The 487587-nt window shown below is 40.8% G+C and overlaps 1 protein-coding gene and 3 non-coding genes across 5 annotated transcripts; 2 read left to right on the top strand and 2 right to left on the bottom strand.

The window, feature by feature from the left end:
- The first annotated feature begins 805 nt into the window (after positions 1-805).
- On the top strand, positions 806-264500 carry AMPH (amphiphysin). 2 transcript variants are annotated; one of them, XM_059170540.1, is made up of 21 exons: positions 808-1154; positions 106938-107018; positions 135000-135054; positions 143007-143101; positions 145198-145293; positions 163790-163897; positions 166442-166527; positions 176888-176963; positions 177649-177731; positions 180234-180372; positions 181454-181582; positions 206492-206608; positions 210227-210250; positions 212256-212279; positions 214991-215023; positions 226603-226659; positions 233990-234115; positions 248439-248648; positions 250593-250835; positions 252859-252960; positions 263298-264500. In XM_059170540.1, the coding sequence occupies exons 1-21, from the start codon at positions 1086-1088 to the stop codon at positions 263403-263405; spliced, it is 2061 nt and encodes a 686-aa protein (XP_059026523.1). In that variant the 5' UTR covers positions 808-1085; the 3' UTR covers positions 263406-264500. The 2 variants fall into 2 exon arrangements, with proteins under 2 accessions (XP_059026524.1, XP_059026523.1); XM_059170541.1 differs by lacking the exon at positions 233990-234115 and having other exon boundaries at positions 806-1154.
- Positions 264501-413622: 149122 nt separating this feature from the next.
- Positions 413623-413728, top strand: LOC131830980 (U6 spliceosomal RNA). The gene has a single exon (XR_009353505.1). It is a non-coding gene; the product is annotated as a U6 spliceosomal RNA (small nuclear RNA).
- Positions 413729-437395: 23667 nt separating this feature from the next.
- On the bottom strand, positions 437396-437501 carry LOC131830964 (U6 spliceosomal RNA). Its single transcript, XR_009353492.1, has one exon. It is a non-coding gene; the product is annotated as a U6 spliceosomal RNA (small nuclear RNA).
- Positions 437502-459756: 22255 nt separating this feature from the next.
- LOC131830932 (U6 spliceosomal RNA) lies at positions 459757-459863 on the bottom strand. The gene has a single exon (XR_009353464.1). It is a non-coding gene; the product is annotated as a U6 spliceosomal RNA (small nuclear RNA).
- Between the last annotated feature and the right edge of the window lie 27724 nt (positions 459864-487587).

Here is a 487587-nt window from a genome sequence, read left to right as displayed (position 1 = left end):
GGATTCAGGTGCCTGATTTGACCTCTGACCTGCTTGCTGGGCCACCTGCCTTACAGGTTCATACTCTCAGAGAGAACTGAATAAGGGTAGTTTCGCTGTTGGTCAGGGTCTTCAAGAGCTCTGGGTGACGTATACGGCAAAGGTATCCCTATTATTCTTATTTATGATCAATGAGCCGGGGAGGGTGAATCTTTGATTGCAAGAAGCAACAGGTTAAGAGACCTGGGTCTTGCAATGTTCAAGTGAGGCGGTAAAGGACCTAATTCTGCCAGGAAACACTTCTGGGGAAGTCTCCGTGCCAAGGTACAGGCTCCAGGCAGCAATTACACAGATCACCAAAGCACAACCTTTTGCTTAAAGGGACTGACCCTTCTCAACATGCAACCTCCCTGCCTCCGACCCCAAATCTTGTCTTAACGTTTGAACAAGTGTGCGCACTGGTTTCCCTCTCTACCGTTGCTCTAACCCCTGAGCTGACTTGGTTTCCCAGCCCGCTTTCCTCCCTTGGTCTGTGAGCCTTCTGAGGGGAGGGGCGAGGCCCACCGTTCTGGAACACGCATATCGGGAAGGCTGCACTCTCTGGACGGCCCATCCACCCTCCAGCCAGAGCACCTCCAACCCTGGCTTTCCCCTTCCCACTCCCCTCCCCCACGCCTCCCCCACCCGGAAAGAAAGGGGCCCCTCAGTCTCCCCCAGCACAAACTCCGCCTTTATAGAGCTCCGGAGCTGCCTCAGGGCCCTGGAACTGCTGCTTGGCGTCGTCCTCTTCCTCCTCCCCACCTCCTCCTCCACTGCAGTGGGCATTTTGACTTCGGGCTCCTTCCCTCTCCTCTTCTCGCTGCTCGGCCGGGTCCCGCCTCCAGGCCCCGCGCGCCCCGCCTCCGCTCTGTCGCTTTAAGCCGGTCCCGGCGCTGAGCCCCTCCCTCACTCCTCCTGGCGCTCCTCCGCCGCTCCTAGCCGTACCTCCCGCTCCTCCTTCTCCTCCTCTCCCTCTCCTCCCCCTCCTCCTCCTCTTCTCCCGCTGGTCCTCGCCGCCGCCGGCCCGCCGCCCGCTCCGCTCCCCGCAGCCTCCTGGACCCGCAGCCATGGCCGACATCAAGACGGGCATCTTCGCCAAGAACGTGCAGAAGCGACTCAACCGCGCGCAGGAAAAGGTCAGAGCGGGCGGCTGGGCAGGTGGCGGGGGCGCGGCGGCGAGGGCCGAGCGGGCTGGGGCCGCGCTGGAGGCCCAGCCGGGGGCCGGGGCCGGGGGCGCGGGGACGCCCTGCGCGGCGCCTTTGCTGCTGCGGCGAGGCGGCCAAGGGCGGGGAGGCGGGAGCGTCGGGGCGCGCGGTCCGTCCGAGTCTCCCCGCACGCTCGCCCCCCTCACGGCCCGCGGCTCTCCCGGGCGGCCGCGGGCGCGAGCGGTGGCAGGTGCGGCGGCTCCCCGGCTGCCTGCCCCGGAGCCCAGCGCATCTCCCTGCCCGCGGCCGCCTCGCCCCCGGCTGGCCCGCGGGTCGGGGAGATTGCGGCAGCGGTCCTCCCCGCGGGGCTTCCTGGGGACCCGGGCGCAGCAGAAATTGCTGGGGTAGCGCAGAAGCTACTCTCAGAAGCTGTATGGATCGAAACGGATCATCACGGAAAACCAGTGGCTTTAGTACGGTGCTGTCGAGTGAATCCAGGAGTTCCAAATAGACATCTAGATACACACTTCTTTCCATTTTCTGTTGTCCTTCTTTGGGTCTCTCTCAGTGGGTGCCCCTTTTGACGCCAGTGTCCTCTGGAAGGTCAAAAATAAATATGACCCCAACCTTACAGTTCTTTTCTGCACATTTGTGCACAGAGGAAGGCGTTTTATTGCATTAAAAAAGAAAAGATCCGTATTGCATGTACAGGTTGGGTTTCCTAGTGTGTTACAGGCTCCTCGGCAGATTGATCCCTCAGTAATTTATTTTTTTCTCCCAGAGTTAGGCACAAATGAATCCCAGGTTTACACCAGGCACAGCGCTGAGCAGTTGAGGTCTTGTACCAGACATTGGGCGCTTGTCATCAAGACCTTGCCAGCACTGGGTCTTCATTTGTGTCTCCAGTGAAAGGACATTCACACGGTAGCTTAAGCATTGTACTTGAAAATGAGCACTGCTCTTTGAGCCCCTGGTTTGTATCAGCCGAACAGTGTTCTCTTTCATGTGGCAGTATTTTCTGTTTCTGGGATTCTGGGTGTCTAGTGTTTTCCTGTTTTACTGGAAGTCATATTTGCCGCCGTGCTCAAAATGACAGTGAATTTCCCTTTTCAGACCCTGATTCAGGCTGCTCCCCAGTTGCCACAGATGTCGAGGAACTAAGCAGAAGGGGGCACTGATCCTTTGCCAATCCCCAGGCCCAGAGGTTCTGTGTCTGCCTCAAGTCCCTCCCTCCACACATGCACACTCAGTGCAGTAAGAGGATTGTATTTCTTTTAATATCTACCCAAGCTCATCCTGAACTAACGTGAGCCTCCTCTGCGCTCCTTCAGTAGCTGAATTAGCAAGGTTTCTTGCCCTCTTCCAGTTCCTGCTTACTTGTTCAGGAAGTAGCCAGGGTCCTTCCGCACCCCAGCCAGGTTTTGTCATCATTTTTCCTTATATTGTTTTGCCCATTTGTAGGTATTCCTCCCCACTCTTCCCTTCCAGGTAATTACTTGAATCTTTGGTCGGAAGCTTTTCATTGTATCTACTTTCCTTCCACCTGTGAAGGAATTTAGTGATAATAGTCTGCCTTTTCACATATTAAATTATTTCTTAATCTAGGTCACCAGTTGTTAATATGCCCAAAATGAATGCAAATGTAACCTGTCTTACAGAGCATTCAATTTCTTATGAACTGTTGAAAACTCACTTTGTCATTATTAAGGTCAGGTGTGTATTATGATTACAGTTGAGGATGGTGGTTGCTTTTCCATGGGAGTGGCGGTCTAAGGGAGGTTTATCTGCATCCAGCTTCAAGAATCCTATTTTCTTCCCTGGGGAAAGTCGCTGATGAAGAGGGCCAGCTGCACCAAGTTTAGGGGTAAAGACACCGAAAGGCTAATATGGGTTCTACCGGTGGTTACCTTCTGCCCCTTTTCTGAGCCCGTGCAGCACAAGGAAAAGGGCATGTGGGAATTCAGGTGAGGTCGCACAGCCAAGCCCAAACAGAAGCCACTGGAGGGTAGAAATCACAGTAAGTTGCTGTCGCATTCAATAGACATCTCCTGCAGTGATTCCTTCCTTTTACATCTTTGGACGGTTCCTCTTCTCCAATGCACAGATATTCCATTGCAATATCTGTATGCCTCCTGTGTTCTGGAGACCTTGGCTCATTTTTACAACCAAATTTGCTCAAAAGCGAGTTACGCCCATGACTTTCTCATCGTCTGTGCTACACCTAACAGCTGCGTGCATTTTGAGCTCCAAATGCATGACTGAAGCTACTCTCAGGAGGCGGTCTTACTTTTTTTTTTTTTTATGAATTTAAAATACATTTTGTTCTTACTGAAGGTCTGTGACAGTTCAGTGCAGAAGAGTAACAATATATAAGCAAGGAAAAAACTAGTAACAAATCAGGCTATCATAATTCTACTACCCAGAAATTTCACTATCATTTGATGGGTATTCTAGTGGATCTTTTCCCATATGTACATAGATGTATTTATACAACAAAAACAGGCTCATATCTTTAGTTTTTTAACCTGTTAATTTCATAATAATCTTGAACATTCTTGAGTATGTACATATTTTCCGTCGACATTTTAAATGACTGAACAGTATTGCGATGCATGGATTTTAATGAATCTCCCATTTTTTGGACATTCAGTTTCCCATGTTTCTGTATATATAAATACAAATCCATGGGAAAACTTGTAAGGAAAATGGTTGCACATAGTAGGGAAAATGTTTGCATCTACTCTGAAGTATTTCCTTAGATAAATTCCTAGAAGTATAATGTCAAAGGTATGCTTGTTTTTATTATAGCTGGATTGCTTTTCAGAATGGTTGTATCCATTAACATTCTCAACAGGGGTTCATGAGACACTGGATAATAAATTTATCCTGGATAAATTTGCCAACACTGGATAATAAAATTCATAGTGGTCTTTAGCTATGTCATTGGAAAAAAATGAGTTCCCATTTATTTCATTTGTTTGATTATTAAAAACCAAACATTTTTATATTCCTTTTTTTCCCACTTGTGAATTATGTGTTTATATTTTTGCCCATTTAATGTAGCATTTCCACCCTATTCTGTGTAAGGGTGAAAACTATACTAAAGGTTACAAATATGGTTTCTTTTTTGTTTACTTTTTAATTTTTTGATTTTTTTCTGCCATAGTTTATGTTTATATTATGTTTATGTTTCATGTATATCTGCTTAAACCTATCAATTTCTTTTTTTTAAGATTTTAATCACTTGAGAGAGAGAGAGAGAGCATGAGCAGGAGAGAGTGGCAGAGGCAGAGGGAGAAGCAGTCTCCCTGCTGAGCTGGGAGCCCGACCTGGGGCTCCATGCCAGGGTCCTGGGATCATGACCTGAGCTGAAGGCAGACGTTGAATCATCTGAGCCACCTGGGTGCCCCTATCAATTGGTTTTGTATGGCTTCTTTCTTGGGTGTTGAGTTAATCAGGGCCCTGCCACTTGTAAATATCAGAAAACTCAATTCAAGCTGATTTAAGTAAAAAGGGGACTATAATTACTAAATTACTAAAATTTAAACTAAATACTAAAATTAAAAATAAGGCTCTTGCACGTATAATTTTAAATGAGATTTTTAACATATAAATAGATAATTGTATTAAACTACAAATGCTTGGGCGCCTGGGTGGCTCAGTGGGTTAGGCCGCTGCCTTGGGCTCGGGCCATGATCTCAGGGTCCTGGGATCGAGTCCCGCGTCAGGAGCCTGCTTCCCTCTCTCTCTCTCTCTCTCTCTGCCTGCCTCTCCGTCTACTTGTGATCTCTCTCTGTCAAATAAACAAATAAAATCTTAAAAAAAAAAAATACAAATGCTCTTACACCTGTGTGTGTATATATATAAATGTATGCGTATGAGAATATGGGTTCTTACACCCATATTGAGGTAGGTACTATTACTACCCCATTTTAAAGATGAGGAAGGGGTTAGGTAACATGCCCAGGATCACACAGTAAGTAGCAAGGGTGATGTTTGAACCCATTATGTGATACTTCCTCTTATAATTAATGAAGACGGCTGGGGTAGACAAACCTCAGACCTGTTGGAACCTGGGGTTTAACCACAGACATTGGGGCTCACATGCCTTCATCTCTGCTCTTCATTCTGTCAGCTTCATTCTTGGGGCCAGTTTTTCTCTCTTGGGGGTAAGATGATTGTCAGCAGCTCTAGAGGAGAGCGTGTTTTTCCTTCAGCATTTACGGAGAACTCAGTATGGTTCTCATTGGCCTAAATGGGGCCTTGTGCTTCTCTCTGGGAGGAAAAAAATCCCTCTGGCCAAGGACCAGGACCATGGGTTGGATTGAGTCGCCTGAGTCGCAAACCGCTGCTGAAGCCGGGATGGAGAACTTCCCCCTGGACCAAATGGACTGCTGGTGAAGGACAGGAAGTCAAAACCCAGAGGGGGAGTGCATGCTGCCCTGACAAAACAGGATCCGTTGAGGGGTGCCTGGGTAGCTCAGTCAAGCCTCTGACTGGCTCAGGTCATGTTCTCAGGGCGGTGAGATTGAGCCCCACTGCAGCACCACACTCAGCGGGGAGTCTGTCCCCCTCTGCTCTCCCTGTGCGGCTTCCCCCAACCCTGCTCTCTCTCTCAAATAAATAAAATCTTAAAACCACGTATCTACTGAAGCATATTTAAAAGGCCTTGTCTGTCCCATGTTTATATAAATAATCATACAATTTATATTTTAACATTTGTGGAAAAATTTCCTACCAAATTAATGTATGCAATTTAAAAATAAAATATAATAAAACAATGTAATGTAAAGGGCTTATTATGAAAAATAGCAGGCCCCCTTCCCCTGCCCTCAACCTCCAGTCTTGTTTCCTCAGAGGAAGCTATTACTAACCACAACATCTCTATAAGATATGCTTATATAACTATTTCTTGATTTACTTTTTCATATTTGGTGAAGATAGGTAAAGATTTAGTTGTCTTACATTCATCTCTTTACTTCTGCATTCTCTTGTCATATATTATGGCAAAAACCATTGATTGCTTAGGATTATGTTTAAAAAAATTGAAGTATAATTTTTATTGAATAAGTTATACAAATCTTAAGTGTTCCACTTTGTGAATTTTTATGTGTCTATATATCTGCATGGTTATCACCCAGCACAACTTATAGAATATTTCTGTCACACCAGATCTCTTGGGTTTTTTTGTTTTGTTTTGTTTTGTTTTTTTTTTTTTTCGGTCTTTAAAATTTCTTTAATTAAATTCCTTTACTGTCATTTCCCTAATAAGCATCTTCCCATGTACTTATTGGTAACTTTGGTATCTTCTTTTGTGAACTCTGTTAAAGCCTTTGGCCCATGTTTTTTATTTGGGTTTCTTGTCATTTTATTATTGATTTGAGGAACTTAATAAATATTCAGGATATGAATCTTGTCAAAAAGACATTTTGCAGGTATTTTCTTTCAGAAAGTGGTTTGCCTTTTTCCTTTCCTTTTTTTTTTTTTTTTTTTTAAAGATTTTATTGATTCTATTTGACAGACAGAGTTTCCAAGTAGGCAGAGAGGCAGGCAGAGAGAGAGAGAGAGAGAGAGAGGAGGAGGCAGGCTCCCGGCTGAGCAGAGAGCCCGATGCAGGGCTGGATCCCAGGACCCTGTGATCATGACCTGAGCCAAAGGCAGAGGCTTTAACCCACTGAGCCACCCAGGCACCCCACCTTTTTCCTTTCTTAATGGTGCCATTGGATAAACTGAAGTTTCCAATTTTTATGAAGTCTTACCTGAGGAGTAAGTTTTTCATTCAGCTTTTTGTTTTCCCTGGAGTTAATAATTGCTTTTCTTTATTTGCTTACTTTTCTATGAATTATTTAGAATTATTTGTTCTTATCTCATCAGATCTTTCAACGTCCATCACTATTATTATCAAATTGTCAATATATAAAATAATGTAATTGTTCTGTTTTCTTCAAGTGAAGGATCCCTCTGTATATTCCCTTTTGGGCTTCTGCCCTTTTGCTGTAATCTGGGATGAGATTCTTTCAAGGCTTCTATAGAGCTGTTATCCTGTGTCTTTCCTTGACAGTGCTGGGGTCGAGGAAGGAAGGGGCTTGATGGCTCATCTATTCTGTATTTCCAGGCTTTCAGACAGTCCTTTTTCCTCAGTGTTGCTCTTCATCCTCACCTGTGTAGTACTTAGCTGCATTAGGGCCTAAGCCAGAGTGTATGTGTGTGTGACTGTGTGGTGAGAATTGGCTGCTTTTTTATTGGTTGCTCTGTACAGGCACTTTTTTATTTTATTATTTTTTTAACCTTTTGCTGTTTTCCTGTTTCCATTTTTCCATCCTTGGTTCTGCTTCCTTAAAATGTATTAAACGCTCTGATCCACTAAAGATGCCTCCCCTGTGTTTGTCATTGTATGCTCATTCCTTCTTTATTCCTTTACTATCATTTTAGTTGGGTTTTGGGAGGAGATGGAGATAAACACTGTTTATTTATCTCTAAACCTTTTTACTAAATATTTAATCCCTCTGAGATTTATATTTCTGTCCATCTTTTTCCTTCTGTAAGATCTAGTGCCATTTATTTGGTCTTAGCCATCCTTGACTTCTGTGCAATATTTAAATTGGTGGAGAACTTGAAACATTTTTAAACATTTAAATGTTTTTTTGACATGACTCTTGTGCGCGAAGAAACTGTAGGTATATTATAATATGAATCTCTTTAGACATTGCTTTTGTTTCTTTCCTCATGTTTTGTTTAATAAGAGAGTTACGCTTTTTAAATTTTTTAAAAAGAGTTTTTATTTATTTTAGAGAGAGTATTGTGTGTGGGGGGGTTGGTGGGTAGAGGGAGAATGAGAGAGAATCTTAAGCAGACTCCATGCTGAGTGCAGGGCTGGACTTGGGGCTCGTTCTCCTGACCATGAGATCATGAACTGAGGTGAAACCAAGAGTCAACTGTTTAATCCACTGTGCTACCCAGGCACCCTACACCATTTAAATTCTAAAGTGTCCAGTTTGGTATTCTTTGTGTTGGTTTATCTGTTCCAAGTGAAAATTACCTAAATCTTAGATGTAATTTTTTTTCATGTATTGTATTTTCCTAACTAAATTGAATATGCTTGAGGACAAGCGCCAGATGTGTTGTGAGTTGTATGTATTCGGTGATGATGTGTTGATTTGACTTTCTATGTTCTTGCTTGTTTATATTGCACCCCTGCAAAATATCCTTCCACATTATTCTTTCTCTGTCTTTCGTGAAATTATCATGAGGGTTTCACTGTATAGCACTGTCGTTTTGTGTGTCACTTTGTAAAGGTCGTACATCAAATAAATTGTTCTTACAGGTTCTGTACATGGTAAGAACTGCAACAATATTAGGTTGAACTGAGCTAACTTGTCATTCTTGTAAGTCAAACAGTCAAATATTGGTAGAATCATGTGGTTCAACCCAATATTGGTTGTGTGATATAGCAAGAAAAACAATGTCATTTCCTCCTATATACCTAATTATGTGATAATTGTGGGTCTTTAAATAAAAGTATTGCCTTGTTGATGCCTGCAGTTAGGTTTGTGTTCAAAGAGAAACATGTGGATGATTTTTCTGTGTGCATGTGCTTGTGTGTATGTGTGTATTTATGTTTTGTAGGTTTTATGTAAATTGAATAGGAGAAGGAAGACCTTGCTCTGTCCAGGAGAGTTTTGCCATGGGACCCAGAACACTGTCCATAGAAAAGTAGGTTTTATGACTGCATTTACATCTGAAGACACTTTGGAGACACAGTCTCTGCGGCAGTCTAGGGTTTTCTCTTTCAAGGTCATCTAAAGACTTTTTTTTTGTTTTTTAATTTATTTGAGAGAGAGAGAGCACGCACGAGCAGGGGGAGGGGCAGAGGCAGAGAGAGAAGGAGACTCTCTGCTGAGCAGGGAGAATGATGCCAGACTTGATCCCAAGACCCTGGTAACAGGACCTGAGCTGAAGGTAGACGCTTAACCGACAGAACCACCCAGGGTCCATGAATACTTTATTGTTGCCTGCTTCTACATTGTACAAGCTTATACCTTCCCTTCTACTAAGATCATTTTCTCTGGATGTATTAAAAAACTGCTAAATTAAAAGTGACATGGGGGTATTCTTGACAGAGGAAAGCTTCCTTTCATTTTTTCTTTTTAAAAGCATACTCAAATGCCCAGAAATCGTACGGTATGAAATCAAAACTACAGGAACTCAGATTTTTAACACTAGTGAAATTATCATTCTCCTTTACAGGATAGCATATGTGTGGTGTATATATGTATGAGATTCATAAGTCATACTTAGAGAAGTCAATTTTGTTTGTGGACCAGTACAACTTAAAATACCTGGAAATACTTACATAAATAATATGTCCCACTTTCCTTGGGGTATAAAATGAGGTACCATTTCTTTGAATATTCAAATTAAATGATTTCAACATTCCATCCTATGTATGGTAAGAATCTCTTACTCCCCCTTGGGATTCCTGTCTTATGAGAAGTTCAGCAACCCTATGGGGAGTTCCCTCTTCTCTGAAGGAGTCAGTGGTTTTTACTCTGGCCTTATGGCGAATGATCCCAAAAGGGTGTCTAGCATTCAGATGTCATTCCTGTTCCTTGGGTGGCCACTGTAGTGATCAGGGAACACAGTGCTCTCACTATTGGTTCCCATCATAAGGGCAGGGACAGGAAGCCTTTTTCTCTAGGTTATCCTCAGCTATGGTTAGTCTGCACTGCAACAGGCCTGAGCTCCAAATGTATAAGGTCTTTATCCATGGGTTTATCATTTCCAAATACATCTGCATATATACACACATAGCTCCCATTCTAAGATTTCCCATGGTGCCAGAATTCCTAAGTTAGGAAAGATTTGCTATCCTCCAACATTGAATAACCATTCTGTCCCACTGCATTTCCATTTCTAAGAAAATGCCTGTGGGAGCATACCAAATTGATTTCAAGACTACAGTTTGAAAATACTACGCCGTAGGATCTACCGCGCCTTTTCCTAGATGTTGACTTGCTTTTGGGTCACTTCAGTCCATTCAGGAATGGGTGGGTGTGAGGGATATAAGTGTGTACTTACGTGTGTGTGTGTGTTTGTGTGTATCTATGATTAAGTTTCAAACTGCTTTGACTTTTTTTTTTTTTTTAAGATTTTATTTCTCAGTAATCTCTATAGCCAACATAGGACTTGAAGTCACAGTCCCAAGTTCAAGAGTTGCATGCTTCACTGACTGGGTCATTCAGGTACTATTGTTCTAGCTTTTTAAAGTCTGAGAATCTTCACCTTACTGTTCAAACACAATTTTAATTTTTCTTAGGCATTTCTAAGGGCCATCTGAATAAAACTTCTGAGGAAATAGGGGCCTGTGGGCTTCTGTGAAGGGAATAACACATGTAAAGATTTCTTGGGAAAAAAAAAACAACAAAAAAAAGCTTTCTTGGTTGTGGATATAATTTTCCAGATTATTTCAGTAATGGCTAACATTTACATAACGAACTATAATAACACTATCTACATAGCATTATGCAAAATTAAAGTGACAATAATCACAATTTCTTGAACATATCCATGGGCCAACTTTTAATATAGAAATGCTGAAACTTCATTCTTATTGATTCAAAATCTAAATTTAGGTGTAGTACTTAAGTAGATACATTTCTTGAATACATATTGATCAAATCTCTTCTTCGGAATGATGTTGGATAAATCCATGGGTAAGATCTTAGTTTTGAAATATTTGCTATGCTATAGGCATTTATCAATTTTGATTACCCTGAAGCAACTTAAGATGGATGTACTAAAAAAGAAATCAGAGAACAACCATTTTGATCATTTCACCTGATTCTCATAGTTATTTAGTTAAAAGTTTAGTTCATATATACGAAGAACCTGAATGTATCTATGCCATATATTTTTTGTACTTAAAAGTGCCTACAATAATTAAAAAACTACACATAGGCCCATGTATAAATGTATATTTATATAAATATACAAATGTATATTTGTTATAGCACCTAATACTAAGTAAAGGCTTACCTTACTTACTCTAAAAGTTATGTATTCTGTTGTGAAGTCCATCTGGTAGAATTTATTCATTCATTGTGAATGCATTAGATTCTTAATAAATGATTTATTAATAAATAATAATGATAAATAAATAATAATGATTATCAATAAATCATTTATTAAGAATCTAATGCATGACAGACACTTGCTAGATACTTGTCATGTAGCAATCCATGAAGCCATCCTGGTTGAGCATATTGACCAGCAGGAGTTGGTAGAGAAATCTTTGAGCATAATGATAACTACATGGTTAGTAATAAAAAAAATCATAATTAAAAATTCTGTGGGGAGAAAGAAAGTACTCACCTAGAGTGAGGGGATTGGACACACCTCTCTGAAGAAAGTAGATGTTAAGCCAAGATCGGAAGGCTGTTGCAATATTCAGGCAAGAGGAACGGGGTAAGGGTTTAGTGATTATGGGAGTCAGGAAACATTGCATAGAAATATGGAGTAAGAGCTGTGGAGACAGAAATAAGAGCTGTGGAATGTAGAAATCAGAATCCATTCTTCACATTGGCCTTATGAATGATCCTCTTCTATATTTGCGTACTCAGCGAGGAAAAGTGGACCTAAATGGGATGTTCCTATTGCAGTAGCAATCCCAATTTTGTGTGATCAGATTTTTAGTCATCTGAAGTCATCTGAAGAACTCTAACTCAATCTACTTTCATGGATTTGTATGGTCTTTTATATCAAACCATCAAAAATTCAAAATAAAAATGAAAGCCCTTAAATGGCACACATTTACAAAGATGAATTTCTCTTTTCAACACAGGGTTTGATCAAGAGGTTTGATTGCATTCGGATGGCCAACATTTATTTAATGAGAAGAGTGCGAGGGAGAAACAGAGGGAGAAAGGACAAAGAGAACACACGTGGTTGAGGCTGGTACCAAGTTGACTTAACTATGTTGTGGGCATTGACTTGATTCTTTTGCAGACATGGTCTTGAATTAAGAATAATCTGTTTGAAGTGATGTGCACCTTGGAAGGAATTAAACTTGGTAGAGAATCTTCTGTAGCAGACTTTCTCTTCCTCTACATAGTAATGGTTGCTAACCGTTGAGTAGTATAGATAGTCTGAGCCTTGGAAGGATCTCCCATTTTGTGATAGCACAGCCTAGAACTGTATGGTACCTTTCACACACCATATAATTCCTCAATATTTGAGACATCTGCTACAGGAAATCTTGCTTTCCTGCCTGCTCTCTGTTCACTGGGTTCTTCTCTGTCTCTAGGAAACAATGTCCAAATTTTTTTCTCCTACCCTCCAGGAAGTACATGTGGCTGTGGGGACCACTAGCATTCTAAAGCAGTGGGTTAGGACAGAAGAGGGCTTTTCTGGGGATCTGTATTGGTCCCTAATTGCTCCTATTAACTGTAGATAATCTAGAAATCAAGTACCTCTAGCTCAATGTTTTCTCCTAGTGTAGTCAGGAATATTTGGGGAAGGGGTGAGTTAAAATGCAGATTTCTGGGCCTAGTTACAAATTTACCAGAATCTTTTAAGAAAGACTTGGAAATATGCGTTTTTAATAAGTTCCTCTGGTAAGTCAAATGTTCTGTGAGGTTGGCAAAGCACATTGCTTTAGAGAAAGGAGTTTGGTTGAGATTTTATGGTGATTTATGATTTCCTAATCCACTTCAGGGTTATATTATTGCGAGTAAGACTTCTACCACTCACTGACTATAATTTTCTCTCCAGTGTAGTGAAAAGAGAAAGGGGAAAAGCAGTACCCTTATGGGACACTTAAAAACTAACTTTAATCCATTGTATATGTGGACCGTATTGTTGAAGGGCATCTTGGCTCTTTCCACAATTTAGCGATTGTGGCCATTGCTGCTATGAACTTTGGGGTACAGATGGTCCTTCTCTTTATTATCTCTGTATCATTGGGGTAAATACCCAGTAGTGCAATTGCAGGGTCATAGGGTAGCTCTATTTTTAATTTCTTAAGGAATCTCCACACTGTTTTCCAAAGTGGCTGCACCAACTTGCATTGCCACCAACAGTGTAAGAGGGTTCCCCTTTCTCCACATCCTCTCCAACACGCATTGTTTCCTGTCCTGATAATTTTGGCCATTCTAACAGGTATAAGGTAGTATCTCAATGTGGTTTTGATTTGAATCTCCCTGATTTGATTTGAATCTCCCTGATGAGAAAAAATGTTCATTTTTTCATGTGTCTGTTAGCCATTTGTATGTCTTTGGAGAAGAGTCTGTTCATGTCTTCTGCCCATTTGCTGACATGATTATCTGTTTTTTGGGGTGTTGAGTTTAAGGAGTTCTTTGTAGATCTTGGATATCAGCCCTTTGTCTGTAGTGTCATTTGCGAATATCTTATCCCATTTTGTGGGTTGCCTTTTTGTTTTGTTATGTGTTCCTTTGCTGTGCTTTTGATTTTGATGAAGTCCCAATAGTTCATTTTTGCTTTTGTTTCCTTTGCCTTTGGAAACGTGTCTTGAAAGAAGTTGCTCTGTCTTATGTCAGAGGTTACTGCCTATGTTCTCCTCTAGGGTTTTGATAGATTCCTGCTTCACATTGAGGTCTTTTATCCCTTATGCCTCCATCAGAAAGGATGAATACCAACTTTTGTATCAACACGGATGGGACTGGAGGAGGTTATGCTGAATGAAATAAGTCAAGCAGAGAAAGCCAATTATCATATGGTTTTCACTTACTTGTGGAGCATAAGGAATAACATGGAGGACATTAGAAGGAAAGGAAAAGTGAATTGGGTAAATCAGAGGGGAGATGAAGCATGAGAGACTGGACTATGAGAGACAAACTGAGGATTTTAGAAGGGAGGAGGGTGGAGGAATGGGCAGGCCTGGTGGTGGGCATTAAGGAGGGCACGGATTGCGTGGAGCACTGCGTGTGGTGCATAAACAGTGAATCTCAGAACACTGAAAAAATTTAAAAAAATTAAAAAAAAGCCCAATCCCTGCAAAAAAGAAAAACTAAAAATAAAGAAAAAAACTTACCTTATACTTAAAATAGCTTACTTAAATTTCAAAGAGATCAGTCTGTTTGAAATACTGGAAATGTTACATCAAAGGACAAATGTCTTCTTGTTAGGAATGTTGGATAGCATGGAAGGTTGGATTCTGTGTAATCTGATTCTGTAAAAAACCAGTATAATTTTAGAGTGATGGTAGTTAACACATCAGTTAAAAAAGTGGAAATGCCTCGACAACCTGCAGTGTATTTTTGGTTGGTGACAGAGAAGATGGAGTGAGTTTGAGAGATTTATTTATAATTACATTGATTTCATCTGTTTTATCATGGCGTTTGAGATAATAAGATTGCTTAAGTGCCTAATAGAGAGTGTGGTTAAAACTCAGAGAATGGTTTCAGTCTCCTGTGGAAGAAGTGCTGTTTGCTAGGGACTAGACTGTTTGATTCCAAATTTAATATTTAAAAAATATTCTGTTAAGGATTTACATGTCTGTATTCTTTTTTTTTTTAATTTTATTTATTTATTTGACAGAGAAAGATCACAAGTAGGCAGAGAGGCAGGCAGAGAGAGAGGGTGAAGCAGACTCCCTGTTGAGCAGAGAGCCCGATGCGGGGCTCGATCCCAGGACCCTGGGATCATGACCTAAGCCGAAGGCAGAGGCTTTAACCCACTTAGCCACCCAGGCGCCCCCACATGTCTGTATTCTTAATGGATATTATTTTAGAGCTTTCCAAATGATGTCTTTGTCTGATTTCTATCTGAGTAATAAGTTTCTAATGATGTCTTTGTCTGGTTTTTGTATCTGAATAATAATGGCTTCGAAGAAAGAATTGGGAAGTGGCCCCTCTCCTGTTTTTTTGGAAGAGTTTGTGAAGGATTGGTATTAATTCTTTAATATTTGTAGAATTCACCAGTGAAGCAATCTAAGCTTCATTATTTTTAAATTGTTGTAAGTTTTTTGACTGCTAATGAAATCTCTTTATTTGCTTTACATCTGTGCAGATTTTCTAGTTCTTTTTGAGTCAGTTATGGTAGTTTGTGTCTTTCTAGGAGTTTTCCATTTCATCTAGTTTATCTAGTTTGTTGGCGTACAGTTTTTCATAGTATTCTTTTATGTGGTAGTATTCCTTTTTTTGTTTGTAAGGTTGGTTGAAATGTTACCTGTTTCATTCCTGGTTTTAGTAATTTCAGCCTTCTCCCTTTATTTCTTCTAGCGAAAGCATTGTCAATTTTGTTAATCTCGCTAAAGAACCAACGTTTGGTTTCATTGATTTTTCTCTATTTTTTATTCTCTATTTCATTTATTTCCACTCTAATCTTTATTTTTTCCCTTCCTTTTTTTTTCTTTTCTTTCTTTCCTTTTTTTTTTTTTTTTTTTTTTTTTTTTGCTTTGTGTTTAGTTTGACATGGTCATTGATTTGACATCTTTTTAATATAGGTGCTTATAGTTCTAAATTTCTCATTAAGAAATTTAGCTGCATCCCATGTGTTAGTAGATTGTTTTCATTTTCATTTATCTCAAAGTATATCCAATTTCCCTTATGATTTTCTTTGATATATGGGTTATTTAGGAATGTGTTGTTTTATTTTCACATGTTTAATTTTCTAAATTTCCCTTGTTATTAGTTACTAATTTCATTCAGTTGTAGTTGGATAATGCACTGTATGTGATTTCAATTCTTTTAAATTTACCGAGGGTGGGATTTGGGTGAAGATAGTCAAAAGGTACAAACTTCCAGTTATAAGGTAACAAAGTTATGAGATGTAATGTACTATTTGGTGATGATAGTTACAATATTGTATTGTATATTTGAAAGTTGCTAAGAAGGTAGATCTTAAAAATCTCCTCACAAGAAAAAAATTTTTTACTCTGAGATGATGGATGTTAACTTGTGGTAATTATTTTGCACAATATACATCTACCAGATTATTAGGTTGTACACCTTAGGCTTATGCAATGTTACATACCCTAATTGTATCTCAATAAAACTAAAATAAATCCATTGAGGCTTGTTTTATCGTCTAACTTACCGTCTATCCTGGAGGATGTTTCATGTCCACTTGAAGAATTGTAGTCTACTCTTGTTGAATGAAGTATTCTATAGATGTGTGTTAGAACTTGTCAGTTTATAGTGGTGCTCAAATCTTTTATTTTCTTACTGGTTTTCTGTCTAGTTGTTCTATCCAGTATTGAAAATAAAGTATTGGAGTCTTCAACTATTATTTTTGAGTACTTTGTTCTCTTCAAGTCTATCAGTTTTGCTTCATTTATTTTCGTGTACTTTCATTAGGTGCATAAATTTTTCTATTTGTTATATCTTCTTCATTAATTGACCTTTTTGTCTCTATAAATTGTTCTTCTTTGTATTTAATAATAACTTTTCCTAAAGTCTGTTTGATATTATAGACACTCCAGTTCTCTTTTAGTTACTGTTTGCATGGTATATCTTTTCATTTTTGTACATTCAACTTATTTATTTCTTTGAATCTAAATTGTGTCTCTTGCAGACAGTATATAGTTTGTTATTTTTTATCAATTCTGCCGATTTCTGCCTTTTAATTGTGGTATTTAATTCATTTACATTTAATGTATTTACTGAAAAAGTAGGAGTTAGGTCAACTATGTTTTAATAATAATAATAATATTAATAGTATAGGTATGCTCAAAAGAAAAAAAGCTAGCCCATTTACTGTGATGGTTTCAACATGAAAGTGTGGCTCCTGCCCCTCACAACTCCAGGTTCCTTATTACACACGTTTAAAATAATTGTTTTGCTCTAGTACTTAACAGATAATAAAATTTTTAAGTCACTGTAGCCTTCCTTTTTCCAGTTGTCCATCACACAGCTGCAGGAGGTCCACATATAGAGGTGGTCTCAGGTTAATGAATAGGAAACCTTTATTGGAGGTGACCAGGAAGAAGTCTGCATTGATGGTGTCTGTGTAGTTAGGGTGTGGGGCCAGAGACTGGTGCAGATAGCGTGCAGGGGTTCTGTGGTGTGCTCTGCTCTGCCTCCTGTCCTCCAGGAGCAGTGTCTTTTGGCCACAATGGCTTTCTCTGCAGGTATACGTGGTTCAGTAACTTATGATCTGCATCTCTGGGCTCAAGCAAGGCCCAGTGGCATACTCCAGCTGACTCAGCCTCATCTTGGTTTCTCTTGGCGGTGTACATTCCTCTGCCATCTGGCTGCACCGGCTTTGGGCTCCTATCCCCAGCCATGTGGTCACTGCTACAGTAACTGGCCTCTCTTCCAATCTGGCGAGTTTTCTGGCCGCACTTCCAAGGATCTGTGTGTTCACCACATGAGTGTCAAGGGCATCTTGGGGAATTTAAACTTCAGGGTTTCTTTCACCTGGTTGAATAGTGTCACTGCAGGTGATGTTGCTGTGCCCATGGTTGGTGAGAAGGGCAGGCTGAGAAGTGATTTTTATAAAGTTCTCCGGATGTAAGGGCCACAGCTCTAACTTGCTCTTCACATTATCCTCACTCCAGAGGGAGAAGCGGGGGACAGGGGTGGGGGTGGGGTGGGGAGGAGAATTGGGATGCACTTCTTTCCCCATCCCTTATTCTCCTCTCTCTGGAGGGGAAGGGGTTTCTCTTCCTTCTCATCTATCTTCCTGCTGAAGAGCTTGATGGGCTGTCATGGTAAAGGAGGCATTTTATTCCACTGTGGGGGCCCGGGACTCTTAGAGCCAGGCTTTGTTTCCCTATTTAGCATTCGATCTACTAAACAAAGAAATGGATTATGGAAAACTTGGATTCAAGGCATCCTATTCTTGTGCTCAACTGATTTGCATTAAGAATTGGGGGCTTTCTGTTGATAGAAGGAAATTACAGTAGAGGCATCCAGGGGCTGAGAAGAGAGGGGAGCAGGGGCTTACTGTTTAATGGGTGTAGAGTTTCTGTTTGAGATGGTGAGAAGTCCTGGAAATGGATCCTGGTGATGGTTGCACAACACTGTAAATGCAATTGATGTCACTGACTTGTACACTTAAGAAATGGTTAATATGGTAAATTTTATGCTACTGATTTATATATGCTACTTATTACAGTCAAAGACATTAAACAAGCAGAAAAAAAAAGAATTGGGTGCTTTCTGTTAGGAAGGATTATGACTAATTTGCATATATTAATTTAAGCATTATAGTGAGCCTGTGCAGAGCCTGGCACCCAGAAAGGAAAAGGTGAGGTGGTTTGCTTGAGATTACTTAGCCGATTCGGTATGGGTTTGGGACTTGGCCTTGGATGTTTGGTTCCAGAGGGCTCACATTTTCTGAAATGACCAAACACTTTGCAGAGCAGTATTCTTTTCTTCAGTTCGGGAAAGTTTTTCTGCAGTATGGAGTTGAGAAAATGTCAGGTCTCATGTAGTGGCCAAGGGTGGGAGAGGAGTTGTTGTGGTCTGGTACCCAAAGGGGTTTCATTCCCTTATGAGCCATTCATTGCTTTATGCATCATCATATTTAACCCCTGGGACCTCTTAGTTACCTTCTTTTATTTATTTATTTTTTTAAAGATTTTATTTTTTTATTTGAGAGAGAGAGAGAGAGAGAGAGCATGAGCCGGGGTGGGGGGGGCAGAGGGCAGGGGGGGTGGCGGGGAACATGCTCCCCACTGAGCAAGGGAGCCTGACCTTGTGAGGCTCCATCCAAGGGCCCTGGGATCCTGACCTGAGCCGAAAGCAGGCACTTACCAGCTTAACCGACTGAGCCACCCAGGGCCCCCTCAGTTACCTTCTGGATTTTATGTACTATATATATTTTTAATGTACTATATATTTTTAGACAGTCAACTGGGTTTGATTAGATGGTAGTTTTATCTGAGTAGCTCAGAGTACTCAGAATGCGATGTTCAGAATCTTGTGGAACCTTGAAGGAGGCCCTGGTAACTTGGGATCATTTTTCCTTGAAAGACAGGTTTAGAAAAATCATAAAGAATTTTTGAATATCTGAATTCATTTCATTTCTTACAAGATGGATGCCCTTCAGAATCTTTGCAGGTCACCTTAGAGTTGAGCTTTGGGAGTAAGAGAAAGAAATGTCACCAAGCCTGGCCTCACAGATAGGAGTGGAGAGAACAGAGCAAGGATGCCTGTGCTCCTTTAGATGGACCAAGGGCAGATTTTCCTGAGCTGTCCATTAGCTTGTGGATGTGTCTGTACCTGCTTCTTAGAAACTTGTGTATGCTGGGAATGTGAGTTCCTCTTAATTCCAGTTTGCTTGAAAATCTCCGTTTATATCTTCCCAGATGCTTTTCCAGAATCTCAGTAAGTATTCTTAAACAATTATTTATTTATTTATTTATTTGAGAGTGAGAGCAAGAGAGTGAAAGAGAAAAAACCAAGATGGCAGGGGAGGGAAAGAGGCAGAGGGAGAAACAGGCTCCCCAATGAGCAGGGAGCCCGACATGGGGCTCAATGTCAGGACCCTGAGATCATGACCTGAGCCGAAGGCAGATGCCACTCAAGTGCCCCCGAACTCCGTAGGGTTTATCTGATCCATCCTAGCAACTCTGTAGCACTGTGGACCCCCAGCTCCCATTCTTTCTGTGTGAGACAGAGAAGGCAGGTGGTACCTAGTATCACTTTGATGAGGGAGCAGGAGGCTGGCTGAAGACAAAGCAAAAGCTGGCACCTTGCACCCCCTCTCTACCCGCTCCCCTCGGTAATATGTGTGACATTCCTCAGGCACCCCTGAAACAAATAGTTAACTTGCAGAGATCACATCCTGCAAGACAGAGTCTTCCTTGCTTTACAAATGTCCTAGAGATCTACAAACAAAGAAGTTACCTTATCAATAGCACAATTTCCAGAGGCACATAACTCAGTTCCTCAAGCCCTAAATAAAGTTAAATTTCTTCTACACCCAAATCTCGCTAACAAAGACGCTTGATAGCAGAAATGTGATTGGCTTGCTGAAAAGACGACATTGATCAAGCCGCAAGGCCTCAGGTATCCCTGCACCTTGTAGGCCCTCTTTAGCATATGAAAATTCTATTGAAACCTCCCTTCCCCTCACCTTCCCCCAAAACCTGCCATCTCTCAACCCGGGGCAGCAGCTCTTTCTGCCCACGGGTCCTGTCCCTGTGCTTTAATAAACCACCATTTTGCACCAAAGATGTCTCAAGAATTCTTTCCTGGTCATTGGCTCCGGACCTCAGCCCACCGAACCTCACCGAGGTTCTCGAACTTCATCAACTTCTTCCCTTCTCCTTTGGTAATAGAGCCCTAATTTTTGTTGCCCGTGGGGCTATCCAGGTAGAGGTAGCATTTCCTGTGGGGCGCCTGGGTGGCTCAGTCAGTTATGTGTTTGCCTTTGGCTCAGGTCGTGATCCCTGGGTCCTAGGATCGAGCCCCACATCTGGCTCCCTGCTCAGCGGGGAGCCTGCTTCTCCCTCTGCTTCTGCCTGCAGCTCCCACTGCTTGTGCGCTTTCTCTCTCTCTCTGTCAAAGAAATGAGTAAAAGTCTTTAAAAAAAGAAAGAAAGAGTTTCCCCACCTCATTTGCAGCTAACTGTGGCCCTGTGAATCTCCTCTGCCCAGTGGGAGATGGGCAGAAGGCAAGATGTACAACTTATAGATCTTGATTTGTGTTCCCCACCCCCTTCCCTCCCCCCCTTGTCCAAGTTGAGGGTGGAATGGTGGGAGGAGGAGCTAAGACCCGAGACTAGTCCATGATCACCCCACCATCTCCGGGGCTGAGCATGGCAGGAAAATGAGAGCAGAGGAGCCAGGGTCTGCCCCACTGAGGGACCGCCACAACAGCCTGGGTTACCTACTCGTAGGTCAGGTGCATGACAGAGCAAGGGAAAATCGGTCTCTACAGAAGCGACTATGCTTTTTGGCTTTTATTCCTGCAGCTAAACCTCTGTCTTAAGGTTTCATTTGAACCCTTTGAAATTGCCTTTTGTGTGTGTGTGTGTGTGTGTGTGTGTGAGAATCAGAAAGTGTCAAGTATTATCAATTTCCTGCAGTTCTACTTAAGAATACACATTCATTTAATCGTTTAATCATTTTTTTTTCCCATTGGGTTTCACGCCTATTGTCTGAGGAAGCATACTGTGAAAGGGGAGATTGTTTTATGGAAGGTGCAAGGATGACTCAGACAAGGTGGGGAAATACTTTCAACAAGGGGTAATGAGCAGGCGCTTGATTACTTAGAAATTATCCAGATTCTATCTGTTGAGAAGATTGATCTCTTTTGTTAAGACCTCCCTGGAGTCATCACAAAGTATTTTTATTCTAATAAGTTGGAAGGCAGCCACCTGAGTGGCCAAGTATATCAATGGATGGCTTTGAGGTTAGACCTCTGGGTGGTGTTTTTGTATGAACTGTGATGCTAAAAGTTCATCTGTATTGGGTTCCGATGCCAGTGGTAGTCATTGAAGATGACATCAAGAGTCTGTTTGGAGGCGGCCATGATACCTTAGGAGAGGTGTCTTTGGTAAAAGAGAAGCTATATTGCTAGAACTACAGAAAGATTTGCTAAGATCTGGAAGTAGTTCAGGATGGTAGGAAGAGCTTTTAGAATTAGTCAGGTGTGGGTTCAAATCCCCACCTTCTCAGTTCCCAGCTGTGTGGTCTTGGGGCATATCTCTCTGAATCTCTGTTTCCACTTCTGTAAAATGCAAATAATGATGCACATTTTTTAGACTGCTATTAGAATCTGACTTAATATTTTAAATATTGGCACAGTATGCGGCATTTCCACAGAATATAAATGGTAGCTATTTTTAACTTCTTAAGATTTTAGTGTCTTTCTCAAGGTAGCAAATTAGTGCTATATTTACGTGTTTTTAATCTTCCTTTAGAAAAGATGACAAAAAGAGTATCTAAATGTATACTCCACACATCTATTTGGGCCAACTGGGGAAGCGCCCTGCTTCAACAGAGAGAACCTGGTACATAACACATATTTCCTTGGGTCACATGCAAGTGTGATAAAGAGGTGCCACAGAACCATGGGCAAGGATAGACCACTTGACATCTTTCTTCTTTTGAGTACCTCACAGGCGGTGTGTGGCCCTCATCCTTACCTATAGGGAAACAGACCCGTGGGATCTTTTGAAAACCCTGATTCCTGTTCATGCAGGGACCCACCTTTAGGTAAGACCAAGAGAGAAATGCATTTTCTCTCTTTCTTTTCTCTTAAAATCTCTTAAATATTGATGCCATGAGACCCTTTGAGAAAACTGTTCAGATTATAAGGAAGAAACTTGATCCTGTGGGTAAGATTGAGAAGAAATCCGCCTCGTCTTCTCTTTAAGCTCTGAACACTCCTTGAAATGCTAGTGGAATTTCCATGGTGGTGATGGTGGAAAACCAAACAAGTCTTACTAGCATCTAGACTTTGGAGTTTTAGAGCCAGAATGTGAGTGATCAGATCTGTGTCCTCAGACCTGGGTCGTTTGCTGGCCAACTGCTGGACCCCATTTGGGATCTGTTACATTTGTAGTACCCAGGCTCATCTCTTTTCCTGTAACTTGACTGCTTCCCCAGTAGAATCAAGGGTTTAATACTTAATTCTTATTGCTGACATTTATGAAGCAAGGAATTAATTAAATCCTCTGTCCCAGTACAGTGTATAATACATTTGATACACCTATAGACCAGACGACCTCATCTAAGTTGACACACTTAGGTGAGGCTACCTGTGGCCAGTGGCTAGAATTCACCTGTGGAGTTGCTTTTGTCTTGGGCTACTTTCTGCAAATGACAGAGTTAGTGCACAGGCAGGCTATAGAAGTTGAAAGAATATTTCCTACGTTGGCTGTGCCTTCTATAGTATCGTCTGGGGGATTAGAAATCAGAGCAATACACAAGAATTCATCAACCAACCATCACTTTGTAGAACAAAAATGATCCCGGGGCTTAGATAAGAGACATTTACCTCCTTTCAAAAAACTTTTTTGTTGTGAGAAGAACACAATATGAGATCTGCCCTCTTAACATATTTGAGTACATAAGGAAGTACTGTTAACATAGGTACAGAGTGAGTGCTGTGAAGTGTGTAAACCAGGCGATTCACAGACTTGTACCCCTGGGGATAAAAATATATTATATGTTTATAAAAAAAAATTAAAAAAAAACATAGGTACAGAGTTGTACAGTGGCTTTCTAGAGCCTTTTTGTTGTGCTTAACGGAAAATTCATGCCCCTTGATTGGCAACTCCTTATTCCCTCACTCCCTTCAGCCCTTGGCAACCACCATTCTACTCTTTGATTCTATGGATCTATTTTAGATACCTCTCAGGAATAGAATCATGAAGTAGTTGTCCTTTTGTGACTGGGTTGTTTCACTCTGTGTAATGTCCTCAGGTCTATCCATGTTGTAGTGTATGTCAGATTTCCCTTATTTATTTGTTTATTTGTTTGTTTATTATTTTAGAGAGCCAGGGAGAGAGAGAGAGAGAGAGCAAGCAGGAGAGGGGCAGAGGGAGAGGGAGAGAGAATCAAGCAGACTCTTCACTGAGTGCCAGAGCCCTGCACGGGGCTCAGTCTCGTGACCCTGAGATCACGCACCACCTGAGCTGAAACCAAGAGTCGGCACTTAACCGACTGTGTCACGCAGACACCTTGAATTCCCTTCTTTCCTAAGGCTGCCCCATATACCACGTATGTATCTGTCCATCCATCCATCCATCCAGAGCACATTTTCTTTATCCCATTCATCTATCGATGGACACTGAGGTTGCTTCCACCTCTTGGCTGTTGTGAGTTAGTGCTACAGGGAACGAGGGAGGGTAGATAATCTCTTCAAGATCCTGATTTCAGTTCTTTTGGAGACATACCTGGACGTGGGATTGCTGGATCACTGAATCTGATGTGTCTGGGTACTGCTCACCTGGCTTCTGTTTTTCTTCTTTCTCTTCTCTCATTTGGCTACTCTTGTTATACACCTTGGCTCTTTTCTATATGAGCTTATAAGATGAAAATAAATATTTTTGTTTGCTATATTACTGAATGTTTTACATTCCTTTTAAAAAAATGTATAAAGCTGGTAAAGATGGACACTACTGTGTTAAAATGTGGCTGTCCCCAGGGCCTAAGTGGCTCAGTTGGTTAAGCATCTGACTCTTGATTTCTTCTCAGGTCATGATCTTGGGGTCCTGAGATTGAGCCCCACATAGGGCTCCCTGCTCAGTGGGGAGTTTGTTTCTCCCTTGCTCTTCTGCTCCTCCCCCTGAACTCATCTCTCTCAGGTAAATGAAATCTTAAATAAAAATAAAATGTGACTCTTTTAACTACTTGTTTGGCTAGAGAAACCATAAATTTCACTTCCATCATTTGTAAAATTTGCAAAAGCACTTAAAGGACTATTGAACGGATTAGTAGATAAGGCAAGTAAAACCTTTAGCACAGTGCCTGGGACAGAGTAAATTCTCTGTACATGGTGGTACTATTTTTAAAATCATTTAAGTCGAGCATTTTACATTCCTCATAGAATAGAATCTCAGCTAAGTTGTCCTTTGACTTGCATGAGCCCTTCTATGGATTTTAACTTTCTGTAAGTCACGAGATTTCTTTTATATTTTCTTTTACATTTTGTGTTTTATACTAGCTCCCTTTCACTCTGGTTTTTAACAGTAAATTTTTGATTATCTTTTGAGTGTTTTCAATCTGATATGTAACTAAATTTCCTTATTAAGAAAGAGCGACTCTACAGTCATGGATGTATTATATGTTAGTTGCTGAATATTCATTAATTAACCTACAAACCATTAACTAGGAATAACCACTCTTGTAAATGCATCTATAACACCTGACCCCAATTTTGTTTAAGAGGAGAGAGAAAGCTTTTAAATGGAGATTATAGAGACCACAGTTTAACTCCAGTTTTTTTTTGCTTAATACCATATTCTTGGTTCAATTCACTTGAAGAATGCAGCGTTCGAGGTTGTAATAAGGACGGCCGTGTTTGAGCCAGATTTCTTACTGATTGCCCTCGTGGAATCCTAGGGATGGCCCCAGGCACTAGTATGCCTGATGCTTCTGGTGAAATGTCTAGAAGTGTTTTGAGCCAGTGGCCGCTGCAGCCGAGGTAGGCAGGAGGATTTCAGGGCCTCATTAAGCATCAGGAAAAAGTCTAGCAGATGTCTCTCAAGCTGGCTGTGAGGGGCTTTATCGGCACCAAGTCAAGCAGAAGTAAAAGAAAACCTCTACTGAAGAGGAGAACCTTTGTTCTTCCAAAGATGGCTGTCCCCTTGCCCTTGTGGCTGCTGCCTCCGTGTTACTGTTTGCACTAATGCTGCTAACCAGCCCTGAAAAGAGCTCTATTGAAGGGTCCAACCTGAGAGCAGAGACTAGTTTTGGCAGCCTGCCTCTCTTAGCCCACTCAGCTTATCTTCTGAGGGACTGGGGTTGGTGCCAAGAACCCATAAATCTTTTACTAAAACTTTACTTTTGCTGAAAATAATGCTCTTTGATTCATGAAGACTTATTGTTGACTACATAGAACACAGTTAATCTGGTAACAGAAAGAGAATGGCTCATCTAAGCTGCCCATTGTGTTGCTCAGAAAACCTGTATCTTTGTCACCTGTTCTGTAGGAGCGTGCCTAATGGATGCTTACCCAGGGGCAAATGGCCCTTGCATGATTTCGATTCCCAATGCAGGCTGGTCATGTGGCTTAAAATAATCAGCTGCTGAGGCGTTTGTATCCTGCATAAGAGAGAGGCAAGCAGAAGGCTTTAATATACTGGGGACAGCCTCTAGCGACCAGACTCTTCCACCCTGATTTATTTCTATATGAGACCTCAGCTCTGTTTCTCTGGTTTGATGGTGGTATTGATACTTGGTGTCAGTAGGGACAGTTAGTGGCATCCCATATTGGGGGATTGGGGAGATCTGTGACAGAGATAAAATGATCAGTTTTCTTCCTTTGAAGTCTTGAGGCTTTTTGGTGCACTGGTCAGGGTCATAGCTGTTGCTCCAGGTCTGAAAGTCCCCATCAGGGATCCCAGTGATCCGTTACAAGGGTAGGGAGCTACTCAGGGAAGGGAAGGTGCGAGGAGGGGGGCAAGAGAGGCAATTTATCTAACTTAATATTCACAGCAGTACTGGGAGATGGAAATCTTTAGCCTTATTTTTCAGGTGAGGACCCTGGGGTGCAGAGAAATAAAGTGAGGATAATCAGAACAGCGATGAGTGGCCATGGGGCCACATCTAGGAAAGCCGGCCCACGATTCACACTCACACGCCTGCAGCTCTCCACACCTGCAAAGCTCGCATCTTATACAAGCAGATACCTATAGGAACGCTGACCACAAGGATTTTATGACGGCCACCGAAAATGGCTGGTTTATATGAGCCTTTTCACGAAAGAGGAAAAATCAAAGAAAGTCCCATCCTTTTAGTAATTTTCATCATGCTTTATAAATGGAGTTTTTAATAGACTTAATGTTTGTAACCTGAGGAATTTAGTCCCCCAAAGGCTTGATATTATTTTCTATTTTCAGTATCTTCAGTGGTATAGGCAGTTAAAATCAAATCCACAACAGGAAAATGGTGCGAAGTTGCTGGTGTTCCTCCTTATGGCATCAAGACCACCTACAGTTTCATTTCATCATGTAGTCACAGGACTAGATGACTTACCAGACATTAGACCATTCTCCAGTGATAGAAATAGATCCTGCCAGGTTCTGTCACCTCCCTTCCTCACCTATCTAAATCTTCTGCTTCACAGGAGGCTCCGTGGCTTCTGGAAGGGCCTTCTCAAGTTCTTGCTTTTGACCATAGGCTCTTCAGTGTTAGCTTGAAACATTGCCACAAACACTCAAAAATTGGAGATGCATTATTTATATATAACCCAATGCACATTTCAGTATTTCAGCATTTTGGGTGACCTGCTTTGGACATTTAGTTACAGGAGAGTTTGTAATTTAAAAAATGAGATGACTTCATGTGTTGGTTAGATTCTTTGGTATTGGGGATAGCTTCTATACTTATTTGGGACTTCAGAAATTAGTAGTGAAATCGAGAAAGGTTCGGTTGGACATTTCTCTGAGTGTGTCATTTCTGTCACTGTCCCTTCAGCAAATACTTGCTGAGCCTCTTTGGACACCTTGTAGCAGAGTAGTTGTCGTGAAGATCCATCTCATTTTGAAGGGTCAGAACAGTGCAGTGATTAAAAGTATGGGGTTTCCCAAATGAATCGAAAACAGTTGTCCAAACAAAAACGTGTTGGACATGAATATTCATAGCAGCATTATCCGTATTAGCTAAAGGTGGAAATAGTCCAAATATCCATCCCATAATGAATGGAAGAGCAAAATGTGGTATGTCTATCCAATGGAATATTATTGTCTTAAAAGGGTTATTGTTCTGACATGGCTACAGCTTGAATAAACTTAGAAAACATTATGCAAAGTAAAAGAAGCCAGACAAAAGAGATGATTCCATTTATATGAAATATCCAATATAGGCAAATGCATATAGACAAAGCAGATTAGTGGCTGCCAGGGGCTAGGAGAAGAGGAAATGTGGTCTCCTTCCTCATAGGGGACAGGATTTCCTTTTGGTGCTGAAAATGTTCTGAAACCAGGTATGGTGATGGTTGCACACAGTGCGAGTATACTAAATGTCAACAAACTGTTCATCTCAACATGGTTAAAATGGTGAATTTTATGTTATGTGAATTTCACAATTAAAAAAAAAAAGCAACAAACCAAACCCCAAATTGTTGGGGGTACTAACCTGTGTTTGAGTCCTGCCTCTTGAGTTAGGTTATCTCTGTGAGCCTCTGTTTCTTCCTTCATTTGTAACAGCAGTGATTTCTCCCTTACCCAGCTGTGGGGGTTGCATGTGATAGTGTGTATTCCAACTGTTAGAAGCCCAAGGGGACAGCGTTCCTCTTCTAGTGAGTTTAGCCTTCAAACAGTCCACAAAGCACTGTAAGTCCTAAAGTAATACTGGGTCAAATATCTAAAACAAAAACACTAAGCACCTTCTTCCTTTATATTTCCCTGGAGAACCCAGTGTGACCTCTAAAGATGCCTTAGAAGGTACTAGAAGTCTTCGCTAAAGTCTCTCCAGAAGTGCCAGAGGTGGTATATATTGAGCGTTACACTCAATGTGGAACATTCTGGAGAAGCTTTTCACCTCATCCGTCTTCCACCTGACCATTTATCAGGGTGGTGTGGCCCCCTGGACATGCTCTTCTCTTCCTCTTGCTTTAGTTCCCGACACCTGAAGGAAAGTCTGTGCTCCTCCATGGTCTCTTCACCTTTCCTCTCTTGCTTCCTTTTCTTACCTTCTTTGCTTAATGGAGCTCGGGAGCTTCCTACCATGTATCAGCTTGTCCTCCGTCCAGGGCTTTTCAGTTTTGCAGAAATACCTACTGCCCTGGTCAGCACCCCAAGGCTCTCCAGCCTCAAAGAAGAAAGGCTAATGGTTTTATCTTGTTGCAGGAAATTTGTATTTATGTAATAAATGGCCTTCATTAACTGCCGCTAGGCTTAGAATGAATCACCTGCGAATCCTTTATCATTTCTGTGAAGGATATAGAGGTGTTACTTAATAAAAATGATAATCTATTTTGATTAATGACCTTGTACCTCCATATAGGAAAGAAGCATTAGAAAAGAGTGAAAGAAAATGCTATTCTTAGAATGGGAAGAATGAGAAGAAAAGAGGGAGGAAAAAGAAAAACTTTGAATTGGGCTGTCATTTGCTTTGGCTGATAGTCATTCCTCACAAGGTCACCAGATGGGTGAAGAGTGAGTGTAGTTGATATTTGACGATCCTTGATCAGTATCCTTGGTCATCATAATTTATGCCGGGTTTCTGGATGAGACCCTCGTTCAGATCTCATGAATGTTAAAGGGCAGTGTCGAGGAAACTGAGGCTGTCAGAGGCTGCACTCATGAGTGCAGTGTGGCTACGCCTGGATTCCAGCCCAGGCTGTGGGACCCAGATTGCGCGCTCCCACCCTCTCTGTGCTGGGCCTCAGGCAGACAAGTGCCTCCTCAATCCCGTGTCTCCTTTCTTCATCCCAAACCCCCGGGTGCTTCCCAGCACAGACATAATAACCCCATTCACAGACATGGTGGGTATGCAGAAGGAGCAGAGTTTTGGGTCTGGGGAGTTAGAAGGTTTATTACTTTCTTCTCTTTTGTAGTTTGCATTTGTCTTAGATTCGCTATCATCTGAGCTCTGCTTGGACCCTCTAGGAGGACGGCTGAGGGGATGGGGGCATTTGCGGCAGACCACCTGACATGGTGTCCAGCAGGGGTCTTATGATGATCTCAGGGAACCTTAGGCTTCTGGGTGTGGTCCTCCCACTTGTCCCCCACTTTTGTCTAGCCTTTGGTGGATAAAATTTGGCTGCCTGCCTGGTGTGTGATTATTCTTTGTTTTCTAGATCTGTTTACTATAGGTTTTTTTCTGTGTGTTCTTTGTTGGCGACAGTGCACATATCTCTTATTTAGAAAGATTTTAATGCACAAGCCGAATCAGAACCAACACTTGAAGCTTCATAAATGACCACGTTGGCCTGTTCCAGACAGGTGCACTTGCCCTTATTTGCCTCCTTTCGAAGGTTTCTGGAAATTCCCTCAACATCTTAGTCAACACAGAACATAATTCTCACATTAAGCTCCTTCTTTCTGTCCTATTCCCTAAACGGTTGTGGTCTGTCCTGTGTCCACTGAAGAGAAAAGACATTGCCTGTTGTGCATCATATACTCACCTATTTTGTGATATTTTATTAAAACCTGTATCTCTTTTCTTGTCTTTGTTTCCAGGACGAGAGCAGGGCTTAAATACAAGTCAACTGGTAGTTAGGAATAGTCGCGGGCCTCAGGGATGTGTCCGTAAATGACTGGGTTGTACGAGCAGGAAAAGCTGGAGCTGTGTGAGGCTGGGTACTAGCAGTGAGTTGGCCTAGCGGATCTGGGGAGCCCCTTACCGTGTTGGTTTTCAGAGCCTACTTGGTGGATAGATCTGGAAGCCTGGCTTTTCTCCTGGTGGCTTTAATCATTCCATGGTGCCCAGTCAAGGGGCTTTAGAAACCAAACACTATCCTTGTTTTAGGCTACTACACAAGCATGTCCTCTCATAGCTGTAATTGATCTTAACTCATTACCAAAGAAGTTTAGGCACTAGAAAGAATCTGCTTCCATAGGGTCCAAAGAAAGATGAAGAAATAGAAAAGAATTTCAAAACTGGTTAGAATAGCTTTCTTTTTTGCTTTGGAATTTTGAGAAATAAGAATTGTTTATTAGTATGACTTTTTTTTTTTTAAGATTTTACTTATTTATTTGTCAGAGAAAGAGAGAGAGAGAGCGCACAAGCAGGGGGAGCTGCACAGGGAGAAGCAGGCTTCCCTCTGAGCAGGGAGCCCAATGTGGGGCTCAATCCCAGGACTCTGGGATCATGACCTGAGCCAAAGTCAGACACTTAATTGACTGAACCACCCAGCGTCCCTTTAGTATGACTTTAATGTGATATTCTTTTGCCTTATTTTATTTCAACTTTTTTTTTTGACACCACTTCAGGTTTCTAGAACAGTTGTAAATGTGCTATTCAATTAGAAAATTAGTACACTGCTAATATCCAAGCTTGAGACCCAATTTTTGTCTCCCCCCAATTGTATCCATTATAGCACTGCATCTTTTTAGTCTCCTTTGATCTAAAGCAACCCTCAGCCCTCCTTGGTCTCAGGATCTTGACAGTTTGACAGTTTTGAAGACACTATGACAGTTTTATAGAATGCCCTCAGTTTGAGAATGCTTGTCTCCTTGTGATTCGATGACTGTGGCAGAAATCCTGGAGAAGTGAAGCTGTGTTCTCTACGTGTCATTGCAGTGTGTCTTGCCAAGGTCTTGGAGATCATAATAAGGAGAATGATGCACCTTCGTGATACTGACATCCTAATTTCCCTACCCTATGAATATCTTACCTTACTGGGCAAACAGGACTTCACAGGTATGACTCAGTGAAGGATGTTGCGATGGGGAGATTATTTTGGAAAAGCACAAATCACCCCAGGGGTCCTTATAAAGGAAAGAGGGAGACAGGAGAGAGAGAAGGAGCTGGACGAAGGAAGCAGAGTTTGTAATGATGTAGGACCTGGAGCCCAGGCATGCTGGCATCCTGTAAGGAGCTGGAAAAGGCAGTGGAACAGAGATTTTCTTAGAGCCCCCAGAAGAAACACAGCCCCGATGGCACCATCATGTTAGACTAGCAAACCCATTGTCAACGGACCTCCAGAACAAAGAATAGATTTGTGTTATTTTAAGCCACTGAGTTTGCGGTCATTTGTTAGGGTAGCAGCAGGCAACTGATACAGAGGTCCCCCTAGAAAGCGAGGCCAGAAGATGATGTGAAGAAGGGCTCCAGGGGAGGGCTGCCTGGTGATCATGATGGGCATTTACAACCCTCAGGACCCCGGCTGTCCCATCCTCAGTGGGCTTTGCTGTGCAGCCCACTGTTGGCCAGTACAATGGTCCTAGCCACTGTCAGATGGCTGTCCTTAACATTTCCCAGTAGGGACTGCAGAGGCAGCGTTAAGATGACTGCTGGGCTCCCGGGGCTTTTGTTTATTGTCTTTATTTGGGTTTTCCTTCAGATCCTTTTTCCTTTAGATGTGGAAAATTTGCTGATAGATTTATACTGATTGGTGGTAATTCTAGGTTTGCTTTTGGGATCTAAGTTACCCAGAGTGTCCTCTGTAGCTTTCTAGCATTCTTTGTTGGCTGTTACCTCTGTTTTCTTCTTCAGAGTTGTCAGCAGTGTGAAGAGGTAGCTGTGATGAGCCCCTATTACACAAGTGGGAGCAGACACTCACTTGCACAAAATCACACGGGAGAGTTGGGGTTTTAAGGCACGTCTGTGGGACTCTGAGCTTCTGGTCTCTTCATTTCACTATCTGACCTCCGAGGAAGGGGACCATGTTAATGTTTTTATATATTTTTAGATTTTTTTATTTTTTAAGTAGGCTCCATGCCCAGTGTGGAGCCCAGTGTGGGGCTTGAATTCACAATCCTGAGATCAGGAGTCGAATGCTTAATGGACTGAGCCACCAAGGCGCCCCACCACGTTCATGTTCTCAATCCAGCAAACATATAATGAGTAGTTCTGTGCTTACGACATGGTGAGGGCTTCAAAGAATGAGAAGATGAATAAGAACACAGCTTGTCTTCTCAAATATCTTAGAAGTTTGATTATTTGAACATATCTTTGAGTACCCTAGGCTATGGGGAAAAAAAAACAACGCTGATTTTATTTTATTTTATTTATTTTTTTTTTTTTTAAGATTTATTTATTTATTTATTTGACAGAGAGAAATCACAAGTAGATAGAGAAGCAGGCAGAGAGAGAGAGAGGGGGAAGCAGGCTCCCTGCTGAGCAGAGAGCCCGACGCGGGACTCGATCCCAGGACCCTGAGATCATGACCTGAGCCGAAGGCAGCGGCCTAACCCACTGAGCCACCCAGGCGCCCAACAACGCTGATTTTAAAGAACCTCTAACAAAACGAAAACTTAGTTATATTGTACAAAGAAAAGCAAACAAATTTTCAGTGTGACGTGAAATAGAGGTGTTCCACCTTGTCTTCCAGGGGAGGCTGCTTTTAATGGGGTGTGATTTTAGTAGATCTAAAGAGATCTAAAGAGGAATGCAAGTCAGCCCCTTCCTTCTGGGGGAAAGTGCTTCCAGTTAGCGTCAGGGTGAGTTGTGGGGACAGCTCTGGCAAGCGTGAACCGGAAGGGCCAGCAGTGGTACCTGTGAACTCCACTTTGGGTTTGGATGTCTGGACATTCTCTTTTGATTTCCATCCCAGCAGGATAGTCTTATCTGGGCATGGCCAATCAGGTGCACCCCACACTGACAGTTGGAAAGGCTGCTTTGGAGCTAGAATGGAGAGCCAGTGGATGACAAGGAGCCTTGAGAGAGATCAGAGTCTTGGTGCTAATAAGAATAGACATAATGAACAATACTGTTTGAATACCTTTCCCGTCTAGCAGAAGAATATGCTGTACCTTTGGCTCAGTGCTGGCATGGGAAATGTTTGTTTGTGATGGTACCTGTCATTTTATAATAGTGTCTTAATGTTTTATTTGAGTTGCCTTGTAAAAGGATTGAACTAAGAATGCATAGCCCAAGCTTGCCAATGAAAGAGGATTCAAAAGCCCCCTAGAAAAATGTTGACGAACCGAAGTTAGAAGAGCATTAGAGGAATTGTCCTCTGACCAAGTGGGATTTGTCTTTTAAGTACAGGGATGGTGTAATATTTAACATATCTTTTAACATGTTACATTGAACAACAGGAAATCACCATATAAAAAGTTAGTCAAAGACTGGCTACATTTTTACACTGAACAATAAGAAAATGACAATCAATAGGTTACAGTATCAATTAGTGTGTAAAAATGTATGATAAAGTTCACCACCCACTCCTGATTGAAACCTTCTTCTTTCCCATGATATTAATATTCCCAAAATATTAATATTCATCTTAGGGTGAACATCCTAGCCATTCTATTTAAAATCAGGAATAAAGGGCACCTGGGTGTCTCAGTGGGTAAAGCCTCTGCCTTCAGCTCAGGTCATGATCTCAGGGTTCTGGGATTGAGCTCCACATCGGGCTCTCTGTTCAGCAGGAAGCCTGCCTCCACTCTCTCTCTGCCTGTCTCTTGGCCTACTTGTGATCTCTGTCAAATAAATAAATAAAATCAGGAATGTGAAAAGAATTCTCCAATCAACAACATTATGTTTATCTGGAGTTCTAGGCTAATTCAAAGAGGCATGAAATAGAAGTAGGCTTAAAACATGAAAGTGACGTGATAACAAGAAAAATTTAAATATTTAAAACTCATGAAATTAAATCATTTAGTAATGAAGTTATAGTATTAGTACAAAGGAAACAATATTACTATTTTCTTACATGTCATCGATATTTAGAAATAAGATATATAAGAAGAAACTATTTCATGTAGCTTAACAACAACAAAATATGACCTCTGGGCACCCTACAAAACAATGTGTGGGAATTAAATAAAGTAAATTATATATTGAGAGCCATAGCTATAAGCTTAGTGATGGTTTAAAAATATCTGAACACAAGGAAGATGAGCTATGTTCTTTTAGAAAGACTGAGTGTTTTAAAGATAGTGGTATTTCCCAACCTAATTTCAAATAAAAAACAAAAACAAACAAAGAACATAATCAGGTGAAAATACATAATGATATTTTGGATTATTTCATGCTATCAGAGCACTCATCCTCTTCAAGTTTACACTTGATCTTAGCCAAAAGGCCGAGAAGCGATTCCTCTTCAAGTTTAATGTATTGTGAAATAAGTAAAACAATAGGGTATTTGCTCAAGCATGTGTACACAGATTGTGCACAGATTTAAGAATGTACCCCAGTAAAAAGCAGACTCCTCAGAAGTATTGCTGCTATAAAGGGGAGCACTCCAAAAACATATGGAAGGAATAATCATCAATAGTTGGTCACAGGAAAAGCTGCTAATTGGGGAAACCATGAATTATATAAGTCTGCATCTTACACCATAAACAAAAATAGTTTTCAGATGGCTGAAATATAGAAATGAAGTCCGACAATCCTATAAAAATTAATGGTGAATATATAACTTAATCTGTGAAGAGAATGAACTTCTAAGCATAAAGGCAGCAAAAACAATTGCATAATTTTGATGCATAAGATTTAAAATGTAGATTTGTTTGAAACGTATTAAGCAATATTAAGAAGCAAATAACTGGGGTGCCTGGGTGGCTCAGTGGGTTAAGCCGCTGCCTTCGGCTCAGGTCATGATCTCAGGGTCCTGGGATCGAGCCCCACATTGGGCTCTCTGCTCGGCAGGGAGCCTGCTTCCTCCTCTCTCTGCCTGCCTCTCTGCCTGCTTGTCATCTCTCTCTGTCAAATAAATAAATAAAATCTTTAAAAAAAAAAAAAAAAAAAAAAAAAGAAGCAAATAACTTGCAGCACATGGGTGGCCCAATAGGTTAGGTATCTGACTCGTGGTTTCTGCTTAGGTTGTGATCTCATGGATCACGCAGTGAGCCCCACTTCCTGTTCCACGTTCCATGGGGAGTCTGCTGGAAATTCTCTCTCCCCCTCTGCTCCCCCTGCTTGCATACTCTCATTTGCTCTCTTACTCTCTCTCTCTTAAATAAGTTTTAAAAAGCAAATAACTTAAAATACGTTATTTGCAACCTATATGAGTTATTTTTATACTATATCAAATCCTCGTAAAATCCAATCCAAGTGAATTCTTTAAAATCAAAGTGCTTTAAAATTAAAAGGCAAAATTTAATGTAGTCTAACAGGGAAATGGACCAATGACTGGTTTAGATGGTTCTTTTTTTTAGATGGTTCTTAAAAGAAGCAATAAAAACAATTTAGAAAGATATGAAAAGATCAGTAATTGGTAATGAAAGAATACATTGAAATTGTGATTTTTATATCTTACTTGGTTATACCCTCAAAGAAAAATACAAAACAAAAAAACCCAGAACAACAGCTCAGTACCTCTTGGTAAGGGCTTAGTCTAGAGGTCTCTCTCCCAAATTGCTAATGGGTAGCACAGTCCTGAATGTTTTCAACTTTTGGTTCAGTAATCCCACTTTTAGGATTATAAGAATATTAAAAGCTATAAGGATATTTAGTGTAACAATGCTTTGGATAGGGAAATGTGTAATAGTGAATGTTAGAATAAATAATGTTGGGAAATCAGAACTTTGTTAATTTATGATGACCCACAGATTATTAAGTTACTATTAAAATAATGTGTACTGGGCTGGGTTAAACAGGTGATGGGTTAAGGATTGCACTTGTGATAAACACTGGGTAGGAATGTCAAATCACAATATCGTACACCTGAAACTAATAAAACACTGTATGTTAATTAACTGGAATTGAAATGAAAACTGAAAAGAAGTTTAAAAAAAGTACAAAATTTATCTAAAGAAATATTTAAAATATTTGAAATCTATTTAATGTTAATGATAAAATATTAAGTAAAAGTGCATGCTTCAGACTACATGTAATTTTCTATGTGTGAACATATCAATTTATACAGGTATATGTTCATGTATAAATAGGATGGGTGATTTCATGTGCCTATAAATCAAGAATATATGTCTTAGTGCTTCAAGAGTATTTAGACAGATAATAATATAAACTATTTTAAACTATCTATAAACTGAACTATTAAACTATAAACTAACATTTTACTATGTTGCTAAAAGCAGCAGTCATAGAGACCACATTCTTGCCACAACTCAGAGAGTTAGGAAGTAACTCAAAAGTTTTATCCACAATTCAATGTTAAGTAACTTAAGTTGAGGAAATCAAAACTACATTTAGACACTATGTAGAAATTAGTAATTTAGTACATTATATGCTGAAAGTCATGAGATACATGCAGAACTATGCTGAGAAAAAGCAATTGCTTTAAAAGCTTTTGTGTTAAACAGGAAAAGAGAAAATTAAATAAAAAGCCTCTAACCAAGAAGTTAGGAAAATGTAATTTAAGGACAGGAGGAAAAAGGACTAGAAAGATTAAAAGTGAACAAGGAGCAAGTCAATAACATGATACAATAAAATGATGCCTTAAAGTAAGGCTTAGCTTTTCTTAGAGTTTATAAGTTCTCTCTACACCCAACACGGAATTCAGACTGACTCTTCGCAGATAAAAAGTTGCACACACGCTCTTCCAACTGAGCCAGCCAGGGGCCCTCCAGGGTTAGTAGTTTTTTGAAAAAAACTGGTAACATAAATGTAACTCTGCGGTGACCAACCAAGCACAAAGGCTGGAATAAGGAAATAAGGAGAAAGGAAAATAGGAGAAAGAAGATGGAACCTACATCCTACATCAGGTGTAGGACTGATAAAAATGTAAAACACTCAAGCTAAGTTGGAAAATTTTAGTAAAAGGAAGTAGATCTTATCAGATATTAAAACATCGCTAACACAAATAATGACTTAAATGCTGGCAAATTTTTAGTGAAAGGAAGTGAACTTTATCAGACATTAAAATATTACAAACATAAATAGACAAATCAGTGGAAGATGATAGGAAATTGAAGATATAAACCCAAAGATATGTAAGGATCATTCGACAAGTCAGTTTGGGTCAATGAGTCATCATTTTAGGGAAAAAAATGCCATTATATTTATTCTATTCACTGTATCTAGAAATAAGCTCATAGCTCACATGAGGTTTAATGTGTAAAGGATAGGTGTTCTAAGAGCCCGAGAATACATCTGGAGGGAAGTGTCCCTGAGCCAGTACCAAGGCAGACACTGCACCACAGAAGGCTGACAGATTTCACTCTTAAAAACAAAACAAGTAAATTTACCATAAATAAGATTAAGATACAGATAAAAATATTTTCACATTATGAGGTCACTCATGGCGTGTGGTAGCATTATGTTCAAATGAATTTTGGTGGTTAGGTGTTACGAAGACTAGTTTGGTTAGTCTTAATAGAAAGGCTTCATGTTGCCTTCTGGGCATACTCTCAGTGTTCGGTAGGAGTGGTTTCTGCCTCTGCTTGTGAGAGATTACAAAAATCTGTTTTAACTGTGGAAAGAAATTTTAAAAGATAATTCACCTCAACACAGAAAATATGTTTAATTTTGTTTAAGAAATCCCAGAATAGACACATGAAAAAATGCTTCACATCACTAGCCATCATCATCACCACAATGAGATACCACCTTATACCAGTCAGAATGGCTAAAATTAACAAGACATGGAACAACAAATGTTGGAGAGGTTGTGGAGAACGGGGAACCCTCTTACACTGTTGGTGGGAATGCAAGCTGGTACAGCCACTTTCGAAAATGATACAGAGTTTCCTTAAGACATTAAAAATAGAGCTACCATAAGACCCAGCAATTGCACTACTAGGTATTTACCCCAAAGATATAGATGTATTGAAAGGAAGGGGCATTTGTACCCCATTGTTCATAGCAGCAATGTCCACAATAGCCAAACTCTGGAAGGAGATGAGATGTCCTTCAACAGATAGAGAATATGTGGCTCATACGTACAATGGAATATTACTCAACCATCACAAAGGACTAATACCCATCATTTGCATCGACATGAATGGAACTGGAGGGTATTATGGCAAGTGAAATAAGTCAGTCACAGAAAGACAATTATCCTATGGTTTCACTCATATGTAGAACACAAGGAGTAGTGTGGAGGACCATAGGGGAGGGGAGGGAAAACCGAATGGGAAGAAATCAGAGAGGGGGATAAACACCAGAGACTCTGGATTCTGGGAAACAGACTGAGGGCTACAGAGGCGAGGGGATGATCAGGTGATGGGAACTGAGGAGAGCACATGATGTGATGAGCACTGGGTGTTGTGTGTAACCGATTAATCACTGAACACATAATATACTGTATGTTAGCTAATTCAACATTAAAAAAAAAAAAAAAAGAAATCCCAGGCAGTATATTACTTCAAAGCATAGTTCCTGAATTAAAATATTCACAATTGACTGTATTAAAAAAGTACTTTTTTTTTTTTTTTAACCTCAAACACCTATTTACAGAGCTGATTCAAACCCATGTAGGTCAAGTGCGGGATCTGCTAAACTTAGTGAATCATCAGAGCTCTTCTTCTGTTACTCTCATGTGGCAAATATTCAGTACAGAGCAGTAATTTGACATCATATGACTTCCATGATGAAGTCTTATTAAAAGGAAGTAAAATAACACACATAAATATGCATGAATTCCTGTGACTGTGTATGCCATGCAGCTTCACAGATGACAGTTTCAAGAGGGATGACTATGAATCCGGAGCTTTTATTTAAGTTTATTTATTGTATCAGAACCATAGGAGGAAATGGATGTTGTTTTTTTGGTTTTTTAGTTTACCATACTGACAAAGAACTATGTATGCAAATGTAGAAATGATCCGAAATAGATTTTTCATTTATTCAGTGATGGTTGTGTTCTTGCTGTGGGCCGTGCAGCATTGGACTTTATCCTAAAGTCAGTGGGAAGCTGTTAAAGGTAGAGTGGGATGTGAGTGGAGTTGAGTGTTGAAGGGCCATGTGCACTGTGGTCTGGAGTTGAGTGTTGAAGGGCCATGTGCACTGCGGTCTGGAGGACGGATCAGGGTGATAAGTTGGACAGGAAGCAGGGGGATGAGTGTTTTGGTGAAGGGACAGGTGGCAGATGCCATCTGCAAGGAGGAATGGCAGTGGACTGGAGAGGGGTGGACAGGACCGAGGGGGCTCTGGGAGGTACAGTTGACAGAATTTGGTATGCAGGAGTGGACAAGAGGGATGGTCAGGACAATCTGAGACTTTCAATTTGAGAAAGTAAGTGTGGAAGGCGAGGATTGGACTCCTCTCCTCTCTCATCCCATTGTCCCCATCGGCAATCCCCGTGTCATTTGATCATGCTCCTGGGCTATGGAAAATTCTACAGCCATGACACGAAAGCACCCTCCTGAGCTTGTTTATACAGTAGTGTCCCACTTTAAGATTTGGGTGGAGATAATGCACTCTTTCCATCTTGTATTTCTCCCATCTCTCGGGAGTGTCTCACCAAATACTACTCTCACTTCCTGTTGCCACGCTTCTTGTCTGGGACCTTTTTCTCTGCTGGGTCTGAGAGCTCACTGAGCTTTTTCCTTTGGGCTTCTTTCCAAAGGGCTAGTTCTGCATATTCCCACCTGGAGCTGGGACTGAGAGGGGAGGCTGAAGACCCCCTACTTCTCCTAGAAGGCAGTGGCTTGTGCACAAAACAGTAGACTCCTCTCTTCCCTCCCCCATGCAAGCATTCCTACCTCCTTCCTGGGGTCCTCAAACACTGTACCCCAGTAGCTCCTTGTACCCCAGTAGCTCCTTTCCTGCACTTATTCATGTCCAAGTTCAAGTTAGGCTTTCCTGGACAACCCGATTGAGGTCTGCCCTAAATTCCTTTTGGAGGATTCTTGCTCTTCTCTCTGGCCTCTGCTCTGTATTTGGGCTTACTCATCACTGCCTGCTGTGGAGGAGAGAGCTGGAGGAGGGAAAGGAGACACAGAGGCACGGAGCCAGGGTAGCAAGCAGCTTCCATCAGAGGGGATCAGAGTTCATATATTGAAGGTGTAATTGGAGGGCTGTTACCCTCTGTCCCTGCCCCAGGTCTTGGCAGATTTCTGTCCTGGAGGGAAAGGCATTTGAACTCTTTCTCTTGTACACTTGGGTTTAATACATATCACGACAGTGGCCCAGAAGCCACTTTTCAAATTGTGACTCTTGTTGGGACTCCTCTCATCCCTGCCTTCTGTTTCTGGGAAGGGTTTCTTAGATTCTTTGATTATTGCTGCATCGTGGAGGATAATCATTTGAAAAAATTAGTCCTAATTTAAAAAATCTAGAAATAATTTAGAAGTTGCATTGACATCCCCATCTCACTAGGCTGGACCACCCTTAGGTGAAATTTGGCACACAGGTGTGTTTGTTTAGCACACTTCATGTGAGTTTTTTTCAAAACTGTGCATTTAAATATCAGGAGATTTCACAATCATCTGTAGTTTTCGGATTTCTCTAGAGGAATATGAAGATGTGGCTTTACTGATGGCTTTCTCTCCTGGCAGCAAACTGCTGGAGTGCAATAGATACTTTATTTTTATTTTTTAAAGAGTTTATTTGTCATAGAGAGGGGGAGAAAGAAAGAGCACAAGCAGGGGGAGTGGCAGACAGAGTGAGAAGCAAACTCCCTGACGAACAGGGAGCCTGCCCCCGGACTCGATCCCAGAACACTGATCAGATGCAATCATGACCTGATTCGAAGGCAGATGCTTAACTGATTGAGCCACCCAGGCGTCCCCAGAATAGACCCTTTAGATGAACCCTATCCTCCCTCTGTACAGCTTTGGGCAGACCAGGGTTCTTTGCTGAACTGACCCACTGGTCTGAACCATAGAATGTGCTCATAATCCCTCCCTCACAGGTTTTTAGTGTGGATTATGTATGCAATGTCTGCTATGAAGTAGACAAATGGGAAATGTGGGTTCCTTTCTCCCAGAGAGTGAGTTTATGGGCTTCAGAAGAGATGGTGTGTTTTGGGAATGTGTTTTGGGATATTGGAGGAGGTATATGGAATTTATTGGGATCATACATGTATCTTGTGTGTACGCCAGGCAGAAACCTGGCAGAGAGGAGTCATTCTAGACTCCTCTCTCTCTCACCCCACATCCAGTCCATCAATAAATCATGTCAGCTCTACTTTCAGAACGTACCTGGAATTCGACCTCCCCCATCACCCTCCTTGACCAAGGCTGCTGCTGTCATATCTCCCTGAGTTACAGCAGTTGTCTCCCAACTTGGTTTCCTGCTCCTGCCCTTGAGCCCTGCAACCTGTGTTCCGCACGACCACCAGCTTGCCACGGGCAGAGCCTCTTCTAGAACCTTCCAGTGGGTCCCCATGTCATTGGGGGAAAAGCTACCACTTTCGCCAAGTCCCCCAGCTGTCCTCGTGGTTTGGGTTCCCTTGACCTTTTGGGCCTCATTTCCTGCCACCTTCCCCGGAGCTGTCCTCTCTGTCTCTTCTCTCTGGGTTCCTTATCACATCGTGAGCATTTCTACTAATACACTGTATGTTTTACCTATTTTTCTTAGGATTATCACTGCCCCCATTTGCATGGAAGCTTTGGACAGGCGTTCTGACGGTGTGATCACTGCCCCCCATGTCACCAACAGCACCTGGCACATATGGGGTGCCCCATACGTTTGTTGATGACAGAATCAAAGTTAATGAAAGCCTATCACCAAGTTGGACCTAATGTGGCATTCTCTTTTCCAAAGTGAAGCTATGAGGTCATGCAGCAAATGAACGTTTGCTATTTTTAGAGGGGCATTTAACTCCTGGGATAGAACTAAAAGCAATAAAGGGAAAATTGCAGGTCCTTTCATATTTTTATTTGATTAAGTATAAGAGCCACGTAGGAGCACTGCTAGTTATCCCCTGGTGCTGTGGAGGGGATAATTTGGCAGTGTTTGCTCACTTAGAACACGCATTCATTAGAGTGCCCTGGGAGCTCCTGCAACTTTTTTTTTTTTTTTTTTTTTTAAAGTACGTCAAAGCAAATTAGTGGATACATTTCAACATTGGAAGTACAGGTTGGATTTCAGGAGAGTGAAATAGATCCTTTTAGAAATGCTAAAATAATTAAATGTTTCACCCATTATTAAGATGCTTTATGATTTTTTTTCCCTCTAGAGAACCTTTTCTTTATATATCTAGTGAATGTATTTATTATATCCGTACTGTGTGCCAAGTGTTTTCCAAGCTATAAAGTGAAGTATTAAGACACAGTTTGCACTTGAATGAGTTGCATTTTAGTGAGATACTGTAGGTTCATAAGCAGGTGCAGGAGAACAGTGAAAGAGATCCAGCTTTAAGTCATCGGGGTCTTAGAAGATGCCAGATGCTGTTCTCAGAGTAGGGTCAGAGCACCTGCCTTTAGTTAATCAGCTGGGAGGTAGGGTCTGCGTTCCTGCTTAGTGAGTAAGGTGAGATGCAGAGAGCTTCAGTAACTGGTCAGGACCTCACAGGTAGGATCCTGCAGGGGGCGAAACCAAATATGAACAAGGTCCTTTGACTGGAAGGTCATTTCTCTTTCCACTCAAACATGGCTGAGGCGGCGGCATGGTTCATGAGGAGGGAAGGGTCGTATCTGTGTGAGAGACCTCAGAGAAAGCTGAATGGAGGGAAGGGCTTTCGAAGGAGCTCCACGGTCAGGCAATGAACAGAACAGAGGTGGTGAGGGACTGAGGGCGGCTGTGGAGTTGCCAGCATATTCTGCAGGATAGGGGAAAGACCTGAGAACTTGGGGAACTGTACAGTATTTCCCCATTTTGGAGACCCTTTCAAACTTATGAGAGCAGAATTTACAGAGAATGTAGGCATCGTGTGTCCGAGATGTATATATTGTATATATTACTCTGTCCCTTGTTTAGGATACTTTTTACTTGGAAATTGCTTTAGCTTTAGAAATGAGTGAGCTTGGGTTGGGAGTCATCTGATAGCTTAGCTGTGGGCAGAGGAAAGAAAAAACAATGGGTCTTCACTTTAGAAGAGCTCCTATGGTATAGTGGAAAGACCACTCTGGGCTTTGGACACAGCTCAGCCTGAGCACTGATTCCCTCTCTCAGTCAGTCTCTGTGGTATGTTTCATCCTCCCTAGAGTGACAGTGATGATACTATGTTCTCCAGAATATAAGGCAGCCAACGAGAAGATTCATTCTCAATTTTTTTCCTTATATATATATTTTTTATTTTTGAGAGAGAGAGAGAGAGAGAGAAAGCACATGAGTGGGGGAGGGAGGTGGTAGAGAGAGAGGGAGAGAGAGAATTTTAAGTCCATGAGAATGATGACACTGAGATTACCACCTGAGTCGAAATCAAGAGTCAGACACTTAACTGACTGAGCCACGCAGGCACTCCTCCCTATATATTTATGAACTTAAAAGGTTGTAGTTAAATGAGTTGAATATCAACTTATAATATTAATGTACTAATTTAGTAACCAGCTTTTTTTATTCTTACATTCAATGGAATAATTTTTTAGCCTATCATGTGCATGTTTGACCTCAGTGTGTGTGTTCCTAGTGGAGCCACTTTTTGACTGACTGGGTTTCCTAGAGCATTTCAACATTCTGTTAAGGTTGTTTGAGATAAAGCACCCTGAAAATTTTATTCCAAGCAGCAAGAATCCATTAGGATAGTTTTTTTTTCATTCATCCTGTTTGAGATGGTTTGTAATTTCCACCCACAGAATTATTTTTTCTTAAAGATTTTCTTTATTTATTTGAGAGAGAGAGAAAGAGAGAGAGAGAGAACATGAGTGGTATGGGAGGGGCAGAGGCAGAGGGAGAGGGAGAGGGAGAAGCAGACTCCCTACCAAGCAGGGAGCCCAGCTTGGAGCTCGATCCCAGGACCCTGGGATCATGACTGAGCCAGAGGCAGATGCTCAACTGTCTGAGCCACCCAGTTGCTCCCACCCACAGAATTATTTTAAGTGAACATTATCCCAGGGTCCAACATTTGCAACCATGTGTTCACAGGTGCTCTCTCTGGCCTACAAAACTTATATTGGTTGGTATTGGGTAGGGTTGGGATATTTACCCCAAATTGTACTCTTTTGTCTTCATTTAATAACTGAGAGCTCTGTAATATGAAATCCTGTGTAAGCAACCAATTACAAGGCCTTTATTCTTGGAAGAATAATTTTGTTGAACAAAATCTCCTTTTCAGGTCAGGCAGAAAGAGCATTCTATAAGAACTCAGATGCTGGTGAGAATACATGGTGTTTGACAGGACCGTGACAACAAAGTGTCCCCGGAGGGCACATGGATTGTTCTCCGTGAAGCGTTTGCTCACTTACAGTCTGGATTTCAGATTTCAGATTATGTGATTTCTATCTTCACGTTTAATAGTAATACTTTGGTATCAGTTAAAAGTCATTGAATTTGGAATTTGATTAGCAACCGAGATGATACTGCTTTCCACTGTAAAATGTAGAGAATGGGCACACCTAGTTTTCATGGGCTTATTATGCTAATTTCATTTGATTAAATATGTTAGGTATAACATATTTATGTTATGCATAGAAAGGTGGTGGAGGAGGGTATTGAACTCTAGGAGCCCACAGAATCCTCAGTGAAATCGGAACAGTTATGGTCACAATCTCAGTAAAGTATGTACTAGATTTAGTATCATGAGCATTCTTCATGCTGATGGTTTGGTGTTGAAGAATTTGTAGTCTTTAGGGTCAGAGTCAGTTTTAAGAGTCTTTCTGAAAATACATTTTTTTCCTGATAATAAAAGTGATAAATACCCATAACAATTAGTCCAGTATAGCTTCCAATTATAATTGGAGAGTCAGTTTGGCATAGAATAAGATCAAATATGCCAGTAAGAGAGATTAACAGGCAAAAAAGCCCGAGAGTTTTACATTTTGAAGGTCCATTTTGATGTGGTTGCAGTAATGGATCTGGCACATATGGTAGACATTGAAAAAATCATAAATCATGGTGCCCTTTGCTTATGTAGATCAATTCACCAAGGGATGGGAAGAAGGATAATGATTATACATATACCTGAAGTTCCTTTGTTTGTTTGTTTGTTTTTACTATCTAGGAAACCCTAATCCAGTGGAAAAGCTTGAAGATAGTAAGAAGTCCATTATGTGTTGGTGTTGAGAGAATGGTGCTGAAATAAAGTTGGGGAAAAAGACTGAGATATGATTAAAGGTATTACAGGAAATGCTAATCATGATTAATAAGCTGTTCTGAAGTTGAGAATTTTGAAATTGAGAAGCCCAGTTGATTGCTTGGGACTGTGTGGGGGCTCAGTATTAGATGGAAGATGATAACGTAGGGCCTGTCGGCAGTCACCATAATTGCAAGGGACCCAAGGTATTGGCATCTGAGACCTGATGTTTTAGTGTGTCATAGCAGGGTCACCTCTTTGTTGTGCCCCTGGAAGGTTATTGTCATTGCTTGAGAATATTGTTAATTATTTTATGCAGAGAAGAAGCTGGCTTTGCATTTCCCAGTCCCAGGTAAGTATCTTGAATTAGATCTAGCAGAGTGCTTTTTCTTTGGTGGACCTTCATTCATTAATAGAAATCCCTTTTTGGTACAAAATGTTACTTAAGTGTCTGAGGGTTTTTATTACCTGGACTTAACACTGCTGAAAACTCATGACGTTTAAGCTGTTCATTTCCCTAGGAAGCACCTCCTCCAGAGTACTTCCTGGATGATGTCAAGATGCTTCTTTGATGGCAGTAAGCAGTCACAACAGGTCATGCTTGTGTCCCACCTGCTGTAGGAAGCACAGGCACCCAGAGCTGTTTCCTAGTATACGCAGTGGTCCGAAGCTCAGGGAGGGGTGTGGAGCCCAGCAGAGAGGCTGGTGTGCCTTCAGCTCCTTGATTTATTTACTCTCTCTTAAGGGAGCCATCAACTGTACAGTTGGTAGAGGATCCCAGATTTTAACCAGTTACTATGTCGATTATGCCCTTCATTCACACCCTGCAGATTCGGAATAGTTGCGGATTTTGTGTGTGGTACACAGTGGCATTTGTGTGTGTTTATGTAACTAATGGTATTTGGGTCACTATTACTTGGGCCCAGAGTGCATTGTTATAGGGAAAAGAATGCATACTTTGATGTCAGGAGGACCCGGTTTATCGTCTAGATTCTGCTGAATAAGTCATCTAATTTTGCTAAGCGTCCATTTCCCCATCTGCAAATTGATGACAAAGGCACATATTTTGGCCGAGATTAAAGAGCTATGGTAGAGAGGTTAGCACAGGAGTAGGAGAGGGTAAGTGGGAAGTACATAATAACTGAGGGTTGTGATCATAAGAAGCAAAGTCGTGGTCTCGACTCTGACGCATTAGCAGGTAGACTGTGTACAGATTGATCTTCCTGGTTGGGGTCACGTGCTTTCATCTTATATGCTGCTTTGGTTTTAGTTCACCCCTGTCAGCGTGGACCTTGCCTTTACACAAATGCCATAAATGTAAGAGAAAGATCAGTCTATGTTGCTTAGAGCTGACTCACAAGCAATTAGCACCTTCATATCTTGATTTGATGTGAGTTACTATCTAGAGTGGTTTCAAAATTCAGCAGATGCTGTTGGTTTGAGATACTCTATGATTGGTACCTCAAGATAGAAGTCTGAAGGAATCAACTGTCACTTCACATTGTGCTGTTACAAGATGCCACATTTCAGATACCATGGGGTTTTATTGTAAAGTATGTTTTGCCCAGAGAACACCCTTTCAGAAACTTCTGGTGACTGGAGGGGTGGGCACATGACACAAGAACGCAGATGCTGGGTGATGGGTAGATGAAGATCGCTTACACAGCTATCTCTAATTCTATGTGTGCTGGAGAAAGTCCACAATAAGAGATTTCCACATTTATAACATTCTTGGATGTTTGCCTTCCTGTGGAAATATTCCAAAGTCATAGACCTGTTTTGGTGCCATGTCTGATTTCCTGGAGCCGTCTTTGAGGTGTCATTTAATGTGTCACCTCATTATTTGTAGGAGGGGATATAAACTCATTTCCAGAGAAATGTGAGATGGTTGTCTAAATGCAAAGAGCCTCAGAGAACAGTCTCTCAGGAGAGCTGCAGTGTCTCTGTCCTTTGCTTTAAGGATTATGTAAGCGAGTTCCTCGGTGTAGTCGGAGTCCATGGTTAAGCTTGCATTTATATTTCATTTTCCCATTAGAAGCAATCAGTGTTGAAGCCTTATTGAGATTTAGAAATTCTGCCATGTGTGGCACTCAAATGATGAAGGATGTTCAAAACTAGTCCCGGCTGCATTTAAACAGCCTGTGAGAGTAGACAGGAAAATTCCACCAGCGTAGCGGACTCCAGGGCTCTTTAGTAGATCCATGTATTAGAAGCTTACACTGAATTCGAGCCTGGGGTATGTCAAATAACAATGAATCTGGTATAAAGTGCTTTCGACTCATTTTCTTCAAGGATCCTAATGTGAAAAGAATGTTTTTTTTTTTCAGCCAGATGTGTGTCTGTAGGACCTGGTACTACAGATGACCTCAGGGCTTGCTGAAGTGTGTCTTCTTACTTTGTAGGAGCCCCATGAGTGCCCTGCCATAGTTAACAGGGTTTATGCTTCTCTCCTCCCTTCCAGCTGAAAGCTCATTACCTCCTTACAGAGCCTATCCGTTGTCTTGCTTGCTGGAAAATGGTTAGTTTACTCTTTCCCAAAGAGTCGTGGAGTAGAGCCTGGAACTTGGCATCAGACAGACTTGAGTTTAAGTGTCTGGTGCTGCCTCCGGATGTGACACACGACCTCACAAATTCTCAGAGTCCCCATCATCAAATGGGAATAATAGCAGCATCTACCCATAGCACTGAGGTAGCTCCTCATTTAAATGACACCCAATAAATAATTGTGTGAATTATCGTTACTAATATAATTTTGAATCATTGACTCAGTCCAGGTGTTTGAACATGCAGCTTGCTGCTTCCCAAAGTCAGAAACTACCATCCCTTTTGGTTGTCATGGAGAATTCAAAGGTAAGTATTTTGTAATTCTTACCTAGAAGGGAGAGGAAATTTCAGTTTGAAACCTGAAACACGTGGGGGAAATGTGGACCCCGAGGCTATTTAGCCAGAATACACACATGCCCTTGCATGCTGGATTCAAGCCCAGATCTTACATAACATCCGTTTTATTTAGGTAGAAGACATGAGGACATGGCTCCATCTGCTCATGTCTCTGCTGAGACAGCAAGGGGATCAGGCCATGTGCCCAAGAGAGGACAGAGGGAAAATTTCCAGGAAGCCTACTCCCTGTGAGCACCGATCTCTCCGGTCTCTCATCATAAACCCGGCTTTTCAAATTCCTAGGAGGTCCTTTCTCTTTTTCACCACTTGGCGTGATTCCTGGTTAAATGCCAAGAATTACGCACCAGAGAAGGAATAGCATCTTCCTAAGGGGTGCTCTAAATTTTGGCAGAATAACGGCCTCGGGAGGAGGGTCTTTCATGGAAGGCAGTGTCTGAAAGGAAGGTGCTAGGCATTAGTAAATGACTCATTTGGCTGCATCGACACTTCATGAGGATAGCTCTGTCTAATGAGGAGGTGTAGAAGCAATGACATTCATGGAAGAGTGGCCCAATTTCTACTATAGTATTTTACTGCGAGAGCTCCTTGGAGATACAGCTGTTCTTTTGTAGGCAGGAAATGTAAAAGATGAGTCTGGAATATCTTATTATCCCTTAAACAAGGAAACTATCAAAGACCAACTGGGGTCACTTACAAAGGATAGAGATGCCAACTGGAAAGTGTTCCCAGTGGCCTAAGACATCACAATAAGAGCATTGAAAGGATAAGGACTACAGTGGGTTGAAATCCATCAAATACATAAAAATGAATGGGTTCTTAATGATGCTAAAAGTGTTGAAAAAGATGTGCACATATGTAGATAAACTGTTTGTAACCAAGTCATTTTTCATGGATCCAGGCAGATGAAGATCAAATCCTAAACTCAAAACAGTGGCTGTTCCATTCATTGCTCTCTGTGTCATTACAGAGCAGGATTCAGTGAGCTAAGGGTGTTACTATGGTGATGGTGGAGGGCAAGTTCTTTGGGGACAACGTTCAAGGGTCTTGAACTCAAAGAAGACCTCATAACTTAGTGGCTCCTGGGCTCTCCTTACTGGGGTTTCCATGATCCTGGAACATGGCCTTCAAAGCATTGTCCCTTTGTATTGAGGTTTTGTTCAGTGTTGTTTCTCTGAGACTGCAATCTTCCCAGAAATCAGGGTCTTTGGTTTATTCTCTTTATTCTCTTTATTTCTATTGTCTACCACAGTGGTTGGCACACCATAACACTTAAATGTGAGTTGAATGAGTAAGTACTTCTTAGAATATGTCTATCCTATTCATCCTCAAACTGAATGCAAGAAGCTTCATATGACTATCTATGTATGTATTTTCCCTGAAAGTTCTTTACTGATTTTTTTTTTTTTTTGCTTATTAGGAGTATGTCCTGATATTATTTTACTATTTAAAGGTGTATAACTTGTGCTCAATTACTGAGCATAAAAAAAGATTTACTTGTTTATTTGAGAAAGAGAGAGAGAGCAAGAGGGAGCAAGAGGGAGCATGTGCATAAGCAGGAAGGGCAGAGGAAGAGGGAGAGAAAAATCTCAAGCAGACTCCACACTGACTGTGGAATCCGAAGTGGGACTCCGTCTCATGACCCTGAGATCATGACCTGAGCTGAAACCAAGGATTGGATGCTTCACTGACTATATCACTCAGGCCACCCCTGTTACTGAAACTTTTTAAGAAATCCACCATTTATTTAATACCTACCTTTGCTAGGCTCTTCACTGGGTACTTTGTAAAGCTCATTTTATTTGACCCTCACAAGATTCTTGAAATCTAGATTTCATAGATGGGAAATTAAATCTCAAGCAAGCTAAGTAAATTGTAAAAGACATTCAGCTGGGAGGTGGTGGAGCTCCAGTCTGTGGCACTCCAAAGTCTATATTCCTTTTTTACTACAAGAGATACAGAAATGTAATCTTGCGCTGATGGATGTTTTGAGTGAGGGGAACTCTGAGGAATGTAATCCTGGAGAATAAATAAAGAGGACAGCAGTGAGACTTTAGACTTGACATTTTATTAGAAGAATTCTCTATTCCCTTTAGTAATAAACTAGGAGATTGCCCGTGCATTGTCTACTATTATGTATGAAGAACCATTCGAAGCTAGATTTCCCCTTAGAGTTCTAATGAAGATAAAGAGAATTTGAATCTGTGGCCCAAACTGCGCTTGCATGTGCGATGGTCCTATGCATTTTAAAATCAGACTGTGAATAGAGCCTTTCAGACTGACTGCGTTAAATCTTTACTTGACTCTGGCCCTGTGTGTCTTTCACCATGCCCCTTTCAGCTAAAGCTTTGCCATATGTCAATTCCTGGGGTCACTCTCAAACTGATGCCTGATTAACAGTTTAAGAAATACATGTGAGTGTGAGTGACTTAGAGCCTGAAGCAGTGGAACTAGAAGGAAATGCAGCATAGGAAACTGTATGGAGGAGCAAGGCACTCATTCACACGGTCTGTGCCTGTCTCTGTATCATCAGCTCTCTAGCTCTCTTTGTATCTATCTGATCATCTGTCTCTAGCTATCATTTTTCTGTGTCATTGGTTCTCAAACTTTTTGATCTCAGGTCCATTTTAAACTCTTTTTTTTATGTGTTACTTTTTAAATTTAAATATAATTTTTATGTGAGTGTAGTTGACACACAAAATTACATTAAAGTATACAACATAGTAATCCGCGTCTCTCTACACTGTGCTATGCTCAACACAAGTGCAGCTACCAATTGTCACCCTACAACACTGTTACAATACTGTTGACTATATTCTCCATGCTGCACCTTTTATTATGATTTATTCATTTCAAAACCAGAAGCCTATCTCCCACTATGCTTCACGCATTTTGCTTATCTCCTCATCTCCCTTCCCTCTGGAAGTTTGTTCTTTGTATTTATAAGTCTGATTCTGCTTTGTATATACATATGTACATATGTATATATGTATATACATATGTATATGTATGCTTTGTATGTATGTATGTGTATATGTGTATATGTATATGTATATACAAAGCAGAATCAGACTTGATTCTTTTTATATACAGACTTGTATAGATATATATACATCATATTTTTCTTATCCATTGTCTTATCTGTGGACATTTATGTCACTTATCTATCTTGGCTATTGTAAATAATGCTGCAATAAATACAGGGATACACATATCTTTTTGAATTATTGTTTTCATTTTCTTTGGATAAATATCCAGTAGTGGAATTTCTTGATCATATGGTAATTCTATTATTATTATTATTATTTTTTTTTTGAGGAACCTCCATATTATTTTCCACAGTGGCTGCACCAATTTATATTCCCACCAACAGTGCACAAGGGTTCTTTTTTTTCCATGTCCTTGCCAACCCTTGTCATTTCTTTTCTTTCTGATTTTAGCCATCCTAACAGGTATAATGTGATATCTCCTTGTGATTTTGATTTGCATTTCTCTGATGATTCGTGAGTTGAACATCTTTTCATGTGTCTGTTGGCCGTTTGTATGTCTTCTTTGGACATATGTCTATTCAGGTCCTCTGCCCATTTTTTCATCAGATTTTTTTTGGTGTTGAGTTGTATAAGTTCTTCATATATTTTGGATATGTATTTTGGATAACCCATTATTGGATATATCGTTTGAAAATATCTTCTTCCATTCAATAGGTTGTCTTTTTGTTTTGTTGATAGTTTCCTTCACTGTGTAGAAGCATTTTAATTTGATGTAGTCCCAGAAGTTTATTTTTGCTTTTGTTTCCCTTGCCTGAGGAGACATATCGAGAAAAATGTTACTGCAGCTGATGTCAGAGAAATTACTGCTGTGCTTTTTTCCAGGATTTTTACGGCTTTGGGTCTCAAATTTAGGTCTTTAACCCATTTGGAGTTTATTTTTGTGTATGACATTTAAACTCTTAAAAAAACAATGGATAACCCCAAAGACTTATGGTTTACTTGGATTATATTCATTGATATTTCCCATGTTAGAAATTAAGACAGAAAAATTTAAAACATAAAAATATATAGGCACATGTTCCATTAGCTGTCAGAATAAAGGTGTCCTCATATCCTGGAGTTTCTGGAAAACTCCACTATACCCACATGAGAGAATAGGAGTGAAAATATTTTTGACACCATGGACCCATTGAAAGGTTTTGGCGATTCATTAGGGGGGCTGGGCCATATTTTGATATTGGCTTTTATTTCTCTCTTTCTCTCTTGAATCCATTCTAGTCAGGCTTTCTACCTGGTCATGCCATTTAAATTGCTTTTGTCAAGGCCATTATTTGGTTCAGTAGTCAGGTCTCAGGCCATCACTTTACTTGACCTCTCAGAACCACTAACACTTGATTATTTACTTATCCTTGAAATATTTTCCTCATCTGGCTATCAGACTCACTTTCTCTTTTCTTGATTCCCCCTTACCTCCTTGGCCACTTAATGTTAGAGCTCCCCATAGGTCATTCTTTCAATTTCTTGGTCATTTTTTGTGTTTTGTTTTTTTAACCTATGTTATTCACTTGGTGTGAACATCACGCAGTCTCCTGTTTTTAAATACCATTCTGTGCAGATACTCCCATCGCACCTTTCTAGGCTTGACTGCTCTCCTGAACTCCAGAGCTGTATTTCCAGCTGTTTGCATCTCTCCTGGGGTGTCTAATAGTATCTTATATTCCGTATGTGTGAAACTGAGCCTCCCGAGCTCTCTCTTCTGCAAAACTTCTTCTATACTCTTCCTCTTCATAGCAAATACCCTTCTTTCAAGTTGCTCAGTCCAAAAACCTGTCGTCATTATGGACTAATTTTTCATACTTCTTATCCAGTCCAGTAAGTGGTCTAATGTGGCACAAATTTTAAAATAGATCCAGAATCCTACTGCTTTTCACCAGCTCATCTGCTACCATCACTGTAATATCTTGCCCGGGTTACTGTGAGCCTTCCTTCAGACTGTCCCTGGTCCCCCCACTTGCTCCACGATATCCTTCTCTTCACACGGTGAACTAGTTATTATTGTTGTTAAAAGGTGAGTCAGATCATGATCCTCCTCTGTTCCAAGCATTCCGGTGACTTTTAATCTCTGAAGGAAAGACAGTCCTTTAAAAAGGCTCTCAAAGCCCCCATATGACTTGTTAGAAGACCCATTCTCTGACTCACTTTGATCTACCTGCACGTTCATCCTTGTGGTACCTCTGGGTTCTTACCCTTATGGCCTCCTCTTAGAGTGTCCCTCTCCCTTTATCTCCAGGATTCACTCTGTTATCCAAAAACAAAGACAAAAATAAAGGGACGCAAATGAAAACTTTGGGATGTGTTGAATATGTCTATTACCTTTGTTGTAGTGATGGTATTAAGGGTGACTACATATGTCCCAACTCATCAAATTGTACACATTAAATATATGCAATTGTTAGGATCAGTTATACCTCAAGAAAGCTTTTAGAATAACATCTGTAGACCATTATTCAGATACCACCTTCTCAAGTGAAGCCTTTCTTTATCACCCCTTCCTGCTTTATTTTCTCCCTCGTACTTTTCATTATTTGATATACTCTGTATTTCACTTATCATTTACAGAAGTGATCTCTCTTGACTTCTGGGGAAGATGGCAGAGTAGGAGGATCCTAAGCTCATCTTGTCTCATGGATATAACTAGACAATTCTCACAACATGGTAAAAAAAAAAAAAAAAAAAACAGAAAATGACAACGGGCAGAAATGACTCTCCACAACTAAAAGTGGAGAAGAGGCCATGTTGAAGAAGGTAGGAAGGGCAGAGACAGGAGTGGGAGCTAAATAGACCTGTGGTCCTGTGCACAAGAGGCAAGAACACAGTGGGCATGGAGAAGGGAGAGCAGCTGGTCCCCAGGGCAGGCACCCCAGGCACAGGGGACCCACACTGGGGGGGATGAATCTCCATACATTTGACTTTGAAAACCTGAGGGGCATAATTTGTGAGTTTTTATAATCAGCAAGACTTAACACCTGAAATTTTAAAAATCAGTGGGCTTGGCTCTGGGGGAGCCCAAAAGGCAAGAGGAAGCTGAGTCCCCACCCTTAAAGAGAGAGCACAAAAAAGAGCCACTTGGAGGTACAGCATAGAAAAGGCATTTTGAGGGGCGCCTGGGTGGCTCAGTGGGTTAAGCCGCTGCCTTCGGCTCAGGTCAGGATCTCAGGGTCCTGGGATCGAGTCCCGCATCGGGCTCTCTGCTCGGCGGGGAGCCTGCTTCCCTCTCTCTCTCTCTGTCTGCCTCTCCGACTACTTGTGATTTCACTCTGTCAAATAAATAAAGAAAAATCTTAAAAAAAAAAAAAAAAAAAGAAAAGGCATTTTGAAAAATGCCTGGTGCATACTCTCAAATCGTGTGCTGCGGGGGGCGGGGATCCTTGGAAGAATTCTCCAAGAGCAAAAGAGCTGGTTGTGCCATTTCCATCCCCCACCACCCAGCCTAGATACATAGACACCTGTGGGAACCAGAGCAGTGATAACACTTTCCATCTGACTTACTAGCAACATGCCCTCCAGACATGCCCCCGCCAGCCAGGCCTCAGATCCAGGTCTCCTCCCATAGCAGACCTGTCCAAACCTTGCTAACATTGCCACCCCATCCCCTTTCTCCTTTTGACCTCCCCCCTCCCATATACCTTTGGTTGGAGCCCATCCGAAGTGGTGGCACAAGCCAGGCAGTGTTCAAGCAGCCCCACGAGGGGACACCAGCACTCTAAAGTGACTCCTGGCCCTGAAACAGGAAGATCATCACATACATCCATCTAACTGTGGCCCCAGAACTGGGGTGTGGGCAGACATTGGGTCTGACTGCAGGACTTGTCCACGAGTACAACATAGGGAAGGTGCCTGGCAGTTCAGTACTACTGTGTCTCTGACAAATGTCTAGTCTGATTTAACTCAAACCCAAGATAGCCCTATACTGACCCACAAACAATGCAGGGGCCAAACTCTGCCCGCTACGGGCAAAGAAGGCTGTTGCAGATGATTGTACTGAAGGCAAAAGTGGCTCAGTCAAACAATAGGGTGCATACAACACACATAGAAGACAACCCTAAAGCACCAGATCCTGGGGAACAGGGGATATTTCACTGCCAGGCACTACAGGACCTCTTCTTCATAAGGCCACTACTTTTAAGAACAGGACATGTACAAACTTTGCACATCGACACAGACACACAAAATGAGACAAAATGAAGAGATAAAGGAATATGTCCCACATGAAAGAATGGGACAGAATCCCAGCAAGAGAGCTAGATGGTACAGAGACCAGTAGTATGTCTCCTGATGGAAAATCTAAAGTTATGGTTATAAAGATACTCACTGGAAGAGAGTGGAGGACCTCAGTAAGACCCTCAATAAAGAGCTATAAAACAAAAGTACCAATCAAAGATGAAGAACTCAGTAACAGAAATTAAAAATACAGTAGGTGACATAAATAGTAGTTAGAGGAAGCAGAGGAATGGATCAGCAGCCTGGAGGACAGAGTAATAGAAAGCAATCAAGCTGAACAGGAGAGAGAAAAAACAATAATAAAAAAAGAAAATAGATTAAGGGACCTCAGTAACACTATTAAATAGGGGAAAAATGCATTCTGAAGGTTCCAAGAAGAAGAGAAAAGGGGGCCAATTATCTGAATTTATCTGAATAACTGAAAACTTTCCAAATCTGGGGAAAGGTACAGAAATCCAGATCCAGGAGGCACAGAGAACACGGAATAAAATCAACCCAAGGAGGTTCACACCAAAGCACATGGTCATTTAAATGACAAAAGATAGTACCAGAGAATTTTAAGAGTACAAGAGAAAAAGACTATTAAACGTATATTGGAAATCCTATAGGGCTGTCAGGTGGTTTTTCAGAAAATTTTGTAGGCCAGAAGGGAGTGGCATGATGTACTTGAAGTCCTGAAAGGTCAAAACAAAACCCCAAGCCCTGCAGCTAAGAATACTCTATCCAGCTGGGCTAGCATTCAGAATGGAAGGAGAGATAAAAAATTTCCCAGACAAACAAAAGTTAAAGGAATTCATGACTACTAAACCAACCCTACAAGAATATTAATGAGAACTCTTTGAATGGAAAGAAAAGACCATAGGTAGGATTAAGAAAAGTAGGAAACTCAAAAGCAGTAAAATTGCGTATACCTTTAAAAATCAGTCAGTGAATTCACAGAATGAAAGGATGTATGACACCATATATTTAAAATATGTGTCAAGAATCGGAGTAAGGAATAACCTATAAGACCTAAAGACCCATGCAAATTGAAAGTGAAGACAGACATTTATTATGCAAATTGAAGTGAAAGTAAAGCTACAGTAGCAATACTAACATTGGAAAATAGATTTTAAGGGGCGCCTGGGTGGCTTAGTGGGTTAAAACCTCTGCCTTCGGCTCAGGTCATGATCCCAGAGTCCTGGGACTGAGCCCCTCATCAGGCTCTCTGCTCCGCTTTCTCCTCCTCTCTGCCTACTTGTGATCTCTGTCAAATAAATAACATCTTAAAAAAAATAGACTTTAAGATAGAAACTGTAAAAAACCCCCAAAACCCAGAGACTGTAACAAGAGACAAAGAAGGACACGATATAATCGTAAAGGGAACAATCCAACAAGAAGATACAACAATTGCAAATATTTATACACCCAACTTGTGAGCACTAAATATAAAGTAGCCAATAACAAACATAAAGGAAGTGACTGATGGTAATACAATAATAGTAGGGGACTTTAATACCCACTTAGATTAATGGATAAGTCATACAGCGGAAAATCACCAAGGAAACAGTGACTTTGAATAACACATTGGATCAGGTGGATCTAACAGTTGTATTCTGAACATTCCCTCTCCAAACAGAAGAATACCACACTCTTTGCAAGTGCACACAGAACATTCTTCAGAATAGATTACATACTAAACTATAAAACAAATCTCAAAAAATGAAAAAGATCAAAGTAAGACCATCTTTTTTGACTAGGAAACTGTGAAACTAGTAATCAACCACAAAAACTAAATCTGGAAAGAGCACAAATACACAGAGGTTAAGTAACATGTTACTAAACAATGAATGGGTCAACCAAGAAATCAAAGAGGAAAAAAAAATTTATGGGAAAAATGAAAATGGAAACACAAAGGTTCAAAATCTGTGGGATGTAGCAAAAGCTGTTCTAACAGGAAAGTTTATAGCAATACAAGCTTACCACAAGAAGATAGAAAATTTTCAAAGAAACAACCTAACCTTCCACCTAAAAGAGCTAGAAAAATAACAACACAAAAAATAACCCCTAAACCAGTAGGAGGAAGGAATAATAAAGAGGAGGGAAGAAATAAAACAGAAACTAAACAAACAAACAAAAAAAACAAACAAAAATCCCAGTAGAACAGATCAATGAAACTGAAGCTAGTTCTTTGAAAAGATCAACAAAATTGATAAACCTCTAACCAGATTCATCAAAAAGAGAAACAGAGAGACTGAGACAGAGATGGACAGAGAGAAAGGGAGGACTAAAATAAAATCAGAAATGAAAGAAGAAATCACAACACCACAGAAATACAAAGGATTATAAGAGAATTATGAAAAATTGTATGCCAACAAATTGGACAACTTAGAAGAAATGGCTAAATTCCTAGAAACATAGACCCTCCTACAACTGAATCAGAAATAAATAAATTTTAACAGACCAATTACCAGCAATAAAATTAAATTGGTAATCAAAAAACTCCCAAAGAACAAAAGTCTAGGACCAGATGGCTTCACAGGTGAATTCTACCAAATATTTAAAGAAGAGTTAATATCTATGCTTCTCAAAATATTCCAAAGAATAGACAAGGAAGGAAAACTCCCAAATTGATTCTTTGAGGCCAGCATTACCTTTAACCAAACCAGATAAAAAGACTACAAAAAAAAAAAAAAAAAGAGAGAGAGAGAGAGAGAAAGAATGAGAACTATAGGCCAATATTTTTTTAAATTTTTATTTATTCTTTTATTTCTTTTCAGTGTTCCAGAATTCGTTGTTTATGCACCAAACCCAGTGCTCCATGCAGTACTAGAATTTCTTTTAGAATGGGATGTGACTTTGATTTTAGGAAGGCCCAAATTACACATTGGGGTTAAACTATAATCTCATAGGTACATGGTTAGATGCTTAGGTATAAATTGATTTTATAGTGAAGGAAATTCAGTGTTGGGACTCTGCTTTGAGACTGAGAATTATACCAGGATTGTCATCATCATCCCATTTATTTTAGACCTTCTCATATTCAGATGATAGCAGTGATAAGGAGGGTGACTATTCTAGGCTTCGTAGAGTAATAACCGAAGGAGGAAAAAAATACCTAGCCACAGGTCTAGTCCATCCATCTGGGGCGTAATGCCAACACTCCTGGGATTTTACACCCCAGGTTTGATATTTCAGAAGATACCGTCCAGACAGCTGTGAGGGTTTGGCAGTGTGGGTCGATATTATGCAAAAATGGGAGAGGGTTAAGATAATTTGGGAAGTAGCCAGTTCAAGTTTCTGATTTTCCTGGTGCCTTTATTTTGCTTTTGTGCCTTGTAAATCTCTAAGAAGGAGTTGTAGGTTGTTGTGTTTCCTCCTATAGTGTATACTTACTGGGACTCAGAGCCTTTTATGTTCTTATGGAAGTTCATTGGGGGAATTCATGAGTATAGTAATGAGTCTTTACTGTTTATATACATTCCTCTTTTTTTTTTTTTTTTCATCTTTCTTCCAGCCTTCAACTAGGAAGAGAAAGACCTACAAGTTAAGTAGAGAGCTCTTATAATTAGTTTTTTTTTTTCCAAAATGGGAACAAAGTCTAGGAGGATATTTCACATACATAACTGAAGTGGTGCTTTCATGAGAATCTGTACATGTGTATCAGCATCAAGGGTTGACTGGTGTTTTGGGGATTCTCCATTACATAAATGTTTCCCTGCAATGTTAAGGGACTGCTCTTACATTGTGTGCATTTTCTTGGTCCCTTGAGCTTCTTTTTCCTTGCGCATAATTTATTTAAAAGGTTTGGTGAGAGACAAGCTCATTGTTAAATTTAGGTGTAGGGATGAAATTGTTACTTCAGATCTGTCTATAAGTATTAAAAGTAGCTATTATCCTTTGATTTTGATTTATTGATAAATCAAAGATAAATCTTTTATCTTTTCAAGATTCAGTCCAGGAGAACAACCATTGACATCAGTGTTATTGCATTCACGGTTCAGTTATTGCTCTTTTTGCAGGTGATGAAGTTCTAGAACTTAGGTGAGGTTCGGTGGGCTGAGGTCCGGAGCCGATGACCAAGAAAGAATTCTTGAGACATCTTTGGTGCAAAATGGTGGTTTATTAAAGCATGGGGACAGGACCCGTGGGCAGGAAGAGCTGCTGTCCCGGGTTTTGAGGGATGGCAGGTTATATACCTTGCGGTTGGGGGTGTGGTGAAGGGATGGGAGGTTTCAACCGAGTTTTCATATGTTAAAGAGGGCCTACAAGGTGCCGGGAGGAGGCCTTGCCCTTGTGGCTTGATCAATGTAGTCTTTAGGTCATCCATTAACATCAAGATAGTTGGGAGATTGTTGGTGGGGTGTTATGATCCTGCTATCATTTACTTTCCCTTCTACCTCAGCCTCCTCCAGTTTGGTTTATGATGGGAAGGGAGACATTAGGGCTTGAGGAACTAAGAGTTATTTGCCTCTGGAAATTTGTGCTATTGTTAAGGTAACCTCCCTGTTTGTAGATCTCTAGGACATCTGTAGAGCAAGGGAGATTCCTGTCCTACAGGATTGTGATCTCTGCAAGTTAACTATTTATTGTTTTATGGCAGTAGGGGTGCCTGAGGAATGCTACACATATTACGGAGGGAAGCATGTGGAGAGGCGGGTGCAAGGTGCCAGCTTTTGCTCTGTCCTCAGCCAGCCTCCTGCTCCCTCATCACAAGGAGCGTTCTGGTATTTGGTAAATCTTAGGCTATCACATTATCTCTTAAGATCTCAGCACATAGTATCTGATCACTGAACATTAGTCAAGACAGTATGCCCCAACAACTGTAGCCACCACCCAGGAGAAGACAGCCTATGCTTGATGTCTGTTAGACTAAGAAACAACTAAGGAATTGCGGTTTTGGAAGTGCAGTTGTCACTATTCCTACTTTGAGGCTTGAGAGACTGTTTTCTGAAAAATGGTGCTGGGAGGGGCAAGCAGAGCCAACAGCTGGTGAAGATGGCGTGACCATGTTTCCGTTGGAACCAGTGTTTGGGGGAGAGAGCCCTGGAGACAGGACACAAATGGGAATTCTGTCTCTCCCACTGTCCTACACCGTGACACATGGGTCACTGCACACTGTACACCAGCTAGAAACCAGTAGTAGACACCAGCACGACCTCACAGTCTTTGCCTTTTTCTCTGGTTGTCGTGCAGTTGTGGTTTTCAGATTGTGGTCCAGGGACTCCAGCAGAGCCCAAGACGTTTTGGGGGGCTTTGTGAGGCCAAAATTATTTTCATAATTGCACCAAGATACGATTTGCTTTTATTACTCTCATTCTTTTACAAATGTGCTGTGGAGTTTTCCATCTAGTATCTCAATAGATTGAATGTGGAAGTAGATGTGAGAGTACAGCTGTCTTCTTTTAAGTCAGACAGTAAAGGAATTGGTAAAACTGTAAAAAAAAAAAAAACCCAAAAGCCATAAAACATCATATTATGTTATTTATATTGATATGTGATGAGTTTATTGTTATTTAAGTGGCTTCATAAATATTTAAAATATTTAGCGGTTAAAATTCTAATATAAATATTGGTACATGTAACTTCTATAAAGTAAGGATCTTTATAAATATTTTTATTGTAAATATATTCCAAATACTGCATGTAGTTTTGTTTGCTAAATCTGGCAATGCTACCTGCTCAGGGAGGGCTTTTATTTGCACCTATACTTTGTCTGGGGGGAGCGTAGAGAAGCCAAAGGCTCTTCTTGCTTACTTATTGACGGCCATCTCAGTGGGCAGTGGAACGAGCTCGAAGGAGTAAGGACATACCGGGTTATTCCTGATGTCTTTATGACTTGCAATAGTGGGTGTGATTTTCTTTTGGAAAGAATTAAAGGTTACTTTAAGGGCATCACCTATATGAAGATAGGGCCTCCCTGGTTGCATCACAGCCTCAGCAAGTGATCTCAGCCCAATCTCTGTCATCTATTACTAGACACAGAGTATTGTGTCTTTTGTCATTCCTAGCAGATCTGCATAAGGGGCTCAGTGATTGTGCCTCTTTCCAATGTTAAGCCCTTGGAATTTGCCAGGAGAGGGCTATAGGGCTAGGCCTCACTGGCATTGATTGACTGATTCATTCATTAACTTCATTAACTCGTACATTTTCTGCTTTCTCCCTTCTTCCGTCCCTTCATCCTTCCCTTTCTCCTTAACCTCTTTGTTTTTTTCCTGCTGTTTCCCTCATTCTCCCTCTCATTTGTTCAGCATTCTGCAGTATATTAGACACTGGGGTGGTTGTTGATTTTCAGGAAAAAACAAGAAGAAAGTGATGTTTCTGCCTTCGGGGAACTTGATCTCTATCTCAGAATTCTTTGCAGTCGACTTGTGCTAATCAAGCTCCCAGGGAATGAAACATAAGTGGGAATGTAAATGCATTAATTTGCAATGGAGGACTGTCCTTTCAGTAGATTCTATTTCTTAGCATCTGCCTGTGGAGAAAGGAGGGCTGATGTGCAGACCTATAGCTGACAGGTCCAGGGAGGAGGAGAAAGCCCCAGGAGTGGGGTGATTTGTCTCTGCTTCCTGCATCCTGAATGCTTGCTGTGCCAGGAGGGTGTGGTGCACCCATCCACTGTGGGGCTCGTTCTGTTTGCTCCTTTAGGTTTTCAGAAATGAGTTTTTGGAGATCATGTGTTTAGTGACTTTTTTTTTTTAAGCTATAATGAAGTTTTATGTTGGAAGTAGTATATCTTTTGCCTGTTCCTGCCCATAAAAAAGGTATTTCCAAATTCCTTACACTCTAGGAAAGATAATCTGTGTGTAATCTAGAAGAGACTAAAATGGAAGAACCCCATCATATCTTCCTTAGGAAAGAATAATACTAATAGCTTTTCAGATTGAGAGTAGATTGTGGCTATATATATATATATATATATATATATATATATATATAATATTTCATTTGGTTTCTCAAAATAACCTTCTCAAGTAGATTTTATCATTCCCCCCCCCCTTTTTTTTGAGAGTGTGTGAGTGGAGGGGGAGAAAGAGAGGGAGGGAGAGAATCATAAGCAAACTCCATGTGGGGAGTCTGACACAGGGCTCGATCTCAAAACCCTGAGATCATGACCTGAACCAAAACCAAGATTTAGACATTTACCTGACTGAACCAGCCAGGTGCCACCCTCATTTCCATTTTATAGATGAGGAAACTAATTCCAGAGAGGTTAGGTGACTTGCTCCAGGTCACGCCCCTATTACATGACAGAGCGCAGAACCCGTCTCTGAGTCCATTTCGTAACTGTGTACGGGGCTGTACCCCATGATTTCCTTCTGCTGGACGCAGGTGAGATTTAAGTGGAGATCACTCAGGGATGAGGTTGGGGCTTCTGTCCCATTCTTTAACATTTTCTCAGAAATACAAATGGGGAAGAACAATGAGCGACTCTCCATGCCCCATCCTTTTGCCTTTTGTCTCTGAGTTGATAAATATGATGATGATTGTCTGGCCATTAATCCTCACTCGGGATGATTTCCTGGAAAACCCTGGATTGTTCATTCCAGGTATTCTCAAGTGAGTAAGTATGAAAACAAGAAAAAGTAATGAAGACAGAAAAGTAATACATTATATGGAAAATTGTCACAATTTAATATCTTGAGGATATTAAATCAAACATTTGAAGGGCTGTCACGTGTAAGGGTTAGTTCTGCTCTGAAGTGATGAACTAGGGGAGCTAATAAAGAAATGATAAGCATGAGATGTGGAGCTCAATATTCAGGAGTTTTTATTTTGTTTCCTCCCTCCTTCCCTCCCTTCCTTCATCCCTAGCTTCCATTAGATTTTTCAAAAGAGATATACTCATGGCTATATTTTTTTTTAAAAAAATCAAATTATTACAGAGAGGATGAGACATTTTTTGGTCCTATATTCCCAGTGTCCTTTGGAGGGCCGACACAGAATAGGGCCAAAGCACATTTGTTCACAGATGAAAGATGTGACAGGAAGCCTGGGATCTGAGTTTACTGACACTATTCAGTCATCGTCAAATGTTTTAGTGATGATTTTTTGTTTAAGTAGTAGTATATGAGTGCTAATTATAGAGATTTGGAAAGCCTAGAAGAAAAACAGAATACAAAACTCACGAATAGCCCTGTCTCCTAAAGATAATGTTGGTAACCACTTACCAATTTTTATTTGTTCCATTAGAACATCAGCTGCTGAGAGTATGTCTCTCTACTGTTACATAAATCTTGTAATTAGTGGAAATCCTAAGGAGAGAGAGAGCTGCAGTTCTGATCTTTGGTGATGTTACGAGTGTTCACTTGTGTCCTGAGGATCTACCATTTGAGAGAGATCTAGTTATTGCCAGCCTTCAGCTGTGGGGTTCTAGAAATCATTTTCTCTGTTGTCTTCCTCACCACATCCGTGAGTGTGTGATGAGAGAGCACAGCATGGTTTCTTCTCCATTGTCTCACACATTTGTGATGTCAGCAAGGAAAATAAGAATATACATGATCTGGGACGCCTGGGTGGCTCAGTTGGTTGGACGACTGCCTTCGGCTCAGGTCATGATCCTGGAGTCCCGGGATCGAGTCCCGCATCGGGCTCCCAGCTCCATGGGGAGTCTGCTTCTCTCTCTGACCTTCTCCTCGTTCATGCTCTCTCTCACTGTCTCTCTCTCAAGTAAATAAATAAAATCTTTTTTTTAAAAAAAAAAGAATATACATGATCAAGTTGGCATGACTAATTTTGGGAAAGAAGGATGACTCACTAATGTTGCTAGGATTGTTAGCGGGCTACTGAGGAAGGAAAAAAAGAACTTTAGATCCCTGTGGTCCACTGTCCATCCAGATCCATCCAGAGACCCTGTAAGACCGTGTTTGAGCAAGTCTAGGGTTGTTCTTCTTGGGTTCAAATCCTGGTGCTACCACTTACTGGTTGTGTGACTTAGGTCAAGTTACTTCACTTCTGTATGCATCCATTTTTCTCATCTGTAATATGGGGTTGATAATAGTAGCTGCCTTGGAGGTATTTGTGAGAATTAAATGTGTTACTTTATTAGTTGCTATTTATAACTATAAATTCGAACAGTATCTGGCACAAAGCAGGGTCCATACAATTGTTTCCTATTTTTATTATGTCTGCTATTATGTTTGTGACTCTTAGGGTAATTGTTCACTACTGTTACCACTATTATGACCTATATATATTTGTATTTAAAGAAATTGTAAGATAACCAGGAAGAAATAGAAATTAATATTTATCTGATCTTAAAATTAGAAAAGCCTCCCTTAAGCATGCAATCAGTGCAAGGAGCTACAAAAGATGAATAAATTTACATCAACGTTAATGTCTGTATTGGATAGGTCAACAAAGCAAAGAATATTTACAATTATAAAAAGTAAATAAAACCCACAATATATGGTTGGAACATAGTTGACAAATGATGAAGTAAGAGTTAGGTTTCAAATTTGATTAGGCACAATACCAAAGCGCATGCCTTGATTTATGTTCTGTTATATTATCGTTGCCATTAGCTCGTGTTCAAAATTATGCACGTACACTTATGAGTGTTATATGTACATATTTCCTTCCTACTTGTTCCATAAATGATTTAAGCCTTCCTACAGTAATGTGAAAAGTGCAAAACAGCAAATTTTAAAAATCGGAGGAAAGAAGAGTTAGGGTTGGGAGGTTGAGGTCCAGCCACAGTGCAGCTGTGATTGATAAGAAGTGAGAGCAGTTTCCCCATCCATTGTCTCTAAGCCCAAATCTACCTGATTACCTAAGGGATGTACAGTTTTGATACTGAGAACAGCAGAAAAAATTTTCCTCACAGTGTTTAAAAGGTAACAGAACAAGCAGCTATCTTGACAGCGTTATGTATCTAGTACTGGTACTGATGATGCAGCATTTTACTCTCTCTGTGTGGGCCTCTGGCACCACAGCGAAAGAGATGACAGGGAAGTGATTTTTCAGAGTTGAGGATGGGGATATTGACCATCTGCGTCCTGGGCTGGCTCGTCCTCAGATGACTTCCTCTGGGGTAGAGGGAAAGCCCCTTCCTTGGCTGCCGGAGTTGGAGGGGCTGGACCCTGCGGGCTACATTTCCCAGGATCTCCCAGTTGGCTTCCCGCTGGTATTGGCCGGTGGAAGGCACTGGTAGGAAGTCAGAGAGTGGGGGAAGGGAGCCACCTGGGTTTTCCCCTTGCATTCCCTGGGATGGCTTCTTCAGCTGTAGCTGTGTGTCCTTCCTGGGTCCAGTGTCACTGTGGACTGGCTTACTATGTGGTGAAGCTTCTGTCTGGTGACCTTGGCCCTGGGGCTTGTTCAGGACATCATTTCCTCTCTTTGTCTCTCCCACCCAGGTGTGAGAGCCACTTCCCTTGCTAGTCTTTGTAGTACCTCGCTGTGTCCCTTTGATGGCTCCGCTCCTCCATCTTCTCTCTAGTAAATATGTGAAACCGTTTCTGTTTCTCTGACTCATACAGACATCAGCTCTCAGTTGATCTGGCTGGATTCTGGGTGATAATCTAGATCTCACTGATCAGCATAATAAAACCAGCCTCACCAGCTCGTTTTTGTTGCATTACTTAATAGAAAAGTTGTCCTCCGTTCCTTCCCTGAGAAGGCTTTCTTCTTGAAAGGGCTGTTTGGGTTGAAATGGAGCCTCACCAACTGGCTGGGAGTCCAGGACCTCTGATTAACAGGACTCATCAGGGCAGTTTCCAGGCAGGCTGCAGTGTCAGAGTCTACTTGAGCATCCACTTGCACTGCTCACAGCGTTATGTAAAATTTGTTCTGTCACAGAGAATTACCATTTAGATTGGAGAAGTGTAACTCATTTGTTTCAGTCATCTATTCCCAAGAAACTTACAGCCTTACAAATGTAATATAATTGGGACATTTTGTTTTTCTCTTTTATGAAAATTGCTTCCCTCTCTGTATTAATAAAAACAGAACAAAGAATGCCTCAGAAGACACATATATGCAACTTTTCTATCCCCTTGTCCACTCAGAGGCATGGGTAACCAGCCTCTCACAGGGATTCCTCTACTCATATCTCTTCTCCTGGCAGACCCCTGAGCCCAAATTTGCTTTTCGTCCCAAGCCTTTCTGAATTCTGACTGCCCTGCTAATTCCTTTAAAAAAAAAAAAAAAAAAGCTATTCTGTATTCTTATCTGACCAATAGAAAATGGAAGACCCTCTCCCCACCATTATTATTATGTTACTTGGCCCACCCTCCACTCTCCGTTCAACTGTACTTTGTTCTAATGGTAGGTACTTCCCTCAAGTAGTTCTGTTTTTCATATCATGTGAGTTGGTATTTACTACTAGCTCACGAATACAGTATTTGTATCATAAAAAGATAAAAATACATGTATAAACTTAAGCCACTTATATTCAGATGTTAGCAAGCAGGCACCTTGGTGGCTCGATTGGTTAAGGGTCTGTCTTCAGCTGTGGTCAAGATCTCAAGGTCCCCGGATGGAGTCCCGCATTGGGCTCCCTGCTCAGTGTGGAGTCTGCCTTTCCCTCTGTTCCCTCCCCCATTGATGCTCTCTTGCTGTCTTTCTCTCTCTCTCTCTCTCTCAAATGAATAAATAAAAACCTTCAAAAAATAAAATGTGAGCTAGCATTGGAAGTTTTTTAGTGTATGATAATTTAAAAATTTTTAAGTATATAGTGTTTCATTGTACAATTATTTGGTGGTTCACCAATCTGGGGGCCTTTCTTTTTATTTTCACCAATAATGTTATAATGAGAGTATTGATACATAAAATCATTGCTGGGTTTTAGACTGTTGTTTTAGGTAACATAAAGTATTTCTCAATGATCATATTATACAGATTTTATCAGCCAAAATAGGTGAGGATTATCATTTTGTAGTATAATTTAAAACATGTATCTCCTCGTGGCAGTATAGATTCTCGTTAAGAACATGGGCTTTGTTTTTGGACAGAACTGGATTTGAGTCTCATTCTCCACCCTGGTGTGTGACCTTGGGTGTTTCTGTATAACTTAATAGTAAGGGCATTGATATCACTCATTGTTTAGATCTGTCCTGCCCAGTATGGTAGCCATTAGCTGCATGTAGCTATTAAATATTTAAAATACAGCTGGTAGAACTGAAGTACACTGTAAGTTAGAAAATTTGGTATAAAAAACACAAAATTGGGTATAAAAATATGGTATAAAATAGGGCAGAAAAATACAAATACCTCATTAGTAATTTTTATATGGATTACATATTAAAATGTCAATACTTCAGAAATATTGGGTTAAAAATATTATTTAAATAATTTTAACCATTTCTTTTTTAAAAAGATTTTATTTATTTGACAGAGAGAGCACACAAACAGGCAGAGTGGCAGGTAGAGGGAGAGGGAGAAACATTGTCATCATCATCCCTGATGAGCAGAGAGCCCAACACGGGGCTCGATCCCAGGACCTTGGGATCTCGACCTGAGCCAAAGACAGATTCCTACTGACTGAGCCATCAGGTGGATTAATTTCTTTAATGTGGCTGGTAACAAATATTAAAGTAGATGTATAATCTTCACATTGTATTTCTATTGGGCAGTGCTAGTGTAGGGGATTACATGAGATAATGTGTAAATCACTTAGCACTGTACCTGACATGTGGTTGGGGTTACTTAAAACTGCTGTTTGTGTTATAGTAGCAGCAGGAGTAATAGTCAATGACAGTGTCGTGATGTCAGGCGCAGAGGCTGAGCACTAAGTGGCTGTTTGCACATGGGGGTGAGAGGGGAGAAGGAGACAGAGTAAGTGTGTAAGGAAACAAGGGAGCAGAAGTGAGAAACAGAGATGGGAGGCAGCAGATAAGAGACCAAGGAGTATTTGTTGTACAGTAGTGAGTGTAGCCAGTCTCTGGCTTTGTTCCATAGATGTCTGAGATGCTTTTAGGTATAGAAACAACCAATATTGGTTTAGGTGAATTCTTTCCAGTGAGCCAGGAGGGAACTAGCAGACTTTTTAGTAGCAGTTGAGTCTGGTCAGGAGACAGAATCCTGCAGCTGAGGGGACTTCTGGAGCAGCATCCTGAGAAGCTAGCCCACCTCAGACTCTTGCTGGTATAAAGGGTCTGTACCCCAGCAGAAGCACTCGTGAGAGTGCTGGCACTCTGACAGCCCCCTCTCCCCCTGCCTGCCCAGACTCCTCACTCCTGCCTCACTGCACCTGGGGTGGGGGTGGGGGGGCTTTCCATACATGACAGAGTTGCTGGTGTTCTTGGCAGTTATGCACATGTTGATGGTCCCTCCAGTGCTAGGGCTCCAATCACTGACTTCCTTCTCTTCCATCAGTCTCTGCCACACACACATACCCTAATGCAAACACAATGCCTGGCATTGAACCCCCTGGGCACTGGGTGCTATCGGGCATGGTCGTGGTCCTGGACCTGGGTGCTGCGCTGGCGCTGTGTGTGACTGTGCTTGTGGCAGGCAGGAGCAGTTAAACACAGCAGCTCTTCCTATTAAGTCATGATGCAGCTTCATCATCATCATTTGTTTCTCAACCAGCTTTTCAGGCAACCATGCGTGATAAAACGTACTTGCTCCAGAATTTGAGGGGCTGTTAACTCCTCCATTATGGAGCAGCCAGACTTCCAAAGGCAAGATTTTTTACATGTTAGCCATTACACGTTATATAAATGTGCTACCTAAATTGACTTACTTTGCTGAGCACAGGGAGCCCGACACAATGCAGGGCATGACTTCATGACCTTGAGATCATGACCTGAGTCAGAATCAAGAGTTGGAGGTTTAGCCAACTGAGACACCCAGGCCCCCCTAAAGTCAGTATCTCTTAAAATCTCAGGAAATACAAAGATACTTGGGAAGGTTAATTTGGAACCATGTTTAATGTATCTGTAAGATTTTAGAGGCAATTCCAATCTTAGATCAAAATATTGTATAGTAGAAATATATGTAAATGTATAAGTAATAGAATACATAGGGATTCCCCTTTATACCTGTTATAGTATCCCCAGTAATTTTAGATGCTATCAAAATTAGAATGCAGGTTTAATTATTGATTGTTCCCGAAATGGTTCCTGAAATGGCACAAAAATTATGTATAAATATTGTAAAGTTTCGCAGGTGAGGTAAACACAACACCAGGCAAGGTGGGCACAAGGCAAGATTTATTAAAAGCATCTCCAGCGAAGTTTCAGGGCTCAGGAGAAGAGGAGCCAGGAAGGTCGTGCCAGGAGGGGGTGGGCACACTCAGGCGAGGTTCCTTTTGGCGGGAGAGTCTAGGGTTGAGGAAGGTGGGGGAGGGGACTGGAAGATGGCGGCCCAGCGGTCATTTCTATTGTTCCTCCTGCATTCCCGGATCCGCTGACCCAATAAATATTTTCAGCACAGGTTGGAAAGGAGACTCATAATAGTCTCATTTCTTCCTCTTTCTCCCTCTTCCTACCCCCTTCCTCCTCCTCCTTCTTTTTCTTTTTCTTCCTCTTCTTCCCCTTCTTCTCTTTCCTTCTTCTTTTCTTCTGCCTCCTCACCCTCCATCCCCTCTCCCACCCCCTCTTTCTTCCTCTGATGGGTTTTGGGCGGCATGGAAACTCCATTTCCTGGTTTACAAATTAACCTAAGATCTTTCTTTCTGAATACTGCAAAAAACCTAATATGTAGAGTTCTCCTGCCTGGAAGGCTGAGGGCTAGTAACATCCAGCCGATGATGGCATGATTCTGCATGGGCAGATGTTCTCACAGAATATGATCTGAAGGATTTGCAGGTAGCAGTGCTCTATCATAATAACTCTGCCCTTTGTGTATCTTAAAACCGAGGAGCTTCAAGACAGCTTGGACTCCTCTATAGCCTGACAGCATGAGGATGAGGTGCTTTTTCCCAAAGGTGCATTTTCCCAAATCGTTAGGTTTTCTTTGTTTTGTTGTAGTGAAGAAGAAGCTTTATCTCATTGCTGTCGTCATCGTGGTTGAGGTGTAATTGACTCGTAACATTTATATTAGTTTCACTCTGATTATATAATAGAGGCTGGGACTAAACTGCCGCTTGGCAGAAATGATAGCATGTCTCCTTTCTAATACTTGGTTTATATTGTCTCTAGTGAAAGCCACCCCCTTTGAATTAAGAATGCTATTTGGAGGTTAATGGTAGTAAAGAAGCCTTTACTAAATACAAGTCTCATCTATAACTGCTATACGTGAAAAAAATCTTACCTTCCCTGGGATGAATCTCCCTTTTTCTAGTGATCTGAGGATCTGAGGGATTCTTTCATGCCAGCACCTCCCAATAGATTTTGTGCAATCCTTGGTTCTTGGCCGTGGCATTGGCACAGAGCTTGTCCTTCATCATCCTTGGGCGTTAGCCCTTTAGTCTCAAAGTCCTTGTTCTTCTTGCCTCTGCAGGACTCTGTTCTAGACTGCAGCCCTCTTATCAAAGCCACGTGGCCACCACTTCAGAAACTTGGAAGCTTGGGACGCCTGGGTGGCTCAGTTGGTTAAGCAGCTGCCTTCAGCTCAGGTCATCATCCCAGCATCACGGGATCGAGTCCCACATCGGGCTCCTTGCTCCGCAGGGGGCCTGCTTCTCCCTCTGACTCTGCCTGCCACTCTGTCTGCCTGTGCTCGCTCTCGCTCGCTCTCTCTCTGACAAATAAATAAATAAATAAAATCTTTAAAAAAAAAAAAAAAGAAAGAAACTCAGAGGCTTTGTCCTGCAGCTCCAGAATGTTCATAGGCCTGCACTGCCTCCATTACCTGAGAAGCGAGCCCCAGTCCATAGAGTTCCTAATCCCTGATCACTCTGTGATGTATGTCGGGGTTCTGTCTTTCATACCCACCCGAAGTCCTGGGTAATGGAGATGGTGGGAGCTTAGACCAATCCTTTGGAACCAGACAACATTTAAACCTTAGCGATGTCACTGATAGTGCATTTGACTGACATTTGGGGAGATAATTTACCTCAGTTTCAGGTAGGGATTGATCCCAGTCAATCTACAAACTACATGAAACCTGTTGATATGCATATTCTAAAAATATTATTATTCTAAAGTATTGGAGGTAACCATGATCAAAATGAGAACAATCACACCAGTCTGTTTGGTGATAAAATACCATGTAGTGATTAAAACATAGATGCTTGAAAACTGTGTGGTGAGGTGATAAAATCCTCAAGATGTAATTTTAAGAAAAATGTGATTCCAGTAATATAAAAAATAAACAAGTGATTGCAGTGTGGGGAGGAGGAAAGGACATATGCTAGATGCTAATAGTTTTTTTGCTCGTTGCTGAGATGTGAGAGATTTTTATTTTCTTAAGACTAGACCATGGTTTCTGTAACAGAGCATTCAGACTTATTCTGTAAGAGCATATCAGACTTATTTCTAATGATTTGGGGTCTGTTTTTACTGTTTTCAAATAATAATTCATAAAGAAATGCATGTATTGTATGTTGCTTTCATCAAGGTATTCCAGAGTTGCAGATCACTTATTTACATACATTTTTCATTCAACAAGTATTTACTGTAGAGCTCATTGCCTGAGAAGTTCAGGCTCTGGGAGTCAGATCTCTGGATTCAAAGCTTAGCTGTTTGATCTGTTGGGTGCTTGCTACTTGGAAAGTTCCTCCCTCAGGCCATTTTCCCCTGTGGAGTACACATAGCCTCCTGGGAAAAGCGTGGCCTGGAGACTTACCAAATGCCATGAAATGAAATAATTTGATCATGATGTGTTTATTTGAATTCTCAAACAGCATTTGAAATAAATGGGTGAAAGAAGAGAGATTTAGAAAACCTCTTCCCCTGGGGGAGAGAGATTGGTTGGTACTTTGGGGCATTTATGTATGTAATTTACAAGCTGGCCACTGGTGAACCATTCCTACAGTCATTCATTTGCTCATTAATTCATCCATCATTCCAGATTTCATGAGCGTCTACTATGTATAATGATAGGCCTTCTGAGGCCTTTTCTTCAGGAAATACATTTTAGTTCAAGTAGGAAAACATAAAGTGCTTAATAGTTGGTTGGATGCAGAGGTAGTTGACCTGAAGGGACTGCTGTTGAATTCAGATCTTGGTGGCTGTGCTTAGTAAGGAGAAAATACAGAAGTGCTCAAAGAAGCTGCTCCAAGAGACTAATGATGGCTTTCCATTCTGTTTCAAGTGAAGTTTGCTCCCTTGAAAGAGGGGGAAGAGGTGTGGAGACATACCCCTTTGCATTGTTGGTTTGATTCTTTCTGCTGCTGTGTTCTTTTAAAAGCAGATCACAAATAAAAGATCCTCCTGGTTCCTCTCCGCATTCCCCTAGATCCCTGCGCCCCTTGCTGCACACCCCTCTCCCATCCTCCTCTCTCCTCTTCTGCTTCTTTCTGAACTGCATCATGGATCCTCTATTTGCGACAAGCCCACTGTTGCCTCCCAGGTCAAGGCTGTGAACCTTAATGACCCCGTCACGGGTGTGACTTTTGCGTGTCTCCTGTCACATCAGCAGTGTGGGAGGCCCATACGTGTCTTCCATTTTCCTTTCCTCTCCTTTCTCTACCAACAAGTGATAATAAATGTTATTTACAAACTACTGATTCCATCCTGATGCTGTCTTAAGTCTGTAAATGACATCACTTCAATTTAAGATGTGTTTTAAAATTCATTGACTTAATGAGAAAAGGAAACCACAGAGTGGTGAACACGGCCTCGACCCTCACCATGTCGGACAACTACCTGGGTCTGCTGCAGTGATGGCTTTTCCTTTTCTTTCTTTCTTTCTTTTTTTTTTTCTTTCTTTTTTTTTTTTTTTGTATCTCAGGGTTTGCTGGGAAGAGTTGGAAGTGTCCGTGTGTTTTGCTTAGGGTAAAACAGGATCGTTTTTTGCTTCTATATTGCCCAGCTGCTCCTTACGTGCCCTGCTGATCTTTTTCATCTTTTCCAGTCTTTCCATCCATAGAATGACTCTCTTCTTCTTCTGTCCCTCTCTGTTTCCATTTATCCAAGTTCCTTGTGCTCTTGCCCATGTGGCCCCTCACCTGACATTTGTCCCTCTGGAAAGCCTCCTGCATTCGTTGGCTCGGGCCGCTCTAACGGAATACCATAGTCTGAGTGGCTCAGACAACAGACACAATTATTTCTCCTGGTTCTGGAGGCTGGAAAGTGTAAGATCAAGGTGCTGGCAGATTGGCTGTCTAGGGAGGGCCCTCTTCCTGGCTTCAAGGAACCTGCCTCCTTTTGTAAGAGAGAGGGCTCCGGTCTGTCCTCTTTTTATAAGGGCACTAATCCCATCATGGGGCTCCACCCTCCTAACCTCCTCTAACCCAAGGCACCACCCACAACCTATATTTTGGGGGCACGTTTGGTCTATAACACCTTCTTCCTCTACCTGCACCAGAGTTGTTCTGCCTTCCTCCTTCCTTCAGGTTCACACGGGTGCCACTCCCTCGGCACTGCGGATTTACGTGCTCTCCTCTGCTTGATGAGCGGCTCAAGAGCCCCCACATTTGCTTAATTTCTGTTGTGCAGTGTCTGGCACAGCACTCGGTGCGTGACTGACATCACTGTTTCCTGACTGAATTGATGACTGATCACGATCCCTGTGCTGGCTCCTCTTGGGCTGTGTGCGTGCCTCTTCCCACAGGGCGAGATGGTCTAGCCCCCCAAGAGGGACCAGGCAGCGGTCGTTTAGGTGGAGTGCTGATGACTACGGTCATGCTATCAGAGATGGAAGGAGACATAGTGGCTCATTATTAAACACTTATGTCCATGTAGGAAAGGTGACACCGGTGTGTTTGAATGACTTGGATTGATCTCTAGCAGAGGTAGTCACGCACCTGCCCTATGAGCTTAACCACTTGCCTGTGGATTGTCTTGACCGTTGGGCCTCTCAGTAGCGCAAATCAAAATGGGCTACAAAAAGGACAGAGTGATTCTTCGTTGAAGACAGCTTTTCTTAATGAATGGGTTGACTTTCTTTAACAAATGGATGAGCTTTTAAGGTGTTCCTTTTGCCTAAATTTGAGAGAATTAGCAGTAAAAAGAGTATGTATGCTAGTCAGTGGCAGAGCTGGAATTCAAACCCTCATGGTGTGGTTCTGGAGGATGAAATAGCCCCTCTGCTGTCTTACCCCAGACCAATGACATCAGAATCTCTGTGTTTTAGAAGCATCTCAGGTGATTCTGTTGTACGACCAGGCCACCAGTGGATGAGGAACCACTAGTGGACTGAGGTGGGCCATGAATAGTACAAGACAAAACTAACCCACAAGTTCTCTTCTTGACTACATGTAACCTATTGAGCAGTGTGGCTTGGCTGACGGGATGCCACACAGCCAAGCCACACTGCTCTCATGATCACAGAGCAGAGCTGCCAGAGCCTCACTGTCTCAACACTTGAGCCAGCTAGCTGGTGCGGTGTCACAAACCACCCCCAAACTTAGTAGCTTAAAACAGTAAACGTGTGTCATTTCTCTCAATTCTGTTGGTCAGGTGGGCAGTTCGTGTGGTCTGGGTTATCTTGGCTGATGTCAGCCTTGGTTGCTGGCATCTGGGCAGGGGCAAAATGATCTAGGATGGTCTCACTTGGCTGAGTAGAGGTTGATTCGTGATTGGCTGGGATGGGGGGAATGACTTGGCTGCCTGTACCACCTCATTCAACAAACTAGCCTGGATTTGTTCACAGAGGCTGTGGGCCCAGAGTTCCCAAGTAGAAGATGCTCTTCAGTAGAGACTTTCAAGTCTTCATCTACCTGAAGTTTGAACTAACTTTTTGGCCAAAGCAAATCACATGGCCAAGTTAAATTTGGGGGTTGGAAGAACAGCCTCCACCTCCTTTTTCTAAATATGTATTTGTTTATTTGAAAGAGGGGGGCAGAGGAAGAGGGGGGGCAATACAGGCACACGCTCTGCTGAGCCCGACACGAGGCCAGATCCCAAGAGACTGTGATCATGACCTGAGCTGAAACCGGGGGTCAGAGGCTCGACTTACTGAGCCACGCGGGCGCCTCACAGCCTCCAACCCCTGCTGGGAAGGAATAGTTGGAAGGTAACATTGCAAAGTAGTGTGCATGCAGGAAAAGGAGAGATTTTTGTGGGCCCTCTGTCATAATTCCAATTAGCAGCATTCCGTATGAAACAAGAATTGTCTGTGGACATACACTTTATTATAATAATTACTTTTGTGTTTCAAGTGGATTTACAATAGCATCACCAAGGCCTTGTTAGGAGAGCCTGGCTGTCAGCTCCCGTGCACAGATGCCTTGCCGGTCAGCTGGCACGAGAGCACGTGGTCTTTGACTAGAGATAATGCGCAACTCGGCATTGTGGAACAGGAGGTTGATGAGAGGACAGAGTTCTGGGATTTTAGTACTGGATCTAGCACTTTCCAGCTGTGTGACACTGGGCCATTCATTCAATACCTGTAAGCCTCAGTTTGCTCAACTTTGAAATGGGGCTAATAACAGTACCTGCCTTAGAGGGTGTTTGTGAAGGTGAGTCACATGGAGCACGCAGCACGGTTGTTGGCACAGCATTATCATCTGGCCCACATCTGAGACAGGATGGAAATCCCATTAGCTGCTTCTTGGTGGGACTCCTGAATCCTTCTGAGCCCTGAGCCAGCTGTCAGTGAAGGCCGCCTGGCATGCTGCTGGGATGCCTGGCTCCCCAGTGCATCAGGTGAAACCACAGCTCTGGCTTTGTTCCAGGACATTCTGGAGATGCCACTGTCTCTTGCTGCAAGCCTCAAAATTAGGTTGGGCCGTCTTAGTCTGTCATCTATATTCACCTTCTGCAGGTGAGCCGGAAATTCAGCAGGACGTTGACTGCTTTGCCATTTGCTGTTGTCATAGTCGAGAGAGGAGCTGGAGGAATGTGGCTGGGACCTGATGTGAGTTCAGGGGTACGGCTGCTGGGTTTGCCCGAGGGTTGGGTGACCGGGCGCGGGCAGCTGGCGAGTCATGTCTCTGGTATCCACCAGAAACCCGAGGAGGCTGGAAAGTGCATGAATTATACATCTTGACAACAGAACAGGCGAAGGGCATGTCTTCTGTGATTCTAGTTTTTCGTGTAACAAACTGTTCTTGGATTCGGCATCTATATACTTTCATTACATCTTCCTGTTTGCTCATTGGTGTGTTGCTGCCTGAATAAAGTGAGGGGAGTGACTTCCGGTGGAAGAAAGCAGAAGCTCTTAATGCAGAAGGCCTGTTTTCCACCTAGGTACCGATTACAAAAACAGTGAACATTGTTACCTCTTCTATCTTTTACCCCCATCCCCGGGGAGGGGGGTAATATTCGGGTCACTGGAGCCCAGAGTGGCTGTGGAGTGTCACAGGACTAACACCCATCACTCACCAATGCCTTTTTAAGGGAACTTTTTTTAAGATGTGAAAATTGTTATATAACATGTTTCCTATCTCTTAACCTACAAACATTGCTTTGAAATGAAATTCTTTCTTTCTCAGCCCAGTATGGGCTCACCAGCCTCTTCCCTCCTTCACAGCAAATTTATTTTTTTTCTACCTCCCCAAGGACTAAAAATAGCATTAATCAACGTGTTTGAAATGATTCCTCAGATTTAATCAGAGGGAGGTTGGATGAGGGAGACCACTTTTTAGGTCCAGAAGCAATTTTCTGTTCTCTCAGCAGGCCAAGATGCAAATTTAATTTTTTTTTTTTTATTTTTTATTTATTTATCAGAGAGAGAGAGGGGGAGAGAGTGAGCACAGGCAGACAGAATGGCAGGCAGAGGCAGAGGGAGAAGCAGGCTCCCTGCTGAGCAAGGAGCCCGATGTGGGACTCGATCCCAGGACGCCGGGATCATGACCTGAGCCGAAGGCAGCTGCCTAACCAACTGAGCCACCCAGGCGTCCCCCAAGATGCAAATTTAAAACAAGGTCCCTACTTGCAGGACTGAACTGTCTAAGGTGGGGATCTCTCTCTGGAGGATCAGTCAACAGTTTCGGCCAGATGGTACCCCACCTGCATTTATCGTGTTTGTCAGGTGCACAGCCCTTCGTGTCATATCCCCGCCCCAAACCATCAGCGACCACACCTGGCTGCTTGTGGTCCTTGCGTTTCTTGCTGTGGAATCCTTTCTCTTGTTCTTGTTCAGATGGCCTTCTCTAGAATCTACACTTAGAAAGGTTCCAAAAAGGTCCATGATTAGGTCCATGATTTGCCTCAGCAATTAAGTCAGTGTGGAGTCTTCTGAGGGTTTCCCAGGCAGCTGGCTAGTCCCCTTGTCTTGTGGTTTTTACCTCTTCATTGTTTCATGAATCTTTCTCTTTTCTCCTTTCCTTTGTTTTTCTTCGTAGCACTGAATGCCATCCGAAACTAATTTTGTTTTGTGTTTTCTTTTGTACTGACACACAGTAGAATAAATTCCACAAAGGAAGGGTGTGTGTCCATCTTGTCCCTGGCTGTGTAACCAGAGGAGTGTCCCCATGCACACTCACAGCAGGGCCAAATGCTGAGACCAGGTTTGCAGCAGAGAAGGAAGTTTCATTTGCAGGACAGCTGCATGAGGAAATAAGGAAAAAAACAAAAACTGAAAAACAAGAAAACCTCAAAAATACTTCTCTGAAAATAAGGTCTTGAATCTTGATGGGCTTTTGGGGAAAGGCGGAGGGAGTGTGACTTGAAGCTAGAAAGGGTGAGGTAAGTGTTGGTCTACCCAGGAGCGGTGGCTCACTGTGCTCCTTCAGAGGTCGCATGCTCAAACATGGCAGTGTTGATAGGACCAGGCTGTGGAGATTGCAGGCTCCTTGTCCTCAGAAGTTCACCTATTTGACATTTGTGCAGACCCAGTAACTAGGTCGAGGCTCTCAACTGGTCTGAATTGGATGGAAGTGAGCCTCTTAGCTTCTGGAAGACAAGCTAAGCAAGTATCTTGTGACTTGTATGTCAGAGAGATTTCATCCATAGAAGCAGGTACAGAGCCTTATGGAACATTACCTAAGCTGGGGCTGTTTAGAAGGAGGCAGTTGGAACACCTGTTGTGGAAAGAAATAGGCCTCCTAAACAAGCAGCAGTAATCTAGTCTTGCTTTAAGTTAATTAAGAGTAAAACTTTAAAGATTTTAAAAAAAATTTGTTTATACGTACACGGGGGTGGGGGGGGGGCAGAGGGAGAGGGAGAGAGAGTATCTTAAGCAGGCTTGCCCAGTGTGAGCCCAACTTGGGGTTCGATCTCACGATCTTGAGATCATGACCTGAGCCAAAATCAGGAGTAGGACACTTAACTGACTGAGCCACCCAGGCGCCCCAGTTGAAAGTAAAACTTAAACTGCAAAGCACCGGTTTCATTCGTATCCCCGGAGACTGGAGCAGTGCCTTGTGCAGGTTCTGCCACTCTGAAAGCTGCAGGAAGAGTACCAGGACTGGGAGTGCCGTATGCAATAGCAGGGACGTTCACTAATGGGACAAGGAGTGAATTGACATGTCTATTACCACATCTTGGTTCCATCCACATTTTTCTTCCTTGCCGTCTCAGTTGTCTCATGCTTTCTTATCATCCAGCCCTCAAGCTGGGCACTGTGGTCCTCCCATGTGGTTACCTTGCTCCACCACAGGCCAGCATCATTCTAAGGATAGAGGTGCACAGACCCTCTGTCATCTGGCCCATGCCTCCTTCAGCCTCATCCTGGGTCAAGGTGTGCCTCACACTCCAGCAGCCATGAACCAAAGAGTGTCATTATTCACTCTCACACTTTTGCTTCTTGCTTCTGTGTCTTTGATTTATTTTTTCAAGAAGTGTTTGCATGCTTATTATGTGCTAGACCCTGTTCTAGATGCTGAAGATACAGCAGTCCAGAAGATAAAAGATTTTTCTTATGGAATGTGAATGGAATGGGGGAAGCAGATAACAAGCACTGCATAAAAAAATAAGAAAATTTGCTATAAAGAGAGGCGGGGCAGAGCAGGGAGCAGAGAGGGAAGGGGTAAAAGAAGGGAGGTGATATGGGTTCTTTGCTGAGATTAGCTTCTGTGTGTCTTTCGAGATGACTCTCCAGGCTCATTTCTCCCCTGAAGGTCTTCCCAGACTGCCGGCTCACACAGAGGGAGGGGCCCTCTCAGGTCTTCCTCAATCTTGGTGTGAGGGGTGGGGCTTGTGTTTGGCATAAGGCTGTTCTCTAATGATAGTAAAAGTCAAAGTTCATGATGCTTCCATGGTGCTTCTGATGGTATTTTACTTCAGGATAATCGAAGGAGGGCAAGACTTAGATCCAACATTTTCTTAAAAGTTGGAATGCTCTTTTCTAGGTTGTTTGGCTCAGTGACTTTGGCCTAACTTCCAAAGTATATGTGCATTTTAGAAAATTACGGAAAACTGTGAAAATTATGAAGACGGAAATAAAAAATAACCCCATAAATATCTCTCCGCTAACCTTTAGCTACTGCTAATATATGCCACAGAGCCTTTATGTGTGAATATGTACGTGTGTGTGTGTGTGCACGTGTATGTGCACATACACATACTGGATCATAATCTTGCTGTCTTATAACTTTTTTTTACACAATAAAATACTGGGATATTTCCCCCTGTTTTTGAAGATTCTGAACATGTATTTAGTATTAAGTATATGTGATATTGTGATTATAATAAGAAATTATATTTGGTCTTATCCAGTTCCCAGCACAGAGTGCCGAAGACCCTCAGGAATTTCTTCATTAGGGCAACAAAGTCTTTTGTTATGTTAATGAGGCGACTCTTGGTTGGCATCTAAGGGTTGGGGCTGGTGGTCAGGAGAGCCAACCACCCAGTTAGAGTGAACTTTCAGTCCCACCCCTGCAATGGCCAGTTATTTAATCGGTTATGAGTATGTGATGAAGCCTCTATGAGAACCCAAAAAAAACAAGGTTCAAAGAGCTTCTGAGGTGGTGAACACATCGGGGCTCGGGATGAGTGGTGTGCCTGGAGAGGGTACGGAAGAAGCTCAGACATCTTGCCCTGTGCATCGCTTCCATCGGGTTGTTCCTGAGGCAACGAACCAATAATCTAGAAAGGGAAATATTTCTCTGAGTTCTGAACCCAAGAAGGGGGTTGTTGGAACCTCCCACCTACAGCCAGTGGGTCAGAAGTGCAGTTGGCAATCTGGACTTGTGATTTGTGTGTGTGGGGGGGCATTCTTATGGGACTGAACCCTTAACATGTGGGATCTGACACTACCTCCAGGTAGACAGTGTCAGAATTGAGTTGAATTGTAGAATACCCAGCTGGAGCTGGAGAATTGCTTGCCCTCCCACACTAGCACATACATATACACATTGGAATTGGTACTAGAGTCATTAGCATAATATTCTTTACTGTAATAGTCCTTAGAACTTAACCTGCAGGAATTCTTTGAGGACAGGGTTGAAGTTCATTTCCTCCAGGAAGACTTTTTTCTGCCACAGCCAGGCCCCTGCCAGCACCATCAAGCCCAGGAACCATGGCTCCAGCAAACAAAGATTGCTTTATTTATTTTTTAAAAAAGATTTTATTTATTTATTTGAAAGAGAGAGCACAGTGAGAAAGAAAGAGCAGGAAGTGGGGGGACAGGGGTAGAAGGAGAGGGGGAAACAAATATCCTGCTGAGCAAGAAGCCTGAGATCATGACCTGAGCTAAAGGCAGATGTTTAACTGATGGGCCACCCAGGCGCTCCAGAAGGATCGCTTTAGATAAAATTCTTGGCTTGAGGTTTTGTCCCCTTGACTCCGCAGATAATAGAGCTGTGAGTTTTGAATGCAGTGAGACCAGATAGGGCTCACCATTTCAAGGACTGCGTTTCTTCCCACTTCCTTTTAATAGCAAGGTCAAACATGTTCTTCTGGGAATGGGTAGAGTTCTAATTCACTGTGACACTGCAAACTTGGTCCTTTGGGGTCCCAGCCTTAGGCAGGGCTGGGGAGGGGAGTCCTGGGGTATCCTGGTAGACTCTCCACCCTGGGTTAGAACCAGCTAAGGATTATCTTTAGTTGGTCCAGCCAGAGCAGCTGTCTGCTTCTGGAGCTAAGGCCTCCCAGATCATTCCTACTGGCCTCTTTGATTTAACTTAATTCTCCTACGGTCAGCAACACTTTGAAAACAGAGTTTATTATATTTTGTCTGGAAATTTGGGGTGGGAGGGTTGTTCTAGATATCTAGCCCACCACAGTGTAAGAAATAGAAATGCCAGTAACATATTTAACATAATTCTCTATTTTGGGGTGTTTAAGTTGTCTCTACTGTTTTGCTATGGTGAGTAAAATTATAATGAGCATTCTCATAGAGAAATCTTTGGAAATATCTCTGATTTATTCCTCTGTGTATTCATAGAAGCAGAATTGCTGGGTCAATGAATATAGATATTTTAGGGATTTTGATAGATGGTGCCAAACTGTATTCCAGAAGGACCCTCACGATAGTGCTCATTAATTTTAGCCCTCTAGAGGACGTGACTGTATTCTTCTGAGGCCAGTATATGGCACAGACGGGAAGCCCAGGATGTCCTGGGTGGTACTTAAATCTCAGATTTACTTTGTTTTCTACTAAACACAGGAGACCAATGGAAATCTTCACTGACAGGAATCGAACTTCCCCCTTGGGCTTCGAAAGTAAAAAAGGGTAAAATCAGGCTTCATGAAAATGTCTGGAATGTAGCTCTTGGCATCTTCCTGGTTTCAGGAAGCCACTTCCGGCCAGGTGGGTGAAATGGAGGAGTATGGTCATAGGGGTGATGCTGTAGAAAGGTCCAGCACCTCTGGCATGTTAGGAGAAATGCTGCTTTTGGAGGGAGAATCCAGAGTCTTTGAAGGCTGTAACTTCACTAAGCTCCGTATCCTTGACAGCTGGTTAACGACCGGCTGCCTCTTCTGTAGCAAAAGCAGAAACCTGCTTTCTGTCCACAGAGCTGGTGGATGAGACCCCAAGCATGTGGTTCTAATTCAAAGGGCCTTGCTTTTGAAAACCATCAGGTTCCATTTTCTATCAGTTTGAGTTTGGGAATTTTATTTTGTAGAAATCAGATTCTGGCAGCACTCAAGACCCCATCGGAAAGCTCATGACAACGATTTTTAAGGGCCTTACTCTGAGTCAATATTTAGGACACAGGCTTGCTTTACAACTGGGGTTTTAGAACTTTGACTTAATCTAATATATATTTAAATACACACTTCCTCGTGTGTATTACAAAGGCTTCATTTGGACCCTCAGTAGCCTGTTCTGAGAGCCCGGTTTTGTTGTCTGACTATGTATATATGTGCGTGTGTGTTTTGCAACTGCAAATACTACACCCTCTCCATGGGTTCAGGATGGGCATAGCAGAATAGTTGGATCACTGGGGCCGCAGATGGGCTCATGCCACCAACCAGGGCCTGGCAGGAAGCAGAGTTCAGCTCTCGATGGTTCCAGAGGCGTTCATGAATGCACTGATTGCAGAAGTGTGGGAAGTGTTAAAGGTATCAACAGAGGCTGATACTATGGGAAGTAGCTTTAACCGCTGCTCGTTTGAACGGGCAAGGGAAGAAAATGGGGCAACGAGACCCAGTGAGAGCTGGAATTATAAAGGAGAGTTCTGCAGATAGGAGTTACCGGGATGAGGGGACATGAGTCCTGCCACAAGCAAAACTGAGTTGGGACAGAGTGGAGCCTGACCTTTCTTTCCTCAGCTGCAGCTGCTTTCCATTGGCTTCAAGAGTTAGATGCACGGGAGCTTGGGTGATTTAGTCCACTGGGTCAGTTGCAGCAGGTGCAGAGAACTCTAGAGCATGGCTTTGAGGCCAGCGGATGGTTAGGTCTCTGGAGGGTCTTGTGAATGTGTTACACAGATGGTTTTATTTCATTAGTAGTCCTTTAAATGGTGAGAAACCAGTGGAGTCTAACTTGGCCAAGTTGAGGTGTGAACCAAGTACTTCCCTGAACCCCATTATTTGAACCTGCTTTGTACTGAATTATTCACACAGGTCAGTTAATGATACTGATATATGTATCCCAGTAACCCAAGTTACACACGATGGGTTACAATATAGGGATGCTTCTGGGGAACAAATGATCTTCAGGACCCTGTCTGTAGGCAGTAGACAGTTGGGGAAAGGAGTCCTACAGAATCTGTGTGACCTATCCAGGGTGATAGAGCTTAAACCCAGCTGAACCAGGACATATAATGTCCTGGATTGGTTCACTTTTGGGTGCTGTGTAAATTTGGTATTAATTTAAGATAGCCTGCCAGAGGGGTGCCTGGGTGGCTCAGTGGGTTAAAGCCTCTACCTTCGGCTCAGGTCATGATCCCAGGGTCCTGGGATCGAGCCCCGCATCGGGCTCTCTGCTCAGCGGGGAGCCTGCTTCCTCCTCTCTCTCTGCCTGCTTGTGATCTCTGCCTGTCAAATAAATAAATAAAATCTTTAAAAAAAAAAAAAAAGCCTGCCAGATGACTCTGATATCATCCAGGTTGAGAAGCTATTTGAGAGGTTCCAGAGATGCCCAGGTCTAGAACTCTACAGTGTGGTTCAGAGTTTGTCCAGGTGTAGAGCGTCAGTCTTGTGAGCTACTCTTTTGACAAAAAGTTTCTCTGCTCAGAAGAATTCTGGACAGCACTACATTCTGCATCTCCCTCTTGGAGATTCCAAATGCACTTGGCATATAGGCCGTATGAAGTCATCTGGTTTCCTGGACCATTTCAAGAGTGAGCTATTATTAAATGTATGTTGAAGGGTATCATTTGTCTTTCCAACTGGTTATGTAACCCTTCTATTTGGCCCTCAATGCCCAGAAGAGTGCATCTGTACAGTCCATAATCACAAATAAAGCTCATTTAAGTTGCTTACAACCATACCTCAAGACCTGAGTATGGTACAGACATTTCTTTATACTTTTCTCATTTCCTAAGTTTGTAGCATAACATTTCATAAGCAGCCTAAGTAGCATGTGTAGCTCTGCATCTTTCTCTGTCCCTGCCCTCCCCACCCCATTTCTTTTCTTCCCTATCACTTTGGCTCTTCCCCAGGGTCCTAGGTTCATTGGGAGGAGGGGGATTTTGTGTTTTTGAGTTCTCAGCATCCTTTGAAGAAAATCAGGTCCTTCATATTTTTTGGAAAATTTTAGAAAAATGAAACTTCCTCTTGCTGGCTACTTTTCACAGTGTAATTCAAGTGTGTGCTTCATGCTGACAAAGTCTGTTACAAACTCTCAGTGAGAGGTGAGGAATGAGAAGGAAAAGGAAAGAAGCAATGAAGGGGAGAGAAGACACCCCTTTGCCACAATTATGAGCAAAGGAGGCAGCGAGTACTTTCAGTGTTGGTAGGGGATCTTCTGAGGCTGGCCTAGCCCTGTTGTCGGGTTCACAGTCGGGTACTGAGCAGGCATGGGCCTCTGGTTACTCATTAGGTTTTGGAGGAGGAAGCAAAGATCCGTTCAGTGTTAAGGGTGCTGTGGCATGCAAACTACTGAGTTAAAGCCTCTTTCTTATTTTATGTAGAAAATCATCATAGGACATTTATATGGAAATGGATTTGTTCTTCACAGCTGTGATTTTCTGATGTTAAAACCCCCTGCCTACAGTCCCCAGGAGCTTGAAGCCTTGGTTCTGAAATCCAAAACCAGATGCTGCTCATCTGGTTTCGGTTGTTGTTTCTGCTTGAAAGGGCAAGAGAATCCATCAGGGGTTTTGAGCAAGCCAGTGATTGCTTATCATTTTGGCGGATGGCCAGGAAAAACTTGAGGGATGTTCCCCTTTCCTTTATATGAAGCTGTTGAACGTAACTGAGCCAGAAACTCAAGTTTAATTCACGTATTGTGGACAAAAATGTGACTAATCAGGATGACTATTTTCTCTGGAGTGGTTTGCAGAATCATTTTATAAAAATCTAATTCTGATGAGTTCATGAAAATGCAGATTGAATTGCAGCCAGAACCTAGTCAACTGTCCAGAACATTTCACCATTTGGAAATTTTTTAGTCATCTCTTTTAAAAGAGTGTGTTCGCTTTAATAACCAGATGTCAGTATGTATCCTGTGACCATAATATCTCCAGTCTGCTGATCTTGAATTCTTTTTCTGCATCTACAACAAATGCTCAGAATAATGACTTAGATTCTTTTATTTACCTGTGGGATTTGACACTGAGTTTGTAATTTTTAGAGCAGACCTCCTTGAATGTGCAGATGGATTGCCTGGGAATGTTGTGAAAGTGCAGATTCCAATTCATTGGATCTGGGATAAGCCCAGATTCTGATTTTTAGCAAATTGCTGGGTGAGGTTGATGCTGCAGTGTGAAGATCCACTTTGAGTGGCAAGTTTTGAGAGAAGGAAATGTAAGTAGGATGAAAGGACTCCAAATAAGGAATCCGTTTACCTATTGCTTGATACATTCATTATGATGACTAATTCTTGGAAGCAATGCAATAAGATTTGAAAGTGTTTTTGGGTTCCTCCTTTCAGTTAACCTGACATTGATATTGGTCAGACTACAGTATTCTTTCTGTTTTCTGACTAATCAGACGTCAAGTATTATATATTATGGCTCTAACTGGTACACCCAGGAGCAGAAGGAAAAGAACCAACGTTTTAGAAAGCAAACTCATCTCTGAATCTTTTAAAAAAGAAGGCAGAGAAGTACTTCTAAAATACTGCATATAATAAAGTATGGAACCAAACCAGTGTCTTCCGTGAATCTAAAGGATTATCTCATGAATGTACATTCTGTGGGGAGTGGTTTTATCCTAGAAACATGGCCAGTTATGTTTCCAAAAACACAGTCCTCCCTTCTTTCTGTGTTGGATTCTATCTTGTAGCTTCTGGGCTCTACACACGAGACCCTCCCTTAAGACTTGATTGCTTGATGCATGTGGGATAAGGCTTATGAACTAGTTGTTTGTAGTCATTGTTTTCTGACACTGTGGATAAGATTTACTAGGCACTAAGGTACTAAGGTCGAGGATTTTGAATGAAACAACCATTTCTGTAGGACAGAAATCAGCCATCCCATTTTTAGTTTTTCTATTCTGGAAGTTTGTCTTAATATCTCTCAAGAGCTTTGGTGTGGGATGTAGCATCCTTTTTAAAAAAATTCTCCTTTTCTCAAAATTGTTTTGGTTATTCTGTGTCTTTTACATTTCCAGATTAATTTTAGAATTAGTTTCTTCAAAAAAGCCTGCTAGGATTTGGTTGTGAATATCTGAAATTCTCAATGGAGGAAATATGGACATCTTAAAACAACACTGATGAAACAGTATTGTGACAACTCCTGGTTTAAAAGTCCTACAACCTCTTAAAAGGAAAAAACAACTTCTGCCTTTTGAGATGCATTCAGTTGAAGGCTGAAAACATCCTACTAAACACTTTTTAATGATAATTATCCTTTGGCAACTATAGAGCTTATGTTCCTGGAAAGTTTGTCGTTGGCAAAACCCCATTGTTGTGGGCTTAGTATACTTAGACTTGCTTATTGTGCACATTATTTCTGGTAGGATGAATTGTACTGGTTTGTTTTTAGATCATTCCTATGGGGTGACACACAGTGCTACTTTTTTAGAAGAGTGTTGGATTGTTGAATTCATTATTTTTCCCCGTTGAGAGGTTTCAGGATACTGGGAGATTTTAAGCTAGAAATTTTGAGATGCAAATTCTATTCCAGGATGCTCTGTGGAGAGAGTTAAGGGAAATGGGCAGGGGACGAGGGGATGGAAAGTCCTTGGTCCCAACGGCAATGGGGTGTTGGTGACGTCTTACTTCCTGGCCTGAAGTAGAAGAGGAGGGAGCCACTATGAAAACTCAGAGAGAGGAGATGTAATTGTTGGAGAGACCACCATTGAAGCCACTGCACCAGTGGGTGGTTGACAAAGAGTCAGGGAACTTGTGCCCCAGCCTGTCCCTTCTCCCACCCATCTCCTGCTGGAGCTTCCCCTTGGTTGGCCCCAGATAGAAGCCAGAGGGCCAGGGCAGGAGGCAGCCCCTGCAGATCCAGTTTCTAGAGCGCTGAGCAGGGTGACAAGGGCAGAGTGTGCACCAGGATGGGCAAAGTATGCATCACAGAAGAAGTGTCTGCAAGTACAGTCATTCCCCTGACTCCCCGTCACTGTCCCCAATGCCAGGGGATGCCTGAAACCATGGGTATATTATATATATAGAAAATATATAGAAAATATATTATTTTTTTCCTTATTCATACATACCTTTGATAAAGTTTTATTTATAAATTAGTCACAGCAGAAGACTTACTGCAATAACATAATAAAATAGAACAATTATAATAGTAAACTATAAGAAAAGTTATATGAATGCAGTCTTTCTTTCACAAAGTATCGTGCTGTTCTCCCCCTTCTTGTGGTGATGTGGGTGATAGAATGCCTATGGGACAAGATGAAGGGAAGGGAACGACGTAGGCGTTGTGACGCGTAGCATTAGGCTACAACTGACCTTCCAACAGCATGTCCAAGAAAGATCGTCGTCTAGACTGTGGCTGGCCTCTGGTAACTGAAATTGCGAAAGATTAAACTGTGGATGGTGGTGGGGTGGGTGCTATCTTTACTGATGGTGTGAACAGCTAGTGAAAGGCTATTCCAGAAGCATATTTCACCGATGCAAGTCTTCTATGAATATCAGGGTCTCCAAAAGACTGTGGTGTTCTCCCCACCCATCCTGTCATATAATAATTCTCACTCACCATACTGTTTCTAAAAACATTGCCCTAAGATAGCCTAAATGGCATGTAAGAGTCTGGTGATACAAGCCAAAGCATAGTCTCAGTGTGATTTTAAAAAACTTCTACAAAGTTTATATTCCACATCATAAAATACCCACGTTAACCATAAGAACAAGGTAATTCTGGCTCAGGAAATGCCAAATTAAATCTGAAGAGCAGGCTTTCTACAAAACTGTGCTTCGTACTTTCTCTTCCTTGGTACATTTCCTTCAGGCTGATCAGCCATTAAAAATGGCTACAGAAAACTGAGAATCAATGCATAAAATGAAAATAAAGAAATACATGCAAAAATTATTAGTGCTACATGATTCACTTTTCTTCTTTGTTTGTTTGTTCATAATTTCCTTGCTTATGGTGATTGTATTTTCTCTGTTGAGAAGTATTTTCAGCTCTGAGAGGCCGGGAGCAGGAGGCTGTGCTCTGACACAGGCAGGTTGTAGGCAGGCCGAGGGAGCAGCCTCTTTCTCACCCGAGGGCCCTCCGTACCTTACGTTGTCCCTCTGTTCCAGTGCTCTTTAGAGAAAGGTTATGAAGGCACTCAGAGTTCCTTCTTGAGCACAGATCTTTAGAAAACAACCACAGGAACAAACTGAACTGAAAACACCGTGTCCAGTCCTATGTTAGGACTCATTTCTGGAGAAAGGATGTTTGGCTTTAAGTCTATTAGCAATCGCCTTTTTTTTTTTTTTTTAAATTCCACTCAAACCTATAATCTATATGAAATCTAGGTTTTAAGCATCAAATTATTGATACTTTTGGAGCAATAGACATTAAAGGCAGAACCACCAGTGAAATCCTCTACTGGCTGCATATCCTGTTGGATGCATCCCAAATACTTGGTGATGGTGAGCCTGGCGTTTGGGGTGTACTACATGGCTTTGGGGGACCTTTAAAAACCTGCAGTATTTTGGTGGCACTCCAATCTGTGATCATGAAGAACATGTTTTGAGACATTCTCTAAGTACCCAACAGCCTCTCTCTTTTTCTTCTTTCACAGTGTATTTGCAAGTAAGGAAAAGGCAAGTTACCAAAAGTCATCATTTAATTAAAAAGGAAGTGAGTTTGCTTGAGAGAATGAATAGCCTTTTTGATGTCACTCAGTGACCCCAGGTAGGACTGCAATGAAAATTCCAGTACAAGGATTCTGGTCATACTATTGTTTCTAACAACAACAACAAAATGCTACAATTTTAAATAATATTTAGTCTTGAAAATAAAACCTAAAAAGAGCTAGCTGCTCTTGGTATTAGCCCAGTTCCACCCTCAGTCCCTAGACACAGATTTTCTTGATTTTGGAGATCCATTAGCAGATCTGATGATGGCATTTGGTCTTCCGGTTTGAACGAGAGTCACATGGAAGAAGTGCATTTCTTGCCACTCTCAAACTCCTCAGATGCTTCAGTAATATGGGGAAGTTGCTAATAAAGACGGTTTCTAGGAACTTAGACATCTACTCTAGGCTACTCTTGGTTGCCTTGGCAATGTTGCTGACATATGTGTGTTTCTTAGAGTTGGAGAATTGCCCAAAAAGCATTTACTGAGCTGAAGAAAGAGAATTTCCAGCAAACCATGCTCTCAGTGAAGATGGTTTCATAGTCTTCACAGGGTCCCATTAGCCGTGAAAGATTCCTCTATATTGTAGAAGACTGAATTTGTGACCTTGGCAGTATACTTCTCTCAGACTCTCATTTGTTGGATGGGCAAGTTAGATTGCATGAAATCCACGCTCCCTGTCAGCCTCTAACCATTGCGATTTAAGATGAAGATGTTAAATGAAAAAGAAGAAAAAGAATGAACCCTTACTAAAAAGCATCTTTTGGAGTCAGGCATCAAATTAGGCTCTTTACTCATGTTCTCATTTAATCTTCCCCAGATCTGGTCTGCTCCCTATTCTAACGATGGGGAAACAGAAGCTTAATGACGTTTAGAATTTTGCAGAGGTCACCCAGATTTCATAGGTGATCAAGTGAGGTCCTGTTTGATTTGATTTGTGTCCTTATTTTCTTTCCACTGTGCCCATCTTGGAATTGCTTCATCTGATGGAAGCCATGAACCACTTTGAATAAAAGACACATTCAAACTATATCAGACATATAATTTCCTGTCATCCGTGGACACCATGGAATCTATCTATGGACCTAGATAGAGGGCCCCTTGCCTCAGAAGAGGCCAGGGTTATCTTTGCTTTCCTCAAGGGAAACCCACAGTCCATCTACATGTTACTCACTTTTCAAGTCTTATTTGAAGAGACTCTGTGTTGCTGTAATTGTTCCTTTATGTGTATCTTCATCAGACAAAGGGAAGGTTATCTCTAGGGAACAGCTGTACAATCCTCAGATCTCAAGATCGATGTGTGCCTCAGGAGTCATCCATAGGCCCCTACTCTCGGTCCTTCAAGATTGTCCAGTATCATGTGTTAGGAGGTCAGTGATTCTCATAGGTAACATTCTTAAGCCCTTATTGCTAGAAATAAAAGTTTTACGTTTATCTTACCATTTAATTTGCAAACCATCTGAGTTAGGTGTGAGTAGTATCCTTAATTTACAGATGTGAAGGTGACCACAGAAAGATGAAGAGCCTTGCCCAGGACAGACTCCAAGGGAAGGGGCTGGGGGTGAACCTGCCCCATTCCTACCCACCATATTAGCTCTCTTTTATTCTACAACTTTTCCAAAAGTTTGCTTATATCTGAGCAAATCAATCAAGAATTACTTCCCTTCCACCAACTGAATTCCTTCCTCTTTTACATTTGATTATTTTCTCTTAGGAGCAGGCTGGTACAGTTAAGGAGAACCTCCCTACAAATAATCAAGGGATTTTATATTCATACGTAATTCCTCACCTGTTTTGTAGTAAAGATCAGAGACGCCCATATGATGAAGAGAGAAGAAACTGTTCCCCAAATTGTGCTCCAGTAAATAGTAACCTAAGAGGTTAACAAGTATATGTGGGAAACACAGGGTTGAATAATGTTAAATGCAGAGTTTTTAAAATTGCATTACTTCTTGGAGACTTAAATATGCTTATACTGGAAAATTATGAAAGGTTTAGGATTGTGTTAGGTGCAGTTGACTGTTGTCCAGTGTATTTAATATTCATTCAGCATTCCTTATTGCCTCTATATGTCATTTCTTTGAATTTTTTCCTGGAACTGGTAACATCTTAGCAGTTTTCTCATTAAATACTGAGTTAAAAATTAATCTTTGACAGGTGTTCATGTTGTGTTTTTATGGGCACTATGATTTTCCCTTTTTTAACCTTTAACTATATATTGTTTGATATTCTATAGAGGGATATATAATACTTGGTATTTTTCTGATGGATTTAACCTTGAATTTTTTTTTTTTAATTTTTTAAAATGGAGATTTCTGAGATTATGTCCCATGGAATACTCTTTGGGAAATACCACCTTAGAAAGAATAGGGTGAGTCAGAAGGGTAGCTGAAAACCAAACCCCAGCCTATGTAGATTTAGAACACATAAATTTAGAACATCCCTATTGGATACAAAGGGAGCAGGCATTCTTATTCTGAGAGTAGGCCTCATTCACATGGTATACAAAGCAGAGAAGCAATTGTTTCAAATGCCCACAAAGAGACAGGGCTCTCATTCCCATCCGTTACCAACGGTGTCAGTCCAGGGCCTCCACACACTGCCTTAGTGAGGCTTTTCTCAGCTGTCCCTGAATTTGCCCATCTCAGCCCTTGAAGTTACCTCTTGAAATTTAGGAGGAAGATTGTTGATAAGGTAGAACAAAACTTCCAAAAATCTTTCCTATGATTTTTAATCAGTTACCACTCCACCAGGGCATGTAAGCTTTGTTGACAGCACGAGAAAGAAGTTGGCAGCACTTGGGGGTAACTATGTTTTGTGATGCCAGGATTATGAACTCATTAAGGAACTCATGAAGGAGAGTGGTGTCAGGAGCGAGACCTTTAGTGCTGAAGTGTCGGAAGAGGTGTCGGAGAGGACCTGGGTTATCTGGATTGTCTCTTTCTCGGAGCTTGTCCCTTGTCCTAATGGAAGGATCTTGTCTTGGCATCTGTGGAATCCAGCGAGGTGGTTTCATCTTGTTTTTCTCTACCACCTCCGCTTCAGTAAGTGACTCTGTGCCCTGATCTTACAAGGAGGTAATGTCGTCCCAGGCCTTTTGCTAGTCAGAAGCAAATTGGATGGTTTCTGCCTACGTGAGGATAGAATGGGGGAAGGCATTTTATACAACCTGTGGATGTCGCTCACAGTCTATGAGTAAATGTAATAACCTATTTTGGATTGAGATTGTTTCAGATGGCTTTTGTTTAGCAAAAGTATGTATCTAGCTGTTATTGTATGAGCATTCCTGACAATGTGATACAGTCAGTGGGAGTGGAGGAGAATGTCTTAGCTCTCCAGGGAAGAATGTGGCCACCAGGCCATGTTTCTTTCCCCTGTTGCTGTCTTTAGGGCATTATCGCCTAGTGGTGAGAAGTAGACTTGAATCAGCATGTCTGCCTGGAATCCTGACTCAGTTATATGCCAGCTTTGTCACTGGCCAGTTACTCCAAATTTCACTGTTCTCGTTGGTAACGTGAAGATAAACATCGTAACCTAACTCATAAGATTGTTGGAAAGATTAGATTCATTTTTAGATATAATGCGTATAGAAATTTGGTATATTTTAAATATCCATAGATAATAGCTTATATATTAGGGAATTACAGAGCTATTAGGGTGGGGCATTTTCACAAAAGGAGGAGAAACCAGCACATTTCCTTTCTTTCTTCTCTGTACTCTTTTCATTGGTTTCATACCCTTCGTCACCAAAAGCCAGCCCCTCTTGGGCAGTTTATTTCAGCCCTAACTGAAATCCTGAACTCCTGGGTAGAGCTTTGTAAACTCTTTGTTCTACCTAAGCTAACGTCTTCCGTGTTTGTAGTGTAGGTCTGTGTTTTCACGTTGCTGATTCATCTTCTGCTGGTCCAGTGGATAACTGGGGTCACCAAGACGGTCTGAGGAGTGTGTATAAAGGGATCAGGAAGAGAATTGCTCCCTGGAGTACTGCCTGGGTGTAGAGCCCTCCCTGGCCTCCCCTAACCACATGCATTTTAGCAGCTTTTCTGTGGGTGGTTCGCCACCATTTCAGTAGACATGGGTCTACTGACCCATGGACAGGGGTCAATGGAGGAATATCTTCCTCTGGATAAGGAGCAAGAGGATTAATTTAAATGATGTAATGTGGTTGGAGAGTTTTGTATTACCCCGTGCACTATTGGCATATCCTTGATGGGGTTGGGGTTGCCGCTGAAGAGGAAAAATCTAATCTCTCTCAGAGGGTCAAGGTGACTTGAGGGCTTTAGTACAATTCTGTGTTGCTGAATTTTGGTGTAAATGCTGTGTTCTCTTTTGGGTACTAGAAGTATCTGGATTCCTAGAAATGTACCTTAAGAGACATGGAGGCTAACCCAGAGGGAGAGAACAGGCACCTTGAGAAGAGAAGGGCCTTGGATGCCAGTGGCCAGAATCCATTCATCTTTCCTTGATCAGTAGTCCTCAAGCTTTTTTTTTCCACCAAGAATTATTTTTTTAATTTGGAGAACTAAGATGTCCCCAGCTTTCAATGTTGGGAAATAGAGAGGAGAACAGACATCAGGAGCATGATACCTGACCAGGTCAATGCATGACTGAAAAGAGCTTGGCTGCTGCTTACTGTATCTGCATTCTGGGGGCCCTTCTCACTTACCTCTTTTTCCCTCCTAGGCTCCAGAACTTTTTTCCCTCCACTGCATTCTAATTCTCAGTTGGTTCTGTCACACCTAGCATAAACCTGCTCCTGTGTGAGATTTGTACTTTCTCTCTACCATATGTTATCCTCAAACTTTTTAAGTCTGACATTCACTCAAATGGACAGAAGGCTGGGAACATCCCCTCTCTCACCTATTTTTGCTTACCTCCCCAACAATGTTTCCCAGAATTAGAGGAAGGCCCCTGCCAGCCTCTGAAAGGCTTAGAGGCCACGATGGCTAATGTATTACTGAAAACTGCCAGAGCAAGGGGTAGATGCCATGATGACACAGACATAAATCTGGAAAGGGCCAGATAGAGGGTAAAGTGCAGGATCTTGACTGGTACATGAACCACACCAAAGGATGATTCATCTTCTTCCTTTCAAGTTAGGCCACCTTAAAGCTACTTCTTGAAGTCTTTGAAACACAGTCAGAAGGAGGTGAAAGGTCTAGGATCCAGAAGTTTGGCACACAGTGCAGTGCCTGGCCATAGAACCCTAAAGCACAGGTGGTTATCCTGCATTTTCATGGCTTCCTTCCAGTTCCAGGTGGTGGAACTTCCAGAGGCAGAACTTGCACATGGACATGTAAGTGTCTGGACAGATAAGTGAATTAATCATGTGCACATGGGCTGGGGTGGGGGGTGGGGTAGACGAACTCTTCATGTCTTATTCAGATAAGAGGAGACCCTGCTCATCCCATGCAGTTGACTGGTGGAGTGAATGGATAATGTATACATAATTTTATCTCCTCCTCCTCCCCCTCCCCCTGGCCTGCCTCCCCCTCCCCTGCCTCCCCCTCCCCTGCCCTCCACTCCCACTCCCCTGCCTCCCGCCCCCCCCCCCCCGCCTCCCCTCCCCCCTCCAATACAGAGCATGTGAAGAGAGGGGTGTCTCCTTGTTTGGAGAGGACTATGTTGTGCAGTTCTCTCATTGACTTTTAGAGTCTGACATAAGGAAGCATGAATCCCTCAGATTTAGAAGTTTGTCCAGTCTGATCCCTCATCCAAAGCCTGAATCTTTCTCAGGAATCCCAGTGGCCCATCCTGCAGAGTTCTTTAAACCATTCTTGTTGAAGTACCTGTGGTCTTCATCCTTTCCTTGTACCAGCTCCTTTGCATCCCATCATTTCCATGTGCAATGGAAGGTAGTGAAGTTTTTCTTTGCCTTAAAATGCCAGCTACCTTTTTTTGAAAGCCACCAACATAGCATTCCACTCCTAATTTAAAAATATGCAAAGAGGGCAATTCTTCTGTTCCTATTATAGCAGTCAGTTAGTACTTATTTGCTCTGAACTATGAGGATTTAAACCTTGATCGAAATAGTACATTTACAGTATGGGGAAACTGCGCAAATCAAAGAGTTCTGAATTTTTAGGGACCTTACTTGACCACTTCATGAACAATTAACATTTCATGAATAAATAACAATTAATTGAACAATTCTAGAAAATCACTCTAAAAAAAGAACGTGAGATTCCCATGTTTGGAGGAGCCTGTGCAAACTGTGCTGGGGAACAGACTGCTTTAGGAGACACTTGCAAGAAGATTTATTAGTGGAAATATTCTGAACTACCATATTCCTGCTTTTCCTTCCTATTTAATTTTTCATTCATCTGGTCCATGCTGCCTTTTGTGATCAGATCAGAATTTCTTCTTTTTTTCCTTTTGCTTTTTTATTATGTTTAGTTAGTCACTGTAGTCACATTAGTTTTGATGATAGTGTTCAATGATTCATTAGTTATGTATAACATCCAGTGCTCATCACAACACGTGCCCTCCTCAATACCCGTCACCCGGTCACCCACTCTTTTCTGAGACCCTCGGTTTGTTTCCCGGGGTCCAGATCAGAACTTCTGAACCTCAGGCCTGAGGTGGGAGCATGAAGCAGCCAGACTTATGGGGATGATTCAGAATCTCACCTTCAGAAAGGCAGTTTGAAAGAGCTTATTCAACTTAGAATGGAATTTTACAATAGCCAAACTATGGACAAACCATAAGTGACTCTTAATCTCACAAAACAAACTGAGTTTTGCTGGGGGGAGGGGGGTTGGGAGAAGGGGGGTGGGGTTATGGACATTGGGAGGGGGGTGTGCTTTGGTGAGTGCTGTGGGGTGTGTGGACCTGGCAATTCACGGACCTGTACCCTGGGGATAAAAATATACGTTTATAAAAAATAAAAAAATTTAAAAAAAATTGAGGTTTACTGTACCACTGGGGATAAAAATATATTATATGTTTATAAAAAATAAAAAATTAAAAAAAAAAGAATGGAATTTTACATTTGAAAACAGCGGCAATGAAAGTGACAACAAAATCTTATTATTTCAAAATAGTAAAGTGTCAGTGCAAATGAAATTGACTTAAAGCAAAATGCATGAGCACAGAATTGTCTGCCCTTTGCCTGTAGGTGGAAGATGTTATTGCATTGTCAGAACGTAAATATCAGATACATGAATGTATAGTAATTGTCCTGTAACATCAGTGGTACCAAACCGGTCAGGCTTAATTGATATTTTTGAGGTGGCCAGTGGATAGGAAATGCGAGAGGCCACTTAAGCTGGAAACTCACTGTCAAATATGGTGACAGAAAACAAGGTAGAAGATATTCTTAATCCTCTCAGTTCCAGGATTTGGTATTTTTTGTTGCCTTAAGGTACTTCTACTGTAGCAGATCAATTTTACCCCCAGTTTTGAGGCTGCTGGAGAAAAATGACAAAACCACTGAAATGAGTTTTCTAGCTGGGCCTTCAATTTCATCCAAAGTCCTGATGCATGTTTCTGGTTCTTAACTTTCCTAATCCCACATCGGAACCATTTCCCTCCCTGGCGTCTTAACCACAACTTACGTCCCAACAGCTGGCAGTGAGGTCATCCTTGCATGGTCTCTGTCCCTACCTTGTTCATCTCATAAGCCAGTAAGTACTTCTTAAGGGTCTGTCCTATCTGTCTCCTAGTTCAGGCTCAGTCACATTGCATTTGTAGTCTCTTAACTGGTCCCACCATCTCTTAATCTGTCCTGATCACTGCCACCCAGGTGCACAGGTTTATTCGGGTGTCCCCCTCTAGAAAAACACCTCACTGGCTCACTGTCATCTATAGGAGAAAATTACAGTCTTTAGTTTTGCAGACTAATCCCCTCTGTAATCTGCCATCTTCCTCCCACACCAGCCTTATCCCCACCAGCTCCCCGTCTTGCACCTCGTGCCTCGGCACCACCAGGCTCCTGTCCCTAGATTCGCCCCCCTCCTTGTGGCACCATGCATGGAGGTTGGCATGCAGTCTCCAGTACGTCCTCTTCTGCTGGAGGTCGAAGTGAATAGACTTTCTTCTCTGCCTTCGTGGTGATTTGGGTTCTTTTGTAGGGTAAACTTGATACACATGATAAAGTTGATACACTCAAACCTGATATATTTATTATGGCTTTGAGAATTAGAAGATATCTGAAATGAGAATTCAAATTTGAAGATATTTATTTTGTTCACCTGTTTGATGAATACATCTTCTCTGGTCCCTGTAACTATTGCTTCAAGCGCTTAGATAATGGCTAGGACAGTGAACTTATTACCTCTACCAACAAACAATTTAGTTTCGAGAAAACTTTGATAGATTTGTGCAAAATGTTTTATATATAGCTTTTAACTACTGATGCTAGTCCTCAATCTTGGTTTCTAATGGAACAGTTTGATCCTTTTTTACTACCTTCTTTACCCTTCAGTCTTTGAAGACAACTGCACTCTCTTCCTCTTCTTTTCTCCCTGGCAGTATCTCTAGTTACATCAAAATTTCCTCTTACCTCAGGGAATCAGTTCTGTGTGCTTTCAGGATTCCCTTTAGCTGGGTCCAGGCTGGCTGTGACTCTCTGTGCTCACCACCTTGTCCATAGCAGGGAAGCCTGCAGCCCTGCTCTCCCACTTGCTCTCATGTGGCCCAAGGAGCTTTCCAGCAACATCACTTTGTTGACTTATATTGAGTATCTGCGAAAGTCATCCCTTATTTCTCCCAAAGGGTGGAAAGTGACATATTCCTAGGATCCGTTCTATTCATGTTGGTTAAATGTTGATATCATAAATTCAAAAATTTACATTTTTGACCCAAATTTTATCTCCGTTGAATACCATCTTGCAGAAGAAAGGTCTTTTTGTGAATCCTGATTCTCATTGTGGGATACATCCAATATCCACCCCCCCACCAGCTTTTTGTCCGTGTAAGTTTATGCTGTTGATGCAATTAAAATAGGATTGAGGAGACTCCATGAGAATCAGCTGAAGCAATAGAATCCCCTGTCACAGTGACTAGCATGAGAAAGTCCTTAGCAAAGTCCATGTCTTTTGCTGCCCCTGACTCATGCCTTTCCCATCTCTCTTCTGGCTGCTGCCATCAAGATGTGGGTGTGCTGTAACTCACAGAGGTCTGGGTCCTTTACTGCAGTCTTTTTTTTTTTTTTTTTTTTAATACTTTTTTTATTTTTTATAAACATATATTTTTATCCCCAGGGGTACAGGTCTGTGAATCACCAGGTTTACACACTTCACAGCACTCACCAAATCACATGCCCTCCCCAATGTCCATAATCCCAACCCCTTCTCCCAAACCCCCTCCCCTCGGCAACCCTCAGTTTGTTTTGTGAGATTAAGAGTCACTTATGGTTTGTCTCCCTCCCAATCCCATCTTGTTTCATTTCTTCTTCTTCTACCCACTTAAGCCTCCATGTTGCATCACCACTTCCTCATATCAGGGAGATCATATGATAGTTGTCTTTCTCTGCTTGACTTATTTCGCTAAGCATGATACGCTCTAGTTCCATCCATGTTGTTGCAAATGGCAAGATTTCATTTCTTTTGATGGCTGCATAGTATTCCATTGTGTATATATACCACATCTTCTTGATCCATTCATCTGTTGATGGACATCTAGGTTCTTTCCATAGTTTGGCTATTGTGGACATTGCTGCTATAAACATTCGGGTGCATGTGCTCCTTTGGATCACTACATTTGTATCTTTAGGGTAAATACCCAATAGTGCAATTGCTGGGTCATAGGGCAGTTCTATTTTCAACATTTTGAGGAACCTCCATGCTGTTTTCCAGAGTGGCTGCACCAGCTTGCATTCCCACCAACAGTGTAGGAGGGTTCCCCTTTCTCCGCATCCTCGCCAGCATCTGTCATTTCCTGACTTGTTGATTTTAGCCATTCTGACTGGTGTGAGGTGATATCTCATTGTGGTTTTGATTTGTATTTCCCTGATGCCGAGTGATATGGAGCACTTTTTCATGTGTCTGTTCGCCATCTGGATGTCTTCTTTGCAGAAATGTCTGTTCATGTCCTCTGCCCATTTCTTGATTGGATTATTTGTTCTTTGGGTGTTGAGTTTGCTAAGTTCTTTATAGATTCTGGACACTAGTCCTTTATCTGATATGTCGTTTGCAAATATCTTCTCCCATTCTGTCAGTTGTCTTTTGATTTTGTTAACTGTTTCCTTTGCTGTGCAAAAGCTTTTGATCTTGATGAAATCCCAGTAGTTCATTTTTTCCCTTGCTTCCCTTGCCTTTTGCGTTGTTCCTAGGAAGATGTTGCTGCGGCAGAGGTCGAAGAGGTTGCTGCCCGTGTTCTCCTCAAGGATTTTGATGGATTCCTTTCGTACATTGAGGTCCTTCATCCATTTTGAGTCTATTTTTGTGTGTGGTGTAAGGAAATGGTCCAATTTCATTTTTCTGCATGTGGCTGTCCAATTTTCCCAGCACCATTTATTGAAAAGGCTGTCTTTTTTCCATTGGACATTCTTTCCTGCTTTGTCGAAGATTAGTTGACCATAGATTTGAGGGTCTATTTCTGGGCTCTCTATTCTGTTCCATTGATCTATGTGTCTGTTTTTGTGCCAGTACCATGCTGTCTTGATGATGACAGCTTTGTAATAGAGCCTGAAGTCCGGAATTGTGATGCCACCAACGTTGGCTTTCTTTTTCAATATCCCTTTGGCTATTCGAGGTCTTTTCTGGTTCCATATAAATTTTAGCATTATTTGTTCCATTTCTTTGAAAAAGATGGATGGTACTTTGATAGGAATTGCATTAAATGTGTAAATTGCTTTAGGTAGCATAGACATTTTCACAATATTTATTCTTCCAATCCAGGAGCATGGCACATTTTTCCATTTCTTTGTGTCTTCCTCAATTTCTTTCATGAGTACTTTATAGTTTTCTGAGTATAGATTCTGTGTCTCTTTGGTTAGGTTTATTCCTAGGTATCTTATGGTTTTGGATGCAATTGTAAATGGGATTGACTCCTTAATATCTCTTTCTTCTGTCTTGCTGTTGGTGTAGAGAAATGCAACTGATTTCTGTGCATTGATTTTATATCCTGACACTTTACTGAATTCCTGTATAAGTTCTAGCAGTTTTGGAGTGGAGTCTTTTGGGTTTTCCACATATAGTATCATATCATCTGCAAAGAGTGATAATTTTACTTCTTCTTTGCCGATTTGGATGCCTTTAATTTCCTTTTGTTGTCTGATTGCTGAGGCTAGGACCTCTAGTACGATGTTGAATAGCAGTGGTGATAATGGACATCCCTGCCGTGTTCCTGACCTTAGCGGAAAAGCTTTCAGTTTTTCTCCATTGAGAATGATATTTGCGGTGGGTTTTTCATAGATGGCTTTGATGATATTGAGGTATGCGCCCTCTATCCCTACACTTTGAAGAGTTTTGATCAGGAAGGGATGTTGTACTTTGTCAAATGCTTTTTCAGCATCTATTGAGAGTATCATATGGTTCTTGTTCTTTCTTTTATTGATGTGTTGTATCACATTGACTGATTTGCGGATGTTGAACCAACCTTGCAGCCCTGGAATAAATCCCACTTGGTCGTGGTGAATAATCTTTTTAATGTACTGTTGAATCCGATTGGCTAGTATTTTGTTGAGTATTTTCGCATCTGTGTTCATCAAGGATATCGGTCTATAGCTCTCTTTTTTGGTGGGATCCTTGTCTGGTTTTGGGATCAAGGTGATGCTGGCCTCATAAAATGAGTTTGGAAGTTTTCCTTCCATTTCTATTTTTTGGAACAGTTTCAGGAGAATAGGAATTAGTTCTTCTTTAAATGTTTGGTAGAATTCCCCCGGGAAGCCGTCTGGCCCTGGGCTTTTGTTTGTTTGGAGATTTTTAATGACTGTTTCAATCTCCTTACTGGTTATGGGTCTGTTCAGGCTTTCTATTTCTTCATGGTTCAGTTGTGGTAGTTTATATGTTTCTAGGAATGCATCCATTTCTTCCAGATTGTCAAATTTATTGCCGTAGAGTTGCTCATAGTATGTTCTTATAATAGATTGTATTTCCTTGGTGTTAGTTGTGATCTCTCCTCTTTCATTCATGATTTTATTTATTTGGGTCCTTTCTCTTTTCTTTTTGATAAGTCGGGCCAGGGGTTTATCAATTTTATTAATTCTTTCAAAGAACCAGCTCCTAGTTTCGTTGATTTGTTCTATTGTTTTTTTGGTTTCTATTTCATTGATTTCTGCTCTGATCTTTATGATTTCTCTTCTCCTGCTGGGCTTAGGGTTTCTTTCTTGTTCTTTCTCCAGCTCCTTTAGGTGTAGGGTTAGGTTGTGTACCTGAGACCTTTCTTGTTTCTTGAGAAAGGCTTGTACCGCTATATATTTTCCTCTCAGGACTGCCTTTGTTGTGTCCCACAGATTTTGAACCATTGTATTTTCATTATCATTTGTTTCCATGATTTTTTTCAATTCTTCTTTAATTTCCCGGTTGACCCATTCATTCTTTAGAAGGATACTGTTTAGTCTCCATGTATTTGGGTTCTTTCCAAACTTCCTTTTGTGGTTGAGTTCTAGCTTTAGAGCATTGTGGTCTGAAAATATGCAGGGAATGATCCCAATCTTTTGATACCGGTTGAGTCCTGATTTAGGACCGAGGATGTGATCTATTCTGGAGAATGTTCCATGTGCACTAGAGAAGAATGTGTATTCTGTTGCTTTGGGATGAAATGTTCTGAATATATCTGTGATGTCCATCTGGTCCAGTGTGTCGTTTAAGGCCTTTATTTCCTTGCTGATCTTTTGCTTGGATGACCTGTCCATTTCAGTGAGGGGAGTGTTAAAGTCCCCTACTATTATTGTATTATTGTTGATGTGTTTCTTTGATTTTGTTATTAATTGGTTTATATAGTTGGCTGCTCCCACATTGGGGGCATAGATATTTAAAATTGTTAAATCTTCTTGTTGGACAGACCCTTTGAGTATGATATCGTGTCCTTCCTCATCTCTTATTATAGTCTTTGGCTTAAAATCTAATTGATCTGATATAAGGATTGCCACTCCTGCTTTCTTCTGATGTCCATTAGCATGGTAAATTCTTTTCCACCCCCTCACTTTAAATCTGGAGGTGTCTTCGGGCTTAAAATGTGTTTCTTGGAGGCAACATATAGATGGGCTTTGTTTTTTTATCCATTCTGATACCCTGTGTCTTTTGACAGGGGCTTTTAGCCCATTCACATTCAGGGTAACTATTGAGAGATATGAATTTAGTGCCATTGTATTGCCTGTAAGGTGACTGTTACTGTATATGGTCTCTGTTCCTTTCTGATCTACCACTTGTAGGCTCTCTCTTTGCTTAGAGGACCCCTTTCAAGATTTCCTGTAGAGCTGGTTTGGTATTTGCAAATTCTTTCAGTTGTTGTTTGTCCTGGAAGCTTTTAATCTCTCCTATTTTCAATGATAGCCTAGCTGGATATAGTATTCTTGGCTGCATGTTTTTCTCATTTAGTGCTCTGAAAATATCATGCCAGCTCTTTCTGGCCTGCCAAGTCTCTGTGGATAAGTCAGCTCCCAATCTAATATTTTTTCCATTGTATGTTACAGACTTCTTTTCCCGGGCTGCTTTCAGGATTTTCTCTTTGTCATTGAGACTTGTAAATTTTACTATTAGGTGACGGGGTGTGGGCCTATTCTTATAGATTTTGAGGGGCGTTCTCTGAACCTCCTGAATTTTGATGCTCGTTCCCTTTGCCATATTGGGGAAATTCTCCCCAATAATTCTCTCCAGTATACCTTCTGCTCCCCTCTCACTTTCTTCTTCTTCTGGAATCCCAATTATTCTAATGTTGTTTCGTCTTATGGTGTCACTTATCTCTCGAATTCTCCCCTCGTGGTCCAGTAGCTGTTTGTCCCTCTTTTGCTCAGCTTCTTTATTCTCTGTCATTTGGTCTTCTATATCACTAATTCTTTCTTCTGCCTCATTTATCCTAGCAGTTAGAGCCTCCATTTTTTATTGCACCTCATTAATAGCTTTTTTGATTTCACCTTGGTTAGATTTTAGTTCTTTTATTTCTCCAGAAAGGGCTTTTATATCTCTCGAGAGGGTTTCTCTAATATCTTCCATGCCTTTTTCGAGCCCGGCTAGAACCTTGAGAATTGTCATTCTGAACTCTAGATCTGACATATTACCGATGTCTGTATTGATTAGGTCCCTAGCCTTCGGTACTGCCTCTTGTTCTTTTTTTTGTGTTGAATTTTTATGTCTTGTCATTTTGTCCAGATAAGAGTAAATGAAGGGGCAAGTAAAATATTAAAAGGGTGGCAACAACCCCAGGAAAATATGCTTTAACCAAATTAGAAGAGATCCAAAATCGTGAGTGGGGAGAAAGGGGATAAAAAGAGGTTCAAAAAGGAAGAAAGAAAAAAAAAAAACAAAAAGAAAAGAAGAAAAAAAAAAGAAAAGAAAAGAAAAGAATTTTTAAAAAAAGAAAACTCCTAAGAAAAATGTAAAAAAGAAAAATATATATATTAGATAAACTAGTAAAAAATCGTTAAAAAAGAAAAAGGTAACAGTTAAAAAAAAAATTTTACCCGAAGGCGAGAAAAAAAAAAATGAAAAAGAAAAAATCAAATTAACTGCAAGACTAAAAAAAATCCCAGGAAAAAAGCCATGAGTTCCGTGTTTGGCTTTCTCCTCCTATGGAATTCTGCTGCTCTCCTTGGTATTGAAACCACACTCCTTGGTAGGTGAACTTGGTCTCGGCTGGATTTCTTGTTGATCTTCTGGGGGAGGGGCCTGGTGTAGTGATTCTCAAGTGTCTTTGCCCCAGGCGGAATTACACCGCCCTTACCTGGGGCCGGGGTGAGTAATCCGCTCGGTTTTGCTTTCCGGAGCTTTTGTTACCTGAGCGCTGTCCATAGAGTTCCGGAGGACGGGAATACAAATGGCGGCCTCCTGGTCTCCGGCCGGAGGAGCCGAGAGCCCAGGGCCCCACTCCTCAGTGCGCCCTCAGAGAACAGCGCCCAGTTACTCCCGTTTGCCTGACCTCCGGCCACGCTCCGAGCTCACCGAGCCTGCGACCGGTTCAAGGTAACACCGAGCTGCGAGCTTACTGTCGGCTCTGTCTCTGTAGCCGGCATTCCCGTTCCAATACCCGCAAGCTCTGTGACACTCAGACACCCCCGATCCTTCTGTGACCCTGCGGGACCTGAGGCCACGCTGACCCCGCGTGGGTTTCGCCCCGGTTTAGCCTCTGGAGCGATGTCCCTCAGCGGAACAGACTTTTAAAAGTCCTGATTTTGTGCACGGCTGCTCCGCTGCTTGCCGGGAGCCGGCCCCTCCCCCCGGGGTCTATCTTCCCGTCGCTTTGGATTCACTTCTCTGCCGGTCCTACCTTTCAGAAAGTGGTTGTTTTTCTGTTTCCAGAATTGCTGTTCTTCTTCTCTTCGATCTGCCGATGGATTTTCAGGTGTTTGCAATCTTTAGATAAGCTATCTAGCTGATCTCTGGCTAGCTGAAGCAGTCTCAGCTTGCTACTTCTACTGCAGTCTTTAGAAGAGAGAATGTAGGCTTGTAGGCTTATGGAGTCATCCAAGTATAATTCTCTCTTGACACCTAGGAGCAGTTTTTGGGGTCTTTTTTTCTACTTTAATTTTATGAACAATTTCTAGAAATATGAAATGCAAGGTGTCATGACTTAAAATTTAAATAACAGACTTTCAGCAAAGGGTCTGTGAAGAATCCCCTTCCCAGTGGTAGATATGCACCCTTGAAGATGGGTCTTTCTCAGAGTATTGTGAGGAATCTCAGATGAGAATGACAGGATGTGTAAATCCCACTTGTTTCCCACGAGAAGGACAGGCTATTTGTGGGTGGGGACAGGGGTACCAGGCCTCAAAAAGGGAATTTTCCAGAGGGTCTCTGGTAAGCTGCTTACTCTGTCTTATTTCCTCATTTGCTATATGGATAGAATAAGAAGCAACTATGAGTGTTGTGAGAATGAAAGACAGACATGACATGTAAATCACTCTCTGAGATTTCAGGTGCATAGTGGAGGCTCTGTAAACATCTTTCTCTTTTCTGCCACTCCTGAGATCGCCGTGCCTTTGCAGTGTGTGGTAAGTGGTGGGGTTGAGGTTGCTTGCTCAGGAGAAATTGACAGCTTTTCTTGGCTTTTTGGAACTGCTACCAACAGATGCGGTGTTGCCACTACTCAAAGATTTATCTGCTCTAGAGTAGCCAAACATTGACGAAATAGTAAATGTTAAGAATCAGGAGGGAAGGTCACATAGTTAATGCTAGGTACCTCCCCCACTACTCTTAGTGTTTATGTGTGTGGCAAGAGGTCCTTTGGGAGACCTGGCTTCAAAATGAAAATTTTTTTAAAAGGTAGAATAAAGAAGCTATTGAATGACTTCTTAAAGTTATTTTTACTTTGGAACAAAAAATACAGGAGTGGATCGGGGGAGATCGTAGAACAAGGTCAAACATCCCTATGTCATTGAATTTCTTTCTCTAGCAGGTGTGGCCTGTGCGATTTTGATTTGCCCTCTCTCTCTTACCACAGTGGTAACAACAAAAATAGCAGTAATAGTGTCTTGCATTTACAACACACTTCTAAGATGATCTTGTTGTTACAGTTTTTCAAAAGTTAAGGACAACATTTTCATATAAATAATTTTCAATTCATTAAGGCTGTGTTTATGGAGTTTTTAAAAATTCTCAAACGACCTGGTGTTTTAGAACCTAGATGTGGGACTATTGAATAGAGAACCCAGTTATGGCTCTCAGGATCCTTCTACTCTGTCCCCAAGTAACTTTCTGCTCTCTTTTGAAGAACTCCTTCTCCTAGAACCCCATCCTGTGCTTTAGGAAGGCAGAACACCTCCTGCCCAGTACCATAATATATAATGATTTTTCCAGTGATATCTGCTGAGGCTGCTTTTTTGGCTAGAATGTAATTGGTCACATTCCTGTCTGCTAGGGTTTCCATCATAGTTTGAATAAGCTCCACATAGCATTCCCTAATGCTCTGGATTGCTAATTTCCAGTCTCTATTCAGGGCCTCTTTGAGCTTTTAGGGAGTTGAAAGGCATATTGGAGGGTGGTGGAGGAGAGTTGGCCATGGACCTGTCTCCATTAATTCTAATACCATCCCTATAAAGTAGGTAATTCTTCAGGGACATGACCTTGGTTTACTGTTTTTTTTTTTTTTTTTTTTTTTGTTTGTTTGTTTTTAAAGATTTTATTTACTTATTTGACAGAGATTACAAGTAGGCAGAGAGGCAGTCAGAGAGAGGAGGAAGCAGGGTCCCTGCTGAGCAGAGAGCCCGATGCGGGGCTCTATCCCAGGACCCTGGGATCATGACCTGGGCCAAAGGCAGAGGCTTTAACCCACTGAGCCACCCAGGCGCCCTGCTTGGTTTACTGTTTAACAAACAACTGTGTACCTGTTATGCATTGAACATTGTACCAGATGCTTTGGACAAGAAGACAAGACAGAGCTTTGCCTCTGCCTCCTGGAGGAAGCAGATATGTAAGTCTATGAAGGCAATGTAGCATTACATTGCTTAGCCTGTGGGTTGCTGAACTTGGTTAAAATCCAAGACTGATCAACCCCAAGCCATCAAGCCTAGATGTTTCCAGGGCAGAAAAACTGGCTATGCTGACTGATGTCTCCTCAAAAGAGCAAAACAGCAGCTTTGCTCTGCCTGTTACTTGAAGACATTGAATCAAACTCTTCTGTTTTATTTGCCATCTAGGTCCTTCAGAAGCTTGGGAAAGCCGATGAGACAAAAGATGAGCAGTTTGAAGAATACGTCCAGAACTTCAAACGGCAAGAGGTAAGTACAGTTATCTAGTTTCTGGAAGGGGAAATGGGTTGACTGTGTTTGTGTTTTAGTATTTAACTAAAATGTGTTAAGGTGGAAGGAAGAAACTTTCTTTGGGGTTGGCATTAACCCAAGGGTGACCCTCGCTAATTGTGTAGGCTTTCTTATGACAGGTGAAGGAAGAGGCAGTAGGTGCCACAGGAAGATGATTTGTGTTTTAGACTCTCAGGAGATTAAGACTTGGCTTGACTGGAGCTCTTTAGTACAGATTATTGATCTAAAGGAAAGATGTGGTTTTGGGTGATTTATAGTCTTAGTATAGTACAGTATTAGGGAAACAGGAATTAGATACTTCTGGCACAGTATTTTTAATTGCTTCATGCTTCAAGATCATGCATTCTTACCAGGGGTTATATCTCCCCTAAGGGGGTGAAAATTGGTTCTTTGTAGATAAAAGAAATTATACTCTTTTTAGGTGTATACATCACATAAATAGACATATAGTATATCCATGGTATTAAAATTTCATGGGGTGTGTGATGAGGAAGAAAATGTCTACAGAGCTTCTTGAGGGAGGTGATCATGAAGAAGAAGGTTGAGACACATGGTTTGTGATGTTTGGTCGTTTGATGGGCTGCTGTGTGTTCAACAGACACATGCATGAGGAAGCAAATTCTTTTCTGAATTATCAATTTATATCTCTAAGGCTTGGATAACTGGCCAGAGTTGTGCATGAAGGTCAAAGTGGGGGGAGGTGTAAGTGGGGCTCTCTATGGTTAGAAGCCTCTGATCTGAAGGTCATAATTGAGTTTGGGTGGGAAGAAGGCTGGGATGGCAAGCTCTGGCAAAGAAGGTTTGGACAGGGCGATTATGTGAGGGCACAGATTTATTTTTCCTGGTGTCATTGGAGCTACCAGTGTCCATAGGATATTGTGGCCTTGGGGATTACAATCGGTAATGCAGATCCTCATGGGTTTCATTTTGTCCCCTTCGTTTCTGTTTGCAGGAAATAAATCACCTCAAATCCTGAAATAAATCACCTCAAATCCTGAAGATTACTTTCTTCCATATTGAGCCAGAGTCCCTACTATTTGTCTCACTGCAGAGATGCTATTGCTTTCCTTCACTGACACGGGGTGATGAAATCCAACACGTATGGAGTCAAGTAGCCCAGGCTCTGCCAGAGCACAATCCTGAATACCTCCCACTTCATCCCAAGAGTAGGAGTGCACATGCACAGATAGGTACTCGGTTTATACTGTGAATCGTAGTCATCATGTTGTGCCTGACAATGAGGAAGGAGAGAAGGGAGCTGGAGAAGAGAACAGTGACATTGAAATAGATCATGTCCAGGAAACAGTACTGTGGGGAGATTTGGCTTAATGAGGTAGAAGAGAGAATTCTAGAGAAATATCAGCTCCAGGCCTGTAGACTATGCTGTTGCCCAGTCTCCTCCAGGACAGATTCTCCATGTCTCCTTACATTCTCATTCTGTGAGTTTTTGTACGTTATCTCATGCCTTTGGATAACTTTCGTATATATCACTGTCTGTAGTCAAATGCTCTACCACTGAGCTATACCCCCTATATCACTGTCTGGATTGCAACAACTTCACACAGGGAAACTTGTCAGTCTCTGCAGGGTGATTCCAAATATCTGCTTTAAGGGATTTGAGTTAGATAGAAAGGATTCATGTCTGTAGTTTTGCCTGCTTCTTGAGGATTTACATTCTTCTCTTCCTGTCTGGTGTGTCTCTGTGGAGCTAATTAGGTCTTTGCTCTTGGTCCCCGCCCCGCCCCCGTATCACTCTTATGGTGTGTGTTTTGATGTTGTTAGCACCCCAGAAGGCTAACCTTGGGAAACATCAAGTTCAGAAAAGACTTCGTGACTAGGAAGCATTTTGCATTTTCCAATTTCAGTGAATTCTCATTGGCCTTTTTTTTTTTTTTTTTTTAAACTTGTTGACTGAACCAGGTGAGAATTGTTTTTAGTCTCAGCACTAAAGAAAAGTATGATTGGTTAAATCACCAGCTTCCACCAGTTAAATGACCTGTGCCACCAGCAGCAGCAGCCTGGGGTGACCTTGTAATGTTGCTGTGCCATCCATTCCCATCACTAGATGTATTTTCAAATGTTATAGAGCAAATGGTATACTATCATTCTTTTTTTTTTTTTTTTAATTTTTTTATTTTTTATAAACATATATTTTTATCCCCAGGGGTACAGGTCTGTGAATCACCAGGTTTACACACTTCACAGCACTCACCAAATCACATGCCCTCCCCAATGTCCATAATCCCAACCCCTTCTCCCAAACCCCCTCCCCCCGGCAACCCTCAGTTTGTTTTGTGAGATTAAGAGTCACTTATGGTTTGTCTCCCTCCCAATCCCATCTTGTTTCATTTATTCTTCTTCTACCCACTTAAGCCTCCATGTTGCATCACCACTTCCTCATATCAGGGAGATCATATGATAGTTCTCTTTCTCTGCTTGTATACTATCATTCTTGAAGACCCAACACTTTGGTCCTTACCAAGAATATTAGCAGATTTCAAGAACTGGGTAAAACTTCAAAATCTGGGGAAGTTGGAACAAACAAGTCTACTTTAGAAGAGTGGAACAAGCAGAATGGAATGTAGGAATAGTATTTCTTAAAGAGTATCTTGAACCCCCCTCTTTGACTCCCTTTGAAACATTTTTGCATCAAAACATCTTGGATTTGCACATACTCATTCTGATGTTTATCTGTTTGTTTCTTTTAATCAGAAAACCTAAATGTATAGTTCTTTTAGTGCAGAAAGGAGGAATGATGGTACCTTAACTCTGTCTGTATAGTAGAGGGAGAGAAGGAGAAAGGAATGGACAGGAGGGAGGGAAGAGAGGGATTTGTCAATTTTCTGTAAAAACGTACTCATGCTTGAGAAGACTGGTGGGAGGATGACTGTATTAATACTCTGCAGAAGGGAAAAGGTGTCCTTTTAAGCCTCGATATGTATTGGTAACCAATTCACATCTGTTGGTTATGTTGAGAAAGGTGTTTCTCCCTTTGCTTGTGCAGAAACATTAACCTAGAAAGGAGGATCTATTTAGATTGTAGTAACCTCTACAAGGCCCATTATTTTAAGTGTTCATGTAAAGGTGAATCGTTACTCTAAAGGCAGAAGGCATCATCTAAAAGCAACAGACTCTTAAGATATTTTCTGACCCAGGAAATCTAGATTTCCTCTCTTTTTCTGTGACAATGTATTTTTCAAATCCAAAAAGATACTATATAGAGTATCCTATGAACTCTATTTGGATTTGTGCATTATATTATAGTCACCTGATCATGCTTAATTCATACTTAAGCCAAAGTGGATTTTTCTAGAATGTTCTAGGAAGTAATTAAACATCTTGGGCCCAGGTGATTTTGCTTTTAAATTCCCTTTAGTAAAATCATGAAAGCCTCATAGTGATTGATGGAAATGAAGGTTGCAGCTGCGTCTGTGTTGGAACTCTGGCTTGAAGCTTAACTTTTATCTTATTCCAACCCCAGGTTTTCTTTTTGACCCCAAACCTCTTTTCCTGAAAGCTGGTTTTTGTTAGACTGAGAGCGTAGATGGAAGGTCTGTGCACACTCCCTTGGTTGTCCTTTGGGTTCTCCATTGCTGTGGTTTTTGTGGTCAAGATTTCACAAACTGCTTAACTGGGACAAGGATGAAGGGGAGTATAGGGCAGAGCAAAAATAAATAGAGTGAACTCTTCTGCCGAAAACTTGGGATTTTCCGTGATGAGGAGTGCCAAAGAGAGTAAGGATTATAGAAATCCTTCAGGAGAAAGAACACACTGACTTCAAGATGTCCTCCCCCAAAGTGTTGTATTTTTACCCCTCTTTTTTATTTTGCCTGTCTTACCAAAGCCGCTAACAAGTAGCAGAATTGATGGTGTGAACATTGCCTACTTTTACCTGGTAACCTGCTGATGAATTTGTTCGTGAGCAAAGAGGTCCCAGATGGGAAAGAATGTCCCTGGCCCTTCTCTTCTTCCTCCTTGCTAATAAGTCTGCCCATGTAAGATGCCATGCTTACAGCAACTGTGCTAATTACAGTGATTGAACAGCTCAGGGACTGTTTGGGCCCAGATAACCCGCTATTTGGTCACATTTCAATGAGTACAGCTGGGAGCACCCAACTGGACTTACAGTCCAAAAGCCAAACTTGTAATAAAGGGGAGAGGTCTCTTACCTCTCAGGACTTTAAATACCATAGCGATGTTGTTCTGCTCCCTCTCCCCATGCCCACCAGCAAGGAATAGCGTCACGTTGCTGTAATACAAAGAAGGAAGGAAATGCTCAGGCCTTGAACTCATCTCCAGTGGTGAGAATTTGGAGCCAGTTATTCCAATTATTAGGATTATCCAGTGACTGAAAGCTGGAGTCGTGTCTTCTTACAGCTCTCTCCTCAGCACAAGCATCCTGTGTAGCTGTTTTCATCTTTATATATTCACAGGATCTAGTGCTTTGCACCTAAGCTTTAAAAATATTTCTCAAACCTGAGAAATATTCTAACCCTGTGGCAGAAATGATAATTTAAAAGAATTTTAATAAAGATTTTATTTATTTGAGAGTGAGAATGAGTAAGAGAGAGAGCAGGAGCCAGGGGAGGGGATGGAGGGTCAGAAGAGGTGGGAGAAGTAGACTCCTCTCCTGTTGAGCAGGAAGCCCAATGTGGGGCTCCGTCCTAGGACTCCTATATCATGACCTGAGCCCAAGGCAGACACTTGACCAACTGAGCCATCCAGGCACCCCCAGGAATGATGATTTAAAGCACATTCTTAGATCGCGTGTTTATTTCTGGGATGGAAAAGATGTTGAATATGTGAATTTTTGTAAGTCAACTTCATGACATTTTTAAATACATATGCATGAAGTAATTAAAAATAAAACTTATAGAAGTTTTAAAAATGTAAATATAAATATACTCCCACACTGTGTTAATGTGTGGATAAAATTTTTATTTATGGCAAATTTCATTTGCATTCTGAAAATCTTTGCAATTTTCTTGAGCATATACTTGAGCATATAGGCTCAGCAGGGCCTTAGAACTATTTCGTTTTACCACAAATAACTGTGATCTGAATATGTTAGTATCTACCTTTTATTATATTAATAGTGATCTTCCTCTGAAGTAACCACTGCCTGGATTAGACGTGATCCCATCTGTCTGTCTGGGGTAGTGATCCAGTTCTAAACGACAGCATCCTAACCCAGAGTATGGAGAACCTCAGCCAGCCTCTGGAGCCTGCTGTCAGGTCATCATACCAGATTCTGATTAAGAATGTCAGGGGGCAAGTGTGGTGTCCAGCAGAGCAGTGTTTTTCAACTTGAGCTGCATCAGATGCAGCACAGATGGCTGGGCCCCACCCCTGGACTGCCAGGTCAGTAGGTCTGGGGTGAGGCCTGGACACGAGCATTTCTGACAGGGTCCCAGAAGATGCCAGTGCGGCTAGTCTGGGGGCAACAAATTGAGGGCTCATGCTTTATTTCTGTTTGTACACTCGTCTTTATGCACTTCCTCTAATTCTTGAAACTTCTTACCCTCCATTTGATAGCCATTTTAGTGTCTTTATGATAAAATTTGGAGAGAGATTAGGTGGCCATGCCTTGAAGTATCTGTGATCTGCATACCTTCAGTTTTTGGAGAGGATCTTAACCTCAGCAGGTGTGACTTTGGGGGCAGTGAGTTCCCTTCCCGTGTTGTTGATTCTGGAAGCTTTACGGCCTGTGAAAATCCACATGCCCCTGTAAGAGAACATACATGCTACTCAGACCTTCATGAGAATGAGTTTAATAAGTCTCTTTCTAGGTAATCAGGCTTAATTAGGGGACAGTATAGACAGTATTAGACTCCCAGTATAGGATCCTGAGAAGAAATGAAGAGTATTTACCCGAACCCCAGATATAAGGCCTTGAAAATAAAATTTTTCAAAGCAGCTAAAGGGAAATTTATAGTGGAAACGAAGAGAGGAAAGAAATCAATAGTCTAAGTTTCTACCTCAAGAAAGTCGAAAAAAGATGAACAAAATAAGCCCAAAGCAAGCAGAAGGAAGGAAATATAAAAGGGCAGAGATCTATGAAACTGAAAATAGGACAAGAATAGAGAAAATGAATAAAAAGCAGATTCTCTGAAAAAATTAATAAATTTGATAAATCTTTAGCAAGGCTGACTCCCCAAACAGATATAAATTATCAATATCAGGAGTGAAACAAAGGATATCACTATAAATCCTCTAGCTACTATAGATTCTGTAGCTAGGAAAAGGACAATCAGCAGATACTGTGAACAGCTCTGCTCTGTTTGCTTCTTTATTTATTTATAATAAGGACAGGAGTGAAGAGCTACCCAGGAAAGACAGTGGCATATGTAAAACCCAAAACTTTAGAAAGAGAATGCCCCCTTTGAAAAACTACATATGATTTAATAATATTAATGCTAAGAGCTGAGTCAGGAGAGTGAGGGTGGAGGTGAGCTGGGTAGGTAAATGGGCCAGGTAGGGCTGGTATGCCTTCCTTCCTCCCTTCCTCTCTTCCTCCCCTACCCCCTCCCCTCCCCTCCCCTCCCCTTCCCTTCCCTGCATTCTTTCTTCTCTTCTTCCTTTCCTCCTCCTCTTTTCTCACTAGCTTTATTTAGATACAATTGGCATGTAACATTGTGCAAGTTTAAAGTGTACAAAGTGTTGATTTAATACATTTAATGTCTTACAAAATCATTACCACCAGTTACACCACCTAATTACTATTTTTATTTTGTGTGGTAAAAACACTTAAGATATAGTCTCTTAGCCATCTCAAGTATATACCACGGTATAAGTAACTGTAATCACTGTGCTGCACATTAGAGTCCCCAGAACTTCTTCATCTTTTAACTGGAAGTTTTTACACTTTGATCCATATCCGTCTTTTACCCCAACCCCTAGACCCTGGTGACCGTCATTCCGGTCTCTGTTTCTATGAGTTTGGCTCTTTTAGATTCTACATATAAGTTATATTATACAGTATTTGCCTTTGTCTCACTTATTCTGCTTAGCATAATGTGCTCAAGGTCTGTGTATGTTGTTGTAAACAGCAGAATGTCCTTTCTCATGGAATAACATTTCATTATATATTTCATGACCATTGCAATAATATTTCATTATATATATACATATTTAAATATATAAACATTATATATATAAGTATTCCATAATATATTCCATTACACACACACACCCCACATCTTTTTTATCCAGTCATCCTTCGATGGACACAGGTTATTTTCATATCTGACTACTGTAGATAGTGATGCAGTAGACACAGGAGTGCAGATATTTCTTTGAGATCTTGTTTTAATTTCCTTTGGATATATACCCAGAAGTGGAATTGCTCGATAAGGTAGTTCAGTGTTTTTTGTTTGTTTGTTTGTTTGTTTGTTTTTTGTTTTTTCTAGAACCTCCATACCATTTTCCACAGTGACTGCTCCAATTTACATTCCTGCCAGCAGTGCCAAAGGGTTCCTTCACTTTTTTCTGCATCTTTGCCAGCTCTTGGGTTTTTGATGATTGCTACTCTAACATGTGTGAGGTGAAATCTCATTGTGGTTTTGATTTGTATTTACCTTGTGATTAGTGAGGTTGAGCACATTTCCATGATCCTGTTGGCTGTATGTCTTCTTTGGAAAAAGGTCTATTTAGTTCCTCTGCCCATTTTAAAAATTGGATTGTTTGTTTTGTTGCTGTTGAGTTGTAAGAGTTCCTTATAAGCTTTGAATATTAACCCTTTTTCAGATAAATGGTTTGCAAATATTTTCTTCCATTCTATAGGTTGCCTTCTTATTTTGTTGGTGGTTTCCTTTGTTATGGAGAGTTTTTTTTTTAATTTGATGTAGTCTCTTTTAATTTGTTGTATAAGTTCATACTTTTAAATTTGACAACCACAATGGACCAATTCCTCAATGACCATAAGCTGCTAAAAGGTAATAAAGCTTAAATAGACTATCCGAATAGTCTTATAACCATTAAAGAGATTGAATTTGAAATTTAAAACCTACAGAAATATCTTCTGGACCAGGAGGTTTTATTGAGGAATTGTGATATTTAAAGAAAAATTAGCACCAATTTTATGCAGTCTTTTATAGAAAGTAGATGTAGCCAGCGACCTTAATAGCCAAACCAGGAAATGACAGTGTGAAAAGAGAAAACTGAAGATCAATATGTTTCATGAACTTAGACATATACATCCTTAACAAAGTATCAGCGAATCAAACCAATGATGTATAAAAGGAATTATAATCATGACCAAGTAAGATTTATTCTAGGTATTTGAGTCTGGTTTAACAGTCCAAAATCAATCAGTGTAATCCACCATTTAAACAGGGTAAGGAGAAAAAAACCATGCAGTCATACTAATTGATGTAGAAAAAGTATGTGACAAAAATCTAACACACATTCATAATGAAAGTGATCAGCAAATTAGAAATAGAGAGCAATTACCTCAACTTGATAGAGTATATACAAAATAACTAAGGCTAATACTGTACTTAATGGTAGAAGAATGAATGCTTATCCTAAAATTGGGAACAAGTCAAGGATGTCCATACCCACCAATGTTGTCCAATGTAGAACTAGAGGTTGCAGCTGGCACAAAAAAAAAAAAAAAAAGGAAATGAAAGGCACACAGATCAGAAAGGAAGGTATAAAATATTTATTTTCAGGCATGTTGTGTACATAGGAAATCCCAGCACCTCAACACAAAACTCCTAGAACAAATAAGTGAGTTCAGCTAGGTCACAGGATACAGGGTCAACATCCCCAAATCAATCACATTTCTATATATTAACAATAAACATGTGGAAACCAAAGTTAAAAACATAATAACATTCCAAATAAATGAATTGTTTACTTCCCAAAATATGTGTCTATATGCTGAAAATCATAATAAGCTAAAGAAAAAAATCAACTAAATAAATGAAGAAACATACCATGTTCATGGATTGGAAGACTTAACATAGTAAAGATGTCAGTTCTTACTGAATTAGTCTATAGGTTTAATGAAATTTAATGGAATTATTATAACAGTTTTTTAAAAGACATACACAAGCTTATTCTAAAATTTATATGGAAGCATGCAGACCCTGGAATTCTAGATTAAAAGAGAGATAACAAGAATAAAGTGTGAAGAATTACTCTATTTCAGTAATAAGTCCTATTATACTGCTGACGTAATCATGACAGTATGGTATCAACAGGGTAGATACATAAATAATGGAGCAGAATAGATAACTCAGAAATAGAGTCATACATCTATATTCAGCTGATTTTTGACAAAGGTACAAAGATAATTCAATAGAAGAAAGAAAGTGTTTCAATAATTGTGCTGTAATACCTGGACATCTATAGACCTCCTCCCCCCCCAAAAATGAACCTTGACCAAAACCTAACTCTTATAGGTTAAAATATTAAACTCAGAGTGGATCAAGGACTTAAATGTAAACATAAAGTCTTAAAGCTTTTGGAAAAAGAAGAGAAAGTTTTCAAAATCTAGGAATAAGTAGAATTTTTAGACTGGAGTCCAAAATCACAATCCAAAAAAGGAAGATCTGATAAATTGGATCTCATCAAAATTAAAAATTTTTGCTCTGCAAAAGAACTCTTAAGAGGATAAAAAGACAGGTATTTAGAACATATAAAGAACTCTCAAAACTCAACATCATAAAACAAATCAATCTAGTTAGAAAATATTCAAAAGCTATCAACAGACATTTCACTGAAGAGGATATCTGGATGGCAGAGAAGCCATTCATAAAAAGATGTTTAACATATATTTAGCCATCAGAGAAATACAAATTAAAAATATAATGTCACTATATACCTCAGAATGGCTAAAATAAAAGTCAGTGATAACACTAAAGAACAGTAATGCTGGCAAGGATGTTGGAGAAACTGAATTACTCATACATTGGGTACCACTGATACAGCTTCACTGGAAAACACTTTGTTTCTTGAAGAATTTCTGTAAAAGTCATGCACTGTCATGTCACCCAACAACTGTACTCTTCAGCATTTATCTCATTTTCATAGACATGAAAAATTATGTTCATACAGTATCCTATAGATACACAAATGCTTATAGCAGCTTATTTGTAATGGCTCCAAATTGGAAACATCCCAGATATCCTTCAACAGGTGAATACTTAGACTGTGGTATGTCCACAGCATGCAGTATTACTCAGCAATTAAAGATGAAATTACTGGTAGATATGGTAACCTGGATAAATCTCTAGAGAATTTGACTGAGTGAAAAAAAGCCAGCCCTAAAAGTTTACATACCATATGATTCCATTTGTAACAAACATTATTGACATGACAAAATGGCAGAATGGGAGGGAAGAATCACTTTTCTTCCAGGTGTTAAGGAAGGGAGAAGGGAGGCGGGTGTGTTTACAAAAGTTAGCACAAATGATCCTTGTCCTGGTAGAATCGGTTCTGTGTCTTAATTGTGGGGATGGATACATGAAATTATACATGTGATAAAATTGTATAGAACTAAATACACATACATGTATGAATACAGGTAAAAACGGGGAGATTAAGATTGTGGATTGCATCTATGTTGTGATATAGTTCTCACTATAGTTGTTGCAACAGTGGGGGAAACTAGGTACAGGATAAAGGACTCTGTATTACTTTCTCTAACTGGATGGGGTTCTGCAGTTACCTCAATAAAAATTTCTGTTGAAAAACATCCCCTTTTACACTTCTACTTAGAAAAAGCTGACCTCCTACTGCTTACATCAGATAAAATTGCTTTAAGGTAAGAGCCAAAGGCTCACATTTTTACAGAGATGGAGAGGAAACATAGACGAGGAAGTAAGCAAGGAGAGAAACAAGGAGTGGTGAGGTTTGGGCTGAATTACAGAATGCGTAGGGTGTAAAAAAAAAAAAAAGCAGCTATCAGTGTTGGCTCACATTGGTCACATGAGAATGGGGCCCAGAGTTGCCACATCTGATTCCCCAGAAAAGGTGAAATCTGCATTTTACATGAAATCTCAATTGATTTGATATATTTTATATTTTTAAATAATTTTGAATTTATAGAGCGTTATAAAAGGTACACAGAACTGTTGTATACACTTTACCTAGGTTTTCCGATTACTTTATCATTCTCCCTGTCCATCCATCCATGCATCCACCCAACCATCCATCCATCCATCTGTCCATCCCATGCACTTATTACCTCTCTAGTGCACAAAAAGGACACTTTCCTACAGAGCCACAGTTCATCCATCAAAATCAGTGAATGATCGTCAATCCTCTATTATCACCTAATTTATTACAAACCCTGAATTTGCCTGTGATAAAGCTTTTGGTCTGAGAAAGACCCTGTTAAGGGAAGGAAAAGACAAACTACAGACTGGGAGAAATTATTTTCAACATATTGTTCGCTTATGTTCTTCAAGGTCCGGGGCCATTCCACAGTCAGATTTGCATTTAGTTGTCAAGTCCCATTAGTCTCTTTAAAATTGAAGATGTTCTTCAGTTTTTTCTTGTCTTTCATGATCTTCAGATCTTTGAGTACAGAGCAGTGTTTAATTGTAGAATGTCCCTTGACTTGGGTTTGCCTGATCATCTCTTGTGTTAGCTTCATGTGACCCTCTGTGGCAGGATCTTCCTGGTGTTTGATATCAGGGCACACATGATTCTGATTTATGCCTTTACTGTGGATGTCAACTTTTATCACTTGGTTAGAAAGAGGCTGTCTGCTTGATTGCTCTAGTCCTTAGTTTTAAATTCATAAGTAATCTTAGAAGTATTTTGTGGAGATAGATTTTAAGACGATGATTGCAAAATAGTGATTTTTTCCCAATTCCTTCTACATTTACTACTTAACATTCTGCTCCATGGTAAAAAATGTTCCCTTCTCTTCCAATTAATTAATTGTCTTTGTATGGACTTAGAGATTCTTATTTCATTCAGTAGGTTATAAAACATTATTACTAGTCCTGGGGCGTCTGGGTGGCTCAGCGCCTGGTTGGCTAAGCCTCTGTCTTCTGCTTGGGTAGTGATCTCAGGGTCCTGGGATTGAGTCCCGCATCAGGCTCTCTGCTTAGTGAGGAGCCTGCTTTCCCCTCTCTCTTGGCTTGACTCTCTGCCTACCTGTGATCTCTGTCAAATAAAAAAATAAAATCTTAAAAAAAAAAACCCAAACAATAAGTTTGGTATTTTTAAAGATTTTATTATTTGACAGTTTATTTATTTATTTATTGACAAGTAATAAACTAGTACTTTTGAAGCACAATTGCACTTCCCCAATGGGGGAACTGCTGGTAGTGACTTCTGTGTCCCCATTATTCTTTGAAAATTTCTTTTTTTAACGTTTTGCCACAGAATGTTCTAAGTTCATGTTGTGCTTGCCCTACCCAGCCTTCAAATGAGTTGTTTCTTTAAAGAGTCCTGGGTTTGTTGTCTTCTTAAGTGGAGAATGGCATTTAGAAACTAGGAGCTGAGTGCTGGCTATATTCTTTGGTTCTAGGGTATCATGCTTGTAAGTCCTCTAACTGAACAGAATTGCACACATGTATTCATAACATACTCTGTGTTTTTTTTCATCTATTTATCCGAAACCATGGCATCTCTAATTACAGTTCAGTATCTCCTGCTTTGGGTCTTCCCTTTGTTCATATTTATATTTCCTTTATTGAGAGTGATAAATCTGGCTTCCATTATTCCTAGTATGTATTTATTTGTGCAATACCTTTACGGTAACTGGTCTCCTGATAATGTGTACCATCTCCTCATCTCCTGTGTTGTACCAGTCAAAAGTGTTCTCTGCTCCTTCACTCTTGGCTGATTCACATTGGCCTGCCCTTTTCTCCTCCCCTCTTCTCTACGCATGTTGGCCAAGACTCATCAACCACTTGGCATACCCCTTGTGTAGAGGTATGCCTGCTTAGAGTTCTCTGTCCTGGCTTTTGGCACCGGACTTCAAGAGTTCTTCCCTTATCCTCACTGACTTTGACTGTGCACCAGTGGAAATAACTAAGTTATTAAATGTTGGCATCTAATTCAGTTTCATAATGGAGCCCACAAAAATATTCATGTCTACGGAATGATTCCTGGGCTACATCATACTAAATGTATAAGCAGTACTATACATACAAGTATACTATATGATTAACATTATTAATATCCCGAAGGAAAGGTAGCAGTTAATATAGTCTGTTAACTTATTGGAGTGTCTTCTTTTTAGACTTTAATAGAATGACAGTTATTAATTAAGAAGATGTGGTTTGTTTGTATTGTCCCTAAAGAATTAAAATGTGGTTCCTGCCACCTTCTCAGGAATTCCTAGTAAAAAATGTAGTAATACATTTCACTGGGTGGTAGAATTGGCCCTAATGATCTTGGCTCCATTGTGGCTGCTGAAGGAAGTCACAGAAGAATTCTCCACCCTGGGATGAAGGCTCACTCATCTCAGAGGAGCCCTGTGCTAATTACAGGTTTGTTACTCATTGAGCATTTCTCTCCTATTGTCTGGTTTTAATACTTCCACTTAAACTGAGCATTATTTCATGTTCTGTATTTGAGAAAAGAAGTCATTTGTTCAGGGCCAGGAAGAGGTAGAAAAGTAAAATGTTTAAGTTGTATTAAGGCAGAAATAGCAGAACTATTTAAGATCAAAGAGGTCAAACTATTTGAAATGCAGTTATGATGTTCATGACATTTGTTAATGGTGTGATATTAAGGATGAGCTATGAGGCTGATTGCCTTCACATCCAGTTTATTGCCCACTGTTTGATATCTTGTAGCAGAATACAAGGTTTAAATTAGTCAGACTTCTCTTTGGGTCCATTATATAACAGACAAGTCTGCCAAGTGGAGAGAAAGCAAGTCTTTTGATTCTTGGTGAAGGCCTGTCATAAGTGGACATGGCAGACCAGCAGGACAGAATTCTGGTGACATTTCAGCAAAGAGTGTATAAGAAAAGTCCTACTGAAAGTTGTGGCTCATGAAACTTCTCCAACAGAGAATGAATAGTCTGTAGATCATGAAGACAACATAGATATGAGGTGGTGATAAGTTTCCATTTCTTTTAATGAAATCAAATAAAGCAAGAATGATATGTGGAGCAGTAAGTTCTACTCAATCTGCACCCGAGAACATCTCTACCAATAGCTCTATCTGTTATTCAAAAATATGTCTGACTCCATACCTACATTCTAACTCATTAAAATCCATGATCTTCTGTCTGGAGTAATTTCCTTAAGTTAGCCTTTTAAGAATATGTATTTTCATGACTTAGAGAAAATTCTGCTTGCTTATTCTTGGTCTTTATTCAGTCCTCTGTTTTGTAGGACATAAATTATTTGTAGCTACAAATTGCCTTGGGCTTCTTCTCACATTCAGAGCATTAAACCTTTCTTTAGTCATACCCTGATTTGATCCCAGTGTCCCATGTAGTATTTGGCCCATACATCCTATCTGTGATGCAAGTGGCTTTTCTCTGTAGCACCCTATTGGGGAGATAAATAGGAATCCAGGTGCTCTGGTGCAGTGAAAGGCAGAAAGGAAGCTGGTGGAGTGAATAGTTGGTGGTCCATATCTAACAATATCATTTAGGGACTGAACTTCTTACTTCCAAGTTCTTCTTCTACTTCCATTTCCCCCACTTGCAAGTGCTTCCCTGCAATTAAATCACCCTTGCCTGACCTGTCATGTCCATGTGTTCCAATCCCACCTTCTCTTATAGTCAACTGACAAGTATTTCCTGCATGAGGTCTTTCCATTCTCCTCAGTCAGCATCTTCCTCTATAGACTCCTGTAGTACATCTTTTATAGTTCATCTGGTAACTCTTGTTCGATTTCTCTTATATGACAGTATATCCATGTCCTCATTAGATCATGAAATATTTAAAGGAAGACACCCTGTCTTAGTCATTTAAAAAACTTCCGTGCCCTCTAGCACCTATTAAGTAGGTACTTAGTAAGTACATGGCTCTTTTTTTTTTTTAAGATTATATTTATTTATATGACAGAGAGAGAGAGATCACAAGTAGGCAGAGAGGCAGACAGAGAGAGAGAGGAGGAAGCAGGCTCCCTACTGAGCAGAAAGCCCGATGTGGGGCTCGATCCCAGGACCCAGGTCAGGCCATGGCCTGAGTCAAAGGCAGAGGCTTAACCCACTGACCCACCCAGGCACCCCAGTACATGCCTCCTTGTCATGCATATTCTCTGTCTTTACTTTTTGTCTTAGATATTCCATGCCTCCTCATTCATTCAGTATCAGAGCCCTTCTTCATTGTCATTTACTTTTCCTATTTTATCTTAATTTTTGGCAGCAAAATAGTCCCTGGAGAATGTCTGATATGGCCTTGAATTGATTCCAATCTGGATTATCAAGACTAGAGCAAAGCTTTGGCCCCTCTCTGGAGGAGAGTTCTATGCTAATTCCATGCTACTTCATAAATATCAGCTGGCACATACATTATTTTCAGTGTTCCAAGAGCCTTGTGTATATTTACTAACTTAATATAATAAATTATGCAGAAGGATGTTTTTCAGTCCTTGAATCCCAGTTATGTTTTCCAATTTTAGGTTGTTTTTTTTTTTTCCATGTATTGTATCTTGGAGCAAGTTCATTCTTCACTGATAGGACAGTGTTTTCACCACAGAGCATTAATACATTGAAGTGATACCAGTTAATTGCTTCTGAGAAGCTTAATTGTTGAGTCTTTTTGAATTTATGGGTTTCCATTAAAGTTTAAACTCAGTGACCGCACAATATTCTATAAAAGAATTTGTGTGTGTCTACATCTCTTGAAATAAAGTTTCCCTAGAGATACTCCTAGTTCTAGCTAACTTTAAGTTCCTGTGAGAATTCTGTAATACCCAAAACCATCTAATTGAACATAATAATAATTAAAAAAAGAAAAGCAAGGGAATGACAACCTTCAGGAATAGTGAAGAGAAGGTGGTAAGTACGGAGCACAATGGTTTAAAAACTTACTTTTATAATTCTGTATCTTAAGCTGTTTGGGTATACAAATATGTATTTTACTGTTAATCTTTTAAGTGTGCATATACCAAAAAAAAAAAAAAAAAAAAACCAACCCAAAACAAAGAACAAAATCATCTTAGTGTGCAAATATTTTCCAAAACTTAAAATGTTTCCTGTTAATATCAACATTCAAGATATTTTGGGGCGCCTGGGTGGCTCAGTGGGTTAAGCCGCTGCCTTTGGCTCAGGTCATGATCTCAGGGTCCTGGGATCGAGTCCCGTGTCAGGCTCTCTGCTCGGTGGGGAGCCTGCTTCCCTCTCTCTCTCTGCCTGCCTCTCCATCTACTTGTGATTTCTCTCTGTCAAATAAATAAATTAAAAAAAAAAAAAGAAATTTTGTAGGTTGATAGATGCATGTTTGGAACAATAATATGTAATTGTTTAGACATCCATCTGCCTTACATTTATTAAGTGTCTTCTTCTTCTTCTCTCTCTCTCTTTTTTTTTTTTTTTTTAAGTGTCTTCTTGCCAGGAATGTATCTAGGTCTTTGGGAAACTTCAGTGAAGACAAAGATCACTTCGGTTGTGGATCTCATATTCCAAAACACAGAATCAGACAATAAGCCAAACATCATAAATAAGATTACAGGGCAACTGGGTGGCTCAGTGAGTGGAGTGGCTGACTTTTGGTTTCAGCTCAGGTGGTGATCTCATGGCCGTGGGATGGAGCCCTGCATCAGTCTCTGTGCTCCGCACAGACTCTCTGTACTCAGCTTGAGATTCTGTCCCTCCCTTACCTTTGCCCCTCTCCCATTTCCCCATTCACTCTCTCTCTCAAGTAAATAAATTAAATCTTTAAAAAATAAATAAACACATAACATTGTCGTCTAGAAAATGATGAGAATTATAAAGAGAAAAACAAGTTTTTTTGTGTAGGTAGAGAATACCTAGAGCAAGGTGAAGGGTATCAGAAAGCTTGGAAAACAAAAACAAGTTTCAAGTTTTGCTTTAAAGAAGGGCAAGTAAATAAAACTGTAGTTTGGGGGAGGACGTTGGGTCAAGCGAACATTTTTCTTAAGATTGCAAAAATACGTGTATATTAGTGGGACTCATTTAGTATAGCAGGAAAATGCGATGAATCACAGAAAAAGGGAAGAACAGCTGACTCATGTCCTTGAGTATGCAGGAGGACATAGGATCTTGTACACAGATGGAGGGACGGCCATGGGTACCTCATCGAAGGTAATAGGCAATAGGCAAGACAGAGCTTCCCTGTGGATAAGTGTATATTTGAAGCTCTTCTTGGCTGACCGAATACATAATTATTGAGTGTCTGCTATGCCCAAAGTAATGGAAGCAGAATGATAACCATGTCGGTCGTCATTCTTGTCTTTGTCAAGCTGGTGGTCTAGGGTGCAAAAGTCCTTTTTCTTTTTAAGCAGTTAAAGTAGTAATTTGCACAGGAATGTGCAAAAATACAGATACCCATAATGCATTTGGCTATCCTGGTTTCACCGCTTAACATTACACACTAGTTTACTCTCACTCCAGTTGGTATTCTGAGAAAAAATGATTTCTGCACCTTCCCATACTCTCATTTCCAACTAGACTCTAGCTTGATGGGTGTCTATCAGTTGTTGCTGCAAAGGTTCTCACTCTAGTGCAAATCACAGTGTGCTAAATATCCATGAAAGTGTTAGTGCTCAGCTATGAGACTCTTAGTTTACCTGATTTAGATGTAGTACATTCAGTGTATGGCGAAGAGCAAGGGAATACAATCCTGGCCACTAAGTCCCTAGTTAAGACTGGCAGCTTCCTTGGTAATATTGTTTTAATGGAAAATATGTGCGTATAGTCTCGATTTAGAGTCCTTTCTTGATAAGTATATCCCACTATGATTGCCAATTTAGTTGACTTCTGTGGAAGGGAACAGAGAGTTGAAACATGTAGGTGTCAAAAGAACAGATTGGCCCTTGCTCTACAAATTCTCCTATATTTCTCTAGAGTCTCTCTTTTATTTTCTGATACATCCATTCATCCTCCACTATTTTGCTCATTGACTTTTAAAGAGCAAGACATATTTATCTGCTTCCTGTGACTGTTCAGGTGTTGCTGTCCATAGTGCTAGACGGGAGAAAGAAAACAAAAACACGCATTGGAAAACCTGCCTGTCTTTTATCCTCTTTACTCTTATTTGTCTTATTACATCTATAAGAATATCTCTTTAGGGGGTGCCTGGGTGGCTCAGTGGGTTAAGTCTCTGCCTTTGGCTGAGGTCATGATCTCAGGGTCCTGGGATCGAGCCCCGCATTGGACTCTCTGCTCGGCAGGGAGCCTGCTTCCCCCTCTCCCTCTGCCTGCCTCTCTGCCTACTTGTGATCTCTTGTGTGTCAAATAAATAAAATTTATAAAAAAGAATATCTCTTTAGGTATGGCATAGTATATAAATGAGAAGGTTTAGTTGAAACCTCACCAAAATTTGCCTTAACTACAGACCCTCCAGGTTTCAGTTCGTGCTACTCCCTGTGGTGCCTGGTGCCCAGTTAAGAAATCTCTTCCAGAGGAAGCTCTTTGTGTTATCACTCTGATGGTTTCCTTTCAGGTATCCTGTGTTATTAGCTTTAACTGTATTTTCCCTCACTACATTAATTAACCCTGCGAACGGGGGAGGATTTCGTATCCCATTCCTCAGCCTTCAGTTAGAGACCAATTCCGTATGTCTTCTACTTCCCCTTGTGAAATAAGCTTATTATCTAGTTTGGTTGCTCCTTGCTGAATGATGCCCAGATTGATTGCATTGTTGTATAATGGGATGCAGAGAATAAGGCACATCTCTCATCCGAGCCCAGGAAGGCTGTCTGAAGTGGTCGTGAAAATCTGCCTGGATGTGGGGCAGTTGATTTTCAGGTTTGCACCAGTATCATTTGCTCCCATTGTCTGTGATTCTCTCTCATAAATCATCCTGTACCCTCATGCAGACTGTGCATTGGGGTTGCAGCCTAATTGACAGAAGTATTGGAAGGGATGTCTGATGCTGATGGACTGAAACCCAGAGCTGCTGTTTTTTGTTTTTTTATTTTTTTAACTGTCTTTTTGGCCATCTTACAATAGATACATCAACACACTGAATGTCAAATACACTATTGACACAGTGACAGACTACATTAGATGTTTCTGAATAACTGTCAGGATCACCTGGAGGCCTTATACCAATACTGACTCCTGGCTCCCCATCTGAACTTCCACACCAGCTCTAAAGAGCCATCAGATGGTGTAGCAACCTGTATGCATGCCTGAGATCATACCAGTATAGTAAAGGCAGTGACTTCCTTAATTGCACATCTATTTGAATATGTCCTTAACCTAGACAACTATAAGAATCTTCTAAGGAGCTTGAAGAATTGACATATTTCCAAGTCACCTCTGGGTGGCTTAGGTAAAAGCAGTGATGAAGTGTTTCTATTATGAAGCCTTCCCACAAGCAGGCTTAGACATCCACAAAGTGTTTTGCACAAAACCCCGTCTCTCTTGATTCTCCTGGAAGTCCACAGTTATAATTCTGCTTTGTGTATTAGAAAACTGAATATGTGTCACAAAGCTTCCATTTTGAGCATGAACCTGATGATTCTTTTGGCATTGCTGTTCATGCTGTCTCATTTCCTTACAGTTATTTATCATAGTGACTTGATTTTTCTCATATCTGATGTTAAGTCACTCTTACATATCTATGTAAATTATTCTCATGCATTTTAAGTTCCTCTATTATTGCAACATTTAAAGCTATCACAAAAATCTTTCTGAAAAATAAAATTATGTATTTGAATCTTAGGAGTACAAATAAAGGCAGCATTCTAAATTCCCAAGCAGCTTGTTTTGGGGAGGTTTTGCATATTCCTCATGAAGATACTCCTTTGTAATACAATATGTAACAAAACTTAGGTCAGTCAAACATCTATGAAATACCTACTCTTTGTAATTTCTCTTTCTCTCTCTTTTTAAATATTTTATTTATTTATTTGACAGAGAGACCGTGAGAGCAGGAACATACGTAGGGGGAGTGGGAGAAGCAGGCTTCCCAACGAGCAGGGATCCCAATGTGGGACTCGATCCCAGGACCTGGGGTCATGACCTAAGCAAAGGCAGATGCTTAATGACTGAGCCACCCAGGAGCCCCAGGTTAGATTTCACCCAGAAATCTAACCCATTTAGATTTCCTCTCTCTTTTAAATCTTTTGCATTAATATCTGCCAAAAGAAAAAAAAAATTGAAACAGAGAAATTTTTCTATCAAGTCAATGTTAGGGTCTTAATGATGGCTCCTGTTAACTACAAAGAGCTTAAAGCAAGGAAACAAAAATGTAAATTTTAGAGACCCTCCTGCATTTACCTTTGAAAATCTGTTCCTCTTGAAAATATTTTGTAGAATAATCATAGTAATATAATAACGTCCAGTTTTTATGGAATGCGTACTGTGTGCCTGGCTCTCTTCTGGTATTTTCCATAGATTATCTCCCTTGGCCTTCATGATAGCTCTTGAAAGTAAGTACTGTTATTTTACTGATGTGATGAGGAATCCTAGGCCTAGAGAAGTAAGGTGGTTTGCTCAAGGTTGCAGTTAAAAGTAGTAGAACTCAGATTTTAAAACAGGTCCCAGAAACCACCCGTCTAACCACTGTGCTACATGAAACCATAGAATATACTCTGGGAATTGTGAGCTTTTGAGCAAAACAAGTGAACAGTTGGTATTTTAATTTCAAGATTAGGACTATATCATGAGAACACAGAAAACAGTGTCTTGCATTAAATTATTGTCACTGATCAACAGCTGATTCTTCATGGACAGCCTCAGCTGTTATCCATGCATTTGTAGACTGGGGACACAGAGGTGGAGGAGGCCAGTGAGGCACGTGGGCTCTGGAGGCAGATTATGGAGTCTGAATCATGCAGACTCCCCAGGCTCTGGTACACATGTTCCTTTCTACCAGCAGTAGGATCTTTGGGCAAGTTGCTCAGCCTCTGCGTCTCAGTCTTCTCTTTGGTGAAAGTGTGCTGACTTCAGGGAGTTAATTTGAGGATCATGATTTAATTGGACTGTGGACCTTGGGACAGCATCTGGAACAAAGGGACCACTGAGTGTTAGACTTTGGGATTGTGTTGCTGAACTATGAACTTGCTTTGAGAATATCATCATGGGCTGAATTGTGTACCCCTAAATTTATATATTGAAGTCCAGGACACTTCAGAGTTGTGACTATATTTGTAGACTGGGACATTAGAGAGGTAGTTAAGATTAAATGAGATCATCTGGGTGGGTCCTAATCCATTATGACGGATGTCTTTACAAGGCACAGGACAGACACCAAGGATACATGCAAACAAAGGCCACCAGCCTGTAAGCCATGGAGTGAGGCCTCAGGAGAAGCCAAACCTACCAATCCCTGAAAATCCCTTGGACTTTCAGCTACCAGAACTGTGAAGAAATAAACTTCTATTGTTAATACACGCAGTTTGTGGTATTTTGTTATGGTAGCTCTAAAAAACTAATATATCAAAAATGGAGTTTTAGGAACATTCTGCATATTATACTGTGACTAGCATAATGATTGACAGGGCACCCCCTTCCCTCTCATTAATACATCTCATTAGTAACTTGACAGAGGAATTGCTTTTCTCATACTTTTACAGCCTGTCCTGTTTGGTCACAATGCAACGTTGTAGACATCCACACCCACAGAAAGGGACATTGAACAATAAGCCATTGTTGGGGTGGGAGTCTCGTGGAGTTTCCCTGAATTTCTGTGTTGATTTCCTCTCCACTATATTAAATACTGTGCTCCAGGTATTAAGGCCAAGGTTGAAAAAATGTTTATATAATAGTCCTAAAGCACCTTACGAGTCACATGTACACACTCACACATGTGCATACATGTACAGGAAAAAAAATGGGACGGCTTTTCAGGGATCACAAACTCAATTGCCTAACAGCAATAAAGCATATCTTCACGTTGTATCCAGCCTGAATGTGGTGACTTTAATAGTTCTAACTAGGCACTTAGGTCCCGTTACACACATGGGTTAGCTTACCGTAAGACCAGAATAGAGTTCTACTTGAACTCAAGTTAGTGGGCTTGAGGGAATTCTATGGAAAATTTGTATAAGGAATTACTAGTAGCTAGATTATTGGTTTTGTTGAAAGGTAAAGAATATATTTGATTTGTTTTTTAGATTGTAAATATTCTTGGAATTGCTGACAAGGGGAGTTGGAAATTGGGCCAGGAATCTGGGATGAAATTGTGGAAGCTGAGATGTTCTCTGCTGTCTGTCACATGTCCCTGTACCCTCTTACCCTCCACTGCCATCAATGCAGATTTCAAAACCCATTTAGATTTCCTCTCTCTTTTAAATCTTTTGCATTAGTATCTGCCAAAAGAAAAAAAATTGAAATGGAGAAATTTTTCTATCAAGTCAATGTTAGGGTCTTAATGATGGCTCCTGTTAACTACAAAGAGCTTAAAGCAAGGAAACAAAAATGTAAATTTTAGAGACCCTCCTGCATTTACATTTGAAAATCTGTCATCTTCCAGTATAAGTACATCTCACTTGTCATAGGGAAAGAGCTCTGTTTCTTCACAGACCAAGAGTGCCTTTAGTGTTCAGTGGCCTAACGTTATCTTTAATCATAAGTGGATTCAGATTAGTCATCTGTTAATCAAGATGACGATTGTGGCCTTATTAAACTTCATCTCCTTGATAATCTAATTTTCTTCTAAGCTTCAAAAATGATAAGAAATCTTATTAGCATTGCTTTTTAGATTGAGTTAACCTGTCTGAACTCTGAGAAATTGGGCCAGTTTTAACTCGATAATGTTACTTAGCCTTTTCATCAGAAAAATGTCAGGAAAGGCCAAAAATAATAATGTGACTATGGGAACTTCTATAGGCTCATGATCACAGATGAGATGACAGGACTTAACTTTGTGAAATCATAACTTTGTGACATTATATCTCTTCAGATCTAACTCTTATATGTCAGTACTGTTGGCTTTCTATCTGAGCGTCAAATCACAATTTCTGAAAGGCAAGTTAATGAAAATATTTCTGTAATGTATGTGGTGTCTTCTTTCTCCCGTCCATCCTTTCTTTTTATGACAAAAGTTACCTATAAATGTAAATTAGTACTACACTCACAACATTTTAACAAGTCAGCTCAGAAAGCCCTTGGCTGTTTAATAGGTAATGAATGCCTATTGTTTAAGGTATTTGGCTAGATTTGCATAACCCTATGAGTAATATCCACTAGATTTGGTTTTGCAAGCACAGTAAGGGCCATAATGATTCACACCCTTGCGCAGGGGTATCATATACATGGTGGTATGTGGGCATGCCCTTGAATTTTCAGTAATTGCTGCCCTAAGTGTAGTTCCTTAGAAATTATTCATTCATTCTATGCATTGTATCTACAATTCAATCAAATTAATGCCTCAACTGAGGCTTCTTTGGGCAGAAGTAACAGGATTAAAGGTAAGCTAAGAAAATTATACCTCTTTATGGCTTCTGAAGTTCTAAGTGTAAGTATTAACAAATATTGATATATTTTTAATGCTTCAGAATTTAGCATATCTAAACAACAAACAGCTTAACTCATTAATCATCAAACGTCATTCACCACAGCTAAATGCAGCCTTGTTTTAAACCCCAATGCCTTATAGGATTTTGAGACACTACTGAGTTTTGGAGTCTGTGGTAGTTCTTCTTACTAGGGACTTGGCTCAGTTTGAAGGAAATACGTTTAAAAGTCATCTGTTCACTTAGCAGAGTGCAGTAGGAAACTTTGATGCAGTAATGGCCCTTTGATACTATCTAGGTTAAATCTTTGTTTGAAGAATGGGGCTGTCCCAGGTGCTGAAGAGAGACTTCAGATGAAATCTATCCAGGAGCAGCATGTCTGGGACCCCCCTCGTCCAACACCCCTCCCCCCTCGCCTCCCCCATCTACCCCAAGACATATATACAAATAATTAAGAAATTGGTTCTACTGAGGACCAATCTGATGTCAAACAATTTGAAAACAGATTTAATTAATATAGAATGTAATTTCTTTTTATTGAGTAAGACAGATATCTGAAACCTTCCGTGTTTGTGTGCCAATGTTCTTTCTCTAACTATTTCTCTAACTATTTAATTAGATTTTAAGTTTCACTCTAATCCTCGGGGGAGGATGTGGCTCTCCTGAGTAGTGCTTACAGAAGGAATGGAAGAAAGGAACAGCTTTAAGATATCACTTAGCAAAGGAATAAACAGATTTTTTTTTTTTTTTGACTAAAGGCAGTGATTCTCAGACCTTTGTAAGATTTTAAAACCATGTGTACTTTTTGCATGCCTGTTGATTTTTTTATTATCTCCATGATGAAACCCAAAATGACCCTGTCTTGTTTTCCAGGACAGCTGGGAAGCAGGGAACTAGGGAGACTCTTTCGTTCTCCTTAGCCTTACAAGAGTGTGACACCCAAGGGAGTGTGTGGGTAGAAGTAGCTTTAATGAGAAAGGAAAAGCAGGCCGACTCCCTTGGGCTGTGTGGGAAGAAAGTGAGGCCCGGCATTGTCTGGGCTGGAGAAGCAGCAGCTTCTGACACTGATAAATGATTCAACTGAAAAAATAAATGAAGAACCTTCAGCATCAGAGCCACATTATTATCCTATGTGCCAGGGAAAGGAATGTTGTAGGCGAGAATCCTTAGATCTTGTCCGAGGAGGAGTATTAGTTGGCAATCAGACAACTTAATTATAATAGAATCACTTGGATTCATCTTGCCTTGAGCCCTAGGGAGAATGTGCCCACAAGTTAGAGTAATAATTTCATTTTACCTTATAGAGTACAACTTGAAGGATTCAAAGGGAGAACATACTCATATAGTTGTAGATGGTATAATTTTGGATCTGTTTTCTGTGCAATACATAATTCAAGGCTGAATTACTGAAATGGTAATTTCCAGAGGAATATGAAACAAATTTTAGATGCATTGAAATCTGAGCTTTGGTATAAGAATTTATTTCTAATTTAAAGCCTCTTTGTGATTCACATAGAATAATGATGTTAAGAAAATTTTATTAGGCAGTTGGTTCTGTAGAACTACTACTTTGTGGCATATTATAGGTGAGAAATTTCTCTCCAGAGCCTTTTACCTTTTTGATTCAGGCAGAATTTTAGATGATCTTCAAGGTGGTTATTACCAAATGATTTATGAACCTTAAATAATCATGAAGAAAAATTAAGAATTTCAATAATTGGAAAAGAAGAAAGTTATTTAAATCCGACTTTGAGTTTATCTGCTTAAATTGAACTCATCTGTTTAAGCCATTATTGTCTAATTTGAACCATCTGCCCCTCTTAGATACCTAAAAAATTTCTTCTGGGATTCTTATTTCATTTTTTAAAAAAATGTTCATTGCTTCCCTTGGGCTAGGGGAATGCAGTGTCTGGAGTGAAGCCTGAATTTATTTTATGCTCTCTCTTTTTCAGAAAGAAAAGGCAATTGTGGGATTAGATTGACATGCTGTATTTCTTAAACATTTGGGAAAAGAGTATCCTTCCCCACTATTTTTTTGAGATTTCCAGAAACCCTGAATGATCATGGTGACTCATAACCAACTGGCTTTGTATGGCTTTCTGAGGGGAAAGCAGACTCCTAAGTTAAAGACAAGCTCTTCCTAGCTCGCTTGCACACTTACTGGGAAGTACCATGATGGGTGGGACTGTAGAGCCCTGAAGTGGACAGGTGAAAACAGTGGATGTTTGTGCAGTTCTGCATTTAATCTCTGTGTAGGTCTTCTTTGTACATCATAACAGGTGGCTTAGTGGTTTAAAAGAATGGTTTCTTCTCCCTTTGCTCAACTCCGCCCTCAGTAAACTGATGTTCCAGAGAGATTCTTTAGGTGTATTTTGTCTCTGTCTGTGCTGTAGATAGACCATTAAGAATATTTTTGTTCGTTTGTTTGTTTTTTGTTTTCTTTTAAATCTAGCTTGTGATAGTTAGCCTTAACATATTTCTGGATAGTGCAGCAAAACAAGAGAAATGTAGAGTTTTGATTTTAAACCATGTGGAGACATTCTGTATACTAGATCATGTAGAAAAATAGTCTCATCCAGAAGTCCTTTTGGGGTCTAGTCATAATCTTAAACACTCCTTTTCAGAGTTTCTTTGTATTAATCACTGTCTATCTTTAAATGTGGTGAGCATTTTCTTTACTTTGTATCCCCGAATACTTGGAATGGTTATTGCAGAGCTAAATGTAACCTGCTTTGCAATGCACTTTTTATTTCGATACTTCAGTTCCTCTACTAGATTGCAATTTACTGAAGGCAGTAGGGTTTTTTTTTTTCCCCCTTCATACCTACCCCCTTTTTTTGCTCAATGCTAACACATGCTTGTTGAATTGAATAGGACTATTATTGTTGCTATTTCATTAATTACCAAGGTGGAGTCCTTCTGTGTGCTAGCTATCTGCAAGTTTATTAAATGATTGTGCAGTTAAAATGTCTATTTAAAAAATGTTTCCAATTGCCCTAGTACCTACCCTTTCTGAGCCCACTGGATTTAGTATCTACTTTCCACAAGGAGGATTCTTTGCCTGAGGCCTTTCTCTGGTATCCCCCAGGAGCAGCCCTCAACCTGGTGGCTAATCTGGCTAATCGGAGTTGATGAGTGAATGTCCCACTTCAGTTATCTGAAGGGGGTCTGACACTGTCTTCCAGAGCTCGCCAGTGTGGACAGACTGAGGCTGGGCTGCCCACCCTGGTAACTTGCTTATCATGTACCATGTGTGTACCGCTGCCTGCCTCATTTCTCCACTGCTGGCAATCTCATTTTAGTCTCAGAGTTTCTAATTCTAATCCAAACCAAAACAAAGATTTTATGTCAAAATTTATGATTTTCGATGGTCTCTATTTTGGTGATGCCAAATAATAATATAACACACAACACAAATGAGGTTTAAAGATTTCTAGTGGCCACATTTTATAAACTAGAAAGAGTGAAATTCATTTTAATAATGAATGGTGAGGGAGCAGAAGTTAGTGGAAGGCAAAGCATAAGCTAACACCCTGCAGCTTCCCCTCCCCCCTACTCCTGGCTGGGATATATGGGATGTTCTTCTAGGAAGCTCCCCACTGTTTTCCTGTTATTGCTTTGCTAGAGGGAAATACAACCTTAACTTGACAAGGCAAGGTCTCTGGTACCTTGTAGGTCCTCTTTTTAGCATGTGGAAGTTCTTTTGAAAACTTCCTTTTTATTTTATTTTTTTTTTTTAATCTCCTCCAACCCCTTCTATATAATCACTTGATCCTCACAACCCCAGTGCAGTTTTTTCTGCCCTTGGGTCCTGTCCCCGTGCTTTAATAAACCACCATTTTCCACTAGAGATGTCTTAAGAATTCTTTCTTGGTCATTGACTGCAGACCTCACCCCACTGAACCTCATCTATATTCCAAAACCACATCATTAGTATATTCCAAGTATTATCATTTTACCATGTAATCGATATAAAACTTATTAATTAGAGTTTTTGCAACCAAGTCTCTGAAATCTGGTATTTTACACTTCCAGTACATCTCCATTTGGACAAGCTGCGCTGCGAGCACTCAGCTAGTAGCTAGTAGCTACCATATTGAACAGTGGGGATCAATTTCCGACTGTTGTATTCCATGCATCAACATTTAGGGACTTGCTGGCTCTTGAATATATAGGAGGCTCTCTGGTGGGTCAGTTCCCATTCTCAGCAAAATCTGACTTACCTTTACTTTTAAGCTGAATAAAATCTCTATAAATGTTTACATGGATGGGTGCCTTATTTAGTCTGTGTGTACATATTTATGGTCTTTTAAGAATGAGCTTCTGGTAATAATATCTCTGAGACTTACTGCCTTTCACGTGTTTCCATGCAAAATGTAGACAAGATTCTTAGCATCTCTGTGTTTGTGTGTCTTTCAGGCAGAAGGTACCAGGCTTCAGCGAGAACTCCGGGGCTATTTAGCAGCTATCAAAGGTAATGTGTGTGAGTTGTCTGCTGCGCGTTAAGTTACCAGGCACAGATTGTTCTTGAAATTCATGAGTGGCGGGATTAAGTGTTAATTACAAATCTGTTTGGTTTTCTGGCAAGATGCACTTGAGCACAGGTGTTCATTCCACCCACTCCCAAATTCCCATTGAAATGATAATTAGAATATACAAGGAAAAAATGTCTACTGTTATGCTGGTAACGAGGAATAAGTGCCTCCCACACCAGAGATTTCTAGGAAAGGTGTGAGATAGAGCGTGCTTGATACCTTGTTTCAGAAAAGCTGCAGTTGGTTTATATCCTAAGGGAGAGCATGTCCCAAGTGTAGAGCACTCACAGACTCACACTTCAGCCATCTAGCTGAAGGGGCAAGATACTGCAGCAGAGGGTTGTCAGAAATCATGGCCCTGGACACCTGTGACTTACAGGGATCAGCTGCACTTGCAGCCCTGTCACTGGATGGAGGCAGAGAGGCTGTGACATTGGTTCCCGGCCTCAGCCATGCAAGGCAAAGAAATGAGGTGGGTGGTAGAGGGTAGGAGAGGGCAGTCAGGTGTGCTCTGTTCTTGCCTGCTGTTCCTTATAGAGCTGCCTGCACTGAGGTAGACCCAGGTGCAATCATGGGTGTGATGGATTACAAGGCAGACTGAGATTAGTTGGGGGGAGAATGGATCTGCAAGGGGTCTTTTTTTTTTTTTTTTTTCATTCTGCCTATTTTATTTATTTACAAGTTTTATTTTCTGCAAGGGGTCTTGTCAACTAGCGAAATATCCAGGAAGAAGTAAGATCTCAAGCTCATTGTCTACTCCCTCCTTCTCAATTACAGATCTAGTAAAGAGTTAAATATGTATACAAAGACATGCCCTAAAGCACTAGAATAAAATACAGTAGACTTAGTCTCTAATTTTGGGTAATGAGGTCTTTTCAAGGCCAACCCAAAAGACAGATACCATAAAGGGAAAGATTGAAAGATTTGACCTCATAAATATATCAAACTCATATATACATTTAAAAAATTATTTTGACAACATATTTAATTTAAGTGAGCTCAGTTAGACGCTAAATGAATATCAGTTGATGAAAAGAAAAAAAAAAAAGGTAGAGCATATGAAGAAAAAGTTAGCCAGAGAAGAACCAGGAGATGGGTATTAAGTGTGAAAAAATAGTTTCAGGTTTTAAAAACGGTTTCACTTGTCCTCATGGATGGATAATCAAAGAATATTAAATCAAAAGGGAGATACTGTCATTTTTCTTCCAAATGTTTAAAGACATTAAAATGAAAAAGACCATACTGCATAGCACTGAAAAAGCTGTGAGGAGCAGACCCCTTTCATATACTGCTGCTAAGACAGCTTCCCTGAGAGCAATTTGGCAAAAGCCTCTAAATGTCATTATCTGGGGAGGACGGAGCATCCCATTAGACACAGCAGTTCCAGTTCCAAGAACTTACTCTAGTCATCTCATTGTGGGTGTGTGAAATTGTTTCAAAAATAGTGATAAGTAATGAAATCATAATCTTAAGAATAAAAGAATTTTAGTCCTAATAATAAAGCTTTAGTGAAATTGATTGATAAACTAAACTATATTTAAGCTCATATAGAACAAGCATATAATTTTAACTCTCATGATGACTCTGAGGTAGGTACTTGAATCGTCTTCATGTTATAGGTGAAAAAGTTGAGGTTAAATAGCTTTAAATAGTTAAATAGTTAAGGAAAAAGCAGAGAGGTTAAATAGCTTGTTCAGGGTCATGAACTAATAAACAGTATGGCAAAGATACATACCCTGGTCCATATGTCTCCTAAGGCAATGCTCTTTTATATATTGAAGTATAATTAACATATAGTGTTTTATTAGTTTCAAGTGTATAATAGAGTGATTCAACGATTCTATCTATTACTCAGTGCTCACCGCGATAAGTGAACTCTTAATCCCATTCATCTCTTTCCCCCATCCCCCACCCAAATCCTCTCTGGCAACCGCAGCTTGTTCTCCATGTTTAAGAGTCTGGTTTTGTCTCTTTTTTCCCCTTTGTTCATTTGTTTTATTTCTTACGCTCCATATATGAGTGAAATCGTATTTGTCTTTCTCTGTCTGACTTATTTCACTTAACACACTCCAGGTCCATCCTTGTGGCCTTTGTTTTTATATATATATATATATATATTTTTAATTTTTAATTTTTTATAAACATATATTTATATATATATATATTTAAGATTTAATTTATTTGTTAGAGAGCACAAGTAGGGGGAGCAGCAGGCAGACGGAGAAGCAAGCTCTTCACCAAGCAAGGAGCCTGAAACTGGGATCATGATCCAAGCTAAAGGCAGATGCTAACTTGGCGCCCCAAGTACAGGATTTTTTTTAAAAGATTTATTTATTGAGGTACCTGGGTGGCTCAGTTGGTTAAGCATCTGCCTTTGACTCAGATGATGATCCCATAGTCCTGGGACTGAGCCCTGCAAGGGGTTCCCTGCTCAGCGGGGAGTCTACTTCACTTCTTCCTCTGCCTCTACCTGACACTCTGCCTACTTGTGTTCTCTCTGTCAAATAAATCTGTCAAATAAATAAAATCTTTAAAAAGAGATTTATTTCTCTGACAGAGCGTGCACATGAGTGGAGGGAGGGGCAGAGGGAGAAGAAGAGGCTCTCAAGCAAGACTCCCCATTGAGTGTGGAGCCTAACGTGGGGCTCGATCCTAGGACTCTCAGATCATGAGCTGAGCTGAAATCAAGAGCCAGCTGCCTCACCGACTGAGCCATCCAGATGCCCCCACAGGATTTTCTTTATGTTGGCTGCTTTTTTTTTTCCCCAATGTTGGCTGCTTTTTTTTTTTTTTTTAATGTGGATTAATTTGTTGAATGAATGAGTGAATTCAGTCCCCTTCTCAAGTCTCTGGTCAATTTTACATCCTTAGTAGGAAGATTGCTGTTTTAAACCTTTAAGACTGGAATAATTCTTTTCCTTACTAGGGTCTAGGAGAATCCACCAAGTGAAGAGTTAGTTCCAGAGGGACACTTGGGCACCATCAAAGCAGCCTTTCAATGTTGCAGATTGTGTCCTGCTTCCACTTCTAATGTACACATTCCCATATGAAGGAGAAGGACCTTCCAGGAACTCTTCCCCAACACTTTCTGTTAACAAATCATGCTCCATAAAAGGGACCTATGTCTAAATTACTCTGGTCGCAGCTAGTTGGAATGAATTTTCTAACAGAGCATAATTACTACAGGGCCCTTAATATGTTAATATAATCTCCAGAAGCTCTATGGGTGGCCTGCATTTACCAGGTATTTGATGATGCAATGCTTTTCTCTTCTCAAAGTCATACCAAGAATTAGAGTTCCTTGGAGCACATTTTTGGGTTTTGAGGAATACAAGGAAAGACAGGGGTAGGCATTAAATAAATCATAATTTGGATTTTCAAAGGACTTTTATGGTCAGCTTTTCTAGCTTTCACAAAAAAAAGAACACTAGCTAACTAATTGTGCTGTAATGCAGATGACATTATGTAAGAAGGATATCTGGCCCTAGAGTGATGGCCCCTGGGTCTGGCCCCAGGGGCAGTGGTAGGAAGATCACCATGCTCTCAGCTACCTTAGCTTCCTCATCCATAAAGTGCTCCAGGTGCTCTCAGAAGACCTCAGATCTCTACCACTAGGACTCTGCGAAATGAAGTTACTCTTCACCTTATTATCACTGATATCTGGGTGCCATTCACGTCTGTAGCTCATTATTATTTCTACAGATGTTTAGGTAGGTCTTATGTTCTCCTTTTAACTTAGCAGCAAATGTATTGAGTCCTGTTTATGGGCACAGCGCTGTTCTTGGAGTGGAGATGCAGAGGTGAACAAAGCAGAGTGCCTGTTGTTGTGGAGCTGGCTGCAGGGAAGGGAGAAAATTAAATGAGCAGAAAGGTCACGTATACATAGTAGTACATGCTTTAACAGACGTGTGCACTATGTGCCTCACAACAGAGGACAAGAGACTTCCCCACCCTACCCCCTGAGAGACAGGAGACCAGGTTGGTCCTTCCAAGGAACTTACACTTAAATGGACCCAGGAAGGGATTATAACTAGTTATCAGGTGATGAGATATGCCGGAGACTGAGGTTGATGTTGGAAGGACTTTCTAGATAAAAGAAGTTACAGCTATAAAGGTTCAGGAAGCATGAAGAAGTTTGTGCTCTTTGGGGAATAAGTAGATCATTGAGGGTAAGCGAGAAACTGAAATGGATGAGATGTGGAAAGGTAGGAATGCTTAGGTATCCTGTCGTGTTGGGGTTTCAGTCTGTCAGCACAGAAGGGAGTCATTGCATTACTGTAGGCAAGGGAATGAGTCACATGATCTGATTAGCATTTTAGAAAAATAGTTATTGTGGTTTTGTGGGATTCAGGCTAGAGGAGATGGAGCTGCAAGTCTTCTTAAAAGTCTAGTATTTAATAATGATAGCGATAAAAGCTAACATTTATTGAGCACTTCTGTGCGAGGCACTGAATTCAGTTTTACTGTCTCATTTCTTAAAATTTCAACTGTGACCATGGCATGTAGTATCATTTAAAAATAGTGTATACTTTGGAAGACTGAGGTCTAGGATGGTTAGGTAATTTGCAGAACGTTACAGAGATGATCTGTATTAGAACCCAGATTTTAACAAAAGCTGATGGATTGCAAATAATAGTTTTAATTGTTATGACACCGTGCCTTCAGAAATGTTTTCCATAATGGTGGCTGACATTTGAGTGTTAGTTTTGCAGAACCACTTTGCTCAATGGTTTGCATGGATTATGTCATCTAATCCAAATGATAGATGATAGATGACGGATGTCCAGTTCAGGGCTGTGGCAGTGGGCATGGAAGCAAGAGACTTCATTTGAGAATCAGTCAGGACTGGTGTGCCTTGGTGACATCCTCACATTGGGAGGGTGAATCTGGGATGACTTCAGGTTTTCTAACTGGGACAACTGGGTGACGTTCATGAGGATTAGGAAGGGAAATAGGATGAGGTTTTGTCAGGAAGTTCTGAGTTTGTTTTGGGCACGTGAAGTCTGAGGAACCAGTAGCACCTCCAAGTGGAGATGTCTAGTAGAGAGCTGGAATCAGGAATCACTGATGCAGGGGTGGTGGTGGAGCCCAGACCCAGGGATAATGAACACACGAGAACTTCCTGTCCACGGAGCATGGCCCAGATGGTGACATCAGCACTTGTTAATTGTATGTGACTTGTGCGTGAGCATGACCCAGCGGGAGGGTTGACTGTCCTCAAGCCTCTCACACTCTACCTCCCCTCCCACACCGCTCTTGCTTATATATTTGGTCTCCTTAAATCTCTAGGAGAAAGATGCCCCATCCTGCTTTTCTCTGAGCCAACAGTATACTGGCTTCTGAAACAGCTTTCTTCTAAACAATGGGCTGAGCTGCCAGATACTTAACAATATTTTAGGTACTCTTGTAATGGTTTATAGATGCTGCTGGTTATTGCCATAATGTATTTTTAGCTGATGTTATTTTTAACTAAAACATCACCCTCAGGCTGTACAAAGAGCACTCTTGTAGCAGTGTAATCTCTGCAACATATCTTAGAGGGTGAAAATAGAAACTCGCAAATTTGGTTGCAGAGGGAAAGAGGATGTTGCAGTAAATGCCTTGGAGATGATCCAAAATTTAAAGCAACGGAAGTGGTTCCTATCCAGTAGTAAAATAATAATTCTATGTGTGTGATATTAGGTGCCTGTCTTGCAGTTTTGGAAATCACTAATCTTTTAATAAAATACTGGATATAGATATTATTAAAAGCCAGAGGTAGCATTTAGTATCTACTCTTTGCTTTGACACTGCCAGGCTACGTTGAAGGGAACTGGGTTTAGCCTTTTTTTTTTTTTTTTTTTTTTCTCTTTCTCTCTTATGCTCTGTCAGCAGAGTAAGTTCTAAATCCCTAAAATCTTAGCTATTCTTTAGGCCCCTTAAAAGCAAAGCCTTGTGTCTTATTCACCTATGTGTCTATCCAAGTACTTCCTATGGAGTGTTCTAGAAATAATTTCTGTATCAAAATGGATTCTTTCCAAATTTTCCATCACTACTTATCCACAGAGCAATTAGTAGTTATTTTTGGCTGCTAGGAGGCATATTTACTGCAACATTTTGCTTTTAGCCCCAGTGAGTAAGGTCTTATATAATTTTATTTTAAGCTTACATTCACAGTTTTATTTTTCACCACAAAGGTTATTTGTCCTACAATACCATCATTTCTTCCTCCTAAGACCTTAAGTACCTGTCTACACAGCTATTTATAATTTCCATCAGACTTAAGACAGAGATTTAAGGGAAAACTTCAGAAGGCTTTTGGCATCTGAGTTATGGAAGGATGTCAATCAGTGACTGACTTCTGAGGGGTACATTTCTTAATAGAGGTTTACTTGTCCTTGGAGGGGGCGAATGTGGATGCTGGTTCACCTCAGCAGTGACCACACATAGAAGAGGGGACGTGCTCATTGGCTTGCATTCAAAGTACTAGGGGACACTTGCAGGTTTTGCATTAATTTTTCGCTGTCTACACTCGCATGCCTTCTTGTCATCACTGCTTGGGGCTGCTTCTTTTGGTCACCAAGTTGTTTCAGCTGGTGTGAGCCATACAGTATGTTGTTGGAAAATTCTTTAGTATGCTTAGTGATTTGCTTCATGGAGAGAGGGTTACAAGCTTTCCTACTTTATGCGACCTGGAAACCTTCAAACTTCTCAAGTGCACAGACCAAGTCTATATCTGCATCTTATCAGAAGGAGAGCAGGGGCATTCCCTGCCTAGAGAGAAAACGTACCATGAAATACCATGCTGACTTGTACCTATTCCTCAAGGACATACTTCTATCAATTCACACATCTTTTATTTTGTCCTTTTCTCATAACTGAACCCAGAATAGACTCCCTTACGTCCAACAGCTTTCAGTTTCATAAAAACTTTCCATTGTGGAGTCTGTGGCATTAAGTTTTATGAGATGCTTTTCATTTCTAAGGAAATTTTCATATTCCCTAGTGACAAAAGCCAAGACACCAGCTGAGTCAGGTCTCAGCTTCTAACTGGTAGGGAGGGTTTGGTGCCAGAGGAGAGCTCCTCCAAGGCACCAGCCAAAGAACTCACTATGGACTGTTCTCAGCCCTGTGATGTTTCCATCCAACCCACACTGTTGTCTCCATGGTTTGAAGGAGGGGCAGAGCAGAGACTGTAAAAGACTTGGTGATACTTTTTGTCACTGTGTTGCACAAGAACACTTTATATCTTTCCTGTTATTTAACAACCATGGTTTTGCAACACACACCAAATGTATGTCTAATGGAAGTTCTGACACAGACTTAACTCTGAACTTTATGAGCATTCTGATTTAAAACTGTAGATGTAACTTTTAATCATGTTATAAAAAGAAAATTTTTTCTTTCGAAAATGGTTAGGTCACTTAAACTACTTCCAACTGTTTTGCCCTAGAATCCTGTTAATTTTGCTTCAACCTGCTTCTGTCAAAGCTTTATTTCTTAGATTTAAATTCATTTAGGGTTAATTTTATTTTTAGAGCTCCATAGTCTATGGACAAATTATTTTAAGAGTCCTGTGTATTTATGGTTGTGTCCTGTCGTAAGTGACGGCATATGTAATAGAACACATTACTATTGTTTTCAGAATAGGACACCTTGTTGATTTTTTATCAAGACTCAGTATCTGCCATTATCATGAAAATAAGAGAAAATGCACAATGTGATCAGATACATTAGAGACCCTCACGGGGTAGTTGTGACTACAGATGCAAGCAACAGTCGTGCCTTAATGATTTTTCCTTCAATGATTAGTGGGTAACTCAAGGTTTTTCTGTCTTAGAAAAGGAGGGGACAGAGGAAGGGGTGCCTCACCCATGTCTATCCAACTAGAGTTGTTTTTCTCCAACACTAGGCATGCAAGAAGCCTCAATGAAGCTCACAGAGTCGCTGCATGAAGTCTACGAGCCTGACTGGTATGGGCGGGAAGACGTGAAGATGGTTGGTGAGGTATGAGCCAGGATTACAGACCACAGGAGGCCGGGGCACTTCTGCCAGTGTTCCAGCACGATCCACTGAATCATGACAGGGCACTGTGCACCCAAAAGACACCATATGGTTCTGCCATCCAGTTCAGCCCAAACTCATAGTGATTAGAGAGCCACTGTAAAACTACTAGGGTAGACAGCTGTGTGTTAAAGATGATTTTTCTTCAAAACAGGAATAGTGTTTTCCTGTCCCTTTCTACACATTTTAGCTCATCTCAGCAGCAGAACTGGCTCAGGGCATGATTTTGTATATGAACTTCATCCCTGCACCCCTTCTCTCCCCATCCCTTCTTGAAAACAGGGTCAGGAAGCGCAAAAAGCATCTATTTCACTTAAATGCCACTGGTCCATTCACGGGTCTGCAGAACCTAAGGACAGATGTGGTCAGCCTGCTAATAGGAATGTAACTTCCAGAAGCCTTTGTCTCTAGACATGTCTTAACACCAGAAATCCAGTTTGCAGCCGAGGGCCATCTAGCTGGGAGGAAGTGAGAAAGTGGGTATTTCATGCTTTGCCAAAGGTCTAATGGGGTGGAGACCAGGAGTGGTCTCTCTATGATGTTGCATGAGTTCTTCAACTTCTCAGACTTGAGCTTTCTCATATGCAGAGTAAGAATAAGAATTATACCTACTAATAACACATTTAAAGCCTGTGTATTCCCATGATTGGGATGATGCTTGGAGCATGTCGTTATTACTGATGGTAGCAAAGTGCCTGTCAGGGCTTCTCTCATGTCCAGATTCTTTGTTAAAGAGCAGTGTTTGTCATGCCCACTTGGCATGAGCTCACTGATGAGTGTTGAGGCGTGGAAGGCCTAAAGGTATGGCCACCCGAGCTGGAGAGAAAGGCTGATTTGTGATGCACTGGCCATCTATGTGGGCTTTGGAAAGCTGGGTTAACAGTGCAGCCCTAGGCTGCTCCATGAAAATTCTGACACCCCATATTGACCTTCATAATTTTGTTAGGATAAAAAAGAAAAAGCCCAGAGATTTATTTATAAGGAAAGTTCTTGGCATTCTTACCCATTTAGAAAACTTTCAAAATCCGAATCTGGCAAAACCAGCCTCCACACACCACTTTCCCATGCAGTTACTAAATAATTGCTTTTTCTCACCTTTCTTCAACAGGAAGACAACATTTCAACATCATGTTGTTAAATGCTTACCTTATACATTTCTGATGACTGGTGTATAATTAACAGTTCATTGTGAAAAGAAACTTTAATGGATACTAGAAACCTTTGTTACTAGCTTTCAGAACACCACATTACATTCTGTGTGTGACAGGTGCCACTGTTGACATTTATTCCTTCAGAAAATGGCTGCCGTGCCACCTGGGTCCTTGGAGGTCCTGCCAGGATTTTTGAAACCTTTAGTTGCAGATCTAAATATGGGCTCTTCCGATGGTGAAGAAGCCAGACATTACATGTGGAAAGCATCTATTCATATCAGAAGATGAGCCTTTTCATATGGAGGGTTTACATTTTTTTGTTGGCATAAATTTCATAAATTGGCATCTGTAACAATGAGGATCCGTATTTGAAGTGTGAAACAGAAACACAGGCAACTAAGCCCCCCCAAAAATGGTTTTCCAAAGGTAGAAATTTATCTCTCTTTCATAAGAGTTGGGAGTGAGCAGCCCGGGTCTGGTGACGTCAGGGTCCATCTTTGCCATCCCTGCTGCCTCCTGGCCATCGGCTTTCATTTTTGCCCCCAGTCAGCAAATGGAGGAATTGGGGAAGACCAGCATCTTTTTAGGGACACTTCCTAAAAGTTCATCCTTTTGGCCAGACCTTAGTCTCGTGGCTACACTTAGCTGTGACACAGGCTGGAAAATGTAGTCTGTATCCTTGGTAGCCTACATTGTCGATTAGAAGTGGTAACCAAATTGCCTTGAAATTTTATTGTATTATTAAATAATCACGTTTTTTTCTAACATGTGTTATCTGAGGAAGTACTATTTATCTAATTTGATCATACCTGATTTGTTTTTTAGAAGCTTGGTGAAAAGTATCCTTAAAACACTTCAGCAGTTTTTTCTTTATTTCTCTTCTTTCAGAAATGTGATGTCCTGTGGGAAGACTTCCATCAAAAACTAGTGGATGGGTCCTTGCTGACACTGGATACCTATCTGGGCCAATTTCCTGACATAAAGGTATTTTACTTTGTGTCTGTAAAGGGAAGAATTGAATGGTTCTGTGTACTTACTGAAATGTGGGCAAGAGAAAAGTGAAATTCAGAGTCCTCCAACTGACATCAAAGACAGTAACTTTTCATTTATTTAAGCATGGAAGCTTTATCCTGTTCCTGTTGGTTTGAAATGAAATGTAGCCACAGAAATCACATTTTCCCCTTTAGCGAACTGCTTCAGCTTTCATTTCTCATGTCTTTTTAGTATCCCAGATATAAAATTGCAAACCAGATACCAAAAATTCTGATCTTTATATTCCAACCTTTTTATTGTATAGCATGATAAGAATTTCCATTAGAATAAACAGCAGTCTCCAGGAAAGGAGAAACTTCATTGCAAAGCTGAGAGCAAGATCTAATCTTTCCTTGTTTATTGTTCAGAGCATACCTGCATGTGTTTTCTCTCCTTAAAATTTTCTGGATCATATTGAACTGTTAAGATAGAAGTGTATCAAATACATTAGCAACTGGATCTAACAATATCTGGTCTAAAACATCTGTCTTATTTGATGCTTGGATTCATTGATGGGAAATACATAAGCAGAGGATCAAACATTGTAGATATAGAATTGACTCTGGAGATAGAGATGGTTTTTAAACCATCAGGGCTGTACCTGGTAGATGGTAGTGGGAATAGATCTGCACCCCAGTTGTTTTTCCTGCACAAGAAGGAATACCAGGTAAGTACCAGGGTGCTGGGCTTCTTCTAGGTTGAAGGTAGACGTGAACCAGCATTCATCCATCTGAAGAACCTTAATTAGCTGACTTCTGATGTGAATCTCCACTTTCCCCTGGTTTGCTCTGTAGCCATGGCCGAACACCGGGACACTAGCTGCAGGAACATGCACTGGTCTTGGCCATAAAGCATGAGCAGCGCTCCTGTCAATGAAATCAGTTTCCTTGGTTCCATACATAACACCTAACAACTAGATGGCCAGCATCCAAAGTGTGTTTTGGGATGCAAGGGCACCAAACAAAACCTCAGTGGACCAGACTGGGTACATCAATTAGCCTTGGTGGCAGAATGTCACAGAGAACAAGTCCAAATGATAGATTCTCAATGATGTTATCATAATAGGCAGGAGAACAATTCAGAGGGCTGTTGTATGATTTTATCCTCTTTTAAAGATGTAAGTTGGCTTTTTAAAATTTTCTGAGAGATTTAAAAAATAAATTAAAAAATTTTAGGATCCAGTGAGGCTAGATGCACTAGCCTATAGGGAATATGTCTTGGGATATCTTCAGATTATTTTTTGGCGGACAGTCAGTCACATTTTGACTTAGAGTTTGTAACATTTGTGGAGCAAAGAGTCTCAGAATCATTATTATTACACTTCAGAATATCATTTATTGTGTGGTAATTTAATCTGCATAAATATCAGTTCCTAACAAATCAGAAGAAGATAAGGGAAAACTTCGACCTTGTACTTGAAAATTTCAAAGCAGTTTACAAACTAGCCTAAATTATTTATGTAATACACCATCATAGTATGATTTAAGTAAGCAAATGAAAGCTGTGATTGACTAGAGAAAAACACATTTGAAAAGCTGTTCAGCTTCATGAACAAAAACTTAGTATCCTCAAAAAAATGTGGAGGATCTTAGTTGCTGTGGTCCTACTCAGCTATCATTATTTGGAAATTGGCCATACTCTCTAGGAGTGTATAATTTGGGAAGACAGATACACACAGAAGTACCTGCCTTGAAACACAGATTAAAATAAAATCATAATGGGAGTACTTGGGTGGCTCAGTTGATGAGGCACCTGGCTCTTGGTTTTGGCTCAGTCATGAAATCAAGCCGCATGTCAGGCTCCATGCACGTGGGGAATCTGCTTATGGATCCTGTCTTTCTTCCTCTGCCCTTCTGCCTACCCATGGTCTCCCACTTCCCTCTCTATCTTTCTCTAAAAGTAAATAAATAAATCTTAAAGTAGATTAATTAAATAAAATCATGATGGATGAGATTAGCTCGGGTTTTCAGTTTGTTTTACATCAGAAAGATGAAGAACTCAGAACTTTTGCTTAAGCAGTTCTTTTCCTGAGGTCCACAGTTGAGGTCATGCACAAAGATGATCCTCCAGTGATTGAACCATCTACACGAGATACGTGGGGAAAATGTCATCTAGCTGGGTGTCTTGAAAATAAATAAAATACATTTCATGGTGTTGTCTGCATCATGGAAAGAGGCTGAAATAATCTCTGTTTCTCTTTCTCTGAAGTCACATTTAGGATATCCTACCATACACATAGGGCTTCAACCAAAGTAGAGAATTGCAAGACTGTTTCATATGGCAAGGAGTTGTTCCTAATATTTGAGAGGTGGTTTTTCTGTGAAGATAAACCTAAGGTATCCTCTGTGTCTTTGCTCACTTGAACGGAAGGTAGAAGGGGATGAAGACCCTATCACGCCATCAAGTTAGTGCTGAAGGTTTCTGTAATGAACGGGCTATTGATGGAAAGGAAGGTAATGACTAAAAACACTGTATGGAGAATTTTCGAAGCATGGAACACAACTGACTTCTCTGACTTCCATTAAAATCAAACAGTTCATGTATAGTTAAAACGTCAGGCAAATTTCCAAATATTTACTGCCGCTCACCAGCAAGGGCTATGAAGTACCATTCATGAGGGAATGATGTTTGACTTTTCCAACTGTGATTGGCAGGGCACCCAGTGTTACAGTTCTTATTACACAGCACTGACATCTAAAATCAATATTCTAATAAGAGCCAGCTTGTCATCAACCCAGGCAGCCTTACAGCTGTGAGCAGTTATTGTAAAATGTGGTAGATTGCATCTTGGCTGCCCCACATAAGCACCTAAAACATATATTTACAGCAGTGTGACAAAGTGAATTCTGGATTGGGGTTCTTATTGACATTTTAAAAAACACAATAAATTAAAAGTTTTTACTGTATAAGTTCAGTGTGCTGTGGGAAATTTGAAGAAATTTCAATTGAGCCATTTCATTAAACTCTTTACTGTTAAATAAATAGAAATTGTATTATTTCCCATATAAAAGGTAAGGTGAATTAACTCTACCCTTAGAAGATTTTATTCTTTTTTCAAGTTTTTCAAGTGTCAGATAAGGAAGGAAATAAGATTGATATGTATTTCCAACACAAAAATGTGTGAATCAAAATGAGTGATGGACTTCGAAACAGGCCATCTATGGTAAGCCCTACTCTGTAATGGACTTGTCGGTTACCCAAGAAAATGAGTCACATAATTTATTTCACTTCTTGTTTTTGAACAAAAAAGATGACCTAGTATAATATACTCTTCCACCTTATTCCCAGGCTTGGAAGACTTTGAATTTTGGCTCTTTTCAAAAAATCACATTCATCATCAAAGAATCAAGATTTTCTTCTTGGAAGATACTAAAGAAGAGTTCCACACCCTACTCCCTCCCCTACAAGTTCATGAAGCAGAGCTTTACCAGAGATACCTGGAGTTACACAAGGTCACTGCTTCAAGGGACAGTGTTCCTTTGAAGGTAGTAGTAAGATGTTTGCTAAAAAGAATGAGCGTTGTCACTTTATAGGCACACTGTCCCCACTAGGGAACACTGAAGGGCCTCCCTGCATCCTGCCTAGACTAATTCATCCCATATCTTTAAGCAAATGTGAGTTGGCCATGCTTTCCAGTACTAATACCAGTTAGAAGCAGTAGGTGTAGAGGGTGAAGAGATTGGAAGTAGCTGAATGAGAGTAACTGCCCCAACCCACTTCTCACCCATCCTGAAGGGAGTATAGAGGAATAGCATAGAGTGACAGGTGGTAACTGAATTCTGGGTAGGTCAGAGAAATATGGGCGTAGTTAGAAGGACTAACCGAGAGTCAGGAGGAGGGCTGGGACTGGGTGAGGCAGGTGAGGGCATTAGAGTTCAAGATCTAAGGAGGCACCCACTCTTGGTTGCTGAGCCCACACCTATGTGACCCTGAAAGTAAGGGCCTTCTTAGATGTTGGGCCTGGGTGTCTCGTGTGCCACAGCCTACTCCTGGTACTGGTTGGCTGACATCTAATTCATCTTTGCTACAGACTTTCTGAGCAATTTTAGACAAGGAATCAGTTAATCTCATGCAACTCGAAATTCTCTACATGTAAAGTGGGAATAATCTCTGAAACACCTATACTGTAGGTTGCTGAGGGTCTGTGACTTGTGACTGTGTTTCTATGCCATAAACATATTGTTGGTTTCTTCTTCTTACTATATTAAATTTGAAAGTTTTTTAAGGATCTCCTCTTGTAGTAGTTCTCCGATTGGACTGGCTTGGTGTAACTGGACCACAAGGGTCTTTTCTAAAAGGCCAAATTCTTGGGCCTCATAACAGACTAATTAAATTGGCTTATTATTTACTTATTAGTTATCCCTCTTTTCTTAAGGTTTATTTATTTGAGGGAGAATGCATGTGTGTACGAGCCAGGGGGGAGGCAGAGTCAGGGGGAGAGATAATCTCAAGCACACTCCGCACTGAGCATGGAGACAAACACAGGGCTAGATTTCACCACCCCGAGATCATGACTGAGTCCAAATCAAAAGTTGGATGCTTGACCACCTGAGCCACCCAGGTGCCCCTTACTTTTGTTTTAGATATTTATTTATTTGAGAGATAGAGTACATCTCTTTCACTTAAGCTTTTAGTGGTTGCTTTATAATTTATAATGTACATCTTTAATTTTACCAGTCTAACTTCAAATACTATCATAGTACTTTTATATAAATAATATACCTCCAGTTCTTTCTTCATTTCTTCTGTTATTATTACAAAATTTTCCTTTACATATGTTATAAAACCCACAGTACATTTTTCTGTTTCTTTTTTGTTCTAGATAATCAGTTACCTTTTAAAGCACTTAGAAGTAAAAAACCAAAATCATGTATATTGACCTTGAATTTTATAATTTCTGGTACTTACTTTTTTTGTGTGTAGCTTTCCTTCATATTAAAATTCCTATGATAGCAGTGGATTCTTTCAGTTTTGTTTATCTGCGAAAGACTTTTTAAAAAGATTTTATTTACTTAGAACACACACAAGCTTGGGAGGGGCAGAGAGAGAGGAAGAATGAATCGCAAGAAGATTCTGTGTTCAACACAGAGTTTGATGTGGGGCTTGATCCCATGATCCCAAGATCATAACCTGAACTGAAATCAAGAATCAGATGTTTAACCAACTGAGTCATACAGGCTCCCCAGTCTGATTAATATTTTATTTCACTTTTACTTTTAGAAGGTATTTCATTGGGAATAGAATTCTGAGTTGGCAGATTTCTTTTTCTTTTTCTTTTAAATTTTCAGCACATTAAAAATGTTATATCATTGTATTCCGGCTTGTATAGCTTCTCAAGATTAGCTTTCTATAATCCTTGCCTTTGTCTTTATATTTTTCTTCTTGATTTTACGCAGTTTGGCTATGAAGTGTCTGGATGGATATTGTTCGGTGTTTGTTATTCTTGGGGTTTTATGAGTTTCTTAGGTCTGCACTTTTGTAGATTTTATTATTATATAAATTTCTCAGCCAATATCTCCTTAAATATTTCTTTTGACTTAACCTCTCATCTCTTTTGGAAACTCCAAAGACCATGCTGGACTATTTAATACTGTATTACAGGTCTTGTATGCTTGATTCCGTTATTTTTTAACCTCATTTCTTTTTATGTGTGTGTTTTTTAAAATTTAATTTTATTTTGTTTTTGATGTTCCAAAGCTCATTTTTTGTGCATCACACCCAGTGCTCCATGCAATACGTGCCCTCCACAATACCCACCACCAGGTTCACCCCACCCCCCAGACCCTCTCCAAAACCCTCAGTTTGTATCTCAGAGTCCATAGTCTCTCGTGGTTTGTCTCCCCTTCCGATTTCCCCCAGCTCACTTCTCCTCTCCATCTCCCAATGTACTCCATGTTATTCCTTCTGCTCCACAACTAAGTGAAACCACATGATAACTGACTCTCTCTGCTTGACTTTTTTCACTCAGCATAATCTCCTCCAGTCCTGTCCATGTTGATAGAAAAGTTGGGTATTCATCCTTTCTAATGGAGGCATAATACTCCATTGTATATATGGACCATATCTTCTTTATCCATTTGTCTGTTGTAGGGCATCTTGGTTCTTTCCACAGTTTGGTGACTGTGACCATTGCTGCTATGAACATTGGGGCACACATGGCCCTTCTTTTCACTACATCTGTATCTTTGGGGTAAATACTCAATAGTGCAATAGCAGGGTCATAGGGTAGCTCTATTTTTAATTCCTTTTTTAAAATTTTTTATTTATTTTTTCATTTGTTTTCAGTGTTACAGAATTCATTGTTTATGCACCACACCCAGTGCTCCATGCAATACGTGCCCTCCATAAAACCTACCACCAGAATCACTGAACCTCCCAGCCCCCTCCCTTCCAAAACCCTCAGTTTATTTCTCAGAGTCCATAGTCTCTCATGGTTCATCTCCCCTCTGATTTCCCCAACTCACTTCTCCTTTCCTTCTCTTAATGCTCTTTGTGTTATTCCTTATCCTCCACAAGTAAGTGAAATCATTCGATAATTGACTCTCTCTGCTGACTTAATTCGCTCAGCATATATTCTCCAGTCCTGTTCATGTTAGTACAAAAGTTGGGTATTCACCCTTTCTGATGGAGGCATAATATTCCATTGTACATATGGACCATATCTTCCTTATCCATTTGTACATGGAAGGGCATCTTGGTTCTTTCCACAGTTTGGTGACTGTGGCCATTATTGCAATAAACATTGGGATACAGATGGCCCTTCTTTTCACTACTTCTGGATCTTTGGTGTAAATATCCAGTAGTGCAATTGCAGGGTCATTGGGAAGCTCTATTTTTAATTTCTTAAGGAATCTCCACATTGTTTTCCAAATTGGCTGCACCAACTTGTGTTCCCACCAACAGTGTAAGAGGGTTCCCCTTTCTCTACATCCTCTCCAATACATGTTGTTTACTGTCTTGTTAATTTTGAACATTTTTTAACTGTTGTTAGATACCACATTGAGGTGGTATCTCAATGTGGATTTGATTTGAATCTCTGGATGGCTAATGATAATGAACATTTTTTTTCATGCGTCTGTTAGTCCTTTGTATGTCTTCATTGGAGAACTGTCTGTTATGTCTTCTGCCCATTTTTTGATGTGATTATTCATTTTGTGTGTGTTTAGTTTGAGGAGTTCTTTATAGATCTTGGATATCAGCCCTTTGTCTCTACTGTAATTTGCGAGTATCTTCTCCCATTCCATAGGTTGCCTCTTTGTTTTGTTGACTGTTTTCCTTTGCTGTGCAAAAGCTTTTTATCTTGATGAAGTCCCAAAAGTTCATTCTCAACTACCACCAAGGAAATAGAAACAATCATCAGAAATTGTCAACAGTTATATGCCAGTAACTTAAGCAACCTAGATGAAATGGATGCATTCCTGGAAACCTATAAACCTCCAAAACTGAATCAGGAAGAAATTGACAACCTCAGTAGTCCAATATCTAGTAACAAAATTAAAGCAGTGATCAAAAACCTCCCCAAAAAACAAGGGCCCAGGACCTGATGGATTCCCTGGAGAATTCTTCCAAACATTCAAAGAAGAAATAATACCTGTTGTCCTGAAGCTGTTTCAAAAGATAGAAACAGAAAGAAAACTACAGACTCTTTTTATGAAGCCAACATTACCCTAATCCCCAAACCAGGCAAAAACCGCATCAAAAAGGAAAATCTCAGACCAATATCCCTGAGGAATACAAATGCCAAGATTCTCAACAAGATCCTAACTAATAGGATCCAACAGTACATTAAAAAGACTATCCACCATGACCAGGTGGAATTTATCCATGACATGCAGGAGGAGTTCAACATTCACAAATCAATCAATGTGATAAAACAAATCACTAAGAGAAGAGAGAAGAACCATGTGGTCCTCTCAATTGATGCAGAAAAAGCATTTGACAAGATACAGCATCCGTTCCTGATTAAAATGATTCAAAGTATAGGGATAGAGGGAACAGAACTCAACTTCTTAAAATCTATCTATGAAAAACCCACAGTGAATATCATCCTCAATGGGGAAAAGCTAACAGCATTCCTTATGAGAAAATCAGGAACACGACAAAAATGTCCAATCTCACCATTGTTGTTCAACATAGTACTAGAAGTCCTAGCAGCAGCAATAAGACAACAAAAAGAAATAAAATGTATTCAAATTGGAAGTTGTCAAACTCTCTGTCTTCGCAGATGACATGTGACATGATAGTTTATATGGAAAACCCAGAGGACTCCACCCCCAAACTACTAGAATTCATACAGCAATTCAGTAATGTGGCAGGATACAAAATTAATCTACAGAAATCACTTGCTTTCTTATACACTAATAATGAAAAAATAGAAAGGGAAATTAGAGAATCGATTCCATTTGCTGTAGCACCAAGAACCATGGGAATAAACCTAACCAAAGAGGTAAAGGATATGTACTCAACGAACTACAGAACACTCATGAAAGAAATTGAAGAAGACACAAAAAGATGGAAGAGCATTCCATTCTCATGGATTAGAAGAATAAACATTGTCAAAATGTCTATACTGCCAAGAGCCTTCTATACTTTCAGTGCCATTCCGAGCAAAATTCCACCGGCATTTTCTGAAGAGCTGGAACAAACAATCCTAAAATTTGTGTAGAATCAGATAAGACCCCGAATTGCTAAGGAAATGTTGAAAAAGAAAAACAAAAGTGGGGGCATCACGTTGCCCGATTTTAAGGTTTACTACAAATCTGTGATCACCAAGATAACATGGTACTGGCACAAAAACAGACACAGTGGAACAAAGTGGAGGGCCCAGATATGGACCCTCAACTCTATGGTCAACTAATCTCAGACCAAGCAGGACAAAATATACAGTGGAAAAAAGATAGTCTCTTGAATAAGTGGTTCTGGGAAAATTGGACAGCTGTGTGTAGAAGAATGAAACACAACCATTCTCTTACACCATACACAGAGATAAACTTGAAATGGATAAAAGACCTCAACGTGAAGCAGGAATCTACCAAAACCCTAGAGAAGAACATAGGCAGTAACCTCTTTGACATGGGCCACAGCAACTTCTTTCAAGATATGAAAGGAAACAAAAGAGAAAATGAACTTTTAGACTTCATCAAGATCTCTTTGTATTTTAATGCAAATAATTTTCTTGATGCATTTTCAAGTACACTGTTCTTTCTTGGCTGTTTCAAGTGTAGCAATTAGTGTATCAAAGAAATTTTTCCTCTCTGACATCCTTTTTAAAAAATTTTTTACCTTTTCCACTTGATTTTTACTTGATCATTAAAGTTTCCATATTTCTACAGAAATGACCCATCAGTTTATGTCTGTTATTCTCCTTTTCAACTGGATACTTCCACATATTAGTCATAGTCATTTTCAAATTTCTGTTTGGTATTTCCAGCATCTGGGTTATGTCTCTGGTTCTTTTGATTGCTTTATCTTTTCTCATGGGTTTTCTTTTTGTGTGTGTTTCATTAGTTTAGATTGATTCCCAAGACATCATTTAGCGTGAAGCCTGAAGTAAATGCCTTGAAATGGGCATGAGTTTTTGTCAGACCAGTAGTGGAGGGGGGTGCAAATCAATCTGATCATGAATTGAGCTGGATTTAGGTTTGTTGGTTATTATGATTATTACTATTATTACTTTCATTGCACTATGGCTTTGACATTCCTTTTTTTTTTTTTTTTAAGATTTTGTTTATTTGACAGAGCGAGAAATCACAAGTAGGCAGAGAGGCAGTCAGAGAGAGAGAGAGAGAGAGAGAGAGAGGAGGAAGCAGTCTCCCTGCAGAGCAGAGAGCCCGACGCGGGGCTCGATTCCAGGACCCTGGGATCATGACCTGAGCCGAAGGCAGGGGCTTTAACCCACTGAGCCACCCGGGTGCCTCAGCTTTGACATTTCTTTAGAATTGGGCTGCTAATGCCTTGTGCTTATCTGCTAACATCTATGTTTCCAGACTGTTGTGTTGAAGTCTGGTTTTTGCCTCTCCTTTGCTCCATGTAGTATAGGTCATTGGATGCCAGAGAATTTTTCTCCGTGTCCTTGTTCCCTATCAGATCTTACTTCCTTGTGTGCCTGTATTGCAGAAGGAGCCTCTCTCTATACACTTGCCCTACTTCCAGTGGTAGGCAGGTACCACTTAAAAAAAAAAAATTTATTAACATATAATGTATTATTAGCCTCAAGGGTACAGGTCTGCGAATCGCCAGGTTTACACACTAAACAGCACTCACCATAGCACATACCTTCCCCAATGTCCTTAACCCAACTACCCTCTACCTACCGCCCACCCCCTGCCCCCAGCAACCCTCAGTTTGTTTTGTGAGATTAAGAGTCCCTTACGGCTTGTCTCCCTCGCGATCTCCTCTTGTTTCATTTTTTTCCTTCCCTACCCCTCAGACCTCCCACTTTGCCTCTCAACTTCCTCATATCAGGGAGATCATATAATTCTCTTTCTCTGATTGACTTATTTGCTAAGCATAATACCCTCTATTTCCATCCACGCCATTGCAAATGGCAAGATTTCATTTCTTTTGATGGCTGCATAGTATTTCATTGCATGTACACACCACATCTTCTTTATTCGTTCATCTGTTGATGGACATCTAGGTTCTTGCCATGGTTTGGCTAATGTGGAAATTGCTGCTATAAACATTGAGGTGCACATGCCCCTTCAGATCACTACATTCGTATCTCTAGGGTAAATACCCAGTAGTGCGATTCCTGGGTCATAAGGTAGCTCTATTCTTAACTTTTTGAGGATCTTCCATGCTGTCCAGAGTGGCTGCACCAGCTTGCATTCCCACCAGCAGTGTAAGAGGGTTCCCCTTTCTCAGCATTCTCGCCAGCATCTATCGTTTTCGGACTTAATAATTTTAGCCATTCTGACTGGCATGAGGTGGTATCTCATTGTGGTTTTGATTTGTATTTCTCTGATGCCGAGTGATATGGAACACTTTTTCATGTGTCTGTTGGCCATCTGGATATCTTCTTTGGAGAAATGTCTGTTCATGTCCTCTGCCCATTTCTTTCTTTCTTTTTTTTTAATTTTTAAAATTTATTTTCAGCATAACAGTATTCATTGTTATTGCACCACACCCAGTGCTGCATGCAATCCGTGCTCTCTCCAATACCCACCACCTGGTTCCCCCAACCTCCCACCCCCCGCTCCTTCAAAACCCTCAGATTGTTTTTCAGAGTCCATAGTCTCTCATGGTTCACCTCCCGTTCCAATTTCCCTCAACTCCCTTCTCCTCTCTAACTCACCTTGTCCTCCATCCTAGTTGTTATGCTCCACAAATAAGTGAGACCATATGATAATTGACTTTCTCTGCTTGACTTATTTCACTCAGCATAATCTCTTCCAGTCCTGTCCATGTTGCTACAAAAGTTGGGTATTCATCCTTTCTGATGGAGGCATAATACTCCCATTTCTTGATTGGATTCTTTGTTCTTTGGTTGTTGAGTTTGATTAGTTCTTTATCGATTTTATATACTAGCCCTTTATCTTATATGTCGTTTGCAAATATCTTCTCCCATTCTGTCAGTTGTCTTTTGGTTTTGTTGAATGTTTCCTTTGCTGTGTAAAAGCTTTTGATTTTGATGAAATCCCAATAGTTCATTTTTGCCCTTGCTTCCCTTGCCTTTGACAATGTTTCTAGGAAGAAGTTGCTGTGACTGAGGTAGAAGAAGTTGCTGCCTGTGTTCTCCTCAAGGATATTGATGGATTCCTTTCTCACACTGGGGTCTTTCACCCATCATGCGTCTATTTTTGTGTGTGGTATAAGGAAGTGGTCCAGTTTGATTTTTCTGCATGTGGCCATCCAGTTGTCCCAACCCCATTTGTTGAAGAGACTTTTTTCCATTGGACATTCTTTCCTGCTTTGTTGAAGGTTAGTCGACCATAGAGTTGAGGGTCTATTTCTGGGCTCTCTAGTTTGTTCCACTGATCTATGTGTCTGTTTTAGTGCCAGTACCATACTGTCTTGAGGATGACAGAATTTAGTAGAGCTTGAAGTCTGGAATTGTGATGCTGCCAACTTTGTCTTTCTTTTTCAACATTCCTCTGGCTATTCAAGGTTTTTCTGGTTCCATACAAATTTTAGGATTCTTTGTTCCATTTCATTGAAAAAATGATTGATATCTTGTTAGGGATTGCATTAAACATATAGATTGCTTTAGGTAGCATAGACATTTTCACAATATTTGTTCTTCCAGTCATGAGCATGGAACATTTTTCCATTTCTTTGTGTCTTCCTCAGTTTCTTTCATGAGTACTTCATAGTTTTCTGAGTACAGATTCTTTCCCTCTTTGGTTAGATTTATTCCTAGGTATATTATGGTTTTGGGTGCAATTGTAAATGGGATTGACCCCTTAATTTCTCTTTCTTTTGTCTTGTTGTTGGTGTATATAATAATGCAAAAAATTTCTGTGCATTGATTTTATATCCTGACACTTTACTGAATTCCTATAAAAGTTCTAGCAGATTTGGAGTGGAGTCTTTTGGGTTTTCTACATAAAATATCATATCATCTGCGAGGAGTGATACTTTGACTTCTTTTCCAATTTGGATGCTTTTAATTTCTTTTTGTTGTCTGATTGCTGAGGCTAGGACTTCTCATACTATGTTGAAAAGCCTTGGTGATAATGGACATCCCTCGTGTTCCTGACCTTAGCAGAAAAGGTCTCAGTTTTTCTCCATTGAGAATGATACTTGGTGTGGGTTTGTCATGGATGGGTTTGATGATATTGAGTAAGTACCCTCTATCCCTACACTTTGAAGAGTTTTGATGAAGAAAGGATGCTGTGCTTTGTCAAATGCTTTTGCAGCATCTATTGAAAGTATCATATGGTTCTTGTTCTTTATTTTATTAATGTATTGTATCACACTGATTGATTTGTGGATGTTGAACCAACCTTGCAGCCCTGGAATAAATCTACATGGTCGTGGTGAATAATCTTTTTAATGTACTGTTGGATCCTATTGGCTAGTATTTTGGTGAGAATTTTCACCTCTGTGTTCATCAAGGATATTGTTCTCTATTTCTCCTTTTTGATGGGGTCTTTGTCTGGTTTTGGGATCAAGGTAATGCTTTCCTCATAAAATGAGTTTGGCAATTTTCCTTCCATTTCTATTTTTTGGAACAGTCTCAAGGGAATCGGATTTAATTCTTCTTTTATTTATTTATTTTTTAAAGATTTTATTTATTAACAGATCACAATTAGAGAGGCAGTTAGAGAGAGAGAGAGAGAGGAGGAAACAGGCTCCCTGCTGAGCAGAAACTCCGATGGGGGGCTTGATCCCAGGACCCTGAGATCATGACCTGAGCTGAAGCAGAGGCTTAACCCACTGAGCCACCCAGGTGCCCCTCATTGCTTATACCCCTTAATGGTAGAATTCCCCTGGGAAGCCATGTGGCCCTGGGTCCTTGTTTGTTTGGAGATTTTTTTTTTTTAATTTTATTTATTTATTTGACAAAGAGAGATCAGAAGTAGGCAGAGAGGCAGGCAGAGAGAGAGAGAGAGACAGGGAAGCAGGCTCCCTGCTGAGCAGAGAGCCTGATGCAGGACTCGATCCCAGGACCCTGAGATCATGACCCGAGCCGAAGGCAACGGCTTAACCCACTGAGCCACCCAGGCGCCCCTGTTTGGAGATTTTTGATGACTTCTTCAATCTCCTTACTGGTTATGGGTCTGTTCAGGTTTTCTATTTAATCCTGGTTCAGTTGTTGTAGTTTATACGTCTCTAGGATGCATCCATTTCTTCCAGATTGTTCAATTTGCTGGCATATAGTTGCTTATATTATGTTCTTATAATTGTATGTCTTTGGTGTTGTTTGTGATCTCTCCTCTTTCATTCATGATTTTAATTATTTGGGTCCTTTCTCTTTTCTTTTTGATAGGTCTGGGCACGGGTTTATCAATCTCATTAATTCATTCAAAGAACCAGCTCCTAGTTTCATTGATTTGTTCTACTGGGTTTTTTTTGTTTGTTTGTTTCTGTTTTTGTTTTTTGTTTTTTGTTTTTTTTTGGTTTCTAGTTCATTAATTTCTGCTCTGATCTTTATTATTTTTCTTCTCCTGCTGGATTTAGGCTTTCTTTGTTGTTCTTTCTCCATCCCCTTTAGGTGTAGGGTTAGGTTGTGTATTTGAGACCTTTCTTGTTTCTTGAGAAAGGATATAGTAATTGTATTACTATATATTTTCCTCTCAGGACTGCCTTTGCTGTGTCCCACAGATTTTGAACCATTGTGTTTTCATTATCATTTGTTTCCATGAATTTTTTTCAATTCTTCTTTAATTTCCTGGTTGGCCTATCCATTCTTTAGTAGGATGCTCTTTAGCCTCCATGAATTTAGTTTCATTCCAAATGCTCTGAGTTCTAGCTTCAGAGCATTGTGTCTGAAAATATGCAGGGAATGATCCCAATCTTCTGGTACCAGTTCAGACATGATTTGTGACCCAGGATGTGATCTATTCTGGAGAATGTTCCATGTGCACTAGAGAAGAATGTGTATTCTGTTGCTTCTGAATAGATTGGTGATGTCCCCTCTGGTTCAGTGTGTCATTTGGGGCCTTTATTTCCTTGTTGACTTTTGCTTGTATGATCTGTCCATTTCAGTGAGGGGAGTGTTAAAGTTCCCTCCTATTATTGTATTATTGTCCATGTGTTTCTTTGATTTTGTTATTAATTGCTTTATGTAGTTGGCTGCTTCCATGTTAGCAGCATAGATATTTATAATTGTTAGATCTTCTTGTTGGACAGACCCTTTGAGTATGATATAGTGTCCTTCCTCATCTTTTATTATAGTCTTTGGCTTAAGTTTTAATTTATTTGATATAAGGATTGCCACCCCAGCATTCTTTTGATGTCCATTAGCATGGTAAATTGTTTCCCACCCCCTCACTTTAAATATGGAGTTGTCTTTGGGTCTAAAATGAGTTTCTGGTAGACAGCATATTGATGGGTTTTTGTCTTTTTATCCATTCTGATACCCTGTGTCTTTTGATTGGGGCATTTAGCACATTTATATTCAGGGTAACTATTGAGAGATACGAATTTTGTGTCATTGTATTGCCTGTAGATGACTGTTACTGTATATTGTCTCTGTTCCTTTCTGGTCTACTACTCTTAGGCTCTCTCTTTGTTTAGAAGACCCCTTTCAATGTTTTCTGTAGTGCTGGTTTGGTGTTTACAAACTCTTTTAGTTTTTGTTTGTCCTATACGGTTTTTATCTCTCCCTCTATTTTCAATGATAACCTAGCTGAATATATAGTATTCTTGGCTGCATGTTTTTCTCATTTAGTGCTCTGAATATATCATGCCAGTTCTCTCTGGCCTACAAGGTCTCTGTGGATAAATCTGCTGCCAGTCTAATATTTTTACTATTGTATGATACAGACTTCTTGTGCCGGGTAGATTTCAGAATTTTCTCTTTGTCACTAAGACTTGTAAGTTTTACTCTGAGATGATGAGGTGTGGACCTATTCTTACTGATTTTGAGGGGGTTTCTCTGTGCACCCTGGATTTTGATGCTTGTTCCCTTTGCCATATTAGGAAATTCTCTATAATAATTTGCTCCAGTGTACCTTCTGCCTCCCTCTGTCTTTCTTTTTCTGGAATCTCAGTTATTCTGATATTGTTTTGTCTTATGGTATTATTTATCTCTCCAATTCTCCCCTCGTGGTCCATAGTTGTTTGTCTCTCTTTTGCTCAGCTTCTTTATTCTCTGTCATTTGTTCTTCTGTATCACTAATTCTCTCTTTGGCCTCATTTATCGTAGCTGTAAGATTCTCCATTTTTTATTGTACCTCATTAATAGCTTTTTTTGATTTAAGATTGCTTAGATTTTATTTCTTTTATTTCTCCAGACAGGGTTTCTCTAATATCTTCCATCCCTTTTTCTAGCCCAACTAGCACCTTGGAATCATCATTCTGAACTCCAGTTCTGACATATTATCACCGTTCGTATTGATTAGGTCCCAGCCTTCAGTACTGCCTCTTGTTCTTTTTTTTTTGTGGTGAGTTTTTCTGCCTTGTCATTTTATCCAAGTAAGAATATATGAAGGAGAGAATAAAATACTAAAAGGGTGGCAATTACCGCAGAAAAATATGCGTTAACCAAATTAGAAGAGACCCAAATCATGGGGAGAAGAAGAAAGGGCATAGAAAGAAGTTAAAAAAAAATTGGAGAAAAAGAAAAAGAAAATATATGTATTAGACTGGTGAATAGGACAGAGCCACCCACTTGATTTTGGGAGTATTTTGGTCTCTTAGTAGAAACTACCTTCCATAATTTTAAAGAACAAAAAAGAAAATGTATACACACACACACACACACACACAAATATAAGGGTTAACATGATGAAGGGATGGAGTATGACTGTAAAGATGAAAATTTTAAAAAATTCTAGTATATGTGCTGCCGAAGCGAGCACTTAAAAAATTCTAAAAAAGGAGTTGATAAGATAAGGTGGTTGGGAAAAGAAAGAAAAAGAAAATGGAGAGAATTTGCTCAGTCTGGAGACTAGAGCAAACCATGTGTCAGATTTAGAGTATATTTGATTTATTAGAAGAAGTTGTATCACAAAATTTTTTGAAAAAACCCTATGTGTATACAAAAGATAAAGTTAGATATAATGAAGGATAAAATATGACTATAATAATAAAGGTTCAAAAAGATTTTTTTTTTAAGATTTTATTTATTTATTTGTCAGAGAGAGAGCGAGCGAGAGCGAGCACAGGCAGACAGAGTGGAAGGCAAGAGTCAGAGGGAGAAGCAGGCTCCCTGCGGAGCAAGGATCCCGATGTGGGACTCGATCCCAGGACGCTGGGATCATGACCTGAGCCGAAGGCAGCTGCTTAACCAACTGAGCCACCCAGGTGTCCCAAAAAGATTTTTTTAAGAAAGGTGTTGTTAAGATAAACTAGTTAAAAAATGTTAAAAAAGAATGAGTAAAAGTTAAAAAAATTAGAATAAGAAAAAAGTTGAAGAATTTAATTAACTTTGCAAGACTAAAGAATCATGCGAAGAAAACCATGAATTCCATGCTTTGCTTTCCCTTCTGGAATTCCGCTGTTGTCCTTGATAGGTGAGCTTGTTCCTGGCTGGATTTCTTGCTGATCTTCTAGGGGAGGGGCTTGTTGTAGTGATTCTCAAGTGTCTTTGCCCAAGGTGGAATTGGACCACCCTTGTCAGGGGCTGGCCTAAGTAATCTGCTGGTATTAGCTCTTGGGAACTTTTATTCTACCCTTCCTTGTGTAAAATTGATCTTTACATATATCATAGGGGCCGGAAGGGTTTCCTAAGGCTTTTGCAGGGCCAGATTGGTTTTGCTTCTATTCCTCTCCATCAAGCAGTATATCTTTGCCTGTTGTCTGTGGGCTCCCTCCTTAAGCAACTTACAGCTTTTGCCTTGTAAGAGAAAAAGATGTATGAAATGGGCACACCCTAGTGCCCACCCTGTAACACCTATAGCTCACTTCATTCTCACCTGTACTGCTAAAGTATATCTTCTTCCCAAGAATTCTTACAGCATCCATTGGAGGCTGAAGGGAAGAGCTTACCCTTAAGTGCAATTTGCCCTTGTATCTTGGCTACCCAGCTTCCCACAGGGATACATTAACCACCCTCTACCATTTTGTTAAAATGTTGGCTGACGTCTTCATGTCCACAACTTCTACCTGTATTTTGATTTGTTGGTACAAATGATTTGTTGTCTTGTCTCTCTTTGGGGGACTTGGTTCTTCTTCCCAAATAGAAGACTTAAGATTATTTTGCTGCCTTGTGACCCTTAGGTCTCTGATGGAATCAAAAGGAGTTATCCTTTTATAGATTATCCAAACTTTTTCTTGTCTGTGTGAGAGTCACATTTGTTGTAGCCGTCTATATCCTAAACGGAAGTGGAGTCTCTAAGGATGCATGTGTTTTTATGGCTCCTCAGGTGATTCTAATGAACAGAAGGATTGAGGACCATGACTAAGAAAAAGGATTTTTTTAGGAAGTAAATTTACGTTATAGAACTTCTGTTGGTATGAATGTTATTAGAGTTCTAAAACCAAATCCTACTAGAGTCTTCCATGATATTCAGAATGGAACATCGAAAGACTTAGAATTGAGGGTAAAATATTGTATTGCTTCCCTTAACCAGTTCTGGAATATTTCTGATCTTGACTGCAAATTCTGCCTTTCACTGTTCATAATCAGCCTAATTATTTTCAGAAGGAAAGCTATTTACCTGATGGTTTTTAAGGAGAGAATTGGAGGTGGTAGTGTGATTTCCAGGTATCACTCGCTGACTGAAATTCTGGTTCACTTTCAGGGTCCAGTCAAGATCCTCTGTTGCTCTGCACAATGGAACCATTTTAGTAATCAAAAAAAGAATCTATAATCATGCATGCATTTCCTTGTCAACAGAATCGCATTGCAAAACGCAGCAGGAAGCTGGTGGACTATGATAGTGCCCGCCACCACCTGGAAGCTTTGCAGAGCTCCAAGAGGAAGGATGAAAGTCGAATCTCGAAGGTAAGAATTGATCCAACTGCTGACACCACTCTCCATATTATATAATGTATAACGACTTTGCTTTTTAAAATTAAGGAAAACTCAGAGATATTTTGGGTTCAGTTCCCAAGCATGACAATAAAACAAATATTGTAATAAAGCCATCAAATGAATTTTTTAGTTACCCAGTATATCCGAAAGTTATGTTGACGCTATACCATAGTCTATCAAGTGTGTAATAGCATTGGATTTAAAAATACAACATTTTTATTAGAAACACTTTATTGCTAAAAATTTTATAACGTGAGCTTTCAGCAAGTCATAATCACTGATCATAGATTATAGCAAATATAATAATAATGAAAATGCTTAAATACTGCAAGAATTACGTGAATGTGAGACAGAGACATGAGATAAGCAAATGCTGCTAGAAAAATGTTACCTATAGGTTTGCTTGGTGCAGGGTTGCCGCAAACCGTCAGTCTGTAAAAATATTCAGTGTCAATAAAGCACAGTGAAAAAAAGCATAGCAAAACAAGGTATACCTGTTATTTCCTTTTTAAAGGAGAGTGGAATTAGGACAGAATTTAAGCTGATACATGGTAGTTGTGGGCTGCTTTCCCTAATTTTTTATGAGGTTTTTCATGTGATTTTAGAGTTCACATGGCTGACACTGACTCACACATTTTGGTCAGAGTCAACCTTGGCCCCAGCAATACTGCAGGCTCAGCGAAAGTAATGTGTTCCTCCACTTCTTTCTGTGTTTAAGGTCCATATTTGAAGTTAAAAGGCAGATTCAGGGGGCGCCTGGGTGGCTCAGTGGGTTTGGCCTCTGTTTTCGGCTCAGGTCATGATCTCAGGGTCCTGGGATCGAGTCCTGCATTGGGCTCTCTGCTTGGTGGGGAGCCTGCTTCCTCTTCTCTCTCTGTGCCTGCCTCTCTGCCTGCTTGTGATTTCCCCCCTGTCAAATAAATAAATAAATAAAGTCTTAATTAAAAAAAAAAAAAGGCAGATTCAGATAGAAAACCAAATTTAAAATTCTAAGACATAATCTATGGTTGCCAGAGAGTGCAGATATGTGCTGGGCTTATAGAACATTCGTTTTCTTTTAGAAAACTCATTTCAGTAGCTTTTACTATGTAAACCAGTCACTTACAGATGCCAACCAACACCTGCTAACTATTCCCTTTGCTTCCAGTCTTGCCTCCTTCTATCTGCCTACACACAGCTGTCTGAATAGTATTTCTATATCACATATCTAGATATGTTTCTCCACTGCTTGTCTTTTAATGGCTCAGATAGCCTGTAAAAAACAAATCTAAATTTCTTAGTGTGCATATGAGACCCGCACAACTTGGTCATGACTCACCTGTTCATCCTAATCAGCTTTTGAATTTTCCTTCCCCTCTGCTCCTCCTTTCATACCCACACCCTGAACGAAAGCTCTCCTGACCCACACATCCGTTCCTGAGCAGCCACGATGAGATCTGCCCTTTGCATAAGACACCTTAGGTGGCAGGCACCCTCTCATCTGTGCCATTGCTTCTTAATACTCATGACACCTGTGAAGTGGGCATTACCATCTCCATTTTATCAGTGAGGCCTCAGAGATGAAGAACGTTAAAACCATTTCACAAATTGACACCATTAGTAAGCTAGGATTCTAACCCAGGAAATGCCACCTTTATGCATTGTAGCACCCCCCCACCCCCGCTTCTTCAAAGGGAACATTTGATGATTCTTCAAGATTCTTTTAGAATATTACTTTTCCTATGGAACCCTCTGTTTCTGTACCGTCTTCCCCAGTAGCATGCTCTGCAATAGTTTGTAAGTGCTATTTTGTGATGTAATTATTTAGATTTCTCACTAGATGGGGAAGTCCTTTGGGAAGTATCCATGTCCGGTATCCAGAACAGAGTGGTGTGTGGGACAGGCAGTTATATTTTTGCAGTCAAACTGCCAGGCTACAATAGCAACCCCTGTAATCAAGTCAGTTTTTATGTCTTAATAAGACTTACTCTTTTGAGGTGCCTGGGTGGCTCAGTGGGTTAAAGCCTCTGCCTTCAGCTCAGGTCATGATCTCAGGGTCCTGGGACCAAGCCCCGCATTGGGCTCTCTGCTCAGCAGAAGCCTGCTTTCCTTCCTCTCTTTCTGTCTGCCTTCCTGCCTTCTTGTGATCTTTGTCTGTCAAATAAATAAATAAATCTTTAAAAAAAAAATGACTTACTATTTCACTGTTACTGAGAAAAATTATGCAAATTTTTGGTTTGTTTTTGAGAGGAATATGCATGTGCTTGTGAGTGGGGGGCATGGGTAGAGGGAAAGGGAGAGAAAGAATCTTAAGTAGGTTTCATACCCAGCCTGGAGCCTGATGGGGGGCTCAGATTTACCCTGAAATCATGACCAAAGCCTAAATCAAGAGTCAGATGCCTGACCAACTGAGTCATCCAGGCCCCCCCAAAATTATGCTGTTCCCATGTTATGTTAAATGCTGTTGTTGTATATAGAAATGGCTTGCGTTTCTATGACATTTTTTAGCATAAACACTTGTTATGTGTCTTCTAGGCAGAAGAGGAATTTCAGAAAGCACAGAAAGTATTTGAGGAGTTTAACGTTGACTTACAAGAAGAGTTACCATCATTATGGTCAAGGTAACGTTGCATCTATCCAGGGGGTTCACATCCCTTTTAAAAAATCAAGAACAGGGAAATCCCTTCTCTTGTCTTTATTGCTTGGGATGCTAAAGGTCATCCAATAGAAGTGTTCAATTTTTGTAATTTTAGGCAATAGCTACTTGCCACATATGGTAGGCTGTTGAACACTTGGACTATGGCTAGTATGGTGGAGGAACTGCATTTTAGATTTATTTTGTTTTGATTCATTTAAATTTAAATAACAACGTGAGGCTAGCAGCTATTCTATTGACCGCAAAGTTTTAGACCTTGATCTATTTCTCAAATGGGGCCCCAGATCTCAATTCGAGGCATGTGGAGAACAGCCCTTAACTTTCAAATTTACAAGGATACATTTTAGCTCTTGGCAGGATTCCATTTATTCCGAGAGGTCATCTGGTCTTTCAATGTTGATATCAAACCTCTGCTTTCAGTTCTGACCTTTTAACCTGAACTTCATTCCTGTTTGAAGGGCTAAATATTCTTTTTATTATGGGTACTCTTCATTTCCTGTGGCATTAAGTGCATTGTCCACCCTTTGTCTTCTTTTTCCCACTCAGTGGTAGAACCAAGAAGTTGTTGGATAAAGTGGGTCCAACCCACGTTACTCTCTCTATGGGTAATGATAGTGGTCTTGTCCTCACATTTGTGTCTTTGACCTCATCCTGTCCACCTTGTCATTCAGAAGCTCTACCTTGACCAATCTCAATTTACATCAGTGACTCATACTCCCCTGCCAAATAAACAGAATCGTGTTCTCTGTGCAACCCTGCTGTAAGGCAAACCATCTAGCCCAGCTTCCAACCAGATTGGTATCCCTTAAAGCCTTCCTCCATAGATAATCTGGAGTTCCTACTTAGCCTCTAAATTGTCAGCATTTTGAGGGTCTACAGTGGAGTTTATCCAAAAAATTGAGTTTGCCTCAATTTTTTGCCTGGAGTAGGTATTCCATGTTTATTTTTGAACTACTGAAATATCTGGAGGAAATTCTGGTCAATTCCTGATAAAGTCAGCCTGTAGGGCATGACCACTTCAATGTTCAGCCATAACCCGAATTTTAACATGTGTGAAATTAGCTCATCGCTCATCAGAATTTACTCATCCTTTCAAAATCTGTATTTGTCTCTGTGGTACTATCGTTCCTGGGCTCCCAGACTACAAACTGTGGAGTCAGAAACTATAGAAAACCAGAGGACCATCAAAGGAGTCAATCCATCCCTTTTTCTCTGTGGTCTTCTGGATTGGTCTCTCTCTCCCTGTTCTCACTGCCACTGTCCTTACTCTCTCTGTGGGTAATGATGGTGGTCTTTTTTTTTTTTTTTAAAGATTTTATTTATTAATTTGACAGAGAGAAATCACAAGTAGACAGAGAGGCAGCCAGAGAGAGAGAGAGAGGGAAGCAGGCTCTCTGCTGAGCAGAGAGCCCGATGCGGGACTCGATCCCAGAACTCTGAGATCATGACCTGAGCCGAAGGCAGCGGCTTAACCCACTGAGCCACCCAGGTGCCCAATGATGGTGGTCTTGTCCTCACATTTGTGTCTTTGACCTCATCCTGTCCACCTTGTCATTCAGAAGCTCTACCTTGACCAATCTTTGTGGTCTGCTGAGGATCCTACTGTGTGTGCCCAAAGAGGATTTTGAGGAGCCTGAACATATAAAACCTCTAGGGATACAGATGAAGCAAATACCTATTCATAATTTTAATTGAAGTAGTCATGCCTTTTTAAAATCACAAATTATATAAAATTATATTTTTTTAAGAAATCTATTTTACGGGTGCCTGGGTGGCTCACTCTCTAAGCATCTGCCTTCTGCCTTCAGCTCAGGTCATGACCCCAGAGTCCTGGGATCGAGGTCCACATCAGGTTCCCTGCTCAGTAGGAAGCCTGCTTCTCTCTCTCCCTCTCTCTGTTAAATAGAATCGTTTAAGAAAAGAAATGTATTTGACACTCATATTTTAAGCAATACTAAGATCTTTATATCTGTCTTTGGCATCCATGTCTTCGTCCTCATTAAGGACACTCATCAAGTCAGCTGGTAGTTCCCCAGAGCTTATTATCTTCCCCCACAGATATCCCATCCCAAACACAAGTTGTTGTCATTTGCATACAATTTAAATAGTTACTCTGTTCATTCCCCCTCTAAAGGAATTTTTGTGGTCTCAAATGTAATTACTTACTCAGTTGCTTTTTAAACTGATTTTGCAAGAGCTAAGGTACCACAATACTCAACACTTCCAATTATGAAATAATACTTCTGGGTAAATGGCAAAAATTGCCAGAACACAGTTGTTATTTGCCTTAATATGTATTGGGTGTGTAAAGAATTTCTTTTCCTAATGTTCTCTGTAAGAATTCAAAACCAGCAATGATTGATGCCATTGGGGTTTATGTATCTTCCCCAGATAGTATTTGGTAATTCAGTGTAAGAATCTGTCAGAGTATCTTGTAATATGAAAGACTTTGTAAGAACTTAAACACAATGGGAATATTTGAAGGATAAATTTGGAGTGAAATCTTTCCCCTCATCTAGCCAAATGCAATCTCAATGTTTCGGTGCTTTATAATCCACTGACTTATTCCCACATTCAAGGCTCACTCCTTTGTATGTCGATCAGGTCCTGCCTTTTGATGAAAGCCTAGTTTAGGCCGTTTCAAAATTTTGGGGGGTTTTATTTAAATTCAGTTAATTAACATATAGTATATTATTAGTTTCAGAGGTAGAGTTCAGTGATTTCATCAGTTACATATAACACCCAGTGCTCATCACATCTCATGCCCGCTTTCATACTGATCACCCAGTAACCCCATTCCCCCACCTCTTCCCCTCCAGCAACCCGCAGTTTTCTAGAGTTGAGAGTCTCTTATGGTTTGTTTCCCTCTCATATTTTGTCTTATTTTATTTTTCCCTCCCTTACCCTTTGATCCTGTTTTGCTTCTTAAATTCTGCATATGTGGGAAATCGTTCTCTGATTTATTTCATTTAGCATAATACCCTCTAACTCTATCCACATCATTGCAAATGGTAAAATTTCAGGGTATTTTGATGACTGAGTAATATTCCATCGTGTGTGTGTGTGTGTGTGTTACATCTTTATTCTTTCATCTGTTGATGGACCTCTGGGTTCTTTCCATTGTTTGGCTATCGTGGACATTGCTGCTAGAAACATTGGGGTACCGGTGTCCCTTTGGATCACTATATTTGCATCTTTTGGATAAATACCATCTTTTACTGGGTTGTAGGGTAGCTCTATTTTTATCTTTTTGAGGACCCTCCATATCCTCACCAACACTTTTGTTTCCTGATTTGTTAATTTTATTTAGGCCTTTATATATATATTGTATTTTTTGACTGTATTGTGTGTATTGTGTGTGTTTATGCGTAGACAAAGAGCTCATTTATTATTGAATACTGTCTATTTTCAGGTATCATTTTATGCACTTTGCATGCATAATCTCTAGTGATCACAATTACCTGTATACCCTCATCTTACAAATGAGGAGGCCAGGGATGATACTGGTTAAACACTTTGCCTGATACTGTAAGGTTTATAAATCCTAAAGCTGGCCCTTAAATAGACTTCTATGTTACCTCCTGTTAGTCCTGATGTCTGATGTAGGCCTTCTCCTTACAGTGAGACTGTATGCAGACTTTCAATAAATAACATTTATTTCATGTAATCATTTTATAAATACATATGTTTTATTCCCAGCCATATTACTCACCTTGAGATTGAAGTAGCACTTTATGTCTTCTATGCTTCCCTCCTGTGGTGAAATGAGTACTGACAGCAGCAGTATTTAAGGAATGTGCTGGAAGAGGGGCCTGCAGATGAGCCTGAGGGGAAATAATCACAGATGTAGGAGAAGACCCAGAAGAGTAGTACCTTAGAAAGCCAAGAATGGAGAGATTTTTACCAGTGAAGGAGTGCCAGGAGAATCACTTATAAAACAGAGGTCAGGAGCACCTGGGTGGCTCAGTGGGTTAAGCCTCTGCCTTTGGCTCAGGTCATGATCCCAGGGTCCTGAGATCAAGCCCTGCATCCCGCATCGGGCTCTCTGCTTAGCAGGGAGCCTGCTTCCTCTCTTTCTCTCTCTGTCTGCCTCTCTGCCTACTTGTGATCTCTGTCTGTCAAATAAATAAATAAAATCTTAAAAACAAAAACAAAACAAAAAAAATGGAGGTCAGGCAGCGGAGAGGAAGAGTGTATTGCTTCCATGGAAGCAAAGGGAATTTTCCAGATAGGTTCCAGCTGAGGCCGGGGTCACAAGCCTGACTGCAGGCGCTGGAGAGACCGTGGTTGGTGAAGTAGGATCTTGACTAAAATGGACCTGAGGAGTCGTGGCAGCAGATAGAGGGGAGTTGAGAGGGCAAGGGAAGCCTTTTAAAATAGCCGTTACTGTTTTGAGAGTTGACGGTGGCAGCGGCACATAGGGGATGATGGAGGACTGAGGATTTCTGGAGCAAGTGGAGGGTGAGGGATAAAGACCAGGTGTTGGTGGAGCTCAGCCACCCAGTGGCCCCCCAGCATTGAGAGGCCTACACTTGATAAAGCCAGATGCTGAGCCTGAGGGGGTAGCAGCCTGGAAGAAAAGGCTAAAGATTAAAGATTAAAAATAAATTAGCAAGTAGAACAAAAGTGAATGAATCAAGGATCTTGTGGTCCAGGAAGTGAGAGTAGGGAGTGTTCTCATTTCGGTTTGAGGGATGGCAATATCCAGAGCTCACAAGGTCAGTGAGCCAGGGGTTTCTTATTTGCATGGAGAGTCCTATTGTGGGGATCTGCTGTGTTTGTGTTAGGACCCAGGGGAGGGGAGAGAGGGAGGTCCTGAGACACATGCTGTGGGCGCTGTGAACAGGGTGGGGCCTGGGAGGTTGGGAGATTTCTTCCTTATTCCAGGCCACCCCTCTAGTAAGTGTGGGACGGCAGAGGATGCTTCCTCCATTGCAGGGGGCTCAACGGGAAATAGTGACCCACCCTGACCTATGCAGACTTCCTTTAGGGCATTGCCAGGGGAGTAACCTGGCTTGCACCCCTTGGTGGTGATAGCTCAGCTCTTAATCCTTTCCACTGTTTCCAAGGACAAAGCACTGTCTTAATAAAGGATTGGAGGTCGTCTTGACGGCTAACCAGGTGGGGTCTGAGGATGCCTCAGAGGAGTCCTTCAGGGAAATAGGAAAGTCTCAGAGCCCCGTGTTTATGAAGACCTTGTGAAGTGAAACCTCACTGTACTCACAGCCTGCTGCTGTTGGTGGATATACGCCTCCTGCTGGTGACATCAGTTTTCTACAAGCTAAGGTAGCCATGTACAGTCAGGATATGCCCTTGCAGTGGGACGAATGCACACTAGTTCTTTCATTTATTTGTGGAATATTTATTGCATGCCTGCTCTGACCAGGTGCCTTATTAGTGCCTCTGGTAGTGAATGAATCAAAGGCATTCCCTACTTTAAAAGAGTCTCTGATTTCTTAAATTGAAGAAAACCATTATCTGGTGAATTGCATCAAAGATATTCAACACTTTTTTTCTAAGTTAAATACATGCTAGTTGAGTTAAGTTCTAAAATCATAAAAATATTAGAAAATTGATTGATATTTGTTTAGTCATTCTCAACAAGGTATTCCTGGCACCACACCAATTATTTCCCTAAATAATACTTTCTTTTCTAGAGAGAGAGAATGAGAGTAGGGGTGACAGGGAGGGACAGAGGGAGAGGGAGAATCTCAAGCAGACTCCCCAGTGAGCATGGAGCCAGACGCAGGGCTCGATCTCACCGCCCTGAGATCATGACCTGAGCTGAAATCAAGAGTTGAACGCTTACCCCACTGAACCACCCAGGTGCCATGATAATAATTGATACAAACTACATATCAGATACTGATATAAACTATATATCAGAAAATAAAATTTAAAGACAGAAGAATGGGAACTCTTGTTTTTGCTAAATGTGTCCAAGGATCAATATGTTTAATAGTAATTCCCTTACAAATAAACAAGAAAAAAACAAGCACGAAGAAATAAACACAATATATGAATAGATGACTCGCAAAAGAAGCAAAACAAATGGCTAATAAATAAATGAAAAATGTATCAACTTTAATTAAGGGAATATAAATGTAAAAGTCAGCAAGGTATTAACTCTCACCTATCAAATTTACAACTGTTTTGTATAACCTCATGCTGAGAGCTGAGGGAGTCAAAGAATCCAGCCTGGGTGGGAACAGCTTGGCACTAGTCATCAAAGCTTCTATGGTGTCTGCCTGTCACACAGCACTTATATCCAAGAAACTTACACTAAGGAAAGAGTAGAGCTGTGCACCAAGTCTTAATTCATAGATCTTCATTAGGGTTTTATTTTGAAAATAAAAACAGTCCTCACCAGTGAAGGTCAACTACACCCTACACAACCCCTCCATCTGCACTCCCCTTCTGCACCCCTGGTCTATAACCCCTGTCCATCTGTACTTCCCTGGCCATCTACACTCACCATGCATCTACACCTGCATCCATCTCTGCCCCCCAATCCTACCCTGTCTATCTACACCCCATCCACCTACACCCCCCATCAGTCTATACCCTCCCATTCACACATCTTCTCTTGCCTTCTATTTAAATCTGACCCTTTTTCAGGGCAGCCCAAGTTTATCCTCTCAAGCAGATATTCGCAGCTGACACAAGGCTGTTAATTCCCCTGTCTTCTCAGTGCCCTTAGCTGTTTCTGTGCAAATCTACTCGTTTTTGATATTTCATTGTAGGTGACCTTTTGTGGTAACGTTAACATTCACAAGCTGTCTTGGAGTCTGCTTCTTTGACTCACCAGAATGACAGAGCGCGTGTTCAGTAATCTGCGCTCAGGTCCTCCTTTACCTGGACTGTCATTCTCAGAGCCCCTGGAGCCCACCACTAGGCATGAACCTAGAGTGAATCAGCCCTTTGTTGAGTAATCGAATGAGGGGGAATGTTTGAGGAATGACTGTTGATGGGAGTCCCAGAGAAGTGGTGCACTAGGAAGACTTGCCTGCCAACAGAAGAGTGAGCCAGTCCCTCTGCGGTGTTGTCCCAGGACTTGCCATCTCGCCTCCCATCCAGCTGCTGCTGTAGTCAGTTTCCTCCACTGCAGGTCCTTTCCGTGCCCCTGCCTTAGACACGGCTAGAGGCTGCAAGCAAGCATGGCCGGCAAGCGATCTGGAAGATCCTTGGCCTGAGCATAGGTCTGCCTGCTTCGTTGGGCTCTTATCTCCTAGGCTGCTGGTCTGACTCTCCCAGGTAGTTACTAGTTCCCTGAACATCCTGTGCCAGGATTTTCTTTATTAATATATGTATGTGTACCTATCTGTCTGTCTATACGTCCCATCTATCTATCTACAGATACATACATAGAGACACATACACATACACACAATGGATATTACTCAGTCATAAGAAAGGAGGTTATGCCATTTGGGAGTAACTACTAGGGTATCCCTTCAGGGTATCATGCTGAGTGAAATAAACCAGACAGAGAAGGACATCTGTCCTGCTTAATCATAATGTTCAATACCTACAGTGACCATGCATCCCTGAATTCACCTCTTTTTTCATTTTGTTGTGAAATAATACATAAAATGACCTACGTGTTTGTGTGTGTATATGTAGCCTACCTCTAAGCATTGCCGGGTGATGGACACTGGGATTGCTTTCCTATCTTGGCTGCTGTGAAGAACGCTGCCATGAAGAAGGCAGTGCCTGCATCTCGGCAAGATCCTGTTTTCATTTCCTTCAGAAATGGACCCAGCACTGGGATTGCTGGATCCAGGGGTAGTTCTGTTCTTAACTTTTTGAGGACTTTTCCACACTGGCTACACCCACTTACAATCCCACCAGCAGGGCACGTGGAGTCCCTTTTCTCCACATCCTCACCAATACTTGTTCCCTCTTTTTGATGACAGCCCTTCTGACAGGTGTCATAAACTGCATTGTATCACTTATATGTGGAATCTGAATCAAAAAGGCAAACTCACAGAAACAGAAAGTGGAAAAATGGAGGTGGGGGAAATACGGAGAGCTTGGTTAAAAGGTTACCCAGAGCTATAGAACACTATATTATATAATTGAAATTTGCCGAGAGTAGAAATGTTCACACACAAGATAAATGCATAAGGTGTTATCTGTGTTAATTAACTAGATGTGTGGAACCCCTCACAATTATATATCAGGTCATCACAATGCACACTTTAGATGTCTTACCATTTTATTTATCAGTTAAACCTCAGTAAATGAAAAAAATGAAAGAAACCCAAACAAACTAGTCTTATAAGGTTAAAAAGAAAAATAAATAAATAAGTGAAACATGGTAGGAATTTAAGGTATAGGTTAACCCAAAGAATAAGTAATTTTACTAATGGGATGCATATAGTGCTTACCTAGTATTTCATCTCTGAATCTGGATTTTTATCTTTTATTTTGTTAAAATTCTAAACCACCTGATTTCATCAGAAACCACAGAAATAATGATATTCATGCTTAAGCAGAATTTCTTGACTAACAGTGCATGCTTTTCTATTGGTTTTCCTCCTTTTGGGTCCAAATACAGGTTCTCCACTGATTAATTGCAAGAGCCTAGACAGTGAATCTGTCGGTGCCTCAGTAAACCAGACAGTATACTGAGGCTCACTGTCTTGGGGGTGGTTACAGGAATGAAGTGAGGGAATATGTAAAATGTTTCAATGGCTGCTCTTTCTGTCGCCTTTAATGATGATGGAACATTCGTCCATCCAGCTTATTGGAATCCTGCTTACCAAAAGGCACAGAGAAATGGGAAGCACCCTTTTCTCTATCCGTTCATGTCATTACTTAAAGATTTTATTCATTTATTTGAGAGAAAGGAAGACAGACACCATGAGCCAGGGAGGGGCAGAAAGATAGATAGGGAGAGAATCTCAAGCTGACTCCATGTTGAGAGCAAAGCCCCATGTGGGGCTTGATCCCATGACCCTGAGATCATAACCTGAGCAAAAATTAAGGGTTGGATGCTTAACTGTCATTGTCAGTGTCCTCCAGGTACCCCTCATGTCATTGTTTAAATAAGAGGGTTCCTAAAGAAGAGGGGTCCTCAGGGCACCCTAAGTTTATCCTCTCAAGTAGATGTTCAGGCATCTGATATTACAGGAACATTCTTACTCCCCCAAAATAAATATTCCTTTTTTTAAAAAAATGATTTTATTTATTTATGTGAGAAAGAGCGCATGAGAGAGAGATAGAGCATGAGCATGGGGGGAGAGGTAGAGGGGAAGGAAGAAGCAGGCTCTGTACTAGGCAGGGAGCCCAATGTGGGACTCCATCACAGGACCTTGGGATCGTGACCTGGGCTGAAGGCAGACGCTTAACCACCTGAACCACCCAGGCACCCCCCAAATAAGTATTCTAATTACAGTCCCCTTCCCCCGCCCTGAGTATATGTTTATTCCATATATCTGCCTTATCTAATGTTTCTGGCATCTAAGTCCTTACTTGGGATTTGGAATCTAGTAAACCAGTCAGGATTCTGGAGTTATTTTTGAGAAGGTTACTGAAACGAGAACATGAGTTAAAAGTAGTAATTTACTAGATGGATTCAGAAGAGTTGAATTAATAGAGTCAAAAGGGTCCTCACTGAGAGCAAAGGGAGCCCATACAGGAGGTGCCAGGCTGAATCCGCAAGTGCTGCTAGGTATGCTAACTATTAGAGACCTAAGACTGTCCCGTCCCGGAACACCTCCACTCCATGGATTTGCTTCACAAATGTGTGAGATATTGGTATTGGACATCTTGTGTTTCTTTTTGCTCAGTGAAAGCACACTCTTACTTTGAGGAATTACAATGAACTGGTAGGTTTTCTGTTTTCTCCACTAAACATATTTCAGAATCCAAATACATGGTACCAAAACGAGACCACGCATAGGGTATAAAAATGAAAGGTAAACTTCTCTATCTCCAGCCCTTTACACAACACACATCTAAAATACAAACAGATTCTTAGGGCTGCGCTTCCCAAAAGCATTCTCCCTGCACTAGCAGCCTCAGTGTCCATGAGAACTTGGTAGAAATGCAAATCCTCCGTCCCCGCCTGGGACCTGCTGAATCAGAAACACACCTCCAGCTGCGCTGCACAGGTGAGAGCCACGGTCCCCAGGCGTCAGCCGCTTTAGGAGAGGTTCTGCTCCAAGCCAGAAGATTTGGTCTGGTATTAGTCAACATCATAGGAAGAAAACATCAGAGGAAGGAATGCATTTATTTAAGATTTTATCACCTTTAAAATTACAGTTCTGCTGACTGATCTTTCCCTGCCCCTTTCTCCCCTCTGTGTCTCCACATGGTAGACGGGTTGGGTTTTACGTCAACACTTTCAAAAATGTTTCCAGCCTCGAGGCCAAGTTTCATAAGGAAATTGCAGTGGTGAGTAGTGATGATTATTTTTACTTGTGGAATAGAAAATGAATTTTTTTTCTCTGAAAGTGCATGAAATGGGGCAGCAGCATCATCTGCGTGTGTGTTTTCATGGTGTGTTAAATGGTGTTGCTCTGATGTTGTGTAGTGACCACATAGATCTCTTTTGTCCAGATTTTATCTCTGGGTGTGCAGACAGGCTCCCAGGAATCACAGCCTGTGTCCGTTTTTCTTCTGAGATGCTTTTTCTCTGTGTCCCAGACTCACGGTCTTGTTTTGCTTTGTTCTCAGTCAGCTTTGAAAGTTGGTGTTCAAGCAGTACTTCTTAGGCTGAGGAGGAATCGGTATCTGAATGTTCAGACAATCAGCCCTTCTGTCATCTGCTGAAGTCTGAGTTCAGCAGGGTAGTTGTATGACTTTATCTCCAGTAGAGTCAGTGGGAGCAATAAGTTTTCGTTTTCTGTTCTGTCCTCTGATTAATGGATATATTTTGTTTTTTTAAAGGTTTATTTGTGTTTGTGGCCTTTCACTTTTGACATGAATTTTAAATTGCCCATTTGCAGAATTTAAGTTGTTCGGAGACCATCCATAGTACGTAAGATTCTCAGTAGACAGTTCCTTTCTTGGAGCAGTAGCCTGAATTGACCTCAGAATGACTAAATGGCTAATAGACAAATGGTCTCTGTCCCTCTAGCTTTGCCACAAATTGTATGAAGTGATGACGAAGCTGGGTGACCAGCACGCTGATAAGGCCTTCACCATTCAAGGAGCTCCCAGGTAGGCTGTCTTCATCCGAGCCAAGTTGTGTCTGTTCATTAAAACAATGCTTGTTGCAATTTCTGTAGTCTACACAAGCCTATGCTATTTTACTCATTCTAGAAAAATCTAAACCTAAGGAGACTTTCCACATTGAGGCTGACAGCAGCCTCGTTCTGGGCTTGTATGTTGACTTTTAGTTTTCAGATTTACTCAGGGTGGGTGTTTGTCGTGGTCACAATAGATTTGTCCATCTTCCAGGAGTCCCATCAACAGTTGTGTAAATTTTTAATATATAATTTCTAGTCATGCACTTGTTAACTTTCTTTGGAGAAGAAAGGAATTCCCCAAACACACGACACTGAGATCTTATACTTATCATTGGTGCTGGCATCTTTAATGGCCCATTTTGGGAGAGGAGAGGGCGTAGGTGAGACCGCACCACCATCCTGCCTCGTAACTTTACCTTTCCAACACTGCATTGTTTTGATTCTTTTGCACATTGTTTTGTGGTATCAAAGGCCCAGCTATTCGCAACCAGATCATCTACCTTTCTAGGATCTGGCTTCTCACCAGCTTTCTCCTGTGATTTTGGAATTCCTTTAACCCATCCTTCTCAGGCATTATGTACTCAAGGAATGTGGGTTAATGGTCCTTGGGCTGGAAGTAAGAAGATCCCAGCTTTCCAGTTTCTGACTATACAGTTAACTTACTTTGCCTTCCTTAAGTGCGTCCAATTAATTCTCTGGTTAAAGATGTCTCTTTCTATCTCTTTTTTTTTTAAACCAGCAGAAAAAAAAAGATGTTATTGAACTAAATGGTTTGTAAGGTAATATTTGCATTTTTAATGTCAATCAACATAAATACTCATACACACATTTATAAAAACACACACTCCTGCACAGGTGGCTCCATCACCATATGTTCAGACCTCTCTGGAGAGAGCGGATTTTCTTCTTTGATGTTTGTTGTATTATCCATCCTCATCATAGTCTCTGTTACAGAGCTATATGATACAAGCATTTAGTATCTCTTATTTTTCTAAGGGAAAGGACATTCCCTAAAAGAATATATGAAAGGCCCACTGCTTCCTCTATAGTATTTCAATATGAACTTGGAACAAAGACAAAGTTGTAATAAGAATGTCAAAATGACATCGGGTATTTTAACAATGATGTACATGAAAAAATGAAGGGTTACTCCCTCCTAAAGACATGAGAAGGACAACTGTGTCTGAAAATCTCAATATTGCTGAATTAGATAAAATGAAGAGAAAATGGGGTCATGACCACTTAACAAATGTTCCTTTCATTTTTTTACATCATTCCTCTGCAGAATGAGGTGGTGAGTGAGCTCAGTGGTTACCCTCTTGAGCATAGACTGGGGCCGTGCTTCCCGGCAGAGGCCATGGTTGCTGGTGCAGAGCCTCAATCATGTGGCTTATCCGTGTCCTCCGCAGGACCCACTCCCTTGAATATGTAGACCATGCTGTAGTGTGTGAGCTTATTTATTTTGGGGGTATAGACCCTCCTCCCTCAATCTGTAGACATTAGAAAGACTTAGAGAGTAGGATGTGTCCCCAGTGCCCTCCTGGTTATTGCATTTGAGCTGGTCCCAGGCATCTGGCCTGGTGCCAGGAACATGGTGGGTTCCCAGGAGACATTATTGACTCTCTGCCTTCACATAATTTGTTAGCACATGTCAGGTGTCTGAGCCAAGCCTTTGTTTTATAAGGTGTAGAAAGAGGAACAGCTAATGAATTTATTTCCAAATGTCATCAGAAAAGACTCCTATAAAATCTTATTTTTAAAGATATTATTTATTTGTTTGAGAGAGAGAGCACACACAAGTCTGGGCAGGGGCAGAGGGAGAAGTGGACCCCCCACTGATCATGGAGCCCAATGTAAGACTTGATCCCAGGGCCCTGAGATCATGACCTGAGCCGAAGGCAGACGGTTAACCGACTGAGCCACCTGGGCGCCCCTGACTCCTATAAAATCTTAGCACTACCGTGAGAACACCTTTAACATCAGATTTATAATTTTCAGGGTAGATTTTTTATAGATTATGACGTAGCAAGATTTTCTTATAAACCAAAGGTGAGAGTAATTCAGCTAAGTCAGCTCACACTTAGAAAATTCTTGCAGAGGCTGTTTGGCACAATGGAAAGAACAGAGGGTTTGCCTTCCCAAGGCCTGAACTCAGACCCGTGAAATTGCTGAGTGACTTTAGGGGTTTTTAACCTTTCTGTGCCCCACTCTGCTACCTATAAAGTGGGGACATTGATGCATGGGTATTGCAGCGGTTAGAGATCATATGAATGAATGAGGTCTGGCACACAGACCATAGACAATAATGGTACCAGTTTCACCAACACTGTTAGTAACCACCACAACTAATTTAGAAGGGGGTTCCATGACAGGCAGAACCAGATATTCTCAGGATTCCTCTGAGATGGAGAACCCTGGAAAGTCAGTGCCGTTCTGTAGGTTGCTCATTGCTGACTCTCGTGTGTTCATCTAGTGATTCTGGTCCTCTCCGCATCGCAAAGACACCATCACCGCCCGAGGAGGCCTCACCCATCCCGAGCCCGACAGCCAGTCCCAATCACACGCTGGCACCTGCGTCTCCCGCACCAGCCAGGCCTAGGTCACCTTCACAGGTAGGAAGAGGTGGAATATACTGGGGAGAATGCAAGAACTGGTGGTGAGGTGATCCTATCTGGGATAATCCCATAGTGCTGGGGCATTAAAAGGAGTTTCCTGTTGGGGAGACTTGGAGGCTGTGGGCATTGTGATGGTTGCTAAGGAATCAACCTCTCCAACGTGGATTCCTGTTTTCTCACATGCCCTGTGTTGGGGTGTGTTGAGACTTCTCTCCACAACCTCAGCTTCCCTAGGCTCACGTGCACTCCTCTTTTCCCACCTCTCACTCTCAGAAGGGCCCAATCAATATCACCTTCTCCCTGGACGTTCCCTCCTTCTAGCACTTTCGGTCACACTTGTAGAAACTCTGGCCAAGAAAGCTTCACAGCCTGGCTTATACGCCATTTTACATCTTCTGGTCTCACCCACAGTATGTGGCACATGAGTGGACATTCATCAAAGTTATCTGGAACAAACAATCGAGAAAAACAGCGAGGGCTGGAAAAGGTTAACACAGAAAAACATTGCCACCCTTGTCTTCCCCACTTGGGGTGAAGGCAAAATTCCTACAGCAAGAGTTGAAGTTCAAGTCTTTGAAACTAAGGGAAGTGGTGAGAAGGTCCATGGAATAGATCTGTGAAGTCCTGACTTCTCAAAACACTCTAGTGGAACATGAAATGCATGTTCTCTGTGGGTGATCTCACGGCGTCCAGTGAAAAGCTTTCCGGCTTATAGTGTCAAAATTCTAATTTCTTGCTGAAATGAGGAATCCGTTTTGGTTGACTTCATAAAGGGGGCAGTCCTAGTTTAACTTGAGAGGCGTAGGCACCTGGCCCTGGCCCTGCATGCAGCGCTGGCATCGAAGGGCAGGGGGTTGCACTCCCTGAGTGATTCTTGGGGGGCCCTTGCTTGTGGGTGCTCCCAGAGTCACGTAGGCAGACTGCATTCTCTACTCCCTCAGGTCCCTTTTTCCTCTGTGCATATCTAAATGTCAGTCAGTGCAGTATGTCTGCCCAGCACTGTTCAGGTGGCATTTCTACACAACTCAGATGCCGTCTTTGGCCGAATTAATTTGCTTGTGTCTCTCATGTTTTGTAGACAAGGAAGGGGCCTCCCGTCCCACCGCTGCCTAAAGTCACCCCAACAAAGGAACTCCAACAGGAGAACATCATCAGTTTCTTTGAGGACAACTTTGTCCCAGAAATCAGTGTGACGACACCTTCACAGGTAAGTGCCTGCTGCAGAGCTGGGATGAGCACACAGGTACCAGGGCAGCAGGATCCTCGGGGACCATCTCTCAAGGTGCCAGATGTCAGAGCCAGCAGCATCACACCAGGTTGGCCTTAATCACTTGGTATGTCTCAAGCATTCTCAAATGGGAGGCATACACACAGTTTTTAGAAATACTGAAAAGTGTAAAATGAAGAATTTTAACGATTACTTACATTATACTGCCCTCACCTAGACACTAATGCACTGTGGCGTGTTTTCCTTCATGCTTTGATTTCTAGGTGTGTACCGATTCCATACCACAACATCAAGATTATATTGTTAGGGATTCCTGACTTTTCTGCTTCAGCTTTTTGAACACTTTTTTCATGTCATAATATCGTCTCTTCCAAAGAAAATGTGGAAGCAGAGTATTCTCTCTGATGGATGGACCAGCCCGTGATTGTGATCACAGGTCATTTCTGATTTCCTGTTTTTTCACCAGCACTTCTATGAATGTCAGTATATGTTAATTCATGTTTACAACCTCAGTTATTTCTTTTACATTGCTTCCTGGTAGAGAATAGGAAAATGAAGTTAAAAGAGGTGAATATTTTCAAGCTGTTTGGCCTTCATAACAAGTAACTGTATCCATTTCCATGATTTGGCAAAGACACCTGGCTGCACCTGCTCCTGCTCCAGCTCCCTTGGTAGGCTGCAGACCCCTCTCTGCTAGCCACTTGGTTGTCCTGTTGCCTAGAATGACGATTCTTCACTTCCAGAGCTGTTCCTCATGCCATTGAAACTATTTTTTTAAATTATTTTTTAATTTTTTTATAAACATATAATGTATTATTAGCCCCAGGGGTACAGGTCTGTGAATCACCAGGTTTACACACTTGACAGCACTCACCATAGCACATACCCTCCCCAATGTCCATAACCTGAAGCTATTTTTTTAAGACTGAGAGTCCCCAGAAACATCCTGCCAATATTACTTACCTCCGGTGGTCTCAGAATCAGAAATAATCCCTACATTTTGCAAGAGTTGTGAGTGCAGTGCTGTAATTACTGAGTACATCCATAATAACACTGTGTATCACGTGCTAATTACAGTCACATCCTGTTGATAATAACAGGAATAATGTGCTAATCACAGAGAGCTCAGGAAATAGAAACTCAGAAGAAATGCAAATCAAAATGTGTCATTGTTTTTAAGGGCATTTATGAATAACGTGCAATAACTTTTAGCTATTGTTTTCCTTCAGTGTTTTGTAGGAGATGGTGAATTGGGTAAGGTAATGGGGCCTTGACTGTGATTTAGCAGCTCTCTGAAGGGGGAGACTTGCACGTTGATGATCACATGGACAGATGATGTCTGTGGCTCCACAGATGCCTCCAGAGATAGCAGTCTCGGAGTCAGGTGATCTTATCTGGCACCAGCCATTGTGTGGACCCCAAACTCCAGTTTTCATTTCCAGCTTGTCCTCTCCCTTTGATTTGCTAGCAGCTCAGCTTCTTTCTCTTTCTTGCTACATCAGTTTCAGACTGAGATGTTTAAGGTGATCATATCCTTATCCTTGCTCAAGTTGCTTGCCCCTGCACCCTTAAATAGCATGCTCTCAATCCTAACCACTAACAGAACTTGCTCACCTAGAAGCCAGTGCCCTTGGCTGAAGACACCCCCACTTAGCACTGGAGGCAACATGGCATGTAGATGAGTTCTAAAGCAAAGCTGGGGGCTCAAGACAGTTCTTTCCTTTAAAATGTTTTGTTATTTGCAGTTGGCTGGCTCACATAAGGGTCTTTGGTAAAAAAAAAAAAAAAAGAAAGCACTTTTTAAAATCACAAATCCTAGAAGAGTCTCTGAAGTACTTCTAAGAGTGTGAACGTTCGCAATACTGAGCAGCAGTCATGGGTAAAGTCAAGAGTCCTGGACAGAGGGAGAAGAGGCACCTGTCAAAGCAGAAAGGGCTTGGGCTGGGGCTGCCACAGGGACGCAGCTGGCTGGAGGGCAGCCTGCCCCAGCCTGGCTGGTTTTGGTGCACTACTCCAAAGCCCTGGGGAGGGAAGGAAGATATCGCTTCCCACGCTCTGGACCTTTATAACATGTTTGCTGGTGTCCCCTCCAATGTGCTAGGTGATTTGGAAAGCACTAACCACCAGAGACCTTGCGGAGGTGCATTTTGGGGATTCAGATTCATTTATGTTGTTTTCATTAGGAGGAAGGAGAAGGGGGTTTCTGTGGGGTTTTTTTCCACATTTGAAGCGGCGTGGCTCCCGTGTGAACCACGTGAACCATAGTGTGTGACCAGAAGCAACTCCATTGACTAAGCGGCTGTTCATCTAGTCACCATCTCAAGAGAGGGCGTGAGGCAGGGATTTATGTTTCAGTCCACTTTCTCCCCTAATGAGTGATACCATGTAGCTTTATTCAAAATTGCACAGATGTTGCCTTTCCCTGAAGCTTCTTGACTATTTCCTCAGTTCCTTATTCCTCTGTAGATATGCTCAGATATGTGTTTTCACCTCTTTTGGGTCACATGCAGCAGTTTCTGAGTCGGCAGACCCCGGGTGGGGGCCGAGAATCTGTATTCCTCACAAGAGATGCTGACGCTGCTGGTCGTGGGATTAAACTGTGAGAACCACTGTTACAGGCCAGGATTTTCAAATGTGTGGCCATGAACAAAGTACCACAGTGAATGAAGAGATCTCTTCCAGGGAAATATCAAGCTGAGTCAAGGGTATATCATGACTGACCACTTACAGCTGCTCCACTTAAAAATAGTGTGACCTGGGGATAAAAATATATGTTTATAAAAAATAAAAAATTAATAAAAAAAAGAAAAATTAAAAAAATAGTGTGACTTGAAATACTCCGTATTTTGCTTGTTGGACGCACTCATACACGTGCATGCTTGTAACATCAGATACGTTGATCAGACTGTATGTCAAGCTACACATTCTAAGTGAATGGTCAGTCTCATCAAGACTTTAATGTTTTTATTTTATTTTATTTTAATTTATTCATTTGGTGGGCAGCAAAGCAAGGTTTATTGAGTGACAGCAAAGTGATAGTACAAAGCTCCTGAACAGGGAGGAGGCCCTAGAGGGTTGCCCTTGGGACTATGCTGTTTCTAAACATGCACAGGTAAATGATGAAAAAGAATAAATAGGAATGCCAGGAGAAAATGAGATGCCAGTTGCATGGAAGCAGAGTATTGGAATTTAGCAAGCTGAGATGTATCCGAAAAGCTTTCCTCCCAGATACATGTATTTATAGTAATAGGGAGTCGACCCTTTCAGTTTTATGTTGATATTATTACCAAGTTTATACGACATTCTACATTGAACAGATAGGTCTGCGTTCCCAGTTTGCTGTTTTTATCCTGAGCCCAGTGGGGAACTACATTTGCATTAATCCCGCCCACAAGTTCCAGATGTGGTGACTGAGATATTCCTCAACATCTGACAGATTCGTATGTCCCATCCACCAAGCTTCATGGCAGTGACAGTCTCTCTTGAGTTTGTCTTGGGATTTGAAAGGAATGCATCAGACCTACAGAGCCCTCTATTGGCCTCAGACTTTAACTCTATCATAGAATCTTCTCTGGGAGATTTCCTTGCTTGGTAGTAGGGAGAGATCTGTGTGTCAACACAAAAGCGCTGACTTTGCTTCCCTGGTTCTGTTTACAAAAATGAAACTGCCAGGGGACAAACCCAGCCCTTTCTATTTTTCCCTCCCAAGAAACTAAATAGGAAGAGAGGTGTGTGTGTGTGTGTGTGTGTGTGTGTGTGTGTTTCTTACGCTATTCTTTTAAAACAGCATTTTCTATCAAGTCCCATAGGATGCTGTGAAAAGGGGTCCTGGTCATAGGGGGCTGGGAGGGGCTGCATCGCCTTTTGCTTTACATACTTTATGTTAGTGTGTCCAAGGCTCTGAGAAGTTCTGCAACAAAAGCCATGCTTGTTTAAATCAGAGTTTCTCTAACAGTCTTCCTTTCTTCCCAAAGTACTACTTGTTCCAGGGAAATGGGCGTTTGCTGAAACACATTTAAGAAGTAAGATTTAGAAGGTATTATGTCCCTAGAAACCAAATTTATGGCATATAAGTAGGATTTTAACAGATCAAGACAGAAAAGGCAATCATATATTTGTGCACAGAGGTATACACACATGCAAGGTTGTTTCTTTTTTCCTTCCAAAGTCCAAAGTTTTGGACTGCTTTCTCTTCTGACTTTTTAATTCCATTCATGTTCACTCTCCTTTCCCACCAGGGCTTTCCATAGGGACTGTGGCTCTGAGCAAATGTTGGGTAGGGGGAGGCGCTCTGTCCATATAACCAGTTTGAGTCACTTGAACATATCAGCAGTAATCTGGCGGTCAGTCTCATGGGATTCCACACATGAAATGCCATGTTGGCCAGCGGGCGCAGTCTGCTCACCAGGCACCCTCTTGGAAACAAACCAGGTTACCACATTCCAGGACAACTGGGTGTGCATGACCCCTCAGCGTTCCTCCATATAGAGCAGGGTCCCAGAGTGCTCCAAAGAGGAAAGGTGGGGGCCAGGCCCATGTGGGTCCTGGTGCAGATTTGGGGTGTCCTGACTGGATAGCCTTGCTAGCCACAGCTGCCACTAGCAGAAGAGGACTTAGGTATCAGGAAAGGTGCTCAAAAGGGTGAGGCCCCCCCTGAGAGGCACAGGGCTTGGGGCAGGGTCCCTGCTTGCCTATCTACCTCTCACTGGCCAAGAGGAAGAAGACATTACGCATTTTTGAACTTTTTTTTTTTTCACAGCAGGTAACCACCAGCTATTTGCCTAAATCTTTTCCAACAACGATGTTGCGTCTTTTTTGCTCTTTCATACAGCGTTCTCTTTTACAAACCCAGATGGGTTATTTTTGGCCCATCTAAGCTCATTGCTCCAGGCCCATCTTGCTATTCTTGCTGGGAGAGCCTACTGTGCGGGAAGGCAGGACAACAGCACAGCCGTGCAGTCCCACGGCTGTGGGTGTCATGTCAGCACCATTCATTTTGATACCCTTACATCTCTGCTTTCCAGCCAAATGCTGCATCTCACATCTTAAGTTCATGAAATCATCCTATTTTTCCTAGCCGATCACATGGAAGTAGATATTCAACTTGCTTGATAAGTTTACAAAAGCGTCTTTTTTGTCTGGTCAGTCCAGACAGAGGCAGTCCTGCATGCGCGCACCGCCTCACTCCTGGTAGCTGTCACTGGTTGTGAATACCGCCCTGGCTTTGCTTTTCAAACATTGCTATATTTCTGGGCCAGCTGCCTCTTCTTTCAGTTGATGTTTTTTCAAAGTAAACACGTTAGCATTCTTGTAACACAGAAAGAATTAGTAATATGGAAACTGGAATGAGGAAAACAGTGCATTTCAGGCCCCGGTTAGGTCGGTCTATTGCCTCATTGGGTCACCCTCGGCACCATGGTTCCTGCAGCAGACACAGCCAAGTAGTGCTATGCACCAAGGAGTGAATTTATCCTCTGGGGCCCTGACAATATTCTTAAACCATTGCGTAAGTTGGCCTCGCAAGCTTCCAAGGTTCTTAGACTCCTGAACCTCTAATGTTGCCTTGACTTTTTGCACTTCCCCCGTTTTGCATTTTATATTCTACCTCTTTACAAAGCATCCCATGGTATAAAGCTCTTTTGAGATTCTGTGTTATTGAACATGGTTTCATGGTATGGGTCGAGAGTGGGGGTTAGATGGTGCAGAAGGCCAGCAAAGGAAGGGTAGAAGGGCCCTACTGTAAAGTTGAGCAGACCTGTTCTCTTTCTACAACACTGTGGTGCTTCTAGGGCAGACATGGAAAGCAGAAGCCTATAGACCACACCTGCCAGCATCTTAAGCACCTGGAAGATAGTGGATACTAGATGCCCAGTAAATTGAACAAATCCATTTTAACTCTTTCTCTCCTTAATGTTCAGGATCCATGTTCTGTAGAAACTTCTTTGGGTTTTCAATATTAGCAAAGTCCTTCAGGTTGTTATATATCAGCGATTATACTAAATTCCAGATGTGGTGGTAGGAGGGTCTTTCATCCAGTGGTCATCACAGAATGTCACTTCAAGCACAGGCCCCATCCCTCTGTCCTCGGTCCCTCTTCTCAGTACTGTCAGTTGTTACCCTCTTACTCAGAGTGTGTGCAAGGCCAACAAGCAAACTCATGAGGTACTACACTAAGGATGGCTGTACCATCTACCACCTTGTTTCCAAACCAACCCCCCTAGGGGAACAGCTCCTTAGAAAGTTTAGTTTGCTGTGTGTCAGCTCATGGAAACATTTGCAAGATTATATAAACAGGCACATAGACCAAATGTGGTAACATTTGTGACAAGCCTAGGTGACGGGTAAATGGATCTTCATTGTATTGTTTTAGCGTTTTTATATAATAAAAGCTATAGAACAAATACTTGACCATGTCCGATGAAATGGTTGAATGAGGTCTCATTCTGTGATTTCAAATCTAAATCTCTCGAGCCTCGGCAGTATAGCTATTGCCATCACTCACATTAACAGTGATGTACCCATCTGTAGTGGTCTTGTCACAGGCTTCCGGTCATAAGGTTAAGTTCCCTTAGGCCACTGCATGCATTACAAATGAAATGTTAAAACTTTACTCACTGTTATAAATTATGAGCTATTTTGTGACCTTTCCATAAAAGACATGTCTGTGACATGAAAAATAACTCCCAGTGGGCCTTTTTCCAAAAAAGTTTATTTAAGCTTTCTGTCTTAAGCTTCCTAGTCTGACCTCCCTGCCTTACTGGGAAGATAATAAGTGTCCTGCAAAATATTTAGAATAGAGTAAATGTCCTCAAAATACGTTTAATAAAAGAGGGGCGCCTGGGTGGCTCAGTTGGTTAAGCAGTTGCCTTCAGCTCAGGTCTTGATCCTGGAGTCCCGGGATTGAGCCCCGCATCGGGCTCCCAGCTCCACGGGGAGTTGGCTTCTCCTTCTGACTTTTTCCTCTCTCATGCTCTCTCTCACTGTCTCTCTCTCAAATAAATAAATAAAATCTTTTAAAAAATATGTTTAATAAAAGAATAAAAACTGAACGCTTGGGACGAAATAGTACCTTTGGCTTTACTGTCATCTGGATCACTGAAATATTGTGTTCCCATTAAGAAATCAATGTGTGTGTGTGTGTGTGTGTGTGTGTGTGTGTTTGTCTGCATGCAACCCTGGGGATGTTTTGGAGACTCTAAATGTTGTGTGACTCTTATTGTTTTTGATGTGAGAACACTTAGTATCTTTTTTATTGGGCAAATTTCAAGTGTGTAATACACTGTTTTTACTTACAGTCAAGTTTTTACTTACAACTTAACCAACATCTCCCTATTTCCCCTCTTAAACCCTGGCAGCCACCATTCTACTGTAAATTGAAATCTCTGTTACCTGATATGCTTATAAGAATAATGCCATAAAAGGACATTATTAAATAAAGGGGTGCCAGTGTGGCTCAGTGGGTTAGGCCTCTGCCTTCGGCTTGGGTCATGGTCTCAGGGTCTCGTGATCGAGCCCTGCATCCGGCTCTCTGTTCAGCAGGGAGCCTGCTTCCCTCTCTCTCTCTCTGCCCACTTGCGATCTCTATCAAATAAATAAATAAAATCTTAAAAATAAAAAGAATAATGCCATAAAGGATGCCTTGTAAACACAAAAAAATAGTCAATTACAGAGAAGCAAAAAGTTTAAACGTGTAGTGATATTTTCCAGCAAAACCCACTCTTAAAATGTACTTTTCATCACAAAGGCAGAGGGAGAGGAGAAAGAGACTCTTAAGCAGGCGCCGCATCCAGCCTAGAGCTGGATGCAGGGCTTGATCTCAGACCCTGAGATCATGACCTGAGCCCAAATCGAGTCATGCTTAACCGGCTGAGCCACACAGGTGCCCCTAAAGTATATATTTTGATAATTTTGAAATATGTGTACACCCATGAGACCATCACCGGGATCAAGATAATGACCCCTAAAGCTCCTTTGTGTCTGTAATCGCCACCATTCCTCTCCACATATTGCACTCTCTAGGCAGACACTCATCTTTCTGTCCCCGTATGTTCATTTGCATTTCCTAGAATTTTGTGTAGATGGAATCGTACAGAATGTACCCTTTTGGGTCTGGCTTCTTTTCCTCCGCATCTTTATCATGAGGTTCATCCATTTTGTAGCATGTATCAGCAGTTCATTTCTTCTCTTTGCTGAGTAGTATCTCATTCTATGGACACATCAGGGTTTGAGGGATTTTTCATCTATTGACAGATATTTGGGTTGTTTCCAGATTTTGGCTGTTATATATAAAGGTACTGTGAACATCTGTATCCAAATGTTTGTGTGTATACATGTTTTTATTTCTTTGGGTACCAGGTCATACTGGAGGAATAAGTTTAACTTTTCAACTGCCAAACTTCTAAGTGATTATACTATTTGAGTTTCCATCCACATTGCATAAGCATTTCAGATTCTCCACATCCTTGCCAACACTTGGTATGGCTAGTTTTTTAAAATTTTAGCTGTTCTGGTAAGTGTATAGTGTTATTTCATTGCAATTTAGTTTAGATTTCCCTAATGGTTAATGATGTTAGGCATCTTTTCATGTACTCATTTGACATCTGCTTACCTTCTTTATTTCCCAGCTCAACTGAGGTATAGTTGACAAATAAAAATTGTATATGTTTAAGGTATACAACTTTATTTTTTGATATATGTACACATTGTGAAATAATCCTCCCAACCCAGCTAATTAACATATCCATCTCTTCAAATAGATACCTTTTTAAAAAATTATTGTTTTTGATGTGAGAAAACTCAGTATCTATATTTTGGCAAATTTCAAATCTGTAATACACTATTTTTACTTACAGTCACCATGCTGAATATTAATAGATCTCTAGGACTTGGTTAACTGAAACTTTATACCCCTTAACCAACATCTCCCTATTTCCCCTCCCCTTAAGCCCTGGCAACCACGATTCTACTCTCTACTGCCATGATTTTTACTATTTTAGATTTCACATATAAGTGAGATCATTTGTTTTTTGTGTCTGGCTTAATTTACTTAGCATAAAAACTTCTGCACAACCAAGGAAACAATCAAGAGTATAAAGGCAACCTAAGGAATGGGAGAAAATATTTGCAAACATCTATCTGAAATATATAAGGAACTCACACAATGCAATAGCAAAAAAATAAAAATAAAAATAAAAATAAAAATAAAATATTTGGATTTAAAAACAGATAAGGGACCCACCTAGACAGTTCTCCAGAGAAGCCATACAGGTTGCTAACAGGCAAAGGAAAAAGTGCTCAGCACCACTAACCATTGAGGGATGTAAATCAGAATCACAGTGAACTCTCACCTCACACCTGTTAGAAGGGCTGTCATCAGAAAGACAAGAAATTGCAAGTGTTCATTACAATTTCTTTTGATACACTGTTGATGGGAATGGAAATTGATAGAACTACTATGGAAAACAGTATGGGGTTTCCTCAAAAAATTAAAAATAGAACTACTTGATGATCCAACAATTCCACTTCTGGGTACTTATTTCAAGGAAATGAAATCACAAATGGTCACTGCAGCATTATTCATGAGGGACATTACATGGAAATGACCTAAGTGTCCGTCCGTGGATGAATGAGTGGCTCAGTTGGTTAGGCAGTTCATTCTATTAGGAGAGAAGTGCTCTGGTACTAAAATCAGAAAATGACATTTAAAAAAAACACCCTATGGACTGATGTTCTTCATCAACACAAATGTAAAAATGCTAGAGAAAGATTTAACAAACTGAATGAAAATATATATAAAAATGAATTGTATCATGACAACTGGTGTTTATCTCAGGAATGCATGATTAACTTAACACATGAAAACTAATGAATGTAATTCATCATATTAACCACAACAAAAAAAACCTCACATGATCATCTTGATAGATGCAGAAAAAGTATTTGAAAAAATCCACATTCATTCCTGTTCAAACTCTCAACAAAGTAGGGAAAAAAGGCAAATTCCTCAACCTGATAAGAGTATCTATGAAAACCTACAGCTACCACCATGTTTAATAATGAAAGACTGGATGCTTTTCCCCTAATATCAAGACAAGGATGGCCACCTCACCATTTCTATTCAGTAATACACTGGCAGCGCTAGACAGTAAAATTAAAATAAGCAGAAAAAAGAAATAAAAGGCATCCAGAATAAAAAGAAAAAGTAAAACCATCTTTATTCACAGAAGATATGATCACTTATACAAGAAAATCCATGAAAATCTATTTAAAAAGCTACACAGGAACTAATATAGAGGTTAAACAAGGTTGCAGGATATAGCATTAATACACAAAAATCAGTTGTATTTATATGTAATGGTATGAACAATCAGAAACTGAAATTTTAAAAATATGACTTACAATAGCACTAAAAATATGAAATACTTAGAGATATACCCAGATGAGAAATACCTGTATACAGAATACTATAAAGCACAGCAAAGATAAATCAGAGAAGCCCTTAGTAAAGGGAGAGCTATACTGTATACACGTAATACAGTATAATTAAGATGTCAATGCTCCCAAAACTGATCTTCAGATTCAACGAAAGACCAACCAATATTTGTACTGGGTTGAATACTGTGCCCCATGCCCCCAAAATTCATGATCATAAGGAACCTGTGAATGTGATGTTATTTGACAAAAGAACCTTTGCAGATGCAATGAAATTAAGACACAGTCATACTGAATTAGGATGGGCCTTAATGCAATGACCAGTGAGCTTATGAGAACAGAGAAATTAGGACACACAGACAAAAGGAGAATGCCATGTGAAGATACAGAGCACAGAGCACACAGACACACAGGGAAAATGCAGTGTGATGACCGAGGCAGAGACTGGAATAATGTTCTAGGTGCCATGGAACACCAAAGACTGCCAGCAACCATTAGGAGAGAGAGGCAAGAAAAGATCCACCCAGACCTTCAGAAGAAGCATGGTCATGCTAATATCAGACTTGATCATGACCTTGACTGCGGATGTCTAGCCTCCAGAACTGTGAGACAATAAATGTCTGTTGGTATAGGCCACCCAGTTCATGGTTCTTTGTTAAAACAGTCTTAGGAATCTAATAAATTATCCCAGAAGGTGTTTTTGTAGAAACTTACATATTGATTCTAAAATTCATATGGAAATTCAAAGGATCTAGAATAGCCAAAACAACTCTGAAAAAGAATAACAAAGTTGAAGGACTAATCTTATCTAATTTCAAGACAGCTTTACAGAAAGTGGCAGTAATCAAGATAATATGGTACTGACATAAAAGATAGGCAAATGGATCATTGGAAAAACCATAAAGTTTAGAAACAGAACCACACACATCTGGATAACTAATATTCCACGAAAGTATAAAGGCAATTTAGTAGAATAAGGACAGACTTTCCAACAATCACACATCATTAGTGAAGAAATAAACTTCAGCCCATACTTTAAACCACATTAAAAAATTAACTCAAAAATCGGTCACAGACCCTAATGTAACACCTTATGCCATAAAACTTCTAGAAGAGAACACGGGAGACAATCTTTGTGTCCCTGGTTAGACAAGATTTTTTTAGACGAGACATGAAATGTCTAATTCTGGAAAAAGAAATACATGGACTCCACCAAAATAAAAACATTCTACTCTTCAAAAACTCTCTTCAAAATCCTGATAGATGTAGAAAAAGTATATAAAAATGACAAGACAATTTGAATGACAAGGTAAGTCACCTACTGGGAATAAATATTTGTAAATCATATATCTGATAAAAGACTTGCATCCAGAATATATAGGGATTCTTAAAACTCAATCAAAGAAATAAATACAACAGCAAAAGTTTTTCACAGACACCAGTGATGATACACTGGTTTCATAATGTCCTCCAGACTTATCCATGTCACAAATGGCAGGACTTACTCTTTTAAGGCTGAATATTCCACTGTGTATATACATATATTTTTTAAAGATTTTATTTATTTATCAGAGAGAGAGAGGGGGAGAGAGCGAGCACAGGCAGACAGAATGGCAGGCAGAGGCAGAGGGAGAAGCAGGCTGCCTGCTGAGCAAGGAGCCCGATGTGGGACTCGATCCCAGGACGCTGGGATCATGACCTGAGCTGAAGGCAGCTGCTTAACCAACTGAGCCACCCAGGCGTCCCAAAAAGATTTGGGAAATATTCACTCCTCTCCAGTTGTGTAGAATTGGTATTTTTGTCCCTTCCCTAATTCTTTGGTAGAATTCACCAGAGGAGCCATCTATGCCTGAGGAGTTTTTGTTTTGTTTTGTTTCTCTCTTAAAATTTTTTTTTTATTTGAGTATAGTTGGCACACAATGTTACATAAGTTTCAGATGTACAACATAGTGATATGGCTTCTCTATATGTGTAAGTTTGTATTTCTCAAGAAATTTGCCTCTCTCATCTAAATTGTTAAATGTATTAGAATGAAGTGATTTATAATAAATACTTCCTTATTTTTCTTTTTTAATATGTGTGGTGATGTTCCCTCTTTCATTCCTGATATAGCTAATTTGTGTCCTCTCCTCCTCCCCCCCCCTTGATCAGTCTGGCTAGAGGTTTATCAATTTTATCAGTCCTCTCAGGGAAACTTCCTTTTGGTTTTATTGATATTCTCTCTCTCACTCTCACTTTCTATTTTATTCATTTCCACTCTGATTTGCATAATTGTCCCCATTTCTATTTAGAATTTTATTTGCTGTGTGTATTTCCCCCGCTAGTTTGCAAGGTAGAAGCTGAAGTTACTGATTTGAGACCTTCCTTCTTTTCTTATATAGGGATTTAGTGCTATAAATTTCCCCTAAATACTGTTTTAGCAGCATCTCACAAATTTTGGTGTGTTGTCTTCATTCTTAATTCAATTCAAGATAATTTCTAATTTCCACTTTGATTTCTTCTTTTGGTTTCTTTTATCAGGTTATTTTTGTAATTTTGCCAATTCCAGAGATAATTCTCTCACTGATTGCAAACTTAATTCCACTGTTGTCAGAGAGCATACTTTGTGTGACTTGAATGTTTTTAAATTCATTGAGACCTGTTCATTGTTCCAGAATAGTGTCTATTATGTTCCATGTTCTGGATGCACTTGAGAAGAATATGTATTCTGCTATTATAATGGAATGTTTTGTAAATGAGGTCAAACTGGGTCTTGGTGTTTTCTGTATCTTCTATAACATTGAAGGTCTAGTGAAATCTCCCCTACAATATTGTGCATTCTTTTTTAAAAGATTTTATTTATTTATTTGACAGACATCACAAGTAGGCAGAGAGAGAGGGAAGCAGGCTCCCTGCCGAGCAATGTGGGGCTCGATCCCAGAACCCTGGGATCATGACCTGAGCCAAAGGCAGAGGCTTTAACCCACCGAGCCACTCAGGTGCCCCATATTGTGCATTTTGGAAATTCCCTTTTGCTGTTTTCTTGGTTCCTCATGTATCTTCATACTCTATGATTGAATGCATAAATATTAAGAATTAATGTCTTTTTGTATTATTTTGTATTAGGAAATGAACTTCTTTATCCCTAATAATGTTCTCTGATTTGAAATCTACTTTTCTTGACATTAGTATAACTATTTGAGCTGTCTTTTGGTTAGACTGGTATATTATATCTTTCTTCATCCTCTTACTTTTAACCTATTTGTGTCTCTATATTTGAAATCAGTTCTTAGAGGCAATTATCTATTGAGTCTTGCTTTCTTAGTCCAATCTAATAACCTCGGCTTTTCATTATATTATTAGACCAGTTTCATTCAAGGTAGTTATTCACATGGTGAAGATTAAACCTAGCACTTCAATATTTGTTTTCTATCATGCCATCTATTTTAGCCCCCTTCCTGCTTTCACTGCTCTCTTTTAAATTAATTGATTTTTTTATTACTCTTTTATTTTATTAGCTATAACTTGTTTTCTTATTTTAGTAGTTGCTTTACAGCTTGAAGTACATGTTTTAATTTATTACAGTCTACCTTCAAATAGTAGTACACCATTTCAGGTATAGTATTTCAGGTGTAATATAAGAAAATTCACAGTAATATATGTACATTTCCTCATTTCTGATTTTTCTACTATTTTTGTTATAGATTTTACTTTTTTCCCCCTGGATTTTACTTTTTAATGTAAAAATAACTTAATCTTTCTTATTTTTAAATTACTTTATGCTAGTCACCATACAGTACATCATTTGTTTTTGATGTAGTATTTCATGATTTATTGTTTGTGTATAACACCCAGTGCTCCATGCAATCTGTGCTCTCCTTAATACCCATCACAGGCTCACCCATCCCCCACCCCCTTCCATTTAAAAGCCTCAGTTTTGTTTCTTGGAGGCCATAGTCTTTCATGGTTCATCTCCCACTCTGATTTCTCTCCCTTCATTTATTTGTTCCTACTTCTAATGCCCCCCATGTTATTCTTTATGTTTCATAAATAAGTGAAACTATATGATAATCGACTTTGTTTGACTTATTCCACTTAACATAATCTCCTCAAGTCCCATCCATGTCGATGCAGATGTTAGGTATTTATCCTTTCTGATGGCTGAGTAATATAAGATTGTGTGTATGGACCACATCTTCTTTATCCATTCATCTGTTGAAGGGCATCTTGGCTCTTTCCACAGTTTGGCTATTGTGGACATTGCTGCAATGAACATTGGGGTACAGATGGCCCTTCTTTTCACTACATCTGTATCTCTGGGGTCAATACCCTTTAGTGTAATTGCAGGGTCATAGGGTATTTCTGTTTTTCATTTTTTGAGGAACCTCTTTCCAAAGTGCTGTACCAGTTTGCATTCCCACCAACAGTGTAAGAGGGTTCCCCATTCTCCACATCCTCTCCAACACTTGTTGTTTCCTGTCCTGTTGATTCTGGCCATTCTAGCTGTTGTAAGGTAGTATCTCAATGTGGTTTTGATTTGACTTTCCCTGATGGCTAATGATGATGAACATTTTTTTCATGTGTCTGTTAGCCATTTGTATGTCTTCTTTAGAATGTCTACTGGTATGTCTGCTCAGGTCTTTGGCCCATTTTCTGACATAATTATCTGTTTTTTGGGTATTGAGTTTAAGAAGTTCTTTATAGATCTTGAGTATCAGCTCTTTGACTATAGTCTCATTCGCAAATATCTCCTCCCATTCTATGGGTTCCCTCTTTGTTTTTTTTTTTTTTTTTATTTTCCTTTGCTGTGCTGAAGCTTTTTATCTTGATGAAGTCCCAAAAGTTCATTTTCACTTTCGTTTCCTTTGCCTTTGGAGATGTGTCTTGAAAGAAGTTGCTGTGGCTGATGTCAAAGAGGTTATTGCCTATGTTCTCCTCTAGGATTTTGATGGTTTCCTATCTCACATTAATGTCTTTCATCCATTTAGACTTTATCTTTGTGAATGGTGTAAGAGAATGGTGGAGTTTCATTCTTCTGTATATAGCTGTCCAATATTCCCAACACCATTACTGAAGAGACTTTTTTCCACCGGATATTTTTTCCTGCTTTGTCAAAGATTAGTTGACCGCAGAGTTGAGAATTCATATCTGGGCTCTATATTCTGTTGCATTAGTCTATGTATCTGTTTTTGTGCCAGTACCATGATGTCTTGGTGGTCCCCATCTTTGTTTTCTTTTTCAGCATTTCCTTGGTGATTTGGGGTCTTTTATACCCCTATAAAATTTAGAATTGTTTGTTCTGGCACTTTGAAAAATGCCCCTTGTATTTTGATGGGATGGCATTGAAATTATAGATTGCTCTAGGCAGCACAGACATTTTAACAATGTTTATTCTTCTGATCCATGAACGTGGGATGTTTTTTCATCTTTTTGTGTCTTCTTCAATTTCTTTCATGAGCGTTTTGTAGCTCTTAGAGTATAGATCCTTTACCTCTTTGGTTAGGTTTATTCCAAGGTATCCTATGATTCTTCATGCTAATGTAAATGGAATAGATTCTCCAATGTCTCTTTCTACAATTTCATTGTTAGTGTATAAGAAAGCAACTGATTTCTGTGCATTGACTTTGTATCCTGCCAAATTATTTGAATTGCTGGATGAGTTCTAATAATTTGGGAATGGAGACTTTTGGGTTTTCCACATATAATATGACATCATCTGCGAAGAGAGTTTGACCTCTTTGCCAACTTGAATACTTTTTATTTCTTTTTGTTGTCTGATTGCTGTTGCTAGGACTTCTAGTACTATGTTGAACAATAGTGGCAAGAGTGGGCATTCTTGTTGTGTTCCTGATCTCAATGAGAAAGCTCTTGGTTTTCCCCATGGAGAATGTTATTTGGAGTGGGGTTTTCATAGATGGAATTCATGGAATTGAAGAATATTCCCTCTATCCCTATATTCTTTTTTTTTTTTATATACCTTTTTTTTTATTTTAATTTTTTATTTTTTATAAACATATATTTTTATCCCCAGGGGTACAGGTCTGTGAATCACCAGGTTTACACACTTCACAGCACTCACCAAATCACATACCCTCCCCAATGTCCATAATCCCACCCCCTTCTCCCAAACCCCCCCCCCCCGGCAACCCTCAGTTTGTTTTGTGAGATTAAGAGTCACTTATGGTTTGTCTCCCTCCCAATCCCATCTTGTTTCATTTATTCTTCTTCTACCCACTTAAGCCTCCATGTTGCATCACCACTTCCTCATATCAGGGAGATCATATGATAGTTGTCTTTCTCTGCTTGACTTATTTCGCTAAGCATGATACGCTCTAGTTCCATCCATGTTGTCGCAAATGGCAAGATTTCATTTCTTTTGATGGCTACATAGTATTCCATTGTGTATATATACCACATCTTCTTGATCCATTCATCTGTTGATGGACATCTAGGTTCTTTCCATAGTTTGGCTATTGTGGACATTGCTGCTATAAACATTCGGGTGCATGTGCCCCTTTGGATCACTACATTTGTATCTTTAGGGTAAATACCCAATAGTGCAATTGCTGGGTCATAGGGCAGTTCTATTTTCAACATTTTGAGGAACCTCCATGCTGTTTTCCAGAGTGGCTGCACCAGCTTGCATTCCCACCAACAGTGTAGGAGGGTTCCCCTTTCTCCGCATCCTCGCCAGCATCTGTCATTTCCTGACTTGTTGATTTTAGCCATTCTGACTGGTGTGAGGTGATATCTCATTGTGGTTTTGATTTGTATTTCCCTGATGCCGAGTGATATGGAGCACTTTTTCATGTGTCTGTTCGCCATCTGGATGTCTTCTTTGCAGAAATGTCTGTTCATGTCCTCTGCCCATTTCTTGATTGGATTATTTGTTCTTTGGGTGTTGAGTTTGCTAAGTTCTTTATAGATTCTGGACACTAGTCCTTTATCTGATATGTCGTTTGCAAATATCTTCTCCCATTCTGTCAGTTGTCTTTTGATTTTGTTAACTGTTTCCTTTGCTGTGCAAAAGCTTTTGATCTTGATGAAATCCCAGTAGTTCATTTTTTCCCTTGCTTCCCTTGCCTTTTGCGTTGTTCCTAGGAAGATGTTACTGCGGCAGAGGTCGAAGAGGTTGCTGCCCGTGTTCTCCTCAAGGATTTTGATGGATTCCTTTCGTACATTGAGGTCCTTCATCCATTTTGAGTCTATTTTTGTGTGTGGTGTAAGGAAATGGTCCAATTTCATTTTTCCGCATGTGGCTGTCCAATTTTCCCAGCACCATTTATTGAAGAGGCTGTCTTTTTTTCCATTGGACATTCTTTCCTGCTTTGTCGAAGATTAGTTGACCATAGATTTGAGGGTCTATTTCTGGGCTCTCTATTCTGTTCCATTGATCTATGTGTCTGTTTTTGTGCCAGTACCATGCTGTCTTGATGATGACAGCTTTGTAATAGAGCTTGAAGTCCGGAATTGTGATGCCACCAACGTTGGCTTTCTTTTTCAATATCCCTTTGGCTATTCGAGGTCTTTTCTGGTTCCATATAAATTTTAGCATTATTTGTTCCATTCCTTTGAAAAAGATGGATGGTACTTTGATAGGAATTGCATTAAATGTGTAGATTGCTTTAGGTAGCATAGACATTTTCACAATATTTATTCTTCCAATCCAGGAGCATGGAACATTTTTCCATTTCTTTGTGTCTTCCTCAATTTCTTTCATGAGTACTTTATAGTTTTCTGAGTATAGATTCTGTGTCTCTTTGGTTAGGTTTATTCCTAGGTATCTTATGGTTTTGGATGCAATTGTAAATGGGATTGACTCCTTAATATCTCTTTCTTCTGTCTTGCTGTTGGTGTAGAGAAATGCAACTGATTTCTGTGCATTGATTTTATATCCTGACACTTTACTGAATTCCTGTATAAGTTCTAGCAGTTTTGGAGTGGAGTTTTTTTGGTTTTCCACATATAGTATCATATCATCTGCGAAGAGTGATAATTTGACTTCTTCTTTGCCGATTTGGATGCCTTTAATTTCCTTTTGTTGTCTGATTGCTGAGGCTAGGACCTCTAGTACGATGTTGAATAGCAGTGGTGATAATGGACATCCCTGCCGTGTTCCTGACCTTAGCGGAAAAGCTTTCAGTTTTTCTCCATTGAGAATGATATTTGTGGTGGGTTTTTCATAGATGGCTTTGATGATATTGCAGTCAATGTGATACAACACATCAATAAAAGAAAGAACAAGAACCATATGATACTCTCAATAGATGCTGAAAAAGCATTTGACAAAGTACAACATCCCTTCCTGATCAAAACTCTTCAAAGTGTAGGGATAGAGGGCACATACCTCAATATCATCAAAGCCATCTATCCCTATATTCTTGAAGAGTTTTAATCAGGAATAGATGCTGTTTTTGTCAAATGCTTTTTCTGCATCAGTTGAGAGGTTAATGTGGTTCTTCTCTCTTCTCTTATTTATGTGTCCTATCACATTGACTGGTTTGTGAATGTTGAGCCACACTTGTATTCCAGGGATAAATCCAACCTGGTCATAGTGGATAATCCTTTTCAGGTACTGTTGGATCCTATTAGCTAAGATCTTGTTGAGAATTTTGGCATCATATTCATCAGGGATGTTGTTCTGAAATTCTCCTTTTTGTTGACTGGTTTTGAGATCAAGGTAATGCTGGCGTTATGAAAAGAGTCTGGAGGTTTTCCTTCTGTTTCTATTTTTTTGAAACAGCTTTAGGAGAACTCAAATTATTTCTTTTTTGAATGTCTGGTAGAATTCCCCAGGGAATCCATCAGGCCCTGGACTCTTGTTTTTTGGGAGGTTTTTGATCACTGCTCTAATCTCATTACTAGTTATTGGTCTATTCAGGTTGTCATTTTCTTTCTGTTTCAGTCTTGGAATTTTATGGGTTACCAGGAATGTATCCATTTCATCTAGATTGCTTAACTTACTGGCATATAGCTGTTGATAATAATTTCTGATGAGTGTTTCTATTTCCTTGATGTTAGTCATGATCTCACCCCTTTCATTCATAATTTTATTAATTTTGGTCCCTTCTCTTTTTTTTTGGATTACTCTGGCCAGTGGTTTATTGATCTTATTGATTCTTTCAAAGAACCAGCTTCTAGTTTTGTTGATGTGTTCTACTGTATCTCTGGTTTCTAATTCATTGATTTCTGCTCTAATCTTAATTATTTCCCTTCTTGTTCCCTTCTTGTTCATAATTTATTTTTGATTCTCCAGCTCTTTAAATAGTGTGAAGAGAGTTTGTATATTCAGGTTTTTTTCTTCTTTTTCTTTCTTTCTTTCTTTTTTTTTTTTTTAGTGAGTCGTGTTTGGCTATGTATTTCCCCCTTAGGACCGTATTTGCCATATCCCATAGGTTTTGCAATGATGTGTCTTTGTTTCTTTGTTTTCATTGGTTTCCATGAATTGATTATGTTCTTCTTTTATTTTCTGGTTTACCAAAACATTCTTGAGCAGGATGGTCTTTAGCTTCCAAGAGCTATCTTCTAGTCCTTTCTCTCTCCCTTCACCCCCACTCAGGGATCCCAGTAATTCTGACATTGTAATGTTTCATGGTGTTCATTTATTTCTCTAATTCTGTTTTCATGGTTTTTAAGCTGTTTGTTTCAGGCCTCCTCCTGCTCCTTCTTTTCTATTTATCTTCTAGATTGCTAATACGTTCTTCTGCTTCATTTATCCTACCTGTTAGAGTATCTAGATTAGATTGTATCTCATTGATAGCATTTTTAATTTCTGTCAGATATGCTCTCACTTCTTCCCTTCATCTATGTTGCCATTAATAGTGTCTCCAGCCTGACTGTGGTCTACCCTGAAGTCTATCTCTGACATATTGCATGGATCCATATCCACTAGATCTACTGGAGAGGCCATTGTCTCTGGTTCTTTGTTGGGGTTTCCTCTTCCTCATCATTCTGTTGAGTTGTGGTTGAGAGGATGTACAGCTGAAAATATCAACTACTATCAGGGCAAGGTGCACCCCCTTGACTGATGATCCTCTGCCCCCATAGAGATCCAAATATGTGTAATTTACATATCTGACTGGTTTCATGGGTGTTGCCATGTTACTTTGTTATCTTTGTTTAAGCAGTCAATTATCTTTTAAGGAAATTTAAATAATAACTAAAGTCATATATTCTTACCTACATAGTTACTATTTCTCATTCCTTTGGCGCTTGTCATTTCCTTGTATAGATCCATATTTCCATCTAGTATCACTTATTGTGGCTGAATAATGTCCTTCATATTAGTTGTAGTATGGATCTGATGGCAGTGAATTCTTTTTTTTTGTCTGTGTATGAAAAAATAGTCATCTCATTGTTGTTTTCAAAAATATTTGCAAGGGGCACAGAATTCTAAGTTTCTTTCTCTCAGTACTTTAAGGATAGTGCCTCACCATCTTTTTGTTTGCATTATTCCTGGTGATAAATCTGCTATTAATCTCAGTCTTTTCCTCTGTGAAGTAATACATTCTTTTCCTCTGGCCATTTTTTTTGTTTTTTTAAAGGTTTATTTATTTATTTGACAGACAGAGATCACAAATAGGCAGAGAGGCAGGCAGGGAGAGAGGAAGGGAAGCAGGCTTCCTGCTGAGCAGAGAGCCCGATGTGGGGCTTGATCCCAGGACCCTGAGATCATGACCTGAGCTGAAGGCAGAGTCTTTAACCCACTGAGCCACCCAGGTGCCCCTTCTCTGGCCAATTTTAAGAATTTCTCTTTAACATGGGTTTTGAGAAAGGTAGTCATGTTGTGCCCAGGTGCACTCCCTGTGTCTCCCGCCTTCCTTCACCAGTGGTTGCCCTAAAGCTTTTGCTTTTCATGGTGAGTGGCAGGATTACAAAAAAGCAAGTCAACCATGCAAGCCTATTTCAAGCCTTTGCTTGCATGACACTTACTAACAACCATTGGCCAAAGAATGACAGATGGTCATCCCCAAGGCAAGGGATAAGGAAGTAAACGCCATCCTTTAGGAGGCCATGGCAAGTAGGCATAAAGATTATGGTCAAATGATATACCTGTACTGGAAGAAGTTCAGTATTTCAGACGTAAGCTTAGATGTTCCTAGTGGAAGACACTTCATGAAATATAGTATAGAAGATTATTATAATTGGTAGGATTTTCCCATTGGATATTTTCCCCCTTTGGTTTATACATCTAGTCTTTTTCTTAAGAGCACATTCTAGATCACCTCTTCTAGAATTTTTTTAAATATTTTATTTATTTATTTGACACAAAGAGATACAGAGTACAAGCAGGGTGAGCAAGAGGCAGGGGGAGAGCAAGAAGCAGATGCCCCACTGTGCAAGGAGCCGGAATGGGGCTCGATCCTAGGATCCTGGGTTCATGACCCAAGACAAAGGCAGACTCCCAACAGCCTGAGTCACCCAGGTGCCCTCACCTCTTCTAGACTTTTAATGGTAAAACAGTACTTAAGCTCTAGCTTACAAAAGCTTAAGAATGCTGGGACCATATCAGATCTATTCTGATGGCAACACAGGTAGAAGGAATGAGAGATTAGTTTTCTTTTATAATGTTAAGTGAAATTACATGTCACTGTGATTCAACATGTAATGACAGATTTGTCATTTTATAAGGGAATATTACATCACCAGGCAACTCCTTTTTTGTTCTTTTTGTAGTTCTACCCAACTACTCTTTGATATGAATGCCTTAAGGGTAACACTCAACAATTCAGGGTGCAAAACCAAATAGAATTTGAGTTTGAAGATGCCAACAGCACATTTTGAAGGCAGTCACACTGGTATTTTGGATATTTGAAGACGGTGGTTTTACACAGATATACTTAATTACCAATATAATTAATAACCATGTAGCTTCCATTTCCATTTAGAATATCTCCTATATAGTATATACAATGGATTCATTGTCTTTACTACTCACGGTATTCTTACTAGGTTGTATCACTCACATTTTATGCATGAAGAAATGGAGGCCCAAAGAAGGTGAACTAGAGGTACCTGGGTGGCTCAGTCAATTAAGCGTCTGCCTTCAGCTCAGGTCATGATCCCGGAGTCTTGGGATCGAGTCCTGCATCAGGCTTCCTGCTTAACCAGGAGCCTGCTTCTCTCTCTGTCCCTCTCCCCTACTTGCTCTCTCTCTCTCTGAAATAAATAAACAAAATATTAAAAAGAAAAAAAGAAAGAAAAGAAACTGAACTAATTGCCCAGAGAGACACAGCTAGCAAGTGGCAAAACTGGGTGTAAACCCAGATCCATCGCAAAGTCTAAGCATAGCTCCGTATAGTCTTTTCATCCCTGATGTCTAAATTCCCATCTGAAGTTCCTAAGGGGGATCCATTATGCTCATGGAGGATTAATGGACATATTTGGAGGGGTTAACATTTTATGAAGCATTTCCAGACTGTCAGGAGTTCCTCTGCAGATCCTCAGGGTTGCCTGTTTGAGAGATGGGGAACCAGGTCCTAGTAGCAGTCTGGAATAGCATCGGAGTCCAGGGCATCCAGCTGTTTCAGTCCTGCCTCAACTGCACTGCAGCCGAGGGAACCAGGACAGTAGCTAAGCTCATTTAGCCCGTTGTCCTCATCCCCAGATGGAGAAATGATGCCGCTACCGCAGAATTTTCTAAGGATTAGATGATGAAAGTGAAATGAATACATTTGAGCACTCTAGGAAGGTAATTCTTTGAAGGCAATAACAGTGTTCTGGGGTTGTTATCATTAGACGGCAGCAAAGTGTCCTAACCTGAGTTAATATTTATATGTATTAAGTTCTCAGAACAGTGTCTAGCACATTCAGAATGAATATTGGTGTTAACAGAATTTCACAAAAAATATGATTTGCATCAATATAAATGTTAGTGAAAAACAGAACTGATGCAGATTTGAATAGGGGCCAAAGGAATCTGTTGATAGTTTTGTGATTGTAATTATTAAAGAAACAGGGATATCAGAATAGCATTATCCTTGTGAAATTTTAAAAGTGTTTAAGAATAATTATGCTGCAAAATAGATAGCTCAAAACCTGTAGCATGATATCGAAACAGAATTTCTACTCCAGTGAGTATGGATACTAAAAAAAGTATTATCTTTTATATTTCAAAGTTTTACATACAGTTTTAAATTTTATGTCTGTGATTGATATTAATTACGCTTAATTTAGGCTGAGATTATGATAGAAGCATCATGAGACTGAGGCCCGTATGGGGCTTCTCACTCAGTGTGTAGTCTTCTTCTCTCCCTTCTCCTTCTGCCTCTCAACGTGTTCATGTGTGTGTACTTGCTCTCTCTCAAAGAAAACAAACAAACAAACAAACAAATAAGATCTTTCTCTGAACATCCTTATTCTTTTTTTTTTTTTAAAGATTTTATTTATTTATTTGAGAGAGAAAGGGAGAAGGAGAAGCAGGCCCCCCACTGAGCAGGGAGCCTGATGTGGGACTCCATCTCAGGACTTGAGATCATGACCTTAGCCAAAGGCAGACATTTAACTGACTGAGCCACCAGGTGCCTCTGAACATCCCTATTCTTACATGTGCTTTATTCATGATTGTGACCTTTCAATTACTAGGTAAAAGATGGTCAAAATTGAAGCTTATATCAAATATTAAACACATGTAACTTGATTCTGTGAAAACTGACCCAGTTCTATTCACCTTGGTAGTTTATGGAGACTTTATTTCAGCTCTACCCTTACTATGTAACTTGAGCCAGGGTTAGGCTAACTTCAAAGCCCATGTATTTTTTAATATCATGATAAGTGAACAAATATTAATGTTCACTATTGTAAATGTTTTGCTATTATCATAGCAGGACTCTTATCCTAGGTCTTATTTGTTTTACCTCTTTCTAAACCATGAATGTTATTTTCCAGCGACTGTTGGGAGACATGGTTCTTTCCCCATGTCTTCCCTTTCACCCTCCCTCCCTCATATACACAGTGGAGACCAACAGCATTATGGATGAAGAATGATCATACAATAATTAGATCAAGGGACAGGTCCCTCCAAGGGCATGAGGCAGGTGGATGTAGTCACAATAGACGGTGTCCCTTCCTTTTTACATACTGACTTCATAGGGGATATTATGGCGGTGGGCTACAGAATGGATCCAAGCCATCTGATCATCTGTAATTCTTGATCAGAGATTTCTGAACTAGCAAAGGGGAATCCTTGGATATTGGTGGCATCAGGATATACCTCTCAGACATTCTCTTCATTGGCTGGATTCAGACAGAAAGAGATCACAAGCAGGCAGAGAGGCAGGCAGAGAGAGAGAGGTGGAAGCAGGCTCCCTGCTGAGCCCAATGCAGGGCTTGATCCCAGAACCCTGCGTCATTGTGCTCATGAAGGGAAGTTAACTCTGGAAACTACCAGAGCCTGCTTTGGGGGTATTCAGTGGTGTTGAGGATCATACATGGATTATATCACAAAGTCTCACACTATTTTTTGTTTCATTTTAACAGAATGAAGTCCCTGAGGTAAAGAAAGAGGAGACATTGTTGGATCTGGACTTCGACCCTTTCAAGCCTGAGGTGGCCCCTCCAGGTTCTGCTGGAGTGACTCATTCCCCCATGTCGCAGGTATCTAGTGGCGGTTCTTGTGTTGGGGGTGCCATATCAGAACTTGAATAAGCTCTGTAAGGCAGCTGATGCCTGTCCAGGAGCCTCGCCTATTGCAAGTGACTATTTACTTTTCTTTGGAGTTGACAAACATAACCCAATGGGAAGGAAGGGTAGAAAAAGGACCTTATGCATAGTTCATTCCAAAGCTCCCCCCACAATTAGCATTCTCTGTACATAGAGCTGGGATAGCCATGCATTCCAGTTTGCCCAGGAATCCTCCATCTCCGAGTAATTGTCAGTATTATTGTCAGTATTAGTTTGCCCTCAGAGTGGTCAGCTTTGAATAGTACATTTTCTGGCTTCTCTAAATGAAGCTCTTTGGGCTCTGGGCTTAATCTTACTGTTTTCTCCACTTTCCTTCCTTATGTTTTGTAGACTAAAGCATGTTAGAAATAACATTGAAATTATGCCCCAACAGAAATGCTTTCCAGTCTTGGTAGTTTTGAACTCGATGATGTTGTCCCCCTCCACATTCCAGAAGCTTCCCTCATATGATCTTGACTATGACCAGAGTTGGCCTTGCTTATCCAGCTTGTCCTTGCTCAGCATTTCCTCACCCTCAACATTTCCCTACTTCCATAGTGATCGCCACAGTGTTCTCCAGCAGAGGGATCTTGGAGGTGGGCTTGGTAATGACTTCTGGATGATTCTTCAGCAGTAGACATCCTTTACAATTGCCTATGCTCATGAAAGGAGGTTAACTCAAAATTTGGCTAAACAGAAATTTTTTATATCCGTATTTTTGATGTGCTTAGAGGCTCACACTTAAATTTGGGCAAATCCAAAGATGCTAGAGTATATTTCAAATTAATTAATGAAGGTATATTAACAAACTAAATTTGAGAATTGAGACCTCACTCAATTTTTCAATCTTGAAGTCTTCTGATACCTTACAGTTAAACCATAATAACCTTAGTATAAACCTTGATAAATAAGCTTCTCCTAATCCATGCTTTATTCCATAATGTGACTGGGTTTTTAAAGGCCTCCCTGTTTTAATATAGGAACACTAAAAATCTGAGATGTTAATAAAGCAAATAATTAGTATGCAGATCAGATACTAGCCTTAAAGATATTTTGCAAAAATGGGTCTCTTAGATAAATGTTTGGGAAAATTCTATTAACTCCCTTTTAAAAGGAGAGTCATAATATGCATTGGAATAGTAAAGCTTCCAAGATGTTCTACAATTAAAAGAAAAAACTGTGTGGACATGTTTAACTTAGAGTTTCCCAAATTTGACCACAGAAATCTGTTTTTTTTTTTAAGATTTTATTTATTTATTTGACAGACAGGGATCACAAGTAGGCAGAGACACAGGCAGAGAGGAGGAAGCAGGCCCCCTGCCGAGCAGAGAGCCTGATGTGGGGCTCGATCCCAGGACCCTGAGATCATGACCTGAGCCGAAGGCAGAGGATTAACCCACTGAGCCACCCAGGCACCCCCAGAAATCTGTTTTAATGAAAGTTTATTAACAGTCATTGGAATGTACTCTAAGATATACTTTGGGAAATGCTAACATAATAATTGTCAGCAAGTTTTGAGGTTCTATGTTGGTGGCCAAGGAAAGCAGAAAATGAATGCACATCTCATTCAGAATACTTCCCTGTCAGAGCTTCTTTGTTGTGCAGAATTCATGGGCCTTCCTCTGCCATGCTCTCCAGCATTCACTGCTCTAGTGGCAGAAGGCAGGTTTCTGCAGTTAATGCTGTTGGGGTCAGTGGATGAGATGCCACAGCATTTCTGTCTTTGAGTTTGAATCGAGAGAGAAGTCTCTTTTGTATCAACTTATGATTAAATAAATCCACAGATCATAGAACCCTGTGTAGATTTAGAACAAAGATTCTTTCAGAATTAAAAAAAAAAAAAAAGACCCCAGTTAAACCTTCAAAAGTCTTTGGAAGAAAATGCATCATTGCAGTTAGGAAAAGCACTGCCCCTGGTCCCGGTGGCTCTAATTGAGTCAACTCATAGCAGCGTCATTCTGGGAGCGTCTCTAATCATATCTTCTTTTCACCAGGGACAGTCTTAGGCTGCAATAGCAAAAAGAACAGAGCCATTAGATTCTGCTGGCCTTTCTTCTCCTTCACTCAGAATAATCTCCCTTACCCATCACCTGACCCAGAGTTTTAAATGAATGTTCTCACTGCTAGCACAACACCTCACCTGTGATCTCCAGAGTGTCCACAGGAGTTAACACACCCTTTCATGATCCTGAGGACTGATAAACATGCTGTTCCACATTGCTGCCTTCCTTTGGAGAAAATACCAGTGCTGTCTGCGTTATGCAAGAATATAGAGTAGCTTCTAGGGGCTATGATTCTTAAGGGCCCTGGAAGCAAGAAGAACCAAATCATCTGTATAATCAGGGAGTACATATTAATTTCAGGAGTCCACATGCAAATAACTATGGCTTTCCCTGCAGCTGTTCCAATCTCCTTTCTTAGTCATTGACAGGTGGTAGCTAACCCAGAGACCTGCCATGCTGCACAGAGAAGCTGGGTGGCTGGGGCCGAACGGTCTGAGCAGACCCAGACTGGAGGATTGGTGGGTAGGGGGGTGGGCTCACTCAGAACCGCAGAGCCCACATTCTGTAGTGCAGAATCCTAATGAGACCTCTGTGACCCCATCTGGAAACTCCCAGATTCTTAGCGTACCAGGCTTTCTAATTTGCCACTCATTTAGTGATTCAAAACTAGTGCATAAACAAGATCTGTTCCAGTCACAAAAACAAAGGCAGAAAAGGATGTGGCTTTGGCAGCAGTTCTCAGTCACAAAGGAAATGAGAAAGAGAGGTCTCCTTCACTTTCCCAAACACGCGGCAGAAATCACTTGAGCCATTTGGATCCATTCCCCAGGATCAATGAGCTTGATAATTAAAATGCCAGCAGTAAGTCTAATTCATCCATATGTCTTAGGGAGCACCTGCTAATCTGCATGATTATCTCTTAGTTGAGCTGTGTTATCATCTAACTCAACGTATTGAAGAACTCTTTTTGTGGGGTTCATTTACCATCAAACTGATCATAATGCAACATTTTGAATATGGTGGTGGTAGGGGAAGGGGTAGTATTGGCAATGACTCAGATCTGCATGTCCCCAAAGATGTGAGAAACTCTAATATCTGGATACCTTGTACTTCATTTAACTGTGTGTGTGTGTATGGGGTTGTGTGTGTGCATGTGCGGGTATGCACACAAGTGCTAAAGTAAACCCATTCATCATGTTCCAGATACGGCTTTCAACTTGTAGAGCAAAAAGCAGATCGACTGGTTCTCTGGTGTCTAGTATGGTAGCCACAAGCCACTTTTCACTATCCAAATTCAAATTAAATAAAATTATGTAAAATTAAGATTCAGTTCTGTTACGCTGGTACATCTCAAGGGCCCGTAGCTACATGTGACTAGAGGCTGCCATGTTGGACAGCACAGACAGGGAGCATCAGCATCACCAGAGTTCTGTTGAACAGTGCTGTGCTCAGTGTTTCAGATGCTTTCCTTCAAGACATTTGGTCACTTAGTATTTTTTACATGTGTGGGATTTGCAGGCTAACCATATTTTTGTTTATCTCTTTTCAGACATTGCCCTGGGACCTATGGACGGTAAGAGTAATAAAAGCTTGTATTTTGATGTATCTGGATCCCCAGACATTTGGAAACCCTGTTATATATGTTATATTTATATAACCCTGTTATATTCACCTGTGGTGGGAAGAAGACCTAGACATTTCTAATGACAGTGTAGTGCCCTAGAGCAATCATCAGCTCCCTGATGGTTCCAAGCATTGCCAGCACCTGGAAACAATGGTGAGGAAAAGAGTGTCAGTGTGCCAGAGCCCTGGATAAGCAACAGTTTGGTGTTAGGCCCCTTTGTGCTTCTTCCTGTGGTTATCGGTGGCTACTGGAGGTGTTGTAGCAAAGACAGGGCACATTTTTTTGTTGATTTTAAATAGAACAGAAGAAATCATGGATGAGAAAATGTAAGGGGCAGGCTATCTGCACCGGGAACTTCTTTTTGTATTATTATGATAATGAAGCTTCCTCAATAAGAATTAGAGCTTTAGAGCCAGACAGACCTGGATTTGAGCCCAGACTCAACCTTTTATAACAATATGATTTTAAGCATTTATGGACTTGTCTTTCATCAGTCTCTGTATTTCTCATCTGTAAAATAAGGTTAAGGATGCCTATATAGAGGGTTGTGTGAGGATGAAGTAGATAGTATCTATAGAGTGCTTAGCCCCACATCCAGTAAAGATCAATAAAAGGTAGCCGTTACTAGTAATGGTGTGTATTCAGCTAATCTGATGGGTAAGGATGAGCACTTCCAGAAGTTAGAATTTGGGGAAAAGACGCGGAACAGAGCTTTGTGGTGGCAGCACCCATGTGGACTCAGAGGCTGACCACACCCATATGGAGACTCACATCACTCACGGGCGGGGCATTTGCCCTGTTTTGGAAAAGCTCTGGTCACATGGTCTTCAGAACTCAACTATTGAGTTTCATGATAACTTCTTTTTTAGTGAGACAGCAACAGGAAAGTTTTCTAGATCTAGCTATTCATGGGCCTAATCTTCTAAAGTGACATTGCTACTCTTGTAGCAGGGAGCAGAACACAAAGATGACTGCTCCCTTCCCTTCCATAGGAGTGTGTTTATACTGCACTACTTAGGATCCTTGAAGCATCATGGAAGGCTCTTGAGAGAACACCTAAAAAATGTTGATTGAAAACATCTTTTATAGTGAGATGGCTTTGCTTGTGTAATCATAAAAAGGGATACATAGATATTTAAATTCTAGCCACATTTGAATTCTGTGTTAATGGTCTTCATGATCAAGAGGACATTGCTAATGTTTTGTTATTCCATTATTTCATATCTTTAGCTGAGGTTATAATACACTTGTTCCTAGCTAGGAATGGTATGGTGAGAAAGGAGGTATCATCTAGAAGGATCATGGGTCCTTTCAGAGGACAAAACTGCTAAGAATAGTAGCAGGGAGCAAAGCTCTAGCTCCCTATACATAAATGCTGTTTCTTGATCCTCTCAGTCTCTCCATGTTGCTCGTTTGTGTGCAGATAATGCTTCTAGTCTGGGGGCGGGGTGGGGGAGAACATGGGGGAGTGGGGAGTACCAGATCATCCTCCATATAAACACTACCTCAGAGGCAGAAGCAAGAATGGGGTGAGTTTGGTAAAGATTTATTCTGATATTGTGTCAGAGCACATGATGTTGTGTACTTTTGTGGCTGCTGGGGCTTGGTCTTATTCTGGTGTTCTCGGGTTTGCTTATTTATTTGAAACTTTGCATTTCAAAGTCTGCTAAATCAGGAGTCTTATAATAGCCCTAAAACATTTTTGTTAACTAGAAAATGAGAGAGGCTTTCTTCATGTTTCAACTGTGTGGTCTTAAGCAGTATTGGCACAAAACTCATTCCAATCACAAAACAAGTTGTGAAATTTAATCTCAAACCAGTAGAAGCTGCAACTTTCAGGAGAGTATTGACTCTGGACAGCATGGGATTTTAATGTGCCAGAGAATTTGCTTCTTTTGACCCATTATTATTATTATTATTATTGATTATCTTTTTTTTTTTTTAACTCATACAGACAAGCACTGATTTGGTACAGCCGGTAGGTAAATATCCAGAACATTCTGGATTTTTAAAAATATTTAATGTGTATTATATAATGAATATTACCTACAATGAACTTTTTTTTTTTTTCCTCATGGCATTGCTAATCGCAGACTTAACCTTAAGACAGTTAATTTAAATACTCTAGCTTTGTTTAACTGATACTACTCTACTGAAGAGCTTTGCGTTTCTCATCAATTCTTACCATGATCTGTTTCATCTTTTGTTTTTTTTTTTTTCCTTTGCTATTCTGCATACTCTAAAGACTGACTCTTCAAAAAGTCTCTCCCTGTGTAACCTGATCATGGAGGAAACTCCAGACAGTGGGTTGGCCGAAGAAATTCAAAGATCTCAAATTGACCTAGGTGCATTTATTTGGGGCCCTAATGGTAGCACAGAGAGTGTCAGCCAGGCAATTACCCAAGGTGGGTCTCAAGAAGGCTCTTTATGTCTCTCTGAAGCAGAGCAAGACATGGGATTATCCACTGGAATTGCTTCTTCTGCTGACTGGCACACTGTAGCTGAACAGGGTGAGCATATCATGGGGCCAGCCCCTCTGTGTGGAAATGAGCACCTGTACCCAAAGCCTGTGCCTGAGGCTGAATTTGTCACAGTGGCCTCTACGGAGATGGAGCAGCCTCATGACTTACCAGCTTCAGAGATGGCAGCCACAGAAACTGGTGGCCTGGTTAAAGAAAATCAAGAAGATGTTAAACAGTCAGAAGAAAAAGAAGAGAAAAAGAAGATAGAAGATTCTATGTGGGCAGGTGTGGAGACATGTGAAAAGGTAGACACTAGAGTTATTGATACCAAGGCACTAGAAGGTACAGAGGAGTTTGAGGAGAAAGCGTGTGAAAGTACAAGAGACAGGCTAGTAGGTCTTCTTAAGACACTGGGAAAGCAAAACCAGGAGGCCACAGCAGTTAGTGAAGAGGAAATGAAGAAAGATCTAAGAATTGGTTGTAAGGAAATTGAAAAGGCCAATGAAAAATATTTTGATAAGACTGATGTATTAGAAGAAGACCTAGAAAGAGTAGATACAGCAGCTAAATTTAGGGACAGAAGCCAAGGGCTAGATGAGGGGAATCAAGTAGTAATTCATAATTGTGAAATTATAGAGGGATCTGGAGCTAATCCCACCCATCACACAGATATTTTTAATCTGCATTTCCAGACTGATTCTGTATCTAATAGTGAAAATGAAAGCCCTGAGGGATGTGGTTTAGTTAGAAAAGACATAAGGAAAAATTTAATAGACTCTTCTAACCAGGATATTCAACATAAGGCTATGTTACATACTCCTAGGGTTGACAGGAATGAAAATCAGGCTGTTGTTTCATCATTAAAACATCAAGTGGCAGCTCATTCTAGGACAGAGTTTAATTATTCTCTGGAAAATAATGCAAACAGGAGAGATTGGTGTTTGCATAAGGCAGAAGACTCAATAATAGAGGGTTCTGAAAGTACAGCAACTGGGAACTGCAGCCATACCCTTAACTTGCCAACGATTGTAAAAACAGACTCTTGGGCAACATATCCAGGTCAAATCTGGCAGCTGAGCTTGGATCCAGCAGTGAATAATATGGATATATTAGAATTCTCTGGTATACCAGATGGCCAAGCCAGTTGGCTTGATCCTATTAACCACTGGCCTATCAGAGATACAGAAGTTTTAGATAATTGCTGGGAGCATTTTGATACAGTTGAAGGCAAGTTGGACTTAGCAGTGGATTTATGTGGGGAGCAAGCCATTGCTAACTGCTGGGAACAAAGTCGAGAGATAGCTAGACCCTTCATTCTGGGAACCTCCCACAATGTTAGCACCGAGAATTCTGCTAGTCCCCAAGACAGTGACATCAGCAACTCAGATTTATCTGAAGATGAAATTGCTAACCAGAGATATGGATTGTTGTACCAAGAAATAGAGCCTGATAAAGAAGAGGTACTTACCCCACTATGTAGTATAGACTAGCCAAAGACTTCTGTAGGTTCTGTTTTCCTAATGTTTCCCACCTACTTCATTATCCATCCATCACTGTCTTCTCTGAGGCTTGCCTCATCTCCTTGAAATCTGTGCAGACCAAACACAAATAGGTTGACAAAAAACAAAAGAACAAAAAACCAATTACAAAAGCAGGATCTTTGTGTTGGGAACTAATGAGTCTATTTTACCATCCCATTTATTGTTTATTCTATTTTCACTTTTACTGTTCAAACACTAAAAACAACTAAAAATATGTAGAACAGACTAATCTTCCTAGAGTGATTCTACAACAGTAAGAGCACATGATATGTTTCTACCCAGGTCCCCTGAAACTATAGACTCTCATAATAGCTTTCGATCCAAATGATGTATTAGAGAAATACTGAAGATACTTCTGGATTCTATCAGTGGCCTAAAAAAGGATCTACTTAACCCTTCGTGGCTTTTCTCTGGAATCATCTTCATCTCCATTGTGAAAGTGGACTTTGGTTAACACTGAGCCACACGCCAGTAAATATTATTATTTGTAAAAATAATCTTTTGTCAGCCTATTTAAAATAATACTGTATGGCCTTTTACATTTCCTAAACACTTTCATGCACAGCAACCTTTTGTATTATTTTAAAACATGTAGTAGTCTTCACTTTCCAACTTGTCTGGTGGACATTTACTGATCCCACAAAAACGATAAAACATAACATACTTTGATTTTCTTTCCTGTTTAGGCTTCTGGTAGTACATTTAATGGATTCACCCAGGTAAGAGATCGATTCGCTGGCACATTCTGTCTGCTGAAAATGATACAAATTGTTAAAATATGGACCTCAGTGTCACTAGAAGAGCGTGATGTTGAAGCATGTCAGTGCAAAACTTGACCCTATGACTTCCAATTTCAGTAATGGAAACAGTAATAGTGGCAACGTTGTAGGATTGTTGTGAAGAGTCAGTGAGTCATGCTTGCGGAGCACTTTGCCTAGTAGCACCTACTAAGTGCTTCCCAGCTGTAGTAGCTATTAAAATTGTTAGCTCTGTCGTGGAATAAGGCTGATTCCTCTACTAGAAATGAGAAGTTCTCCTGACTTGAGAGAGCCACTAGATTCAGCTGTTGGAAGAAAGGAGGTGGGATTGTTTTGAACCAATGAGATGGGTCCTTAGAAAGTAGAAATGGTTTTTAGGATCCTCCTTATTCAGATTAATATAAGAGCCCTACTACTTTGAACCTTACCTCTTCAGTCATTCTTCAAGCAGGAGCTCTTTGAGGTTCAGAAGCCACAGATTGGCTCTGATCAAGAAGGCAGAATTTCCCTTGGGTGTCTGTGGAAGAGGAGCCACAAGATGGACTGTCCCATCATTCTGTATGACCCAACAGATAGACAGTTGTAACCCACGCAAGTGTAGACCACACAGCTCTTGGAGTAAGTTCTGAAAACCTCTTCAAGGGAGACTTAAGACAGGCTTGTCTGTGATGAATGTTTTATCGTAAAATTAGAGATGAACAATTTCTAATTTTAATGTTAAGAATTTCTCTATTTAAAAGTTTGACTGCTTTCGCCCCATGTTACCTGTAAAATGATAAAGACCGCCCATACCCGAATCCAAATACAGGTACACACAACCATGGAGGGAGAAGATAATGCATCTCTTTAGTCTGCATAAAACTCATTGGAAAAGTCAGGTTATAAGAATTGTTACTTACTTCCCATTTTTTTTAAAATGGTATGTTTATCCATTATAAATGTACCTTCTGTAAAGAGTAACAAAATTATATAAGAGCATTTTATAGAAAAAGTTCAGGGGGAGGAGTCAAGATGGCGGAGAAGTAGCAAGCTGAGACTGCTTCAGCTAGCCGGAGATCAGCTAGATAGCTTATCTAAAGATTGCAAACACCTGAAAATCCATCGGCAGATCGAAGAGAAGAAGAACAGCAATTCTGGAAACAGAAAAACAACCACTTTCTGAAAGGTAGGACCGGCAGAGAAGTGAATCCAAAGCGACGGGAAGATAGACCCCGGGGGGAGGGGCCGGCTCCCGGCCAGCGGCGGAGCAACCGCGCACAAAATCAGGACTTTTAAAAGTCTGTTCCGCTGAGGGACATCGCTCCAGAGGCTAAACCGGGGCGAAGCCCACGCGGGGTCAGCGTGGCCTCAGGTCCCGCAGGGTCACAGAAGGATCAGGGGTGTCTGAGTGTCGCAGAGCTTGCGGGTATTGGAACGGGAAAGCCGGCTACAGAGACAGAGCTGACAGTAAGCTCGCAGCTCGGTGTTACCTTGAACCGGTCGCAGGCTCGGTGAGCTCGGAGCGCGGCCGGAGGTCAGGCAGACAGTAGTAACTGGGCGCTGTTCTCTGAGGGCGCACTGAGGAGTGGGGCCCTGGGCTCTCGGCTCCTCCGGGCCGGAGACCAGGAGGCCGCCATTTGTATTCCCGTCCTCTGGAACTCTACGGAAAGCGCTCAGGGAACAAAAGCTCCTGAAAGCAAACCCGAGCGGATTACTCACCCCGGCCCCGGGTAAGGGCGGTGTAATTCCGCCTGGGGCAAAGACACTTGAGAATCACTACACCAGGCCCCTCCCCCAGAAGATCAACAAGAAATCCAGCCGAGACCAAGTTCACCTACCAAGGAGTGCGGTTTCAATACCAAGGAGAGCAGCAGAATTCCAGAGGAGGAGAAAGCCAAGCACGGAACTCATGGCTTTTTTCCTGTGATTTTTTTTTTAGTCTTGCAGTTAATTTAATTTTTTCTTTTTCATTTTTTTTTTTTTCTCGCCTTCGGGTAAAAATTTTTTTTTTTAACTGTTACCTTTTTCTTTTTTAACGATTTTTTACTAGTTTATCTAATATATATATATATATATTTTACTTTTTTCTTAGGTGTTTTCTTTTTTTAAAAATTCTTTTCTTTTCTTTTTTTTTTCTTTTTCTTTTCTTTTTGTTTCTTTCTTTCTTTCTTCCTTTTTGAACCTCTTTTTATCCCCTTTCTCCCCACTCACGATTTTGGATCTCTTCTAATTTGGTTAAAGCATATTTTCCTGGGGTTGTTGCCACCCTTTTAGTATTTTCCTTGCCCCTTCATTTACTCTTATCTGGACAAAATGAAAAGACGTAAAAATTCAACACAAAAAAAAGAACAAGAGGCAGTACCGAAGGCTAGGGACCTAATCAATACAGACATCGGTAATATGTCAGATCTAGAGTTCAGAATGACAATTCTCAAGGTTCTAGCCGGGCTCGAAAAAGGCATGGAAGATATTAGAGAAACCCTCTCGAGAGATATAAAAGCCCTTTCTGGAGAAATAAAAGAACTAAAATCTAACCAAGGTGAAATCAAAAAAGCTATTAATGAGGTGCAATAAAAAATGGAGGCTCTAACTGCTAGGATAAATGAGGCAGAAGAAAGAATTAGTGATATAGAAGACCAAATGACAGAGAATAAAGAAGCTGAGCAAAAGAGGGACAAACAGCTACTGGACCACGAGGGGAGAATTCGAGAGATAAGTGACACCATAAGACGAAACAACATTAGAATAATTGGGATTCCAGAAGAAGAAGAAAGTGAGAGGGGAGCAGAAGGTATACTGGAGAGAATTATTGGGGAGAATTTCCCCAATATGGCAAAGGGAACGAGCATCAAAATTCAGGAGGTTCAGAGAACGCCCCTCAAAATCTATAAGAATAGGCCCACACCCCGTCACCTAATAGTAAAATTTACAAGTCTCAATGACAAAGAGAAAATCCTGAAAGCAGCCCGGGAAAAGAAGTCTGTAACATACAATGGTAAAAATATTAGATTGGCAGCTGACTTATCCACAGAGACCTGGCAGGCCAGAAAGAGCTGGCATGATATTTTCAGAGCACTAAATGAGAAAAACATGCAGCCAAGAATACTATATCCAGCTAGGCTATCATTGAAAATAGAAGGAGAGATTAAAAGCTTCCAGGACAAACAACAACTGAAAGAATTTGCAAATACCAAACCAGCTCTACAGGAAATATTGAAAGGGGTCCTCTAAGCAAAGAGAGAGCCTACAAGTGGTAGATCAGAAAGAAACAGAGACCATATACAGTAACAGTCACCTTACAGGCAATACAATGGCACTAAATTCATATCTCTCAATAGTTACCCTGAATGTGAATGGGCTAAATGCCCCTGTCAAAAGACACAGGGTATCAGAATGGATAAAAAAACAAAACCCATCTATATGTTGCCTCCAAGAAACACATTTTAAGCCCGAAGACACCTCCAGATTTAAAGTGAGGGGGTGGAAAAGAATTTACCATGCTAATGGACATCAGAAGAAAGCAGGAGTGGCAATCCTTATATCAGATCAATTAGATTTTAAGCCAAAGACTATAATAAGAGATGAGGAAGGACACTATATCATACTCAAAGGGTCTGTCCAACAAGAAGATTTAACAATTTTAAATATCTATGCCCCCAATGTGGGAGCAGCCAACTATATAAACCAATTAATAACAAAATCAAAGAAACACATCAACAATAATACAATGATAGTAGGGGACTTTAACACTCCCCTCACTGAAATGGACAGGTCATCCAAGCAAAAGATCAGCAAGGAAATAAAGGCCTTAAATGACACACTGGACCAGATGGACATCACAGATATATTCAGAACATTTCATCCCAAAGCAACAGAATACACATTCTTCTCTAGTGCACATGGAACATTCTCCAGAATAGATCACATCCTCGGTCCTAAATCAGGACTCAACCGGTATCAAAAGATTGGGATCATTCCCTGCATATTTTCAGACCACAATGCTCTAAAGCTAGAACTCAACCACAAAAGGAAGTTTGGAAAGAACCCAAATACATGGAGACTAAACAGTATCCTTCTAAAGAATGAATGGGTCAACCGGGAAATTAAAGAAGAATTGAAAAAAATCATGGAAACAAATGATAATGAAAATACAACGGTTCAAAATCTGTGGGACACAACAAAGGCAGTCGTGAGAGGAAAATATATAGCGGTACAAGCCTTTCTCAAGAAACAAGAAAGGTCTCAGGTACACAACCTAACCCTACACCTAAAGGAGCTGGAGAAAGAACAAGAAAGAAACCCTAAGCCCAGCAGGAGAAGAGAAATCATAAAGATCAGAGCAGAAATCAATGAAATAGAAACCAAAAAAACAATAGAACAAATCAACGAAACTAGGAGCTGGTTCTTTGAAAGAATTAATAAAATTGATAAACCCCTGGCCCGACTTATCAAAAAGAAAAGAGAAAGGACCCAAATAAATAAAATCATGAATGAAAGAGGAGAGATCACAACTAACACCAAAGAAATACAAACTATTATAAGAACATACTATGAGCAACTCTACGGCAATAAATTTGACAATCTGGAAGAAATGGATGCATTCCTAGAAACATATAAACTACCACAACTGAACCAGGAAGAAATAGAAAGCCTGAACAGACCCATAACCAGTAAGGAGATTGAAACAGTCATTAAAAATCTCCAAACAAACAAAAGCCCAGGGCCAGACGGCTTCCCGGGGGAATTCTACCAAACATTTAAAGAAGAACTAATTCCTATTCTCCTGAAACTGTTCCAAAAAATAGAAATGGAAGGAAAACTTCCAAACTCATTTTATGAGGCCAGCATCACCTTGATCCCAAAACCAGACAAGGATCCCACCAAAAAAGAGAGCTATAGACCGATATCCTTGATGAACACAGATGCGAAAATACTCAACAAAATACTAGCCAATAGGATTCAACAGTACATTAAAAAGATTATTCACCACGACCAAGTGGGATTTATTCCAGGGCTGCAAGGTTGGTTCAACATCCGCAAATCAGTCAATGTGATACAACACATCAATAAAAGAAAGAACAAGAACCATATGATACTCTCAATAGATGCTGAAAAAGCATTTGACAAAGTACAACATCCCTTCCTGATCAAAACTCTTCAAAGTGTAGGGATAGAGGGCACATACCTCAATATCATCAAAGCCATCTATGAAAAACCCACCGCAAATATCATTCTCAATGGAGAAAAACTGAAAGCTTTTCCGCTAAGGTCAGGAACACGGCAGGGATGTCCATTATCACCACTGCTATTCAACATCGTACTAGACGTCCTAGCCTCAGCAATCAGACAACAAAAGGAAATTAAAGGCATCCAAATCGGCAAAGAAGAAGTCAAATTATCACTCTTCGCAGATGATATGATACTATATGTGGAAAACCCAAAAGACTCCACTCCAAAACTGCTAGAACTTATACAGGAATTCAGTAAAGTGTCAGGATATAAAATCAATGCACAGAAATCAGTTGCATTTCTCTACACCAACAGCAAGACAGAAGAAAGAGATATTAAGGAGTCAATCCCATTTACAATTGCATCCAAAACCATAAGATACCTAGGAATAAACCTAACCAAAGAGACACAGAATCTATACTCAGAAAACTATAAAGTACTCATGAAAGAAATTGAGGAAGACACAAAGAAATGGAAAAATGTGCCATGCTCCTGGATTGGAAGAATAAATATTGTGAAAATGTCTATGCTACCTAAAGCAATCTACACATTTAATGCAATTCCTATCAAAGTACCATCCATCTTTTTCAAAGGAATGGAACAAATAATGCTAAAATTTATATGGAACCAGAAAAGACCTCGAATAGCCAAAGGGATATTGAAAAAGAAAGCCAACGTTGGTGGCATCACAATTCCGGACTTCAAGCTCTATTACAAAGCTGTCATCATCAAGACAACATGGTACTGGCACAAAAACAGACACATAGATCAATGGAACAGAATAGAGAGCCCAGAAATAGACCCTCAAATCTATGGTCAACTAATCTTCGACAAAGCAGGAAAGAATGTCCAATGGAAAAAAGACAGCCTTTTCAATAAATGGTGCTGGGAAAATTGGACAGCCACATGCAGAAAAATGAAATTGGACCATTTCCTTACACCACACACAAAAATAGACTCAAAATGGATGAAGGACCTCAATGTACGAAAGGAATCCATCAAAATCCTTGAGGAGAACACGGGCAGCAACCTCTTCGACCTCAGCCGCAGCAATATCTTCCTAGGAACAACGCAAAAGGCAAGGGAAGCAAGGGAAAAAATGAACTACTGGGATTTCATCAAGATCAAAAGCTTTTGCACAGCAAAGGAAACAGTTAACAAAATCAAAAGACAACTGACAGAATGGGAGAAGATATTTGCAAACGACATATCAGATAAAGGACTAGTGTCCAGAATCTATAAAGAACTTAGCAAACTCAACACCCAAAGAACAAATAATCCAATCAAGAAATGGGCAGAAGACATGAACAGACATTTCTGCAAAGAAGACATCCAGATGGCGAACAGACACATGAAAAAGTGCTCCATATCACTCGGCATCAGGGAAATACAAATCAAAACCACAATGAGATATCACCTCACACCAGTCAGAATGGCTAAAATCAACAAGTCAGGAAATGACAGATGCTGGCGAGGATGCGGAGAAAGGGGAACCCTCCTACACTGTTGGTGGGAATGCAAGCTGGTGCAGCCACTCTGGAAAACAGCATGGAGGTTCCTCAAAATGTTGAAAATAGAACTGCCCTATGACCCAGCAATTGCACTATTGGGTATTTACCCTAAAGATACAAATGTAGTGATCCAAAGGGACACATGCACCCGAATGTTTATAGCAGCAATGTCCACAATAGCCAAACTATGGAAAGAACCTAGATGTCCATCAACAGATGAATGGATCAAGAAGATGTGGTATATATACACAATGGAATACTATGCAGCCATCAAAAGAAATGAAATCTTGCCATTTGCGACAACATGGATGGAACTAGAGCGTATCATGCTTAGCGAAATAAGTCAAGCAGAGAAAGACAACTATCATATGATCTCCCTGATATGAGGAAGTGGTGATGCAACATGGAGGCTTAAGTGGGTAGAAGAAGAATAAATGAAACAAGATGGGATTGGGAGGGAGACAAACCATAAGTGACTCTTAATCTCACAAAACAAACTGAGGGTTGCCGAGGGGAGGGGGTTTGGGAGAAGGGGGTGGGATTATGGACATTGGGGAGGGTATGTGCTTTGGTGAGTGCTGTGAAGTGTGTAAACCTGGTGATTCACAGACCTGTACCCCTGGGGATAAAAATATATGTTTATAAAAAATTAAAAAAAAAAAAAGTTCAGACTATCATATACCCCCTCCACTTCCTGTTTCTTAGAGGTAAGTACTTTTACTCCTTTTCACTATTGTTTGATTTCAGCCACATGTGTGTGCATGACTTGCTTATAATGCTACTTCTTGGTCTCTAAAGCATTATCTATTGACTCCTCTCTCCAGAAGGTGCAGACTTAATGTTCCTTCAGACGCCCCTCTCTCAGTTTGCCCTCCCTCCCCTTCCTGCCCTTCCTCTGCTATAGTTCCACCATAGCCATCCAGTCAATCTGTGGTGATAATATAATAATATCAATACTATTGGCGCCCCCACCATGAAGTTTACCTTTAGTTTTATGCCAACTTTCTGTTCTCCTTTGAGGAAATAATCACAGGGTCTTTTTTGTTTGCTTGTTGGTTCATTTGCTCTTAGTGTCTTAGGGACTTATCACTAATTTAGTCCCATACTCTGTAATAAGTGTCTCCTCGTTTGTTTGGAAAACATTAAACATTTGGTCAGCTTCATCTTCCTGAAGAATTTCCTTGTTTCAATTTCTGGAGTGTTCTGTCTGAACTGGGTTCTCTCTGGTGATGCCTGCTGCCATAGCTATTCCCACAGGCTCTCCTATTAAGTCTATCCCAGGCATTGCCTTCACCATTCCCTTGTGTCAATCCATTCTTTTTCAGACAAAAATCGTATTCATTTGGTTTAATTCCACGTACTAAAACCCATCTTCATCCATAAATTAAAGCACATCCTTTTGTAGCTCCCTAAGAAAAATGCACAAGAGGAATATATTTGTGACCTTGTACATAGGAAAATGTCTTTATCTAAATACATAATACAAAATTAGAGTATAATTTTTCCCTTAGAATTTTGAAGATGTTGCTCCATCCATTTCTACTTCCTAATGTTGTCACTGAGAAACTATTGTTTTGATTCTTTTTAAAAATTAATCTTAGGTTTAATAAAATTAAGATCATCATGAAAACTCCATGCTAATTTTAAGAATAATTTTCCAACAGAAATATTCCACAAACAATACCTTTACATCATGTTTGAATTTTATAGTAGGATCATAGAGTCTTTTTTTTGAATTAGTATTTGAGGATTTTGTCAGTTTTACCAAAGGCCTTTTTAAGTCTTGAATATAATTATTTAAATAGTATTCTTGGGGTGACTGGGTGGCCTAGTCGGTTCCAGCTCAGGTCATGATCTCTGGGTCATGAGATCCAGCCCCTCATCAGGCTGCATGCTCGGTGCTGAGTCTATTTAGAGTTTCTCCTTCTCCATCTGTCACTCCCTCCCCAACCTCTGCACTTACACTTTCTTTCTCTCTCAAGTAAATAAATAAACCTTAAATAAATATAAATAAAATAAATAGTATTCTCATTCTGAGTATCTGCTGTGTCATTATCCTTGTTGGTTCTTTTTTCATTTGTTAGCTGGTCTTTAATTGGGCATAACCATTAATTGTCAGTGGTTTTGTGTAATACTGTACTGGCACTTCAACATCACTTTGGTCTTCTACTAGAAGTTCTGTATCTTATATCAAAATTTTAATTTCAATTTTCAGGCAATTTGTATTTGTGTAGAGATTAAAGTATTAAAAATTATTGGGAAATTATAGATATTAGTCTTTTTTTTTAGGTTTTTATTTTAGTTCCAATATAGTAAACATACAGTCATATGTTAGTTTCAGGTGAATGGAAAAGGAAGAGATGGTATATATACAATGGAATATTACTCAGCCATAAAAAGCAATGAAATCTTGCCATTTGCTACAGTGTGGATGGAGCTCCAGAGTATAATGTTGAGTGAAATAAGTCAGTCAGAGAAAGACAAATAACATAAGATTTCACTCATATGTGGAATTTAAGAAATAAAACAAATGAGCAAAAGAATGACAAAAGAGAAAGAGAGATAAAAAGAGAAAGATAAAAAAGAAAGAGAGAAAGAGAGATAAAAAAAAAAAAAAACCAAAACTCTTAATTGTAGAGAACAAACTGATGGTTACCAGAGAGGAGATGGGGTGGGGGATGGGGCAAACAGGTGATGGGGATTAAGGAGCACGCGCCTGTCAATGAGCGCAGGGTGATACATGGAAGTGCTGAATCACTATATTGTTTTGATTCTCAATATTTTAAAGAAAACTCCTCTTTCTTTATCTCTCTTTCTGTCTCTGCCCTCAGCAATACTACTTTCTCTTTGTCTCTGGAAGTTTGTAGAATCTCTTTTTTACCTTGTGTTTCTGAAATTTTACAGTGATTTACTGTTGTCTGAGTCTATTCCATGTATTGCACTGAGGCTCTTTTAATCAAAATCTATGTCGTCTAGAGGGGGAATATTTTTTAATCTCACTGGGGGTTTCTCTTCTGTTTTCTAAGTCTTCTAGTTGTTTACTTTGCTTTTTCCTTTTCTTGGTCATCTTTCTCTGCTTTCCAGCTCTTTCAACAGATACTTTTTTTTTTTTTTTAATTTCCAAGAGCTCTTTTTGTTGACTATTTGTTTTTTAATTGCATCCTCTTATTATGTCATGAATATAACACTTCCATTATATCTCTGGAAGTATTAATAATCATGACCATTTTTGAAGGTCTTTTTCTATCTAGAAAGTCTTTGTTTCTTCCACTTCTTATTCTTCTCCTTTTTTTTTTTTTTAAACTATTCAGCTTTTCCCTTTATTATTTGAGACTCTTCCTAAATGTCTGGTGATCTTGGTCTACTCATATTTAAGAATGGGACAAGAAAAAAGCTGACAAGAAAATTTTACAGGTAGATAGAACTCATTGACTATAGATATTGTTCTGGAATTTTTTGGTTCATTTTTCCTGTTGAGAAGCCCTTGATATGAAATTCTGTTGGCATTTTTCTTGGGCTGGTTAAATTTCTAGCTCTTCTGGTCTTCTGTCTGGTGGGTATAATGGGAGGTGGATAGTAAAGAAGTTAGGGGTTAGAGGGGAGGTGACCAGGGCTCTCAGTTTGTTATGTAAATTCTCCCTTAAGTCTGCTATTTTCCTAATATGTCTCTGCATTCCCCAGTCCAGAGGCCCTTTGTTTCAGCCTCTGTGGAAATAATGTCAAGTCTTGTGCTGCAATGAAGAGATATTGCTTGGTTTTCGGATACATGAAAAGATTTTAAGGTCCAGTTGCTTTTTTATAGACTTCCAGCCAATTCCCTGTCTTTAGCACCAGACAGGTTCCATTTCCCTTGGTCCCTGTGTTTCTAATTCTTGATCCTTTGGGAGATCTGAGTAATACACTGGGTTGTGTTTTTGGCATTTCCTACATCACCATAGGATACAGAATTTTGGGGGCATCCACTAAATTACTTCTTTTGTCTGCTTCTCAGTTTCAGAATGTTGTTGCTCTTATCTTTCTTCTCATTCTTTTTATGCTCATGGATTTATGCCTTTTTAAATTTACTTTATGAAATTCCCTTTATTGTTTACTTTGGATTCTGGAAGTAACAGAGGTAATTGCCTCAATACAACATCTTTAACCAACAGTCACTGTCTCATTTTTTCTGTCGGGGAGCCCTGATATCAAATTCTATGGGTACTTTTTTTTTTTTTTCTTGAACTGGTCAGAATAACCAGGAAACACTCTTCTGGTCTTCTTTCTGGTGAATATAAGTCTGGCTACCAGCACAATGAGAGATGAGTATTGTCCTTGAGGTCCCTGTTCCCTTAGATTTATTCCAGCTTGATTTTTTTTTTTTTAGGTCAATGAATACATGGTGTAAAATTTTTTCAGTTATGACTCATTATTAACCCATAGAAGTGACACCTAGGTGATAGAGTAAGATTGAATTTCTAATATTTTAAAAGTGTGAATTTGTAGCTTAGAGCTACAAAATTCTAATTTAGTGTAGATGTCTAGAAGAGAAGCTACAGAACAAAAACGACCCTGAGGTCACTACCCCTTTTCTCAAATGACTCTTACTGTACTATTGTGTGGTATCACGCTAGCTCAGTTATGTTTAAAACATTTGCTGTTAAAATTACTTTGGTATTATCTGCATTTCTGATTGAAAATAAAAGACTTTTTAAAACTTTATATTGTACTTATTGATACAATTGATAGAAGCTAATTGAAATGGTATCTTTCTCTTTTTTTTTTTAGCAAATTAAGCTGGAATCTTCATAATTTTTCATTTTCTATTTTCTTCCCAATTTTTAGCCCCAGGACACTTCATTATTCACAATGCAGACAGACCAGAGCATGATCTGTAACTTGGTAAGTTGACATTGGTGTGTATTTTGAGGGCATTGTCAGTTACTACTGAACATTATTGATCATTCTAGATTATCTAGAGCTTGAATATCCAGAATGTGGTTTCTGCAGCCCTTTCTTTCTAGGAAGGAGGAAGGAAAGCTTCTGAGAAATCTCACTGTGACTTTGATTTTGGTTGCTTCTATTTATAAAGGCACAGTTATCCCAGCAGAAAGCAGAAGTCTCCTAGTTCTGGGCTTCATTGGAGCCCGGTAAATCCATGGATGTTTCCGCCTGAGTGTAACTTATTCCACAGGATTGGAAATGAAATTGCCTCAAGAATTCATGCTTCGGGGGGCACCTGGGTGGCTCAGTGGGTTAAGCCGCTGCCTTCGGCTCAGGTCATGATCTCAGGGTCCTGGGATCAAGCTCCGCATCAGGCTCTCTGCTCAGCAGGGAGCCTGCTTCCTCCTCTCTCTCTGCTGCCTCTCTGCCTGCTTATGATCTCTGTCTGTCAAATAAATAAATAAAATCTTTAAAAAAAAAAAAAAGAATTCATGCTTCGGGATAGATCCTTGCTTCCTGAGCCTGAAGCTACCTCATTTCTCATCTCCTCCCTCCACTGTGTTAGTTGTAGAAAGAAGTCACATGTACTAGAGATGTGATTCCCCTGTTGCTGCCAAAGGACACGAGGACAAAGCTTAGCTAGGGCGTGAGTAGGAGCGGACAGAATTACACTTGGTATCAGAGGAGATTCCAACAAGATTGTTGTTGCACTTGTCATGGGAAACCTTTTCTCCAGCAGCTTGCTGAGAAAGTTGAAGGAAGAGGCCTTGAGTGATGTCACTTGTGAGCTTTATGGCCGTAGGCTACACAGGACAGGGTGTTCATGAGCGTTATTTGTAGCTCACTCGCTTTCCTGTGGGAATGCGATATAATTATCCCAGCTCCTGGCTTTCACATTAGAAGCTTAGAATCAGATTTAAGTAGAATAAATTTTTCTTTTTTAGACGATTTCACTTCTAAGTAAGGAATTCAGTTCTGGGAACTTTGTCTTAAAGCTTACTTCGATAATTTCTCAAAGGCCAGTACATCTGTAATACCTTGTCTATCGATACTTTTTGCCTTTTGGGTAACCAGGTGAGAGGTGGAGTCTATGTGACCTGCAAGTAAAGATTTAAATGTTTAGAGTACAAATTATGTTGGTGTTGATAATGTAGCCGGAGAGACTTACGTGTCATGTTAATTGCTGAATTTCAGCTTGGGTGAATTTCAGCAAGGGGTTATACCAACACTGGAGGATGAGATTTTTAGTTATCAGTTGTGAAGCGGTCAAGAGAAAATTGGAGAAATATTGGTATTAAAAAACAGGCAGTGGATCATATTTAAACTCCCACCTATTACTCTCATGCAAAAATCCAGGCATAGAATCCAGTGGTTTTTGAGTTTCTTAAAACATCTTCCTATTCCCCTCAGCTTGCTGTGGGAGCTTCCATTGCCTGCTCTTCCCTTCTGTAGATATGTGTTCTTTATTTTGTACCTTCTTTCCTTTGGGGAACTTAGCTTTGTCATGCCCAGCATTGCAGATGCTGCTAACATTGGCTAAGCCATGTGAGGAACTAGGAAATCATAGTGAAACCATGTCTCACCGAGTTGCAATGGCCTGCTTCCCATCTTATGACAGAGGATACTGAAAAATGTGCAGGGAGGCTATGCTCCTCATTTTGTTCTAAAGGAAGAATTCCGTTTCTGTGTCTCAGAGTTAAGCCATTGTGACATCCCACTGCCACCAGTAAATTTAGAGTATATTTCTCCTTTGAATGTGTGACAGTCGCCACCCCAGCAAACAATAGAAAGTGATCACAAGCGCTCCTGAACAGGGATGGCCAGCTGTCAACCCATCTGCAAGGTCGTTCAGGGAGGAAACTTGTAGAAAAAAATATGGTACATGTAGGGTATAATTCTGATAGGACTACTTTAGATTTTTCCCTGAAATGTAGTTCACAATTTACCTTTGCTTTTCTTTTATCTTGAGAAAATATTTACAATTTTACACTTCCTTAGAAGGAATCAAAGAGTGACTTCCATTTCTAAGTTGGAGTAGTTGATTTTACGTACAATCATGTTATCATGTTTATTCTTACTCATCACTGAGTTATATTTGCCCCCCTAAAATTAAAGTTGTAAAACTGCATAGGCATATGGTACTATCTCATGTGATGCGATAGTATAGGGGAAATGTGACTTGTGATGACATACCGATCCTACGTTTTCTTCAAACTGTGCTTCTGTTACATTTGATTTCATCAAGCAAATGCAATTCAGCTCCTATGCAAAATCACTTACTTATTCTTGCCTTATATGAAACTTCAAAATTTCTCTGGACTTCCAAGAAACCCAGGCTTTGATACAATTTTTTTTTTCATTTTACGTTATCTTTGTATTTTCTTATGTACAACGATATATTTATTTGATTCCTATTTTGAAACTTCCCTTGGCTCCTTATCTGGCTTTAAACATTCTCCTTAGATACTCAGCCCACAGGGGGACAACCCTCTGTATGTGGATTTCTTGGTGCTTTATCAGATTGCCCTTCCTATCCTTGTTGTGTAGGTCATTTGATACCATCCTCTCATAGCAAATCACCTTGACTTCCAAATTGTAAGGTCATATCCTAAGAGCTTATGGTATCTCTTTGCTGCTCTGTAACCATGTTCCATTACGAAGATAATTCTTTCTGAGCAATAAAAGTGAAATCTTTTCCCATAAAAACTCCTTAAAGTACATTAGAGTGAATTTTATCTCATTCTTTCTTAAAAATTGTGTCAGGTTACCCTGTAAATGTTATAAAAGCCCATAAAAGTATCAAATCTCTACACACTTATTTACCAAAGTGTCCTTTCTTTTTTTTATTATGCTCTTTAAAGGGAAGGGTGGTGTGGAATCAAGGCCCGAGTCACAGTGGAGGGTTTGGTGGGGGGCACAAGAGAAACATTTTGTGTATTTATCCAACACTAAGCTAGTCATTACTCACTTACTGTAATCTCAGTCGAACCACCCCACTGCTTCTGTATGGAACTTGCCATGCTCACCAAGCTCTGTGGGCAGGTATGAGAGGGAAAGAGCTAGAGGAGGACCTTCATTGCTTCGGGTGAGTAAGAATCTGACAGAAGTGAACCAGTTTCTCCAATCCCAGTATTAAAGAATTCTTCCTTCTCTAGAAAAACACTTTTCAACTTTCTTACAGTTTGAATGTCCTGATGGGAAAGAACCTTAGTGTGCCTTCTAGTGGCCATCCATTTGGTAAAGTAGTGCTGCTAAATAAACACGCTCACGTTAGTCAAAATTGAAAAAGAGGAAGCATTGTCAGTAACTGTGGTGACTGCATTCGCTGTGGTGGTTTTTTTATTTTTTTATTTTTTTATTTTTTATTTTTTATAAACATATATTTTTATCCCCAGGGGTACAGGTCTGTGAATCACCAGGTTTACACACTTCACAGCACTCACCAAATCACATACCCTCCCCAATGTCCATAATCCCACCCCCTTCTCCCAAACCCCCTCCCCCCGGCAACCCTCAGTTTGTTTTGTGAGATTAAGAGTCACTTATGGTTTGTCTCCCTCCCAATCCCATCTTGTTTCATTTATTCTTCTTCTACCCACTTAAGCCTCCATATTGCATCACCACTTCCTCATATCAGGGAGATCATATGATAGTTGTCTTTCTCTGCTTGACTTATTTCGCTAAGCATGATACGCTCTAGTTCCATCCATGTTGTCGCAAATGGCAAGATTTCATTTCTTTTGATGGCTGCATAGTATTCCATTGTGTATATATACCACATCTTCTTGATCCATTCATCTGTTGATGGACATCTAGGTTCTTTCCATAGTTTGGCTATTGTGGACATTGCTGCTATAAACATTCGGGTGCATGTGTCCCTTTGGATCACTACATTTGTATCTTTAGGGTAAATACCCAATAGTGCAATTGCTGGGTCATAGGGCAGTTCTATTTTCAACATTTTGAGGAACCTCCATGCTGTTTTCCAGAGTGGCTGCACCAGCTTGCATTCCCACCAACAGTGTAGGAGGGTTCCCCTTTCTCCGCATCCTCGCCAGCATCTGTCATTTCCTGACTTGTTGATTTTAGCCATTCTGACTGGTGTGAGGTGATATCTCATTGTGGTTTTGATTTGTATTTCCCTGATGCCGAGTGATATGGAGCACTTTTTCATGTGTCTGTTCGCCATCTGGATGTCTTCTTTGCAGAAATGTCTGTTCATGTCCTCTGCCCATTTCTTGATTGGATTATTTGTTCTTTGGGTGTTGAGTTTGCTAAGTTCTTTATAGATTCTGGACACTAGTCCTTTATCTGATATGTCGTTTGCAAATATCTTCTCCCATTCTGTCAGTTGTCTTTTGATTTTGTTAACTGTTTCCTTTGCTGTGCAAAAGCTTTTGATCTTGATGAAATCCCAGTAGTTCATTTTTTCCCTTGCTTCCCTTGCCTTTTGCGTTGTTCCTAGGAAGATGTTGCTGCAGCAGAGGTCGAAGAGGTTGCTGCCCGTGTTCTCCTCAAGGATTTTGATGGATTCCTTTCGTACATTGAGGTCCTTCATCCATTTTGAGTCTATTTTTGTGTGTGGTGTAAGGAAATGGTCCAATTTCATTTTTCTGCATGTGGCTGTCCAATTTTCCCAGCACCATTTATTGAAAAGGCTGTCTTTTTTCCATTGGACATTCTTTCCTGCTTTGTCGAAGATTAGTTGACCATAGAGTTGAGGGTCTATTTCTGGGCTCTCTATTCTGTTCCATTGATCTATGTGTCTGTTTTTGTGCCAGTACCATGCTGTCTTGATGATGACAGCTTTGTAATAGAGCTTGAAGTCCGGAATTGTGATGCCACCAACGTTGGCTTTCTTTTTCAATATCCCTTTGGCTATTCGAGGTCTTTTCTGGTTCCATATAAATTTTAGAATTATTTGTTCCATTTCTTTGAAAAAGATGGATGGTACTTTGATAGGAATTGCATTAAATGTGTAGATTGCTTTAGGTAGCATAGACATTTTCACAATATTTATTCTTCCAATCCAGGAGCATGGCACATTTTTCCATTTCTTTGTGTCTTCCTCAATTTCTTTCATGAGTACTTTATAGTTTTCTGAGTATAGATTCTGTGTCTCTTTGGTTAGGTTTATTCCTAGGTATCTTATGGTTTTGGATGCAATTGTAAATGGGATTGACTCCTTAATATCTCTTTCTTCTGTCTTGCTGTTGGTGTAGAGAAATGCAACTGATTTCTGTGCATTGATTTTATATCCTGACACTTTACTGAATTCCTGTATAAGTTCTAGCAGTTTTGGCGTGGAGTCTTTTGGGTTTTCCACATATAGTATCATATCATCTGCGAAGAGTGATAATTTGACTTCTTCTTTGCCGATTTGGATGCCTTTAATTTCCTTTTGTTGTCTGATTGCTGAGGCTAGGACCTCTAGTACGATGTTGAATAGCAGTGGTGATAATGGACATCCCTGCCGTGTTCCTGACCTTAGCGGAAAAGCTTTCAGTTTTTCTCCATTGAGAATGATATTTGCGGTGGGTTTTTCATAGATGGCTTTGATGATATTGAGGTATGTGCCCTCTATCCCTACACTTTGAAGAGTTTTGATCAGGAAGGGATGTTGTACTTTGTCAAATGCTTTTTCAGCATCTATTGAGAGTATCATATGGTTCTTGTTCTTTCTTTTATTGATGTGTTGTATCACATTGACTGATTTGCGGATGTTGAACCAACCTTGCAGCCCTGGAATAAATCCCACTTGGTCGTGGTGAATAATCTTTTTAATGTACTGTTGAATCCTATTGGCTAGTATTTTGTTGAGTATTTTCGCATCTGTGTTCATCAAGGATATCGGTCTATAGCTCTCTTTTTTGGTGGGATCCTTGTCTGGTTTTGGGATCAAGGTGATGCTGGCCTCATAAAATGAGTTTGGAAGTTTTCCTTCCATTTCTATTTTTTGGAACAGTTTCAGGAGAATAGGAATTAGTTCTTCTTTAAATGTTTGGTAGAATTCCCCCGGGAAGCCGTCTGGCCCTGGGCTTTTGTTTGTTTGGAGATTTTTAATGACTGTTTCAATCTCCTTACTGGTTATGGGTCTGTTCAGGCTTTCTATTTCTTCCTGGTTCAGTTGTGGTAGTTTATATGTTTCTAGGAATGCATCCATTTCTTCCAGATTGTCAAATTTATTGCCGTAGAGTTGCTCATAGTATGTTCTTATAATAGTTTGTATTTCTTTGGTGTTAGTTGTGATCTCTCCTCTTTCATTCATGATTTTATTTATTTGGGTCCTTTCTCTTTTCTTTTTGATAAGTCGGGCCAGGGGTTTATCAATTTTATTAATTCTTTCAAAGAACCAGCTCCTAGTTTCGTTGATTTGTTCTATTGTTTTTTTGGTTTCTATTTCATTGATTGCTGTGGTGGTTTTAATGGCCCGTTGTGACTTAATAGTGCTAATTTTAAAACTAACAAAGTCCGCAGCTTAAGAGAGTCCAGAGGCTTGATTCAGCATATATTTGGAGGATGTCTATGAGTTAAGGTCACATGGAAAGACGTCAGTCTTGTCCACAGAGTTAGGAGTGTCTAATTGGTAATAGCAAGGATATCGCCCTTTAGTTCTTTACGTAATTAGTTTATTATAGGAAAAGAAATGGATAGCTAAGAATTTGTTGGGAGCAGGAGAGAAACAGAACAAGAAACTAAACAGGAAAGTTATCTGTGATTGTGGTGGCTACCAAGTAGCTGGGTCTGCCTCCCAGCCGGAGCAGTGACAACAATGGCTCCTCAATGACCTATTCATGCAGATAAATGTGTTTTGATCTGAATATTGGGATAAGCCCTCAATTTTGGGTGCAGCGCATGTCAACAGAGCTGGGAGATCCCAGAACCATGTGCCTCTGAGCTCTTCCTGCTTCCTTTCAACTGGCAAAGGTGGGGAGCTCCTTGGGTCGCCTCTCTCTGTCAGATAGCAGAGAGTAACACTCTAGGACCCCTTGTAGATGTCTTCGAGTTGCAAGTAAGTACAATGAGTAATCAAATGGTAAGTCTTTGTCAGACTTGAAGGGAAACAACAGCGGTTGGTGATGCTACAGGGAAGCTTAGTAAGAGTCCATTTGTAGACTTTTCAGTGAAGCGCTCATCATTATGCCAGGCGTGGGGCTTTTTTTCAGCACAGGTTTAATGAAGCTAGTTGCCTATAGGATGACGAAGAAAGTCTTAATTGCCCAGTATTTTGTGATGTTACCTGTTCACATGTTGAATCTTTCTTCTCTAACGTTCAAAACAATGAAAGGCTGAATCTGAACAGGCTCCACCCACAGAGCCGAAAGCAGAGGAGCCCCCTGTCGTTGCTGCACCTGCTGTTGGGCTGGACTCTGGACTGGACACCCAGGCTGAGGAGCCAGTGGAGGGGGCAGTGGTGAGCACCGCCCCCCTCCCACCCTCCACCTGCCTCCCCTGCCACAGCCCTGCACATCTCATGATCTCATTTCTCCCTCCTCATCCATGCTTCACTTGTGCTAAATCACCTCCTTGTCTGCCATGGCTCCCCAGGTTCAAATAGGCTTTGTGCCTTTGACAGTGAAACTTCATTCTCTTTTATGTTTTTAAGAGGAAGATATCCAGAGATCTGATCTTAAGAATTAGAGAGAAATGTCACATAGCCATGGCTTGGTTCTCAAAAAAGGATGCTTCCATTCTTTTCTGAGATGCTCCCTTCATGGTAGGTAGGTTGTAGAACTCACAAATAACCAGCCTTGTTATAGTTGTACGCTACCTCTGATGGCTAGAGATGCACCTCCAGCGAGGGACCAAGCTGCAGGTGATAAACAGAAAGATCATAACTTTGTGGGTTGTGTTTACATATTTATTTCTCATAATATTAGTTGGTAGGTTGGTTAAGCTCTGACAAGGGATTGAAATCCCATACTAAAATCATTGAATCTATAAAGATTCCTGTGTTGTACAACCATTTCCTCAAAATCATGTCTGATGTTGGCTCTTACATTAAGAGGGACCTTGAGGATGTAGAGGGTGGGGGCCCTTTGTCTGCTTGGAAACCTGCTCTTATCCCATTCCATACAGCCATACACCTCAAGCTGCATCACAAACTAGGATAAGCTCTATGTGGAACATGCATGTTGAATTGGATAGTGTAACATTCATGAAAGTGTAGGATAATACTAAGGGAACTTTAATTCAAAATACTCATGGAGAGGGGCACCTGGGTGGCTCAGTCAGTTGGGTGTGTGACTCTTGATCTCAGCTTATGTCTTGATCTCAGCGTTGTGAGTTCAAGCCCCACACTGGGCTCCATGCTGTGCATGGAACCTACTTAAAAAACAAACAAACAAACAAACAAAAACAGCTCGTGGAGAATGAAAAATAGTTTGTTGATGAAATACAGTTAAAGTGTCTCCCAAGAATCTCAATCAGGTTACCATTTCCTATAGCCTTTATAGAAGCTGTACAAAGACAAGAAACAGTATCCCTCTCCCCCAAAATAACATTGACTAGATTAGGTAACAAGAGAAATTGAAGTTATAGTTCTTGCTATTATTTGTTGTTATTTTACCAGGAAGAGGGTCATCTGTCAAATCTAGAGTTTATTAATAGAGTAGAAAAATAAATATAGGGCAAGATAGTGATGGGAAATATAGATTAAGAATAACTCAAAAAAAAAAAAAAAAAGATCATGTTTTCCATTTAGAGATGCAGAGCTGGACCAAGTCCTGTAGGGAAAATAAGAAGTGTGTTCTGCTAGGTTAAGTCCCTCTTGGAAGTGCTGCTTGCATGGAGCGTAGATTGGGGAATGCTGAGGCTCTAGGCTCCAGCATCTCCTTTTTCTCCCAGACTCACTAGTGATCTCCTCTATGTAGAGGGGCCCTTTCATGTGGGGTCAGATTGTGATGTGTTCTCCCAACTTAGCTTTAAGAATATTTAAATAACAAAGGAAGGGAAAGGTAGATTTTATTTTACTGCTGTTAAAATTTAGGAAAGAGATGTGATTTTTCAAAAAATGCAGATGATACAAGGGAGTTAGAAAGATATTGATGAGTTCCAGATGTTGATTTAGAAATCACTTCATTTCCAAAAAGTTCTTACCAGTTTCTATTTTGTATAGTAGCACAGACTTCATCTTCACCAGAGTGGTTTTTTTGTTTTGCTTTGTTTTGTTTTGTTTGTTTGTTTGTTTTTTAAGATTTTGTTTATTTGCCACAGAGAGAGAAATCACAAGTAGGCAGAGAGGCAGGCAGAGAGAGGGTGGAGGGTGTGTGTGAAGCAGGCTCCCTGCTGAGCTGAGAGCCCGATGCAGGACTCAATCCCAGGACCCTGAGATCATGACCTGAGCCGAAGGCAGAGGCCACCCAGGCACTCCCTTCACCAGTATTTTTAAACCACATTGGTTCCATGGCCCAGACTACTCCGTGTAAGGCTTCATGCCAAAACACCCATGATTTTGAGCAAAGCTCTTTGATGTTGTGCAGTAGCTAGGAGGTGTGAAATAGACAAGCTCACATGTTACACATGGGCTGGAATGTTGGTCTCCCATGATTACCTCTCTGAGGGCCTTGGCCTCGTACCTTGCACACCTATCCTTATTTTAACAGACTTATATAAGTAGGTTTTGTTTTTTCAGACCCCAAATTTACTGGTTTTCCAGTGAACAATATAAATAGCTACTGGAGCACATGGGTGGCTCAGTGGGTTAAGCCTCTGCTTTCAGCTCATATCATGATCCCAGGATCCTGAAATCGAGTCCCACATTGGGCTCTCTGCTCCACGGAGAGCCTGCTTCCTCCTGTCTCTGCCTGCCTCTCTGCCTACTTGTAATCTCTGTCTGTCAAATAAATAAATAAAATCTTTAAATAGTTATTGATCATTATGTATCTACTATACCATACCTACTATAAAGATTTATAATCTTTTTAACCGAGAGTGAACTTAAACATATATTTTTTAAAATGTACAATTATTGGGCACCTGGATGGCTCAGAGGGTTAAGCCTCTGCCTTCAGCTCGGGTCATGATCTCAGGGTCCTAGGATTGAGCCCTGCATCGGGCTCTCCGCTCATTGGGGAGTCTGCTACCCCCCACCCTCTCTCTGCCTGCCTCTCTGCCTACTCGTGATCTCTGTCTGTCAAATAAATAAGTAAATAATTTTTTAAAAAATGTATGGTTACGGAGGCACCTGGATGGCTCAGTTAAGTGTCTGCCTTGGGTTCAGGTCATGAACCCTGCATCAGCTCCCTGCTCAGCATGGAGTCTGCATCTCCCTTTCGCTCTGCCTGCCACTCCCCTTGCTTATGCACGCTCTCGCTCTCTCTCTCTCTCTCTCTCTCTGCTAAATAAATAAATAAATAAAATCTTTAGAACAAAAACAAAACAAAGTGTATAGTACAGCCATCAAGCATCACTAAAACCAGCTTCCCTAGTGTTGGTTAAGGCGCCCCATATAGAATGTATTTTTTTTCTCCAGCATAGATTTATAGCTTCTTTCTTCTGGTCATAATAATCTAAGATAATATTAAGGTTATTTTTTCTAAAGAAAGGTCTCCTTTGCTAGATGAGTGATATTTTGTTGTAAAGACACAAAAAATCCACATTGTGTTCTGAGCATTAATTAATAGGTTGGCTGTGGCTGTCAACAGTTAGGATTGGGTTGATGTGACCTTTTGAAGTCATCCTTTTTGCTGCCAAAATATCACCACACAGTTATTATTTCGAGTCTTGAGAATCCATTTTATATGAGGTAAAATTTGTGGTGGTTTTGTTAAAAAAAGAAAAAAAGAAGAAGAGGCAAATGTAATTTCAAAAACAGGGAATTTTAACAAAGAAACCTGGGGCTTTCAAGCAAAATAACTATTAAATTTTTGTTTTTTTAGTTTTTCCCTATAGTACTAAATTGTACTTGTATATCTATAGGATGCATGAAGAAAGAAATGAGCACGTGCCTCCTATTCAAGCGGACAGAAATCTTCCTGGCAACATGAAGTTCATCTATGAACTGTGGTTTGGCATATATACATATATACTAACCCTAAAATAAATTTTAAAGAGCCAAAACTTGTTTCTTGTCCAGATGTTTCCATCTTATATAAATAATGGCAATCATCTTTAGGAAGATAATTGATTAGAATTTGTCTCAGATATCAGTATCAGAGAATTAGGTTAAGAATCAGATAAAGATTTTAATCCATATTGATTCCATTTTCTTGTAGAGTCATATTCTAATTTTTTCTAAATTTCTGTCAGCTCCTGTATTTTGCTTTAATTACGTGAACTGGACCAATAACTTTTTTTTTTTTTTCCTGTTGTTTTTAAAGAAATACACTGCAATTCATTTTAGGGTTAGTATCATTTCTAGAACATAAATGGGAAAAAGATCAAGATAAAGATGTTTTTAGAATTGATGGAGATTCCTGGAAGAGGAAACACTGGCCTATTATTTTGGGGACTACTTTTGGTTTTGCTGCATTTTATTTTTTGAAACGTCACCAGACATCAGTTGACTTGTCAAGACCAATCTAAACCACTGGGTATATACGTATATATGCAAACCAGTTCATAGATGAACTGCATGTTGCCGGGAAGATTTCTGTCCGCTTGAATAGAAGGCATGTGTTCATTTCTTTCTTCATGCAGTTGGCAAGTATGATCTGAGTCCTCTCTAGATATTGGGCTTTGTTCTGATCTGGGGGAGACAGTGGTGCATGCAGTAGACCTAGCTCCTGCCATCCTTGTTCACACAAACTGGTGGTGGGAGAGACAGAGACTGCAAGGCGTTGGGGTTTCCTTGGGGATGGTCACATGCTTGGGTCTGAGCATTTGACCTTTTCTCCTTGTGTGGAGGAAACATGAGAGCTGGGACTCCCACTGCCTCCAGGTCTGAGTTCCCAGTACGCAGAGAAAGATACAAGATCGCAGGAAGCCACAGGAGCTTGATTTCCTGTCTGCCCTTGGTGATCATAGAATTGTTTCCAAACTCAAAGTGCTCACTCCGAAGCATGCTGTAAATTAAATTAAATATACATACACCCTGGGGATGGATATACCCTTTACCTTCCTCACTAAAAGCAAATCCCCTTCTTGAACAGGTCTGTGTGAGGGTTATGCACTATTATTGTCTATGCTAAGTGTTATAGTTGGAGGTGATAGCAGGTTTCATGTTGTTCTTCCACTGTTGAGGAGCTTTTTGTAGATGATGGGTGCCTAGTGTTTTTTTAAGTCTTATTCTTGGTGTGTGCTTTTTTTTTTTTTTTAAATTGAGGTGAAATTCACATAACATAAAATTAATCCTTTTAATGCGAACAGTTTGGCTTTAGTTCATTCATAATGTTGTACAAATGTTAACTTCTGTCTGGTTCCAGAACATTGTTGTTACCATAAAACTTCTGCCCATTAAGCAGTTACTCCATCCCCTCCCTCAGCCTCTGGTAACTGCTGTTGAGCTTTCTGGCTCTGTGCATGTATCTGCTCCTGGATAGATCGTATGGCTAGAATCATACAATGAGTGACATTTTGTGTATCTGTGGTGTAAACTTTTTGTTACATAGGAAGTCTTGTGTTTTGGCTTGACATTTTTAACGGGCTTTGGTTGTAATTAACTGAAATTTAAAAAAAAAAAAAACATTCTCCTATTCTCCCTTAGTATATGTTGGCTCAGTTCACAAGCCCATGCAGAAACCTTTCCTGGCCATCAGCGCAATTGGAAAGCCTGTGTAAGACCAGACCCATTGAAATGTGAAAAAGACAACCTCGTTTAGACAATACTGTCCACCTTCACTTCCCCTGCAAACATCAGTTCCTGTCCCTCCCCGTATATCAGACTTAGGTGTGACAGAGCCTTAGAGATGTCTTCTACCGGCTCAGCCCTCTCACTCCATGGGTGACAGTGTTGAGATTTATCTAGCCCTGGATACTGTTGAGCTGAACATCCAGACCAGCATGTGTTCCCGTTCTGCAACTGCTTCTTGCCCTTTCTCGCCTGCTGGAACCCAAGCCTGGGTCCACTCTGAGGAACGCAGCCTGAGCAGTGGCAACAAATGCTTCACAGATCATTCAGAGATGCCATGGCCAGGGGCAAGGTCAGCTGTTAATTGTGCCGTGAAGACATTTTCCTTAATGAGGCTGTCCTTTGTGACTGGCTGCTTTGGACACTAGATCTGGCTCATGGTGCCATCTCTGAGAGTGCACAACACACCACATTCACCTTTGCTTCGGAAGAGATTCCATCTTTCCTAGCCACTTCTCTTATGGACTTTGCAAACAAACCTCTAATTAAACCTTCCATGTTCTTCCATGTATCATTATTGGATATTTGGCCATGACCTGAAAGGCCAGATTCACCAAAAATTCATTAACTTGGAGATCTGAAGTTTTGCAGAAAGTGTGGCGCTCATTCAGACAGGTGTTGCCATGGCGACAGTGCTGTCTGCAGTGGAGCTGCACTGGGACCTGGCTTCTGAAGGTTGATGATGGCACCGCAGGCAATACTCAGGGACTAGATTAAAAAGAAGATGATTGAGGCAAAGGTCAAGGGGAAGAAAACCACTAACTTCCTTTATTAGGAAGGGATACCCGTGGATATATCAAATGAAGTTTGTAATACCAGGCGCCACCTTAAACAGGAGCACCATTGGAGGCCCAGTGTTCTTGGAAGGGCTCACCTCAGTCATCCTGCTGAAGCAAAATGAGGACCTGAGTTGTTCTAAGTAGAGTCAGCATGATGAGGAAAACTGGTCACCAGCCCGTGGCTCGGGGCTGGTGGGTTGGGGGTTTTAATAATGCTCCCTGCCTCTTAGGCTTGTCTTTAAAATGCACCAGGGGAACAATCCTGTATTTCCATAGAAATGCTTGGATCTTCAGACTGGTCAAGGGCTCAGGTTGGATCCAGATTAAAGGATGGACAGGAAAAGGCAAGAGTGACCTATGACCAGGATTTCCTCTGTGTTATTTATCTCTCTTTGTGGCTTCCCAGAGGGGCTCAGGGGTCACTCCAGCTTTCTTGCTGATGAGTGCAAGAATCAGAACTAAAACTCAGATCCCTAGTTGTCTCTGTAGTGGTACTCCATTCTGTCCTGTTTCCTTCACTGTAAGATGGGTTAGATGAGCCCTGTGTTCCTTCCAGCTTTGGGATCCTACCCATTTCTAACCTGTGAACACAATTATGAATGTCCAAGTGCTGACTTTCTAACTCTGCAGTGCAGTGGATAAAGCCAGGAGATGGTTGGTCTTCTAACTTTCCCAATCCATACATATCTTTCTAAACAATGAATCTGTGAGCTGAAGGAAAATAGTAATGTTAAGGGAAATTCTCTCCAACCAACCACTTTTCCTTACCTTTCTATTACATAATTAGATCTTAATTAAGACGGATTTTATGACATATTTCTTTAGTACCCAATAGTGCACATAAATGAGTATTTTATTTATAAACTGCAAATCTCATTTTAAAGAGTAGCATTCCAAGACTATAAGTGAATGTATTCTGGTTTATGAAATTCCACTCACATTCCTTATCAAGCAGCCTTTGCTTGGGGTTGTCTGGAGGAAGCTGTGGGTCCGTGGAGATGCTCCATATCTAAGAATTAGTACAGAACTCTGATTTGAGAGGAGGGTTGTCCTCTTGGATACAGGATGTTCTGATAAAACACGGAATTTAGAGTTAGACTGGATCAGCCCTTGTTTACTGACAGCCTGAGTTACTTTATCTCTAAGTGTTAGCTGACTTGTGTAGAAAATGGGAATGATGTCTAATAGGGATGTTGGGCACATAATTTGCGGTAAATGGGACACACCCGAGATAACGCCTAGGGAGCCCTAGAGTCACAGGAAAGGTTAGCTCTCCTCCCCCCCCCCTCCCCTGCCACGCTGGGCTGCAGAATGTACATACATTGAAACTGTCCAGCAGAAGCCTGCCTCTGCATCAGAATGATGACTCCATGCCTGGGGTCAGTTGGTAAACCTGGAGTTCAGTGAGTTTTCAGCCAAGTGCCTCTTCCAAGAACAAGTGTCCAGAAGATGGTCACTCTGACTCCACTATAAAACATCCTTTAACCAAATTAACACTCTGCAGTCTGTTTCTTACCTCCTTTACTATTATTTGTGTCACTTACCCCAGGAATATTTAAGCGAAAATGAAATGCATCCAAGAACACATAATGGAAAATTAAATGAGAAACCTGAAAACATTAAAAAAAAAATCACAAAAATTATAGCAGATTCACTATTATTAGGGTTCTTTTTTTTTTTAATTTTAAAGCTCCTTATCCTCAAATATACAAAGAAAGTCAAAGTTTCAGTAGTACTGTATTCTAGAAATATATTAGCCAAGCTCAGGAGGATTTTGCACAAACCAGGGCCAGAACAGATCCTTAAAGCATAGCCACTGAGCCTGGCATGGATAAGTATGTGACCATTCCATCCATCCAGCCCCCCATGAGTGTGGGAGCATCAGTCTGAAACACCCAGGTCATCTTGTGCCTGCTGTTTCCCCTGACGGCAGCTCCCCTTTGACCCATACATTGGGGCATTCAAGACAGTTGCTTGTAGGTAGATTTTTGATGAATCCCTTTCCAGCGGCTGTTCTGAAAGGACATCTAAAATGCCTACATGGAGAGGAAAAGTAACAAATTGTTCCTGTGTCTACTGATCAGGCCTGGAGGGATCTTACCTCATTTTAAATCATGAAACAAACATGTTTTTAAAATGGCAGAGCCTGTAGAATGAGCAACACAAAAGAAGGAAGAAACTGCACTGTAGATGGTGTTCAGATTTTCTTTAGAGAACAACAACAACAAAAGTTACCAGATTTTTTTGTTGTTTTTGGTAAAATTTCTAGATAACCTTCATCACAGGAAACAAAAAAAAATGAAAGGGGGGTGGTAAGGTAACCACATTGAGATAAAAAGGGAGTTGCTTTTGAGGCATATGAAAAGGGAGGTCCATGACCTAAGAAACAACTTTAATGGGAGATGTAATACTAGAATTAAAACTTGCAGGTAAGTAGTAAAGACCGGACATCACAGTGTAGAGAATTGATGTGATAGGAGGTAAACTGAGGGAGCTCTTTCAACACAAAGAGGAAAATAATAAGGAAAGATGGTAGATGGGGGAACCAAAGACTGAGAAAAGGATTCACAGATCATCAGTTTGCCAAGAAGGGACCATAAAGGAGTAGCTGCCCCATCAGTCAGCCCTATGGAGAAGTAGTTTTTTTTATTGCAGGAGTTCCTGCCTGCAGACCATAAAAACCACCTACAAAAGGCAGAATTTATGAGGGACTAACATCTGGATGTATTCTTTTAAAATTTTAAATTCAGAATTGATAAAGTCCTGTAAGCATTTTGTCTGGAGCAGGGTGCTAGCAGAGAGCAATCAGGCGGACCTCAGACTCGCCCTTCCCAGGGTGAACGCTCAAGAGCTGTTGGAACACCTGGTAGAAGTTGAACACAAAAAAGTCACACTGTTGCAGTTTTACCCCCAAGACAGTGTAGTTGGTCATATGTGAAAGCGCAGAGAGATGTTATCAAATGTAGAAAGGCTATAGAAACACCAGAGAATTTCCAAAAAACATTTTATGAACATGTATTCCAATAGACTGAAAAAAGATGACTCAAAGTCAACATGAACAGAAAGAATAAAGCAAATGTAACACGTCAGTTGAAGGTCTCAGGTAGTAGGTATTTGGACGTTCACTGTCTGATTCTTTTTATTTTCTCTGTATTGACTTACCATAATAAAGTACTGGGCAAAAATTCAGAAACAGTCATTAGTAGAAACATCGTAAATGAATAAAAGTATTAGGGCCTAGTATTTATTTAAATGTACGTCTGACCAATTGCTGTTAATATGGTTACAAACCAAGATCTCCCATCAGAGTATTATTACAACATTTAGAAACTAGAAACCAACTAGTGTTCAATGACAAAAATGTTAAATTGTCAAATAGAAAAAACAAAGTACAGGGCGCCTGGGTGACTCAGTTGGTTAAGCGACTGCTTTCAGCTCAGGTCATGATCCTAGAGTCCCGGGATCGAGTTCCGCATCAGGCTCCCAGCTCCACGGGGAGTCTGCTTCTCTCTCTGAACTTCTCCTCACTCATACTCTCCCTCACTGTCTCTCTCTCAAATAAATACATAAAATATTAAAAAACAACAAAGTACAAATTATAAAGTCCATTTATATAATTTTTCTAAGAAACATGATCACTGTATTATAAACAGATAATAAAGTGCCACTAGGCACAGAAAAATGATTGAAAAAATAGGTGAAAATGTTATTTCTTCTATTATCTTTAAACCTATGGTCTCCATTATTTTTTAATCAGAGGACTGCCAATTTCCAGTTAAAATAGGCTAGCCAGTAGATGCATATGGAATATTATACCAGGGTTGTCCTCACCCAGACCAGTTACTGGTAGGCGGCTTCTCAGGCATTGCTCAGGCTCACATTGCCAAGGAAACACCGAGTAAATAAAATGAATCCATAAATTACATAAAGCCCAAAGATCACCAACTCTCATGCAGCCCATCACTACGGCTCCTCTGGAATCTGGGTCCCCTTTGACCTCCCCTCACAGCGCATCTCATGGAGGGCGTGACTCTTTTCTGTCATCCTATTGTGTCTCCCTACTTTGCAGGATACACGGGCCATTGTTGTACTGCATCCATTTTGTCCCACTTACAGAAATTTTGCTAACAGGTGTTTGGGGGGACATGAATACCATGACCACATCCCTTTCTGTCAAAGAGATTGTTGAGGCAGAAGTTGAAGAAAACAGATCCGTGTGTTGTGATAAAGAGGGAGTCATTCACCTTCCCAAAGACATGCTTGTCCCTGTGGTTTCTGAACAGTACAGTTTGAGCAGAGGATAAGATATTGGTGTTTCCTTTAACATTTGGAGGGACATGACAAATTGAACCACATTAAACATCAAAGGTTTGAATTACTTTCAATGGTTTCATTCCTCTGGTTTCCCTGGATTATATTTAAAAAAACAAACAAACCAAAGAGCAGTCATGAATCATTGTAGTTTTTCCTAGAAGGTGTAACCTCTCTGGTATCAAGCAGAGTCCAGAAAATGTTTCCCATTTCTCAGTCTACTAAGAGCTAATAAATTGGACTCCATAAAAATGGTAACAAAAAGAGCAGTAACAGGGGCACTTGGGTGCCTCAGTGGTTTGGGCCTCTGCTTTAGGCTTAGGTCATGATCTGATTCCTTCAGCATCAGGTCCTGGGGTTGAGCCTTGCATCAGGCTCTCTGCTCAGTAGGGAGCCTGCTTTCCCCTCTCTCTCTGCCTGCCTCTCTGCCTACTTCTGATCTCTCTATCTCTGTCAAATAAATATATAAAATCTTAAAAAGAAAAAAAAAAGTGATAACAGTGTCACTGAAACCCTTTTTGTGACCTGTCTTTATCTGGAGATAACACCTAATCCAAGCAAATGGGATCCTATTTTCCATTGCATTTTTATGCTGTTCTGTGTTTGCAGTTGGTAAATATACATTAGAAATATTTCAGTAAGAGTGGAAAATGTACAAAAGATTCCAGGCTTATGCTTTACAGGGAGGGTGACCTCTGATTTTCAAAGCTATTCTGGAGGCAAAAAGAGAGGAGGGAATATAGATAGTAGACAGGCCTTCTCTGTTTCTGTAACATTTTTAAGGTCTGTAAAATCAAAGTTTGTACTTGATTAGAGAAATAGGACTTCGTTACTAATGGACTCAGAGAAGAAGGAAAGGATGTTAATTTCTTCCCTTTTCCAAGTAGGTCATTCAAAATGCTTGGTTTTTCCACGCTGTAGTCAAAGTGCCAGTTTCCTTAGCTCCTTGCCTTCACTAGAATTGTTAATTTCAACCTTGGTGATTTTTATTGGCCCTTATCCTTCTGTCCCTTTTTTGTGTATATGAGAGAGGTCAGGTAAATTGCTGCCAGGTGAAAGCTGGGGTATTTGCTCTGAGTTCAGCAAGCATCACAGTGTGAACAGACAGGGCCCTTGGCCTCCCCCTGTTGGTGGTCAGCATCACAGCAGCCGCAGTGTCCAGCCTAAATCACATCCAGCCAATGATGGCTGTTTGAATTACTTAGGTGATGACATATTGCAATAGTAAAGGAGATACAATCAAATTGATGGCTATTTAGAGTACCAGAGATAAATCGGACTCATCATTAACATTCTATATGTATAGAGAGATTTAAATTATTTTTGGCAACACCATTAATACTTAACAGAAATATATTCTCTTCTGGACATACTCCCATTCAGTTGGGAGTAAAGTCCAATCACTAATAGTATGTGATTGGTACATTTATGTATGGGAGGATTTATGCATAATCATTTGGGGGAGTAGCCTATTAAACATCATAGTGGTTGCTTTTTTACCTGTAACTATGTGTATATGTGCTGTGCTCTGTGTGCGTGTGTGTATGTGTTTGGTGGTGTGCACTGTTCTGTTTGCCCATACCATCTGCATGATATATAGTCTATCTGGTTTTCAGCTGTTGAAACCAGGGAAATGTTCACTCCATAGGTGCAAAATTTCCAAGCAGATGGAAAGCATAGATAACTCGGAATTATGATGGCACCACTTTCTACATTTGAGCCTGAAAGTCCACTGTATGCACTTTATTTATAGTTTGATGTGCAAGAATTTTGCTAAGTAATTCTTGGGATCCTGGAGCAAGCCTGTTGATTTCTTCAACAATAAAGCTATGAACAGTTATTCATCTTCTTGGAATGAAGAGGATGATCTTCTTCATTATCTGGTTCTTACTCTTTTTTAATTATTTTTAACTTTATTTTTTCAGCATTCCAAGATTCATTGTTTATGCATCACACCCAGTGCCCCATGTAATCCATGTCCTCCTTAATACCCACCACTAGGCTCGCCCAACCCCTCTCCCCTCCAAACTCCCCTCCAAAACCCTCAGTTTGTTTTTCTGAGTCACATCCATACAAAGACCCGTGTTTATTTAAAACAAGAGATGCAATTATCTTAAACTTTTAACTTTCTATTAGGGGGATTGTCAGTCATTCACAAAAATATGAATCCCTACTTCAATAGTTGTTAGCATTTAAATTTGCTTTAAATGAATGTATTATAACTCATATAATTGATTACTTTTTTGAACCCAGTACCTTAAAGACAGGATGAAAAAAAAAAAAAGAAAGAAATGGTATATCATGGGCATGACTACATTTTGGATCATTGTATACTTTGCATGAGCCAAATTTCAATGAGAGACAAGTACATTTCAAAGAATATGGCCATATAACAAAGAGTACAGCTGTGAGCAGTATTTTTCATCCCTGAAGTAAAATATGTTGTAGAAAAATGTATTCTGTGGCAGGTAATTTTTCTTTATTACCTATAAATTTGAGTCAGAAGAAAGGTGTTTTATAAAGACGTCTTGCTTTGAGAGTAGGTATGTGGCTCACGTTCTCTATCTCCCACTTATGATGCCCATTCTGCGGGCACTGCCCACTGCTCTCGGTCTGACAGTCAGTATCCGTGATACTGGAACTTTCCTAGCCCAACAGAACAACTGGGGAGAATTTATTCCACAGAGAAGAGGAAGGGCTAATGTTAATCACATCAGATAACAAGATGAATTTTTGAAATACATATCCTGGGTATATTATATAAGCTCAACTGATTACTCTTTTTTCCTCAGCCTTTTCTGATTTGAGCTTCTCAAATCAGGCCTGCCACACCGATGTTAGAGTCTTAGATGTGTGTTTGGCAACCAGTCTGCCTAAAGCTAACACTTCTGATTGCACTTTCTTTAATTATTGCAAGTTTTAAACACTACTTACAGCTCTTCTTTGGACTGTGTGCAGCCTTAGAAAATTCTCATTTTTTAAATTTCACTCCTATTAAAAAGACCCCAAATTTTAATCAGCTTTTATTATAATGTGCATTTCATAACAAAAAATGACTTGCCCTTCCTTCTCAAGAAGTCTAATTGAGAAAATTCCCCAATATATTGCTTTTCATGAATGTGATTTAGCTTTGGGGACCTTTCCCATGAAGATTTTAGAGTGTAGACTGAAATGCGGTTTTTCTAAACTCTGATTTTGCACGATGAGGGTGCCTTTCTTACATAGCTTTTTTCCATGATCCAGGTTTTGGGGAAAGACGCCTTCCATTTCGTGACTTCAGTGTCTTCAAGGTCTTTGTGACCATCAGCTTTCAGGCAACAAAAGTAGAAAGAGCTGGTAAAATCCAAGTCTCTCAAATGACATAGGTCACTTCCACTCAAATTCCATTTGCTGAACGTAACTGCAAGGAGAGCAGAGGGCTGTCATGTCATTGGGGGCCCAGAATGAAGGGTAGGGGTTTTTTTTGTTGTTTCATTTTTTCATTTTATTTTTTAAGTGAAGTAGAACGGACACACAATGTTCCATTAGTTTCAGGTGTACAGCACAGTGATTGCACAGGTCTGTATGTTATGCTCCACTCAACTCAAGGGAGCCACCATCTGGCAACAGACAGCTCTCTTACAGTAGCGTTGGCTAGGTTCCCTATGCGGTGCCCTGCATTCCTGGGGAAGAGCAGTCAGTTCTGATAGATGGAGGGCAGACTCTGCCCTGCCAGAATCCTGAGCTTCTGTACCTTCCACAGAGCTTCCACATCTGATGAGCCTCCCCAGAATGGCCCGAGGTGAAAGGGCTGGGGCTGGCTCTTCTTGAGGCCCCATACAGATACAGACACAGCCTGTCTGGTATCCGGGCTGCAGGTCATACCTGGAACGGACGCCACTGTGACACCTGGAGCCGTGGTGTTGGCTGCCGAGGAGGCTCCAGTGGAGGAAACAGAGATGGAGAAGGCAGCTCTTCCTGCTGGGGAAGGAGCAGGTGTAGAGGAGACCAGGACTGATGCTGACACTATGGAGGCCATAGATCGTGACATATCTCAACCAGAAGAACCAGAAGCAGCAGCCCCTCAGGTGAGTGAACAGGGAAAAGGGAGGCTCTGGGAGGAGGTGCCCTGGTTGGAATGCTATGTAATGGAGAGTGCTGGTAACAGCTCTGGGGGCAGAACAGGTTTGTGGCCATTGTGTGGTAACGTGGTTCACCAAATATATATGTATATATATAAAAATATATGTATTTATGTATATTATGTATAATTTAATATTCATATTTTTATTTAATATTTTTATTTTTATTATATTCCTTATATAATAAAAATATAAATAATATAAACAAAATAAACTTAAGGTATATAAAATTACACATATATAATGTAGTATATTTAGTATATTTATATGTAGTATATTTAGTATATTTATATTTTTGTTATTATTTAAGTATTTGTATATAAGATTGTCAGCAAGAGACTGAGCTTGGCTTTCTCTCAGTGTCAGCGTTGCAAGGTTCACACACGCCTTGAGTGATGGAGAAAAAGAAGAATGCACAGATGATGTAAGCATGAGATGGAGCGAGCAGGAAGAGAATGTGGTCAGATGGTGGGATATTATATGGATTATGTGAGAAAATGACCATACAGAACTTAGCCCAGTGCCAGGCACGTGGGGAGAACCCAATATTAGTAGTTACATCCTATCATTATTAGTAGTATTTAGGAATTATTGTTATAGTTATAGCCCTTCACATCCACCATTAGGGAGGCTCCTTTCAGCAAAAGCTCATCCCTGTTAGCATATTTGAGAGGCCAACAGGTCATTAAATACATACATGAAGTTGTTGGACTAGGGCCAGTGCCTCACTTCTTCAGAGAACTGTTTGTTCAAAGTTCACAAATCCATATAGTCCATGATGTGGGGGGCACACAGCAAGGGCAGCTCTAAACCACACCGTTGGTCTAGACTCCAGAAAGTAACAATGAAAATTAGGCTCTCAATGTGATACTCTCCTTTGTCCTGATTTTACCCATAAGAAATTACCACCAAATCTCTCCAGGGTTACTCAAAAAATGATCCCGTTCATCCCACTAGAAAAACAGCAGTATTGGTATTTTGGAAATAACTCAAAAATATGTGCCATTTCTTCCTGAGATTTTTATCACAATGCCAGAACTGTTTTGTATTATATTGTTAGATTTGTTGGAAAAGTGTATTATTTTCTCCAAATTGAAGAATGGAAGTGCTTAAGCTCACTGATATCCAAGGGAATAAACATCTCCAGACTTCCATTATGCTAGTGAAATTCTTCTCGTCACTCATCTTTGTTTGTTACCAAATAGGAAGGAGATCTTGATCCTTTGTTCTGTCACACCCCCTTCCCGTGTAGAGTCCTCGGAGGAGTGATTGCTGGGAATTGTCATCCCTCCAGCTCTAACTGCAGCTTGAGCTCTAAAGACAACAAGCCAAACAGATGCAGATTTAAACACTAGCCAGATCTGTACAAACAATCTGGTTGGAGGCTAGTCAGGAGTCCCATGGCCTCTGGAAGAAAAGCAGTCATAAGAGGTTCAATGTCAGCTTCAAGCATTGTTAGGACTCAGTGGGACAAGAGTAGACCACGGCAAAACTGAGGCCATTCTTGGGACCCTACTGGATTCCCCTTCCGGAGGGCCCCTCCCTCCGCTCTCCCTGTAGTCTCGGATCTTTTTCCCAATTTCCATAGAAACCCCACTTTTCACAAAGGGCCTGACTGCTCAAGGATCCAGAAATTAATCCCATTAAAGGTTTCTGTCTCAGGAGAGAGAGAAAGTTGACCATGTCAGGAGGAACGTCCTGCAAGGCTTGAGGCCCAAAGGTTTTGGCTAGGTTTGAGGAACAGTGGGTATTTTATGGAAGGGAGCATGTGGGGAACGTGGGAGCCAAGGAGAGTACGTCAGGGATAGAAGCAAAGCACAGTGCACCCGAGGACGCAGAAGTCTTTCTTCCCAGCCCCTGCTCAGCACCACCACATTTTTCTTCCTCCAGGAGAAGGTCATCCCTTCAGTCGTCATAGAGCCCGCCTCCAACAACGAAGGAGAGGGAGACCATGAAGTCCCCACAGGTGCAGAGTCCATGGAAACACCTGGTGCCCCGGCTCTTCCCGGGCCCGCTAGTGAGCCCCCAGAGTTGGCTGCAGAGCCCAGAGCCAGTGAGGACTCCCAGCCACTGCCCTCCACTCCAGCAGCAAGTGAGGCATCTCAAGATGTGCCTCCCGGCTTCCTCTACAAGGTCTTGTCATTTTGTCTTGTTTTAATTGGGTGGCCATTCATCCTTCCTTTTCTTTGAGGCCCCTTTGCTGGAACCTTTGGTTTTCGGATGTTTGCATTTGTATTTTTTGCAATAGGTATTCCTTCTCTGTACTGCTTTCCCCACATCACAGTGTAAAATGGCAGGATTTCTGGGCTTCTGGACAAGCAAAAACACAGGAATGACTTTCCATCTCTTTCAGCAATCCATAGTTAAAAGAATGTTCGCCACAGGATAAATGGTATGCCCCTTGGTAGTGAGTGGGTGAATTCTCTGCACACCCTCTACCCCCAAAGTGCCCTCTCCTGCTCCTCTCCCAGCCCTGTGAGTCCCTCCAGCCCTGGACTCAGACCAGGGCTTTGAAATCCTCCTTGCATGCATCCACCGGGGGCTGGATTATACACCAGCTGGCCGGGGCGCACCCCGGCTTTTCTCCTTATCTGCAGTGTGGCCTGAGGAACATCACTTCTCTGTCTGTGCTCCAGTTTCTCAGTTGGAAAGTGAATTGGGGAATAAGCTAGTCATTTCCAGCTCTGACATTTTATGATTCTATATAAAAAATATACATTTTAATAGCCAATCACGTGATCTCTGGGAGTAGGGCTGAGGGGAGGGACATGGGAGAAATAAACGGCTCATAGCTCCAGCGGGGTGAGTATGTGGGTCATTATGGTGCTCTTTCTGCTTTTGTTTCTCAGAATTTTTTATGATTAAATTTTAAGGAAATCTTTCAAAAAGGGGGGAAAGGGTAGGGGAGAGGACAGGGATTTTTTAACAGTATATGCTTGCAATGAGTGGTAGATAAGCCCTAGAGATTTAATGCACAACGTGGTGAATATAGACAATAATATTGTATCATAATCATCAAATTTGATCAGAGACTAGACCTTAATTATTCTAGCCACTAAAAAGAAATGATAAATACATACCGTAATAGAGGAGCTCAGTATTGCTACAATGGCATCCTCTTACAGTATACAAATGTATCAAATTAGCATCTGTACCCCTTAAATTTGCACAATTCTATATCTCAAATATATTTCTATTTTAAATTTTAATTTATTTACAAAATAAATATAAATAAATAAAATGAAATTTATGTATTTATTGATAAAATTATTAATTAATTGATTGATTGATTAAATCTCTACACCCAACTTGGGGCTCAGACTCACAACCCCAAATCAGGAGTTGCATGCCTTTCCAACTGAGCCATCCAGGCACCCCAAATATATTTCAATTTTAAAAAAAGAAGAAAAGAAACAGATGGATATGGTTTAAAGGTTAAGATAGGAAATTTTTAAAGAAATTGATTGCAGGCTTTTATTAAGTAGTAATTCCCATATAATGTGGAAAGTGATGACTTTTCCCATTATTTTTAAAAATGTTATATGTGCCATTTTATTTATTTTTATTTTATTTTATTTGTGGGGAGGGTCAGGAGAGTGGCAGAGAGAGTGGGAGAGAGGATCTTAAGCAGACTTCATGCTCAGAATGGAACCCAACCTGGGACTTGATCTCATGACCCTGAGATCATGACCTGAGAGCCAAAGCCAAGAGTCTGATACTTAACCAACTGTGCTACCAGGTGCCCCTGATTTTTCCAGTTATTAAGTACTTGACAGAAGTGAGGTTAGAGGAACTTTCTGCTAGACACTCTCAGTTCGAGTTTAAAAATGAACAATAATAAAACATCAACGATAATAAAATGTAAATATGTAACAAAAATATGACAAAATTTAATTAACACATGACGTTTCAACTCTTGCAGAAGGCATTGCATTACTAAACGTACACGCAAATTGTCACAATATCAGTCTTCAAGGATTGGACGTTTTAAGTAATCAAGACCTCCTTTCTATGTTTAGAGGTCTTCTCCCTTGGGGTATGCTGGGATCATTGTCTTCCTCATCCAGCAGTACCTGCTGACAGTCTGGCTGGGAGACTTCAGTGTTACATTTCCTTTTGCTTTTAAAATAGTAAATTCTTTTAAAATCTTTTGCAGGTGGAAACACTGCATGATTTTGAAGCAGCTAATTCTGATGAACTTACCTTACAAAGGGGTGACGTGGTGTTGGTGGTCCCCTCAGACTCAGAAGCTGACCAGGTAAGGAGAGATTGAAAGGTTCTACGGGCCATGTTGTTGTTGTTGTTTTCCCTGAGGGTCACTGGGACACAGTGAATAACTGAAGACATTTTCTATTTTCTGAGATGTTGCATGGCAGCTCTGAAAAGGGGTTAAGGTTTATGAGCACATGACAAGGCTAACTGTAACTCTTTAGAACACCTCTTTTAGGATATTGTTATGTATTTCTCTTGAAGATTTTATTTAGGAGGGGCAGGAAAAGATGGCAGAGAATTAGGAGACCCTATTTCAACCGGTCCCCTAAAGTGAGCTAAATATCTACCAAACACTCTGAACACCCATGAAATCAGCCTGAGATGTAAGATTATACACTGCTGGATCTCTACAGGGACAGAAGACATCAGTGGTGAGGTAAAGCAGAGTGGGAATGCTCAGACTGATATAGGAGGATAAACAGAAGGGGGAGGGAGCCACCAGAAGCAACCCTTTGGAAAGTATATCCCAATACGAAAGTGCCCTGTGGTTGGGGACAAGCATTAACTTGGAGTCTGGTTAAAAGCACTCAAAAAGAACAAAAGATCTTAAGGGACAACTGGTGGACAGGTGGTCACGGTCATGGGCCTAAGCCCACGTACCCAGGTCAGCCACTGCTGGTGACCACCCATGCCAGAGAGAGTCCGGCGGAACCTCCGGTCTTTGGGCTTGCGGCTTTTGGCTGCTTGCACCACGGCTTGGCTGGGTGCACTCCTGTCCACACCTGAGAGAGCCTGGTGTGGGTGCCAGCCGGCGGTCTCTGGGACCAAAGCCTTCCACGACCAGCCAAGGGTCTGGACAGTCCCATTCCGTGCCTGAAAGAACCCAGCATGATCTCTGGTTAGGATCCCTCTGCAGCAGCCTTCGCGAACTGCATGACCACTGGTCGGAGTGCACCTGGCAGTGGGCCTAGACTCAAGACAGCAGTCCCAGCAAAGGCAGCCACCCGCAGTGGGCCCTGTAGACCAATATAGCTTGTGGTATTAGTGGCTCAGGGGTGCAGAGACAAGCCAGGGCTTTGGGTGATCACTGGGATGGTGGTGACTTGGGGGTGTGCACTGCCTGAGGGAGGTTGTGCTGTTCAGTAGAGTTTGCATAGGGGGAGTCTGTGTGTTCTGGACCACCCAGAGGGGAGCAGACTGAGGCTTCTCTCTGAGGCGGAGGTCTGGATGCAGACATATTCTTTCTTTGCTCTGACCCCCTGAAAGGCCACAAAAACCTCCAGAGAACCAAAGCCTGAAAAACCAGTTTCCACAGGGCCCAGCCCCTTAATAACCTGAAGGGCGACTCAACCCAAGCAAGACTGATAGAAGAACAGCGCAGCAGGCCCCTCCCCCAGAAAGCAAGCCAAAAGAAACCTCCAAGACAGAAAGGGCTGGCAGGGCACTAAATGAGAAGAACATGCAGCCAAGAACACTTTATTCAGCAGGGTTGACATTTAAAATGGTTGGAGAGATTAAGAACTTCCATGACCAGCAACATTTAAAAGAGTATATGACCACCAAGCCAGCACTACAAGAAATATTAAGGCGGGTGTGTGGGGGGGGTTCTATAAAAGAAGGAAAAACCCATGGGTGACAGAACAGAAGTTTACAGAGAGAATCTGTACAAACAAGGACTTCACAGGCAACATGATGTCAGTAAAAACATATCATTCAAAAATCACTCATAATGTGAATGGCCTAAATGCTCCCATAAAATGGCACAAGGTTACAGATTGGATAAAATGACAGGACCTGTCCATATTCTGTCTACAAGAGACATATTGGGAACTTAAAGATATACCCAGACTGAATGTGAAGGGATGGAGAAGCATCTTTCATGCCAGTGGGTCTCTAAAGAAAGCTGGGGTAGCAATTCTCATATAAAATCAATTATAGTTTAAGCTGAAGACTATAGTCAGATACAGAAGGCCACTACATCATTCTTAAAGGATCTAGCCACCAAGAAGACGTAACAGTAGTAAATATATTTGCCCCCAACATGGGAGCAACTACATAAGCCAACTGTTAATCAAAATAAAGAGTCCTATTGATATGAATACATTAATTGTAGGGGATCGTAACATATCACTCTCAGTAATAGATCATCCAAACAGAAAATCAATAAAGAAACAAAAGCTTTGAATGACTTTGGACCAGATGGACCTCATAGATATATACTGAACATTCCACCCTAAAACAACAATACTCATTCTTCTTCAGTGCACATGGAAGTTTCTCCAGAATAGACCACATACTGGGTCACAAATCAGGGCTCAAAGGATACCAAAAGACTGAGATTATTCCCTGCATATTCTCAGATCACAATGCACTGAAACTGGAACTCAACCACAAGAAAAAATTTGGAAAGAACTCAAACACTTGGAAGCTAAAGACACCCTGCTTAAGAATGTTTGGATCAACCAGGAAATCAAAGAAGAAATTAAACAATTCATGGAAACCAATGAGAATGAAGACACATTGGTCCAAAACCTATGGGATATGGCAAAGGTGGTCCTAAGAAGGAAATACATAGCCATCCAAGCCTCGCTCAAAAAAGTCTGAAAAACGTAATATACACCAGCTCTCTTTACATCTTAAAGAACTGGAAAATCAACAACAAATTAAGTCAGCCCCATGCACAACAAGGGAAATAATCGAGATTAGAGCAGAGATCAATGAGATAGAAACTAGAGTTACAGTAGAACACATCAATGAAACTAGAAGCGGTTCTTCAAAAGAATCGATCAGATCGATATACCACTGGCCAAACATATATAAAAGAAAAGAGAGAGGACCTGAACTAATAATATGAATGAAAGTGGAGAGATCACGATTAACACCAAGGAAATAGAAACAGTCATCAGAAATTATTATCAACAGTTATATGCCAGTAAGTTAAGCAACCTAGAAGAAATGGAAGCATCCCTGGAAACCTATAAACTTCCAAGACTGAAAAAAGAAGAAATTTACAGCTTGAATAGACCAATATCTAGTAACAAGATTGAAGCAGTGATCAAAACCTCTCCAAAAACAGGAGCCTGATGGATTCTCTGAGGAATTCTACCAAAAATTCAAAGAAGAAATAATAACTATTCTGAAGATGTTTCCAGAAATAGAGACAGACGAAAAACTTCCAGGCTCTTTCTATTAAGCCAGCATTACCCTGACCTCCAAACCAGGCAAAGACCCCATCAAAAAGGAAAATTTTAGAACAATATCCCTGATGAATATGGATGCTAAGATTCTCAAGATCCTAGCTAATCAGATCCAACAGTACATTAAAAAATTATCCACCCTGACCAGGTAGGATTTATCCCTGGGTTCAACATTTGCAGATCAATCAATGTGATAGAACAAATCAATAAGAGAAGAGAACCACATGTTCCTCTCAGTTGATCAGAAAAAGCATTTGACAAAAAACACACCCATTCCTGATTAAAACACTTCAAAGTATAAGAATAGAGGGAGCATAACTCAACTTCATAAAATCCATGAAAAACCCACAGCAAATATCATTCTCAATGGGGAAGAGCTGACAGCCTTCCCTTTGAGATCAGGAACACAACAAGGATGCTCACTCTCACCGCTCTTGTTCAACATGGTACTAGAAGTCCTAGCAAAGGCAATCAGACAACAAAAAGAAATAAAATGTATTCCAATTGGCAAAAAAGAAGTCAAGCTCTCTGTCTTTGCAGTTGACATGATACTTTATATGGAAGACCCAAAAGACTCAATCTCTAAACTACTAGAACTCATATAACAATTCAGTAATGTAGCAGGATACAAAATCAGTGCACAGAAAACAGTTGCTTCCTTCTACACTAACAGTGAAAATATAGAAAGGGAAAGTAAAGAATCGATTCCATTTACTATTGCACCAAGAACGATAAGATACCTGGGAATAAACCTAACCAAAGAGATAAAGGATCTGTACTTGAGAAACTACAGAACACTCATGAAAGAAATTGGAGAATACAGAAAAAGATGGAAAAGCATTTCATGCTCATGGATCAGAAGAATAAACATCATTAAAATGTTTATACTGCATAGAGCAATCTACACTTTAAATGCCATCCCAATCAAAATTCCACTGACATTTTTCAAAGTGCTGGAACAAACAATCCTAAAATTTTTATGGAACCAGAAGAGATCCCGAATTGCAAAGGAAATGTTGAAATAGAAAAACAAAAGTGGGGGCATCACGTTGCCTGATTTCAAGCTTTACTACAAAGCTGTGATCACCAAGAAAGCATAGTTCTGGCACAAAAACAGACATATAGACCAGTGGAACAGACTAGAGTGCCCAGATATGAATCCCCAACTCTGTGGTCAAATAATCTTCAACAAAGCAGGAAAAAATATCCAGTGGAAAAAAGACATTCTCTTCAATAAATGGTGCTGGGAAAATTGGACAGCTATGTATACAAGAATGAAACTCAATCATTCTCTTACACCATACAGAAAGGTAAATTCAAAATGGATAAAAGACCTCAATGTGAGGCAGGAATTGAACAAAATCAGAGGGGAAAACATAGGCAGTACCTCTTTGACATTGGCCACAGCACCTTCTTTCAAGACAGGTCTCCAAAGGCAAAGGAAACAAAAGTGAAAATGAACTCTTGGGACTTCAACAAGATCAAACACTTCTTCACAGCAAAGGAAACAGTCAACAAGTCAAAGAGGCAACCCACGGAATGGGAGAAGATATCCGCAAATGACACTACAGACAAAGAGCTGATATCCAAGATCTATAAAGAACTTCTCAAACTCATCACTCATAAAACAGATAATCATGTCAAAAAATGGGCAGAAGACATGAACAGACACTTCTCCAAAGAAGACATACAAGTGACTAACAGACATATGAAAAAATGTTCATCATCATTAGCCATCAGGGAGATTCAAATCAAAACCACATTGAGATACCACCTTACAACAGTTAGAAAGGCCAAAATAACAAGACAAGAAACAACGCGTGTTGGAGAGGATGTGGAGAAAGGGGAACCCTCTTACACTGTTGGTGGGAATGCAAGTTTGTGCAGTCACTTTGGAAAACAGTGTGGAGATTCCCTAAGAAATTAAAAATAGAGCTACCTTATGACCCTGCAATTGCACTACTAGATATTTACTGCAAAGATACAGATGTAATGAAAAGAAGGGCCATATGTACCCTAATGTTCATAGCAGCAATGGCCACAGTCACCAACCTGTGGAAAGAGCCAAGATGCCCTTCAACAGATGAATGGATGAAGAAGATATGGTCCATATATTTAATGGAATATTATGCCTCCATCAGAAAGGGTGAATACCCAACTTTTGTATCAACATGGATGGGACTGGAAGAGATTATGCTGAGTGAAATAATTCAAGCAGAGAGTCAATTATCATATGATTTCACTTACTTGGGGAGCATAAGGAACAACATGAAGAACATTAGAAGGAAAGGAGAAGTGGGTTGGAGGAAATCAGAGGGGGAGATGAACCATGAGACACTTTTGTTTCCCTTGCCTTTGGAGACCTATCTTGAAAGAAGGTGCTGTGGCCAATGTCAAAGAGGTACTACCTATGTTCTCCCCTCTGATTTTGATCAATTCCTGCCTCACATTGAGGTCTTTAATCCATTTTGAGTTTACCTTTCTGTATGGTGTAAGAGAATGGTCGAGTTTCATTCTTGTATACATAGCTGTCCAATTTTCCCAGCACCATTTATTGAAAAGACTGTCTTTTTTCCACTGGTTATTTTTTCCTGCTTTGTCAAAGACTGTTTGACCATAGAGTTGTGGGTTCATATCTGGGCACTCTAGTCTGTTCCACTGGTCTATGTGACTGTGTATTTTTGTAGGAAGAAGAATTCTGAATTGACTTTTATTTCTTTCACCTCTTTAAAGATGTTGTCCTGGGGCACCTGGGTGGCTGAGTGGTTAAGTGGCTCCCTTTGGCTCAGGTCATGATTCCAGGGTCCTGGGATTGAGTCCCACATCAGGCTCCCTGCTCCGTGGGGAGCCTGCTTCTCCTTCTCCCTCTGCCTGCCACTCTGCCTCCTTGTGCTCTCTATCTTTCTATCAGATAAATAAATATGATCTTTTAAAAAATAAAAAAAAAACGATGTTGTCCCATGGTTTTCTGTTTTCTGCTTTTTCTGACTAAAATTCAGCTGCCATTTGTTCACCATTGTTTCTGGTAAATGTGCCTTTTTCCCAGACCACTTTTAAGAATTTCTCTGTACCTTTGATTTCCATTGGTTCAATATAATATGCTTAGGCCTTGTATTTTTTGTAGTTTTCATGCTTGGGGTTCACTGAGCTGCTTAGATTTGTAACCTGATGTTTTTCATTATATTTTGAAGACTTTCAGCTAATTTTTCTTATATTTTTTTGGTGTCTCATTCTCTTTTTCCTCTTTTGTGATTCCTTAATTATTCATCTGTTGAACTTCTCAGTGTCTAAGACTGTCCTTTTTATGCACTGTTTCTTTCTGGTACTCTGGTTGGATTATTTTTATTGGTTTGTCTTCAAGTATAGTGACCTTTTCTTCTGCTAAGTTAAAATTGATTGTGAAGCTTATCCAGTAAGGTTTTCATTTCAGATGCTATACATACAGAGTTCTATAATGTTCATGTAGTTGTTTGTTTGTTTGTTTGTTATTTTAGTTGACATTTCTTTCCCAAAATTTCCTATCTATTCTTTCATGATAGCCACTTCCAGTGTTAGGTACTTGTAAATATTTGTAGTAGCTGCATTACTTTCCTACTGTTAACTCCAAAAACTAGCCCGTCTCCGCACACATTTGTATCAGTTGCCTTTTATCATTGGGATATATGTTCCTCTTTTTTCTCATATCCAGTAATTTTTTATTGATACTGGACACATTGCAGGGTCTGGATTCTATTTTTTTCTCTGAAGCTAGTTTCTTTCCCCCCTAGCAGACATGTAAGTTACTAGATAATTAGCTTTAATTCATGGAAGCTTTGTTTTATACTTTGTTAGGGTGATTCTGTTTCAATTTTGCCTTTACTTTTAGGGTGACTTCTTATTCCTGAGATACCCTTTACTTCCAAGGATGGCCCTTCTGGAATTTCAGTAGAAATCCTGAAGGTTTGACCAAGCTTCCTAACTTGGTGGGATTCAAACTTCAAACTGCCTCCTCTTCATTGGCAGGGCTTAAATTTCCTCTCAGCTGTATATTTATAAATTTGGGGGGCAGCTCAGGATTTTAGGGAAGTTTCTCTGCATATTTTGTAACATGCCTCTACAGATATCTTTTAAAATATCCCCCATAAAAATATAGCTGCTTGTATGTCTGGGTGACACAGCCTCTTAAGTTTCCAACTCCTGATTTCAGCTCAGGTCATGCTCTCATGATTATGAGCTTGAGCCCCATGTTGGGTTCTGTGCTGGGTGTGGAGCCTGCATTTCATATTCTCTCCCTCCACCCCTCTGCCCCTCCCCTTGCTCATGCCCTCACTCTCTCTCTAAAATAAGTAAAAAAAATTGTTAAAAAGTACAGCTGCTCTGGAAGCCCTTCACTCTTCCTTTTAATGTCCTGCATCAAACAGACTTGAGAATAATCCTCAGGGGGAAAGCTGTATTACCACAGATCTCATTCATCACAATTTTTTACTTTCCACGGTTAAATATTCTCCAGTTTTTGCCTGCTTTTGGTCACTGCTAGTGCCTTCAAATAATTGTTATATATGTCAACCCCATTGTTTGTAACAATCCCATTATATAACTTTTTATGCTGTTTTATGTCATTTCTATATATAAATAGTTGAATATATGTACATATGGATATATAAAGATATGTAGTTATTCTAGTGTTTATAAGTGTTTCATGCAGAAACACTTACCTGATACAAACTATTTGCCATTGCCAGAACTGTAAATCTTTCATCTATCACATACTTTAAGAAGTTAAAATTTAATTTTTCCTATTTGCCTTAGCTAGAGATTGATACTGATACTGGCTAATTGATACTGGCTAATGTTTTTCACTTTACTATATAAATTGTATTTCAGAATACACATGTTAGACTATATCTTGATTATGAGTTTGTGCCAGTTCTTAACTTTTTTCTTTATTGAAACAATTTTAAAATGCATGACTCTGCTTGGCTCCATTAGAATTTTCACTCATTGTAAATAAAGTCAACTATAGACACTTGTGGGGGAAAATATGGCCTTTTGATGCTGCCAGAGATTCAGAAAAAAATGAGTTATCATCTTTTATTTTAAGTGTAACTTTGCCTTTCACATATATAATAACATCATAATTTTAAAGAGGGCACTCTTCCTCCTAGTCAGTCATTATTATTGAGTCATCTTTTTCTCCGTTTTTCTTTTTTTTCCTGCCTTCAAAAATTGGCCTGTCTAAATGCTTATCTTACTAGTCTGTATAGCAGCATCAGTTTATAGTCTCAGATTACATCAAGAGGGAATGTATTCAGCTTCTTTGTTTAATTTTGGAGACCTCATTTTATCTGATGTACTTGAACTCTGTTGGGAATTGCTTCAGATTAAATCTGGCCATCCCTCATCCTAAGTGGGATCTGTTTCGTGGACTGGTTAACATAATCAAGACAAGTACTATAGGAATACATTAAGTGATTCAATGGAAACATACCCCGTTGCTAGTATTTGAATAGTATAGATTGGATAATGAATTCTTTTAGAAGCATTATACATTGTGTACTCTTACTTATGTCTGTTTTAATTGAACATTAAGGGAATGCAGTATTTTAATGGTAACCCTGCCAGTATCTTTATCTAGAGGCCTGTTGCCATTTTTGTCTTCTCTGAAATCTTTGTTGCCGAGAAAGGCAGGATTACACTTTTTCTTTCAGATGGAGTTGGTGTAATGTATTCTTGGTTATCAAAATACTCATAGTTTGGGGACTTTGAAATGCTAAATATTCATGGTGTGTAAAGAAGCATGATACATAACTACGGTCTTAATTACATTAAAATGCTTACTTTTGTAGATACACACATGGGACCTAGAAGTCAAACTGTAAACTGCTTGTGATTATGGATGACTTTGTTCTTTGTTTCTTGTGTTTTTCAATTTCCTTTTATGCACATGTTAACTTTTAAAAAATAAATTTTTGGGGGCGCCTGGGTGGCTCAGTGGATTGAGCCGCTGCCTTCGGCTCAGGTCATGATCTCAGTGTCCTGGGATCAAGCCCCGCATTGGGCTCTTTGCTCAGCGGGGAGCCTGCTTCTCTCTCTCTCTCTCTCTCTCTCTCTCTGTCTGACTCTCTGCCTACTTGTGATCTCTCTCTCTCTGTCAAATAAATAAATAAAATCTTAAAAAAAATAAATAAATTTTTTAAAACCTAAAATATATATATATATATATATATATATATATATATATATATATATATATATATTTCCTGCTAGTTTTTGCATTATACAGTCTGTATGTTTCATGCTGTTACTTACACTTAGCCTTTTCCAGCCAGGCTCTGCTTATCTGCAAGAGGCCAAGGGCAAGTAACAGCCTCCATTCCTCATTTTACCGTATTATCTCTCAAGCTGAATGGCCACACATGGTGGTTTCAGTTTTCTTTCTGTGACTAAATGTCTTCATTCTTATTATGTTACTCCTGTAAGATGGACCAGTGTTTTGGAGGAATAATTGATAAAGTATACATAAAGACTATGTGAATGTTTCCAGCAAGAATATCATGACAACAAACTGCTTTATAGTTCATATAAACTTGAAAAATGAGAGATTATAACGGCAACAGCAGAGAGGATAGTACCCAGATCTAGTGGCTATTATTTGATAAGCCCTGGGTATGCTGGTTTATTTGGGTCACATGACGTGAGCTGGGGGCACAGAGTTCTCTCCTATAAGCCAGTCCTTCGGGATAGAATACAAAACCTCTCATGGCCTGGTCCACACTGTATTCTGACCTTGGTCCTCATGTCACTTTTTACTCTAACCTATGGGATAGGGAGCCTTCATATGCATTACATATTTTCACGTGGTGTCCTCTCTTTGCCTGGCTAGCAATCTAATCCTTTTCCTTAAGAACTCATGTCATAATCCAGTTAACATCAATGAGCTCTACTTTAGACAAAATTATACTATTTGTATTAACAGTTAGCTTTCACAGATCCAGAAAATAAATCATCTCAAATGTTTGTTGTTATTTATTTTTATTTTTATTTTTTTACCTAGCAACTTCCCATTGAACTATCTCAGCACACGGGCTTATATATAATGTAACATCCTGGTACAGGATCATCACACTAAATTACTTTGTTAACTGTTGGCAGTGCAGACTTTTCCAGTAGTTTCTTGGACCTTGAACGCCCTGTCTTTGTCTTGCAGGATGCAGGCTGGCTGGTAGGAGTGAAGGAATCAGACTGGCTTCAGTACAGAGACCTTGCCACCTACAAAGGCCTCTTTCCAGAGAACTTCACCCGGCGCCTGGATTAGGGCCAAGAATATTATAGAAAGAGCCCGGTTTTGGGGTTTTTAAACTTCTATGAAAACCCAAAGAGTTCACTTTTGCTGTTGCACTCTTAATGATGTACAGGTTAGTGCCAGACAAAGCTTGGAAAGATACCAGTGGAGCATGTGTGTAAGAAAAAAAAGGAAAGAAAAACAAGTAAATTACAGAAAAAGTCCTCACTGTCTCCCACATTATCCATAACAGGTTTCTTTGTGCTTTGTCCAAGCTGTGGAGACTCTTGTCCTTGATCCCTTCCCACCATTTCTAAAGTAGCTTTCTCCAGACCAGAACCTTCATTTCTCTGCACCAAGTGTATGGTCCTGAGTGGCTGCCCTGCAGAAGATGTGGCGAATTTTCCTGTAGTACAAGATTATCTTCCCCTGCACAGGTGTGAGCACGTGCTCTCTCTCCCTTTCAAGTTGACTGTGTTTCAAACTCAACTGCTGCACAAAACATTCTTTTCCAACACCTCCCTCTCTATATACATCTGGCCACACAGTTCCACATGCTAGTTGCCATCACTCTCAGATCTATGTGTATGCACGAAGCTACATATACATAGTTGCTTCCTTTCGTTCCATCATAGCTCTTTGCCTCCCAAGTGTCATTGATACATGCATTGCTCTTGCTCTATCTGGCATTAGAGGTGCAGTTTTGCTTCAGGGCAAAACCAGTCATCCTATTGCCAAAACAGTCGACAGTATCTGTGTTTTGTAATGTGGTTGTCAGGACACAGTGACAGATAGCATGTCATGGCTGCCATCCCTTTGGAGAAAGCAGAGGTTTGTTATTTAAGCTTCTAGCTGCTGTGGTTGGAGTTAAGCTAGTCGGGATGAGCAGCTCTGTAGTGTTCCCTTTTAAAGGTTGGCTGGCTGATGGGGCATCAAAGTCAACCCCCAAAGAACACTATTAAAAATAAAAGCTCCTATATATTTCCAACTCTTTATATTTATGCAACTCATCTTCTCAGATTGTCCTAAAACAAGATAGGTGATGTATGCTGTATCCACAGGTCATCTGTAACAGTTATGTTTTCAGTGCTGTGTCATTCCAAATAAACCTTTGGTAACCTCCAGCAATTACCTGCTTCCTTCTGCGGAGTCCTTTGTTTCACAAAGTTTGGTTCAGTTGGAGGCACTACTTGGAACAGGGTATGGATACTACGAATACTATGACACTGAAACAGGTTGGAGTTGTTATTTGTGCGGAAATCTGCTTATTCCTCTGGATTATGCTCCGGAACCTGCCTCCCTTCCCCAAAGCCCTTCCCCCCGGTCATTGTTGATCACCCAGCGATGACTACAGCACAAATAACAGCTGTGGACTGAGGCCCCTGGCAGGTGCCAGCTGTGACCCAACCATGTATCACCGAAAACCGGATGACCTTCATAATCAGCACTTTCCTCTACCACCAGCTCATTTTTTCAGTCACTTTTCTTTCTGCCATGTTGATGCTTGTAAATACTTTAAAACCTATAGATCACCTGGAATGGAAAAGTCAATTCACTGGGCCACTGTTCAGAGAAGAGAATTCTTAAAACAAACATCTTTTATTTGATTTACTCTCTTTCGTGCTGGTATAAACCTGTACACAATGTAAGCTGTTCAAGAGTGGGCATTATTAGACTCATGAATTTACTACGTGTTTCTGATTTGTGACACCAGTCTGGTGGATTACCAACTGGTGGATAACAGGGAAATAGCTGTTACTGATCCAGGATTTTTTCTAGGGGCTAATTGAGAGGAAAGCTGGATCATCATGAATGCTTCTTTAGCGCAAGAAAACAAGGAGCACTTCCCAGTAGCATAGCTGGTTATTAAACAAATAAATTGCAGCAATATGAGATTGATAATAAGAGGCTGCTTCTGATATTGGAGTACATGGAGAAGTTACCAATGAGACTGAAATTTCAATTCTTGTAATAAAACGCACCTGATGTTCTTGAAATAACAATTGCTGCCTCTCCTGGAGCAGTTATTCTGCAATCCCTCCCACACTCACCCTAACACCATAGTGGCTTCCCAGGTGTGCAGCCTGGCAGCACATGGTTTCTTAGGTAGGTTTTGCACACACCTATAACATTCCTAGATGAATTTAACAAGTCCTTCCAAAATGGAAGGTGCTTACTTAGTCATTTTGTCCTGGTTTAATTTCAACACCAAAGAAGAGTAGTCAAAATATTTCCTTCAAAAATATTCATGATTGTTGATTGTCTAAGGCACTGAAAATGAGGCTGAGGGGGAAGAGGGTGGGAAATGGGTCTTCTCCAGAAATGTACAAAGAAATGGTGTGAATTTTCTTTTCCACTCAGTAGATTTTCTAGGGAACATGGGTTACTAGTGTGGAAGCTCTTTGCCCGTCTCTTTCTCCAGTTAGTCTGGCTCAAGTTCTGAGGTCACCAAGCCATCATAGGCACATACTGGGGTCATATGTTAGCAAATCTGTAGCAATGCTTTACTCCAAATGGCCCTGACCCAGCAAGCCGTACCCACGCTCACTATTTGTGTTTTCAGATTTCTCTTTAAACCCAGTGGCACGTGAACTTTCGAATAATTCCAAGGCCCTTCAAAGAATCACACAGAGCAAGCCTGTAGGTATTATTGAACAGACACCCAACTGGCACCCCTACCAATATCAGAAACAGACTCATTTAATCCTGAGTGAAGTTTATGACTGCCAAACAAGCCCTCTCTCGCTTTGAATTTTAATGGTATCTCAGCACAACTGGAGCCCAGGGACAGGAATAGCTCCATGCAACATGCTGTCACACAGCCACTATCTCCACCATGGCCTGCACTGAGGGGAAACGGGGGTGCTGGCCCTGAATGCAGAGCCCTCTTGTGTCACATACAGACGCCTCTGATCAGGCTGTTGGAGAACTCACAGCAAGAACCCACAGCCCATGGTGATGGCCCAGCAAAGAAACAGTCTTGGGGAAACTGCAGCATTTATGAGAGATCAGTAAGGTACAGAGGCTGCACCTCAGTGCTGATGCCACACTTGAGTCACATGGCTGAACACCTGGAAACCTTCGACAGAGGCTTGTGTGCCTTTCTGGTACTCCACTGATCTTTCTAGAGGAGCCTGAGCTGCCTTCTGGTGTTTACCCAGAAACTAGCTGAGTTGCTTATAAACATGACATGCCAAACTTTGGATATGAGCGCCACACATCCCCTTGAAGGTGGCACACACCACAGTCTTCCTGGGACTTGGGTAAATGGAAGCAGCCACATCTGGTGGCTGTGTGGAGAAGATGGTGGCTGATAATCTCTCAGCAAACCTCGGAAGTTCACAGCCATGGGCTTCCATTCATTCTTGCCCCTGGCCTGATTCAGACCTACTTTCTCCTTGTCCTGCATGAGATGTCTCCAGGAGGACCCTGGGCTGCTCGAGAGCAGCAGCACTCAAGGCACACGCCAAGGCTGATGTGTTGTTCATAAAAGCCCCCCGAGTGTGCTTGAATAAGCTCACTAGTCAACCCCAATGGACTGTGACTCCTGGCTTACCCTTTTCTCATTTGCTTAACGGCAGCACAAGGTGACTGTTTTAAGCTTAAATGCTGACTGAGACACAACCCTTAAATCTTTGCAAATCAAGAGGAAGGCCAGGTACCCCGAAGCTCTTTAAAAAGATATCTAATGTCTCCTGTTTCCTAGAACCCAGCATATGCCCAGTCCCCTGAGAATTCCAGTCCAACACTCAGGTGGTCTCATGCTTGAAGGTCAGGTCGGAGCCGTGTGCTTATTTCTCTGCCACCTGCCAGGGTGGGCTGCTCTGTGCTCTGTAAGAACACTTGATAATGGATTGGAAAGCCACAGAAAGCAGGTGCAGGGTAGAAGCACCATGTCCAAGGACATTGCTGCCTGGCAGATGCCCTCATGCCCTCCCTGGCCCAGGGACAAATACCACTATCCTCTGTGTCCTGTGCTCTGCTCTGCAGAAACCTGCCCGTGACCAAGTGATTTCTGTGGCATTTGATGATGCCACCAAACCTCTCCAAACCCTAGGCCCAAGAAAGCATCTTCTTGTTTCCTTGCTCTGTTCCTTCTCTATCACATTACTAATTTTTCTTGCTTCTCCAGTGTATGCTGGAGGTGGGGGTCAGGTGGGGCTCCATGATCCTCAGTCCCTTGGTGTATGTTCCAGCTGTCCAGAGAATGTTTCCTTCAGAGTGTCCAATTACGGCTCCCAAGCCCACATGTGCATTTATTCATTAAACATTTGTCAAGTTCTTGTTCAGTGTACATTACTGCACACAGGGGCCACATTCACTGAGATTTTGCATCAATGAACTTCTTTCAAAAAGCCACCCACAGTGCATCCCTGAGGGTCCTCCTTTCTTCAAAGTGCCGGGCCTGCAAACATGGGTTCTTCATTTTCCAGACAACAGACCCCTGCCAGTGCCTCCTCCCCCACAGAATCATGCAATTGCTGCAACCTGATCTAGAAATAGTCCTCATCCCTGCCAGGGAAGACCTTGGTCTTTAATGTCCCCTTGACCTCCCTGCTTCCCCTTTTCCCAGTTTTTCTGCAGTCCCCAAACTATTTTACAAACCTTGATGTCCATATGGGACCACTGTCATCCTCCTCCTCTCTCTCTCTCTCTCTCTCTTTCTGTCTCTCCCTCTGTCTCATACAAATAGGCTGACAGGAACAGTACGCCCTTTATATAAACGTAAAGATTCATTATGTACCAGCAGTACTCGATAGTTTTCACAAACGTAACACAATCCTTTCATTTGAGGCTGGGGACAAAGAAAACCTGCCAGAAGAAGCCACTTACCTAAGATTACCAAGCACACTTTTTATACAATTGGTAAAACAGGGCTCTGGCATTGTATTTCTGGGCCCCTCCACTCACTAAGCTGATCCTTTGCTGTAACGGACCTTACCTGGGGAACAATAAAGAGGACTACAAAGTGTGTGATATACCTGAAATGGCCAGCAGAGGGTATTAGAAATCAGTGTAAGTAACAATACATTCAAAACTGGACTTTTCAAGCAGGAAGCTAGGATTTGAAATTTGTGAGTTTCACAACCAAGTGTCTGGAGGTCTTTCTAGATTCATTGATCTTGGTGGGTTTCCTTTCTGCCTCTAGGACACGAACTCTTGTTCCATTCCCCAGATTGAGGAAATTTTCATCCAGAATTTGTTCTACTATATATTCCAGTCTTCTCTTTTTCCACCCCTCAGGGATCCCAATAATTCTGCTGTTGGAACCTCCCATGGCATCATTTATTTCTCTAATTCTGTTTTCATGGATTCTAAGCTGTTTGTTCCAGGCTTCCTCCTGATCCTTTTTCTCTATCAGTTTGTCCTCTATATTACTAATTCTATCTTCTGCCTTGGTTACCCTAGCTGTTAGAGTATTTAGATTGGAGTGGATCTCTATGATAGCATTTTTAATTTCTGCCAGGTCAGCTCTCACTTCCTCCCTTAGAGGTTCTATGTTGTCACTAATGGTTTTCTCCAACCTAGCCATTGCCTAGATAATTGTTACCCAGAATTCCCTTTCTGACTTACTGTTCATGTCCATATCCAATAGTTCTCATGGAGAGGGTGCAGTCTCCGAATTTTTCCTCCATTGGGTGTTCCTCCTCACAGTCATTTTGGTGAGGGAAGTGTAGCTGAGTATATCAACCACAATCCAGGCAAGATGCACCCTGGAACATTTTGGAGCAGTTAGAAGCCACCACCAAAAAGGAAGAAAAAAGAAAAAGAGAGAGAAAGAGGAAAAAAAGAGAGAAAACCCAGCCAAAATGAGCCCCAAAACAAAGATTTATAAGGTGTATAAACAAAAATGACAAACAAAAAGAACTTCAAAAGGAATTGACTAGAAAAACAGAAGAACTCAGCCAAAATGAACCTCAAAAGTAAGATTTCTATAATACCAGAACAACAACAACAACAAAAAAAAAAAACCACAGAAACACTGACAGAGGAATAATATGCAAGGGTCATTATAAACCCTAGATGTGGGCAAGGAAGGTTATTTCAGTTCTTCCTAGGTGTATCTTTTTTTTTTTTTAAGGATTTTATTTATTTTATTTGACAGAGAGAGAGATCACAAGTAGGCAGAGAGGCAGGCAGAGACAGAGGGGGAAGCAGGCTCCCTGCTGAGCAGAGAGCCCGATGCGGGGCTCGATCCCAGGACCCTGAGATCATGGCCTGAGCCAAAGGCAGCGGCTTAATCCACTGAGCCACCCAGGCGCCCCTTCCTAGGTGTATCTTGATATCTTTGTTAAAGGACTCAACTTTCCTGAGCTGAAGGGAAATTAAAATTGGTTTATATATAGGGGTAGTATTGAATAGGGAAAAAGGATTACCCCGAAGCTTATATCTATATGTATATTAATTAAAAACAAAGAAAAAAACACAGGTATATGTATGAAAAAAGTTCACGTTAAAGGTTATTATGAAATTTATTGTATTGAACCTCTCATTGTGATGGTAAATAGGTTAAAAAATTAAGAATTAGAATAGTGGGAATGAATTAAAAATAAAAGTTGTACCTATGAAATATGCAGGTCTCAGGGTAATACTAGAATTTAATATATTTTTTTCCCCTGATATTGTAGTTTTACAATTTTATGGGGACCCTGTGGTGGTTGTCCTCTTGTTCTTTTGGCTTGCCTTCTGGGGGAGGCGTCCACTATGTTGTTCTCCCATCAATCTTGCTTGGGTTAAGTAGCCCTTCAAGTTATCGAGGTGTTGGGCTCTGGAAACCTACTTTTGTTCTCTGGAAGTTTTTGTTCTTTGGTGGTTTTTTGTGGCTTTTTGGAGGTTTAGTGGAATGCACACTGTTTACACCCAGACCTCCCTCCATTTTAGAGAGAAGCCTCAGTCTGATCCCTTCTGGGTGGTTCAGAACACACAAGCACCCCCTCTGCAAACTCCACTACACAGTGTAAGCTTTCACAGGCAGTGCATACCCCCAGCTGTCTCAGTGGTCACCCAAATCCCACACATTTCACTTCTGTGCCACTAAAACCTCCAGCCATATTGGTCCAGGGAACCTTCTTCTGGTGCCTGCCTTTGCCAGCACTGCTGTCTGTAGTCCAGGCCCGTGCTACGGGCCCTCATACCCCATGGCTGTGCAGTTTATGGAAGGCTTCTGCCACTGAGAGATCCAGACCAGAGATTGCTCTGGGTTCTCTCAGGCATGGGCTGGGAGCATTCATACCCTCAGCTGGTCACAGAATGCTAAAGTCCTAGAGACTGCCTGCTACCACCCACACCAGGCTCAGGCACCTGTGGAAGAACACTCAGACCCCATCGTCATGCAGGTCATGGAAAGATGCAGGCCTAGAGACTGCCCCCAGCACCCACTCCAGGCTCTCTCAGGTGTGGTGGGGGGCTGGTAGAGCACCCAGATGAGTGGTGGTGCAAGCAATGGAAAACCCTCTCTCTGATACAGGTGGTCACCAGCGGTGGCTGTCCTGGGAACATGGGCTTAAGTCCCTGTCCATGACCACTCAATTGTACCAGTTGCCCCTTAAGATCTTTTGCTCTTTTTGAGTGCTTTTAACCAGACTCCAAGTTAATGCTGGTCCCCAACCACAGGGCACTTTCATACTGGGGTATTACTTTCTAATGGGTCCCTTCTGGTGGCTCTTCCCCCCCCTTCTGTTTATCCCTCAGAGCATCTGCACTCCACTTTACCTCTCCATTGATGTCTTCTGCCCCCTAAGAGATCCAGAAGTGTATAATATTACATCTCAGGCTGATTTCGTGGGTGTTCAGAGTGTTCTGGTAAATATTTAGGGTCACTTTAGGGGACCAGTTGAAACAGGGTCTCCTACTTCTCTACCATCTTGTTCCTCCTTCTCTTTCACAAGATTTCAAATCTGATCTCATGAGATATAGCTAGAAATCTCACGAGATGTGCTGGAGATCTCACAAGACTTGGACAGAGTATATGTGGGTATGTTGGTATGTTGGTGTTATGTTGGTGGGAGATGCATGGTGTGCATGGTATATTGTGGTGTATGTATGGTGTGTATGTTGGTATATTTGGTGTGCTTTTCTGTGGTACAAGTGTTGAGTCTCTCCTATATATGTGGCATGTGTTCTTATGTGACCTGTGTGTATATGCCAAAAATCACAACACTTGTACCACAAAAAACACACCAACATGCCATACACGGACCACATAGAAAGACACTACACACACACATACACACATACACCATGCACACACCGTAGATACACCACACTTGGTACACATATACCACCCAAAACCACACTGCACATACATACGGCATGCAAATAGCACACAAATAACCCAGGCACAACACATACACTACAAACACAATGCACATATATCACACATACACACCACACATGCCCCCACCCATATACACTACACAAACACCAAACACACACCATACCAAACACATCACCTTCCCACACAAACCACACATACAACACATGAAACACATACCACACATACACCACTCATGAATTGCCCACACACACCATATCTCTGCCACACAGCTACACCCATATATTCAACACATGTACATATACCACACAGACACCACACAAACCAGAATACCTATCAGACTTACATCACACTCCAAAAAATCCATCTACACACATATACCACACCACACACTGCACATATAATGATCACAAACCCGGGCATACACACACACACGAATACACGCACACACACACCTGCTGAGTTCTTGGTGTCAGCTTGCTGATACAGCTTGTCTCCATCCCCTGGCTGATTGACTTGATTCATCATGAAGAGAAGATGGTTCACACATGCACTGAACACTTCATGGCACGAGTTACATGGAAAGAACGTCTGAGTTGATTACAGCACTGAGTCCCAGGTAGACACTTGAGATTTGCTCCCCATCCCCCGCAAAGCACCCCTGTTATCCCTGAGATACTGCTACCTGGATTCACTGATGGGAAGGACAGGAAAGAGAGCCAAGGACAGAAGTTTTCTTTCCCTTTTATCTGGTAATATTCAGACCTCTTGCTGACAAGACTCCCAGATGTAGCCAATGGAGGTTCCCTTTGCCCAAGTCCAAAGGTGTTTCTTATTCCTGATAGGCTTAGCTCGCTAGGGAATTGTGGTAGTTACGTAATTTTTGTCCAAATCACATTCTCATCTCAATTGAAGAATGCCAGCCCTCTGTATCTATTTCCATCCCTTGGCTCTTTTTCCATACTAGGAAATCCCTTCAGGATATACTGGTGAGTTCCCATACTAGTCCTCTGCTATACAATTTAATCAGTGTCCAATATTTCCCCCACCCTGGAAAACAAAACAAAACAAAAACAAAAAACTGGCTGTGTTGTCCCTGAATGATTGCTGCTTAGTCAGCTGCCACAAATGTGGTGTTTGGCAGGCAGCTTCCCGACCACCCTTAAATGACCTAGATACCTGCGTTCTGAAAAGCAGGAGGTTCACAAATGTGAAGTATGCTCTGGGAACAGCTCAATACAGAAAGAGCCCTTTCCAATAATACTGTCCAAACTCCAGTTCCAAACACTGAGTATCAGTCACAAGCACCCACCTGCTACCACTGAGCCACTGCTGCCTTGATCTACTGATGGGAATTGCAGGAGAAAGAGCCAAGAGCCCAAGAGCCAAATTTGCTCTCTTCCCATGATCGAACAACACAGGCCTCTGACTGACAAGAGTTGCCAGTTGGGTCAATGGGGGTTTCCTTTAGCCAAAGCACACTGGTGTTTCTGATTCCTGAGATGGCCAGCTTGCTAGGAGATTGGGCAAGTAACACCATTTCCAACATCCATAGATGGCAGTGTCTTATAGCAATATCCTCTGCTTGAAACGGGGGAGTCCAGTCGAGTGCTTGGGACTTTAGGGTTGGTAAGGAAGAGGGCCCCTCCAAATTTGGTTTCAGAAGGATGTGGATATCAGGAGGTATGGGAGATTTGAAGATGCCCAGCAGAGAATGATTGTGCATCTGCTGGACCACAGGATTTGTGAGCGAAGTGACCTCATTTCTGTGATAAAAGACAATGAATTGAGACACTTACTTCTCAATTCAATCCATTGAAATCAATGGATTTAGTCCATTCCCATTGGAAAAGTAGGATGTGGCCCTTATGGTTGCCATTCATATTCTCTTGCTGTATGTCTAACTTGAGCTTCATTCACATTCAGAGGAGATGAGGCTATAACTCATGCAGACAGCATGCAGAAATTGATAGACTGTTTCTACTGTGGTCCTAGGTGAAGCAAGAGCGATGAGCATCTGATAACTACAGATAAGATGGCCCTTCTGTCCCAGAGCACTGGTTTCTCAACCAGCTGGAGGAAGCCCAGGTATAGGTAGCCAGCTTGCCTCCCACCCCTGGATCCCCAAGATATTTTTGTTCTGAAGAGCAGACGGTTTGCATATGCACAGCATGCTCCAGGACCTGGTCAGCACAGAGGGAGCCCTTTCAGATACTGCCCCAAAGCCTGGTTCCAAACCCTTGATCCTTGGCTTGAGCAACCACCTGATAGAACTGAACCAACACTGCCTGAATCCCCTGGTTGGGAGGGCAGGGAAAGCAGCAAAGGCCAGAAGCTTTCCTTCTCCTACTGAAGGAAGGAGGCAGGCTTTTTCTAATGGCTCCCAGCTGTGGTCCACAGAGATCCCTCTTGCACAAGCTGCCACTTTTTCTGGGTCTGGAGATAGCCATCTTGCTAGGAAATTGTGCTGGTCACTTCATTTTCAAAATTATCCCGTTCTCATCTCTAATGAAGGACTTTGGATTTTTGCGTATTTCATTTCTATCGCTTTGATGGATGTTTTCTCATTATTTCATTAACACATTCCACTTTAATCTTGTGACTAGCTGAATGTGTTTGACAACATCTGTCCATGGTGAGCAAATGCTCACCTCCTGATTTTCCCTGCAAGTGCTCACCCATCTCTGGTGTTTGGTAACACCGGAGTTGTTATCTTTACCTCCAACCTCAGTTCTTCAGTGGGTTCAAAGTCATTACATTTCAGTTTGTCATTTTGAGATCTCTGCATTTCTAAGCCCATATGGGTCCTCTCTCCTATTTTTGTTGTTGTTTTTGTATTTTCTTTATGTTAAAATTCTATCAAAAACATTCTAACTGGTGTAAGGTGATATCTCAATGTGGTTTTAATTTGAATCTCCCTGATGGCTAGTGATGATGAACATTTTTTCATGTTTCTGATAGCCATTTGTATGTCTTCTTTGGAGAAGTGTCTGTTCATATCTTCTGCCCATTTTTTGATATGATTGTCTGTTTTGTGTGTGTTGAGTTTCAGGAGTTCTTTATAGATCCTGGATATCAACCTTTTGTCTGTACTGTCATTTGCAAATATCTTCTCCCATTCCGTGGGTTGCCTCTTTGTTTTCTTGACTGTTTCCTTTGCTGTGCAGAAGCTTTTGATTTTGATAAAATCCCAAAAGTTTATTTTCACTTTTGTTTCCTTTGCCTTTGGAGACATACCTTGAAAGAAGTTGCTGTGGCTGATATCGAAGAGATTACTGCCTATGTTCTCCTCTAGGATTTTGATGGATTCCTGTCTCACATTGAGGTCTTTTATCCATTTTGAGTTTATCTTTGTGTACGGTGTAAGAGAATGGTCGAGTTTCATTCTTCTACATATTGCTACATGGATGGGACTGGAAGAGATTATGCTGAGTGAAATCAGTCAAGCAGAGAGAGTCAATTATCCTATGGTTTCACTTATTTGTGAAGCATAACAAATAGCATGGAGGATATGGGGAGTTAGAGAGGAGAAGGAAGTTGGGGGAAATTGGAAGGGGGGGTAAACCATGAGAGACTATGGACTCTAAAAAACAATCTGAGGGGTTTGAAGTGGTGGTGGGGGGGTTGGAGTACCAGGTGGTGGGTATTATAGAGGGCACGGATTGCATGGAGCACAGGGTGTGGTGCAAAAATAATGAATACTGATACGCTGAAAAGAAAAAATAAATTTAAAAAATTCTATCAAAAACAGAAGAGAATTAAATTCCAGGTGACTTCTGCCCAAAGTCTACCATCTTTTGTTTCCATTTCTTAATTGAGTTTCTTTTCCTATTTTTGTGTTTTGGTATTTCTTCCTAAATTCTGAATGCCAGTCTTTTCTCTGATTTGTCTTATTTTTTTGTTCATTTTTAAAAATAGACTTTATTTTTTAGAGCAGGTCTAAGTTCACAGCAAAATCAATTGGAAAATACAAAGACTTCTCATATACCCCATTTTCCTACACAGGAACAACCTCCCCCACTATTGACATCCCCCACCGAGTGGTTATTTGTTACCATTGATGAATCTACATTGACACATTATGACACAAAATTCATAGTTTTCATTAGGGTTCACTCATAGTGTTGTGTATTTGGGTTTGGATAAATTTTCTGATTTGTCTTTTAAAAATATTTTCTTCTAATCTACATCTTTTGCTTCCATTTTTCTGAAATTTTCCATTTTCCTTCTATTTTTAATCTTGCATAGAGCAGAGATGTTCATTTTGAATAAGTGCAATTTATCAAGTTTTTTAAAATCACCTTGATTTTTGTGTCCTATATGTCTTTGCCTAAATCACAGTCACCAAAATTTAGTTCTGTATTTTTATCTAGGAGATTTTTTAGGTTATACATTTATGCTTAGAATCTATTGTAAATACAGTTTGTTATATGGTGTTTTGTTGTTGTTGTTTTGTTTTTCATGTAGATGAACAATTGTTCCAGTTTTATTTGGGAAAAAGTATATTCTTTCTTTATTGGATTTCCTTGGCATTGTGTTAGAAATTAGTTAACTGGGAGTGGTGCCTGGGTGACTCAGTTGGTTAAGCATCTGCCTTCTGCTTGGGTCTTGTATAGAGCCACACATTGGGTTCCCTGCTCAGTGGGGAGTCTTCTCCTTCTCCTTCTGTCCCTTCTTGTTTGTTCTCTCTCTCTGTCAAATAAATAAGAAATTTTTAAAAAGAAATTAATTAGCCATTTATAATGTTGTCCTATTTCTGGTTTCTGACCCTCTTATCTATATATCTATGCATTCTCCAGTACCCAATTGTCTTGCTCATTGAACCTTACTAAGGGCTGGCTATTAGTAGATCTTGCCAGTCTCATGAATGAGAAATGGTATCTTAATGTGATTCTAATTGATATTTACCTTATTAAAAGTGAAGATGAGCATGTATGTATTTAATTAAGAGCTATTTTTATATTTGTCTTCATGAGTAGGCTTTTCATGTCTTTTGCCATTTTCCAACAGGATATTTTAAATGTCTTACCTTCATTTTTCAAAAAAAGTATTTTTATTCTGGGGCTAGTTTACCACTATGTGTTAAAGAGGTTGCAAATATTCCTTCATGGTTTGTCATTTATCCTTTGATTTAATTTATGCAGCTTTTTACCACACAAGCTTTGTTTTAATTTTCATTGAGTAAGCTTTATCAATATATTTTCTCATTGCATCTTGAGCTTTCATTATACAGTTTTCATTATACTTAAAAATTCATACCCTTACTCTTTTTTACACAGGAGGTGCTGCCAAGTTTTTACTATAAAGGGTCAGATAATAAATATTTTATTTGGAGTTTTTGGCCCTAACTACTCTGTTATCAATTATCACATCTGCCATTGTATCTCAAAACTTGTCATAGACAGTAAGGAAATACATAGGTCTGGTTGTGTTCCGGGTTGTCAATGGCAGGTGTTCTATTAGACATGTCTAAAAGGAAAAGCTTTCCATTTTCACTCATTTTTATTATTTAAAATAAAAAGAAAAGAGAACAGTAAGTTATGGGTTTTATTTCCTATTTTGTTATATTATGTTTAAATAACCATAACCCATATAAGTAATGTAATGCTTCAATGTATTGAGTGGTAGGCATGCTTGTAATAAGTTTATGTGTATAATTTAAGTTATTCCTCTGACCCATTCCTTCAGGTAAATATAATTATATTTTCTGTTTTCAAAAGAGGAAATTAAACTTAGGACATATTAAGCATTTATCCAGAGTAGGACAGTTAATATGGAGTGGATGGATATGGAACAAAAGGTCATTGAGGAAACACTAAGAAATACTGAAACATAAAATAAAAAAATACCTCTCCATAGTATATCATTCCAGGGCAATTATTGACAAATGATTTCTGTAGAGAGCCAAATGGTAAATATTTTAGGTGTTCTTTATTGCAACAACTTTAGGTTCTTTATTGCAACAACTCAACTCTGTCTTTGTAGTGTAAAAGCAGGTATAGAGAGGTTGTAAGCATATGGTCAAGGTTGTGTTTCAATAAAATTTTATTTAGCAAACGGAGGCTAGCCTGGCATGGGAATAGTTTGTGGACCTCCTGCTCCATTGTAACTACTATTGTCATTTTGGTTAATTATAGCTTTTGGTTTTTCTTTTTTTTAGGGAGTTACAGAGTAGTAACAGTATTAGATGGGAAAATATAAATTTATAACCATTTTAAGTGTCACACATACAGTTATATTTTTCATAGTTCCAAAAACAATCTTATTACTAAATGCAAAACCAAAAACATATCAACTGCAGGAGTGCTGAAAATACTGATTCCACCAGTGGCCCTCCATCTTGATCAGGTCCTTCCACACATTATAGAAATTCCCCACCATGGCTCCAATGGGGAGAAAGTTGCTCTAGTCCTCATTAAATTTGTGCATGTTACTTATAATTCTTTTTTTTTAATTTTTAATTTTTAAATTTTTTAATAAACATATAATCTATTATTAGCCCCAGGGGTACAGGTCTGTTCATTGCTAAGTTTACGCACTTCACAGCACTCACCATAGCACATACCCTCCCCATTGTCCATAAGTCCACCACCCTCTCCCGAACTCCTCCCCCCAGCAACCCTCAGTTTATCTTGTGAGATTAAGAGTCTCTTATGGTTTGTCTCTCTCCCTATCCCATTTTGTTTCATTTTTTCCTTCCCTACCCCCAAAGTCCCCCACGTTGCCTCTCAAATTCTTCATATCAGGGAGATCATATGATAATTGTCTTTCCCTGATTAACTTACTTCATTCAGCATAATACCCTCTAGTTCCATCCATGTCATTGCAAATGGCAAGATTTCATTTCTTTTGATGGCTGCATAGTATTCCTGTGTATAGATACACCACATCTTCTTTATTCATTCATCTGTTGCTGGACATCTAGGTTCTTTGCATAGTTTGCTATTGTGGATATTGCTGCTATAAACATTCAGGTGCACATGCCCCTTCGGATCACTACATTTGTATCTTTAGGGTAAATACCTAGCAGTGCAATTGCTTGGTCATAGGGTAGCTCTCTTTTCAACTTTTTGAGAAACCTCCATGCTGTTTTCCAGAGTGGTTGCACCAACTTGCATTCCCACCAACAGTGTAGGAGGGTTCCTCTTTCTCCGCATCCTTGCCAGCATCTGTCATTTCCTGACTTGTTTATTTTAGCCATTCTGACTGGTGTGAGGTAGTTTCTCATTGTGATTTTGATTTGTATTTCCCTGATGCCGAGTGATGTAGAGGATTTTTTTCATGTGACTGTTGGCCATCTGGATGTCTTCTTTGCAGAAATGTCTGTTCATGTCCTCTGCCCATTTTTTAAAAAGATTTTATTCATTTATTTGACAGAGAGAGATCATAAGCAGGCAGAGAGGCAGGCAGAGAGAGAGAGAAGGAAGCAGGCTCCTGGCTGAGCAGAGAGCCCGATGCGGGGCTTGATCCCAGGACCCTGGGATCATGACCTGAGCCGAAGGCAGCGTCCTCTGCCCATTTATTCATTGGATTATTTGTTCTTTGGGTGTTGAGGTTGCTAAGTTCTTTATAGATTTTGGATACTAGCCCTTTATCTGATATGTTGTTTGCAAATATCTTCCCCCATTCTGTCACTTGTCCTTTGGTTTTGTTAACTGTTTCCTTTGCTGTGCAAAAGCTTTTGATCTTGATGAAATCCCAATAGCTCATTTTTGCCCTTGCTTCCCTTGCCTTTGGCGATGTTCCTAGGAAGATGTTGCTGCGGCTGAGGTCGAAGAGGTTGCTGCCTGTGTTCTCCTCAAGGATTTTGATGGATTCTTTTCTCACATTGAGGTCCTTCATCCATTTTGAGTCTATTTTCATGTGTAGTGTAAAGAAATGGCCAAATTTCATTTTTCTGCACGTGGCTGTCCAATTTTCCCAACACCATTTATTGAAGAGGCTGTCTTTTTTCCATTGGACATTCTTACCTGCTTTGTCGAAGATTAGTTGACCATAGAGTTGAGGGTCTATTTCTGGGCTTTCTATTCAGTTCCATTGATCTATGTATCTGTTTTTGTGCCAGTACCATGCTGTCTTGATGATGACAGCTTTGTAATAGAGCTTGAAGTCCGGAATTGTGATGCCACCAACGTTGGCTTTCTTTTTCAATATCCCTTTGGCTATTCGAGGTCTTTTCTGGTTCCATATAAATTTTAGAATTATTTGTTCCATTTCTTTGAAAAAGATGGATGGTACTTTGATTGGAATTGCATTAAATGTGTAGATTGCTTTAGGTAGCATAGACATTTTCACAATATTTATTTTTCCAATCCTGGAGCATGGAACATTCTTCCATTTCTTTGTGTCTTCTTCAGTTTCTTTCACAAGTACTTTAGGTTTTCTGAGTATAGATTCTTTGCCTCTTTGGATAGGTTTATTCTTAGGTGTCTTATGGTTTGGGGTACAATTTTAAATGGGATTGACTCCTTAATTTCTCTTTCTTATGTCTTGTTGGTGTAGAGAAATGCAACTGATTTCTGTGCATTGATTTTATATCCTGACACTTTACTGAATTCCTGAAAAAGTTCTAGCAATTTTGGAGTGGAGTCTTTTTGGTTTTCCACATATAGTATCATATCATCTGCGAAGAGTGATAGTTTGACTTCTTCTTTGCTGATTTGGATGCCTTTAATTTCCTTTTGTTGTCTTATTGCTGAGGCTAGGACTTCTAGTACTGTGTTGAATAGCAGTGATGATAATGGACATCTCTGCCATGTTCCTGACCTTAGGGGAAAAGCTTTCAGATTTTCTCCATTGAGAATGATATTTGCAGTGGGTTTTTCATAAATGGCTTTGATAATATTGATGTATGTGCCCTCTATCCCTACACTTTGAAGAGTTTTGATCAGGAAGCGATGCTGTACTTTGTCAAATGCTTTTTCAGCATCTATTGAGAGTATCATATGGTTCTTGTTCTTTCTTTTATTGATGTGTTGTATCACATTGATTGATTTGCGGATGTTGAACCTACCTTGCAACCTTGGAATAAATCCCACTTGGTCGTGGTGAATAATCCTTTTAATGTACTGTTGAATCCTATTGGCTAGTATTTTGGTGAGAATTTTCGCATCTGTGCTCATCAAGGATATTGGTCTGAAGTTCTCTTTTTTGATGGGATACTTGTCTGGTTTTGGGATCAAGGTGATGCAGGCATCATGAAATGAGTTTGGAAGTTTTCCTTCCATTTCTATTGTTTGGAACAGTTTCAGGAAAATAGTAATTAGTTCTTCTTTAAATGTTTGGTAGAATTCCCCCGGGGAAGCTGTCTGGTCCTGGGCTTTTGCTTGTTTGGAGATTTTTGATGACTGTTTCAATCTCCTTACTGGTTATGGGTCTGTTCAGGCTTTCTATTTCTTCCTTGTTCAGTTGTGGTAGTTCATCTGTCTCTAGGAATGCATCCATTTCTTCCAGATTTTCAAATTTGTTGGCATAGAGTTCCTCATAGAATTGTTCTTATAATTGTTTGTATTTCTTTGGTGTTAGTTGTGATCTCTCCTCTTTCATTCATGATTTTATTTATTTGGGTCCTTTCTCTTTTCTTTCTGATAAGTCTGGCCAGGGGTTTATCAATCTTATTAATTCTTTCAAAGAACCAGCTCCGAGGAGTCAAGATGGCGGAGAAGTAGCAAGCTGAGACTGCTTCAGCTAGCCGGAGATCAGCTAGATAGCTTATCTAAAGATTGCAAACACCTGAAAATCCATCGGCAGATCGAAGAGAAGAAGAACAGCAATTCTGGAAACAGAAAAACAACCACTTTCTGAAAGGTAGGACCGGCGGAGAAGTGAATCCAAAGCGACGGGAAGATAGACCCCGGGGGGAGGGGCCGGCTCCCGGCAAGCGGCGGAGCAACCGCGCACAAAATCAGGACTTTTAAAAGTCTGTTCCGCTGAGGGACATCGCTCCAGAGGCTAAACCGGGGCGAAGCCCATGCGGGGTCAGCGTGGCCTCAGGTCCCGCAGGGTCACAGAAGGATCGGGGGTGTCTGAGTGTCGCAGAGCTTGCGGGTATTGGAACGGGAAAGCCGGCTACAGAGACAGAGCCGACAGTAAGCTCGCAACTCCGTGTTACCTTGAACCGGTCGCAGGCTCGGTGAGCTCGGAGCGTGGGCAGAGGTCAGGCAGACGGGAATAACTGGGCGCTGTTCTCTGAGGGCGCACTGAGGAGTGGGGCTCTGGGCTCTCGGCTCCTCCGGGCCGGAGACCAGGAGGCCGCCATTTGTATTCCCGTCCTCTGGAACTCTACGGAAAGCGCTCAGGGAACAAAAGCTCCTGAAAGCAAACCCGAGCGGATTACTCACCCCGGCCCCGGGTAAGGGCGGTGTAATTCCGCCTGGGGCAAAGACACTTGAGAATCACTACAACAGGCCCCTCCCCCAGAAGATCAACAAGAAATCCAGCCGAGACCAAGTTCACCTACCAAGGAGTGCGGTTTCAATACCAAGGAGAGCAGCAGAATTCCAGAGGAGGAGAAAGCCAAGCACGGAACTCATGGCTTTTTTCCTGTGATTTTTTTTAGTCTTGCAGTTAATTTAATTTTTTCTTTTTCATTTTTTTTTTTTCTCGCCTTCGGGTAAAAATTTTTTTTTTTTTAACTGTTACCTTTTTCTTTTTTAACGATTTTTTACTAGTTTATCTAATATATATATATATTTTTTTACATTTTTCTTAGGTGTTTTCTTTTTTAAAAAAAATTCTTTTTTTTTTTTCTTTTTTCTTTCTTCCTTTTTGAACCTCTTTTTATCCCCTTTCTCCCCACTCACGATTTTGGATCTCTTCTAATTTGGCTAAAGCATATTTTCCTGGGGTTGTTGCCACCCTTTTAGTATTTTACTTGCCCCTTCATTTACTCTTATCTGGACAAAATGACAAGACGTAAAAATTCACCACAAAAAAAAGAACAAGAGGCAGTACCGAAGGCTAGGGACCTAATCAATACAGACATCGGTAATATGTCAGATCTAGAGTTCAGAATGACAATTCTCAAGGTTCTAGCCGGGCTCGAAAAAGGCATGGAAGATATGAGAGAAACCCTCTCGAGAGATATAAAAGCCCTTTCTGGAGAAATAAAAGAACTAAAATCTAACCAAGTTGAAATCAAAAAAGCTATTAATGAGGTGCAATCAAAAATGGAGGCTCTCACTGCTAGGATAAATGAGGCAGAAGAAAGAATTAGTGATATAGAAGACCAAATGACAGAGAATAAAGAAGCTGATCAAAAGAGGGACAAACAGCTACTGGACCACGAGGGGAGAATTCGAGAGATAAGTGACACCATAAGACGAAACAACATTAGAATAATTGGGATTCCAGAAGAAGAAGAAAGTGAGAGGGGAGCAGAAGGTATACTGGAGAGAATTATTGGGGAGAATTTCCCCAATATGGCAAAGGGAACAAGCATCAAAATTCAGGAGGTTCAGAGAATGCCCCTCAAAATAAATAAGAATAGGCCCACACCCCGTCACCTAATAGTAAAATTTACAAGTCTCAATGACAAAGAGAAAATCCTGAAAGCAGCCCGGGAAAAGAAGTCTGTAACATACAATGGTAAAAATATTAGATTGGCAGCTGACTTATCCACAGAGACCTGGCAGGCCAGAAAGAGCTGGCATGATATTTTCAGAGCACTAAACGAGAAAAACATGCAGCCAAGAATACTATATCCAGCTAGGCTATCATTGAAAATAGAAGGAGAGATTAAAAGCTTCCAGGACAAACAACAACTGAAAGAATTTGCAAATACCAAACCAGCTCTACAGGAAATATTGAAAGGGGTCCTCTAAGCAAAGAGAGAGCCTACAAGTGGTAGATCAGAAAGGAACAGAGACCATATACAGTAACAGTCACCTTACAGGCAATACAATGGCACTAAATTCATATCTCTCAATAGTTACCCTGAATGTGAATGGGCTAAATGCCCCTGTCAAAAGACACAGGGTATCAGAATGGATAAAAAAACAAAACCCATCTATATGTTGCCTCCAAGAAACACATTTTAAGCCCGAAGACACCTCCAGATTTAAAGTGAGGGGGTGGAAAAGAATTTACCATGCTAATGGACATCAGAAGAAAGCAGGAGTGGCAATCCTTATATCAGATCAATTAGATTTTAAGCCAAAGACTGTAATAAGAGATGAGGAAGGACACTATATCATACTCAAAGGGTCTGTCCAACAAGAAGATTTAACAATTTTAAATATCTATGCCCCCAACGTGGGAGCAGCCAACTATATAAACCAATTAATAACAAAATCAAAGAAACACATAAACAACAATACAATAATAGTAGGGGACTTTAACATTCCCCTCACTGAAATGGACAGGTCATCCAAGCAAAAGATCAGCAAGGAAATAAAGGCCTTAAATGACACACTGGACCAGATGGACATCACAGATATATTCAGAATATTTCATCCCAAAGCAACAGAATACACATTCTTCTCTAGTGCACATGGAACATTCTCCAGAATAGATCACATCCTCGGTCCTAAATCAGGACTCAACCGGTATCAAAAGATTGGGATCATTCCCTGCATATTTTCAGACCACAATGCTCTAAAGCTAGAACTCAACCACAAAAGGAAGTTTGGAAAGAACCCAAATACATGGAGACTAAACAGTATCCTTCTAAAGAATGAATGGGTCAACCGGGAAATTAAAGAAGAATTGAAAAAAATCATGGAAACAAATGATAATGAAAATACAACGGTTCAAAATCTGTGGGACACAACAAAGGCAGTCCTGAGAGGAAAATATATAGCGGTACAAGCCTTTCTCAAGAAACAAGAAAGGTCTCAGGTACACAACCTAACCCTACACCTAAAGGAGCTGGAGAAAGAACAAGAAAGAAACCCTAAGCCCAGCAGGAGAAGAGAAATCATAAAGATCAGAGCAGAAATCAATGAAATAGAAACCAAAAAAACAATAGAACAAATCAACGAAACTAGGAGCTGGTTCTTTGAAAGAATTAATAAAATTGATAAACCCCTGGCCCGACTTATCAAAAAGAAAAGAGAAAGGACCCAAATAAATAAAATCATGAATGAAAGAGGAGAGATCACAACTAACACCAAGGAAATACAATCTATTATAAGAACATACTATGAGCAACTCTACGGCAATAAATTTGACAATCTGGAAGAAATGGATGCATTCCTAGAAACATATAAACTACCACAACTGAACCATGAAGAAATAGAAAGCCTGAACAGACCCATAACCAGTAAGGAGATTGAAACAGTCATTAAAAATCTCCAAACAAACAAAAGCCCAGGGCCAGACGGCTTCCCGGGGGAATTCTACCAAACATTTAAAGAAGAACTAATTCCTATTCTCCTGAAACTGTTCCAAAAAATAGAAATGGAAGGAAAACTTCCAAACTCATTTTATGAGGCCAGCATCACCTTGATCCCAAAACCAGACAAGGATCCCACCAAAAAAGAGAGCTATAGACCGATATCCTTGATGAACACAGATGCGAAAATACTCAACAAAATACTAGCCAATCGGATTCAACAGTACATTAAAAAGATTATTCACCACGACCAAGTGGGATTTATTCCAGGGCTGCAAGGTTGGTTCAACATCCGCAAATCAGTCAATGTGATACAACACATCAATAAAAGAAAGAACAAGAACCATATGATACTCTCAATAGATGCTGAAAAAGCATTTGACAAAGTACAACATCCCTTCCTGATCAAAACTCTTCAAAGTGTAGGGATAGAGGGCACATACCTCAATATCATCAAAGCCATCTATGAAAAACCCACCGCAAATATCATTCTCAATGGAGAAAAACTGAAAGCTTTTCCGCTAAGGTCAGGAACACGGCAGGGATGTCCATTATCACCACTGCTATTCAACATCGTACTAGAGGTCCTAGCCTCAGCAATCAGACAACAAAAGGAAATTAAAGGCATCCAAATCGGCAAAGAAGAAGTCAAATTATCACTCTTCGCAGATGATATGATACTATATGTGGAAAACCCAAAAGACTCCACTCCAAAACTGCTAGAACTTATACAGGAATTCAGTAAAGTGTCAGGATATAAAATCAATGCACAGAAATCAGTTGCATTTCTCTACACCAACAGCAAGACAGAAGAAAGAGATATTAAGGAGTCAATCCCATTTACAATTGCATCCAAAACCATAAGATACCTAGGAATAAACCTAACCAAAGAGACACAGAATCTATACTCAGAAAACTATAAAGTACTCATGAAAGAAATTGAGGAAGACACAAAGAAATGGAAAAATGTGCCATGCTCCTGGATTGGAAGAATAAATATTGTGAAAATGTCTATGCTACCTAAAGCAATCTACACATTTAATGCAATTCCTATCAAAGTACCATCCATCTTTTTCAAAGAAATGGAACAAATAATTCTAAAATTTATATGGAACCAGAAAAGACCTCGAATAGCCAAAGGGATATTGAAAAAGAAAGCCAACGTTGGTGGCATCACAATTCCGGACTTCAAGCTCTATTACAAAGCTGTCATCATCAAGACAGCATGGTACTGGCACAAAAACAGACACATAGATCAATGGAACAGAATAGAGAGCCCAGAAATAGACCCTCAACTCTATGGTCAACTAATCTTCGACAAAGCAGGAAAGAATGTCCAATGGAAAAAAGACAGCCTTTTCAATAAATGGTGCTGGGAAAATTGGACAGCCACATGCAGAAAAATGAAATTGGACCATTTCCTTACACCACACACAAAAATAGACTCAAAATGGATGAAGGACCTCAATGTACGAAAGGAATCCATCAAAATCCTTGAGGAGAACACGGGCAGCAACCTCTTCGACCTCTGCCGCAGCAACATCTTCCTAGGAACAACGCAAAAGGCAAGGGAAGCAAGGGAAAAAATGAACTACTGGGATTTCATCAAGATCAAAAGCTTTTGCACAGCAAAGGAAACAGTTAACAAAATCAAAAGACAACTGACAGAATGGGAGAAGATATTTGCAAACGACATATCAGATAAAGGACTAGTGTCCAGAATCTATAAAGAACTTAGCAAACTCAACACCCAAAGAACAAATAATCCAATCAAGAAATGGGCAGAAGACATGAACAGACATTTCTGCAAAGAAGACATCCAGATGGCGAACAGACACATGAAAAAGTGCTCCATATCACTCGGCATCAGGGAAATACAAATCAAAACCACAATGAGATATCACCTCACACCAGTCAGAATGGCTAAAATCAACAAGTCAGGAAATGACAGATGCTGGCGAGGATGCGGAGAAAGGGGAACCCTCCTACACTGTTGGTGGGAATGCAAGCTGGTGCAGCCACTCTGGAAAACAGCATGGAGGTTCCTCAAAATGTTGAAAATAGAACTGCCCTATGACCCAGCAATTGCACTATTGGGTATTTACCCTAAAGATACAAATGTAGTGATCCAAAGGGACACATGCACCCGAATGTTTATAGCAGCAATGTCCACAATAGCCAAACTATGGAAAGAACCTAGATGTCCATCAACAGATGAATGGATCAAGAAGATGTGGTATATATACACAATGGAATACTATGCAGCCATCAAAAGAAATGAAATCTTGCCATTTGCGACAACATGGATGGAACTAGAGCGTATCATGCTTAGCGAAATAAGTCAAGCAGAGAAAGACAACTATCATATGATCTCCCTGATATGAGGAAGTGGTGATGCAACATGGAGGCTTAAGTGGGTAGAAGAATAAATGAAACAAGATGGGATTGGGAGGGAGACAAACCATAAGTGACTCTTAATCTCACAAAACAAACTGAGGGTTGCCGGGGGGAGGGGGTTGGGGAGAAGGGGGTGGGATTATGGACATTGGGGAGTGTATGTGATTTGGTGAGTGCTGTGAAGTGTGTAAACCTGGTGATTCACAGACCTGGGGATAAAAATATATGTATATAAAAAATATATGTTTATAAAAAATAAAAAATTAAAAAAAAAAAAAAAAAAGAACCAGCTCCTAGTTTTGTTGATTTGTTCTATTGTTTTTTTGGTTTCTATTTTATTGATTTCTGCTCTGATATTTATGATTTCTCTTCTCTGCTGGGTTTAGGGTTTCTTTCTTGTTCTTTCTCCAGCTCCTTTAGGTGTAGTGTTAGGTTGTGTACTTGAGACCTTTCTTGTTTCTTGAGAAAGGCTTGTTCCGCTATATATTTTCCTCTCAGGACTGCCTTTGTTGTGTCCTACAGATTTTGAACCGTTGTGTTTTCATTATCATTTGTTTTAAGAATTTTTTCAATTCTTCTTTAATTTCCTGGTTGACCCATTCATTCTTTAGAAGTATGCTATTTAGTTTCCATGTATTTGGGTTCTTTCCAAATTTCCTCTTGTAGTTGAGTTCTAGCTTCAGAGCATTGTGGTCTGAAAATATGCAGGGAATGATCCCAAATCTTTTGATACCGATTGAGACCTGATTTAGGACTGAGGATGTGATCTATTCTGGAGAATGTTCCATGTGCACTAGAGAAGAATGTGTATTCTGTTGCTTTGGGATGAAATGTTCCGAATATATCTGTGATGTCTATCTGGTTCAGTGTGTCATTTAAGGCCTTTATTTCCTTGTTGATCTTTTGCTTGGATGATCTGTCCATTTCAGTGAAGGGAGTGTTAAAGTCCCCTACTATTATTGTATGATTGTTGATGTGTTTCTTTGATTTTCTATGATATTTGCGGTGGGTTTTTCATTAAAAAACCCCCGTAGATATGAATTTAGTGCCATAGTTGGCTGCTCCCACGTTGGGGGCATAGATATTTAAAATTGTAAGATCTTCTTGTTGGACAGACCTTTTGAGTATGATATAGTGTCCTTCCTCATCTCTTATTATAGTCTTTGGCTTAAAATCTAATTGATCTAAGGATTGCCACTCCTGCTTTCTTCTGATGTCCATTAGCATGGTAAATTCTTTTCCACCCCCTCACTTTAAATCTGGAGGTGTCTTCGGGCTTAAAATGAGATTCTTGGAGGCAACATATAGATGGCTTTTGTTTTTTTATCCATTCTGATACCCTGTGTCTTTAGATTGGGGCATTTAGCCCATTAACATTCAGGGTAACTATTGAGAGATATGAATTTAGTGCCATTGTATTGCCTGTAAGGTGACTGTTACTGTATATTGTCTCTGTTCCTTTCTGATCTACCACTTGTAGGCTCTCTCTTTGCTTAGAGGACCCCTTTCAATATTTCCTGTAGAGCTGGTTTGGCTTGGTGTTTGCAAATTCTTTCAGTTTTTTTTTGTCCTGGAAGATTTTTATCTCTCCTTCTATTTTCAATAATAGCCTAGCTGGATACAGTATTGTTGGTTGCATGTTTTTCTCATTTAGTGCTCTGAATATATCGTGCCAGCTCTTTCTGGCCTGCCAGGTCTCTGTGGATAATTCAGCTTCCAATCTAATATTTTTACCATTGTATTTTACAGACTTCTTTTCCCGAGCTGCTTTCAGGATTTTCTCTTTGTCACTAAGACTTGTAAATTTTACTATTAGGTGACGGGGTGTGGACATATTCTTATTGATTTTGAGGGGCGTTCTCTGCACCTCCTGGATTTTGATGCTTGTTCCCTTTGCCATATTGGGGAAATTCTGTCCAATAATTCTTTCCAGTATACCTTCTGCTCCCCTCTCTCTTACTTGTTCTTCTGGAATCTCAATTATTCTAACGTTGTTTCGTCTTATGGTGTCACTTATCTCTCAAACTCTCCCCTCGTGGTCCAGTAGCTCTTTGTCCCTCTTTTGCTCAGCTTCTTTATTCTCTGTCATTTGGTCTTCTATATTGCTAATTCTTTCTTCTGCCTTATTTATCCTAGCAGTGAGAGCCTTTATTTTTGATTGCACCTCATTAATAGCTTTTTTGATTTCAACTTGGTTAGATTTTAGTTCTTTTATTTCTCCAGAAAGGGCTTTTATATCTCCTGAGAGGGTTTCTCTAATATCTTCCATGCCTTTTTCGAGCCCAGCTAGAACATTGAGAATCGTCATTCTGAACTCTAGATCTGACATATTACCAATGTCTATATTGATTAGGTCCCTAGCCTTCAGTGCTGCCTCCTGTTCTTTTTTTGTGTGTTGAATTTTTCCGCCTTGTCATTTTGTCCAGATAAGAGTATATGAAGGAGCAAGTAAAATACTAAAAGGGTGGCAACAACCCCAGGAAAATATGCTTTAGCCAAATTAGAAGAGATCCCAATTGTGAGGTGGGGTGAAAGGGGGTAAAAAGAGGTTCCAAAAGAAAAAAAAAAAAAGAAAAGAAACAATTAAAAAAAGATAATGAATAAAGAAAAAGTATAAAAAGAAATATATATATATATATATATATATATATATATATATATATATATTAGATAAACTCACTAAAAAACGTTAAAAAGGAAAAGGGTAAAAGTTAAAAAAATTTTAAGAGAAGAAGAGAAAAAAATTGAAAAAGAAAAAAAATTAAATTAGCTGCAAGACTAAAGAATCATGGGGAGGAAGCCATGAGTTCCGTGCTTTGCTTTCTCCTCCTCTGGAATTCTGCTGCTTTCCTTGGTATTGAAACTGCACTCCTTGGTAGGTGAACTTGGTCTTGGCTGGATTTCTCATTGATCTTCTGGGGGAGGGGCCAAGCTCTGCAACACTCAGACACCCCTGATTCTTCTGTGACCCTGCGGGACCTAAGGCCATGCTGACCCCGCGTGGGCTTCACCCTGGTTTAGCCTCTGGAGCGATGTCCCTCAGCGGAACAGACTTTTAAAAGTCCTGATTTTGTGCTCTGTTGCTCTGCCACTTGCCGGGAGCTGGCCCCACCCCCCGGGGTCTATCTTCCCGTTGCTTTGGATTCACTTCTCCACCAGTTCTACCTTTCAGAAAGTGGTTGATTTTCTGTTTCTAGAATTGCTGTTCTTCTCATCGATATGCTATTGGATTTGTAGGTGTTTGCAATCTTTACGTAAGCTATCTAGATGATCTTCTAGCTGAAGTAGTCTCAGCCTGCTACTTCTCTGCCATCTTGACTCCTCCCCCCCTTTCTTGTTTCTTGAGAAAGGCTTGTACCACTATATATTTTCCTCTCAGGATGGCCTTTGCTATGTCCCACAGATTTTGAACCATTGTGTTTTCATTATCATTTGTTTCCATGATTTTTTTCTATTATTCTTTAATTTCCTCGTTTATTTATTTATTCTTTAGAAGGATGCTGTTTAGTCTCCATGTATTTGGGTTCTTTCCAAATTTCCTCTTGTGATTGATTTCTAGCTTCAGAGCATTGTGGTCTGAAAATATGCAGGAATGATTCCAAACTTTTGATACTGGTTGAGACCTGATTTAGGACCCAGGATGTGATATATTCTGGAGAATGTTTCATGGGCTCTAGAGAAAAATGTGTATTCTGTTGCTTTAGAATTTAATGTTCTGAATATATCTATGATGACCATCTGGTCCAGTGTGTCATTTAAAGCCTTTATTTCCTTGTTGATCTTTTGCTTGGATGATCTGTCCATTTCAGTGAGGGTCGTGTCAAAGTCCCCTACCATTATTGTATTATTGTCAATGTGTTTCTTTGATTTTGTTATTAATTGGTTTATAAAGTTGGCTGCTCCCATTTAGGGGCATAGATATTTAAAGTTGTTAGATCTTCTTGTTGGATAGACCCTTTGAGTATGATATAGTGTCCTTCCTCATCTCTTATTATAGTCTTTGGCTTAAAATCCAGTTGATCTGATATAAGGATTGCCACCCCAGCTTTCTTCCGATGTCCACTAGCATGGTGAATGGTTTTCCACCCCTTCACTTTAAATCTGGAGGTGTCTTCGGGTCTAAAATGAGTTTCTTGTAGGCAGCATATTGATTTTTTTTTAAAGATTTTATTTATTATTCATTTGACAGAGAGAGATCACAAGTAGGCAGAGAGGCAGGCAGAGAGAGAGAGGAGGAAGCAGGCTCCCTACTGAGCAGAGAGCCCGATGCGGGACTCGATCCCAGGACCCTGAGATCATGACCTGAGCTGAAGGCAGCAGCTTAACCCACTGAGCCAACCAGGTGCCCTGGGTTTTGTTTTTTAAATCCATTCTGATACCCTGTGTCTTTTAATTGTGGCATTTAGTCCATTTTACATTCAGGGTAACTATTGAGAGATATGAGTTTAGTGCTATTGTATTGCCTGTAAGGTGATTGTTTCTGTTCCTTTCTGATCTACTACTTTTAGGCTCTCTTTTTACTTAGAGGACCCCTTTCAATATTTCCTGTAGAGCTGGTTTGGTGTTTGCAAATTCAGTTTTTGTTTGTTCTGGACGTTTTTTTAAACCTTTCCTTCTATTTTCAGTGATAGCCTAGCTGGATACAGTACTCTTGGCTGCATGTTTTTCTCGTTTAGTGCTCTGAATATATCATGCCACTTCTTTCTGGCCTGTCAGATCTCTGTGGATAAGTCTATTGCCAATCTAACATTTTTACCTTTGTATGTTAGACTTCTTGTCCCAGGCTGCTTTCAGGATTTTCTCTTTGTCGCTAAGACTTGTAAGTTTTACTGTTACATGATGGGATGTGGACCTATTCTTATTGATTTTGAGGTGGGTTCTCTGCAACTCTTGGATTTTGATGCGTGTTCCCTTTTCCACATTAGGGAAATTCTCTCCAATAATTCTCTCCAATATACCTTCTGCTCCCCTTCCTCTTTCTTCTTCCTCTGGATCCCAATTATTCTAATGTTTCATCTTATGGTGTCACTTATCTCTTGAATTCTCCCCTCATGGTCCAGTATTTGTTTCTCTCTCTTTTGCTCAGCTTCTTTATTCCTTGTCATTTGATCTTCTATATAACTAATTCTTCCTTCTGCCTCATTTATCCTAGCAGTAAGAGCATCCATTTTTTTCAGAATATCTTTTTTTAAAAATTTTCAGCATAACAGTATTCATTATTTTTGCACCACACCCAGTGCTCCATGTAATCCATGCCCTCTATAATACCCACCACCTGATACACTGACCTCCCACCCCCCGCCCCTTCAAAACCCTCAGATTGTTTTTTAGAGTCCATAGTCTCTCATGGTTCACCTCCCCTTCCAATTTCAGCCAACTTCCTTCTCCTCTCCATCTCCCCATGTCCTCCATGCTATTTGTTATGCTTCACAAATATGTGAAGCCATACGATAATTGACTCTCTCTGCTTGACTTAGTTCACTCAGCATAATCTCTTCCAGTCCTGTCCATGTTGCTACAAAAGTTGGGTATTCGTCCTTTCTGATGGAGGCATAATACTCCATAGTGTATATAGACCACATCCTCCTTATCCATTCGTCCGTTAAAGGGCATCTTGGTTCTTTCCACAGGTTGGTGACCGTAGCCATTGCTGCTATAAACATTGGGGTACAGATGTCCCTTCTTTTCACTACATCTATCTTTGGAGTAAATCCCCAGTAGTGCAATGGCAGGGTCATAGGGAAGTTCTATTTTTAATTTCTTGAGGAATCTCCACACTGTTCTCCAAAGAGGTTGCACCAACCTGCATTCCCACCAACAGTGTAAGAGGGTTCCTCTTTCTCCACATGCCCTCCAACACATGTTGTTTCCTGTCTTGCTAATTTTGGCCATTCTAACTTCTGTAGGGTGATATCTCAATGTGGTTTTAATTTGAATCTCCCTGAGGGCTACTAGAACTCATACAGCAATTCAGCCACATGGCAGGATACAAAGTCAATGTATAGAAATCAGCTTTTTTCCCTGAATGCTTTCCATAGTGTTCCGGAGGATAGGAATGAAAATTACAGCTGCCCAATCTCTGGCCCAGAGGAGCTTAGAGCTCCACTCCTCAGTGCGCCCTCAGAGAAAAGTGCTCAGACACTCCCATCTCCCTGGCCTCCAGCTGTGCTCCTAGCTCACCCAGCCTGCGACCAAGAGTCTGTCTCTGGCCCACAGCTCTGCCTGGAGTCTCCGAATCCCACAGATATCCGAGCTTTTCCAGGGTGTGTCTACCAGGATATTGTGGGGACCCCACTCACAGAGCAGTGGCCATGCCACAGATTACAGTTCAAGGTAACCCCAAGCTGAGAGCTCACTCTTTGGCCCCATCTCTGTAGCCGGCTTCCCTATTCTAATACCTGTGAGCTCTGTGACACTCAGACAGCCCCAATCCTTCTGTGACCCTGCGGGACCTGGGGCCACACTGACTGCGCATGGGGTTCACCCTGGCTTAGCCTCTGGAGCAATGTCCCTCCGTGGAGCAGACTTTTAAAAGTCCTGATTTTGTGCTCCATTGCTCTGCTGCTTGCAGGGAGCTAGCCCCTCCCTGCCGCAGTCTATCTCCCCGTCAGTTTGGATTCACCTCTCTGCCGGTCCTACCTTTCAGAAAATGGTTGATTTTCTGTTTCTAGAATTGTTGCTCTTCTCTTCAATTTCCTGTTGGATTTGTCAGTGTTTGCAATGGTTTGATAAGCTATCTAGCTGATCTCCTGCTACCTGATGTCGTCTCAGCCTGCTACTTCTCCTCCATCTTGACTCCTCCCCAACTTAATTCTTAAAAAAAAAAAAACATGTTTTTAACAGCTACATGTATCTTGTCATTTCAAAGTCGCATAAATAAGTTTGTTCTTTCCCTCCTATTCATCACTGTAGTGTTCCATGGTTGCTCTGTGTCAAAAATAAGCGTGGCTATGACCCATTCAAGCCATTCTGTCCTGGTTTTTACTTATTTTTTTAAAGATGTTATCTGTTTGACACAGAGAGAGGGAAACACAAGAAGGCAGAGTGGGAGAGAAAGAAACATACTCCCTGCTGAGTAGGGAGCCTGATGTGGGTCTTGATCCCAGGACCCTGGGGTCATGACCTAAGTGAAAGGCAGATGCTTAAAGACTGAGCAACACAGGCACCCAATCTGTGCTGCTTTTTCAAGGATTAAATGAAATAATCTGTGTCAAGTATTTGGCACAGATGCATGTTCTCTGACTCTTCTGCATTGTATAGCATTTCTGCCATTTATTATAGCACCACATAATCCTTAGAAGGAGAAACAGAATACTCATGCTATCATGATCTCAGGAACCAGGGGTAAATCAAAGGTATCACAGTTATGTTGTCAAATAGCCAAGTTACCAAAAGTAACAAATTTTTCTGAAGTATTTACCTCAGTATTTGAAAGTGGACTAAGGAGGTGGGAGAGGAATTTTTATAATTTCACACATTACATGTGTGTGTCACTATTTGTTGAAAACTCACAACCAACTGCTATTCACAGAATTTTATTCTCAATCATTATTTTTAGTTTCATTACATTGTAAAGGGCTTTTGCTGTCTTCTTTACAAATAAAGGGAGCATCCTTCTTCTTAACCATCTAATACTTATTCAGGATTTTTAGTTTTCTTTGCAGAACTCTGGAGAACAAGGTGGTAAAGACATATCCACCATGTTGGAAGCACCTGGTGTGCTCAGAGGTCTGTTCCAATGGAGTAATGTTTGTTTCTTCCCAGAATTGATCCCCAAATGTGCAGTGAATTGTTGCTTCTACTTGAGGAACAGGATTTATACCTTAGTGTCTCTTATACACCAAATAGGTGATGTTTACTTAAGGATTAAACAATCAGTAGATTAAGCCTGTATGGCCACAGGATAGTAATAAATGTATGGATTTTTATGTTTGCCAGATCATTCTACCTCTGAAAAACTGCAATTCCCATGAATAAAATTGGAAGTAATAATAACAGATACTTATGTAATATGTTTACCCCTTTCCTGCCTTCATCTTGAACCATTCAAGTACAAGAAATCTCTCTCTACATTGCATTAACAGACAAATAGATTTTCCTCTGAACCATTCACTGTGTATTTTCAGAGTTCCCAGACAGCCTAATAGGATGGGATATTGGTTCAAACTGTCCTAATTTGTACCATAATTATCAATATCATATGGGCTCACTGTATGAACAGAATCTAAGATGCTTTCCACCTCAGAAATAGTAAGTAAACTTCAGTGAGACAAATGTTAGACATTCTGTCTGTCATCTGGTTTCTGTCAGTACCAGTGAATGGTTCGTTAACGTCCTCAGTGGACACTTTCCAAGATATGTGGACGCACTGATCTCTCCCTCTAGAAAATGATACTTTAGGTTGCTCCAACTTCAACTGCCCAAGGCCAACTGCAAGAAGAGAAATTCCCAACAATAAAGATTTTGAGTCTCTCCTGTAGACTGAAGTGATGGGCGACACAGGCTCAGAAGGACAAGAAGATGACTGCTTCCACTACTGGCATCCCAATGGGCTGGCTAGCTCCCTGCTGACAAGATAAGAATTGAAGTCCCCATTAGAAGGACTCGTCATGCCAGGGGCAGGAGGGTGGGGCTAGTTCGGGTTTCTGGGAAGAAGTAGTCGCTTAGTTAGTTCCCTGGAGTTCTTCATGATCTGCCACAGATATGAGCTGCTCTGGGGTTTCCTGTGCCCTGTGAATGCTGGACAGATGCGGTAAGTGGGCTCCCAAGTGGGAAAGAAATTTCTGGTATTGGTATGAATGTGTCTGCCTGAGTTGGGATATGATGATTCTCGCACCCACAGCCATTCCCTCTGGAATCCCATGCTGCAGGAACAATGCTCAGAAACATGAGGACAAGTCAGCTGGATTCAATCCCTATGTCTATCTGTCTCTGATTCACTGACTCAGATGCCAAATCTGACCTTACTTTTCTGTAACACAGCACAACAAAACAATAGACACTGAAATATCCCACTGACATTATTGAATATGCCATGTGCAAAATCACCAGAGTGTTTTTGTGCTTTTAAGGTTAATTGAGATGTTATGGCAGATTAGGACTCAGAGGAACAAAATTTCATTTATGCAGCAGATGCCTTCTAGAAGGGACTAGACTGCAATGCTTGGGGATACATGGGTCAGAGTAGTATCTGGTAACAAGCTTCTGCTTGCCCTGGGCCTTGCAAGTCTCTCATAAGTATCATCATTTTCAAAAAATTGTTGTTTCATATGTAATGATAATCTACAGAATTAACATAGCATCTAATGCTCATTGTAGGCTTGTAATTTGTCAGGCAATGTTCTAAATCTTTTTTTGTTATTGTTATATTTAATCCTCTTACAACATGCGAGATTGTTTTTATGATTAAGGGTCATTTCACAAGTGAGAACAGTGGCAGAGAGAAGGGGCTCACACAATGACACAGAACCAGGTATTATGAGAATTCATGTAAATAATAGCAGTTCCTTAAAGAAAATTTGAGTAAAATGCAATATGGAAATGACAATTCAAGACACCATTATTTTAACAGCATAAATTTTTCTCTCCATTTTACATCATTAAATTTTCACAAATTTTTCTAAAGTTCCTGTTGAAAACTGACATACCTTCTGTGTCCTGAGGTCTCAGTCTCTAAAGATACTGTTACTAGGTACACTTCTCTTCCATATGTAACTTGAGAAAACACATTAAGCAAAGATATTTTGAGAAGCAAAATAATAATGAGGCAAAGATTTCGTAGGAAGCAGAATCTACTGTTTCCAAGCATTCCTTTTGGGTAGGGTTCATCTTCTCCCGTTTAGTGTATTCCACTCAGATTCTAGTCTCCAATTTAATTCCATAAAAAATTTAGGTGGCTAGGAGGGACTAGCCCTCCAGTGTGTGGAGCTAATTGCAAGCTGTCCTTGCAGTCTAGGGAGTCTTGCCCAGGGCTACCTCCCCGCAATCCCTACAGTTCACTTACTACTTGATTTGGCTCACACAAATGCTCTGGGTAATGCTGACACTGTCCTTGAACTCCTCTGTAAATATGCTTGGGGAAATGCTCTTGTTTTGAAGCAAGGTGGTCACCTGGGACTTGTGGCCCTTCAAAATCGAGCTCCTTGATAAACATTCTTGTTATTGAATTATCAAGGGGGCACGGACGAAAACAATGGCCAAAATTTTCCCCAGTAGCTAAGCTAATAGTGCCCTCCTCTGGAAACCAGGGACAAACTTCCACGTTGCAGAAAACGTTCTAATCACGAAGTGCGGACCCGACAGCCTGGAGCCTCAAGCATAGACGGAAAGCTCTCTTTCCTTAGAGTTTAACTGTCCCATAATTTATTACTCCGGACTAAATATGTCCCCCACAATAAAACTTACTGTGCACACCAGGGGAGTTTCCTCACTTCTTCACTTAAAAGACGTCTTCTGGTTCTCTGATCCCCATTCAAGCACCACTTGTCTGGGACTTCATCAAAATCAAAAGCTTCTGCACAGCAAAGGAAACAGTCAAAAAAACAAAGAGGCAACCCACGGAATGGGGGAAGATATTTGCAAATGACAGTACAGACAAAAGGTTGATATTCAGGATCTATAAAGAACTCCTCAAACTCAGCACACACAAAACAATCATATAAAAAATGGGCAGAAGATATGAACAGACACTTCTCCAATGAAGACATACAAATGGCTATCAGAAACATAAAAAAATGTTCATCATCACTAGTCATCAGGGAGATTCAAATTAAAACCACATTGAGATATCATCTTACACCAGTTAGAATGGCCAAAATTAGCAAGATAGGAAACAACATGTGTTGGAGGGGATGTGGAGAAATGGGAACCCACTTCCACTGTTAGTGGGAATGAAAGTTGGTGCAGCCTATTTGGAGAATAGTGTGGAGATTCCTCAAGAAATTAAAAATAGAACTTTCCTTGACCCTGCCATTGCACTACTGGGGATTTACCCCAAAGATACAGATGTAGTGAAAATAAGGGCCATCTCTACCTCGATGTTTATAGCAGCAATGGCCAGGGTCACCAAACTGTGGAAAAAACCAAGATGCCCTTCAATGGACGAATGGATAAAGAAGATGTGGTCCATATACACTATGGAGTATTATGCCTCCATCAGAAAGGACTATTCATCCCAACTTTTATAGCAACATGGACGGGACTGGAAGAGATTATGCTGAGTGAACTAAGTCAAGCAGAGAGTCAATTATCATATGGTTTCACTTATTTGTGGAGCATAACAAATAGCATGGAGGACATGGGGATTTATAGAGGAGAAGGGAGTTGGAAATTGGAAGGGAAGGTGAACCATGAGAGACTATGGACTCTAAAAAACAATCTGAGGGTTTTGAAGGGGCGGGGGGGTGGGAGGTTTGGGTACCAGGTGCTGGAAATTATAGAGGGCATGGATTGCATGGAGCACTGGGTGTGGTGCAAAAATAATGAATTATGTTATGTTGAAAATAAATAAAAAAACTCTCAATGGTTGAAATCTTCTTGGAAAAATTTGGGCTCTGTATTGTACCAGAAAAAATTCAATTAAATGCTCCATATTCCTATTTAGGACACCTAAATATCCTATTTAGGGCACCTTATTGAAGGGCATCATATTCATCTTCAAAAGTTATAGATACACTTAGATTATTTAAAATATAAAAAATTTCCAAAAACTTTTAGGAGACCTTAACTGACTTTGTCCAACCCTAAAACTTACTGCTGGTGAACAAAAACTTCTTTCTGAAATCTTGAAAGGTTCCCTGGATCCTACTTCACTTTGCCCCTTTGTCATCTGAAAGAGCTATGGCTTTAAGACTGTGGAACAGGCTATATGAGATGCACAAGTTACTCGAGTTAACCCTACTCAACTTTGTCTCTCCTCATTTGTCCAACTGCATATACCCCAGCTGGTCTCCTCTGGCAACCCCAGGGAGTTTTTAGAATGTATTAATTCATTCTCCTCAGCTGAACTCTCAATTACACCTTACTATGAGTTAATTTCTACTCTAATTGTTAGGGGTCATCGATATTGCCTTCAACTTTTAGCCTGTGCTAAAAGTTGTGCTTCTTGTTCCTCTTTCTTAGGATCAGCAGACGTGTCTTTGGGAAACCTTCATTGCATGGCAAACGGCTTTGGTTGATTTTCTTGGACAAATTTCTTCCCATTATCCTTCTGATTGCTTGATTCATTTCAAAATCTTTGACTATGCAGTTTGTCTTCCCTAAGGTTATTCAAACTCAGGCAATTCCTGGCACATGCACCATCTTTATGGATGGATTAGCTTCAGGTATTGCTGCAATAGTAATTGTTAACCATCCCATTACTCAACAGGTTTCTCTCTCATCAGCACGCTGAGTGGAATTACATGCAGTTATAATGGCCTTTTCCTATGTTTCTTCTCATCCCTTCAATTTATATACAAAGAGTAAATACATGCTCACTGTTTTAATGACTATTGAAACTGGAACTTTTGGCTCCACTCCCAATAGTACTCTTTTGCAAGAATTTTTAACCTTGCAAAAACTTATTCAGACTCGCTCTGCTCTCTGTTTTGTCAGTCACATTCTAGCTCATTCTTTTCTCAGGTCCCTTGGTGCCGGGAAACTCAATAGCCAATAAGGCTACGCATGTACTTTTACTCGCAACTGCACAGGTCAATCAGGCCATTTAATCTCAAGCTACTCAACATCAAAATGCTTCCGCTCTTCACAAACAAGTCTTTCTCTCAAGAGGCTGCTCGTCAGACCATGAAGTCCTGTCCACTTGCCCTGAATTTCTCTCTGCATCTCTGTTTCATCCTTTGGCATTAAACCTCATGGTTTGTTACCAGGTCACCTTTGGCAGATAGATGTCACTCATGTCCCGTCTTTTGGAAAATAGATATATTTGGGGAATTGGGGAATATATTTGGGATATATTTGGGGAATTATATCCCCAAACACCTGCTGATATATTGAATCATGCTCCTTTTGTTTTAAATTTTCTGAATCTTGATGGTCAGGGATGTTCTGTGGCCAAATGACTATGGTCCCTTCTCTATGGCTCCTTCTCATAGAAGATGCTAGAAGTGCTAGAAAGATCCTTTAATCGGATATTGGATGGGGCCTGATCCTGTTCTTATCTGGGCCTGATGGTATGTGTGTATTTCCTTGGGTGGGTTCCTGAGTGGCAAGTTTGTTATCATCATTTACCAGTGGCCAGAGAATGAGCTGATTCCCCTATTCAAAAAATTGCATCTGACCCCACAAGTAGTTATCAGTTGCTGAGCCCAGGCGACCTGGCGTCAGGTTCCACACAGCTGGGGACAGATCAAAAGGCTGGTCAGTGAGGGAATAGATATTGTAAGGACGCATGGGGGGCGATCTGGTGGCTGATAAATTGTTTGTGGGTATGTTGGCTGTTCTTTATTGCCAAGTGAGCCCAGTTTATGCTCATTCCTATTGTACTTATTTTCCAGATCCCCCCGGTTACACCTGGTTACCTTGATGGATCCTAGTATTAAGGTTTTTACTAATCACACCAGCCTCATATGTGGCGAGAGTAACACCCACATTACCCCTCAATGGGCAGTCTTCAATTATACAGGACAGTCAGCATTACCTCCTACCTGTTTGAGCTCAAGTTCACAGGTTGGATGCCTTCAACTGAGTTATGAGTTCAAAGTCAATAAGGGAAAAAATGGTATGAGGTCTGCATCTTCTCGGCCTGTTCCCGAATTGTGAACCATTGTTAAAGTAGGCTTTTCTACTGCTTCCACGACAGTTTTTGCTTTACCACATCCTGGACTTCCTGTTCTGATACTTGTCTTCGTGTCTTTGGCTCATTTTTTCCATGGCTAGACTGTTATTTCACACCACCTTTGAAACATCTTATCCAAGGGACTTCTGAAAAAATCTTGATGGACTGGTCACACCAATCTGCAAGCTCTGGAGAGGTGGCTAAGTGGATAAACTCTTGGGGGGTGGGTCTTGAATGTTTTACCTGGAAAAGGTCTTCATGTACAAAGGGACCTTTGGAGATTAATTGCTGCCTACAGGGTAAGTATGGTCTCAATGACCTTTAATGGGCCCCCTACTACACATAGCCTTGTTGCTTGTGTGGCTCCTCCTTATTTATTGCTTAGAGGTCCTATTGTTATCACTCTTGAGGAATACCAGTATTCATTGAAATGCTTGCATTGTAACCTTATTGTTTGTCTAAATACAATAGAGATACAGTTGTCCTTCAGCAACAATCTTTTGTTATGCTCCCTGTAAATATCAGTGGCCCTTGGTGTGAAGATGTTGGGCGCAAACCTTAATGGAGATCTACAATTGTCTAGGGACCAGAAGGTTATTGACATGATTATAGCTGGCGTTGTGGCCTTGGTCACTCTCATTACTAGTGCTGTGTCTTCTGCAGTAGCACTCAAATTGTTCAGACAAAGCATTTTGTCAATGATTTAACCCCAAATAGTTTTCTGACAGAAAGATATAAACAAAGTTTAATGCTCTTGAAACTGTGGTTACACTGTTGGGAGATGGAATTCAGAGTATAAAGGCACGGCTTCCATTACACTGCCATGCAGCTTTCAGGTGGATTTGTGTAAGCCCTCTGTTGTATAATGATACCTAGTGGGACTGGAACAAGGTTAGAAATCACCTGGAAGAGATTTGGTCCCATAATAATGCCAGTTTGGACATAACAAAATTGCATCAAGAGATTTAGGATATCCATGATTCTCAGATATAGTTTCTCTGGCACAGCTCACTGAGAAGTTGCTATATAAATTAAGGGGCTTTAATCCTTTCAGTGTCTTGCAACATTCATCTGGGTATTTGCTCAGTATTCTTGTTTCACTCACACTCATGTTCTGTATTTTTCCAGTCTTCCTAGGACTTGGATTCTGCCAACTCATGCAACTTCAAATCACAGCCCCAGAGTTCAAATTGAAAAATAGAGAAAGGGGAACTGTGGAGAACTAATTGTAAGCTGACATGGTCCTTGCAGTCTAGGGAGTCTTGCCAAAGGCTAGCTCCCACAATCCATGCATTTCACTCTTTACTTGATATGGCTCACATAAATGTTCTTGGTCAGGCCAACACAGACCTTGAGTTTCTCTATAAATACCCTTGGGAAAACTCTTTTGTTTTGAAGCAAGGCGGTCATGTGGGGCTTGTGGTCCTCCAACCTTGAGCTCCTTGGTAAACATTCTTGTTATTGAACTATCAAATACAGTCTGTTATGCATGTTGGGGCTCCACTGGGTTATCAGCACATGGAGACCTCCCGATCCCAGCTTTCTCTTATTTTCTTAATTCCCCAACATTCTCTCTTGGTTTTCCCTGGGACTTCTCGTGCTGGTCCACAACAGTTCAGGTGCAAGAAGGCAACGGTTTCCCCAATAAAAAACTGTGATGTCAAAAACAGCATGGGTTAAAATGACAAAGAATCAGCGCAACTGAAGTGGGAGAAGAAGGACTAAAGGATCATATATCTCATTCCATGTGCTGTGTGCCTGGCCTGCAAATCTCTCTTTCCAACAGATTTCAAGGTTGGGGCCTTGAAATAGGGATAGAGCAGACGAATATGTTGGTGTTATTTGGGGAATTTAGCATTCAGGTAAATAGTTCATATAGAAAAGTTGCAAGGAGATATCTATATTCCTACAAGAAGCCCACTGCATATAAAACTATTAGAAATAGAAAATAGAGGGTTTTTTTTTTTTTTTTGCTGTTTTTATATGGAAAAGTCAGTTGATAATTTCTTGGCATTTTACTTATTCTCTGAAAACACCTACTCACTCATGGTCTATATATGTGCTTTGTACATCCTAATAATGTTCAATATCAGTCTGTCTCTGCTGTGGGGGACAGTGTAGTGTTTCTTATATTGTCCTGCAGTGAAGAAGCGGTTTAGTGCAATAGTCAAGAGGAGTCCGCTGATGTGGGTCCCTCCCCTTCTCTGCCACTTCACCCTGTGTGACCTGGAAAAGCCACTAACCCCTTACCTCAGGAGTCAGCTATGCTTGATGATGATACTGGAAAAGAGCATTTAGCTGATGTGGGTTACAGAAGCTAACATACGTCCAGATGTGAGAACACTGAAAGAGAACTTACATACACTCCCCGCCCCCACGCCCCCAAACACACACAGAATTTAGCCTTGTGGTACAGGTTTTCTCTCTTTATTCACAGGGAGAATCAACTGGGGCCCAATATGGCGGCCCATCTCCCAGCCTCAGGGAATTCTGAACTCTATTCTGATGACATCCTGCTGGCACCAGCCTCAGCACACCTCACAGGAAAAGGCCTTGCTTCAATCCTAACTTACCATATCCCCTAGTGTTCACTTAAGGAATTGCAGTCCTTAAACCTTACAGGGCCCATTAGTCCAGTTCAGAAATCATGGACTAACCACTGAGCGTTAAGCCTAAAATCCTCAAGCTCTAATTTCTTTAGTTGTAAAACGGACCAATAATAGTCATATTACAGACAGGTTTCTTTTACACACAATAATACTGGTACACCATGATTCTCTGTCTCAGCATGAAACTTACATACTGAGGTCTCTGGATGCTGAGATGATAGACAATGGTACATGTGTACTTGTGTGCTCTCAGTCCCCACAGAAGACTTTAATTCACTGGGCGTGTCCAAGGATGCTTTGGAAGTGCAATTCCTGGGGATAGCAGAAAAGTAACATGCAAGTATAAACCAAGATGTCTTCTTGGAAAGCCCAAGAAATGCTTCAGACCAGGGGAGGTTGAAGCTGCAAGCCCAACTGTGGAGCTGGTTGTAGTTGTCACTGTAGGGAAGGCTATGAATTACACAGACCTCAGGAGGAGATCTTGTTTGAGTTTTAAGACTCACCATAGTTTTAGACTGTGGATACCGTCCTGCACAGGAGTAAATGGCCATATCTTCTTTTTATGTGATATTTATGGTAAGGATTGAAGGAAAAATTTGAATACTTTGTTGCCTCAACTCTTTTCTTTCCACTTATATGATTTCAGGCTGGGATTTTTCTCAACCTTAGAAAAATCACATGCTCCAAAGCTGGAGTTTGTTTCTGCCCCTGCCAGTAAATTAATTCTTTTTTAGAATTTGAGTTGGATTTCTTGCAATTTATGTCAAGATTTTTCTTTACTTCTGTGGAAGGGATATTTGGAACTACTCCACCTTTGATAACCCAAATACAACTAAATAAAACAAGAATATCAGATACCATAAGAAATATTACGGATTATCTTTGCTCTCTTATCCAGACTGAAATGGTACAGTATTGTGACTCAGGAGCCCAGAAGGAGAAGAGAGTGAATGCTTGGGGGTAGTGACATCCTATCTGTCAGGCTGTGTCTTCGAGGACAAAGCAGTACATTGGGGACCTGGTGGTTGGATGCCTCCTGATTCAATGTCAGGAGCATGTGGCCTGATTAGAGAATGGGATGAGGTGGTTTGTTGGCCATTTAAGGATGGCCAAAAACTTGCAGGGCCTAAGTCATTGTGTTTTGTAGGCCTCATGCTGCGATATCCACCTCAAAATAGGGCTGGTTGTCCCTGGAGTACTTTTTGGTACAGATGCTAGTGGACATTGAATCTTCTTGATTCTCTGGACAGAGGAATGATTTCTATTTGCCAGAAGCCACTTATGAACACATTTTCTCAGTATAATAGTTTGAAATATTGTATGTTTAATAAATATTAACTTTAGAAGAGGTAATATTTGATGAGCATTTTTTACTGTTAGGCTATTTTCCTCAGAATTCTTCACATTTTCCATCATAACAGAAATCACATGATATGGTTGCTGGTGGTTTCCACTTCATAGACCAGGACAGTGAGGTACAGAGGAGTAACATGTGACTCAAGGAAACTTTTGGGGCGCTAAGCAGAACATGAGGGTAAGATTTCGACGGCTCCTCTCTTCTCCGGGGGCAGCATGCTGCACCTTCCACAGACATGCTCCTGGGGAGCACAGTGACAGACGTGTGCCTTTCCATAAGGCTCTTTCCACAGGGGTAACCACGATTCTCTCGCAGGCAGAGGGGATTGCCGGGAAAATAGGATTTCGCTCCACGCGGGTTTATTACACCGTGCTGTGGAGACTAGCTCAGGTAAGAGCAGCAGCATGCCACAGACACGACTCTGATTTCACAAAGAATGCTGTGCTTTCACAGAGGGGATGCTCGGGGAAAGAGGCGTTCGCTCTATGAGGGTTTCTCCCAAGGTGCTGCAAATACTAGGTGAAGGCAAGCAGTAACAGCAGCCCACAGAACCGACTCTGATTTCCCTATGCTTTCGCAGAAGTTTTCAGCTTGGTGCGAACGGCACTTCGCTGCTGCTTCCTCAGCAAGGCTTTGGGCATTTGCTCTGTCGCGTCAGGGAAGAAGAGCTGCTGGAGAGCTGGTGCCTCTTGGGCCTTGCTTTCCCGGGCTACAAGTTCACGCCCTTGTTTCACCTGGCCAGGCCAAACTAAGCAGACACAGCCACAACCCTGCAGCAGTGTGCTTGGCTGAGGATGGCAGTCTATGCACACTACTATCTCCCGGTGTAGGCCAGTCTTGGCCTTTTGTTTGCTCTGGCGCTCAGGTCGACTCGCGTAAAAGGCCAGTGCATTCCCCACAGGAGAGGAGGGGCGACAGGATCCCTGCACACAGCCCATGCACTGGGATGGGGAGCTGTAGGAGACTGTTCCCACTCCTTCCCAGGACTCCCCTTGCCTCTGCAAACACTGCCACAACCTGGAAGAAGACGGCATCTGAATGCCCGTTCTTTCACGGAGCTGTTTCTGTGAGTTCAGGGTAGGCGCCTAGTGGCAAGCCCATTTCTGCACCAGGGACAGGTGGCCAAGGAGCTGCTGTACCCTTGGGCCCAGAGGCCCAGGACAGGCATGCCTTCTGCCCAGACTCCTTCCTCAGAGTGGAGCACAGGCCCCAGCCCTAGTCGTCCCCTCGTGTCTCCTTAGCAGCCAGGCTTCGGTCTCTCCGCACAGGGAGCGTGTGACACTTGTCTTGCTACCGGCCCGCTGTTCCTGCCAGCGCCGGCTATCCTGCTTCAAGACCATTTCCCAACCACAAGGCCAATGGCTCCTTCTCTTCTCCCGAGGTGGCGAGCTGCGCCTTCCCCGACTAGCTCCTGGGGAGCGCAGTGAGAGATGTGTCCCTTTACTTAAGGCCCTCTCCAGATGTGCAAACACGCTTCTCTCTCAGGCAGAGGGGATGCTAGGGCAAAGAGAATTTCGCTCCATGCGCATTTCTTCCACCCTGCTGTGGAGACTAGCTCAGGCAAGCAGCAGCAGTATCCCACACCCGATTCTGATTTCCCAACGAATGCTGTACTTTCCCAGAGGAGATACCCAGGTAAAGAGGCTTTCGCCCTATGCGGGTTTCTCCCACAGTGAGACTGGGCTCAGGCATGCAGCAGCAGCAGCATCCCGCAGAACCAACTCTGATTTATCAGAGAATGCTGTGCTTTCGCAGAGGCTTTGGGCTTGGAGCAAACAGCACTTCGCTACTGCTTCCTCAGCAAAGCTTTGGGCGTTCGCTCTGTTGCGTCAGTGAAGAGCCACGGGAGAACTGGTGCCTCTTGGGCCTTGCTTTCCCGGGCTCCATTATCGCGCCCTTGGTTCACACTGCCAGGCCGAAATAAGCAGACCCAGCCTCGACACTACAGCAGCGTGTGTGGCCTAGGACGGCACTCTATGCCCACTACCATCTCCTGGCGTAGGCAAGGCTTGGCCTTTTGCTGTGGCGCTCAGGTGGCCTCAGGGACTAGGCCAGTGCCTTCCCCACAGGAGAGGAGAGGCGACAGGATCTCTGCACACCGCCCGTGCACTGGGATGTGGAGCTGTGGGCGACAGTCCCCACGCCTTCCCCGGACAACCCGTGCCTCCGCAAACGCTGCCACATCCTGGAGGAGGACGGCATTTGACTGCCCATTCTTTCAGGGAGATGTTTCTGCGTTTGGGTTGTTTCCACAGGCGCAACCACGCTTCTCTCTCAGGCAGAGGGCATACATGGGCAAAGAGGATTTCGCTCCATACGGGTTTCTCCCACCGTGATTCGGATACTATGTTCAGGAAAACGGCATCAGCATCCCACCGAACTGACACTAATTTCCCAGTGAATACAGTGCTTTCCCAGAGGGGATGCACGTACAAAGAGGCTTTTGCTCTATGCGGGTTATTCCCACTGTGCTCTGAATACTAGGTAAAGGCATGCAGCAACAGCAGCCCACAGAACCGACTCTGATTTCCCAGCCCCTGCTATGCTTTCGCAGAGGCCTTAGGGCTTGGCGCGAATAGCACTTCACTGCTCCTTCCTCAGCAAGGCTTTGGGTGTTTGCTCTGTCGCGTCAGGGAAGAAGAGCCACGGGAGAGCTGGTGCCTCTTGGGCCGTGCTTTCCCGGGCTCCATGTTCGCGCCCTGGCTTCCCCCTGCCAAGCCGAACCTAGCAGACACAGCCTCGATCCTGCAGCAGCGTACGTGGCCTAGGATGGCACTCTGCTCACAATGCCATCTCCCGGTAGAGGCAAGGCCTGCCCTTTTGCTCTGGCGATCAGGTGGACAGGGGACTAGGCCAGTGCCTTCCCCAGCCTAGAGGAGAAGCGACAGGGTCCCTGCACACTGCCCGCGCCCTGGGATGGAGAGTAATCCCTCCTTCCCCAGGACACCCCCTGCCTCCACCAACGCTGCCACATCCTGGAGGAAGACGGGATCTGACTGCCCGTTCTTCTAGGAGCTGTTTCTGCGAGTTCAGGGCCGTGCCCACGTCTGCCCTATGGGCAGGTGTCCAAGGAGCTGTTGTCCCCTTGGGTCCAGAGGTGCAGGACCGGCATGCCTTCTGCCCAGACTCCTCTGAGTGGAGCACGCGCGCCTGCCCTAGTTGTTCCCTCGTGTCTCTTTAGCAGGCAGGCCTCCGTCTCTCCGCACAGGGAGCGGGTGACACTTGTCTTGCCATCATCCCGCTGATCCTGCCAGGGAAGGTTCTTCTTCAAGACCGTTTCCCGACAGCAAAGCCAACGGCTCCTTCTCTTCACCCGAGGTGGCGTGCTGCGCCTTCCCCAGACATGCGCCTGGAAGCGTGGTGATAGGTCCCTTTCCTCGAGGCCGTCTCCGGATGTGCAACCACGCTTCTCTCTCAGGCAGAAGGGCATGCCCGGGCAAAGAGAATTTCCCTCCATGCGGGTTTCTCCCACCGTGCTGCGGAGACGAGCTCAGGCAAGCAGCAGCAGCATCCCACAAACCCGACTCTGATTTCCCAACGAATCTTTCCCAGAGGAGAGACCCTGCCAAAGAGGCTTTCGTTTTATGCGGGTTTTTCCTACTGTGAGACTGGGTACAGGCAAGCAGCAGCCCGCAGAACCGACTCTGATTTCTCAGCGAATGCCTTTTGCAGAGGCTTTGGGCTTGGAGTGAACCGCATTTCGCCGCTGCTTCCTCAGCAAGGCTTTGGGCGTTCGCTCTGTCGTGTCAGGCAAGAAGAGATATGGGAGAGCTGGTGCCTCTTGGGCCTTGCTTTCTAGGGCTCCAAGTTCGCTCCTTGGGTTCACCCGGCCAGGCCGAACTAAGCAGACACAGCCACAACCCTGCAGCAGCATGCGTGGCCTAGGATGGCACTCTATGCACACTACCATCTCCCGATGTAGGCAACGCTTGGCCTTTTGCTCTCGCACTCAGGCGCACCCGCGGACGAGGCCAGTGCCTTCCCCACAGGAGAGGTGAGGTCTACTGCACACCGCCCGTGCCCTGGGATGGGGAGCTGTGGGGGACTGTCCCCATTCCTTCCCCGGACACCTCGTGCCACCGCGAACACTGCCACATCCTGGAGGAAGACGGCATCTGACTGCCCGTTCTTTCACGGAGCTGTTTCTGTGAGTTCAGGGTAGGCGCCTGGTGCCAAGCTCATGTCTGCACCAGGGACAGGTGACCAAGGAGATTCTGTACCCTTGGGTCCAGAGGCCCAGGACAGGCATGCCTTCTGCCCAGACTCCTTCCTCAGAGTGGAGCACAAGCCCCTGCCCTAGTCCTCCCCTTGTGTCTCCTTAGCATCCAAGCTTCCGTCTCTATGCACTGGGAGCGGGTGACACTTGTCTTGCCACCTTCCTGCTGTTCCTGCCATGGCAGGCTATCCTGATCGCAACCTTTTCCCGACAGCAAGGCCAACGGCTCCTTCTCTACTCCTGGGGTGGCGTGCTGCGCCTTCTTCAGATATGCTCCTGGGGAGCCCAGGACAGACTTGTCCATTTCCTCAAGGCTGTTTCCAGAAGCGCAACCACGCTTCTCTCTCAGGCAGAGGGCATGCCCTGTGAAAGAGAATTTCGCTCCATGCGGGTTTCTTCCACCCTGCTGCAGAGACTAGCTCAGGCAAGCAACAGCATTATCCCACAAACCGGACTCTGATTTCCCAATGAAGGCTGTGCTTTCTCAAAGGAGATTCCTGGGCAAAATGGCTTTCGCTGTTTGCGGGTTTCGCCCGCCGTGAGACTGGGCTCAGGCAAGCAGAAGCAGCAGCCCGAGAACCGACTCTGATTTCCCAGCGAATGCTGTGCTTTTGCAGAGGCTTTGGGCTTGGAGCAAACAGCACTTCGCTGCTGCTTCCTCAGCAAGGCTTTGGGCGTTCGCTCTGTCGCGTCAGGGAAGAAGAGCTGCGGGAGAGCTGGTGCCTCTTGGGCCTTGCTTTCCCGGGCTCCATGTTCGCGTCCTGATTCACCCAGCCAGGCCGAAATAAGCAGACACGGGCTCGACCCTGCAGCAGCGTGCGTGGCCTAGGATGGCACTCTGCTAACAATGGCATCTCCCAGCGTAGGCAAGGCGTGCCCTTTTGCTCTGGCGTTCAGGTTGACAGGGGTCTAGGCCAGTGACTTCCCCAGCCGAGAGGAGACGCAACAGGATCCCTGCTCACCGCCCGCTCCCTGGGATGGGGAGTAATGGGTAACTGCCCCTCCTTCCCCGGGACACCCCTGCCACCGTAAACGCTGCCACTTCCTGGAGGAAGATGGCATCTGACTGCCCGTACCTCCACGGAAATGTTTCTGCGAGTTCAAGGCCGGGCGCCTGGTGGCAAGCCCACGTCTGCCCTATGGACAGGTGGCCAAGGAGCTGCCGTCCCCTTTGGCCCAGAGGCTCAGGACAGGCCTGCCTTCTGCCCCGACTCCTTCCTCAGAGTGGAGCCCGCGCGCCTGCGCTAGTCGTCCTCTCATGTGTAAGGACAGCCAGGCTTCATTCTCTCCACACAGGGAGAGGGTGACTCTTGTCTGGCCACCGGCCTGCTGTTCCTGCCATGGCAGGCTCTCCTGCTTCACGACCGTTTCCCGACAGCAAGGCCAACAGCTCCTACTCTTCTCCCGGGGCGGCGTGCTGCGCTTTCCCTAGACGTGCTCCTGGGGAGCGCAGTGACAGACGTGTTTCTTTCCTTAAGGCTGTTTCCACAGGTGTAACCACGCTTCTCTCTCAGGCAGCGGGGATGCGCAGTAAGTAGTATTTCTCTTCAGGCGAGTTTATTTCACCGTGCAGTGGAGACTAGCTCACTCAAGCAGCAGCAGCATCCCACAGACCCGACTCTGATTTCCCAAAGAATGCTGTGCTTTCCCAGGGGAGATGCCCAGGCAAAGAGGCTTTCGCTTTATGCGGGATTCTTCCATAGTGCTGCGAATACTAGGCTAAGGCAAGCAACAAAAGCAGGCCACAGAACCGACTCTGTTTTCCCAGCGACTGCTATGCTTTCCCAGAGGTTTTCAGCTTGTCACGAACCGCACTTCGCTGCTTCTTCCTCAGAAAGGCTTTGCGAGTTCACGCTGTCGAGTCAGGGAAGAAGAGCCGCGGGAGAGCTGGTGTCTCTTGGGAATTGCTTTCCCGGGCTCTAAGTTCACGCCCGTGGTTCACCTTGCTATGCCGAACTCAGCAGACACAGTCACAACCCTGCAGCAGCGTGCGTGTCTTAGCGTGGCACTCTATGCCTATGACCTTCTCCTGGGGTATTAAGGCATTGCCTTTTGCTTTGGCGCTCAGGCAGACTCGGGGTCTAGGCCAGTGCCTTCACCACAGGAGAGAAGGCGACAGGATCCCTGCACACGGCCCGTGCACTCGGATGGGGAACTGTGTGGGACTGTCTCCACTCTTTCCCCGGCACACCCCCTGCTACCCACATCGCTGCCACATCTAGGTGGAAGACGGCATCTAACTGCCCGTTTATCCATGGGGTTGTTTCTGCGAGTTCCTGGTATGGCACGTGGTGACAGGCCAAGTCTGCCCTTGGGAAAGGTGGCCAAGAGTACAGGACAGGCCTGGCTTCTGCCCAGACTCCTTCGTCAGAGTGGAACACGCGCCTCTGCCCTAGTAGTCCCCTCATGTCTCCTTAGCAGCCAGGCTTCCTTCCATCTCTCCGCACAGGGAGCGGGTGACACTTGTCTTGCCACCGGCCTGCTGTTCATGCCACGGCAGGCTATCCTGCGTCCCGAGCGTTTCCCGACCCCAAGGCCAACGGCTCCTTCTCTTCTCCGGGGGAGGCGTGCTGCACCTTCTCCACACTTTACTTCTCTCTCAGGCAGAGTTAATGCTAGGGCAAAGGGTATTTCGCTCCATGCGGGTATCTTCAACCGAGCTGCGGTGACTAGCCCAGGCAAGCAGCAGCAGCATCCCTAAACCCAACTCTGATTTCCCAAGGAACGCTGTGCTTTCCCAGGGGAGATGCCCAGGCAAAGAGGCTTTTGCTGTATGCGGGTATTTCCCACCTCGAAACTGGGCTCATGCAAGCTGCAGCAGCCCGCAGAACATTTCTCAGCAAATGCTGTGATTTCGCAGAGGCTTTGCTTGGAGCGAACAGCACTTTGCTGCTGCTTCCTCAGCAAGGCTTCTGTCGCGTCAGGGAAGAAGAGCTGCGGGAGCGCTGGTGCCTCTTGGGCCTTGCTTTCTCGGGCTCCATGTTCGCGTCCGGGGTTCACCCTGCCAGGCTGAACTAAGCAGACACAGCCACAACACTGCAGTAGCGTGCGTAGCCTAGGATGGCACTCTATGCACACTACCATCTCCCAGTGTAGGCATCGCTTGGCCTTTTACTCTGGTACTCAGGCGGATTCTCGAACTAGGCCAGTGCTTTCCCCACAGGAAAGGAAGAGTGACAGGATCCCTGCACACCGCCCTTGCAGTGAATAGGGAGCTTTGGGGGACTGTCCCCACTCCTTCCCCTTAAACCCTGTGCCTCTTCCAAGCTTCCACATCCTGGAGGAAGAAGGCATCTGACTCCCCATTATTTCAGGGAGCTGTTTCTGCGAGTTCAGCATAGGCGCCTGGTGGCTACAGCATTCTGCTCCAGGACTCGTGTCCAAGGAGTTGCTGTCTCCTTGGCACAGAGGCTCAGGACAGGTATGCTTTCTACCCAGACTCCTTCCTAAGTGTGGAGCACGCGCCCTGCCGTACTCATCCCCTCCTTTCTCCTTAGCAGCCAGGCTTCTGTCTCTCTGCACTGGGTGCAGGTGACACTTGTATGACCACCGGCCACTGTGCCTGTCAGGGCCGGCTCTCCTGCTTCGCAACCGTTTCCAGGCCAACGGCTCCTGCACTTTCCCCCGGGCAGCGTGCTGCCCCTTCCACGACCTGCTCCTGGCGACCGCAGTGAAAAACGTGTCCCTTTCCTTAAGGCTGTTTCCACAGGCGCAAGCGCGCTTCTCTCTCAGGAAGAGGGGATGCCCAGGCATAGAGGATTTCGCTCCAAGCGGGTTTATTACACCGTGCTGAGGAGACCAGCTCAGGCAACAGGAGAATCCATCAGAGCCGACTCTGATTGCCTAAAGAATGCTCTGCTTTCCCAGAGAGGATGCCAGGGCAAAGAGGCTTTTGCTCTATGCGGGATTCTCCCATAGTGCTGCGAATACAAGGCTAAGGCAAGCAACAAAAGCAGCCCACAGAACCGACTCTGATTTCCCAGCGACTGCTATGCTTTCCCAGAGGTTTTCAGCTTGGCACGAACCGCACTTCGCTGCTGCTTCGTCAGAAAGACTGGGTGTTCACTCTGTCGCGGCAGGGAAGAAGATCCACGGGAGAGCTGGTGCCTCTTGGGACTTGCTTTCCCTGACTCCAAGTTCACAACCGGAGTTCACCTTGCTTTGCGGAACTCAGCAGACACAGTCACAATCCTGCAGCAGCGTGTGTGTCTTAGCATGGCAGTCTATGCCTATTACCATCTCCTGGAGCAGGTAAGGCTTTGCCTTTTGCTCCGGTGCTCAGGCATTCTCGGGGTCTAGGCCAGTGCCTTCACCGCAGGAGAGAGGAGGCGACAAGATCACTGTACACGGCCTGTGCACTGGGATGAGGAACTGTGGGGGACTGTCTCCACTCTTTCCCCGGCACACCCCCTGCCACCCACATCGCTTCCACATCTTGGTGGAAGATGGCATCTAACGGCCCGTTTCTCCATGGAGTTGTTTCTGCGAGTTCCGGGTATGGCACTTGGTGACAGGTCAAGTCTGCCCTTGGGAATGGTGGCCAAGAGTACAGGAGGCTTGGCTTCTGCCCAGACTCCTTCCCTGCTGCTTCCTCAGCAAGGCTACTGTCGCGTCAGTGAAGAAGAGCTGCAGGAAAGCTCGTGCCACTTGGGCCTTGCTTTCCCGGGCTCCATGTTCGCGTCCTGGGTTCACCGTGCCAGGTCGAACTAAGCAGACACAGCCACAATCCTCCTGTAGCGTGCGTAGCCTAGGATGGCACTCTAGGCACACTACCATCTCCCAGTGTAGGCATCGCTTGGCCTTATACTCTGGTGCTCAGGCGGATTCTCGGACTAGGCCAGTGCTTTCCCCACAGGAAAGGAGAGGTGACAGGATCCCAGCACACCGCCCATGCACTGAATAGGGAGCTTTGGGGGACTGTCCCCACTCCTTCCCCTTAAACCCCGTGCCTCCTCCAAGCTTCCACATCCTGGAGGAAGTCGGCATCTGACTCCCCGTTATTTCAGGGAGCTGTTTCTGCGAGTACAGCGTAGGCCCCTGGTGGCAAGAGCATGTCTGCCCCAGAGACAGGTGGCCAAGGAGCTGCTCTCTCCTTGGCCCACAGGCTCAAGACAGGCATGCTTTCTACCCAGACTCCTTCCTAAGTGTGGAGCACGCACCCTGCCATACTCATCCCCTCCTGTCTCCTTAGCAGTCAGGCTTCTATCTCTCTGCACTGGGTGCAGGTTACACTTGTATTACCACCGGCCGCTGTGCCTATCAGGGCCGCCTTTCCTGCTTCACAACCGTGTCCAGACCAGAAGGCGAACGTCTCCTGCAGCAGCGTGCTGCCCCTTCCACGGACCTGCTCCTGGGGACCGCAGTGAAAAACGTGTCCCATTCCTTAAGGCTGTTTCCACAGGCGCAAGCACGCTTCTCTCTCAGGCAGAGGGGATGCCCAGGCATAGAAGATTTCACTCCAAGCGGGTTTATTACACCGTGCTGAGGAGACCAGCTCAGGCAACAGGAGAATCCCTCAGACCCGACTCTGATTTCCCAAATAATGCTGTGCTTTCCCAGAGGGGATGCCAGGGCCAAGAGGCTTTTGCTCTATGCGGGATTCTCGCATAGTGCTGCGAATACTAGGCTAAGGCAAGCAACAAAAGCAGCCCACAGAACCGACTCTGATTTCCCAGCAACTGCTATGCTTTTGCAAAGGTTTTCAGCTTGGCACGAACCGCACTTTGCTGCTGCTTCCTCAGAAAGGCTTTTGGTGTTCACTCTATCCCGGCAGTGAAGAAGAGCCGCGGGAGAGCTGGTGCCTCTTGGGACTTGCTCTGCCTGGCTCTAATTTTACGCCCCGGGTTCACCTTGCTATGCCGAACTCAGCAGACACAGTCACAACCCTGCAGCAGCGTTAGTGTCTTAGCATGGCGGTCTATGCCTATTACCATCTCCTGGTGCAGGTAAGGCTTTGCCTTTTGCTCCGGTGCTCAGGCAGTCTCGGGGTCTAGGCCAGTGCCTTCACCACGGGAGAGAGGAGGCGACAAGATCACAGTACACGGCCCGTGCACTGGGAAGAGGAACTGTGGGGGACTGTCTCCACTCTTTCCCCGGCACACCCCCTGACACCCACATCGCTGCCACATCTTGGAGTAAGACGGCATCTGACTGCCCGTTTCTCCATGAGGTTATTTCTGCGAGTTCCGGTATGGCACCTGGTGGCAAGCCCAAGTCTGCCCTTGGGACAGGTGGGAAAGGAGATGCTGTCCTCTTGGGACCAGAGGCACAGGACAGGCCTGCCTTCTGCCCAGACTCCTTCCTCAGAGTGGAGCACGCGCCTCTGCCCTAGTAGTCCCCTCATGTCTCCTTAGCAGCTAAGCTTCCATCTCTCTGCACAGGGAGCGGGTGACACTTGTCTTGCCACCGGCCTGCTGTTCGTGCCTCGGCAGGCTATCCTGTGTCCCGAGCGTTTCCCGAGCCCAAGGCTAACGGCTCCTTCTCTTCTCCGGGTCGGCGTACTGCGCCTTCCCCACACTTGGCTTCTCTCTCAGCCAGAGGGGATGCTAGGGCAAAGGGTATTTCGATCCATGCGAGTATCTTCAACCGAGCTGCGGAGACTAGCTCAGGCAAGCAGCAGAAGCATCCCCAAACCCAACTCTGATTTCCCAAGGAACGCTGTGCTTTCCCAGGGGAGATGCCCAGGCAAAGAGGCTTTCGCTGTATGCGGGTTTCTCCCACCGCGAGACTGGGCTCATGCAAGCTGCAGCAGCCCGCAGAACATTTTTCAGCGAAAGCTGTGCATTCGCAGAAGCTTTGGCTTGGAGCGAACAGCACTTCGCTGCTGCTTCCTCAGCAAGGCTTCTGTCACGTCAGGGAAGAGAAGCTGTAGTAGAGCTGGTGCCACTTGGGCCTTGCTTTCCCGGGCTCCATGTTCGCGTCCTGGGTTCACCATGCCAGGTCGAACTAAGCAGTCACAGCCACAACCCTGCAGTAGCGTGCGGAGCCTAAGATGGCACTCTATGCACACTACCATCTCCCAGTGTAGGCATCGCTTAGCCTTTTACTCTGGTGTTCAGGCGGACTCGCTGACTAGGCAGGCCAGAGCTTTCCCCACAGGAAAGGAGAGGTGACAGGATCCCTGTACACCGCCCTTGCACTGAAATGGGAGCTTTGGGGGACTGTCCCCACTCCTTCCCCTTAAACCCCGTGCCTCCTCCAAGCTTCCACATCCTGGAGGAAGTCGGCATCTGACTCCCTGTTATTTCAGGGAGCTGTTTCTGCGAGTTCAGCGTAGGACCCTGGTGGCAAGAGCATGTCTGCCCCAGGGACAGGTGTCCAAGGAGCTGCTCTCTCCTTGGCTCACAGGCTCAGGACACGCATGCTTTCTACCCAGTCTCCTTCCTAAGAGTGGAGCACGCGCCCTGCCATACTCATCCTCTCCTGTCTCCATAGCAGCCAGGCTTCTATCTCTCTGCACTGGGTGCAGGTGACACTTGTATTATCAACGGCCAATGTGCCTATCAGGGCTGGCTCTCCTGCTTCGCAACTGTTTCCAGACCAGAAGGCCAAGGGCTCCTGCTCTTCTCCCTGGGGAGCGTGCTGCACCTTGCACAGACATGCTCCTGGGGAGCGCAGTGAAAGACGTGTCCCTTTCCTTAAGGCTCTTTCCACAGCCGCAAGCCCGCTTCTCTCTCAGGCAGAGGGGATGCCCAGGCATAGTGGATTTCGCTCCATGCGGGTTTATTACACCGTGCTGAGGAGACCAAGTCAGGCAACAGGCGATCCCTCAGACCCAACTCTGATTTCCCAAAGAATGCTGTACTTTCCCAGAGTGGATTCCCCCAAAAAAGAGGCTTTTGCTCTATAAGCGTTCCTCCAATCCTGCTACTAATAATAGGCTAAGGCAAGCAGCAACAGCAGCCCACAAAACCGACTCTGATTTCCCAGCGACTGCTATGCTTTCGCAGAGGTTTTCAGCTTGGCACGAACTGCACTTCACTGCTGCTTCCTCGGCAAGTAGTCAGTCGCGTCAGGAAGAAGAGCTGGGGAAGAGCTTGTGCCTCTTGGGCCTTGCTTTTCCGGGCTTTATGTTCGCGTCCTGGGTTCACCCTGCCTGGCCGAACTAAGCAGACACAGCCACAACCCTACAGTACCGTGCGCAGCCTAGGATGGCACTTTATGCACACTACCATCTCCCAGTGCAGGCATCGCTTGGCCTTTTACTCTGGCGCTCTGGCGGATTCTTGTACTAGGCCAGTGCTTTCCCCACAGGAAACGAGAGGTGACAGGATCCCTGCACACCGCCCGTGCACTGAATAGGGAGCTTTGGGGGACTGTCCCCACTCCTTCCCCTTAAACCCCGTGCCTCCTCCAAGCTACCACATCCTGGAGGAAGTAGGCATCTGACTCCCCGTTATTTTAGGGAGCTGTTTCTGCGAGTACAGGGTAGGCGCCTGGTGGCTAGCGCATGTCTGCTCCAGGGACATGTGGACAAAAAGCTGCTGTCTCCTTGGGCCCAGAGGCTCAGGACAGGCATGCTTTCTGTCCAGACTCCTTCCTAGAGAGGAGCACGCGCCCGGCACACCTCATCCTCTCCTGTCTCCTTAGCAGCCAGGCTTCCGTCTCTCTGCGCAGGGAGACGTTGACACTTGTATTGCCACCGGCCGCTGTGCCTGCCAGGGCCAGCTCTCCTGCTTCGCAACTGTTTCCAGACCAGAAGTTCAAGGGCTCCTGCTCTTCTCCCTGGGCAGCCTGCTGCACTTTCCACAGACATGCTCCTGGGGAACGCAGTGAAAGAAGTGTCCCTTTCCTTAAGGCTGTTTCCACAGGCGCAAGCGCACTTCTCACTCAGGCAGAGGGGATGCCCAGGCATAAAGGATTTCGCTCCATGCGGGTTTATCACACCATTCTGAGGAGACCAACTCAGGCAACAGGGGAGTCCCTCAGACCCAACTCTGATTTCCCAAAGAATTCTGTACTTTCCCAGAGTGGATTCTGGAAAAAAAGAGGCTTTTGTTCTATAAGGGTTCCTCCCATCCTGCTACGAATAATAGGCTAAGGCACGCAGCAACAGCAGCCCACAGAACCGACACTGATTTCCCAGCGACTGCTATGCTTTCGCAGAGGTATTCAGCTTGGCACGAACCGCACTTCACTGCTGCTTCCTCAGCAAGGCTTTGGTCATTCTCTCTGTCGCGTCAGGGAAGAATAGCTGTGGGAGAGCTGGTGCCTCCTGGGCCTTGCTTTTCCGGGCTCCATGTTCGCAACCTGTCTTCACGCTGCCAGACCGAACTAAGCAAACACAGACACAACCCCGCAGTAGCGTGCGTAGCCTAGGATGGCACACTATGCACACTACCATCTCCCATTTTAGGTATCACTTGGCCTTTTACTCTGGTGCTCAGGCGGATTCTCGGACTAGGCCAGTGCTTTCCCCACAGGAAAGGAGAGGTGACAGGATCCCTGCACACCGCCCGTGCACTGAATAGGGAGTTTTGGGGGACTGTCCTCTTAAACTCAGTGCATCCTCCAAGCTTCCACATCCTGGAGGAAGAAGGCATCGGAATCCCAGATATTTCAGGGAGCTGTTTCTTCGAGTTCATCATAGGCGCCTGGTGGCTAGAGCATGTCTGCCCCAGGACAGGTGGCCAAGGAGCTGCTGTCTCCTTGGGCCCAGATGCTCAGGACAGGCATTCTTTCCACCCAGACGCCTTCCTAAGAGTGGAGGACGCGCCCTGCCATATTCATCCCCTCCTGTCTCCTTAGCAGCCAGTCTTCTGTCTCTCTGCAATTGGTGCATGTGACACTTGTATTACCACCGGTGGCTGTGCCTGTCAGGGTCGGCTCTCCTGCTTCTCAACCTTTTCCAGGCCTGAAGGCCAACGGCTCCTGGTCTTCAGGCCTGGAAGCGTGCTGCCCCTTCCACGGACCTGCTCCTGGGGACCGCAGTGAAAAACGTGTCCCATTCCTTAAGGTTGTTTCCACAGTCACAAGCGCGCTTCTCTCTCAGGCAGAGGGGATGCCCAGGCATAGAGGATTTCGCTCCATGCGGGTTTATTACACCGTGCTGGGGAGACCAGCTCAGGCAACAGGAGAATCCCTCAGACCCGACTCTGATTTAGCAAAGAATGTTGTGCTTTCCCAGACGGGATGCTAGTGCAAAGACGCTTTTGCACTATGCTGGATTCTCCCATAGTGCTGCGAATACTAGGCTAAGGCAAGCAACAAAACAGCCTACAGAACCGACTCTGATTTCCCAGCGACTGCTATGCTTTCGCAGAGGTTTTCAGCTTGGCACGAACCGCACTTCGCTGCTGCTTCCTCAGAAAGACTTTGGGTGCTCATTCTGTCGCGGCAGGGAAGAGGAGCCGCGGGAGAGCTGGTGCCTCTTGGGACTTGCTTTTCCGTTCTCCAAGTTCACAGCCGGAGATCACCTTGCTTTGCGGAACTCAGCAGACACAGTCACAACCCTGCAGCAGCGTGTGTGTCTTAGCATGCACTCTATGCCTATTACCATCTCCTGGGGTAGGTAAGGCTTTGCCTTTTGCTCCGGTGCTCAGGCAGTCTCGGGGTCTAGGCCAGTGCCTTCACCACAGGAGAGAGGAGGCGACAAGATCACTGTACACGGCCCGTGCAAGGGGATGGGGAATTGTGTGGGACTGTCTCCACTCTTTCCCCGGCACACCCCCTGACACCCACATCGCTGCCACATCTTGGTGGAAGACGGCATCTGACTGCCCGTTTCTCCCTGTGTCTGTTTCTGCGAGTTCCGGGTATGGCACCTGGTGGCAAGCCCAAGTCTGCCTTTGGGACAGGTGACCAAGGAGCTGCTGTCTCCTTGGGCCCAGATGCTCAGGACAGGCATTCTTTCCACCCAGACGCCTTCCCGCATGGAGCGAAATCCACTATGCCTGGGCATCCCCTCTGCCTGAGTGAGAAGTGCGCTTGCGCCTGTGGAAACAGCCTTAAGGAAAGGGACACGTCTTTCACTGCGCTCCCCAGGAGCATGTCTGTGCAAGGTGCAGCACGCTCCCAAGGGAGAAGACCAGGAGCCCGTGACCTTCTGGTGTGGAAACAGTTGCGAAGCAGGAGAGTCGGCCCTGGCAGGCACAGCGGCCGGTGGCAATACAAATGTCACTGGCTCCCTGTGCAGAGAGACGGAAGCCTGGCTGCTAAGGAGACAGGAGAGGATGAGGTGTGCCGGGCGCGTGCTCCTCGCTTAGGAAGGAGTCTGGACAGAAAGAAAGCCTGTCCTGAGTCTGGCCCAAGGAGACAGCAGCTCCTTGGCCACGGGTCCCTGGGGCAGACATGCGCTAGCCACCAGGCGCCTACCCTGTACTCGCAGAAACAGCTCCCTGAAATAACGGGGAGTCAGATGCCTTTTTCCTCCAGGATGTGGAAGCTTGGAGGAGGCACGGGGTTTAAGGGGAAGGAGTGGGGACAGTCCCCCAAAGCTCCCTATTCAGTGCACGGGCGGTGTACAGGGATCCTGTCACTTCTCCTTTCCTGTGGGGAAAGCACTGGCCTAGTCCGCGAGTCCGCCTGAGCACCAGAGTAAAAGGCCAAGCGATGCCTACACTGCGAGATGGTAGTGTGCATAGAGTGCCATCCTAGGCTGTGCACGCTACTGCAGGGTTGTGGCTGTGTCTGCTTAGTTCGACCTGGCAGGGTGAACCCAGGACGCGAACATAGAGCCCGGGAAAGCAAGGCCCAAGTGGCACCAGCTCTCCTGCAGCTCTTCTTCCCTGACGCGACAGAAGCCTTGCTGAGGAAGCAGCAGCGAAGTGCTGTTCGCTCCAAGCCAAAGCCTCCGCTAAAGCACAGCATTCGCTGAAAAATGTTCTGCGGGCTGCTGCAGCTTGCAAGAGCCCAGTCTCGCGGTGGGAGTAACCCGCATACAGCGAAAGCCTCCTTGCCTGGGCATCTCCCCTGGGAAAGCACAGCGTTCCTTAGGAAATCACAGTTGGGTTTGGGGATGCTTCTGCTCCTTGCCTGAGCTAATCTCCGCAGCTCGGTGGAAGAAACCCGCATGGACCGAAATACCCTTTGCCCTAGCATCCCCTCTGCCTGAGAGAGATGCCAAGTGTGGGGAAGGCGCAGCACGCCGTCCCGGGAGAAGAGAAGGAGCCGTTGGTCTTGGGCTCGGGAAATGCTCGGGCTGCAGGATAGCCTGCCGTGGCTAGAACAGCAGGCCGGTGGCAAGATAAGTGTCACCCGATCCCTGTGCGGAGAGATGGAAGCCTGGCTGCTAAGGAGACATGAGGGGACTACTAGGGCATTGGCTCGTGTTCCACTCTGAGGAAGGAGTCTGGGCAGAAGGCAGGCCTGTTCTGTGCCTCAGGTCCCAAGAGGACAGCATCTCCTTGGTCACCTGTCCCAAAGGCAGACTTGGGCTTGCCACCAGGTGCCATACCCGGAACTCGCAGAAACAGACACAGGGAGAAACGGGCAGTCAGATGCCGTCTTCCACCAAGATGTGGCAGCGATGTGGGTGTCAGGGGGTGTGCCGGGGAAAGAGTGGAGACAGTCCCACACAATTCCCCATCCCCTTGCACGGGCCGTGTACAGTGATCTTGTCGCCTCCTCTCTCCTGTGGTGAAGGCACTGGCCTAGACCCCGAGACTGCCTGAGCACCGGAGCAAAAGGCAAAGCCTTACCTACCCCAGGAGATGGTAATAGGCATAGAGTGCATGCTAAGACACACACGCTGCTGCAGGGTTGTGACTGTGTCTGCTGAGTTCCGCAAAGCAAGGTGATCTCCGGCTGTGAACTTGGAGAACGGAAAAGCAAGTCCCAAGAGGCACCAGCTCTCCCGCGGCTCCTCTTCCCTGCCGCGACAGAATGAGCACCCAAAGTCTTTCTGAGGAAGCAGCAGCGAAGTGCGGTTCGTGCCAAGCTGAAAACCTCTGCGAAAGCATAGCAGTCGCTGGGAAATCAGAGTCGGTTCTGTAGGCTGTTTTGTTGCTTGCCTTAGCCTAGTATTCGCAGCACTATGGGAGAATCCAGCATAGTGCAAAAGCGTCTTTGCACTAGCATCCCGTCTGGGAAAGCACAACATTCTTTGCTAAATCAGAGTCGGGTCTGAGGGATTCTCCTGTTGCCTGAGCTGGTCTCCCCAGCACGGTGTAATAAACCCGCATGGAGCGAAATCCTCTATGCCTGGGCATCCCCTCTGCCTGAGAGAGAAGCGCGCTTGTGACTGTGGAAACAACCTTAAGGAATGGGACACGTTTTTCACTGCGGTCCCCAGGAGCAGGTCCGTGGAAGGGGCAGCACGCTTCCAGGCCTGAAGACCAGGAGCCGTTGGCCTTCAGGCCTGGAAAAGGTTGAGAAGCAGGAGAGCCGACCCTGACAGGCACAGCCACCGGTGGTAATACAAGTGTCACATGCACCAATTGCAGAGAGACAGAAGACTGGCTGCTAAGGAGACAGGAGGGGATGAATATGGCAGGGCGCGTCCTCCACTCTTAGGAAGGCGTCTGGGTGGAAAGAATGCCTGTCCTGAGCATCTGGGCCCAAGGAGACAGCAGCTCCTTGGCCACCTGTCCTGGGGCAGACATGCTCTAGCCACCAGGCGCCTATGATGAACTCGAAGAAACAGCTCCCTGAAATATCTGGGATTCCGATGCCTTCTTCCTCCAGGATGTGGAAGCTTGGAGGATGCACTGAGTTTAAGAGGACAGTCCCCCAAAACTCCCTATTCAGTGCACGGGCGGTGTGCAGGGATCCTGTCACCTCTCCTTTCCTGTGGGGAAAGCATGGCCTAGTCCGAGAATCCGCCTGAGCACCAGAGTAAAAGGCCAAGTGATACCTAAAATGGGAGATGGTAGTGTGCATAGTGTGCCATCCTAGGCTACGCACGCTACTGCGGGGTTGTGTCTGTGTTTGCTTAGTTCGGTCTGGCAGCGTGAACACAGGACGCGAACATGGAGCCCGGAAAAGCAAGGCCCAGGAGGCACCAGCTCTCCCACAGCTATTCTTCCCTGACGCGACAGAGAGAATGACCCCTACATAACCCTGTCCCTGACCCGAATGTGGACTTTAAACCAATACCTGAACCAGACCCTTAAAAGACACTGGCGCTAAACTTCACCCTGACCCTACCCTGACTCTGTCCATCAACCTAACCCTGACCCTAACAGTGACCCCGAGCCTGACCAGAACACTAAACCTGACCCTGACTGTGAGCCTGACCCTAACTCTAACCCTAATGTAACCCAGACCCTGACACTAACACGGGCTGTACACCGAATCCTATTGCTGAACCTAACCCTAACACTAACCCCAAACCCTACCACGGACCCTGACCCTAACAAGTTCTAACCCTAACCGTCAACCTAACGCTAACCCTACCACTAACTTTAAACTTTAACAATAACCCTGACCCCTACCTGACTATGATCATAACCGTACCCCTGAACTTTGCCTATACCAGACCCTGACCCTAAAACTGACTCTGGCCCTGACCCTAAACCTAACCATGATTCTAACACTTACCACTACATAACCCTGTCCCTGACCCGAATGTGGACTTTAAACCAATATCTGATTTTGACCGTAAAGCTGTCACTGGCCCTAGTCTTCACCCTGACCCTGACCCAGCCAAAGACCATAAACCTTACCCTGACCCTAACAGTGACACTGACCCTGACCCTAACACTAACCCTGACACTGAATGGGAGCCTGACCCTAACTCTAACCCTAAACGTAACCCTGACCCTGACACTAACACGGGCCCCGACCCGAAACCTAACGCTGAACCTAACCCTAAAACTAACCCCTAACATTATCCCTGACACTGACCCTAACCCGGTCTAACCCTAACCCTCAACCTATCTCTAAACCTAACCATAACCCCACTTTAACAATAAACCTGACCCTGTCCCTGACCCTGATCATAACCCTAACTCTGAACTTTGCCTATGTCAGACCTTAACCTTAAACCTGACCCTGGCCATGACCTTAACACTGACCCTAACCCTGTCTGTAAACCTAACTCTGACCCAATCCGTGATTCTGAACAGAATCGTAAACCTAAATCTAACCCTGATCTTGAACCTACTCATAAAACAGAACCTAAACATAAAGCTGACCTAACCCTAACCCTGACACTAAACCTGTCCCAAACCTAACCCTGACCCTACATGAACCTTGCCCCAAAACCAAAACTTGAACCTGACCCTAAACCTGAGCATGACCCTGAACCTGACCCTAAACCTAACCGTCACCCTAACACTGACCCTGACCCTGGCTCTGACAGTAACGCTAACCGTGACCCTACTGTGAGCCTGACCCTAAACCTAACCATGAACCTAATCCTAACCCTGACCCCTACCCTAAGCCTTATGCTAACCCTGACCCCAATGACGTCTAACCCTAACCCTCTGCCTGTCCTCCGTCCACTTGTGATCTCTCTCTGTCAAATAAATAATAAATAAATTCTTAAAAAAAAAAAGAATGACTCTACTTTAAATAATAGCTTAAAAGGGGCACCTGGGTGGCTCAGTGGGTTAACAAGACTTGTAGACCAGTGGATTAGAGTAGAGTGCCCAGATATGGACCATCAACTCTATGGTCAAAAAATCTTTGACAAAGCAGAGAAAATTACACAGTGGAAAAAAGACAGCCTCTTCAATCAATGGTGCTGGAAAAATTGGACAGCTATGTATGGAAGAATGACACTCAACCATTCTCTTATACCATACATAAAGATAAATTCGAAATGGACAAAGGACCTCAACATGAGGCAGGAGTCTATCAAAATCCTAGAGGAGAACATAGACAGTAACCTCTTGGACACTGGCCACAGCAAATTCTTTCAAGACATGTCCCCAAAGACAAAGGAAACAAAAGCAAAAATGAACTTTTGGGACTTCATCAAGATCAAAAGTTTCTGCACAGCAAAGGAAACCGTAAACAAAATGAAGAGACAACCCACGGAATGGGAGAAGATTTTCACAAATGACATTACAGATAAAGGGCTGATATCCAAGATCTATAAAGAACTCCTCAAACTCAACACACACAAAACAGATAATCATGTCAAAAAATGGACAGAAGACATGAACAGACACTTCTCCAAAGAAGACATACAAATGGCAAACAGATGCATGAGAAAATGTTCATCATCATTAGCCATCAGGGAGATTCAAATCAAAAGCACATTGGGATACCACCTTACACAGTTAGAATGGCCAAAATTAAGAAGGCAATAAACAACAAGTGTTGGAGAGGATGTGGAGAATGGGGAACCCTCTTACACTATTGGTGAGAATGCCAGTTGGTGCAGCTACTTTGGGATACAGTGTGGAGACTCCTTAAGAAATTAAAATTAGAGCTACCCTATGACCCTGCAATTGCACTACTGAGTATTTACCCCTAAGATACAGATGCAGTGAAAAGAAGGGACATCTGTACCCTAATGTTTATAGCAGCAATGGCCACAGTCATTAAACATTGGAAAGAACCGAGATGACCTTCAATGGATGAACGGATAAAGAAGATATGATCCATTTGTACAATGGAGTATTATGCTTCCTTCTGAAAGGAAGGATACCCAACTTTTGTATCAACATGGATGGGACTGGAGGAGATAATCCTGAGTGGAATAATTCAAGCAGAGATTGTCAATTTTCATATGGTTTCACTTAATTGTGGAGCATAAAGAATAACACAGAAGACACTGGGTGATCAAGAGGAGAAGTGAGTGTGGGGAAATTGGAGGGGGAGACAAACCATGAGAGACTCTGAGAAACAAACTGAGAGTTTTGAGGGGAGGGGGCAGAGGGTTGGGTAAGCCTGTTAATGGGAGTTATGGAGGGCACATATTGCATGGAGCACTGGGTGTGGGGCATAAACAGTGAATTTTGGAACCCTGATAAAAATAAAATAAAAATGACAACAACTCCTTTTCCCAACATGTGGTAGGAGTCCCCCAAATGATTGGAAGCAGCCTCCATTAGAGATCAATCCACTGCATGTTGAAGGTCCTCCCACTTCAAAAAGACCAAGAAATATCCAATCCCAAATCAAAGTAAGGGCCAGCTCCACCTCATGGAATACCACCTGCTCTCCCTTAGATAGTGTGCTGTTGCTTTAATAAACCTGCCTTCTGCTTTCACTTGGGCATTGATCTCTAATTCTCACGGGCCAACAATAAAAATAATGATGGTTTACCATTACAATTCATAGAAAAGGAGGTACAGGGAAATTGAATGAAAGGGAATAACAAAGAAGGTTCATAAGTCAATCTTCCTTGTAAAAAAATTAAACTGAAAGTGCGTTTCTGCCACCTCTCTCCTGTTTGATATGATAAAGAATGACCACGATACATGAATTATAGTTCGGGATTTTGAAAAGCATAATAGCTTTATACCAACACTTGACCTTTTATTTATTTATTTATTTATTTATTTATTTATTGCTAAAAAGATAGCTCGATTTGATATGCGGTTCCTGACAACCAACCTCAGAAGTAATTCCATCTTCATGAGAAGTCAGAAAGAACCACAAACCAAACCTCAAAATAGATTCAAAGAGAAAATACTCTTAAAAAAATTTCCCTTCCTGGGGCACCCGAGTAGCTCAGTGAGTTTGGCTCACTGGGCCTTTGCGTTCTGCTCAGGTCATGATCCTAGGGTCCTGGGATTGAGCCCCATGTCTGGCTCTCTGCTCAGCAGGGAGCCTGCTTCCACTTCTCTCTCTGCCTGCTCTCTGCCTACTTGTGATCTCTGTCTGTCAAATAAATAAATAAAATCTTTAAAAAAAAATTTCCCTTAGGCACCTGGATGGCAGAGTGAGTTAAAGCCTCTGCCTTCGGCTCAGGTCATGATTCCAGGGTCCTGGGAATGAGCCCCCCCATCAGGCTCACTCCTCAGCAGGGAGCCTGTTTCTTCCTCTCTCTCTGCCTGCCTCTCTTCCTACTTGTGATCTCTATCAAATAAATAAATAAAATCTTTAAAAATAAAATTTCCCTTCCTATCAGAAGCAGACCAAACCACTAACAAATTCCCCAGAAAGCTTCATCTAAAAGGTTGTACTTTCTTCAGACACCCAGCAGGACCTTCTTCTCTGGGCCTGGTATTTCTTCAATGGCCTATTCCAGAGAATAAGACACTAAACTACTGAGCGCTAAGGGCCTCAGAACCACGAAAGAGATGATGAGGGGCACAAAGCATGCCTCTGGTCACCAAGAGGGTATGTAAACGTTTGCTGCTTTTCTGCATTTATCAAAGCTGAGTTTTTAGCTGGTGGCAGCTCCTTTAGGATAAATTGCTGATACCATATAGTAAAAGCTATTATATGATCTTTTACAAACCATTTCCTATCTTTGCAATCTCATGTGCCAAGACAGACACGGATTATTTAAAACCCTGAAGAGAGTGCTATTGCATTGAAATTGCCTGTAACCTTCGTGTAATAGATTTATGATTGATGATAGATTTAGTTAAAATATAACTGTTTTAAATATTTATTCTTAGTAAACGATTTCAAACTATGCTCATTTAAGTAAGTTGGTGCATAATCCCATTTCTATTAAAACATAGTGCAAGGACCTATGCCACGCCTCCGCGAGAACCCCAAGCTCTTTTTCTAGAATGGCCATATGCGTATGTATCAGGCGTCCTCTTTTCACTCCCTTTGTGGAGCACCTACCATGGAGGTCATATAATAACCAATAACCAAAAAACAAACAAAAAACCCAAACATCCGGGTCGAAGTGATTCGCGGGTGCCATCATGCAATGGCGGACCCTGCCTGGAGACTAGGAGACTGCTCAAAGAGATCACGGGCAGGCATCTCAGCCCAGGCCTGTGCTGGAGAATCTGGTTCCCGGCTTTGGGCACAATCAGGAAGCCAGAGAAATGACCCGAGAGTGCAGCCGGGTTTAGGGCTGATGATCTTTTCCCAGCCAGGCAGCACTCGGACCCCCGCTCGGGGAGCCAGGCTAGGAGGCTGCCCAGCGCTGGCGCTGGCCACGCTCGCAGGCCCCCCGGGCTTCGCCTCAGGGCGAAGGGGGAGGGGGGCGGGGGCGGGGGCGGCCCGGAGAAGGGGCTTTGCTAATTGCCGAAGCGGGAAGTGAGCTCGCGGAGGACGCGGTGGAGACTCTGAGAGGAGGTGGAGGGGCTGGCAGAGGAGGGGCGCGCAGCGCCGCCGTGCTGTGCTGCGGCCCAGTCAGGACTCAAGACCCCCTTCCTCGCCGCCCCTGCACTCCCGTGCTCCAGCCCAGCCCCTGAGGCCCGGCTGTCCCGCTCCCGTGGCCCGCTGCCCCGCCCCGCCCCATGGCTTCTCTGGACGACCCTCTGCGAGCAGGTAAAGTGACACTGCGCCGTGCCCTCACTGGAGCAGAAAGCGCGGCCCGAGAGTTCGCGGGGGTGTCGGGACCCAGCCTCCCGCGAACCCCGGGGAAGTGGGACCACCCCGGACGACACGCCGCACCATGGACCCCACGGGGTCGGGCCAGGACGGAGCCTGGCGAGGTGCCCCCCCCCCCCCCCCGCCAGCGAGCGCAATAGCCCCCATCGTTTGGCACCCCCACGCGCGGGTGCCGAGGACCCCCTTCCCTCATCCCGAGCTTTGGACCCGCCACTTTTGTTCTGGACTTGGGATCCCAGGTGGAAAGTAGTCCCTCAGACCTCCCTGGCAGCAAGGAGCGCAGGGAGGGATTCTCCCTTTTTCCACCCTGGCTCTTCCTCTCTCCACATTCACATGCCTTCTGGCGTCCCTTTCCTCACCTCATTGTCACTTTTATTAAATGGCTTTGTTCTGCATGTTGACCCGCAGAGCGATTTCATGAATGAATATACAGGAAACTAAGTCGGAGCCCACCTGTGAGAGCCCACCTGTGGAGGCCTTTCATTAGAATGGTCTCTGGTTCTAGCCTCAGTTCAGAATACTGCGTGTACCTGAGGATGGAGTCCAGATGTTTCTTTCATCTCTGACTTGAATTTGAAATCCTAACGTCACTATGACCTGGGAAGCTGAGGTCCACAGCATCTTCATCTGAAATTCCACTAGAGCTCCCATTTACTTGAGTCTGTTTTCCACTACTGTCAGGGTTTTAGAAGTTCATGCACTGCCCACCACTGACAGTAGGGGCATCTCTCTGTCCAGATTTTCCCTTTACAAAAGGAGGACAGTTACAGGAGATTAGGGCCCACTCTTAACGACCTCACTGTAATGTGATTGCATCTGTAAGGACTCTAGTTCCAAATAAGGTCACGTTCTGTGTTACCAGAGGTAAAGACAGCAGCAAGGTTTCTGGGGGTAATGCAAGGTCAGCTCTTAACAGTCCACTCTCTGGCTCCCCAAATTTGTGTCCTTCCCGTGTGCAAAATACCTTCACCCAATGCCCTCCAAAGCACTAATCATCCCAGAATCAACTCAAAATCTGAAATATCATCTGTCCTCCTCCACTGAAAGACCTAGATCTCAGCCAGACCATGGGACCTGAGGACTGCATCCAGAAGCCACAGTCTCCTGGTAAAGCTGCCCATCAGGTCCTGACATCACCCTCATTCGTCCCAGCAGCCAAGGGCCTACAGTTCCCAGAGACAGTTTCTCAGAGGAAGTTTGAAGACCACCTCAGAGGATGTTCTTTGGGACTGAATGAAGAGGGAAGGGGGTCAGAGACTCCTGCCATTCCCAGGGCACGCAGAACCCAGAGAGTGAGGCCTTGGGTGCTTTCTAGTGACAGATTCAAGGCAATTCTTTGACTTTGGGACTTCAGAGCTCACTTAGTTTTCATTTGTGATTATTATTTTTGTGTGGGGGCCATAGCTTTTCTTTTGACCTATGGCTGTTTTCACTCCCAGTTCTGAAGAAGCCCCTAAATCCTAACCCTGTTGAGGACTCTGAAAGCTCTCAGAGCAGCAGTACTGGGGGACAGTGTGGACACATGGTTTGGTTTCTCCTCTGGCCTGATTCTGCGGCAGCCCCACTCTGTCCTCCTCAGACTTCAGAGCAATAGCTGAATAAGTGGAGTAAGGACCAGGGGATCAGGAAGGTGGCCACCGAAGAGTGACTTTTCTGGAGGGTGGCTGAGCTAGCGAGTGAGCATGATAGTCCAGCTCTGCCTGCAGTCTGGATGGAGCTGAACAAGGGCCAAGAAAGGGGAGGAGGAGCAGAGAGCAGGGAGAAAGGGACCAAAGAGGAGATTCAGAGGAAGGGAAGTAATTGGGAGGAGAGAAGAAACTCTAGAAGGCAGGCATGTAAGAAAAGAAAAGGGATGAAGTGGGCATCGGGAAAGGGCACCACCAGGGAAGGACAGAGGGGAAGGGAAGAAGGAGGGAGGGAGGAAAGGGGAAAGGAAGAAGGGAGGAGTCAGCACTCCAAGGCTCCCCCTGCATCTGAAGAAGAGGTGGCTGGTCCCTCCTGTCAAACAGGGTGCTCACTCTTTGGTCCCAGTTTCTGCTCCCAGTGCTATTGGGCTTTGCAGCAAATTAATGACATATATAAAATTATAGGGAAATAACACCTTCCGTTCCATTATGAGTACAGCTTTTAAAATGGTCTCATGAGGCAGGGATTCTAGCCATTGGCTGCGCAAGGCATGAGGCCTATTACTGATTCTATTTTTTCCTCTGCAGAATGGGTATTTCTACATTCCAGGTCATTTCTACCCCAATAAATAATGCGGCGATTCTCTCAGTGAGTTGTAATTTTGGTTTAAACAGCCAACTGTCTCTTAAAAAGGACTTTTGTTTAAAGTCCTTAAAAAAAAAAAGTCCTTTCAAAAAAATCTTTTTTAAAATTTTTTATTTTTTAATCCCATAGGTTTACTCTGATCCTGGATCTTTGTCATTTAGACCTTCTCTGCTGATTAAAATATTCTTCATCATCAGCACCTACTGCTCTCCTCTCCTGGTTGTCTCTCTTGAATGGGTCTTCTCTAGTTCTTCTAGCAGGAGATGGGCACTACCCCTCTACCCCTGTTGCCAGACCAACCTTACCTATCCTGCAGGGTCAGTCGGCCTGGCCTTTTATCTGTTGTTCTCTTCTGAGTGGTTAGTTTTTCATAGATACCGTGCTTTGCTTTTGTCAGGATTTACTCTGAACTATCAAAACCCTTTTCTTGTGCCACTGAAGCCTAAGAAACAGTCCTGATGAGAGAACCAGGAACTCGAACAGATCATGTTTATCCTAAATGTTCCATCCAAAATGAAAAATACATTTCTGAGGAGTCTCAAGATCTCTGAGAAGGGAAGTTTCACCAACTCTGTCATGTAGGGGCATCAATTCAGATTTTGTGTCAATTTTCCTCCTTTACAAGCTAATAATTCTCTACCTCAGAATGCCCACGCTCAACCGTTTCCTCTCTCAAAGGCAGTTGCTCTTAGAGTCTGCACATGGCACTTGGGGCCTGCTGGTCGTTGGCTACTGCCCTCTGTACCTTGGGTCTAACAGCTGCGGGGCATCAAGATGAGAATGTCTCTTGTTCTAACACTTAATATAGTTTTGTGCACATGGGAAGCAATAATCACTTATTTTGTTGATCCAAGTGTTTGACCATTCTTATTTATTCTAGTACCACAGTTTACTTGTTCTAAGATTTGTCCTCCCCCCCATTTTAATATCTCTTAAGGTGGCACTCACGTTGCACTTGAGGACATATCTTAGTTTAACTGACAGCATTTCTCTTTCTTAGTCGAACATAAACTATAGTGCATCTTACCCTTGATGAAAGCTAGGATGCAATTAAATACACTATTATGGTTACAATTCTGATACTTGAAATCCTCCAGTAGCTCCCTGTGCCCCCACAGTGTAGTACCTCACCTCCTCGGCATAGTATACAAACCATCTCAGCCCCAGTGTTAACCCCGGGGCTCAGCCTCCATCCGCAGGTGATGCTGTGAGTTCAGCTGTCCGTTGTCATGAACTTGCTGTAGTTTCCCGAATGCACAGTGCTGCCTCCTGGCACTTTGAAACTTGACACACTCATCCTCATTCCTCGCTTTGCCCTTGTCTATCACCTCCCCTGAAAATCTGTTCCTAAGTGGCTTTTCCCAGCTCCAACCTAGCCTTGGCAGTCTTTTATCTCCCTGTGGTAAAGCCTGTCTCACTGCACCATGGACATGCCCGTTGTCCCGCTGAGAAGAGAAAAGGGACAGTGAGGGCTCCCCAGCATTTGCAGCTCTAGTGCAGAGCCCCATGCCTGGCTTGCAGGAAATACCAGATCATGAAGGCAAACGGAGATCATCCTCTGGTAAAACCAGCTCTTCTTTGCCTACCGCTGGATCTGGATCAATAAAGAACAGCCAGTTATTATTGCTGTTTTTCTAGGCATTTTTTCCCCGTATATTTCCCAGGTCTTTACTCTTTTTATAGCACTTTAATTCAGGCTTCAACCACTTCCTAGTCAGATCAGGTGAAATCATTTTCCTTCCCATACCCTCGATGTATTTCACTTCCTGTAATTCTTTTTTTAAAGATCTTATTTACCCATTTGACAGATCACAAGTACGGAGAGAGACAGGCAGAGGGGGGGGGGATGCAGGCTCCCCGCTGAGCAGAGAGCCAGATGTGGCGCTCCATCCCAGGACCCTGAAATCATAACCTGAGCCGAAGTCAGAGGCCTAAACCACTGAGCCACCAAGGAGCCCCATATCTGGTAATTTTTAATCAACGTGGATTTGCTGCATCAAATAATTCCTTCTTCTTAAAATATAAATATATAAATATATTGATCAAGTCACGCGCATGTCTTAGGAGAATGTCACACCTTCAGTAGCAAACTTGAAATCTTGGCCATTGGTATGATTTTTGTTTTGGATTGATTTGGTTCGGTTTTTGTAATGTTAAAGATCCCTCCAGCCCTTGGCTCTGTCTGACCTGATTGCTTTCAGCTGTTTTTGCAACAAATTTGTCCTGGCAGCGAAAACTCTCATTTTTTGCAGTGGCGCCCCCTTCTGAACACTTTGTTAATAAAAAGATTTTTTTTTTTTTTTTTTTTTTGGCTATGGTAAATGTGGAACAACAATGAGGTATTTCAAAGAGGTGAACCACAGATAAATTTCTCTAAGGGTGGGGTTATGGTTACTCAAAAAGAAACTTGACAAGGCTTTTAAAGATATCGACAGTCATTTAACATAATGTGACTGATTGTTACCTGCTCTTAACTGGCAAACACGTGTTGGCTTCCAAGATAGACTAACATAGTTGAGATGGTTCTAGCGGCCTTCTAGCACAGGGTCTCATGAGGCAGGGATTCTAGCCACTGGCTGTGCAAGGCATGAGGCCTGTTAGTGATTCTATTTTTTCCTCTGCAGATTGGGTCTTTCTACATTACAAGACTCTTCTACCCCAATAAATAATGCGGCGATTCTCTCAGTGAGTTGTACTATTGGTTTAAACAGCCAACTGTCTCTTAAAAAGGACTTTGTTTAAAGTCCTTTAAAAAAAAAAAAGTCCTTTCAAAAAAATCTTTTTTTTTTATTTTTTATTTTTTAATCCCATATGTTTACTCTGATCCTGGAACTTTGTCATTTTGACCTTCTCTGCTGATTAAAATATTCTTCATCATCAGCACCTACTGCTCTCCTCTCCTGGTGGTCTCTCCGGAAGGGGTCTTCTCTAGCTCTTCTAGCAGGAGATGGGCACTACCTCTCTACCCCTGTTGCCAGACCAACCTTACCCATCCTGCAGTGTCAGGTCAGCCTGGCCTTTTATCTGTTGTTCTCTTCTGAGTGGTTAGTTTTTCATAGATCGGGCTTTGCCATTGTCAGGATTTACTCTGGACTATCAAAACCCTTTCTTTGTGCCACTGAAGTCTAAGAAACTGTCCTGATGAGAGAAACAGAAACTCGAACAGATCATATTTATCCTGAATGTTCCGTCCAAAATGAAAAATACATTTCTGAGGAGCCTCAAGATCTCTGAGAAGGGAAGTTTCACCAACTCTGTCATGTAAGGGGCATCAATTCTGATTCTGTGTCAATTTTCCTCCTTTACCAGCTAATAACTCTCTACCTCAGAAAGCCCACACTCAACCGTTTCCTCTCTCAAAGGCAGTTGCTCTTAGAGTCTGCACATGGCACTTGGGGGCTGCTGGACGTTGGCTACTGCCCTCTGTACCTTGGGTCTAACAGCTGTGGGGCATCAAGATGAGAACGTCTCTTGTTCTAAGACTTAATATAGTTTGGGGCACATGGTAAGCAATAATCACTTTTTAAGTTGATCCAAGTGTTCGACCTTTCTTAATTATTCTAGTACCACAGTTTACTTGTTCTAAGATTTGTCGTCCCCCCCATTTTAATAACTCTTAAGGTGGCACTCACCTTGCCCTTGAGGAAATATCCTCGTTTAACTGACAGCATTTCTCTTTCTTAGTCGAACATAAACTATAGTGCATCTTACCCTTGATGAAAGATAGGATGCAATTAAATACTCTATTATGGTTACGATTCTGATATTTGAAATCCTCCGGTAGCTCCCTGTGCCCCCACAGTGTAGTACCTCACCTCCTCGGCATAGTATGCAAACCATCTCAGCCCCAGTGTTAACCCCTGGGCTCAGCCTCCATTCCCAGGTGATGCTGCCAGATAAGCAGTCGGTTGTCATGAACTTGCTGTAGTTTCCCGAAGAAACTTGACACTCTCATCCTCATTCTTTGCTTTTCCCTTGTCTATCACCTCCCCTGAAAATGAGTTCCTAAGTGGCTTTTCCCAGCTCCATCCTACATTTGGCAGTCTTTTATCTCCCTGTGGTAAAGGCTGTCACACTGCACCATGGACATGCCCGTTGTCCCCCTGAGAAGAGAAAAGGGACAGTGAGGTCCCCCCAGCATTTGCAGCTCTAGTGCAGAGCCCCATGCCTGGCTTGCAGGAAATGCCAGATCATGAAGACAAACGGTGATCATCCTCTGGCTAAAACCAGCTCTTCTTTACCTACCGCAGGATCTGGATCAATAAAGAGCAGCCAGTTATTATTGCTGTTTTTCTAGGGATTTTTTCCCCATATATTTCCCAGGTCTTTACTCTTTTTATAGCACTTTAATTCAGGCTTCAACCACTTCCTAGTCTAATCAGGTGAAATAATTTTCCTTCCCATACACTCGATGTATTTCACTTCCTGTAATTCTTTTTTTAAAGATCTTATTTACCCATTTGACCGATCACAAGTAGCTAGAGAGTCAGGCAGAGAGAGAGGGGGGGAAGCAGGCTCCCCGCTGTGCAGAGAGCCTGATATGGGGCTCCATCCCAGGACCCTGAAATCATGACCTGAGCCAAAGTCAGAGGCGTAAACCACTGAGCCACCCAGCAGACCCATATCTGGTAATTTTTAATCAACGTGGATTTGCTGCATCAAATAATTCCTTCTTCTTAAAATATAAATATATAAATATATTGATCAAGTCACACGCATGTCTTAGGAGAATGTCATACATTTAGTAGCAATCTTGAAATCTTGGCCTTTGGTTATGATTTTTGTTTTGGATTGATTTGTTTTGGATTTTGTAATTTTAAAAATCCCTCCAGCCCTTGGCTCTGTCTGACCTGATTGCTTTCAGCTGTTTCTGCAACAAAGTTGTCCTGGCAGTGAAAACTCTCATTGTTTACAGTGGCGCCCCCTTCTGAACACTTTGTTAATAAAAAGATTTTTTTTTTTTTTTTGGCTATGGTAAATGTGGAACCACAATGAGGTATTTCAAAGAGGTGAACCACAGATAAATATCTCTAAGTGTGGGGTAAGGGTTACTCAAAAAGGAACTTGACAAGGCTTTTAAATTTATCGACAGTCATTATAACATAACGTGACTGATTGTTACTGTGCTCTTAACCGGGCAAACACTTGTTGGCTTCCAAGATAGACTAACATAGTTGAGATGGTTCTAGCGGCCTGCTAGCGCAGGGTCTCATGAGGCAGGGATTCTAGCCACTGGCTGTGCAAGGCATGAGGCCTGTTAGTGATTCTCTTTTTTCCTCTGCAGAATGGGTCTTTCTACATTCCAGGTCCTTTCTACCCCAATAAATAATGCGGCGATTCTCTCAGTGAGTTGTACTTTTGGTTTAAGCAGCCAACTCTCTCTTAAAAAGGACTTTTCTTTAAAGTCCTTTAAAAAAAACGTCCTTTTGATGAGGGAGCAGAAGGCTGGCTGAGAACAGAGCAGGGGCTGGCGCCTTGCACCCCTTCTCCACCCACTCCCATTGGTAATATGTGTGACATTTCACAGGCACCCCTGACAGCCCTAAAAGAAGAGCAAAGGGTTATCTTGCAGAGATCACAGTCCTGCAAGGCATGTTTACAAATGTCCTTGAGATTTACAACAAAGAAGTTGCCTTATCAATAGCCCAATTTCCAAAGATACATAACTCAGTTCCTCAAGCCCTAACGTCACCCTCCCCTCCATAAAAAAACTGAAGGAGATGCAGGTAGAAGGAAAAGTAAATAAAGTTAAATTTCTTTTAAGACCTAAATCTCACTAACAAGGACGTTTGATAGCAGGAATGTAACATTCCACCAGGAGACTCCCAATTGTCTTTATGTTAGTGCCTCATTAGAGGGAAAGTGGCCTTGGCTTGATAGTAACCAGGCCTTCCATATCCTGACAGTCTTCTTTATCCCAATAGCCCTTCTGAACAACCCTTTGTCCTCACCTACCCAACTCCTGTGTATATAACCAGCCACTCCTCACATGCCCAGGGCAGCAGCTCTTCCTGCCCATGGGTCCTGACCCCGTGCTTTAATAAACCAAGATTTTGCAACAAAGATGTCTTAAGAATTCTTTCTTTAGTCGTGAGCTCTGAATCTCACCCCACCAAACATGACTTAGGATCTGGAACTTCATCAATTTCAAAAAAAAAAAATCTTTTTTTTTAATTTTTTATTTTTTAATCCCATATGTTTACTCTGAATCTGGAACTTTGTCATTTTGACCTTCTCTGCTGATTAAAATATTCTTCATCATCAGCACCTACTGCTCTCCACTCCTGGTGGTCTCTCCGGAAGGGGTCTTCTATAGCTCTTCTAGCAGTGTTGCCGGACTTACCTTACCTATCCTGCAGGGTCAGGACGGCCTGGCCTTTTATCTGTTGTTCTCTTCTGAGTGGTTAGTTTTTCATAGATACCGTGCTTTGCTTTTGTCAGGATTTACTCTGGACTTTCAAAACCCTTTTCTAGTGCCCCTGAAGCCTAGGAAACAGTCCTGATGAGAGAACCATGAACTCGAAGAGATCATGTTTAACCTGAATGTTCTGTCCAAAATGAAAAATACATTTCTGAGGAGCCTCAAGATCTCTGAGAACGGAAGTTTCACCAACTCTGTCATGTAGGGGCATCAATTCCGATTCTGTGTCAATTTTCCTCCTTTCCTAGCTCGTAATACTCTACCTCAGAAAGCCCACTATCAACCGTTTTCTCTCAAAGGCAGTTGCTCTTAGAGTCTGCACATGGCACTTGGGGCCTGCTGGTCGTTGGCTACTGCCCTCTGTACCTTGGGTCTAGCAGCTGCGGGGCATCAAGATGAGAACGTCTCTTGTTCTAGGACTTAATATAGTTTGGGGCACATGGTAAGCAATAATCACTTTTTAAGTTGATCCAAGTGTTCGACCTTTCTTAATTATTCTAGTTCCACTATTTACTTGTTCTAAGATTTGTGCTCCCCCCCCCCCATTTTAATATGTCTTAAGGTGGCATTCACGTTGCACTTGAGGATATATCTTAGTTTAACTGACAGCATTTCTCTTTCTTAGTCGAACATAAACTTTAGTGCATCTTACCCTTGATGAAAGATAGGATGCAATTAAATACTCTATTATGGTTACGATTCTGATATTTGAAATCCTCCGGTAGATCCCTGTGCCCCTACAGTGTAGTACCTCACCTCCTCGGCATAGTATACAAACCATCTAAGCCCCAGTGTTAAACCCTGGGCTCAGCCTCCACCCACAGGTGATGCTGGGAGATCAGCTGTCGGTTGTCATGAACTTGCTGTAGTTTCCCGAATGCACTGTGCTGCCTCCTGGCACTTTGAATCTTGACACTCTCATCCTCATTCCTCGCTTTGCCCTTGTCTATCACCTCCCTTGAAAATCTGTTCCTAAGTGGCTTTTCCCAGCTCCAACCTACCCTTGGCAGTTTTTTATCTCCCTGTGGTAAAGCCTGTCTCACTGCACCATGGACATGCCCGTTGTCCCGCTAAGAAGAGAAAAGGGACAGTGAGGTCCCCCCAGCATTTGCAGCTCTAGTGCAGAGCCCCATGCCTGGCTTGCAGGAAATGCCAGATCATGAAGACAAACGGAGATCATCCTCTGGTTAAAACCAGCTCCTCTTTGCCTACCGCTGGATCTGGATCAATAAAGAACAGCCAGTTATTATTGCTGTTTTTCTAGGCATTTTTTCCCCGTATATTTCCCAGGTCATTACTCTTTTTATAGCACTTTAATTCAGGCTTCAACCACTTCCTAGTCAGATCAGGTGAAATCATTTTCCTTCCCATACCCTCGATGTATTTCACTTCCTGTAATTCTTTTTTAAAAGATCTTATTTACCCATTTGACAGATCACAAGTACGGAGAGAGACAGGCAGAGGGGTGGGGGATGCAGGCTCCCCGCTGAGCAGAGAGCCAGATGTGGCACTCCATCCCAGGACCCTGAAATCATGACCTGAGCCGAAGTCAGAGGCCTAAACCACTGAGCCACCAAGGAGCCCCATATCTGGTAATTTTTAATCAACGTGGATTTGCTGCATCAAATAATTCCTTCTTCTTAAAATATAAATATATAAATATATTGATCAAGTCACGCACATGTCTTAGGAGAATGTCACACCTTCAGTAGCAAACTTGAAATCTTGGCCATTGGTATGATTTTTGTTTTGGATTGATTTGGTTCGGTTTTTGTAATGTTAAAGATCCCTCCAGCCCTTGGCTCTGTCTGACCTGATTGCTTTCAGCTGTTTCTGCAACAAATTTGTCCTGGCAGCGAAAACTCTCATTTTTTGCAGTGGCGCCCCCTTCTGAACACTTTGTTAATAAAAAGATTTTTTTTTTTTTTTTTTGGCTATGGTAAATGTGGAACAACAATGAGGTATTTCAAAGAGGTGAACCACAGATAAATATCTCTAAGTGTGGGGTAAGGGTTACTCAAAAAGGAACTTGACAAGGCTTTTAAATTTATCGACAGTCATTATAACATAACGTGACTGATTGTTACGTGCTCTTAACCGGGCAAACACTTGTTGGCTTCCAAGATAGACTAACATAGTTGAGATGGTTCTAGCGGCCTGCTAGCGCAGGGTCTCATGAGGCAGGGATTCTAGCCACTGGCTGTGCAAGGCATGAGGCCTGTTAGTGATTCTCTTTTTTCCTCTGCAGAATGGGTCTTTCTACATTCCAGGTCCTTTCTACCCCAATAAATAATGCGGCGATTCTCTCAGTGAGTTGTACTTTTGGTTTAAGCAGCCAACTCTCTCTTAAAAAGGACTTTTCTTTAAAGTCCTTTAAAAAAAAAAAGTCCTTTCAAAAAAATCTTTATTTTTTATTTTTTATTTTTTAATCCCATATGTTTACTCTGATCCTGGAACTTTTTCATTTTGACCTTCTCTGCTGATTAAAATATTCTTCATCATCAGCACCTACTGCTCTCCTCTCCTGGTGGTCTCTCCGGAAGGGGTCTTCTCTAGCTCTTCTAGCAGGAGATGGGCTCTACCCCTCTACCCCTGTTGCCAGACCAACCTTACCCATCCTGCAGGGTCAGGTCGGCCTGGCCTTTTATCTGTTGTTCTCTTCTGAGTGGTTAGTTTTTCATAGATCGGGCTTTGCCATTGTCAGGATTTACTCTGGACTATCAAAACCCTTTCTTTGTGCCACTGAAGTCTAAGAAACTGTCCTGATGAGAGAACCAGGACCTCGAACAGATCATATTTATCCTGAATGTTCCGTCCAAAATGAAAAATACATTTCTGAGGAGCCTCAAGATCTCTGAGAAATGAAGTTTCACCAACTCTGTCATGTAAGGGGCATCAATTCCGATTCTGTGTCAATTTTCCTCCTTTACAAGCTAATAATTCTCTACCTCAGAATGCCCACGCTCAACCGTTTCCTCTCTCAAAGGCAGTTGCTCTTAGAGTCTGCACATGGCACTTGGGGCCTGCTGTTCGTTGGCTACTGCCCTCTGTACCTTGGGTCTAGCAGCTGCGGGGCATCAAGATGAGAACGTCTCTTGTTCTAACACTTAATATAGTTTTGTGCACTTGGGAAGCAATAATCACTTATTTTGTTGATCCAAGTGTTTGACATTTCTTATTTATTCTAGTACCACAGTTTACTTGTTCTAAGATTTGTCCTCCCCCCCCCCCCATTTTAATATCTCTTAAGGTGGCACTCACGTTGCACTTGAGGATATATCTTAGTTTAACTGACAGCATTTCTCTTTCTTAGTCGAACATAAACTATAGTGCATCTTACCCTTGATGAAAGCTAGGATGCAATTAAATACACTATTATGGTTACAATTCTGATACTTGAAATCCTCTGGTAGCTCCCTGTGCCCCCACAGTGTAGTACCTCACCTCCTCGGCATAGTATACAAACCATCTCAGCCCCAGTGTTAACCCCAGGGCTCAGCCTCCATCCGCAGGTGATGCTGTGAGTTCAGCTGTCCGTTGTCATGAACTTGCTGTAGTTTCCCGAATGCACAGTGCTGCCTCCTGGCACTTTGAAACTTGACACACTCATCCTCATTCCTCGCTTTGCCCTTGTCTATCACCTCCCCTGAAAATCTGTTCCTAAGTGACTCTTTCCAGCTCCAACCTACCCTTGGCAGTCTTTTATCTCCCTGTGGTAAAGCCTGTCTCACTGCACCATGGACATGCCCGTTGTTCCGCTGAGAAGAGAAAAGGGACAGTGAGGGCTCCCCAGCATTTGCAGCTCTAGTGCAGAGCCCCATGCCTGGCTTGCAGGAAATGCCAGATCATGAAGACAAACGGAGATCATCCTCTTGTTAAAACCAGCTCCTCTTTGCCTACCGCTGGATCTGGATCAATAAAGAACAGCCAGTTATTATTGCTGTTTTTCTAGGCATTTTTTCCCCGTATATTTCCCAGGTCTTTACTCTTTTTATAGCACTTTAATTCAGGCTTCAACCACTTCCTAGTCAGATCAGGTGAAATCATTTTCCTTCCCATACCCTCGATGTATTTCACTTCCTGTAATTCTTTTTTTAAAGATCTTATTTACCCATTTGACAGATCACAAGTACGGAGAGAGACAGGCAGGGGGGGGGGGATGCAGGCTCCCCGCTGAGCAGAAAGCCAGATGTGGCGCTCCATCCCAGGACCCTGAAATCATGACCTGAGCCGAAGTCAGAGGCCTAAACCACTGAGCCACCAAGGAGCCCCATATCTGATATTTTTAATCAACGTGGATTTGCTGCATCAAATAGTTCCTTCTTCTTCAAATATAAATATATAAATATATTGATCAAGTCACACGCATGTCTGAGGAGAATGTCATAGCTTTAGTAGCAAACATGAAATCTTGGCCATTGGTTTTTTTTTTTTTTTAAAGATTTTATTTATTTATTTGACAGAGAGAAATCACAAGTAGATGAAGAGGCAGGCAGAGAGAGAGAGAGGGTAGCAGGCTCCCTGCTGAGCAGAGAGCCTGAAGCGGGACTCGATCCCAGGACTGTGAGATCATGACCTGAGCCGAAGGCAGCGGCTTAACCCTCTGAGCCACCCCGGTGCCCTTGGCCATTGGTATTGATTTTTGTTTTGGTTTGATTTGGTTAGGTTTTTGTAATTTTAAAAATCCCTCCAGCCCTTGGCTCTGTCTGACCTGATTGCTTTCAGCTATTTCTGCAACAAGTTGTCCTGGCAGCGAAAACTCTCATTGTTTACAGTGGCGCCCCCTTCTGAACACTTTGTTAATAAAAAGATTTTTTTTTTTTTTTTTGGCTATGGTAAATGTGGAACAACAATGAGGTATTTCAAAGAGGTGAACCACAGTTAAATTTCTCTAAGTGTGGGGTGAGGGTTACTCAAAAAGGAACTTACAAGCCTTTTAAAGATATCGACAATCATTATAACATAACATGACTGATTGTTACCGTGCTCTTAACCGGGCAAACACTTTTTGGCTTCCAAGATAGACTAACATAGTTGAGATGGTTCTAGCGGCCTGCTAGCACAGGGTCTCATGAGGCAGGGATTCTAGCCACTGGCTGTGCAAGGCATGAGGCCTGTTAGTGATTCTATTTTTTTCCTCTGCAGAATGGGTCTTTCTACATTCCAGGTCCTTTCTACCCCAAAAAATAATGCGGCGATTCTCTCAGTGAGTTGTACTTTTGGTTTAAACAGCCAACTGTCTCTTAAAAAGGAATTTTGTTTAAAGTCCTTTAAAAAAAAAGTCCTTTCAAAAAAATCTTTTTTTTAATTTTTTATGTTTTAATCGCATATGTTTACTCTGATCCTGGAACTTTGTCATTTTGATCTTCACTGCTGATTAAAATATTCTTCATCCAATCCCAAAAGAAAGTAAGGGCCAGCTCCACCTCATGGAATACACCTGCTCTCCCTTAGATAGTGTGCTGTTGCTTTAATAAACCTGCCTTCTGCTTTCACTTTGGGCATTGATCTCTAATTATCACGTGCCAACAATAAAAATAATGATGGTTTACCGTTACAATTCATAGAAAAGGAGGTACAGGGTAATTGAATGAAAGGGAATAACAAAGTAGGTTCATAAGTCAATCTTCTTTGTAAAAATATTAACCTGAAATTGCGTTTCTGCCACCTCTCCCTTTTTGATCTGATAAAGAATGACCACGATACATGAATTATAGTTCGGGGTTTTGAAAAGCATAATAGCTTTATACCAACACTTGAGCTTTTATTTATTTATTTATTTATTTATTTATTGCTAACAAGACAGATCGATTTGATATGCGGTTCCTGACAACCAACCTCAGAAGTAATTCCATCTTCAATGGAATTCAGAAAGAACCACAAACCAAACCTCAAAATAGATTCAAAGAGAAAATACTCTTAAAAAAAATTTCCCTTCCTGGGTCACCCGAGTGGCTCAGTGAGTTTGGCTCACTGGGCCTTTGCGTTCGTCTCAGGTCATGATCCTAGGGTCCTGGGATTGAGCTCCATGTCTAGCTCTCTGCTCAGCAGGGAGCCTGCTTCCACTTCTCTCTCTGCCTGCTCTCTGCCTACTTGTGATCTCTGTCTGTCAAATAAATAAATAAAATCTTTAAAAAAAAATTTCCCTTGGGCCCCTGGGTGGCAGAGTGAGTTAAAGCCTCTGCCTTCGGCTCAGGTCATGATTCCAGGGTCCTGACATCAGGCTCACTCCTCAGCAGGGAGCCTGTTTCTTCCTCTCTCTCTGCCTGCCTCTCTTCCTACTTGTGATCTCTATCAAATAAATTAAGAAAATCTTTAAAAATAAAATTTCCCTTCCTATCAGAAGCAGACCAAACCACTAACAAATTCCCCAGAAAGCTTCATCTAAAAGGTTGTACTTTCTTCAGACACCCAGCAGGTGTCTTCTCTGGGCCTGGTATTTCTTCAATGGCCTATTCCAGAGAATAAGACACTAAACTACTGAGCGCCAAGGGCCTCAGAACCACGAAAGAGATGATGAGGTGCACAAAGCACGCCTCTGGTCACCAAGAGGGTATGGAAACGTTTGCTGCTTTTCTGTATTTTTCAAAGCTGAGTTTTTAGCTGGAGGCCGCTTTTTTGGATAAATTGCTGATACCGTATAGTAAAAGCCATTATATGATCTTTTATAAACCATTTCCTATCTTTGCATTCTCATGTGCCAAGACAGATACGGATTATTTAAAACCCTGAAGAGAGTGCTATTGCATTGAAATTGCCTGTAACCTTCGTGTAATAGATTTATGATTGATGATAGATTTATTTAAAATATTACTGTTTTAAATATTTATTCTCAGTAAACGATTTCAAACTATGCTCATTTAAGTAAGTTGGTGCATAATCCCTTTTCTATTAAACCATAGTGCAAGGACAAATGCCGCGCTTCCGCGAGAACCCCAAGCTCTTTTTCTAGAATGGCCATATGCGTATGTATCAGGCGTCCTCTTTTCACTCCCTTTGTGGAGCACCTACCATGGAGGTCATGTAATAACCAATAACCAAAAAACAAACAAAAAATCTAAACATCCAGGTCGAAGTGATTCGTGGGTGCCATCATGCAATGGTGGACCCTGCCTGGAGACTAGGAGACTGCTCAAAGAGATCGCGGGCAGGCATCTCAGCCCAGGCCTCTGCTGGGGAAGCTGGTTCCCGGCTTTGGGCACAATCAGGAAGGCAGCGAATTGACCCAAGAGTGCAGCCAGGGTTTAGGGCTGATGATGTTTTTGTAGCCAGGCAGCGCGGGACACCGGCTCGGGGAGCCAGGCTAGGAGGCCGCTCAGTGCAGGCGCTGGCCACGCTCGCAAGCCCCCAGGGCTTCGCCGCGCCCTAGCCCTGGGCCCGCGTCTCAGGACGGAGGGGGAGGGGCGAGGGGCTGGGGCGGCCCGGAGAAGGGGCTTTGCTAATTGCGGAATCTGGAAGTGAGCTGTGAGCTCGTGGAGGACTTGGAGGAGAGTCTGAGAGGAGGTGGAGGGGCTGGCGGAGGAGGGGCACGCAGCGCCGCGGTCCTCTGCTGCGGCGCAGTCAGCACTGCAGGACCCCCGCACTCCCGCGCTCCCGCCAAGCCCCAGTGGCCTCGCTGTCCCGCTCCCGAGGACCGCTGCCCCCCACACCCCCGCCCCATGGCTTCTCCGGAGGACCCTCTGCAAGCAGGTAAAGTGACACCGCGCCGCGCCCTCACCTGGAGCAGAAAGCGCGGGCCACGAGCTCGCGGGGGTGTTGGGACCCAGCCTCCCGCGACCCCCGGGGCAGAGGGACCACCCGGACGACACGCCACACCCGGGACCCCACGGGGTCGGGCTGGGGACGGAGATTGGCGAGGTGCCCCCCCCCCCCCCCGCAGCGAGCGCAATAGCACCCATCGTTTGGCACCCCCACGTGCGGGTGCCGAGGACCCCCTTCCCTCATCCTGAGCCTTGGACCCGCCACTTTTGTTCTGGACTTGGGATCCCAGGTGGAAACTAGTCCCTCAGACCTCCCTGGCAGCAAGGAGCACAGGGAGGGATTCTAGGTTTTACCGCCCCGCCCTGGCTCTTCCTCTCTCCACATTCACATGCTGTCTGGAGTCCCTTTCCTCACCTCATTGTCACTTTTATTAAATGGTTTTGTTCTGCATGTTGACCCGCAGAGCGATTTCATGAATGAATATACAGGAAACTAAGTCGGAGCCCACCTGTGAGAGCCCACCTGTGGAGGCCTTTCATTAATTAGAATGGTCTCTGGTTCTAGCCTCAGTTCAGAATACTGCGTGTACCTGAGGACCGAGTCCAGATGTTTCTTTCATCTCTGACTTGAATTTGAAATCCTAACGTCACTATGACCTGGGAAGCCGAGGTCCACAGCATCTTCATCTGAAATTCCACTAGAGCTCCCATTTACCTAGTGCCCATCCTGTCTGTTTTCCACTACTGTCAGGTTTCTAGAGAGTTCATGCACTGCCCACCACTGACAGTAGGGGCATCTCTCTGTCCAGATTTTCCCTTTACAAAAGGAGGTCAGTTACAGGAGATTAGGGCCCACTCTAACGACCTCACTGTAATGTGATTGCATCTGTAAGGACTCTAGTTCCAAATAAGGTCACTTTCTGTGGTACCAGAGGTAAGGACAGCAGCAAGGTTTCTGGGGGAAATGCAAGGTCAGCTCTTAACAGTCCACTCTCTGGCTCCCCAAATTCGTGTCCTTCCCGTGTGCAAAATACATTCACCCAATGCCCTCCAAAGCACTAATCATCCCAGAATCAACTCAAAATCTGAAATATCATCTGTCCTCCTCCACTGAAAGACCCTGATCTCACCCAGACCATGGGACCTGAGGACTGCATCCAGAAGCCACAGTCTCCTGGTAAAGCTTCCCATCAGGTCCTGACATCACCCTCATTCGTCCCAGCAGCCAAGGGCCTATAGTTCCCAGAGACAGTTTCTCAGAGGAAGTTTGAGGACCACCTCAGAGGACGTTCTTTGGGAGTGGATGAAGAGGGAAGAGGGTCAAAGCCTCCTGCCATTCCCAGGGCACGCAGAACCCAGAGAGTGAGGCCTTGGGTGCTTTCTAGTGACAGATTCAAGGCAATTCTTTGACTTTGGGACTTCAGAGCTCACTTAGTTTTCATTTGTGATTATTATTTTTGTGTGGGGGCCATAGCTTTTCTTTTGACCTATGGCTGTTTTCACACCCAGTTCTGAAGAAGCCCCTAAATCCTAACCCTGTTGAGGACTCTGAAAGCTCTCAGAGCAGCAGTACTGGGGGACAGTGTGGACACATGGTTTGGTTTCTCCTCTGGCCTGATTCTGCGGCAGCCCCGCTCTGTCATCCTCAGACTTCGAGCAATAGCTGAATAAGTGGAGAAAGGACCAGGGGGTCAGGAAGGTGGCCACCGAAGAGTGACTTTTCTGGAGGGTAGCTGAGCTAGTGAGTGAGAGTGTTAGTCCAGCTCTGCCTGCAGTCTGGATGGAGCTGAACAGGGGCCAGGGAAGGGGAGGAGGAGCAGAGAGCGGGGACAAAGGGACCAAAGAGGAGATTCAGACGAAGGGAAGTAATTGGGAGGAGAGAATAAACTCTAGAAGACAGGCATGTAAGAAAGGAAAAGGGATGAAGTGGGCATCAGGAAAGGGCACCACCAGGGAAGGAGAGAGGGGAAGGGAAGAGGGAGGGAGGGAGGAAAGGGGAAAGGAAGAAGGGAGGAGTCAGCACGCCTGGGCTCCCCCTGCATCTGAAGAAGAGGTGGCTGGTCCAGCTTGTCAAACAGGGTGCTCACTCTTTGGTCCCAGTTTCTGCTCCCAGTGCTACTGGGCTTTGCAAGGAAGGCAGGCTGTCCCCTGGGATCCACTGGAGCCCACTGGAGCCCACTGGAGCCCACAGGAGGGTGGGAGAGGTAAGATGCCACCTGGTCCTGTCCTGAGCTGCTCCCAGCTGCTAGCCTCACCACATGGTGCAAGAGGGACCCCAGAACAAAGGAAGGACACAGGCCCGTGTGTCTGCCAGTGGCCCTGGGCACTTAGCTCATCGCAGTGAACCACACCGCCTCCTCAACCCAGGCTTTCAAAGCCTGCTTCTTCGTTCCTGGCTTTCATGTCTGTACGAACATGAGCCAGATCTAACTCATCTCTGACAGACAATTCTGACTCACCCCGTGTCAGATTTTTATTAGTGGCTGTGATAGAGTAAGATAGCAATGCTCCAACAAACGGACTATTTCCTCCCACGTGACCTCAACAGTCTTACACATTTTCTTAGCAAAAAAATCTTGTCTCCTTCCATTAAGCTCATAACGTGGTCTAATAGTATACATGTGCCTTCGTTAGATGCGAAGCGATACAGAGGTCCTTTTTTTTTTTTTAAATTTTACAAGGTAAAGTCAGTGAACACAACTAACTTGACGAATACATCTCTAAAATGTCAATCCAGGCAAAGCTTTTTCTGCCTACAGTTTGGAGCCTACGTGGTGACATTTTTAAAACGCTTTCAGTCCCTCAGTGAGGCTCTTAGAAGCTAGCCAGGGCTTACTACATGCCAGGCACTGTGTCAGGTGTTGGAGCTAAACGGACGGAGAGCTTGGAGGCAGGCTGGGGAGGGACATCCGTGACACAACCACAGCTAGAAACGGAGGCCAGTGCTAGAAAAGAGAGAGCAGGCTGCATGGAGAGTGTGTACCATGGGGCTTGTGAGCTCACGAATAAGTGGGAGTAACTGGAGTGGGGAGACGGGGGAGAGGAAGAGGGTCTTCCCATCAATGGGAATCACCTGTGCTTGGAGGCAGGCACCATGAGGGGTCTCCACAGGAAGAGGGAGGCAGCGTGGTTGAAGGGCAGAAAGACAGGGCAGAACAGGCAACAGTCAGTTGGAAGGGTAGGAAGAGATGGATGGGAGGATTATGGATGCCTTTGGAGGACTGAGAATTTGTTAGAAGATCAGTGCAGATTTCTATGGAGACAAAGGCCAGAAACTGATAGGTCTTTGAAAGGTCACTCTGGCTGCCTTTTGGCAAAGGGGTTGGTAAAAGGCACCTGCAGGTGTGAACACACCAGGTGGGAGGTGAGTGCAGGAAATCAGGTGAGGGAGCATGGGAACTTGGTCCGGGGGTATATAAGGGAAAATAGCCTTTAATGAGTTCCACAAGTTGGCACCAGCTGTAGCTTCATTACAGCGCTGGAAGGGGTAGGTGGGTGTGTCCTGGAGGTTACAGAGATTACATGAGAAAGGGAAGTCTTTTTAGATCTTTTTTCCAACTAGAGGAACTCTCACCTTATTGATAGAATTCCAGAGTGGGAACGGATGGACATGAGGACATCTTTGAAATGTCTGAATATGTTCTTTGACATCTTTTAAAATGACGAGGAGACCTTGACCTTAGAAGGCCTCGGCCTTCTTTGTAGCCAAGAAGATTTCACCTACAGATTTGGGTTCTCCCTTTTAAAGTCAAGAAGACAGTCCTTCCAAAGGACACCTCCTATCATTTTACGCTCTCATCATACCACACTTGCTGGGATCTCCAAGACCCTCTGTTCCAGGTTGTGAGTATCCACTTTGACTGGGCTGGTCTTGCCAAGAACACCACCACAGGAAATCTAGAGCCTGTAGTGCTATTAATAACATCATCTAAGACTGTCTTTGCTGCCCTCATGGCCTCTTCCCACCATGACTCACTGAAGCTATAGTTCCCAAAGCTCATCTTCTCTAGTGCCATTAATTTTTAGGGGACCAGGCAAACCTTAAACTTGTCCCCCTTAATTGGATCCCTGTGCCCCCACAATCTCTTTGAATGACTTTCACCATGATCCTTGAATGAGCTCTGAGACCACTGCTGGTACCTAACACTTCTTGGCACCTTGTCTGTTAGTTCTTGGAAGAGGAGGTGGCTATGGAGGTGAGTGGGGATGGGAGTGGGAGGATTTCTCCCTTCACTTCCTTTTTTGTTTTTTCAAATAATGGGTTTTGAGGGGGAGGGAAAGGTTAACCAGACAATTTATTTTCCATCTCCCATTGATAAAATGTTTACCACTCCCCATTGGAAGAATTTAGATCTTTCTTTAGAATCTCCAGGAAAATCTCCCAAAGCCAGCCCACCACCATGTGGATTCAGCCATCTTCTGATTCACCTCCAGATTGTCTCCTCCTAACTGCTCAAGCCACAGGTTAAGGGCGAAATGTTCAATGCCCAAGCAATTAAGTGGGGAACACGTTTATCTAAGCAATTGCATGCAGCTCTGTATCTGCATACAGGGGTTCTCTCCCAAGCCTTTCCAACCTCAGCAAAACAAGAAAAAGCCCCAGCGACCTGGGGGTATATATCATTCATTCATTCCTGTGTTCAACACTCATGGCGGATCCCCACCGAGACAGTGGGAGAGCAAGGACGGGAGCAATCCTGGAAGCTGAAGTCAGAGGAGGATTTCAAATTCAAGTCAGAGATGAAAGAAACATCTGGACTCGGTCCTCAGGTACATGCAATATTCTGAACTGAGGCTAGAACCAGAGACCATTCTAATGAAAGGCCTCCACAGGTGGGCTCTCACAGGTGGGCTCCGACTTGGTTTCCTGTATATTCATTCATGAAATCGCACTGCGGGTCAACACGCAGAACAAAACCATTTAATAAAAGTGACAATGAGGAGAGGAAAGGACACAAGAAGGCATGTGAATGTGGAGAGAGGAAGAGCCAGGGTTGAAAAACCGAGAATCCCTCCCTGCGCTCCTTGCTGCCAGGGAGGTCTGAGGGACTAGTTTCCACCTAGGATCCCAAGTCCAGAACAAAAGCGGTGGGGCCATGGTGGGAGACGAGGGAAGGGGGACCTTGGCACGCAGGCATGGGGGTGCCGAACAATGGGGGCTAGCGCGCCCACTGGCGGGGGAACCTTGGGCAGCGCCATCCCTGGCCCGACCCCGTGCAGACCCGGGTGCGGCGTGGCATCCGGGGTGGTCCCGGTGCCCCGGGGGTCGCGGGAGGCTGGGTCCCCACACCACCGCGAGCTCGCGGCCTGCGCTTTCTGCTCCAGGTGAGGGCGCGGCACGGTTTCGATTTACCTGTCCACAGAGGGTAGTCTTGGGAAGCCTTGGGGCTGGGAGGGGCAGCGCGGACTCCAGGGCTGGGCTGGAGCGGAGGAGCGCATGGGCGGCTAGTCCTGTGGGTCCTCCAGTACCGACTGGGCAGCAGCACAGCACCGGGGCGCTGCACGCCCCTCCTCCGCCAGCCCCTCCACCTCCTCCCAGACTCTCCGCCATGTCCTCCGCGAGCTCACTTCCCGCTTTGGCAATTAGCAAAGCCCCTTCTCCGGGTTTCCCCCGCCCCCTCCCCCCTCCTTCCTGAGGCGGAGGCCGGGGCCTGGGCACGGGGTGAAACCCCGGGGGCCTGCGAGCGTGGCCAGCGCCGGCACTCAGCGGCCTCCTAGCCTGACTCCCCGAGCGGGTGTCCGGGTGCAGCCTGGCTGCAAAAAGATCATCAGCCCTAAACCCGGCTGCACTCTCGGGTCACTTCGCTGGCTTCTGATTGCGCCAGAAGCCCGAAACCAACTTCCCCAGCACAGGCCTGGGCTGAGATGCCTGCCTGCTATTTGAGCAGTCCCCTGGTCTCCAGGCAGGGTCTGCCTTTGCATGATGGCAGGCGTGAATAACTTCGACCTGGATGTTTGGGTTTTTTGTTTGTTTTTTGGTCATTGGTTATTACATGACCTCCATGGTAGGTGCTCCACAAAGGGAGTGAAAAGAGGACGCCTGATACATACGCATATGGCCATTCTAGAAAAAGAGCTTGGGGTTCTCGCGGAAGCGCGGCATTGGTCCTTGCACTATGGTTTAATAGAAAAGGGATTATGCACCAACTTACTTAAATGAGCATAGTTTGAAATCGTTTACTGAGAATAAATATTTAAAACAGTTATATTTTAAATAAATCTATCATCAGTCATAAATCTATTACACGAAGGTTACAGGCAATTTCAATGCAATAGCACTCTCTTCAGGGTTTTAAATAATCCGTATCTGTCTTGGCACATGAGAATGCAAAGATAGGAAATGGTTTGTAAAAGATCATATAATGGCTTTTACTATACAGTATCAGCAATTTATCCTAAAGAAGCAGCCTCCAGCTAAAAACTCAGCTTTGAAAAATACAGAAAAGTAGCAAACGTTTACATACCCTTTGGTGACCAGAGGCGTGCTTTGTGCCCCTCATCATCTCTTTTGTGGTTCTGAGGCCCATGGCGCTCAGTAGTTTAGTGTCTTATTCTCTGGAATAGGCCATTGAAGAAATACCAGGCCCAGAGAAGAAGGTCCTGCTGGGTGACTGAGGAAAGTACAACCTTTTAGATGAAGCTTTCTGGGGAATTTGTTAGTGGTTTGGTCTGCTTCTGATAGGAAGGGAAAATTTTTTAAAAGATTTTATTTATTTGACAGACATAGATCACCAATAGGCAGAGAGCAGGCAGAGAGAAGTGGACGCAGGCTCCCCGCTGAGCAGAGAGCCAGACATTGGGCTCAATCCCAGGACCCTAGATTCATGACCTGAGCTAAATGCAGAGGATTTAACTCACTGAGCCACTCGGGTGCCCCAGGAAGGGAATTTTTTTTTAAGACTATTTTCTCTTTGAATTTATTTTGAGGTTTGGTTTGTTGTTCTTTCTGACTTCTCATGAAGATGGAATTACTTCTGAGGTTGGTTTCAGGAACCGCATATCAAATCGAGCAATCTTGTCAGCAATATCATCTGCGAAGAGTGATAATTTGACTTCTTCTTTGCCGATTTGGATGCCTTTAATTTCCTTTTGTTGTCTGATTGCTGAGGCTAGGACCTCTAGTACGATGTTGAATAGCAGTGGTGATAATGGACATCCCTGCCGTGTTCCTGACCTTAGCGGAAAAGCTTTCAGTTTTTCTCCATTGAGAATGATATTTGCGGTGGGTTTTTCATAGATGGCTTTGATGATATTGAGGTATGTGCCCTCTATCCCTACACTTTGAAGAGTTTTGATCAGGAAGGGATGTTGTACTTTGTCAAATGCTTTTTCAGCATCTATTGAGAGTATCATATGGTTCTTGTTCTTTCTTTTATTGATGTGTTGTATCACATTGACTGATTTGCGGATGTTGAACCAACCTTGCAGCCCTGGAATAAATCCCACTTGGTCGTGGTGAATAATCCTTTTAATGTACTGTTGAATCCTATTGGCTAGTATTTTGTTGAGTATTTTCGCATCTGTGTTCATCAAGGATATCGGTCTATAGCTCTCTTTTTTGGTGGGATCCATGTCTGGTTTTGGGATCAAGGTGATGCTGGCCTCATAAAATGAGTTTGGAAGTTTTCCTTCCATTTCTATTTTTTGGAACAGTTTCAGGAGAATAGGAATTAGTTCTTCTTTAAATGTTTGGTAGAATTCCCCCGGGAAGCCGTCTGGCCCTGGGCTTTTGTTTGTTTGGAGATTTTTAATGACTGTTTCAATCTCCTTACTGGTTATGGGTCTGTTCAGGCTTTCTATTTCTTCCTGGCTCTGTTGTGGTAGTTTATATGTTTCTAGGAATGCATCCATTTCTTCCAGATTGTCAAATTTATTGGCATAGAGTTGCTCATAGTATGTTCTTATAATAGTTTGTATTTCTTTGGTGTTAGTTGTGATCTCTCCTCTTTCATTCATGGTTTTATTTATTTGGGTCCTTTCTCTTCTCTTTTTGATAAGTCGGGCCTGGGGTTTATCAATTTTATTAATTCTTTCAAAGAACCAGCTCCTAGTTTCGTTGATTTGTTCTATTGTTTTTTTGGTTTCTATTTCATTGATTTCTGCTCTGATCTTTATGATTTCTCTTCTCCTGCTGGGCTTAGGGTTTCTTTCTTGTTCTTTCTCCAGCTCCTTTAGGTGTAGGGTTAGGTTGTGTACCTGAGACCTTTCTTGTTTCAATAAATAAATAAATAAATAAATAAATAAATAAATGCAAGCTAAAGTGTTGGTATAAAGCTATTATGCTTTTCAAAACCCCGAACTATAATTCATGTATCGTGGTCATTCTTTATCAGATCAAACAGGAGAGAGGTGGCAGAAACGCACTTTCAGGTTAATTTTTTTTACAAGGAAGATGGACTTATGAACCTACTTTTTTATTCCCTTTCATTCAATTTCCCTGTACCTCCTTTTCTATGAATTGTAACGGTAACCCATCATTATTTTTATTGTTGGCACGTCCTTTGTGAACCATAAAGTGTACGCTATCAATGTGAATGCTTTTCTTTTTTGGTAGTTTACAAAAAACTAATTTTTTTAATTTATTTTTTATTTATTTTCAGCATAACCGTATTCATCCTTTTTGCACCACACCCAGTGCTCCATGCAAGTAGTGACCTCTATAATACCCACCACCTGGTACCCCAACCTCCCAACCCCCCGCCCCTTCAAAACCCTCAGACTGTTTTTCAGAGTCCATAGTCTCTCATGGTTCAGCTCCGCTTCCAATTTCTCCCACCTCCCTTCTCCTCTCTAACTCCCCATGTCCATGAAAAACTAATTTAAAAACATTCATCCACCAGAGTACCCAAAGGGCTCCCACATAAACTATCTGTCGTTACATTATGTCATTCTGCTTTCGCTTCTATTGCTGTCCAAACAATGTTTTAAAACATTCTTTAAAATGGGCCTTTTTAACAAGATTTTTACAAAAGATTTAATTTATTCATTTGTCAGAGAGATAGCACAAGCAGAGGGAGAGGCAGGCAGAGTGGGAAGCAGGCTCCTGGTAAGCAAGAAGCCTGATGGGGGACTCGATCCCAGGATGCTGGGATTATGACCTGAGCTGGAGGTAGACAATTAACCAACTGAGCCACCCATGTGTCCCTGAAATGGGCATTTTTGACATTTCCTGATAGCACCTACACACTCATGAATCTCAGATTCATGATATATGGGGCTAGTGGACTTGACAATCATGGAATCAAGCATGCTGGATTTGACTCACGGGCCTGTCACTGTGAATTTGGGTGGCTTGCTAAACTTGCTACATAGAAATCCAAGCATGTAAGAATTTGCAGGATTGTGACAGTTCAGTGGTATAATGTATACATAAAAATACCTAAACCAGTGTCTCTCACAAAGTAGGTCCAAATAGACCAGCTCCCTTCCTGCCTTCATTCTGTCCTTGGAATTCCGTCCCTTGGGAGAAGTTCCTACTGCCTTTGTTACAAGAAATGAACGATATTTACTACACTGTTGGTGCATAGCATGGATCAATACTTTGAGTGATAGTATTAACATACTTCTTGAACTGCCCATTGCCCCCCAAGCACCAAATAAAATGTCATGCTCTGGGGAAACCAAAGTGAGAGGTCCCCAACTTTTAGGAGTTATGGACAGGAGAGAGATGCAAATACTGTGTCAGTGTAGAACCAGGGTAACTAATGTTTAAACCAGGAAGAGAATGTGTGTGGAAGAAAGGCACTGATGATGTTTAAAGCCATTTGGCTGCATGGTGACTACCCTCAGACTGAAAATTTGCCATGAAAGCTTCCAGGCAAATTTGAGATCTTTATTAGTGACAATATGGCTATAGCCTTAAGGGGAAGAAAAAAACCAAAAACCAAAAACCAAAACACACATACACACAAACTGTTGGTCTTGTGTCTTTTCACAAATAATGACAGTTATCAGAAATTTTATCTTTAAATGGGGAAAACAGCAACTGAAAATGTATTTCATTTGACTCCTCACAGAATATGGTGTTTTTGTTCATTTCACACCATTTTTGTTAAGTTTTATTTAAATTAATGCAATCTGAGATAAAATGTTAATATTCCTGAGGGTATGGACATTGTATACAAATGAACCCAGCTAAGTGGGCTCCTGGACAGGGTCTGATCTATTTATAAAAGTAGCTGGAGCTAAGTGGTTTGTTCCAGAAGAAGATAACGCCTTCCCTCCGTTGCATTTGCCTTCTACAGCCTAAGTGGGAGTTAATACGTTCACTTGTCTCCTTAAATTTTGTCCAGAGTGTGTTAAAGCAGTCATAGGGGACCTGGGTGGTTTTGCCGTCTGCCTTCCCATAACAATGCCCCAGGTTTCTCCTGGAGAATCAACGTTCTCGCTTTCAGTCCATGCACTTAGGCAGCGGCAACTTCACACTGGCTCCTGACTCTAGCAGTGGCATGTCACCCACTAATGGCCTTTGAGAACATCACTGAGTGAGATGCGAGTTTAGTAGATGCACGAGACCTTTGCTGGGTCGGTGAGGAGGTGGGTCTCTGAATAACTAGACCGAGATCCACTTGTGTGTGGTGGAACAAACGAGCAGTGATGTGTTGGCCAGAGTGCCCATCCTAGAGAGCCCCGAATGCCAGACAAAAGCATTTGAGACTATTTTTTCAGGCAACAGGAAGCTAGTTTTGAAAAGCAGCACATGAAAATGTGTGATTTTGGAAGATTAGTCGGGCAGCTGTGTGTACGATAGGATGGAGGGAGGAGAGAACGCAATCCCAAGTGCATTTAATCTTTATGATGCAGTGTAATTTATTATGAAGTTGAATTTGCATCCTTATCCAAACGTAAGGGAAACTCCTGTCCAAAACTGTAAATGTTTTTTGGTTGCCTTTTTTTTTTAAAGATTGTATTTATTTATATGACACAGAGAGAGATCACAAGCAGGCAGAGAGGCAGGCAGAAAGAGAGAGAGAGATGCAGGCTCCCGGCTGAGCCTAGAGAATGATGCAAGGCTCGATCCCAGGACCCCGAAATTATGACCTGAGCCAAAGGCAGAGGCTTAACCCACTGAGCCACCCCGGTGCCCCTGGTTGCCTTTTTAAGCATTCCTTGTCTCACATGAAGTGATTACAAATTTGCAGATGTGCATTAAAATGATGTATTCCAAAATGTTAACAGAGGAATTAAAAAACTTATTAAGTAAAATATTATCATTTCTGTTGATTTGAAGCCTATCTGACAAGGGACATAGAATTCTGGTGCATATATGTAAACATGAATAATTATTTCTTTTAAAAATCTTTATTTATTTATTTGACAGAGATCACAAGTAGGCAGAGACAGGCTGAAAGTGGGAGGGGGGAAAAAGGTTCCCCGCTGAGCAGAGAACCTGATGTGGGGCTTGATCCCAGGACCCTGAGATCATGACCTGAGCTAAAGGCAGAGGCATAACCCGCTGAGCCACCCAGGTGCCCCTAAACATGAATAATTCTTTTTTTTTAAAAGATTTTATTTATTCCTCTGACAGAGACAGATCAGAAGTAGGTAGGCAGAGAGGAAGGCAGAGAGAGGAGGAAGCAGGCTCCCTGCCAAGCAGAGAGCCAAATGCAGGTCTCGATCCCAGGACCCTGAGATCATGTCCTGAGCTAAAGGCAGAGGCTTAACCCGCTGAGCCACCCAGGTGCCCCTAAACATTAATAATTCTTAAAGGTTCCTCTACTCACTTATATAGAAGCCCTTTTCCAAACAGAAGATTAAATCTCTCTTGGCTACTCCTATCAGCTTATTCTGAATTATTTACAATCCAGAAGCATGAACTAGAAAACCACAGTTTTTACACAGTGTTTGGTTTTCCACCAAGAGAATCACATAATTTGTGGTGATTCAGTGTGGTGTGTTGCTAAAAGCATTTCCAATGCTGTGGATACAAGAGGGTAGTGCAGAGAGGTAAGGAAACAGGAGAAAAGGTATGGCTCTCTAATAAGCACTTTATTCTAGAATTTTCCTCCCGCCTTGGGAGCTCACCACTCACAAGTGTGTGCTGGTGCCTTGATCTCATGGGCCACAGTGCTCAGCATCTTCCAGCTGCTTTTTTAGTGAATACATATGTAACAATTGATTTCTTGCCCCGGACTTTGAGAGAAAAATCTGTTCAGAGGGATGGACACTCTAACCAACACCAGAAAACACTCTCTGTAGTCTTCTTGTTAAATGAAAAAATATGGTTAAACCACTTTTGACAGTCTACTACATACAGCAAAATGTAAATCTTAATTGAAATATGTCCTCTCAGCTGTGCTTAAGCAACTGAGTCCTGAGCTTTTCAGGTTTTCAGTCTGAAAGAGTACACCTCTGGTGCTCTGAAAGGGAAGAGAAAGGACACCCTGTTCTCCATATAAATTAAAGAAGAGAAATCTGTGCATTTAAGTGGGCCATATAAAATTTATCAAGCAATTACCTCCTAACTCCTTCCTATCCAAATTACCTGATATGCTCTCCCTACTCCTTTATTCCACGTTACTGCCTTTTCCAGGATTCTGTCTCACATCAAAACATGTCTTCTGTTATTTCCTTCTTGCAAGCTAGTTTTGTGTTCTCCATCTAAAAAAATCAACAATCATTGTGTATTTCAATTCCCAATTTCCTCAAATGCATTGATTCTTCTTATCTATTACTCTTTTCTCATACTCAGTGTCTTTGTCTTTATGGGGTTTGTACTTTGCTTTTCCCCATCCTTTACTGCCATTATATAAACAAATCTAATAACTTCTTAGAGAAAGTTTAAAATTCCTGCATAGCCACACATGAACACAAAGTCACTGATTTTTAGCAAACCTATAAGATAGTCAGACATCCATTCAATTACTTTTTTAAAAGATTTTATTTATTTATTTGACAGAGAGAGTTGACAAGCAGGCAGAGAGGCAGGCAGAGGGAGAGGAGGAAGCAGGCTCCCGGCTGAGCAGAGAGCCCGATTTGGGGCTCGGTCCCAGGACCCTGGGATCATAACCTGAGCCAAAGACAGTGGCTTAACCCACTGAGCCACCCAGGCATCCCTCCATTCAATTTCTTAACTGAGTCTCAAATGCATCCGGAGTTCTAACTGAAACCTAAGTTCTACTTCTTACACGTTGCTATATGACCAAATTCTTTCAGTTCAGTATTTTGTAACATTTAAATATTAATCAATTGATGCTTTGTCTGTGTATTTCTATGAAAATAATTGGAATACTGTAGATTTATTGTTATATTTATAGATTTATAATCAAAGTTTCATCAGTTGAAGTTTTTGGAAATTTCAGATATAATGATTAACCTAAAATGATACTGCCTCAAATCCCTCTGATATCAAGGCCCAACACCTGATTATAGCCAAACCTGTGGTGGATAGTTCCATGGGAAATTGCAGTTACTTAACACTGATAGCATCTCGTGTTCTCTCTCTCATTTTAGAATGTCTCCAACACAACCCAAAAGTGTAGGAGAGTTACTGTCCTCTGAGGACAGCTCTCAGTGAAGTGGAAATAAGAACCATAGATAAAATTGTCAGTTTTCAGGTCTTCATGAGGACAACTTAAAGAAGTTTCTCAGGACCTTTCAGTAAAAGCAAGCCTTCATTTTCTATCCACAACAATTATATCAACAATGTACCTCTTTCACAATGTTGCTTCTTCACTGTATCACTTTCCCATTCTTTTCTACCTTGGATAATCTCCCAGATAAACTAACAGTACTCAAATCCTTTGTCCTACTCTTTGCTCTCAGGATAAATGGAGCCAAAAGACTTAGATTAATATCAAGTTCTGAATGGGATCTTAGAGCTATTTCTGTCCAGATTTTCATTAACATAGGGACCTTTGAATTATCAGGCTATAAATAAGTTCTAAATAGAGGGGGCAAAAGCAAAAAGTAGAAATTTTTATGTTTGATTTTTAATCACAATTAATTGACCTTATTGATTATTAAAAATACTAACATTATAAAAGTATGGATCTTTGTAAAACAATGTCATAATGTAAGAAATAAGTCCTTTGGAGAATATTAAACCAAGTGTTCAGGTGCCATCTAATTTCTTGTTTAATCCAGAACTTTGGTGTGCATTATCTTGAGGAATAGGATTCTGAAGTCCAGACAGACTAACAGAAAACTGATCCAAATGTGTGTGTTTATATTTATGCTTTTGTTGTAAAAATCAAAGTGTGATTGCTGGCTTAAAATGGTAAAACTAATAATGTTCATGGACTCTATTATACATTTTCTAATTGTATGGGAAGAATCCAATAAACATAGAATTAATTGATTTGCAAATCCTCAAAGAGCTACAGGATCAGGTAGTGGTATGTTTTGATTCAACAGCATCATAATGCAGCATTTTATATGTGTGGCTACCGGATATTTTCATCAATGTTTGCTAGCTAGTCAGCCAATACAGAGAAATATTAGGGAGGGTAATTACTCACAGTTGTGTTTAATAAAATGAGAGAAAATTATCAAATGACACTAATAATAATAATCCTATAGCAGGCTAAATATTTCAATGATAATTACAAGTATTAATCTAGCTTTCTTCCCTGATTATGACTCTTCTCTCCTTTATCATAATGGGAGTAGCAGATTGTCTGCAATGAATTGTGAAAACCCAGCAGTGACTTTGGCAGTGAAGGCCTCCCATCAATATTGATAGGTTAAAATGATTCTGGTTGGTCTTGAGCAAATGTGTCAATTTTTTTATTTCTGTGTGTGTCATAAAAGAAAGAAGCAATAGTAAATTCTTGCTTTTATTCCATGGAGCCAATAAAATCATACTGCCAACAAGAGGCTGTTGACACTGTAAGTATAGTTAACTGTCTTGAAATACTAGGCCTGGAAATAAAATTCCAGTATTTCACATAACCTCTATTTATTTAAAGAAAACAAAACAAAACATACTATACTGCTTACATTTAGGGCCCTGCTGTTGTGTAACTATTTTTGATCATGTCTACTGTAAGTGTATATATATATTTTTTTCTGTGAAATAAATTCATTTAGAGATAAATTATTTTGGAGGGGGCAAGGTATTTGTGGCTAGTCTTACAAGTAAAAAGGACTAAAAGAAAGAAGAAAAACATTTTTTATTACACCATATTTACATCTGTCCAAAGTACTTATTTACTATAATACTGACTAATGTATAATACTGTACACAAAGAAAGAAGTTAAATGAGTTATAATTCAGTCGAAGTATAGCTGGCCATTTTAAAACTTACCACTGAATCTTTCTGGTATGAAATGTGATATCTGGCAATCTGGTCCAGTTCATTACATCAGGTCATTTGTATGTTCTTATTACGATTTTGATAGCATAGCACATTTTATAACCCAGATATTTTACAATGGAACTATGATGCATGTATTTTCAAAAGTATAGACATACATGAAGCTATGAGGTCAAAAAAGATGAATGTCCGTAGTACCATATAGACTCAACAAATAAAAGTGTCCAAGGCTCTGAGTGATATTTATGAATATTGTGTAAGATTAGGCCAACAAGTGGTTTTGATATAAATAATCTGTTCTTAAATTAGAATTAGAGTCGTTGAGTACAGTGTTGAAAATGGCAGATAGATTTTAGCTATCTTTGCTCACTAGGGAAAATGGAAAAATGTTTAGTTTGGTCAGATTTTCACTTAACTTCTGAAAAATCTTACATTTGAGAGAACCCTTCTGAAATAAGAATCCTTAAAGACATAACCCCTTTGGCACAAGTTTTCAAGAAACTTGTTTGATGTTGTAGACAATCATATAGCACACGTACTGTTCTAGAGGTTTCATGCCAATAATATGTAAGCCATACCAAGGCTACATATACATATAGAGATGTTCCACAGCTTACAAGGGGGATATGTACAGAGAAACACATAAAAAATTGAAAATGCATTTAATACCCCTAAACTATCAAATATCATAGCTTACCTTAAGCTTATTTAAACATACTCAGAACACTTACATTTGCCTGCATTTGGGCAAAATCATCTTAAGCAAAGCCTATTTTATAACAAAGTATCAAATATCACATGCAATTTATTAAATATTACACTAAAAAAAAGAAGAATGGTTATATATAGAGTGGTTGTAAGAATATCAGGTGTTCACCCCTGTAATCTTCTAGCTGACTGGGAGCTGTGGCTCACTACTCCTTCCCAGCATCACAAGACGGCACCATACCACATGTCACTGGCCCTTTTTATAAAGACCCAAATTCAAAATTCAAAGTACAGTTTCTACTGAATCACTTTCACTTTCACATCATTGCCAAATATATCGTAAGTTGAATCATTGTAAATCAGGAGCCATCTGATTTGAAAGTTAAATCACAGTCACCCATATACACACAAAAAAAGGCCTTCATGTAGGGCCATCTATGTATCTCTAAACAACATAGCATGACATATCAACGGCAAAAAATGGTGGTGAAGGGGACAATTGTATTGCGTCAGTACTCTGAGCAGTAACATACATGGCCTTACTCACCGAGCAGAACTCCAGAGCTAGCTGAGGGCAAGGAATTTTGCAAATGGTTGCTGAACAGCTTAAGCACTATTATTTTTAACTTAGTGTGCATATCTGTTTTCTCAAGATATGTTAATTTATTTTATTGACTTATTACAAAACCAAATAATTTCCTCTTATTTAAGTGGCAGGTAAATAGAATTCTTTTTAAATTAAATCAAATGGCTTTTTAGGGAAAATATACTAAAAATTCTGAAACTTGTATTGCTTATGAATCTTTTATTGGAATCCTTATCAAGTTGTATTTTTCAAGTTTTTCCTAAATAATCTTCAATGAATTGAAAATATTTTTTGGATTTTACTCAAGGCTATTAACAAACAATTTCACTTTCTTAAATATACTGCTAAACGTTCAACAAAAACGTTGTGTCTTTTTTTTTCCACTACCACATCCTCCATCTACTGACTGGATTCTCTCCCCAACTAGCACATATATACCATTGTCTATCTTTAGGATAAGTAAGGGTCATCTTTTGTCTTTATTCTATTCCTCGTATGCTTCTGAACTTGTTGAATTTTAATATAGTCACACCATAAGCATCACATATTTGATTCCCCTTTCAATAGTAAACAGTGCACAACCAGAGCATACCTTCAAAGCTATCAATAGACTTACTCTGATATATTATTTTTGTATTTTTGTAAATTAAAATAATTAAATTATAGAACAAGAGTTTCAGGTGTTAGGTGTTGTAAGTTTTACCCAAACTGACTTTTGTCAAACTCGTTTTTGTCATCATATATGGCAAGTAGTTTTCTCAGGTTTATTTTTAGAATATCCTTGTATAATGAATATTTACACTGATATCTAGTATAAAAATCTTGCAATTTATTTTAGAAACATTAAGATATTGAAAACCAATCTCTTTCTTTAATTCATTAAAGACATTTTTGGCTTGTTTCCAGTACTTTCTTACTGGTTAAAAAATGAATTTGAAGTAGTCTGAATTTCATTATTATATGGCACTTTCCCTTTGATGAATACAAAGACGATATTCTATATTAGCTATCTGAGAAGAATTTATTTTTTAAATTTTATTTATTTGTAAGAGAGAGAGTGAGAGAGAGCACAAGCAGGGGGAGCAGCAGGGTGAGGGAGAAGCAAACTCCCGGCTAAGCAGGGAATCTGTTGCAGAACTGAGTCCCAGGACCCTAAGATCATGACCTGAGCTAAAGGCTCAGGCATTTAACTGACTGAGCCACCCAGGTGTCCCAATCTGAGAAGAGTTTTGTATGTTATTCCTATTCATATGAAGTTTAAAGTCTAGGTAATTAACTTAATATTTTAGTGGCTATTACATAGATAGCACTATGTTCCAGGCAGAGAGTAAGAAACAAATATTAAATCAACCATATTCTATGCATTCTAAATGAAAATAATTAATCAATCATAATAAATCCTTCTATTTATGGAATATCAACTTATAAGCTTTCCTCCATATGAACACTGCCAAATCCTAGAATAAAGGGTCATCCAATACAAATAAAGGATAGAATTAAAGAATTCTGGTAAGCCATTTAATTTTGAAAAATGGTGCTATATTGTTGCTGAGTTGTGGTTTTCAGTTACATAATATCTGATAAGTGTAGAAGTAACATGAGTGTTACATGAGATGAGAAATGGTATATAATTAAGATATTTTTAAAAGTACAGATAAATACAAATTTGTAAACATAGCATTATGGAGGAATAAAAATAAATGATAGCTACACACTCTAAAGTGAATAAATCTTGGAAAGTTAATAGAGAAGTAAAGCAAGGACAGTGCAAAAAGTATGGTACATTTTTATGAAGTTCAAACAAATTCTGTGAAACCGTAGATGGACATAAAGATACTATTATGTATCAAATATTGTAAAAATTATGCAAGGAAATAGCAAACATATAATAACCAAAGCATACAAACTTGGGTAGAAACAATAGGTGTGATCATGTTCTACTTCATAAAGAGATGAGTTAATAGATAAATAGAAGTAACTAGACTTTTTAGAAGTTACTAAAACTTTGCCTGTTATTTCTTAGTAATATAAAATATATGGTTTTCTAACAAAAACGTTTATCTTAAAAATATTTAAAAATAAATTTCAGGCTACTCATAAGGTTCTATTTACTCTACCACTGAAGGTAAAGCTGGTTGTTGTAGTTGTAGTTGTTTGTTTGTTTTAGTCTCCTCCTAGTTTTTATTATTATAATGTGGAATGAGGAATGTTAGATTGAAAAGTGAATTATTTTATAGACAAAAATCTTTACTTGAATCACGTCCTGGTACAGCAGATGGAACTCCTGAAAACATGCCCTTTTGCCTTGCAGAAGAGTAACAGTTATGCTTACTTCTGAAACATGCTTGGTGGTGGCCCTAAATAGTGACACCATAGTAAACATTTTGAATATTTGCAGTTAATTTTTATAGTCATAGAGCTCCAAAAGGCACTGCTGGTATCTTAGCAGGTATTTCAATAAAGCTAAAAGTTGCCTGAATGTTTAAAAATATTAACAAGGCACAAAACATGGCAGAAGTATTGTCCTCAGATATTATTTTTTTCCATATGCTCCTGATTCCAGACATGACAAGTTATTTTTAAAAAATTTTTTATAAAACATTTTATTTATTTATTTGACAGAGATCACAAGTAGGCAGGGTCAGGCAGAGAGAGAGGGGGAAGCAGGCTCCCTGATGAGCTGAGAGCCCGATGTGGGACTGGATCCAAGGATCCTGGGATCATGACCTGAGCCGAAGGCAGAGGCTTTAACTCACTGAGCCACCCAGGTGCCCCCATGACAAGTTATTTTTTTTTAATTTTATTTATTCATTTGACAGAGAGAGATTACAAGTAGGCAGAGAGGCAGGCAAAGATAGAGAGGAGGTAGCAGGCTCTCCGTTGAGCAGAGAGCCCAAAGTGAGCCTCCATCCCAGGACCCTGAGATCATGACCTGAGCTGAAGGCAGCGGCTTAACCCACTGAGCCACCCAGGAGCCCGACAAGTTATTTTTGATAGATATATATACAATGTATTTTCCAGTTATAAGAAAAATGGTTCTGCTGTTTTTAAGCTTTTTTAAAAATTACATAATTTTTTTAAATTAAAATTTTATTTTTTAATGTTTTACTTTTCTTTTCTTTTTTTAAAAAAGATTTTATTTATTTATTTGACAGACAGAGATCACAAGTAGGCAGAGTGGCCGGCAGAGAGATAGAGAGAGAGAAGCAGGCTTCCTGCTGAGCAGAGAGCCCGATGCAGGGCTTGATCTCAGGACCCTGAGATCATGACCCCAGCCGAAGGCAGCAGCCCAAAACACTAAGCCACCCAGGTGCCCCAATGTTTTACTTTTCAATATACTACTTAGAATATAAAACCTAATCCATTTTGTAAGAAGTTTACCATTTAAAAAATGGTAATTTTCTCATTGTGTCTTCCCCTCTCATTGCTTTATTTTGAATAAAAAATTTCACTATAAACATAACGGAAGCTTTCCTTTTGATGGTCCCTCTATTGGTCATATTGTATATGAGCCATGACAATTAGTTTTACAAAATTTATTCATGTTTGTTGATATGTTTTATCATAACTAATTTTCCCTCCCTAATCTAGATTCCCCAGCTTTCAGACAGGTGGACACTTCAATAAACCACACCCAAGGGTATGGTATGTCTTAGACATTCTCTCAGATCCTTGAGGTCTCATTTTGCCTAGGGATTTGCAATAGGTTCTGCCAGAGGCACCACTGTGACAACTGATGTCCATGGTCTATCTCCTGCTAAGCTCAAGAGGTCACTGGTTTCCAAGTTTATCTATACAATTAATGCATTCCAGCAAGTTCTTTTTTTTTAATATTAACAAACTTATTTTAAAGTTTATATGGAGAGGTAAAGACTCACAATATTCAACATAGTGTTGAAGGAGAACAAAGACTGAGGACTGACTTCAAAGATTACCATAACGATGGGGCGCCTGGGTGGTTCAGTGGGTTAAGCCTCTGCCTTTGGCTCAGGTAATGATCCCAGGGGCCTGGGATCGAGTACCGCATTGGGCTCTCTGCTCAGCAGGGAGCCTGCTTCTCCTCATCTCTCTCTGTCTGTCTCTCTGCCTATTTGTGATCTCTCTCTCTATCAAATACATAAATAAAATCTTAAGAGAAGTACACCATAACGATAATTGTAAGCAAGATATTGTAATACCACAGAAAGACTAGATTAAAGGAACGGAATATATATTATCAATTATATTTTATATTTAATATAAAAGCAAAAGCAATACAAGAGAGCAAAATACAATCTTTTAAACAAATGGTTCTGGAGTAATGGTGAAGCTAAATGTAAAAATATAAAATAAAAATAAAATAAAATAATAAAATAAAATAAATCCAGGCAAATATACACTCTTCACAAAAATTAACTCAGATTGGATTATAAACCTAAACATGAAAAATGTAGAAGGTAATATAGAAGAAAATTTAAATGACCTTGGTTTTGGAAATAACTTTAGCTACAAAAGCACAAGCACTGAATTTAAAAATGTCTACTCTGTGAAACACAATGCCAAGAGAATGAAAAGGCAAAGCACAGACTATGAGAAAAAATTTGCAAAATACACATCTGGCAAAGGACTGTTAATCAAAAATACACAAAGACCCCTTAAAACTCAACAATGGGGGAAAAACCTGATTAAAAATGAGCCAAAGACCTTAGCCGATACCTCACAAAAGAAAATATTACAGATGGCAAATAAGCATATAAAAAGATGCTTCACATCATATGTCATCAGGAAAATGCAAATTAAAACAAAAAAGAGACACCAGTACATACCCAGAATCCAGAACACTGACAACAGAACACGAAATGTTGGTGAGGATGTGGAGCAACAGGAATGTACTTCCATGACTATTGAGAATAAAGAATGGAAAACAACTTGGCAGTTTCTTACAAAACTAAACATATTTTTGCCAGATGATTCATCAGTAGCAGTTCTTGGTATTGATCCAAAGAAGATGAAATCTATACCCACAAAGATGTCTATAGTAGTTTTATTCATAACTGACAAAAGCTTGGAAGCAACCAAGATATCCTTCCATAGGTAAAAGGTCAAATAAAGTGTAGTACATGCATACAATGGAATATTATTTTATGCTAGAGAAATGAATTACCACGCCATGAAAAGATATGGATATAAATATTTAATAAATATTTGATTTTAGGCTTCTACCAGTCTATCAATAGTATTAGTATATTTTAACAGTGAATGCTCAGCATTCACGAATTTACCTAATAAAATGATTTGGGTTCAATATTTTAAATACTTCAACCTCTATGATTATATTCCTAATAATTTAGAATTGGGGGAAATAAACCTTAATTTTTTGTAACTTGTTTCTTATTGCAAAAGAGCTCAAGGAAATTTTAGAAAATAAAAATTTACAAAAAAAAAGTTTAGTTTACTATTGCCAAATATTTTAAAACTTTACCTTATATTCAAATACATATATTTTTCTAAATTGATTTATATGCTACTAAAACCAAAAACTTTTAGTTATATTAGATTTCATATCATGCAATCAATGCCAGAAAGCCATCTGACGATAACTTGTCTTAAATAGAGTTAAGATGGGTGTTAATACAATGCAAGATGGAAACAAAGATAGTATAACAATTGAGTGTTACATAACTTTTCTGTTTTGATCAAGTTACTAATCTACAAAAGGCTTTTATCGGTGAAAGACTTGGGAATTTAACAAAACTTTTAAACTAGCATGTGCGACTCCTTCCTAGAAAACAACACAATCAATAACACTTTATTTAGATTAAATCATGACTATTTCTCCATTTGAATAAAAAAGGTAGCAACCCCAATAAGTTTATTGAACAGGAAAAGTTGAAATGCTGTAATGCTCCTAAGGAATTAAATGATCCAGTCATGAATTACAAAAAAAGGATATAAATTACCAAAGTGTTTGTATAATTGGAATGTACAACTGCCCATTATCGTTCAATAATGTAGGCTTGTACAAGAACTCTATAAAAGAACTCCACTTCTAAACCGTGGAAAATATGTTCCCTTTCCCCCTATATACAAATATTAAGCCATTCATTTAGCTTTTAAAATATCCACTTAATACAGGCTTTTTACTCATTTGAACAGGCAGCAGGGCTCTATTCTTATTGCTTACATCTGAAGGATAGACGTCTAGCGTAAGAGGTAAAGCCCATAAAGGAGCCCAATAATAACAGCAAAATACAGTTTAGTGATCCCTTACAATCTGCCAGCTACCTTTCTGAGAATACTTCAATTAATAAAACATATAAAATACCTGACCACAAAGAGCTTACATTCTTTTGAAATACAATAGTGAAATAAGCCAATAATAGAGGGGCACCTCGGTGGCTCAGCCCATTGAGTGACTGCCTTTGGCTTGGGTCATGATCTCAGGGCCTTGGGATGTAACTCCCCAGCAGGCTTTCTAGGCAGTGGGGTGTTTTCTTCTTCCTCTGCGCCCCCTCCCAATTCTCTCTCTCTCTGTCTCCAATCACAAAATAAACCAGTAATAGAATAATGATTGATGGTTGATGGTGATAAGTGTTACAAAGAAATACAAGAAAGGTAAAAGCCATTGGAGAATGCTGGGAGGAAAGTTAATTTTATTTTGTGTTGGGTGGTTATATCTCATTTATGAGATGTTATTTGCACAAAGATCCAGGAAGTGAAGGAGGGTGTTATACACATATTAAAGGAAAAGATTGCTCTAGGCAGAGCAAGTAGGTATATAGACTTTGTGTGAACAGCTGGTCTGTTACTTTTGAGGAAAATCAAGGAGGCCAATGAGGAGTTCATAGTGGTGGAGAGAGGTAAGAACGTATTGATGCGTGACCTTCTAGTACATTAAAACGCCTTCAGTTTTTATTTAATATGAAAGGGGAAGATACCAAAAGACTTTCGACAGCAGAATAAAATCATCTGACTTGATTTTTAGGTTAAGTTGCTCTACCAAAATAAATTTGCAGGGAGAAAGGAGTGCAGTATGTGTGGAAGTGGGGTTATCAATCAAGTCAATAATTCAGGAACATATGATGGTGTTTTTAGCATGCTGGGTGGTAATAGAAGTGGTGAGGTATGGTTTTTATTTTGTATATATTAGGATGGTGAATATTCTGGTGAACAGGATGGAGTATGTGCAGGACAGACAATATCAACATTTATTTTACCTGCACAAACAGAAGGGTGGAGTCTTCATTCCCTGATATGGAGTGAACTCTGAGTTCAAATGTTCTTTCTGATTAAATGGCATAGTGATGATGAGGATTTAGTCAGACAGTGAAAGAGAGCAGTAAGCATAGTGTTAAGCGGTAAGATATTATAATACATTTGAACATCAAAAAACGTTGTGTTGGATCATAGGTTTATGTGAGTAAATAAATAAATAAAGCTTCCTGGGGTTCTGATAGAGGTAAAGAAGACTACTATACGATCCAAAGGGGCACGTGCACCAAATGTTTATAGCAGCAAAATCCACAATAGCCAAACTATGCAAAGAACCTAGATGTCCATCAACAAATGAATGGTATATATATATAATGGAATACTATGCAGCCATCAAAAGAAATGAAATCTTGCCATTTGCAATGACATGGATGGAACTAGAGGGTATTATGCTTAGCAAAATAAATCAACCAGAGAAAGACACTATCATATGATCTCCCTGTTATGAGGAAATTGAGGTGCAATATGGGGGACAGGAAAAGAGTAAATGAAACAATTTGGGATCGGGAGGGAGACAAACCATAAGAGACTCTTATCTCACAAAACAAATTGAGTTGCCGGGGGGGGTGGGGAGGGTAGGGAGAGGGTGGTGGGGTTATGAACAATGGGGAGGGTATGTGCTGTGGTGAGTGCGGTGAAGTGTGTAAACCTGGCGATTCACAGACCTGTACCCCTGGGGCTAATAATACATTATATGTTAATTAAAAAAAAGAAGAAGAAGAAGACTACTATAAATCAAATGCTATGTTTTTCGGCAAAGAGTGTTTAATCAGGCATATTTTATTAAAATAACCAAGTAAAATGATGGTCGAAAATTGGAATAACTGAAAACATAAATATCAGAGATTTTAAAAAGAGATATGGGACAGTGTAGAGAATATAGTCAATGATATTATAATAGTGTTATATGGTGACAGATGGTGGCTATATTTGTAGTGATCATAGAATAATGTATGGAGATATTGAAAACCTGAAACCAATGTAACACTGAATATCAACTATACTCAAATAAAAGAATAGTAAAAATAAAACATTTTAATTTAAAACGATAAAAAGAGGGACAAGAATTTGAAAAGTGAATTTCAAAAAGAGTAAAGATGAGGCTAAGACATACTCTGAACCTTGAGGAAAACACCATTTTGAAAATTCTTCCCATTTTGAGAAAACTCAAATGAATCAATACCATAAAAGAACCCATTTTAACTGTGAGATGTAATGAATGCTCAAGAAATAATTTTATGACACGATAATTCTTCCCTATGAAACAGCATACAGAAACCAGGGGAAACACCTGGAAGCAAAATAAACTATACTGAAAATAAGAATTAGGAAAAAGATAAATGATGAAAGATAAGAAAATTAGACCTGCGACAGAGACCTAGTGAAGAGATCTTTTAGCTTGTGGTTTAATGTTTTTGAGGATAATCTAGAGTTCATAATTGCCTTGAGGCAGGCTGGTTTTAGGCAGTTTAGGCAGACCCCTAAGACAGGCCTACTTTGGGCAGGTGGTGTTGGAGGAGGCCATTGGGCTGGACAAAGACAAATCCAACCATTTGACTAAAGTGTCTGTGAAGATGTTGAAGTCAGATGCAACAGAGAAAGACCTGTCAAACCTAATCTCAGAAATGGAGATGATGAAGATGATTGGACAGCACAAGGACACCATCAACCTGCTGGGTCCTGCACACAGGACGGTCCTTTGTACACTCTCATGGAATATGCCTCCAAAGACAACATACAGGAGTACCTGCAGGCCCAGAGGCCTCCTGTCCTGGAGTACTGTTACAATATCAGCCACAATGCAGCAGAGCAACACTCCTCCAAGGACCTGGTATCCTGTGCCTATCAGGTAGCCTGAGGCATGGAGTACCTTGCCTCCAAGAAGTGCATACACCAAGACCTGGCCACCAGGGAAGTGCTGGTGACAAAGGACAACATGATGAAGATCTCAGACTTCAGCCTTGCCAGAGATATCACCACATCAGTTACTATAAAAAGACAACCAACAGTGGACTGCCTGTGAAGTGGATGGTCCCTAAGGCCATGTTTGACCAGATCTACATCCACCAGAGTGACTTCTGGTCTTTTGGGGTGATCCTGTGCAAAATTTTCACTCTGGAAGCCTCCCATATCCTGGAGTGCCTGTGGAGGTGGTTTTCAAGCTGCTGAAGGAGTCATTTGATGGATAAGCCAATAAGTGCACCAGGGAGTTATACACAATAATGAGGGGTGGCTGGCATGTGGTTCCTTCAAGCTGGTGGTAGGAGACCTGGATCATACTGTGGCCTTAACCTCCATTCAGGAGTACCCGGACCTGTCCTTGGCCCTGGAACAATACTGTCTATGCTTTCCCAACACCCAAAGCTCCACCTGCTCCTCAGAGAAGAATTCCAACTTCTCTCATGTGCCGTTGCCCAGGGAGGCCTATCTGCCCTGACACCCAGCCCAGCTTGCCAATGGTGGACTCAAATGACTAGTATCCCTATTATTCCTGTCCAGATTCCGTCATAAGCTGTAACCCTTACCCCCCACCCTCCCTGCAAGACTCACTGCCTTCTCCTTTGTCCCTTTCCTACTGGCAGGAGCCAGATGCTTACCTGAGGCCTTCACCCCTTGAAGTTCACCTCTCTTCCCCTTCCTCTTCCTCCTCCTTACAACCTGCTCATGAAAGAAAGGCATAGAGAGGCAGGTACTTGCTCGTGGCTACTTCCTTCCCTCCCATATGTTGGACCAAGACCCCTCCCTGGCATCTGGTACTGCCTGGACATCGAGGGGGTGGGAGATGAGGCATGCCAGTGAAAGCTGTCGGAGCTTTCCTGTTTTGGTTTTGTCTGCTTAGCATAACATGTAAGACTTAGTTCTGGTGGCAGGGACCTAGTCCTTGCGGCTATAGCACTAGCGAGGGGAGGTCAACTGCTCTGGGCCTTGGCTAAGAGCAACCCCTGCTCCAGAGATATGGTGCCAAGGGCTTATTAATTTTGATACTAATTTGCTTTGCTGGCCAAATACCTGGTATCAAAAGATGGGAAGGCAAAGACTGGAAGCAGTGTTGTGACCATGGGGTCCAGCCACAAACTATGAAGAAAACACAAAGTGTATATATCTGAATAAGTATATATTTACACACCTCTTTAAATAGGTTGTTATCAAAGATTTAATCAATGGGTAATATGCTCCTCGTGGCTGGGAAGCATCAGTTGCCATATATTAAAACAAAGAAAAGAGGTGTCTGGGTGGCTTCCTCCATAAGTGTCCCTTCTTTTCAGGTCATGATCTCAGGGTCCTGGTATGGAGCCCCACATCAGGCTCTCTGCTCAGAGGGAAACCTGCTTCTCCTTTTCCATCTGCCCTGCTTATAGTTCCTATTCCTGTCTCTCTGTCTGATAAATAAATAAATTATTAAAAAAAGAACGAAACAAAATATTTTTAAAAGGTCTTTTTTTTTTTAATCTTCGAGGGGTGCCTGGATGACTCAGTTGTTTAAGCAGATGTTTGCCTTTGTCTGAGGTCATGATTCCAGTGTACAGGGATCCAGCCCTGCATGGGACTACTTGCACCCCAAGGAACTTGCTTCTTCCTCTCCCTTTTCATGTGATTACCCCCACTTGTGCGTTACCTCTCTCTCTCTCTCTCTCTCACTGTCAATAAACAAAATAAAATCTTTTACTAAATACATAAATAAATAAATAAAGTTCTAAACCTACTTTCAGTTTAGGTCCCTTAACAAAAATTGCTACTGATTCTTTAAAAAAAAAAAAGAAAAGATAATTTAGAAAGATGCTTCCAGAGCGAAAAAGCTGTTTATTTTTTTCAGGATTAAATATAGAATTGCTTTATAAAGTAAAAGAAAAAATATGCTATATTAACACTAATCACACTATAACTTTGGTGGTTATATCAAGATAATGAAAAGTGATTTTAAAGCAAATTTCATTATCAGACATAAAGATCAAGTCAAAATTACAGAAGAGTAAACGGATGAATTCATCAGGGAGTATAATAATTCTTGACTTTTATTACTTAATAACAGATTTGGGGATATATAGGGAAAAACTAAGAACAAAAATCATAACTTCTACCTTAGAAGAGAAATGGAAAAGAATTTCAACACCTTTATTTTAAGATTATATAGACAAATGGTCATCAAATTGGTAAGATATGTAAGACTTGAACAAAATTATCAACTAACTAGATATGCTTGATATTACAAAACACTCCCAACAACTGCAGACGACATATATCTTAAGCCATGATTTTCTTTGCAAAGGTCAACATTGATAATGTTCTAGTCATACCTCCGTGTACCAGGAAAGAAGTAGCATATTTCTTGAAAGACACAGCTATCAAAGCTCCATTGAGAAACCGTAAAAATGGAGAAGGGATTTGCAAATTATATATCTGATAATGGACATCTACTCTGATTATTAAAAAATGAATAAAAATAAAAAACCTTACTAATAACCAAACAGAGTATCCAATTTTACATGTGAAGAATAGTATTGAAGAGACATGTCACCTAAAGGATATAAGCACATGACAAATTTCTCAACATTTAGACATTAAAGAAATACAAATTAAAATCATGAGACATGCTTACATATCTATTAGAATGGCTAAAATTATAAAGGCTAATTGTACTTCGTCTGAGCTAGATTGAGAAGCAACAAAAAATCTAAACTGTTGTTGACATATATCATGATACCACCACTTTGGATAATAGTGTGAAATTTTTTTTAAATGCAAAATATGTTGCAGTTACACAAATAGCCATTTTAATTCTAGGCATTTAACCAAGAGAAACAAACCCTATGTTCATACAAGGACTTGTTTATGAATTACATAGCAGCTTTATTTTTAAGAATTGAAAACACTGGAAATGTTCATCAATGTCCATCAATAGAGCAAAGACAAATTATGATCTATTCATTAAAGAGATTACTGTTCAACATCAAAATGAACTATTTACAATTGGAGATTCTCAAAGTAATGGTGCTGAGAAAAGAAAAGCCAGGCAATGAATAGTATATACTGTGTGATTCCATGACTATAAAAAAATCTAGAAAATACAAATTTATTTATAGTCACAGTCATCAAATATATTGGTGTGATTTTAGTGCCTTCTTCTGTTGCCAATAGATTCCTACACTTGGATCTCTGAGCATTTGTTACACCATGTGAAAATATGAACTCTTTTCCTTTATTCTGTCTTACAAGAAAAAGAATCCTTGAAATTTTATGGACATTTGAACTCTCAGTTATTAGCAGAAATTCTATCATACAGTAAATTTCCAAATATAAAAGCCAGAGTTTTACAATGACTTCTAAGCTTTTACATGATCTAGCCACTCATTTAACCTCTGTGACCTCTTTCCCTGCTACTCTTCAGTCACTCACAGTGGCCTCCTTGCTATTCCTCAGATATGCCAGGCACGATCCAACCTTATGGCCTTCAAGATAGCCAATTCCTTTGTCTGGAGTGACCTTATTGCTGATAGTTCTGGGCAAATTCATCACCTTTCCATACCTTTGTTCAATTGTCAGCTTCATTGTTACTACCCTGATCTTCCTATTAAAATTCTTAACTCCCCATCCCCTGCCTAGCAACCTTGATTTTTCTCACCCTGATCTAATTTTTCATTTTCCCCATTGTACTCATCATTTTTGAATGCACTATGCAATTTTTATTAAGGTTTATAGCTTTTAATTGTCTCACCCATTAAAATAAACGTTCTACAAAGCCAAGTATTTCATTTACCAGTGTAGTCTGAAGTAATAACTGCCATATAATAGGTTCAATACACAATTGGTAAATTTCAGAAAAAGTTAATGTTGAGAGTATACTGAATTTCATAAGTCATTTCAATATTTTTTTCCAAAAAATAAACTATGTAAAACATACCTTAAATTTACTTTCAAAATATTTTATACCATATAATGGACAAAATAAGACAAAAAAAAAAACAAAATAAGACAAAAGCCTTAAAGAAACAATCATATAAATAACCATTTCAAACCTACTTAAAAATTGCATAATACCACACTCCTAGATCCTCTCTCAATGCTCTAAAATAACCCTTCCAAGGAAATACATTTTTAAAATAACAGATTTTTTGGCAAATAATTTAATAAAATAAAAGTTTCATTCATCTAAGTAGATCATAATAAATGTTTTTAATAAGCATGAAATTATAACTCTGAAGTGTGCTAAAATGAAACCACCTGCTAAGGGTGAGAGAACAAAAATAAACATCATTTTTCCAAATAAGAGGAATTTATTACCTTTGAATCAAAGCATGTGGATTTGTTCAAACTGGCAATAAAGGAATATGGAAACACAAAACATAGAAAGTCATATTTTAGATTTCTAAAAGACTTCAAAGTGAAGAGTATACATTTTTTAAATGCTACATAATGCTACATAATGACAAGATGACAGGTTGTGACAAATAGCATTTTAAAAGCTCTACTCATAATGGAACGGAAGGTGTCATTTCCCTATAATTTTATAAAAGTCATTAATTTACTGTATCTGGATACAACATATTACCAAACAGATGTTCATCAAAGACTAAATCATTTTTAATGGAACATAATATTTTGATACTACATCTATCAATCATTTTTTCGACCTAACATTTATAGTCTCGCTAAACAATTTAGCAGTTGTCGACAAAATTAAAAAAAATAATAAGTTAAAAAGTCGTGTTTGGAAAAGTAGATTTTCTTTGAAATTTGCATTTAAATGAAAATATTAGCTGATAGTTTTAAAACTTTAAATGTAATTTTATATATATCTGACCTATCAGATGATATAAAATTTTTGGAGAAAATATGACTTATTTTTTTGATCTTGGTTGAAGGTATTAATAAAGAGCAACTGTTTGTATTATTTGTATTGTGATATCTTAGTTAATAAACATGAATAACTGGTATAAAATATGTTTTTTAAAAAATTTTATTTATTTACTTGACAGAGATCACAGGAAGGCAGAGAGGCAGGCAGAGAGAGAGGAATGGAAGCAGGCTCCCTGCTGAGAAGAGAGCCCACTGTGGGACTCAATCCCAGGAACCTGGAATCATAACCTGAGCCGAAGGCAGAGATTTTAACCCACTGAGCCACCCAGGCACCCTAAAATATGTTCTTTTTTTATATAGAAATATAGTTCTTGCCAAAATATGGAACTAGCTGGAACTGAATGCCTCCTTCAAAGTCAGCTCTGGAGAAATTATACAAGTGTAATAGGGAACTATTTCGGATATGTACCAAAAACAAAGAAATGATGATAAATTCCTTAAAAGACTCAAAGTTGCTCTTGACTGGTATGTTTCAAGCTCTATTCCTGGTTTGAGGACAGGTTTTAACAGGGATGTCACTGTAGAAATCAGCTGGATGTTTAGAGGCGATCAGAACTGTACAAAAACCTTGAAGGGGTAAAGACTTGAAAATTCTTTAGAGAGATTAGCTCCCTAAGGCATTATTCATCCACACATTTTCCTCGAAACAATTAAGACTGATAGATGAGGGGCACCTGAGGGGCTCTCTCATCACGTGGGTGGTGGGTTAAGCCTCTGCCTTCATCTCAAGTCATGGTCTCTGGGTCCTGGGATCCAGCCCCACATCGGCTCTGCTCAAAAGGAAGCCTGCTTCCCTCCCTGCTTGCTTGCCTCTCTGCTTACTTGTGATCTCTCTCTCTCTCTCTCTCTGTGTCCAATAAATAAATAAAATCTTAAAAAAAAAGGCTGATGGATGATAAATTATGAAAACTGCTCCCTCCAAATGATGCTTCTTCATAAGGATTTAAGAATTTAAAATTAAAACTTGATCGTAGGATTTATGTTACAGAATGACATCAAGTGCAGGCAGTTATTATTAGATCTGAAGTATTTGTGATTATGAATTCTTGGCCTCATTAGTAAATTTATTTTTAAATTCTCCCATGGAGTGTTGATTGGCCTTCAGTCTTTCATTGATGTACATCATTGGGTCAAATGATGTATATCATTTGTACATCTTTGTATTTCACTGGAGATGGCATTTCTGAGTTTTGTTCAATTGAATTTGGACAGATGTTTTAATAGTCACTTCCAGGGTTGGCCCTGGAGAATATCTTCCTTTTTTTTTCTCTTCCCAATTCTCTGAAAAACCCTGACTAATTCACATTATCACAGTGATATCACAATTCAAGTTTTTCCAAACACTATAGCTGCAAAATAGAAGGAAGCTACTCAGAATGTAATGCTATTGTGAATGATTGAGAAAGAAAACATTATTATAATTAAGCTACCAGGTTTCAATGTATTTTATTGTTGCTTAGAAAATCCTAGCATACCCAGACTTTACAGAGATTTGATGATCCTAAGAGGAGCTGAACTCATGGACCAAAATAACTATGCACATAAAAAGTACAATTACTTACCTAAAAAAGATGATGTGGTTAACTTTATATGGCAATCCAAGAGTTATTGGAACAGGAATTTAAAAAATAGCTTAGGGGCGCCTAGGTGGCTCAGTGGATTAAACCACTGCCTTCAGCTCAGGTCATGATCTCAGGGTCCTGGGATCAAATCCTGCATCAGGCTCTTTGCTCAGCAGAGAGTCTGCTTCTCTCTCTCTCTCTCTCTCTCTCTGCCTGCCCTCCGTCTACTTGTGATCTGTCTCTGTCAAATAAATAAATAAATAAAATATTAAAAAAAAGAGAATGACTGTACTTTTAAAAAATAGCTTAAAAGGGGCACCTGGGTGGCTCAGTGGGTTAAGCCGCTGCCTTCGGTTCAAGTCATAATCTCAGAGTCCTGGGATCAAGCCCCACATCAGGCTTTCTGCTCAGCCGGTAGCCTGCTTCCCTTCCTCTCTCTCTGCCAGCCTCTCTACCTACTTGTGATTTCTCACTGTCAAATATATAAATAAAATATTTTTAAAAATAGCTTAAAAGTATATGATAAAATAATGATATACATATACAAAGAAAAGAAAGATACTATACTGTGAATATAAATTAAGTGAAAATTGTTGAAATAAAGAATACAATAAATGGAGACTAAGATGAATATAGCTGTAAAATGAATAAGTGAGTTGGGAAAAACAAACAAACAAATTAATGACTTCTGCCCAAATGCAGCAGAAGAGAAAAAAAATAAAGAAAATATTTAAATAAGTACTGAGATAAATTTTGGAGAATTAAAGAAAGATAAAAGATACCAGACTTAAAATGATGCCAAACATGAGAAATCAGAAACAAAACAAAACAAAAACCACACACACAAAAAAACACTCATATAGGGCGCCTGGGTGGCTCAGTGGGTTAGGCCGCTGCCTTCGGCTCAGGTCATGATCTCAGGGTCCTGGGATTGAGTCCCGCATGGGGCTCTCTGCTCGCCGGGGAGCCTGCTTCCTCCTCTCTCTCTCTCTGCCTGCCTCTCCAACTACTTGTGATTTCTCTCTGTCAAATAAATAAATAAAATCTTTTAAAAAAACACTCATATATATTATGGTGAGCTTTAAGAATATCAAAAACAGAGAAGAGCATAAATGATGCCCAAGAGAAGAACAGATCACCTAAAATGTACAAGAATAATACTGACAGCAGAATTCTCAATAGTAATAGCATATAAAGGAGACAGCTGGGTGTTTGTATAGATGGAAAAGATATTTGAAACTAGATATTATACATCAAGCCAAATTATTGATTAAATTTGAGAGCACAGTAAAAATACAATGAAGCATGTTAGGTCTTAGAACATCTATCACACAGAGACACACATTTTAGAAAACTTCCTTGGAGGACAGCTCAATTTAGATAGAGAAAACAGAATTATGTACTCAAAGGCACATTTTGAAGGAAGGATTTAATATAGTCTGCACTGCAAATATTCTTTAATCGTATGTTCTGAATTTCCTAAATTTAAGAAGTATTTGTTCAAATATTTATCTTTAAATAAACCCTAGGAGACTTTTTCTTGGATTCTGGAAAATCAGTCCATTTGGACACAAATCTTTTTGTCACTGATGGAAATTTTGATAGCCCTTAACTGTGGAATGTCTGATGTATTGTTACAGCAATTGTGATTTGCCAATACATGGGTGATGTGTGTGTGTTGTGCGTGTTTATTTTTATTTTTGATGGTTTTACTCTTCTATGAGATTTTTAAATAGACATAATTTTAATAAATTATGATTTGTTGAAATCTATCTGAGGTTATATATAATAAAATGAAATTTGTGTGAACTGAAGAAGTGCGTCTCCATTTTTTTTTTTTTAAGAGTAGACTGGTCTTTAAAAATTGTCCAAAGAAGTACATTATATTCATTATTAAATTTGATAATATACAATAAAGGATTTATGGTCATATGGAACCATATCAAATTCTACTATTAATTCATATTAATAATTACCATAAGAGGAAAAAGGGATATTTTTCAAAATGAAAATTAGTGTATTTTTCAAAATATGATATAGTGTTATTCACTGAACAGAGGGAACAAATGTCAAAGTTTAACACAGTTTACAGAATGTTTTAACATAAATTGAAATTTAAATCTGACCAAATTTCACAGTTTTAAGTAAAATGATAGCACTTTAAATCCTTGAAAAGTGGTAAGTGACCCAAAACATTGCTTAGAACAACAAATTTAACACTACACTAGTCTGAGATGGTTAAGTTATGGTACAACTTGCCATTGTGTATCATCAAATGGTATATTTTTTCCTTTTGGTCTTGTCATTATATTTTATTTTAGCCATTCTGATAAGTGTGTAGTGATATCTCAGTGTCATTTTAATTGCATTTCTTTGATGTCTAATTATGTCAAATTATATTATTTTGATATTTAATGATCTGAGCTTTCTCAGTTCAAGACCATGAAGCCACTTAGGAAAAATAGAATTGCAGATGCACTCATAGACCAAACATTATTTAGAAATAAGAACAAACATTACTATCCATTCCAACAAAAAATAGATTTGTTATGCAGTATGGATTTTATATATTACCTGACACAACTTATATAGTAAAATGAAATAGGACAGGTGGCTTCTTGCAGCTATATACAACATCATTTTAACTTCAATTTGCAGTATAATTTTCCCAAGGTATACACAGAATATATATTTAATGTAAATTGTGAACATTTTAAACACTGTATATGGAAAATAATCAATTTTAAGTTTATAACAATCAAAATTAACGGAAGTTTATTTTAAATTAGTTAGCTTTCTCTGCATTGCAAGACAGAATAATCAAGAATTGGGAAGAAAAAAATAATCTCTGTAAAATTACTGGGGGTGCATTATAAAGTGTTCGGTAACCGATCAAACTCACAATTTGGATTGAATGGCAAGTGACTTTTAAAATCTGGAACTCATTGTCAATTTTATTTCTTCATTGTGTCTTAAATGTGGAACAACAATGAGGTATTTCAATGAGGTGAACCACAGATAGATTTCTCTAAGGGTGGGGTGAGGGTTACTCAAAAAGGAACTTGACAAGGCTTTTAAAGATATCGACAATCATTATAACATAACGTGACTGATTGTTACCGTGCTCTTAACTGGGCAAACACTTGTTGGCTTCCAAGATAGACTAACATAGTTGAGATGGTTCTAGCGGCCTTCTAGCACAGGGTCTCATGAGGCAGGGATTCTAGACACTGGCTGTGCAAGGCATGAGGCCTGTTAGTGATTCTCTTTTTTCCTCTGCAGAATGGGTCTTTCTACATTCCAGGTCCTTTCTACCCCAATAAATAATGCGGCGAATCTCTCAGTGAGTTGTACTTTTGGTTTAAACAGCCAACTGTCTCTTAAAAAGGACTTTTGTTTAAAGTCCTTTAAAAAAAAGTTCTTTAAAAAAAAATATTTATTTTTATTTTTTAATCCCATATGTTTACTCTGATCCTGGAACTTTGTCCTTTAGACATTCTCTGCTGATTAAAATATTCTTCATCATCAGCACCTACTGCTCTCCTCTCCTGGTGGTCTCTCCGGAAGGGGTCTTCTCTAGCTCTTCTAGCAGGAGATGGGCACTTCCCCTCTACCCCTGTTGCCAGACCAACCTAACCTATCCTGCAGCGTCAGGTCGTCCTGGCCTTTTATCTGTTGTTCTCTTCTGAGTGGTTAGTTTTTCATAGATACTGTGCTTTTCTTTTGGCAGGATTTACCCTGGACTATCAAAACCCATTTCTTGTGCCACTGATGCCTAAGAAACAGTCCTGATGAGAGAAGAGGAACTCGAACAGATCATATTTATCCTGAATGTTCCGTCCAAAATGAAAAATACATTTTTGAGGAGCCTCAAGATCTCTGAGAAGGGAAGTTTCACCAACTCTGTCATGTAGGGGCATCAATTCCGATTCTGTGTCAATTTTCCTACTTTCCCAGCTAGTAATTCTCTACCTCAGAAGGCCCACTCTCAACCGTTTCCTCTCTCAAAGGCAGTTGCTCTTAGAGTCTGCAAATGGCACTTGGGGCCTGCTGGTCGTTGGCTACTGCCCTCTGTACCTTGGGTCTAACAGCTGCGGGGCATCAAGATGAGAACGTCTCTTGTTCTAAGACTTAATATAGTTTGGGGCACATGGTAAGCAATAATCACTTTTTTTGTTGATCCAAGTGTTCGACCTTTCTTAATTATTCTAGTACCACAGTTTACTTGTTCTAAGATTTGTCTCCCCCCCCCCCATTTTAATATCTCTTAAGGTGGCACTCACCTTGCACTTGAGGACATATCCTAGTTTTACTGACAGCATTTCTCTTTCTTAGTCGAACATAAACTATAGTGCATCTTACCCTTGATGAAAGCTAGGATGCAATGAAATACTCTATTATGGTTACGATTCTGATATTTGAAATCCTCCGGTAGCTCCCTGTGCCCCCACAGTGTAGTACCTCACCTCCTCGGCATAGTATACAAACCATCTCACCCCCAGTGTTAACCCCGGAGCTCAGCCTCCATCCCCAGGTGATGCTGCCAGATCAGCTGTTGGTTGACATGAACTTGCTGTAGTTTCCCGAATGCACTGTGCTGCCACCTGGCACTGTGAAACTTGACACACTCATCCTCATTCTTCGCATTGCCCTTGTCTATCACCTCCCCTGAAAATCTGTTCCTAAGTGGCTCTTTCCAGCTCCAACCTTCCCTTGGCAGTCTTTTATCTCCCTGTGGTAAAACCTGTCACACTGCACCATGGACATGCCTGTTGTCCCGCTGAGAAGAGAAAAGGGACAGTGAGGGCCCCCCAGCATATGCAGCTCTAGTGCAGTGCCCCTTGCCTGGCTTGCAGGAATGCCAGATCATGAAGACAAACGGAGATCATCCTCTGGCTAAAACCAGCTCTTCTTTGCCTACCGCAGTATCTGGTTCAATAAAGAGCAGCCAGTTATTATTGCTGTTTTTCTAGGGATTTTTTCCCCATATATTTCCCAGGTCTTTACTCTTTTTATAGCACTTTAATTCAGGCTTCAACCACTTCCTAGTCAGATCAGGTGAAATCATTTTCCTTCCCATAGCCTCGATGTATTTCACACCTAGTAATTGTTTCTTTTTAATGATTTTATTTATTTATTTGACAGAGAGAGATCACAAGTAGGGAGAGGCAAGCAGAGAGAGAGAGAAGAGGAAGCAGGCTCCCTGCTGAGCAGAGAGCCTGATGTGGGTCTCGATCCCAGGACACTGTGATCTTGACCTGAGTCGAAGGCAGAGGCCTAATCCACTGAGCCCCCCAGGAGCCCCCATATCTGGTAATTTTTAATCAACGTGGATTTCCTGCATCAAATTGTTCCTTCTTCTTCAGATATAAATATATAAATATATTGATCAAGTCACGTGCATGTCTTAGGAGAATGTCATACCTTTAGTAGCAAACTTGAAATCTTGGCCATTGGTTTTGATTTTTGTTTTGGTTTGATTTGGTTCGTTTTTTGTAATTTTAAAAATCCCTCCAACCCTTGGCTCTGGCTGACCTGACTGCTTTCAGCTGTTTCTGCAACAAAGTTGTCCCAGCAGCGATAACTCTCATTGTTTACAGTGGCGCCCCTTTCTGAACAATTTGTTAATAAAAAGCTTTTTTTTTTTTTTGGCTATGGTAAATGTGGAACAACAATGAGGTATTTCAAAGAGGTGAACGACAGATAAATTTCTCTAAGGGTGGAGTGAGGGTTACTCAAAAAGGAACTTGACAAGGCTTTTAAAGATATCGACAATCATTATAACATAATGTGACTGATTGTTACTGTGCTCTTACCTGGGCAAACACTTGTTGGCTTCCAAGATAGACTAACATAGTTGAGATGGTTCTAGCGGCCTTCTAGCACAGGGTCTCATGAGGCAGGGATTCTAGACACTGGCTGTGCAAGGCATGAGGCCTGTTAGTGATTCTATTTTTTCCTCTGCAGAATGGGTTTTTCTACATTCCAGGTCCTTTCTACCCCAAAAAATAAAGCAGCTATTCTCTCAGTGAGTTGTACTTTTGGTTTAAACAGCCAACTGTCTCTTAAAAAGGACTTTTGTTTAAAGTCCTTTAAAAAATAAGTCCTTTCAAAAAAATCTTTTTTTAAATTTTTTATTTTTTAATCCCATATGTTTACTCTGATCCTGGAACTTTGCCATTTTGACCTTCTCTGCTGATTAAAATATTATCTCATAAATGTCAGTTATTTGCAGGTACTTGCACTGTAGACATTCTTTACATATTTTTTTAAAAATCCATTCACGATTCTTAGCGAAAATCCCGGGAATCTGAAAGACTACCATTTGCTATTCATCAAACAGTTACTGTCTCCATCAAGTGACAGTGTTTCAGAGAACGTGAGCTCACAAGAGATGTAACCTTTTTTCCACTTTCTGCTACCATGTTCATTTCTATGTTACTCAGAGGAGCCTTCTTTGTAGAAACATATTATCCAATCTTTTATAAAGCTGAATTTAAATTCTGTCCCTTCATTCCCCACAAAGCTTAAAAAGCCAAGCAAATTTTGTTCCATTTTTTAAAAGCCCATAGATGGCATTTTTTTAAAGTTGCATTTTTGAGTTTTCATCACTCTTTATGTTACTTCTACTTCACAGATAAACAATTGCTAATGACAATTTGAACTTCCTACAAATGTGCAATCAAAATCCCTAGGTACAGATTACTGAAGTTCTTCGTTCCCTTTAAACATTATTTCTCTCTTGATATGCATTCTTGTTTTGTATTATATTGCATTATAAAGTTTGTTTTTAACAGACTGCATTTTTTAGAGTAGTTTGGGGATCAAAGTAAAATTCCTTTTCCCCACATACACACAGCCTTCCCCATTATTCACATCCTGTACCACGGTGATAATTTTTCACGCTCACTGACCCTACACTGACACATCATTATCACCCCAAAGTCCACAGTTTACATTAGAGTTCACTCTTGGTGGGGCACCAGGGTGGCTCAGTGGGTTAAGGCTTCTGCCTTCGGCTCAGGTCATAATCTCACGGTCCTGGCATTGAGCCCCAGACCAGACTCTCTGCTTGGCAGGGAGCCTGCTTTCCCCCAACCCCTGCTTTCCCCGCCTGCCTCTCTGCCTGCTTTGATGCCTGTCAAATAAATAAATAAAATCTTAAAAAAACCTTTTCTCATATTGTTCACTCTTGGTATAGTATCTTATGCATTTTGGCAACTGTGTAGCGATATATATCTAAAATATCATACATGTCATACAGAACATTTTCACTGGCCTAAAAATCCTCTGTGCTCTGCCTGTTCCTCCTCCTCCTCTCCTAACTGCTACAAACCGCTGACCTTTATACCATTTGCATAGTTCTGCCTTTTCTAGAAGGTCATATAGTTGGAACCTTGCAACATGAAGCTTTTTCAAATTGACTTCTTTCACTTATTATGATGGATTTTAAGTTTGTTCCATGTCTTTTCATTGCTTGATAGCCATTTCTCTTTATCGCTGAATCATATCCCATTGTTTCAATGGACCACAGTTTATCTATCCATTCTCCTCCTGAAGGACATCTTGGTTACTTCCAACTCTTGGCACGTATGGGTAAAGCTGTTACAAACACAGGTTTATATGCAGGATTCTGTGTACACAAAGTTTTTGCTCTTTTGGGTGAGTACCAAGGAGCACAATTGCTGGATCATATGGTAAGAATATATTTAGTTTGGTAAGAAACTGCCCAACTGTCTTCCAAAGTGGTAGCACCATTTTGGTGTTCTCACCAGAATGAATGAGAGTTTCTCTTGTTCCTCATCGTCAAAAGCATTTTATGTTGTCAGTATTTTGGATATTAGCCATTCTAATAGATGTGTAGTGATATATCATTGTTTTATTTATTTATTTATTTTTTAAAAAGACTTTATTTATTTATCTGACAGAGAGAGATCACAAGAAGACGGAGAGGCAGTCAGAGAGAGAGAAAAAGGGAAGCAGGCTTCTGCTGAGCAGAGAGCCCAACGTGGAACTCGATCCCAGGACCCTGAGATCATGACCTGAGCCAAAGGCAGCTGCTTAACCCACTGAGCCATCCAGGCGCCCCTCTTTGTTCTTTTAATTTACAATTCCTTAATTAGACATGCTGTGAATCATCACAGCATCTTTTCATATCATTATTACCATCTCAATATCTTCTTCAGTGAGGTGTTTGTTCCAGTCCTTGCCAATTTTTCAATCAGGTCATTCATATCTTGTGTTTGAGTTAATAAATAAATACATAATAATAATAAATAAATAAATAATAAATGAATGAATGAATTTATTATATATTATATATGTTATATATGTTACATATAGTATATTATATATATTATTATATATTAAATAATAATTTATTAAAAATAAATTTACTAATGAGGCCAAGAATTCAGAATCACAAATACTTCAGAACTAATAAAACTGCCTTCACTTGATGTTATTCTATAAGATAAATCCTACGATCAAGTTTCAATTTTAAATTCTTAAATCCTTATGAAGAAGCATCATTTGGAGGGAGCAGTTTTCATAATTTAGCATCCATCACCCTTTTTTTAAAGATTTTATTTATTTATTGGACACAGAGAGAGAGAGAGAGAGAGAGATCACAAGTAAGCAGAGAGGCAGGCAAGCAGGGAGGGAAGCAGTCTTCCTTTTGAGCAGAGCCGATGTGGGGCTGGATCCCAGGACCCAGAGACCATGACTTGAGATGAAGGCAGAGGCTTAACCCACCACCCACGTGATGAGAGAGCCCCTCAGGTGCCCCTCATCCATCAGTCTTAATTGTTTGGAGGAAAATGTGTGGATGAATAATGCCTTAGGGAGCTAATCTCTCTAAAGAATTTTCAAGTCTTTACCCCTTCAAGGTTTTTGTACAGTTCTGATCGCCTCTAAACATCCAGCTGATTTCTACAGTGACAGGCCTGTTAAAACCTGTCCTCAAACCAGGAATAGAGCTTGAAACATACCAGTCAAGAGCAACTTTGAGTCTTTTAAGGAATTTATCATCATTTCTTTGTTTTTGGTTAATATCTAAAATAGTTCCCTATTACACTTGTATAATTTCTCCAGAGCTGACTTTGAAGGAGGCATTTAGTTCCAGCTAGTTCCATATTTTGGCAAGAACTATATTTCTATATAAAAAAAAAACCTATTTTAGGGCACCTGGGTGGCTCAATGGGTTAAAATCTCTGCCTTCGGCTCAGGTTATGATTCCAGGTTCCTGGGATTGAGTCCCACAGTGGGCTCTCTTCTCAGCAGGGAGCCTGCTTCCATTCCTTTCTCTCTGCCTGCCTCTCTGCCTTCCTGTGATCTGTGTCAAGTAAATAAATAAAATTTTTTAAAAAACATATTTTATACCAGTTATTCATGTTTATTAACTAAGATATCACAATACAAATAATACAAACAGTTGCTCTTTATTAATACCTTCAACCAAGATCAAAAAAATAAGTCATATTTTCTCCAAAAATTTTATATCATCTGATAGGTCAGATATATATAAAATTACATTTAAAGTTTTAAAACTATCAGCAAATATTTTCATTTGAACGCAAATTTCAAAGAAAATCTACTTTTCCAAACACGACTTTTTATCTTATTTTTTTTTAATTTTGTCGACAACTGATAAAATGTTTAGTGACACTCTAAATGTTAGATCGAAAAAAATGATTAATAAATGTAGGTTCAAATTATTATGTTCCATTAAAAATGATTTAGTCTTTGATGAACATCTGTTTGGTAATGTGTTGTATCCAGATATAGTAAATTAATGACATATATAAAATTATAGGGAAATGACACCTTCCGTTCCATTATGAGTAGAGCTTTTAAAATGCTATTTGTCACAACCTGTCATCTTGTCATTATGTAGCATTATGTAGCATTTAAAAAATGTATACTCTTCACTTTGAAGTCTTTTAGAAATCTAAAATATGACTTTCTATGTTTTGTGTTTCCATATTCCTTTATTGCCAGTTTGAACAAATCCACATGCTTTGATTCAAAGGTAACAAATTCCTCTTATTTGGAAAAATGATGTTTATTTTTGTTCTCTCACCCTTAGCAGGTGGTTTCCTTTTAGCACACTTCAGAGTTATAATTTCATACTTATTAAAAACATTTATTATGATCTACTTAGATGAATGAAACTTTCATTTTATTAAATTATTTGCCAAAAAATCTGTTATTTTAAAAATGTATTTCCTTGGAAGGGTTATTTTAGAGCATTGAGAGAGGATCTAGGAGTGTGGTATTATGCAATTTTTAAGTAGGTTTGAAATGGTTATTTATATGATTGTTTCTTTAAGGCTTATGTATATTGTCCATTATATGGTATAAAATATTTTGAAAGTAAATTTAAGGTATGTTTTACATTGTTTATTTTTTGGAAAAAAATATTGAAATGACTTATGAAATGCAGTATACTCTCAACATTCATTTTTTCTGAAATTTACCAATTGTGTATTGAACCTATTATATGGCAGTTATTACTTCAGACTACACTGGTAAATGAAATACTTGGCTTTGTAGAACGTTTATTTTAATGGGTGAGATAATTAAAAGCTATAAACCTTAATAAAAATTGCATAGTGCATTCAAAAATGATGAGTACAATGGGGAAAAAAAAATTAGATCAGGGTGAGAAAAAATCAAGGTTGCTAGGCAGGAGATGGGGAGTTAAGAATTTTAATAGGAAGATCAGGGTAGTAACAATGAAGCTGACAATTGAACAAAGGTATGGAAAGGTGATGAATTTGCCCAGAACTATCAGCAATAAGGTCACTCCAGACAAAGGAATTGGCTATCTTGAAGGCCATAAGGTTGGATCGTGCCTGGCATATCTGAGGAATAGCAAGGAGGCCACTGTGAGTGACTGAAGAGTAGCAGGGAAAGAGGTCACAGAGGTTAAATGAGTGGCTAGATCATGTAAAAGCTTAGAAGTCATTGTAAAACTCTGGCTTTTATATTTGGAAATTTACTGTATGATAGAATTTCTGCTAATAACTGAGAGTTCAAATGTCCATAAAATTTCAAGGATTCTTTTTCTTGTAAGACAGAATAAAGAAAAAGAGTTCATATTTTCACATGGTGTAACAAATGCTCAGAGATCCAAGTGTAGGAATCTATGGGCAACAGAAGAAGGCACTAAAATCACACCAATATATTTGATGACTGTGACTATAAATAAATTTGTATTTTCTAGATTTTTTTATAGTCATGGAATCACACAGTATATACTATTCATTGCCTGGCTTTTCTTTTCTCAGCACCATTACTTTGGGAATCTCCAGTTGTAAATAGTTCATTTTGATGTTGAATAGTAATCTCTTTAATGAATAGATCATAATTTGTCTTTGCTCTATTGATGGACATTGATGAACATTTCCACTGTTTTCAATTCTTAAAAATAAAGCTGCTATGAAATTCCTATACAAGTCCTTGTACGAACATAGGGTTTGTTTCTCTTAGTTAAATGCCTAGAAGTAAAATGGCTATTCGTGTAACTGCAACATATTTTGCATTTAAAAAAATTTCCAAACTATTTTCCAAAGTGGTGGTATCATGATATATGCCAACAAAAGTTTAGATTTTTTGTTGCTTCTCAATCTAGCTCAGACGAAGTACAATTAGCCTTTATAATTTTAGCCAATCTAATAGATATGTAAGCATGTCTCATTATGATTTTAATTTGTATTTCTTTAATGTCTAAATGTTGATAAATTTGTCATGTGCTTATAAGCCATCCATATCCTTTTGTTGACATGTCTCTTCAATAATTTTCTTCACATGTAAAATTGGATTCTCTGTTTGGTTATTAGTAAGGTTTTTTATTTTTATTCATTTTTTAATAATCAGAGTAGATGTACATTATCAGATATATAATTTGCAAATCCCTTCTCCATCTTTACGGTTTCTCAATGGAGCTTTGATAGCTGTGTCTTTCAAGAAATATGCTACTTCTTTCCTGGTACACGGAGGTATGACTAGAACATTATCAATGTTGACCTTTGCAAAGAAAATCATGGCTTAAGATATATGTAGTCTGCGGTTGAGGGAGTGTTCTGTAATATCAAGCATATCTAGTTAGTTGATAATTTTGTTCAAGTCTTACATATCTTACCAATTTGATGACCATTTGTCTATATAATCTTAAAATAAAGGTGTTGCAATTTTTTTCCATTTCTCTTCTAAGGTAGAAGTTATGATTTTTGTTCTTAGTTTTTCCCTATATATCCCCAAATCTGTTATTAAGTATTAAAAGTCAAGACTTATTATACTCCCTGATGAATTCATCCTTTTACTCTTCTGTAATTTTGACTTGATCTTTATGTCTGATAATGAAATTTGCTTTAAAATCACTTTTCATTATCTTGATATAACCAACAAAGTTATAGTGTGATTAGTGTTAATATAGCATATTTTTTCCTTTACTTTATAAAGCACTTCCATATTTAATCCTGAAAAAAAAAAAACAAGTTTTTAGCTCTGGAAGCATCTTTCTAAATTATCTTTTCTTTTCTTTTTTTTTTAACGAATCAGTAGCAATTTTTGTTAAGGGACCTAAACTGAAAGTAGGTTTAGAACTTTATTTATTTATTTATGTATTTAGTAAAAGATTTTATTTTGTTTATTGACAGCGAGAGAGAGAGAGAGAGAGAGAGGAAGCGCACAAGCGGGGTAAATCACGTGCAGAGGGAGAGGAAGAAGCAAGCTCCTTGGGGGTGCAAGTAGTCCCATGCAGGGCTGGATCCTTATACACTGGAATCATGACCTCAGCCAAAGGCAAACATCTGCTTAAACTACTGAGTCATCCAGGCACCCCTAGAAAATTAAAAAAAAAAAACTTTTAAAAATATATATTTTTTTAATATTTTATTTATTTGACAGACAGAGAGACAGGAAGAGGAACTATAAGCAGGGCAGATGGAAAAGGAGAAGCAGGTTTCCCACTGAGCAGAGAGCCTGATGTGGGGCTCCACCTCAGGACCCTGGGATCATGACCTGAAAAGAAGGGACACTTATGGAGGAAGCCACCCAGACACCTCTTTTCTTTGTTTTTAATATATGGCAACTGATGCTTCCCAGCCACGAGGAGCATATTACCCATTGATTAAATCTTTGATAACAACCTATTTAAAGAGGTGTGTAAATATATACTTATTCAGATATATACACTTTGTGTTTTCTTCATAGTTTGTGGCTGGACCCCATGGTCACAACACTGCTTCCAGTCTTTGCCTTCCCATCTTTTGATACCAGGTATTTGGTCAGCAAAGCAAATTATTATCAAAATTAATAAGCTCTTGGCACCATATCTCTGGAGCAGGGGTTGCTCTTAGCCAAGGCCCAGAGCAGTTGACCTCCCCTTGCTAGTGCTATAGCCCCAAGGACTAGGTCCCTGCCACCAGAACTCAGTCTTACATGTTATGCTAAGAAGACAAAACCAAAACAGGAAAGCTCCGACAGCTTTCACTGGCATGCCTCATCTCCCACTCCCTCGATGTCCAGGCAGTACCAGATGCCAGGGAGGGGTCTTGGTCCAACATATGGGAGGGAAGGAAGTAGCCACGAGCAAGTACCTGCCTCTCTGTGCCTTTCTTTCATGAGCAGGTTGTAAGGTGGAGGAAGAGGAAGGGGAAGAGAGGTGAACTTCAAGGGGTGAAGGCCTCAGGTAGGCAGCTGGCTCCTGCCAGTAGGAAAGGGACAAAGGAGAAGGCAGTGAGTCTTGCATGGAGGGTGGGGGGTAAGGGTTACAGCTTATGACGGAATCTGGACAGGAGTAATAGGGATTCTATTCATTTGAGTTCACCATTGGCAAGCTGGGCTGGGTGTCAGGGCAGATAGGCCTCCCTGGGCAATGGCACATGAGAGAAGGTGGAATTCTTCTCTGAGGAGCAGGTGGAGCTTTAGGTGTTGGGAAAGCATAGACAGTATTGTTCCAGGGCCAAGGACAGGTCCGGGTACTCCTGTTTGGAGGTCAAGGCCACAGTATGATCCAGGTCTTCTACCATCAGCTTGAAGGAACCACATGCCAGCCACCCCTCATTATTGTGTATAACTCCCTGGTGCACTTATTGGCTTATCCATCAAATGACTCCTTCAGCAGCTTGAAAACCACCTCCACAGGCATTCCAGGATATGGGAGGCTTCCAGAGTGAAGATTTTGCACAGGATCACCCCAAAAGGCCAGAAGTCACTCTGGTGGATGTAGATCTGGTCAAACATGGCCTTAGGGACCATCCACTTCACAGGCAGTCCACTGTTGGTTGTCTTTTTATAGTAACTGATGTGGTGATATCTCTGGCAAGGCTGAAGTCTGAGATCTTCATCATGTTGTCCTTTGTCACCAGCACTTCCTTGGTGGTCAGGTCTTGGTGTATGCACTTCTTGGAGGCAAGGTACTCCATGCCTCAGGATACCTGATAGGCACAGGATACCAGGTCCTTGGAGGAGAGTTGCTCTGCTGCATTGTGGCTGATATTGTAGCAGTACTCCAGGTCAGGAGGCCTCTGGGCCTGCAGGTACTCCTGTATGTTGTCTTTGGAGGCATATTCCATGAGAGTGTACGAAGGACCGTCCTGTGTGCAGAACCCAGCAGGTTGATGGTGTCCTTGTGCTGTCCAATCATCTTCATCATCTCCATTTCTGAGATTAGGTTTGACAGGCCTTTCTCTGTTGCATCTGACTTCAACATCTTCACAGACACTTTAGTCAAATGGTTGGATTTGTCTTTGTCCAGCCCAATGGCCTCCTCCAACACCACCTGCCCAAAGTAGGCCTGTCTTAGGGGTCTGCCTAAACTGCCTACAACCAGCCAGTCTCAAGGCAGTTATGAACTCTAGATTATCCTCAAAATCATTAAACCACAAGCTAAAAGTTCTCTTCACTAGGTCTCTGTCACAGGTCTAATTTTCTTATCTTTCATCATTTATCTTTTTCCTAATTCTTATTTTCAGTATAGTTTATTTTGCTTCCAGGTGTTTCCCCTGGTTTCTGTATGCTGTTTCATAGGGAAGAGTTATCCTGTCATAAAATTATTTCTTGAGCATTCTTTACATCTCTCAGTTAAAATGGGTTCTTTTATGGTATTGATTCATTTGAGTTTTCTCAAAATGGGAATAATTTTCAAAATGGTGTTTTCCTCAAGGTTCAGAGCATGTCTTAGCCTCATCTTTACTCTTTTTGAAATTCACTTTTCAAATTCTTGTCCCTCTTTTTATCGTTTTAAATTAAAATGTTTTATTTTTACTATTCTTTTATTTGAGTATAGTTGATATTCAGTGTTACATTGGTTTCAGGTTTTCAATATCTCCATACATTATTCAATGATCACTATAAATATAGCCACCATCTGTCACCATATACCACTATTATAATATCATTGACTATATTCTCTACACTGTCCCATATCTCTTTTTAAAATCTCTGATATTTATGTTTTCTGTTATTCCAATTTTCGACCATCATTTTACTTGGTTACTTTAATAAAATATGCCTGATTACACACTCTTTGCCGAAAAACATAGCATTTGATTTATAGTAGTCTTCTTCTTCTTCTTTTTTTTAATTAACATATAATGTATTATTAGCACCAGGGGTACAGGTCTGTGAATTGCCAGGTTTACACACTTCACAGCACTCACCACAGCACATACCCTCCCCAATGTTCATAACCCCACCACCCTCTCCCTACCCACCCCCCCCCCCGGCAACTCAGTTTGTTTTGTGAGATAAGAGTCTCTTATGGTTTGTCTCCCTCCCGATCCCAAATTGTTTCATTTACTCTTTTCCTGTCCCCCATATTGCACCTCCATTTCCTCATATCAGGGAGATCATATGATAGTGTCTTTCTCTGGTTGAGTTATTTTCCTAAGCATAATACCATCTAGTTCCATCCATGTCATTGCAAATGGCAAGATTTCATTTCTTTTGATGGCTGCATAGTATTCCATTATATATATACCATTCATTTGTTGATGGACATCTAGTTTCTTTGCATAGTTTGGCTATTGTGGATATTGCTGCTATAAACATTTGGTGCACGTGCCCCTTTGGATCGTATAGTAGTCTTCTTTACCTCTATCAGAACCCCAGGAAGCTTTATTTATTTATTTACTCACATAAACCGATGATCCAACACAACGTTTTTTGATGTTCAAATGTATTATAATATCTTACCGCTTAACACTATGCTTACTGCTCTCTTTCACTGTCTGACTAAATCCTCATCATCACTATGCCATTTAATCAGAAAGAACATTTGAACTCAGAGTTCTCTCCATATCAGGGAATGAAGACTCCACCCTTCTGTTTGTGCAGGTAAAATAAATGTTGATATTGTCTGACCTGCACATACTCCATCCTGTTCACCAGAATATTCACCATCCAAATATATACAAAATAAAAACCATACCTCACCACTTCTATTACCACCCAGCATGCTAAAAACACCATCATATGTTCCTGAATTATTGACTTGATTGATAACCCCACTTCCACACATACTGCACTCCTTTCTCCCTGCAAATTTATTTTGGTAGAGCAACTTAACCTAAAAATCAAGTCAGATGATTTTATTCTGCTGTCGAAAGTCTTTTGGTATCTTCCCCTTTCATATTAAATAAAAACTGAAGGCGTTTCAATGTACTAGAAGGTCACGCATCAATACGTTCTTACCTCTCTCCACCACTATGAACTCCTCATTGGCCTCCTTGCTTTTCCACAAAAGTAACAGACCAGTTGTTCACACAAAGTCTATATACTTACTTGCTCTGCCTAGAGCAATCTTTTCCTTTAATATGTGTATAACACCCTCCTTCACTTCCTGGGTCTTTGTGCAAATAACATCTCATAAATGAGATATAACCACCCAACACAAAATAAAATTAACTTTCCTCCCAGCATTCTCCAATGGCTTTTACCTTTCTTGTATTTCTTTGTAACACTTATCACCATCAACCATCAATCATTATTCTATTACTGGTTTATTTTGTGATTGGAGACAGAGAGAGAGAGAATTGGGAGGGGGCGCAGAGGAAGAAGAAAACACCCCACTGCCTAGAAAGCCTGCTGGGGAGTTACATCCCAAGGCCCTGAGATCATGACCCAAGCCAAAGGCAGTCACTCAATGGGCTGAGCCACCGAGGTGCCCCTCTATTATTGGCTTATTTCACTATTGTATTTCAAAAGAATGTAAGCTCTTTGTGGTCAGGTATTTTATATGTTTTATTAATTGAAGTATTCTCAGAAAGGTAGCTGGCAGATTGTAAGGGCTCACTAAACTGTATTTTGCTGTTATTATTGGGCTCCTTTATGGGCTTTACCTCTTACGCTAGACGTCTATCCTTCAGATGTAAGCAATAAGAATAGAGCCCTGCTGCCTGTTCAAATGAGTAAAAAGCCTGTATTAAGTGGATATTTTAAAAGCTAAATGAATGGCTTAATAGTTGTATATAGGGGGAAAGGGAACATATTTTCCACGGTTTAGAAGTGGAGTTCTTTTATAGAGTTCTTGTACAAGCCTACACTATTGAACGATAATGGGCAGTTGTACATTCCAATTATACAAACACTTTGGTAATTTATATCCTTTTTTTGTAATTCATGACTGGATCATTTAATTCCTTAGGAGCATTACAGCATTTCAACTTTTCCTGTTCAATAAACTTATTGGGGTTGCTACCTTTTTTATTCAAATGGAGAAATAGTCATGATTTCATCTAAATAAAGTGTTATTGATTGTGTTGTTTTCTAGGAAGGAGTCGCACATGCTAGTTTAAAAGTTTTGTTAAATTCCCAAGTCTGTCACCGATAAAAGCCTTTTGTAGATTAGTAACTTGATCAAAACAGAAAAGTTATGTAACACTCAATTGTTATACTATCTTTGTTTCCATCTTGCATTGTATTAACACCCATCTTAACTCTATTTAAGACAAGTCATCGCCAGATGGCTTTCTGGCATTGATTGCATGATATGAAATCTAATATAACTAAAAGTTTTTGGTTTTAGTAGCATATAAATCAATTTAGAAAAATATATGTATTTGAATATAAGGTAAAGTTTTAAATTATTTGGCAATAGTAAACTAAACTTTTTTTTTGTAAATTTTTATTTTCTAAAATTTCTTTGAGCTCTTTTGCAATAAGAAAAAAGGTACAAAAAATTAAGGTTTATTTACCCCAATTCAAAATAATTAGGAATATAATCATAGAGGTTGAAGTATTTAAAATATTGAACCCAAAACATTTTATTAGGTAAATTCATGAATGCTGAGCATTCACTGTTAAAATATACTAATACTATTGATAGACTGGTAGAAGCCTAAAATCAAATATTTATTAAATATTTATATCCATATCTTTTCATGGCGTGGTAATTCATTTCTCTAGCATTAAATAATATTCCATTGTTTGCATGTACTACACTTTATTTGACCTTTCACCTATGGAAGGATATCTTGGTTGCTTCCAAGCTTTTGTCAGTTATGAATAAAACTACTATAGACATCTTTGTGGGTATAGATTTCATCTTCTTTGGATAAATACCAAGAACTGCTACTGCTGAATCATCTGGCAAGAATATGTTTAGTTTTGTAAGAAACTGCCAAGTTGTTTTCCATTCTTTATTCTCAATAGACATGGAAGAACATTCCTGTTGCTCCACATCCTCACCAACATTTCGTGTTCTGTTGTCAGTGTTCTGGATTCTGGGTATGTACTGGTGTCTCTTTTTTGTTTTAATTTGCATTTTCCGGATGACATATGATGTGAAGCATCTTTTTATATGCTTATTTGCCATCTGTATTATTTTCTTTTGTGAGGTAACTGCTATGGTCTTTGGCTCATTTTTAATGAGGTTTTCCCCCCATTGTTGAGTTTTAAGGGGTCTTTGTGTATTTTTGATTAACAGTCCTTTGCCAGATGTGTATTTTGCAAATTTTTTCTTATAGTCTGTGCTTTGCCTTTTCATTCTCTTGGCATTGTGTTTCACAGAGTAGACATTTTTAAATTCAGTGCTTGTGCTTTTGTAGCTAAAGTTATTTCCAAAACCAAATCATTTAAATTTTCTTCTATATTACCTTCTACATTTTTCATGTTTAGGTTTATAATCCAATCTGAGTTAATTTTTGTGAAGAGTGTATATTTGCTTGGATTTATTTTATTTTATTATTTTATTTTTATTTTATATTTTTACATTTAGCTTCACCATTACTCCAGAACCACTTGTTTAAAAGATTGTATTTTGCTCTCTTGTATTGCTTTTGCTTTTATATTAAATATAAAATATAATTGATAATATATATTCCGTTCCTTTAATCTAGTCTTTCTGTGGTATTACAATATCTTGCTTACAATTATCGTTATGGTGTACTTCTCTTAAGATTTTATTTATGTATTTGATAGAGAGAGAGATCACAAATAGGCAGAGAGACAGACAGAGAGAGATGAGGAGAAGCAGGCTCCCTGCTGAGCAGAAAGCCCAATGCGGGACTCGATCCCAGGCCTCTGGGATCATGACCTGAGCCGATGGCAGAGGCTTAACCCACTGAGCCACCCAGGCGCCCCATCGTTATGGTAATCTTTGAAGTCAGTCCTCAGTCTTTGTTCTCCTTCAACACTATGTTGAATATTGTGAGTCTTTGCCTCTCCATATAAACTTTAAAATAAGTTTGTTAATAGTAAAAAAAAAAAAGAACTTGCTGGAATGCATTAATTGTATAGATAAACTAGGAATCCAGTGATCTCTTGAGCTTAGAAGGAGATAGACCATGGACATCAGTTGTCACAGTGGTGCCTCTGGCAGAACCTATTCCAAATCCCTAGGCAAAATGAGACCTCAAGGATCTGAGAGAATGTCTAAGAAGTACTTGATACATCCCTTGGGTATGGTTTATTGAAGTGTCCACCTGTCTGAAAGCTGGGGAATCTAGATTAGGGAGGGAAAATTAGTTATGATAAAACATATCAACAAACATGAATAAATTTTGTAAAACTAATTGTCATGGCTCATATACAAAATAACCAACAGAGGGACCATCAAAAGGAAAGCATCAGTTATGTTTATTGTGAAATTTTTTATTCAAAATAAAGCAATGAGAGGGGAAGACACAATGAGAAAATTACCATTTTTTAAATGGTAAACTTCTTACAAAATGGATTAGGTTTTATATTCTAAGTAGTATATTGAAAAGTAAAACATTGGGGCGCCAGGGTGGCTCAGTGGTTTGGGCTGCTGCCTGTGGCTCGGGTAATGATCTCAGGGTCCTGGGATCGAGCCCAGCATCGGGCTCTCTGCTCCGCAGGAAGCCTGCTTCTCTCTCTCTCTCTCTGCCTGCCTCTGTGCCTACTTGTGATCTCTGTCTGTCAAATAAATAAATAAAATCTTTAAAAAAAAAGAAAAGAAAAGTAAAACATTAAAAAATAAAATTTTAATTTAAAAAAATTATGTAATTTTTAAAAAAGGTTAAAAATAGCAGAACCATTTTTCTTATAACTGGAAAATACATTGTATATATATCTATCAAAAATAACTTGTCGGGCACCTGGGTGGCTCAGTGGGTTAAGCTGCTGCCTTCAGCTCAGGTCATGATCTCAGTGTCCTGGGATGGAGCCCCACATCGGGCTCTCTGCTCATCGGGGAGCCTGCTACCTCCTCTCTATCTCTGCCTGCCTCTCTGCCTACTTGTAATCTCTCTCTGTCAAATAAATAAATAAAATCTTTTAAAAAAAAATAACTTGTCATGGGGGCGCCTGGGTGGCTCAGTGGGTTAAAGCCTCTGCCTTCGGTTCAAGTCATGATCCCAGGATCCTTTTATCCAGTCCCACATCGGGCTCTCAGCTCATCAGGGAGTGTGCTTCCTCCTCTATCTCTGCCTGACCCTGCCTACTTGTGATCTCTGTCAAATAAATAAATAAAATCTCTTATAAAAAAATTTAAAAAATAAATAGTCATGTCTGGGATCAGGAGCATATGGAAAAAAATAATATCTGAGGACAATACTTCTGCCATGTTTTGTGCCTTGTTAATATTTTTAAACAGTCAGGCAACTTTTAGATTTATTGATATACCTGCTATGATACCAGCAGTGCCTTTTGGAGCCCTATGACTATAAAAATTAATTGCAAATATTCAAAATGTTTACTATGGTGTCACTATTTATGGCCACCACCAAGCATGTTTTAGAAGTAAGCATAACTGTTACTCTTCTGTAAGGCAAAAGGGCATGTTTTCAGGAGTTCCATCTGCTGTACCAGGAGGTGAATCAAGTAATGATTTTTGTCTATAAAATAATTCACTTTTCAATCTAACATTCCTCATTCCAAATTATAATAATAAAAACTAGGAGGAGACTAAAACAAACAAACAAACAACTACAACTACAATTTTTACAATATTTGATACATAATAGTATCTTTATGTCCATCTACGGTTTCACAGAATTTGTTTGAACTTCATAAAAATGTACCATACTTTTTGCACTGTCCTTGCTTTACTTCTCTATTAACTTTCCAAGATTTATTCACTTTAGAGTGTGTAGCTATCATTTATTTTTATTCCTCCATAATGCTATGTTTACAAATTTGTATTTATCTGTACTTTTAAAAATATCTTAATTATATACCATTTCTCATCTCATGTAACACTCATGTTACTTCTACACTTATCAGATATTATGTAACTAAAAAACACAACTCAGCAACAATATAGCACCATTTTTCAAAATTAATTGGCTTACCAGAATTCTTTAATTCTATCCTTTATTTGTATTGGATGACCCTTTATTCTGGTATTTGGCATTGTTCATATGGAGGAAAGCTTATAAGTTGATATTCCATAAATAGAAGGATTTATTATGATTGATTAATTATTTTCATTTAGAATGCATAGAATATGGTTGATTTAATATTTGTTTCTTACTCTCTGCCTGGAACATAGTGCTATCTATGTAATAGCCACTAAAATATTAAGTTAATTACCTAGACTTTAAACTTCATATGAATAGGAATAACATACAGAACTCTTCTCAGATTGGGACACCTGGGTGACTCAGTCAGTTAAACGCCTGAGCCTTTAGCTCAGGTCATGATCTTAGGGTCCTGGGACTCAGTTCTGCAACAGATTCCCTGCTTAGCCGGGAGTTTGCTTCTCCCTCACCCTGCTGCTCCCCCTGCTTGTGCTCTCTCTCACTCTCTCTCTCTTACAAATAAATAAAATTAAAAAAATAAATTCTTCTCAGATAGCTAATATAGAATATCATCTTTGTATTCATCAAAGGGAAAGTGCCATATAATAATGAAATTCAGACTACTTCAAATTCATTTTTTAACCAGTAAGAAATTACTGGAAACAAGCCAAAAATGTCTTTAATGAATTAAAGAAAGAGATTGGTTTTCAATATCTTAATGTTTCTAAAATAAATTGCAAGATTTTTATACTAGATATCAGTGTAAATATTCATTATACAAGGATATTCTAAAAATAAACCTGAGAAATCTACTTGACATATATGATGACAAAAACGAGTTTGACAAAAGTCAGTTTGGGTAAAACTTACAACACCTACCACCTGAAACTCTTGTTCTATAATTTAATTATTTTAATTTACAAAAATACAAAAATAATATATCAGAGTAAGTCTATTGATAGCTTTGAAGGTATGCTCTGGTTGTGCACTGTTTACTATTGAAAGGGGAATCAAATATGTGATGCTTATTGTGTGACTATATTAAAATTCAACAAGTTCAGAAGCATACAAGGAATAGAATAAAGACAAAAGATGACCCTTACTTATCCTAAACATAGACAATGTTATATATGTGCTAGTTGGGGAGAGAATCCAGTCAGTAGATGGAGGATGTGGTAGTGGAAAAAAAAAGACACAATGTTTTGGTTGAACGTTTAGCACTATATTTAACAAAGTGAAATTGTGTGTTAACAGCCTTGAATAAAATCCAAAAAATATTTTCAATTCATTGAAGATTATTTAGGAAAAACTTGAAAAATACAACTTGATAAGGATTCCAATAAAAAATTCATAAGCAATACAAGTTTCAGAATTTTTAGTATATTTTCCCTAAAAAGCCATTTGATTTAAATTAAAAAGAATTCTATTTACCTGCCACTTAAATAGGAGGAAATTATTTGGTTTTGTAATAAGTCAATAAAATAAATTAACATATCTTGAGAAAACAGTTAAAAATAATAGTGCTTAAGCTGTTCAGCAACCATTTTCAAAATTCCTTGCCCTCAGCTAGCTCTGGAGTTCTGCTAGGTGAGTAAGGCCATGTATGTTACTGCTCAGAGTACTGACGCAAAGCAATTGTCCCCTTCACATCCATTTATTGCCGTTGATATGTCATGCTATGTTGTTTAGAGATACATAGATGGCCCTACATGAAGGCCTTTTTTTGTGTGTATATGGGTGACTGTGATTTAACTTTCAAATCAGATGGCTCCTGATTTACAATGATTCAACTTACGATATATTTGGCAATGATGTGAAAGTGAAAGTGATTCAGTAGAAACTGTACTTTGAATTTTGAATTTGGGTCTTTATAAAAAGGGCCAGTGACATGTGGTATGGTGCCGTCTTGTGATGCTGGGCAGGGGCAGTGAGCCACAGCTCCCAGTCAGCTAGAAGATTACAGGGGTGAACACCTGATATTCTTACAACCACTCTATATATAACCATTCTTCTTTTTTTTAGTGTAGTATTTAATAAATTGCATGTGATATTTGATACTTTGTTATAAAATAGGCTTTGCTTAAGATGATTTTGCCCAAATGCAGGCAAATATAAGTGTTCTGAGTATGTTTAAATAAGCTTAAGGTAAGCTATGATATTTGATAGTTTAGGGGTATTAAATGCATTTTCAATTTTTTATGTGTTTCTCTGTACATAGCCCCCTTGTAAGCTGAGGAACATCTCTATATGTATATGTAGCCTTGGTATGGCTTACATATTATTGGCATGAAACATCTAGAACAGTACGTGTGCCATATGATTGTCTACAACATAAAACAAGTTTCTTGAAAACTTGTGCCAAAGGGGTTATGTCTTTAAGGATTCTTATTTCAGAAGGGTTCTCTCAAACATAAGATTTTTCAGAAGTTAAGTGAAAATCTGACCAAACTAAACATTTTTCCATTTTCCCTAGTGAGCAAAGATAGCTAAAATCTATCTGCCATTTTCAACACTGCCCTCAACGACTGTAATTCTAATTTAAGAACAGATTATTTATATCAAAACCACATGTTGGTCTAAACTTACACAATATTCATAAAACTCACTCAGAGCCTTGGACACTTTTATTTCTTGAGTCTATATGGTACTACGGACATTCATCTTTTTTGACCTCATAGCTTCATGTATGTCTATACTTTTGAAAATACATGCATCATAGTTCCATTGTAAAATGTCTGGGTTATAAAATGTGCTATGCTATCAAAATGGTAATAAGAACATACAAATGACCTGATGTAATGAACTGGACCAGATTGCCAGATATCACATTTCATACCAGAAAGATTCAGTGGTAAGTTTTAAAATGGCCAGCTATACTTCGACTGAATTATAACTCATTTAACTTCTTTCTTTGTGTCCAGTATTATACATTAGTCAGTATTATAGTAAATAAGTACTTTGGACAGATGTAAATATGCTGTAATAAAAAATGTTTTTCTTTTTTCCTTTAGTCATTTTTACTTGTAAGACTAGCCACAAATACCATGCCTCCCCCAAAATAATTTGCAATCCAAATTTATCTCTAAATGAATTTATTGCACAGAAAAAAAATATATATATATATACACTTACAGTAGACATGTTCAAATATAGTTACTCAACAGCAGGGCCCTAAATGTAAGCAGTATAGTTGTTTTGTTTTGTTTTGTTTTGTTTTGTTTCTTTAAAAAAAAAAAGAGGTTATGTGAAGTATTGGAATTTTATTTCCAGGCCTAGTATTTCAAGACAGTTAACTACACTTACAGTGTCAACAGCCTCTTGTTGGCAGTATGATTTTATTGGCTACATGGAATAACAGCAAGAATTTACTATTGCTTCTTCTTTTATGACACACACAGAAAAAAAATTGACACATTTGCTCAAGACCAACCAGAATAATTTTAACCTATCAAAATTGATGGGAGGCCTTCACAATTCATTGCAGACAATCTGCTACTCCCTTTATGATAAAGGAGAGATGAGTCATAATCAGGGAAGAAAGCTAGATTAATACTTGTAATTATCATTGAATTATTTAGCCTGCTATACGATTATTATTATTAGTGTCATTTGATAATTTTCTCTCATTTTATTAAACACAACTGTGAGTAATTACCCTCCCTAATATTTCTCTGTATTGGCTGACTAGCTAGCAAACATTGATGAAAATATCCGGTGGCCACACATATAAAATGCTGCATTATGATGCTGTTGAATCAAAACATACCACTACCTGATCCTGTAGCTCTTTGAGGATTTGCAAATCAATTAATTCTATGTTTATTGGATTCTTCCCATACAATTAGAAAATGTATAATAGAGTCCATGAACATTATTAGTTTTACCATTTTAAACCAGCAATCACACTTTGATTTTTACAACAAATGCAGAAATATAAACACAAACATTTGGATCAGTTTTCTGTTAGTCTGTCTGGACTTCAGAATCCTATTCCTCAAGATAATGCACACCAAAGTTCTGGATTAAACAAGAAATTAGATGGCACCTGAACACTTGGTTTAATATTCTCCAAAGGTCTATTCAACTTATTTCTTATATTATGACATTGTTTTACAAAGATCCACACTTTTATAATGTTAGTATTTCTAATAATCAATAAAGTCAATTAATCATGATTAAAAATCAAACATAAAAATTTATACTTTTTGCTTTTGCCCCCTCCATTTAGAACTTATTTATAGCCTGATAATACAAAGGTCTCTATTTTTATGAAAATCTGGACAGAAATAGCTCTAAGATCCCATTCAGAACTTGATATTAATCTAAGTCTTTTGGCTCCATTTATCCTGAGAGCAAAGAGTAGGACAAAGGATTTGAGTACTGTTAGTTTATCTGGGAGATTATCCAAGGTAGAAAAGAATGGGAAAGTGAGACAGTGAAGAAGCAACTTTGTCAAAGAGGTACATTGTTGATATAATTGTTGTGGATAGAAAATGAAGGCTTGCTTTTACTGAAAGGTCTTGAGAAACTTCTTTAAGTTGTCCTCATGAAGACCTGAAAACTGACAATTTTATCTATGGTACTTATTTCCACTTCACTGAGAGCTGTCCTCAGAGGACAGTAACTCTCCTACACTTTTGGGTTGTGTTGGAGACATTCTAAAATGAGAGAGAGAACATGAGATGCTATCAGTGTTAAGTAACTGTAATTTCCCATGGAACTATCCACCACAGGTTTGGCTATAATCAGGTGTTGGGCCTTGATATCAGAGGGATTTGAGGCAGTATCATTTTAGGTTAATCATTATATCTGAAATTTCCAAAAACTTCAACTGATGAAACTTTGATTATAAATCTATAAATATAACAATAAATCTACAGTATTCCAATTATTTTCATAGAAATACACAGACAAAGCATCAATTAATTAATATTTAAATGTTACAAAATACTGAACTGAAAGAATTTGGTCATATAGCAACGTGTAAGAAGTAGAACTTAGGTTTAGGTTAGAACTCAGGATGCATTTGAGACTCAGTTAAGAAATTGAATGGAGGGACACCTGGGTGGCTCAGTGGGTTAAGCCACTGTCTTCGGCTCAGGTCATGATCCCAGGGTCCTGGGACGGAGCACCAAATGGGGCTCTCTGCTCAGCCGGGTGCCTGCTTCTTCCTCTCCCTCTGCCCGCCTCTCTGCCTGCTTGTCAACTCTCTCTGTCAAATAAATAAAAAAATCTTAACAAAAAAAAATTGAATGGATGTCTGACTATCTTATAGGTTTGCTAAAAATCAGTGACTTTGTGTTCACGTGTGGTTATGCAGGAATTTTTAACTTTCTCTAAGAAGTTATTAGATTTGTTTATATAATGGCAGTAAAGGATGGGGAAAAGCAAAGTACAAACCCCATAAAGACAAAGACACTGAGTATGAGAAAAGAGTAATAGATAAGAAGAATCAATGCATTTGAGGAAAATGGGAATTGAAATACACAGTGATTGTTGATTTTTTTAGAAGGAGAACACAAAACTAGCTTGCAAGAAGGAAATAACAGAAGACATGTTGTGATGTGAGACAGAATCCTGGAAAAGGCAGTAACGTGGAATAAAGGAGTAGGGAGAGCATATCAGGTATTTTGGATAGGAAGGAGTTAGGAGGTAATTGCTTGATAAATTTTATATGGCCCAATTAAATGCACAGATATCTCTTCTTTAATTTATATGGAGAACAGGGTGTCCTTTCTCTTCCCTTTCAGAGCACCAGAGGTGTACTCTTTCAGACTGAAAACCTGAAAAGCTCAGGACTCAGTTGCTTAAGCACAGCTGAGAGGACATATTTCAATTAAGATTTACATTTTGCTGTATGTAGTAGACTGTCAAAAGTGGTTTAACCATATTTTTTCATTTAACAAGAAGACTACAGATAGTGTTTTCTGGTGTTGGTTCAGAGTCTTAAGAAAGTCAAGTGAGGGCGCCTGGGTGGCTCAGTGGGTTAAGCCGCTGTCTTCGGCTCGGGTCATGATCTCAGTGTCCTGGGATCGAGTCCCGAATCGGGCTCTCTGCTCAGCAGGGAGCCTGCTTCCTCCTCTCTCTCTCTGCCTGCCTCTCTGCCTACTTGTAACCTCTCTCTGTCAAATAAATAAATGAAAATCTTTTAAAAAATAAAAATAAAAATAAGAAAGTCAAGTGAACTATCTTAGAGGTTTTCATGGCTTTTTATTCACAGTTGCAAAAATTGCTGTTGGAGTTCTCACTATTAAGCCCACATTTCTGGCAGAAAGATAGAGGTAAAAGAGAATGATAGCTTGTACGACTGATACTTTGTCATATGCTTACAATATAACTAGAAAAGAGACAATAAAATATTTGATGTTGTTTTAAGTTTCCTTGTTGTCAATCCCTCAGTGCTTTCTGATATTAAAGGAAAAAGTAGATGGATATTGACCTGGCTACTATCAACACCTGTCAGTCTCTCTTGGATAACCAATATCTCTAATCTCTTCTTCCCAGTAAAAAAAAATAAAATATATTCATAACCCACACTTTGCCATCTCAAGTTACTGCACCAAGATAAAAATACAATGATTTTCAGTTGTCCCAAATGGACAGAATAACCTTCTTATGATATCATGTCTTATACATAATTGGCTTGCTACCAATATACCCAGATGTGACTGTGGAAGAGACAGGAAAAAAATAATAATATTTATTTATTCCTTGGGTTGACCCTGTTGACAGATGCATTACTATTAGAAAAGATTGGTTTGGGACATTGGAATGAATTTACTTAATGGGTATCTATGTAATTGGGTTGGAGGAAATTTTTAATTTCTACAAAAATTATTAGAATTCTATCTTATTCTCTTTTGTTAATTTTCACATGTTAACAACGACAACGTTTTTGTCTAGCAGACAAGATCTTAAATCCTAACAAAACTCAATTTTTTTCCTTTTTTTTTAAGTTTGAGAGCCCCATCTTCTCTCATGCTGCTTTAAATAAAACTCAAAAAAAAAAAAAAAGAAGGTAAATGGGGCAGTAAGACCAGACTTTTTATTTTATTTTATTTAACTTATTTTTAATTAAAAAATTAAAGATTGTATTTATTTATTTGAGAGAGAGAGCATGAGTGGGGCAGGGGGAGGTAGATGCAGAGGGAGACTGAGAAGTATACTTCCTAATGAGCAGGAAGCCCAATATGGAGCTCGATCCCAGGATCCTGACTGAGATCATGACAAGAGACAAAGGCAGATACATGTGCAAAATCCATTTTTTTCTGGGAAACAATACTTTACAAGAGATGTTTGAAAAAGTACTGGGGAATCAACTTTAATCGGAGATACAAAAATTTAATTGACTTTTGTAAAGCTACAGGGATCCAAATGATGGGAATCCCAGCCCCTTTAGGTTGTGGACCACAGAGCATTCTTCTCTGTAATATTTTATTTTCTTCCATGTCTACTAACTCCAGTCCAAGTTCACTGATCTCTTTTTAGATAGTGCACTCGTTTCTCCATGGGGTTGTTTCTGCGAGTTCCGGGTATGGCACATGGTGGCAAGCCCAAGTCTGCCCTTGGGACAGGTGGCCAAGGAGATGCTGTCCCCTTGGGACCAGAAGCACAGGACAGGCCTGCCTTCTGTCCAGACTCCTTCCTCAGAGGGGAGCACGCGACCCTGCCCTAGTCGTCCCCTCATGTCTCCTTAGCAGCCAGGCTTCCATCTGTCCGCACAGGGAGCAGGTGACACTTGTCTTGCCACCGGCCTGCTGTTCGTGCCATGGCAGGCTATCCTGCTTCCCGAGTGTTTCCCGACCCCAAGGCCAACGGCTCCTTCTCTTCTCCGGGGGCGACATGCTGTGCCTTCCCCACACGTGGCTTCTCTCTCAGGCAGAGGGGATGCTAGGGCAAAGGGTATTTCCCACCAAGCTGCGGCAGATACTAGCCCAGGCAAGCAGAAGCAGCATCCCCAAATCCAACTCTGATTTCCCAAGTAACGCTGTGCTTTCCCAGGGGAGATGCCCAGGCAAAGAGGCTTTCGCTGTGTGCGGGTTTCTCCCACCGCGAGACTGGGCTCAGGCAAGCAGCAGTAGCCTGCAGAACATTTCTCAGCGAATGCTGTGCTTTCGCAGAGGCTTTGGCTTGGAGCGAACAGCACTTTGCTGCTGCTTCCTCAGCAAGGCTTCTGTCGCGTCAGGGAAGAAGAGCTTCGGGAGAGCTGGTGCCTCTTGGGCCTTGCTTTCCCGGGCTCCATGTTCGCGTCCTGGGTTCACCCTGCCAGGCCGAACTAAGCAGACACAGCTACAACCCTCCAGTAGCATGCGTAGCCTTGGATGGCACTCAATGCACACTACCATCTCCCAGTGTAGACATCACTTGGCCTTTTACTCTGGCTCTCAGGCGAACTCGCGGACTAGGCCAGTGCTTTCCCCACAGGAAAGGAGAGGTGACAGGATCCCTGCACACCACCCGTGCACTGAATAGGGAGCTTTGGGGGACTGTCCCCACTCCTTTCCCTTAAACCCGTGCCTCCTCCAAGCTTCCACATCCTGCAGGAAGATGGCATCTGACTCCCCGTTATTTCAGGGAGCTGTTTTTGTGACTTCAGGGTAGGCGCCTGGTGGCTAGCGCATCTCTGCCCCAGGGACAGGTGGCCAAGGAGCTGCTTTCTCTTTGGGCCCAGAGGCTCAGGAGAGGCATGCTTTCTGCCCAGACTCCATCTTAAGAGTGGAGCACGCGCCCTGCCATACTCATCCCCTTTTCTCTCCTTAGCAGCCAGGCTTATGTCTCTCTGCACAGGGAGCGGGAGACCCTTGTATTGCCACCGGCCGCTGTGCCTGCCAGGGCCGGCTCTCCTGCTTCGCAACCGTTTCCAGACCAGAAGGCCAACGGCTCCTGCTCTTCTCCCTGGGCAGCGTGCTGCACCTTCCACAGATGCTCCTGGGGAGCCCAGTGAAAGACGTGTCCCTTTCCTTAAGGCTCTTTGCACAGGCGCAACCGCGCTTCTCTCTCAGGCAGAGGGGATGCCCAGGCAAAGAGGATTTCGCTCCATGCGGGTTTATTACACCGAGCTGTGGAGACCAGCTCAGGCAAACAGGAGCATCCCTCAGACTGGACTCTGATTTCCCAAAGAATGCTGTGCTTTCCCAGAGGGGTTGCCGGACAAAGAGGCTTCCGCTCTATGCAGGTTTCTCCCATCCTGCTATGAATACTAGGCTAAGGCAAGCAGCAACAGCAGCCCACAGAAACGACTCTGATTTCCCAGCGACGGCTATGCTTTCGCAGAGGTTTTCAGCTTGACATGAACCGCACTTCACTGCTGCTTCCTCAGCAAGAATTTGGGTTTTTGCTCTGTCGCAGCAGGGAAGAAGAGCCGCGGGAGAGCTGGTGCCTCTTGGGACTTGCTTTCCCGGGCTCCAAGTTCACGCCCGGGGTTCACCTTGCTAAGCCGAACTAAGCAGACACAGTCACAACCCTGCAGCTGCGTGTGTTTCCTAGCATGGCACTCTATGCCTATTACTATATCCTGGGGTAGGTAAGGCTTTGCCTTTTGTCCGGTGCTCAGGCAGACTCGGGGTCCAGGCCAGTCCTTCACCACAGGGGAGAGGAGACGACATGATCACTGCACACGACCCGTGCACTGGGATGGGGAACTGTGGGGGACTGTCTCCACTCCTTCCTTGGCACACGCCCTGCCACCCAATTCCCTGCCACATCTTGGTGGAAGAAGGCATCTGACTGCCCGTTTCTCCATGGGGCTGTTTCTGTGAGTTCCGGGTATGGCACCTGGTGGCAAGCCCAAGTCTGCCCTTGGGACAGGTGGCCAAGGAGATGCTGTCCCGTTGGGACCAGAGGCACAGGACAGGCCTGCCTTCTGCCCAGACTCCTTCCTCAGAGTGGAGCACACGCCCCTGCCTTAGTCGTCCCCTAATGTCTCCTTAGCAGCCAGGCTTCCATCTGTCCCCACAGGTAGCGGGTGACACTTGTCTTGCCACCGGCCTGCTGTTTGTGCCACGGCAGGCTATCCTGCTTCCCAAGTGTTTCCCGACCCCAAGGCCAATGGCTCCTTCTCTTCTCCGGGGGCGGCGTGCTGCGCCTTCCCCACACGTGGCTTCTCTCTCAGGCAGAGGGGATGCTAGGGTAAAGGGTATTTCGCTCCATGCGGGTATCTTCCACCAAGCTGCAGAGACTAGCCCAGGTAAGCAGCAGCAGCATCCCCAAACCCAACTCTGATTTCCCAAGGAACGCTGTGCTTTCCCAGGGGAGATGCCCAGGCAAAGATGCTTTAGCTGTATGCGGGTTTCTCCCACCGCGAGACTGGGCTCAGGCAAGCAGCAGCAGCCCGCAGAACATTTCTCAGCGAATGCTGTGCTTTCGCAGAGGCTTTGGCTTGGAGCGAACAGCACTTCTCTGCTGCTTCCTCAGCAAGTCTTCTGTCGCGTCAGGGAAGAAGAGCTTCGGGAGAGCTGGTGCCTCTTGGGCCTTGCTTTCATGGGTGCCATGTTCGCCTCTCCTTGGGCCCAGAGGCTCAGGAAAGTCATGCTTTCTGCCCAGACTCCTTCCTAAGAGAGGAGCACAGGCCCTGCCCACCTCATCTCCTCCTGTCTAAAAAAGTTTTCAAATTTATATCTAGATAGATAGATAGATAGATAGATGATAGATAGAGAGATATCCCAGAAGCTGCAATGCTAGGCTAAGACCAGGCTTTGAAGGGCTTTTCTATGCTCTACTAAATACTTTAAACCATTCATTATATCATAGCTCAGTGTTCGAATCTCCATTTGTTTCCTCAGTTTTCTAATATTTATCTTAAGGTGACCTGATCCAGACTTTTGATCACTTTTGTCTAAATATTTCTATTTTAACAAAGTCCTTTTGAACACTCAGAGACTATAACTTAGAAAAATACTCTGATTGTTATCTCACTAGAGTGGAAAATATATAGTTACCCATTAACTAATGATATCCATGTCTACATTAGATCCATGACATTTTTAATTCTTGGGAGCTTTTGGCTAAATGAATTTTTTATGCTTCCTTTAAATGAAGCTTTAAGCCATCGCCACATGAATAAAATTAAAGAACTAAATGAAAACAAGCCAAGTATTTACAGAGTAATAGAATGTGCAGTGGAAAGAGTACAATTCTGAAATCATAAAGCCTAAATTAGTGTGATGCATCTTTATCAGCCATGTAATCATAAACCAGTTATCTAAATGTGTTAGCCTCAGTTTTTTCACCCCTGAAATGGTGATGATAATACTTATTATGCAGAGTTGTTGTGTGGATGTAATGAAGCATGGAGCATGAGAGTCTCTTATTCCATGCTAAAATGATAGCTATTTTTATACTTATAATAATTCTAATAATAGTAATTAAATTGTTCAAAATGCAAATATTCATTTATATTGAGGCATTGTATTGACTATTCATAGACACATTTACCAAAATAAATTTCATTTTACTTTACCCCCTCTGAGGATATATATTCCTTAATTCAATACGAATCTCATTATGAATAATAATTATCATAATAAATGTGCTGATTTTTCTTCTATTTATTTTTAGGGAAGTGTCCTTTACTGTTGAACATAAAGAAACTTAAGCAAGTCTGTCTTATTCAAAATTTGCATGCTGCTTTCTTATGAACCTAGATTATAGAGTTGTATGAAATAAATTCATGCAGTTAAGACATTTATGTTTGGAAAACTGGGTGGTCAGTTTAGTATTTCAAAAGAAGATTTTAAATTTAAACCTTAAAACTGAGCTCTTTCAGCCTTATTTATAGACCATCCTTCATGCTTCATAAGTATTCCTTCATTGTAAACTAACTAATAGTGTTTGTCACAGTGTATATAACTAAAATGGATTTTGTATTTCATTATTTCAGAGTTAGTTGCAGTTTCTACTTCCTTACTTCCTTTTTTGAAAAATAGATTAATTCTACAAAAAGTTATTTCCAGCTTTATTGAAAAATAATTGACATATTATAATTTGTAAATTTAAGAAATGATTTCTTATAACACTGCAAACTTTTAACATTGTGTAAATTTTGTACCATTTGATAAATTGGCATACAACTGTATTGCAATATAATCTACATAAAAATGTTAATACATCTACTATCTCATATAGTTGCCACTGTTTTTTATGCATGTATGGTAAGGAATTTTAAGATCTACTCTCTTAGCAACTTTTATGTATATAGTACAGTAGAGATGAAATACAGAGGTCTTGTGGGATTTGTTCCAGACCGCCTCAATAAAGTGATTATCTCAATAAACTAAGTCAAATCATTATTATTATTTTTTGGTTTCCCAGTGCAAATAAAAAATTATGTTTCCCAGTGCATATAAAAAATAAACACTATACTGTACTGTTCAAAAGCATTATGTCTTTAAGGGAAAACAATGTATATACCTTAGATAAACTAGTTCTGAGATTTCAGTGGGTCATAATTACTGATCACAGATCACCATAACAAATACAATAATAATGAAAAAACTTGAAATATTGCAAGAATTACCAACATGTGACAGAGAGACACAAAATGAACAAATTTTTAGAAAAATGGTGGCAGCAGACCTATTTTATACAAGATTGCTATAAACTTTCAACTTGTAAGAATGTGATATATGCAAAGTTTAATAAAGGGAAGCTAAATAAAAAAGTATGTATATATTATTAACTATGATCATCATGCTGTACATTAGATCCCCAGAACTTTTTCATATTATAGTTGCAAGTTTCTACCCTTTGACCACCTTATTCCGCCCCAGGTTCACCTCCTGTGAACTCAACTCTAAGTTTCCATTAGTTTGCTTTTCCTTCAGATTCTGTATGTAAGGGATATCATAATACATAAATTAAAAAAAATATATAAAATCTTTGAAATATTTCAAGTAGTATAATACCTTCAAGATCCATCCATGCTGTTGTAAATGGCAGTATTTCTTAATTTTTCATGGCTAAGTAGTATTCCATAGTATATATTTACCATACTTTTTTATTCATTCATCCATTAATGGATACTGAAGTTATATCCATCTCTTGCTTAGAGTTAATACTTTTATAATGAACATAAGAGTGCAGATATGTCTTCGAATAGTGACTTCGTTTCCTTTAGATATATACCTAGAGGTGGGATTACTGAATCATATGGTAATTTTACTTTTAATAATATGAATAATCTCCATACTGTTTTCCATACAATTTTATATCCCTATCACAGTGCATAAGTTCCGCATTTTACCCAATATTTACCAAAATTTGTTAGTTTTAATTTTTTGGTAGTATATATTCTAATAGGTAGTAATATCTTGCTGTGTTTTTCAGAGGTAAACAACAACAACAACAACATAATGACTTTGCCCTGAGTTTTTACGTTGAGCAGTTTTTAATGCTCCTGTTGGTCATTTATATAACTTTTTTGAAAAAAAAAATGTCTATTGAGATTCTTTTGCTATTTTTTTAATTATATATTATTTTCTATTTGTATCTGTTGGTTATTAACCTCTTTCAGATATAAGATTTGTAAGTATTTTCTTCCATTCTGTGGATTGTGTTTTCATTCTTTCTCTCTCTTTTGTTTTTTTTTGGCAATGCAGAAACTTTAGTTTAATGTAATACCATTTATTTATTTTTGCTTCTTTTGCTTGTGTTTTTGGTCTGGTATCCAAAAAACTATTGGCAAGACCAATGTCAAGGAGAATTTTTCCTATGTTTTCCTTTAGGAAATTTAGTTTCATGCATCACATTTAAGTCTTTAATCTATTTCAAGTTAAGATTTATGAGTAATATAAGGTTCCAGCTTCATGCTGGTTTATGTGACTATTCAGTTTTAAATATCATTTATTGAACAGACTATCTTTACCCATTATATATGTTGGCCCCTGTCAAATATTAGGTGACTGAATGAAAGGATTTATTTCTGGACTCTCAATTCTGTTCTACTTGTTTATGGGTCTGTTTTTATGCCAGTATACTTTATTGTTTTGAGCATGAGGGCTTTGTAGTATAGTTTCAAATCAAGAGTGTAATTTCGCTTCTTCATTCTTTCTCAGAACGGCTTTAATTATTTGTTGTCTTTTATGGTCTCATATAAATTTTAGGATTCTTTACTTACTTCTGTAAAAACACAATATTGGATTTTTTAAAAGATTATTTATTTATTTATTTCACAGAGAGAGAGATGACAAGCAGGCAGAGAGGCAGGCAGAGAGAGAAGAGGTAGCAGCTTCCTGCTGAGCAGAGAGCCTGATGCAGGGCTCGATCCCAGGACCCTGGGATCATGACCTGAGCCGAAGGCAGCGGCTTAACCCACTGAGCCACCCAGGCGCCCCTAAGATTGGATTTTTGATAGGAATTGAATTTACAGATGGTTTTCGGTAGTATGGACATTTTAACAATGTTAATTCTTACCATTCATGAATATGAGCTATCTTTCCATTTATGTCTCCTTCAATTTCTTTATCAATGTCATAGTTTATGGGGTACAGATCTTTCATCTTCTTAGTTAAATCTTTTCCTAAGTATTTTATTAGTTTTGATGCTATTGTGAATTAGATTGTTCTCTTTATTTTTTCAGACAGTTCATCATTAGATTGTTAAAATGCTCGTGTCTTGTGCTTACTTTGGCAACACACATACTAAAATTGGAATGATGCAGAGAAGATTAGCTTGATCACTGAAAAGGATGACATGAAAAACTGGGAAGCATTCCATATTTAAAAAAATGAAACAAAACAAAATTCTTGTCTTTGATATATTGATCTTGTATTTGGTAGCTTTACTAAATTTGTTAATTCAAAATTTTTTGTGAATTTTTTAGGATTCTTTTCCATGTAAGTTCATGTTATCCAAAAAAAAGAAAATTTTACTTCTTCCTTTTTTTTTTTTTGAGTCTTTTATTTCTTTGTGTTCCTTTTTCTCTGGCTAGGACATCCAGCACTATGTCAAATGAGAGTAGTGAAAGTGGACACACTTGTCTTTTTTCTGATCTTTAAGGGGAAAACTTTCAAACTTTTTTGATTGAATATGAGATTAGCTCTGGGCTTGCAATATGTGTTTTTTCTTTAATGGATTTTTTAAATTATTTTTTTTATTTTTTTATAAACATATAATGTGTTTTTATCCCTAGGGGTACAGGTCTGTGAATCACCAGGTTTACACATTTCACAGCACTCACCATCACTCACCATAACACCTGCCCTCCCCAATGTCCATACCCCCACCATCCTCTCCCAACACACCTCCCCCCAGCAACCCTCAGTCTGTTTGGTGAGATTCAGTCTTTTATGGTTTGTCTCCATCCCAATCCCATCTTCTTTTATTTTTCTTTTCCTACGCCCGAAACCGCCTATGTTGCATCTCCACTTCATCATATCAGGGAGATCATATGATAGTTGTCAGATTGATTTATTTCGCCAAGCATAATACCCTCTAGTTCCATCCACGTCATCACAAATAGCAGGATTTCATTTCTTTTGATGGCTGCATAGTATCCCATTGTACATATATTCCACATCTTATTTATTGATTCATCTGTTGAAGGACATTTAGGTTCTTTCCATAGTTTACCTATTGTGGACATTGCTGCTATAAACATTTGGGTGCATGTGCCCCTTCAGAATGCCACGTTTGTATCTTGAGGGTATATACCCAGTACGACAATCACTGGGTCATAGGCTAGTTCTATTTTCAGCTTTTTGAGGCACCTCCACGCTGTTTTCCAGAGTGGTTGCACCAGCTTGCATTCCCACGTACAGTGTAGGAGGGTTGCCCTTTCTCCACATCCTCGCCAGCATCTGTCATTGACTGACTTGTTCATTTTAGCCATTCTGAAAGGTGTGAGGTGGTATCTCATTCTGGTTTTGATTTGTATTTCCCTGATGCCGAGTGATGTGGAGCATTTTTTCATGTGTCTGTTGGCCATTTGGATGTATTCTTTGCAGAAATGTCTGTTCATGTCCTCTGCCCATTTCTTCATTGGATTATTTGTTCTTAGGGTGTTGAGTTTGATAAGCTCTTTATAGATTTTGGATAGATACTGGCCCTTTATCTGGTATGTCATTTGCAAAGATCTTCTCCCAGATAACTTCTGACAGTCATCTTTTGGCTTTGTTAACTGTTTCCTTTGCTGTGCAAAAGCTTTTTGATCTGATAAAATCGCAATAGTTCATTCTTGTCCTTGCTTCCCTTGCCTTTGGCGATGTTCCTAGGAAGAAGTTGCTGCTGCTGAGGTCAAAGAGGTTGCTACCTGTTCTCTCCTCAAATGGATTCCTTTCTCACATTATACTTCTTCATCCATTTCCAGTCTATTTTCATGTACGGGGTAAGGAAAAGGTCCAACTTCATTTTTCTGCATGTGGCTGTTCAATTCTCCCAACACCATTTGTTGAAGAGGCTGTCTCTTTTCCATAGGCCATTCCTTCCTGCTTTGTTGAAGATTAGTTGACCATAGAGTTGAGGGTGTATTTCTGGGCTCTCTATTCTGTTCCATTGATCTATGTCTGTTTTGGGGACAGTTCCCTACTATCTTGATGATGATAACTTTGTAATAGAGCTTGAAGTCTGGAATTGTGATACCAACAACTTTGGCTTTCTTTTTCAATATTCCTCTGGCTATTCGAGATATTTTCTGGTTCCAGATATATTTTAGGGTGATTTGTCCCATTTCTTTGAAAAAAATGGATGGGATTTTGATAGGGATTGCATTAAATGTGTAGATTGCTTTAGGTAGCATAGACATTTTCACAATATTTGTTCTTCCAATACAGGAGCATGGAACATTTTTCCATTTCTTTGTGTCTTCTTCAATTTCTTTCATGAGTACTTTACAGTTTTCTGAGTATAGATTCTTTGTCTCTTTGGTTAGGTTTATTCCTATGTATCTTAGGGTTTTGAGTGCAATTGTAAATGGGATTCACTCCTTAATTTCTATTTCTTCAGTCTTGTTGGTATAAAAAAAATGCAACCAATTTCTGTTCATTGATTTATATCCTGACACTTCACAGAATTCCTATACAAGTTAGAGCAGATTTGGAGTGGAGTCCTTTAAGCTTTCCACATACAGTATCATATCGTCTGCAAACAGGGATAGTTTGACTTCTCTTTTGCCAATTTGGCAAAATTTGGATGCCTTTAATTTCTTTTTGTTGTCTGATTGCTGAGGCTAGGACTTCTAGTACGATGTTGAATAGCAGTGGTGATAACGGACATCCCTGCCGTGTTCCTGACCTCAGCGGAAAAGTATTCAGTTTTTCTCCATTGAGAATGATATTTGCAGTGGGTTTTTCATAGATGGCTTTGATGATATTGAGGTATTTGCCCTCTGTCCCTACACTTTGAAGAGTTTTGATCAGGAAGGGATGCTGTACTTTGTCAAATGCTTTTTCAGCATCTATTGAGAGTATCATATGGTTCTTGTTCTTTCTTTTATTGATGTGTTGTATCACATTGACTGATTTGCGGATGTTGAACCAACCTTGCAGCCCTGGAATAAATCCCACTTGGTCGTGGTGTATAATCCTTTTAATGTACTGTTGAATCCTATTGGCTAGTATTTTGTTGAGTATTTTTGCATCTGTGTTCAGCAAGGATATTGGTCTATAGCTCTCTTTATTGGTGGGATCCTTGTCTGGTTTTGGGATCAAGGTGATGCTGGCCTCATAAAATGAGTTTGGAAGTTTTCCTTCCATTTCTATTTTTTGGAACAGTTTCGGGAGAATAGGAATTAGTTCTTCTTTAAATGTTTGGTAGAATTCCCCCGGGAAGCCGTCTGTCCCTGGGCTTTTGTTTGTTTGGAGATTTTTAATGACTGTTTCAATCTCCTTACTGGTTATGGGTCTGTTCAGGTTTTCTATTTCTTCCTGGTTCAGGTGTGGTAGTTTATATGTTTCTAGGAATGCATCCATTTCTTCCAGATTGTCAAATTTATTGGCATAGAGTTGCTCATAGTATGTTCTTATAATAGTTTGTATTTCTTTGGTGTTAGTTGTGATCTCTCCTCTTTCATTCATGGTTTTATTTATTTGGGTCCTTTCTCTTTTCTTTTTGATAAGTCGGGCCAGGGGTTTATCAATTTTATTAATTCTTTCAAAGAACCAGCTCCTACTTTCGTTGATTTGTTCTATTGTTTTTTTGGTTTCTATTTCATTGATTTCTGCTCTGATCTTTATGATTTCTCTTCTCCTGCTGGGCTTAGGGTTTCTTTCTTGTTCTTTCTCTAGCTCTTTTAGGTATAGGGTTAGGTTGTGTACCTGAGACCTTTCGTGTTTCTTGAGAAAGGCTTGTACCGCTATATATTTTCCTCTCAGGACTACCTTTGTTGTGTCCCACAGATTTTGAACCGTTGTATTTTCATTATCATTTGTTTCCATGATTTTTTTCAATTCTTCTTTAATCTCCCGGTTGACCCATTCATTCTTTAGAAGGATGCTCTTTAGTCTCCATATATTTGGGTTCTTTTCAAACTTCCTTTTGTGGTTGAGTTCTAGCTTTAGAGCATTGTGGTCTGAAAATATGCAGGGAATGATCCCAATCTTTTGATACCGGTTGAGTCCTGATTTAGGACCAAGGATGTGATCTATTCTGGATAGCTGTCTTTTTATTTTTTATTTACCATTACCAAGTTTAATTTTATTTACCATTTAAAAAAAACTTTCTAGTTTTTTAAAACTATATTTCATTTATTTCTGCCCTAATTTTTATTTTTTTCCTTCCTTTTGCTACTTTTAAGTTTACTTTGTTCTTTTTGTATTTTTTGAACTTTTATATTAAGTTCTTTATTTGAAATCTTTTTTTATATACATTTATAGCTATAAAATTTCCTTTTATAACTGCTTTGCTGCTTCTCATAAATTTTTGGTATTTTTTTAAATTTTCCTCAAGATGTATTTTTATTCCCACATTGTCTTCTTTTTTTGATTTTTTGTTTGTTTGAAAATGTGTATGTCTGTGTATTTGTAAATTTTCCAAATTTCCTTCTGTATTGATTTCTAGTTTCATATTATTTTGGCTGGAAATATACTTGATATGCTTTCTATATTATTGATTTGGGGGGGACTCTTGTTTTGTGGTTTAAAATGTGATCTATCCTAGAAAATTTTCCACATGTGTTTGAGAAGAATATTTATTATGATACTATTGGATGGAATATCCTGTAAATATGTTAGGTTCATTTGACATAGTTCTTGTTTGTTTGTTTGTTTTGTTTGTTTGTTTGAGAGAGAGAGAGAGCAGGGCAGAGAGAATGAGCAAGGGGCAAGCGCAGAGACAGAGTGAGAAGACCCCCTCCTGAGCAGGGAGCCCAATGTGGGCCTCTACCTCAGGACCCTGGGATCACGACCTGAGCCAAAGGCAAAGGCTTAACTGACTGAGCCACCCAGTTGTCCAGGCATAGTGTCTAAATTCACTATTTTCTTATTGATTTTCTGTCTGGATGATCTATCCATAGGTAAGAGTGGGGTATTATTGTCCCCAGATATTATTGTATTGCTATTTATTTCTCCTTTTTGTTTTGTTAGTATTTGTTTTATATATTTATGTGGCTCAATATTAGGTACATGATATTTACAATTACTGTATTGATGAATTGATGACACTTTTCTTATTGTATAATGACCTTCTTTGACTCCTGTGGTGATTTTTAGCTTATATAAACCCTATTTTGTCTGTTATAGTTATTGCCACCCTTGTTTTCTTTTGTTACCATTAGCTTGGAATATCTTTCTCCATCCCTTTACTCTCTGCCCATGTGTGTCCTTAAAGCTAAAGTGATTCTTTTATATGATCAAACATATTGTTGGATCTTGTGTTTTTTGTTTGTTTTTTTAATCTATTCTAGCCTTTCTATGTCTTCCAACTGATGATTCCATTCACTTACAGTTAAAGTAATTATGGATAGGTAAGGACTTAACTATTGCCTTTCATTCTTTTTATATTTCATGATTTATTTAAATTTTAGTTAATATATAGTGTAATATTAGTTTCAGGAGTAGAATTTAGTAATTCACCATTTACATATGCTCATCAATGCTCATCACAAGTGACCTCCTAATAATTATTACTGGCTTAGCCCATTCCCCTGCCCATCTCCCCTCCAGAAACAGTTTGTTACTTATAGTTAAGTGTATTATGGTTTGCCTTCCCCACCCTTTTTAAAATTTTTTTTCTTTCCCCAGTGTTTATCTGTTTTGTTTCTCTTTTGTAGATGCTCTGCTCTTTAATTTCCTGTCTTGTTCTCTTTGTTTGTAATCTGATGACTTTTTGTGGCAGTATGTTTTAACTTCTTTATCAAAATCTTTTGTGAATCTACTACATTTTTTTTATATTTACCATTAAGCTTATATAAAATACGTTAGTTATAACATTCCATTTTATTTTGAAAACAACTGAACTTCAATAGTTTACAGAAAATTTATACTTCTCCTATAACAATAGGTTATTGATGTTTTTACATTTTAGATCATTTTTATATTGTACTTTCAATAACAAATGATTGCAGTTATAGTTATTTTTAATAGGCTTTTAAACTAGACTACTAAATGATTTATATATCACCATTACAATATTAGAGAATCTGGTTTTGACTATACATTTACCTTTCGCAATAAATAAGGAGCCATCCATGCATCCATGTTGCCATCTTGATGACATCACCATCCCCAAATCTCCAGTAAGTGTTACTTTATATTTATCTTTTTTTTTAAGATTTTATTTGTTTATTTGACAGAGAGAGAGAGAGAGAGAGAGAGCTCAAGTTGGCAGAGTGGCAGGCAGAGGAAGATCGAGAGGCAGGCTTATTACCCAGCAGTGAGCCCGATGCAGGTCTTAATCCCAGGACCCTGGGATCATGACCTGAGTCAAATGCAGCTGCTTAACTGATTGAGTCACCCAGGGAGCCCTAAATTTTACTTTAGTTAATATATGACTATTTTTTATTTCTACTAATAGACATATCAATTTTACTGCTTTTAATATTAAGGTCTTCTCCTTAGCATTATCAATTTTATGTGTTGTTTACATTTGTGGTGGTAAGTATGTAATTCATGTATGTGGTGGTATGTAAGTAATTCAAATATGAATTTTAAACTCTAGATCATATGCTCCATTGTGGCAGATATTTGTCTTATTCATCCCACCCACAAAAAATTAGTACTAAATAGGTCTTTGTTGATTGACTGAATGAATTAAGTGTTCTGACACTAGCATAGCTGACCAAACCAGAGATAAAGGAGAAAATATAATGATTGTCAAATGGGTGAACCTGAGATAAAAAGACACTTTTAGCTTCGTCAGTTTGATATACACTCCGGATAACATTCCAACTTTGCATGGATTTTTGGAGAGCAAACAACTCCTCTCCTAAATAATAAATTTATTAATTGCCTTCCTTATGAGTCCTGACAGCAGTCAGTTTTGTGGGTTTCTGATTCCATTCCAAGAGGTTGAATGTCTGTTTGATTTATGTAATAGGCAACAGTGTCATGAGGAAAGACTTGTAGGATAAAATTTCTTAAAGATGGGAACACACATAGCTGCCTATGGACTGTGAGGTGGGTGTTAATGAAAATGCATTGATCAGTAAGGGAAGGGCAGCTCACAACCATAGGAAAGGTGCCCTGTGTTTTTGTTTTGTTTTGTTTTGTTTTACAAACAGATACAATTTCCCCTCCCCATGGAAATTTTCAAATTTACTTTGCTCTAACAACCACAAATACTTAGGACATTATGAACACAAGATGGGTATTAAAGGATAAAAATAAACAAAAATTTAAGTAAATGTTAAGTTTTTATCATTATTTCAGCCATGTTTTTCTATGCTTAACTGCTCAAAGAAATTACACGTTTCTAAATATTATACCAGGCTGTTAAACTAATGGAAAGGGTTTTATGGAATTTTCTATAACACCATCTCGATTTTCTACATTGGCTGTCACTCCTGAAAATTCTCAGTTTATAAATGTGCATATATTTACTATAATAATATTCACTGGTTATTTACCTGGTTTATTACTGTATTTTGATCCTTTCTAATTGTTCACTTTCTTCCATGTTTCCTCCTTATTTCTACAAATGTCAATCCATCACATGTTATGTAAAGTGAAACAAAGAGGAACAGCTGTTAGTAGAAAGGATTAATAGGTGCTTTGATGTTACTCTGTGAGATATTAAGTACTAGGCAAGGTATTTCCATATCATCATTTTAATATATTTTAGGAATACAGCATAGATGTTTTGCTTTAATTAAACCTTCTCTAAGTCTTTATATATATTTTTTCCTAACTCACAAGTCCGCCCTTCATGTCCCATTCAAAACCCACTAATTTTATGGAATAATTGTTTCATCTTCCCAGTACAATCTTCACTTAACTTATAGCTCTGGTGTGCTCCTTTGGCAGCACATATATTAACTTATTGTTCTGGGTATACAAAAGGATAGGAATGGAATATTTTGTAATATGATATTTTATCCTTTCTACACTACAGAGTCTGTGTAAGCATTCTTTGATCAGAGACCTAAGGAGGAGGTCCAAATTGAAGAAAAACAAATCGAAAAAAAGAAAATGTTCTCAGTCCTTTCTTGTAGTTTCATTTGCAGGAATCACATCGGCAAAGACATTAAAATGTTTTTTTCTTATTTTTTAAAATTAATTTTAAATTTTTTATTGGATTATGCTCCCTTAAACTCATCTGATACCATGAATAGAAAATCAAAGCAATCCACCAAACCTTCTTTCATGATGTTGCCTTTAAACATGTTGCCTTTAAAAAATTTACAGTCTCATCTGTAGAGTAGATGAACCTTGACTCAAAAGTTTCATCTTAGACTGTGGTGACACTTGTCTTGCCACCCGCCCGCTGTTCCTGCCATGGCAGGCTCTCCTGCTTCACGACCGTTTCCCAACAACAAGGCCAATGGCTCGTTCTCTTCTCCCAGGGCGGTGTTGCTGCGCCTTTCCCAGACATGCTCCTGGGGAGCACAGTGACAGACGTGTCCCTTTTCTTAAGGCTGTTTCCACAGGCGCAACCACGCTTCTCTCTCAGGCAGAGGGGATGACCAGGCTAAGAGGATTTCGCTCCATACGGGTTTCTCCCACCATGCTTCGGAAACTATGTTCAGACGAGCGGCATCAGCATCCCACAGAACTGACACAGATTTCCCAAAGAATGCTGTGCTTTCCCAGAGGGGATGCACGTACAAAGAGGCTTTTGCTCTATGTGGGTTTCTCCCACCGTGCTGTGAATACTAGGTTAAGTCAAGCCGCAACAGCAGCCCACAGAACCGACTCTGATTTCCCAGCGCCTACTCTGCTTTTGCAGAGGTTTTGGGCTTGGCGCGAACTGCACTTCGCCTCTGCTTCCTCAGCAAAGCTTTGGGCATTAGCTCTGTCGCTTAAGAGAAGAAGAGCCGCGGGAGATCTGGTGCCTCTTGGGCCTTGTTTTCCTGGGCTCCATGTTCCCGCCCTGGGTTCACACTGCCAGGCCAAACTAAGCAAAGCCACAACCCTGCAGCAGCATGTGAGGCCTAGGATTGCACTCTATGCACACTACCATCTCCGGTGACTTGGCCTTTTGCCCTGGCGCGCAGGCAGACTCGGGGACTAGGCCAGTGCCTTCTCCACAGGAAAGAAGAGGTGACAGGATCACTGATCACTGCCCATGCACTGGGATGGGGAGCTGTGGGGGACTGTCCCCCACTCCTTCCCCGGAAACCCCGTGCCTCCGCGAACGCTGCCACATCTTGGAGGAAGGCCTCTGACTGCCTGTTACTCCAGGGAGCTGTTTCTGTGAGTTTGCCTGGTGGCAAACCCAAGTCTGCCCTAGGGACAGGTGTCCAAGGAGATGCTGGCCCCTTGGGACCAGAGGCACAGGACAGGCCTGCCTTCTGCCCAGACTCCTTCCTCAGAGAGGATCACGAGCGCCCTCATGTCTCCTTAGCTGCTCGTGTCTCCTCAGCCGCCAGGCTTCATTTTATCCGCTCAGGGAGCGGGTGGCACTTGTCTTGCCACCTGCCTGCTGTTCCTGCCATGGCAGGCTCTCCTGCTTCACCACCGTTTCCCGACAGCAAAGCCAACAGCTCCTTCACTTGTCCCAGGGCGGCGTGCTGCGCCTTATGCAGACATGCTCCTGAGGAGCGCGGTAACAGACGTGTCCCTTTCGTTAAGGCTGTTTCGACAGGTGCTCTCTCAGGCAGAGGGGGATGCACGGGCAAAGAGGATTTTGCTCAATGCGGGTTTATTACAACGAGCTGTGGAGACTAGCTAAGGCAAGCAGCAGCAGCATCCCACAGACCCGACTCTGATTTCCCAAAGAATGCTGTGCTTTCCCAGAGGGGATGCCCGGGCAAAGAGGCTTTCGCTCTATGCGGGTTTCTCCCACTCTGCTGCGAATACTAGGCTAAGGCAAGGAGCAAGAGCAGCCCACAGAACCGACTCTGATTTCCCAGCGACTGATATGCTTTCGCAGAGGTTTTCAGCTTGGCGTGAACCGCACTTCGCTGCCGCTTCCTCAACAAGGCTTTGGGCGTTCGCTCGGTCCCGTCAGGGAAGAAGAGCTGTGGGAGAGCTGGTGCCTCTTTGGCTTTGTTTTCCCGGGCTCCATGTTAGCACCTCGGTTCACACTGCCTAGCTGAACTAAGGCACAGTCACAACCCTGCAGAATCGTGCGCGCCCTAGGATGGCACTCTATGCCCACTACCATCTCCTGGCATAGGCAAAGCTTGGCTTTTTGATCTGGCATGCAGGCAGACTCGGGGACCAAGCCAGTGCCTTCCCCACAGGAGAGGAGAGGCGTCACGATCCCTGCACACCGCCCGCACACTGGGATGGGGAGCTGTGGGGGACTGTCCCCAATCCTTGCCTGGACACCCCGTGCCTTCGCGAACGCTTGCACATCCTGGAGGAAGACGGCGTCTGACTCCTCGTTATTTCAGGGAGCTGTTTCTCCAGGATGTGGAAGCTTGGAGGAGGCATGGGTTTAAGGGGAAGGGGTCCCAAAGCTCCCTATTCAGTGCACGGGCGGTGTGCAGGGATCCTGTCACCTCTCCTTTCCTGTGGGGAAAGCACTGGGCTAGTCCGCGAGTTCGCCTGAGCGCCAGAGAAAAAGGCCAAGCGATGCCTACACCAGGAGATTCTGGTAGTGTGTATAGGGTGCCATCCAAGCTCCGCACGCTACCGCAGGGTTGCGGCTGTGTATGCTTAGTTCGGCCTGGCAGGGTGAATCCAGGACGCGAACATGGAGCCCGGGAAAAAAGGCTCAAGGGGCAGCAGCTCTCCCGCAGCTCTTCTTCCCTGACGCGACTGAAGCCTTGCTGAGGAAGCAGCGGCAAAGTGATGTTCGCTCGAAGCCAAAGCCTCTGTGAAAGCACAGCATTCGCTGAGAAATGTTCTGCGGGCTGCTGCTGCTTGCCTGAGCCCTGTCTCACGGTGGGAGAAACCCGCATACAGCGAAAGCCTCTTTGCCATGTCATCTGCCCTTGGAAAGCACAGCATTCGCTGGGAAATATGAGTTGGGATTGGGGATGCTGCTTCTGCTTGCTTAGCTAGTCTCTGCTGCACACCGGAAGATACCCGCATGGAGCGAAATACTCTTTGCCCTAGCATCCCCTCTGCCTGAGAGAGAAGCGTGGTTGCACACGTCTGTCACCGCACTCCCCAGGAGCAAGTGTGAAGAAGGCGCGGCACGCGCCCCCAGAGAAGAGAAGGAGCCCTTAGCCTTGGGTTCAGGAAACGCTCGGGAAGCAGGATAGCCTGCGGTGGCCCGAACAGCAGGCCTGTGACAAGACAGGTGTCCCCCGCTCCCTGTGCGTAGAGATGGAAGCCTGGCTGCTAAGGAGACATGAGGGGACGACCAGGGCAGGGGCGTGTGCTCCCCTCTGAGGAAGGAGTCTGGGCAGAAGGCAGGCCTGTCCTGTGCCTCTGTTTCCAAGGGGACAGCATCTCCTTGGCCACCTGTCCCAAGGGCAGACTTGGGTTTGCCACCATGTGCCATACCCGCAACTCGCAGAAACAACCCCATGGAGAAACGGGCAGTCAGATGCCGTCTTCCTCCTAGATGTGGCAGCGATGTGGGTGGCAGGGGTTGTGCCGGGGAAGGAGTGGGGACTGTCCCCCACAGTTCCCCATCCAAATTTATGGGCCGTGTGCAAGGATCCTGTCGCCTCCTCCTGTGGTGAAGGCACTGGCTTAGATCTCATGTCTGCCTGAGCAGAACATAAGGCAAAGCCTTACCTACCCCAGGAGATGGTAATAGGCATAGAGTGCCATGCTAGGCCACGCATGCTGCTGCAAGGTTGTGACTGTCTGCTTAGTTCGGCTTAGGAAGGTGAACCCCGTGAGCGAACTTGGAGCCCGGGAAAGCAAGGCCCAAGAGGCACCAGCTCTCAGGCAGCTCTTCTTCCCTGACGTGAAGGAAGCCTTGCTGAGGAAGCAGTGGTGAAGTGCGGTTTGCTCCAAGCCCAAAGCCTCTGTGAAAGCACAACATCTGCTGAGAAATCAGCGTCGGTACTGTGGGCTGCTACTGCTGGTTGCCTGAGCCCAGTCTCATGGTGGGAGAAACCCGCATACAGCTTAAGGCTCTTTGCCCGGGCATCTCCTCTGGGAAAGCGCAGCATTCATTGGGAAATCAGAGTTGGGTTTGGGGATGCTGCTGCTGCTTGCCTGAGCTAGTCCCCGCAGCACGGTGGAAGATACCCTCATGGAGCGAAATTCTTTGCCTTAGCATCCCCTCTGCCTGAGAGAGAAACGTGTTTGCACATCTGAAAGGGCCTTAAGGAAAGGGACATGTCTGTCCCCGCCCTCCCATGGAGCACGTCTGGGGAAGGCGCAGCACGCTGCCCACGGAGAAGAGGAGCCATTGGCCTTGGGGTCGGAAAACCCTCAGGAAGCAGGATAGCCTGCCGTCGCACATACAGCAGGCTGGTGGCAAGACAAGTGTCACCCGCTCCCTGTGCGGAGAGATGGAAGCCTGGCTGCTAAGGAGATATGAGGGGACGACTAGGGTTGAGGCGCGTGCTCCCCTCTGAGGAAGGAGTCTGGGCATAAGGCAGGCCTGTCCTGTGCCTCTGGTCCCAAGGGCACAGCATCTCCTTGGACAACAGTCCGTAGGGCAGACTTGGGCTTGCTACCAGGCACCATACCCTGAATTCACAGAAACAGCTCCCTCGAGAAACGGGCAGTCAGATGCCATCTTCCTCCAAGATGTGACATCGTTGTCGGTGGCAGGGGGTGAGCCGGGGAAGGAGTGGCAACAATCCCCCACAGCTCCCCATCCCAGTGTGCGGGCGGTGTGCAGGGATCGTGACGCCTCTCCTCTCCTGTGTGGAAGGCACTGGCCTTGTCCACGAGTCCGCATGAGGGCCAGTGCAAAAGGCCAAGCGTTGCCTACACAGGGAGATGGTAGTGTGCATAGATTGCTATCCTAGGCCACGCACGCGGCTGCAGGTTTGTGGCTGTGTCTGCTTACTTCGGCCTGGTTGGGTGAATCCAGGGCGTGAACATGGAACCCTGGAAAGCAAAGCCCAAGAGGCACCAGCTCTCCCACGGCTTCTCTTCCATGAGGCGACAGAGCGGACGCCCAAAGCCTTGCTGAGGAAGCAGCAGTGAAGTGCGGTTCACACCAAGCTGAAAATCTCTCTGCGAACGTTTAGCAGTCGCTGGGAAAGCAGAGTTGGTTCTGTGAGCTGCTGTTGCTGCTTGCCTTAGCCTAGTATTCGCAGCATGGCGGGAGAAACCCTCATAGAGCGAAAGCTTCTTTGCCCGGGCATCCCCTCTGGGAAAGCACATCATTCTTTGGGAAAACAGAGTCGGGTCTGTGGGATGCTGCTGCTGCTTGCCTGAGCTAGTCTCCACAGCACAGTGTAATAAACCCGAATGGAGCGAAATCCTCTTTGCTTGGGCATCCCCTCTGCCTGAGAGAGAAGCGTGGTTACGCCTGTGGAAAGAGCCTTAAGGAAAGGGACACGTCTGTCACTGCAGAGCGAAAGAATCCTGGCTGCTAAGGAGACACGAGGGGAAGATTAGGGCAGGGGAAAGGGCTCCACTCTGAGGAAGGAGTCTGGGCAGAAAGCATGCCTGTCCTGAGCCTCTGGGCCCAAGGAGACAGCAGCTTTGGCCACCTGTCTCTGGTGGAGACATGGGCTTGCCACCAGGCGCCTACCCTGAAATCGCAGAAACAGCTCCCTGAAAGAACTGGCAGTCATATTCCGTCTTCCTCCAGGATGTGCAAGCGTTCGCGAAGGCACGGGGTGTCCAGGCAAGGATTGGGGACAGTCCCCCACAGCTCCCCATCCCAGTGTGCGGGCGGTGTGCAGGGATCGTGACGCCTCTCCTCTCCTGTGGGGAAGGCACTGGCTTGGTCCCCGAGTCTGCCTGCACGCCAGATCAAAAAGCCAAGCTTTGCCTATGCCAGGAGATGGTAGTGGGCATAGAGTGCCATCCTAGGGCGCGCACGATTCTGCAGGGTTGTGACTGTGCCTTAGTTCAGCTAGGCAGTGTGAACCGAGGTGCTAACATGGAGCCCGGGAAAACAAAGCCAAAGAGGCACCAGCTCTCCCACAGCTCTTCTTCCCTGACGGGACCGAGCGAACGCCCAAAGCCTTGTTGAGGAAGCGGCAGCGAAGTGCGGTTCACGCCAAGCTGAAAACCTCTGCGAAAGCATATCAGTCGCTGGGAAATCAGAGTCGGTTCTGTGGGCTGCTCTTGCTCCTTGCCTTAGCCTAGTATTCGCAGCAGAGTGGGAGAAACCCGCATAGAGCGAAAGCCTCTTTGCCCGGGCATCCCCTCTGGGAAAGCACAGCATTCTTTGGGAAATCAGAGTCGGGTCTGTGGGATGCTGCTGCTGCTTGCCTTAGCTAGTCTCCACAGCTCGTTGTAATAAACCCGCATTGAGCAAAATCCTCTTTGCCCGTGCATCCCCCTCTGCCTGAGAGAGCACCTGTCGAAACAGCCTTAACGAAAGGGACACGTCTGTTACCGCGCTCCTCAGGAGCATGTCTGCATAAGGCGCAGCACGCCGCCCTGGGACAAGTGAAGGAGCTGTTGGCTTTGCTGTCGGGAAACGGTGGTGAAGCAGGAGAGCCTGCCATGGCAGGAACAGCAGGCAGGTGGCAAGACAAGTGCCACCCGCTCCCTGAGCGGATAAAATGAAGCCTGGCGGCTGAGGAGACACGAGCAGCTAAGGAGACATGAGGGCGCTCGTGATCCTCTCTGAGGAAGGAGTCTGGGCAGAAGGCAGGCCTGTCCTGTGCCTCTGGTCCCAAGGGGCCAGCATCTCCTTGGACACCTGTCCCTAGGGCAGACTTGGGTTTGCCACCAGGCAAACTCACAGAAACAGCTCCCTGGAGTAACAGGCAGTCAGAGGCCTTCCTCCAAGATGTGGCAGCGTTCGCGGAGGCACGGGGTTTCCGGGGAAGGAGTGGGGGACAGTCCCCCACAGCTCCCCATCCCAGTGCATGGGCAGTGATCAGTGATCCTGTCACCTCTTCTTTCCTGTGGAGAAGGCACTGGCCTAGTCCCCGAGTCTGCCTGCGCGCCAGGGCAAAAGGCCAAGTCACCGGAGATGGTAGTGTGCATAGAGTGCAATCCTAGGCCTCACATGCTGCTGCAGGGTTGTGGCTTTGCTTAGTTTGGCCTGGCAGTGTGAACCCAGGGCGGGAACATGGAGCCCAGGAAAACAAGGCCCAAGAGGCACCAGATCTCCCGCGGCTCTTCTTCTCTTAAGCGACAGAGCTAATGCCCAAAGCTTTGCTGAGGAAGCAGAGGCGAAGTGCAGTTCGCGCCAAGCCCAAAACCTCTGCAAAAGCAGAGTAGGCGCTGGGAAATCAGAGTCGGTTCTGTGGGCTGCTGTTGCGGCTTGACTTAACCTAGTATTCACAGCACGGTGGGAGAAACCCACATAGAGCAAAAGCCTCTTTGTACGTGCATCCCCTCTGGGAAAGCACAGCATTCTTTGGGAAATCTGTGTCAGTTCTGTGGGATGCTGATGCCGCTCGTCTGAACATAGTTTCCGAAGCATGGTGGGAGAAACCCGTATGGAGCGAAATCCTCTTAGCCCGGTCATCCCCTCTGCCTGAGAGAGAAGCGTGGTTGCGCCTGTGGAAACAGCCTTAAGAAAAGGGACACGTCTGTCACTGTGCTCCCCAGGAGCATGTCTGGGAAAGGCGCAGCAACACCGCCCTGGGAGAAGAGAACGAGCCATTGGCCTTGTTGTTGGGAAACGGTCGTGAAGCAGGAGAGCCTGCCATGGCAGGAACAGCGGGCGGGTGGCAAGACAAGTGTCACCACAGTCTAAGATGAAACTTTTGAGTCAAGGTTCATCTACTCTACAGATGAGACTGTAAATTTTTTAAAGGCAACATGTTTAAAGGCAACATCATGAAAGAAGGTTTGGTGGATTGCTTTGATTTTCTATTCATGGTATCAGATGAGTTTAAGGGAGCATAATCCAATAAAAAATTTAAAATTAATTTTAAAAAATAAGAAAAAAACATTTTAATGTCTTTGCCGATGTGATTCCTGCAAATGAAACTACAAGAAAGGACTGAGAACATTTTCTTTTTTTCGATTTGTTTTTCTTCAATTTGGACCTCCTCCTTAGGTCTCTGATCAAAGAATGCTTACACAGACTCTGTAGTGTAGAAAGGATAAAATATCATATTACAAAATATTCCATTCCTATCCTTTTGTATACCCAGAACAATAAGTTAATATATGTGCTGCCAAAGGAGCACACCAGAGCTATAAGTTAAGTGAAGATTGTACTGGGAAGATGAAACAATTATTCCATAAAATTAGTGGGTTTTGAATGGGACATGAAGGGCGGACTTGTGAGTTAGGAAAAAATATATATAAAGACTTAGAGAAGGTTTAATTAAAGCAAAACATCTATGCTGTATTCCTAAAATATATTAAAATGATGATATGGAAATACCTTGCCTAGTACTTAATATCTCACAGAGTAACATCAAAGCACCTATTAATCCTTTCTACTAACAGCTGTTCCTCTTTGTTTCACTTTACATAACATGTGATGGATTGACATTTGTAGAAATAAGGAGGAAACATGGAAGAAAGTGAACAATTAGAAAGGATCAAAATACAGTAATAAACCAGGTAAATAACCAGTGAATATTATTATAGTAAATATATGCACATTTATAAACTGAGAATTTTCAGGAGTGACAGCCAATGTAGAAAATCGAGATGGTGTTATAGAAAATTCCATAAAACCCTTTCCATTAGTTTAACAGCCTGGTATAATATTTAGAAACGTGTAATTTCTTTGAGCAGTTAAGCATAGAAAAACATGGCTGAAATAATGATAAAAACTTAACATTTACTTAAATTTTTGTTTATTTTTATCCTTTAATACCCATCTTGTGTTCATAATGTCCTAAGTATTTGTGGCTGTTAGAGCAAAGTAAATTTGAAAATTTCCATGGGGAGGGGAAATTGTATCTGTTTGTAAAACAAAACAAAACAAAACAAAAACACAGGGCACCTTTCCTATGGTTGTGAGCTGCCCTTCCCTTACTGATCAATGCATTTTCATTAACACCCACCTCACAGTCCATAGGCAGCTATGTGTGTTCCCATCTTTAAGAAATTTTATCCTACAAGTCTTTCCTCATGACACTGTTGCCTATTACATAAATCAAACAGACATTCAACCTCTTGGAATGGAATCAGAAACCCACAAAACTGACTGCTGTCAGGACTCATAAGGAAGGCAATTAATAAATTTATTATTTAGGAGAGGAGTTGTTTGCTCTCCAAAAATCCATGCAAAGTTGGAATGTTATCCGGAGTGTATATCAAACTGACGAAGCTAAAAGTGTCTTTTTATCTCAGGTTCACCCATTTGACAATCATTATATTTTCTCCTTTATCTCTGGTTTGGTCAGCTATGCTAGTGTCAGAACACTTAATTCATTCAGTCAATCAACAAAGACCTATTTAGTACTAATTTTTTGTGGGTGGGATGAATAAGACAAATATCTGCCACAATGGAGCATATGATCTAGAGTTTAAAATTCATATTTGAATTACTTACATACCACCACATACATGAATTACATACTTACCACCACAAATGTAAACAACACATAAAATTGATAATGCTAAGGAGAAGACCTTAATATTAAAAGCAGTAAAATTGATATGTCTATTAGTAGAAATAAAAAATAGTCATATATTAACTAAAGTAAAATTTAGGGCTCCCTGGGTGACTCAATCAGTTAAGCAGCTGCATTTGACTCAGGTCATGATCCCAGGGTCCTGGGATTAAGACCTGCATCGGGCTCACTGCTGGGTAATAAGCCTGCCTCTCGATCTTCCTCTGCCTGCCACTCTGCCAACTTGAGCTCTCCCTCTCTCTCTCTCTCTCTCTGTCAAATAAACAAATAAAATCTTAAAAAAAAAGATAAATATAAAGTAACACTTACTGGAGATTTGGGGATGGTGATGTCATCAAGATGGCAACATGGATGCATGGATGGCTCCTTATTTATTGCGAAAGGTAAATGTATAGTCAAAACCAGATTCTCTAATATTGTAATGGTGATATATAAATCATTTAGTAGTCTAGTTTAAAAGCCTATTAAAAATAACTATAACTGCAATCATTTGTTATTGAAAGTACAATATAAAAATGATCTAAAATGTAAAAACATCAATAACCTATTGTTATAGGAGAAGTATAAATTTTCTGTAAACTATTGAAGTTCAGTTGTTTTCAAAATAAAATGGAATGTTATAACTAACGTATTTTATATAAGCTTAATGGTAAATATAAAAAAAATGTAGTAGATTCACAAAAGATTTTGATAAAGAAGTTAAAACATACTGCCACAAAAAGTCATCAGATTACAAACAAAGAGAACAAGACAGGAAATTAAAGAGCAGAGCATCTACAAAAGAGAAACAAAACAGATAAACACTGGGGAAAGAAAAAAAATTTTAAAAAGGGTGGGGAAGGCAAACCATAATACACTTAACTATAAGTAACAAACTGTTTCTGGAGGGGAGATGGGCAGGGGAATGGGCTAAGCCAGTAATAATTATTAGGAGGTCACTTGTGATGAGCATTGATGAGCATATGTAAATGGTGAATTACTAAATTCTACTCCTGAAACTAATATTACACTATATATTAACTAAAATTTAAATAAATCATGAAATATAAAAAGAATGAAAGGCAATAGTTAAGTCCTTACCTATCCATAATTACTTTAACTGTAAGTGAATGGAATCATCAGTTGGAAGACATAGAAAGGCTAGAATAGATTAAAAAAACAAACAAAAAACACAAGATCCAACAATATGTTTGATCATATAAAAGAATCACTTTAGCTTTAAGGACACACATGGGCAGAGAGTAAAGGGATGGAGAAAGATATTCCAAGCTAATGGTAACAAAAGAAAACAAGGGTGGCAATAACTATAACAGACAAAATAGGGTTTATATAAGCTAAAAATCACCACAGGAGTCAAAGAAGGTCATTATACAATAAGAAAAGTGTCATCAATTCATCAATACAGTAATTGTAAATATCATGTACCTAATATTGAGCCACATAAATATATAAAACAAATACTAACAAAACAAAAAGGAGAAATAAATAGCAATACAATAATATCTGGGGACAATAATACCCCACTCTTACCTATGGATAGATCATCCAGACAGAAAATCAATAAGAAAATAGTGAATTTAGACACTATGCCTGGACAACTGGGTGGCTCAGTCAGTTAAGCCTTTGCCTTTGGCTCAGGTCGTGATCCCAGGGTCCTGAGGTAGAGGCCCACATTGGGCTCCCTGCTCAGGAGGGGGTCTTCTCACTCTGTCTCTGCGCTTGCCCCTTGCTCATTCTCTCTGCCCTGCTCTCTCTCTCTCTCAAACAAACAAACAAAACAAACAAACAAACAAGAACTATGTCAAATGAACCTAACATATTTACAGGATATTCCATCCAATAGTATCATAATAAATATTCTTCTCAAACACATGTGGAAAATTTTCTAGGATAGATCACATTTTAAACCACAAAACAAGAGTCCCCCCCAAATCAATAATATAGAAAGCATATCAAGTATATTTCCAGCCAAAATAATATGAAACTAGAAATCAATACAGAAGGAAATTTGGAAAATTTACAAATACACAGACATACACATTTTCAAACAAACAAAAAATCAAAAAAAGAAGACAATGTGGGAATAAAAATACATCTTGAGGAAAATTTAAAAAAATACCAAAAATTTATGAGAAGCAGCAAAGCAGTTATAAAAGGAAATTTTATAGCTATAAATGTATATAAAAAAAGATTTCAAATAAAGAACTTAATATAAAAGTTCAAAAAATACAAAAAGAACAAAGTAAACTTAAAAGTAGCAAAAGGAAGGAAAAAAATAAAAATTAGGGCAGAAATAAATGAAATATAGTTTTAAAAAACTAGAAAGTTTTTTTTAAATGGTAAATAAAATTAAACTTGGTAATGGTAAATAAAAAATAAAAAGACAGCTATCCAGAATAGATCACATCCTTGGTCCTAAATCAGGACTCAACCGGTATCAAAAGATTGGGATCATTCCCTGCATATTTTCAGACCACAATGCTCTAAAGCTAGAACTCAACCACAAAAGGAAGTTTGAAAAGAACCCAAATATATGGAGACTAAAGAGCATCCTTCTAAAGAATGAATGGGTCAACCGGGAGATTAAAGAAGAATTGAAAAAAATCATGGAAACAAATGATAATGAAAATACAACGGTTCAAAATCTGTGGGACACAACAAAGGTAGTCCTGAGAGGAAAATATATAGCGGTACAAGCCTTTCTCAAGAAACACGAAAGGTCTCAGGTACACAACCTAACCCTATACCTAAAAGAGCTAGAGAAAGAACAAGAAAGAAACCCTAAGCCCAGCAGGAGAAGAGAAATCATAAAGATCAGAGCAGAAATCAATGAAATAGAAACCAAAAAAACAATAGAACAAATCAACGAAAGTAGGAGCTGGTTCTTTGAAAGAATTAATAAAATTGATAAACCCCTGGCCCGACTTATCAAAAAGAAAAGAGAAAGGACCCAAATAAATAAAACCATGAATGAAAGAGGAGAGATCACAACTAACACCAAAGAAATACAAACTATTATAAGAACATACTATGAGCAACTCTATGCCAATAAATTTGACAATCTGGAAGAAATGGATGCATTCCTAGAAACATATAAACTACCACACCTGAACCAGGAAGAAATAGAAAACCTGAACAGACCCATAACCAGTAAGGAGATTGAAACAGTCATTAAAAATCTCCAAACAAACAAAAGCCCAGGGACAGACGGCTTCCCGGGGGAATTCTACCAAACATTTAAAGAAGAACTAATTCCTATTCTCCCGAAACTGTTCCAAAAAATAGAAATGGAAGGAAAACTTCCAAACTCATTTTATGAGGCCAGCATCACCTTGATCCCAAAACCAGACAAGGATCCCACCAATAAAGAGAGCTATAGACCAATATCCTTGCTGAACACAGATGCAAAAATACTCAACAAAATACTAGCCAATAGGATTCAACAGTACATTAAAAGGATTATACACCACGACCAAGTGGGATTTATTCCAGGGCTGCAAGGTTGGTTCAACATCCGCAAATCAGTCAATGTGATACAACACATCAATAAAAGAAAGAACAAGAACCATATGATACTCTCAATAGATGCTGAAAAAGCATTTGACAAAGTACAGCATCCCTTCCTGATCAAAACTCTTCAAAGTGTAGGGACAGAGGGCAAATACCTCAATATCATCAAAGCCATCTATGAAAAACCCACTGCAAATATCATTCTCAATGGAGAAAAACTGAATACTTTTCCGCTGAGGTCAGGAACACGGCAGGGATGTCCGTTATCACCACTGCTATTCAACATCGTACTAGAAGTCCTAGCCTCAGCAATCAGACAACAAAAAGAAATTAAAGGCATCCAAATTTTGCCAAATTGGCAAAAGAGAAGTCAAACTATCCCTGTTTGCAGACGATATGATACTGTATGTGGAAAGCTTAAAGGACTCCACTCCAAATCTGCTCTAACTTGTATAGGAATTCTGTGAAGTGTCAGGATATAAATCAATGAACAGAAATTGGTTGCATTTTTTTTATACCAACAAGACTGAAGAAATAGAAATTAAGGAGTGAATCCCATTTACAATTGCACTCAAAACCCTAAGATACATAGGAATAAACCTAACCAAAGAGACAAAGAATCTATACTCAGAAAACTGTAAAGTACTCATGAAAGAAATTGAAGAAGACACAAAGAAATGGAAAAATGTTCCATGCTCCTGTATTGGAAGAACAAATATTGTGAAAATGTCTATGCTACCTAAAGCAATCTACACATTTAATGCAATCCCTATCAAAATCCCATCCATTTTTTTCAAAGAAATGGGACAAATCACCCTAAAATATATCTGGAACCAGAAAATATCTCGAATAGCCAGAGGAATATTGAAAAAGAAAGCCAAAGTTGTTGGTATCACAATTCCAGACTTCAAGCTCTATTACAAAGTTATCATCATCAAGATAGTAGGGAACTGTCCCCAAAACAGACATAGATCAATGGAACAGAATAGAGAGCCCAGAAATACACCCTCAACTCTATGGTCAACTAATCTTCAACAAAGCAGGAAGGAATGGCCTATGGAAAAGAGACAGCCTCTTCAACAAATGGTGTTGGGAGAATTGAACAGCCACATGCAGAAAAATGAAGTTGGACCTTTTCCTTACCCCGTACATGAAAATAGACTGGAAATGGATGAAGAAGTATAATGTGAGAAAGGAATCCATTTGAGGAGAGAACAGGTAGCAACCTCTTTGACCTCAGCAGCAGCAACTTCTTCCTAGGAACATCGCCAAAGGCAAGGGAAGCAAGGACAAGAATGAACTATTGCGATTTTATCAGATCAAAAAGCTTTTGCACAGCAAAGGAAACAGTTAACAAAGCCAAAAGATGACTGTCAGAAGTTATCTGGGAGAAGATCTTTGCAAATGACATACCAGATAAAGGGCCAGTATCTATCCAAAATCTATAAAGAGCTTATCAAACTCAACACCCTAAGAACAAATAATCCAATGAAGAAATGGGCAGAGGACATGAACAGACATTTCTGCAAAGAATACATCCAAATGGCCAACAGACACATGAAAAAATGCTCCACATCACTCGGCATCAGGGAAATACAAATCAAAACCAGAATGAGATACCACCTCACACCTTTCAGAATGGCTAAAATGAACAAGTCAGTCAATGACAGATGCTGGCGAGGATGTGGAGAAAGGGCAACCCTCCTACACTGTACGTGGGAATGCAAGCTGGTGCAACCACTCTGGAAAACAGCGTGGAGGTGCCTCAAAAAGCTGAAAATAGAACTAGCCTATGACCCAGTGATTGTCGTACTGGGTATATACCCTCAAGATACAAACGTGGCATTCTGAAGGGGCACATGCACCCAAATGTTTATAGCAGCAATGTCCACAATAGGTAAACTATGGAAAGAACCTAAATGTCCTTCAACAGATGAATCAATAAATAAGATGTGGAATATATGTACAATGGGATACTATGCAGCCATCAAAAGAAATGAAATCCTGCTATTTGTGATGACGTGGATGGAACTAGAGGGTATTATGCTTGGCGAAATAAATCAATCTGACAACTATCATATGATCTCCCTGATATGATGAAGTGGAGATGCAACATAGGCGGTTTCGGGCGTAGGAAAAGAAAAATAAAAGAAGATGGGATTGGGATGGAGACAAACCATAAAAGACTGAATCTCACCAAACAGACTGAGGGTTGCTGGGGGGAGGTGTGTTGGGAGAGGATGGTGGGGGTATGGACATTGGGGAGGGCAGGTGTTATGGTGAGTGATGGTGAGTGCTGTGAAATGTGTAAACCTGGTGATTCACAGACCTGTACCCCTAGGGATAAAAACACATTATATGTTTATAAAAAAATAAAAAAAATAATTTAAAAAATCCATTAAAGAAAAAACACATATTGCAAGCCCAGAGCTAATCTCATATTCAATCAAAAAAGTTTGAAAGTTTTCCCCTTAAAGATCAGAAAAAAGACAAGTGTGTCCACTTTCACTACTCTCATTTGACATAGTGCTGGATGTCCTAGCCAGAGAAAAAGGAACACAAAGAAATAAAAGACTCAAAAAAAAAAAAAAAAAGGAAGAAGTAAAATTTTCTTTTTTTTGGATAACATGAACTTACATGGAAAAGAATCCTAAAAAATTCACAAAAAATTTTGAATTAACAAATTTAGTAAAGCTACCAAATACAAGATCAATATATAAAAGACAAGAATTTTGTTTTGTTTCATTTTTTTAAATATGGAATGCTTCCCAGTTTTTCATGTCATCCTTTTCAGTGATCAAGCTAATCTTCTCTGCATCATTCCAATTTTAGTATGTGTGCTGCCAAAGTAAGCACAAGACAGGAGCATTTTAACAATCTAATGATGAACTGTCTGAAAAAATAAAGAGAACAATCTAATTCACAATAGCATCAAAACTAATAAAATACTTAGGAAAAGATTTAACTAAGAAGATGAAAGATCTGTACCCCATAAACTATGACATTGATAAAGAAATTGAAGGAGACATAAATGGAAAGATAGCTCATATTCATGAATGGTAAGAATTAACATTGTTAAAATGTCCATACTACCGAAAACCATCTGTAAATTCAATTCCTATCAAAAATCCAATGTTAGGGGCGCCTGGGTGGCTCAGTGGGTTAAGCCGCTGCCTTCGGCTCAGGTCATGATCCCAAGGTCCTGGGATCGAGCCCTGCATCAGGCTCTCTGCTCAGCAGGAAGCTGCTACCTCTTCTCTCTCTGCCTGCCTCTCTGCCTGCTTGTCATCTCTCTCTCTGTGAAATAAATAAATAAATAATCTTTTAAAAAATCCAATATTGTGTTTTTACAGAAGTAAGTAAAGAATCCTAAAATTTATATGAGACCATAAAAGACAACAAATAATTAAAGCCGTTCTGAGAAAGAATGAAGAAGCGAAATTACACTCTTGATTTGAAACTATACTACAAAGCCCTCATGCTCAAAACAATAAAGTATACTGGCATAAAAACAGACCCATAAACAAGTAGAACAGAATTGAGAGTCCAGAAATAAATCCTTTCATTCAGTCACCTAATATTTGACAGGGGCCAACATATATAATGGGTAAAGATAGTCTGTTCAATAAATGATATTTAAAACTGAATAGTCACATAAACCAGCATGAAGCTGGAACCTTATATTACTCATAAATCTTAACTTGAAATAGATTAAAGACTTAAATGTGATGCATGAAACTAAATTTCCTAAAGGAAAACATAGGAAAAATTCTCCTTGACATTGGTCTTGCCAATAGTTTTTTAGATACCAGACCAAAAACACAAGCAAAAGAAGCAAAAATAAATAAATGGTATTACATTAAACTAAAGTTTCTGCATTGCCAAAAAAAACAAAAGAGAGAGAAAGAATGAAAACACAATCCACAGAATGGAAGAAAATACTTACAAATCTTATATCTGAAAGAGGTTAATAACCAACAGATACAAATAGAAAATAATATATAATTAAAAAAATAGCAAAAGAATCTCAATAGACATTTTTTTTTCAAAAAAGTTATATAAATGACCAACAGGAGCATTAAAAACTGCTCAACGTAAAAACTCAGGGCAAAGTCATTATGTTGTTGTTGTTGTTGTTTACCTCTGAAAAACACAGCAAGATATTACTACCTATTAGAATATATACTACCAAAAAATTAAAACTAACAAATTTTGGTAAATATTGGGTAAAATGCGGAACTTATGCACTGTGATAGGGATATAAAATTGTATGGAAAACAGTATGGAGATTATTCATATTATTAAAAGTAAAATTACCATATGATTCAGTAATCCCACCTCTAGGTATATATCTAAAGGAAACGAAGTCACTATTCGAAGACATATCTACACTCTTATGTTCATTATAAAATTATTAACTCTAAGCAAGAGATGGAAATAACTTCAGTATCCATTAATGGATGAATGAATAAAAAAGTATGGTAAATATATACTATGGAATACTACTTAGCCATGAAAAATTAAGAAATACTGCCATTTACAACAGCATGGATGGATCTTGAAGGTATTATACTTATTGAAATATTTCAAAGATTTTATATATTTTTTTAATTTATGTATTATGATATCCCTTACATACAGAATCTGAAGGAAAAGCAAACTAATGGAAACTTAGAGTTGAGTTGACAAGAGGTGAACCTGGGGTGGAATAAGGTGGTCAAAGGGTACAAATTTGCAACTATAATATGAAAAAGTTCTGGGGATCTAATGTACAGCATGATGATCATAGTTAATAATATATACATACTTTTTTATTGTGCTTCCCTTTATTAAACTTTGTATATATCACATTCTTACAAGTTGAAAGTTTATAGCAATCTTGTATAAAATAGGTCTGCTGCCACCATTTTTCTAAACATTTGTTCATTTTGTGTCTCTCTGTCACATGTTGGTAATTCTTGCAATATTTCAAGTTTTTTCATTATTATTGTATTTGTTATGGTGATCTGTGATCAGTAATTATGACCCACTGAAATCTCAGAACTAGTTTACTTAAGGTATATACATTGTTTTCCCTTAAAGACATAATGCTTTTGAACAGTACAGTATAGTGTTTATTTTTTATATGCACTGGGAAACATAATTTTTTATTTGCACTGGGAAACCAAAAAAAAAATAATAATGATTTGACTTAGTTTATTGAGATAATCACTTTATTGAGGCGGTCTGGAACAAATCCCACAAGACCTCTGTATTTCATCTCTACTGTACTATATACATAAAAGTTGCTAAGAGAGTAGATCTTAAAATTCCTTACCATACATGCATAAAAAACAGTGGCAACTATATGAGATAATAGATGTATTAACATTTTTATGTAGATTATATTGCAATACAGATGTATGCCAATTTATCAAATGGTACAAAATTTACACAATGTTAAAAGTTTGCAGTGTTGTAAGAAATCATTTCTTAAATTTACAAATTATAATATGTCAATTATTTTTCAATAAAGCTGGAAATAACTTTTTGTAGAATTAATCTATTTTTCAAAAAAGGAAGTAAGGAAGTAGAAACTGCAACTAACTCTGAAATAATGAAATACAAAATCCATTTTAGTTATATACACTGTGACAAACACTATTAGTTAGTTTACAATGAAGGAATACTTATGAAGCATGAAGGATGGTCTATAAATAAGGCTGAAAGAGCTCAGTTTTAAGGTTTAAATTTAAAATCTTCTTTTGAAATACTAAACGGACCACCCAGTTTTCCAAACATAAATGTCTTAACTGCATGAATTTATTTCATACAACTCTAATCTAGGTTCATAAGAAAGCAGCATGCAAATTTTGAATAAGACAGACTTGCTTAAGTTTCTTTATGTTCAACAGTAAAGGACACTTCCCTAAAAATAAATAGAAGAAAAATCAGCACATTTATTATGATAATTATTATTCATAATGAGATTCGTATTGAATTAAGGAATATATATCCTCAGAGGGGGTAAAGTAAAATGAAATTTATTTTGGTAAATGTGTCTATGAATAGTCAATACAATGCCTCAATATAAATGAATATTTGCATTTTGAACAATTTAATTACTATTATTAGAATTACTATAAGTATAAAAATAGCTATCATTTTAGCATGGAATAAGAGACTCTCATGCTCCATGCTTCATTACATCCACACAACAACTCTGCATAATAAGTATTATCATCACCATTTCAGGGGTGAAAAAACTGAGGCTAACACATTTAGATAACTGGTTTATGATTACATGGCTGATAAAGATGCATCACACTAAATTAGGCTTTATGATTTCAGAATTGTACTCTTTCCACTGCACATTCTATTACTCTGTAAATACTTGGCTTGTTTTCATTTAGCTCTTTAATTTTATTCATGTGGCGATGGCTTAAAGCTTCATTTAAAGGAAGCGTAAAAAATTCATTTAGCCAAAAGCTCCCAAGAATTAAAAATGTCATGGATCTAATGTAGACATGGCTATCATTAGTTAATGGGTAACTATATATTTTTCACTCTAGTGAGATAACAATCAGAGTATTTTTCTAAGTTATAGTCTCTGAGTGTTCAAAAGGACTTTGTTAAAATAGAAATATTTAGACAAAGGTGATCAAAAGTCTGGATCAGGTCCCCTTAAGATAAATATTAGAAAACTGAGGAAACAAATGGAGATTCGAACACTGAGCTATGATATAATGAATGGTTTAAAGTATTTAGTAGAGCATAGAAAAGCCCTTCAAAGCCTGCAGCTTCTGGGATATCTCTCTATCTATCATCTATCTATCTATCTATCTATCTAGATATAAATTTGAAAACTTTTTTAGACAGGAGGAGATGAGGTGGGCAGGGCCTGTGCTCCTCTCTTAGGAAGAAGTCTGGGCAGAAAGCATGACTTTCCTGAGCCTCTGGGCCCAAGGAGAGGCGAACATGGCACCCATGAAAGCAAGGCCCAAGAGGCACCAGCTCTCCCGAAGCTCTTCTTCCCTGACGCGACAGAAGCCTTGCTGAGGAAGCAGCAGAGAAGTGCTGCTCGCTCCAAGCCAAAGCCTATGCGAAAGCACAGCATTCGCTGAGAAATGTTCTGCGGGCTGCTGCTGCTTGCCTGAGCCCAGTCTCGAGGTGGGAGAAACCCGCACACAGCGAAAGCCTCTTTGCCTGGGCATCTCCCCTGGGAAAGCACAGCGTTCCTTGGGAAATCAGAGTTGGATTTGGGGATGCTGCTGCTGCTTGCCTGGGCTAGTCTCCACAGCTTGGTGGAAGATACCCGCACGGAGCAAATACCCTTTTCCCTAGCATCCCCTCTGCCTGAGAGAGAAGCCACGTGTGGGGAAGGCGCAGCATGCCGACCCCGGAGAATAGAAGGAGCCCTTGGCCTTGGGGTCGGGAAACACTCCGGAAGCAGGATAGCCTGCCGTGGCACGAACAGCAGGCCGGTGGCAAGACAAGTGTCACCCGCTCCCTGTGCGGACAGATGGAAGCCTGGCTGCTAAGGAGACATGAGGGGACAACTAGGGCAGGGGCGTGTGCTCCACTCTGAGGAAGGAGTCTGGGCAGAAGGCAGGCCTGCCCTGTGCCTCTGGTCCCAACGGGACAGCATCTCCTTGGCCACCTGTCCCAAGGGCAGACTTGGGCTTGCCACCAGGTGCCATACCCGGAACTCGCAGAAACAGGCCCATGGAGAAACGGGCAGTCAGATGCCTTCTTCCACCAAGATGTGGCAGGGAATTGGGTGGCAGGGCGTGTGCCAGGGAAGGAGTGGAGACAGTCCCCCACACTTCCCCATCGCAGTGCACGGGTCGTGTGCAGTGATCCTGTTGTCTCCTCTCCCCTGTGGTGAAGGACTGGCCTGGACCCCGAGTCTGCCTGAGCACCGGACAAAAGGCTCCTACCCCAGGAGATAGTAATAGGCATAGAGTGCCATGCTAGGACACACACGCAGCTGCAGGGTTGTGACTGTGTCTGCTTAGTTCGGCTTAGCAAGGTGAACCCTGGGCGTGAACTTGGAGCCCGGGAAAGCAAGTCCCAAGACGCACCAGCTCTCCCGTGGCTCTTCCTCCGTGCTGCGACAGAGCAAAAACCCAAATTCTTGCTGAGGAAGCAGCAGTGAAGTGCGGTTCATGTCAAGCTGAAAACCTCTGCGAAAGCATAGCAGTCGCTGGGAAATCAGAGTCGTTTCTGTGGGCTGCTGTTGCTGCTTGCCTTAGCCTAGTATTCATAGCAGGATGGGAGAAACCTGCATAGAGCGAAAGCCTCTTTGTCCGGCAACCCCTCTGGGAAAGCACAGCATTCTTTGGGAAATCAGAGTCCAGTCTGAGGGATGCTCCTGTTTGCCTGAGCTGGTCTCCACAGCACGGTGTAATAAACCCGCATGGAGCGAAATCCTCTTTGCCTGGGCATCCCCTCTGCCTGAGAGAGAAGCGCGGTTGCGCCTGTGGAAAGAGCCTTAAGGAAAGGGACACGTCTTTCACTGGGCTCCCCAGGAGCATCTGTGGAAGGTGCAGCACGCTGCCCAGGGAGAAGAGCAGGAGCCGTTGGCCTTCTGGTCTGGAAACGGTTGCGAAGCAGGAGAGCCGGCCCTGGCAGGCACAGCGGCCGGTGGCAATACAAGTGTCTCCCGCTCCCTGTGCAGAGAGACGTAAGGGGATGAGTATGGCAGGGCGCGTGCTCCACTCTTCAGATGGAGTCTGGGCAGAAAGCATGCCTGTCCTGAGCCTCTGGGCCCAAAGAGATAGCAGCTCCTTGGCCACCTGTCCCTGGGGCAGAGATGCGCTAGCCACCAGGCGCCTACCCTGAAGTCACAAAAACAGCTCCCTGAAATAACGGGGAGTCAGATGCCATCTTCCTGCAGGATGTGGAAGCTTGGAGGAGGCACGGGTTTAAGGGAAAGGAGTGGGGACAGTCCCCCAAAGCTCCCTATTCAGTGCACGGGTGGTGTGCAGGGATCCTGTCACCTCTCCTTTCCTGTGGGGAAAGCACTGGCCTAGTCCGCGAGTTCGCCTGAGAGCCAGAGTAAAAGGCCAAGTGATGTCTACACTGGGAGATGGTAGTGTGCATTGAGTGCCATCCAAGGCTACGCATGCTACTGGAGGGTTGTAGCTGTGTCTGCTTAGTTCGGCCTGGCAGGGTGAACCCAGGACGCGAACATGGAGCCCGGGAAAGCAAGGCCCAAGAGGCACCAGCTCTCCCGAAGCTCTTCTTCCCTGACGCGACAGAAGCCTTGCTGAGGAAGCAGCAGCAAAGTGCTGTTCGCTCCAAGCCAAAGCCTCTGCGAAAGCACAGCATTCGCTGAGAAATGTTCTGCAGGCTGCTGCTGCTTGCCTGAGCCCAGTCTCGCGGTGGGAGAAACCCGCACACAGCGAAAGCCTCTTTGCCTGGGCATCTCCCCTGGGAAAGCACAGCGTTACTTGGAAAATCAGAGTTGGATTAGGGGATGCTGCTGCTGCTTGCCTGGGCTAGTCTCCGCAGCTTGGTGGAAGATTCCCGCACGGAGCGAAATACCCTTTGCCCTAGCATCCCCTCTGCCTGAGAGAGAAGCCACGTGTGGGGAAGGCGCAGCATGCCGCCCCCGGAGATGAGAAGGAGCCGTTGGCCTTGGGGTCGGGTTACACTCGGGAAGCAGGATAGCCTGCCATGGCACGAACAGCAGGCCGGTGGCAAGACAAGTGTCACCCGCTCCCTGTGCGGACAGATGGAAGCATGGCTGCTAAGGAGACATGAGGGGACGACTAGGGCAGGGTCGCGTGCTCCCCTCTGCGGAAGGAGTCTGGGCAGAAGGCAGGCCTGCCCTGTGCCTCTGGTCCCAAGGGGACAGCATCTCCTTGGCCACCTGTCCCAAGGGCAGACCTGGGCTTGCCACCAGGTGCCATACCCGGAACTCGCAGAAACAACCCCATGGAGAAACGAGTGCACTATCTAAAAAGAGATCAGTGAACTTGGACTGGAGTTAGTAGACATGGAAGAAAATAAAATATTACAGAGAAGAATGCTCTGTGGTCCACAACCTAAAGGGGCTGGGATTCCCATCATTTGGATCCCTGTAGCTTTACAAAAGTCAATTAAATTTTTGTATCTCCGATTAAAGTTGATTCCCCAGTACTTTTTCAAACATCTCTTGTAAAGTATTGTTTCCCAGAAAAAAAGGGATTTTGCACATGTATCTGCCTTTGTCTCTGGTCATGATCTCAGTCAGGATCCTGGGATCGAGATCCATATTGGGCTTCCTGCTCATTAGGAAGTATACTTCTCAGTCTCCCTCTGCATCTACCTCCTCCTGCCCCACTCATGCTCTCTCTCTCAAATAAATAAATACAATCTTTAATTTTTTAATTAAAAATAAGTTAAAATAAAATAAAAGTCTGGTCTTACTGCCCCATTTACCTTCTTTTTTTTTTTTTGAGTTTTATTTAAAGCAGCATGAGAGAAGATGGGGCTCTCAAACTTTAAAAAAAGGAAAAAATTGAGTTTTGTTAGGATTTAAGATCTTGTCTGCTAGACAAAAACGTTGTCGTTGTTAACATGTGAAAATTAACAAAAGAGAATAAGATAGAATTCTAATAATTTTTGTAGAAATTAAAAATTTCCTCCAACCCAATTACATAGATACCCATTAAGTAAATTCATTCCAATGTCCCAAACCAATCTTTTCTAATAGTAATGCATCTGTGTAAACAGGGTCAACCCAAGGAATAAATAAATATTATTTTTTTTTTCCTGTCTCTTCCACAGTCACATCTGGGTATATTGGTAGCAAGCCAATTATGTATAAGACATGATATCATAAGAAGGTTATTCTGTCCATTTGGGACAACTGAAAATCATTGTATTTTTATCTTGGTGCAGTAACTTGAGATGGCAAAGTGTGGGTTATGAATATATTTTATTTTTTTTTACTGGGAAGAAGAGATTAGAGATATTGGTTATCCAAGAGAGACTGACAGGTGTTGATAGTAGCCAGGTCAATATCCATCTACTTTTTCCTTTAATATCAGAAAGCACTGAGGGATTGACAACAAGGAAACTTAAAACAACATCAAATATTTTATTGTCTCTTTTCTAGTTATATTGTAAGCATATGACAAAGTATCAGTCGTACAAGCTATCATTCTCTTTTACCTCTATCTTTCTGCCAGAAATGTGGGCTTAATAGTGAGAACTCCAACAGCAATTTTTGCAACTGTGAATAAAAAGCCATGAAAACCTCTAAGATAGTTCACTTGACTTTCTTATTTTTATTTTTTTTAAAGATTTTCATTTATTTATTTGACAGAGAGAGGTTACAAGTAGGCAGAGAGGCAGGCAGAGAGAGAGAGGAGGAAGCAGGCTCCCTGCTGAGCAGAGAGCCCGATTCGGGACTCGATCCCAGGACACTGAGATCATGACCCGAGCCGAAGACAGCGGCTTAACCCACTGAGCCACCCAGGCGCCCTCACTTGACTTTCTTAAGACTCTGAACCAACACCAGAAAACACTATCTGTAGTCTTCTTGTTAAATGAAAAAATATGGTTAAACCACTTTTGACAGTCTACTACATACAGCAAAATGTAAATCTTAATTGAAATATGTCCTCTCAGCTGTGCTTAAGCAACTGAGTCCTGAGCTTTTCAGGTTTTCAGTCTGAAAGAGTACACCTCTGGTGCTCTGAAAGGGAAGAGAAAGGACACCCTGTTCTCCATATAAATTAAAGAAGAGATATCTGTGCATTTAATTGGGCCATATAAAATTTATCAAGCAATTACCTCCTAACTCCTTCCTATCCAAAATACCTGATATGCTCTCCCTACTCCTTTATTCCACGTTACTGCCTTTTCCAGGATTCTGTCTCACATCACAACATGTCTTCTGTTATTTCCTTCTTTCAAGCGAGTTTTGTGTTCTCCATCTAAAAAAATCAACAATCATTGTGTATTTCAATTCCCATTTTCCTCAAATGCATTGATTCTTCTTATCTATTACTCTTTTCTCATATTCACTGTCTTTGTCTTTATGGGGTTTGTACTTTGCTTTTCCCCATCCTTTACTGCCATTATATAAACAAATCTAATAACTTCTTAGAGAAAGTTAAAAATTCCTGCATAGCCACACGTGAACACAAAGTCACTGATTTTTAGCAAACCTATAAGATAGTCAGACATCCATTCAATTTTTTTTTGTTAAGATTTTTTTATTTATTTGACAGAGAGAGTTGACAAGCAGGCAGAGAGGCGGGCAGAGGGAGAGGAGGAAGCAGGCTCCCGGCTGAGCAGAGAGCCCCATTTGGGGCTCGGTCCCAGGACCCTGGGATCATGACCTGAGCCAAAGACAGTGGCTTAACCCACTGAGCCACCCAGGCGTCCCTCCATTCAATTTCTTAACTGAGTCTCAAATGCATCCTGAGTTCTAACCTAAACCTAAGTTCTACTTCTTACACGTTGCTATATGACCAAATTCTTTCAGTTCAGTATTTTGTAACATTTAAATATTAATCAATTGATGCTTTGTCTGTGTATTTCTATGAAAATAATTGGAATACTGTAGATTTATTGTTATATTTATAGATTTATAATCAAAGTTTCATCAGTTGAAGTTTTTGGAAATTTCAGATATAATGATTAACCTAAAATGATACTGCCTCAAATCCCTCTGATATCAAGGCCCAACACCTGATTATAGCCAAACCTGTGGTGGATAGTTCCATGGGAAATTGCAGTTACTTAAGACTGATAGCATCTCGTGTTCTCTCTCTCATTTTAGAATGTCTCCAACACAACCCAAAAGTGTAGGAGAGTTACTGTCCTCTGAGGACAGCTCTCAGTGAAGTGGAAATAAGAACCACAGATAAAATTGTCAGTTTTCAGGTCTTCATGAGGACAACTTAAAGAAGTTTCTCAGGACCTTTCAGTAAAAGCAAGCCTTCATTTTCTATCCACAACAATTATATCAACAATGTACCTCTTTGACAAAGTTGCTTCTTCACTGTATCACTTTCCCATTCTTTTCTACCTTGGATAATCTCCCAGATAAACTAACAGTACTCAAATCCTTTGTCCTACTCTTGCTCTCAGGATAAATGGAGCCAAAAGACTTAGATTAATATCAAGTTCTGAATGGGATCTTAGAGCTATTTCTGTCCAGATTTTCATAAACATAGAGACCTTTGTATTATCAGGCTATAAATAAGTTCCAAATGGAGGGGGCAAAAGCAAAAAGTAGAAATTTTTATGTTTGATTTTTAATCATGATTAATTGACTTTATTGATTATTAGAAATACTAACATTATAAAAGTGTGGATCTTTGTAAAACAATGTCATAATGTAAGAAATAAGTTGCATAGACCTTTGGAGAATATTAAACCAAGTGTTCAGGTGCCATCTAATTTCTTGTTTAATCCAGAACTTTGGTGTGCATTATCTTGAGGAATAGGATTCTGAAGTCCAGACAGACTAACAGAAAACTGATCCAAATGTGTGTGTTTATATTTCTGCATTTGTTGTAAAAATCAAAGTGTGATTGCTGGTTTAAAATGGTAAAACTAATAATGTTCATGGACTCTATTATAAATTTTCTAATTGTATGGGAAGAATCCAATAAACATAGAATTAATTGATTTGCAAATCCTCAAAGAGCTACAGGATCAGGTAGTGGTATGTTCTGATTCAACAGCATCATAATGCAGCATTTTATATGTGTGGCTAATGGATATTTTCATGAATGTTTGCTTGCTAGTCAGCCAATACAGAGAAATATTAGGGAGGGTAATTACTCACAGTTGTGTTTAATAAAATGAGAGAAAATTATCAAATGACACTAATAATAATAATCCTATAGCAGGCTAAATAATTCAATGATAATTACAAGTATTAATCTAGCTTTCTTCCCTGATTATGACTCTTCTCTCCTTTATCATAATGGGAGTAGCAGATTGTCTGCAATGAATTGTGAAGGCCTCCCATCAATTTTGATAGGTTAAAATTGTTCTGGTTGGTCTTCAGCAAATGTGTCAATTTCTTTTTTCTGTGTGTGTCATAAAAGAAGAACCAATAGTAAATTCTTGCTGTTATTCAATGGAGCCAATAAAATCATACTGCCAACAAGAGGCTGTTGACACTGTAAGTGTAGTTAACTGTCTTGAAATACTAGGCCTGGAAATAAAATTCCAATATTTCACATAACCTCTTTTTTTTTTTAAAGAAAACAAAACAAAACAAAACAAAACAACTATACTGCTTACATTTAGAGCCCTGCTGTTGAGTAACTATATTTGAACATGTCTACTGTAAGTGTATATATATATATTTTTTTCTGTGCAATAAATTCATTTAGAGATAAATTTGGATTGCAAATTATTTTGGGGGAGGCATGGTATTTGTGGCTAGTCTTACAAGTAAAAAGGACTAAAAGAAAAAAGAAAAACATTTTTTATTACAGCATATTTACATCTGTCCAAAGTACTTATTTACTATAATACTGACTAATGTATAATACTGGACACAAAGAAAGAAGTTAAATGAGTTATAATTCAGTCGAAGTATAGCTGGCCATTTTAAAACTTACCACTGAATCTTTCTGGTATGAAATGTGATATCTGGCAATCTGGTCCAGTTCATTACATCAGGTCATTTGTATGTTCTTATTACCATTTTGATAGCATAGCACATTTTATAACCCAGACATTTTACAATGGAACTATGATGCATGTATTTTCAAAAGTATAGACATACATGAAGCTATGAGGTCAAAAAAGATGAATGTCCGTAGTACCATATAGACTCAACAAATAAAAGTGTCCAAGGCTCTGAGTGAGATTTATGAATATTGTGTAAGTTTAGACCAAAATGTGGTTTTGATATAAATAATCTGTTCTTAAATTAGAATTACAGTCGTTGAGTGCAGTGTTGAAAATGGCAGATAGATTTTAGCTATCTTTGCTCACTAGGGAAAATGGAAAAATGTTTAGTTTGGTCAGATTTTCACTTAACTTCTGAAAAATCTTACGTTTGAGAGAACCCTTCTGAAATAAGAATCCTTAAAGACATAACCCCTTTGGCACAAGTTTTCAAGAAACTTGTTTGATGTTGTAGACAATCATATAGCACACGTACTGTTCTAGATGTTTCATGCCAATAATATGTAAGCCATACGAAGGCTACATATACATAGAGAGATGTTCCTCAGCTTACAACGGGGCTATGTACAGAGAAACACATAAAAAATTGAAAATGCATTTAATACCCCTAAACTATCAAATATCATAGCTTACCTTAAGCTTATTTAAACATACTCAGAACACTTACATTTGCCTGCATTTGGGCAAAATCATCTTAAGCAAAGCCTATTTTATAACAAAGTATCAAATATCACTTGCAATTTATTAAATATTACACTAAAAAAAAAAGAATGGTTATATATAGAGTGGTTGTAAGAATATCAGGTGTTCACCCCTGTAATCTTCTAGCTGACTGGGAATGTGGCTCACTGCCCCTGCCCAGCATCACAAGACGGCACCATACCACACGTCACTGGCCCTTTTTATAAAGACCCAAATTCAAAATTCAAAGTACAGTTTCTACTGAATCACTTTCACTTTCACATCATTGCCAAATATATCGTAAGTTGAATCATTGTAAATCAGGAGCCATCTGATTTGAAAGTTAAATCACAGTCACCCATATACACACAAAAAAAGGCCTTCATGTAGGGCCATCTATGTATCTCTAAACAACATAGCATCACCTATCAACGGCAATAAATGGATGTGAAGGGGACAATTGCTTTGCATCAGTACTCTGAGCAGTAACATACATGGCCTTACTCACCTAGCAGAACTCCAGAGCTAGCTGAAGGCAAGGAATTTTGCAAATGTTTGCTGAACAGCTTAAGCACTATTATTTTTAACTTAGTGTGCATATCTGTTTTCTCAAGATATGTTAATTTATTTTAATGACTTATTACAAAACCAAATAATTTCCTCTTATTTAAGTGGCAGGTAAATAGAATTCTTTTTAATTTAAATCAAATGGCTTTTTAGGGAAAATATACTAAAAATTCTGAAACTTGTATTGCTTATGAATCTTTTATTGGAATCCTTATCAAGTTGTATTTTTCAAGTTTTTCCTAAATAATCTTCAATGAATTGAAAATATTTTTTGGATTTTACTCAAGGCTATTAACAAACAATTTCACTTTCTTAAATATACTGCTAAACGTTCAACAAAAACGTTGTGTCTTTTTTTTTCCACTACCACATCCTCCATCTACTGACTGGATTCTCTCCCCAACTAGCACATATATACCATTGTCTATCTTTAGGATAAGTAAGGGTCATCTTTTGTCTTTATTCTATTCCTCGTATGCTTCTGAACTTGTTGAATTTTAATATAGTCACACCATAAGCATCACATATTTGATTCCCCTTTCAATAGTAAACAGTGCACAACCAGAGCATACCTTCAAAGCTATCAATAGACTTACTCTGATATATTATTTTTGTATTTTTGTAAATTAAAATAATTAAATTATAGAACAAGAGTTTCAGGTGGTAGGTGTTGTAAGTTTTACCCAAACTGACTTTTGTCAAACTCGTTTTTGTCATCATATATGGCAAGTAGTTTTCTCAGGTTTATTTTTAGAATATCCTTGTATAATGAATATTTACACTGATATCGAGTATAAAAATCTTGCAATTTATTTTAGAAACATTAAGATATTGAAAACCAATCTCTTTCTTTAATTCATTAAAGACATTTTTGGCTTGTTTCCAGTACTTTCTTACTGGTTAAAAAATGAATTTGAAGTAGTCTGAATTTCATTATTATATGGCACTTTCCCTTTGATGAATACAAAGACGATATTCTATATTAGCTATCTGAGAAGAATTTATTTTTTTAATTTTATTTATTTGTAAGAGAGAGAGTGAGAGAGAGCACAAGCAGGGGGAGCAGCAGGGTGAGGGAGAAGCAAACTCCCGGCTAAGCAGGGAATCTGTTGCAGAACTGAGTCCCAGGACCCTAAGATCATGACCTGAGCTAAAGGCTCAGGCGTTTAACTGTCTGAGCCACCCAGGTGTCCCAATCTGAGAAGAGTTCTGTATGTTATTCCTATTCATATGAAGTTTAAAGTCTAGGTAATTAACTTAATATTTTAGTGGCTATTACATAGATAGCACTATGTTCCAGGCAGAGAGTAAGAAACAAATATTAAATCAACCATATTCTATGCATTCTAAATGAAAATAATTAATCAATCATAATAAATCCTTCTATTTATGGAATATCAACTTATAAGCTTTCCTCCATATGAACACTGCCAAATACTAGAATAAAGGGTCATCCAATACAAATAAAGGATAGAATTAAAGAATTCTGGTAAGCCATTTAATTTTGAAAAATGGTGCTATATTGTTGCTGAGTTGTGGTTTTCAGTTACATAATATCTGATAAGTGTAGAAGTAACATGCGTGTTACATGAGATGAGAAATGGTATATAATTAAGATATTTTTAAAAGTACAGATAAATACAAATTTGTAAACATAGCATTATGGAGGAATAAAAATAAATGATAGCTACACACTCTAAAGTGAATAAATCTTGGAAAGTTAATAGAGAAGTAAAGCAAGGACAGTGCAAAAAGTATGGTACATTTTTATGAAGTTCAAACAAATTCTGTGAAACCGTAGATGGACTTAAAGATACTATTATGTATCAAATATTGTAAAAATTATGCAAGGAAATAGCAAACATATAATAACCAAAGCATACAAACTTGGGTAGATACAATAGCTGTGATCATGTTCTACTTCATAGAGATGAGTTAATAGATAAATAGAAGTAACTAGACTTTTTAGAAGGTACTAAAACTTTGCCTGTTATTTCTTAGTAATATAAAATATATGGTTTTCTAACAAAAACGCTTATCATAAAAATATTTAAAAATAAATTTCAGGCTACTCATAAGGTTCTATTTACTTTTCCACTAAAGGAAAAGCTGGTTGTTGTAGTTGTAGTTGTTTGTTTGTTTGTTTGTTTTAGTCTCCTCCTAGTTTTTATTATTATAATTTGGAATGAGGAATGTTAGATTGAAAAGTGAATTATTTTATAGACAAAAACCATTACTTGATTCACCTCCTGGTACAGCAGATGGAACTCCTGAAAACATGCCCTTTTGCCTTACAGAAGAGTAACAGTTATGCTTACTTCTGAAACATGCTTGGTGGTGGCCCTAAATAGTGACACCATAGTAAACATTTTGAATATTTGCAATTAATTTTTATAGTCATAGGGCTCCAAAAGGCACTGCTGGTATCATAGCAGGTATATCAATAAAGCTAAAAGTTGCCTGACTGTTTAAAAATATTAACAAGGCACAAAACATGGCAGAAGTATTGTCCTCAGATATTATTTTTTTCCATATGCTCCTGATCCCAGACATGACAATTTATGTTTTAAATTTTTTATAAGAGATTTTATTTATTTATTTGACAGAGATCACAAGTAGGCAGGGTCAGGCAGAGATAGAGGAGGAAGCACACTCCCTGATGAGCTGAGAGCCCGATGTGGGACTGGATCCAAGGATTCTGGGATCATGACCTGAACCGAAGGCAGAGGCTTTAACCCACTGAGCCACCCAGGCGCCCCCATGACAAGTTATTTTTTTTAAAGATTTTATTAATTTATTTGACAGAGAGAGATTACAAGTAGGCAGAGAGGCAGGCAGAGATAGAGAGGAGGTAGCAGGCTCCCCTATGAGCAGAGAGCCCAAAGTGGGGCTCCATCCCAGGACCCTGAGATCATGACCTGAGCTGAAGGCAGCAGCTTAACCCACTGAGCCGCCCAGGCGCCCGACAAGTTATTTTTGATAGATATATATACAATGTATTTTCCAGTTATAAGAAAAATGGTTCTGCTATTTTTATTAACTAAAGTAAAATTTAGGGCTCCCTGGGTGACTCAATCAGTTAAGCAGCTGCATTTCACTCAGGTCATGATCCCAGGGTCCTGGGATTAAGACCTGCATCGGGTTCACTGCTGGGTAATAAGCCTGCCTCTCGATCTTCCTCTGCCTGCCACTCTGCCAACTTGAGCTCTCTCTCTCTCTCTCTCTCTGTCAAATAAACAAATAAAATCTTAAAAAAAAAGATAAATATAAAGTAACACTTACTGGAGATTTGGGGATGGTGATGTCATCAAGATGGCAACATGGATGCATGGATGGCTCCTTATTTATTGCGAAAGGTAAATGTATAGTCAAAACCAGATTCTCTAATATTGTAATAGTGATATATAAATCATTTAGTAGTCTAGTTTAAAAGCCTATTAAAAATAACTATAACTGCAATCATTTGTTATTGAAAGTACAATATAAAAATGATCTAAAATGTAAAAACATCAATAACCTATTGTTATAGGAGAAGTATAAATTTTCTGTAAACTATTGAAGTTCAGTTGTTTTCAAAATAAAATGGAATGTTATAACTAACGTATTTTATAAAAGCTTAATTGTAAATATTAAAAAATGTAGTAGATTCACAAAAGATTTTGATAAAGAAGTTAAAACATACTGCCACAAAAAGTCATCAGATTACAAACAAAGAGAACAAGACAGGAAATAAAGAGCAGAGCATCTACAAAAGAGAAACAAAACAGATAAACACTGGGGAAAGAAAAAAAAATTTAAAAAGGGAGGGGAAGGCAAACCATAATACACTTAACTATAAGTAACAAACTGTTTCTGGAGGGGAGATGGGCAGGGGAATGGGCTAAGCCAGTAATAATTATTAGGAGGTCACTTGTGATGAGCATTGATGAGCATATGTAAATGGTGAATTACTAAATTCTACTCCTGAAACTAATATTACACTATATATTAACTAAAATTTAAATAAATCATGAAATATAAAAAGAATGAAAGGCAATAGTTAAGTACTTACCTATCCATAATTACTTTAACTGTAAGTGAATGGAATCATCAGTTGGAAGACATAGAAAGGCTAGAATAGATAAAAAAACAAACAAAAAACACAAGATCCAACAATATGTTTGATCATATAAAAGAATCACTTTAGCTTTAAGGACACACATGGGCAGAGAGTAAAGGGATGGAGAAAGATATTCCAAGCTAATGGTAACAAAAGAAAACAAGGGTGGCAATAACTATAACAGACAAAATAGGGTTTATATAAGCTAAAAATCACCACAGGAGTCAAAGAAGGTCATTATACAATAAGAAAAGTGTCATCAATTCATCAATACAGTAATTGTAAATATCATGTACCTAATATTGAGCCACATAAATATATAAAACAAATACTAACAAAACAAAAAGGAGAAATAAATAGCAATACAATAATATCTGGGGACAATAATACCCCACTCTTACCTATGGATAGATCATCCAGACAGAAAATCAATAAGAAAATAGTGAATTTAGACACTATGCCTGGACAACTGGGTGGCTCAGTCAGTTAAGCCTTTGCCTTTGGCTCAGGTCGTGATCCCAGGGTCCTGAGGTAGAGGCCCACATTGGGCTCCCTGCTCAGGAGGGGGTCTTCTCACTCTGTCTCTGCGCTTGCCCCTTGCTCATTCTCTCTGCCCTGCTCTCTCTCTCTCAAACAAACAAACAAAACAAACAAACAAACAAGAACTATGTCAAATGAACCTAACATATTTACAGGATATTCCATCCAATAGTATCATAATAAATATTCTTCTCAAACACATGTGGAAAATTTTCTAGGATAGATCACATTTTAAACCACAAAACAAGAGTCCCCCCCAAATCAATAATATAGAAAGCATATCAAGTATATTTCCAGCCAAAATAATATGAAACTAGAAATCAATACAGAAGGAAATTTGGAAAATTTACAAATACACAGACATACACATTTTCAAACAAACAAAAAATCAAAAAAAGAAGACAATGTGGGAATAAAAATACATCTTGAGGAAAATTTAAAAAAATACCAAAAATTTATGAGAAGCAGCAAAGCAGTTATAAAAGGAAATTTTATAGCTATAAATGTATATAAAAAAAGATTTCAAATAAAGAACTTAATATAAAAGTTCAAAAAATACAAAAAGAACAAAGTAAACTTAAAAGTAGCAAAAGGAAGGAAAAAAATAAAAATTAGGGCAGAAATAAATGAAATATAGTTTTAAAAAACTAGAAAGTTTTTTTTAAATGGTAAATAAAATTAAACTTGGTAATGGTAAATAAAAAATAAAAAGACAGCTATCCAGAATAGATCACATCCTTGGTCCTAAATCAGGACTCAACCGGTATCAAAAGATTGGGATCATTCCCTGCATATTTTCAGACCACAATGCTCTAAAGCTAGAACTCAACCACAAAAGGAAGTTTGAAAAGAACCCAAATATATGGAGACTAAAGAGCATCCTTCTAAAGAATGAATGGGTCAACCGGGAGATTAAAGAAGAATTGAAAAAAATCATGGAAACAAATGATAATGAAAATACAACGGTTCAAAATCTGTGGGACACAACAAAGGTAGTCCTGAGAGGAAAATATATAGCGGTACAAGCCTTTCTCAAGAAACACGAAAGGTCTCAGGTACACAACCTAACCCTATACCTAAAAGAGCTAGAGAAAGAACAAGAAAGAAACCCTAAGCCCAGCAGGAGAAGAGAAATCATAAAGATCAGAGCAGAAATCAATGAAATAGAAACCAAAAAAACAATAGAACAAATCAACGAAAGTAGGAGCTGGTTCTTTGAAAGAATTAATAAAATTGATAAACCCCTGGCCCGACTTATCAAAAAGAAAAGAGAAAGGACCCAAATAAATAAAACCATGAATGAAAGAGGAGAGATCACAACTAACACCAAAGAAATACAAACTATTATAAGAACATACTATGAGCAACTCTATGCCAATAAATTTGACAATCTGGAAGAAATGGATGCATTCCTAGAAACATATAAACTACCACACCTGAACCAGGAAGAAATAGAAAACCTGAACAGACCCATAACCAGTAAGGAGATTGAAACAGTCATTAAAAATCTCCAAACAAACAAAAGCCCAGGGACAGACGGCTTCCCGGGGGAATTCTACCAAACATTTAAAGAAGAACTAATTCCTATTCTCCCGAAACTGTTCCAAAAAATAGAAATGGAAGGAAAACTTCCAAACTCATTTTATGAGGCCAGCATCACCTTGATCCCAAAACCAGACAAGGATCCCACCAATAAAGAGAGCTATAGACCAATATCCTTGCTGAACACAGATGCAAAAATACTCAACAAAATACTAGCCAATAGGATTCAACAGTACATTAAAAGGATTATACACCACGACCAAGTGGGATTTATTCCAGGGCTGCAAGGTTGGTTCAACATCCGCAAATCAGTCAATGTGATACAACACATCAATAAAAGAAAGAACAAGAACCATATGATACTCTCAATAGATGCTGAAAAAGCATTTGACAAAGTACAGCATCCCTTCCTGATCAAAACTCTTCAAAGTGTAGGGACAGAGGGCAAATACCTCAATATCATCAAAGCCATCTATGAAAAACCCACTGCAAATATCATTCTCAATGGAGAAAAACTGAATACTTTTCCGCTGAGGTCAGGAACACGGCAGGGATGTCCGTTATCACCACTGCTATTCAACATCGTACTAGAAGTCCTAGCCTCAGCAATCAGACAACAAAAAGAAATTAAAGGCATCCAAATTTTGCCAAATTGGCAAAAGAGAAGTCAAACTATCCCTGTTTGCAGACGATATGATACTGTATGTGGAAAGATTAAAGGACTCCACTCCAAATCTGCTCTAACTTGTATAGGAATTCTGTGAAGTGTCAGGATATAAATCAATGAACAGAAATTGGTTGCATTTTTTTTATACCAACAAGACTGAAGAAATAGAAATTAAGGAGTGAATCCCATTTACAATTGCACTCAAAACCCTAAGATACATAGGAATAAACCTAACCAAAGAGACAAAGAATCTATACTCAGAAAACTGTAAAGTACTCATGAAAGAAATTGAAGAAGACACAAAGAAATGGAAAAATGTTCCATGCTCCTGTATTGGAAGAACAAATATTGTGAAAATGTCTATGCTACCTAAAGCAATCTACACATTTAATGCAATCCCTATCAAAATCCCATCCATTTTTTTCAAAGAAATGGGACAAATCACCCTAAAATATATCTGGAACCAGAAAATATCTCGAATAGCCAGAGGAATATTGAAAAAGAAAGCCAAAGTTGTTGGTATCACAATTCCAGACTTCAAGCTCTATTACAAAGTTATCATCATCAAGATAGTAGGGAACTGTCCCCAAAACAGACATAGATCAATGGAACAGAATAGAGAGCCCAGAAATACACCCTCAACTCTATGGTCAACTAATCTTCAACAAAGCAGGAAGGAATGGCCTATGGAAAAGAGACAGCCTCTTCAACAAATGGTGTTGGGAGAATTGAACAGCCACATGCAGAAAAATGAAGTTGGACCTTTTCCTTACTCCATACATGAAAATAGACTGGAAATGGATGAAGAAGCATAATGTGAGAAAGGAATCCATTTGAGGAGAGAACAGGTAGCAACCTCTTTGACCTCAGCAGCAGCAACTTCTTCCTAGGAACATCGCCAAAGGCAAGGGAAGCAAGGACAAGAATGAACTATTGCGATTTTATCAGATCAAAAAGCTTTTGCACAGCAAAGGAAACAGTTAACAAAGCCAAAAGATGACTGTCAGAAGTTATCTGGGAGAAGATCTTTGCAAATGACATACCAGATAAAGGGCCAGTATCTATCCAAAATCTATAAAGAGCTTATCAAACTCAACACCCTAAGAACAAATAATCCAATGAAGAAATGGGCAGAGGACATGAACAGACATTTCTGCAAAGAATACATCCAAATGGCCAACAGACACATGAAAAAATGCTCCACATCACTCGGCATCAGGGAAATACAAATCAAAACCAGAATGAGATACCACCTCACACCTTTCAGAATGGCTAAAATGAACAAGTCAGTCAATGACAGATGCTGGCGAGGATGTGGAGAAAGGGCAACCCTCCTACACTGTACGTGGGAATGCAAGCTGGTGCAACCACTCTGGAAAACAGCGTGGAGGTGCCTCAAAAAGCTGAAAATAGAACTAGCCTATGACCCAGTGATTGTCGTACTGGGTATATACCCTCAAGATACAAACGTGGCATTCTGAAGGGGCACATGCACCCAAATGTTTATAGCAGCAATGTCCACAATAGGTAAACTATGGAAAGAACCTAAATGTCCTTCAACAGATGAATCAATAAATAAGATGTAAATATATATGTACAATGGGATACTATGCAGCCATCAAAAGAAATGAAATCCTGCTATTTGTGATGACGTGGATGGAACTAGAGGGTATTATGCTTGGCGAAATAAATCAATCTGACAACTATCATATGATCTCCCTGATATGATGAAGTGGAGATGCAACATAGGCGGTTTCGGGCGTAGGAAAAGAAAAATAAAAGACGATGGGATTGGGATGGAGACAAACCATAAAAGACTGAATCTCACCAAACAGACTGAGGGTTGCTGGGGGGAGGTGTGTTGGGAGAGGATGGTGGGGGTATGGACATTGGGGAGGGCAGGTGTTATGGTGAGTGATGGTGAGTGCTGTGAAATGTGTAAACCTGGTGATTCACAGACTTGTACCCCTAGGGATAAAAACACATTATATGTTTATAAAAAATTTTAAAAAATAATTTAAAAAATCCATTAAAGAAAAAACACATATTGCAAGCCCAGAGCTAATCTCATATTCAATCAAAAAAGTTTGAAAGTTTTCCCCTTAAAGATCAGAAAAAAGACAAGTGTGTCCACTTTCACTACTCTCATTTGACATAGTACTGGATGTCCTAGCCAGAGAAAAAAGGAACACAAAGAAATAAAAGACTCAAAAAAAAAAAAAAAGGAAGAAGTAAAATTTTCTTTTTTTTGGATAAAATAACTTACATGGAAAAGAATCCTAAAAAATTCACAAAAAATTTTGAATTAACAAATTTAGTAAAGCTGCCAAATACAAGATCAATATATAAAAGACAAGAATTTTGTTTTGTTTCGTTTTTTTTTAAATATGGAATGCTTCCCAGTTTTTCATGTCATCCTTGTTCAGTGATCAAGCTAATCTTCTCTGCATCATTCCAATTTTAGTATATGTGCTGCCAAAGTAAGCACAAGACAGGAGCATTTTAACACTCTAATGATGAACTGTCTGAAAAAATAAAGAGAACAATCTAATTCACAATAGCATCAAAACTAATAAAATACTTAGGAAAAGATTTAACTAAGAAGATGAAAGATCTGTACCCCATAAACTATGACATTGATAAAGAAATTGAAGGAGACATAAATGGAAAGATAGCTCATATTCATGAATGGTAAGAATTAACATTGTTAAAATGTCCATACTACCGAAAACCATCTGTAAATTCAATTCCTATCAAAAATCCAATGTTAGGGGCGCCTGGGTGGCTCAGTGGGTTAAGCCGCTGCCTTCGGCTCAGGTCATGATCCCAGGGTCCTGGGATCGAGGCCTGCATCAGGCTCTCTGCTCAGCAGGAAGCTTCTACCTCTTCTCTCTCTGCCTGCCTCTCTGCCTGCTTGTCATCTCTCTCTCTGTGAAATAAATAAATAGATAATCTTTAAAAAAATCCAATATTGTGTTTTTACAGAAGTAAGTAAAGAATCCTAAAATTTATATGAGACCATAAAAGACAACAAATAATTAAAGCAGTTCTGAGAAAGAATGAAGAAGCGAAATTACACTCTTGATTTGAAACTATACTACTAAGCCCTCATGCTCAAAACAATAAAGTATACTGGCATAAAAACAGACCCATAAACAAGTAGAACAGAATTGAGAGTCCAGAAATAAATCCTTTCATTCAGTCACCTAATATTTGACAGGGGCCAACATATATAATGGGTAAAGATAGTCTGTTCAATAAATGATATTTAAAACTGAATAGTCACATAAACCAGCATGAAGCTGGAACCTTATATTACTCATAAATCTTAACTTGAAATAGATTAAAGACTTAAATGTGATGCATGAAACTAAATTTCCTAAGGGAAAACTTAGGAAAAATTCTCCTTGACATTGGTCTTGCCAATAGTTTTTTGGATACCAGACCAAAAACACAAGCAAAAGAAGCAAAAATAAATAAATGGTATTACATTAAACTAAAGTTTCTGCATTGGCAAAAAAACAAAAGAGAGAGAAAGAATGAAAACACAATCCACAGAATGGAAGAAAATACTTACAAATCTTATATCTGAAAAGAGGTTAATAACCAACAGATACAAATAGAAAATAATATATAATTAAAAAAATAGCAAAAGTATCTCAATAGACTTTTTTTTTTTCAAAAAAGTTATATAAATGACCAACAGGAGCATTAAAAAGTGCTCAACGTAAAAACTCAGGGCAAAGTCATTATGTTGTTGTTGTTGTTGTTTACCTCTGAAAAACACAGCAAGATATTACTACCTATTAGAATATATACTACCAAAAAATTAAAACTAACAAATTTTGGTAAATATTGGGTAAAATGCGGAACTTATGCAATGTGATAGGGATATAAATTTGTATGGAAAACAGTATGGAGATTATTCATATTATTAAAAGTAAAATTACCATATGATTCAGTAATCCCACCTCTAGGTATATATCTAAAGGAAACGAAGTCACTATTCGAAGACATATCTGCACTCTTATGTTCATTATAAAAGTATTAACTCTAAGCAAGAGATGGAAATAACTTCAGTATCCATTAATGGATGAATGAATAAAAAAGTATGGTAAATATATACTATGGAATACTACTTAGCCATGAAAAATTAAGAAATACTGCCATTTACAACAGCATGGATGGATCTTGAAGGTATTATACTAATTGAAATATTTCAAAGATTTTATATATTTTTTAAATTTATGTATTATGATATCCCTTACATACAGAATCTGAAGGAAAAGCAAACTAATGGAAACTTAGAGTTGAGTTGACAGGAGGTGAACCTGGGGCGGAATAAGGTGGTCAAAGGGTACAAACATGCAACTATCATATGAAAAAGTTCTGGGGATCTAATGTACAGCATGATGATCATAGTTAATAATATATACATACTTTTTTATTGTGCTTCCCTTTATTAAACTTTGCATATATCACATTCTTACAAGTTGAAAGTTTATAGCAATCTTGTATAAAATAGGTCTGCTGCCACCATTTTTCTAAACATTTGTTCATTTTGTGTCTCTCTGTCACATGTTGGTAATTCTTGCAATATTTCAAGTTTTTTTCATTATTATTGTATTTGTTATGGTGATCTGTGATCAGTAATTATGACCCACTGAAATCTCAGAACTAGTTTACTTAAGGTATATACATTGTTTTTCCTTAAAGACATAATGCTTTTGAACAGTACAGTATAGTGTTTATTTTTTATATGCACTGGGAAACATAATATTTTATTTTCAGTGGGAAACCAAAAAAAAATAATAATGATTTGACTTAGTTTATTGAGATAATCACTTTATTGAGGCAGTCTGGAACAAATCCCACAAGACCTCTGTATTTCATCTCTACTGTACTATATACATAAAAGTTGCTAAGAGAGTAGATCTTAAAATTCCTTACCATACATGCATAAAAAACAGTGGCAACTATATGAGATAGTAGATGTATTAACATTTTTATGTAGATTATATTGCAATACAGATGTATGCCAATTTATCAAATGGTACAAAATTTACACAATGTTAAAAGTTTGCAGTGTTATAAGAAATCATTTCTTAAATTTACAAATTATAATATGTCAATTATTTTTCAATAAAGCTGGAAATAACTTTTTGTAGAATTAATCTATTTTTCAAAAAAGGAAGTAGAAACTGCAACTAACTCTGAAATAATGAAATACAAAATCCATTTTAGTTATATACACTGTGACAAACACTATTAGTTAGTTTACAATGAAGGAATACTTATGAAGCATGAAGGATGGTCTATAAATAAGGCTGAAAGAGCTCAGTTTTAAGGTTTAAATTTAAAATCTTCTTTTGAAATACTAAACGGACCACCCAGTTTTCCAAACATAAATGTCTTAACTGCATGAATTTATTTCATACAACTCTATAATCTAGGTTCATAAGAAAGCAGCATGCAAATTTTGAATAAGACAGACTTGCTTAAGTTTCTTTATGTTCAACAGTAAAGGACACTTCCCTAAAAATAAATAGAAGAAAAATCAGCACATTTATTATGATAATTATTATTCATAATGAGATTCGTATTGAATTAAGGAATATATATCCTCAGAGGGGGTAAAGTAAAATGAAATTTATTTTGGTAAATGTGTCTATGAATAGTCAATACAATGCCTCAATATAAATGAATATTTGCATTTTGAACAATTTAATTACTATTATTAGAATTATTATAAGTATAAAAATAGCTATCATTTTAGCATGGAATAAGAGACTCTCATGCTCCATGCTTCATTACATCCACACAACAACTCTGCATAATAAGTATTATCATCACCATTTCAGGGGTGAAAAAACTGAGGCTAACACATTTAGATAACTGGTTTATGATTACATGGCTGATAAAGATGCATCACACTAAATTAGGCTTTATGATTTCAGAATTGTACTCTTTCCACTGCACATTCTATTACTCTGTAAATACTTGGCTTGTTTTCATTTAGTTCTTTAATTTTATTCATATGGCGATGGCTTAAAGCTTCATTTAAAGGAAGCGTAAAAAATTCATTTAGCCAAAAGCTCCCAAGAATTAAAAATGTCATGGATCTAATGTAGACATGGATATCATTAGTTAATGGGTAACTATATATTTTCCACTCTAGTGAGATAACAATCAGAGTATTTTTCTAAGTTATAGTCTCTGAGTGTTCAAAAGGACTTTGTTAAAATAGAAATATTTAGACAAAGGTGATCAAAAGTCTGGATCAGGTCACCTTAAGATAAATATTAGAAAACTGAGGAAACAAATGGAGATTCGAACACTGAGCTATGATATAATGAATGGTTTAAAGTATTTAGTAGAGCATAGAAAAGCCCTTTAAAGCCTGGTCTTAGCCTAGCATTGCAGCTTCTGGGATATCTCTCTATCTATCATCTATCTATCTATCTATCTAGATATAAATTTGAAAACCTTTTTAGACAGGAGGAGATGAGGTGGGCAGGGCCTGTGCTCCTCTCTTAGGAAGGAGTCTGGGCAGAAAGCATGACTTTCCTGAGCCTCTGGGCCCAAGGAGAGGCGAACATGGCACCCATGAAAGCAAGGCCCAAGAGGCACCAGCTCTCCCGAAGCTCTACTTCCCTGACGCGACAGAAGCCTTGCTGAGGAAGCAGCAGAGAAGTGCTGTTCGCTCCAAGCCAAAGCCTCTCCGAAAGCACAGCATTCACTGAGAAATGTTCTGCGGGCTGCTGCTGCTTGCCTGAGCCCAGTCTCGTGGTGGGAGAAACCCGCATACAGCTAAAGCCTCTTTGCCTGGGCATCTCCCCTGGGAAAGCACAGCGTTCCTTGGGAAATCAGAGTTGGGTTTGGGGATGCTGCTGCTGCTTACCTGGGCTAGTCTCTGCAGCTTGGTGGAAGATACCCGCATGGAGCGAAATACCCTTTGCCCTAGCATCCCCTCTGCCTGAGAGAGAAGCCACGTGTGGGGAAGGCGCAGCACGCCGCCCCCGGAGAAGAGAAGGAGCCATTGGCCTTGGGGTCGGGAAACACTCCGGAAGTAGGATAGCCTGCCGTGGCACGAACAGCAGGCCGGTGGCAAGACAAGTGTCACCCGCTCCCTGTGCGGACAGATGGAAGCCTGGCTGCTAAGGAGACATGAGGGGACGACTAGGGCAGGGGCGTGTGCTCCACTCTGAGGAAGGAGTCTGGGCAGAAGGCAGGCCTGTCCTGTGCCTCTGGTCCCAACGGGACAGCATCTCCTTGGCCACCTGTCCCAAGGGCAGACTTGGGCTTGCCACCAGGTGCCATACCCGGAACTCGCAGAAACAGCCCCATGGAGAAACGGGCAGTCAGATGCCTTCTTCCACCAAGATGTGGCAGGGAATTGGGTGGCAGGGCGTGTGCCAGGGAAGGAGTGGAGACAGTCCCCCACAGTTCCCCATCCCAGTGCACGGGTCGTGTGCAGTGATCCTGTCGTCTCCTCTCCCCTGTGGTGAAGGACTGGCCTGGAACCCGAGTCTGCCTGAGCACCGGACAAAAGGCTCCTACCCCAGGAGATAGTAATAGGCATAGAGTGCCATGCTAGGACACACACGCAGCTGCAGGGTTGTGACTGTGTCTGCTTCGTTAGGCTTAGCAAGGTGAACCCTGGGCGTGAACTTGGAGCCCGGGAAAGCAAGTCCCAAGAGGCACCAGCTCTCCCGCGGCTCTTCTTCCCTGCTGCGACAGAGAAAAAACCCAAATTCTTGCTGAGGAAGCAGCAGTGAAGTGCGGTTCATGTCAAGCTGAAAACTTCTGCGAAAGCATAGCAGTCGCTGGGAAATCAGAGTCGGTTCTGTGGGCTGCTGTTGCTGCTTGCCTTAGCCTAGTATTCATAGCAGGATGGGAGAAGCCTGCATAGAGCGAAAGCCTCTTTGTCCGGCAACCCCTCTGGGAAAGCACAGCATTCTTTGGGAAATCAGAGTCCAGTCTGAGGGATGCTCCTGTTTGCCTGAGCTGGTCTCCACAGCACGGTGTAATAAACCCGCATGGAGCGAAATCCTCTTTGCCTGGGCATGAGAAGCTTGGTTGCGCCTGTGGAAAGAGCCTTAAGGAAAGGGACACGTCTTTCACTGGGCTCCCCAGGAGCATCTGTGGAAGGTGCAGCACGCTGCCCAGGGAGAAGAGCAGGAGCCGTTGGCCTTCTGGTCTGGAAACGGTTGCGAAGCAGGAGAGCCGGCCCTGGCAGGCACAGCGGCCGGTGGTAATACAAGTGTCTCCCGCTCCCTGTGCAGAGAGACGGAAGCCTGGCTGCTAAGGAGAGAAAAGGGGATGAGTATGGCAGGGCGCGTGCTCCACTCTTTAGATGGAGTCTGGGCAGAAAGCATGCCTGTCCTGAGCCTCTGGGCCCAAAGAGAAAGCAGCTCCTTGGCCACCTGTCTCTGGGGCAGAGATGCGCTAGCCACCAGGCACCTACCCTGAAGTCACAAAAACAGCTCCCTGAAATAACGGGGAGTCAGATGCCATCTTCCTGCAGGATGTGGAAGCTTGGAGGAGGCACGGGGTTTAAGGGAAAGGAGTGGGGACAGTCCCCCAAAGCTCCCTATTCAGTGCACGGGTGGTGTGCTGGGATCCTGTCACCTCTCCTTTCCTGTGGGGAAAGCACTGGCCTAGTCCGCGAGTTCGCCTGAGAGCCAGAGTAAAAGGCCAAGTGATGTCTACACTGGGAGATGGTAGTGTGCATTGAGTGCCATCCTAGGCTACGCATGCTACTGGAGGGTTGTAGCTGTGTCTGCTTAGTTCGGCCTGGCAGGGTGAACCCAGGACGCGAACATGGAGCCCGGGAAAGCAAGGCCCAAGAGGCACCAGCTCTCCCGAAGCTCTTCTTCCCTGACGCGACAGAAGCCTTGCTGAGGAAGCAGCAGCAAAGTGCTGTTCGCTCCAAGCCAAAGCCTCTGCGAAAGCACAGCATTCACTGAGAAATGTTCTGCAGGCTGCTGCTGCTTGCCTGAGCCCAGTCTCGCGGTGGGAGATACCCGCACACAGCGAAAGCCTCTTTGCCTGGGCATCTCCCCTGGGAAAGCACAGCGTTCCTTGGGAAATCAGAGTTGGATTTGGGGATGCTGCTGCTGCTTACCTGGGCTAGTCTCCGCAGCTTGGTGGAAGATTCCCGCACGGAGCGAAATTCCCTTTGCCCTAGCATCCCCTCAAGTGAAGGCAGTTTTATTAGTTCTGAAGTATTTGTGATTCTGAATTCTTGGCCTCATTAGTAAATTTATTTTTAATAAATTATTATTTAATATATAATAATATATATAATATACTATATGTAACATATATAACATATATAATATATATAATAAATTCATTCATTCATTATTTATTTATTTATTTATTATTATTATGTATTTATTTATTAACTCAAACACAAGAAAATGAATGACCTGATTGAAAAATTGGCAAGGACTGGAACAGACACCTCACTGAAGAAGATATTGAGATGGCAATAATGATATGAAAAGATGCTGTGATGATTCACAGCATGTCTAATTAAGGAATTGTAAATTAAAAGAACAAAGAGGGGCGCCTGGATGGCTCAGTGGGTTAAGCAGCTGCCTTTGGCTCAGGTCATGATCTCAGGGTCCTGGGATCGAGTTCCACGTTGGGCTCTCTGCTCAGCAGAAGCCTGCTTCCCTTTCTCTCTCTCTCTGACTGCCTCTCCGTCTTCTTGTGATCTCTCTCTGTCAGATAAATAAATTAAATCTTTTTAAAAAATAAATAAATAAATAAAACAATGATATATCACTACACATCTATTAGAATGGCTAATATCCAAAATACTGACAACATAAAATGCTTTTGACGATGAGGAACAAGAGAAACTCTCATTCATTCTGGTGAGAACACCAAAATGGTGCTACCACTTTGGAAGACAGTTGGGCAGTTTCTTACCAAACTAAACATATTCTTACCATATGATCCAGCAATCGTGCTACTTGGTACTCACCCAAAAGAGCAAAAACTTTGTGTACACAGAATCCTGCATATAAACCTGTGTTTGTAACAGCTTTACCCATACGTGCCAAGAGTTGGAAGTAACCAAGATGTCCTTCAGGAGGAGAATGGATAGATAAACTGTGGTCCATTGAAACAATGGGATATGATTCAGCGATAAAGAGAAATGGCTATCAAGCAATGAAAAGACATGGAACAAACTTAAAATCCGCCATAATAAGTGAAAGAAGTCAATTTGAAAAAGCTTCATGCTGCAAGGTTCCAACTATATGACCTTCTAGAAAAGGCAGAACTATGCAAATGGTATAAAGGTCAGCGGTTTGTAGCAGTTAGGAGAGGAGGAGGAGGAACAGGCAGAGCACAGAGGATTTTTAGGCCAGTGAAAATGTTCTGTATGACATGTATGATATTTTAGATATATATCGCTACACAGTTGTCAAAATGCATAAGATACTATACCAAGAGTGAACTCTATGAGAAAAGGTTTTTTTAAGATTTTATTTATTTATTTGACAGGCATCAAAGCAGGCAGAGAGGCAGGCGGGGAAAGCAGGGGTTGGGGGAAAGCAGGCTCCCTGCCAAGCAGAGAGTCTGGTCTGGGGCTCGATGCCAGGACCGTGAGATTATGACCTGAGCCGAAGGCAGAAGCCTTAACCCACTGAGCCACCCTGGTGCCCCACCAAGAGTGAACTCTAATGTAAACTGTGGACTTTGGGGTGATAATGATGTGTCAGTGTAGGGTCAGTGAGCGTGAAAAATTATCACCGTGGTACAGGATGTGGATAATGGGGAAGGTTGTGTGTATGTGGGGAAAGGGAATTTTACTTTGATCCCCAAACTACTCTAAAAAATGCAGTCTTTTAAAAGAATACTTTATAATGCAATATGATACAAAACAAGAATGCATATCAAGAGAGAAACAATGTTTAAAGGGAACGAAGAACTTCAGTAATCTGTACCTAGGGATTTTGATTGCACATTTGTAGGAAGTTCACATTGTCATTAGCAATTGTTTATCTGTGAAGTAGAAGTAACATAAAGAGTGATGAAATCTCAAAAATGCAACATTAAAAAAATGCCATCTATGGGCTTTTAAAAAATGAAACAAAATTTGCTTGGCTTTTTAAGCTTTGTGGGGAATGAAGGGACAGAATTTAAATTCAGCTTTATAAAAGATTGGATAATATGTTTCTACAAAGAAGGCTCCTCTGAGTAGCATAGAAATGAACATGGTAGCAGAAAGTGGAAAAAGGGTTACATCTCTTGTGAGCTCACGTTCTCTGAAACCCTGTCACTTGATGGAGACAGTAACTGTTTGATGAATAGCGAATGGTAGTCTTTCAGATTCCCGGGATTTTCACGAAGAATCGTGAATGGATTTTTTAAAAAATATGTAAAGAATGTCTACAGTGCAAGTACCTGCAAAAAACTGACATTTTGGAGAGAATATTTTAATCAGCAGAGAAGGTCAAAATGACAAAGTTCCAGGATCAGAGTAAACATATGGGATTAAAAAATAAAAAATTTAAAAAAAGATTTTTTTGAAAGGACTTTTTTTTTAAAGGACTTTAAACAAAAGTCCTTTTTAAGAGATAGTTGGCTGTTTAAACCAAAAGTACAACTCACTGAGAGAATCGCTGCCTTATTTTTTGGGGTAGAAAGGACCTGGAATGTAGAAAAACCCATTCTGCAGAGGAAAAAATAGAATCACTAACAGGCCTCATGCCTTCCACAGCCAGTGGCTAGAATCCCTGCCTCATGAGACCCTGTGCTAGAAGGCCGCTAGAACCATCTCAACTATGTTAGTCTATCTTGGAAGCCAACAAGTGTTTGCCCAGGTAAGAGCACGGTAACAATCAGTCACGTTATGTTATAATGACTGTCGATATCTTTAAAAGCCTTGTCAAGTTCCTTTTTGAGTAACCCTCACTCCACCCTTAGAGAAATTTATCTGTAGTTCACCTCTTTGAAATACCTCATTGTTGTTCGACATTTACCATAGCCAAAAAAAAAAAAAATCTTTTTATTAACAAATTGTTCAGAAAGGGGCGCCACTGTAAACAATGAGAGTTATCGCTGCTGGGACAACTTTGTTGCAGAAACAGCTGAAAGCAGTCAGGTCAGACAGAGCCAAGGGCTGGAAGGATTTTTAAAATTACAAAAAACGAACCAAATCAAACCAAAACAAAAATCAAAACCAATGGCCAAGATTTCAAGTTTGCTACTAAAGGTATGACATTCTCCTAAGACATGCACGTGACTTGATCAATATATTTATATATTTATATTTGAAGAAGAAGGAACTATTTGATGCAGGAAATCCACGTTGATTAAAAATTACCAGATATGGGGGCTCCTGGGGGGCTCAGTGGATTAGGCCTCTGCCTTCTGCTCAGGTCAAGATCTCAGTGTCCTGGGATCGAGACCCCCATTGGGCTCTCTGCTCAGCAGGGAGCCTGCTTCCTCTTCTCTCTCTCTCTGCCTGCCTCTCTCTACTTCTGATCTCTCTCTGTCAAATAAATAAATAAAATCATTAAAAAGAAACAATTACTAGGTGTGAAATACATCGAGGGTATGGGAAGGAAAATGATTTCACCTGATCTGACTAGGAAGTGGTTGAAGCCTGAATTAAAGTGCTATAAAAAGAGTAAAGACCTGGGAAATATATGGGGAAAAAATCCCTAGAAAAACAGCAATAATAACTGGCTGCTCTTTATTGAACCAGATACTGCGGTAGGCAAAGAAGAGCTGGTTTTAGCCAGAGGATGATCTCCGTTTGTCTTCATGATCTGGCATTCCTGCAAGCCAAGCATGGGGCACTGCACTAGAGCTGCAAATGCTGGGGGGCCCTCACTGTCCCTTTTCTCTTCTCAGGGGGACAACAGGCATGTCCATGGTGCAGTGTGACAGGTTTTACCACAGGGAGATAAAAGACTGCCAAGGGAAGGTTGGAGCTGGAAAGAGCCACTTAGGAACAGATTTTCAGGGGAGGTGATAGACAAGGGCAATGCGAAGAATGAGGATGAGTGTGTCAAGTTTCACAGTGCCAGGTGGCAGCACAGTGCATTCGGGAAACTACAGCAAGTTCATGTCAACCAACAGCTGATCTGGCAGCATCACCTGGGGATGGAGGCTGAGCTCCGGGGTTAACACTCGGGGTGAGATGGTTTGTATACTATGCCGAGGAGGTGAGGTACTACACTGTGGGGGCACAGGGAGCTACCGGAGGATTTCAAATATCAGAATCGTAACCATAATAGAGTATTTCATTGCATCCTAGCTTTCATCAAGGGTAAGATGCACTATAGTTTATGTTCGACTAAGAAAGAGAAATGCTGTCAGTAAAACTAGGATATGTCCTCAAGTGCAAGGTGAGTGCCACCTTAAGAGATATTAAAATGGGGGGGGAGACAAATCTTAGAACAAGTAAACTGTGGTACTAGAATAATTAAGAAAGGTCGAACACTTGGATCAACAAAAAAAGTGATTATTGCTTACCATGTGCCCCAAACTATATTAAGTCTTAGAACAAAAGACGTTCTCATCTTGATGCCCCGCAGCTGTTAGACCCAAGGTACAGAGGGCAGTAGCCAACGACCAGCAGGCCCCAAGTGCCATGTGCAGACTCTAAGAGCAACTGCCTTTGAGAGAGGAAACGGTTGAGAGTCGGCCTTCTGAGGTAGAGAATTACTAGCTGGGAAAGTAGGAAAATTGACACAGAATCGGAATTGATGCCCCTACATGACAGAGTTGGTGAAACTTCCCTTCTCAGAGATCTTGAGGCTCCTCAGAAATGTATTTTTCATTTTGGACCTAACATTCAGGATAAATATGATCTGTTCGAGTTCTTCTTCTCTCATCAGGACTGTTTCTTAGGCATCAGTGGTACAAGAAAAGGGTTTTGATAGTCCAGGGTAAATCCTGCCAAAAGCAAAGCACAGTATCTATGAAAAACTAACCACTCAGAAGAGAACAACAGATAAAAGGCCAGGACGACCTGACGCTGCAGGATAGGTTAGGTTGGTCTGGCAACAGGGGTAGAGGGGAAGTGGCCGTTTCCTGCTAGAAGAGCTAGAGAAGACCCCTTCCCGAGAGAACACCAGGAGAGGGGAGCCGTAGGTGCTGATGATGAAGAATATTTTAATCAGCAGAGAAGGTCTAAATGACAAAGTTCCAGTATCAGAGTAAACATATGGGATTAAAAAATAAAAAAATAAAAATAAATATTTTTTTGAAAGAACTTTTTTTTTTAAAGGACTTTAAACAAAAGTCCTTTTTAAGAGACAGTTGGCTGTTTAAACCAAAAGTACAACTCACTGAGAGATTCGCCGCATTATTTATTGGGGTAGAAAGGACCTGGAATGCAGACCCATTCTGCAGAGGAAAAAAGAGAATCACTAACAGGCCTCATGCCTTCCACAGCCAGTGGCTAGAATCCCTGCCTCATGAGACCCTGTGCTAGAAGGCCGCTAGAACCATCTCAACTATGTTAGTCTATCTTGGAAGCCAACAAGTGTTTGCCCAGTTAAGAGCACGGTAACAATCAGTAACGTTATGTTATAATGATTGTCGATATCTTTAAAAGCCTTGTCAAGTTCCTTTTTGAGTAACCCTCACCCCACCTTTAGAGAAATCTATCTGTGGTTCACCTCTTTGAAATACCTCATTGTTGTTCCACATTTAAGACACAATGAAGAAATAAAATTGACAATGAGTTCCAGATTTTAAAAGTCACTTGCCATTCAATCCAAATTGTGAGTTTGATCGGTTACCGAACACTTTATAATGCACCCCCAGTAATTTTACAGATATTATTTTTTTCTTCCCAATTCTTGATTATTCTGTCTTGCAATGCAGAGAAAGCTAACTAATTTAAAAGAAACTTCCGTTAATTTTGATTGTTATAAACTTAAAATTGATTAATTTCCATATACAGTGTTTAAAATGTTCACTATTTACATTAAATATATATTCTGTGTATACCTTGGAAAAATTATACTGCAAATTGAAATTAAAATGATGTTGTATATAGCTGCAAAAAGCCACCTGTCCTATTTCATCTTACTATATAAGTTGTGTCATGTAATTTATAAAATCCCTACTGCATAACAAATCTATTTTTTGTTGGAATGGGTAGTAATGTTTGTTCTTATTTCTAAATAATATTTGGTCTATGAGTGCATCTGCAATTGTATTTTTCCTAAGTGGCTTCATGGTCTTGAACTGAGAAAGCTCAGATCATTAAACATCAAAATAATATAATTTGACATAATTAGACATCAAAGAAATGCAATTAAAAGGACACTGAGATATCACTACACACTTATCAGAATGGCTAAAATAAAATATAATGACAAGACCAAAAGGAAAAAATATACCATTTGATGATACACAATGGCAAGTTGTACCATAACTTAACCATCTCAGACTAGTGTAGTGTTAAATTTGTTTTTCTAAGCAATGTTTTGGGTCCCTTACCACTTTTCAAGGATTTAAAGTGCTATCATTTTACTAAAAAGTGTGAAATTTGGTCAGATTTAAATTTCAATTTATGTTAAAACATTCTGTAAACTGTGTTAAACTTTGACATTTGTTCCCTCTGTTCAGTGAATAACACTATATCATATTTTGAAAAATACACTAATTTTCATTTTGAAAAATATCCCTTTTTCCTCTTATGGTAATTATTAATATGAATTAATAGTAGAATTTGATATGGTTCCATATGACCATAAATCCTTTATTGTATATTATCAAATTTAATAATGAATATAATGTACTTCTTTGGACAATTTTTAAAGACCAGTCTACTCTTAAAAAAAAAAAAAATGGAGACGCACTTCTTCAGTTCACACAAATTTCATTTTATTATATATAACCTCAGATAGATTTCAACAAATCATAATTTATTAAAATTATGTCTATTTAAAAATCTCATAGAAGAGTAAAACCATCAAAAATAAAAATAAACACGCACAACACACACACATCACCCATGCATTGGCAAATCACAATTGCTGTAACAATACATTAGACATTCCACAGTTAAGGGCTATCAAAATTTCCATCATTGACAAAAAGATTTGTGTCCAAATGGACTGATTTTCCAGAATCCAAGAAAAAGTCTCCTAGGGTTTATTTAAAGATAAATATTTGAACAAATACTTCTTAAATTTAGGAAATTCAGAACATACGATTAAAGAATATTTGCAGTGCAGACTATATTAAATCCTTCCTTCAAAATGTGCCTTTGAGTACATAATTCTGTTTTCTCTATCTAAATTGAGCTGTCCTCCAAGGAAGTTTTCTAAAATGTGTGTCTCTGTGTGATAAATATTCTAAGACCTAACATGCTTCATTGTAGTTTTACTGAGCTCTCAAATTTAATCAATAATTTGGCTTGATGTATAATATCTAGTTTCAAATATCTTTTCCATCTATACAAACACCCAGCTGTCTCCTTTATATGCTATTACTATTGAGAATTCTGCTGTCAGTATTATTCTTGTACATTTTAGGTGATCTGTTCTTCTCTTGGGCATCATTTATGCTCTTCTCTGTTTTTGATATTCTTAAAGCTCACCATAATATATATGAGTGTTTTTTTTAAAGATTTTATTTATTTATTTGACAGAGAGAAATCACAAGTAGTTGGAGAGGCAGGCAGAGAGAGAGAGAGAGGAGGAAGCAGGCTCCCCGGCGAGCAGAGAGCCCCATGCGGGACTCAATCCCAGGACCCTGAGATCATGACCTGAGCCGAAGGCAGCGGCTTAACCCACTGAGCCACCCAGGCGTGCTATATGAGTGTTTTTTTGTGTATGTGGTTTTTGTTTTGTTTTGTTTCTGATTTCTCATGTTTGGCATCATTTTAAGTTTGGTATCTTTTATCTTTCTTTAATTCTCCAAAATTTATCTCAGTACTTATTTAAATATTTTCTTTATTTTTTTTCTCTTCTGCTGCATTTGGGCAGAAGTCATTAATTTGTTTGTTTGTTTTTCCCAACTCACTTATTCATTTTACAGCTATATTCATCTTAGTCTCCATTTATTGTATTCTTTATTTCAACAATTTTCACTTAATTTATATTCACAGTATAGTATCTTTCTTTTCTTTGTATATGTATATCATTATTTTATCATATACTTTTAAGCTATTTTTAAAAATATTTTATTTATATATTTGACAATGAGAAATCACAAGTAGGCAGAGAGGCTGGCAGAGAGAGAGGAAGGGAAGCAGGCTACCGGCTGAGCAGAAAGCCTGATGTGGGGCTTGATCCCAGGACCCTGAGATCATGACTTGAACCGAAGGCAGCGGCTTAACCCACTGAGCCACCCAGGTGCCCCTTTTAAGCTATTTTTTAAAAGTACAGTCATTCTCTTTTTTAAAATATTTTATTTATTTATTTATTTGAGAGAGAGAGAGAGAGAGAGAGAGAGAGAAGCAGACTCTCTGCTGAGCAAAGAGCCTGATGCAGGATTTGATCCCAGGACCCTGAGATCATGACCTGAGCTGAAGGCAGTGGCTTAATCCACTGAGCCACCTAGGCGCCCCTAAGCTATTTTTTAAATTCCTGTTCCAATAACACTTGGATTGCCATATAAAGTTAACCACATCATCTTTTTTAGGTAAGTAATTGTACTTTTTATGTGCATACTTATTTTGGTCCATGAGTACAGCTCCTCTTAGGATCATCAAATCTCTGTAAAGTCTGGGTATGCTAGGATTTTCTAAGCAACAATAAAATACATTGAAACCTGGTAGCTTAATTATAATAATGTTTTCTTTCTCAATCATTCACAATAGCATTACATTCTGAGTAGCTTCCTTCTATTTTGCAGATATAGTGTTTGGAAAAACTTGAATTGTGATATCACTGTGATAATGTGAATTAGTCAGGGTTTTTCAGAGAATCGGGAAGAGAAAAAAAAAAAGGAAGATATTCTCCAGGGCCAACTCTAGAAGTGACTATTAAAACATCTGTCCAAATTCAATTGAACAAAACTCAGAAATGCCATCTCCAGTGAAATACAAAGAAGAGTATATATAGTTCTGGGCACACACATCTCATTTGACCCAATGATGTACATCAATGAAAGACTGAAGGCCAATCACCACTCCATGGGAGAATTTAAAAATAAATTTACTAATGAGGCCAAGAATTCAGAATCACAAATACTACAGATCTAATAATAACTGCCTGCACTTGATGTCATTCTGTAACATAAATCCTACGATCAAGTTTTAATTTTAAATTCTTACAATTTTAAATTCTTAAATCCTTATGAAGAAGCATCATTTGGAGGGAGCAGTTTTCATAATTTATCATCCATCAGCCTTTTTTTTAAGATTTTATTTATTTATTGGACAGAGAGAGAGAGAGATCACAAGTAAGCAGAGAGGCAAGCAAGCAGGGAGGGAAGCAGGCTTCCTTTTGAGCAGAGCCCGATGTGGGGCTGGATCCCAGGACCCAGAGACCATGACTTGAGATGAAGGCAGAGGCTTAACCCACCACCCACGTGATGAGAGAGCCACTCAGGTGCCCCTCATCTATCAGTCTTAATTGTTTGGAGGAAAATGTGTGGATGAATAATGCCTTAGGGAGCTAATCTCTCTAAAGAATTTTCAAGTCTTTACCCCTTCAAGGTTTTTGTACAGTTCTGATCGCCTCTAAACATCCAGCTGATTTCTACAGTGACATCCCTGTTAAAACCTGTCCTCAAACCAGGAATAGAGCTTGAAACATACCAGTCAAGAGCAACTTTGAGTCTTTTAAGGAATTTATCATCATTTCTTTGTTTTTGGTACATATCCGAAATAGTTCCCTATTACACTTGCATAATTTCTCCAGAGCTGACTTTGAAGGAGGCATTCAGTTCCAGCTAGTTCCATATTTGGCAAGAACTATAATTCTATATAAAAAAAGAACATATTTTAGGGTGCCTGGGTGGCTCAGTGGGTTAAAATCTCTGCCTTCGGCTCAGGTTATGATTCCAGGTTCCTGGGATTGAGTCCCACAGTGGGCTCTCTTCTCAGCAGGGAGTCTGCTTCCATTCCTCTCTCTCTGCCTGCCTCTCTGCCTTCCTGTGATCTCTGTCAAGTAAATAAATAAAATTTTTAAAAAAACATATTTTATACCAGTTATTCATGTTTATTAACTAAGATATCACAATACAAATAATACAAACAGTTGCTCTTTATTAATACCTTCAACCAAGATCAAAAAAATAAGTCATATTTTCTCCAAAAATTTTATATCATCTGATAGGTCAGATATATATAAAATTACATTTAAACTTTTAAAACTATCAGCAAATATTTTCATTTAAATGCAAATTTCAAAGAAAATCTACTTTTCGAAACACGACTTTTTAATCCTATTTTTTTTTAATTTTGTCGACAACTGCTAAATTGTTTAGTGACACTCTAAATGTTAGGTCGAAAAAATGATTGATAGATGTAGGATCAAAATATTATGTTCCATTAAAAATGATTTAGTCTTTGATGAACATCTGTTTGGTAATATGTTGTATCCAGATACAGTAAATTAATGACATTTATAAAATTATAGGGAAATGACACCTTCCGTTCCATTATGAGTAGAGCTTTTAAAATGCTATTTGTCACAACCTGTCATCTTGTCATTATGTAGCATTATGTAGCATTTAAAAAATGTATACTCTTCACTTTGAAGTCTTTTAGAAATCTAAAATATGACTTTCTATGGTTTGTGTTTCCATATTCCTTTATTGCCAGTTTGAACAAATCCACATGCTTTGATTCAAAGGTAATAAATTCCTATTATTTGGAAAAATGATTTTTATTTTTGTTCTCTCACCCTTAGCAGGTGGTTTCATTTTAGCACACTTCAGAGTTATAATTTCATGCTTATTAAAAACATTTATTATGATCTACTTAGATGAATGAAACTTTTATTTTATTAAATTATTTGCCAAAAAATCTGTTATTTTAAAAATGTATTTCCTTGGAAGGGTTATTTTAGAGCATTGAGAGAGGATCTAGGAGTGTGGTATTATGCAATTTTTAAGTAGGTTTGAAATGGTTATTTATATGATTGTTTCTTTAAGGCTTATGTATATTGTCCATTATATGGTATAAAATATTTTGAAAGTAAATTTAAGGTATGTTTTACATAGTTTATTTTTTGGAAAAAAATATTGAATGACTTATGAAATTCAGTATACTCTCAACATTCATTTTTTCTGAAATTTACCAATTGTGTATTGAACCTATTATATGGCAGTTATTACTTCAGACTACACTGGTAAATGAAATACTTGGCTTTGTAGAACGTTTATTTTAATGGGTGAGACAATTAAAAGCTCTAAACCTTAATAAAAATTGCATAGTGCATTCAAAAATGATGAGGACAATGGGGAAAATGAAAAATTAGATCAGGGTGAGAAAAATCAAGGTTGCTAGGCAGGGGATGGGGAGTTAAGAATTTTAATAGGAAGATCAGGGTAGTAACAATGAAGCTGACAATTGAACAAAGGTATGGAAAGGTGATGAATTTGCCCAGAACTATCAGCAATAAGGTCACTCCAGACAAAGGAATTGGCTATCTTGAAGGCCATAAGGTTGGATCGTGCCTGGCATATCTGAGGAATAGCCAGGAGGCCACTGTGAGTGACTGAAGAGTAGCAGGGAAAGAGGTCAGAGAGGTTAAATGAGTGGCTAGATCATGTAAAAGCTTAGAAGTCATTGTAAAACCCTGGCTTCTATATTTGGAAATTTACTGTATGATAGAATTTCTGCTAATAACGGAGAGTTCAAATGTCCATAAAATTTCAAGGATTCTTTTTCTTGTAAGACAGAATAAAGAAAAAGAGTTCATATTTTCACATGGTGTAACAAATGCCCAGAGATCCAAGTGTAGGAATCTATGGGCAACAGAAGAAGGCACTAAAATCACACCAATATATTTGATGACTGTGACTATATATAAATTTGTATTTTCTAGATTTTTTTATAGTCATGGAATCACACAGTATATACTATTCATTGCCTGCCTTTTCTTTTCTCAGCACCATTACTTTGAGAATCTCCAATTGTAAATAGTTCATTTTGATGTTGAACAGTAATCTCTTTAATGAATAGATCATAATTTGTCTTTGCTCTATTGATGGACATTGATGAACATTTCCACTGTTTTCAATTCTTAAAAATAAAGCTGCAATGTAATTCATAAACAAGTCCTTGTATGAACATAGGGTTTGTTTCTCTTGGTTAAATGCCTAGAATTAAAATGGCTATTCGTGTAACTGCAACATATTTTGCATTTAAAAAAAATTTCAAACTATTTTCCAAAGTGGTGGTATCATGATATATGTCAACAACAGTTTAGATTTTTTGTTGCTTCTCAATCTAGCTCAGACGAAGTACAATTAGCCTTTATAATTTTAGCCATTCTAATAGATATGTAAGCATGTCTCATGATTTTAATTTGTATTTCTTTAATGTCTAAATGTTGAGAAATTTGTCATGTGCTTATATCCTTTTGGTGACATGTCTCTTCAATACTATTCTTCACATGTAAAATTGGATACTCTGTTTGGTTATTAGTAAGGTTTTTTATTTTTATTCATTTTTTAATAATCAGAGTAGATGTCCATTATCAGATATATAATTTGCAAATCCCTTCTCCAACTTTACGTTTTCTCAATGGAGCTTTGATAGCTGTGTCTTTCAAGAAATATGCTAATTCTTTCCTGGTACACGGAGGTATGACTAGAACATTATCAATGTTGACCTTTGCAAAGAAAATCATGGCTTAAGATATATGTCGTCTGCAGCTGTTGGGAGTGTTTTGTAATATCAAGCATATCTACTTAGTTGATCATTTTGTTCAAGTCTTACATATCTTACCAATTTGATGACCATTTTTCTATATAATCTTAAAATAAAGGTGTTGCAATTTTTTTCCATTTCTCTTCTAAGGTAGAAGTTATGATTTTTGTTCTTAGTTTTTCCCTATATATCCCCAAATCTGTTATTATGTATTAAAAATCAAGAATTATTATACTCCCTGATGAATTCATCCATTTATTCTTCTGTAATTTTGACTTGATCTTTATGTCTGATAATGAAATTTGCTTTAAAATCACTTTTCATTATCTTGATATGACCACCAAAGTTATAGTGTGATTAGTGTTAATATAGCATATTTTTTCTTTTACTTTATAAAGCACTTCTATATTTAATCCTGAAAAAAATAAGCAGCTTTTTAGCTCTGGAAGCATCTTTCTAAATTATCTTTTTTTTTTTTTTTTTTTAATGAATCAGTAGCAATTTTTGTTAAGGGACCTAAACTGAAAGTAGGTTTAGAACTTTATTTATTTATTTATTTATTTATTTATTTATTTATTTAGTAAAAGATTTTATTTTGTTTATTGACAGTGAGAGAGAGAGAGAGAGAGAGAGGTAACGCACAAGCGGGGGTAATCACATGCAAAGGGAGAGGAAGAAGCAAGTTCCTTGGGGTGCAAGTAGTCCCATGCAGGGCTGGATCCCTGTACACTGGAATCATGACCTCAGCCAAAGCAAACATCTGCTAAAACAACTGAGTCATCCAGGCACCCCTAGAAAATTAAAAAAAAAGACCTTTTAAAAATATTTTGTTTCTTTCTTTTTTTAATAATTTATTTATTTATCAGACAGAGAGACAGGAATAGGAACTATAAGCAGGGCAGATGGAAAAGGAGAAGCAGGTTTCCCTCTGAGCAGAGAGCCTGATGTGGGGCTCCATACCAGGACCCTGAGATCATGACCTGAAAAGAAGGGACACTTATGGAGGAAGCCACCCAGACACCTCTTTTCTTTGTTTTTAATATATGGCAACTGATGCTTCCCAGCCACGAGGAGCATATTACCCATTGATTAAATCTTTGATAACAACCTATTTAAAGAGGTGTGTAAATATATACTTACTCAGATATATACACTTTGTGTTTTCTTCATAGTTTGTGGGTGGACCCCATGGTCACAACACTGCTTCCAGTCTTTGCCTTCCCATCTTTTGATACCAGGTATTTGGCCAGCAAAGCAAATTATTATCAAAATTAATAAGCCCTTGGCACCATATCTCTGGAGCAGGGGTTGCTCTTAGCCAAGGCCCAGAGCAGTTGACCTCCCCTCGCTAGTGCTATAGCCGCAAGGACTAGGTCCCTGCCACCAGAACTAAGTCTTACATATGTTATGCTAAGCAGACAAAACCAAATCAGGAAAGCTCCGACAGCTTTCACTGGCATGCCTCATCTCCCACTCCCTCGATGTCCAGGCAGTACCAGATGCCAGGGAGGGGTCTTGGTCCAACATATGGGAGGGAAGGAAGTAGCCACGAGCAAGTACCTGCCTCTCTATCCCTTTCTTTCATGAGCAGGTTGTAAGGAGGAGGAAGAGGAAGGGGAAGAGAGGTGAACTTCAAGGGGTGAAGGCCTCAGGTAGGCAGCTGGCTCCTGCCAGTAGGAAAGGGACAAAGGAGAAGGCAGTGAGTCTTGCAGGGAGGGTGGGGGGTAAGGGTTACAGCTTATGACGGAATCTGGAAAGGAATAATAGGGATACTAGTCATTTGAGTCCACCATTGGCAAGCTGGGCTGGGTGTCAGGGCAGATAGGCCTCCCTGGGCAACGGCACATGAGAGAAGTTGGAATTCTTCTCTGAGGAGCAGGTGGAGCTTTGGGTGTTGGGAAAGCATAGACAGTATTGTTCCAGGGCCAAGGACAGGTCCGGGTACTCCAGGATGGAGGTTAAGGCCACAGTATGATCCAGGTCTCCTACCACCAGCTTGAAGGAACCACATGCCAGCCAACCCTCATTATTGTGTATAACTCCCTGGTGCACTTATTGGCTTATCCATCAAATGACTCCTTCAGCAGCTTGAAAACCACCTCCACAGGCACTCCAGGATATGGGAGGCTTCCAGAGTGAAGATTTTGCACGGGATCACCCCAAAAGACCAGAAGTCACTCTGGTGGATGTAGATCTGGTCAAACATGGCCTTAGGGACCATCCACTTCACAGGCAGTCCACTGTTGGTTGTCTTTTTATAGTAACTGATGTGGTGATATCTCTGGCAAGGCTGAAGTCTGAGATCTTCATCATGTTGTCCTTTGTCACCAGCACTTCCCTGGTGGCCAGGTCTTGGTGTATGCACTTCTTGGAGGCAAGGTACTCCATGCCTTAGGATACCAGGCAAGGTACTCCATGCCTTAGGATACCTGATAGGCACAGGATACCAGGTCCTTGGAGGAGAGTTGCTCTGCTGCATTGTGGCTGATATTGTAACAGTACTCCAGGTCAGGAGGCCTCTGGGCCTGCAGGTACTCCTGTATGTTGTCTTTGGAGGCATATTCCATGAGGGTGTACAAAGGACCGTCCTGTGTGCAGGACCCAGCAGGTTGATGGTGTCCTTGTGCTGTCCAATCATCTTCATCATCTCCATTTCTGAGATTAGGTTTGACAGGTCTTTCTCTGTTGCATCTGACTTCAACATCTTCACAGACACTTTAGTCAAATGGTTGGATTTGTCTTTGTCCAGCCCAATGGCCTACTCCAACACCACCTGCCCAAAGTAGGCCTGTCTTAGGGGTCTGCCTAAACTGCCTAAAACTAGCCTGCCTCAAGGCAATTATGAACTCTAGATTATCCTCAAAAACATTAAACCACAAGCTAAAAGTTCTCTTCACTAGGTCTCTGTCGCAGGTCTAATTTTCTTATCTTTCATCATTTATCTTTTTCCTAATTCTTATTTTCAGTATAGTTTATTTTGCTTCCAGGTGTTTCCCCTGGTTTCTGTATGCTGTTTCATAGGGAAGAATTATCCTGTCATAAAATTATTTCTTGAGCATTCATTACATCTCACAGTTAAAATGGGTTCTTTTATGGTATTGATTCATTTGAGTTTTCTCAAAATGGGAAGAATTTTCAAAATGGTGTTTTCCTCAAGGTTCAGAGTATGTTTTAGCCTCATCTTTACTCTTTTTGAAATTCACTTTTCAAATTCTTGTCCCTCTTTTTATTTTTTCAAACTAAAATGTTTTATTTATACTATTCTTTTATTTGAGTATAGTTGATATTCAGTGTTACATTGGTTTCAGGTTTTCAATATCTCCATACATTATTCTATGATCACTACAAATATAGCCACCATCTGTCACCATATAACACTATTATAATATCATTGACTATATTCTCTACACTGTCCCATATCTCTTTTTAAAATCTCTATTTTTATGTTTTCTGTTATTCCAATTTTCGACCATCATTTTACTTGGTTACTTTAATAAAATATACCTGATTACACAAACTTTCCTGAAAACCATAGCATTTGATTTATAGTCTTCTTCTTCTTTTTCTCTTTTTTTTAATTAACATATAATGTATTATTAGCCCCAGGGGTACAGGTCTGTGATCGCCAGGTTTACACACTTCACAGCACTCACCACAGCACATACCCTCCCCAATGTTCATAACCCCACCACCCTCTCCCTACCCTCCCCAACCCCCCGGCAACTCTCAGTTTGTTTTGTGAGATTAAGAGTCTCTTATGGTTTGTCTCCCTCCCGATCCCATCTTGTTTCATTTACTCTTTTCCTGTCCCCCATATTGCACCTCCATTTCCTCATAACAGGGAGATCATATGATAGTGTCTTTCTCTGGTTGATTTATTTTGCTAAGCATAATACCCTCTAGTTCCATCCATGTCATCACAAATGGCAAGATTTCATTTCTTTCGATGGCTGCATAGTATTCCATCGTATATATATATATATATATATATATATATATATATATATAATTCATTTGTTGATGGACATCTAGGTTCTTTGCATAGTTTGGCTATTGTGGATATTGCTGCTATAAACATTTGGTGCACGTGCCCCTTTGGATCGTATAGTAGTCTTCTCTACCTCTATCAGAACCCCAGGAAGCTTTATTTATTTATTTACTCACATAAACAGATGATCCAACACAACGTATTTTGATGTTCAAATGTATTATAGTATCTTACCGCTTAACACTATGCTTACTGCTCTCTTTCACTGTGTGACTAAATCCTCATCATCACTATGCCATTTAATCAGAAAGAACATTTGAACTCAGAGTTCTCTCCATATCATGGAATGAAGACTCCACCCTTCTGTTTGTGCAGGTAAAATATATGTTGACATTGTCAGTCCTGCACATACTCCATCCTGTTCACCAGAATATTCACCATCCAAATATATACAAAATAAAAACCATACCTCCCCACTTCTATTACCACCCAGCATGCTAAAAACACCATCATATGTTCCTGAATTATTGACTTGATTGATAACCCCACTTCCACACAAACTGCACTCCTTTCTCCCTGCAAATTTATTTTGGTACAGCAACTTAACCTAAAAATCAAGTCAGATGATTTTATTCTGCTGTCGAAAGTCTTTTGGTATCTTCCCCTTTCATATTAAATAAAAACTGAAGGCGTTTCAATGTACTAGAATGTCACGCATCAATACGTTCTTACCTCTCTCCACCACTATGAACTCCTCATTGGCCTCCTTGATTTTCCTCAAAAGTAACAGACCAGCTGTTCACACAAAGTCTATATACTTACTTGCTCTGCCTAGAGCAATCTTTTCCTTTAATATGTGTATAACACCCTCCTTCACTTCCTGGGTTTTTTGTGCAAATAACATCTCATAAATGAGATATAACCACCCAACACAAAATAAAATTAACTTTCCTCCCAGCATTCTCCAATGGCTTTTACCTTTCTTGTATTTCTTTGTAACACTTATCACCATCAACCATCAATCATTATTCTATTACTGGTTTATTTTGTGATTGGAGACAGAGAGAGAGAGAATTGGGAGGGGGCGCAGAGGAAGAAGAAAACACCCCACTGCCTAGAAAGCCTGCTGGGGAGTTACATCCCAAGGCCCTGAGATCATGACCCAAGACAAAGGCAGTCACTCAATGGGCTGAGCCACCGAGGTGCCCCTCTATTATTGGCTTATTTCACTATTGTATTTCAAAAGAATGTAAGCTCTTTGTGGTCAGGTATTTTATATGTTTTATTAATTGAAGTATTCTCAGAAAGGTAGCTGGCAGATTGTAAGGGCTCACTAAACTGTATTTTGTTGTTATTATTGGGCTCCTTTATGGGCTTTACCTCTTACGCTAGACCTCTATCCTTCAGATGTAAGCAATAAGAATAGAGCCCTGCTGCCTGTTCAAATGAGTAAAAAGCCTGTATTAAGTGGATATTTTAAAAGCTAAATGAATGGCTTAATAGTTGTATATAGGGGGAAAGGGAACATATTTTCCACGGTTTAGAAGTGGAGTTCTTTTATAGAGTTCTTGTACAAGCCTACACTATTGAACGATAATGGGCAGTTGTACATTCCAATTATACAAACACTTTGGTAATTTATATCCTTTTTTTGTAATTCATGACTGGATCATTTAATTCCTTAGGAGCATTATACCATTTCAACTTTTCTGTTCAATAAACTTATTGGGGTTGCTACCTTTTTTATTCAAATGGAGAAATAGTCATGATTTCATCTAACTAAAGTGTTATTGATTGTGTTGTTTTCTAGGAAGGAGTCGCACATGCTAGTTTAAAAGTTTTGTTAAATTCCCAAGTCTGTCACCGATAAAAGCCTTTTGTAGATTAGTAACTTGATCAAAACAGAAAAGTTATGTAACACTCAATTGTTATGCTATCTTTGTTTCCATCTTGCATTGTAATAACACCCATCTTAACTCTATTTAAGACAAGTTATCGCCAGATGGCTTTCTGGCATTGATTGCATGATATGAAATCTAATATAACTAAAAGTTTTTGGTTTTATTAGCATATAAATAATTTAGAAAAATATATGTATTTGAATATAAGGTAAAGTTTTAAATTATTTGGCAATAGTAAACTAAACTTTTTTTTGGTAAATTTTTATTTTCTATAATTTCTTTGAGCTCTTTTGCAATAAGAAACAAGTTACAAAAAATTAAGGTTTATTTACCCCAATTCAAAATAATTAGGAATATAATCATAGAGGTTGAAGTATTTAAAATATTGAACCCAAAACATTTTATTAGGTAAATTCGTGAATGCTGAGCATTCACTGTTAAAATATACTAATACTATTGATACACTGGTAGAAGCCTAAAATCAAATATTTATTAAATATTTATATCCATATCTTTTCATGGCGTGGTAATTCATTTCTCTAGCATTAAATAATATTCCATTGTTTGCATGTACTACACTTTATTTGACCTTTCACCTATGGAAGGATATCTTGGTTGCTTCCAAGCTTTTGTCAGTTATGAATAAAACTGCTATAGACATCTTTGTGGGTATAGATTTCATCTTCTTTGGATAAATACCAAGAACTGCTACTGCTGAATCATCTGGCAAGAATATGTTTAGTTTTGTAAGAAACTGCCAAGTTGTTTTCCATTCTTTATTCTCAATAGACATGGAAGAACATTCCTGTTGTTCCACATCCTCACCAACATTTCGTGTTCTGTTGTCAGTGTTCTGGATTCTGGGTATGTACTGGTGTCTCTTTTTTGTTTTAATTTGCATTTTCCTGATGACATATGATGTGAAGCATCTTTTTATATGCTTATTTGCCATCTGTAATATTTTCTTTTGTGAGGTATCTGCTAAGGTCTTTGGCTCATTTTTAATCAGGTTTTTCCCCCATTGTTGAGTTTTAAGGGGTCTTTGTGTATTTTTGATTAACAGTCCTTTGCCAGATGTGTATTTTGCAAATTTTTTCTCATAGTCTGTGCTTTGCCTTTTCATTCTCTTGGCATTGTGTTTCACAGAGTAGACATTTTTAAATTCAGTGCTTGTGCTTTTGTAGCTAAAGTTATTTCCAAAACCAAGGTCATTTAAATTTTCTTCTATATTACCTTCTACATGTTTCATGTTTAGGTTTATAATCCAATCTGAGTTAATTTTTGTGAAGAGTGTATATCTGCCTGGATTTATTTTATTTTATTATTTTATTTTATTTTTATTTTATATTTTTACATTTAGCTTCACCATTACTCCAGAATCATTTGTTTAAAAGATTGTATTATGCTCTCTTGTATTGCTTTTGCTTTTATATTAAATATAAAATATAATTATAATATATATTCCATTCCTTTAATCTAGTCTTTCTGTGGTATTACAATATCTTGCTTACAATTATCGTTATGGTATATTTTTTGCATGATTTTATTTATGTATTTGACAGAGAGAGAGAGATCACAAATAGGCAGAGAGACAGACAGAGAGAGAGATGAGGAGAAGCAGGCTCCCTGCTGAGCAGAGAGCCCAATGCGGGACTCGATCCCAGGCCCCTGGGATCATTACCTGAGCCAAAGGCAGAGGCTTAACCCACTGAGCCACCCAGGTGCCCCATCGTTATGGGAATCTTTGAAGTTAGTCCTCAGTCTTTGTTCTCCTTCAACACTATGTTGAATATTGTGAGTCTTTGCCTCTCCATATAAACTTTAAAATAAGTTTGTTAATAGTAAAAAAAAAAGAACTTGCTGGAATGCATTAATTGTATAGATAAACTTGGAAACCAGTGACCTCTTGAGCTTAGCAGGAGATAGACCATGGACATCAGTTGTCACAGTGGTGCCTCTGGCAGTACCTATTGAAAATCCCTAGGCAAAATGAGACCTCAAGGATCTGAGAAAATGTCTAAGAAGTACTTGATACATCCCTTGGGTATGGTTTATTGAAGTGTCCACCTGTCTGAAAGCTGGGGAATCTAGATTAGGGAGGGAAAATTAGTTATGATAAAACATATCAACAAACATGAATAAATTTTGTAAAACTAATTGTCATGGCTCATATACAATATGACCAACAGAGAGACCATCAAAAGGAAAGCTTCCGTTATGTTTATAGTGAAATTTTTTATTCAAAATAAAGCAATGACAGGGGAAGACACAATGAGAAAATTACCATTTTTTAAATGGTAAACTTCTTACAAAATGGATTAGGTTTTATATTCTAAGTAGTATATTGAAAAGTAAAACATTGGGGCACCTGGGTGGCTTAGTGTTTTGGGCTGCTGCCTTCGGCTGGGGTCATGATCTCAGGGTCCTTAGATTAAGCCCTGCATTGGGCTCTCTGCTCCGCAGGAAGCCTGCTTCTCTCTCTCTCTCTATCTCTCTGCTGGCCACT

Source organism: Mustela lutreola, chromosome 4 (assembly GCF_030435805.1).
Source record: "Mustela lutreola isolate mMusLut2 chromosome 4, mMusLut2.pri, whole genome shotgun sequence".
Classification (NCBI taxonomy): domain Eukaryota; kingdom Metazoa; phylum Chordata; class Mammalia; order Carnivora; family Mustelidae; genus Mustela; species Mustela lutreola.
The sequence above is the reverse complement of the archived record's forward strand: the minus strand, read 5'-3'. Positions and strand labels throughout refer to the sequence as shown.

Bases quoted from the DNA above. Each gene is read 5' to 3' on its own strand.
- AMPH (XM_059170540.1), top strand. From the start codon at position 1,086: ATGGCCGACATCAAGACGGGCATCTTCGCCAAGAACGTGCAGAAGCGA. The intron at 143,102-145,197 runs GTATGAGCCAGG...CTCTTCTTTCAG, and splicing joins ACGTGAAGATGGTTGGTGAG to AAATGTGATGTCCTGTGGGA. The intron at 250,836-252,858 runs GTCTTGTCATTT...AATCTTTTGCAG, and splicing joins CTCCCGGCTTCCTCTACAAG to GTGGAAACACTGCATGATTT.